At 60.3% G+C, this 532,052-nt stretch overlaps 44 protein-coding genes, 5 long non-coding RNA genes and 1 other non-coding gene across 153 annotated transcripts in view; 23 read left to right on the forward strand and 27 right to left on the reverse strand.

Annotated features, from left to right (window-relative positions):
- Window positions 1-1,573, reverse strand: part of BET1L (Bet1 golgi vesicular membrane trafficking protein like) — a 5,486-nt gene extending 3,913 nt beyond the window's left edge. The window contains exon 1 of one of the 6 annotated variants that reach the window (XM_021082526.1): window positions 115-1,573. In XM_021082526.1, coding sequence (XP_020938185.1) covers window positions 115-133 — 19 coding nt within the window. In that variant the 5' untranslated portion in view covers window positions 134-1,573. The other 5 variants (XM_003124224.4, XM_003354407.4, XM_021082525.1 and 2 more) reach the window with 5 other exon arrangements.
- RIC8A (RIC8 guanine nucleotide exchange factor A) lies at window positions 1,748-7,295 on the forward strand. 2 transcript variants are annotated; one of them, XM_003124225.4, is made up of 10 exons: window positions 1,748-1,990; window positions 2,266-2,313; window positions 2,400-2,990; window positions 3,469-3,560; window positions 4,033-4,183; window positions 4,980-5,075; window positions 5,161-5,305; window positions 5,390-5,534; window positions 5,949-6,068; window positions 6,532-7,291. In XM_003124225.4, exons 1-10 carry the CDS (start codon window positions 1,907-1,909, stop codon window positions 6,650-6,652), a joined length of 1,593 nt encoding a protein of 530 aa, XP_003124273.1. In that variant the 5' UTR covers window positions 1,748-1,906; the 3' UTR covers window positions 6,653-7,291. The 2 variants fall into 2 exon arrangements, with proteins under 2 accessions (XP_003124273.1, XP_013847556.1); XM_013992102.2 differs by having other exon boundaries at window positions 1,784-1,990; window positions 5,149-5,305; window positions 6,532-7,295.
- Window positions 8,078-24,687, reverse strand: SIRT3 (sirtuin 3). Of its 8 annotated transcripts, none has more exons than XR_002339501.1 (7): window positions 24,238-24,655; window positions 18,861-19,002; window positions 18,521-18,753; window positions 17,064-17,164; window positions 11,470-11,631; window positions 9,067-10,359; window positions 8,078-8,567 (listed from the first exon to the last, which is right to left on the reverse strand). XR_002339501.1 is itself a non-coding variant. In XM_005652976.3 (7 exons), the coding sequence occupies exons 2-7, from the start codon at window positions 18,905-18,907 to the stop codon at window positions 8,547-8,549; spliced, it is 774 nt and encodes a 257-aa protein (XP_005653033.2). In that variant the 5' UTR covers window positions 18,908-19,002; window positions 24,238-24,687; the 3' UTR covers window positions 8,078-8,546.
- Window positions 24,721-38,467, forward strand: PSMD13 (proteasome 26S subunit, non-ATPase 13). Of its 2 annotated transcripts, XR_002341367.1 has the most exons (14): window positions 24,727-24,904; window positions 26,549-26,627; window positions 30,756-30,790; window positions 30,875-30,930; window positions 31,156-31,199; window positions 31,389-31,475; window positions 33,054-33,225; window positions 34,510-34,589; window positions 34,669-34,794; window positions 36,278-36,340; window positions 37,092-37,172; window positions 37,362-37,478; window positions 38,020-38,286; window positions 38,336-38,467. XR_002341367.1 is itself a non-coding variant. In XM_003124227.4 (13 exons), exons 1-13 carry the CDS (start codon window positions 24,810-24,812, stop codon window positions 38,113-38,115), a joined length of 1,131 nt encoding a protein of 376 aa, XP_003124275.1. In that variant the 5' UTR covers window positions 24,721-24,809; the 3' UTR covers window positions 38,116-38,467. The 2 variants fall into 2 exon arrangements, 1 of the variants encoding a protein (XP_003124275.1); XM_003124227.4 differs by having other exon boundaries at window positions 24,721-24,904; window positions 38,020-38,467.
- On the reverse strand, window positions 38,812-40,343 carry COX8H (protein). The gene is given in 2 exon segments (NM_001097500.2): window positions 38,812-38,972; window positions 40,171-40,343. Coding segments are annotated over 2 exon segments (213 nt in total). The 5' UTR covers window positions 40,282-40,343; the 3' UTR covers window positions 38,812-38,870.
- On the reverse strand, window positions 59,484-60,728 carry LOC110259203. Its single transcript, XR_002341368.1, has 3 exons — window positions 60,639-60,728; window positions 60,298-60,472; window positions 59,484-59,619 (listed from the first exon to the last, which is right to left on the reverse strand). It is a non-coding gene; the product is annotated as an uncharacterized LOC110259203 (long non-coding RNA).
- Window positions 59,614-67,054, forward strand: NLRP6 (NLR family pyrin domain containing 6). 6 transcript variants are annotated; one of them, XM_013992078.2, is made up of 9 exons: window positions 59,614-59,921; window positions 60,305-60,532; window positions 60,657-60,937; window positions 61,191-61,229; window positions 61,509-63,258; window positions 64,157-64,252; window positions 65,358-65,528; window positions 65,603-65,770; window positions 66,184-67,054. In XM_013992078.2, the coding sequence occupies exons 3-9, from the start codon at window positions 60,658-60,660 to the stop codon at window positions 66,320-66,322; spliced, it is 2,643 nt and encodes an 880-aa protein (XP_013847532.1). In that variant the 5' UTR covers window positions 59,614-59,921; window positions 60,305-60,532; window position 60,657; the 3' UTR covers window positions 66,323-67,054. The 6 variants fall into 6 exon arrangements, with proteins under 6 accessions (XP_013847532.1, XP_020938187.1, XP_013847535.1 ...); XM_021082528.1 differs by having other exon boundaries at window positions 64,160-64,252; XM_013992081.2 differs by having other exon boundaries at window positions 60,423-60,532.
- PGGHG (protein-glucosylgalactosylhydroxylysine glucosidase) lies at window positions 68,867-74,511 on the forward strand. Of its 7 annotated transcripts, none has more exons than XM_005655041.3 (15): window positions 68,867-69,006; window positions 69,096-69,155; window positions 69,422-69,705; window positions 70,017-70,227; window positions 70,302-70,737; window positions 71,573-71,692; window positions 72,102-72,233; window positions 72,451-72,562; window positions 72,702-72,774; window positions 72,876-73,012; window positions 73,159-73,292; window positions 73,400-73,495; window positions 73,568-73,665; window positions 73,737-73,948; window positions 74,050-74,510. In XM_005655041.3, the coding sequence occupies exons 3-15, from the start codon at window positions 69,447-69,449 to the stop codon at window positions 74,175-74,177; spliced, it is 2,148 nt and encodes a 715-aa protein (XP_005655098.2). In that variant the 5' UTR covers window positions 68,867-69,006; window positions 69,096-69,155; window positions 69,422-69,446; the 3' UTR covers window positions 74,178-74,510. The 7 variants fall into 7 exon arrangements, with proteins under 7 accessions (XP_005655098.2, XP_020938192.1, XP_020938191.1 ...); XM_021082530.1 differs by having other exon boundaries at window positions 68,899-69,006; window positions 69,422-69,750; XM_013987654.2 differs by having other exon boundaries at window positions 68,901-69,006; window positions 73,850-73,948; window positions 74,050-74,511.
- On the reverse strand, window positions 76,648-78,729 carry IFITM5 (interferon induced transmembrane protein 5). Of its 2 annotated transcripts, none has more exons than XM_003124229.6 (3): window positions 78,583-78,729; window positions 77,790-78,009; window positions 76,648-77,108 (listed from the first exon to the last, which is right to left on the reverse strand). In XM_003124229.6, the coding sequence occupies exons 1-3, from the start codon at window positions 78,708-78,710 to the stop codon at window positions 76,896-76,898; spliced, it is 561 nt and encodes a 186-aa protein (XP_003124277.3). In that variant the 5' UTR covers window positions 78,711-78,729; the 3' UTR covers window positions 76,648-76,895. The 2 variants fall into 2 exon arrangements, with proteins under 2 accessions (XP_003124277.3, XP_020938193.1); XM_021082534.1 differs by having other exon boundaries at window positions 78,447-78,709.
- IFITM1 (interferon-induced transmembrane protein 1) lies at window positions 93,708-95,108 on the forward strand. Its single transcript, XM_003124230.2, has 2 exons — window positions 93,708-94,166; window positions 94,788-95,108. The coding sequence occupies exons 1-2, from the start codon at window positions 93,981-93,983 to the stop codon at window positions 94,974-94,976; spliced, it is 375 nt and encodes a 124-aa protein (XP_003124278.1). The 5' UTR covers window positions 93,708-93,980; the 3' UTR covers window positions 94,977-95,108.
- Window positions 98,271-99,349, reverse strand: IFITM3 (interferon induced transmembrane protein 3). The gene is given in 2 exon segments (NM_001201382.1): window positions 98,271-98,462; window positions 99,104-99,349. Coding segments are annotated over 2 exon segments (438 nt in total).
- On the reverse strand, window positions 103,509-104,884 carry LOC100626247 (interferon-induced transmembrane protein 1-like). The gene is made up of 2 exons (XM_003354408.4): window positions 104,466-104,884; window positions 103,509-103,830 (listed from the first exon to the last, which is right to left on the reverse strand). The coding sequence occupies exons 1-2, from the start codon at window positions 104,649-104,651 to the stop codon at window positions 103,639-103,641; spliced, it is 378 nt and encodes a 125-aa protein (XP_003354456.1). The 5' UTR covers window positions 104,652-104,884; the 3' UTR covers window positions 103,509-103,638.
- Window positions 122,103-124,345, forward strand: LOC100519082 (interferon-induced transmembrane protein 1). Its single transcript, XM_003124235.5, has 2 exons — window positions 122,103-122,482; window positions 123,118-124,345. The coding sequence occupies exons 1-2, from the start codon at window positions 122,297-122,299 to the stop codon at window positions 123,304-123,306; spliced, it is 375 nt and encodes a 124-aa protein (XP_003124283.1). The 5' UTR covers window positions 122,103-122,296; the 3' UTR covers window positions 123,307-124,345.
- On the forward strand, window positions 125,069-126,134 carry LOC110259206. Its single transcript, XR_002341374.1, has 2 exons — window positions 125,069-125,441; window positions 125,943-126,134. It is a non-coding gene; the product is annotated as an uncharacterized LOC110259206 (long non-coding RNA).
- LOC102161418 (interferon-induced transmembrane protein 1-like) lies at window positions 125,977-127,263 on the reverse strand. The gene is made up of 2 exons (XM_021082535.1): window positions 126,935-127,263; window positions 125,977-126,299 (listed from the first exon to the last, which is right to left on the reverse strand). The coding sequence occupies exons 1-2, from the start codon at window positions 127,088-127,090 to the stop codon at window positions 126,129-126,131; spliced, it is 327 nt and encodes a 108-aa protein (XP_020938194.1). The 5' UTR covers window positions 127,091-127,263; the 3' UTR covers window positions 125,977-126,128.
- LOC102166195 lies at window positions 135,695-162,410 on the reverse strand. 2 transcript variants are annotated; one of them, XR_002341369.1, is made up of 4 exons: window positions 162,304-162,410; window positions 149,058-149,269; window positions 142,369-142,436; window positions 135,695-141,729 (listed from the first exon to the last, which is right to left on the reverse strand). It is a non-coding gene; the product is annotated as an uncharacterized LOC102166195 (long non-coding RNA). The 2 variants fall into 2 exon arrangements; XR_002341370.1 differs by having other exon boundaries at window positions 142,369-142,502.
- On the forward strand, window positions 138,526-148,699 carry LOC110259204. 2 transcript variants are annotated; one of them, XR_002341372.1, is made up of 4 exons: window positions 138,526-138,649; window positions 142,781-143,863; window positions 144,202-144,301; window positions 146,174-148,699. It is a non-coding gene; the product is annotated as an uncharacterized LOC110259204 (long non-coding RNA). The 2 variants fall into 2 exon arrangements; XR_002341371.1 differs by having other exon boundaries at window positions 142,781-144,301.
- Window positions 152,953-160,089, reverse strand: LOC110259205. Its single transcript, XR_002341373.1, has 3 exons — window positions 158,491-160,089; window positions 155,970-156,035; window positions 152,953-152,997 (listed from the first exon to the last, which is right to left on the reverse strand). It is a non-coding gene; the product is annotated as an uncharacterized LOC110259205 (long non-coding RNA).
- On the forward strand, window positions 162,516-176,475 carry B4GALNT4 (beta-1,4-N-acetyl-galactosaminyltransferase 4). 2 transcript variants are annotated; one of them, XM_021082536.1, is made up of 20 exons: window positions 162,516-162,959; window positions 166,290-166,393; window positions 166,724-166,819; window positions 166,900-166,995; window positions 167,080-167,170; window positions 167,244-167,344; window positions 167,507-167,574; window positions 167,753-167,831; window positions 169,002-169,068; window positions 169,200-169,334; window positions 169,422-169,531; window positions 169,645-169,745; window positions 169,842-169,942; window positions 170,020-170,929; window positions 172,220-172,509; window positions 172,648-172,801; window positions 172,925-172,997; window positions 173,088-173,241; window positions 173,540-173,666; window positions 174,050-176,475. In XM_021082536.1, exons 1-20 carry the CDS (start codon window positions 162,809-162,811, stop codon window positions 174,171-174,173), a joined length of 3,132 nt encoding a protein of 1,043 aa, XP_020938195.1. In that variant the 5' UTR covers window positions 162,516-162,808; the 3' UTR covers window positions 174,174-176,475. The 2 variants fall into 2 exon arrangements, with proteins under 2 accessions (XP_020938195.1, XP_020938196.1); XM_021082537.1 differs by having other exon boundaries at window positions 162,800-162,894.
- Window positions 183,851-192,375, forward strand: PKP3 (plakophilin 3). 2 transcript variants are annotated; one of them, XM_013987650.2, is made up of 14 exons: window positions 183,851-183,981; window positions 185,448-185,643; window positions 187,705-187,784; window positions 187,921-188,549; window positions 188,638-188,761; window positions 189,008-189,212; window positions 189,546-189,720; window positions 190,146-190,263; window positions 190,344-190,514; window positions 190,590-190,775; window positions 191,139-191,292; window positions 191,448-191,640; window positions 191,718-191,805; window positions 191,994-192,375. In XM_013987650.2, exons 1-14 carry the CDS (start codon window positions 183,901-183,903, stop codon window positions 192,027-192,029), a joined length of 2,436 nt encoding a protein of 811 aa, XP_013843104.1. In that variant the 5' UTR covers window positions 183,851-183,900; the 3' UTR covers window positions 192,030-192,375. The 2 variants fall into 2 exon arrangements, with proteins under 2 accessions (XP_013843104.1, XP_003354462.1); XM_003354414.4 differs by lacking the exon at window positions 183,851-183,981 and having other exon boundaries at window positions 185,299-185,643.
- SIGIRR (single Ig and TIR domain containing) lies at window positions 193,304-196,155 on the reverse strand (the record flags this gene model as incomplete). The annotated part of the gene is given in 8 exon segments (NM_001315689.1): window positions 193,304-193,467; window positions 193,769-193,958; window positions 194,172-194,322; window positions 194,387-194,489; window positions 194,620-194,763; window positions 195,135-195,275; window positions 195,372-195,505; window positions 195,957-196,155. Coding segments are annotated over 8 exon segments (1,226 nt in total), but the record flags the coding sequence as incomplete, so codon positions are not given.
- ANO9 (anoctamin 9) lies at window positions 202,374-220,579 on the reverse strand. The gene is made up of 23 exons (XM_021082538.1): window positions 220,463-220,579; window positions 215,248-215,322; window positions 215,018-215,143; window positions 214,696-214,841; window positions 213,479-213,525; window positions 213,291-213,349; window positions 213,136-213,209; window positions 212,819-212,953; window positions 212,421-212,517; window positions 212,246-212,306; window positions 212,067-212,149; window positions 211,838-211,942; window positions 211,596-211,757; window positions 211,481-211,517; window positions 211,124-211,235; window positions 205,011-205,068; window positions 204,801-204,898; window positions 204,527-204,657; window positions 204,288-204,440; window positions 203,329-203,476; window positions 202,740-202,838; window positions 202,574-202,667; window positions 202,374-202,490 (listed from the first exon to the last, which is right to left on the reverse strand). Exons 1-23 carry the CDS (start codon window positions 220,466-220,468, stop codon window positions 202,374-202,376), a joined length of 2,223 nt encoding a protein of 740 aa, XP_020938197.1. The 5' UTR covers window positions 220,469-220,579.
- PTDSS2 (phosphatidylserine synthase 2) lies at window positions 226,366-250,416 on the forward strand. Its single transcript, XM_021082544.1, has 12 exons — window positions 226,366-226,718; window positions 234,587-234,688; window positions 241,794-241,876; window positions 246,011-246,078; window positions 247,644-247,778; window positions 248,121-248,171; window positions 248,400-248,513; window positions 248,672-248,790; window positions 249,054-249,168; window positions 249,237-249,382; window positions 249,465-249,650; window positions 249,738-250,416. The coding sequence occupies exons 1-12, from the start codon at window positions 226,537-226,539 to the stop codon at window positions 249,895-249,897; spliced, it is 1,461 nt and encodes a 486-aa protein (XP_020938203.1). The 5' UTR covers window positions 226,366-226,536; the 3' UTR covers window positions 249,898-250,416.
- Window positions 251,532-260,135, reverse strand: RNH1 (ribonuclease/angiogenin inhibitor 1). Of its 5 annotated transcripts, none has more exons than XM_021082542.1 (10): window positions 260,003-260,135; window positions 255,349-255,454; window positions 253,987-254,157; window positions 253,591-253,761; window positions 253,092-253,262; window positions 252,844-253,014; window positions 252,546-252,716; window positions 252,212-252,382; window positions 251,845-252,015; window positions 251,532-251,753 (listed from the first exon to the last, which is right to left on the reverse strand). In XM_021082542.1, exons 2-10 carry the CDS (start codon window positions 255,432-255,434, stop codon window positions 251,666-251,668), a joined length of 1,371 nt encoding a protein of 456 aa, XP_020938201.1. In that variant the 5' UTR covers window positions 255,435-255,454; window positions 260,003-260,135; the 3' UTR covers window positions 251,532-251,665. The 5 variants fall into 5 exon arrangements, with proteins under 5 accessions (XP_020938201.1, XP_020938199.1, XP_020938200.1 ...); XM_021082540.1 differs by lacking the exon at window positions 260,003-260,135 and adding an exon at window positions 257,670-257,853; XM_021082541.1 differs by lacking the exon at window positions 260,003-260,135 and adding an exon at window positions 257,743-257,822.
- HRAS (HRas proto-oncogene, GTPase) lies at window positions 269,275-272,152 on the reverse strand. Of its 2 annotated transcripts, XM_021082554.1 has the most exons (6): window positions 271,997-272,152; window positions 270,713-270,850; window positions 270,363-270,541; window positions 270,125-270,284; window positions 269,957-270,038; window positions 269,275-269,698 (listed from the first exon to the last, which is right to left on the reverse strand). In XM_021082554.1, exons 2-5 carry the CDS (start codon window positions 270,821-270,823, stop codon window positions 269,976-269,978), a joined length of 513 nt encoding a protein of 170 aa, XP_020938213.1. In that variant the 5' UTR covers window positions 270,824-270,850; window positions 271,997-272,152; the 3' UTR covers window positions 269,275-269,698; window positions 269,957-269,975. The 2 variants fall into 2 exon arrangements, with proteins under 2 accessions (XP_020938213.1, XP_020938212.1); XM_021082553.1 differs by lacking the exon at window positions 269,957-270,038.
- LRRC56 (leucine rich repeat containing 56) lies at window positions 273,449-293,314 on the forward strand. 2 transcript variants are annotated; one of them, XM_021082551.1, is made up of 13 exons: window positions 273,449-273,660; window positions 276,186-276,259; window positions 276,697-276,884; window positions 279,099-279,186; window positions 279,772-279,832; window positions 288,596-288,692; window positions 288,772-288,972; window positions 289,640-289,823; window positions 290,155-290,331; window positions 290,412-290,476; window positions 290,639-290,781; window positions 291,002-291,135; window positions 292,389-293,314. In XM_021082551.1, exons 3-13 carry the CDS (start codon window positions 276,708-276,710, stop codon window positions 292,676-292,678), a joined length of 1,617 nt encoding a protein of 538 aa, XP_020938210.1. In that variant the 5' UTR covers window positions 273,449-273,660; window positions 276,186-276,259; window positions 276,697-276,707; the 3' UTR covers window positions 292,679-293,314. The 2 variants fall into 2 exon arrangements, with proteins under 2 accessions (XP_020938210.1, XP_020938209.1); XM_021082550.1 differs by lacking the exon at window positions 273,449-273,660 and adding an exon at window positions 273,978-274,139.
- On the reverse strand, window positions 293,255-299,395 carry LMNTD2 (lamin tail domain containing 2). 4 transcript variants are annotated; one of them, XM_021082547.1, is made up of 13 exons: window positions 297,879-299,395; window positions 297,345-297,510; window positions 297,104-297,256; window positions 296,614-296,701; window positions 296,349-296,504; window positions 296,093-296,164; window positions 295,918-296,006; window positions 295,302-295,603; window positions 294,827-294,932; window positions 294,537-294,720; window positions 294,334-294,453; window positions 293,613-294,253; window positions 293,255-293,515 (listed from the first exon to the last, which is right to left on the reverse strand). In XM_021082547.1, exons 2-13 carry the CDS (start codon window positions 297,488-297,490, stop codon window positions 293,293-293,295), a joined length of 2,280 nt encoding a protein of 759 aa, XP_020938206.1. In that variant the 5' UTR covers window positions 297,491-297,510; window positions 297,879-299,395; the 3' UTR covers window positions 293,255-293,292. The 4 variants fall into 4 exon arrangements, with proteins under 4 accessions (XP_020938206.1, XP_020938208.1, XP_020938205.1 ...); XM_021082549.1 differs by having other exon boundaries at window positions 293,613-293,665; window positions 293,764-294,253; window positions 297,345-299,395; XM_021082546.1 differs by having other exon boundaries at window positions 293,255-293,665; window positions 293,764-294,253; window positions 297,345-299,395.
- On the forward strand, window positions 299,443-302,118 carry RASSF7 (Ras association domain family member 7). 2 transcript variants are annotated; one of them, XM_013989936.2, is made up of 6 exons: window positions 299,443-299,552; window positions 300,118-300,248; window positions 300,436-301,148; window positions 301,289-301,417; window positions 301,493-301,574; window positions 301,659-302,118. In XM_013989936.2, the coding sequence occupies exons 2-6, from the start codon at window positions 300,125-300,127 to the stop codon at window positions 301,688-301,690; spliced, it is 1,080 nt and encodes a 359-aa protein (XP_013845390.2). In that variant the 5' UTR covers window positions 299,443-299,552; window positions 300,118-300,124; the 3' UTR covers window positions 301,691-302,118. The 2 variants fall into 2 exon arrangements, with proteins under 2 accessions (XP_013845390.2, XP_020938211.1); XM_021082552.1 differs by having other exon boundaries at window positions 301,493-302,118.
- On the reverse strand, window positions 304,884-304,959 carry MIR210 (microRNA 210). Its single transcript, NR_038514.1, has one exon. It is a non-coding gene; the product is annotated as a microRNA 210 (primary transcript).
- On the forward strand, window positions 310,149-341,312 carry PHRF1 (PHD and ring finger domains 1). 5 transcript variants are annotated; one of them, XM_005652788.3, is made up of 19 exons: window positions 310,149-310,262; window positions 310,830-310,957; window positions 314,149-314,264; window positions 315,223-315,327; window positions 318,314-318,528; window positions 321,016-321,099; window positions 322,610-322,728; window positions 329,509-329,609; window positions 329,789-329,964; window positions 330,161-330,290; window positions 333,420-333,547; window positions 334,910-335,091; window positions 335,432-335,551; window positions 336,039-336,193; window positions 336,651-339,263; window positions 339,485-339,642; window positions 339,801-340,079; window positions 340,160-340,288; window positions 340,963-341,312. In XM_005652788.3, the coding sequence occupies exons 3-19, from the start codon at window positions 314,171-314,173 to the stop codon at window positions 341,104-341,106; spliced, it is 4,932 nt and encodes a 1,643-aa protein (XP_005652845.1). In that variant the 5' UTR covers window positions 310,149-310,262; window positions 310,830-310,957; window positions 314,149-314,170; the 3' UTR covers window positions 341,107-341,312. The 5 variants fall into 5 exon arrangements, with proteins under 5 accessions (XP_005652845.1, XP_005652846.1, XP_005652844.1 ...); XM_005652789.3 differs by having other exon boundaries at window positions 310,830-310,952; XM_005652787.3 differs by lacking the exon at window positions 310,830-310,957.
- IRF7 (interferon regulatory factor 7) lies at window positions 341,848-345,185 on the reverse strand. Of its 3 annotated transcripts, none has more exons than XM_021076250.1 (9): window positions 344,955-345,185; window positions 344,341-344,662; window positions 344,094-344,256; window positions 343,809-344,016; window positions 343,486-343,544; window positions 343,181-343,385; window positions 342,343-342,876; window positions 342,123-342,241; window positions 341,848-342,052 (listed from the first exon to the last, which is right to left on the reverse strand). In XM_021076250.1, the coding sequence occupies exons 2-9, from the start codon at window positions 344,358-344,360 to the stop codon at window positions 341,897-341,899; spliced, it is 1,464 nt and encodes a 487-aa protein (XP_020931909.1). In that variant the 5' UTR covers window positions 344,361-344,662; window positions 344,955-345,185; the 3' UTR covers window positions 341,848-341,896.
- CDHR5 (cadherin related family member 5) lies at window positions 346,062-352,326 on the reverse strand. 4 transcript variants are annotated; one of them, XM_013989870.2, is made up of 15 exons: window positions 352,156-352,326; window positions 351,898-352,073; window positions 351,523-351,573; window positions 350,484-350,576; window positions 350,246-350,347; window positions 350,040-350,150; window positions 349,780-349,950; window positions 349,152-349,242; window positions 348,895-348,992; window positions 348,589-348,789; window positions 348,388-348,501; window positions 348,227-348,311; window positions 347,614-348,141; window positions 346,890-347,083; window positions 346,062-346,607 (listed from the first exon to the last, which is right to left on the reverse strand). In XM_013989870.2, the coding sequence occupies exons 1-15, from the start codon at window positions 352,208-352,210 to the stop codon at window positions 346,158-346,160; spliced, it is 2,520 nt and encodes an 839-aa protein (XP_013845324.2). In that variant the 5' UTR covers window positions 352,211-352,326; the 3' UTR covers window positions 346,062-346,157. The 4 variants fall into 4 exon arrangements, with proteins under 4 accessions (XP_013845324.2, XP_020938214.1, XP_013845350.2 ...); XM_021082555.1 differs by having other exon boundaries at window positions 347,614-347,703; window positions 352,156-352,321; XM_013989886.2 differs by having other exon boundaries at window positions 346,064-346,607; window positions 347,614-347,781; window positions 352,156-352,312.
- On the reverse strand, window positions 352,396-354,695 carry SCT (secretin). The gene is made up of 4 exons (XM_003122391.4): window positions 354,170-354,695; window positions 353,987-354,088; window positions 353,814-353,906; window positions 352,396-353,641 (listed from the first exon to the last, which is right to left on the reverse strand). Exons 1-4 carry the CDS (start codon window positions 354,253-354,255, stop codon window positions 353,518-353,520), a joined length of 405 nt encoding a protein of 134 aa, XP_003122439.1. The 5' UTR covers window positions 354,256-354,695; the 3' UTR covers window positions 352,396-353,517.
- Window positions 368,379-371,152, forward strand: DRD4 (dopamine receptor D4). The gene is given in 5 exon segments (XM_003122390.3): window positions 368,379-368,648; window positions 369,997-370,109; window positions 370,180-370,519; window positions 370,522-370,708; window positions 370,843-371,152. Coding segments are annotated over 5 exon segments (1,113 nt in total). The 3' UTR covers window positions 371,046-371,152.
- Window positions 374,127-397,197, reverse strand: DEAF1 (DEAF1, transcription factor). Of its 2 annotated transcripts, none has more exons than XM_021082564.1 (12): window positions 396,861-397,197; window positions 394,701-394,798; window positions 394,329-394,458; window positions 393,612-393,758; window positions 393,095-393,234; window positions 391,927-391,992; window positions 388,719-388,845; window positions 387,570-387,698; window positions 387,058-387,186; window positions 385,684-385,931; window positions 379,416-379,502; window positions 374,127-374,547 (listed from the first exon to the last, which is right to left on the reverse strand). In XM_021082564.1, the coding sequence occupies exons 1-12, from the start codon at window positions 397,147-397,149 to the stop codon at window positions 374,443-374,445; spliced, it is 1,695 nt and encodes a 564-aa protein (XP_020938223.1). In that variant the 5' UTR covers window positions 397,150-397,197; the 3' UTR covers window positions 374,127-374,442. The 2 variants fall into 2 exon arrangements, with proteins under 2 accessions (XP_020938223.1, XP_003122437.2); XM_003122389.4 differs by having other exon boundaries at window positions 379,416-379,505; window positions 396,861-397,194.
- TMEM80 (transmembrane protein 80) lies at window positions 397,910-403,146 on the forward strand. The gene is made up of 5 exons (NM_001244431.1): window positions 397,910-397,955; window positions 400,468-400,487; window positions 401,211-401,304; window positions 401,386-401,478; window positions 402,270-403,146. The coding sequence occupies exons 1-5, from the start codon at window positions 397,937-397,939 to the stop codon at window positions 402,473-402,475; spliced, it is 432 nt and encodes a 143-aa protein (NP_001231360.1). The 5' UTR covers window positions 397,910-397,936; the 3' UTR covers window positions 402,476-403,146.
- Window positions 404,870-422,243, forward strand: EPS8L2 (EPS8 like 2). 7 transcript variants are annotated; one of them, XM_021082562.1, is made up of 22 exons: window positions 404,961-405,035; window positions 406,828-407,042; window positions 407,421-407,543; window positions 407,653-407,708; window positions 408,362-408,426; window positions 415,711-415,872; window positions 416,213-416,362; window positions 416,437-416,516; window positions 416,617-416,759; window positions 416,861-416,931; window positions 417,060-417,186; window positions 417,325-417,413; window positions 417,504-417,578; window positions 417,751-417,899; window positions 418,023-418,155; window positions 418,258-418,370; window positions 419,606-419,711; window positions 420,300-420,407; window positions 420,696-420,768; window positions 420,864-421,044; window positions 421,137-421,269; window positions 421,359-422,243. In XM_021082562.1, the coding sequence occupies exons 3-22, from the start codon at window positions 407,500-407,502 to the stop codon at window positions 421,440-421,442; spliced, it is 2,142 nt and encodes a 713-aa protein (XP_020938221.1). In that variant the 5' UTR covers window positions 404,961-405,035; window positions 406,828-407,042; window positions 407,421-407,499; the 3' UTR covers window positions 421,443-422,243. The 7 variants fall into 7 exon arrangements, with proteins under 7 accessions (XP_020938222.1, XP_020938216.1, XP_020938218.1 ...); XM_021082563.1 differs by lacking the exon at window positions 406,828-407,042 and having other exon boundaries at window positions 404,870-405,035; window positions 407,483-407,543; XM_021082557.1 differs by lacking the exon at window positions 406,828-407,042 and having other exon boundaries at window positions 404,919-405,035.
- On the forward strand, window positions 434,394-442,449 carry TALDO1 (transaldolase 1). Its single transcript, NM_001244935.1, is given in 8 exon segments — window positions 434,394-434,527; window positions 438,798-438,921; window positions 439,922-440,029; window positions 440,128-440,259; window positions 441,378-441,553; window positions 441,636-441,833; window positions 442,014-442,159; window positions 442,252-442,449. Coding segments are annotated over 8 exon segments (1,014 nt in total). The 5' UTR covers window positions 434,394-434,430; the 3' UTR covers window positions 442,285-442,449.
- Window positions 442,379-454,222, reverse strand: GATD1 (glutamine amidotransferase like class 1 domain containing 1). Of its 6 annotated transcripts, none has more exons than XR_001304371.2 (8): window positions 453,811-454,222; window positions 448,464-448,540; window positions 447,779-447,884; window positions 447,355-447,462; window positions 446,267-446,361; window positions 445,707-445,828; window positions 445,361-445,472; window positions 443,903-445,282 (listed from the first exon to the last, which is right to left on the reverse strand). XR_001304371.2 is itself a non-coding variant. In XM_013989841.2 (8 exons), exons 1-8 carry the CDS (start codon window positions 454,205-454,207, stop codon window positions 445,276-445,278), a joined length of 996 nt encoding a protein of 331 aa, XP_013845295.1. In that variant the 5' UTR covers window positions 454,208-454,222; the 3' UTR covers window positions 443,903-445,275. The 6 variants fall into 6 exon arrangements, 5 of the variants coding, with proteins under 5 accessions (XP_020938225.1, XP_013845295.1, XP_005652839.1 ...); XM_013989841.2 differs by having other exon boundaries at window positions 445,707-445,800; XM_005652782.3 differs by lacking the exon at window positions 453,811-454,222 and adding an exon at window positions 450,230-450,344 and having other exon boundaries at window positions 445,707-445,800.
- CEND1 (cell cycle exit and neuronal differentiation 1) lies at window positions 457,430-460,317 on the reverse strand. 4 transcript variants are annotated; one of them, NM_213866.1, is given in 2 exon segments: window positions 457,430-458,930; window positions 460,178-460,194. In NM_213866.1, a coding segment is annotated over 1 exon segment (423 nt). In that variant the 5' UTR covers window positions 458,834-458,930; window positions 460,178-460,194; the 3' UTR covers window positions 457,430-458,410.
- SLC25A22 (solute carrier family 25 member 22) lies at window positions 460,901-468,386 on the reverse strand. 5 transcript variants are annotated; one of them, XM_003122398.5, is made up of 10 exons: window positions 468,275-468,386; window positions 465,234-465,361; window positions 465,016-465,141; window positions 464,776-464,831; window positions 463,918-464,008; window positions 463,228-463,346; window positions 462,961-463,135; window positions 462,727-462,881; window positions 462,562-462,637; window positions 460,901-462,483 (listed from the first exon to the last, which is right to left on the reverse strand). In XM_003122398.5, the coding sequence occupies exons 2-10, from the start codon at window positions 465,251-465,253 to the stop codon at window positions 462,333-462,335; spliced, it is 969 nt and encodes a 322-aa protein (XP_003122446.2). In that variant the 5' UTR covers window positions 465,254-465,361; window positions 468,275-468,386; the 3' UTR covers window positions 460,901-462,332. The 5 variants fall into 5 exon arrangements, with proteins under 5 accessions (XP_003122446.2, XP_005652836.1, XP_005652838.1 ...); XM_005652779.3 differs by lacking the exon at window positions 468,275-468,386 and adding an exon at window positions 466,313-468,203; XM_005652781.3 differs by lacking the exon at window positions 468,275-468,386 and adding an exon at window positions 466,245-468,203.
- Window positions 468,907-475,353, reverse strand: PIDD1 (p53-induced death domain protein 1). Of its 7 annotated transcripts, XM_013989781.2 has the most exons (16): window positions 474,269-474,508; window positions 473,515-473,893; window positions 472,671-473,084; window positions 472,156-472,365; window positions 472,016-472,070; window positions 471,650-471,851; window positions 471,440-471,565; window positions 471,134-471,313; window positions 470,907-471,054; window positions 470,672-470,807; window positions 470,449-470,599; window positions 470,245-470,368; window positions 470,052-470,170; window positions 469,858-469,971; window positions 469,539-469,738; window positions 468,910-469,303 (listed from the first exon to the last, which is right to left on the reverse strand). In XM_013989781.2, exons 1-16 carry the CDS (start codon window positions 474,314-474,316, stop codon window positions 469,045-469,047), a joined length of 2,865 nt encoding a protein of 954 aa, XP_013845235.2. In that variant the 5' UTR covers window positions 474,317-474,508; the 3' UTR covers window positions 468,910-469,044. The 7 variants fall into 7 exon arrangements, 6 of the variants coding, with proteins under 6 accessions (XP_020938229.1, XP_020938228.1, XP_020938226.1 ...); XM_021082570.1 differs by lacking the exon at window positions 474,269-474,508 and adding an exon at window positions 474,584-475,353 and having other exon boundaries at window positions 468,907-469,303; window positions 470,449-470,807; window positions 473,515-473,869; XM_021082569.1 differs by lacking the exon at window positions 474,269-474,508 and adding an exon at window positions 474,584-475,353 and having other exon boundaries at window positions 468,907-469,303; window positions 470,449-470,807.
- RPLP2 (ribosomal protein lateral stalk subunit P2) lies at window positions 477,504-479,431 on the forward strand. Its single transcript, NM_001244866.1, is given in 5 exon segments — window positions 477,504-477,564; window positions 477,758-477,881; window positions 478,536-478,584; window positions 479,110-479,208; window positions 479,318-479,431. Coding segments are annotated over 4 exon segments (348 nt in total). The 5' UTR covers window positions 477,504-477,564; window position 477,758; the 3' UTR covers window positions 479,395-479,431.
- Window positions 482,678-487,575, forward strand: PNPLA2 (patatin like phospholipase domain containing 2). 3 transcript variants are annotated; one of them, XR_001304228.2, is made up of 9 exons: window positions 482,678-483,036; window positions 484,806-485,038; window positions 485,127-485,192; window positions 485,513-485,722; window positions 485,914-485,974; window positions 486,084-486,260; window positions 486,340-486,534; window positions 486,643-486,765; window positions 486,853-487,575. XR_001304228.2 is itself a non-coding variant. In XM_021076533.1 (9 exons), exons 1-9 carry the CDS (start codon window positions 482,850-482,852, stop codon window positions 487,121-487,123), a joined length of 1,527 nt encoding a protein of 508 aa, XP_020932192.1. In that variant the 5' UTR covers window positions 482,678-482,849; the 3' UTR covers window positions 487,124-487,575.
- Window positions 487,715-493,698, forward strand: CRACR2B (calcium release activated channel regulator 2B). Of its 5 annotated transcripts, none has more exons than XM_013989684.2 (10): window positions 487,715-488,518; window positions 490,545-490,767; window positions 490,846-490,957; window positions 491,338-491,512; window positions 491,900-492,046; window positions 492,171-492,255; window positions 492,367-492,459; window positions 492,672-492,838; window positions 492,980-493,051; window positions 493,274-493,698. In XM_013989684.2, the coding sequence occupies exons 2-10, from the start codon at window positions 490,603-490,605 to the stop codon at window positions 493,458-493,460; spliced, it is 1,203 nt and encodes a 400-aa protein (XP_013845138.1). In that variant the 5' UTR covers window positions 487,715-488,518; window positions 490,545-490,602; the 3' UTR covers window positions 493,461-493,698.
- On the forward strand, window positions 494,613-499,181 carry CD151 (CD151 molecule (Raph blood group)). 12 transcript variants are annotated; one of them, XM_005652761.3, is made up of 9 exons: window positions 494,613-494,733; window positions 495,684-495,743; window positions 496,507-496,619; window positions 496,711-496,902; window positions 497,290-497,364; window positions 497,810-497,914; window positions 498,025-498,183; window positions 498,310-498,396; window positions 498,477-499,181. In XM_005652761.3, exons 3-9 carry the CDS (start codon window positions 496,536-496,538, stop codon window positions 498,534-498,536), a joined length of 762 nt encoding a protein of 253 aa, XP_005652818.1. In that variant the 5' UTR covers window positions 494,613-494,733; window positions 495,684-495,743; window positions 496,507-496,535; the 3' UTR covers window positions 498,537-499,181.
- POLR2L (RNA polymerase II subunit L) lies at window positions 500,227-504,169 on the reverse strand. Its single transcript, XM_003122384.5, has 2 exons — window positions 501,421-504,169; window positions 500,227-500,474 (listed from the first exon to the last, which is right to left on the reverse strand). The coding sequence occupies exons 1-2, from the start codon at window positions 501,513-501,515 to the stop codon at window positions 500,366-500,368; spliced, it is 204 nt and encodes a 67-aa protein (XP_003122432.1). The 5' UTR covers window positions 501,516-504,169; the 3' UTR covers window positions 500,227-500,365.
- Window positions 501,700-520,319, forward strand: TSPAN4 (tetraspanin 4). 12 transcript variants are annotated; one of them, XM_021082578.1, is made up of 11 exons: window positions 503,054-503,147; window positions 503,954-504,072; window positions 504,698-504,765; window positions 506,298-506,391; window positions 509,244-509,323; window positions 516,540-516,731; window positions 517,821-517,895; window positions 518,677-518,778; window positions 518,861-518,992; window positions 519,084-519,167; window positions 519,533-520,319. In XM_021082578.1, exons 5-11 carry the CDS (start codon window positions 509,261-509,263, stop codon window positions 519,599-519,601), a joined length of 717 nt encoding a protein of 238 aa, XP_020938237.1. In that variant the 5' UTR covers window positions 503,054-503,147; window positions 503,954-504,072; window positions 504,698-504,765; window positions 506,298-506,391; window positions 509,244-509,260; the 3' UTR covers window positions 519,602-520,319. The 12 variants fall into 12 exon arrangements, with proteins under 12 accessions (XP_020938235.1, XP_003122444.2, XP_020938231.1 ...); XM_005652770.3 differs by lacking the exon at window positions 504,698-504,765; XM_003122396.5 differs by lacking the exons at window positions 503,054-503,147; window positions 503,954-504,072; window positions 504,698-504,765 and adding an exon at window positions 501,812-501,901 and having other exon boundaries at window positions 519,533-520,316.
- On the reverse strand, window positions 501,802-508,765 carry LOC102159969 (lysine-specific demethylase 6B-like). Its single transcript, XM_013989732.2, has 2 exons — window positions 507,571-508,765; window positions 501,802-502,443 (listed from the first exon to the last, which is right to left on the reverse strand). The coding sequence occupies exons 1-2, from the start codon at window positions 507,610-507,612 to the stop codon at window positions 501,802-501,804; spliced, it is 684 nt and encodes a 227-aa protein (XP_013845186.2). The 5' UTR covers window positions 507,613-508,765.
- The window catches only part of CHID1 (chitinase domain containing 1), an 18,877-nt gene continuing 8,410 nt past the window's right edge, over window positions 521,586-532,052 (reverse strand). The window contains exons 9-14 of one of the 2 annotated variants that reach the window (XR_002339965.1): window positions 529,648-529,749; window positions 528,992-529,147; window positions 526,283-528,185; window positions 522,468-522,548; window positions 522,226-522,268; window positions 521,586-522,076 (exon numbers count right to left, since the gene is read on the reverse strand). Coding sequence is in view for 1 of the 2 variants with exons in the window: in NM_001243810.1 (NP_001230739.1) it covers window positions 521,978-522,076; window positions 522,226-522,268; window positions 522,468-522,548; window positions 528,992-529,147; window positions 529,648-529,749 (481 nt within the window). In the remaining variant the exon portion in view is untranslated. The remainder of the gene's footprint in view (window positions 522,077-522,225; window positions 522,269-522,467; window positions 522,549-526,282; window positions 528,186-528,991; window positions 529,148-529,647; window positions 529,750-532,052) is intronic. The other variant, NM_001243810.1, reaches the window with a different exon arrangement.

Genomic DNA, 532,052 nt, shown 5'->3' on the forward strand with positions numbered 1-532,052 from the left:
AGTGTCTGCCGGCCAAAGCCACCCAGAGAGGCGGGGGCGGGCGAAAGCGACTCCTGCAGGCAGCGGCATCGGTTCCAGCACCGCCGCCACCTGCCTCCGCTCCCCAATGCTCACCCCGAGCCCAGTCCGCCATCGCGCCCAGCACGGACCCGCAGAGCTACAGCCTCCCGGGATGTGGCGCAGCCGTCGGGGAGGGACTTCCCGTCCCGCCCCTTCCGCCCGGGGCCCTCCAACTTCCGGCCGAGCGGGCGAGCGGGCTGGACGGAGAAGAACTGACGTTTCCTCCACCGCCTGCCTTGTGAACAGGGCCGCTGGTTCGCTCCTGGGACTGCTGGAAGGTTATCGTTTTTAATAGCATCATGGTGCCGACAGACAATTCCGCGGCCATTCCTGCCGAAGGCGGTGTCAAATCCTAACTGGAAAGAGCTCACGGCCCTTTCTCAGGCGAGAGAGGCTCCTCGCGGCGACACGGCCCGGGGTCCGAGGCCCGCCCGGCTGCGGTGCGGTTAAGGCGAGGACTCGGTGTGAAGCACGCTCCAGATGCTGCCGGCGGGATAAAGAGGGGATCAGTGCCTGGAACAAGCGAGCGCTGCAAAAATCTCAGGGATGAAGCACTTGAAGGAAAACGGGAAATCAGGAAGAAGAGTGGGAGCGTGAGGGGAGTTAGGGGCAGGAGGAGCCGGTGCTGCGACCTTGCACCCGGGCACTGACAAGGGGTCTGGCACAAAATAGATGCTCAACAAAGGCTTGTTGCGCAGTGGGTGGAGTATATGTTATTCACCCACTGTAATGGAGCATTCACTCTGTGTCGTTTAGTGCTGACAACCCACCGAAATGGGACCTTTTATCATCTCTGCTTTTCAAAAGAGGGAACTGGGTCCAGGCCAGAAGATGTGTCTGCTTACACAGCCAGGAAGTCCCTGCACATGATCAGGCTTTGCCTTCATCCTGACCTGGACCTTCCCTCCCCACTCTCCCCTGTCTCTCAGCCCCAACAATGATCTCTTTCTCCTACAACGGCCATTCCCACCTTTACTCTGCCGGCTCCTTCGGCCTTGAATGAACTTCCCCCACATCCCTTCCTGGCTCACTTCTTCCTCTGGTCTCAGCAAAAGCGACACTTATTCAAATCCCCTTGGAGCCCATCAGGCCCCTTTTTCAATCACAGCACTATGACTGCTTAAAGTCTTCCCGTTTTCCCGTTTTTGTTTTCACCTCTGCAATATAAGCTCCACGAAGGCAAGGACCTGTGGGTTCTGTTCACCCACATCCTGGTTCCTTGCATGCTGTAGGCCCTCAAACGCCTGCTTAATAAACAAAGTGGTCCCGGGGCTGCAAAGTCCTTTCCACTTCGTCTTTCCTCGGAACATCTCATTCGTTCTGTACATCAAGAGGGGTGTAGTGTGCGTGTAATAGCGGGGTGAGAAGCTAAGGCCCTCTCCCGTAGGGAATTCACTGCTCGGAGCCGGAGCGATTCAGGCCCGTGGTCGGATAACCACTGAGTCGGACACTGAAAGGCAACGTGACTAGACATCAAAGCCTTTAAATTCCCGAGGGCTCTTCTAGGCCTCTCCACTTTAAGGCGCGCGCAGCCCGGGCCCCCGCCCCGCGCGGCGCCGCGCGCAGCCCGGGCCCCCGCCCCGCGCGGCGCCGCGCGCAGCCCGGGCCCCCGCCCCGCGCGGCGCCGCGCGCAGCCCGGGCCCCCGCCCCGCGCGGCGCCGCGCGCAGCCCGGGCCCCCGCCCCGCGCGGCGCCGCGCGCAGCCCGGGCCCCCGCCCGCGCGGCGCCGCGCACGCCCCTTCCCGGCCTCCCCCGCGCGCCGAGCTAGGGCCGGGCGGGCCGTCTGGGGCCCAGAGCCTTGGAGCGAGGTACCTTCCGCTTCCTCGGGCCGGGGTCCCGGGAGCGCCATGGAGCCTCGGGCGGTAGTGGATGCTATAGAGACGGGGGAGGAGGACGTGGTTATGGAGGCTCTGCGCGCCTACAACCGGGAGGTGAGCGGGAGCTATGGACGTGGGACGCGCAGGGAGGAGGTGGGGCTGGGTGGGTCCCGCGCGCGTGGCCGGCGGGGAGGGTGTGAGTGGTGAGCGTGGCGGAAGGCTGAGGGTGTTGGCGAGCACGGCGGGGAGGGGCACCGAGTCTTTGAAGAGTTGCTGGGGGTGCCGTGGGGAAAGGGAGCCCTGTCTATTGAGAGCGGTGTCTGCGGCCTTGGAGCTCGGATTCTGCTTCGGTGGACCTGTGCCTCCTAATCTTCTGGGTCTGTTTGCAGAACTCCCAGAGCTTCACGTTTGACGATGCCCAACAGGAGGACAGGAAGGTGGGTGCTTATCAAGGGTAAAGGGGCAGGGACGGGTGGCCCAGGTAGAGGAGCCTGATGGAACCGCTCTATTCCCCTGCCCACAGAGACTGGCGGAGCTGCTGGTCTCAGTCCTGGAGCAGGGCTTGTCACCTTCCCGCCGAGTCATCTGGCTGCAGAGCATCCGCATCCTGTCGAGGGACCGCAGCTGCCTGGACTCGTTCACCAGCCGCCAGAGCCTGCAAGCGCTTGCCTGCTATGCTGGCATCTCTGCTTCGAAGGGGTCGTGTCCTGAGACTCTGGACATGGATGTTGTGCTCGAGTCCCTTAAGTGCCTGTGCAACCTCGTGCTGAGCAGCTCCGTGGCACAGGTGCTCGCCGCAGAGGCGGGGCTAGTGGTGAGGCTCGCAGAGCGAGTGAGACTGTACCGCCAGAGCAGCTTCCCGCATGACGTCCAGTTCTTTGACTTGCGCCTCCTCTTCTTGCTAACGGCGCTTCGCACTGATGTGCGCAGGCAGCTGTTTGAGGAGCTGCAGGGAGTGCACCTGCTGACCGAGGCACTGGAGCTGACGCTGGGAATGACCCCTGGAGAGGGACCCCCGGAACTCCTTCCTTCCCAGGAGACCGAACGGGCCATGGAGATCCTCAAAGTGCTTTTCAACATCACCTTCGACTCCATCAAGAGGGAGGTGGATGAGGTGAGGGCTGGCCTCAGCCTTCGGTTGGGCTTAACAACTAGGATGCTTCCGGGACCTGCCTCTCTGCCAGGTACCCTCAAGTTTCTGGGTGTCGGACCAGGAGGACATCTGCACAGCAGCGCTTGTCAGGAGGAGGCAGGGAGGTGCCCGTTCCGTATAAGGGCATCGAGGAATCAGAGCGCGTATCTGGCTCTTGCAACACCAGGAGTGCTGTGTGGTGTGGGGGCAGGCTGTAGGAGATTCTTCGGGGGGCGGGGGGCGAGAGCACAGAGTGACTTCATCCCAAAGGGACCTGTTGATGTCCCTAACCACGAGAGTGCTCTTAAGGTCACATAAGTGAGGCTGAGCAGCCAGGTGTGGTGGAGGAGATGCATGGCCTGCATGAGGTCTGGCCGTGGGCCAGGCAGTAGATGTTCAGCAGGCAGCAGTGGGGGTGAGTGGCACTTTCTCTCACAGGCACCCCTTTCTCTTTGGTCAGGAAGACACTGCACTTTACCGGCACCTGGGGACCCTGCTGCGGCACTGTGTGATGGTCACTGCTGCTGGAGACCGCACAGAGGAGTTCCACGGGTGAGGGTGGTGCCTGTTGGGCACACCGGGGCGGGCGTCTGCTCTCAGGTCTATATGGTGGTTTCCAGCCCTAAAGAGAGAGTTTTCATCCAACTGGGTGGGACCAGGCATTGGTGTGTTTCCACAGAGCTGCAGCACTTAGAACACACAGCTAGGACAAGAATTGTGAGCTCAGGACAGAATGTGCCACTGGACCTTGAACACTGTGGTATCCATAGAGCAGTGTGGTTGTCACTTTCATTTTCTGTGACCTATGCCTGGGCGGGTCCCAATTTGGACTACCTGTTGTTTCGACCCAGGTGTGTGGGAGGTGGGATGTCTGCAAGGAGGGCCTCCCTCTGCTCTGGTACTTGGTGCTACTCAGGCCCCTGATACTGGTTCGGGTCATGTGTGATCCCAGCAGGGGGCAACAAGAGTTGCGCCTGTGCTGGGGGCCTGGGTTTACCCAGCCCTCCTTTCCATGTGTCCCCAGCCACACAGTGAACCTCCTGGGGAACTTGCCCCTCAAGTGTCTGGATGTCCTTCTCACCCTGGAGCCACACGAAGGCTCCCTGGAGTTCCTGGGAGTGAACATGGATGTGATTCATGCCCTCCTCAGTTTCCTGGAGAAGCGTCTGCACCAGGTGGGCAGGAGGCCCTGCTATGGCTCTGGCCCAGGCTTTCCCAGGCAGCTGTGGGCGCTGCTTTTGTGCAGTCTGCACTGGTAAGGGGAGATCAGCTCCCCAGTGGGATTCAGGCAATGCCTCCAGCTGCTCCAAGGTCCAGCCAGGCAGGAAGCCAGAATGTCCTCCTTGAAATGTAGGCAGACTTTTTGATACAAACAGAAGCAGGTTTTCAGAGACTAGCAAAGTATTTGTTTTTAGGTCTCTTTGTGGATCTTCTTGAGGGGGACCAAGAAGCCGCTGGTCCCTGCTTGTGATGCTAGACTCGCAGTGTCGCTCTACACAAGCAGCTCTTGGTGATGAGCAGCGGCTGTCCTTTGGTCTCTCTAAAGGGACCCACAGGATCTTCCAGGCAGAGGCTCCCTGACTCCTGCGGCCGCACCATAGAACACGAACTAGCCCTTCTGGGAGTTTGCAGATGTCATGCGAACTACAGAGCCTGACAGACTCTGATTCCGTAGAGCTCTGTTTGTGTGCTCGTGCTACGTTAGCAGCTTTCAACGCCCTGTTTTCCCCACAGCTCTGGTTTAAGGGTGGGGAAGTTAGACTCAAGTTGAGTGATTTTCCCCAAGTCACAGGGCATGTGGATGGCCTCTTGAGTTAGTGTCCATGCCTGTCCCTTTCAAAGTTCACACAGACACCCACTGCCTGCTCTTGGCCCCGAGCACCTGTGGCCAGGACCATCTGATGCAGGTGTGTCACCCCCCTGGCTTGAGTCAGGTGGGGCACAGTCCTGGTGACAGAGACTCCTCTGCAGACGCACAGGCTGAAGGAGAGCGTGGCCCCTGTGCTGAGCGTGCTGACGGAGTGTGCCCGCATGCACCGCCCTGCCAGGAAGTTCCTAAAGGCCCAGGTATGAGGCAGAGGGGCTGTGGCCATGCCCTGGTCAGAGACCCTGGCCACTCCAGGCCCAGCCTCAGGGGCAGCTGCCTTTCCAGGTGCTGCCCCCGCTGCGGGATGTGAGAACCCGGCCGGAGGTGGGGGAGTTGTTGCGGAACAAGCTGGTTCGCCTCATGACGCACTTGGACACCGACGTGAAGAGGGTGGCCGCCGAGTTCCTCTTCGTCTTGTGCTCTGAAAGCGGTGAGTAGGGGCCAGCCCCTCACCTGCCGCCCTCTAGCCCTTCCCCAGCCACGTTTGTACACTGACCTCTGTCCTGCCCCTTAGTGCCCCGATTCATCAAGTACACAGGCTACGGGAATGCCGCCGGCCTCCTGGCTGCTAGGGGCCTCATGGCAGGGGGTCGGCCTGAGGGCCAGTACTCAGAGGATGAGGACACAGACACAGACGAGTACAAGGAAGCCAAGGCCAGGTGCGTGTCCCCACATCCTTGGGCTCCTCTCCCTCAGACCCTGGCCCTGTTCCCACCCCAACTTGGACCTGCAGGATGGGCAGGATAGGTCGACACAGTTAAGACCTTTCGGAATCAGACCCCTGTTCTGAAGGGACAGATATCCTGACATGGGGGTGTTTTGTCAAGAACACAGAGGCTGAAGGGCACCGAGCAGTCTGGGGGGCCGGGTTGACCAGAGGGCAGGAGTCGGTTACCTGCTGCCCCTGGAGGGAGGTCTCTTCCACAGTTGCCTCCTTTTCCGCACCAGGAAGATGGGTTTCCTGCTATTCGAGTCCCAGGTGGGAAGATACGGGCCTCCACCCACCCCATGCAGCCCTCTCTCCTGCCGGGAGAGTCAGCGATGCTTCCCCATGCCCCTCTCTTGTGAAACAGCATAAACCCCGTGACTGGGAGGGTGGAGGAGAAGCCACCCAACCCCATGGAGGGCATGACAGAGGAGCAGAAGGAGCACGAGGCCATGAAGCTGGTGAACATGTTTGACAAGCTTTCCAGGTACGTGGCGTGGCAGGGAGGAACACCTGGCTGGGACAAAGGAGAACGGACCCACGTCCTGTCTTGTGGTCCTCAGGAGGCGGGATCAGATCCTGGCAAGGCTGCATCACTCTTTGACATCACCTGTCCTGGAGGACATTCTCCGGTGAAGGGTTAGGGTTGAGATCAGTATTATGTGCATTTTATACTCAGGAAAACCGAGGCCCAAAGCAATTGCCTAAGGTCCCAAAGCTTAGGTAGCAGTTAGGATTCAGACCTGATTGACAGAGTTCCCACCCAGGCTTCCCCAGTAAACAGGAGCAGCTTGGTGGAGCAGAATGTCAGAGTTAAGGATGAGCAGGACCCCTGCCTCACCCACCAGGCCCCTGCCCCAGCCCTACCGTGCCTTACCCCCAACCCCCCCCTACAGGCACAGAGTCATCCAGCCCTATCGTTCCTTACCCCCAACACCCCCCCCCAACAGGCACAGAGTCATCCAGCCCATGGGGATGAGTCCCCGGGGTCAGCTTACATCCCTGCAGGATGCCATGTGTGAGACCATGGAGGGGCAGCTCTCCTCGGACCCTGACTCGGACCCTGACTGAGAACGGCCACTCTTCTGCTCTTCAGAACTGGTGCTGCCTCCACGGATGCCCTTGGGGCTGGGACCTGCGGAAGCCACATCTCTCCCTCCAGCTCGGAGACCCTTTTCCCTCTCCTCCAAAAGTTCTGCTTACGATTTGCCTTTGGTCCGTTTCCTCCTCTCTAGGATTGCGAGGGTCTTGTCGTGCTCTAACTCTAAGTGGTGTCTTTTCGGTACCTGAGGGCAGGGCTTCACTGAAGGCAAAACCCAGCGTTTGTGAGAGTGGGCGCTGAGAATGGGCGCATGCAGACACAAGCACGTCCACGGTTGGCATGCTGGCCCAGAGCCGGTGCTGGGCAAGTGCCACGTTGGGAAAGACCCTGCTGGAACTTCATGTGCTGATGTCAGAAATCTACTTCCCGTGTACGCTCGGCTGTTTTTGTGCCTGCTGAGTGCAGGGCTCGTAGCCTCTTGTATTCTCGGTCCCGGCTCAGTGCCCAGGTTCTCACTGGCTGTGACGAATTCTGACCCTTCCTGCTGGCTTAGACTATAAATACATGAAGGAAAATGTCCCCCCTTGAAACCATAAGTCTAAATTTCTATCTTGCACCACAGAGCTCCATGGAAACATCATTCTGGAATAAAGAGTTCCAGGCAAGAACGTGCACGTGCGTGTGTATGTGTGTGTGTGTGCGTGCGCGCACGCACGCACGCGCGCGCATGCGTGAATATACATGCAAAATATCAAGTAAAGGCATGGAAAGTGGAACTAGAATTCACATGTTTCTTAGAACTGAGCACTCTTCCCAGATGAGCTCGTGGGTCTTGCTCTCGGAGGAGTGAGGCCACCAGGTCTCATGAGGAGTCTGGAGAGTTCAGTCTGCTCCAGGGGGTCCGATGAGACAAGATGCCAGGAAGGAGGGAACACTGGGAGCAGGAGCCGGGCCTGGGGGCAGCCCCAGAAGGGCCTGTACTAAAGCAGGGAAGATCACAGTAGGTTCAGCCCAAACAGCAGTGTGGCCCGAGCGCAGGTCAGGGAGCCCAGCGGGTGACCAGGAGCACCCCCAGTTTCCAGGTGAGTAAGGCCTTCTGTCTTGAAGGTTAATTTTAGCCGCATTATTGGAAGGCAGCCTGATGGGGGAGAGTGGTGACAGACAGAGCAGCTAGAATGGTCTGGAACAGATGAGTTTCTGGGGCAGAGGTTAATATGAAAGGCAGCAGGGTAGAATGAACAGGATGGGATGACCTTCAGGAAGGGAGCTGGGCGCCCTGGAGGCCCATGGACTTGACCTGGAAGAGGGCACTCTGCCCATCTTAGATGAATCCAGGAACGAGTGTTCTTAGTCCTCAGGCTGTTCAGTAGAAGAGAAACACCCCCATGCTCCCCTCTGCACACTGACTGTCATCACTTGCGTTCCCTTTGAGGAAACAAAAATGAAGACGTGCCCACTTTCTATATTAAAATTTATTTCATGCCAGAAAGGACAAACTTAAAAATGAACCTACTAAACAGACCAACGTGCTAGAAAACCCAAGCACATTACCTGGGCCCCAGGCACACACCTGGGTTGTGCCTGGGTCTTTCCAGTGGACAGATGCTGAGCCCGCCCTTCAGATAGAGTCCAGTCTGGGTTCCAGTCCGTCTCTGAGTTCAAGAAGGATCACCATCAGAAGAAAGCTTTTGGCATTAAAAGCTTCAGCAGAGTGAAGAGTCAGGCCAGGCAGCTCTTTTGCCCTACGCCTGGGTGGCCCAAATGCACAGAGCATACAACCTAGAAGGACACTCCAGGGGCCGCCTCAAGTTGCATGTTCTGGTTCAGCCAAAATTTGTAAATGTGCCCGAGCTGTTCTTCAGACACAAGGCGTTGTTGGAAGAGGGCAGTGACTCCCACGTAACCAATTCTGGTACAGCCCTCCTATTTGTCCCAACCATCAAACTGGAACACAAAGGAGAGAGGAAATCAGTTACCTGAAAGCACACCTGGGCAGATCTCAGAGCCTTGAATTGAACTCCTCTATCTGCAAATATTGCTGATCGACCAAATCAAGACAATGCCAACAGGACTGGGTGGCTAAAGGAAGGGCCTTGGTTACATGCTCATCTAGTGCTGGCCTGTGTGCTCAAGAACGTTCTCTGTTTGGAAGAGTAACCCAACTTAGACTGCAATTCATCCCCTAGTGTTTACTCTTGGATAGCAACTCTTTTAAAAGAGTTTCCCTGGTGGCACAGTGGGTTTAAGGATCCGGTGTTGTCACTGCAGTGGCGCAGGTCTGATCCTTGGCTCAGGAACTTAGGCATACCATGGGCAGGGTCAAAAACAAAACAAAATAAACCCCTAAAAGCATAACCCACTTTATACAAATTTCTGTGGAACTAGAAAAAAGCGGCACAGGTCTCATCCTATAGGGCTAATTCCAAAAGTCCATAGAAGCTACCTGAGTTGTCCCACTGTCACACGGAAGCGGGAAGGCAGGCCGGGGGGTCTGGCCGAGGTCTCTACCGCCCTGTGAGTGAAGCATCTCTGCTGTTCCTCTTGAGAGGCAACATGTAAGCTTGCTTCCACTAAGTGACCCAGCAAGGTGACTGGTATTTGAAGGTCTTTATTTCTTCCACATGGTGTGATGAGAAATGTCACCAGCCTACATCTTACCTCTAAGAGCCAAGCCCTGAAAGGCAATGTCTAACACTGTGAAAACAGTAACTGCAAAGTCTCGTATCCTCACAAAGCCTCGTATTCGTCTCGCTTTGGTTCAACATGGTACGAAATCAGGCTGTGACCAGAGGCTGGGGCTTTTGGCAATGGAAGTGAGGACAGGGCTGACCCAAGGTCCTGAGCCAGTCACAGCCAAAGGGTGGAGGGTTCGCAAGACAGCAAGAACATACAGCACTCTGGTGAGGTCCACGGTGGGCAGTGTTATGCCTGGCTGTAATCGGCCACAATCCTCCTTGAGACAACTGAACTTCAAAGGCTTAATGCTGCCTCCTGTAGAAAATAACCCCTCACGTCAAGGCTACACATGCTAAATGATTCGCGTGGGAAATCCTCTTCCACACCTTCACTCACTGACAGGTTTGACGTCTATGGAGATCAGAGCTCTTTGGCTTTCTACCCTTGGCAGATGATAATAAGTCAACTGCTCTCACACTGATTCTCTTCTAAAAGCATCAGCCTCACAGGTTCAGAGAACTTCAGAATCCCATCTTAGCCTGGAGTTGTTTGGTGCTCCTTTAGTTTATGGTACAAAAGACAGCTGAAGTGTGATGACGACAGAACAACAGCCACATCTGCCCGGACCCTTGTCCCCGCTCTGGCACACAGAGCAGGCACAAAGCGTCCATTTCTTCATCTCGTCACTTCATCACAGCACCTCGTTCACAAGCACAGAGGTGGAAGATGGACCAGACAGTGCCTGATACAGGGTTACCAGCCATGTGACCTATTACTGTGGCTCCATCCCAGGTGGACCGACCCCACAGCAGAGGAAACGGCCCTCCTGTGACTGCTCAGCAATCCGTACCTTTCCAGTCTCCTGCTGGATGAGGTCCTGCATCTCCTCGGTCCAGCCCAGAAGCTCCACCAGCCTTTTCACGCCGTGAACCAAGTCCCCCAGCTGGACCACATCCCTGCCCCGAGGATGCCTCGCCAAGGTCCCCACCAAGTCCCGGTTGATGAGCAGTCGGGGCACTGAGCTCCGCACAGCCTCAGACAAGCTGGCAAAAGGTTCCACCTGAAAAAGTGCCCACACGTGAGTAGCACAGTGCCCGCCCCCGGGCCCTCAGGATGTTTCCGCCACAGCCCCTGAGGCCTTGGAGTCTGTGCTGTGACTGATAGTGAGACCATGGATTCAGAGAAGGCCCAGCACTCTTTCTATTTCTTCAGTGATGCTCCCTTGCTCTCTCCTCCCGAGCCACCCTCTCATCCACACTCATCTTTCTACTCCTACGCTTCCTGGCTCCTGCAGGCCTCCCTGCTGAAGTTGGTCTGGGCTCAGCTCCAGCGACTACACCCCGTCTTCCTGTCCCCTCCCAGCCACACGCATCTCATCCCAGCTCACTACTGACACAACAGCTCGTCTGTCTGTTCTCGCTCCCTGAGAGCAAGGGCCTGGTCCGTAGGAGAGGGGCCCACTGGGGTTCCTGACATACCCACCAGAACAGAGCCTGGCACAGCGCTGGCTGGGCCTCTGGCTGGCTGGGGCCCCGAGCACAGGTCTTTCTGGCCCCTGTCCCCTTGGTGCCTACATCCAGTCAGACACAGCCCATTTCTGGGTCTCACCATGCCCTTTGGGAGCTTCCTGAGCTTCAGATCCAGATGCATCCCCCAGGCACCCCCCATGCAGACTCCTCCTCACTAGCAAATGCCCTGAACCCTCACAGAGGAGACAGACACCTCCCTTTTCTGTCCTGAGTGACTCCAGCCTCCAAATCCAGCCGTCTGCTCTCCTTGCCACGTCCCACGGCTGCACAATCAGACTGCACTCAGCCTCCCAGGCACCTGCTCACCTCAGCCCCTGGTCCCGAGAACTACATCCCTAGTTTCACTGCTTCCACACAAACTCTGTCTGCGTGATGCAACCTGGAAGGCCTTCATCAGCCTCACATCTCCCGCGCCCCTGCCCTGACATGCTGAACGGGTCACCTCCAAAGCGGAGCGGCCTCCCTCTGCCCCGTCCTCCTGCCCAGGCTGCTCCTCCCTGGGCCCAAGACAGCCCTTCCTCACACAGCGAGTCCACTCCTCTGACAAGGCAGGCCCCTGTGTCCCACCAGCCCCGCCTGCTTTGCCCCGGCCTGCCAGCCTCCCCCCCACGCGCCTGTGCACCACTGGCCTGCTGACAAACCTCCAGGGAGGTCCCAAGGATGAGCAGCAGATCTGCCACGGGGAAGTCAGCCAGATGCAGCAGGAACCTCGGGGGCAGCGGCTCCCCAAAGAACACGATGTCGGGCTTCACGACGCCAGCACAGACCCGGCAGCGCGGCACGCTGTCCACCATCACGTCGGCCTGGGCGACAGGGGGAGAGCGGCCCGAGGAAGCCGTCACAACACACCTTAGGGGAAAAGGGAAAACTCACACAGGCAGACCAGCTGGGACAGTAGTACAGTGGAGCCCCTTACGTGGCGAACCCAGATTCAGCAATTACCGGCATCTTTCCGGTTTTATTTCACATAACCCGCCAGAGCTGGGGAGGCTGCCGTATTTGAAAGCAGATCCTGGAGTCACACGACACCTGGCACATGGATCACTACGCCCTGCACCTGGGGGCTCATCACAGATACTCAGGTGCTGAGGAAACACAGCTGACCTTGAACAGCACAGGAGCTGGGGCACCAACCTCCCGCACAGTCACAAATCTGCACAAACTGGGTTACGCGTGGCTCCTCCACGTGTGCATGTTCAGCCAACCGTGGATCAGGTAGCTTGGGTGCCCCGCCTTGTGTCTTTTTAGGTCCTCACCCGCAGCAGACGGAGGCTCCCGGGCAAGGGGTCCAATCGTAGCTGCAGCTGCCAGCCCATGCCACAGCCACAGCCACACAGGATCCGAGCCGCATCTGTTAACCCACTGAGCAAGGCCAGGGATCAAACCCGCATCCTCACGCACACTAGTCAGGTTCATTACGGGAACTCCATGGAGTGCCTATTTATTGAAAAACATCGGCACCTAAGTGGACCCACACATTTCAAATCCATGTTCAAAGGTCAGCTGTCCTGATTACATTCTCCTCAGAAGTACTCTTTAGGTATCTGCTCTACAACAGGCATGTTTCAATGAAAATGATGGTTTAAAATTGGTCCCTGATTTCAGCTGAAATGATCATGATATCATCTTAGCCCTGGAAGACATTCAGTTTGACTTCAACTCACTGGCTGGAGTTAAGAGTAACATTTTCTGCAGAACTCCTCCTTGCAGGCCAAAGCGAAGTGGATACAAGTCATAGCATTACCTACGACATCAGGATTGACGCTTGGGCTGGACATAGAGGAGGAAACTAAGGGAGAAGTTTTAGTTTGTCCTGCTAAGATAAACCTTTACAGTTCACTGGAGTTTTTGCAGGCTGAACCCTGTAAGCACCGGCCAGAAATAACAGACAAAAGAGATGGACTCTTCAGAGACTTCAGATATTATCAGATATAGATTAAAAACTATGTTATGTTTAATTTTTTTTTTTTTTTTTTTTGTCTTTTTGCTATTTCTTTGGGCCGCTCCTGCGGCATATGGAGGTTCCCAGGCTAGGGGTCTAATCGGGGCTGTAGCCACCGGCCTACGCCAGAGCCACAGCAACGCCAGATCCGAGCCATGTCTGCAACCTACACCACAGCTCACGGCAACGCCAGATCCTTAACCCACTGAGCAAGGGCAGGGACCGAACCCGCAACCCCATGGTTCCTAGTTGGATTCGTTAACCACTGCGCCACGACAGGAACTCCCTGTTATGTTTAAGTTTTTAAAGAGACAGGTTTGAAATATCTATTGGAGATAGAAAGCCATATAAAATAATGTAGTGGGTTTGAAAAAGAACCTGATAAGGAGTTCCTGTCATGGCACAGAGGAAACAAATCCGACTACGAACCATGAGGTTGCGGGTTCAATCCCTGGCCTCCCCCAGTGGGTTAAGGATCCAGCATTGCCGTGAGCTGTGGTGTGGGTCACAGACACAGCTTGGATCCTGTGTTGCTATGGCTGTGGGGTAGACCAGCAGCTGTAGCTCCGACTGGACCCCTAGCCTGGGACCCTCCATATGCCATGGGTGCGGCCCTAAAAAACGAAAAGAAAAGAAAAGAAAAGAAAAGAAAAGAAAAGAAAAGAAAAGAAAAGAAAAGAAAAGAAAAGAAAAAAGAAAAAGAACCTGATAGGACTTCCAGTAATAAAAAGTAGAATACTGAAAATTAAAGCTTAGTGAAGGGCTTCATCCTCTATGACAGAATGGAATATTGATAAACTGGAAAGTAGATCAGGAGAAAGACTCAGAATGCAGCACAAAGGGGAGCAAGGTGGGACAAAGAGAAGCGTGGCCAAGGGCTGTGGGCAGAGTGTGAGATGTTCTCAGAGATGTTTAACCCGAGGTCCACAGAGGACCGGAGGTGGGTGGAGCATTCACTGTCTGAAGGCATCATGACTGAGAATTTTTAGCAAACATGAAACATCAAACCACAGATTCAGAAAGCTCTACAAATCTAAAGCAGAATAAATAAAAGGAAATCCATATGGAGACACGCCACATTAAAAGTGCAAAACTCCCAAGACAAAGAGAAAAAAAATTTTAATTTGTAGACAATAGATAGCAACAGACTTAATCTCAAGTTTATATGGAGAGCAAAAGACTCAGAATGGACAACACAATACGGAAGGAGACGATCCAAGAAAGAAAAATACAGTAAGTCAAACTCCATTAAAAGTAAAAGACAATGTCAAGAGGATGAGATAACAAGTCACAGACTGGGAGAAAATATTTACGAAAGATGTATCTGATAAAGGACTATTATCCAAAATACACAAAGAATTTTTTTTAGCCCACATCCTTGGCATATGGAAGTTCCCACCTGGGCCACAGCAGTGACAATGCTGGATCCTTAACCTGCTAGGCTTCCAGGAAATTCCACAAAGAACTCTTAAAACTCAACAATAAGGAGTTCCCGTCATGGCGCAGTGATTAACGAATCCGACTAGGAACCACGAAGTTGCAGGTTTGGTCCCTGGCCTTGCTCAGTGGGTTAAAGATCCGGTGTTGCCCTGAGCTGTGGTGCAGGTCGCAGACACGGCTCAGATCCCGCGTTGCTGTGGCTCTGGCTAGGCTGGTGGCTACAGCTCCGATTAGACCCTTAGCCTGGGAACCTCCATGTGCCGCGGGAGAGGCCCAAGAAATGGCAAAAAGACAAAAACAAAAACAAAAACAAAAAACAAAAAAAAAAACAAAAAAAAAAACTCAACAATAAGAAAATGAACAACCCAGTTAAAAAATTGGCCCAAGACCTCACTAAAGAAGATATACAGATGGCAAATGAGCATATGAAGCAAGTTCACCATCATGTATCATTAGGAAACTGCAAATTAAAACAACGAGATACCAGTACACACCTACTAGAATGGCCAAAATCAGAACGCTGACAGCACCACGTGTTGATGAGGATGTGGAGAACGAGGACTCACATTCCCTGCTGGTGGGAATGCAAAACGGGGCAGCCACTTTGGAAGACACAAACATAAGCATACTCTTACCCTGCGATCCAGCAATCATGCACCTTGGCATTGACCCCAAGCAGCCAAAAACTCAGGTCCACATACAAACCCGCATATGGATGTTTAGAGCAACGTCATTCTAACGGCCAAAGCTTGGAAGCGATCAAGAGCTCCCTCAGTAGGTGAAGGGACAAACAAACGGTTCCATCTAGACAACAGACTATCACTCACCCTTCAAAATAAAAGCGCTATCGGGCCATGAAAAGACACGGAGGGGCCTTAAATACACGATGCTAAGTCAGAGAAGCCAATGAGCAAAAGGCAGCACACTGTATGATTCCAACTCTACGACATTCTGGAAGGGCAAAAGTATGGAGAAAGTAAAAAGATCAGGGGTTACCAGGGGTTGGGGCAGGAAGGGGAGATGACTGACTGACTAGTGGGTGCGGTGTTTTCCTTTGAGGTGATGAAAATACTTTGGAATTAGAGGTGGTGGTTGCACAACTCTGAACATATTAAGTACCAATGAACTGTACACTTTAAAAATGTTAACTTCAGGCAGTTCCTATTGTGGCTCCATGGGTTAAGAACCCGACTAGTATCCAGGAGGATGCAGGTTCGATTCCTGGCCTTGCTCAGTAGATTAAGGATCTGGTCTGGTGTTGCCGAGAGCTGCAGCATAGGTCACAGATGTGGCTTGGATCTGGAGCTGGAGCCGCAGCTCCAACTGAACCCCTAGCCTGGGATCTTCCATGTGCCACAGGTGTGGCCCTAAAAAAAAAAGGTTAATTTTATGTTATGTGATTTTCACTTCAATAAAAAAATAAAACACAGGATCCTGCGCCACATCGATATTTCAGAGTTTCAACTTGCTTTAGGATTTTCCATTCTATCCTACTCGACTTTAGAAAACTTGTTCTACTCACAAACACTCACAGAGGTACACAGGGACGTAAGCCTGGACTATCACTGGCTTCTGGCTTGTTCAATGGCTGCACCCAGAGCATGCGGAGATTCCTAAGCCAGGGACTGAATCCAAGCCATAGCTGCGGCAACACTGGATCCTTTAGCCCACTGTGCTGGGCAGGGGATAAAATCCATGCCTCCACAGCAACCTAAGCGGCTGCAGTTGGATTCTTAACCCACTGCACCACAGCAGGAACTCCTACTATATTATTTTTAATAGTAAAAATCACAAATATCATGAATATCCCCAAACAGGTAAAGGACTAAATTAAATGCTCTCTAGTGACCAAGAACCGTAAGCAGAGCTGCAGTTACTGGCACAAGATAGTCATGAAACTGCTCTGCAACAAAGCAAACTGTACAATATTAATCCTGATGATCCCATTACTGAAAAAAAATGTAATTGTATGTGGGTGTGGGTGTAGGTGCACAGAAATTTGCATGTGTGCTACTATACACACATATGTTTCTGTTTTTCAGGCCTGGATCACAACACAGCACACGGCCAAAAGCTGACTACGGGAACTAGTTGAAGGGAGGTTCATTTTTCCCTACACATTTCTGTACTGCCTTAATTTTTTTCCCATCTGCAAAGATCCTATTGCCCAGTCAGGTTATATTTATAGGTACCAGGAGTTAGGACCTGAGCATTTTTCAAAATTGATTTACAACATTGTGGGTTTGTTTTTTTTTTTCTTGGTCTTTCGTCTTTTTACAGCCGCACCCATGGCATATGGAGGTTCCCAGGCTAGGGGTTGAATCGGAGCTATAGCTGCTGGCCTACACCACTGCCACAGCAACATGGGATCCGAGCCGTGTCTGCGACCTACCACAGCTCACGGCAACACCAGATCCTTAACCCACTCAGCAAGGCCAGGAATCAAACCTTTGTCCTCATGGATGCTAGTCAGATTCATTTCTGCTAAGCCATGACGGGAACTCCCAACATTGTGTTAGTTTCAGGTATAGAGCAAAGTGATTCGGTTCTACATACGTGTGTGTGTGTGTGTGGTGTGTGTGTGTGGTGTGTGTGTGTATCCTTTTTTGGATCCTCTTGCACTATAAGCTATTACAAGATATCGAATACAGTTCTCGGTGCTATACAGTTATTGTTTACATTGCCTTAATTTTTTATAAACACATGTTACTTTTCTAATGCAAAAGCACAGAAAAATATTTTCACGGTATTACTGTTCTGTTGTCCTTCTGACATGATGCTTATAAACTACTTCCCCATATTACTCGCAATGAGAAGTGCGGAAGGGAGAGAACCGTCAGTGTCACAACTCACCCAGAAGTCCTCCCCTGGGAAGGGTCTTCGGCAAACGGTGCAGGTGGCAGAGGCAAAGGATCCATGAGCTTCAACCAGCTTTGAGGCAGGGATGCCAGACGCTGGAATCCAAACCAAAGCTAAGTGCTGCTGCCTCTGGGGTGGGCGCACAAGCCCCTTAGCATAACCTCTGGGCTCAGGAGGCCCCCCAGGAGGAGTCAGCCCTCAGGGGAAGCCTGATGTCCCTGGCTCTATCACCTACAGATGACACCCCACTGATCAGAACGAGCACAGGGATGAGGCTCTGATGTGAAGCCAAAGCAGAGTTAAAACAAAGCCTGTGAAAACAGTACACAAACAGGTGAAGTTTTACATCCAACACCAATGAGACCGTTTTCAACTCTACAGACACCAGTAAACGTGAGAAAATAATATAGACTTCCAAAAACTGTGGAAAAACAGACAGGAGGTAACATACCAGGAACGTTATGTAACCACTAGCAGCTTCTGAAAGGCCGCGGGTCCTGGCTGCAGCGGTTTCCCGCCGACCCCGTAACTCTGCGTATGACAAAGCTCAAAGCCAGATTTCCCGCAAGGCCAGCCCTGCTGCGTTCCTGGGGGGGAGTCACTGCTGCCTACGTGGCTCCAAGCTGTAGAGTCTTTCAAGCAAATAAACTTTCCTGAGGTCAGGAAAACCCCTTTCTTCAAATCACAAGACATCTGCAGCCCGATGAGCTGCTGCTAACTTGCTCAGAGCTGACTGTTAGCACCAGTCAGTATCACTGCATGCATGAAAAAGGCCCAACAACGGCCTCTCTGGGGTACACGGCCAGGCCAGAGGTCGGTACGACCCATGAATCACTGGTTGTGGCTGCCTTCCAGTCCAGAAATCAGCGCACACCATGTTTGATGATATTAAGCAGTTATGAGTGATTTCTTTGTGTGATAACAATATTGTGGTTGTGTTTTAAAGGCCTTTATCTTCAGCAAAAATATCAATTGCTGAATTTATAGATTAAGTTTATAAAGGGAGGGGCGTGCTTCAAAACAGTCAGGGGTGAGAGAGGAGGAGGGTCAGGCACAGACTGTACGAAGACTGGCCGTGATGAGGTGAGAAGGTGCGGTGATGAGGACATGAGGGTTCGTCACATTCTTCTCTGTATTTTACTTGCGCAAACGTTTCCATAATGAAAATTTAGAAAAATACATCATCGGATCAGATCAGCAAAACTAGAAGCTCCCACTGTGACCTTCAGTTCCATCCAAAGATCAAAGCTCAGAAAGTGGGTCCACCAATGAGGTTCCAACAGTGACACTTAAAACAGCAAGGACATTTCTCTTGGGGATAAAGGCACAACTTTTTTGGCTCAAAATCAGCCACAAGGATGGAGAATAAACACGAGGCCTCAGCCCTCCTAGAAATGGGCCCCTGAGCCCTCCTGCAGGAGCAGAGGGTGTGGGACAAAGGGAGGCCTCACCTCTCTCAAGCCCGTCGATGTTCTGGGTGTAGAGCCGCAGGAGCAGCCCCTTGTCATGCAGCAGGCGGAGGAAGTAGTGAGCAGTGTTAGGCCTATAGTTCCCAGGGTACAGCTCCTTGGCGAAAGTGAAAAACGGCTTGGGATTGTGGAAGAAAAATGAGAGCTCAAAAATGGCCTCGGGGTAGGGGAGGTCGTAGCTTTGGAGGGTGCTGTAGTAGCCAGTCCCTGGAGATCTGCAGAGAGAAGTGAAAGGCGCTGAGCCCTTCAGGAGAGAACAGGGAGGTGGAGCAAGCCATGGGCAGCTGGGGGGCCAGGCGGGGGCACAGGGATGCTTGGGCACCTGAAGTCTGGAATGCCGCTGGGCGTGCTGATGCCGGCCCCTACCATGACCACCACCCGCCGGCAGGCTCTGGTTTTAATCAGTTCAGCTATGTCCTGCAGGAGAAGCTGCTTCTTACTGTTGCCTCCACTTCCACAGACACCTGAGGCACCGGGAGAAAAAGATATGGACCTTCTTCCACCTGTAATACTGACAGAAAAAGGAGAGTGGCCAGGTAACCAATGATAATCAAGCTCACACTAGCAAGAATGAGCAGACCCACCTCCCCACCCGCAGCACTGAGAATGACCACACACTTCCCTGCTGCCCCCAAAAGACCACCTTCCATATCATGGGATAAAACAGAAACTCCCAAATCAAGATGAATTGGGGAGCAAAGTTTTCAGGTTAATGGGAACTGTGCAAATAATTTCACAATTCTCGTTATCAAAGGCTCGTGCTAAAGGCTTAGGCTAGAGCCAGGAGCATCCCTTTGTGAGGGCCCTGGGGACAGGCTCTGCAGAGCCATACCCCCTAACATACCTGGAATATGACAAAGACTTAGTGACATTTAAAGGGAGTTAAAAGTCTCAGACTTTACACCAAAAATATTATCAGGATGAAAAGCGGATTCAAGAGATCATTCCAGAAAGAAAGATTCATATCCTGACAGCGAGGGATTCAAACTGCTGCAGAGACCTCATCTTCCACACTCACAGCCATTCAGGATGCTGCTCATATTACACAGCAGCCAAACAAATCACACATCCCAGGCAAGGCAGTGGGCAGACCGCAGCTCTCGGTCTCTCGCAAAATTCTAGGCTTTTCAGGTCACCTCCAGAAGCAAGGAGCTGAGACACTTCACAAGGTTAACTGTTAGGAGCATGAGATGCTCTTCCACAAGAAAAAAAGAGCAAGGTACACGGTACCCAACTCATAGGCTTCAGGGAGGCATCAGGGCTCAAGGCTCAGGAAAGTACCAGGAAGAGGGCAGAGACAAACAGCACAGAGCCTGGAGCAGTACCTGAAGACCTGCACGGGGGCCCGAGAGCTAGAGCCTCGCGTGGGCCAAAAGGCCTTCTAGGTGTTTGATCGGCTCTTGGGGCCCTCGCTCGGCAACCAGCTGAGCTGGACAAGTTCTTCAGGTCCTGGAACCACGCTGGCAACTTGCCCAGAGTTCACGACACCAACCCCACTGCACAGGGCACCTTCCTCATACCCCAAAGACCGGCAGCCACCACATCTACCTTTCAGGAGACCCATCTCCAGGACATCAGACCTCAGTATGAACCCCTGAACCCTGACAGGAAAAGAGATTAAACCAGCTGAACTGACACTCTCCCCAACTGACTGATCAATCTAAAGAGAAGACAGACATAAACACAGGAAACAGAGTATTTCAGAGTATTTCTTTTACTCTTGTGTGATACAGGCAGGAAATAAACACCCTGAAAGCACATCTTCGATACACGTGAGGACAATTCAGTTTATCTTCCAGGAGTGTGATCCTAACTCCCTCTTGTTTGCTCTTTGTCTTTGGTTTTTCTTTGGCTCCTGCAAAATCTGCACAGGCCGACCTGCTTACACGCTGCTGCTGAGGTTTCCCTGGCACCCTCTGCCCCTGATGGCACCCTGATATCTCAGCACAACATTCCACTCCAATGACCCTCTCACAGACCCCTCCCTTCCCTGGTTTTGTATACACCCTAAACCCAGCTCCTTCTGCCCGGAAAGACCTTTCTCCACCTCAGCATGTCCAAAATCTCCCAGCATCAAGGCCACCTCCTTCATGAAGCCCCTGCTGAACACACTGAGAAGTCACTTCGCCCTCCTCTGAAAGGTGACGTACTGGCCCCTCCCCTTTTTAGAGGCCTGTCACCCCTTCCCCTCCTGTGGTGATTCTGCACAGCTGCCTCTCACATGCTACTCTGGGGTCAGTGACAGTGCAACTCAGAGGCTTACTGGCTGCTCAGTGCACTTGTGATGCCTCTCCTGCCACACGAAGCGTCATCCTGGTTCTCTAAGGGCCACAGAAAGGTGTGCGATGAGAAAGAGGAACGTGGGAAGGGAAGGCAGGGCGGAGGCATCAAAAAGAGAGTCAGGAGTTCCCGTCGTGCCTCAGTGGTTAATGAATCCGACTAGGAACCATGAGGTTGTGGGTTCAGTCCCTGATCTTGCTCACTGGGTTAAGGCTCTGGCATTACAGTGAGCTGTGGTGTAGGTCGCAGACGTGGCTCGGATCCCGCATTCCTGTGCTGTGGTGTAGGCCAGCAGTTACAGCTCGGATTAGACCCCTAGCCTGGGGACCTCCCTATGCCGTGGAAGCAGCCCCAGAAAAGCAAAAAGACCAAAAAAAAAGTCAGAGCCCTAACTCAGTCTGTCTCAGGTCCATCAAGCACCCTGCACCTCAGCTGCTGAAGCCAAAAACAAAGGAGCCAGAGATTACTAGGGTCTTTAGAAAAAAAAGTCTGTTGCTGTATACCTCCCAGCAGAAAGTACAGGAAATACACACGCAAGGAAAACAATGCTTCCCCCCCTCCCCATGCGCTTGCGGAGATGCCCAGAGATTCTGAAGAAAGTTCTTCTGCATCAAAGATTTGTGTAAAAGCACCTGTCACGGCAGCTCTTCTAAGTGCAAGGCAATGACATCTCCAGAGCGAGTCTTCCGACGAAAACCAGGCAGTTAGTAGGAAAGAGAACGCTCTGGTTCCAACTAGAGCTGTTAAACGCCCCACTTCACCCATTCGCCTACAGTCCTCACCCCAGCATTTGCCGAGCTCCTCCCAAGTGCAGCTATTATGAGAAATACGAAAGGAATGAGAGGGAAGTTGCGGTATTGTGCTTTATAATAAATACATATATGGATTTTTGTCCCAGCACACTTAGAATTTCCTAAGAGCGTCTTTTGTTTTAACATTTGGTCCTTTGCCCTCAGTTCCTAAAACTGTTTCAGAGTCATGAAGGTGAAAGGGGTGTCCTGTTATTCATAACAAGCCTCTTACAACTGCACTGAGCTTAGGTTGATGAGGTGACTACTCAAAGTCCCATAACAATGGTGGTATGGTTGCTAGGAAACCAACCACGGTTAGAGGGTTGGAGCCTCCACGAAAGCCCAAAAGAAGGGGTTTCCAAGCTCTTCCAGGCTGGTGAGCCAGAAAGCTTCCACATGGCAGGCTCCAAACTCCTCAGCGACAGAAGCACATGTGTTTGGAACACTTCCAACCTCCACCTTGTGCATCTCTTCATCTGGCTGCTCATTCATATGCTTTAAAATCTTTTGTAGTAAGACAGGGACCCAGTAAGCAAACCAGTTTCTTTGAACTGCTCTAGCAGATTAATCCAAACAGAGGAGGGGGTCATGGGAATCCCCAAGTGGTCAGAGGCACAGGGGACAACATGGTGTGGCATATGAAGTGGGGACTATCTTGCAGGACTAAGCCTTTGACCTGTGGAATCCGATGCCATGTCTAGGTTGACAGAATCAGAGTCAAGTTGAATTTGACACCCGGTCAATGTCTGTAGAAAACTGGAGAGCTGCTTGCTTGTGCTGGGGGAAAAAAAACCATGTTGGAGTTCCCGTCATGGCTCAGCGGTAACAAATCCAACTAGCATCCATGAGGACGTAGGTTCAATCCCTGACTTCTTCGCTCAGTGGGTTAAGGATCCAACATTGCCATGAGCTGTGATGTAAGCTGCAGACGCGGTTCAGATCCAGCGTTGTTGTGGCTGTGATGTAGGTTGGCAGCTACTCCAATTTGACCCCAGCCTGGGAACTTCCATAAGCCACAGGAACGGCCCTAAAAAGACAAAAAAAAAAAAAAAAAAAAATCCCATGTTGCGGAAGCTTTTACCATGTTTGAGTGCCTGTTGAGTGGAAGGCATCAGGGCACTCAACATGTACTTGACGTGGATTTATGTACATAAGTAAAATGTTTGTACCTGGAAAACACATGAACAGGATTTTACCAGAAGTCTACACTATACCAAAGGTGTGTGACTTATAGTATATGCTACATGGAATGAGATTTACTAGGAGTAGGGGTATCCTGAGGACCAAGCATGGATGCTGCCTGAAAAGGGGAAACAAAGGATGATTTCACATAAGAGCCCCAAAATAAAAACTCAAAAGGCCAAAATTCCAAACTGCAGACAGTCTGTGCAAAGCGTTCCTCACTGGCACGCCCGGGTCTCCTGTTCTGGCAGTGAGTGGCGGCAAGGGTCTACTGAATGACAGTGGCTTTGGGAGCAGCACCTGGGAGACCAGGTCCCTCTTCAGGCATGTCCCACCTATGAGGCAACCATTTGTCTGGCTCCTGCCCCATCCTTGCTCCTAAAACAGAATCTGGAAGATAATGAATCAAAAGTTTCTTGGTTGAAGAAAAGACCCCTCTTTGGTTATCTCTTTATTAAACTCTACAATGTTTTTGGTAGTTGTGCCAGAAGACCTTAAATGAACATACCATTATATTTACTTAAATATTTGTCTATTATTGGGCATTTAAGTTAATTTCCTAACAACTCTTATTAACAGTCATGGGCCTTACGACTTTCATTTGTAGGTTCAGTTCCTAGGCAAGGGTTTCAAAGTGTGCCATCACCATACAGAAGGCTATGAACACATGCTGGTGGGAGGTTAACTGCACGACCTTTATGGGGACAATAAAAATGCAGGCACAGTAGTTCCACTACTAGAAATGCATCCCAAAAGTGAAGTACAAACAAGGTTATTCAATACAGCATTATTTGCAATAACTAAAGATTAGAAACTATTTCAACATGAGAATGGTTGAACTACAAAACATCTACATGATAGAATTCTACAGATTAATTTGAAAGACTGACAGCGCATTTATGTTTGGAATGGAAATAACTCCAAGATATGTTAAAGGGGCAAGGTACAGAATAGATGCTAACAAAAAGAGAGCAGGGTGTCAGAATGAACGTGTAAGTGCTGCTTATACACGCCCGAACACCCATGGGAGAAAACGAGAAACCGAGAAACTGATGCCATAGGTGCCCCCGGAACACCCTTCGGTGCCCGAGAGCAGGGACTTGCCACTCTCAGGTTCTTCGACCTTCGGGCCGACCAGACAGGGGAAGCCTGACTCTCCCGCTCGCCTCGGGGGTGGGGGGAGTGGGGGCGGGTAGGTCTCCGCCCAGGGTACCCCTGCCCCGACCCACCCAGCCGCCGCCACCGGGAACGAACCGAGGCCGGCGGGTCCAGGAACAGAAGCCTCCCAGGCTCCAGAGCCTCAGGGCAGCAACAGATGAACGACACCACAGCGCCATGTTCCTCCGCAGCACGCTGCGTCCTGGGACCAAAGGTCACGTCCGCGCCCCGCCCCCCGAGCGCGCGCCCGCCCCCTCGAGCGCGCGCCCCACCCCCCATCACCCTTACTCTTATCTTGGCGCTGTCTTTCCCGGCTCTCGCAGCCCAGGTGGACGTGGGTGCAACGTGGGGGCTGTTTCCTAGTCTGCAGAGCTCCCGCCTCTTGTTCCGGAGACCAAACCAGGAGCTTCCATTTCTCTACCTTACTCCTACCTTTTTCAATTGAGACGGCGATAATTAACACTTTGGAAACGCTTCCTATGGTCAGGCATCATATTTACACTTAATCTTCGCAAGACACTTCTAGGAAGGTATTGATGTTATCATCCCCACTTAAGACGAGAATATTGGGTCACAAAGGCCGAGGCCGCACAGCCAGTCGGTGACCGGGTCGACCCAGGCGCCTGTACGCTTCAACGCCTCAGCGGCACGGCCAGCCGCGAGGGAAATCCAGGACAAACCCTCGGTCTTAAACCAAGAGGCGCGGTTACTATGACAACCAGAGCGCGCCCCGGGTCGTGTACAAAGTTCCCGGCCTGCCCCGCGCGACGCGGCGCCGGAAGTGAGTGAGCACTTCCGGCGGCCATTCCGGCGGCCCAGACATCTCTGCGGTAGCGCTGTCGCGGAGGCTTCTTGTCGTCATGAAGGACGTACCTGGCTTCTTACAGCAGAGCCAAAGCTCTGGGCCCGGCCAGGCCGCCGTGTGGCACCGTCTGGAGGAGCTCTACACAAAGAAGTGAGCGCGGAGCCTGGCTCCCCCACCCGGGGTAGGAGGGGGAGACGGGGGAGGCCGGGACATCGATGGACTGAAGGCGCTCAGACCCGTGTGGGGAGAGTGGGGACAGGCTGGACTGAGGAGGTGTGCTGAGGAAGCCGGCAGGCAGGGCCGAGGAGCAAGAGGGGTAATAACCCACGAGGACTGAGGTCAGAGGGTTCACTGGGGTTCACTGCTTTCCAGACCAAGGGGCTGTGACTGAAGTGTCAGAACTCCCCTTCCTTGTTGTCTTACGAAAAGGGGGGTCAGGGCTGGCTTGTGATTTTAGCTCTTGATTCCAGTTGAATAAGCAAAACACCCTTTCAGGGTCAGGCAGCCATACATTTTAGATGACATCCTGGTGTTTTATACTTAGCTTTGTCATAGTGTGACTGTATTTGTGGTTATCTTTCTCAACGGTCTGGAGCAGATAAACCAGAGGCCAGTGGCCTTTTTCCCCCTCTTTTGATTCTGCCTTTGGTTACACGCTGGGGTGCATCTACTTCTCCCCTTGCCATGGTTCCTACTTTTCACTGCATTTCATACTGAGCTTTATGTCCTAGAGAGATCTCAGAGTTGGGGTTTGTTTAGAAACCGGATGCATTTCAGAACAATTAAATTATCAGTTACTAAGTACGAATCTCTCTTTAAATGAATAAATTGCTAGCGTTGGGTTAGCAGTGTTCCATAAGAAGATACACCTCTTGTACAACCTTCCCATTAACAGCCCTACCTTTAGCATAGTGCCTTTTACGTAGTATTGAAGATGTGTTGTGATGATGCTCAGCAGCCTTTTGCTCTTAACAATTTTTGAAAGCCAGTGAGCCAATGACTGCTTGTGTTGTATAGCACTCTGTATTTTTTTTCTTTTCTTTTTTGTGGTTTTAGGGCCACACCCCCAGCATATGAAGGTTGCCAGGCTAGGGGTCGAATTGGAGCTGTAGCCGCTGGACTATGCCACAGCCACAGCAACGTGAGATCCGAGCCACATCTGCAGCCTATACCTCAGCTCATGGCAACACAGATCCTAACCAACTGAGTGAGGCCAGGGATCGAACCTGCGTCCATATCGATACTAGTCAGATTGGTTTCTGCTGAGTCACAGAGGGAACTCCCACACTTTGTATTTTTCAGAGCTTTTTATTTGTATCCTTAAAAATTAGTGTTTGGTTTCAAATGTGCCGTGTTGTTCCAGAGGTTTTCTGTATTAGCTCATTCAGTCCTTCATCCTGTTCACAGACGAGGATACCGAAGCTTAGTTTAAGCTCCTTCCCTTAGATACTTAACTAATAGGTAGAAAAGCCAGGATTTCAGCCTAGATATGTATGATTGGGAAATCCTTGTTTCCCGTCGAATCTCACAGTAATCCTTTGAGGTAGGAAAGATTCTCCACTTATAGCAGAGAAAACTGAGTGGTAGATCAGTGATCTAAAGTGATCTCAGAGTGACCTAACCATTGAGTATCTGAGCCAGGAAAAGAATTCAGCATTATTAGCACCTGCTTTAGCGTTCTTCTGTTACACGGTGGAGACTGGCTAATCTTTGTTATTTGATAGGACCGTCAAGGGTGAAAATGTCTGTGCCTGGATGCTAGGTTATAGGTCTCAAAAGCCTTGTGTTTTTCAGGTTGTGGCATCAGCTGACACTTCAGGTGCTTGATTTTGTGCAGGACCCGTGCTTTGCCCAAGGAGATGGTCTCATTAAGGTAAATAATTGGCCATGCTAGGTCAGAGTATATAAATGTGCTCACGTACTTTTAAAATAATGGGTGGGGAGTTCCCTGGTGACCTAGCAATTAAGGATCCAGCGTTGTCACAGCTGTGGCATGGGTTCGATCACTGGCCCAAGAACTTCCACATGCTGCAGGCATAGCCAAAAAAAAAAAATCAGTGGGCTTTACATTAATAATATATAACCCTGTTCTGTAATCACTTTATGCCGGTTAATTATTCTGAGTGCTTTACTCATTTATTCATTTACCTCTTGTACAAACATTGGGAAGTAAGTACTGCTGCCGTCCTATTGTTTTGCTGTAGAGGCAGACACCGGGAGATGAGAGACTTGCCATAGATCACAGCTAATAAGTGACAGAAGAGGATTCAAACACAGACATTCTGGCTTCTTCTCAAATCCCAACCTCAAATGCTGTTTCTTAGCGTGCCCCCGTATCTTACTCTTTATAGACTTTTCTTTAACTGTGGAAAACTGTTAGAACGGCCATCGCGCCTCTTCCCTCTCCCCCACTGACTACTTGTTTGCTGGAACACTTTGTCCTGGGCAGTGTGACAGTGTGCTTCACTTGGGGGCAGAGAGGCTCGGAGGGGATGCTCTTGGTATCCTACTGCCTTTGTAGTAGAGCACTTTTAGAATTTTGTCAGCAGAAAAACACACTCTGCCCCAGCCTTTCCCAGATGCCCTGGCACCACCCCCTGCCCAGTCCCCAGATTTGTTCACTGGTAGCCTATGCTTTGAAGTCTTTGCTGAGCTCTTTCTCTTTGATGCCTTTCTCTCGGACTCTGAATGAGAAATTTACACCTGAATTCGAACTGAAAGCTAGTTTGTAATGATCGATTGAGTTACTTGCCCTGCATGTGTTACTTTGTGCGCTCACCGTGAAGCTTACCACCTTATTACCCCACCACGTGGGCTTCTAAGGGTTGCTTTGGTTTATATCCATCAGTTTGACAGTTTGCTGCTCGAAGGAACTTGTAGTCATCCTGGAGATTTTGCTGGGCATGTTGTCTTCTGGAATGTTTGGGAAATTGATAAATTAGAGCTGTCTTAATATTTGTTCCCTAAGATTCTGTGTCGTAATGATAGATAATTGACAGTTGTTTATCTCTGTTCTTTGCTTTCTTGTCTTTAAATCACTTTCTGCTCGTAGCAGAATATTTCCGCAGCTTTATGGTAACATGACACTTGTTTAGGTCAACAGATTTAAGTTTACTATTTAAACTTAACATAAACCTTTAAAAATCGAACAAAATTGCCTTCAAAAATTGTTGTGCCCCAGCCCTCATCACTTTCAGTTAGGTAGTGTTGACGAAAATTTAATTAACAATCAAGAAGGAAAAAGAGAATTTTATTCAAGCCAAACTGAGGATTATAACTCAGGAGACAGACTCTCAGAAAGCTCAGAGAACTGTTCTACATGTTGTGACAGAGACCAAGCCCCAGTCAAAGGCACAGTCATGTACTTTTTTTTTCTCTTTAGGACCGTACCTGCGGCACATGGACGATCCCAGGCTAGGGGTCAAATTGGAGCTGTAGCCTCTGGCCTACACTACAGCCACAGCAAGGTGAGATCCAGGCCACATCTGTGACCTACACCATAGCTCAGGGCAATGCCAGATCCTTAACCCACTGATTGAGGCCCAGGGTTGAACCTGTGTGCTCATGGATGCTAGTGAGATTGGTTTCTGCTGAGCTACGACGGGAACTCCCTATCATGTACATTTTGAGACAGTAGTTCATCAAAATGGCATACTGATATCTTACATAAGGTATATCAAGGACTCATAATCCAGTTAAACTCTTACAAAGAGAGCAGCAAGTCACCATGACCCCTACAGTGCTGGAAGTTACATTGTCAGATAAAAAGGGGAAAAAAAACGGATCTTTGAGGTGGTGCAGGCACTCCCCCATCTCTGAGAGAGTGAATGGTTAGGGCACATGCGCAGTGTGTGGGAGGGAGGGAGGGAGGGAGGAGGCCCGAAGAGGGGTTTAATGTATAATTTTTCTTGTCCTGCTTTAAAATATAAATCTTTGTTTTTAATATATTTTAACTTTAAAGTTTATGTAGTTTAAGTTTTAATATAAATTTTAGTTCATCAATAGTATTCACAAATTTGCAGTCACCAGAAATAATTTTGACTTTCTAGACATGGTGGACTTTCTGCCTTAGAGGGCTTCTATTCTTAAGGTAATTTCATAAATTATAATAGATGTCAGAAAAGTTGAAACATTCTGTCTTAATGATGATGATTTTTCAAATAGTCCTCTGTAAAGAAAAAGCCATTTTATTAGGATGGTGCTTTGCTGGGTTCTTGATTTAAATGTCTAACTGGCTGCTACAGGGACAGATGGCAGGATTTTCCTTTTTTCTGCCTGAGCATATGTATTCACCACATTTCCTCTCCCGGAGACTTTTCCATCTTTCTGCTTTCGTGTCCCCGAGGAACTTGGACGCTCCTTATCCAAAGTCAGCCTCGTCTGGAGGCTCTGTCTCCCAGCTTTGCCCATACCAAGCACTTCCTGTGTCTGCTCAGTTGCCCAGCCATAAGCTCAGAGGCCATAGTCAGCTCCCCTTCTCTGTGACCCGCCCACACCTGAGCAAGTCTGGCTCAGGTACCTGCAGATCTCTCTCAGACCCTCTGCCCGTCCTCACCACCATTGCTCACTCACACTCTTTTTTTTTTTTCTTTTTTGTCTTTTTCTAGGGCCACACCCGAGGCATGTGGAGGTTCCCAGGCTAGGGATCCAATCGAAGCTGTAGCCGCCAGCCTACGCCAGAACCACAGCCACAGGAACACGAGATCCAAACCGCGTCTACAACCTACAGCACAGCTCACGGCAACACCAGATCCTCAACTCACTGAGCAAGTGAGGCCAGGGATTGAACCCAAAACCTCTTGGTTCCTAGCCGGATTCATTAACCACTGAGCCACAACAGGAACTCCCATTGCTTGCTCACACTCCTTTCTTGACAACTAGTAGCCTCAACTAGTCTGTCTCCCTCAGTCTTTTCCCTTGCTGTCCTTTCTGCCTCCAGTCAGGTTTCTGATAAAAAGGTGTGGTTGTGTGTCTGCTGGTTTAGCCTTGACTTTAGGACAGAGACCAAACCCCAGTGCCCCCCACTCTGTTTCCTTCAGAAGTACTTCTAAAACATAATGCAATTTTTACTTCAGCACTTTTGCACATGTTCGTTCTCTCAGCTGTCCCCTCTCCCACATCAAATTTGTCCTCTTCATTCCTTAAACTCAACTATCCTCATTTCAGAAATAACCTTTGAAAGGTCTCCTATTGGCTAATCGAGCCATGTGCCTTTTTTTCCTTGCTTTTCTTTTTTTTTTTTTTCTTTTCTTTTTTCTTTTGAGGTCCGCACCCACAGCTTATGGAAGTTCCCAAGCCAGGGATTGAATCAGAGCTGCAGCTGCCGGCCTGCACCACAGCCACAGCAATGCCAGATCTAAGCTGCATCCAAGACCTATGCCATAGCTCACAGCAACACCGGATCCTCAACCCATATCCAGGGGATGTGGGCCAGGGATCACACCCGTATCCTCATGGATGTTGGTCGGGTTCGTTACTGCTGAGCCACGCGGAGACTCTTTCCTTGCTTTTCAATTCGGTGTTGTCATCCCTGTGTCTACAAGTCTCTTTTCTCTACTAGGCCAGAGCTATTATCTAACTTGTTCTATGTCTCTTGTGCCCAGCAAAGAGGCCGAGTAAGTGCTCAATGGCTGAATGGCTCATATGTTTGGTTGGGACATAATTAGCCTGCCAACTTCTAACTTCTCAGGTAGTGAACCTTTCACACTCATTGTCTGTCTTAGACTATGGATGAATAGAGGATTGGTCTTTAGGAGAGTCTCAAGGCAGGGTTCTAATTCCAACGGTCAGGGGAAGGAAAGCCCATAGAAACAAAACCCCAGCTTCAGCAACTTATTGGTGATTATTTATGTGAACTTAATAAGCCCTGATGTGGCTCTTGTATCATTCAGCAAACATTTATGCAGTGCTGCTACATGATGGCATCACTATATTGTTTGAAGTCTTGATTTTGCCAAATGAAAAGCGTCCTGTAATTACCTTCCTTGTTTTGGTTTCACAGCTTTACGAAAACTTCATCAGTGAATTTGAACACAGGTAAAGTCTTTTGTCAGTTTTTGGTTTTGAAAATGGATACATTGATATTTGTTGATATTCAAAGGGTGGCGGTTTTTCTTTCAGGGTGAACCCTCTATCTCTGGTAGAAATCATTCTTCATGTAGTTAGACAGATGACTGGTGAGTCTCACTTTTCTCCTAAGGGAGGGGTCTACCTGGTAATTAAAATGATCTTGAAGTATAAATTAATTGAGCTTCTGTGTTTGATAGAAAATATCAGATTCTGAGTTTCATACTTTGAGGTCTACCCTAAAGGTTATCCCACCTGAAAATGTCCTGATTGCTAGAAACCAGTCTGTGAAAATACTCTGCTGGTGGTTCTTCTGACTTTGTCCTCATTTCTAGATCCTAATGTGGCTCTTACTTTTCTGGAAAAGACTCGTGAGAAGGTAAATGTGAAGTTGGCATCAGATCTTTCAGAATATGTGGGACGTGTAGCTTGCGTCTGGTCACTGTCCACACCTCTAGAGATCACGCCTCTAATGTGTCTCGGGCGTGCAGGTCAAGCCAGTGAACGGGTGCCTGGCGTTAGCCTGCTGCCTACACCTCTGAGACACCCATGTTTCTGATGCCTTTAGGTGAAGAGCAGTGATGAGGCAGTGATCCTGTGCAAAACTGCAATTGGAGCTCTGAAATTAAATATCGGGGACCTGCAAGTTACGAAGGTGAGATCGCGTAATATTTATCATTGTTTTAAACCGGGGGGGGAGTCCTAATTTTCTCTTTAACTGTTTATTTTTAAATAATTTTAAGTTACAGGAAAGTTGCAAAAGTAGCGCAAAGAACTCTGCTGTACACTTAGCTCAGATTCCCATTGTTAATATTTCACCACATCGCCCCGTCAGTCTGTGTAGTTTGGGGGGTTTTTTTCAAAACCATTCAAGAATAAGTTGCTAATGTGATGCCTGTTACCCATAAACAGAGAGTTCTCCCCTGTGTGACCATGGCACGTCCACACAGCAGGAGTCCACACAGCTCCAACTGGTCCACAGCACATGGGTTCCCACAGCTCACCTCTGACAAGCCACAAGCTGCTCCCACACCTCTCTGCTTTCTGATCGTTGTGGAAGTTTTCTGCTGTGTTCATGCCTTTCTGCCTTTGACTTTAGTGTAGTTTGGGGACAGGTGTGGATATGTGCACATACTCAGCCCACCTTGTTTAAAAAGACTTACGTGTGTTTATTTTTGGTTTGGTTTGGTGGGTTTTTGATAACCATAATATTAAAGAATATTTGAGGGTAAGTGTTCATGTTCTTACCGGCCTAAAAAAGTTACTTTGTATTGTTTCTTATTGCTTCTCTGCATTAGCCTGCCTGTGTATTTATTGTATTTTGTTTTGAAATCCTTAAGGCATCCTGAAAGCTGTCAAATACTATAAAGCATGTGCCCGCGCCCCTGGCTGGTTTAGGAATAGTTTAGCATGGATGCTCCTGGGCCCCTCAGACCCTTTCCTCCCGCAGCAGTGCTGTGCTGGTGTTTCTTGTGTGCACACACTTCCTGGACTTCACCAAGTGGGAGAGGGGATAACTCTAAAAGACATGTGGTAGTGTTTTCATCTGCTGGCTTGTTGTTGGGTTTGAGAGTTGTCATGCTGATAGATGTAACCAGTTCACCCTTACTGAAGGGATTCAGGTGATTTTTCCTATCACAAACAATGCTGCTGTCGGCATTTCTGTGCCCGGTTCCCGGTGTACATGGTCAGAACCTCCAGGAAACTGCCTGGAGGTGAGACTACAGGTGTCAGGTGTGTGCTCTCCACCTTCGCCAGATGTTGCCAGATGTTTCTTTGCGGTGGCTCCTTCAGTGCCATATCTCCAACCCTTGGTGTTGTCATCCTGTTGAGTACTTGCCTGTCTGTTGAGATGACGTGGTATCTCACTGAGGTTTCGTCTGCATTTCTGGGGCGACTGCTGGTGGTTTGTTGACACACTGTTTATGTCTCCACTTCTGTAAACTGCCTGTTAGTGTCTTTTCTTTTGCATGTTTTTCTGTGTTGCATGTCTTCTGTTGATTTGTAAGAGGTCTTTATTTAGCCTTGGTCGTGTGCCCCGCTGGGTTCGATGTGCTTTAAATTTTCTCTCACACTCTGTAGCTTGTCTCCGTTCCTTTACATTTTGACGAACTGAAATATTCCATTTTTGTGTCAGGTTTATCAGTCGTGACCTATGCTTTTCATCTTGTCATGTGTCATTTGAAACATGTTTCCAGTTAAAAAGAAAGGCAGTCTTGCTTCCTGTTTGTAGGAAACAATTGAAGACGTGGAGGAAATGCTCAGCAGCCTCCCCGGTGTAACATCCGTTCACAGCCGTTTCTACGACCTCTCCAGCAAATACTACCAGACCATCGGGAACCACGCTTCCTACTACAAAGACGCTCTGCGGTTTCTCGGCTGTGTAGACATCAAGGATCTGCCAGGTAACGTGGCCGTTAAAGTCCACGTCGCACGAGCTGCTTGCTGACACAGTGTAGCAGCTGTGAGATGCTCGAGGCAGCAGGTCTGAGAAGTCACTCAGGAATGCCCATTTCTTTTAGAAGAAAGGCCATGGTTTGAGGTGGGAAGAGTCGTTTAAGCTTAGACTCTGCCTGGTGCTCGCCTTCACTGTTTAATTCAGGTGAAAGTGAGGCTCCCGCTTCAGAGCCCCTTGCTGTTCCTTCTCCAGGTCCTTACTGTTGCCTGGGTCAGAGGGCTCTGTGAGACGTACAGAGATGTGAGTGCCTTAACCCCCTGCAGGGCAGAGGGCTTGGCGAGATCCTGAACCTGCAACTCTTGCCCTGAAAACTGCAACGCTAGACCTAGGGGAATAAATTACAAAACCTTTCAAGGATTCGAGGGTGGAAAGAAAAGTGACGTGGGACTTTTTGGAAAAGTGCAAGGAATATGCTTTTAGAAAAGATATTTTAGCCTATTTCAGCATATCTTCGATGTTTTTCACAGTGTGCTATTGAAGCTAAGGGGAACAACAACTAAAATTGTTGGTGCAGTTTTAATTGCTGCATCTCAAGAAGAATATATTGGCAAAAGCACCTAATGGGGTTCCCGTTGTGGTTCAGTGGGTTATGAACCTGACTTGTATCCATGAGGATACAGGTTCAATCCCTGGCCTCACTCAGTGGGTTAAGGATCTGGTGTTGCTGTGAGATGTGGTGTGGGTCGCAGATGCGGCTCAGATCCCAAGTTGCTGTGGCTGTCGTGTAGGCTGGCAGCTGCAGCTCTGATTCGACCCCTAGCCCAGGAATTTCCATATGCTGCTTGCAGACGCAGCCCTGGAAAAAAAAAAAAAAAAGAAAGAAAAGGAACTAATGTCAAGAGAATAAGGAAACAGAAGGTAGGTTAATTCAAGTCAAAGAGGCTAAATTTGGCAACGCTAAGGTGAATAAGAGGGGGTCTGCTTCCCACCACAGGCCAGGAATGTGAGGAGCTTGCTCCTCCAGGCAGGAGGTGGGCCAAAAACAGAGGCAGGTCCACAGATAGTTGGGTAAAAATAGGTAATGATTGCCTTTCCCGCAAAAGCCATGTATGTGGGGCTAGGCATGAGGACTCTGAGTCAGTCCCGAACTTTCAAGCGGGGTAACCAGTATGAGGGCTTTGTAATACAGCCGGTACAAAGAATGATTTCTGGGCTGTGTACATGAGGTGTCCAAAGCTGAACGGGACTGGTTCTCATCACTGGGGTGTAACTGGAGGCGTGTTTTCCTCAGTGTCTGAGCAGCAGGAGAGAGCTTTCACACTGGGACTAGCAGGACTTCTCGGCGAGGGAGTTTTTAACTTTGGAGAACTCGTAAGTGGCCCCTGGGTCCAGATTCCTCCACAGAGGGGAGACTGCGACTTATTGTCAGCTAACGGAATCCATCCTCCAGCTCATGCACCCCGTGCTGGAGTCGCTGAGGGACACCGACCGGCAGTGGCTGATCGACACCCTTTATGCCTTTAACAGCGGCAACGTAGAGCGATTCCAGACTCTGAAGACCGCCTGGGGCCAGCAGGTCAGTCCGGGAGGGCTGGCTGAGCGCCCTAGAGCTGTGCATCCTCATGTCCAGTCACTGAGCACTGGGAGCCCCAGGAGATGGGAGACTGAGGTCACCCTGCCCTCGTAGAGCAGGCAGTTAAGTAGCCGATGAGTTACCATCGTGATGCTCAGGGCGATAGACAGAGCTTCACCTGTGCTGGGTGGAAGGAAGTCACCAAAGGCTTCCTCGAGGAAGGACTGCTCTGTGCGTGACCTTAGTAGCGAGTGGAAATTAGCTAATGAAGAGTATGGAGAGAGCATGTTCAGCAGAGGAGGAGGAAGCTTTCAGTGTGTTGTCGAACTGAGGCAGGGCACGTGGGCTGGAGTGGGTGAGTGATGGAGTGGAGACGTCACTGGGCGGGGAGGGGGTCAGTGTGGGGGAGGAGTGGTGTGGAGGGAGGATTCAGCAGGGAGAGGGCGCTGGGAGAGGGAAGGAGCCTGTGTGGAGTAGGAATTAGGGAGGAGAGTCCTTAACAAGGACTTGAACTGTAACAGTAAGTTTATTCTTTTTAAATGCAATTATTAGAAGCAAATATTACTACAATGTTGATAGGAATTATGGTTGTGTTACTGCGTTTGTACTTTTCTGGAACTTTCCATCTTTTTAAAGTTCAAGATAACCTTGCAGGATTCACACAAACAGCACAGAGTAGAAAATAATGAGCTGGGAAGAGGCAGAAAGCACATGCAACCAAACTAACAAGGCTGGCATGTTACTGTCTCCAGAGGGGAAAAAAAAAAAAGGTGCCTCTCAAAAGAAAAATGGCTCACCGTGGAGGCCTAGAGAAAAGGAGGGCGCTCAGAAGTGCCTGCGGGGGAGGGCCCTCCCGATGACCTTGACTTGTCCACGGCCTGTGGCCGAAGGATCCCTGTCAGGGCTGCCTGTGTCAGAGCCTTGAGTAAAGGAAGCCACTCTGCACAGTTTTGTTCTGTGCTCGGCAAGTAACTCCTTGATCCACTTGTAAGGAACCTGTACAGGTTGTGCAGAAGGCCTATCCTGCTTCTCGTGGCAGTGCTCCTTTATGTGACAGTGAAAAACGTGCTTTCAGTTCGGAACAAGTCTCTGGACTTTAAGAAGGATGTTCCTCAGGCCCCACTGACACCGAGCTGATGGAATAGGCAGCACACCCCAACCCTTAGAGCAGCAGCTGTGCCCTCCCTGCCCTTCCTTGTAGCAAGAACCCTTTTGAACACCTCTGTCACCCTGTCGTCCTGTCCCCTGGTGTTTGTGACGATAGCACAGGTTTACCTTGTCTTGGAAACTTCTAGGCCTTCAGCTAAGCACTCTTCTCATGATTTCCTGAGAAAAGTAAAGTTCAAATCACTTGAAGCTAATAATGAGCCTCAATGATCTAAAGTGTAAAATGTTTAAGCCAGCCCAGTTTCTTTTTGTTCAGTTGACTGTTCTAGAAAGAGTTTTAAAGCCCAGATTAGGTAACTCGTGTCTTTTTACTTTACAGCCTGATTTAGCAGCCAACGAAGCCCAACTTCTGAGGAAAATTCAGTTGCTGTGCCTCATGGAGGTAAGCAAGACCCAGGAGCTACTTTGTGCTCTGAGACTCTGCAGGTGAGGCCGTGGGGTCCCACATATTTCAGCCCTGCCCCCTCCACTGCCTTTCTTCTTCCTCTGCTACCACTTGCTTTTTAAAGTTTGTATCTGGGCCTCAGCCTCAGAGGTGTGTTCTCTAACCATCTGTACTAAAGGATCTGTCGCTTCGTTGAACTTACCGTTCTCTGTCTGCATGCTCATCTGTCTTTCCCCATTGGAATTTAAGCTTCTTGAGAAAAGGGTCCCGTGTTTCTGGCTTTCGATGGTATCGCCAGCTCCGTGTACAGCCCTGGCACATGGCAGCCTCAAGTGATGAACAGTGATTATTGTAGAAAGCTACCGTAGGAGTTCCCGTTGTGGCTCCGCAGTAATGAACCCGACTGGTGCCCATGAGCACGTGGGTTTGATCCCTGGCCTCACTCAGTGGGTTAAGAATCTGGCGTTGCTGTGGCTGTGGTGTAGGCCAGCAGCTGCAGCTCTGGTTCCCCTAGCCTGGGAACCTCCATATGCCGCAGGTGTGGTCCTAAAAAGACCAACATAAAAAAAGAAAAAACTACTGTATACAGGTATTTCGTCTTCTTATGTAGGAATTGACATCTTGCTAATATTGAAATTTTAGTATGTGGGGTACTGATAAGATCTATACTTTCCAAGCAAGTATTGGCATCCTTATCAATCAGTTCCCTGACAATATTAAAAAAATACTTAACAAAAATTTTTTTCAGATGACTTTCACACGACCTGCCAATCATAGACAACTCACTTTTGAAGAAATTGCCAAAAGTGCCAAAATCACCGTGAATGAGGTATATTCTTAGACATGGGGTATTGTAGCAGCAAGGCTGCTGGGATCAGGCTGGAGGGCTCAGGACCCTAACCCTAGACTCAGAACACAAACAGAAAAAACCTTGCTCCCCTCGTGTTCCAGAACCGGTGGGGTCCACCGCTGTGGACGTGGGGGCCTCAGGGTGTCTTACACAAGCCCCTCTGCACAGGTGGAGTTGCTGGTGATGAAAGCCCTCTCAGTGGGACTGGTGAAAGGCAGTATTGATGAAGTGGATAAGCGGGTTCACATGACCTGGGTGCAGCCCCGCGTGTTGGATTTGCAACAGGTGATGTTCCTGAAATGCATAATTGAGCTTTGTGGGTGTTTTTGGATTGGATCTGTGCTATCTTAGTTTCATTTGGGTGGAAGCCATTTAGGAAGAAGGCATTGTTGGACGAGATTTCAGAGAATGAATTACCGCTGTAGGGACTAAGGGCTTTTCAAAGAACCTAATTTAATGCAAGCTTGGGGTTTGAACCCTGCATTTAAAGATTATTGTGACAATAGTGCTGGTTGTACTGGTGATGCCTTTTAATCTTAAAATTGGTACTCCGATCGAATATGTTCCTGAGTCTGTGATTTGAGCTCAAATCCATCTTGTTCGTGTTTGCCAGAAATTTAATCCTGTGGATTTACCCCATTCTTGCCTGTTTTCTTTCATGATAAGCATTGATTGGGATAATCCCATCTCACACACCCTTCTCCCCCAGCTCTAATGGCCTTTCTGTTCGTGCTCCCCCAAGAATTAGCTGGAAATTCAGGACTGCCCCATCGGGGCCTCTGCCTGCCAAGTGCCTTAACACCATGTGGGTCCTGTTTGCATGCAGATCAGGGGCATGAAGGACCGCCTGGAGTTCTGGTGCACCGACGTGAAGAGCATGGAGATGCTGGTGGAGCACCAGGCCCACGACATCCTCACCTAGGCCTCTGCCTGCGCTTGGCTGTGGAGAGCTGTTTCGCGGCCGACGAACCTGGCGGCTGAGAAGATCTGCATTTAATTGGGGTGGGGGCTGGGATTCAGTTTGGACTAGGGACTGTTCTCTCTGTGGAAACAGGCCTGTCACTGACAGGGGCGCCCAGCCACAGGCAGAAGCCTCCTTGATGGATGTCACTGGAGCCTGCAGTGGCGAGGCGTCACTCAGGCTCCAGTGATGTGGCAGGCAGGTGCGTGGGTGCCCCTCCACTCCAGGGTTGCTCTCTGTTGCATCCACCCTTGTGAACATCTTTTCCAGTGTGGTTTGACGGTGTTTCTGTAATAAATGCCTTGCTCTGTTCTCCTGGTGGTTCTGTTTCCTTAGATGGTCAGGCATCTGCCTACAGTGATCAAAAGCAGGGATGGAACCCAGGGAAGGCTTAGTGGGATTTGGCCTGTGTTCTCCCCTCCCTCTACTCCAAGAACACAGGAGCCAGGGCAGGGCTAGTGCAGAGGGCGGTGGGCACAGCAGCCGTGGAAGCAAGTCCTGTCTTTATTGTTGCTCAGGGAGATGTGGTATCTGGTCCCTCTGACAGGTGTCCACCCTGTCACCACCGAGCCAGCAGCTCGTCTGGCCCGAGAGCCCTGGTGCTGGGTGTCTGGGGTGGGGGGGCGCACATGCACACAGAATCACCAGGTGAACCTTAGGAGTAAGGAAGCTTTAATCCCGTCTCCAGTCTGCCTGGAGCAGTGACGGTGGAGCCTTCATGCTGCAGAGCTTCTCTTGTAGTGATCCAGGTGGGACAGGACCCAGCCGGCGGGGATCAGGAAGCTCAGGAACGTCACCGAGAGCCCGATGGCCTGCTCCTGGGTCGAGGAACCCCACATGAGTCTACTGAGCCCAAGCTGACCGCCTGTCCCCAGGTCCCAACCAGAGCGGACGTGGAGTGAGGCTGCCCCGCCCCACGGCTCCCATCAACCCCTTGGCCCAGCTGTGTTTGTTCCATCTGCCCCAGACAGACCTCTGGGTGTCAGGCGGAGAAGGCCCGTGAGGTGTGAGCAATGGCCTCTGCAGCCATGAGGGAGGACCTCCTGTGCAGAGACCAGGGGGAGCAGCCTTGGGCTCCAGCTTCTGGGGTGGGACTCTTATCACAGCCCCGCCCCCTGCTGCAGAGCCTGGCCTGTGCCTTGACTTTAGGCTCCTTCCCGCCAGGCCATGTGCCCCTTCTAGTGCTGTGGACACGGGCAAGTCAGGTGTGCTCTTAAGCTGCTTGGAGCAAGTACAGGAGGACGCGTTTTCTGAGCGGCAGTCCTGTGGGCTGCCGGGGTGGGATTCCCTGCTGGGCTGTGCACCTGTACGCAGAGGTCCCCCCGGGACCCGGTACCCTCTGTGGCTGCACCAGGCTCTGAAGCACCAGCTCTGCTTCACTGGCCTTGTTTCGGTATAGCCCAGACCTGCAAGTGAGTCCGACGGGTTGGAGACCCGTCCTTTTTCAGACTCACTCCCATAGGTTTGAGAGCAGTGTTGGTTTAGGACAGAGCTATTCCTATGACCTTGGGAAGATGACCTTGTAGACCTTGGCTTATACTCGCTGAAAAAAGATAGTTGTTGAGCTTGCCTGGAGCCCCAGAATCACAGGTTTGCGGGTTCTCCTGTGCACTCACTGACCCTCAGAGCAGCCCGCCCTTCCCCTCCAACAGGTGGTGAAGCTAGAGTACACCGAGTGCCCTGACTTCAGCCATTAGTACCCGTCATTGGCCAGATGGCAAGTGGGGTCCTGAGAGCTGAGCCCCCACCCCTGACCCACTCTGTGGGCTGCTTTGAGAGGCTAGCTTGCAGGCAATGGCTGCAGGGACCCCTCTCCTGGACTTGGGACCCTGATCTGGCAGAGGGACTGAGACCCACTACAAGCAGGCCTGAGAGGGCACCCCTCTCCCCTCCTGTGTCTCGCCCCAAAGCCACCTCATCTTGAGAACATCTGGGGACTGCCCACTTCCCCTGCCCCTGCCAAGCCTCCCCAGCCCCAGCCCCAGCCCCAGCCCCTGCTGCTTTGGAGGGACCTACCGTCGGAGAAGTGGGTGTTCTGGCTGGCTTGGCATAGATGTGTGCCTTGGGGACCACCCAGCCCCCCAAGGGGGCTTGCAGCAGCCGGACAGTGGGGGCCAGCCTCAGCATGGTGGTCGGGCCAAGCTCCTCCCTAGTCCAGTGAAATTCCGAATGTCCGCTCACTGTGTCCTTTGCTGGTTTGGCTGTTGGGGCTTTTTATAGCTCGAGGAGACAGCTGCAGCTGTCCCCTCCTGTCACAGGGATTGGCAGGAGGAAGCCTGCTTGGAACTGGGAGAGAGGGGGGCCTCAGACCAGCAGCCTCCATGCCCAGACCCTGCTGTGGACCATGAGGGGCTTGGAGCCCCTTGCAATGCAGGGAGGAAAGGGGCTCTATAAAGGAGCAGGACCAGCAAGGTCAGGTTTGGGTGGACAAGAGGGGAAAGTGACATAATTTGAGGGCAGCACCACGTAGAGCTGCTTTCAAACTGCACCTCAGGAGCTCCTGTCTGAGTGGCCCAGCATCCTCCACCTTAACTGCAGGGCTGCCTGCTCCATCCTGGGCACAGCCCATGGAGGTCTGAGCGACCTCTGCCTCGCGTGGTGGGCTGTGGAGGAGGTTCAGCAGACACTACGAGGGTCTGCTCCAGGCCACAGGCAGGCAAAGGCACCAGGGACTGGTGTGCTGGATCAGGATGTGGCACCAGCCCTGCCTGCACGCCTCTCACTTGCGCAGGGGACGGCTGCTCATTCCTTCCCACGTGGCCCCGTGCTAGTCGTTTGTTGTCCTGTCCTCCAGGAGGCATCCACACCTTCCTTCTGCTGTGAAGACCCTGCTGCTAATTTCCCTGAGAGAATGGGAGTTACCAGAGGAGCCCGCTACCCCACCTCATCACTGCCCTGGAGAGCAGTGGGCCTGCTGTGCCACCCAGACAGCCTGTACCCTGTGCCCTCAGACCCCTCCTGCCAGACGCCAGAGGCAAGTCCCCGTGTCTCTGTTCTTTCCTGGGTCGCTGGATGCTAAACCCCTGCTTCTCCCACCTTGTCCAGACCCGGCCTTACCTCTGGTGACTGCAGGACCTTTGCAGTCTCCACACAGCAGCCCGGGCACACCTTCCAGAACACTCAGGTCTTGGCACTGCCTCTGCCCGGTACGCCAATACACCGCCAAGGCCTGAGTGGTCCGATACCGTCTGCCTCGCCCCTCACCTGCTCCCCTACACCTAGTACGGGCTTCCTCCCTTGTCCCAGACGCACCACACTCCGCCGTGTGCTGGTGCCTTAGCCTGGGAGCCTTCCCTGGTGTCTTCATGGTTTTCAGATCACTCAGGACCTGATCAAATGACATCACCTCAGACGTGACTTGTCACTGGCACGTCAGCCCCACGAGGGCAGGGACCCCACCATGGAGTTGTTAGGGCCGAGAGCAGGTTTCGGTCACTGTTGGATGGATGGAGGGCGAGGTGAACAGTGGACAGCTGGGCAACCACGAGGGTGAGAGCACCTTCAGGTCTGTGCCAGGCACCGGTTAGACTGGAGAGCTGCAGAGTCAGTCAGAGCCAACAGGAAACTGTAGGATCACACGCCACCGTCAGAATGGCTCCAGAGGCTCTCAGTGACAGTGACGGAGGCACAACCCGCAGGGTGCTTGCCAGCGGCCTCCGGACCGGATCAGCGTGCCTGCAAGCCCGGGAGCCAGGCGGCCCCGGGACATCTGGCTGCGTTCGTCCTGAGCTCCAGATTCGGCCACGGTCTCCTTCCTCCCAAGAGGCCGTCACCCCCAGCCGGTCTGCGTACAAACGGCGAGCCGGTGATGTGACCGAATTCCACGAGGAGCGCCATTCCCCTTGGTCTTCCCCGGAAGCCATGCTTGCTGTACATGGGAATTCACCACCGGGCTCCCTGCCCGGCCTCCCAGGGCCCAGCCTGCCTGGCCTCCTGTGACTTGGTTTCCCAGGAAGGAGCCACAGCCCGGGAGGCCCGAGGAGGGAGTGTGTCCTGAATGTTATCTCCAGCAGCGCTGGGGCCCCGAGGCCAGCCTCGGGCTGTGGGGGGCTCTGCCCTCCTCGGGAATAATCCCTTCCGCCTGAACCTTTAATTATAGCTTCGGGGTGCAGGTGGGGATAAGGCTGTGGGTCAAAGGATCAATCTCCCAACCTGTGGTGTTCCTTCCTTCACAGACAAGACCTCCTGCCCCGCCACCCAGCCTGGCTCTGAAGGAGGCCTCTTTCTCGGCCCTTCCTGGGCGGGCACTTAAGTGGCTGGGGAGGGGGTGGTAGCAGAGGGCCCACTGTGCTCCGGGAGGCCGGCTCCAGGCTTCTGAGCAAGTCCTGGCCAGCCCAGCAGGGATGGGTGAAGCCCCCGGTGAGGCCCAGGCCAGGGAAGTGGGGGCTGCCTTCCAGGGAAAGAGACCTCCCAGGCGTCTGCTCAGCCTGGGCGGCCACACCGGCTCCAGCCCCTCCCGTCCTCCCACAGGCCTTGGGCCCTTTCCAAGCAAACCTGCCCTCTCTGCTCCCAAAGCTTCTGTGGCAGGAAACTTCAGGCCTCACCTAACTGGGTTTATAGTCCCCAGAACCAGTTGTTCAAACCAAACTCTGCAGACCCCTGCTGTCCCTACCCACACCAAGGTTGCTGGAAGTGGGGAGCCTGCCCACATGAGGCCATGCGAGCCCCCGCAGAGGGCAGCCCTGTGTCCTAGACTTGCCTCCCTCACTGGAGTCTGCCTTTCCCTGGAAGGAAAATGCTATGCCCCTTGGAGAAAGGGGTGGCAGCCAAGTGGTGGTCACAGTGACCCAGGAAGTGAAAGGGAGGGGTGCAGGGAGGGGATGAGGAGAGGAAGCAGGGCCCAGGGCTCCGTTCTGGCCTGTCCTGGACAGACACACCCTCCTTCATCCTCAGTACATATCTCTTGGTCCAGATCTGATCTGGATCTAGACCCTAGACCTGCCCCCACTGCCTGTCCTGACTCCCGTGGGTGGGGAGAGGCGGGGGTGGAGGGGCAGACCTGCCATGGTTCACGCCCTCCTCTGCAAAGCTGCAAGGCCACCTGCAAGGTCTGGAGTGGACACTTGGACATATGGCACCACCCTGTGTCCACACTCGGAACCACAGAAGCCGTTGAAAGAGAGGCACTGACCACGGGGCGCAGCCCTTGGGGAAGAGGTTCTTAGCATCAAGAACCCAAAAAATATGCATATGAGTGCAGGCATTTGCATCTCGTTCTTATTGCATTGGACGCCTATTTTCATCACATAAACCAGAGGTTCTCAAAGTGTCTCTGGACTAGCAGCAGCATCTGGGGACTTGTTAGAATCATCTAGAGACTGCGGTGGCCCCAGTCATCTGTTGTAAGAAGCTCCCCAACCCAGGGAATTCTGAGGCACAAGCCAGCTTGAGAACCATTTTCATGTCATATTAAAACTTCAGGCTTCGTAACTTCATTCAAAACTAAATGGCCGCTTCCAGAAAAATTAAAATCTCACCCCGGCTGCAAAACTCAGCCCTGTCCTCTAATCTACAAAAACACACTTCCGCTAAGTATTTCTTAGGGTTCGCAGAGTTTACTGACACCGGGGCTCGTGGGCGGAGAATCGGTGAGAGGCCTGCTGCCCCTTCCTCACCCCTCTGTGCTGCACTCCCCTCCTCTGCAGTTCAGCTTCTACCCAGGCCCTCTTCATGTGGGACATGCTCAGAGAACCTCCAGTGCCAGGCAGCCGTCACAGCATTGCCACAGCCCAGTGGTTTTTGTTGGTGTGATGGTTAATTCTAGGTGTCGGCTTGGCTGGGCCTTGATACCCAATATTCGGTCAAATGTTATTCGGTGTCTGTGAGGGTGTTTCTAGGGGAGGCTAATGTTTGAATTGGTGGGTTGGTGAAGCATGTTGCCCTCCAAAGGTGGGTGGACTGAGTCCCCACTGGACAACTGGGTAGCACAAAAGTTGCCTCCGCCGCCGCCATGACAGAGAGGACCCCTCCTGCCCCCTGTTCCGTCTGGGACCCGGGTCTCGTCTTGCCTCAGGCTCAGCCGAAACCGCGGCTGCTGTAGGTTCCAGCCTGCAGCTCTGGGGATGGAGCTGTACCATCAGATGTCCTGAGCCCAGCTCACCAGCTGCAGGTCTTGGGACTTGGCCTCCACCGTCACTAAGCCAATTCCTTATACTAAATCTTTCTCTCTAGCATGGTAGTCCTGTTTCTCTGGAGAACCTGCACCAATACAATGGTATGGTACTCTTGGCACAATCAGTGAGCCAATACTGATATATCGACATTAAGTAAATAAACTCCATACTTTGTTAAGATTTCCTCAGTTTCCTCTCCTGTCCTTTCCTATTCCAGGATGCCATCCAGGACCCCCCACGACAGTCATCACATTCCTTAAGGCTCCCCTGAGTTGTGACAGTTTCTCGGGCTTTCTTTGTCTCTGATTACCCGGACAAGGTTTGTTTGTTTCTTGCCCACACTCGTGGCACATGGAAGTACCTGGGCCAGGGATCGAACCCACGGCACAGCAGTGACTGGAACCGCTATAGTGACAACTCAGGATTCTTTACCCGCTGTACCACCAGGGAACTCCAGCCTGGACACTTAGCTTTTCAGGTATGTCACAGAGGACACCTTGATTCCAACTGGTCTTCCGTTTTTCTCAGGATTATCTAGTGTTACAGGGTTTGGGAGGGTGACCGCAGAGGTAAAGGGCCCTTCCCATCGCATCGTATCAAGGACACAGACGATCCATATGGCTTATCACTGGGATGCTCACTTTGACCCCCTCGCTGGGGGGGTGGCCAGTTTTTTCCATGATAAAGTCTCTCTTTTTCCCCCCTTTCCGTACTGCACTGTGGGAGAAGGTCCCCATGCACAGCCTGCACTTGCGGAGGGTGGCCCAAGCTCCTTGGGGTGGAGCGTCTGCAGAGATTATTTGGAATTCTTTTACACAGGAGATTTGTCTTCCTTTAGGTATTATTTTTATTAATTATTTACGTATTCATTTATTATTTAGTCAGTTATTTTTATCAGTATGGACTCATGGGTGTTTGTTTCATACCTTGCATTATAAGCAATACTACTTTAATTTGTTGCTCAGTGTTTCCAGGTTTGGTGCTGGGAGTTCTTTCTTTTGGCTCCTGTGTGCCTTTGGCCTACCTTTTCATTGTAGAGTTTGGTTGGGGGGGGGTTTTTTGGAACACTTTCTAACTTACTGGCACTCTAAAATGCTCTCTACCATATATTTTCTGCCTCAGTCCTAAAATAAGCCAAGGAACCCTGGTCACCTTTCTAGGGTGAACAGCCCTAGAAACCAAGATCTGGGCACCAAGTGGACATATGACATTAGGCACCTGTCATAGAACCTTTCAGCACAGACTGGACACTAATGTGTGGAAATGCAGTGGATATCACAAAGGAATCTAACTGTATTACAAATGCATGAAACCATCTCAGAGAAGGGCTGGTGGAACATTGCTGACCTAAGTAACTTTGGAAATGAGTGGAGCCTGTAAGAATAAAAGCAAAGAAACTTTGAATGTGTACTGTGCTCCTGGAGCTCCCTGGTGGTGAGTGGATTAAGGATTCAGCATGGTCACTTCAGTGGCATGGGTTTGATCCCTGGCCTGGGAACTTCTGCATGCTTTGGGGGTGACCAAAAAAAAGGACTGGGGGAGTTCCCGTCGTGGCGCAGTGGTTAACGAATCCGACTAGGAACCATGAGGTTGCGGGTTCGGTCCCTGCCCTTGCTCAGTGGGTTAACGATCCGGCGTTGCCATGAGCTGTGGTGTAGGTTGCAGACGCGGCTCGGATCCCACGTTGCTGTGGCTCTGGTGTAGGCCGGTGGCTACAGCTCCAATTCAACCCCTAGCCTGGGAACTTCTATATGCCGCGGGAGCGGCCCAAGAAATAGCAACAACAACAACAAAAGACAAAAAAAAAAGACTGCACTCTCGTTTATAAAGTAGTGTCCTGGAGTCCCCGTTGTGGCTCAGTGGGTGAAGAATCTAACTAGAATCCATGAGGACTTGGGTTCGTCCCTGCCCTTGCTCAGTGTGTTGAGGACTTGATGTTGCCATGAGGTTTGGCCACAGACATGGCTCAGATCCAGCATTGCTGTGGCTGTGGTGTAGGCCGGCACATGCAGTTCTGATTCGACCCCTAGCCTAGGAACCTCCATATGCTGCAGGTGCAGCCCTAATAAGAAAAAAAAAGGTAGTTTCTTATGGAGGAGTGTGTGCATATGTTTATACTTAATTTTACATAAAGATGTAATTTAGAGATAAAATGTATATATGAGCATATATACATAAAACTCCTGCATGTGGGGACAGAAAGACGTTCAGCAGGACGCATGAATGAGTGTTGTGGCCAGGACTGCAAGAAAGAGCCCAGCCTCTTTGTTCCCAGCTTCCTGACACTTGGCTAAACTACATTTCCCACCTTCCCTGCTGTTAGGATGGATTACATGACTCTGAACAGAAATGACGTGCACAAATTCCCGATCTAAATATAAAAATGCTCATGCATCAGGCTGTTTCCCAGAGCACTCTCTATAGCAGAGGGAAATGGGAATAGTCCAGTTTTTATTAACAGGTCCTGGTTAAATCCCTTGTACATCTGTACAATGGGCAACTACGATGAAGGTAAAAAGAATGGGATATATTTATATACACTAACATGAAAAGATGTCTAAAACATAATGGTTTTTAAACGAACAAACCAGTTAAAAAGCAACATATAATATCCCCACAATGAAGCAATGAAAAGGGACAGACTACGGGACTGAGAGCCACACGGCTGGGTCTCACACACGTTGTGCTGAGTGGAAGAGCCCAGATGCAAAACTGCATACTCTCTCAGGAGGTGTGAGTCAAAGCCAGCCCGTGTCTGGTTTTTGGAATGTCTGTGACTAAAAATGCATTTTTTTTTTTTTTTTTTACATTTTAAAGGATTGTGTAAGAAAAAAAAAAAAAAGGCTATGTGACAAAACACATTTTATTTTATTATTTTATTTTATTTTATTTTGTTTTTTTTTAGGGCCGCACCCACAGCATATGGAGATTCCCAGGCTGGGGGTCTAATCAGAACTAAAGCTGCCAGCCTACACCACAGCTACAGCAATTCCAGATCCAGACCACGTCTGCAAACTACACCACAGCTCACAGCAGTGCCAGAGCCTTAAGCCACTGAGGGAGGCCAGGGATCGAACCCGCAACCTCACGGTTCCCACTCAGATTCATTTCTGCTGAGCCACGAGGGGAACTCTGAAAAAACACATTTTCGAATGAAAAATAATAATACAACATATGAAAACTTGTAGGACACAAACTCATGCCTTGAAGGAAATTTATGGTTTTAAGTATATACATTACAAAAGAAGAAAAACTGAAAACAAATGATCCAGGCATTCCTCTCAAGAATTTAGGTGAAAAAAGCAGCAAATCAAATGCCAAGAAAGTAGAAGTAATAAAATAATAAACATGAGTACAAAAATTAATAAAAATAGAAAATAAATAGACTAGATAGGATTAACAAAGCGAAAAATTGAAAAAAAATTCTTTAAAAAAAATTGAGACACTCCAGATGTAACTGTTCAAGAAGAGAGGATACAAACAACCAATTCAAGAATGAAAAAGAATGAATATAGATACAAAAATTCTCAAAACTATTAGTAAACCAATTTTTAAAAGAATAAAATACCACATGCAGATGGCCAAAAAACACATGAAAAGATGCTCAACATTGCTAATTATTAGAGAAATGCAAATCAAAACTACAATGAGGTCTCACCTCACACCAGTCAGAATGGCCATCATCAAAAATTTACAGGAATTCCTGTCATGGCTCAGCGGCTACGAACCCAACTAGGATCCATGAGAATGCAGGTTCAATCCCTGGCCTCCCTCAGTGGATTAAGGATCAGGCGTTGCCATGAGCTGTGGTGTGAGTCACAGAAGTGGCTCGGATCCTGTGTGGCTATGGCTCTGGTGTAGGCCAGCAGCTGCAGCTCTGATTTGACCCCTGGCGTGGGAACCTCCATATGCCGCGGGTACGGCTGTAAAAAGAAAAAAATATCTACAGACAATAAATGCTGGAGAGGGTGTGGAGAAAAGGAAACCCTCCTACACTTGGGGGGAATGTAGCTGGTGCAGCCACTGCAGAGAACCGCGCGGGGGAATACGGAGGGTGACTTTAAAACTAAACACACTCCTGCGTGTATATCCGGAAGAAATTATAACTCAGAAAGATACATGGGAGTGCCTACTGCGGCTCAGCAGGTTAAGAACACATCATGGTGTCCATGAGGACGCGGGTCTGATGCCTGTCCACGCTCAGCGGGTTAAGGATCCGGCGTTGCCACAAGCTCTGGCATAGGTCGCAGATGGGGCTCATATCGGACATGGCAGTGGCTGTGATGTAGGCTGGCAAGCCGCAGCTCTGATTCAGCCCCTAGCCCAGGAACTTCCATGTGCTACGGGTGTGGCCGCAAAGAGGGAAAAAAAGGGTACAGGAAGCCGTCTGTTCACAGCAGCACTATTCACAATAGCCAAGATCAGGAAACAACCTGCAACATCCACCCACAGATGATGATTAGATGACGACAGACAGACAGAGATACGCAGACAGGGATGCGGATGTGGGTCTATAGAGGTTCACAATGGAATACTACTCAGACATAAACAAGAACAAAATAGGCCATTTGCAGCAACATGGATGCAGCTAGAGATTCTCATGCTAGGTGAAGCAAGTCAGAAAGAGAAAGACAAATACCACATGATACCATTTATACACGGAATCTAAACTATAGCACAAGTGGACCGATCTACAAAACAGAAACAGACTCATGGACATGGAGTACAGACTTGTGGTTGCCAAAGGGGAGAGAGAGGAAGTGGGATGGACTGGGAGTTTGGGGTTAATAGATGCAAACTATTATGTTTAGAATGGATGGTGGGGCCTCTGTGGGGTTTCTATGGGGCCTCTGTGGGGCTGTGAGGTCTTAGCGGGGTCCTGTGGTATCTCTGTGGGGCCTCTGTGGGGTCTCTGTGGAGCTGTGGGGCCCCCATCCTCCCCTTCTCAATCCTTTCCCCTGCCTTTCCATCAGCTGAATTGAGTCTGTCTCTACATTTGGGCAGCATGTGGCCCCTTGCCCAGGCCCACCCAGTCTGGGCCATGACTAGTCCCCTTGGGCTCAGCCCCTTCCTCTGCAGCAGAGCTCAGACCCCTCTCTCACCCACACAGCCACCTCAGCTCCTGGGTCCTGCAGAGGCCATCCCCCGCCAGACCTCAGCATGGTGGCCCCTGGTCCAGCAGCCGGCCCCCGTGCCAGGCTCCTCATTTGCACACAGCCCCCAGCGCACCTGCCCCCCTCCCTGTCTCTGCTCCCTGCTCTGCTCTGCCCTTGGCTCGGCCAGCTCGACGGTGGGTCGCTAAATATCCTCTTCACATTCTGTCTCCCGACAAGGTGCAGCTCCTTCCAGGAAGGAGCCTTGGCTCACATCCTCAGCACCGGGTCTTCAGGTGCTGTGTCCTCCAGCAAAACTGTGAGCAGCACCCGTGCAGGGCAGGTAATTTCACTGTGGTAAAGTACACATAGCAGAAAATGCTTCATTTTAACAGTTTTGAAGTGTAGGATTCAGCAGCACAAATTACCTTCACAATGTTGTCAAACAGCCACTACTATTTCCAGAGCCCTCTCATCACCAGGACGACCCTGCATCCACCAGGCAACAGCCACCCCCACCCCCCGCCCTGTCCCTCGTGACTTCTTGAATCGACTTCCTGTCTCTACGAATGTGCCTGTGCTGTTTATTTCACATAAGTGAAATCACTCAATATTTGTTCTTCTGTGTCTGGCTTATTTCATTTGGCACGTTTCCACCGTGCTTCCTTATAGCCTGTGTCCGAATTTCATTCTATCTTGTGGCTGAATAACATTCCATTGTGTGTATAGACTATATTTAGTGCATCTGTCATCTCTTGATGGACACTGCATTTGTTTCCATCTTTTGGCTACTGAATAATGCTGCTATGAACATGTGTGTATAAGTATCTCTTTGAATCCCTGTTTTCAATTCTCTCGGGTCTTTTGAGAAAACACCAAACTATTTTCAATAGGGCTCCACTATTTTACATTCCCACCAGCGCTGCACAAGGATTCCAGCTTCTCCAAACCTCACCAACACTTGGGTTTGCTTGTTGGTTTTCTTTTTCGTTCTTTCTTTCTTTCTTTTTCTTTCTTTTTTTTTTTTTAAGGGCTGCAGCAGCAGCATATGGAAGTTTGCAGGCTGGGGGTCGAATCAGAGCTGCTGCTGCCGGCCTACACCACAGCCACAGCAATGCAGGATCTAAGCCAGTCTGCAACCTACACCACAGCTCACGGCAATATGAGATCCTTAACCCACTGAGAGGCCAGGAACCGAATCCCAGTCCTCATGGGTATTGGTCGGGCTTGTTGCTGCTGAGCCACACGGGGACTCCTCCATTTTCTTCTTTTTAGCTAAAAATCAGCCTGGCAGATGTGAAGTGCTGTCTCACTGGGGTTTTCAATTGCATTCTTTCAGTGACTAATGATTTGGGACGTCTTTTCATGGGTCATTTGTAACCCTTCTTTGGAGAAATTTCTATTCAAATCCTTGCCTATTTTTTAATTGGTTTTTTGCTTTTTTATTTTGGGGCCATTTGGGATTAATTATAGGTATTAATCTCTTTCAAATATATGATTTGCAAATATTTTCTCCCATCCTATGTGTTGTCTTTTCACACTCTTGATAGTGTCTTTTGATGCACAAAGTTTTTAATTTTTTTGTGTTCAAATTTTTCAATTAAAATTTTTTATTTTGATTAAGTCAATTTTTTTTCTTTTGCTGCTCATGTTTTGGCTAAGAATTCGTTGCCAAATCTGAGAGCATGAAGCTCTTCCCCAAGGCTTTTCCCCAAGAGGGAAAATTTAGTTTTAGCTCCTAAATTTAGGTCTTTGGTCCATTTTGATTTTTTTTTTTTTTTTTTTGCATGTAGTATGAGCTAGGGGTCCAACTTCCTTTACGCATGATTTTAAGTGCTTTAAACTATCTTTACTTGTATCAGCTTTAAGTTCATAGCCCTAGGAAGTCCAGATGAAACAGATGAAGACGTTGGGCCCAGGGAAGTCACAGTGGCCAGTGAATTGCAGAACCAGGAATTAGGTTTGCATCGGAACCCCCTGGAGACCATGTCCCAGGTAAGAGGATGAGAGTGGAGGGAGGCTGTCTCGGGCAGGTGTCGGAGGCCTCTGGGGAGTAACGTTGGAGCAGAGGGGGGAGGAGTGATGTCCACACATAAGCCCAACTGTGGCCCCGTCCTGGGAGAGGAGGACACTCACAGTGGGTGTGCCAGGCAGGGGTGAGCCAGCAGACAACAGGCAGAGTGTAATCTGTGGGCAGAGGCGGGGCCGTGGGGCCTCCTGGAGCACAAGGTCGGACAAAGGTCCTTCACTGACCTGTTACAGGAGCCAGGTCCTGGGAGGGGCTCTCCCAGGGCAGCAGCACCCCCACAAGAAGGGCTTAGTGCAGCCTCGTGTGCCACCTGAATCCCAGCACTTGCCAGGCTGCCTGTCCCCTTGGCCCTGGGCCTCCTGCGAAGGTGGATAGTACCTCTTACTATCTTTGAGGCAACAAGGTGGGGTCAGGTCCCTGAAGCTAGGGGTCCAGGCCACCTTTAGAAGGAGGAGCCCACCCATGACCCTCCACCAGGCCTGCCCATGAGGGCTCCAGGTATAAGACACCCCCCGAGCAGACACCGGCAGGGACCTGGGGGTCCAGCAAGAGTAGGGGCAGCCCTTCTCTCCTCTTGGGGGGTGCTGTGGCCAAACGCTTGGACACCATGGCTGGTGGGAGGCAAGCCACCAGCTGCCAGCAAGACAGTGCTTTGTTCAGCCTTGAGGGACTTTAGGGTTCATTGAAGCCCATGTTCTGAGACATGCGGCAGGTACCCAGGAACCCCTACTCTCCAAAGGTGGCAGTGGTCGATTCTGGATAGTCCTGATAAGACTTTATGGGCCCTGTTGTCCTGCGGTTGGACCGCACATCTCAAGGTCCTGCTAACAGCCCTTCCTGGCTAAATAGAGGCCTGGTTTCCAGCCTGTCTGGGGAGAGCACCTGAGCTAATCATTAATCGCATCATCCACGCAGGACTTTCTTTGTCTTCGTTTTGTTTTCAGTGTGGTGAACCATACAGAACACACCTTGCTCCTTCTTGCCCGGGTCCAAGCACACAGCTCGGGGCCGAGGAGCACAGTCACGTGGTTGTGCCACCATCACCTCCATCCACTTCCAGAACTGTCCATCTTCCCAAACTGACACTCTGCCCCCACGGACCACTCCCTCCCACCCCCTCCCCCGCCCTGCCCCCGCATCTGCTTCCTGTCTCTGTGGAGCTGGCTCCTCCAGGGCCCTCACGCGCGTGGGATCACACAGCCTTGGTCCTTCGCCGACGACGGACTTACTCCGCTGAGCGTTAGTGTCCTCAAGCTTCATCCACGTTGCGGCATGAACTTCCTTCTTCTGAAGGGTGAATGATTCCTGTTTGTCTGCCTTTAAAAACCAGTGCAAGCCTTTCTCTCTTTGGTTGCTTTGCCAGACCCCCCGGCATCTTAGGGTCCCAACCAAGAAGCATTTGACCAGCAGGCTCTGGGGGAGGGGCACCTGTCTGGCTCTCTGAAGAGAAAGAAAAGGCCATTCCTAGACAAGCTGTGGACACCAGGGCTCAGGGCGCTTGGTCCACTCTTTATGGGAGACAGAGTGGCAGAGGGCCTTGCTGGGAGCACGGGTGTCAGAAACGAGTCTGAGAGCAGGTCACGACATCAGTTACGACCGCCTGAGCCACGTGGGACAGAAGCCCACGGGGCAGGGGTGCTCACCAGGCAAGGGCTCGGGGGGTCGTGAGGGCGTCCCAGGTCAGGCTGCTCTCCCTCCTGCTCCTCTGGCCTCAGTACGCAGTTTCCATCCTCACGTGCTTGTCATTCCCGGACCTCCAGGCCCAGGTCCCCATCCACCCAGGACAAAGGTGAAGGATGCCAGGAGCCCAAAGCTGTGCCAGCTCTGCCCGTGCTCTTCACCCAGAGCACCGTGGCTTCCAGTGAGCTCACCCGGAAGCCTTCCTCTTCCCTCTCGTTGGCCAAGACTGTGTCCCACGGTCAGCTCCTAGGTAACCAAGCTTTACAGGAAGGCACTTACCCAACCCTTGCAGGGAAGGAGAAGGGCAGAACAGTCTTGGGCTGACAGCTCGCAGGGCCTGTCACCTCCAGTTCCATTTGGGACCCCCAGGCTCCAGGGGTAACCTGAGTTGGAAGGAGCACTGAGAGGGTTATGAAGGTGTGGGGAGGTGGGGCTTTGGCGCTGCCCCCCAAGGGGAAAGTTGTCAAAGGAGAGAGACACCGGGCCAGCAGGAGTGATGTGGGCATCAGGGTGTTGGGGGGCCGAGTCGGGGTGGAGGGGGAGCGGGGGAGTGGAGGGAGCAAAGCTGCTACGGAGCAGGGGGCGCTGCAGACAAGGGAGTGGGGGAGACGAAGAGGGGCTGCTTTAGCCACCGCCCTGCCCTGGCACTCCAGGCAGAAGGAGAAATAGCTAGAGAGTTTCTTCAAGGGGAACATTCCAGCAAATGCTCGCACCGGCCGCTGGAGGAGCCGAAGCCCAGAGTGACTATATTTTGAGACTTCCAGCACCGCCTTGATGATTTCTGGATGCGGCTGTGGGCCCAGAGCCGTGAGGCTGTTCAGATTAAGGTGGGTTCCGTTGGGGGATCCATAGCTACGGAAGGGAATCACTGCGTGTACTCCTGAAACTGGCACAGCATGGTTCATCAACTATGCTTTAATTTAAAAAAAGGAACACCCCCCCAAAAAAAGAAGTTTAAAAAAAAATGTGTCGTTCAGTGCTTCTTAGCAGAGTCAGAGATATTCGGCCATCACCACAGTCAATTCTAGAACATTCCATCTTCCAAAAAGAAGCCCCACCCATTAGCAGTCACCGCCATTCCCCTCCTCCCAGCCCCCAGCAACCTCTAACCCACTTTATATCTCCGTGGACTTACCTGTTCTGGACATTTCACATGAATGGATTTGGGCAGTGTTTTCCTTGTGGGTATGGCTTCTTTCATGAGACTAAGGCTTCCAGGGCTCGTGCGTGTTGTAACGTTGTCAAAGCGTCCTTCCTCTTCCTGGCTGAGCGATACTCTGCAACCCCTTCTGTTTGTGCATTGACACCTAGTGTTTTGGCACTTCGGGGCTATTCTGAGCTCCAGGGCACGTTTGTGTATAAGTGTGTGGGGGTACGTTGTCTTTGCTGCCCTGGGGCAGATTCCTCAGAATTCTTCTCTGGGTCACACGGAGCCCCAGGTTCCAAGCCGCCGCGCCACGTGACAGTCCCACCAGCAGCAGGGGAGCCTTTCCATTTCTCCACATCCTCACCAATACCTGCTGGAGCCGTCCTGCCGGGTGGGAAGCAGTATCACATTATGTTGCCCTATTTTTTTTTTTTTTGAGCAGTTTTGGGTTTATAGAAAATTTCCTCAGAAAGTCCTGAGAGTTGTTATGTCCCCTGCAATGTCCCTATCGCTAACACCATGCATTCGTGTGGAACATTCGTTACAGGTGATAAACCCATGTTAATCTTTTTTTTGTCTTTTTTTGAGAGCCGCACCCAGCATATGGAAGGAAGTTCGCGGGCTTAACCCACAGAGCAGGCTGGGATTCAAGCCTGCGTCCTCACAGATAATAGTCGTGTTTGCTACCTCTGAGCCATGACGGGGACTCCCCAAACCCATGTTGTGAACCGAAATCCATCGTTTACATCGGGAATCACTCTTGGTGTTGTACATGCTGTGGGTTTGGACAAATGCGACTGCCACACATCCACCATGATACTCTCGCAGGGAGCAGTTTCACTGCCACAAGACTCCCCCAGACTCCACCTGCTCATCCTTGCCTCTCCCAACCCCTGGCAACCACTGACTTTGTGCTGTCTGCCTTTTCCAGAATGTCATGGAGTTAGAGTCCTACCATATGTGGCATTGTCAGACTGGCTTCTTTCACTGCCCGCTGTGCATTCAAGGGTCTTCCACGTCTTCCACGGCCTGAGAGCTCATTTCTTCTTATCACTGATGAATATTCCATTGCACGGATGCACCAGAGCTGCCTTATCCATTCACGTATTGAAGAACATCTGTGTCCAAGTTTTAGCAAGTATGAAGAAGGTTGCTATAAATATGCGTGTTTTTGTGTGAAGTAAAGTTTTCGGCTCATTTGGGTAAACACCTAGGAGGGCAATTGCCGGGTCGGCAGGTAAGCCAATGTTCAGCCTTGGCAGAATCCACCAAGCTGTCTTCCACAGAGGTCGCACCATTCTGCATTCCTCCAGCAATGAATGAGAGTGTTGCCATTGCTCCGGGCCTCCCTGGGGTTTGGTGCTGTCAATGGTCTGGGCCACAGTCGCACCGGCAGGTATACGCTGGTGTCCCACTGTTTAATGTCGCGTTTCCCTGATGACACACGGTGCTGAGTCTCTTTTCCTATGATATTTTCCAGCTGCATATCTTCTTTGGTGAGATGACAGATCATTTGACCATTTTTTAACCAGACTGTTTGTTTTCTTATTGTCGAGTCTGGAAAGCTCTTCCTATATTTCGGATAACTGTCCTTTATCATATATGTCTTTTGCAAACTTTTCTCTCAGTCCGTGGCTTGTCTTTTCTTTCTCTAACAGTGTCTTTTGCAGTGCAGAAGTTTTTAATTTTAACTGACTCAAATGTATCCATTTCTTCCCATGGATCATACCTTTGGCATGGTGGCTAAAACATCATTGCCCAAAACACCAAGCTCACCTAGATTTTCTCCTATGTTTCTCTTCTAAAACTTGTATTCTTTCGCATTCACGTTTGGGTATATGATCCATTTCAAGTTCAGTTTTGTGAAAGGAGTGAGGTCTTTGTCCAGATTAGTTTTCCCAGGCGGATGCCCAGTAGCTTCCGTGCCATTTGTTGAAAAAGGCTCTCCCTCGCCTTTCCTGTCGTATGGCCTTTGCTCCTTTGCCAAGGATGACTTGGCTCTATTTGTGTGGGTCTGTGTCGGGGCTCTGTTCTGCTCCACCGAGGTATCCGTCCAGTCTCTTGCCAGCCCCACACTGTCTTGGTCACTGTAGCTTTACAGAAAGTGTGGGAACCAGGTCGTGTGCATCCCCCGACTTTGTTCTCATTCACGGTCATGCAGGCTGTTCTGGCCTGTTCAGCATCAGGGTGTAGGTATCCACACGAGAACCTGCCTGGATGTTGGCTGGGATTACATTGACTCTATAGACCAACCTGGCAAGGACTGATGTCGCCAAAATATTGAGTCTTGCTGTGCGTGGAACATGGACTGTCTCGCCCACAGCCTGATTTCTTTCGTGTGTTTCCTCATATAGGTCTTGCTCATTCTTCCCTGCATCTATACCTATGCATTTCGCCTTTTGGGGAACTAATGTGAAAGATAGGCTTTCATCTGAAATTCCACTTGTTGGGGTTCCCATTGTGGCTCAGTGGTAATGAACCCAATTGGTATCCAGGAAGATGTGGGTTTGATCCTTTGCCTCGTTCAGTGGGTTAAGGATCTGGCGTTGAAGTGAGCTGTGGTGTCACAGACGAGGTCACAGACGAGGCTCAGATCTGGCATTGCTGTGGCTGTGGGGCAGGCCAGCAGCTGCAGATCCAATGTGCCCCGTAGACTGGGGACTTCCATATGCCATGGGTGTGCCCCTAAAAAGCAAAAAAAAAAAAAGAAAGATTCAAAGTCACGCCTTTGGAAGTGGCTCTGCTGAGCAGCTAAGCTGAGTGCCTTGTGGGCAAGAAATCCAGAGTGGGTGGTACTGCGTGCACGCTGGCTCCCTGTCCCACCCTCCTGGCTGGTTCCCTACCTTCCCCTCTTGCCCAACCCTCCAGCCATGCCTCCAACTCTCAACCCCCTCTCCTCATCCCCAGCTGCCACACCTCACGGCAACATTTCCTGGAGACGCTGGCCCCTGTTATTGAAGCCTTTTCCAGAGCTGTTATCAGCAGGTGCTGAGAGATTGCGAGGGCACAGAGTCCATTCCAGGAGGGTCCATCTTAGGAAATGAGGAGGACCTTGCCTCTCACATCACAGGCCTCAGGACATTGCCCCATGCTGGTTGTGGCAGGACAGGTGCAGCGCCACTCTCAGCCTCAGCTCCCTGAGCCCCAGTGCTGCCGTGGCTCTTCTGACAAAAGGAAAAGACTATTCTGAGCAGAAGTTCATGGTCAGCAGTGTCAGTACTGGGAGTGGGGGGAGTAGAACCAGAATTGCAGTAGGGTTAGAAACTGGGACATTCTTGGTGCCCCCGAGAAAACAGCTTCCTAGCAAAGTGTCACGACAGACGTGGGTGATGATAACAACCAATGCCTAGAGTGTGTCAGACACATGCCTTACAGCTTCACTCCTCTCAGCCCGTGACACTGAAGTGCCGACACCATGCCATTCTGCAGATGAGGAAACAGAGGCACAGAGAGGTTAAGTAACTTGTCCAAGGTCACCCAGCTATCAGATGGTGGGGCCAGGATTTGATCCCAGACAGTCTCATTTAGGAGAAGGTTCTCTTCTGTCTAAAATGACAGTAAAAGGGAGACAGGTCCATTGTAGAGACCTTGCTTTCAAGAACTCACACTGTGGAGAGAGAAAATTGAATGTGCATTTAAGAGAAACACGCAGTGGCCTGTGTGGGATGTCTGACGGTGCGCCTCTCAAGGCTCAGTGAGGGGACAAGCGAGGACCACAGAGGGCCTGCAGAAGTGGGGCTGTGGCCTAGGGGCCCCTCGATGTCCACCAAGTGTACAGGGCTAGATTCCGTGCACGGCCAAGTTCAGCTGGGACCCTACACAGGGCTCATGGGAGTTGCCCCTCTGGCAGCTGAGGCCAGACTGCTTGGGGCTTGTCTCCAGGGCCCTAACTCCAAGGAGACCCTGCCCGCTCCCCTGCTTTGCTGGGTGCTGCCCACAGCATGGTCTGGAGTGGAGGTCTCGTCCCTGCTCTGGGCCTGGCCCAGGTGGAGCTGCCGCAACACACCAAGCAGGTGCACTGGCGGAACAAGTGAGATTTGTTCATGTTCTTTAAACAGAACTAAGTGCCCCTCTGGCCAGGATGGTGTCCCTCTAGTCTCTCCCCTCGCGACCCTGCTTTGTGCCCCGGAGGCTCCCGGTGGAGGGCAGTCCGCAGGAGTTTAGGGAGCAGGAGGGAGCAAGGAGACTACCATGGCATAGGCGTGAGCCTGGACAAACAGAACCAGCCTGAGCCCTCCTCGGGGGAGGGGGGGGGGGTCTGTCGGTCTTAAATAGAAACAGAACGCATAGGTAGAATGGGCACCTCTGTGGACCCCTCCCGCCCAGGACGCTGGGTTCCCCTGCCCCGCCCCCCACCAAGAGCAGCTCTGACTGATGGATGCAGGACTGAACGCAGGGTTGACTGATGGGGCCAGAAAGGTAGCGGAGATGCCAGAGCCCCGTTCTTGCAGACACCCTCTCACAGACACGCTGTCACACAGGCGCTCTCCGAAATACTGTGTCCCTTCCCTGTGGCTGCTTGGCCAGTTAGAACAAACTCGGTGGCTTAAACAACACACATTTATTCTCTTATACTTCTGGGGGTCAGAGGTCCAAAGTGGGTCTCACAGGGCTGAGATCCAGGTATTGGCTCGGCTGTGCTCCCTCTGGGGGCTGCAGGGAGAATGGCGGCCTTTCCCAGCAGCACTTTCAGCTTCCAGGGCTGCCTTCCACGGCAGGCGGCCCCTTCCTCTACGTTCAAAGCCAGCAGCCTAGCATCCTGCTGTGCCACGCTGCCTTCTGTGCCAAACCTCCCTCTGTCTCCATCCTGTGACCCTCATGATGAGATTTAATAACAGTCCAGGATCACCTCTCCTGAATTTAACCTCATCTGCAAAGCCCCTTTTGGCTTAGGAGTGGACATGACAGGTTTCAGGGGTTAGGACCCGATATCTCTGGGGGATACTAGTTAGCCTCCCACGGGTACAAACACAGCATTAAGGTGGTCACACAGACAGACGCAGAGGTACACACACCCCCACTTTTCACACAGGAAGACAGCAGAAGCCCACACTGATGGGCTCTCACGTGGCCCCCATCAGCCACACGCACTCCTCACATCCAAACCTCTTCCCCTCACTCGGCTCGAGCCTGGCTCAGAAGACCACAGAGCTCTTCCCTGTCCCATGATCTCCCGGCTCCTTGGTGACAGCCTTCCTCTCCCTGATGACACCGTGAGGTCCTCCTTTGTCTCAGGGTTCTCCCTCACCCCCGCCTTCAGAATTTAGCCTATCTTGAGGACTTGTTAAGGTTAAGGTCTTGTTCTGAACCACCATCTCCTCCATGCTGTCGACCTTGCTCTGAAGTTACCTGCTCACGGCCACGCTTCAGTGCCACACCCCACGGGTTCTCAGAGAATGTGACCTGAATAAAGTAACGGTAGGAAATCAAAGGTCACTGAGCAGAGCTCTTAAAAGCTGGCTATATGCTCGTGCCACAGCACCTGAGTTTGGGAGCTCGGTGACCATCGGTGACTGTCGGAAGGACATCTGAGTGTTGGCTGAGCTAGAACACCTGGGTCTGGGGCATGGACGGAGCGGGACAATCCCCTAGGACTTGACTCCAGTTAGCCTGGGGAGAATCACCTCTCTGATCCCCACCTCTGCCCCTGAGTGCTAGACCCAGGGGCCAGACTCTGTGGACCAGCCAGAGGCCTCTTGCTCCAGGTGAGTGCTGGCTTTCAGGGGAGTCACTTGGGAATCGGCTGGTCTCAGCCCCCAGGTCCTCTGCCTCACCCTGCTGACCCCATGGGCCTTCACACCCCTTAGACACAGCCCTCCCCCGTGGCCCTCAGGCTCAGGCTTCTAGGGACTCCATGCTCTCGGAGGGATCTGTGCAGCCTCGGGCCCTCAGACTGACCCCACTCAAGGGTGCAATGTGCATGGGTGTCCTGGGGAATCCAGGAACTCAGTCTGGGCCAGGGAATGAGTGCAGCTCCCTGCTGAGGCCAGCTCTGCTCCAGGCTCCTGGGGAAGAGAAAGGGGGGAAGGAAAGGAAAGGGAGGAAAGGGGAGCCTTTACGAGACTCTTTTGGACATCTTACCTGGGAGGCTTGACTTGGAACGAGGAGGGAGGTGCGGAGCAGGATGGCGCCCCCTAGCGCTTAAGTCACCGGCGGCCAGTGCCCGCCCGGGAGTGGCCCCACTTCACCACCAAACCGCGATGCAGCCAGCGCCAAAGCCTTGGAACGCCGCGGAGCAAAGCCCCCGATCGGGGTCCTGGAGGGGAAGACGACCCTCCCCGTAGAGCGCTACCCAGCTTTGGCCTGGAGCCACCTGGTGAGCTGGGAGCGCGTCTAAGCCCCTGCCCATCGCGGGCTCCCTGCGCCGGGGTCGGAATGGCGGGGAGGGGCCGAGGTCACCGGGGAGTGTCACGCCTGCTAACCTCGTGCGCGGTTCCCAGCATGGAACCCCTAGCTGCTGCCGCCCGCGAGCTGCTCTTGGTTGCGCTCGAGGACCTGAGCCAGGAACAGCTGAAGCGCTTTTGCCACAAGCTGCGCGACGCGCCACTGGATGGCCGCAGCATCCCTCGGGGGCGGCTGGAGGGCTCGGACGCTGTGGACCTTGCAGAGCAGCTGATCCATTTCTACGGGCCGGAGCTCGCGCTAGAGGTGGCGCGAAAGACCCTGAAAAGGGCAGACGTGCGCGACGTGGCGGCGCAGCTCAAGGAGCAACAACTGCAGAGTAAGCACCGGGTGGGGGAGTCGCTGGGGTCGCTGCCCCTCGATTCCCTAGCCCCTGAGCAGAGTCCTGGCCACCGGCCTCCCTTCTTCCTCCCTTCTTCCGCTTCCCCCAGAAAAGCCCCGGCGCGGCCTCCGGCCTTCGTTCACAAACTCTGGGCCCTAGGGCTCCGATCCTGCGGGTGGCCCCGGACAGCTGATTGCGCCCTCCCCACACCGCACAAGCGGCGGGGCCTTATCACAGTTCTCCCTTTCAGGGCTCGGCCCCAGATCCTCGGCGCTGCTCTCCGCGTCCGGTAGGTTTCTGCCACAGGGAGGCGCAGGCCCGGAGCTGCCCAGGTTTTGAGCCAAGGGCTTGGAGTGCCCTCGAAGTCGCTTGGAGCCTCCCAGCAGCTGGTCCCTGGGAGGAGCGCAGATGGGAAGGCCGGTGGGGGGAGGAGGTGGCTGTGGCTCAACAGGGGCGGCTGAGACCTGCGCCCGGCAGGGAGGACCACAGGCAGCAAGAGTCGGCTGACACAGCCCCACCCTCGACCCCCTGTTCCCCCCTCCTCTGTCCGGCCCCTCCCTGCCCCCAGAGTACAAGAAGAAATACCGAGAGCACGTGCTGCGGCAGCACGCCAAGGTGAAGGAGAGGAACGCCCGCTCGGTGAAAATCAGCAAGCGCTTCACCAAGGTGCTCATTGCGCCCGAGACTCTGGAGCACCGGACTCTGGGGCCGGCGGAGGAGCCGGAGCCAGAGCGCGCTCGACGCTCAGACACTCACACCTTCAACCGCCTCTTCAGCCGCGACGCGGAGGGCCAGAGACCTCTGACCGTGGTGCTGCAGGGCCCGGCGGGCATCGGCAAGACCATGGCCGCTAAGAAAATCCTGTACGACTGGGCGGCGGGCAAGCTGTACCACGGCCAGGTGGACTTCGCCTTCTTCATGCCGTGCCGCGAGCTTCTAGAGCGATCGGGCACGTGCAGCCTGGCCGACCTGATCTTGGAACAGTGCCCCGACCGCAGCGCGCCGGTGCCGCAGATACTAGCGCAGGCCGAGCGGCTGCTTTTCATTCTGGACGGTGTGGAGGAACTGCCGGCGCCGGGGCCCTCTGAGGCCGTGCCCTGCACAGACCCCCTGGAGGCCGCCAGCGGCGCGCGGGTACTGGGCGGCCTGCTGAGCAAGGTGTTGCTGCCCGCAGCCCGCCTGCTGGTGACCACGCGCGCTGCCGCCCCCGGGAGGCTGCAGGGTCGCCTGTGCTCCCCGCAGTGCGCCGAGGTGTGCGGCTTCTCGGACAAGGACAAGAAAAAGTACTTCTACAAGTTCTTTCGCGACGAGCGGCGGGCAGAGCAAGCCTACCGCTTCGTGAAGGAGAATGAGACGCTGTTCTCTCTGTGCTTTGTGCCCTTCGTGTGCTGGATCGTGTGCACCGTTCTGCGCCAGCAGCTGGAGCTCGGCCAGGACCTGTCGCGCACCTCCAAGACCACCACGGCCGTGTACCTGCTTTTTGTCGCCAGCTTCCTGAGCTCGGCGCCCGCGGCCGACGGGCCCCAGCTGCAGGACGAGCTGCGCAAGCTGTGCCGCCTGGCCTGCGAAGGCGTCCTCGGGCGCAGGGCGCAATTCTCCCAGAAGGACTTGGAACGACTGGAGCTTCTCCACTCCCAAGTCCAGACGCCGTTTCTCAGCAAGAAGGAGCTGCCAGGCGTGCTGGAGACCGAGGTCACCTACCAGTTCATCGACCAGAGCTTCCAGGAATTCTTCGCGGCGCTGTCCTACCTGCTGGAAGACGAAGGCTCTCCCAGGGCACCCGCTGGCGGCGTAGGTGCACTTCTGCGGGGGGACGCGGAGCCGCGCTGCCACCTCGCGCTCACTACGCGCTTCCTCTTCGGACTGCTGAGTGCCGAGAGGATGCGCGACATCGAGCGCCACCTAGGCTGCTCAGTTTCCAAGCGCGTGAAGCAGGATGTCCTGAGGTGGGTGCAGGAACAGGGCCAGGGCTGCCCTAGGGCAGGGCCGGAAGGGACCAAAGAGACCCAAGCGCTCCAGGGAGCTGAGGAGCCAGAGGAGGAGGAGGACGAGGAACTCAGCTACCCGCTGGAACTGCTCTACTGCCTATACGAGACGCAGGAGGAAGCCTTTGTGCGCCAGGCCCTGCGGGGCCTCCCGGAGCTTGCCCTGGAGCGAGTGCACTTCAGCAGAATGGACCTGGCAGTCCTGAGCTACTGTATTCGGTGCTGCCCGGTGGGACAGGCACTGCGGCTGGACAGCTGCAGACTGGCCATTAGACAAGAGAAGAAAAAGAAGAGCCTGGTGAAGCGGCTACAGGGCAGCCTAGGCGGCAGCGCGTGAGTCTCCAGGGCAGGGCTGCCCTCTTTTGCAGGTCCTGGGGGGGCGGGGGGGCGGGGGCATGTGTGCCAGTGCACGCCTATGCACCTGGGTGTTCATGTGGGCCTGGGAGTGTGTCCAGACCTACGCCTGCTCCCTCAAAGAGAGGCATAACTTCAGGGCTGATTTTCCCCACCTCCTTGGGAGGCAGCGCCCAGTGTCCATCTTCTTCCCCAGCTTGTCCTTGCCCTGCCCACCTGCAGCATCCACATCCAAGGCAAACCTCCTATGGCTACCCCTGCCGTGATGCTTTCTCGTACCAAGTTCTGGAATACACCATGCCCGCTGTGCCTGGAGCCTTTGCACCTGCTGTTCCCTCCAACCAGAACACTGTTCACTGCCTACCCGCAAAGCCTCTCCAGACTCTCCCCGCTGGCCTGAAACCATTTTGTCCTTAGAAGTGCCCCACTGACCGCTCTGTGCCCTGACCTCTGCCCATGCCTCTCTCCTCCACCGGACCCTCAGCTCCTCGAGGGCAAAGCTCATGCCATTGCTCCTACACACATAATTCCAACTTGGCACCTGACCCAGGTGCTCAGCATCTGTCGGGAATGGCAGCACGTTGACAGGGGTTGGGGCTGGGATGCCCGTTGCCGGTGCAAGGACAGGCCCACATTGGGTATGCAGGTGACATGCCCCCACTGGACTCGCATGGACAGCTTCGGTGGGGAGGTGCATGGGGTCACAGATGAGGGGGTTCACTCTGGGCTTGGGATGAAGAGGGAGGAGGGGGTCCAGGCTCAGCTTGGGGGTGAGGGCAGAAGCAGCTTCGACACCTCAGGACCCTGGGGAGGAGTCCTTCACAGGAGGGAGGGATTGGGAGGGCCGCTGGGGCCTTCACCTGCCTTTCTCTTTTAGCAGCTCTCGAGCCACTGTGAGAAAACCCCTGGGCTCCCCTCTCCGTCCACTCTGCGAGGCCATGGTAGACCAGCAGTGCGGTCTGAGCAGCCTGACGTGAGTGAATGCGCCCCCAGCCCTTCCCCTGGAAGTGACACAGTCCCTGGGCCAGAACAGAGGTGTGGCCTGTCTGAGGATGGCTAAAGGGACAGGCTGAGAACCTGTGGCCTCTGGTGTCCCATCCTGGGGGTCCGCAGGCTCTGCCCACACAGGACAAAGGAGGGAAGCGGGGATGAGGGCAGGGGCCCTGTCAGCAGCTTAGGGGTGAGGACAGAGGGTCCACCCCAGTTGGAGTGGGAAGGAAGTACAGCTAAGCATTCTGGGGGACGAAAAAGAAGGCCGGCCTGGATGTCCTTCCAGGGAAGGCTGCTAAGTGCTACTGGAAACCGCGGGGTCCCTCTGGACCCTCGGCAGCAGCTGTGGACGGTGTTCAGGGTGCGGGCTGGGCCAGTCTGCCGGCTCGTGCTCTTGGGCAGGCCCGTCTGTCGGAGCCTCCGAGTCCTCTCACGGGAAATGGCGCCCGTCGCCTCCACCTCGGAAGGGGGACGTGAGCATCAACGAGACAGTGCTTAGTGTGGGATCTTGCCAGTCACTGGTAGCCGCCAGCAAGTAAGCCCAAAGGAAGACATGCATAAGGACCGGCTCTGACGGAGCATGGGGCCACATCGATGGTGACGTGGTAGCTTAGGCGGGTGTAGACATCAGGAGCCAAAACGGTGACCAGCCCCCGTGGCGCATGGATTCCGCTGCTGCCCTGAACGCAGGAAGGTGTTCTTCACAGCGTTATTCATGCTGGCAGGAAACGTAGAAACGACGCAGTGCCCACCTGCTAGGGGCTGGCTAGCTAAGTTAGCTGGGCACTCGCTGGAGCGCCATGTGCGGTTAGAAATCTGGAGAGTGAGGTGTGTCATCAGCTCATCCGAAAGCTCTGGAGAATGTTCTGAGGGGAGAGGGGAGAGCAGTCCGGCGGGGGCGCACAGTCCTGCTCCCAGGGACGCCCCTGGGGACAAAGGGTAGGAGAAGCTCTGTGGGGCCAGAGAGGCAGGTGCGAGCCAACACACCTGGGAACTGACCCTCAGCCCCCAGGAGTGGGCAGTTTGCACAGCACCAGGCAGCACGGGAGCTGAAGGGCTGCAGACAGACCCACGTACCCTCTTGACAGGCTGTCCCACTGCAAACTCCCTGACTCCGTCTGCGGAGACCTCTCTGAGGCCCTGAGGAAGGCCCCCGCCCTGACGGAGCTGGGCCTCCTCCACAACGGGCTTAGCGAGGCCGGCCTGCGTGCGCTGAGCGAGGGCCTGGCCTGGCCGGAGTGCCAGGTGCAGACACTCAGGTGAGGCCCGGCCTGGAGGAACCTGGGGAGGGATGGGGGCGCCCAAAGCAGCTCCTGAGGTCAACCCTCCCTAGGATGCAGCAGCCCGGCCTCCAAGGAACGCCCCAGTACGTGGCTGGTCTGCTCCAGCACAGCCCAGCCCTGGCCACCCTGGATCTCAGTGGCTGCCAGCTGTCAGAGCGCATGGTGACCTACTTGTGTGCTGCCCTGCGGTACCCAGGATGCCGCCTGCAAACCCTCAGGTGGAGGCAGGGGCGGGAAGAGTGCCGGGAATACAGCCTCTCAACTCTGGGGGGTGGGCGCCAGGGCTTCTCCCAGACCCTAAAATGGAGCCCTTCTGCAGGCCCTCCTGCATGACCCCACTGAAACTCGGCCCCTGGAGACCCACCCTCCAAATCCCTGCCTCGAGCATCTTTTGTCTGATGCCCATGGCCACCGTCTGGACCACACCCTTTCACTCCCCTGAGGGCTGGCCCTTCGTCCCTGCCGCCTCCCCCCAGCCTCCGACAGCCCCCTGACTGGCCACTTCCTGTCATTATGCGCCTTTGGCACGACCCAGGCAACAGCCCCATCACTGCTCCTGTCACTGCCTCCCTGAGCCCTGGCCTCCTCCCTGCTACCAACCCCCTGCTTCCCTCCTCCATACACGCTGCAGGCTAACCTCCGTGGAGCTGAGCGAGCGGTCACTGCAGGAGCTGCAGGCTGTGGGGACAGCCAAGCCAGGACTGGTCATCACACACGAAGCACTGGGCAGCCGCCCCAAGCCTCCCGAAGGATTCGACAGTGCCCTCTGAGGCCCCGAAGGCCAGAACCTGGGAGGGCTCCATTCGGCCCAGTGGAGGAGCCTTCCCGTGCTTGGGGCCAGAGGAAGCTGCCCTGCTCTGGGCAACTCTCTTGAGCCTGAGGGGCCCTGGACAGGCAGGAGGACACCCTGACAGATAAGACCCCTCCCTGGTTCTGGACAGGCCCTGGGACACAGCCTGCCCTCACACTCTGCGGCCAGGTCCCATCTCCGTCTTCCACTCCTGGGAACTCCTCCTCCCTTAACCCCACTGCTGCTCCCCCCACCTTCCTCTCCTGGGACCCTTCGGCCCCCTCAGTGCAGGCGCTCCCCGCACCCCCAGCAACTGGAGTGATGCTGAGAGCTCCCAGGAACTGAGCGCCTACCGCGTGTTGGCCTTTGCCTGGGGACTTAGCCCAGAATGACCCATTCATCTAGCCTGTCCCCATCCGTGGCCCCACAACGGCTCCCAGCCCTGGTTGATCAGGCAGGGGCTGACCGTTGACTGAAGGTAGGCAGCTCACCGTCCTCCTCAGGAATTTCGGTCTTGGCGTTCGGAGCGAGGCCACCGTGAGGCTGTGTGGTCCAAGCCCAGAGATGTCCACTCACTGTCTGAGGGCTTCAGGAAGAGAGACCAGAGGAGAGGGGAGATGGAGCAGTGGCCCCTGGTTCTGGATGGGGGCTATGATGGCGCAGGTGGTGGGCAGCGCCCCATGCACTGATAATAAACTCTTCTCCAGATTCATCTCTGTTGGTCTCTGTTGCGCTTGGCCGGGCATCCTAACAGCTGGTCTGAATCTTTCCTTTCGTCTTAACCCGACTGAATGGGTTGGAGTTGTAGCCCCCATTTCACAGGTGAGGAAACTGAGGCTCAGAGGAAGAGCCTGGCTGCAGGAAGCTCCGAGGTGAGCCTTGGCCTTGATGGGCAGGGCCAGCAGTGGACAGCCCCTGAATCCTCAAGTCTTCTCTGCTCAACACTGCTGGCTCCAGGCAGCTCCGGAGATCCCAGCCCGGGTGGGAGGGGCCCTGGGAGTCAGTGCCTTCACTTTCCCAATTTCCCTGCCATGATCCATTTTCTTTTTTTTTAATTTTTATCTTTTATTTTTTATTTTTGGCCACACCCATGGCATGTGGAAGTTCCCAGGCCAGGGATCACACCCGCACCAAAGCAGCCACTTGAGCTGCAGCAGGGACAATGCCAGCCCCTTAGCCTGCTGAACCACAAAGGACCTCCCGCAATCCATTTTCAAATCCAGTTATTCATTCACAAAACAGATAAAACTTCTGCCCTCTTCGAGTGCCTTCCAGGCGGCAGACAGGGGCTGTGGAGGAAGGGAAGCAGGGCTGGGGGTGGAGCCGGGGGTTCCTCTGACCGTGAGGAGTCTGGGGACATCCAGGTGAGGATGGGGCGTGTGGGGCGGACGGAAGTGAGGGAGCGGTCTCAAGGTGCCTTGAAGAAATGGCAGTGGAGGCCGTGGAAGGGCCGTGACAGGGCGTGGCTTTGCCGGCTGGGGCGTCTACAACCTGGACTGCGTGGCTTGTCCACAACAGAAGTGCGTTTCTCACAGTCCTGGAGGACAGGCAGTCCAAGGTCGAGATGCCCGTCCATTTGGTGTTTCCTGGTTGCGGGTGGCTGTCTTCTGGCTGTGTCCAGCCAGGCTGGAAAGAGAGCAAGCTCTCGGGCCTCTTCTAAGGGCACAAATCCCATTCTTGACAATTTTTGAGCTAATTATGCCCCAAAGGCCCCAGCTCCAAGTACCTTCACACTGGGGGTTAGACTGCAACAGATGGACACACCCCGTCCCTGACTAAGTGCACACTTAGAACAGTGCAGAAGCAGCAAGGAAGCCTGGGTGGCAGCAGTGGGCTGGGGGAGGGAGCCCTGGATGGCTCATCCTGCCGCTGAGATGGGCACCACTGCACGCTCCTAGCAGACTCTGATCCCTCACAGGGTGGCTGTGGCCCTGCTAACAAGGACGGTGAGGGCCAGAGCAGGACTGCACCGACCCAGGAGGACCTCTAAGAGGGGATGGTGAGAGCCAGCCTGCTCTGGAAGGGGGCCTCCTGGACGGATGTGAGTGTGGGGACACAGGGCACCTGAGCAGCTGGACAGGTGAAGTCACCATTGCCTGTGCTGGAGGAGGCCACAGGAAGAGCAGGTTTGGGGGACACATCTGGCTGGACAAGCAGACAGCATCGTCATCTGGGTCAGATCAGGGCTAGAGAGACAAGGGCCAGACGGGGCAGGGGGACAAGGAAGGAGACAGAGACTGAGAGAAGAGGCTGGGGAGAGCCAGAAAGCCGCCCTGAGAAAGGCAGGAGGGTCTCCGGCACCGGGGTCTCCAGCCTGCCCTCTCCGTCCAGGAGCCAGGGAGGAATGGGAGCCGGGAGAGGGGCCACCTCAGCCGAAAGCCCCAGGGCCCTCTCAGATCCACCCTTTGCACTGGGCTCCTCCTGCGGGTTCCCCCAAGCCACGCCCAGCAGGTCCGTGACCCACCGGGCGGCTTTGCAGGCGGGGCGGCGGAGGCTGCATCCTGTCCCGCCCCAGGGGTGGGGAAGCGCTGAGGCCCGCCCCGCGAGGCCCTTGGACGGGGACCGCGGGGCCTTCCGGCTGACTCGGCCGCTCGGCTACTTCTCTCTCCAGTGGCGGAGGGGTGGCGCTGACCCGGCTGCAGCCCAGGGACCCACAAGGCTGCGGTGAGCCCCAGAGACCCCCACCCCAAACTCCGTCTGGCTTCCTGAGGACGAGTCCCCTGGGCTGAAGTCCCCTCTCTTCCCACCAGCAGGACAGGGCCGTGGCTGCGCCACCTGGAGAGAGCTGGAAGGGTTAGGATTGAGGTCCTCAGGTGGGAATCTGGGGACTCCGTTCGGTCCCTGGAGATCAGTACTTGGGGGTGGGGGGCGGTCGGCGAGCATCTCAGGGTGAGGGTGTTTCCTGAGGGGGCTTAAGAGTAGGAGGCCTGGAAAATCAGGGCTGCCCAAGTGGGCCCACACCCCTCCCTCCACCTGTGAGTGCCATCAGCCAAGTTCCAAGGCCGGCTTTGGGGTTTAGAGGCTGTCAGAAGAGAGCAGCCCAGCCAATTGTGGGGCCCTCTGACTCCCCCTTCTCTAGGCCGCTCCACTGAGCAAAGTGTTCCATGGAGGATGCTGGCAGGGACCCCACCGTATTCACTGCCCATTCTCTGCCCAGTGACCCCCGCCTCTTGGCCACCGTGACCAACGCCTACTTAGGCACACGCGTGTATCATGACACACTGCATGTGAGTGGCGTGTACAATGGGGCTTCGGGGGAAACGCACCGGGCCATTCTGCCCAGTCCCCTCAATGTCCAGCTGGAGGCCCCTGCAGGGGCAGGAGAGCAGCTGATCAACACCTTCGCCCTGGACACTAACACAGGTAGCCCCCGCCTACCGGGCCCCACACCTCCCACCACTGCTCCAGGTGAGTGGGAGAACCGCCAGGGGCCCCGTCCTCACTCGGGACGGCCGGCTCCCAAAGAAAGAAGGCCCTGAGCAGCCCCTTTGTGAGGTCTTTAGCCGGCGGGCCTCCTGAACGGCCAGGAGCCTGGGGCCTCCTGTGTGGCTGTAGCTCCCGGACGGCAGTTGGGGCTCCACTCCCAGCTCAAAAAGGTGGCAGCTTGGGACTGTCCTCGGCGGCCCCAAGCTGGGTGGGTGAATGGCCCTGCCCTCCCCTCCGTCCTGCCCCAGGCTCCTTTCTGCACACCCTGGAGGGCCCCAGCTTCCGGGTTTCCCAGCGCATCTGTGCCCACCGCGTGCTGCCTCACGTCCTGACCTTCAGCGTGGCCATCACCCGCCTGGCTGCGAGGAGCTGGCCCATCACAGTGCGGCTGCGGTCAGCCTTCTCCCCAGAAAGCCCCGACCTGGACCTGCACCTGGGTCCTGACTTCCAGGGAGCCCGGTGAGGAGGGGGCAGGGGGCGGCCGGGTGGCGGGAGGTGGAGCCGGTCCCTGAGACACAGCCATGCCCTTGCAGGTACCTGTATGGCCACACGCTCACCACAGAGCAGCCCGGGGGTGCCCAGCAGGAGGTGCACATGCTGTGGACACCAGTACCCCCAGCCTTGACCCTTGGGGAAGGGGAGGAGAATGGGACATGGGAGTTCCTGACGGTGGTAGCTGGCAGCCAGGCCGAGACCCAGGCCTGCCTCGCCGAGGCCCTGCAGCTGCAGGTCAGGGGCACTCTTTACACAACCCACGCCCAGGCCTGGGCCCAGCTCTGGGCAGACTGTGGCCTGGATGTGGACGGGCCGCTGCCCCTGCGCCAGGCCCTGCGTGGTGCTCTCTACTACCTGCTCAGCGCCCTGCCTCAGCCGGGGACCCCAGGGTACGTCTGCCACGGCCTCAGCCCAGGCGGCCTCTCCAACGGGAGCCGTGAGGAATGCTACTGGGGCCACGTGTTCTGGGACCAGGTGTGTACCAGCCACCCCAACAGGCACCTGCCGCAGGGCCGGCAGCACACAGAGCGGCTGCCTCTGCCCTGCCTGGGACAGGGCTGTGGTTGGGGAAGGCAGGGGGTCATGGCAGACGGAGGGCTTCCCGGAGGAAGCAGTGGCTCAGCTGAAGGATGTGGTGGCATTTGATGGAAACGAAGGGTTCAGGCAAGGGGACCAGAAGGTACAGAGGCCCAGAGCTGAGCAGGGGTGTGGCATGTGGCCAGGGCAAGGGGGCGCCCTCACTGCCCCCGGCAGAGCAATTGCAGACGGGGCTGGGGAGGCCAAGCAGACTTGAACTGGGGGAGGACACGGACAGAGGAGTGTCCTAGGAAGACCTTCGTAGCTGCTGAGTGGAGTGAGGGTGAAAGAAGGCGAGGCCTCAGACAGGGGTGGGGGCCGGAGGAAGCTGGGCCAGGGTGACCTCTGGGCTTGAGAGGGTCGAGAATGCTGCTCGCACTTGCCCTGACTCCTGGAGAAGCCGGTGCTCTGGCTCCCTTTACAGGGAGGCTCAGAGAGCCTGAGCCATTCGCTCTCGTTCAGGCCACTGGTGAGCAACAGCATACGTCCCCCCCCGGCTGCCCACTCTCAGAGCACCAGGCAGACGCAGATGCCCACTAGGGAGTGAAGTGCTGGGCAGAGGGCTTGAGAAGCATGGGCTGGCAGGCAGGAGAGGAGGGAGCTGGACAGGGCCGCATGGAGAGCCCTGGTGGGGAGAGAAGGGGAGAGCTCCAGAGCAAGGGGCTCTTCTGCTCTGCTCTTCTGCCCTTCTGCCCTGTGCTCTTCTGCTCTGCACAATGCCCTGTGCTCGCAGGACCTCTGGATGTTTCCCAACATCCTGATGTTCCACCCGGAGGCCGCCAGGGCCCTCTTGCAGTACCGCATCCGGACGCTGAGCGGGGCCCTGGACAACGCCCGGAAGCTAGGCTATCAGGTGAGGGGACCTGGGCCCCCAGCCTACAGGGCGCCCACATGGCCTGGTGCGCCCCCTCCCAGGGCTTCATCCCTCACCCAGCCCCCCTCTACGGGTAGGGCTGGGATGTCCCGGGTTCCCCTAGGGGGTTAGCAGCGTCCCTAACCTGTACAGCACATGTGGGAACAGCAGCCTGATTGGGGCCCAGCCGGGGTCCCCTCCCTGCCCTGCCCCAGGGCAAGCACATGGAAGAGACCTGGTGGAAGCCACTTGGCCCACGGTGGGGACGCACATTGGGCATTCAGGGCCAGCAAGCCCCCACGAGGGCACCTGGACAGTGGGTGGCCTCACCTCTGTCTGCCCTCCGTGATGGAAGACCGACAGCATCAGAAAATGGGTGGGCTGCCCGCAAGTCTTCTCCGTCCCCCAGGGAGCCAAGTTCGCCTGGGAGAGCGCCAGCTCGGGCCTGGAGGTCTGCCCTGAGGCCATTTATGGGACCCAGGAGATCCACATCAATGGGGCCGTGGTGCTGGCCTTCCAGCTGTACTACCACATGACGCAGGTGAGGTGTCGCCATGCCCACCGGGTGTGACCAGCCACCACGTGGGGCCATGCCCTCCCACGCTGCCAGGACTTCCTGTCTGGGGTCAGTCCTGTGGAGCATCTCAGAGCCAGGCCTTCGTTTCTGGGCATTCAGAAGGATGGGCAGTGGCAAGTGACCAGTGGGAAGTGAGGTCACAGGGGCTCTGGGCTCTGACTCACCCTCTCCTGCTCCCCAGGACTTGCAGCTCTTCCAAGAGGCTGGTGGCTGGGATGTGGTCAGTGCCGTGGCTGAGTTTTGGTGCAGCCGCGTAGAGTGGAGCCCTGAGGAGGAGAAGTACCACCTAAAGGGTGAGACTGTGGGGAAGGCAGATGGGCACCTGGGTGTCGGGAGGAGCAGGAAGAGGGGCTCGTCGGGAGCGGAGGGCGCTGCAGTGGGTGACTTCCCTGAGACCTGCGCTAAAGCATCCTCTTGCACGTGTGTGTCCAGGAGTCATGCCCCCTGATGAATACCATTCCGGGGTCAACAACTCTGTGTACACCAACGTACTGGTCCAGAACAGGTCAGACAGAGAACCGCCCCACCTCCACCCCTCCAACCCTCCGCCGGGGGGCAGCCAGGACTGCTGGAGCTGCAGCCCCTCTCCCCACTGTCTACTCCTAGCCTGCGCTTTGCTGCTGCACTGGCCCAGGACCTGGGTCGGCCTGTCCCCAACCAGTGGCTGGAGGTGGCTGATAAGATCAAGGTGCCCTTTGACCCAAAGCTGAACTTCTACCCTGAATTTGATGGGTACCAGCCTGGTGAGTGGACTCGGAGCTCCTTCAAGTTCCTCTCCCCTCCCGTCCCTGATGTGGGACTTTGTGCCCACCCTGGATGCCCCTTCCCGACAGAGCAGTCCCTGCCCAAGCCCCCTCCGTACCAGCAGCACCTGCCCCTCCTCCCCCAGGAGAGGAGGTGAAGCAGGCGGACGTCGTGCTCCTGGGCTACCCCGTCCCCTTTCCCCTGAGTCCTACTGTGCGCAGGCAAAACCTGGAGATTTACGAGGCTGTGACGTGTCCCCAGGGCCCCGCCATGACCTGGGTGAGGAGACACGGAGGTGTGGGGCGGTGGTCCTCATGGCAGCCCCAGCCCTGCCCCCTGGCTTCAGCCTTGCCTCCCCCCAGCATGTCCTCTGCCTCTGACCCCAGAGCATGTTTGCCGTGGGCTGGATGGAGCTGAAGGAGCCTGGGCGGGCATGGGACCTCCTGGAGAAGAGCTTCGCCAACACCAGTGAGCCCTTCAAGGTCAGCCTGGCCCCAGCCCCGACCTGCATGCCAACCATGCCCACCCCTGCACTGACTGCCTGCCCCCTGCAGGTGTGGACCGAGAATGCAGATGGCTCGGGTGCAGTGAACTTCCTGACCGGCATGGGGGGCTTCCTGCAGGCGGTGCTCTTTGGGTTCACGGGGTTCAGGTGAGTGCGGGGGCCAGCAGAGGGCAATCACTGCAGTCCACCCTCCTCATAGAACCTTCCCCTCCTCCCAGGATCACCAGGGCAGGGTTGACCTTCGACCCCATGTGTCCGGCGGGTATCTCTGGAGTGTGCGTCTCTGGCATCTCCTACCAGGGGAGCAAGCTTGACTTTTCCTTCTCCGAAGGCTCTGTGACAGTCACGGTCACAGCCCGGGCAGGGCCCTGGGCCCCCCCGCTGGAGGCTGAGCTGTGGCCATCACAGGATCGACTCCCCCTGCCCCCAGGTAGGCAAGCACTCCCAGACCCACCCAGGCATCCAGGGCATGTGAGCCCAAAGATAGCCCCAATGTATGCCCTCACCCCATCACGCCCCTTCTCCTTGCAGGACACAAGGTCTCCTTTCCCTGCTCTGCTGGCCGGATACAAAGGTCGCACCCGTGGGAAGCACGGGCCACAAGTTCTGCTCCCAGAAGCGCGGCTTGTCTTGCCTCTGGGACGCCTCCGTCGAGTTGAAGGGTCTCCAACACATGCCTTCCCTCCGCCAGGAGGAAGGGGGGTGAGCTGTGGAGCAAGAGCCCACCCCCCTACGACCAGCCAAGGCTGAGGCCAAGTGTGCACGAGTTCAAGGCCACAGCCCTGGGCCATCTGTCCTAGGTGGGCACCCCTCAGCCAAGACTCTGCCCACCTCCTCCTCCTGGGGCCTCAGCCCCTCGGCTGGCACATCAGACTGGGGTTCTCCGGGGGTTCCCAAGAATGAGGTGAGAACACGTCTGCTGCCGAAATCTTGGTGCGGGCGGTGCCTGCCACCCCAGACCTGCCTCGGGAATTAAAGCTCAGGGCTGGGCAGGCTTTGTCTATTTTAAGGGCTGATGGGCTCCCTCCAGAACGTGAGGGTTTCCTAAGGGATCCCGTTTCCCCGACCCTTGGGCTGGGAAGCACAGTCACAGGCTCATGTGCCCCTCCCGCCCTCCTAATTCTGGCGCTGCCCCTCTCTGTTCTCAGCCCAAGCTGTCCAAGGCCGACGACCTGTGATGGACCCAGCCCATGAGGGAGCGGGAAAGTGGTTGTGTGGGGGCACCAGGGTCGCCTGCCTCCATGGGGCTGCAGGGAGCACGGCCTCCAGGCATGTGGCTGAGCTGCAGACCAGCACGTCTTTCGGTGCCAGGTGCCCAAGGGCACGTGGGCTCAGAATGGAGCCAGGGCTTTGGGGGTGCTCCCAGCTGTCCACAGTCTCTCCCTCCACGACTGGCAGGCAGGTCCCCTAAAGCAGGGCATGGCAGCCAAGAACGGTCCCCATGGAGCAGACACTTACCTTTACAGCTGGAGCCAGATGTGGGCACAGGCATCAGGTCAAGTGTGCCCACAGGTCCGACATGGCCTATAGCCTGCCATGTGCGTGCCCACCTGTGCGTGTGGCGGGGAACCTTCCGAGAGGCTGAGACAGGGTGGCAGCGCCCGTGTGCTGGCATGGCTAGTCTGGCCCGTGGCAGCCAATTGCCTAAACTTGACCAGGGTCCCTCGACCTGCCGGGAGACAGCCCAGGGCAGCAAAAGTTGCTGATGCCTGGCTTGACCATCCATTCTCTGTCCTCAGTACCTGGGCACAAGCTGGACAATCTCTGCTCCCCTCACCAAATGTGGGGACCGGCAGACCACCCCCTGCTTGGGGATATGTGCCCAGCCACCCACAGGGGGGCCCCTGCCCCCAGCCCCTGGTCCTGCATGGGCTTGTCCCTTCCTGGGCCCAACGTGGAGCTCAGTGTTGGAGCACTGTCTCCATCCTGGTCTGAGCACGGGCTGTGTCCTCGGTCCAAGTGGGACGAGTGCCTGGGAAGGGGCAGGGCTCCGTCTCCACCCTCCTCAGGGGCTGGCTTGAAGCCGTGCACACTGGGTGCGGGGCTGGGGCACCACAGGCGGGCACCCGGGACTCCTCTCTGCTGACACCATGTGGAGACAGCTGGGCCAGCTGTTGGCTGTCACACCAGGGGGCTGCACTGAGGGCTCTGACTACAGCAGCCAGACAAAGACCCCCACCCCAGCCCAGGCAGGGTGGGCAGGCAAGGGGGGCTCCCTGGGGAGGGAAGGGACCATGGGTGGGGTGCTCAAAGCCCTAAGCCACCCTGTGGTTAAGGCCCCTGCAATTAGCCTGCCCTGTCATCGGCCCAGCCACAGCAAGGCCCCAGGGGCCTCACCCTTAGCCACACAGGGTGTGCGTGCGTTTAGCAAGCCCCACCCCTGCCTGGGTCTAGTAGGGGGACACGAGGGAGGTAAAATGATATAAGGACATGCACCTCACACCAAGGACACTCAGAAAGTGTCCTCACCTCCCACACTCCCTCTGCACAACAGCACGTGCACGAGTGTATGATGCGTGTGTGCGCGGACGATGGTGTGACCAGGCCTGTGTGCGCATGTGTCTCTGTGTCCAGCCCCACCAATCCAGGAGGGAGGGAACTTCCTCCTGGGGTGGAGATTTATCAGAATTAAAGGGACGAAGGGGTCACGAGGACAGAGTGACCCAAAGAAGGAGCTCAGCGCAGGTCCAGCCACAGTCCCTGAACACACACTGACTTGGGGTGGCCACATGTGGAATTGGAGACACACCACACATGTTCTGGAAGACAGGCCACTGAACCACAGCACAGTGGAGATCAAAAGCCTGAGTTCCCAAACTTCATTCTAAAATACTCAGGCGGCTCCGCCCAGAAGCCACAGGCTGCTGAGTGCCTGAGTAAAGGGGAGAGTCAGGGCATGGCCAAGGCCACAGCACAATCACACCCCACCCTCGACACAGGGGGCAGCCCAGGGGGCATTGACTGTGATGGTCCCTAGAGGAGCTCCCTTAGGAAGATACCCTTCTACACCCCAACCAAGAATAGTCCCAGACTGTGGCATAGACCAGCGGCCTACGGGAACCTCCATATGCCACGGGTGTGGCCCTAAAAAGACAAAAAAAAAAAAAAAAAGAAGAGTCCCAGAGGCACTTTCTGGAACCAGACGCTTTTAATTGTGAAACTGAGGCTGAGCCTGGTAAGTGGGAGTGGGGAGGGAGGGTCTGGACTAAGGGCCAGAAGTTAAGGAACTGGGGAGTAGGTTAGGGTAGGGCCACTGGGGTCCAAATGGGGGCTCTTCAGGGTCAGCGTTAGGTGTCCAGGCTTGGCAGGGGGGTTCCTGTAAGACAGTCGGAGTCCCAAGGGCTCCCTGGGTCAGGACGGGGACAGGGCCTAGCCTGTCAGTCATAGTCTGAGTCGTCGAACTTGGTGCTGAAGAAGGCGGCGGAGCCCTTTGCCAGCCGGGACAGGTGCAGGGCGCCGGTCACCACCAGCGCCAGGAGCAGCAGAGGTGGCACTAATGCCCACATGGTGGCCAGGATGTTGTAGCACTTGGCTTTGGAGCCGAGACGCCGGGCTGCCTCCAGGTCTCCAGCCACCTTCTGATCTCGGGCCTGAGGACCAGCAGCAGGGCCAGGTCTGTACACATGCTTGGGGCCCGGTGCCCTGCCACCGCCACCCCAGGCAGCCACTGGGTTCACACCTTGGAGGACCCGTGTTGGACCCAAAATCTGGACAGAAAGGTGTGGCCTGAGAGGCTATTGGCCTGGCTCTGCCCACTCCCTTCTCTGTCCCCAGCTGGACTCCTGGGCTTGGGCAGCCCTGGACCATAAGGGCCTGAGCCTGGGCCATGCTGGGTGGGGCCCGTGCATCCTCCCACTCCAGCTATGGACCCAGTGACCAGAGCATCAGCCCCCAGGACCTCTGCAGGAAGGGAGACCTCTGGGGTGCCGAGACCCCCTCCCACAGGCGCTGGAGCCCTGGGCTTTGTTCACAGGAGCCCCAACATGTGAAAACCCCCCATGTGATGGAAGAGACCCCCTTGGGTCAGGCCCCATGACTGACCTTGGGCTCTTTGGGACAGACTAGGGTCCCCCCTTCATTTTTACGAACAGCACCCAGCCTCAGTGGAGAAGCCCCCTTGAGGGGAAGGGCCCCCATCTCGCCCAAGAGGTCCCCTCACAAGCAGCTCTGGGTAGAGAACCCTCCTGCACCGCAACTTGACAAGCAGCCCCTAGGAATGCTCTCCGGCCGCCCCCTGACATGCAGCCCCCACCAAGCACCCCACAGCCCACCTTGATGGAGTAAGCCAGCGCCAGGAAGCCAAGGCAGCACAGGTTCAGGTAGAGGGTGCTGAACACCGACCAGATCAGGTGGTCTCGAGGTGGGGGTCGCGGCGCCCCCAGCGTGAGGGCCGTGTGGGCACCGTCGGCCTTGCGGGGCGTCGGGGCCCGGGGGTCCTCGCGGGGATACGACGTGTCCATGGGTTCCAGCGCCGTCTCCTGGCTCCAGCTCCTGCTTTGAGGGTGGGCGCCCCAGCAGCTTAGAGCCGCCCGGCTGGCAGCCCGCCGCTAAATATAACGACAAATGACAGCCAGAGCCCAGCGGTCGGCCCCGCCCGCCCCGCAGCCTCCCGCCTGCGCGAGCCCACCCCACCCCCACCCCCTCCGCAGAGCGCACCCCTCCCCCGCAGAGAGCGCCCCCCACCCCCTCTGCAGAGAGCCCCGCGGCCAGCCTGGGGAGCCCCCCTCCAAGGCTGCATGCAATGACCGCAGCCTGCCCACCAGAGCCCCCTTCCCCAAGCCAAAAGGAGGTGGGGCCGCCAAGTCAGGACGGTGGTAGGTGCCACCCTGCCTGCGCTCCAGGGAGGGGCTGGAGCCCCCAGACCCGGCTCCTCTGGACCAGGGCTGCTGAAACCACGGCCCCTCTATCCCCAAAACTGCCGGTGTCACCTTCTGGTCACCAAAGCCCAACCTCGGGCATGCAAACGTCCCCGCTGGAGTGCCAGTGGGAGGAGACAGGCCAATACAGGGTGAAAAAGGACAGCACTAAGGAGAAAACGGAGCAGAAAAGGGAGAAGGGGGTAACCTGGGACTTTGCCGGCTCGCCCTGCACTGGCTCCAGGGCCACCCTCCTCCCCTCAGCAGCTGCTCCTCAGGCCCCTTGGCTGTTGACGCCTCCGACCCCAGTCCCGAGCGGTCTGGGGGTGAGCTCATCGCTGCACCTCTGGGTCTTCTCCCTCTGAAGGGCCCAGCAGCCTCTTGACTGTAAATGCCTACTGCTCATGAGGGACGCAGAAGGGCTGGGCTTCGCCCCTGAACCCAGACTCACGCGCCCAGGTGCCCACTCCACAGAGGAGGACCCCCAGCCTCACTCCTCGGCAGGAGACCTCAGGCTTCCCTAAAACCTGTCACGGGCAGTGGGACTGCTGCCACAAGGCACACAGACTCGTAGCTACTAAGTAACAGAAACTTGGCTCTCGCATGTCTGGGGGCTGGAGGTCTAAGGTCAGGGTGCCAGCATTGGATGGGTTCTGGCGAAACTCTTTTCTTGGCTGCAGACCTCTCACGGTTCCTCACTGATAGAAGGGGCTGGGGAGCTCTACGGGGTTTCTCTTACAGGCGCGATAATCCCATCGTGAAGGACCCACACCCATGAGCTAATCACCTCCAAGGCCCACCTCCAAATGCCATCACAGTAGCACTTCAGTATGCGTTTAGGGGAACACGGATGTTCAGTCCACCGCTCCCTCTGCCCAGTCTCTCCCTGGACAGGTGGCAGCAACTCCACCCATCAGGCCAAAAGTCATGGCTGACGCCCTGCCTCCGCTGCTCATATGGACTCCATCAGGTCCCACCTTGCAGAGTGGACAGAATCTCGCCACCTCCTCCGCAACCTCTGACACCACCCTCCCCTTCCCCTGGACTGGCGCAGCCCCCTCCTCAGCATTCTTGGTGCTGCACCAGAGTGATCCCCTCTCAACGGAACAGGCTGTGCCCCTCCCCCAATGGCTCCCGCCTCACTCCAGATCCAGAGGCCCTGCGAGCCTGCTTCAGGCCATGCTTCTGGACTCTGAGAAGGACATTCGTGAGTCGAACATTTCATAGGGAGGCTCTCTGGGGCACGCCCTGAGGAAGGGACGAAAGGGGACCGAATGGGGCAGCAGCAGAAGCTGAGCTGCGGGGAGGCCCAGGGAGGCTCTGGAGCTTGGAGGGCCCTGCAAAGACGCGCAGAGCAGGGCGAGGTACCACGTCTCTACACCCCTGTGTTGGTCAGACATTGCAAGTGGGATGCGCCTCAAAGGAAGTGTGACTTTGAGTGACACTGTTTCCGCAGCAGAGCCGGTCTCCAGGACAACCGTCCACTCTGCCAGCAGTTGGGAGATGAAGTCCTTCCTTCTTCGAGGTGGGTCTGAACGTGCCTCAGGGCCTCAGCCACATTCTGCCCCCTGAGCTGCTCACGTGGACAGCCCCTCCAGGACCCCAGGAGGCTCTCAGCCTGGGCGAGTGGGACGAAATCTGGCTTCCGCTGCTGCAGCTGGTCTGAGGCCCATCTCTCCTCCAGAATCCAGCGTGCAGTCTTCTCACCCTCAGCCACGAGCTGGGCAAGGCCCGGTGGGTTACTGTGTGAGGCGGCCCCTTCTCTGAGAGACCTAGGCCTTGGTCACTGTGTGCTTTGGGGGCAAGGGAGCTGCCGTGGCCATTTCCCGTCGAAACTGAGCAGAGGGAAGCTTGCTCCTACCCCACGTGGAGCAGCAGCCCTCCCTCCTCCTGGTCCAGATCAAGGTGCCCTGCCTGTGACCCTGGCATGAAAATCTAAGAGGCATTTGGAGCCCTTGGGTCAAGGGCACCTTGTTGCATCTCCAGATGGCAGCTCTCTCAGTTTGGGAAACAGAACTTCTGAACCCACAGAGCCCAGGGTAGCAGTGATGGAGGGCATGACTGCACTAGTAGTCTGGGAAGGGGCAAGAGGCCATGCTACCCAGTCCTGCCCTGGGGCCCTGGACCCGTGTGTTCTACCTGCAGCCACACCGAACCTCATAAAGTTCTTTAATCTGATGGCTAACTGGAGCCAGGTGGGGTTGCCCGCGCTCTGCTGGGTCCAGTGGGATGGTATGGTGTGGGACAGGACTGGCAGACCTGAGCCAGGGTTCCCAGGGTGGGGTGTATGTTGTGGACTCCTGTGCAGGGTCGGCACCCAGAGTTCCTGAGAGGGGCAGCTGAGGTCTCGGAGTAGTACTGGCAGCTACACCCAGAATACCTGCCCCCTCTGGGGGAAAGCGCCCACAAAAGTAACTTGCTTGAAGCTCTGCCCAAACCCTCCTCTCCCAGGTGTTCAGGCCCCCTTGAGTGGGTGACGTGCAGGCCCCACCTGTGTCCAGCCCCCTCCCTCACCCTCTGCGGACCCCTGGAGAACCAGGCTGGGAATTCCTCCTTCCCCACCATCTGGTCCCAAGGGGTTCCCTCTGCGGTCCCAGGTGTGAGCAGAGGCATAAGCCTCGAGAAGCAGTGGTGGATGACACCGGTCAGGGCAGCCTGCCCGTTTGACCTGGAGTGCTCCACAGCCATCCTCAAGTGCACAGCGGCTGGACCAGACTGTCAACTGAGAGCGGCGTAGTGTGAGAGCTGGGAGAGGAGTTTTATGAAAGGACTTGCTGAGGACTGTAGCCTGGGAAACAGCCTCTGGGTAGCTGAGAAACTAACACCACATTCAAAGTGCCCCTCTGGGGGAGTTCCCGTCGTGGCGCAGTGGTTAACGAATCTGACTAGGAACCATGAGGTTGCGGGTTCGGTCCCTGCCCTTGCTCAGTAGGTTAACGATCTGGCGTTGCCGTGAGCTGTGGTGTAGGTTGCAGACGCGGCTCGGATCCTGTGTTGCTGTGGCTCTGGTGTAGGCCGGCGGCTGCAGCTCCAATTGGACCCCTAGCCTGGGAACCTCCATATGCCGTGGGAGCGGCCCAAGAAATAGCCAAAAAAAAGAAAGAAAGAAAGTGCCCCTCTGTCTTCGGCCTGTGAATTCCATCACTTTCACCCTGTGAGTCAATAGTCAAATATTAGAGAACTCTTCCCCAAAAGCTCATTAATTTCCCTGAAGAAAGTTCCCATCCCACGGTCCCGGGTTCGTTATGGCTATTTCTTGTAGATAAGTTTGCTTTTTGCCTAGAAACCTTGCAAATAAGCAGAGATAAGAGGGTGAAGTGAAAGGAACTGCTAACAGCTTGACGTTTTGCAGGAGTCTTGTGATCCAGCCTACGTGAGCAGCAGAAGAACAGAGAAATGTCATCTTCCCCGAAGGCCAGGTGGCTCCAAAACGTCTGCCATCCGCCTTTCCCGTTTCACCCTCAGCCCTCACGCAGACCTTTCCCCTTAGCGCAGAGGAGGCCCGACGTCTCCCCCGAGGTGAGACGGTTCTTGGGGACGTTAGTCTGCCATCTTCTCGGCCTGACGGCTTCTGAATCAAGTCTCTGTTCCTTCCCCATCTCCGGTCCTCAACTCACTGGCCAGTTGTGCAGCAAGCAGTAGGAGCTTGAACTTGGTAGCAGAACTGCTCCAAAGAGGGAGAAGCCAGTATAGGTATGATTTCGGCACTCAATCACACACCTTAGTAAGATGTTCCTGGGAGTCACAAGGATCAGATATCTCAATTAGTGATTTTAGTGCTTTCTCTGAGAAAAGCATTCATTAGAATGTTTTCTTGTGATGCCTCTATCTAAGGGACCTGTTTTTCCAAAGCACAGAGACCCTTGACCTGTTCTTCATCCTGATTCCCTTCAGGTGCACGTCCATCGGCGACTGCAGTAGCTAATGGCTTGATCCTTGTAGGACTGGCTGGTGGGCAACATTTTCTGTTTAGCAGTTCACCCCTTTTGGTCATAAATTCAACCCAGGTTTAGGAGGCATTTCATGATTGTTTGGCCCACAGTACTAGGAAGACTCAGGATAGTTTCATTGATAGGCCACTCAGTGTGCTGTCATTAGGTGGCCGCCGCTAACAGGGTGGCCCTGTTAACGGGACGGTATAGCCATCAAAGTCTCTGGACCACCTGCCCTACTCGTCTGTAATGGTCTGTTATGAGAAAATGATTCTCCTGTGTTGCTCCTTCCATATCTAGAGTTACACTTTTACAACTGTGTAAATCTTATACAGAACAATATATCTGGTTGACCATTTCAAGCTGCTCAGTTATTATTTTTGCCGGAGGCTCACTTACACATTGAGTAAAACAAGAAACAAAAATCTTATAGAACAGGCAGGAAACAAGCCATATAGCTAGTAGCATTAATAAAGTCTTAAGTAAGACCTTGGGCCCGTAATTTCCATCAAGCATCACCTAGTATATATACACGCCCGGTCGCCCGACGTGATTTGTTCTATACCAATTGCTACCTTTAAGGATAATGATGTATTGGCATTGATCATAAGTCACTCAGCCCAATTTCCTAGTGTTATTAGGCTGCTTATCCTCAGTATGATTTAATTGTTGCCAGTATAAGAGGGCCTTTAAATTTAAATGACTGTAATCTGATATTACCAATATAAATCTGTCCCATAGCTGAGGGAGGTGCCTCCTAATAAGCAGATATGGGTTTTGACAGAAATTTAGCGCATTGCTCTACCTGAGCTTGAATAAACACATACATATTCATATATAGACTTTTTTTTTTTTTAACTGCTGCCTCTGCAGCACATGGAGGTTCCCAGGAAGTGGTTGAATCAGAGCTGCTGCTGTGGCCCACTCCACAGCCACAGCAGCACCAGGTGACACCACAGCTTGCAGCAAAGCCGGATCCTAAACCACTGAGCGAGGCCAGGGATTGAAACCACATCCTCAGAGAGGCAACATCAGGCCATTAACCTGCTGAGCTACAGCAGGAATTCCAAACTCGAGTAACTTCTGAAGAAAATTCATGTTGATGGCCAGGGCCAGGACAAGTACAACCGACCAAGTGAGGGACATGCCACCTGGTGGCATCAGCAGTGCCTGAACAGAACTACATCTTCCTTGTTCTAGAATACATTTCCTGGAGTTCCAGTTGTGGCTCAGTGGTAACAAACCCAGCTAGTATCCATGAGGAGGTGGGTTCAATCCCTGGCCTCACTCAGTGGGTTAAAGATCTGTTGTTGCTGGGGCTGTGGTGGAGGCCGGCTGCTGCAGCTCCGATTCAACCCTAGCCTGGGAACCTCCATATGCCATGGGTGCAGCCCTCAAAAGAACAAAAAGAGATACATCTGCTAAGGGCCATTCAGTTAGAGCCTTAGAGAGGTGAAACCCACCAAGATACCCAGAAATACTGGATATAGTTAACTGACCATAAAGCAACAATTGGATTGATTTTTTTTTTTTTTTTTTTTTTTTTTTGGTCCTTTTAGGGCCGCACTGGTGGCATATGGAGGTTTCCAGGCTAGGGGTCTAATCGGAACTATAGCTGCCGGCCTACGCCGTAGCCGCAGCAACGGGGGATCTGAGCCACGTCTGCGACCTACCCCACAGCTCACGGCAACACCGGATCCTTAACCCACTGAGCAAGGGCAGGGATCAAACCTGCAACCTCATGGTTCCTAGTCGGATTCGTTTCTGCAGCACCACGACGAGCACTCCCTGGCCTGGTTTTAGAACTCTGCATAGGATGGTGCCCATGATAGAAAAGCATTTGATTCATGTGCAAAAGTTCAAGAAATCAAGAAAATACTATCAATGACCATACAGGTCAGTCCTGGCATCTTGGGATAACTGTTTACTTCTGATGTTTTCTTCTTCTCGTCCTGGTGCGGCATATTTCTCCTTTGGGCATTGTTTTAAGGTGAGTTTGAGGTCAGCAGTCTTCTCCATAGACCTGCCACTCCTGTGCCCATTGCCCCAGGTTGTTTCTCCAGAGTGTGGAGCTCAGGGCCCCCTTCACTGAGGGGTGGTGCATGCAGAAGGGCCCTCTGCAACTTCAGGGCAGGTGGGTAGTTAGCAGCACCAAGCAGGGTCTGTCCCACTTAGGAGCGAGCTAGTCTTACCCAGGAGCCCTTTTAATTTTTATTTATTTTTAGGGCATGTGTGGCATATGGAAGCTCCCGGGCTAGGGGTCGAATCGGAGCTCCAGCTGCCAGCCTATGCCATAGCCACAGCAAGAGCAACACAGGATCTGAGCTGCACCTGCGACCTACACCACAGCTGACAGCAATGCCAGATCCCTAACCCCTGAGCAAGGTCAGGAATTGAACTGACGTCTTCATGGATACCAGTCAGATTCATTTCCACTGCAGCACAACGGGAACTCCCCAGGAGCCCTTTTTAAGTAGAAAATTATGAATCCAAGAATGAATTCCCTTCATTTTCACTGTGCAGGGGCTAGTTAAGAGTGCCAGGTAAGGGTCCTGCCCTCTGGGTCAGAGAGGGTCCTTTAAATGACGTCCCCTCCAGTGTGCAGTCTCCTGGGCGCAGGTCACAGGGCATCTGATCTTCATCCAGAGATAGATTTTTGTGGTAAGCTTCAGAAACAAGCTTAGAATAAGCCTTTAAGAATTTAATTAAACCTTCCAGTAATGCAACGTAGTAACCATGAGCCATCTAGGAAGGAGCCTCGGGCAGTAAAAACAACTCAAAGACAACTAACAGTGCTAGAATTTAATATCTACTGAAACATGTTTTTCTTCTAATATTACCTTCATTTCTACAAAATGTTTGCAAAAAAAGTCTGGTTTCAATAAGCAGGACCCGATTATTTATTTAAGTGGAATTGATCATATAGGCTCTTTTAAATTGGCTTGGCTGGAACTGTTTTTTTTTGGGGGGGGGTTATTTATTTATTTATTTATTTTGTCTTTTTGTCTTTTTAGGGCCGCACCCGTGGCACATGGAGGTTGCCAGGCTCGGGGTTGAATCAGAGCTGTAGCCACCAGCCTACGCCACAGCCACAGCAATACCAGATCCGAACCACATCTGCGACCTACACCACAGCTCACAGCAATGCCGGATCCTTAACCCACTGAGCAAGGCCAGGGATCAAATCCGCAACCTCATGGTTCCTAGTTGTATTCGTTTCTACTGCGCCAGGACAGGAACTCCTGGAACTTTTTATAAGGAATCTCATATTGAACTTTAAAAGGTCTCTCAAAGCCAGGAAAATCATTCCAAGGACTGCCATCAAATTCTGCCTGCAATACATACAGATTTGGGTAGATTCCGCTCTTTTCAATGTCCCCAAAATATCTCGATTCCTGCAACTGCCAGGAGGTGGCACTCCTTATTCACCTGATAAGGCTTCTGGCGCACACACACACACACACACACACACACACACACACACACACACACACACACACACATTGCCCACCCCCAACAAAGTAACAGGTTGTTTTTCCAAGGGACTTTTTTTTTAAAACCCAATGAATTTTGTTACATTTATAGTTGTACAACAATCATCACAACCCAATTTTATAGCTTTTCCATCCCAAACCCCCAGCCCATCCTCCTCACCCCCAGTCTGCCTCCTTTGGAAACCATAAGTTTTTCAAACTCTGTGAGTCAGTATTTGTTCTGCAAAGAAGTTTGTTGTATCATTTTTGAGATTCCACATACAAGTGATAGCATATGACGTTGGTGTCTTGTTGTCTGACTAACTTCACTTAGCATGATAATTTCTAGGTCCATCCATGTTGCTGCAAATACCTTTATTTCTTTCCTTTTAATGGCTGAGTAATATTCCATGTCGATGGCCATTTAGATTGCTTCCATGTCTTGGCTACTGGGTTTTTTGTTTTGTTTTTTTTTTCTTTGCTCTTTAGGGTAGTACCCAAGGCATATGGAAGTTCCCAGGCCAGTGGTCGAATCGGAGCTACAGCTGCCAGCCTACACCACAGCCACAGCGACACTGGATTCCCCAACCCACTGAGTGAGGCCAGGGATCGAACAGGAATCTTCATGAATCCTAGTCGGGTTTGTCAACCACTGAGCCACGAAGGGAATGCCTTTTTTTTTTTTTTTTTTGGCAATCGTATATAGTGCTGCAATGAACATTGGACTACACATATGTTTTCAAGTCATGGTTTTCTCTGGATAGACGCCCAGGAGTGGGATTGCTGGATCAAATGGTTATTCTATTTTTAGTTTTTTGAGGAATCTCCATACTGTTTTCCAGAGTGGTTGAACCAGTTTACATTCCCACCAATAGTATAATAGGGTTCCCTTTTCTCCACACCCTCTCCAGCCTACCAAGGGAATTCATGGTTCCTAGTCGGATTCGTTAACCACTGCGCCACGATGGGAACTCCGAGAAAATATTCTCATTGAACTTATACAAATACCTGTATTGTCATGAAAATAAGAATGTTCACTGGGAGTTTCCAACTCCGGCAGGATCAGGTAGAGAGAATAATGATTCAATTCTGCTTGTAAAGGTATACTTTATGGAACAGATGTAAATAATAGTAACCTTAAGGAGAAAAGTTTCCTTGGATATGGAGGACAAAGACTAAAAATCAGCAATATTTCAGACAAAAAGGCATAAAATGTATCATTAATCCCTATGTATTAATTCTTCTTAAGCTCGATCTGCTGTTAACAGTTTTACAAAGCCATCAGGTTTTTTGTAAGAATTCTGTAATTTCTTGGAGTTCCCGTCGTGGCTCAGTGGCTAACGAATCCGACTAAGAACCATGAGGTTGCGGGTTCGGTCCCTGCCCTTGCTCAGTGGGTTAAGGATGCGGCGTTGCTGTGAGCTGTGGTGTAGGTTGCAGACGCAGTTCAGATCCCGCAGTGCTGTGGCTGTGGTGTAGGCTGGCAGCTGCAGTTCCGATTAGACCCCTAGCCTGGGAACCTCCCTATGCCACAGGAGCAGCCCTAGAAAAGGCAAAAGAAAGACAAAAAAAAAAAAAAGAATTCTGCAATTTCTTATCCAGTTCAGTGGTATGATCTGAGTTATCAGAAATGTTTACCTTCAGATTTTGTCCTACACTTTCACTTTTTCTCTCCCTCTCTTTAGAACAAAATTACTTTCTTTCCCCTTAAGAAAATGCATATCCATTCTACCTTCTTTTTCCTTGCACATAAAGATGTTTTCCTCATTAATTTTAGTAGTTTTAATTATATATTTAATTAGAATCCTTAACCTTAAAAATCTTAATTTCTAGTGAAAACTAAGTGAGCAATTATGAACTGTCTTTCACGTTAGCACTCTGTAGATTGGCAATTTATAAATATTATAATTTCAGAAATGTCTGTTTTCTTATAGAGTATATGCCTCATTGTAGCAGCAAACATACTTACTCATATCTTCAATTTCTCTGTCAAAGGAAGCTTATATTCTGTAATTAGTGTTTCAGGATTTTGTCTTACATGGAAATGAGCTGCACAGTGGATAAATTTGGAGGGAGCAGGAAGCTCCTCCTCTTTCTTGGTAATTTGCATCTCTTCCTTCTGGCTGTTCCTGAATTATACTCTTTATAATAAATAAATAAGGGAGTTCCCATCGTGGCACAGCAGGAATGAATCTGACTAGGAACCATGAGGTTGCGGGTTCGATCCCTGGCCTTGCTCAGTGGGTTAAGGATCCAGCGTTGCCTTGAGCTGTGGTGTAGGTCGCAGATGTGACTCGGATCTGGCATTGCTGTGGCTGTGGTGTAGACCTGCAGCTGTAGCTCCAATTAGATCCCGAGCCTGGGAACTTCCATATGCCTCGGGTGCGGCCCTAAAAAAAGCAAAATAAGTAAATAGATAAATAAATAAAATGTTTCTCTGTGTTCTGCAGCAAATTAATTGAACCCAAGGAGAGAGCGGTGGGAACCTCTGATTACAGCTGGGGTGGGGCGCCCAGGCGACAAGCTGGTGTCTGTGGTGGGCAGAGCGGCTGTCTGTGGAGCTGAGATCGCAACCTGTGGGATCTGGCGCTGCATCTGTGTAGACGGTGTCAGAAGTAGATTGAATTGAGTTGAATTCTCAGACCTCTTGCAGAAAGCCCTCTCCCCTGCACGCGCACACGCACACACACACACACACACACACGCACACACACGCGCGCGCGCACACGCACACACTGAAATTGGGTCCAAGAACCTATTAAATAACAACAACAAAAAAAGTAAATTTGAAGATCTACTCGTCTTTATTGACTGATTCACAAATGGGGCAGCGCCCCATCCAGCAATTAGAAAGAAGCTCCAGTTAGTTGTAGAAAGAGACGTTTTTATTTTTTTTTATTTTTTTGTCTTTTTGCCTTTTCTAGGACCACTCCCGCGGCATATGGAGGTTCCCAGGCTAGGGGTCTAATCGGAGCTGTAGCCACCAGCTTACGCCAGAGCCGCAGCAACGCGGGATCTGAGCCGCGTCTGCAACCTACACCACAGCTCACGGCAACGCCGGATCGTTAACCCACTGAGCAAGGGCAGGGACGGAACCCGCAACCTCATGGTTCCTCATCGGATTCATTAACCACTGAGCCACGACGGGAACTCCAAGAGACATTTTTAAAGGCAAGGCAAGGAAGCTGTAACAAACGAACAAGAGTATTTCAGGCTTAGGTAACCCTCCGACTGAGATGGAAAGTTCTTCTTGGGGTTTCCTCCCAGTGCTGACGGGAGATTCCAGGTTGGCTAGTTAAAGTTCACCCTCCTGGGGAGGCTGGAACTGCAGTTAGGTTAGGTAGTAAGTCTTGGTTTGCTGGTGTGGGCTTAGCACGAATGACTCCATCTGGGGCCTGCTGTTTCTCTTTAGCAATCCCCCTTTTGCTCACCCTTAGCTTAACTGGAAGACGCAACCAAAATTTAAGACTTTAGCGCCACTCCTAGCTCCTGCTCTGAAGTTCTTGCTGTGACCCAAGCCGCTGCAGTGACAACACCAGGTCCTTTACCCTTTGTGCCACAAGGGGACTCCCAAACTCACAATTTTTAAGGAACAGGTGAACTTTGAACTGTGTCTAGAGCCACATTTCTGATTTTGCAAAAGATTTACAAGGACAGTTGCTTTTAATTCCTCAAAGAACTGTGTTGCGACTTAAATGACACCATGTATCCATCTGCTCACAAACCCTTTTACAAGAACCTAGGAAGTTTTTCTTTTCTCCTTGGCACATTTAGCTTAGGGGGAGAAGCCTAAAATTTCTGTTATCAGGCTCTGAATATCAGTTTCCAATTTCGTAAAATTTCTGATTCTAGTGCGAAATAAAACTAATATTTTATTTCTTGTCTTATATACAAGACAAGAAAAATTTAAACATAAAAAAATGTCTTTGCCTGTTGTTCTCTCCTCCCCTCTCCCCGCTGTGCACTGTGTATCTGAATCATGCACGGACCAACCTTCCCCACGGGCAGAAATGTCTGCTCAGCCACAACGAGCAGCCGTCCAGTGTCAGCCGGACAACCCCTTCATAAGAGCATTCCTTCTTGTGAGAATAAAGGGCCCCGAGGACCCCAAGAGCTGGACTGTGTCACCTGTTCACACTACGTCATTTCATGTCCAGCCCTGCTCAAAAAACGCATTTAAGCATACGCCTTGACGGCTAGTGGGCGTTTCTTCTATTTTATATTTTTCCGACCACACCCGTGGTGCGCAGAAGCTCCCAGACCAGGGATCCCACCCAAGCCACGGAAGTCACCACGCCAAAGTCTTAACCACTGGGCCACCAGGGAGTTTCCTCATTGATTTTAGTTTTTAGCTGTTTAAGGGAATAAGGTAGTAGTTAACCAGAGACCCCTTGGAGTCCCAGCGGTTCCAGGAGGAGCCTATGTGGGGCCTTCGATGGTGGGAGATTTGAAGGTGGATTTGAGGTTGAAAATTGCCCCTTGAGGGCAATCTCTGCTCCGCTGCCCCACTGATTACAACTGAGACATGGCTCCTGGGCCAGGGTTTTAATGATGGGCCCTTGGAGGCCTTCGGTGCAAGGTGTTATTTTAGGGACTTGCAACTCTAGTAGGCCCCAAAAAAGGTTTGAATGACCCTTTTGGGGGTGGGGCTGGTGTTGCCTTTTTTCTTTTTTTCTTTTTCTTTTTGTCTTTTTGGGCTGCAGCCGCGACATAAGGAAGTTCCCAGGCTAGGGGTCAAATCAGAGCTGAAGCCGCCAGCCTACACCACAGCCACAGCAATGCTGGATCCGAGCCGAGTCTGCCACCTACACCACAGCTCACCACAACACTGGATCCTTAACCTACTGAGGGGGGCCAGGGATTGAACCCATGTCCTCATGGGTACTAGTCGGGTTCCTTACCACTGAGCCACAGTGGGAGCTCTGGTCTAACAGTTCTCAAATGTTATATCTGTGCTGCCAACTTTTGCAGTTTTGTTTTTGTTTTGCTTGTGACATTCCCATTTGCAATCAGGCTTCACTTAAGGTTTTACTCAGCTGAGGACTTGCACTGGACCAAGTCCAGCTTGACTTCAGCCTAGTTCATGCCCTCACTCAGTTTGGTTTTTAAGTCAGACCCAGTCGACCTCCAGCAGGTAAACACCAACAGTTCCTAATGTGGAGTCAGGAGACTAGGAGAGGATTGGACCAGCAGACGTCCACAAATGAGGCCCGCAGACCAGAGGCTCCAAGTAGATGGGAGTCGTTGTACCGCCGCTGACAGCTCTCAGACAGATCTGGAGAGTCAAGGGACTGGGGTTTTCCATCACAAGAGGGAACTAGGAACCCTGTGGCCTGGGGCTCCTTCCCAGCGAGAGTTCGGGGCGAGGCTGCGTGGGTGCCCATGGGGATGGCGGGCTCAGGGGTGGGGTGGGGGGCTATGTCTCCACCCTCCCGAGACCTGCCCCTGCCCGGCCCAATTAGAGCAGTTAAACCCTTCACCCTTGGGACTCAGACCCAGAAAAGAGAAAAGGTCCTTTAAGGGCGCTGAGCCAGCAACGGGGCCAGAGCAGAGGGGGAGGAGGAGGCCTGGGGCTTCCTGGAGAGGCTGGGAGGCTGTGAGGAGGGAGACCCAGGCCCCCGGAGGGGAGGGAGGGCCCGGCAGGCCCTGTCCTGCTCAGGCTCCAGGGGACGGGCCAGGGCTGGGTCCCCATCTGGGGGAATGGGCCCTGGGGGGCCCCCGGAGGACAGCGCCTGGTTGTGGCCTGCACCTGCTCCAGGTCCCCCTCACCATGTCTTCTCCTCCAGGCGAGGGACCGGAAGATGGTGGGAGACATCATTGGGGCCCAGAGCTATGCCTCCACCGCCAAGTGCCTGAACATCTGGGCTCTGGTCCTGGGCCTCATTCTGACCATCGGAGCCACTGTTCTTCTGGTGTTTGTATACATGGCAGCATATGAGATGGCTTTAGCGTTCATGCAACGTCAAAGGCTACGCCCACGGCAGGCGTCCCAAGGCCTCCATTATCCACTGCGAGTCCTTCCTCCTAGGGCTGTGGCCCTGCTCCCTGGTCCCTACCCCATTATAAAGAAGTTTATACCTGTTGCCAATTGAATTCGATAAAGGTCACCTCTAAGTCAAGGTGCTGTGATGGCCTCTGGGGGGCACTGCTGTGGGTCCCAGGCTGCCGTGGCAAAAGACCACCTTCGCCTTGCCCCCCATCTGCTCTGCTGTGAGGAGGGTTAGGACACCATTGCCCACACAAACCAGTCCGAAGGACAAGACACCGCTGGGACTAATGAGCCATCATAGCAAGGTCACAGGATGCAGAGTAATATATAAAAGTCGCTTGCTCTCCTACATGCCAGCAATGAACAAGTGGAATTTCAGATGAAAGCCTATCTTTCACATTAGTTCCCCAAAAGGCGAAATGCATAGGTATAGATGCAGGGAAGAATGGGCAAGACCTATATGAGGAAACACACGAAAGAAATCAGGCTGTGGGCGAGACAGTCCATGTTCCACGCACAGCAAGACTCAATATTTTGGCGACATCAGTCCTTGCCAGGTTGGTCTATAGAGTCAACGTAATCCCAGCCAACATCCAGGCAGGTTCTCGTGTGGATACCTACACCCTGATGCTGAACAGGCCAGAACAGCCTGCATGACCGTGAACAAAGTCGGGGGATGCACACGACCTGGTTCCCACACTTTCTGTAAAGCTACAGTGACCAAGACAGTGTGGGGCTGGCAAGAGACTGGACGGATACCTCGGTGGAGCAGAACAGAGCCCCGACACAGACCCACACAAATAGAGCCAAGTCATCCTTGGCAAAGGAGCAAAGGCCATACGACAGGAAAGGCGAGGGAGAGCCTTTTTCAACAAATGGCACGGAAGCTACTGGGCATCCGCCTGGGAAAACTAATCTGGACAAAGACCTCACTCCTTTCACAAAACTGAACTTGAAATGGATCATATACCCAAACGTGAAATGCGAAAGAATACAAGTTTTAGAAGAGAAACATAGGAGAAAATCTAGGTGAGCTTGGTGTTTTGGGCAATGATGTTTTAGCCACCATGCCAAAGGTATGATCCATGGGAAGAAATGGATACATTTGAGTCAGTTAAAATTAAAAACTTCTGGAGTTTCCATCGTGGCGCAGTGGGAACAAATCCAACTAGGAACCAAGAGGTTATGGATTCGTTCCCTGGTATCACTCAGTGGGTTAAGGATGGGGCATTGCTGTGGCTGTGGTGTAGGCTGGCAGCTGTAGCCCCAATTCAACTCCTAGCCTGGGAATCTCCATATGCCACAGGTGTGGCCCTAAAAAAATTAAAAAGCCAAAAAAAAAATGGTCCAATGATCTGGGCATCTCACCGAAGATATTTAGCTGACAAGTATAAGAAAAGAGGCTCAGCACCATACGTCATCAGGGAAAGACAGTTTGGGTTTCTTTGCTTTTGTTTTTTTTAAAGAAAAACAGGAATCATTCACCCTTCAGAAGAAGGAAGTTCATGCCGCAACGTGGATGAAGCTTGAGGACACTAACGCTCAGCAGAGTAAGTCCGTCGTCGGCGAAGGACCAAGGCTGTGTGATCCCACGCGCGTGAGGGCCCTGGAGGAGCCAGCTCCACAGAGACAGGAAGCAGATGCGGGGGCAGGGCGGGGGAGGGGGTGGGAGGGAGTGGTCCGTGGGGGCAGAGTGTCAGTTTGGGAAGATGGAAAGTTCTGGAAGTGGATGGAGGTGATGGTGGCACAACCACGTGACTGTGCTCCTCGGCCCCGAGCTGTGTGCTTGGACCCGGGCAAGATGGAGCAAGGTGTGTTCTGTATGGTTCACCACACTGAAAACAAAACGAAGACAAAGAAAGTCCTGCGTGGATGATGCGATTAATGATTAGCTCAGGTGCTCTCCCCAGACAGGGCTGGAAACCAGGCCTCTGTTTAGCCAAGAAGGGCTGTTAGCAGGACCTTGAGATGTGCAGTCCAACCGCAGGACAACAGGGCCCATAAACTCATTCAGGGGCTCAGTCATTTGTTCCACCCTCCCAGGACCAAGACAATGCACCAAATCAGAAACAACAGGAAGTAGAAAACACTGAGAAATAGAAACTAACCCAGAAAGGGAACACTGGGGCCCTTCTGACATCCAGACACAGCTGCTCCGTCTCTGCATCAAGAAACACTTCTCAAAGCATCTCCTCTGCCACTGACCCTGGAGATGATCAAGAGCCAGCACGAGATGGACGGGCTGGGGGCTCCCCAGACCTCAGCCCCCGTGGCCACCACGGTGATCACCATCCCCAGGGAGACCTCCGTGCCCGACCACATCGTCTGGTCCCTGTTCAACACCCTCTTCCTGAACTGGTGCTGCCTGGGCTTCGTGGCTTTCGCCTACTCCGTGAAGGTGGGTGGGCGTCAGTGGAGGAGGGATGCGGGGTGGCGGGGCGGGGGGACTCCAAGAAGGTGTGTGTGAGCCTGGAGAGGCCCCCTGCCCAGATGTGCCATGAGGTGTGTGGGGAGCTGATGCGTGTGTCCTTCCGTGTGTGTGTGTGTGTGTGTGTGTGGCTTGGGGCTCCTTCCCAGTGAGAGTTTGGGGCGAGGCTGCGTGGGTGCCCATGGGGATGGCGGGCTCAGGGGTGGGGTGGGGGGCTGTGTCTCCACCCTCCCGAGACCTGCCCCTGCCCGGCCCAATTAGAGCAGTTAAACCCTTCCTTCACCCTTGGGACTCAGACCCAGAAAAGAGAAAAGGTCCTTTAAGGGCGCTGAGCCAGCAACGGGGCCAGAGCAGAGGGGGAGGAGGAGGCCTGGGGCTTCCTGGAGAGGCTGGGAGGCTGTGAGGAGGGAGACCCAGGCCCCAGGAGGGGAGGGAGGGGCCCGGCAGGCCCTGTCCTGCTCAGGCTCCAGGGGACGGGCCAGGGCTGGGTCCCCATCTGGGGGAATGGGCCCTGGGGGGCCCCCCGGAGGACAGCGCCTGGTTGTGGCCTGCACCTGCTCCAGGTCCCCCTCACCATGTCTTCTCCTCCAGGCGAGGGACCGGAAGATGGTGGGAGACATCATTGGGGCCCAGAGCTATGCCTCCACCGCCAAGTGCCTGAACATCTGGGCTCTGATCCTGGGCCTCATTCTGACCATCGGAGCCACTGTTCTTCTGGTGTTTGTATACATAACAGCCTACCATATGTTAGAGCGCGCAAAGAGTAACAGAGGCTACTAGCAGCCATCCACGGCCCAGCCCAAGTCCCCCACCATCCACACTGGCCCTGCCCCACCCCACCCCCTTCCTACAGCAGGTGCTAGAGACCTACCTGTCCACAACTGGGTTCAATAAAGTGCTCTTGCCTGTGAAGCTGCTGTGCTGTGCTGTTTCCCGCGGAGGGGCCCTGCTGAGAGTTCCCAGTGGCCTCAGGGGGGCACAGAGCCCTCCGCCCAGGGCGCTCGTGCCTCGGCCCCCTTGGACAAACCCCTCGGAGGACAGATCCCTTCCTCCCACGGAACCAGGCTGGTCCTGCTGGGTGGAAGGGTCTCCCAGACAGCGGGGACCCTGGGCCTTGGGGTGCGAGCCTTTGCCAGAGCCTGGGCCGCACACGGGAAGCAGGCGCCCTCTCAGCCCAGTGCCGGGAGACTTGTCCCAGGCGGGCACTCCTGTCTCTGAGGCGCTGGAGGGCGTGGGTGTGGGGACCCAGGACCACGGGTGTGCTGGGGGCCACCCTGGAGAGGCTGGAGGGGTCCAGGCAGCCACAGGCTGGGGTCAAGCCCCTTCTCCCCCGGGCTCGCCTCGCTCCCTCACTCCTGTCTGGCTCTCCCCGAAGCCAGCAGCTCTTGAGGCTGGGTTCAGTCCTGGCGCCGGGCGGGATGGGTGCCCCACCCCCACGGTGCCCTACCTCCGAGGCCTCGAGGGTTGGGGTTCTCCTTGGCCCTCTGTGGCTGCCCCCTGTGAGCTGGGGAGGCTAGTTCCCCGGGAAGGTGGGTCCTGGAGGAGGGCTGGTGGAACCACCCCTGGGGTCCAGGAAGGCCCGCCTCGGGGTGCCACAGGCAGCTGTGAGCAGAGGTCATAAAGGGCGGTTCCCACGGGGCAGCCACCGTGTCCCGTATCACCGAGGTGGGCCTGCTGTGTTGCAGGGTGTTTCCTGGGCAGGGCTGAGAGCGTTGGCCAGGCAGGGAGGGGCAGAGCAGGGGTCACAGAGCTGGGGGTCACCGCTGGGAGGAAGCCCACCTGGGAGCAGGCAGAGCTGGGAGGTCTGACAGCCAGGACCGGGGCGGGGGGCGGGGGGGAACGCGGGAGGGGGGACGGGGGAGGGGGGAACGGGGCGGTGGGCAGGGGGAGGCAAATCTGGCGCTCTTTCCTCTTAGCACTCGGGAGAGAGCACTCTGTCTCTGCTTTGCCTGGAGTGAGCCCGGGAGGAAGTGGCTTGTGGGGCCTCCTGAAGATGCCCTGCCCCGGGGTGGCCCTGAGGGGGACCAGGGCAGAGCAGGACAGGGGTGCTCCCGCGTGGAGGGCAGACGCTGCTCTGGCCGCACCCCTGGCTCCCTTCCTGGGCGCTGCTGCTCAGGGAAGCCTCCAGCCGCCCCAGCACCCCCAGCAGGGGTCTGAGTGTCTGGGCAGCGCCCCCTGCCCGACTCCGGGGCTCTGCTGGCTCCTGGCCCCGCCCCACCTTGGGTCCCTCCTCCCCAACCCAGGGGGGTGGGTCGGCCAGCCTCCCCTCCCCCAGGACCCTCCTTCCTGGGGCCGCCCCCCCTCGGCTCACAGGCATCAAAGCCCACCCTGGGACCCCAACCCCCCAGCCGTGCCCCGGAGGGAGGAGACCGCGGCTCCCGGGGACACACGAAGGGGCCTGCGTGAGGGCTGGGGCGTGTCGACCCGAGAAATTGCGTAACCTAAAAGCTGAGAATTGTGTGTTATTCGGGAATTTTCTGAGGACTTAAGCCTGGGAGACGGACCACTGAGGACATGCAGACGTTTCTAACAAAGACCAGGCAGTCTCAACATCAAAAGATCACTCTTTTTTATTTTATTTTTTTCCCCAAACATTACTCATAATTAAAGAAAAGCAGACACCTCAAGTTAGGGAATTTAGCGCTTTTCTAGGTATGGGAAGATGCGAGAGTCCGGGCCCCTCGAGATCGGCCCTTCGGTGTGTGTGCACCTCAGCTTCCTGCACCAGGTCCCTCCTTCCCATCCTGGTCCCTGGGGGGCGGCGGGGCGGGGGGGAGAGGCTTCGGTGGCTTGCTGGCTGCCGCATCCTTAGCTTCCCGCTATGGCAGCAGCATTTTCGTCCACAGGGGGTCCACGCCTGGCATCGGTGTCAGGGGAGGGACAGTGAGGCCGTGCCCCCCCCCCCGGCTCACCCCGCAGCTGCCCAGCTGGCTGTGGGCAGCGTCTGCCCCGGGGCACCCCAAGGGCCCGCACATCTGGACGCCGGGCAGAACCGGCGGGATCAGGGACAGGGGCTGATTTCCAGGGCAGGGCAGGGCAGGGGCTCTCCTCCCCCTGAAGAGCGGGGGCCACTGGGGCTGTGTCTCCAGAGGTGGACGGCGGACCCCGCCCCCTCCCCCAGCCGCGAGTCAGGTCCCCTGCAGGCGTCCCGAGCCGGAGCCCACGAGGACTCTGCACACACGGAGGTCCACCCATTTCAGCCCCTTCAGACGCGCCGGAGGGGCTGAAATGGGGCCAGGAAGCCCCGGGGATATGAACTGACTCACACCCTGGCCATCCTGGGACCGCCTGGAACTCGGTTTCTTCCCTCCCTGGAAACCCGGGTCTGGCAACCGATCAGCTGCGGATGCCTAGTGACTGACCCTCTGCTGGCACCAGCCCCCGTCTGTAAGGCGAGCCTGTAACTTCTCTGGAAGGTCTTGGTGGTGGGTGTTCCCCAGCCCTGCCTCTCTGCTTTCCTCAGAGCACGTGGGACTCTTGCTACTTGAATCTGTGCCTCCCTGGTTGCAAGTCCTAAATCTCCAAATAAACACTTTTCTTAATCACACGTTTCTGTTGTTGGTTTTGGGGGCTTTGTTTTCCTTTGGTTGCCCCGTGGTGTATGGCGTTCAATGCCGGATCCTTAACCCGCTGTGCGGGCTGAGGAGCGAAGCTGCGTCCCAGCATGTCAGAGATGCTGCCGGTCCCCGTGCGGCACAGCAGAAACTCCAGGGTTTTTTATTTTGTTGTGTTCTGTTTTCGTTTTTTGCTTTTTTATCGACAGGGCCAAGTGGGTTCTGTACCCAGCACGGTCCTTCTCCAGAGGAACCCCTGCCCCCCAACCCTCGTCCAGTTGCTGCCCCAGGTGAAGGGCCCAAAACAGGCCAGGCCTGAGGACTTGCCCAGCCGGACTCAGAGCAGCAGAGCCAATGGGACAGGCGGGGTGGGCTCATTCTCAGGGCCAGGCTGGGGCCCCTCCCCAGGTGGAAACACAGCACACTCGGGGCCAGGAAAGGCTTTCTTTTATTAAACTGTAGACACACATGTGTATGTGCTGCTGTGAAAGGAGGGGCTGCCTCAGGCCGCAGGCAGATGCTAGTAGCCTCTGTAATCCTTTATGAGCTGCAGAACTGCTTGGAAAATTACCAGAGAGCCAGTGGTGCAAACGATGATGAACGCAATGATCAGAAGGAGGCCCAGGACCAGAGCCCAGATGTTCAGGCACTTGGCGGTGGAGGCATAGCTCTGGGCCCCAATGATGTCTCCCACCATCTTCCGGTCCCTCGCCTGGAGGAGAAGACATGGTGAGGGGGACCTGGAGCAGGTGCAGGCCACAACCAGGCGCTGTCCTCCGGGGGGCCCCCCAGGGCCCATTCCCCCAGATGGGGACCCAGCCCTGGCCCGTCCCCTGGAGCCTGAGCAGGACAGGGCCTGCCGGGCCCCTCCCTCCCCTCCTGGGGCCTGGGTCTCCCTCCTCACAGCCTCCCAGCCTCTCCAGGAAGCCCCAGGCCTCCTCCTCCCCCCTCTGCTCTGGCCCCGTTGCTGGCTCAGCGCCCTTAAAGGACCTTTTCTCTTTTCTGGGTCTGAGTCCCAAGGGTGAAGGAAGGGTTTAACTGCTCTAATTGGGCCGGGCAGGGGCAGGTCTCGGGAGGGTGGAGACACAGCCCCCCACCCCACCCCTGAGCCCGCCATCCCCAGGGGCACCCACGCAGCCTCGCCCCAAACTCTCACTGGGAAGGAGCCCCAAGCCACACACACACACACACACACACACACACACACACACACACACACACACACGGAAGGACACACGCATCAGCTCCCCACACACCTCATGGCACATCTGGGCAGGGGGCCTCTCCAGGCTCACACACACCTTCTTGGAGTCCCCCCTCCACCACGTCCCTCCTCCACTGACGCCCACCCACCTTCACGGAGTAGGCGAAAGCCACGAAGCCCAGGCAGCACCAGTTCATGAAGAGGGTGTTGAACAGGGACCAGACGACGTGGTCGGGCACGGAGGTCTCGCTTCGGATGTTGATCACCGTGGTGGCCACGGGGGCTGAGGTCTGGGGAGCCCCCAGCACGGCCACCTCGTGCTCCTCCTTGAGCATCTCATATGTTGGGGGTCCTCCATGGGCACCAGTGAAGAAGGGCTGGGAAGCGCAGTTCATGGTGCCCAGGAGAAGCTGTGGTCTGGAGAGGGGATGTGCAGGGGTGCTCTGTTTCCCCAGTAGTTTCGATTTCTCTACAGTTTCCTTTTCCTGGCTTTTGGGGGAACTGCCAACGGGCTGGGAGGAGGAGGCGGGGCGATCCGGGGAGTGTCAGGTTACACCGGGGTGGGTGGGTGGGTGGAAGGCTGAGGGCCCAGTGGGAGCTTCCTGCCCCAGAGCGACAAGGGGCAGAAGGGTTTCCTTTGGCCTTCCAGGGTCTCGGCCGAGATGAAGGGGAGGAAAACAGATCCAAGCTGACGCTGTGGGTACCTCTGCACACGTGGGCGAGACCCAGACACCCCGAGTAACTCCCTGCAAAGGCTGAAGCCAGCTTTCTCGCCGCCTGCAGGGAGAGACGAGATGTTGGGGAGCACTGGGGGGAGGAGACCAGGAAAGGCACCCAGATAAGGCTGAGGTTTCACCCCGAGTTCAGCCCTTGCCTTCTCCACCCGTGAGGGAGTCTAGAGAAGAGGTTGCCCCTCCGTCCTGGTGCAGGAGGGACCCTCAGGACCGGAGGCTTCCCTGACACCTGGCAGGGCCTTTCGAAAGGGTCCTTCTACTGGGCTTCAGAGCTTCGCTCCCAAGTGTTCAATTTCCTAAAAGTACCAGCTGGTGACTGAAGACAAAGGCACAAACTAAAGGTTGAGGATTATGTTTCTTTGGCAGAATTTCTGAGCCCCTCAAGCCAAGGATGCAGCCTCTCAGGTGGCTCTGAGGGGCTGGTCCAAGGGGTTGGGGACATGCAGGAGCCTTTTTTTTTTTTTTTTCGCTTTTTGCTTTTTGCCTTTTCTAGGGCTGCTCCTGCGGCATATGGAGATTCCCAGGCTAGGGGTCCAATCAGAGCTGTAGCTGCCGGGCCTATGCCAGAGCCACAGCAACGCTGGATCCACGTCTGTGCCCTGCACCACAGCTCAGGGCAACGCCAGATCCTTAACCCACTGAGCAAGGCCAGGGATCGAACCTGCAACCTCACGGTTCCTAGTTGGATTCGTTAACCACTGCACCACGACGGGAACTCCAGGGACATGTAGGAGCTTTGCAGGAAAAACCAGGGAGTCGAAACCTCCAAGATGACTGTTAATTAAAGAAGACCAGACACCGCAGGGTCCTGAATCTGGCACTTTTCTGAATCTGGTGCAGGGGAGGGTGCTAGAGCCTGGGCTCGCTGAAGTCCTTCCTATGCGGTGCACCTCGGCTCTCTGGGGCCAGTGTCCTGCTCTGCCCCAGCCTGCATCCCTCAGGGACGGCTGCAGCATCTTCTGTTTGCTGATGTGGCAGGTGGGCACGGCTTAAAACCATCACTTGGGCTGACCAGTCCCGCTTCCCATCACACCGCAGCAGGCCCGTCTCAGCGGCCCGGCCTCCCCTATCGCGGGCTGTGGTTGGATGGGCGACGTGTCTTGAGTAATGACGACTTTTCTCTTATGTAATTTACGCGAGTGATGGTCTGTGGGATTTAATTTTAATGATGGCTGTGCTTAGAATCAACTCACAAAATTCCAGGAAGTGAGACCGGCCGGTTCCTGGGTTTCACCCTTCATGCCAGCCCCGCCTCCATCCCTGCCTCGCTTCCCCTGCAGGCTCCTGGTGAGCAGCCGAGGCCTTTGTCAGCATCCCCTTCGCCCCGCAGAGAGGATGGCCCGCACCCTGCCTGCAGCTCTGCCCGTGGGTACCCCACCGCCGGCCCAGGTGCTAAGCTCCCCCTGCCTCTCTGTGTCCAACCCCGCCCCTCCCCCTGAGCTGACCCCTGGAGAAGCGGGCTGGGAACCTGTCCTGCGCCATCAACTGGCCCCAGGAGTGAGCAGAGGGCCGGGCCTTGGGAAGCTGTGGTGGGTGATACGGGTCAGGACCACCTGCCCGTTGGCCCCTGGAAAGTCCATCCTCGAAGGCACTGCTGCTGGGTCTGAAACCAACAGCACTAAGGGCCTGAACCCAGCCAGAACCCAGACTGGGACTCGCACCCACGTTCTGAGTTAGAATCACTCACCCGATGTCTGGACTTGCTGAGGTTCCGGTCCTTTGTGCCTCTTCACAGAAGGAATTCTGCGAGAGACAAAGCGATGGGCAAGAAACAGATTTATTAGGATAGGACGCTCTTGAGAGATGCAAGTGGGCAGGCAAGGAGACTCTGCCCGAGGGCTAGTTTTATCTTGGGGGGGGTGAAAAGACCGCCTCGTTCTTCCTGGGGGTAGGGGTGGCTCCTCCTAGGTATCTGGTAAGGTGTGTATTCAAATCAGTCCTCAAACTCCTGCCCTGGGTCTGAATCCCAGTGCAGGCCTCGGTCCACCCCCCACCCAAGGACCTTGGGCAAGTCACTTCCTGAGGCGATTCACTTCCACTAGTCAAGCAAGCCTGCCTTGCTCTGATGGCTTTTCTGAGCAGTCATTATCCTACTGTGAGCTCCCCATCTCCCCTAAGCGTCACTCTTCAACTGTGTCCTCTCTCGGGACTTCTGCCTCTGGCTGTGCAGACTCCATCCCCTCAGTGCCTCCCTGTCTGCTCCTCTCCCAGGGTGGGACCCTGGTTTTGACTTCCGTCCAACCACCACGCACCTGCCCTCACAGCCCCCTGGAGTGGGGAGTGGGCAGTGCCTGCTGGGCGGGGAAGGGTCCCCGAGGACTTGATCAGGGCCCAGAGCCCCCGAGCCCCACGTGACCGTGAAGCCGGAAGAGGTTCTGACCTGCCCTGAGCCCACACTTCCTGAGACATCACCTTCTCCGGGACTTGCCAGCTGCTCCCCTGGGGACAGGCAGGGATGTGCCTCCACCTCCCCTACCCCCCAACTGGGGCTCTGCCCTCAAGCAGCTGTGGGATCAGGTCTGAAAACCAGTTCAGGCAGAGGCCTGGGCTCAGGAGCCGACTGGGGCTTTGCCGTAAGTCCTGGTCCTCGGCTGCTGGAGGTGAGGGCCTCCCGGGGTTGTCTGTCCTCCTATTGTGCCACGAGGGTCACACTGCCACCCTCTCTAGACCTCTCTGCTGTGCATCCTGTGGGAGACGGCAACGCTGCCCCCAACACTGAGGCCTCCCTGCAGGCAGACTGCTCCCAGCGCCCGTCCTGGGCCCGGAGGCCCTGCACCTGCTGGCCCTGCACCCACTCGCTGGGCACAGCCCTTTGGAGGGTTTTCCAGCTTCACACACTCTGTCCTGATGGAGGAGTCAGGATGGAAGGCCCCTCAAGACAGTGGACAAGGGCAGTCACCAAGGGGCTCCTGGGGATGTGGGAACGTGCGGCCCCCTCAGAGGAGACCTCAGGACACAGGAGCAGAACCAGGCCCCCAGGCTTGGGCTGTGCACGGGTGGGGGGGAGAGCGTTTGTGAGGCCAGGACCCCACCTTCCTGAGCGCGGCCCACCTGCCCCTCTCTACCTGGCCAGGGAGTGGGGCTCCAAGCAGCTTGTCGGACCCCCTCCCCATGAGCTGGCTTCCACGGCCCCACTCGCCCCATGGGCCTCGGGTCCCTCCCAGACCCAGAGAGTAGACCCACCAGCCCTCCTCCAGGACCCACCTTCCCGGGGAACTAGCCTCCCCAGCTCACAGGGGGCAGCCACGGAGGGCCAGGGAGAACCCCAACTCTCGAGGCCTCGGAGGTAGGGCACCGTGGGGGTGGGGCACCCATCCCGCCTGGCGCCAGGACTGAACCCAGCCTCAAGAGCTGCTGGCTTCGGGGAGAGCCAGACAGGAGTGAGGGAGCGAGGCGAGCCCGGGGGAGAAGGGGCTTGACCCCAGCCTGTGGCTGCCTGGACCCCTCCAGCCTCTCCAGGGTGGCCCCCAGCACACCCGTGGTCCTGGGTCCCCACACCCACGCCCTCCAGCGCCTCAGAGACAGGAGTGCCCGCCTGGGACAAGTCTCCCGGCACTGGGCTGAGAGGGCGCCTGCTTCCCGTGTGCGGCCCAGGCTCTGGCAAAGGCTCGCACCCCAAGGCCCAGGGTCCCCGCTGTCTGGGAGACCCTTCCACCCAGCAGGACCAGCCTGGTTCCGTGGGAGGAAGGGATCTGTCCTCCGGGGGGTTTGTCCAAGGGGGCCGAGGCACGAGCGCCCTGGGCGGAGGGCTCTGTGCCCCCTGAGGCCACTGGGAACTCTCAGCAGGGCCCCTCCGCGGGAAACAGCACAGCACAGCAGCTTCACAGGCAAGAGCACTTTATTGAACCCAGTTGTGGACAGGTAAGTCTCTAGCACCTGCTGTAGGAAGGGGAGGGGTGGGGCAGGGCCAGTGTGGATGGTGGGGACTTGGGCTGGGCCGTGGATGGCTGCTAGTAGCCTCTGTTACTCTTTGCATGTTGTAAAGCCATCTCGTAGACTGCTATGCATGCAAACACCAGAAGAGCGACGGCTCCGATGGTCAGAAAAATGCCCAGGACCAGAGCCCAGATGTTCAGGCACTTGGCGGTGGAGGCATAGCTCTGGGCCCCAATGATGTCTCCCACCATCTTCCGGTCCCTCGCCTGGAGGAGAAGACATGGTGAGGGGGACCTGGAGCAGGTGCAGGCCACAACCAGGCGCTGTCCTCCGGGGGCCCCCAGGGCCCATTCCCCCAGATGGGGACCCAGCCCTGGCCCGTCCCCTGGAGCCTGAGCAGGACAGGGCCTGCCGGGCCTCTCCCTCCCCTCCTGGGGCCTGGGTCTCCCTCCTCACAGCCTCCCAGCCTCTCCAGGAAGCCCCAGGCCTCCTCCTCCCCCCTCTGCTCTGGCCCCGTTGCTGGCTCAGCGCCCTTAAAGGACCTTTTCTCTTTTCTGGGTCTGAGTCCCAAGGGTGAAGGAAGGGTTTAACTGCTCTAATTGGGCCGGGCAGGGGCAGGTCTCGGGAGGGTGGAGACACAGCCCCCCACCCCACCCCTGAGCCCGCCATCCCCATGGGCACCCATGCAGCCTCGCCCCGAACTCTCGCTGGGAAGGAGCCCCAAGCCCCACACACACACACACACACACACACACACACACACACACACACACACGGAAGGACACACGCATCAGCTCCCCACACACCTCATGGCACATCTGGGCAGGGGCCTCTCCAGGCTCACACACACCTTCTTGGAGTCCCCCCGCCCCACGTCCCTCCTCCCCTGACGCCCACCCACCTTCACGGAGTAGGCGAAAGCCACGAAGCCCAGGCAGCACCAGTTCATGAAGAGGGCGTTGAACAGGGACCAGACGACGTGGTCGGGCACGGAGGTCTCGCTTCGGATGTTGATCACCGTGGTGGCCACGGGGGCTGAGGTCTGGGGAGCCCCCAGCACGGCCACCTCGTGCTCCTCCCTGAGCATCTCAGGGATCAGGTGAAGTAGGTGTTGCGGGCAGAGGAGATGCTTTGAGAAGTGGGTTTCTTGATGCAGAGACGGAGCAGGTGTGGTCCAGACTCAGGGATTGTGCTGGGTCAGGTGTGGGGATGAGCAGAAGGGGGACCTCTCTTTCTAAGTAGTTTCGATTTCTCTAAAATTTCCTTTCCCTGGCCTTTGGGGAAATGGGATTTGGCTGGTCCTTGGAGGGGGAGGGACCGCCGGTGTCAGGTTTCACTAGGGCGGTTGGGAGAGTGGCTGAGGGAGCTGAGGGAGCTCCCTGCCCTGTTGCAGCCATCCCACCACCTCCCCTCGGTCTGGGGTCGGCCCATCTCTTCCCCAGCCTGGGGGCCTCTGGCCCAAGCCTGCTGCAGGCCCTCGGCCAGCCTCCCCCTCAGCTGCACAGCCCCCACCCCCTCCACGGTCCTCCCGCTGCAGAGTCTCTGCTCCAGGTGGGGTTCGGGTCCTCCTGGCGGCAGGTCAGCAGCACCCACAGGACTGAACCCCAAAGGAGCCTCTGCTGATCTCCCAAGGGTCCCAGGAGCGGGGACACCGGGCCCTGTGGGAGCTGAGGAGCAGCCATGGTGGGGGCAGCGGGGTGCCCAGGGCCTGCATGTCCCCGCGGCCCCCGCCTCTCCTCCCTCCCTCCGGCCCCCCGCCGTGTCACATAGGAGTTGGGGTGACTCCAGGGTGGAGCTGGAGTGTGGGCCGGATGGGTCCTTGGCTGTGGGCTGTGTGGGCAGGGTCGGGTCAGCTCGCTCGCCCGGACCTAGCTTGCTTGGGACTGAAGGCCCAGCTGTTCTCCTTACCTGGGCGGAGGACCGTGTATGTGTGATGGCTCAGGCCGTGGCTGTCGCATTAGCAGCTCTGGCCTTCACCATCGTCGGTTCCAAACTGCTAGACCAGCCTCCAACAGCCCCAGTGGCTCCCACACCGTCCAGCACTCCTGGTCTCCGGCTCTGTGGCCAGGTGTCCAGGCTCTGACCTTTTTTGCCTCCTCTCTGGGTTCCCCTCACAGGGTGTCACCTGCTCCCTGCACCTGCCACCTTACTGGTGTCCTCTCAGACCCAGTTCTCATATTACATTCTCCCTGTCATGGTACCTTGTGTGGTACTTTTTCCTGCTGGGCCCATGCTGACCCAGAAGGCGGTCCTGCCCGCCTAGGCCCCTGTGTGCACACAGGCGGTCAGAGGGTTGCCCTGAGGCCTGGTCCGGGGTGAGGTCACTGAGTGACTGATACCCATAGGCCCAAGGGGCTCTTGCCTCTTCCAGGCCCTGACGTGCTGTCCCCGCCTGCCTTGCGGAAGATGTTCCAGCCACCAACAGGTCCCGGGTCCTGGCCTGGGAAAGGCAGTAGCTCAGCCTGGGGCAGCTTCTCACTCACATGACCCCCAGGGTGGAGGTAACAGTGAAACAGGGGAGAGCAGGACCTGGAGCTGTTTTCGGTGTGATAACTTTGGTTCGGTATACTGTTAATTTATCAATTATAGGACAATTTTTGATCATATGAAATTTGCATAACACAAAATTTGTCCCTTTGGCAAGGGTACAAGCAGTGGCTCTTAGTGCGCTCTGGGTGTGATGGCACAGCCTGCAGTCCTCTCCAGCTCCTGCCGCCTTTCCCACGGAAAGAGGAGCCATGCCCAGCAGGCGACCCTCTCCAACCCCTAACCCCCAATTCCTTCGACCCCAACCTGCCTTCCGTTTTCCCGGCATCCTTTTCCATTACGTGCCTTTTGTTTCTGTCTTCTTTCCCGAGCATAACATTTTGAGGCTCCATCCGTGTATCAGAACTACATTCCTTCGTATGGTCGATTCATGCGATACTGCATGCAGACATGTTTTGTTTAGCTCTTCATCAGTCAAAGGCTGGGACTGATCAGAACCCTGTGAGACCTGCCCAGAGCGGACCCCCATTCATGGCCTCTGCCTGCCTTTTTGTCTAAGAAAAACTTTAGTCAAAGAATCAACTTAGAGAAGTGAGAAAATACAGAGAAAAGGGAAAACAGGCAAGACAGAGTTCAGCCATTCAGCATAGTCAAGGGCCGTTAGTTCTTCCTCGAAGACTGTAGATACTACTCTGAGCCCCGTCTTTGGAGGCGTTTTGCAGGTGCTGAAGCCCCCCAGGTGCAAGAAGCCAACAGGACGCTGCCCACAGGCACGCAGACCCCAGACCTGTTGGAATCAGAAGGCTGATGATGCTGAGTCCCAGTGACCTCACCACCCGCCAATCAGGAAAATGTCTAGGGGCTGACCGCCCCTGCTCCTTGAACACGAAGACTCGTCGCTAGCCCCTCTAAGGGGGCACAGTCCTTGGGGCGCTCGCCTGCTGTGTCCCCTCTTTGCCCGGCAATGAAAGCTACTCTTTCTGTTTCCTCCAACTCTGTCTCGGAGTTTCTATTTGGTGTCGGTGGACAGAGGCAGCCGAGATTTCGGCAACATGGACATTGGGCTACTTCCAGTTTTGGGCCCTATGGGTAATGTTTAGAAACACTTGCATGCAGGTTTTTGTGTGAACACATGTTTTTAGTTCTCTTCCATACACACTCAGGAGTGGAACGGCTGGTCATGTGATTCAATGGTTACTTCTTTTGAGGACCCGGCAGGTCCCACAGCGGGATCACCTTGTTAGCCTCCCCCCAGCGTCGCAGGAGCGTTTCAGCCCCTCCCTCTCCTCCCTGATGGTTTTCACCGGACACACAATCGTAGCCCTTCCCTCCACTGTGCTCTGTGTGTGTGTCCTCGCTCACCACCGGCGGGATGCTCCTGGGCTCGCCGGCTGCCCGTGTGTCTCTGGAGAGCGTCTGCGCAAGTCCTTGTCCGTTTACTCTCCGGCCTGCTTGTCTCTCTGCTGCCTTTTATATTCTGCATGCTAGACCTTTGTCAGCTGTATGAATGGCAAAAACTCTCTCTCACCCTTTAGCTGCTTTTGCACTTTCTGGAGAGTGTCCTTTAAGGCACAAACATTTTTAACTTAGCAAACAGCAATTTATCGGTTTTCTTTTTTCTTTTTTTTTTTTTTTTTCTGTCTTTTTGCCATTTCTTGGGCCGCTCCCGCGGCATATGGAGGTTCCCAGGCTAGGGGTCGAATCGGAGCTGTAGCCCCAGGCCTACGCCAGAGCCACAGCCACGCAGGATCCGAGCCGCATCTGCGACCTACACCACAGCTCACGGCAACGCCGGATCCTTTAACCCACTGAGCAAGGGCAGGGATTGAACCCGCAACCTCATGGTTCCTAGTCGGATTCGTTAACCTCTGCGCCCCGATGGGAACTCCCTACCTGTTTTCTTTTGTGGCTTGTATCGTATTTAGGAAACTATTGCCTATCCAAGTTCTCAAAGATGTACACCTCAATCTCCCTATAACAGCTGCATAATTTTATCTTTATTTTGGGGGGAGGAGGTCACACCCGAGGCATGTGGAAATTTCTAGGCTGGGGGTCCATGCAGAGCTGCAGTTGCCGACCCACGCCACAGTTCACAGTAACACCAGATCTTTAACCCACTGAGCGAGACCAGAGATCAAACCCGTGTCCTCATGGATGGATGCTAGTCGGTTTCGTTAACCGCTGAGCCACAACAGGAACTCCAGTCGTAAGTTTTGAGATCAAGAAGTGTGGGTCCTTAACTTTGTTAATCTTTTTCAAGGCTATTTTGGGCCATGGATTTTAGGATCCATATGGATTTTAGGATCAGCTTGTCCATTTCTGGAAAAAAAAAAAAAAAAGCAGGGGGAGTTTTGATAGTGATTTCATTGAAACTGTAGGTCAGTGTGTGTGGTGTTGCCTAAGAGTTCAGGTCTGTGAGCGCAGATGTCTTGCCATTTATTTAGGCTTTTTAACTCCTTTCTGCAATATTCTACAGTTACCAGCGTACAAGTCTTACGCCTGCTTGGTTACATTTTTCTTTTACTAAATATTTAAAAAATACTCTAAGTGGAATTGTTTTCTTAATTATATTGTTGGGTGGACCATTGCTAGTGATTCTGATCATTGCTATGCTGAGTTTGTCACCTGCAACTTTGTTAATCTAACAGGTTTTTTTGTGGTTTCTATTAGATTTTCTATACACTTGCCATGTCATCTGCATAGAGAGATATTCCCAAGATACTTGCTTTCCAATCTGGATGTCTCTCCTTTTACTCTCTGTCTCATTGCCCTTGTTAGAACTTTCCGGATGATGCTGGATTCAAGAAGATATCTTTGTCTTATTCCTGCTCTTAGGGAGAAGCTTTCGGTCTTTCACCTGTACGCATGCTGTGAGCTGTCCCTTTTCCATGGATGTCTTCTATCATGTTGAGGAAGTGGGGGTTTTTTGGATGTTTTTATAGTGAAATGTTAGATTTTTGTCAGAGGTTTGTCTTCAGCCATTGAGATAACCTCATGGTGTTTTCTTCGTTCTGTTAATACCGCATATTAATTATACTGATTGATTTTTATTTTTAAACCATGCTTGTGTTTCTGGGATAAGTCCCTCCTGGTAGTGAAACCCAGTGGGACCCTACGGGGACATTTCAGGTACAAAAGCCCCTGCTTGTCCCCCTCCCCATTTTCTGTCTGTATAAAAAGACTTTAGCTTGTGAAAAGACGCTCGACTTCCCTGATTATTAGAGAAACGCAAATTAAACCTGCCGTGAGATACCACCTCACACCGGTCAGCACGTCCATCATTAAAAAGTCCACGAACAACACATTTGCTGGAGGAGTTCCTCCTGTGGGATTCCGGTAGGATTGGCGATGGCTCTGCAGTTTCAGGACAGAGGTTCGATCCCCGCCCTGGCACAGTGGACTAAGGATCCAGTGTTGCCACAGCTGTGGCTTGGATCTGATTCCTGACCCAGGAGCTCCATATGCCACAGGGTGGCTGATCAAGAAAAGAAAAGAGGAGTTCCCGTCGTGGCGCAGTGGTTAACGAATCCGACAAGGAACCATGAGGTTGTGGGTTCGGTCCCTGCCCTTGCTCAGTGGGTTAACGATCTGGTGTTGCCATGAGCTGTGGTGTAGGTTGCAGACGCGGCTCGGATCCTGCGTTGCTGTGGCTCTGGCATAGGCCGGTGGCTACAGCTCCGATTCGACCCCTAGCCTGGGAACCTCCATATGCCGCCGGAGCGGCCCAAGAAATAGCAAAAAAAAAGAAAAGAAAACAAAACAAATGCTGGAGAGGGTGCAGAGAAAAGGGAACCCACCCACACTGTTGGTGGGAATGCAAGTTGGTGTGGCCATGATGGAAAGCAGTATGAGGTGCCTCAGAAAACTAGAAATAGAGTTGCCACATTGTCACTGAAATGGAGTTTTAACTAAAGAACAACCCCCCTTGGCTAAGAAGGCAGCTGCAAGCCTTTCCAGCTATACTCCTCACTATGCCACCCTTCTTGTAATAATGTAACAACTGTGTGCTCTCTGTCCAAGCCAGCAGCCCTGCTCATCAGGTACCCAGCATTGCTGATCAGTTCTGCTTCTGTAACCTTGCTCTCTCAGTTTCTTAGGGAGGAACACTGTCTGCTTGGGGATGGGGGAGGCCCGGGATGCTTATGTGGGAAAATCAAGACCTTGTAGTGTATAAAAGTTACTGAGAACAAAGACCTGGTGCTCAGACTCTGAGCCTGCACCGGTGCTGAATAAACCTGGCTTTTCCATATCTCCGAGTGCTGTTTGTCTCCTTCCACTGCCACGGTTTTTGCGGTTTCCGCAACATCACAAGACACGTTTCTACAATCTTGTCTTAGTATCTTTGCCGAAAACTCCATCTTGTCCTGCTTTACTTTACCCCATCTTCCTGCTTGAAAAACAGTCGCTGTGATGGTGAATGGCTTATGCTTAAGAACAAAGACCTAAAGGCATAAGTTATTCACAGGGTCAGCAGAATGAGGACTTAATGCGTTGGTCCAGGCACGCCCGGACCTGTGCAGATTGGCAACGCAGTTTGCACAGCATGATACATGATACGTCCTCTTAAGAATAAAAGAGGAGCCCCACGGCCCCAGGGGTTTATGAGGGGTCGTTAGCTGGATATGCGTTAGCAAGGAGAAGAGCGAGGTACAAACCTAGGCACGCTGGGTTGCTGCAGATAGGCACGCCATCTGCAGAAGCACAATGGTGATTCTCTAGATGCATAGACAGCTGAGGCCCAAGCTTCCTCATATGCCAATGATTGTTCAATGCCTAAAGGTCAGAGTAAAAGCTTAATCAGCAACCGGCTCTGCGACTTTTAAAATAACTTAAAAAAACCTATATCCCGCCCCTGCAGCCCCCTTCTCACTAGCAATCCCACTGCTGGGCATAGATCTGGACAAAACCATAAATCAAAAAGATGTGCCGGAGTCCCGCTCCAGCTGGACCAGGGCTTCCCGAAGGATGGGCGGCGGCAGCGAAGGAATGGACACAGGCCTGGTGGTCATGCAGGACTCTCGTTTATTGCTTGAAAGGGCTTAGTTATATACATTTTTTTGTTTCCTTATATCGTGCGTCATACATCTTTTGACATTTTTTAACTTTCCAATCCATCGAATATTCCCCCGTGATTTTACGCATCAGGGGGACACACACAATGTTCCTTTTCCTTGTACTTCCCACTTGACTTGTCAGCATTAGATGTGCTCATGTTAACGACCTAATTTTATGGGCTGCAAAAGCATGAGTCTATTAACTTTATGGCTAAAAATATTCCTATGTGTCTAACACCTAAGGCCTGACTATATTCCATTAGTAACGGTGAGCTGCATTTATCAAAGGTTATTTGACTCTCATAGAACTAGAAACCATAGCACTGGCACTCCTTGGGTTTGGGCCAATAGACCTGACACATCATCATACAATTGACTGGAAATGGGCACTTCCCTGACTTGTTTCCACTACGTGGTACAAACCGTACAAGCTTTCCTTTGACCAAGGCCCAGTGTCTGCCCTACTCATCACCTAGCCCCTGACATGGAAAACGACTGCCTGCTGGAACACAGAGAGGCCTGTGCCCCCAGCCTCTATTTTGTCTCCAGGGTTTTCCCACAGTTCAAACAGTATGGTCCAAATACGAAAGCATTCTTTTAGGGGCTCTTTCAGGAAAGGGGGGCGTCTTAGAAATGGATGATGATCGCAGTTCCCGTCGTGGCTCAGTGGTTAACGAATCCAACTAGGAAACTATGAGGTTTCAGAGTTCGACCCCTGGCCTGGCACAGAGGGCTAAGGATCTGGCGTTGCCATGACCTGTGGTGTAGGTTGCAGATGCAGCTGGGATCTGGTGTTGCTGGTGTTGCTGGTGTTGCTGTGGCTGAGGCGTAGGGCAGCAGCTGTGGCTCCGATTCGACTCCTAGCCTGGGATCCTCCATGTGCCTTGGGTGCAGACCTAAAAATAGCAAAAAAAAAAGAAATGGATGATGATCCCAGAACGGGGGAACAGTAAGAACAGCAGGCAATTTCCGGCAAATTATAAGCAAGCATTCATCCTCGGAGTTTCCCTACTCCCGCAATTTTTACAACTACCGTGAGCAGTCTGAGAGGAAGAAGCAGGACCGTGACTTTCCCAGACGTGCCGTGCAGTCTGGGTTTCAGGTCTCCTTGGCTGTGTCAGACGGCAGACCCTCAGGAACGGCTCCTGGCAAAGATACGTGCACCCCTGTGTTCGCAGCAGCACTGTTCACAATAGCCGAGACATGGAAGCAACTTAAATGTCCACTGACAGATGACTGGATTAAGAAGAGGTGGTACATATGCACAATGCAATACCAGTCAGCCATAAACGAATGAAACAATGCCATTTGCCGCAACCTGCAAGGGCGTAGAGATTACCATAGGGAAGTAAGTCAGACAGAGACAAATGCCATAATTGGCACACTAGATGCAAACTAGTATATGTAGGACGGACAAAGAACAAGGGCTACTGCATCGCGGAGTGTCCTGTGATAAACTGTAAAGAAAGGGACACAAACGGTGTGTGTGGGTCCATATATGTGTGCAACGGAATCATTTTGCTGGACATCAGAAATAAAACACAATATGTAATCGACCGTACCTCAATAAAATTTAAAAAACAACAACAAAAAAAGGAAAGAAGTGAGCAGCTGGTGGCAAAAGGAGCCAGCAGTTGGCCTGGAGAACCGGTACGGATTTAAAAGCGAATCAGCCATCGCGCAGTCGCAGAATCTTTAGTTCCTCCCTGAAGAACATCGGTAAAGGTGTCTGATGCACTGTCCTTAGCTGTTTGTCGGATGCTAAAACCGCCCCAGGACAGAATAAGCTAACAGCGTGATGACCGGACGGCAGCCATGGCCTAAACTCTCTGTCTTGCACGATTCTGAGAACCGGCCTCGAGAAAGCAAGAACAAACTGACCATGGAACGGAATATTAACCCGCTTAAAACAATCAGACAGTGACCAGACCACCACATGACCAATTTCAAGATGACTATTGGAGCCGACTGTGCTGTCCTGCATGTAGCCCCTGCCTGCACACCCTTGAAACTTTTCTTGAAAACCTCTTGGCCCTGATCGGCAACTCGGAGATGGCTTGGGGGACATCGGTCCGCCATCTCCCCAGGTTGCTGGCTTCCTGAAAAAAGGAGCTTTCTTTTCCCACCAAGCCTTGTCTCTTGAACTTTGAATTTGAGTGATGAGTAATGGAACCTGAGTTTGGTTCTGGCTCTGGCCGGTAATAGCCAGGGTGTAAAATCCCTTTAATATGCTGCCAGATTCAGTTTGCTAGACTTGGCTGAGGATTTTTGATTGTGTATTCATAAGGGCTGTCAGTCTGCAGTTTTCTCTGCTTGTAGTGTCCATATCTGACTGCTGGCCTCAGAATGAGTTAAGAAGTGTTCTCTCCTCATCAGATTTCTGAAGGCGTTTGAGGTGGATCAGAGGCTGCCATCTGCGAGGCTGCACAGAACTTGCAAGCGAGAGGTACAGCCGGGGCGAGTTAAAATTCCACTAGGCTCTGTACAGAAGTTTCATTATTTTTTCTTGATTAAGCATTCCTCTGATTTCTGCAAGCTTTTTATTATTTTCCAGAGTCTGAAAATGTTGAGTCTGATAATTTTTGCAAGTTTCCCCCTGTCTTTGTGGAGAGACGGGCTTCTGGAACGCCCCACCCCAGCATTTTTCTGTGCAGTTTTTCACAGCTGGCACTCACATCCCTGGTAATCGAAAGACCCGCTCCAGCACCTGGACAGGAGCTGGTTGCAGCCCTGGGCTGTCCCCATCAAGAGAAGCATGTAGGTACACGGGGCCTCCTGTTTTCAACATTGAACGGCTAAGATTTGCACGTGTCAGTGAAGAAAAATGCCAGCTAAAAATTGTAAAAACAATAAAATGGGGGTTAAGGACCACAAAATAATAAAAAGAGTGACAGATGACAAAATGGCAGCCTGCTGCTAAGTGTGTGAGGGCACGTGGGCCAAGGAACACATGGAGTCCTGGCCCAAGCCCCTTTCTCGGCGGGTCCCTGGCAGTGGGACCCGTCCCTGCCCAGCAGGCATTGCCCACTCCAGGGGGCTGTGAGGGGAGGTGCGTGGTGGTTGGCTCGTCCTCATACCGCGTCAGTGGCTTCCGGGTAAGAGCCGGGGTCGTGGGGCTGGCTGGCAGGGACGTCTGGGGTTGCTCCCCAACACCTACCCCTGCTGGGCGAGAAGTCAAAACCAGGGTTCCACCCTGGGAGAGGAGCAGACAGGGAGGCACCTCAAAGCCCAAGGTGGCAGGGGTGCCACCCCCACCAAACCTCTATCTCAGTCACCAGTCTGGCCCCAGACCCAGATGGGCCTGGCGGAGACTGCAGGCTGCGGCCGTCCAGCCCCTGGGCGTCCACGTGCAGCTGCTGTGCCAGACGCCCATCAGCCGGGCTGGGGCCGGGGCGTGGACCAGGACCTGGGGAAGGCGATCTTTCCTATCCTGTCTCCAACACGGCCACGGCCACCCGGTGACTTGGTGGCAGAGCTGCCCGCCACAGGAGGCTTGTGTCAGACCCACCCAAGCAGGGATGGGTGGACCCAGCAGCAGCGCCGTGGAAGATGGACGTGGAACTTTCCAGGGCCAACGGGCAGGTGGTCCTGACCCGTGTCATCCACCACGGCCTCCCAAGGTCGGCCTCCTGCTCACTCCTGGGGCTGCAGGAGAAGCACAAAGGTCTTCTCCAGAGGAAGATGCACCCTCTGTGGCAAATACCCTGCAGCGGGGCTGGTCCCTGGGATCAAGGAATTTTGTGCCAGTTGAGAGACAGAGCTGTTGTCGAGATGAAATCATACAGATGAAATGGCAAAGTAGGGAACTCTGAACCCCCTACGAAAACAAGGAAGAAACCATCAAAACCTTTCAGAATAAGGAGTTCCCACCGTGGCGCAGTGGGGTTGGCAGCGCCTCGGCCGGTGTCGGCGCGGTGGGCTCCAGGGTCAGGCATAGCTGCAGCTGTGGCGTAGGTCCCAACTGGGGCTTGGATCTGATCCCTGGCCCAGGAACTCCATCTGCGGGGAGGAGGCCAAAAAGGGAAAAACCAAAAACCAAAAACCAAAGCTCAGAATCAGCTTAAAAAAAGTGTCGAGGTAAAAGCATACGTCACCTAAAAGTTACCATTTCTTATTAAAGCTCACGGTTAAGTGTTTTCCCCATAAGCTAGTTTTCCAAAATTTGGATGAGCCTGGGAGGACAGAGAAGGGACAGAACCTGCTTGATTTATTCCTTACCTTCTGCATCCCACGGCTCTGCTTCCTGCTCACGAGCCAGTGCTCCGTAGCTGAGCCTCTGGGGCGGGGGCTGCCCCCGACACCAGCCTGAGGTCTCCTCCTCCACCCAGGACCACCGTCGGCGCTCAGCCCCGGGATCTGGGAGCTCAGGGGGAAGCGCGAGTTCACGCAGTTGGGCGCCTATGATTCAAATGCCCACATGCTCGGAATTCCAGTCTCGGGTCAGCATCAGCGGTAACGAACCTGACCAGCAATCTCTAAGCACGTGGGTTTGACCCCTGGCCTCACTCAGTGGGTTGAGGATCTGGCATTGTCGTGAGTTGCTATGTAGGTTGCAGACTCAACTTGGATCCTGAGCTGCCGTGGCTGTGGTGTAGGCCGGCAGCTGCAGCTCCAATTCAGCCCCTAGCCTGGGAGCCTCCATATGCCGCAGGTGCGACCCTAAGAGGACCAAAAATAAATAAATAGATAAAAAGCTCACATGACGGCTCTCACATCAGCTCAGCCAGAGCCCACGAGGGGAGAGAATGGTGGGCCAGCTTCACAACAAGGCCCAGACAGGATGGGAGAGACCCCAAGGGTGGCAGTAGGAGCCCCCTCCACTTCCTGGAAAAGCGAGTGCAAAACGCCCTGAGCCCGCCTCCTGGGGAAACGGGAAACGTCAGCAAGTGACAGAAGCCCAGAGCTTCCTTCCCCCAAGGCGCTGCTGTTGGGTCCCTCCTGGATGACCCGCAAGCTGTGTTCAGACCCCATCAGGAGGATGGCTGCAGCACTTCCATCCCTTCAAGGTTGGGTTAATTCAGATGTTGGCTCTCATTTCTCTGACCGCAGCTCCGAGCCCCTGTGTGACCAGACCACAGCACGAGCCCCTTTGCACCAATGTGCTGTTGCTGCAGGCGCCCCGTCCTTCAGCGGCTGTCCCCGGCCCCAGTCACGGGAGTGCCAAGACGGGGCAGCCATGAGAGCAGAGATGGCCGCGGTGTCCGGAGCCCTCCCACGCTGGTCCCCCGGGCCGTTGCCAGGCCCCAACAGTCTTGTCGGAGGCTTGAAGGACCCCTGGCCCCAGTCAGGGCCCAGCACAGCTCACGTTGCTCCCTCTACTCGGCCTGTGCTTTGCCCCCCGGGCCAGGGCTGCCTTTCTACCTGGAGATGTCACAGAAAGTCTTCCCACGGTGTGGCTTTCCTGTTGACCTAGGGTTAGTCGATCTGCGCCCCAGTCAGTGCTGACGGACAGGAAAAAGGAGACAGGTACTCAAAGCAATCCATACGCTGAAATCTAAAAAGTCACAGCGTAAAACTGTCTTTAGAAGACTCTTCTCTGTACCCCCACGACTATTTTCCACTGATTCCCACCACACTTCTAGAACATAAATTTCTGGCTACTTGAGGGGCAGCGTGGCCTTGACCCCACCCAAGAGGCAGGAGGCTTCCCAGGAGGCGGCCTGTGACATTGGCAGAGAGCCTGCTTGGAAAGCAGGACGCCCTGGCGCTCAAGGCACACCCAGCAGCCCAAGACCCACCTGCAGGAGCAGCCTGGCCGGAGGACAATGACCTGGGAGCCTGACCTCTGCAGCTCCGTCCCAGGCGCGGCCCCTGTTTCGAGTGTAGAAAGAAGACATCCACGGGGCTTCCCGGCAAGGCGGCATTCCCGGGGCAGCTTCTAGACACAGCGATGGCAGCGCCCGGGGGGGAAGGGCAAGGGACTCGGACACAGGGGAGCCCACGAGAGCAGTGAGCCCCTGCCCTCGCCCTGCGCTGCCCCTGACGTTAGGCCTGACTGTGGGACATTTTCCAGCCACTAGAAAATCCACAAATGTGAAGTAAGAATTGTCATGAAATGAGCTTGCAGGCTGCACCCTGGCAGCTGGGCCACAGCCAGGAACAGGAAGGGACTTGGGTCCCGGCTCCTCCACCCTGGGGCAAAGCTGAGGTGCAGACCCACTGCCCTGAGCCGGGGCGGGCCCTCAGGGCCCTGTGCTGCCCAGGGGTACCTCTGGTGGCACTACTATGTAAGACCAAACGAAAATCATGTTTAAAAATAGAGGATAACATACGACAGTTGATTAAAATGTGAAAAGGTGGAACATAACATCCCCAAAGAGCCCCAAACATCAGCAACGGTGTTAAACGTGAGTCGATGGAGCGTTTAATCCCAAAGCAGGCCTGTAACTTCCACCCAAACGCACCGAAAGGAACGGAAGGACAGACAGGATTTAACATGGATTTTGTTTAACAGAAATCCCTCAGGAGCTGAGAGAACCAATCTGAAAGAACCAAAAAAAATTGAAAATTTGGTAATGTAGGAGATTGGAACGAATCAATAAAGTAATTGACCCAGTCGAGCCTCTGAGAATGGTGTTCTGTGTGTGCACATTCAGAAGGCAGTGTTCTAGATCCAGGCGTCGGTAAACACGTGGCATAGATGGTATATTGGCATATATGAAACATTTGAAATGTTCGTGGAATTTTTACAGTTGTGCATTGTTAAGCTAAAGCAAATATTAAACAATTTCAAATATTTAAATAATGCATAATATGCTATGATAAACGTGGAATTAATCTAAAAATCAGTAATGAAAGAGAACGATAGGAAGACAGGTAGGTGTATAGACAGATAGCATATCATGCAATACTCAGCTGTCAAGTGAGAAATCAGACAACGGATTAGGAAAATCCGAACTGCATATAAACTGAATATGAATAGCAGGTGCCTAAATAGAATTAAAATGCGAAGAAAGAAAGTGGAAAATGAAGCTGGGTAGGTAGCAAGGTTTAAAGTTTCTAAGGTACTTTCATGTCTAAGAAATATTTACACAACTAACATATTGGAGTTTAATAAATCTGAACTACACAGTGTAATCTGTAGGTTAAGAATTGAAAATAGGAGTCCCGGAGTTCTTTTTTTTTTTTTTTTTTTTTTTTTGCCGTTTTCTGGGGCCGCTCCTGTGGCATAGGGAGGTTCCCAGGCTAGGGGTCTAATCGGAGCTGTAGCCGCTGGCCTACCCCAGAGCCACAGCAACGCAGGATCCAAGCTGCGTCAGCTCACAGCAACGCCGGATCCTTAACCCGCTGAGCAAGGGCAGGGACCGAACCCGAAACCTCATGGTTCTTGGTCGGATTCGTTAACCACTGAGCCACGAGCCATGGAGCTCCCATCGTGGCTCAGCGGTTAACAAACCCAACTAGCATCCATGAGGACGTGGGTTCCATCCCTGGCCCTGAGCTGCTGTGTAGGTGGCAGACGCAGCTCAGATTCTGCGTTGCTGAGGCTGTAGTGTAGGCTGTACACCCTAGCCTGGAACCTCCACATGCCACAGGTGTGGCCCTGAAAAGACAAAAAACAAAACAAAACCCCTAAGAGTGTAGGAAAAGCTTGCAGACATATCATCTGTGGACAAAGACTGTCAGTTGCCACATCAGTAAACAAAGGATGTTGCAGCCATGGAGACCTCAGCCACTGTAGCCTCCCCAACCCCCCAGTGCATCCCAAGGGATTCAGGGTGGGAAAGCCTGGGACACTGGCCCCAGAGAGCTAACATGCACATCAAAGGAATGATTTCAGGAGCCCCGACTCTCCTTCTCATATCTAGAAAAGTGCTAAATTCCTTAACTTGGGGTGTCTGTTTTTTCTTTAATTAAGGTAATCTTTTGGGGTTCCAACTAACCATTTTTGGTTTCGCAAAAACTCCAATATATCCTGGCTCACTCCTGACCTCTGTTGGGCAGTTCCTCAGAGCGACATGACAGGCTGTCCCCGGGACATAAATCCTTAATTTTGTCTGCCAAATAAAACATAATTACAATTTTTAGTTTGTGCATTTTTGGTTTTGGTCAACACCAGCAAAGGCGTGCAGTTGAGGACTAGCAGAGGCCTGGTGGACGACAGGCAGGTCCAGAGGAGGAGGAGGGAACGTGCTTTCAGAGGGAAGGGGGGCCGGAGGGGCTGTGGCCACCGGAGGCCACCAAGGAGCTGCGGGTCCGGAGCCCGAGGCCTCCCAGGGGCTGGGCCGCTGCAGCCCTGGCTCAGGTTGGCTGGGCTGTTGGGGGTGGTGGGCAGAGGCTTCCTTCGTCCTGCTGGGTGGTGGGCAGGGCCCTCCTGTGGGAGGTACAGGGTTCGAGGCTGGTGGGGGGAGCTCTCCCCTGAGGACCTGCCTCGCTCCAGCCTCAGCTCTGTTCCTAATTCTATACCCCTTCCTCCCTTCAATTTAATCCAAACCTCGATGAAAAAATAAGATCTATTTTATGAGACACACTGCAGGGCAACTGCCGAGACCAGCTCAGCAGGATGGGGCTGACGAACGGGCGCTGTGAAGCTTAAGGAAAAAAGTTAACATCAAACAAGACACGGAGACATATTTCTTAAGTAAAGGTGGGAACCGGGGGACCCAAGGTCTCAGGGACCAAGAGCCCCCCTCAAGAAACCCCACTGCTTTTATTGTGCTCTTGAGGATGAGGTCGAGTGAGGCGGGGGCTATGGGTGCAGGACATGGGGTTTGTTTATTATTGCATAAGTTCTTTTATTATTGTAAAAGTCACTTAGCTGGTAGAAGGTTAAGCTTTTACTCTGACCTTTAGGCACATAACTATCATTAGCATTGGAGTTAGCGATCTATGCAGAACATTCCAGAGAATCCTCCCTGTGCTTCCGCAAAGGGCACGCCTATTTGCGGCAACCTGGCGTGCCTAGGTTTGCACCTTGGCTCTCTTTGCTGATGCATATTCTGCTAACGACCGCTCATAAACCACTTGGCCGTGAGGTTCCTCTTTCTCTTATCCCTTAGAGGACAACTCGTGCTCGTGCAAACGGTGTGCCAATCTGCACAGGTCCGGCGTGCCTAGACCAACGCATTACGTCCTCTTTCAGCTGACCCTTTATGCCTTTAGGTCTTTGTTCTTAAGCTTAAGTCATTTACCAGCACTGTGACTGCAGGAAGATGGGATAGAGTAAAGCAGGACAAGATGGAGTTTTCAGCAAAGAGGCTGAGAAAATATTGTAGAAATGTGTCTCGCGACAGGCAACCAAAGCAAAATGGTTGGTAGCTTTCGGACATGCATATCCTCGGAGGTGGTCTTGGCTGAGTTGTGCTAATGCCTTCATACCGACCAGTGGGTCTACTGATGCTACGGCTCTTGGGCGCGCCCCAGCAGCTGCTCCTTGGTAAGTGGGAGTCTTGGCCTTGGGCAAGTCTTGATTTGACAGTTGGAGGGTTAGGGCCCTGGGCTCCTGCTGTGTTTGCCATTCTATTTTCTCTTCTTAGCAGATAGAAGCCTTTTGTTGTGCCCACCCAGCCTCCACAGCAGCTTGACCAGGAACTCCCAGGAGGCACACATGGTCCAGGTCTGCTGCCACAGGGAGAGCCTTTCCCCCGAGATCAACCAAAACCTGATTAGACGCCCGAGCCCCAGGCCAGGAGAGCAAGCTCCTTCCACAGCCCAAACAGCAGCAGCTATGGGGGAAATTTTACCATCACAAGATATGTCTCTTTGGCAGGATTAATTTAGGTTAATTATTTGTCAGAAACAGAAGACAGATGAAGTCTTGTTGTTACTTCCCTGCAACGACCAAATGAATTTAGATACAGGGCTTGTGAGAGACCAGAGTCCACTCGGCATCTGGACACGTCCGACCTGCCTGGTGTAGCACCTTTGGTAACCAAACACCTGCTTCGCCATCTGCAGGTCACAGGCCACCCTCTCCTTTCAAGCCCTAAGCCACGCCCTCAGCATCCTGCCTTGTCTTTAGGGGGTTTACCATGACGGCTGCGGCAGTGGCTGCGGTGATTCCTAGGTCACGGGTCTTTCCACGTGCCCATGTTGTTACACTTTGGTTAATTTTCACCTGTTAATCTGTCTCACGTCAACTAATTCCTAGGCCACCAAGAAGAACCTAGAAGGGCAGGGGGAAATATCTTGCCTTCAAACCAGCGACAAGCCCAGCCAATAAGACCATAGCAGCTCAGCGCTGTGAGCCACTGCCGCCCAAAAGACCCGATTCCTCCAACAGACGTCCACACAGCCGCCCCTCCCACTGCCTCCTTCCCTGAAAGGTCATAGCCTGGTTGTTTGCTGAATCGGATGCTAGTTTCCTTATAGCTTGTTTGTCCTGAATTGCAATCATCTGCTCTTCCTAAAAAAACCCATTTCGTTGGTAAAATACCTCGCTATTTTTAAGAGGTCCCAAGTGAGCTGGGTCCGGGCGAGCGAGCTGACCCGACCCTTCCCACACAGCCCCACAGCCAAGGACCCATCCGGCCCACACTCCAGCTCCACCCTGGAGTCACCCCAACTCCTATGTGACACGGCGGGGGGCCGGAGGGAGGGAGGAGAGGCGGGGGCCGCGGGGACATGCAGGCCCTGGGCACCCCGCTGCCCCCACCATGGCTGCTCCTCAGCTCCCACAGGGCCCGGACTCCCCGCTCCTGGGAACCTTGGGAGATCAGCAGAGGCTCCTTTGGGGTTCAGTCCTGTGGGTGCTGCTGACCTGCCGCCAGGAGGACCCGAACCCCACCTGGAGCAGAGACTCTGCAGCGGGAGGACCGTGGAGGGGGTGGGGGGCTGTGCAGCTGAGGGGGAGGCTGGCCGAGGGCCTGCAGCAGGCTTGGGCCAGAGGCCCCCAGGCTGGGGAAGAGATGGGCCGACCCCAGACCGAGGGGAGGTGGTGGGATGGCTGCAACAGGGCAGGGAGCTCCCTCAGCTCCCTCAGCCACTCTCCCAACCGCCCTAGTGAAACCTGACACCGGCGGTCCCTCCCCCTCCAAGGACCAGCCAAATCCCATTTCCCCAAAGGCCAGGGAAAGGAAATTTTAGAGAAATCGAAACTACTTAGAAAGAGAGGTCCCCCTTCTGCTCATCCCCACACCTGACCCAGCACAATCCCTGAGTCTGGACCACACCTGCTCCGTCTCTGCATCAAGAAACCCACTTCTCAAAGCATCTCCTCTGCCCGCAACACCGACTTAGCCTGATCCCTGAGATGCTCAGGGAGGAGCACGAGGTGGCCGTGCTGGGGGCTCCCCAGACCTCAGCCCCCGTGGCCACCACGGTGATCAACATCCGAAGCGAGACCTCCGTGCCCGACCACGTCGTCTGGTCCCTGTTCAACGCCCTCTTCATGAACTGGTGCTGCCTGGGCTTCGTGGCTTTCGCCTACTCCGTGAAGGTGGGTGGGCGTCAGGGGAGGAGGGACGTGGGGCGGGGGGACTCCAAGAAGGTGTGTGTGAGCCTGGAGAGGCCCCCTGCCCAGATGTGCCATGAGGTGTGTGGGGAGCTGATGCGTGTGTCCTTCCGTGTGTGTGTGTGTGTGTGTGTGTGTGTGTGTGTGTGTGTGTGTGTGGCTTGGGGCTCCTTCCCAGCGAGAGTTCGGGGCGAGGCTGCGTGGGTGCCCATGGGGATGGCGGGCTCAGGGGTGGGGTGGGGGGCTGTGTCTCCACCCTCCCGAGACCTGCCCCTGCCCGGCCCAATTAGAGCAGTTAAACCCTTCCTTCACCCTTGGGACTCAGACCCAGAAAAGAGAAAAGGTCCTTTAAGGGCACTGAGCCAGCAACGGGGCCAGAGCAGAGGGGGGAGGAGGAGGCCTGGGGCTTCCTGGAGAGGCTGGGAGGCTGTGAGGAGGGAGACCCAGGCCCCAGGAGGGGAGGGAGGGGGCCGGCAGGCCCTGTCCTGCTCAGGCTCCAGGGGACGGGCCAGGGCTGGGTCCCCATCTGGGGGAATGGGCCCTGGGGGGCCCCCGGAGGACAGCGCCTGGTTGTGGCCTGCACCTGCTCCAGGTCCCCCTCACCATGTCTTCTCCTCCAGGCGAGGGACCGGAAGATGGTGGGAGACATCATTGGGGCCCAGAGCTATGCCTCCACCGCCAAGTGCCTGAACATCTGGGCTCTGGTCCTGGGCATTTTTCTGACCATCGGAGCCGTCGCTCTTCTGGTGTTTGCATACATAACAGCCTACCATATGTTAGAGCGCGCAAAGAGTAACAGAGGCTACTAGCAGCCATCCACGGCCCAGCCCAAGTCCCCCACCATCCACATTGGCCCTGCCCCACCCCCTCCCTTCCTACAGGACTTGCAACCAGGGAGGCACAGATTCAAGTAGCAAGAGTCCCACGTGCTCTGAGGAAAGCAGAGAGGCAGGGCTGGGGAACACCCACCACCAAGACCTTCCAGAGAAGTTACAGGCTCGCCTTACAGACGGGGGCTGGTGCCAGCAGAGGGTCAGTCACTAGGCATCCGCAGCTGATCGGTTGCCAGACCCGGGTTTCCAGGGAGGGAAGAAACCGAGTTCCAGGCGGTCCCAGGATGGCCAGGGTGTGAGTCAGTTCATATCCCCGGGGCTTCCTGGCCCCATTTCAGCCCCTCCGGCGCGTCTGAAGGGGCTGAAATGGGTGGACCTCCGTGTGTGCAGAGTCCTCGTGGGCTCCGGCTCGGGACGCCTGCAGGGGACCTGACTCGCGGCTGGGGGAGGGGGCGGGGTCCGCCGTCCACCTCTGGAGACACAGCCCCAGTGGCCCCCGCTCTTCAGGGGGAGGAGAGCCCCTGCCCTGCCCTGCCCTGGAAATCAGCCCCTGTCCCTGATCCCGCCGGTTCTGCCCGGCGTCCAGATGTGCGGGCCCTTGGGGTGCCCCGGGGCAGACGCTGCCCACAGCCAGCTGGGCAGCTGCGGGGTGAGCCGGGGGGGGGGCACGGCCTCACTGTCCCTCCCCTGACACCGATGCCAGGCGTGGACCCCCTGTGGACGAAAATGCTGCTGCCATAGCGGGAAGCTAAGGATGCGGCAGCCAGCAAGCCACCGAAGCCTCTCCCCCCCGCCCCCGCCGCCCCCCAGGGACCAGGATGGGAAGGAGGGACCTGGTGCAGGAAGCTGAGGTGCACACACACCGAAGGGCCGATCTCGAGGGGCCCGGACTCTCGCATCTTCCCATACCTAGAAAAGCGCTAAATTCCCTAACTTGAGGTGTCTGCTTTTCTTTAATTATGAGTAATGTTTGGGGAAAAAAATAAAATAAAAAAGAGTGATCTTTTGATGTTGAGACTGCCTGGTCTTTGTTAGAAACGTCTGCATGTCCTCAGTGGTCCGTCTCCCAGGCTTAAGTCCTCAGAAAATTCCCGAATAACACACAATTCTCAGCTTTTAGGTTACGCAATTTCTCGGGTCGACACGCCCCAGCCCTCACGCAGGCCCCTTCGTGTGTCCCCGGGAGCCGCGGTCTCCTCCCTCCGGGGCACGGCTGGGGGGTTGGGGTCCCAGGGTGGGCTTTGATGCCTGTGAGCCGAGGGGGGCGGCCCCAGGAAGGAGGGTCCTGGGGGAGGGGAGGCTGGCCGACCCACCCCCCTGGGTTGGGGAGGAGGGACCCAAGGTGGGGCGGGGCCAGGAGCCAGCAGAGCCCCGGAGTCGGGCAGGGGGCGCTGCCCAGACACTCAGACCCCTGCTGGGGTGCTGGGGCGGCTGGAGGCTTCCCTGAGCAGCAGCGCCCAGGAAGGGAGCCAGGGGTGCGGCCAGAGCAGCGTCTGCCCTCCACGCGGGAGCACCCCTGTCCTGCTCTGCCCTGGTCCCCCTCAGGGCCACCCCGGGGCAGGGCATCTTCAGGAGGCCCCACAAGCCACTTCCTCCCGGGCTCACTCCAGGCAAAGCAGAGACAGAGTGCTCTCTCCCGAGTGCTAAGAGGAAAGAGCGCCAGATTTGCCTCCCCCTGCCCACCGCCCCGTTCCCCCCTCCCCCGTCCCCCTCCCGCGTTCCCCCCCGCCCCCGCCCCGGTCCTGGCTGTCAGACCTCCCAGCTCTGCCTGCTCCCAGGTGGGCTTCCTCCCAGCGGTGACCCCCAGCTCTGTGACCCCTGCTCTGCCCCCTCCCTGCCTGGCCAACGCTCTCAGCCCTGCCCAGGAAACACCCTGCAACACAGCAGGCCCACCTCGGTGATACGGGACACGGTGGCTGCCCCGTGGGAACCGCCCTTTATGACCTCTGCTCACAGCTGCCTGTGGCACCCCGAGGCGGGCCTTCCTGGACCCCAGGGGTGGTTCCACCAGCCCTCCTCCAGGACCCACCTTCCCGGGGAACTAGCCTCCCCAGCTCACAGGGGGCAGCCACGGAGGGCCAGGGAGAACCCCAACCCTCGAGGCCTCGGAGGTAGGGCACCGTGGGGGTGGGGCACCCATCCCGCCTGGCGCCAGGACTGAACCCAGCCTCAAGAGCTGCTGGCTTCGGGGAGAGCCAGACAGGAGTGAGGGAGCGAGGCGAGCCCGGGGGAGAAGGGGCTTGACCCCAGCCTGTGGCTGCCTGGACCCCTCCAGCCTCTCCAGGGTGGCCCCCAGCACACCCGTGGTCCTGGGTCCCCACACCCACGCCCTCCAGCGCCTCAGAGACAGGAGTGCCCGCCTGGGACAAGTCTCCCGGCACTGGGCTGAGAGGGCGCCTGCTTCCCGTGTGCGGCCCAGGCTCTGGCAAAGGCTCGCACCCCAAGGCCCAGGGTCCCCGCTGTCTGGGAGACCCTTCCACCCAGCAGGACCAGCCTGGTTCCGTGGGAGGAAGGGATCTGTCCTCCGGGGGGTTTGTCCAAGGGGGCCGAGGCACGAGCGCCCTGGGCGGAGGGCTCTGTGCCCCCCTGAGGCCACTGGGACCTCTCAGCAGGGCCCCTCCGCGGGAAGCAGCACAGCACAGCAGCTTCACAGGCAAGAGCACTTTATTGAACCCAGTTGTGGACAGGTAGGTCTCTAGCACCTGCTGTAGGAAGGGGAGGGGGTGGGGCAGGGCCAGTGTGGATGGTGGGGGACTTGGGCTGGGCCGTGGATGGCTGCTGGTAGCCTCCCTGTTGCCTTAAATCCGAAAATACAGTCTGAAATTCACCGCTGAAACAGTGGCAAAAACAGCAATAAGTGTAATGGTCAGAAGGAGGCCCAGGACCAGGGCCCAGATGTTCAGGCACTTGGCGGTGGAGGCATAGCTCTGGGCCCCAATGATGTCTCCCACCATCTTCCGGTCCCTCGCCTGGAGGAGAAGACATGGTGAGGGGGACCTGGAGCAGGTGCAGGCCACAACCAGGCGCTGTCCTCCGGGGGGCCCCCCAGGGCCCATTCCCCCAGATGGGGACCCAGCCCTGGCCCGTCCCCTGGAGCCTGAGCAGGACAGGGCCTGCCGGGCCCCTCCCTCCCCTCCTGGGGCCTGGGTCTCCCTCCTCACAGCCTCCCAGCCTCTCCAGGAAGCCCCAGGCCTCCTCCTCCCCCCTCTGCTCTGGCCCCGTTGCTGGCTCAGTGCCCTTAAAGGACCTTTTCTCTTTTCTGGGTCTGAGTCCCAAGGGTGAAGGAAGGTTTAACTGCTCTAATTGGGCCGGGCAGGGGCAGGTCTCGGGAGGGTGGAGACACAGCCCCCCACCCCACCCCTGAGCCCGCCATCCCCATGGGCACCCACGCAGCCTCGCCCCGAACTCTCGCTGGGAAGGAGCCCCAAGCCACACACACACACACACACACACACACACACACACACACACACACACGGAAGGACACACGCATCAGCTCCCCACACACCTCATGGCACATCTGGGCAGGGGGCCTCTCCAGGCTCACACACACCTTCTTGGAGTCCCCCCCCCCCACGTCCCTCCTCCCCTGACGCCCACCCACCCTCACGGAGTAGGCGAAAGCCACGAAGCCCAGGCAGCACCAGTTCAGGAAGAGGGTGCTGAACAGCGACCAGAGGACGTGGTCCCGGTGGGGGGTCTCCCTGGGGATGGTGATCACTGTGCTGGTCATGGGAGCTGAACCTTCGGGCGGCCCCATCTCGGCCACCTCCTGCTCCTCCTTGACCGTGTCCTGGCTGTGTGGCACACCTTGTGGGCACCACAGGCGGAGGCTGGGAAGTGCTGTGACATTGCTTCCCTGTGACCATTTTTGGAGTCTGGCTGCATGCTGGAGGGAGGTCTTTCGCAGAGCTCAGCCCCATCTCCTGGCCCCCTTTCCCCACATCAGCTCAGCAGTCCTGCTTTCTCAGAAATTTCCATTTCCGGCTATTTTGTAAAGTGGTGAATTGGATGAAGCCCTAGGAAATTAGCAAATTCTGAGAAGTTACAAGTGGGAGAGAAGGCTGTGGTCCAAGGGCTGGCTTTTGTCCCAGGCACACGGGTCACGATAGACTCAGGCTGGGGTCGGCCCATCTCTTCCCCAGCCTGGGGGGCCCCTGGCCCAAGCCTGCTGCAGGCCCTCGGCCAGCCTCCCCCTCAGCTGCACAGCCCCCCACCCCCTCCACGGTCCTCCCGCTGCAGAGTCCCCGCTCCAGGTGGGGTTCGGGTCCTCCCGGTGGCAGGTCAGCAGCACCCACAGGCCTGAGTTGCCTGCCCCAGAGGAGCCTCTGCTGATCTCCTGAGGGTCCCAGGAGCGGGGACACCGGGCCCTGTGGGAGCCAAGGAGCAGCCGTGGTGGGGGCAGCGGGGCGCCCAGGGCCCGCATGTCCCCGCAGCCCCCGCCTCTCCTCCCTCCCTCCCACCCGCCGCTTTCTGTAAGGGCCAACGCTCCTGAGCCTGAGTGCACCCCACCCAGAGGCACCTCAGGAAGGAGCCGTGCCTCCCACGGGCCAGAGCCTTCCTGAATGACGCTTTCCTCTTCCTGTCTCTGTTCACCCCCATGGGAAGATGGGGGTCTCAGAGCGGAGAGAGGTGTGTGCCTGCAGTGAGGCCATTCCCATGACACGGGGCAGTGGCCACTGCGCTTTTCCCCTTAACGAAGAAACACTGGGCATCATAGGCCTGGCGCCCGCCCTCTTCTGCAGCCCCTTTTCCGCATGGACGGCGGTCTGGCCGCCTCCCCTCCTGCTCTGCCCTCTGTCTACACTCATGCCCCGGTGACCCTCGGCAAGAGAAAAGAGGACCCCAGAAGAGGGGGGGTCACCTGTGGAGACCCCCACCTCCACCGACTCCCAAAGTCCGCAGTCCTTGCTTCCACAGGGCAGGGTCTCCTGGCGTCTGACTCTGGGCCTGCTGGGTCCCTGCAGGGAGGCAGGAGTAGGGGGCAGGACTGTGTCGCACAGCTGCTCCACCCCTGTCCCCCAGCCCCAATGGGGGCACAGTCGGACCATCTTGGAAGGGGAAGCTACTGGGACGCCAAGGAGCACAGCCAGCCTGGAAGCTGTTAGAGGCCCGGGAGCTGGCAGGGGGACCCCCAGGTGGGGCGGGCATCACAGGCACTCCCGGCATCCCGGAAGCCAAAGCCGAGACAGGAGCCTTGCCCAGGCCCCTCCCCGCCGTGTTTGAATGGCAGCAGGAGCAGACACAGAGCTTCCTTTGCTTGGCGCCGAGACCCAGGATGAGGACTAGCGCACCTGGCTGATGGGGAAAACTTTGAAAGTGTGGCCTCAGCCCAGGCAGCCACCAGGGGAGGAAAAAAAGAAGTGTTCCCAGAGGCTGGAAACCCGGGGGCGACATGCGCTGTGAATTTTCTGTGTCAGCCTTACCGGGGCCCGGGGCCCCCACGTTTTGTAGGAAGTTATCCTGGTACATCTGGAGGGGCTTCACTCTGGCAGGTGGGCTCCCATGCAGCCTGCTGGGAGCTGAGGAGGAGGCGAAGGTGGAGGAGGGGAACACCCCCCGGAGCTGGGCATCGGGCTTCCCACTCAGGTCTCGTACTGGGTGCCCGCCTGATCACGTGAGCCTGCGGCCAAGGGCAGATGGCCAGCCTCCAGGCCAGTGGGCTGCGTCCTAATAAGAAGTCTCCTCCTAAGAATCCACTGCTTCTCTTTCTCTGGAGAAGCCCAATACCAGCAGTGAGGAATCGGGGCTCCAAGGGCTCTTGGAGGCAGACCCAGAGCCTCAGCCCCCGTGGCCCTAGAACCAGGGGTTGCAAGCAGACCCGCTTGGAGGGGCATAGGCCGTGGGCTGCGTGTCTGGGCCTCTGACCGCACAGAGACCGGCAGGCGGACGGACGAGCAGAAGTGAAAGGGGCAAAGTTCAGGGTGGGGACTTGGCCTTCCAAGAGTGACAGCTTCTCAGCCCTACCAGTAAAACCGCATCACACAGGCTCTGGAGGAGGGCCCCCATGTGCCCAGTGCTGGCATCACCTTGAGGGAAGGTGGGCACGAGGGGCTGAGGGTGAAGAGCAGAGAAATGTAGCAGAACCCAGACCTGTGGGAAGGAGCCTCACGTGCAATTTTGAGGCCTGCACCTGACCCTGACCCTGAAATTACAATAGTTCTGAAAGAGCGCTGAAAGCCTCGGCCTGGACCCAAAGAGACTTAAAATAACCCTGGGCCCCTTGCGTGTGGCTCTATGGCCGGAGGCGCTGGGAAAGCTCTTGGTTTCTGCACTGCCTACCCCAGTGCCCGAGGACGGCAGGCCAAGGAGGGCATCCGCCCAGGGCCAGCGTCCTCACCGCAGCCTCAGGGGAGACCTCAGGCCCCCCACTCAGGGTGCACTGCCCCTGCTGCACAGTTGATGCTGGAGGCCTGGGGGTCAGGGATGCATCCTTTCAGCCCAAGGTTGTCCTCGTGTGGGCTTGACACAGGGCGTCTAGGCCGTCTTTGCATCGCTTTTGATCTGCATGGGCTGCGGGGTCTTTGGGACTGGCCCCCGGGGGAGGGTGTATTTTGCACCGAGGCCCTCCTGACCACGTGCAAATGTGGCTGTTGGGAGGGCTGCCCAGTCCGAGGCGTGGCCAGGGCGTGAGGCCCCGAGGGCCCTTCTTTCTGCCGTGACCTAGAGGTGCCACCTCCGTGGCCCCTGCGTGACCTTTCTGGGCACAGCCAGACCAGGACGGAGGGATTTGGGCTTGTTCGTTCCACCGCCTAACCCTGCCTGTGCGAAGGGGCGCATCCCTCCCCGGGTGGCTCCCTGCAGGCCCGGCTCAGGTCCCTCCGGCTGGACGCCGCCTTCACACCCTCTCCAGATCTCCTCTGGCAGGACTTCGGGGACCTCAGAAACACGGTCCCCACAAACCCTCTCCCAGCGTTTCCACTTGTCATCGCTGGCTGTGTTCAGTCTGCGCCGCGGGGGCGTCTACCTTTAACGTGTCCTCGTTGGGACAGTTCACAAAGACACGGCAAAGCGCATGTGACGCCAACGTCCCGCCTGGCAAAGTGCTGAAACGCGCATGCCTACCAAACACCAAGTCACACACGGCGCACTGCCCGCCCCGCCAGGAGCGGCCCACCAGCCCCACGGAGCGCACCGACCGCTCTCAGGGCCTTCATGCTGTGCACATCCTTGCTTTTCATGTGAGTTTCAACCCTCAAGTGTGGGTAAAGCCGAATCCGATTGAGCGAGGGTCGAACCCGAACGCTGTGGTTTGATTTTGCCTGGCTTGGTCTCCGTTCCCGCTGTAGTTCATTTCTCCTGATTTCTGTGTTGTGTTCCTTGGATCCCTGAGCCACAGCCTCTGCCCCGCTCTCAACGGTCAGTGTTGCTTTTGCCAATTGCGGCTACAAAGGACGAAGCCGCCGTGAGCATCTGAGCGTGTGTGCGTCCCTACTCGGGCGTCCACGTCTCTGTTGGACGTGCGTCACCCACTGCAGTGGACCAGCCGGATTGTCTGCCACAAGCTTGTTGAAACACACACTCCCACAGCAGGCCCGAGAGGGCCCAGCTCCATTCCAGGGCTTGTGTAATGCTGTCTCTCTGTGCTTTCAATTCGCATGATGAATTAGGTTATAGCAATTATCTCTTGGCACAATAAGGTTGCATGATGGGAGCTCCCGTCGCGGCGCAGTGGTTAACGAATCCGACGAGGAACCATGAGGTTGAGGGTTCGATCCCTGCCCTTGCTCAGTGGGTTAAGGATCCGGCGTTGCCGTGAGCTGTGGTGTAGGTTGCAGACGCGGCTCGGATCCCGTGTTGCTGTGGCTCTGGCATAGGCAGGTGGCTGCAGCTCCGATTGGACCCCTAGCCTGGGAACCTCCACATGCTGCGGGAGCGGCCCTAGAAAAAGGCAAAAAGACAAAAAAAAAAAAGCTTGCGTGACGAACAACCACAAGCCCCCGAGGGTATATACCAATAAGTGTTTGCTCTTGCCCAAGAGTCTGGGGGCTTCGGGAGCCCTGGAGCAGCCTCGGCTGGCCTTGGCCAGGCTCGTCATCCTCTTCGAGCAGCTGTGGGCTGAGGCGGCATCTCCAGTCTCGCCCATGATCGCCCAGGATGTCAGGCTGGGTTTGTTCTTAGGTCGCCCACGGCAGGGCCCCCCAGAGCCAAGGTGTGCGAGGGGTTCTCGAGTCTGGTCTCGGGATGGGCCCCGTCGCTTCCCCACATTTATTAACCAGACAAGTGGGGAGGGTGTTTGCAAAAAAGGCCACAGTGGGAGTTCCTGTTGTGGCCCTGTGGAGACGAATCTGACCAGGAACCACGAGGTTTTGGGTTCCATTCCTGACCTGGCTCAGTAGGCTGAGGATCCGCTGTTGCCAGGAGCTGTGGTCTAGGTCGCAGCAATGGCAGATCCTTCGCCCGCTGAGCAAGGCCAGAGATCGGACCTGAAACCTCAAGGTTCCTAGGCGATTCGTTTCTGCTGCACCACAACGGGAACTCCACCCTCCCCTCCTCCCCGAAGAGTAGTTTCACTGGTGAAGAACTTTCGGTCAGCCCTGAAGAGCCCGTTCCACTGTCTCCCACTTCTGCCATTACTGTGAGGTCAGCTACCAACTGAAGGCTTGACTCATTAGGAAATCTGTGTGTTTATCAGGCTGTTTATGTTTTTTATTTTTATTTTTTTATTTATTATTATTATTATTTTTTTTTTATCTTTTTGCCTTTTCTTGGGCCGCTCCCACGGCATATGGGTCGAATCAGAGCTGTAGCCACCAGCCTACGCCAGAGCCACAGCAACGCAGGATCCAAGCCACGTCTGCAACCTACAGCACAGCTCACGGCAACGCCGGATCCTTAACCCACTGAGCAAGGCCAGGGATCGAACCCGCAACCTCATGGTTCTGTCAGATTCGTTAACCACTGCGCCACAACGGGAACTCCTATCAGGCTGTTTACGATTCTGTTTACACGTGCCTTTTGCTACAGTTTTACCGTGATGTGTGGCAGAGGGGATTCATTTTATTAATTCTGGTGGAGATGTCTTGGGCTGCTTTCATCTGTGGGTTAATGTCTCCAACAGTTTGGGAAACTCTCATCCACTGTATCTTCAGATACTGACTTTCCCCCGTTCTCCCCTTCCTCTCCTCCCACGACTCCCATTAAACAGACATTGAACCGTTCACGCTGTCCTCAGCATCCCTTACATGCTGTCTGTGGTTCCAGCCATTGTCTGAATGGTTTCTTCTCACCCACCTTCTCCAGCGAGGTCCTTGAACACTGAACAGGCCAAGCATGGGCCCCGCCTGGGAACAGTATTTTCTGAGATCGTGGGACTCGCTGCCAGTTCTCTTGGGCTGGGTTTCATGTGCTGTAAATCACCCAGTGAGTTCTTTGTCTTGGTTACTCTGCCCTGCAGCTCTAGGATTTCTAGCCAGTTTCTTTTCAGATCTGCGATGTCACGCTTTACGGCCTCCCATTCCCTGCTAAAATGTCTGTGTTTTACCTTGCACCTCCAAGAGCTTAGTAACTCCAGGGTCCAGGATTTCTGTGCTCCATTCCCCTGCTGCTGCTCAACCAAGCTGTCTTGTCTCTTTGGGCACCTGCTTATCTTTGGGTTCTAGGTCCGGAGCTTATTTCAGTCCTGGGATGGTTTCTCTCCCCAGAAAGAGCAAGGAGTCACACAGATCCAATTTCAGAGGCTGAGACCCCCCACACGTCTGGATCTTTTCTCTAATTGCAGCTCTCACCACATCGCTGCCTTTTGGTTCATATACTAATTCTTCTGCTGGGGCTTATCTCTGTCATCTTTTTCACATTTGCAATTGGATCTACTTTTAATGTGTCTTTTTTCATTTTTGTTGTTCTGCATGAGCTGGATCCTATATCCATTCACTCACCAAACACTAAGCACCTGTTTTGCCAAGAGTTCTCATGGTGGTGGACTCACATGTTCTGACTGTTCCGCCCTCCAGACCTGCTGTGTCTGCCCCTGTCTCCTCCCGACATGGAGCAGCAAGGACACCTTGACCCTTTGGGGCTCCTGGGGTCCTTTATCTCCCCCAGCCCTCACATTGGCATCACCCAGAATCACATGTGGGACTTGTGTGGCTGCACTTCCTGCACTTTTGCCCTTTTTCCTGCCTTTCTGTCAGCGGTGATTTGTTCCTAAAACGGGAGCAGACTCTGCAAAGGTATTCGATCCTCTCACTTCCTCTCTGGCCCACGGACTTTCCTGGGTTTTTCTGCTTTTTCTGTTCCTCCTCCAAGAATGTTTTCAACATTTCGGAGGGGCACATTCTGAGGCTCTCTGGAAATATCTTTACTATATTATTACATTTAAATGAGAATTTTTAGCTGGATATTAAATTCTAGATTTTTTTCCTTCAATCCTTTAAAATATCACTCTGTATCTCCTTATATGACTTGCTCAGACATCTAGGCACGATATGATTCTTGTTCCCTTGTAGGTGGTCTGTTCTTTCTTCAGGGACTTTCTCTTTCTGCAGACTTTTCTCTGATACTCTTAAATTTCACTGCAGCACAGCTAAGTGTGGGTTATGTCTTATCTGGCCTCTTTGTGGGCTTCCCTTTGAGGGTCTCCTCTTCATTCCTAATTCTGGGACGTTTCACTGCATTGTTTCTTCAAGTATTTCTCACCGTCCTCTCTCTGTTCCAGGATGTAAGCCATTCTTTCCCGAGGTCTCAGCTCCATCCGCATCCCTCTCTCTTGCATCCGTCCCCCACCCCTTACCTCCCAGGACAGCTCTCAAAGATGTTGGACTTGCTATAACCTGCCCTCCGGGCCTCCATCCCTGTTTACTGTTCTCGTCTTCGTAAGAGGGGTAAAAGCTAGCCCTTCCAAGGACTTGGTCTCTACCAAGCACTGTTCTTTTTTGGGTTTTTTTGTTTTTGTTTTTTTGCTTTTTAGGGCTGCACCTGTGGCATATGGAAGTTCCCAGGCTAGGGGTTGAATTGGAGATGCAGCTGCCAGCCTACACCAGAGCCACAGCAATGCCAAGTTAGAGCCATGTCTGTGACCTACACCACAGGTCACTGCAAGGCCAGATCCCTAACTCACTGACCAAGGCCAGGGATTGAACCCACATCCTCTTGAATATTAGTTGGATTCGTTACCGCTGAGCCACAACAGGAACCCCCAAGCATTTGTACTAAATGCTGTGGTGTAGGTTGCCACTGTGGCTCAGATTTGATTCCTGGCCGAGGAATTTCCATATCCCACGGGTGTGGCCGAAAAAGGAAAAAAAAAAAAAGGAGGAGTTCCCATTGTGGCGCAGTGGAAACAATCCAACTAGGAGCCATGAGGTTGCAGGTTCCATCCCTGGCCTCGCTCAGTGGGTTAAGGAGCCAGTGTTGCTGTGAGCGTGGTGTAGGTCGCAGACGTGGCTCGGTTCCAGCATCACTGTGGCTGTGGTGTAGGCCGGTAGCTACAGCTCCAATTGGACCCCTAGCCTGGGAACCTCCATATGCTGTGGGTGCAGTCCTAAAAAGCAAAAAAAAAAAAAAAGCAAAGAAAAAAAAGAGCAACGCTACTGAGGGAGTTCAAGGATGCCTGCTGGGCAGATGTTGACTTTGCAGTGGATTCCACAATATCTTCACGAGTTAAGGAGAGGCTTTGGATCATATTCTTGTTTGCATTTACTTCTTCTTTTTTTTTTTTTTTTTTGTCTTTTTGCCTTTTCTAGGGCCGCTCTCGCAGCGTATGGGGGTTCCCAGGCTAGGGGTCTCATCGGAGCTGTAGCCGCCAGCCAACGCCAGAGCCATAGCAACACAGGATCCAAGCCGTGTCTGCAACCTACAGCACAGCTCACGGCAACGCCGGATCCTTAACCCACTGAGCAAGGCCAGGGATCGAACCCTCAACCTCATGGTTCCTAGTCGGATTCGTTAACCACTGAGCCACGACAGGAACTCAGTTTGCATTTACTTCTAACCAGGGAGGTATGGCTGTGCCAAAGGAAGCGCATCCTGAGTCATAGAGTCCCCTGGAAAGTCCTTCCTAATGACCATGTTAGTCCAGCAGTCCTTGAGGAAAGTCAAGGGCACAGGTAAATACCCAGAGGCACTGCCCGGCTGTGGGCCAGCCAGCTGGACACCCATAGGCCCAAGAAGGGCAGTGACCATCACAGGCCGAGATAAACCCAGCCCGTTCCTGTCGGAGCGGCACTGTTCGTGGCCGTGTTCCCAGGACAGCTGCCTGCACTTACCCCTTACGCCGAGGGTCGGTCAGACTCTCAGCGCATGTGGTAAGAAATCGCCTAACCTGAGATGTAGAGTCATTCCAAAGTCCTCGCCCATACGAGGCGAGCTCTCTTAGTTGGTGGGGGCAGCTCTGATGCAGATAATCATGAGAACTGGAGGATGCAAACGTGCTAAGATTTATTCAGGTATTTGTATGTAGTCAGGCAGGTACAGTTATAACTGGAGAAAGGTTGGGAGAAAAAAAAAGGCACAAGTTGTTCTGGCTGTAATGTAACAGGAGAACAAACTTGACTGCGTGCAGCCCCGCCCGGGTGCTCGGCCGCTGAGTCACGCGGGCCCAGCGCCTTTGTTTCTGCCAACGCTGTGAGAACGTTGCCTGCAGCCGATGGCAGGACTGTCCCAAAGAGTCATCTTCTTTTTTAACTTTCTGATTACGGTTGATTTACAATGTTCTGTCCGCTTCAGTACAGTTGATTTACGATGTTTCTGAGCACAGCAAAGTGAAACAATCGTGCATATGCACATGCATCCTTTTTCTGTTCTCTTCCCTTAGGGTTTATCACGGGATATTGAACACAGTTCTGGGTGCTACAGAGTGGGACCTTATTACCCATTCTGCATAGAATACTTGGCATCTGCTGCCCCCAACTCCCACTTCATCCCTCCCCCACCCGCTCGCCACCCTGGCAGCCACAGGCTGTTCTCCAAGGAGCCCTCTTAACTCAGGGTAGAATTCAGGCTTCTTTTACGCGAAGGCCGGAGGGGGAGTTGGGGACGGGAAGGTCAGGGGACGGAAGAGACCCCGGGCCGAGGTCTTTGTTCCTGGTCAGTCGGCTCTAGTCGGTGCAAATCTGGTCTGTTCCGAGGTTCCCGCAGAACTCCGCGAGACAAAGGGTCATTCTTCTCGCTCGCTTTTCCTTATCACCACGGGGGCTTCCCTGAGGAGGGGCTCTCACACTCCAGTTCCTTCAGTAACTAACACGTCGTGTGCACGGCTGAGCAGAGGCTTAGGACGTCGGGGTGAAAGCCGAAGAGATGGGTGCAGCGTGGACTCAGATGTCGAGATTCTACAAGCAGCAGGCAGGTGGGTCTCGGTTCCCGAAGACCAAAGCTAAGAAGCCCGTCGGGCGGCTCTGCACCCTTTGAGAAGGAGCTGGGACTGTTTTATCCGGAACTATTGTTACTGCTTTTCTCGTTTAACTGCCTTTCCTCCAGTGTGCGTTCCCTCACTTCCCTAATTAGTAGCTGCCTGTCCCTGGTCTTTGGCACTCAGGGAAGGCCCAGGAGACCTACAAGAAACACAGGAGTTCCCTGCGTGGCTCAGCAGTAACGAACCCGACTAGGATCCATGAGGACGCAGGTTCGCTCCCTGGCTTTGCTCCGTAGGTTAAGTATCTGGCGCTGCCGTGAGCTATGGTGTAGGTCACAGATGCGGCTGGGATCCTGCGTGGCTGTGGCTGTGACGTAGGCCAGTAGCTGCAGCTCCAATTTGACCCTGGGACCCTGCATATGCTGCAGGTGCAGCCCTGACAGGGAAAGGAAAGAAAGGGGGAGGACCACAGACACTGGGGAGGCCCCGCAGGACCTTGCTCCGTTTCGTAGCCTCTTCTTTGATTCTCCTCGAGCCTAAGGGGAACGGGGGAGGGGGGGGACAAGAAAGGGGGCAAAGCTTTGGATCAAGAGTTTCGTCCTAAACTGCGCAGAGGAACTTGGTTTGGGGGGACTTGGTTTCAAGCCAGAGTAAAGGAGAGAACAGGAGGAAGGAAGGGCCTCGAGTCTTCGTTAAAGTAGGAAAAAGCCTTGAGCCAGCGTTTCGGTGGCAGTGGACACCCATCCTGATGTCACCACTGCTCCTCCTCGTCCAGCTGATTCCCGAGGTCCCCAGGTCTGCACAGGACCAGATGTCAGGCGGCACCTCCTTTACCTGTGAGATGTGTACCCAAGGCTCGGCGCCTCTTCATCTTGCATCCGTGTCAGTGGTCAGGGGCACTTAGTGAGGGGCTGTCTCCCTCTCGCGAAGTTTCCAGAAGACCCAGTCACGAGGCTCCAGACTGTGACCAACAGATCTTGGAGGGTGGATTGAGGAAGCTTTACCTGCTGCTGCTAAGTCTGAGCACAAGCCATCAGAGACGGACGGCAGCTGGGCCCACCAGCCTGGCAGCCAGGTCAGCAGAGGCCGTGCACCGTAGGCATGGGTCTGCAGGGGACCCTCTCCTGGGAGTGGGTTTATGTTTCCCAAAGAGGGTCCTACAGGACCTTCGGCCCAAGAAGTCCAGTCGCTTTGGCCATTTAGATATTTAGGTTTGAGGGTCCCTTTAGTTCTCTCAGCTTTGCTCGATTGAGGGCAAGAGGGACAGTGATGATTCCAAGAAGTCGGCAGCTTTTCCGGGAAGGCTCGTGGGAGCGGCCGGGAGTGGGTGCCTTGGTCACTGGAGACCATGTGACCAAGTAGCCGAGAGACGGACTCTCTGATGGATGGTTTCTTTGCCCCCATGAGGGCATCTTTCCTGCGACAACGGAAGGCTTCCACCCCTCAGGAAGCCAAACACGATGACAGGAACACACTGACACCCCCGCGAAGCAGCGGGGGTTCGGAGGGAGGTGGTTTGAGGCCTCTGGGCACAAAATAGCTTCTCCAGGTCATGGACCTGGCATGCGGACACTGATGGCAAACTGTCTCGAGATTTTGTAGACGTCTCCCTGCCAATGCTTATTTACCATCTGAATCATGTTAAGTGCACTTGGGGTAATGGGAGGTAAAAGCTGAAAACGGGGCTTGCCAGGGAGCCAGGAAGAACCTAGAAGCCGCTTGGGGTTTCCCGCAGCCCCCGCTGTTTGATCCACAGCCATTGTTTCCGCATCTCTGTGTCCCCAAGGCAGGAGCAGCCCACCGCCCCGTCCACAGAAACATCGGGTTGCAAAAGTCTGACAACGAGAGGCCATTTCTGCAGAAACAGAGTGGACTTCACCTACCGGCCAGTCTTTACCGATGCTGCTGCTGCTGCCTGTGCAACGAGACGAGCTGGGGTAGTTCCCTGACACTCAGGGTCAGTTTTCCCAGTGGGACCCCAATTTTGATGACAGCGACTTCAGAAGATAAGAAGATAGCAGGAGAAAGGTCATTTAACTTGTTGCCCCCCCCCCGCCCCCTTAATTGGCCTTGTCCGGGGCATGTGGAAGTTCCCGGGTCAGGGATCGAACCCGAGCCACTGCAGGGACCACCCCAGATACTTAACTCACTGCACCACAAAGGAACTCCGAGGACATTTTAAGAGGAAGGTGGTGGAGGTGGAAGCAGGGGTAGGGTCAGAAGCCTATGCTGGGTCAGTTCCGAGGGAAAACTCTGGACAGCGGGAAGGGTAAATACACGTCACCTCCAGCGTCAAAGCTGCGTCTGCCCACTTTGCAGCTGCGGCTGTGACCTTAAGGCAGCTGAGGCGGGTGTCAGCGCTGAGTCAGGGTGCTTCTGACCGACCGTCCCTGCGACAGCCTCCCAGGGCCTAGCTCCTCAGGCACAAATAAAGTGACAGGTTTGGAAGTGCTGGGCAGCCCAGGGTGGGCGTTCTCCCAGCACGCGTTTTAGTCTCGGAAAGGCCAGCTCCCATTTACCCTGCTGGGGAGGGGGCTCAGGACTGAGAAGTCTGTGCATAAAGTGGGGGAGCAAATCAAGAAGACACAGGAACCCAGCGTCGCCCATGCCCAGCGCAGCCTAGAAACGCCCAAGGCTGCCGCTTAGCTGTGGGCCTGGGTAATTCCTGGATCGGCTTAATTCTTTTTGGAGATGGCGGAATCGTCCAGCACTTCCGTTATGACCTAGGTAACGAAGAGTGGATAGAGATAAGTGTCACCTTCCCGGAGACTGTCCTTTCCCGGCTAACGGCTGCAGCAAACGCCTGGGGTCTTCCCTGGATGTGTCTCTGGGGACGGGGCACAGCAGGTCACCGGCGTGGTATAAGAGGGGCCCTACAGCTCGGCGGAGCACTTGGGAGAAGCCGGAGGGGCCCCGGGAACCTCTCAGGCACAGCCCCCCGGGGCTGCTGCTGATCGTTTGGAGTAAAGGCGAACAGGCCTTGGCCTTGGGGTCTAAGGGGGCAGGGAGAGGCCTGAACCAAGGCCGCCAAGAGGGAACCGTTTTGAACCGGCCGGATCTTGTGGCCGAGGGTGTTCAGGTTCCAAACAGCAGGAGACGCGTCACCGACATGTCAACAGCGCCCAGACCCTGGGCAAATCACTGGCCCCTTCTGTCCCTGACCGGCAGGACCTGCGCTGTGGCGGCCGGTCCCCGGGCGCTTAAGTCTCCCGCCAGAGGTGAGACGGGGCCCGGCCTGAGGCCTTCGCGGCTGTCACAGGGTTGAAGGGGAGGTGGGTTTGGTCGCTGAGGGTGGTACAGGGTCAGCCCTCTTTATGGATGCAGCCCACAGATGGGGGGGGGGCGGCTTTGTGGAACGTCTTCCTCTCTGGGTCGGGGACAGCCTGCGGGACGAAAGGACCAGGCCCACGCTGGTCCGGAGCCACCAGCGAGGCCTCACGGGAGGCGAGACCCACCCACACTCGCTGCTGAGGGAGGAGACCGCTGCCCGCGGGGCGAGGGGCCAGCGACCTGCAGCAAAAAGGAACGTGTTCAGGAGCAGGTCCGGCGTCCTTCGCACTGGCTGAGGTAGAAATGCTCTCTGAACGAGCTACCCCACGCGAGGAGTCTGCTGTCCTGTGCGGGTGGGTGTGAAGCAGCGAGGGCAGCCCCGGTATCGATCAGAATTTGGCAAGATTGTCCAGTAATGTTAGCTGTCGTTTCCCCTCGGCTGTTTAAGGATGTTCCCGCCAGCAGTTTCCTGGCGAGCCCCTTGGGGGTCCTGTCAGCCCTGGGAGGGGCACAAGGGGCCTCCTCTGGTGGCGGGAGTGGATGTTGAGGGATTTTCTTGGCACCTTCGAGGACGGCTTTCTGGGTGCCCCAGCGGATCACAGATGAAACACCCTTGGGCCGATGGGTCGGTGGTGGACCTCGAGGGTATGATGTGGGGGCCCAGGCGTGACTTTAGGGTTCTTGCCTTGGAGCTGCTGTGGCTGTAAGGCCACTCATTTGAAGGACCTTTGTTAATGACCTTGGTCCAAAGTCCTTTCAAAGTGTTCAGCCTCGGTCACGAGATGGGGGGGCCGCCCATCCTATTTCCTGCATTTTTATCAGCCTCTAATCTCGGGGGATCCAGAGCAGGCTGGGCACCCCGGTTTATTGCGCGGAGCCTGGAAGGCCATAGAAAGAGCTTCCCCGTGCAGACGATGGATCGCTAATATCCCCCTGAGACTCCGCCGTCCTGCTTCCTAGGTCCATTTTGGGATCCCTGAGTCCAACCAGCTCACACACAGGCAGAAAAAGATCTGGCAGCCCCGGGTCAGAAGCCCAGTAATGACTCCAAACCTAAAATATTTGGGGGGATGCACCCTGGGTTTAGGGAACTTTAAAATTCTGCTCATTGGTTTGGTCTTTGACCAAAGAGTGGACGAGATCCCAGGATCTCAGGCGGCTTTCTTCTCAAAGGCACCTGTGTAATAGCCTCTTCCAGTGGGAAGCTGTCCAGACAGAGAACTGGTACCACACAGGCGCTCAGGCAGGGCCAGTGGGAGCCATGTCAGGCCTACCGTCGTGTTCAGGCACCTCTCAGGTCTTTCATTTCTCATTAGGCAGGATGCCTTTTAATGAAGACATTTTAGAGTCTTGAAGCCTTCTGGAGGCCTCTGCCCACCAACTACAATCAGTGTCCACCTGCTTTTTCTCAGATGCTGCTCAATTAACATTCCTCATGGTAGTCACGCAATTCTAGGTTGTTTTTAATAACATTTGCCATTTTTGTCAGTATTTATAACTTCTGGGACCATAGCTGTTAGACCCCAAATCAGCAAGTGTATCGGAGTCAGGAATCCAAGGATCCTAAGAGCCAAGGCTTTGGGTTTCTTGGAACCAAACTGGTACCCCAAAGGGATGTGCTTCTGGACAGGGGCTGTGCAAGTGCCACGGGGACCTCGCTGCTGAGACGTTTTCTTGGCATTTGCAGGTGGCCCAGAGTCGATCAAACCCATCCTGCAACTGACTTATCCTAACACACGAGGCCTTGGGTCTGAGGACAGCCTGTAGGTGCTCAACCTGTGGTCACCAGTTTTTGCAGCTTTTTGGCCTCTGAGATCACCACTAGCAGTAGCTTCTTTCTGCACAAAATAAGGCAAATATGTGCACTTAACACACCAGCAATCAAGACATGGGGCTCCAGCCTGGCCAGGGAAAGGCCCTGCACATCGGCTCTGGAACCCCGGCCTGGGGAAGGGGTTGGACCATCAGACCTCACCAAAGGGCTCTACACGGATAGAACCCACGGGGGTTCTACACAGACACCTGGGACTTGTGGTCTGAAAAGCCGGGGACTTGTCTCCAGCAGGAGCTGTCCTGCCCTGTAAGCCAATTAGATGGGAGCCTGACCCAGGTAGCAGAGCCCAGAACTGGGAGGGACTTTACCCATGGCCTCTGGAAGCAGCAAGAATTCTGTGAACTCAAAAGGTACCATTGGAGTTCCCGTCGTGGTGCAGTGGTTAACGAATCCAACTAAGAACCCTGAGGCTGCGGGTTCGATCCCTGGCCTTGCTCAGTGGGTTAAGGATCCGGCGTTGCCGTGAGCTGTGGTGTAGGTTGCAGATGCGGCTTGGATCCTGTGCTGCTGTGGCTCTGGCGTAGGCTGGTGGCTACAGCTCCAATTCGATCCCTAGCCTGAGAACCTCCATATGCCGCGGGAGCAGCCCAAGAAATGGCAAAAAGACAAAAACAAAAAACAAAAAACAAAAAACACAACGTACCATGACTGCTTTTCTCCTTGTCACCGAAGCTGCTGGAATTTTCTTTGATCCCACCACTGCCACCAAATCTGTCAAATCACAAATGTTCACTGAGTCACCAACCCATCCAGCAACAGAAAGGAGCTGGGTCAGAGCTGCAGAAAGGCAAGGTGTTTTAAAAGCAGGGAGGGAGCAGAGAGAAGGAGGTCATTAGCAAAGAATGTGTTTTTTCGGGCAAGGTGACTCTTTTAAAGGGGACAGAAGGGGTCTCTTGGGTTTCCTCCTGAGTGCTGACCAGGGAATTCTAGGTTGGCTGGTGAAAGGTCCCATCCCTGGGGAAGGTTGAAACGGCCGTCAGGGTAGGTGTTAAATCTTGTTTTGCTGTCCTAACGTAAGTGACTTCCTTGTGGCTTTGTTGTCTCCTTTTTAACAGAGATTATGAATTTTTGGCAACAGTACTACAGAAATGATGTTGGGACCTCTCCGCCTCGCATAACACAGAGCTTCTGACACGGACAGAAGACAAATCATACTTACTACTAGTCGTGCTGACCTCGGCCACCAGCGAGGGTGGCGTCTACGAGGCCCCCATGTAACATGGCCAGGTTTTCTCTGTAGGGAAGTAGCATGCCGGGCAGATGGTGTAAGACCATACCCATCGTGTTTCTGCTCCAACTCCCACCCACACGTCAGCGCCCTCCAGTGAGTCCGGTCTAGAGCAGCATTATTGTGACGCCGTGTCGTGATTTTCTACTTTCCCCTTCCCTTCTTCCTCTGGTAACTGGATTCTACCGTAAAGAGGGGCTTTCCCTAACCCTCCGTGTGCTTGTTTAATCCACTGCTTCTTTGGGTCAGAAGGGCACGCGGATACGTCTCTCGTTCTTCGGTCTACAGTCCGGGAACTTGCACTGCGTTGCTGCTGAAGCAGTCCCAGCTTGTAGTACCGTGGGTCCCTTGGGGTGCTCCTGCACCCTGGCAGAGCCCTCGCCTGGTTTTGTTCATGTTTCGAGCACTTTCTTACATTCTGGCCCCACAAGATGCTCCAGGTCCATCCAGGGGACTCGCCACCCCAGCCCTGGCGCTGGCCACCTTCCAGGAGGCCTGGTTCCTTTACTGGACGATGGCCTGGCCTCTCGGCCCACACAGGAAGCGCACAGACAGGTACTAACCACACAGTCCACTTATCTGTATCTTTGTGCATGCAGGTTAAAGACCACAAGTTTTACGCAGACCCGGGGGTGGGGTGTGGGCACCTACACTACAGGGCCCGTTCCAAGGCTTCCTCCTCTGCTTCTGACCTCTTTCTCCAGTTCTCACCGACAGAGACTTGTGCTATGGCTCAGTTCTCTTACACAGATCAAACAGCCTCAGAATCCCTAGACCACAGCCCTGAGGGTACCCCCTTCGCCACCTTCCCGGGTGGGGCGCCTTCGTCTGCAGACTCATCTCCGAGCCTGGTTTCCATTTCGGGTGCTCGCCCAGTCCGGATCGGGCTCAGCTGCTCGCTTCCTTTGGGGTATGTGAAGCACCACTTGGGTTCCATCAGAAGCTGTCTTCCCCGGGGTCCTCGCCACCCTGCCCATCCCCTGCCCACCCGCCTCTGCAGTTTCTGGCTTATTCTGCCTGCCTTGTCCGCAAGTGAGCAGACGCCCATTGCCTTCCTTCCGAGAAGAAAGGAAGCCCTGCGGGTGGTCTGCGCTTCTTCTCTCAACAGACCGGCGGTACAGCACGCGCTTCCGTTTAGCGGGATCCTCCTCCCACCCGGCGGCTCTCCTCTCTGCGACGGGCTGGCGGCCACCGTTCCCGGGGTCGCTCTCTTAGTCCAGAGGTTAGGTTGTTCCTAATGTTTTGCAGTGACACCTGGTGTGACAACAAACCCCCGTGTGTGTGCGTATTTCGCATCGTTTGAAGGGCGTCTTCAGGATAGATTTCGGGAACTATCGCCTGGTCAAAGGTAAGTGCACACATATTTTTGTTGTGTCTGACCGAATTCCTTTCAGAATCACACAATTTGCATTCCCCCCGTGACATCTGAGTGTGCTGGTTTTCTTGCAGCTTCAACAACGGAGTGGGTCGTTGTTTACAATTTTTTTGCCCCTTCGATAGGTGAGAAGTGGGGTCTCAGTATTATTGCATTTCTCTAGTGATGAATGATAAGGATTGTTCCTTATGTTCAGAGTCATTTTCTTCCTTCCTTCCTTCCTCTCTTTCTTTCTTCCTTTTTGGCCATACCCGTGGCTTATGGAAGTTCCCAGGCCAGAGAACAACTCAGACATGCAGCTGCAACCTACACCACCCCTGCAGCAACACCAGATCCCTAACCCACTGCGCCACAGGGGAACTTTTTTTTTTTTAATGTAAATTGTCTGTTCATGACTTTTCTCCATTTTTCCTCTTCGGCTTTGTAAGACTCCTTGACGCATTCGGGACATTTGCCCTTTGTCTTTGGTACATGTCCCGAATATTTTCTCCCCATTGCTTACTAGTTTGTATGTTGCATTTTGGTCATGCACATTTAAAAACCACTTATAGGAGTTCCCGTCGTGGCGCAGTGGTTAACGAATCCGACTAGGAACCATGAGGTTGCGGGTTCGGTCCCTGCCCTTGCTCAGTGGGTTAACGATCCAGCGTTGCCGTGAGCTGTGGTGTAGGTTGCAGACGCGGCTCGGATTCCGCGTTGCTGTGGCTCTGGCGTAGGCTGGTGGCTACAGCTCCGATTCAACCCCTAGCCTGGGAACCTCCATATGCCGCGGAAGCGGCCCAAGAAATAGCAACAATAACAACAACAACAACAACAACAAAAAAAAAAAAAAAAAAAAAAAAAAACCACTTATATAGTCATGTTTATTCACCTTTTGTTTTCTCTGCCTTTTTTTGGGGGGGTGGGGGGCTGCAGGTGCGGCATATGGAAGTTCCCAGGCTACGGGTCAAATCAGAGCTGCAGCTGCCGGCCTACACCACAGCCACAGCAATGCCAGATCCAAGCCATATCTGCGACCTACACCACAGCTCACGTCAACGCCACACTGAGCCAGGCCAGGGATTGAAGCCGTGTCCTCATGGATACTAGTCAGATTCCTTTCCACTGAGCCACAGTGGGAACTCCTTACCCTTTGTCTGGATCCTAAATCTTAGTTTCGGTAAAAGACAAAATGCAAATGAGTAAATCTGAAGCTCTAAGTGACTCTTTGTTGAGTCATGAATAGCCAGCATCTCCTCCAGCAGCAGCAGCAGGGAGCTGAGAGGGCCAGCCCAAAGCGGAAGGCTCTGGAAAGGTGGGCCGGGCCGTCTTCTTGGGGACGGGGGCACCAGGAGTTTTATCCCACAGGTGCCCCTGCATCTCTGGGGACGGCGTGGGCCCACGGGGCAGATTGCCTCCTCAGTGCTGGCCGGGAAACTGCAGCCTGGCCTTAAGACCACATTTCTAGGGAAGGCGGAAATGAGCTGAGTTGGGTAGAAGCCTGGATTTCACATCCGGAGCTTCAGCACAAGCGACACCCTTCCGGGCCTGTGTTTTTTCTCTACCAGTTAGAAAGCCCTCTTTACCCTGTGCTCCAAGAGGAATTCACACCTGCTCTCTTCCCGCGCTTGTGCAGTTTCAGCGTCCAGGTCAGCCCCAAGCCTGCTGAGCCCCAGGCTCGAGCATCCCTCTGCGCCAGCCTAAGCCTGGACTTCCCTGTTCCAGTCCTGAGGCCTGTGTCTCGACAGCCCGGCACGGCCCAGAGTTGATTATGGGAATTATGTTAGCAACATTTTTCAGGGTGCTGGGTCCAGCTGGCTGATGACTCAGATACAACGTCGCTCAACCGGCTGTTTTTCTTTTCAGGTTTCCACTTCCTGCGCTGGCAGCCGCTTTCCTGGGGATCCTGGGGATGGGTGGGGTGCTGCCTCCAGGGCCCTGCTGGGCGGGGTCCCCTCCTCATCAAGGCCTGGGGTCCAGCCTCCATGGTGGGGCTGTAGGCAGAAGCCACAGCCTGAGGTGTGCTGCTCTCGGGGGTGACCACTGACCAGAGAGACTTCCCCACCGCCTCCCCTCTCTCCCTTGGACACCCCAGTCTCTGCTCCTGGAGCATCCTGGGGTTTTGCCCAGAAAACCTCTGGGAGGCGGAAAGAGCCTCAGCTGTGAGCCTGCAGCTCTGGTGATGGGAAAATCCTCTTCGGGGAGTTCCCTGGTGGCCAAATGGCTGGGATGCAGGGCTATCGCCACCGCAGCCCAGGTTCAACCCCTTGTCTGGAACTGAGATCCCACATCCAGCCACTGACGATGTGGCCAAAAAAAGAGAATCATATTCATCCTTGCACCCTTTTAAAGGAGCGCGACCCTGTGTGTGTTGATTTAACCCTAGAGGGCTGAAAACTCCGGCAGGGAGAGGAAGGCAGGGACCCAAAGTGCTCAGGGGACCCCTAGCCCCTGCTGCCTCTCCCTCCAACTCCAGGGCCACGGATAGAAGACCCTGAGAAGGATTTTGTCCTTAAACGGAAGGGGAGCAGGATTTGCCGGCTTTGGCAGAAGGCTTATTTTGAGCTAAAGGCATCAACATCGGGCAGCTTCAGGCAAAGTGCTTTACCTGCCCTGTGGCCACTGTGTGACGTACCAGGAGGCTGGATGGGGAAGCGGTGTAGACTTACTGCAAACAGAGAAGCCTTTCTTTCACATCCTTTTGTGCCCCCAGGCCCCACCCCTCTCCTTAGCTCAGGAAGTTAGAAAAGCCACAATTACCGGCTGCCCTTTGGGTCTCATGGGTGTTTTTCTTTTGGTTTGGTTTTTGGCCCATGGCACAAGGCAGTGCCAATTCCAGTCTCATGGTCGCATGTCTTTAGGGGGCTCCGATACACGCAAAATTTGTTTTTCTTCTGCTACCTTGTTTTATATCAATTTAATTATTACACAAGCCAAAAACCCTAGAAGGGAAGAAGGGGAAAGCCTTCCCACCCCAACACACACACAGCAAAACCGACTGTTTTTTCATTGTTGAAGCGTTCCCAGACCGTGAGCCCAAACCCTGCAAACCCAGGCTGGCTCATGTGTAGGGAGTCCATCCCACCTCCCAGCTGCCTCCCCGCCCATAAATCATCAGAAACAGCAGCAACAGGACAAAGCTCTGACTTTCCCAACATTTGCCACTGTTCTCTTTCCTAGTACTTGAACTTTTTTTGGATTTGAACTTGAGAACTTTAGTTCAGTTCCTTTGAGGCTTAGATTACTGTAGGAAGAATCAATGCCTGTACCGTAATTTCTCCTAGGATAGGGTTTATATTCAAATTTGGGCTATCACAGCATCACAGCCTCTTGGCGCTGGAAAGTGTAGTTTCCGCTGCACTGGATGACGCAGTTGAGGGTAAGGTGGGGTGGAAAGCAGGATGAGATGGGAACCGGGGCCCCAGTTCGTCTGAAGAACAGTCTGTTCTTGTCCATGTCAAGATGTTAAGGGGGCGAAGACCCCCAGCCCCCCGCAGAGGGTCCCCACAGGGCTGCCACCTGGAGGGAGGCAGGGCCCAGCCTGGTGGACGCTGCTTCTCAGCGGGGCAGCCTGGTGGGACCTTGGCATCAGGCCACACTGGTTAAGGAAGCAAAGGCCGGGGCCTGGGGGCTGGGCCCTGCTTATCTCTTTGGAGGTTGGGAGGGGTCTTCTGGGAGGAGCTGAAAGGCAGGAGATTTCACCCACGTGCAGGCTGACAAGTGAACCTAAAACGGTTTTAGAGGACAGAGCCCCTGGTCAGGGGGAAACAACACCCCACTGCCCACAACACATCCTCGGGTGTTCCCACAGGGGCCTGCAGACCCGAGCAGAGGAATCGAAGGCTTCTGCGCCCACATCACCTTTGCCCCAAGGGCCACCTCCTACCGCCTGCAGCCCCTCTCCTCCTCCTCCTCCTCCTCCTCACCAGATGGCCCGTGGTCTAGGGAGACAGGGCACCCAGACCGCTGCCAGCAGGCTCACCGGCTCTGAGGTTCAGGCAGGCTCCAGGGAGCTGCCTTCGCAGCCGGAGGTTGGAGGGGCTCCCCAAGGCTCAGATCTGAGGGGAAATGTTGGGGCCCCACCCGTGGCCCCTTTTCTAAGCTGGGCTCCCCGTCACAAGTTCAGCAAAGGAGATGCCCCAGTCCCCGCCGCCCCCCCTCTTCCTCTGCTGGTCTCAGAGGGGAGCACGCCCACAAACCCACCCTCGCGTCTCCTGTACTTTCACCTCTTCTCACAAACAAAGCTCTGCTGCCCTCAGGGCCCGACAGACCTTTGCGCCCGCGCCCCTCCCACTTCCCGGCCTCCCGGCCTCCGGGCCTCCCCGCTCCCCCGCCTCCCGCGAGCCGGCGCCGTCACTTCGGGGAATCGGCGGGGGTGGAAGCGGCAGCCACGCCCCCGCCCTGGGTTCCCGCGCCCCCGCCCTGGGTTCCCGCGCCCCCGCCCGGTCGTGTGCTCTCCGCCCCCACCCGGGTCCCTGAGTTCCCCATCCCCACGCCCCCGATCCCCGTCCTCAGTCCCCGCGCCCCCCACCCTGGTCCCTGTGCTCCCCGTCCCTGCGCTCCCCGTCGCCGCGCGTCCTCCAGCCCCCCACCCCGGTGCCTGTGCTCCCGGTCCCCGCGTTCCCCCAGCCCCCCCCCCAGGTCCCTGCACTCCCAGCCCCAGGAATTTGCCGCCCCCTCACAGGACACCACCTGAGCCGCTTGGATGACTCAGGCCCCCCTCAGCAGCTCGCCAGATGCAAACCCTTACCTCCCGAAAGGCTCCGACCCCCGCCCCACCGCCTCCTGGAGACAGGAGCCGGGGCGCCTCCGCAGTCCTCGCCGATCACGCGTGGGCCTGCGACGCCACCTGGTGGCCTCCAGGACAAAACGCGGCTGCAGGGACAGGGAAGGGTTGCTGGACCCAAGTAGGGGTTCTTGTCTTAGCCTGGGGCTGTTGACCCAGCGCTGATGGAGAGGGACCTGCAGAGATGTGGAAGGAATGGTGGCTGGACAAGCCCTGCTGCTGTGGGGTCAGGACCAGCGTCTGCAGGAAGAGACTGCCCAGCTCCTCCAGGGAGTCCCCCAGCTGGGCAGGACACCCTGCCCTCACAAGGAGTTCGGGACATGCTGGGAGGAAGGACCAGCCCTGCCCTCAAGGAGCTTAAAGCGCAGTAGGGAAAAGACAAAAATACAAACAAATAAGCAAGCAGGAAACATCAACCACACCGCAATTTTTAAAGTTTAAAACAAGAAAGGAGGATATGGAGTTGCTACCACGGCTCACAAGTTAAGGATCCGGCATCGCCACGAGCTGCGGCATGGTCACAGATCCCACTGGGATCGCACTGCTGTGGCTGTGGGGCAGGCCCCCAGCTGCAGCTCCGATTCCACCCCTAGCCCGGGACCCTCCACATGCTGCAGGTGCGGCCCTAAAAAGAGCAACAAATAAGTAGTAGGAGGTTACGTTCGGGATTTGGTAAGCGCCAGGAGGAACACGAAGCCCTGCGACTCACACCTTGTGATGACATGGGAGGAAGTGAGGGATCTCTAAGAAAGTGCGGCTAGTGAGAGCCAGGGATGAAAGCCTCTAAGGGAGGAGCTGCGGGGAACATTCTGGCTAGAGGAGACAGCCATACAAAGGCCCTGGGGCACAGAAAGGCAGTGTATCCCTCCAGAAAAGGGAATCCAGAGAGGAAGTGGTCAGAGGCCAGATCTGGGTGGGGGCGGGGACTCAGAGCAGCCACAGGGCAGTGGCAAGGCCTGCATGATGCTGGTCGGGTCCTGGATGAGTGGTGCATGCAGGGGCTGAGCTGCCCATGACCCAGGCAGAACTGCAGCCTCACAGAGGATGCCAGGAATAAGCCTCTCTCCACTCAACAGGTGCCGATGGGAGACAGCGAGAAGTGGGGTCATGGCATACGGCCTCACACGGCAGCACCAGATCCTGCCCCGTGTCCCAGGGGTGGTGTGATGGGCGGCATGCAGTGGGTCATGTCACCGCTGAGGGACCCAGGGCTGTGGGGCAAGCAGAAAATCCACCAAGTCCCTGCTCCAGGAGGAGGCAGTCAGTGGTGGTCCTTCTGGGTCCCCTTGACTTGGCTGGGGGTGTCAGCGATGGCTACAGAAACTACTCAGCCTCAGACAGTGGACCCCACAATCTGGCCATTCAGCAAGGACACATGGGACGCATGGGGCCTGCAGCCACCAGCCTCCCTCAACAATCCTACCCTCAGCCAAACTCAAATTGGCACAGGTCAGAGGTGCTGGCGGGCTGGGCCACCTGCTCACTGTGTCCCATGCATGTCCCATTTGTCCACCCGCAGGGTAAGGTGACCCACAGAACTGGCCTCCGCCTTGCTCCCAGGATGCTGGCTCAGGTCTTCAGGAGTCCCAGAGTGGTGCAGGCCACATCTCAGATGACCCTTAGCTTCTTTTCTGAGGGCCTGCCGGTGGCATCAACCCAAACACAGCAGGAGGCGATCCTCCCCCCTCAGCCAACACAAGCCCAAGCCATCTGCTGTCCATCGGGACCCACACAGGTGCCGACCTTGGGCAGGGCTGTCTCACCCACCTGGTAGATGGGGTTCGAACTATTGTCCCTGGGCATGGAGAGAGGAGACAGGAGACAGGACACAACCTGGGGGTCTGATGAGAGGACATAGCTGGAGATAGAGGTTAGGAAGCAATAGAGTTGACGATGGCTAGAAGGCAGCCCCATTCCCCATGGAAAAGCATCTGAGGCCCCCCCTCCCCACGTCTGAACAGGAAACCCGGGTTGAATTTGGTCTGGATCACTGGCACATGGGTTTGCTTAAGCCATGGGAGCAATATCACCAAGCATCTGCAGCCTGAGTTGCTGCACCCAGCCTAACCCAAGACTGCAGTTTCCACAGACATTAAGGGTCATGACGGGACACTGTGAACCCTGTGCCCACAGATGTGACAACTTTGATGGCATGGACAAATTCCTTGAAAGACACAGACTATGAAAACTCACACAAATAGCTCTATTTCTAGTAAAAACTGAATCAGTAATTAATACTCTTCCAAACAAGAAAGCCTCAGGCCCAGATTGTTCCACTGGTGAATTGTACCAAACACTTAAGGAGGAAATGACACCAATTATCTGCACTCTTTTCTGGAAAATAGAAACAAAGAGCACGCTTCCTCATTTTGAGGCCAAAATTAACCTAATAAAACCAAAAACAGACAAAGATACAAGAAGAAGAGAAAACCACAGACCGACATCTCTCACTATAAATGCAAAAATTCCCAACAAAATATTAGCAAATTAAATCCAACAATTAATTATGCACGCAAAATAGTTACTTACTACTAAGTGGAATTTATTCCAGGTATGAAAGGCCGACTCAATATTTTTATTTTTTATTACTCAGTGGATTTTATTCCATTTACAGGTGTCCAGTGATCATCACAACCCAATTTTACAGCATGTCCATCCCAAACCCCGGCCCATCCCCTACCCCCCAACCTGTCTCCTCTGGAAACCATATGTTTTTCCAACTCTGTGAGTCAGGAGTATCTGTTCTACAAAGAAGTCCACTGTGTCCTTTTTTTAGATTCCACATATAAGTGATAACATATGATGCTGGTGTCTCACTGTCTGACTAACTTCACTTAGCATGATAATTTCTAGGTCCCTCCATGTTGCTGCAAATGCCATTATTTCTTTCCTTTTAATGGCTGAGTAATATTCCATTGTGTATATGGACCACCTCTTCTTGATCCACTCCTCTGTCAACGGACATTTAGGTTGCTTCCATGTCTTGGCTGTTGCACATAGCGCTGCAATGAACATGGTGGTACGTGTGTCTTTGTGAGTCGTGGTTGACTTAGAAAGTCCAGAGATGCCCAGGAGTGGGGTTCCTGGATCAAATGGTCATTCTGTTTTCAGTCCATACTGTTTTCCACAGTGGCTGCACCAATTTACATTCCCACCAAGTGTCATAGGACTCCATTTTCTCCACACCCTCTCCAGCATTTATTGTTTGTAGACTTTTTGATGATGGCCTTTCTGGCCAGTGGTACCTCGGAGTGGTTTTGACGTGTGTTTCTCTAATAATGAGTGATGTTGAACATCTTTTCACGTGTTTTTTGGCCATCTGTATGTCTTCTTTGGATAATTGCCTGTTTAGACCTTCTGCCCATTTTTTGATGGGGTTGTTTGTTTTTTTGGTATTGAGCTGCAGGAGGTGTTTATAAATTTTGGAGATTAATCCCTTGGCAGTTGCTTCATTTGCAAATATTTTCTCCCATTCTGTGGATTGTCCTTTTGTTTTGTGGTTTCCTTTGCTGTGCAGAAAATTTTAAGTTTAATTAAGTCCCATTTGTTTATTTTTGTTTTTATTGTCATTACTCTAGGATGTGGATCTGAGAAGCTACTGCTGTGGTTTATGTCGGAGCATGTTTGGGCTATGTTTTTCTCTAAGAGTTTTACAGTATCCAGTCATATATTTAGGTTTTTAATCCATTTTGAGTTTATCTTTGTGTACGGTGTTAGGAAGTGTTCCAGTTTCATTCTTTTACATGTAGCTGTCCTGTTTTCCCAGCACCACTTACTGAAGGGACTGTCTTTTCCCCACTGTATATTCTTGGCTCCCTTGTCACAGATTAGTTGACTGAAGATGGATGGGTTTAATTCTGGGTGATTCAATATTTTTAAAATCAATAAATGTAATCCATCACATCTACAGGCCAAGAAAGAAACATAATATCACCTTATCAATTGTAGAAAAAGCATTGGCAAAACTAAATACCCATTCATAACTAAAATTCTCAACAAGCTGGGAACAGAGGGGAAATTCCTCAATGTGATCAACAATATTTACCAAAAAAGTACACCACTAACATCATACTTAACTGCGAGAAACCAGATGACTTCCGCTTAAGATCAGGAACAAGGCAAGGATGCCCTCTCTCGCTCCTATTCAACCCTGTACTAGAAATCCAGGACAATGAAATGAGACAAGAGGCAAAATATATACAGATTGGGAAGGAAGAAATAAAACTACCTTTGTTCACAGATGACAAGCGTGTCTATGTAGGAGACCCAAAGAATTAACAAAACAAAGACACTCCTGGATTGAATAAGCAATTATAACAAGGTTGCAGGAAACAAGATTAACGTACAAAAGGCCACTGCTTTCCTATATACTAGCAATGAACTATGGAAATTTGACATTCCAAACACAACTCCATTTGCATCAGCACCCCAGAAAATCAAATACTTAGGTATCAAAATCTAAGTAAATAATGTACAGGAGCCACATGAGGAAGACTATAAAACTCTGATGAATGAAATCAAAGATCTAAATAAGGGGAGAGATAGTCCATGTTCACTGATAGGGACTCAATATTGCTAAGATGTCATTTCTTCCCAACTTGACCCACTGATTCAGCGCAATCCCAACCAAAACCCCAGCAAGTTATTTTATAGAGATTGACAAACTGATTCCAAAGTTTATATGAAAAAGCAAACATCCTGAATAGCCAACATTATACTGGAAAGAATGACCAAGCTGGAGGACTGATGCTATATATACAACTTAGCGTAAAGTGGCAGAAGACCAGACATAGATCAGTGGAGCAGAAGAGAGAGCCCCAAACAGACGCACACACAGAGTCAACTGATCGTTGATAAGGGAGCAAAGGCAGCACAGTGGAGAAGGACAGTTTTTTCAACCAATCTTGCTGGAACGAGTGGACATCCGCAGGTAAAAAATGAGTCCAGTCACAAACCTTATACTTTTTATAAAAACTAACTAAAAATTTGGAGTTCCCATCATGGCTCAGTGATTAACAAACCCGACTAGTATCCATGAGGATACAGGTTCAATCCCCGGCCTTGCTCAGTGGGTTAAGGATCCAGCATTGCCATGAGCTGTGGGGTAGGTCACAGGCGCGGCTTGGATCCCACATTGCTACGGCTGTGGCATAGACCAGCAGCTATAGCTCCGATTCAACCCCTAGCCAAGGTGTGGCCCTAAAAAGACAGAATACAAAAAAACAAACAAACACCTAAATAAAAATTTATCACAAACCAAAACAATAGAACTTCTAGAAGATAACACAAGAGAAAATCTGAGCTTGGATTTGGTGACAATGTTTTAAATACAACAACATAAGTGCTGTCCCTGAAAGAAAAAATTGATTAGCTGGGCTTTATTAAAAGTTTAAAATTCTGCTCTGCTAAATATACTGTTAAGACAGTGTAAAGACAAGCCACAGATTAGGAGAAAATATTTCCAAAACATATATTCAATATAGAATTGTATCCAAAATGTACAAGGAATGCTTAAAAATCAACACTAAGAAAACAAGTAACCCAACTTTAAAATGGGCAAAAGATCTGAACAGATACTTCGCCAAAGAAGATGTACAGATGTCAAATAAGCATCTGAAAAGATGGTCAGCATCGTATGTCGCTGGGGAATTGAAAATAAGATGCCAATGGAATGGCTAAAATGTAAAATCTAACAACACTGAATGTCAGCAGGGATCAGGAGCGAGAGGGGCTTTCACTCTTCGCTGGTGGGAATGCAAAACGGCAGCCACTCGGGAAGACATCTGACTGTTTCCTACAAAGCTAAACATGACGTACTGTACAATTCAGTAACTGCACTCCTAAGTGTTTATCCAATTGTTGAAAACTTTATCCAGTAAGTTCAAAACTTGTGCCCACACAAAAACCAAACAGCCACACTGGAAGCGGCCAGAATGTCTTTCAAGGGGAAGGTGCATCCGTACACTGGAGTATCATTCAGTGATAAAAAGAAAATGCTATCAACCCACAAAAAGACGAAAGAAACTAGAAATGTGCACGGTTAAGTGAAAGAAGCCGGTTTGAAAAGGCTCCATGATATGTGGTTCCAACTCTGATATTCTGGAAAGGGGAAACCAGGGAGACAGTAAAGGGTCAGTGGTTGCCAGAGGCCCAGAGAGAGCTGGGCGGGGAGAACAAGTGGAGAGGGGATTTTTCGGCCTATAGCGAGACGGTTCTGTGCGGTGTTGTGATGGTGCATTTGTCAAAACCCATGGGACAGAACAACACAAAGAGGAAACATAAGTATGCAAACTAAAAAAAAAAATCATTTAGGGAGTTCTCTTGTGGCACAGTGGGCTGAGGATCTGGCATTGTCACTGAGGTGGCTTGGGTCACTGCTGTGGCAAGTGTTTCATTCCTGGCCCGGGAACTTCCACAGGTGCAGCCAAAAAAAAAAAAAAGGTCATTTCGGAGGCTGGCGAATCCAGGACGGAGAGCAGACCGTGGCAGGAGAAGGTTCCCTTGCTGAGGTCCTGGAGGGAAGGTGCCGACCTCAGTGGCCTTGGAAACAAGTGGGGTCTGTAGGAGTGAGGGGACACAGCTGTGCTCTGGCGACGAAGCAGGTAAACAGCTGTCCCCGCTGGGATCAAGCGGGTGGGGCCGGGGGTCTCACTGCTGGAGCGGGAAGTTACAGGAAACGGAGGGAGGGTGACCTGTGGGTAGCAGACCCTGGCTGGAGACACAGGCGGGAACTCACGTCCAGCCTAATGGAGAGACGGGTGGGCCACACAGGAGTGTTCGTAACATGTGCACATATGCAAGGTGGGCGCACATATATGTCTTTGCTTTGTCTGCTGAGAGGCACAAAGAAACAACACCCCATAGCAATGAACGCACCTGTCTCCCAGATGGTGGTCGCTAAGACAGGAACCAGGTTCCTTAAGGAAACGGCTGACTCTGGGCCTGGAACAAAGAAATATGCAGGATGCGCCGAGGGCATCTCGCACTGCTGGAAAGTAAGGAGGTGCTCAAAAAACGAAACAAAAAAGACGGGGCATGTCAAAGGGATACAGGAGCCAACTGACAGAGCTCCCAGGGCCAAAGCTGGAACAAATCGAACAAAACAATCAAGTAAGATTATATTATAACCCAGATACAATCACACGGACAGAAATGAAGGACTGGGTAAAGCAATAAACGGAGGAGGCGATGCCGCTGCGGCACGGCGGGATCGGCAGCATCTCCGGAGCTTTGGGTCGCAGGTGTGATCCCTGGCCCGACACAGCGGCTTAAGGATCCAGCATTGCCGTAGTTGTGGCATCTGTGGCTCGGATCTGATCCCAGGCCGGGAATGTGGTGTGGGGCAGCCAAAAAAGAAAAATAAAGAAATAAGACAAACATTGTTCGAAATTTTTTAAGTGAAAAAATAAATGGGCAGAAGAGGCAAATCTCCCATGCTGAGAACTCCAAATAAATTATGCAGATGCTCCACACACAGGAGGGAGAGCTTGAGCCCCCCAGCCCTCAGGTGCGGACTGCGCGTGGGCCTCCTTCCAGAAAGCACAGGACGCAAGAGGCGGGGCAAGCGGTTTACCGTGAACCTTCCCCCAGCCTCCTGGGTCACGTCCATCGGACGGTGGGTCCGGCCTCCTGGGTCATGCCCATCGGACGGTGGGTCCGGCCTGTGGTCAGTCCCCGGGTACAGAATGTGACCACTGGAGTAGACACACTCAGCAATTGGCAGAATCCCACACTGTTCCCTGACCACGGAGTGAGCGCCGTCGTTGTGGGAAAGGTCGAGGGGAGGCCGCGAGGCCTGCCTCTCCCGAGGAAGAGAATAAACCACAGCGGAAACGCATCCCTGGAGGTGAGCACCACGACGCGGACAGAAGGGGGCGAGAGGAGGACTCCCAGCTCGTCGGCAGAGCACATGCGGGCCGGCGCGCGGCAGCCCAGGCGAGCTGAACCCAACCGCAGCCGCTCCCTCCACGCCACGGCGGCGCTTCGAGCACATCAGCACGGGCTCGCGGCTTGGCGCAGCCGCGTCTGTGCCACACTTGTGAGTAAGGCCCGTCGGAAGAGTTTGCTTTCAAGAGGCAGGGTCAGCACGCCACACTCGCTGCCCGCCTTCAGAGGCAGGGCAGCCCCGTGTCATAGCACGCCCATGGGGACCTGGCTCACTGGTCCCTCCCGCTGTTCCATGACGCTGGTGATGTCAGTTTGGACCCGCGGAGCAGAAAGTGGCCCCTCTCCTTAGAAGGACATACGGATGCCAGAGAGCGGAAATGAGCTCTGCAGAAAGGCCAGGGCTGGCCGCCTCTGAAATTCCTGGGGTCCGGCAGCCAAGTGCGTGTCCAGGTAACCCTTCCCAAGTCATCAGCAAGTGGCTGCATCCAGTCCCATCGGCCACGAAGGAGGAGGCATAACGCCTGGCTTGGCTTGTTATCAGGGAGGCGACGCCCCTCCTGCAGCTGTGCTACTCCCGCCCCTAAGCTAAGTGACCCAAAGTGAGAGAAAGCAAAGAAAGCACTCCCCAGCAGGTCAGGCAGCCACACAGGCCCTCTGCCACGGTGCCTGAGTGCCAGCCCTGCAGTGAGTCACAAAGCTCTGCCACCCGCTGGTGGTAACTCACCACCTGGAGACTGAACACGCAGCCATGAGCCAAGGCTAAGCCATCACCTGCGAAGCCAACGTGAGCTGGGTGCTGTGGGAGCCAGCGCCCACTGACTGGTTTCTGCTCCCTCCCAGGGCTGGGGAGGGGGCTGCAGGACAGAGATGAGGGCGAGCCCTCAGGTGGGTAGATGACAAGCAGTGTCCTGGCTGGACGAGGCAAGAGGCATGGACCCACACTGGTGGCGGGCAGGGACTAGTTCTCCAGCCGCTGGATCCCCAGACACCAGGAAGGAACACGGTTGGAAAGCTGGAGACGAGGACTTCTGGGGAAAGGCATGCAGAATTCTCCGGGCATGCCCAGAATCCAAAGAACCTGTGTGCCACGAGAGCTGTCTCAGCAGAGGTGGACCTTAATAATCAGGTGGACAAAGTGGCCCATTCCGAGGGGATGCCAGCCTCTCTCCCCGGCACCTCTCACCCTTGGTCAGCAGGGTGAGGCGCCAAGTAGCCGAGGCGGGGGAGAGAGCTCTGCACGACATCGGGCTTGGACTTCCTTCCACCCGCGAAGGCTGATCTGGCCGCTGTCCCTGCCAGGCGCCCAACTGCCCAAAGCGGAGACCAGCCCCTGCCCCTCTTCCATCATGTGCGTGGTGTCTTTGGGGGTCAGTGCCTCCATCTTACTGGAATGACACCTACTCAGGGTATAGACAGCCCTTCCTTGCCTGCAGTGCTTTGGCCAAGGCCCTCCCGTGGGCGCACAGAATAGGCTGCATCCGTCCAGCCTCCCTTCCAACCAGGCACTCACCTCACAGCAAAAGAAGTGCAGCAGCGGGTCCATGCTCACAGGGCCCAGTGGTCCTGCACACTCCCATCTCCCTGAAGCAGCCGGCCTGGTAGAACGGTGGACAGAGAGTGGACTGGCCTCTGGAAGACTTGGTTGGGAGCTGGCTGGGCGTCAACCGGTGGAGCTGGGGTGATGCCTTCTAGGTTTTCTCAATCAGCAGTCCCGGGGTGCAGGTATTGGAGGGTGAAACGAGTAGGTCCACGGTGAATTGCTGGCTTCCCATCCCTGCCACTCAGCTACGCTGGCCCAGCAGTCTCAGATGCCAAAGCAGGAGTGCATTAGGGGGCCCAGCTCTCCTGGTTTGCCCAGAACTTTCCTGGGTTCAAAACTGAATATGCCACATCCTAGGAAACCCCTCGGTCCTGGGCAAGCCCTAGAGTGCTTCCACCAGGGGGCACACTGGACTGGAAGTTGGCAGCCAGGTGGCCAGGTGGCTGGTCACGGAAGGGAGGGCTGAGTTTCTATTGCAGAACTGAGCACGGAGGCAAGAGTCTGGCAGGCGGGAGATGCTCTAGGGTTTCTGAACGCCCCTTGGGCAGAGAAAATGACCTGAAACAGAACCACCCACTGCAGGCACAGCCCCTCTCCAGGCACTCCACCAGACAGAGAACCACGACCAGCTGAGGCGCTGGCTGACACAGAGCGAGCAGCGGGCAGAGGAAGAAGGCGGTGGTGAGTACCAGCTATGGCCACATGGCTGCAGTGACGAGAGCCCCTTCCTTAGCTTCATGCAGGGCGCGTGGGCACTTGTTCAACCCGCCCCCTCCCCCTTTTATCTAGCATATGTGAATATCGGTTAATCTTACACGTCGGTGTTTGTGTTATTAACTCACAAACCCTCTTAACATTCTCAAAGACAGCAGCTTATCCCGTTAGAGCCAGTGCCACCCAAAGATGGACGAAGTGAAACGAAACTTTCATCAGTCTCTTCCGAGAGATTAGCTGGTCTTGGCGGGGATACCTGGTTTTGCCTTTGTTTGGATTGGGAAGTTAACCAGGGTTTAAAGTCAAAGTGTGTGCACGTGCTGAGCTTCCAAGGAGTCTGCTGGGTGGTTCCATTTCCCAGTCTCCCCTTCCCTGTGTGGTCCAGGTCAGAGGGGCAAAAGAGGAGAGGCCTCAGGGAGTGGTGGCTGCTGCCGTCCCAAAGGCTGTCGTGGCCAGATGTGGTTGCGGGGGAACGGCCGTGGCCAGCAGATCCAGCCTGTCTTCCTTTTCACTCCCTCTCTGCCTTCTGCCCTTCCTCCCACACTGGCCTCCAGGCCAACAGAGGGGACCTCCTGGACCCTCCACAGCAGTGGTGTCCCCAGCACTTCCTTCCTGGCACCCACTTCCGAAGCTTGCTTTCCAAAGACCTGGTTTAACTTTCAGATCAGGTGTCGTTTCTCCAAACAGTGAACCCCTAGTGATCACTCTCGTGGAAGAAACCCTCCCCCCAACCTCTCTAGGCTGTCACCACACTTTCTTTTCTCTTCTTCTTTTTTTTTTCCCCTTTGGTCTCTTTAGGCTGTACTAACTGCATATGGAGGTGCCCGGGCTAAGGGTCAAATCAGAGCCACAGTCACCAGCCTACACCACAGCCACAGCAAAGCCAGATCCAAACCCCACACCACAGCTCACGGCAACACCGGATCCTTAACCCACTGAGCAGGGCCGGAGCTTGAACCTGCATCCTCCTGGATACCAGTCAGCTTTGTTTCCACTGAGCCACAATGGGAACTCCGCTCACACTGTATTTTCTTCACAGCATTTAGCACCACTGGAACTTATTGTTGGCTCACATGTGTCTCTGCCTAGGAAAACAGACACTCCATGAAGGAGGCACCTTTTTTTTTTTCATCGTCCACAGTTTATATGAGGTTCGTTTTTTATGTTGGACATTTCTGTGGTTTTGACAAACGCATAGCTCCCTGTATCTACCACCACAGTGTTAAGCGTAATAGTTTCGCTGCCCCCAAATCCGCTGGGCTCCACATGTTTATCTCCTTCCTGCCCCCCAAAACCCGTCTCTATAGTTTTGCTTTTCCCAGAATGACATAGAGTCGGATTCACACAGTACGTCACCTTTTCAGGTTGGTTTTTTTCAGTTAGCAATATACATTTAAAGTCTTCCATGAAAGGAGGCACCTGATCTGCCTTGTTTGTTACCGTTCTCCTTAAGTCTCTGGCTTCTAAGGGTCCCGGGTACCTATTGGCTGGATGGGCACTTGGTGCAGAATCAGGGGTGAGAGGGGAAGGGCACACACGGCAGCATGAAGACGCACGTTTGTATATACAAGGTCTGGAGAAAATACAGGAAATGATGAGATTCAAGGCACAGAACTACAAATGGAACGTTCAAAATATGCACAACTTGCTCTCTCCCTTAATGAAGGTACAGATACAGACATGGAAAGAGACTGGAGGAGGGAAGGGATGAGAATGGGCTGGGGAAGGTTTGAAGGGATGTGGGTGTTGTTCATACGACAGATGACATTACAGTGGAAAGTGGCCACCTTGATTCTATGCCCCAAAGTGAAAATGCAAGGGAAAGCGGGTGGCAGTGTGAGCACGGCAACTTCTTGGACAATCTTCCCAAGAGGAAGTGGGGCCCACAGCCCCTCCTCTCACGCCTGGGTGGTCTGTGACAGCATGTGGCAGAACTGGGGTGTGGTGACTCACGGGATCCCCTTTGCTGGAGCCCGGAGGCCACCGCCCTGGAGAGGCCATGCCCAGGTGCTCTGCCTAATCATCCCGCCGAGCTCGGACTCAAGGGCCCAGAAGGCCCCAGACGACTCCGGCCTGGCCACCAGAGTCACCCCCAGCTGGCCACATCTTCCCACCTGAGGCCAGAGACATCCTGGGGCAGAGGAGAGCTGTCCTGTGGGGCCCCATCTGAATTCCCAAACCACAGAAGCCATGTGCTTAAGCAACAGCTGTTTTACAACCTGGCTTGTTACACAGTAACAGAAAACTGGAAGAGATGGAGGGAGGGACAGAGAAAAGAGTCAGGCTGGCAGCTGGGTAAAGGGAAGGCTGGAGATGGGACAGGGAGGGGTTGAGGAGGCCTGGGCAAGACTGGGAACCAAGTGGGGCACAGTTCATCAGCAACCCACACCTGCCCCCCCCCACCTCCAGTGCAGCAAGAGCCACCCCTTGGACCCCACCACTCAGCTCAGACACAGAAGGGTTCCCTCCTGTTCCCTCGCACATGGCCCTGCCTCTTCTGCCTGTGCACCTCCATCTTCACTCTGCCTTGGCGGAGGCCACCACCTTGCCCTTCTGCTGCCCCTGTCCACGTGGCAGCCAGGCCAGACCCTGGCTCTCCAAGCTGAGGTCCCTTGGTGGTTCCTCATGCCCTTCAGGGTGAAGCCATGTGCTTTTGAGACCCTCTCAGTCTTGCCTGCATGGAGCCTGTCCACCCCTACACACCCAGCCACCCTGACCCACCATCGTCACCTTCTCTCTGTGTTTTTCCCAAAACTTGCTGTTTCTTTTCTTGACTTTGAGCCGCATTCCTCCTGGTCGGAGTTGGAGGGTCTCCCCAACTCCAAGCCCAGGCTGCCCACATCCCTCCCCTCACATTCCCCAAGCTCCTAGGGCCTCCCCATCACCCGTCCCTACACCCTTGTTCCCCGTGTGCCCACTGTCCCCCAACCCATGGCCTGCGCCTCCAGCATCCTCCATCACCACACCTTGTGTCCCTGGCTTCCCCTGCCCCGCATCCCCCCGCCCTGTGCACCACCCCCTGCCCCGTGCACTCTCAGACCCTTGACTCCTGTCCCGTAGCCCACTCACCTCCGCATACAGGCATCCCGGGTCCTCCGCATCCCCGGGTCCCCGAGCCCCCGCGCTGCTCCGGGCCGGCGCGCCCAGGTGGATGCGCGCGCGTTGCGTGGAGACAAGCGGCGGGCACACCCTAACACGCCGACCCCGCCTCCCACGCTGCGGATTGGCTCCCCGCAGGCTGGCCGGACCCGGATTGGCCCTCGCGGCGCGGCGGCCGGGCCCGTTTCACGGTGGGTAGCACCGCAGCGTGGATGCTGCTCGGTCCCGCCGCGGCCCCCAGAGCGTGGAGCCCGAGTGGCCGGGCGGGGCCGGGCAGGGGCACCGTCAGGAGTCCCTCCACCGCCCACCCTGGGCCCTCGGCCAGGGGCAGTCTGGTGTCGCGGCCGCACCCTGTGGCCGCGGGCGGCGGACAAAGGGCCATGCGGGGCTGGGGGACCCGGCGCGGGGCGCACGGGAGCCGGGGGCCGCAGCGGCGCCACTGAGTGCGTCCCGGGGCGGGGCGGGGCCGGCCGCGATGCCGTGGTTCCCGGTGAAGAAGATCCGCAAACAGATCAAGCTGCTGCTTCTGCTGGTGCTGCTCACCTGCGCCGCGTGGCTCACGTACGTGCACCTGAGCCTGGTGCGCCAGGGCCGCGCGCTGCGCCAGCGGCTGGGCTACGGGCGAGGTACGGGAGGGGGCGCGCGCCCTCGGGGCGGGGGGCGGTAAGGGCCCCGAGCAGCGCCGGGCCCAGGCCTTCCCTTCCCGTCCGGGTCTCTGCGTGAGCCAGGCCCTCCAGGAGACCCTGACCGCCCTTCCCAGCTCGGCGATATTGGAACAGGGGGCGCGGTTCGGGTCGGCCCGAACGCCGGTGATGTCTGCGGGGACGTGCGCGACCCTCTTGGCGAGCGTCCCCGAACCTGGGCGGACTCCGGGATCAGGCCTGGAGTGGGTCGTGACGGGGTTAACGGTGGTCTCTTGGAGAGACCTCCGCTCCCAGGCATGCTGGGATTTCTGAGAGGCCAAGTCTGGCAGCTCCTCCACCGCTTACCTACTTAGCAGAGCCTCAGTTTCCCTGTCTCCTGGGGAGGGGGATGGGTGCTGGCTGCGGGGAGCTGACCCTTGGAGTTGGGACGCTTCGTGGAGGAGGCACCTTAGGCAAACCTGTGATCCAGGTCTGAGGAGTTTGTGTGTTGGGGCGTAAGGCATGGGCTTGGGGTTCCAGCCTGGGGAGCCCCGAACTGTCTGGAGTGAACTCTCAGGCTCCTGGAGCTCACGCCCCAGGGAGGACAGTGGACAAATCCGGTCATGGTGAGCACTGTGGTAAAGAGCCAGAGGTGGGGGTGGGGGGTTGCACCTTAGCAGGGGGAATCCCGGAGGGCTTCTTTAGGTGGTGACCTTTGACACATAATATTTGGGGGAGGGGGAGGCAGAGGGCCTAGAACCTTGGTGGGAAGGTGATGAGAGAGAGAGAGAAGCATGCACCTCAGGCAGGGCAAGGGAGAGCCCAGCCAAGCTGTTCCTGGCCCTTCTCCAGGAAGGGCTGTGTCCTTAGGATGAGTGGTGAGACTTTCGCTTCCCAAAGACTCAGAACAGTGACTTAGCCTCACAAAGTCCTGGGCCTCCCCATGGTGGGGGGCGGGGGTCCAAAGCTCCCTGTTCAGTCCTACACCTGGCGCTAGGCCTGGAGTCAGGGGTTTGTCCCAACCTCCCCCCACCAGAGTCCATGCATCTCACAACTGCCACACCCTCCAGGGGCTCCCCAGCACTGGTCAGTCCCTCACAGAGCCCCCCAACCCAGCAGTCAGCAAATAAGGCAGGACCCCAGAGCATGAGCCAGTGACACAGAACACAACCAGCCTTCTGCTCAGTTGCCTGTGTGGTTTTCAACCTCAGTCCTCCCCAGCCTGACTTCCTGAAAAGGTGGGAGCCTAACTCAGCAACTGGGAGGGGGTGGAGGTGTGGGACCCCATTTCTTTCTTTTTTTTTTTTTTTTTTTTTTTTTTTTTGTCTTTTGTCTTTTTGTCTTTTTGTTGTTGTTCTTGTTGTTGTTGTTGCTATTTCTTGGGCCACTCCCGCGGCATATGGAGGTTCCCAGGCTAGGGGTTGAATCGGAGCTGTAGCCACTGGCCTACGCCAGAGCCACAGCAACGCGGGATCTGAGCCGCGTCTGCAATCTACACCACAGCTCACGGCAACGCCGGATCGTTAACCCACTGAGCAAGGGCAGGGACCAAACCCGCAACCTCATGGTTCCTAGTCGGATTCGTTAACCACTGCGCCACGACGGGAACTCCAGACCCCGTTTCTGAGGCCTCCTTTGCTCTCAGCTGGGCCAGCGGGGAAGACAGCACCAGCCTGCCTTCACTGCTTCTGGGTGGGCAGGAGCTGATCGAGGTTAAGGAAGATCCAACCCATGGAGCTCCCATTGTGGCTCAGCAGTTAACGAACCCGACTAGGATCCATGAGGACGTGGACTCGATCCCTGTTCTCGCTCAGTGGGTTAAGGATCCGGCGTTGCCATGAGCTGTGGTGTAGGTCACAGACACGGCTCAGATCCTGCGTCACTGTGGCTGTGATGTACGCTGGCAGCTACAGCTCCGATTTGACCCCTAGACTGGGAACCTCCATATGCTGCAAGTACGGCCCTAAAAAAAAAAAAAAAAAAAAAAAAAAAAAAAAGGAAGATTCCACCCTTGTATGGCTCCTTCCAGAAGCAGCCCCAGCCCCAGCCCATGGGTCTCACCTCCTGACTCTCCTGTCAGCCCTGCCCTCACTCCCACCAGAAGGGCCAGCTTCCCAGTATCCAGCAGTCAGTGCAGGCAGAGCCCCGGCGGACGGTGAGCCCAGAGGCAGAAGGCCGGTCTGGATTTCACTGTGTCGGGGCTCGGTCCCTGCCGCAGCAACGGGCGGCCTGGGTTGGGACAATACATACAGACTTACCCTGAGGGGCAGGGAGCCTCAGGGCCAGGCTACGGGGATTTGGCCAGGAACTTCTTAGGGGCTCCCCTCCCCCACAGCTGGACAGAGGCCAGTGCCTGAGAAAGAACCTGGATGAGGAAGCAGGCACCACAGGGGTCTCCCAGGCAGGAGACCTTGGGGAGCCCCCCACCCCCAAAGAAGGGGCCCAGGTCACCTGTGTCCATACAGACTCTAGCTCCTGGGACCTGGACATGGATCGAGGGCCAGGCTCTGCCCTGGAGGGGAGGGTTCCTAGGCTGGATGTCCCTGGATGGGAGCCAGGAGGGTGGCCATGGCGCACAGCAAAGCCTTACCTTCGGAGTCTCTGGTCCCAGGGTGATGCCCAGGCCCAAAGCTTAGGGAGGAGGTCTGGGAAGTTGAGGGATTTGGGGGTGTGGAGGTGGTCCGCCCCGGTTTAGGGAGTTTGGGGATACCCAGCTCTAGAAATGTCCACAGAAGGCTTCCCCAGGGGCCACCCTCCCTCCAGGGCCGGGCTGGCCCCAAGTCCTCTGGCAGCCAGACGAGCATGCTATCCCTTCTCTGCCCAGGCTGGTACCAGGGCTCCTTTGGTCCTGGACCTTGGCCTCAAGGGCAGCAAGTGGCACACGTGCCATGGGCCAGGGCTGGCAAAGCCTCAAGACCACAGTGCCGGCTCTGCTGACAACAAGCTCCAGCACTAACCCTAGGCTCTAGGTTCTGGTAAGGGAGGCAGACATGAAGCCGCACACAGGAAAAGGAGCGAGGGCACGGAGCCATCCTGATGGCCTTCCTGGAGGTGGAGCCACCAGTGAGGACTGCCAGAGGGGTGTGCATAGGCATATTTATACTGCTGCGTGTGCCCACACATAAATGTTCCCTCACACCAGCCAGGGACCGGGAAAAGCCAGGTGGAGGCAGAAGCCTCCCCACAGAGGCAGGGTGTGGGAGAAGGGCCCAGCAGAGTGCAGGGCTGGCAGGTGGGCCACCAGTTGGCCATCCTGCCCCCAACTGACCCAGCACCGGGGTCTGAGGCCTTGGGGAGCCTGGGCTCCAGTCACACCCCACATGCCACCCACAGACGGCGAGAAGCTGAGCAGTGTGACAGACGGCCGGGGTGTCCGTGCTGCGCTGTCCACGCAGAGGGCAGAGGACTCCAGCGAGAGCCGTGAGGAGGAGCAGGTGGTAAGCAGGGCTTGGGGGAGAATGTGTGTGTGCAGCGTGCATGAGACCCAAGGGCACTCGTGTGCCGGTGGCCTCAGAAACCTGCAGGCTGTGTGGATGGAGGCGCGGGCGCAGCACCAGGCTAGGCTCCAACACGGGGCAGGGCCCAGGCACAGACCTCCCGGCCTGGGTTGGCCAGGGCCCTGGGTGTGTATGGCTTCCAGGCTTCGAGGCTTCGAGGCGTGTGAAGGGATCTCTGGGAATCGGGGGGCAGGGGGAGTGGGGGGGTTGTGTGATCCCTTCCTGCCCTCACACTTCTCAGCTCTGACCCTGGTGCCCTTTCTCCCGCAGCCCGAGGGTCGGGCCCCAGACATGCTGTTTCCTGGGGGCGCTGGAAGGCCACTGTCACTCAACCTCACCCATCAGGCGCCCCCGTGGAGGGAGGAGGTGAGCTCAGCTGGGCCTGCCCGGCGTGGGGAGGGCCAGGCGGGGGCTCTGCCAGAGGTAAGCCCTCCTCGCACTCCCAGTACAAGGGGCAGGTGAACCTGCACGTGTTTGAGGACTGGTGTGGGGGCGCCGTGGGCCACCTGAGGAGGAACCTGCACTTTCCACTCTTCCCGCACGTGAGTCTGGGGGGCAGGGTGGCGGCCCCCAGGTGGGCAAGGGTGTGCGGGGGGCCTTGGCATCAGAGGCCACTGCCCCCCCAGACTCGCACCACCGTGAAGAAGCTGGCTGTGTCCCCCAAGTGGAAGAACTATGGCCTCCGGATTTTCGGCTTCATCCACCCGGCGAGAGATGGTGCGGGGGTGGGGACAAGGGGGGAGGGGTGTCCTAAAGCCCCACACCCCCTGAGCCCTGTCTTGTGGCCTAGGAGATGTCCAGTTCTCCGTGGCTTCGGATGACAACTCTGAGTTCTGGCTCAGCCCAAACGAGAGCCCAGCGGGTGCCCAGCTGGTGGCCTTTGTGGGCAAGGTACCCCCACCTACAGCCCCGTCCCTCCATCTGTAGCCCTCTGTCTTCAGGGGCCTCCTGCAGCCGGGATCGCCTGTCCCCTCCAGCCTCTTAGTGGGACCAGGAGGGGCTGGGGCCCCCAAGGAGAGGCTGAGCCCCTGCCCCTCCTCTCTCACCCTCCAGACTGGCTCGGAGTGGACAGCGCCTGGAGAATTCACCAAGTTCAGCTCCCAGGTGTCCAAGCCCAGGCGGTGAGCAGCTGTGGCCGTGTGCGCGTGAGTGTGCACGAATGTGTGAGAGGCCCGGGGCCTCTGCTATGCCGAGCCCCGAGGGCCAGCCCCAGCCCCACCCCCACCCCCTCTGGGCTCTCCATCTGTTGGGGGTTCCTGGGGCGTGGTGGGGCCCACTCCTGACTCCTCGTGTCCCCAGGCTCATGGCCTCCCGGAGGTACTACTTTGAGCTGCTGCACAAGCAGGACGACCACGGCTCGGACCATGTGGAAGTGGGCGTGAGTGGGCAGCTGCCCTCCTGGGGGCTTCTGGAGACCCCACCTCCCCAGCCCTGCCCTCCCGCCCACCACTCCCCGCAGGACAACCGTGCAGACCCTGCCCCAGAGGGGCTTCTGCTCTAGTTGGCAAAGCAGCTGCTCAGGGACGGGCTTGTGCCCCACTGCCTGCCCAGGGCTCGGGGAAGCTTCATGGAGGAAGAGACCCTTGAACAGTCTGGAAAGATGAGATGCATTCACAGGGAGAGCAGCGGGGAGAGCATTTGGGGTGTCTCTGATGAATTCTAGATCTCGAGAACAGCAGGGGAGAGGAACCACCCAGAGCTTTCTGAACACCAAGCAGTCTGGTGGCCAGAACAGGCAGGGCTTCCTTCTGAGAGCAGGAGAATTGGGTTTGCATTTCAAGAAAAACCCCTTTGGCCACTGTGGAGAGCGCCTGCTGGGAGGGGTTTTCATGGGTGCCATGGGTCCCTGAACCAGAGGGGTGGGAATGGAAGAAATGCGGGGGGTGGGGTGCGCAGTGACTGAGAGCCTGAACCTGCCTGGGTGTGGTTGGTGACCAGGGTGGCTAGGGTCCGGTGGGACATTGCAGGTGTCTGGTTTGGGTGGGCGGGCACCATCCCAGCTCATTTTGGCAGAGGGTCCAGGGGTGACCTTGTGGAAGCTGAGGGGTTGACTAAGAGCATCCAGGATGAGCTGGGAAGGGAAGAGGGCCTGGGGTAGCCCCCAGGAACCCCAACATGGGAGGCGTAGGGGAGGGACAGAGTCTGCAAGGGAGACTGAGAAGGAGCAGCCACCGAAGTGGGAGAAAAGGGGAGGGGGAGGTTCAGTGGGGAGTGGGGGTGCTGGGTCTGGCCCTTGGAAGGCCAGTGCTGCCCTCCAGAAGAACAGTGGTTGTGGAACCCAGAGCAGGTGGAGGCGGAGGCCATGACCAGAAGATGGGGAAGTGCCCAGGATGTCAGGAAAGGCCTAAAGGGAGCATGGGAGGGCCTCACCAGCTCCAGGGACCCCAGCCTTCTGGGCCCTCTTAGGATCCCTCTCCGTCCACCCCGTGAGCTTCCTGCATCCTTGAAGCATTGCCCCCACTAGTTCCCCACCCGCACATCCCTCACCCAGCTGCGTCCCCACCCCAACCCCCACCATTTTGTCCTGACCACACTCTCCACCCCCTAGTGGCGAGCCTTCCTGCCCGGCCTGAAGTTCGAGGTCATAGGCTCTGCTCATATCTCCCTATACACAGGTGCGGAGCCCAGAGCTTCTCTGGGAAAGGGGAAGGGCTCCTGATGGGTGGTTTCTTCGGGATGGTGTCTGGATGTGGGTGAGGAGGGTCTTTGGGCACTCCTGGGGACTCCACCCATCCTCTGCCCCTAGATGAGTCAGCTCTGAAGATGGACCACGTGGCCCATGTCCCCCAATCTCCAGCCAGCCACGTGGGACTGGGCCTGCGGCAGGAGGAGCCCAGAGCCGACATGCTGCGGCCTGACCCCCGAGACACCTTCTTCCTCAGTGAGAGGGGGACCACGGGGTGGGGTGGGGGGGACAGTGCAGGGCAGGGGTTCCAAGCCAGCCACACTGTGTGCACCCCTCCCTCAGCGCCTCGGGTGGAACCCTCGAGTCTGGAGAATGTGCTGGAGCCCTGCGCCTACGCCCCCACCTACGTCGTCAAGGACTTTCCCATTGCAAGATACCAAGGACTGCAGTTCGTATGTGCCCCTCGGGTCCCTGAGATGCAGGCCTTCCTCTCCCCAGGGCCCCCTGAGCCTGCTCCCAACCCTCTGGCAGACGTCACAGCCTGAGCCCTCCTGCCCTGCCCCAGGTGTACCTGTCCTTCGTGTATCCCAATGACCACACGCGCCTGACTCACATGGAAAGCGATAACAAGTGCTTCTACCGCGAGTCGCCACTGTATCTGGAAAGGTGGGTGGGCGGGGCCCAGGAGGGAATGGGGCGGGGCCTCTGCCCAGCCGGGTCTCTGACGCCCCGCCGACGCCCCGCCCCCGCCCCCCGCCCCAGGTTTGGCTTCTACAAATACATGAAGATGGACCGGGAGGAGGGGGAGGAAGACGAGGAGGAGGAGGTGCAGCGCCGAGCCTTCCTCTTCCTCAACCCTGCCGGTGAGTCCCCTGCGCTCCCCAGCCCCGCCCAGGAGGTGGGCGCACCCGGAGCGGCGGCTTAACTGTGCTTCCCGCAGACCTCCTGGACGACGACGAAGACGGAGAGCCGCCTGATGGGCTGGAGCCCACCCGGGCGTCCGCACACTGGGCGTCCCAGGCGCCCAGCACCCTTCGGTTCCCCGCCGCTGCCCCCACCCAGGCCCCAGCCACGCCCGGCCCGCCAACGCCCCCCAGGCGCTCTCGGGCGCTGAACTGGGCTGCACACCCCCTTCCCCTCTTCTTGGGCCGCGCCCCACCACCCCGTGCTGCAGCCGAGCGGCCGCCCCCAAGGGTGTATGTGACGCGGGTACGGCCGCGACTGCGGGCGCCCCCGCGGGCCCTGGCACCGCTGAGCCCGCGCGGCCCCCCCTGGCCGCCCTTCCCTGGTGTCTTTCTGCGGCCCAGACCTCTGCCCAGGGTGCAGCTGCGCGCGCCCCCACGCCCGCCCCGGGCCCGCGGGCGCAGGACCCGTCCCCAGGCCACAGAGCTGAGGCCTCTGGCCCGGGCACCGGCCACCCAGGGGAGCCAGGAGGGACAGGCACGTGCACCCGGACTCACGGCCCCCACCGCGGACTCAAACTCTTCGTCCGAAGCGCAGCCCGTGACCTCCTTCCTGAGCTTGTCCCAGGTGTCCAGGCCACAGCTGCCGGGGGAGGGCGAGGAGGAGGAGGAAGAGGAGGAAGGGGACGATGACGAGGAAGGGGCGCCGGGTGATGAGGCCGCGTCAGAGGACAGCGAGGAGGCAGCTGGCCCGTCGCGCGGCCGCTGGCGCGAGGACGCCATCGACTGGCAGCGCACGTTCAGCGTGGGCAACGTGGACTTCGAGCTGCTGCGCTCCGACTGGAACGACCTGCGCTGCAACGTGTCGGGGAACCTGCAGCTGCCAGAGGCCGAGGCCGTGGACGTGGTGGCCCAGTACATGGAGCGCCTCAACGCGCGCCACGGCGGGTAGGGGGCGGGTTCGGGAAGGGAGGAGACGTGCATGGGGAGGGACCACCTGGGCCTCCATGGGACCGTCAGGCCTTCCCAGGGTTTAACAGGGTACTGCTCTGGGGGTGGCCCTTTTGGGAGCCTTCCTGTGTTAGGAACCTTCCCCCTACCATCCAGGGTTCCTGTCCTGCACCTCCAAACCCCACACCTGTCACCTGGACCTGAGGATGGGTCTGAGCCACCCAGGTCTCCTCCAGATAGAGACACATGCAAGGGTCAAGCTAAGAGCCCCCAGTCCCTCCCCCCCAGCCTACAGTGCTGACCCGGGTCATGGTCCTCAGGGGAGGGCTCAGGGTTCCTGCGCCACTGACACACACACCCTCATCCCACCCCCCAGCCTCCCTCAGGCCCCAGGAATCCAGTCCTGTCTCCACCCCAAGCAGGCGTGCGAGTGGAGAGTGGGGGACCCAGTTTGGCCTGAGTGCAGGCTCTAGGGGGTTCTCAGAGCTGTGCTGAGCCCTTAAGGAGGGGCAGGACCTGCAGGCGGCAGTGATAGGCAAAGGCTGGCAGGAGGCTGGTGGGCAGAGGACGGGCCTTGGGAACTTTGAAGGCCAAGTTCAGGACTCGTTCTTCTTGTTCTAACACAGAGTTTCGAGCAGGACACGGGTCGGGCCCATTTGGGTCATAGGCAGGCGTGTGGTACTCAGCAGCGCCAGTTAGGAGCTCACTGCAGGCCCAGAAGCTTCTTCCCTGGAGATCAGCATAGCCCCCCGGGGGAAAGGGGGGCAAAAAGGAGACTTCTGACAGGGGGCACCAAGGACCTTAGAGAGGAGGGGCTGGGGAGGATTGGGGGCTAGGTCCAAGCCGGGGACACCAGGACAAAGATCCCCACAAGAAGAGGAAGTCTGCTCATCCAGTGTGAGGCCACTTTGAGGCCACAGGTAGAGACCGCTTACCGTCTTAGTGTGCCACCTTTGAACCTCATCCTGTGGGCAGTGGGTGTCTCAAAGTTTTCGCTGTGGATGGGAGTGGTGGCACCGAGCAGAGGGGACAATCAGGCTGGGCATGGGGGCGGCCTCCTGGTGGGATGCCCTGGGGAGGTGGGCTGCCTTCAAGGAACTTCCCCCAGACCCTGAGGTGTGATGGGGCACTTGTGGCAGCCCCCGACTCACCTGAGGGGCCACCTTGTCTCTGCGGGAAGATTAGGGGTCGGGGAGATGCAAGTGGCCCCCAGCTGCAGAAACAAGGTGGCCACTCAGCCACCTTGAGGAGCTGGCTCGATGGGGCTGACCCGGCCCCACTTCCCAGGCGCTACGCCCTTCTGCGCATCGTGAACGTGGAAAAGCGCCGAGACTCCGCGCGCGGAAGCCGTTTCCTGCTGGAGCTGGAGCTGCAGGAGCGCGGCGGTCGCCGCCTGCGCCTCTCTGAGTACGTCTTCCTGCGACTGCCTGGAGCCCGTGCCGGAGACGCGGATGGAGACGGAGAGAGTCCGGAGCCAGCTCCCGCCGCCTCCCTGCGCCCCGACGGGCGCCCTGAGCTGTGCCGCCCGCTGCGCCTGGCCTGGCGCCAGGATGTGATGGTACACTTCATCGTGCCAGGTGCGCAAGAGCGTGGCCACCCGGCTTTGGTGGGGGACGGATGGCCCAGAGGCCTCGTGGGAAGGGGAGGGGCCGCTGCCGCAAGTCGGGGGCACCACAAGGTGTCCAGGTGGGCTCAGTGTCCCCATCCTCCGCCAGTGAAGAACCAGGCGCGCTGGGTGGTACAGTTCCTGGCAGACATGGCCGCGCTGCAGGTCCGCACAGGAGACTCTCGCTTCAGCGTCATCCTGGTGGACTTTGAGAGCGAGGACATGGATGTGGAGCAGGCCCTGCGTGCAGCGCGGCTGCCCAGGTGACACCCCCTACGCAGGAAGGCCAAGCACGTCTTCCCTGCTCTGGAACATGGATTTTTCTGTCCCTGCCCCCAGAAAGGAGTGACTCTGATTTGCCACCCCCATCCCCTCCCCTCCCCCAGGTACCAGTACCTCAGGCGAACGGGAAACTTCGAGCGCTCTGCAGGGTTGCAAGCTGGAGTGGACGCGGTGGAGGTGCGTGGGCAGTGGGATGGGCCGAGGGCACTGGGGTTGGGAGTGCTCTTCCATTGCAGAGGGCAAGGCTCAGACCTCTGCTGCCTCCAGGATGCCAGCAGCATCATTTTCCTCTGCGACCTGCACATCCACTTCCCTGCCAATATCCTGGATGGCATCCGCAAGCACTGTGTGGAGGGCAAGCTGGCCTTTGCGCCTGTGGTCATGCGCCTGGGCTGCGGGAGCTCGCCAGGGGACCCCCACGGTAATATCCTGGATGCCCCTCAGTGATCCTGGGGTCCCACCAATGCTAAGATAAAATCCACGCTCCCCGGGGGCTCCTCCCAACCTGCAGGGAAGGCCTGGGGCCCCACCCATGCCCCCTGCTGTGCCCAGGACCCAAGGTCCTCCTCTGGCAAGCCTAGGGACATGCTCGGCCCCTAGGAACCTCCTCCAACATCCAAGGCTCCCAGTTTCTGACCAGCACAGCCAACACATTGGAGTGACCCCCGAGGAAGGGCTTGCAGGACCTGGGGTCTGAAGGGCTCCCCTCTCCGCCCCAGGCTACTGGGAGGTGAACGGCTTTGGCCTCTTCGGGATCTACAAGTCGGACTTCGACCGCATCGGAGGCATGAACACAGAGGAGTTCCGAGACCAGTGGGGAGGCGAGGACTGGGAGCTCCTGGACAGGTGACCCCCCCCCCCCCGTGGAGACTGAGACTTCTGTGCCCTCCTCCTCCGGGGAGGGAGGGGGCCCAGGGGTCCTCACGTGCTGAGGGGTCTCTGCTTGCCTCCTGCTCCGACTGCCAGGGTGTGTAGGCCCAGAGAGACCCTGGGACCCTGGCCACCCCCTAGTCCTACAGGTTCAGGGCAGCCCTTGAACTAGTTCTGCACCCAGATCCTATAGGCCTGGTGGAGGCCCTGGGTCCCCCTCCTCCCATGGGGTCCTCTGGTAGCAGAAGCCCTGACACCCCAGCCCCCAAACCACTTCCATTCCATCCCCCACCACCAGTCTTGATCCCCCCAAAGGACCCTCCAGGCTCAGAGCAGCCCCAACATGCCTCTCCACCCAGGGTCCTGCAGGCAGGGCTGGAGGTGGAGCGGCTCCGACTGCGGAACTTCTACCACCACTTCCACTCCAAGCGGGGGATGTGGGGCACGCGCAGCCGGAAGACCCCCGGCAAGGAGGTGCCTTGAAGACCAGCAACCCCTCCTCCAGCTTCGCAGCCCTGGCAGCTGGAGGCCGGCGCTGAGCCTGGACTCTAGGGACCTAGCGGGGCTCAGCCCTGGGCACAGCCACCACCCGTGCCTGCAGCCCCCTGGCCCACCCCAGCCACGGCCCCCTTGGCGCCGCTCCCCAGAGAAGCAGCCTCCACAGCGGGCCAGGGTCAGCCTGGTCCCCACGCCCTGTGAGACGATTTCTGTGAAATTTTGCCGTAGCGATGACGTTGTTTTCAGGATTTCCAAGAGTTACGTCTGTTCCATTTTTTATTCAGAATGAAATATTTTTTTTAGTTCTGGTTCATCCTCTGTGCCCGGCTCTCTTGGGAAGGCAAAGACGAGCCGCAGCGATGGCAGGAGAGCCCCCCACCCTTGAGACCGCTCACCTCTTCGCGCATTTCCCCTTCGAGCTTCCTCGTGGGCCCTAGAGGAAAGGCTCTGGACCTTCCCCTCGTCACCGTGACCGGCACGCACGGCCTGGCCCTTCCAGCCCCGCGCAGAGAATTTCTGCGACCTCCTTTGTCCCCTTCCTGGTGAAAACCGACCTTGGACGTCGGGCCTGCCCATCTCCCTCAAAGATGCAGAAGCACTCTGCATCCTGGGGTGGCAGGGGGCTTTCTGTGACCAGGTTGGGGGGTGTAGGCTAGGACCAAGTTGCCATAAATGGAAAACCCAATGCAAGCGGGTTTAGGCCATATCGGCGGTGGGGGGTGGGGGGTGTTGTTTGTTTGACTTTTCTCGTGTACCTAGAAGTGCAGGGTCAGGAGCAGCCCAAAGAACGCGGACACGGGCTGGGTGATGCCGTCAAGAGCCTGCTCCTCCCCGGGTCCCAGTCACGGCAGGGAGGCCGGTGCCCTGCCTGGCAGCATGTGCACCGCCTGTATGAGTTCCTCACGGCTGCTGTGACAAGTTTCCACAAACATAATGGAATTTACTGTCTTACTCTCTGGAGGTCGGAAGCCCTAAAATCAAGGCTTCCACAGGCCTGCGCTCCGTCGGAGGCGTTACCTGAATCTGCTTCCTTCCTTTCCCAGCTTCCAGAGGCCACCTAGACTTCTTGGTTCACGGCCTCTTCCTTTGTCTTCAAAAGCAGCAGCCTTTACCATTTCCACTCACTCTCCCTTCCTCCCTCACACCTCAGCCACCGTCATCACGTCTTCTCAGACCTGTGCCTCCGGCCTCCCTCTTTGAAGGACCCCCTGAGGACCTTGGACCCACCCAGACCGCCCAGGGAGCTGCCCCATCTTAGGCAACACCCTGTACTTACTCTGCAAAGTCCCTCTGGCCGTGTCAGGTGACAGCCACAGGGCCTCTTTGGGGCCGTTACGCTGTGTGCGCCCCCTCACACGCACTCAGCGGGAAGGCAGCATATCTGCTCAGCACCCCAGACAGGCCTCATGAGACAGGCCTCTCACCATGAACACAGGGCAGCCGGAGGGTTTCTGTGGAAGTGGAGCCAGAGGAACCTGCCACGTGGGTCCCGAGAAGACCCTAGAGACGGCCCTGCTGGAAGGGATGGGGAGGGGCCTTCAGCTCTGTGGCTGCTGAGCAGGGCGGCCAGCAGGTGCTTGTGAATGCTTAGTCGCTTGTGACCTGGGCTGGTCCATGTAGGGCAAGTGCCCACAGGGCGGAGGACACAGCTGACCTGCCAGAGGCCCCCAGTTCATTCTGCCCACTCCTCCCCAAGTGTCTAGTTCAGATGAAATGGTCCCCACTCACAGATGTTTCCTAACAAGAAAAGAAGTAGCACTAGAATTAAGAATACATACTCCAAAATGGGGTGAGGGGTGTAATTAACAGGTAGGTAAAGCACACACATCAGCGAAACAATTTCCCCTGGAAGCAGAAGCGGTCTGCCTGCTCTGGACATACGCATGCCATCAGGTCTTCCTCCGTGTTAGCAGCGTCCACTGAGCACCCACTCTGGAACAGACACCGACCAAGAAGCGGCGAACAAGGCAGACAAGGATCCCTGCCCTTACAGATTTAAATTCTAGTGAAGGGTGAGGTGGAGCTGACAGTAGACAGCAAAGAAAATGTAGAGCAAGTTAGCTGGTAGCAGCTATTGTAAAAGATCGAAGCCAGGAGAGAGGACAGGGAGTCTGCGGGACGCTGCCCTTGTAATTCGTGGTCAGAACAAGCCTGAGAGTGTGACACCCCAGCAAAGCCCTGGGGTGGTTGTGAGGCTGCCAACGAGAGAGACTGGGGAGAGGGAAAGGTCAGGGGCAACATTTGAGGGGTTATTTTTCTTGTTTTCTTCTCTTTTTCTTTTTTTTTTTTTTTTTTTTTTTTTTTTTTTTTGCTTTTTCGGGCCATATCCGTGGCATATGGAGGTTCCCAGGCTAGGGGTCGAATCAGAGCTACAGCTGCCTGCCTAATCCACCGCCCCCAGCAACGCCAAATCCCAGCCGCGTCTGTGACTACACCACAGCTTAAGGCAACGCGAGATCCCTAACCCACTGAGAGAGGCCAGGGCTTGAACCCACAACCTCATGGTTCCTTGTCGGATTTGTTTCCGAAGCACCACCACGGGAACTCCAAGAATATTTTAAAAGGTCATGGAGGAGTTCCCGCTGTGGTGCAATGGAATTGGCAGCATCTCTGCAGTGCCAGGACTCCAATCCCCAGCCTGGCACCACAGCAGATTAAAAGATCCAGCATTGCCACCGCTGCAGAGTGGGTCACAGCTGTGGCTTGCATCCGATCCTTGGCCCAGGAACTCCATATGCCCAAGGGTGGCCAAAAAAGAAAAACAAACAAAAGATAAATGATATGGGAGTTTTGTGGCACAGCAGGTTAAGGATCTGGGGTGGTCACTGCTGTATTGTGTGTTCAATCCCTGGCCCATGAACTTCCACATGTCTTGGGCGCAGCCAAAATACACAAATAAATGATAAACCCCTGTCATCACTTCTTTTCAATATTATATTTTGGAAGTACTAGTTAGTGCAACATGTCAAGAAAAGGAAATAAAAGATGCGCAGATTGAAAAGGAAGAAATAAAACTGTTTTAGCTGGCAGATGACATAATCACCTATGTAGCAAAATCCAAAAGAATTAGCCAAGGGGGGCAGGGAGGGAAGAAAAAGAAACTCTTGGAACTAACAAATTATATAGCAAGGTTGCAGGATACACGGTTAATATACGAAAGTCGATCGCTTCCCCACATACTAGCAATGAACCACTGGAATTTGAAATTTAAAATACAATACTAGGGAGCTCCTGTTGTGGCTCAGCAGTTATGAACCCAACTAGTATCCATGAGGGTGTGGGTTCAACCCCTGGCCTCAATGTGTTGAGGATGCAATGTTGCTGTGGGCCACAGACTCCGCTCAAATCCTGCATTGCTATGGCTGTGGCCAAGGCCTGCAGCTGCAGCTTCCATTCGACCCCTAGCCTGGGAACTTGCATGTGCTGCAGGCATGGCCCTCAAAAGCAAATACATATTTTCACATTAGCATTATGAATAATACTTGGGGATAAACCTAACAAAATATGTACAAGGCCTATACGAGAAAAGCTACAAGACCGTCGTGAAAGAAATCAAAGCCCTCAGTCAGTGGAGAGAGAGTCCACGTTCACGGAGGGAAGACTCAGCCCTGTCGCACTGTCAGTGTCTCCCAGCTGGGTCAGCAGCTGCAGGGCGAGCCCAGTCGCAACCCCAGCCAGTTATTTTGGGGATAGCGACAAACTGATTCTTTTCTGGAGCAGCAGAATACCCAACAAAATACTCAAAGTGAAGAATAAACGTGGAGGATGGACACGACGGCAAGGCTTGCTGTAGAGCAGGAGCCATCCAGACAGTGCGTGTTGGCAAGATATTAGACAAAGTAGATGAATGGGGCAGAACGGAGAACTCAGAAATGGACCCACATGTAGACAGTCAACTGATCTCTGACAGAGGAGCAAAGACAGTCTTCAACAAACTGTGCTGGAACCACCTGGCATCCACGGGCACCACCGCCCCCCACCAGAGCAGCCCAAACCCAGAACAGGACGCCGCCCACGCCAGGCGGGTCTGCAGCACCAGCGGCTCATCCTTCCCTGGGGATGCGGGCGGCCACTTAGGAGTCAGCTTGGCGGTTTCTTACAAAACCAAACATACGTGTGGACTTATTTATGATGGCCATTCCGACTGGTGTGAGGTGGTACCTCACAGTAGTTTTGATTTGCATTTCTCTAATAATCATTGATGTGGAGCACTTTTTCATGTGTTTCTTGACCATCTGTATATCTTCTTTGGAAAAAGGTCTATTCAGGTCTTTTGCCCACTTTTCTATTGGGTTGTTGGCTTTTTTGCTGTTGAGTTGTAGAAGTTGTTTGTATATTTTAGAGAAGAGGCCCTTGTCAGTTGCATCATTTGATACTATTTTCTCCTGTTCTGTAAGTTGTCTTTTTGTTTTCTTTTTGGTTTCCTTTGCTGTGCAAAAGCTTGTCAGTTTGATAAGGTCCCACCAGTTTATTTTTGCTTTTATTTCTGTTGCTTTGGGAGACCGACCTGAGAAAACATTCGTAAGGTTGATGTCAGAGAATGTTTTGCCTCTGTTCTCTTTGAGGAGTTTGCTGGTGTCTTGTCTTATATTTAAGTCTTTAAGCCATTTTGAGTTTATTTTTGTGCATAGTGTGAGGGTGTATTCTACAAATAACAAATGCTGGAGGGGGTGTGGAGAAAAGGGAACCCTCCTGCACTGCTGGTGGGAATGTAAGCTGGTACAACCACTATGGAGAACAGTATGGTGGTGCCTTAGAAAAGTATACATAGAACTACCATATGACCCAGCAGTCCCACCCTTGGGCATGTATCCAGCCAAAACTTTCCTTGAAAAAGACACATGCACCCGCATGTTCACTGCAGCACTATTCACAGTAGCCAAGACATGGAAACAACCCAAATGTCCATGGACAGACGATTGGACTAGGAAGCTGTGGTGTATATATACACAATGGAATACTACTCGGCCATAAAAAAGAATAACATAATGCCATCTGCAGCAACATGGATGGAACTAGAGACTCTCATACTGAGTGAAATAAGTCAGAAAGAGAAAGACAGGGAGTTCCCGTCGTGGTGCAGTGGTTAACGAATCCGACTAGGAACCATGAGGTTGCAGGTTCGATCCCTGGCCTTGCTCAGTGGGTTAACGATCCGGCGTTGCCGTGAGCTGTGGTGTAGGTTGCAGACTCGGCTCGGATCCCGAATTGCTGTGGCTCTGGCGTAGGCCGGTGGCTACAGCTCTGATTCAACCCCTAGCCTGGGAACCTCCATATGCCACGGGAGCGGCCCAAGAAATAGCAAAAAGACAAAAAAAAAAAGAAAGAGAAAGACAAATACCATATGATATCACTTATACCTGGAATCTAATATACAGCACAAAAGAAACTTTCCACAGAGAAGAAAAGCATGGACTTGGAGAATAGACTTGTGGTTGCCAAGGGAGAGGGGGAGGGAGTGGGATGGTCTGGGAGTCTGGGGTTAATAGATGCAAACTATAGCCTTTGGAGTGGATAGGCAATGAGATCCTGCTGTGTAGCACTGGGAACTATGTCTAATCACTTGTGATGAATCTGTACATGTATGTGTAACTGGGTCACCACGCTGTACAGCAGAAAATTGACAGAATACTGTAAACCAGTTATAATGGAAAATAAAAATCATTATTAAAAAAAAAAAAACATACTCCCGCCGTGTGCTCGGCGCTCGTGCTCCCTGGTATTTGCCCCGAGAGCTGCCAATGCAGGGCCACCGGAGACGCTGCCCAGGGAGGCTGAGAGCAGCTTCATTCCCAGGTGTCAAAACTGGGAACCAGCCCCGACATCCCCCCACAGATGAATGGCACACAGACGGCACTCAGACGACGACGGGGCGGCATTCAGCCCCCGAAAGAAAGGCGCTCTCCGGCCGCAAAAAGGCGTGGAGGAGCCTCGGCCGCACCCGACGGAGAGGGCAAAGGCGGCCGCGGCAGGGGTCCACCTCGAGGACACGCCGGCCGGCCGGCCAAGGTGCAGCTCAGGGCGGCAGAGGGTTCAGTGGTTGCCAGAGCGGGGAGGGGGGCAGGGAAGGCCCTCGGGCGGAGCACGGAGGACTCAGGGCTGTGAGGACCCCGCAGGTGACACCATGACGCTGGACATGTGTCATTGTCAGTTTGTCCAAACCTGCAGAATGTCCAGCACCAAGAGCGAACCTTGATGTAAACCAGGGGTGACGATGACCTGTCCATGCAGGGTCATCAGCTGTGACAAAGGTACCACCTGGTGTGGTCACTGGGGGAGGCCGCGCGCGTCGGGGCGGGGGCTGGAGGGGAACTCTCTGTACCCCGCTCTCAATTTTGCTGTGAGCCGAAAACTGCTCTAAAAAAGAAAGTCTTCTTTTAAAAAATCCATGACGGGAGTTCCCGTCGTGGCGCAGTGGTTAACGAATCCGACTAGGAACCATGAGGTTGCGGGTTCGGTCCCTGCCCTTGCTCAGTGGGTTAACAATCCGGTGTTGCTGTGAGCTGTGGTGTAGGTTGCAGACGCGGCTCAGATCCTGCGTTGCTGTGGCTCTGGCGTAGGCCGGTGGCTACAGCTCCGATTCAACCCCTACCCTGGGAACCTCCATATGCCGCGGGAGCGGTCCAAGAACAACAACAAAAAGACAAAAAGACAAAAGACAAAAAAAAAAAAAAAAAAAAAAAAAAATCCATGACGAAAACAAAGGAAAATTAAGATTATCTGACAACACTTGGGGGGAAAAAATGGGTGAGAGAAAAAACCTTTACAGAAATAAAAGCTGCTTTAGGAATTTCAAAAACCAAGAACAGCCACTGTTAAAATCCAGCCAGGAACACAGAAGACAGGTCGGGGACATGCCCTCAAGACGAAGTGGAAAAGGCCAGAGCCCAAGGTGGTCCGTGAGGGGGCAGCGGATGCGGAGGAAGACAAGCAACGAGGGGACGCGCCCAAGGGAAAGCGGACCAACACAAAGTTCCCGCGGAAGCGCAGGCCGGGATCTCCCGCCCCGAAGGACGTAAAGACCCTGGGTGGCCTCGGGCAGCCCCGGGCTCCCACCGTCCCACGGGCAGGGGCCGCCGAGGGAAAGCAGCTGGAGCAAAGGCAAGGGCCGATCTCAGAGCCCGGGGCACCCAGGAGCCCACCAAGACGGTGAGAGCCCTGGGGCAGCGATGGGAAGGGCTCTAACCCTTCCTGGCTCAAGACGCGCCCTAAACCTCGGGGAGAAGGGACACGGCACACCCCCCTCTGAGCCCCCGCGGAGGACGGAGGACGTGGCCCAGACCCACCGCAGGGGCTCCACCAAGAGCCCCCCACCAGCCAGTACCCGTCCCCAAGCCGGCTCCCATCCTGCTGTTGCTCGGGCGACACCTCTCCCCACACACCTGCTTCGGGGCTTCTGGAACCTTCGCCCGCAGAGCCTGAGTGTCTCCATCTGCAAAATGGAGCCGTCACAGCTCAGCCTCCTGGGGCTCCTGTAAGGACTAAGGACACGTGGGAACCAGCTCTTGAGCCACCCCACCCCCCACCTCCACCCCGGGGCCACGGGCAAACCCTTCCTGTGAGCGCTGAGGGGTGCTTCTCCAGGACCGCAGCGCAGGCCTCCTGCGGGAGGAAGCACGAACTTTCACTCCCCCAGTGAGGGGGACTCAGCACCGCTTTCCACTCTGCCACCACCTGGGGCCATCTCCTGGTCCCGGCCCCGTGGGGACCAGCCACTGCCTCCCCACCAGTCTCCCTTCAACCGGCTCATTCTCCTCAGAGAGGCTGAGTCCTTTTAAAACACAAACCTGACGTGTCACTCCCCCGCTGAAGCTCCCAAAAGATCCCCGGTGCTCCGCCCCCACCCATGAGCTCCAGCCACCCCTTAGGGTCCTGTTTGGGACCTCTGCAAGGCTCCCCACCCTTCCCCAGAGGAGTAAGGGTCCAGAGACTCTCAGCTGCCCAGCCACCCCAACCAGCATCCTTGCATGTGGGCTGCTGTGTCTGGGTCCCACCAGACGCCAGAAGGAGAAGCTGCATTTCCTGGTCACGCACCGGCCCTGGAGCAGCGCCAGCACAAGGGGAGAGCTCAGAACCCACAAGTGGTGGACCGACCGACCGACCCACTGACCGGCTGAGAGGGAGGCAGGGGGGCCCAGACCCCTGGGGGAACTTCCAGGCCAAAGGAGGATGTCTGGCCCCGGAGGGATCAGGGCAGGCTTCATGGAGGAGGCAGGCCCTGGCCCTCCAGATGTTGGGAGGTTCCGGAGCATGGGCGCAAGTTGGCCGACAGGAAGCCGCAGGCATCCCGGGAGTCCCCCCTCCCCGCCATGCGCTGTGCTCTCGCACCTGGTGCGCCAGCTGACTATCCATCTTCACCCCTGCAGGCTTTGTGGCCCCAGGCCACCTACTTAACTTCTCTGTGCTCCAGCCAGAGCCTGAATTTGGTTTTGACAATAATTGCGCTCTCTACGTCTTCAAGCTTTTCTCCCCATCTTCTGCCCCTTGACAGCCCTCCTCCAGGCATCCCATGGCACCTCTGGGCCCCTCCTCCAGCTCCACCTGCATACACCTGGCAGCCCCTGCAGGGAGGGTCCCTAGGTCACCAAAGCCAGCACTGGGGGCTCCTCCCTCCGCCACCCTGCCTTCGGCTCTGGCCTTGGCCCAGAAAAGCACCTCCTCCCCCAGCCCCTGCTCCCCAGCACCTCTTGCAGAGGCTTCTGCACCTGCCTGGCTCCCTATCTCTAAGTCAGTCGGAGCCGTGTAAATGCTGGCCCGCCCCTTGGGCCCGCAAAGCCCTTCCTTCAGGCTCCCCAGTACAGTCCAGACCCCCCCCCCCGCGACCCACCACCTCCCAGGTAAGAGCATCACCCACCTTCCAGGCCCCAAGAAGCTTCGGGTGCCCATCCTCAAACCGGAGAGGCCCACAGCAGATTCCCAGGCCCTGCCTGCACAGACGTCCCTACCGCTGTTTTGTAAGCTCCTGGGTGGATTTTCTTCTGCCACAGTTGCCCCTCTGGCAGAAAGTCCTCCCTCCACCCTCCCTGTGCTCTCTGCTGGCTCCACAGGGGCAGACGGAGCGGGGAGAAGCCTGGTCGCAGGGGTCGGACTGGACTCTGGGCTTGAGGTGGGGACAGGTTTGAGCCACAGCGGGTCCCTGAGTCTCTGCAGCAGTTAGAGGAAGCTCTCCCAGGAGCCCTGGGCTTTTCCTGGACACCGCACCACAAAGGCAGGAGCTCCGGGGTGGGAGGGCCACCTGTGCTCGGGGAGGCTCGCCACAGCTTGGGACCCCTGCAGGCCTGCCTGGCAAGATGAGGACGTGCCACAGAACTGGCGCTGGGACGCTGCGGGCTGCTCAGCACCCAGGGGCACCCTCCCTCCCGCGGCCCCAACCCCGCTAAAGCCCCCTGCGTCCGTCTGCGGCTCTGTGGGGGCCTCTCCACAGCCCTCCAGACCCCCACCCCCTTCTGGCTCCCCTGTCCTGCTGCCCAGCCAGCTGGGCCCAGGCAGACTCAGAGCGAAGGGCGGGCCCCAGGCCCCTGTGCCAGGCGTGCGCCTCCAGGCCGACTGAGCACCGCACCAACTTGTCTCCCGGGATTTTTCCACACAAAACACGTCTCCCAGGAAAGCAACCGGTCTGATGAGCTCTGGGCGTGCGGGCGTTCCCAGCCCGCCCTCCCTCTGCCCCTCAGTCCTGCCCCACACCGAGGCCGCCAGCAGCGCTGAGCCCAGGATGCAGCCGAGGACTCCTCGGCCGGCAGCAGTGGCCTCGGGGCTGAGCCCCGGGGCCGGCAGTGTCCCGACCACCAGCAGGGTAGGTCTCCCGCCTGCACCCCTCCCCAGCCCGGCAGCTCCACCCCAGACTCCCCCGATCTTCCCGGGGACCCTCCTCTCCCCTCAGCCTGCCACAGACTTCCCCCCCCCCAGCACTGCCCTCACCCCTAGAGCTGTCTCCCGAGCCCAGCCCCACCTCACCCCTAGGCCACTGCCCCCCCCCGCCCCGCCCATTCCCACCTGGGACCACATCCCTGCCTTCAGGGGCCCGGAGCCCAGGAGAAGGGCCTCCCATAGGAGAGTGGGCCTGTTAGGGGGAAGTCACCACGGGCCACCCAGGAGGTACCTGAGGCCACTCAGCCCCCACCCCTCCAGCCCTCCTGGGCTCAGCCCTCAACCCCACTCCAGCTACCAGGGGCAGGTCCTAGAACCCACGGGTCCAGGAGGCCTTAGGGCGTGCCGGTCCAGCTGCCGGGGCGCTCCAGGGAGAGCTTCTGGGGCAAGCCGACTAGGCCAGCACCTCCTGTTCCTCCCTGGCTCCTGCCCCCACTCCTTGCTCAGCTCTCATGCTGCTAGACCCTGCTCGCCCGGACTCCCGGCTCTTCCCTGCACACGCCAGGTCCTGCGTCCTAGCGGGCAGGAGAGCCCCTCTGAGTCACCCCCCTGGGGCGGCTCCGCCTGCCCCTAACCCTGACTCACGTGTTGGGAACGGCCCTCCCACCCCCAGGCTGGGGGTGGGAGCCTGGGAGGGCCGCCAGAGAGGCCTTGGGAGGGCTCTGCAGAGGTGGAGGCCTGGGGCTGGCTTCTGGGGTCTAGAGGATGGGGGTCTGGAGGGTCATGGGTCTGCGGTGGGCCCGTCATCCTCCTGCTTCTGGGGTCTCTCATCCTCCTGCTTCTGGGGTCTCTCGGGCACCAAGAGCCAGGACAAGAGCCCCACAGAGCCCCTCCGCTCTAAAGGTCTACCCCAAGCCCTTCTTCCTCGGCTCTGTTCCTTAGCACTTGACCCTGCCTAGGCCTCATGCCAGCCTCACAGTGGGGCCGCCTGGTCCCTGGAGTTCCTTAGAGCCCCCAGCTCCCAGGGAGGGGGAGCCCCGCCCTCAGCCTCCGGACCCTGCCACAGGCTCCCCAGTGGCCTCCCTTGGCCCCTCCCTGACCCTCAAGACAATGGGCCCAAAGAACCTACTGTGGCCTTTACAGGCTGGGAACAAAGAAGGGCCCCAGACCCCTTCTGTCCCGTCTGGGAACAGGGGGGAACGTGCAGGGCCTGTTCTTCCGCCCAAACTCCACCTTAAGCGGCCCTGGCCCCTCCCTCCCACCTGGCCAGGTGTCCCCGCCCCTCGCTGAGCTCAGCCCAGCCCTGGGCGAGGCCAGCGGGGAGGGGACTTCAGGGACAGGGCGCACGGGACGGAGACGGCTGGAGGCGGCTACGGGGCCCAGGCCAGGCGGACCCAGCCCCGCAAGCCGGCCGCCATGCAGGACAGTAACTTCCTGCTGTCGGCCCTGCAGCCCGAGGCCGGCGTGTGCTCCCTGGCGCTGCCCTCGGACCTGCAGCTGGACCGCCGGGGCGCGGAAGGGCCGGAGGCTGAGCGGTGGCGGGCGGCCCGTGTCCAGGAGCAGGTCCGCGCCCGCCTCCTGCAGCTGGGCCAACAGCCTCGGCACAACGGGGCCGCCGAGCCCGAGGGGGTGGCCGAGGCGGCCAGAGGTAGGCGGACGGCAGCAGGGTGGGCGCTGGGCGGCGGTGGGCAGAGGGGGCCCCGGTGGGTGTGGTGGTGCCAGGGCCAGAGGCCGCGCCGGGGCCCGCTCCGGGCTCCGCTCCCTGACTCACCGAGGCCTCTGCCCGCACTGAGTCACCCGCCCCGCCCCACCAGGCGTGGGAGAAGCCATGGGTGAGGCCTCCACCTCCCGGCAGGGTCCCTGGGGTCCTCCCTGCCAGCCTGGGCAGGCCCCACCTGCCCCCTGGGTCCTGAGCCCCCCGTACCCCGCTGCCGGGGACCCGGGAGGAGCGGCACATGGCAGGCCAGCCAGGCCCATCTCTGTCGGCAAACCCGGAACACAGGCTCACACGCGGTCTCAGAGACACAAACACACCGAGACAGATGCCCAGACTCTAGCATCCCGTGCACACCCCACGGAAACGGGCAGGGCCTGCGACTCCTGGACAAGAACGAGCCTGTCTGGGCCGGGGTCTCCCTGTGGACCTGCAGGGGAGGGCCCAGCAACAGTGACCGTGACAGCAGGGGGTGTGGGAAGGCCCTCAGGGCCAGGCAGACCCTGGTCCCATTGGTGTGGGCGTCAGTGTGCACATGGGCAGGTACGAGGGTGCGGGCGGGCACCGGTCTTAAAGGATCCCATAGGGGCAAGGAGCTCAGGGCGCTTCCAGAAACGCCATGTCCTAGGCTTCAGCAGCAGGGATCAAGGTTAGGCAGTAAGATGAACCTCCCAGGATGTCAGGGACCAAGGCCATGTTCACGGCGACTCACAAGGGGTTCAGACGGCCCTTCCCAGTCGCCGGTCAGGGCAGAAGAGGACCAGTACAGGGGCCTGGATGCCTGGGTCCTCCCTCCCTGGGCCTCTGGCTTGCTGGTGGCCACGTTGGGTGCCCAGGGTCATGGGGTAGAGGAAGGAGCAGGGAGGGGTTAATTACCACCCTGGCTACCCTGCCAATTAGGGGAAAGAGGATTATAATTTGGGGGTGGGGGTAAGGTCCTCAGGCTGGGGGCGTGCCCCCCAGGCTGAGTCTCACTAGCGTCAAAGGGTTAATAGCCCCTGCCCAGAAGCCTCATTAACCAGGGCAGGTCTGGGGTGGGGGAGTCCCCCAGACCAACCGGGGCGGAGGTGGGGGAGGGGCCAAGGCCCCCTTCCCTTCACCCCCACCCTGATTCCCTCCAGCCAAGTCACTCTACCCTGGCCTTTGGGGGCTGGAATGCGTCCCCCTCCAGGTGCGGCCCCACAGGGACTCTGCAGAGGCTGACCCCCGCCAGGAACACCCTCCCTATCCAAAGACCTCACCCCTGCATCACCAGGTGATGCCACCCAGCCTGCCACCACCGCTCTGCCCTGGTTTGACCTTTACCCGGCTCTTCTGGAGGTGCCCTCCAGCTCTTTCTGTGCACCTGACCACCCTGGTCCCCCCCTTGTGTCGGTCTCATATTCATTTCTCCAGCTGTCCTTCACTGTCGCGACCCCCTCCCAGACCCCTTCCCACAGATCCGACTGTAATCCACCTCTCATCCTTCCGGGGGCCCAGCCTGCCCTCCCCCATCTCTCCCCCCTCTGCCCTCCCCCACCCACCCGTCTGTCCACTCACCATGCAGTCGGGCTGGCGCCAGTGCCCTCGGCCTATATGTGGCCAGGGGCAGGCTTGGCTCAGCCAGGTGGGTCAGGGGACCGCACCTCAGGGCACCGGTCCAGGGACACTGTCCTCAGCGAGTGCAGCATCACTCTGTGTGGCCACAGGGCAGGACAGGCTCACAGGAGGTCAGTGTGGCTTCCTGGGGGAGGGGGCCAGGCGCTGTACCCTGGCTGGGATTGGGCAGCTGGCAGAAGAGTCCCTGGCACAGTCCCCAGGCCGCCGGGAAGTCAGCAGGGTGAGCGCCTCTGTCCCCCGCTGGGAGGGGCACAGCTGGAAGGGCAGGGGGCTGTGGGGAGGGCGATGAGGCAATGGGGTCCACTGGCCTCCCCGCCGAGTCTCAGGGCCAGAGGGGAGGCAGGAGGCCAGCGCTTTGCCATCGGCCCAGCCAGGCACCGCTATCCCTGTCCGCAGGTGGGTCCCGGGCTCAGTACCACACCTTGCAGGCTGGCTTCAGCTCACGTTCCCAGGGCCTGAGTGGGGACACCACCTCAGTAAGTGACACCCTCTCCAGCCCAGAGGGTCTTGTGAGGGGGGTTCTGGGGGAGGCTTGGGGCTCGGGTCAGAAGAGGAGACGGGCACCAGGTGAACCCAAGCGCGCCCTCAGCTGCCCTCCTTACTGCCCCACAGACCTTCCGGCCCATCGCCAAGCCCACCTACAGCCCTGCCTCCTGGTCCTCACGCTCAGCTGTGGATCTGAGCTCCAGCCGGAGGCTGAGCTCAGCCCACAATGGGGGCAGTGCCTTTGGCGCTGCAGGGTACGGAGGTGTCCAGCCCGCTGCCCCCATGCCCACCCGGCCCGTGTCCTTCCACGAGCGCGGTGGGGTGGGCAGCCGGATGGATTACGACACCCTGTCCCTGCGCTCGCTGAGGCTGGGGGCCGGCGGCCCAGACGACCGCTGCAGCGTGCTGTCTGAGCAGCTGGAGCCGGCCGCCGCCTCCGCCTACCGGGCCTTTGCCTATGAGCGCCAGGCCAGCTCGAGTTCTGGCCGAGCGGGCCTGGACTGGCCAGAGGCTGCTGAGGGGCCGCCCAGCCGGACCATCCGTGCCCCGGCCATGCGGACACTGCAGAGGTTCCAGAGTAGCCACCGCAGCCGTGGGGGAGCTGGGGGAGCACCAGGGGGTGTCCTGGAGCCCATGAACCGGGCACCATCGGTGCGCAGCCTCAGCCTCAGCCTGGCTGACTCGGGCCACCTGCCGGACCTGCGTGGGCTGGACAGCTATGGTGGCCGCCGCACCCTGCAGAGGCTTAGCAGCGGGTAAGCCGGGCTTGGCTCAGGGAGGGGGCTTCTGCCCCGACCCTGGCGCGTTCCTGGGGTCAGCCTGCCCCATCTCCTGTCTCTGCAGCTTTGACGACATGGACTTGCCCTCAGCAGTCAAATACCTCATGGCCTCAGATCCCAACCTGCAGGTGCTGGGAGCAGCCTACATCCAGCACAAGTGCTACAGCGACGCAGCAGCCAAGAAGCAGGTGACCACCCCTGCTGACTCCCTCACTGGCCCCCACTTCTCCCACTGTTCTCTGGTCCCTGACCATCCCTCCCTCATCCCCAAGTTGACTGCGCAGACCCCATCCTGCCCAGAGCTTACTCAGCAGCAGAGAGGCAGGGGGGGTGACCCGCACACGTCTGCACCCACCTGTATCTGCCTGCACACGTCTACACACACCTATACCGTGTGTGCACCTGAGCTAACACCTGCATGCCTGTGCCCACAGGCCCGCAGCCTTCAGGCTGTGCCTCGGCTGGTGAAGCTCTTCAACCATGCCAACCAGGAGGTGCAGCGCCATGCCACAGGCGCCATGCGCAACCTTGTCTACGACAATGCAGACAATAAGCTGGCCCTGGTGGAAGAGAATGGCATCTTCGAGCTGCTGCGGACCCTGCGTGAGCAGGACGACGAGCTGCGCAAGAACGTCACAGGTGGTCCTGGTCCCCGGCAGCCGCCCCTTCCTCTTGCCGCCCTTCCCTTGGTCCTGGGCCTCGGTCCTCAGCCTCCAGTGCTTCCTGTGGCATATGTCTACCTGGAGCCAGCCTCCAGCCACAGGCCCCACGTCCCCAAGCCTTGTCCTCCGCTTTGTTGCAGCCCCGTGACCCTACGGTCACACTCAGGCTCTCCCCAGCGAGGCTCTTGTGTGAGGCTCAAAGCCAGGTGGGGCCCTGGGACAGGTTAAGAGCCTCCTCCCCACCACCCCTGGACGGCCCAGAAGGGGCTGGTGGGCTGTCCTGACCATGGCCTCGGCCCACCTGCCACAGGGATTTTGTGGAACTTGTCCTCCAGTGACCACCTGAAGGACCGCCTGGCCCGAGACACCCTGGAGCAGCTCACAGACTTGGTACTGAGCCCACTCTCGGGGGCTGGAGGGCCACCCCTCATCCAGCAGAATGCCTCCGAGGCCGAGATCTTCTACAATGCCACAGGCTTCCTCAGGTGAGGGGGCAGGGGAGGCCCAGGGAGCATCACGTGGAGCTGAGGTCTGAATGGCAAGGCAGAGGCAGCCAGCCGGCCTGGGGAAGGGGAGAGAGTCAGGCAGAGGTGCTGACTGCCAGGTGTGGTCGCCAGTCAGATGTCAACAGATTCTGGAGGCTGCAGGCTCAGGCATCGCAGTATTGGGGACTTGATCTGACAGTGCTAACATCCCTGCCCCTGCCCCCACCCCCGACTTGAGGAGCGGATGGGGGATGGGTACGCGGCGGAGCCAGGGCTGGTCCCCAGTAGGGACAAGGAGCAGGAAGTGCCAAGGGGTGGACCCAGCCCTGGGGGAGGAGGGGGTCAGCGCTTAGCTTCTCAGCCCTTGGGTTTGGGTTCCTGTGGGGTGGGCTCCGTGGGAACCTCTGATCTGCCTCCATCCACAGGAACCTCAGCTCAGCGTCCCAGGCCACTCGCCAGAAGATGCGCGAGTGCCACGGGCTAGTGGACGCCCTGGTCACCTACATCCACCATGCCCTGGACGTGGGCAAGTGTGAGGACAAGGTGAGGGTCGGCCAGTGCCCGGGTGGGGGGCGGGGGGCAAGGGGGTCCCACCTGCTCTGACCGCGGTCCACCCTCCGCAGAGCGTGGAGAACGCGGTGTGCGTGCTCAGGAACCTGTCCTACCGCCTGTACGATGAGATGCCGCCATCGGCCCTGCAGCGGCTGGAAGGCAGGGGCCGCCGGGACACGGCGGGGGCGCCGCCGGGCGAGGTGGTGGGCTGCTTCACGCCACAGAGCCGGCGGCTCCGAGAGGTGGGCGCGGACCTGGGCGGGTGGGGGCAGGGGGCCCGGCCGAGCCTGGCTGACCCTCTGCGCCCTCCTGCCCAGCTGCCCCTCGCGGCCGACGCGCTCACCTTTGCCGAGGTGTCTAAAGACCCCAAGGGGCTCGAGTGGCTGTGGAGCCCGCAGGTCGTGGGGCTGTACAACCGGCTGCTGCAGCGCTGTGAGCTCAACCGGCACACTACGGAGGCGGCCGCCGGGGCGCTGCAGAACATCACCGCGGGCGACCGCAGGGTGAGGCCGCGGGGCCCCGCTGGCGTTCTGGCTGCGCGCTGGGGACGCGAGGCGTACACCGGGGTCGGGACGGGAGCCCGGCTCTCTCGGCCTTCGCCGGCCGACGGGGGAGCCAGAACTTCGGAGCAGGGGGGGGAGGAAGGCAGGTGCGCAGGCGCGGCCCGGGGTGCGCGCCCCGCCTCCCGCGGAGCCCGCGCGGCCGCCGAGCGGCCCCGGGAGGGAGAGGTCCGCGGCCCAAGCAGGGCGGGCCTCAGGGGCCTGGGCGGATTTAGGTTCTGCGCTGGATTGAAGGGCGGTGCCGGCGGGCGGTCGGGGCCAGGAGGGGCGCCAGCACCTGAGTCGCCAGCCTCTCTCCGCCTGCAGTGGGCGGGCGTGTTGAGCCGGCTGGCTCTGGAGCAGGAGCGCATCCTGAACCCGCTGCTGGACCGAGTTCGGACCGCCGACCACCACCAGCTGCGCTCCCTGACCGGCCTCATCCGAAACCTGTCCCGGAACGCCAGGAACAAGGATGAGATGTGTGAGTCCGCCCGGCCCAGAGCCTGGGCTCTGCCTGTCCACGGGCTGCTCCCCTCCGGCGGGCTTTGGGCCGCTGCAGCCCCTGGACAGACAGGCATGCCAGCTCCCTGGGGGAGCAGGGGACGGAGGGGACTGACCTCCCCCCCCTTCTGGCAGCCACCAAAGTGGTGAGTCACCTGATCGAGAAGCTGCCCGGCAGCGTGGGTGAGAAGTCCCCCCCGGCCGACGTCCTGGTGAACATCATAGCCGTCCTCAACAACCTGGTGGTGGCCAGTCCTGTGGCCGCCCGAGACCTGCTCTACTTCGACGGGCTCCGCAAGCTGGTCTTCATCAAGAAGAAGCAGGACAGGTAAAGGCCCAGGCCCTCAGCCCGCCCCCGCTCTGGCAGCGCGGGTCACCCTGCTGACCCCTGCCTCCTGCCCGCAGCCCCGACAGTGAGAAGTCCTCCCGGGCGGCTTCTAGCCTCTTGGCCAACCTGTGGCAGTACAGCAAGCTCCACCGGGACTTCCGGGCGGTATGTTCTGGGACCCAGGGCAGGCCAGGCCAGGCGTGTGGGCCGTGGACACAGGACGGCAGGGAGGGACACGGAAACCTGTGTGGCGCTGGAGACCCGGGGAGACCCGGAGCCCACTTCCAGCACCCCGGGGAGGGCGGGGTACAGGGCAGCTGGTGCCCTGACTCTGGGTCCCCTCTCCACTGCAGAAGGGCTACCGCAAGGAGGACTTCCTGGGCCCGTAGGCGAGGCCGTCCCTGGAGAAGGGGAATGCGATGTGACCCAGCCTCCAAGGGAGGGCTCGCTCAGGGCTGCTCGCCAGCCAGCCTGGAGGAGAAGGTTGACGACGGCCCAGGGGCCTCTCGCTGGAGCCCCATCCACGTGCAGCTTGAAGGCCTGGGCCATGGGGAGGGGACAAGGGCTTGTGGCTGGGGACTTGGCTTTTGCAGGGCAGGGAGTGGGGCAGGGCTTGAGGATGCTCTGATGCGTGGGATGGTGGCCAGGTCACACTGGCAGAGGTGGGGCTGGCTGTGGCCCAGCAGTGCCTTGGGACAGCCAGCACTGGGAATAAAGGTGGCCGTGAACACAGCAGCCACAGCTCCACCCGCTTCCATTGGTCAGATGTGGGGGTCGGATCCAAGGACTCGGCAGTGGTCCCAAGCATAGTCATGCCTGCCCCTGAGGGCACTCCCCATTAGGCCCAGACGCAGGCCTCTCCAGGTCAGGGGACCCAGTCCAGGGAGGAGAGAGTGTCCAGCAGCAGGAGAGCTGGCCGAGAGAGAGCTTCAAGCCAAGTGTGGCCCAGACACAACAGAGGGATGACCACTCCTGGGGCAGCTGTGACCACTACTGGCTGGTGCTGCCCTGCTGTGCTGCTTGTGTGGGAGGTGCCCGCAGCACCTCTCTGCCCCACCTTCCTGGGCCTGGGGTGCCCTGACAGGTATACTCATGCTGTCTGTTTGAGGCTTGGGATCCAGGAGGTTCTGGAACCCCTCTCCTGCTCACCGAGCCAGGCGACTTGATTGGAAAGCTCCCAGTGATATTTTTACACCAAAAGACTCCTACCTGAAGTCTCTAAGGGGGCTGCCCCCCCCCCAGGTATGCCTGGATCAGAGGGGGACTGGGGACAGTCACACCCCCAAGCAGGGAGACCCAAGGAGGCCACTGCAAGGGACGTGCTTGAGCTGGATCAGGACGGAGGACAGGGAGGGGTGGGTTTAAGCGGACGGTCAGATTTAGCAACTAGTGGCCATGGGGTGAGAAAAGGCGAGGTCCAGGGCCCTGGAGGGACTGAGATGGAAGTGGGGGCGTTCTGCCCAGGACCCGGCCTGCCCCCTTAGACTCGGGCGGGATTCAGAAGGACTTTATTTCTGGCACAGGGAGGGTTTCCAGGGCCACTCCCTTTCCCCAAGGTCCCAGGCCACAGGTACCCAGGGACTGTGGTCCTGCTGAGTGGGGGGAAAAACCCAGCCCTGCCCCCAGCTGTCCCCAGCGATCCTGCTGCTCCATTGGGCAGAGGCTACACGTCATCTTCTGACACCAGGCAATAGAAATCCGTGCGGGCACTGTAGTTTCGGGAGCCCAGGTCCGAGACATCCACTTCACTGCCACGGCCTTCTCCGAGCGAGACCCCACTTGCATGTGATGGAACTGCTGGCTCCCCAAAGACGGGCCCTCGCACACCTGCAGAGGGGGCACCACCAGGCCTGAGGCTGGGCTGCCCAGAGCCTGCCCTCTGCCAGGGTCACTCCCCGCTGCCCCTCCTGCATGGTGGCATTTGAGGCCCAGGAGGTTCCTAGGCAGGCCCTGGGCCTGACCACCTCCATGGGAAGAGTGAAGGGAGATGCTAGGGGTTAAGCCCATCCATGGGCTTCAGGGAGCAGTCCCCGCCACCTGGGCCCCTTCTGTGGCTCTTCCACCTATGCAGCCTCCCTCCAACCCAGTCTGAGGTTTTCAGGGCCAGGGGTGGGGCCAGTGGGCATACCCAGGTCCCCCTCAGGGTCAGGATCCAGCTCCGGGTCCAGGGTCCGACCCTCAGGGCCTCGGCCCCCCACGATCAGCATAGGGTCCTTGTCATCCTGCAGCCGGGTCTGGGGGTCTCCCTCCATGGCTCTGTACTGCACCTTCCGTGGCAGCGCCAGCTGTAGCTCTTTCCAAAAATCGGAGGAAGGTGTCTGGAGACCAGAATGTGGAAGTTAGCAACACATGGGGTGTGGGGGGTGCCAACACACAAAGCCCCAGCCTCCTTGGCCTCAAAGAGCACACTCTGCAGCGAGCGTTCACCTGGCTCCAGGGACCTCCAAGGAGGCCCTCTCTTCTGGGCACCTGGCCGTGGAACCCCCACCCCCGGGGTCTCCTCCACGAGCCCCCCGGCCCCCCCTCCGCACCACGGAACCCGGCCTCCAGAGCAGCAGGGTCACCAGGTGGCGGTGCTGACGCAGCAGGCGGAGCGCGGGATGAGCGGGATCGCGTCGCTGGCCCTCGAAGGTGATGAAGATGGGTCTGCGCGTGAGCTCCAGCAGCCGGCACAGGCCCTCCCTGCGAGGGTGGCACCGTCAGCGGGGGCGCGGCTGGGTTCCACCCAGCCCCGCACGGAACCCACCGGAAGCTGTGGCTGCACCAGGCCCGGCCCAGGAAGGCGTCCGACAGCACCACGACGAGGCGCCGGCAGCGGCTCAGGTTCACCAGGAGGTCGGCGGACGGCTCTGCGGGAACGCGGGCGTCGGCGGGGGCGGGGCCCAGCCTGAGACGGGGGCGGGGCGGGGCGGAGCCTGGGCCGGAAGCGGGGCGAGACGGGGCGGGGCCCGAGGGGAAACGGGCGGGGCGCCGCGGTACCTGCGCGCGGCAAGAGGTCGCGGTCGTCCAGAAAGAGTTTGTAGCCCCGACGCCGCTCCAGCTGCGGCTTCAGGATGAAGTTCACGAACTTCCGGTCCTCCGGGCTGTCGCTGTAGGAGACGTAGGCGTCGTAGAGCTTTCCGTCTGTGGACGGCGGCGGGTCAGCGCGGCGGCTTTCCAGGCCAGGACCCGCCACCCTCGGCGTCCCGCAACCCTCTCCCCTGTGCCACAGGGGCCAGGCCACCCCCGAGACGCAGACCCAGCAGATTCCAGCCCCAGGCCCTGCCTGGACCCCTCCTCAGCACAGGATTCTGAGTGGAGCCCTGGGATCAGCATATGGTTCCTTTTCTGCCCGCCCAGGGCCCTCCTGGGCTGCACGGAGACACCCCTTTCCTGGACTGGGTGCCCGCCAGGGAAGAATGCCTCCTCACCCCACCTCCAGAAAAGCCCCCACAGCTGAGCCTAGAGAGGCCGGGTGGCTGAGCGTCCCTCCCGGTCCATCCGGGCCCGCGCACCATTCATCTCCACCTCCCCATACTTGTCCTGGTACCACAGCAGTACATTGAGCCGACACTTCACATACAGCAGCGCTGCCAGGAGCAGGGCCAGCAGGACCATGACTGAGGCCAGCACTGTGGCCACATGTCCAGCCAGACCTGGGGACAGAGCTGCAGTCAGCCACCCCAGCACCCTCCAAGCCTAAAGGCTCCCCAAGCCTCCCTCCTACCCTTGACCCCAGTGGACCCTCTCACCAGCTCTCCGGAGAATGAAGGAGGAGGAGCTGACATTCTGGATGGAGCAGGTGAAGGTCCCAAAGTCCTCAGTACTGGTCAGGTTGACCCCCAGGACACTGGACACAAGCACCTCTGACCAGTTGGCCTTGACCCTGGAGAGACCAGGCCACACCCCTTCACCTGGGGCCCCAGAGCCCCACTTGTCTGGGACTTGCCCAAAAAGGCTGCAGATTGGGGCTTCCTGGGCAGACCTTGGGCTATGAGCTAAGGGAAAAGGGGGCATGGATCTGTTTGGGGACAGTCGCCTTAATCCTGGGTCTGAGTCCTGGGGGTTCTCAGAGCCCAGGCTTGACCTGAGGTTAATTCATAATTCAGGCTGTAGGACTCTGCTGGCACTTATGCCCTGGGCAAACTACAAAGTGTCTACAGGGGCTGTCTCCACCTGCAGTCACTGCCTCTTAGCTGCATCCAGGGTGGCACTCCGCCCATGTCATGTCTGGACGGTCACTCCCTAGCCCATGTCCAGGTGGCTCTATACCAGGCTGCTGGTCAGAGAAGCCACTGGCCATGGGTATATCCAGTGTGGACACCCTCATCTCTTACCAGGAGTCTTCATGGAGGTCATGGTGGCTTCCATTCCCCAGCGGCAGCCCGTCTTTCAGCCACTGGACTGAGGGCAGGGGGCAGTGGGGCCCAGAGACCACCGAGGCTGTGCAGTTCAGAGTGACCGCACTGCCCAGGGCAGGCCCCAGGACCTGGTTTCCAGATGGGGAGAGGAAGTCAAGGGCCCTGTCGCAGACTCCTACAGAAAGAGGACCCAGTGGTTAGCCGTGCCCACGCTGCCAGCCTCCTGCTGTCCACAGATGCTCTGGGGGCCAGAAAAAGCCAAGATGATCAGCGGCGTGTGCTGCCTGGAAGCCATGCCATGTCTGTCCACGGGTCCCATGAGGGACGGGGCCTGGCACTTGGCACATCGTCCCCCAGCAGAGGCTGGTTCTTACACGTTCTGCCCGCCCCATCATCAGAGAGGATGCTAGCCTGGACAGCAGTGGCCAAAGTCAAAGCTGAGCCGACCTGTTCCATCCTAGCCCAGCAGGGCCCACCTAGCTGCCTGTCCACCCAGGACGTCAGCCCCCACACTTCCTGTGTGCCCACTGCAGAGATGCCTAGGCGCCGGCCCCTCTCCTGGGGGAGCTAGAGCGGATGTGGACACCGGTGGGTTGGGGGACTCAGGTTGGGTGTGCCAGCACCTTCTACGTGGCATGGAGACTTGGGGTTTCGGGACCCTCACCTGGCCATAGGCAAAGGCTTCTCACCTCCTGAGATCTTGACTTTCTCACCTTCATCTCCCCTTTAAGAGTGCTCAGTTCTGGGGGGCGGTCAGAGAAGACCACCCTCATCGTGGCAGCGTGGTCTCCTAGCAGCCCAGCAGCCTCCGCCAGAGCCCGCCCCTGGTCTCCTGGGCTTTACGGCCCCCACAAGCCTGGTCTAGGGGCCTTGGGCAGGGAAGCCTTCAGGGCCCATCCTAGCCTTGGGCTCAGGCCCTCAGGCCTCGAGAGAGAGGCAGCAGGGTAGCATGGAGCAGGGTGAGGGGCAAGAGCGGGGGGGGGAGCCCGTGCCCGTCCCTCTCTGACCGTCTACCTGCCATGTTCTGGCGGGGCCTCCTCGAGGCAGGCTGGACACTGGTGCCACCCACAGCTCCACGGGCTCCTCCTTGGCTGAGCAGACTGATCCCCCAAGGGCTGGGCAGGACTCACTCTGTCCCTGTGACTGGTCAGTCAGGGCTCCAAGTCAGGTCAGAGGCTGCTGCCATCCCCAGGAGCAAGTTAAACAAGAACAGGATGAGTTAACGTGTAACTTTGGCCACCAAAGCTCTGCCTCTGCACTGGCTGCCTCGTGGAAGTGGCAGCGCCCCAGGCACCAGCACAGCCCCAGGCACCTCACACAAGGGCACCACCTCGCACCGGCCATGCCCAGGGAGGGGCCCACAGGCTGAACTTCATCTGCCCTGGAGCCACTGTGACAGCTCAGGGTGGGACAGTGCCCCTGGCACCCCTCTCATGTGCCTGGGCTTGTTTTGGACTCAGGCCCAGTGCACATATGCATACAAACACAGCACTGGAGGCTGACCTTGAGACGGGAGGAGCATCAGAGCCAGGCCTGGTCTCAGGGGAGCCCTCCTGGATCCTGGGCTGGTACCCCCACTCCTTGTCATCTTCAAACCCAGAGACTTTCATCCACGTTATCTGTCTAGTTCTCCACAGGAAGCCCCCACCCGCCCGGAGGTGACCCTTCTCTCCTATGGGGGTCTGGGGTGCTCCCAGCCAGACTGGCAGCAGCCACACCCACCTCTAGACACCAAAAGTTCTACAGTGACCTGGGCCAAAGGAGGGCCTGTGAAGCCCCAGGGCCAGAGCCATCGAGGACACCAGCCTCCTTGCAGCCGGACCTGGGGCACATCCCCCCCGCACCAGGTCCCCCCACTAGTCCAGTGGGTTTTTACTGGGCATCTACTCCACTCCCTCCCGCCCTGCTAAGGGGACACACCGGGGCCCTGCCTCCTTCAGGCTGTCCTTCCACCCACGGGGCCCCTAAGGCTGTGCAGGGATGAGTCTCAACCTGCCCCCAATTCCTTCTGCATGAGTGACCCACTGTGGACCTGGAAGCCCCTGGCGTGGCTGGAACTTCCTCAGAAATTGGTGGAGCATCAGGCTCATTCCCATGGGACCAATGCAGAGGGTCCTTCCAGAAGCCCTTAGGATGGAGGGCATGCCTGGGAAGGTCCTCGAAGCGGGAGAACCAGCCCCCTGGGGGCCGTGGAAGACCAGGAAGCTCATCCCCCTCACCCAGAAGGAGGTGCCCCCAGCCCAGCAGGTCCCAGGGCAACTCGTGCAGCAGCCCCTTCGCCCCCCGAGCTCAGAAGACTGCCATCCCCTGGACCCTCCTGGAAGTTAAGGCCAAGCCGCATGGCCAGGTGACAGGGGTGTCCCTGCACACCCTCCCCTGCAATCTCCTTTGCACACCTGTCACCCTCACACGCACACAGCCCCCTGCCATTTCCCCTGCAACCCTCCCTCTGTCCAGTTGGCATGTTGTACACCCACCCCTGCACACCCCACCCCTGCCTGCACTAAGCTCTCAGTCCCTGTGCACACTCCCCACACTTCCTGCTCCGGTGGTCCACACACCTGGCACGCACAGCACACACCTGCAAAAGCTCCCACAGGACACATGGCTGTGAGCACCTGTACACACCCCGCACCAGGCACACTGCCCCTCACCCCCTGCTTGGCCACCGTCACCCCTTGCTCTCTCCCAGGCACACGTGCGCGCGCGCACACACACACACACACACACACACACACACACACGTGCCGCATGTTTTGCGGGCCTCCCCTCAGCCAGGCCTGATTTTGAGGACAGGCCTCAGGCTGGGAAAAGCAACGGAGGACGAGGACACAGGCTCACGCGGAGCAACAAGGCCACCGTGGGAGGGAGGGCACAAAGTCACCTGGTTCCAGCTCTTTCCTCCTGAGGAGGGGATGTCGGCCACTGAGGTCATTGACGTGGGCTTGGGAGCAAAGTCTTTGCTCAGCTGGGCCCCCCGCCTGGTCCGAAGCGCCACGGCTGCCCCGGACGCATTGCCAAGCACGGTGAGGACCTGACTTTTGTTTGTGTGTTTAATCAGAACTTTCCCCGTAGCTTCCTGGCTTTGCAGTCACATCCTCTCCTAAGCCTAAACCCCACCCAGGCACCCACCCTCCTCCGCGGCGGGCAGTTGGTGGTTCTCCCCCCCAGCCCCGCCTGCCCCACTCTTCCTGTAACTCTGAGTCAAGCAGCTCCTTCCTCTGGGGCCCGCCCCAGTCCAGCCCAGGCACCGTCCTTCCCTTCCCATGGCCTGGAAGGTGGGGGGAGGGTGCCCAAGGCCTGGGGTCCATGGTGCTAATTGGGGGTCCTGGCAAGCAGACCCCCAGTCAGGGCCGTCCTGCACACTCACAAGGAGCTGGGTAGTCTGGCCTGCTTCCTGGATGCCCCCTACAGTCCCAACCCCCAGGAGAGTGGGGAGTCTCCATGCAGCGATGCCCCCGTCCCAGTGGGCAGCCCCGATGTAGCTCTGACTCTGACCTGCAGGGGTGACAGGGTTCCTGTGGGAATGCTCACAGCACCGGGGCCTTGAGCAGGGCTCTTTGCCTCCCTCCCCGTCCACCTCCCAGGTGTAGCCCCCAAACAGTGAGCAGGTACCAGGGGCTGGGGGATCATGTGGACCTTAGTTTCAGGCGGGGATGGGAGAGCTGTGCCCCCTTTTCTAGCTAAAGAAGCAGACAGACGCCCTCAACAGCAGGTCCCCATTCGGAGCTGGGGGGGGGCGGGGCGGGGGCATCACAGACCCACAGACTGTCCTGGGACTCAGGGCTCTGGTCAGAAATCAGGCAGGGGTCCCCGTCATCCCCTGTCCCTGCTCTCACCCGCACGGGGGCAGAGCCTTCCAGTGGAGCATCCTCGGTGCAGCATCAGCTTTCCCACAGCCTCGACCTGACCCTGTGCCAAGCCCCCCTGCTCAGACCTCCCTGAGGCCTTCAAGACCTTGGGTGATGGTGCATCTTGGGCTCAGGACCCCATAGCACAGGAGGAAGTGCACCTCTCCGCCAAGGAGCCTCAGCTTCCTGGATGTAGGTGGGACCTAGTAGCAGCCCTCAAGCCAGGGCCCCCAGGGGGCCCTGGGGCTGAGTAGGCAGCATAAGCACCTGAGGCACAGGCTAATGGCCTCCAGCAGTCAGTGACCTCCCAGGAGCAGCCAGGCAGGAGGCAAAGGGCTAGGCTCTCCCTGGGCTCCCCAGCTAACCGGGCTGCCTCTCAAAGCTTCGGCAGGTCTGTCCGTGGCTCTGCGGGCCCATCCGTCCCCTATCTGACAGCCAGAGCTGGGTGCCCCGCTCCTTTGGCTGACGTCCACCCCTGCCCTCTTCGGTCCCCAGGCTCACTCCCCAAAGACAGCAAAACCCCACTCGCCTCAGGCGCTCTCGAGAACAGCCCTTAGGAGCCCAAGCCCGCCCCCTGCACTGCCCACCACCCTCGGCCGCGCGCCGCGTGGTTCCTAGAAAGCCACGGCTCCTCCTGCCCTCAGGCCTCACACCGGTGCCCCGGTTCCCGCGGCGCGGGACGGGCTGCAGTCCCCACGCCGCAGGCCGGCGCCCGCTCCCTGTTCCCCCGCCCTGCTGTCTGGCTCGCTGCTCAGCACCCCCAGCCCCTCGTCTGGGAGGCGCAGCCCCGGACGGTCCCCTGAAGGAAAGAGCGGGCACCGCAGTCTGTGGCTCAGCAAGCCCGGAGGCTCCTTCGTACTGTCCCGGGCCCACACGGCGGCGGCTCCCCGCCACACATCCCACACCCGTGCCCCGCCTTCCCGGAGGGGTGGACCGGCCTTAGTAGTCGCCACCCTGCAGGTGCGGTGAGCAGGCGGGGCGGGGGCGGGGAGCGCAGCGCTGCGGAAGGCGGGGGCGCGCGCGGACGGCGGGGGCGCGCGCGGGCGGCGGAGCTCCGCCTGGAGACCGGTGCGCAGCGGTACCAGCTGGTTTTTCTGCCCTCTCCCGGCGCCCCGGGAAGCCTCAGGCCTGGGATCCGACTTTGGGGCGGCGATGGGGGTCCTCGCGCGCCTCGGCGCCCCTCTTCTCCCTCCTGGGCAGCAGCCACGAGGAGGCCTCTGGCCACGTCCGGCGGAGCGGGAAGAGCAACCCACGCCCGGACAAGGGCCACGGGGCTGGGACGCAGGCGGCTGGCCGGGCTCCCGGGCACTACTCTCGGAACCGCAGCCACCACGGCCCAGAGGCCCCTCGGGGCAAGGGACACCTCGGCCCCCCCAAACTCCAGGCCTGGTCCTGGCTCCCAAGAGCAGTCGATCTCCACTCACCTCCGCGGGTAGGGGCCGCGATTGCCACTCACCTGCTGCCGAGACCTGAGGCTCGCGCGGCCGCGAGGGCGGAGCGGCTCACCTGGGCCAGGTGCGCAGCGGCGACAGCGGCAGCAGCAGGTGCAGCCCCGCCCAGCAGCCAATGCCGAGGGCGGACCTAAGCGTCCCGCTTTGCGCCCAAGGCGGGTGCTCAAGACTGTCCTGCGCTCAGCCCCCTGGAACCTCGGCTGCCGCGCCTGGGGGGCAGAAGCCGAACCGGCCTAACCAGCCTAGAGAGTCTCGGCGCCCGGGGGACTCCTCGGAAATTCCACCATCCTCAGGGGCCCCTTGTGTGCCTCTGCCCCTCCTCCCACGCTCTTCCTCTTCCTCCAGGAAGCCTGCCTTGACTCCTGCCCCGAAACCCCTGGTGCAGGGAGGACAGGCCCTCTCTAAGGCGCCCTGATGAAACCAAAGCAGGATCAGGAGGCTACCACATTCCAGGCCTTTCTGCTCCAGGGCCTCAGTTTCCTAGCTACCCCTGAGGGCAGACATAATCCACCAGAGGCCCAGAAATCGACACAGAGAAGTTTGATTTTATTACAGACGATTCTGCTGGATGAGGGGAGTCAGAGGTGTGGGACAGGATCTGGGGCCCAGAAGACAGAGGGAGGCCCAGGAAACGGGCCGGTTTTCCTGCTTTGTGACTGTATGAGAGGCCCCTCCCACCCACCCTCTTCTGTAGGTGGCAAGGGTCACGCAGCGTTCAGGTCAGGCAGTTCCAAGCCTGAGCCCCAACAGATGGAACAGGCGCCACAGAGCGCAGACAAGAGTGCAGCTCACAGGACCTCCCCCGCAAACCGTGGCTCCCAGGACCCCCACGCATATGTACGTCTTCTGAAAGCCCCCCCCCCCCGCACACACACCACCCGCACAGCCAGGGCTTGGGTGGGAGGCGGTGGTGGCAGCTCTGAGTCTTGGCCCCTGGGCACCAGTGCCCCAGGACCAGCTCTGGGTCCCCTACACGTCTGTGCTCTTGGGGCTGGAACTGGAAACAGAAACGGGGTTGAGCTGGAAACAGAAATGGGGGCCGGGCCGCCCGGCAAGCCCCGCCCCGCCCGCCCGGCAAGCCCCGCCCCGCCTCACCACATCTTCTCCCGGAGTCTCTGGTACTTCTCCTCTAGGACCTTGTTTTTCACCGACTGAGGGGTGTCGGGCACAAACCAAGCAGCAATGAGCTTGATGCACAAGGCCACGTGCTGGGAAGCAAGGGCGGGGGCTGAGTGGGGAGGTTTTAGGTGGGGCCAGCGAGCCCACCCCCCCACCCCCCGTCCTGGCTCACCTCGAAGAGGATAAGGAAGGCCAGGCGGATGGCCAGGAGGACCCAGGACTGCTCCGTGAGGTTGGAGTCCTGAGTGGTGCCATAGTCCCGGTACCTAGGGTGGGGAGCACCTGAGGTCAGGGGTCAGGAGTTCAGAGGGCACGCTCATGGGGCAGGGGGTCCAGACCTGCACTCGGTCACGTTCTCGCCCTCTGTCTGGACAGGGTCCTGGAAGTCCTTGGTGAAGAACACGGACAGACTGTGGTTGACGTAGCCTGTGAGGCAGCTGGGGGAGGGGAGAGGAGTTTGCGGTGGCCCCTTCAGGATTCCGGGGTGCTGGCTTGGGACTGATTCCTGCCTGCTGGGGGTCACCAGGGTGGGACCCAGGGCAGACCCCCTCCATCTCTGTACGCAGGAGAGGGGCCCCTGGAGGAGGCTGAAGGGACCCCAGGAGCTGCCACCTGCCTTCCTTGCCAGGGGCTGAGGGGAGCCGGGCTGGGGGAGACTCCTGGAGACCTGACTGCAGGTCAGCGGTGCCCCGCAGGGCTGCCAGAGCTGGACAAGGACCCTGCACAGACCGCAGGGGTCTGACTTCGGGAGGGGAGCCATTCTGGTACTTGCACAGAAAACAGCTGCTTCTGGGACCCTCATCCCCCGCTGGGGTCCCAGTCAGCACTCCTGGGCTCCCCGGGGCTGGGCTGTGGTTGGGCCAGTTTCCCAGGGGTCTCTGGACCGTTCGAGGCTCCCCCGGGGGCTGGGGGGCTGTGTCCCCTTACTCGATAGCAGGCTGGGCCCCCTGTCGGCAGGGGCCATAGCGGTGCTTGTACACGATTCGGGGGATGAACTCAGATGTGAAGGCGATGACCATCCCGTTGGCAATGACCGCCAGCACGCCGATGATCTCCAGCACCTGCAGCCAGGTCCCTGGGCCACAGCAGGGGGTGAGGCCTGGTCCACCTGCACCGCCTACCACACCTCCACTCAAGGATCCCCCAAGGCTGGGAGCCTGGATGGCTACGGGCCTTGGGACAACTCTGCCTGTGGCAGCCATGAGGCCAGGTCACTGGTGAGGAAGATCTGGGCGGGACTGACAGAGCACAGCCTCTGCACCCCCCTTTTTGCCAGGGACAGGGAGGGGCTCGGGCCTCCAGCGCCCACATCTTCTGCCTGAACCCTTCAGCTGCCCCCAGGCCTGCTCCCCTTCCTGGGTCCTCACCCCAGGTGGACCCCCTTAACCTGGGCCCAAGGCTGAGGCCCCCTGTGCACTTCTCCCTCCCACATCCAGCATCACCCCCCTCTGTTCATCCCCGACACTGTCCACCCCAGCAAGGCCAGTCCAGGTGACGGAGGCCACCTGCTCTCAGTCCCTGTCCCCAACTGCTGGACCCCTCTCTCCCTCAGCTCCCTGCTCTGAGTCCAGCCCTCCTGCATGGCGCTCTGCAGGGCGGCTGCTGGCGCTTCAGCCCATCCTGTCGTGGGATGGAGGGGCTGCAAGGTGCCTGCCAGCCCTGCCTCTTCCTGGGGTCCGAACCCCCTGTGGGCCCAACCTCCAACCTCGGCTGAAGACCCTCTGGAGAAGGACTGGGGGCTGTCTGTAGGGTGAAGGCCACATCTTGCCCCCCCCTGCTCAGAGTGGTTGTTGCAGGGGGACTGGCGGGGCACCAGCACCCCCCACCACCCCTGCCCCCTGGCTGGAGGGCCCCACTCTCCTCGGCCGCCCGGTGGGGCCACTGACCAATGTCCTTGGCCTTGCGTGGCACCAGGCGCCGCTGCAACCTGACCATCTTGATGGCATCCAGGCGGATCTCCACGAGGTTGCTGAAGAGCGCGAGCAGCGGGGCAAGCGGGAAGGCAGCCACGAAGATGGTGGTGAAGCCATACTGGATCACTAGGGAGCGGGGCTTGTCACTCTGGGCCCCCGCGCCCCGCGCCCCCTCAGCCTCCTCGCGCTGCATCCCCGCCTCCCTCGCGTACTCATCTCCATGAACTCATCGAACAGGCTGAAGGTGTTGACCGGGTTGAGGAGGTAGTTGTGCTGCCAGCGCCTCAGCTCAGGGTCCCGGGACACGGTAGCCTGCATCGAGCGCCACTTGTGGGCCAGCCACCTGGGGGCGAGGAGAGCCAGTGGGGTCCGGGAAGGGGGCCGGGGCCCCTCGGGGCTGGCGGCTCTGGGGCCAAGCAGCGGCCGCAGGGTCCCTCGGTGAGGGTGGGGCCACCGGGATCCCCGGGGAGGGAGGCCGGTCCTCACGGGCGCAGGTACTCCATGCAGTTGCTGAGCGTCTGTTTCAGACCCATGATAATGGCCATCTGCACGAACAGGTCCATCATGCAGCCGCTGAGATGGCACTGCGGGGGCAAGAGTGGGAGTCAGGCCCTGGAGGTGGCGGGTCGGAGGAGGGGGAGCCTGGGAGGGAGCGTGGTTCAGGCAAAGGGCGGTAGGCATCCGGGACAGACTGACCTCCTCCAGCTTCCACAGCCCCGCCAGGCGCACGGACTTGCCAGGGTGACCATTGATCCTGAGAAGGGCAGCAAGGCTGAGGGAGGGGCCGGCCCTTGCCTCTGCCGGGGTGGGGGAGGGAGAGGAGAGAGGAGTGGAGAGGATGGGAAGAGACCCACCCTGCAGGGGAGCAGAGGCTGGGTGCTGATGCACGGCTTATGCCCAGGACCCCACCCCCACCCCCGCCACACACACCCACACATCCACAGGGGACCACCCAGCTGTTCACAGGCTCAGATACACAGTCTAGACAAGGCCCATTAGGAATAGTTTCAGTTTCTCGAAAATGTTACTATGCATATAGGGTTGCTTTGTTTTGAAATCATGGGCTTTCCATGATAAAAATATACGTAAACTCTGTTAACGCAAACGCTGGCCCGTGCTTCATGGTGTTGGCCTGCAAGTCCACGACAACTACCGGTCTGTACGTTTGCAAAGGAAAAAACGACTATTTTGAAATTTTGATTATAGGTTTGGAAAACCAAAATAAGTCAACTAAAAGATGGCAGAAAAATCAACTAACAAATGCTCAGAGCAGACACAAAACTGATAGCAAGCTTAACTCGCTTCCATAGATGCAACAAAACCACTGACAAATGTAGCAGGAAGAAATAGCTGTCACAGATTGCAGCAAAAATTATAAAACACTAGAGTGAAATTCACAAGAAATCTGGGGGACCCATATGGGGGAAACTAGAAAACAGCTAAAGAACATGAAAACGAGACTTGACTAGGAGGTCCTGTCCTGGCTCTGTGGTAACAAACCCAACTAGTATCCATGAGGATACAGGTTCGATGCCTGGCCTCACTCAGTGGCCCAAGGATCCGGCGTTGCGGTAAGCCGTGGTGTAGGTTGAAGATGCAGCTCGGATCCCATGTTGCTACGGCTGTGGCGTAGGCCTGCACCTGAAGCTCAGATTGGACCCCTAGCCTGGGAAACTCCATATGTCATAGGCGTGGCCCTCAAAAGATGAAAAAGACTTGGCTAGAGAAACTTTGTTCTTTGATAGAAAAACTTAAGGTTGTGGGTTTGTCTTTGCTTTTTTTTCTTTTTAGGGCCGCACCTGCGGCATATGGCAGTTCCCAGGCTAGGGGTCCAATCGGATCTGCAGCTGCCAGCCTACACGACAGTCATAGCAACATGGGATCCAAGCTGCATCTTCGACCCATACCAAGGCTCACAGCAACGCCGGATCCTTAACCACTGAGGGAGCCCAGGGATCGAACCCGAATCTTCATGGAAACTAGTTGGGTTCCTTACTGCTGAGCCATGACGGGAACTCCACCAGGGTCCTTAAATGAGGAAAAGACAAGCAGAGAGATGGCAGGATGAGAAGGAAAGCCTGACACACTGCTGGCTCTGAAGACACGGGGCGGGGGGCGGGGGGCAGGAGCCAGGGAACATCAGGCGGCTACTAGAAGCTGAGAAAGGCAAGAATGTAGATTCCAGACAGGGCACAGCCCTGCTGACAGCATGATTTCAGCCCAGTGGAACCTGCTTTGGCCTCCTGGCCTGGGGACGTGTGTTGCTTAAAGTCACTAAGCTGTGGTCGGTAATAGAAAATTAAGTTTCTATTTCAATCCTTCCTGAAAGAATGTATCATTTCACTGTGATCTTAAGCAGTGATTCCCACAAGATTCGCACAGAATCTTGATGTAGCTTGACAAAAATTAAAGTACACCTAGAAAAATGAACATGTAAATACCTATAAAAAAGAAAAAGTGAAAGAGGAAAAGGAAATTCCCTATCTGACAGTAAGGTGTCACACAGCACTAATCACACAGTAAGCTACTAGATTAAACGCAGAATCTGCAGAAATACGGCACATTCAAGCAAATGACGGCACTTGGTACGTGACCAAGTGCTGGTGACGGTGACAGACAGTCGATAAATGGTTTGGAAATAACTGGCTGCCATTTGGAAAACAACAAACAGGCTTCCTTGCTCTGCCCCTGCAACAAAACAAATTCCTTGTGAATCAAAGATTTGAATGCTTAAAATGTTGAAACCAGGAGTTCCTTGGTAGCCTAGTGGTTAAGGATTTGGCATTGTCACTGCTGTGGCTCAGGTTCGATCCCTGGTCCAGGAACTTCTACATGCCAGGGGTGTGGCCTAAAAAAATGTTGAAACCGAAAGCATCTAAAGGAAATCCCAGCCGAATGCACTTTTAATTTTGAGGAGGGACAGGCCTTTCAGATCCTGGCATGAAAAATAGGAGCTATAGGAGTTCCTTTGTGGCCCAGTGGATTAAGGATCCAGCCTTGTCACTGCAGTGGCTTGGATCATTGCTATGGCACAAGCTCCATCTCTGGCCCAGGAACTTCCACATGCAGCAAGTGCAACAAAAAAAGAAAGAGAAAAACAGGAACTATAAAGAAACATAAAAGAAACTGACTCTAGAGTCACACAGGTAACTGGATAGGCTTTCACCACCTTTCCTGGAGACCACAGGCAGGGGTGGTGCACAGAAGGAGTCAGACTCTGGCTTCTATCTGCTCTACCACCTGCCAACTGTGTGACCCTGAGATAGTTTCTTAGCCTCTCTGTGCCCCGGTCAACTCCTCTGCGAAATGGGGATTAGAGAGTCCCTACCCCATAGGACCGCTGTGCAGACTAGAGTTGGTCCATGGGAGGCACTCAGGATAGACTGCACATGTGTGCACTGGCTGCAAGCTATTCTCAGAAAGACCCATCCCACCATGCCAAGGAAAGGCAACTCCATCCTTCGTTCTTCGGAGTGAATGGAGAGCTAGGAATCTTCAGCCACGAGGAAACCCAGGTGGACAAAAGTGATGAACTAGGACAAAGAAACAGAAAGACAGACCTTTTAGGAAATGAGGTAATGAGAGAACAGGCAAGAACTTAAGGGAAGAGAGAACGCTGATACCCTGAAGAAAGCACTGTGTCTATGAACACAAGAAAAGGATGCTATTTAAAAAAAAAAAAAAATAGAGGGGGAATTCCCACTGTGGCTCAACAGGTTACAAACTGAACTAGTATCCATGAGGATGCGGGTTTAAAATAAAGAGAGAGAAGAGGAAAATTCAGGGAGCCTAAACAGGATGTCAGGGAATTCCCTGGTTCTGTCCCTGGCCTCGCTCAGTGGGCTAAGAACCTGGCGTTGCTGTGGCTGTGGCATAGGTAGGTGGCTGTAGCTCCGATTCAACCCCTAGGCTGGGAACTTCCATATGCTTCAGGAGTGGCCCTGAAAAGATTAAAAAAAAAAAAAAAAAAAAAAAAAGGAGTGCTCTGAAATTAAGACTGTAAGCAGAAGCAAAGCATTTTCAGTTGAACGGCTGGAAAACAGAGTCAGGAAAACTCCCAGAAGCTGGAACAAGAATGGGAGGGAAAAAAGCAGAGAAAATTAGATGACCAATTCAGCAGGTCCAATTTCCAAACGGAAACAATTCCACAGCAGGGAGCAGAGGGAAACGACACAGGATGCGGGAAAATCACTCAGCATCGAAAGACACGAGGCTCCGGGCCCGTGGATTCCATGTACCGGGCCCACGGCAGGTGCTGCGAGTCCAGCAAAGGACAAGGGCCACACTCCCGGCCCCGGAACTGCCATTTCCAGGAGAAAGAGCGAGAGACAGTGAACAAAGAAATGTGTCCCGAGTGGCGGGGCTGCGGGGGGAACGAGGCGGGACAGGAGCAGGAGGCAGCAGGGAAGAGAGGGCCTGAGGGACCGGGGCTCTGGGTCGGATGACGTGCAGAGGTCGGCGGACAGCAAAGGCCAGCAGCCGGGAGGCAGCAAGCGGTACAGGGGAGGGGGAAGCAGGAGAGGGGAGAACCCGAAACGGAATAGGATGCTGAGGTTTTTTGCTTTTTTGAAAGGATGCTTTATTTTCTTTATTATTACTATTTTGGCTGTGCCTGCGGCATATGGAAATTGTGGGGCCAGGGATCAAATCCTCCCCAAGGCAGCGACCGAGCCAGAGCAGTGACAATGCCAGACCCTTACCCTCTGAGCCTCCAGGGAAGATCTTTTGAAAGAATGTGACAGCATGTTTGTGTAGTGGTGGAATCATCCCGCGGGGAGAAAAGCTGGCGTGTGAGGAAGGTGTGACTTACTGCAGCGCCTCGAAGGCAAAGGACCCATCACGTCACCCTGCTGAGGAATTTCAGAAGACAGGGGACAGCGAGAAGGTACACAGAGTCGGAACCGCGACACCATGAGACTTGTGGAACAGAACACGAAGCGGAAACAAAAAAATCCTTCCCAGGTCTAAGGAAGACAATGACTCCAGCAAGCGCTCATCAGGCCCTTCATAAAAAGGAAACTGCGCAGAGTTCCCGCAGCAGAAACGAATCCGACGAGGAACCATGGTTGCAGGTTCAATCCCTGGCCTCACTCAGTGGGTTAAGGATCCGGCATTGCTGTGAGCTGCAGTGTAGGTCACAGACGCGGCTCCGATGTGGCGTTTCTGTGGCTGTGGTGTGGGCCAGCAGCTCCAATTAGACCCCTAGCCTGGGAACCTACACATGCTGCGGGCAAGGCCCTAAAGAGCCAAAAAAAAAAAAAGGAAACTAAGCACGTGCAATTTCCCACGTCCCCTTTCTCAGGAAACCACCAGAAAACATGGGGTCTCACATGGCAGAAAACGAGGGGCTTCACAGGATGAAAGGGCCAAGCACAGCCCCGAGGGAAAGAGACAGATGCCAGGCGAGGGGGCATCTCCAAGGACCGCATGATGTCTTGGAACATACTGGGAAGAGTTGTTTGGTTTTTGTCTGTTTGTTCGATTGTTTGTCTTTTTGCTGTTTTCTTAGGCCACTCCCTCAGCATATGGAGGTTCCCAGGCTAGGGGTCCAGTTGGAGCTGTAGCCACTGGCCTATACTACAGCCACAGTGATGCTGGAACCGAGCCCTGTCTGCAATCTACACCACAGCTCATGTCAATGCCAGATCCTTAACCCACTGAGCAAGGCCAGGGATCGAACCCTCAACCTCATGGTTCCCAGTCGGATTCGTTAACCACTGCGCCATGACGGGAACTCCAAGAGTTGTTTGTTTTTAATATGGCCACACCCATGATATATGGAAGTTCCCGGGCCAGGGAATGAATCTGAGTTGCAGCTGCGGCAATGCTGGATCCTTTAACCCACTGAGCTGGGCCGGGGATCAAACCCACACCTCCACAGCAACCCAAGCCGATGTAGTTGAACTCTTAACCCACTGCACCACAGCAGGAACTCAGGAGTTGCTTTTGCTGTTGTTGTTGTTTTAGGACCAAATCTGAGGCATACGGAAGTTCCCAGGCAAGGGGCAGAGTAGGAGCTGCAGCTGCTGGCCTACAGCACAGCCACAGCAATTCAGGATACTTAGCCCACTAAGTGAGGCCAGGGCTCGAACCCACATCCTCATGGATACTAGTCAGTTTTGTGACTTTCTGAGCCACAGTAGGAACTCTTGTTTGTTTGGCTTTTTTTAAGTTCTGCTAGAGAGTTTGGCATTAACTGGTAATGTGTATGTAACTTCCAAAATTTAAGCAAACACAGAGTACACACAGAGCAATTCTTTTCTTCTGAAAAGATAACTGTATTTTGATTGGACCAAAGAGGTTCATTTCACTGGTGAGACAAGGGAGGGGACGTGGGTGCCTGTGCGTGAAGTGGGGTGTCCACCACAGCGCCATGTATAACGCTCAAAACCAGAATTAACGCAAAGGCCCACCAACCGAAGTGCTTAAATAAACTCCAGGACGTTCCACAAAAGAATGCTCATAGTACATTTCTACACACAAAGCCTCACCACCCGTATGCAGACATGGGAGAGGCCTACAGTGTGTCTTCAGTGCAAAGCAGGTACACGCATCTACGTGATAAAACCGCTTATGTCAGTGGGGGTGTGTGTGCTTAAATGCCTAAAAACGTCTGGGAAGACCCAACAAAGTTACAGCGTCATTTCTAGGGCTGTGGGTTGGGTAGCCGCGGTTTGCTGCGGCCTCCTTCGCACATCTCTCTGCTGGGTTTCCACATGTTCTGTGCATGATTGGTTTTTAAAATTTAAGAAGGTATTTCCATTTTTAAGGTGGGGACAACCGAGGCAGGTGGGAGCAGGTGCCCTTACCTGCCCAGGATGAAGGCGATGTAGATGAGGGAGGAGAAATGGGCAAAGAACTGCAGAGTGAAGAACCTGATGGTGAACTTGCTCTCTCGCTCTGAGAAGGTCCTGGGCTTCTCTGGAATGAGAGGTGGGCCGTCCCTCCCCCACCTCTCACCCTGATGACAGGCCCACGCCTGTCCCCCCCACGACAGGCCCATGCCCAGCCTGTACCTATCCTGACAGCTCAGGGACACCTGCAACCCTCACCTGTCTCCTAGGAGGGAGCCTCTGGCCTCTTGGGGGGGCCCTTCCCCCATCCTAGGGCTCTAAGACCCCCACGCTGAATCCTGCCCCCAGAAGCCAGAGAGGGGCTTAGCTCACCAAAGTCGCAAAGCTTCAGGGCCACACACTTGTTGATCTGCGGGCGGGGAGACAAGGGCTCAGCTCGGAGCTCAGCGAGCCCCGCCCCGCGCCCCGCCCCTCCTGCCCGCCCCACCTTGGTCATGACGAGGATGGTCACATAGTGCACCAGGGCCCCGGTCACCACCACGGCCGTGGTCACCTGCTCCTCCAGGAAGGGCAAGGCCGAGTTGAAGAGGGCAGCAGCCAGGACACGGTAGACCACCAGGACGTGGGCCATGCCAATCATGAGGCAGATCTGCGGGAGGGGTGGCGGGATGGGTGGGGCTCGGGGGGCTGCCCCACCCAGCCCCGGCCCCGCGGCAGCCCTGGGCGTACCATCAACAGGGTCAGGAGGAAGATGATGCCGCTCCGCACGTACGAGTGCTGGTGCAGGCGCGGCTGGGAGTCAGGGCAGTTGATGAGCTCGAGCGCCATCTCCTCCTGTGGAAGGGACCGAGCAAGCTTCAGAGCCGGGATCCATGCCTCTGACCCGCACGGCTCAGACACAGCAGACTCATGCGGGGCCACACAGGCCTCTGGGCCTGGTCTCCTGGCTCAGCCTCACCTGGTCCTCGTCCCAGCCGTACAGGTCCCAGTGCAGGACCACGCGGGCGCGCTGGCGCTTCCAGATCTCCAGGAACACGGTGGCTGTGGCGGGGGCGGGGGGGGGGAGGCTGAGGCCTCATGGTGCGTCCCTCGTGGTGTGGGGCTCAGGCTGGCCTCCCCGAATGCCCAGCGACTCACCCCACAAAGCCATGAAGATGGCAAACAGCACGGTGCCCTCGTTGTCGAAAAGGTGGGTAAGCTGGGGAGAGGGGCGCGTGGGCCTGGGGCGGCCTTCCCCGGCCCATCACCCGGGCAGGGCGAGCCAGCTTCCCCTTCTCTGGGTGCACCCGTGGCCGCGTCCCCAGGCGCAAACCTTGGCAAAGGTGCAGGTTTCCGAGAGCCGCCGGTACCTGCGGCTGTGGTCGCCGCGAGGGCACATGTAGATGTCGTGGGCCTCGCAGATCTCCTTGCTGCGGGTGCAGGGGCGGGGGTGGTTGCAGCACTTTCCTGCAGCCCCTCGTGGGACCCCGCCCACGCTCAGCCCCACCCCTTCCGGACCCGCCCCGCCCTTTCCCTGACTCCGCCCCACCCTGCCCCGCCCCTCGACGACCCCGCCCACACCCACCACGCATCTCCCCGGACCCCCGCCCCACCAGCCCCGCCCCATCGTGACCCCGCCCAGCCCACGCCCCCTCCACGCCCCCTGACTCCGTCCCGCCCCATCGTGACCCCGCCCATGCCCGGTCCCGCCCCTTCTCTGCCCCACTCCACCTGATCTGGCTGGCGTGGAACAGGGAAAACCCACTCAGAAAGATGATGAGGCCCACCGCGGCAGCGGGCACCAGCATGTAGGTGTACCAGCCGAGCCAGGCGAAGTACAGGGCCACCTTCTCACCAAAGTAGTTCCTGCGGGCACAGCTGCCCCGTCAGGGCCACTCCCACCAGGGGTGAGCATCCGGGGGCCAACGCCTGGGTGGGGCATGCCGCAGGGGAGGGGGCCAAGGAGAGTCTGGGTCGAAGCCCCGGGAGTCTAAATGGGAACAGACACCTGCCTGCTTGAGGCTTGGGTGTGTCTGGGGCAGTATTACCTGATGTCATCGATTGGCTGCTCTTGGAACATGTTTGTCCACTGGGCCCATTTCCTCTTTAGGTCTTCCTCCCCCTGGGCGCAGGTGACAGGCAGTGAGCGCTTCCTGCCTCGGGCCCTGCCCTCAGGTCCTCGCCCCGCGGGCCCACCTCTCACCTTGTGTAGGGGGAACCCGGCCTCAAAGACCCCAGCCTTCACCAAATCCTGGAATGTGTCTGGTGGACACAGAGATTCTCGGGTCAGACGCGGGTGAGGAGCCAGGGCAGGCCCTGTCCCGTTCTTGCCGCGTGACTGCCCTTCCCAGGGGGCTGCACACACAGGCCACGGGCCCCTTCAGTCCTTACCCCCACCTGCCGTCTGGCTGTTCAGGACAAAGTTGACAATTCGGATCCTAGAACACAAGAGCTGGCTCAGGATGGCCCCGTTTGACCTCGCTGGGCCTGCTCTATCAGGCCAGGTCCCAGGGCCCTCTGCGTCCCAGCAGAGCCCCCAGACCCCTGCCCTGACTGCTTGACCTGAATCCAGGACTCGTGAGGAGCCCACCTCCCACCTCCTTAATCCTCTGCAGGTCCAGCTGCTCCAGGTGGGCCTCCCTCATGGGTGGTTCTTCTCCTCCCAGGGCCCCAAGCTCAGCTCGACAGGATTCCCTCCCAGACGCCTCCCAGCTCCCCCTCTTCCGATGACACCTTCCATCTGGAGCCCCCACACATCCAGAGCACACCCTTTATGTGCAGAAATCCTCTTGACACTCCTGTGAGCCATTTTCCCTAAGGGGAGACCGAAGCTCAGAGAGGTTGAGTACTTGACCAAGGCCACACAGCCAGGAAGTGCCACATCCAGGTATCTGACTACAGAGTCATGCTTCCCTGGAACATGAGACCCAGGCCCCAAGCATCCCAGGGCATCCCCCACAGCCTGCTCCTCCCAGGCCCTACCAAGGTGCCTCCACTCATGCACCCTCCCAAGACCAGCCAGTTCTGCTTTCACAGGAAGAACCTCTCTTGCCTCATCTCCAGCTTTCAGGAGGACTCTTTGCTGGTCTCCGCTGACCAGGCCCCAGATGAGTTCAGAGGGCTGGGGCCAGAGCCAGGAAGGCGATGGAGGGGGGGGTGGGGAGGGCAGGTGGACAGGCTCGGGGGCTGGATGACTGGGTGGGGGGAAGCAGGTACATGGAGAGGGAGGAGCTGCCAGGTGCCTGGGAGGCCGGAGGCGGAGGTCCAGGGAGGGGCATTTGGTCTAGAGAAGAGCAGTCAGGACCCGAATGCAGGGAAGGAGCTCAGAGCCCAGGAGGGACGGTGGGAGGGCCTCTCGGCCTCTCCCAATCCTGCCCACCCTTTAAGGCTGGCCTCCACTCTGCACAGGGACAGTCACAGGCAACCCTCCCACACTCCAGCAGGTGAGAAATGTCACTTCTCCTTATCACAGACAAGGAGACTGGGGCACAGACCCTGCCCCTGGGGCCTCTGCCCTGGACCAGGCCTGGGAGCCTTGCTGCCGGTCTGGACCAGGCCTGTGGGTGGGCAGGGGTCCTCCTGGCCCCAGGTCTGGGCCAGCCTCTCACCTGGTGGTGGCTGGGACGGGAGTTGGCCTGGCCAGCTCCGCTCTCGGAGCAAACTCCTCAGGCTCCCTGAGAAGCGTGCGGTAGAGGTCAAAGATGCTGTTGTCGGCTCGCATCCCAAAGTACAGCTTCTCCTGGTCCTCCAACACCTGAGGGAGGCAGCGTGGGCCTCTACTCCACCTTAGGACCCTCCCCTTTCATCGAGGGCCAGTGACCTGTCTCTTCCACCTCAAGCACAAGGCCACAGGCCGCCTCTCAGGCTCCTCCCAGGATCCAGCCATTCCCCATGGCCCCTGCCCCCGGGTGAGGCCCGCGGCCAGCCCACCTTGTGGTGGAAGCCCTTGCTCCCGAGCTCCTCCAGGAACCGCTGCTGCTGGGAGGCCAGCCGGGGCTCTCTCTGGGCGCGATGATCCGCCACAAGGACGTAGTCCCACTGTTCAGCGGCCTCCGCCTGCAGGAAGGAGGTGTGAGCCGGGGCTGGGAGCGGGCAGACCAGCTGCAGGGCATGGGGGAGCAGGTGGAACCAAGCCCAGAGGGGCTCGAGCAGAGACTCACCTCACAAGCATTGGTCTCCATCAGAGGGAAGCTGTCCCCTTCGTTCCCCACCAGGGTCCGGAAGCGCTCTTCACCCTGGGAGAGCAGGCAGGATGGGAGAGCAGGCAGGACGGGAGAGCAGGCAGGACGGGAGAGCAGGCAGCACGGGGCTCACCGCTGCTTCCCCGGCGAGGTGCTCTGGCACCAAAGGGGTTAAAAGATAAAGCTGGGGGAGTTCTCTTGTGGTCCAGCTGGGAAAGTTGTCTCTGCAGGGCCTTGGGTCGCTGCTGCAGCGTGGGTTTGATCCCTGGCCTGGGAACTTTCACATGCTTTGGGTGTGACCTAAAAAAACCCCAAAGCATAAAGCTGGGATGGGGTGGGAAAGTTCCAGTGGGGCTGCGCTTGCGCTGAGGCTACAGCACAAATAACTGGTGAAGGTTTGTTCAGAAATATATACAAAGAGCTCCCAGGACCCATAAAAAAGACAATGCTGCTTAAAATGGGCCAAAGGCATTCCCGCTGTGGCGCGACAGGATCTGTGGCATCTCTGGCTCCCTGGGAGGCGGGTTCTAGCCCAGGCCCGGCACCGCGGGTTAAGGATCTGGCGTTGCCACAGCTGCGGTGTAAGTCCCAACTGTACCTCGGATCTGATCCCCGGCCCAGGAGCTCCATGTGCTGCGGGGGGGGCCAAAAAAGAAAGGGGGGGGGCGAAGATGCCAGAAGGCACTTCCAGAAGAGGAGCACTAGGAAGAGGGGAGAAATGGAACTAAAACTTGGGGAAATGGTGTTACGTGACCAAAGGCACCACCTTAACCCATTTCACAGCAAGTATACTGGTCAGACAGCCTCAAAGTTCCAGAGGATCTATTAAAATGTGGAATCTAATATGGTATTGTAAATGAATTATACACCAAAAACGAAACCATGTTGGGCTTTTGGCTTTGACCAGCGCCCCAGGCGACGGGGCACTGGGGCCTCTGCACGGTCCTTATGACTCTGGAGGGACACTTGTGGGAAGCCACACAGCAGGAGCAGCTGTGATTAGCATCGAGTGGCAGCGGAGGAGGGGTGTCTTCAGGCCTCATTTACTCCCAGTGAACAAAGAGCAAGCTCTGAGGGCTTGAGACAAAGGGACACGGGCCCCTTCTCTGGAGGAGGGGTGGGGCTGCAGCAGGTGGGGGACAAGGGCAGACAGAGCAGGGCACGTGGGGGGAGCCTGGGGCTGTGGTGAGGGGAGAGCGCAGCAGGTGCCAGCGCCGTGTGCCCTCAGACAAGCTCCCACTCCTCCCAGCCTTGGGCATGACGGCCCCCAGGGGCTGGACCAGAAGCAGGATGCGTCCTGTAACCCCGGCATAGGCTCTGCAGTCTGTGGGCTCCGTAGGAGAGACTCCAGCCCATGTCCCAGCTGGCAGCTCCCGGGAGCACAGGGACCCCAGGGACAGGGACCCTGCCCCCTCCCCGGGGTGGTGTCCATTGGAGCACCCCACCTTTTTGGGTGCCACCCACCCCACTGTGGCCCCCACTGGCCCTGGGCTCTTGTGGGGGCCTCCGGCCAGCCTATCACCACTACTGCCCCTCTCCTGGCTCACAAGTCTGCGCTCTCCTACCCTGTCACACCCTGACCCTGCTTCTTTCCCTCCTGCCGATGGCCAGGCCTTTGTCCCTCTGGTCCCCCCCTGCTCTCCCTTCTCCTTTGCAACCACATTCCAGCCTAGCTCAAGGCCACCCCCTCCAAAAAGCCTCACCAGACTGCTCCAGCCAGTCTGCCCTTGAGGACTGCCAGGTAAAATACAGGCCACCCAGGCACTTTTGAATTTCAGATAAACAACAGATAACCTTTTGGTATAAGTATATCCCAATTATTGCGTGAGATATACTTATACACCCCCCCAATGTTGTTTATGTGAAATTCAATTAACTAGGTGCCGATTTTTTATTTGGTTTTGCTAAATCTGGAACTCAACTCCACCCCCAACCCCCATGCACACCAGGAACTATTGGGTCCAGGACCAGGCCTAGGTCTGCCCCCTTTTCCTCCCTCTGTCTCCATCGCAAAAGCCAAGAAATGCATCACATCCAACCACAGAACAGCAGTCACTAGGACATGGGACCCAAAGTCCCAGGGAGGCAGGGCAGATGCAGACATCATCTCCGTGCCCACAGGCACAGCACGGCCACTCTGCCACTGAGACTCTGCCCCTGTGGGTCGCGGGCTCACCAGGCCCACTGCCCCCGTGTTCCTGAAGTGCAGTCGCCCTCCTCGCACAATGTCCCCTTCTCCCGCCCCGCCGCGCGGCTGCAGCCGCCCGCAGATGTCCAGGCTCAGCTGTACCTTCCAGTTTGCAGGGAGTGAGAGCGCCCTGGGCTGAGGCGCCTCTGCCCTGGGGAAGAGAGTCAAGGCTCAGGTGGATGGGGACAGATACCTGTGTGTCACTAGCAGCCGGTTCTGTGATTTGTCCCCATAGGGGCCACGTGTCCTGGTGAAACGGATCCTCAGGCACTTGACTTCGGACCCAGGAAGATACCCCTGCCCCGTCCCCCACCAGCCCCGGCCTCCGGCCCCCTGCCTCCTGCAGAAGGAGCCTTTGAGGGCCCGTGGTGGACAGTCCCCCAGAGGCAGAGAGGCCCGCACATCAGCACAGGCTTGAGGCCAAAGGATGGCTGGGGGAGCTGGGGCCCAGGGTGGGGAGGGGTGGCACAGAGAAGCCAGACAGGGCAGGACTTTAGGATCCAGACAGGAGGAGGGCGCGGGGAGAGACTGACAAGGGTCTGCAGAGGCCGGGGCGGAAGGCTGGCCCTCAGGCAGCCCCCAAAATGACACTTCTGGACCTGGTGCAGCTCTCGGATCCCAGACACCCTCCCCGTCAGAGATGCCACACAGCGATGGGGCATTACCCAGAGCCTCCCCTGGAGGCTGGTGTGTGATCTGGACCAGAGGTGTCCTCTGGGCTCCGACCCGACCACTGATTCAGGCCACTGGACAGGGACGCGCCCCCACCCCCCAGAGCAAAGGCAGTGACCTGGTCACCCATGAGCAATGGGCCAGCAGTCGCAGGGCAGCCAGGTCTGAGTCCCCCTTGCCCAGCTCTGGTCCAGCCCTCATACCCCACAGCCAGACGGGGCCGAAAGTCTGCGCCCCATATACTCTGGGTTCACCAGCCTCATCCCTAGGCCACCTGCAGGCAAGTCCCCTCTCTAGCCACGGCCACAGCCCCAGCCTCAGGATCAGGCTGTCCGCTGGCCATCTGTCCACCTGCCCTCCAGGGAGAGAGGCTTCAAAGGTGGGAACCAGGCTCACCTGAAGCTGCCCCTTCCCCCGGCCAGCCAAACTGCTTGGTGTCCCCAAAGCCAGGGCTCTGGGCCCCCTGTGTCCCTGTCCCTCGGGTTCCCAGACCCTCACAGCAGGAACGGGGTTACCCCAGCCCTGCCACAGCAGACCCCCAGCAGGTCCCTGAACACAGATAGGTGCACAGGCTCTGGGCACCAGGCTCTCTGTTGTCCTCCCTTCAGCCTTTCAGCCCCTGTGCCCTCCAGGCTGCACGCCCCATGGCCAAGGCCCAGGGCCTGGCGCAGGCCAGAGTCCCAGTGGGTGAGCCCACTGGCTCCCGATGACGATACTTCTAAAGATGCAGCGGCTCCTGGGGGAGCTTGGGAACCAGAGCTGGGGGAGTCCTGCTTCTCTCCATCCCTTCCCAGCCCAGCTCCAGGTCACCAGTGGGGCCAAGGAGGCCGCGGCACAGACGTGACTGCCCCCAGCTCCTGACCAGTCTGGGCAGGCTGCTTGGAGCCCTCCCCTCACTCTCCATGGCCCAGCTCGCGCCGAGGGTCACACCCCAGGCCCAGCCCACCTCTGGGCCCTCCTGGCTGGGCGCCACAGCACGTTGCCATCTCATCACCCAGGGAAGGGACCCTCCTATCCTCCCCAAGAGCGCAAACACGGAGAGGCTTCCCCCTTGCTCACCTAGCCTCTGAGCCCTCCCCGAGCAAGTCCCCCTCCTCAGCTCTGGCCCATCAGCTTCCGAATCCGCCCCTCTGCCCCTCTGTCTCCTTGGTCAGGTCATCCTTCCATGTGTCTGTGTGTTTACTGACCCCAGACACGCACTGATGACACGGCCTGCTCTGTGTGCGGCTCTCAGGGGTAGTGCCCAGTATGAGTGGACACAGGGGCCTGGACAGGGAGGTACCTGCTTGGCAGAGGAGGTAGCCCTGAGCTTGCCCTGGTGGTGTGGATGGGCCCTGAGGGGCAGCAAGCAGTACGAGTACCTCCCAGAGTTGCAGTACTCAGCATCGCCAAGGGTTGGTGGTTAGTGTGCACACAGACGTGGTACTCAGCCCTTCAGCTCTGCAGAAGCATGAGGGGCAAGAAGGGAGACGAAAGGAAGTGAGATGGGGCGCGGGGGGTGTTGGCTGCTTGAGATCACAGGAGCCTGGCCTTCAGCGGGGGGCAACGGGGAGCCATGGAAGAAAGGGATTTGAGAGCCGAAGGGCGTGCCCACATCCAGCTGGGGCCACCAAGTTCCCTTTGCTGCCTGCATAGGTCTCTTTCCAAGGGTTAATTCTCTCGCCTTGGCCAAATCATGTGCTTCCTCCCCACCATCCTTTCTCCTGTCCCAGCTGGGGCTGGCGCGGGAGCAAGGGTGGGCAAGAGAGCCCAATTATGCCCACGGCTCCAGAGCTGGCCCTGCAAGGCCTGAGGCAGGGTGAGAGGCCGCCTGCGTGGCCTGCACTGGGAGCGCCCTGAGGAGGACAAGTGGGAGGCTGGTTTCGTTCTCCACCTCGGTGTGGGTCCCCTCCCAGAGCCGCCCAAGGCCTGGCCACAGCCCAGAGACCTCCCCGTGGCAGAGGGAAGAAAAGAACCTTCCTGGGATGTTCTCCTGCCTCCCCAGAGCCCCCAGCCTCCTGCTCTGCTCCCCAGAAGCGGTGTCCACAGCCCTCGGCCGGCTCCCCGCCCTGCCTGATTTGAGAGTCCTCTCCTCCAGGTCCCAGGTCAGCCCAGGTCAGCCCACCCCGGAGGCCGCAGGGCAGAGCTGCAGGGTCTGGGGGCCTCCTGCCGGCTCAGGGCCCCGAGGTGGACGTGCCTTCCCCACAGGGCGGGAGGAAGGCTGCTCTCCTTTGTGCCCGGCAGGTGGAGGGAAGACCACAGGCACCTTCCAGGGGAGGCCGGCCGGCCGAGCCGGCAGGGGGACCTCGGGCGCCGACCCTCGTCCAGTGGGCGTGGCCGCGGGCGCCGACTCACCTGCATGCTGGTGGCCGCGCGGTGCGCCGCGGTCTGCGAGGGGAACCCGAGTGCCGCTGTCACAGCCCAGCGCTCTTACCAGACTTCCGCGTGGGACTCACCCCTCCCTCCTTCCCGCCCTCCCTCCCTCCTCGCCCTCCTCCCCCTCCTCCGCAGGTCCCTGGGCCGCGCCCGGCGCGGTGGGGAGGAGCCAGTGACCCGCGGGGCGCCGGAAGGGTTAGCCCGACTCAACTTGAGGCTGCTCCTTCACCTGCAGAGGGATGCTACCCCGGAAGCTGGGATCGATTGGCATCCTTGGGGGGGGTGGCTCTGAGCACTCTCCCGGTGGCCGGGGACACATCTTCCCCAGGCCCCCTCCAGGGCACCCAGCGGGAGAAACCCCCAAGCCCACTGTGATTCCCTTAGAGGAGAAACAGGGGCTGGCAGGAGTGCGGCTGGGCCGCCTCTAGAAACTTCTCTCCCTCCCTGAGCCCCTGCTGGGGCCCCAGCTGGGGGAGGGGGAGCCCTGGGGTCCAGAGACAGGAGGCTGGCCCTGGGGGCGTGGAAGACAGAGCGGGGCTGTACCACACCGTGGTGAACCCAGGCAGCCGTGCAGAAGGCTCTGAGACACCGGAGAGTGGCCACCCTGTGGGACAGTCTATTGCTCCCAACGTGGAGTGGGGCGTCAGGCCCTGAAAGCTGCTGGGAAGCTGAGGACCAGGGCGGGGACTCAGCCGGGAAGCCACACCGAAGCACTGAGCAGCATGGGGGCAGCTGGACGGGCGCAGGGAGCACCCCTAGTGCCACAGGGGTGCCCAGTGTCAGGGCACAGCCGTGTGTGGCCCAGGCGACCCTGCGGTTCAGACCCACCATAGGCATGTTGGCTCTAGTTTCCCTAGTCCCGCACACATCTCTGTCTGGGGCACCCCATGGAGGCTGTAGCAGCAGCAGGGCTGAGCTATGAAGACAAGAGCGGCAACTGGAGGCAGAGAACACGGAACGGGTGCCCCTCTGATGGCGCAAATCCAGACAAACGCATTTACAATTACAGCGACAGGGGTTCCCGCTGTGGTGCGCCCTGGCCCATGTGCTGCCAGGGTGGCCAAAAAAGAAAAAAAAAGATTCCTGTAAGAGAAAACCCCAAAGGGTCGTGGCTTAAACAAGTTCCTATGCTTCTCCCTCCAGTAAGTGCAGTCTGGAGGTGGTCCCGCCAGACATGTCATGAACTTGTCGCTCTGCCACTGTGAGCACACAGACCTACCACGTGGTTCCAAACGGCTGCTCAAGCGCCAGGCACCACATCCACATTCAAGGCAGCAGGAAGAGCAAAGGATGAGTTGAGTCACCTGGCCACACTGTATTGCAACGAAGCCTGGGAAGTAGAGTCACTTTTCCTAAAGAAGAAGATAGAAAGACAGATAGAAGATCGAAAGGCACCCGGCAATGTCTGCCACAGGCTGGAGGGCCTCAGATGCTGCGTTAGAGCTCAGGGAACAGTCAGCCAAGGGTTCTGAGCGTGCGTCAAATCTGAACTCAAGATCCATGCGATCCGTCAGCTCCTGGATGGCCCCGTCTCTGCCCGGGCTCCAGCTCGACCTGCTCAGGATGTTCTGTACCTACACTTTCTCTCTTTCTTTCTTTCTTTCTTTCTTTCTCTCTCTCTTTTCTTTTCTTTTCTTTCCTGTCTTTTGTCTTTTTAGAGCCACACCCGCAGCATATGGAGGTTCCCAGGCTAGGGGTCGAATCGGAGCTGTGGCTGCCAGTCTACACCAGAGCCACAGCAACATGGGATCCTAGCTGTGTCTGTGACCTACACCACAGCTCAGGGCAATGCTGGATCCTTAACCCACTGAGCAAGGCCAAGGATCAAACCCACAACCTCATAGTTCCTAGTCGGATTCATTAACCACTGAGCCACGACAGGAACTCTTAGAAGAGCAGTTTTAATATTTGATATTTATATTTGCCGTGGATGCTGGAACTGTGCTTTTCTTCCTATAGTTTGCTTTCTTCAACACATATCATTATGAAATGCACTTTATTACCGTATTAAAGTCTATTATTATGAACTTTGCTCTCCCCAGACCCAGCCTTATACTCCGCCTTGGTCTTGAGTACATCTTGCAGGCACGCAGCCTGCCACCCTGGCTGGTGGCAGAGCTGAACCTGCCCTGTCGGGCAGCTTCAGATGAGGCCCACGTGGCCTCCTGCTCTTCCCCGAACCCTGGACCCTGCTCTCCTTTTCTTCCTCCTCCAACCCCAGAGAACCCCGCCCACCTGCCTTCCCGCCAAGGGCCAAAGTGCAAGGGAGGCAGGCTCCTCGTGCCCACTCTCTTCCGGGCGCCACCCTGAGGAAGAGGTCAGAATGACATGTCCACCGAGTGTGCGCCCGGGGACATCCCCTGGTTAGGAGCCTGCTCTGCCCATCCTCACAGTGGAGTCTGTCCTCCCCACCCCACCGGCCTGGCTGTGGCCAAAGACCCTTCGGGGTCTCACTGAGGACAGTCCTCGGGGGCAGCACAGCCGAGTCGGCTCAGGCTGGGGCCCCGGAGCCCTCCCCAGGCTGGTTCCCCCACCTCCCGAGCCCTCCCCAGGCTGGTCCCAGGTGCCTTTCCTGCGGCTTCTCTGGCTGCCAGGGCCTCTCTGGGGCTGCAGACCTTGCTGGTCTCAGGCCCTTCTGGGGAAGACCCCTCCCCAGGATGGGTCTCTGCTCCTCTGGTCTGCGGGAAGCCGACCTTTGCCTGTCACACCAAGATGGCATCGGGTGGGGACCCAGGCCCAGGGACACTTCCGTCTCCCCTCTTTTCCCCACCAATGCCTCTGGGCCTTAAAATTCCACCAGCTCCTGCTTTCTTTCTTAGGGAGCAGAGAGCCGTTCTTGGCTGAGTTTACAGGCCCGTTGTCCCGAATGCCTCCATGGACCCTGAGAACACGCCCGGGTGCCCATGTGCAGGTGGGCAGCAGAGCTCTCTGCGGGCCTGACCGTCACAGGCTCCCCGCTCCAGTGGACACAACACTCGTCGTTCCATTACAAATTTTGCAGGTTTTCTCCCTTCTCTGCAAGGATATTTTCTGAAAGCATTTCTGCCAATATTTTCACTGTTTACCACCATAAATGTGTCCTGCCCACCTAAGGAAACCTCTGGATCTGTGACCCGGCCACGCCCACATGAGCTTTGACCTGGCTCTTGAGGTGTGGTCTCAGGACACCAGCTATCTCTGAGCAAGGCCGGAATTGGCCACCATTAAAGCTTCCAACTGGCTCTAGTGCCCTGGGGCTTGCAGCAGTCACCTCTGTCCTGAGAAAGGTCAGGGCCTCTGCTCCCTCCTCCACGCGGGGATCCTGAGGTCCTGCGCTCTCAGGCAGCCCCATGAGTTCTCAGAACCAACAGACCACCTCCTCAAAGGTCTTCTCTCAAGTCCTCACACCCGTGTCAACCTTGAAAGGGAAACAGCCAGTTACCTCAGTAGAAAAATGAGTTTATTTGGGACGGGCAGAGAAATGGCAGATTGGGAAACCCAAACTACGGCCAGCCAACCGTAGTAAGTCTGCAGAACAAAGCACGGGCTGCTCTGAACCCAAGGTCCCTGGAGAAGAGTGAGACTTCAGCGTAGTTATGGCTTCTCATTAGCTGAGCTGCTGCTGGGCTGGGAGAACACCTTCCTTCCTTCTGCTGGGTGGCAAGCTCGCTTCTTCCTGCCTAAAGGAAGGTACATGTGGGAGAGCCCCCGCTTCAGTCTTTCCCAACTCAATTTTTTTTTTTTTCTTTGCTGTATCTGCAGCATGTGGAAGTTCCTGGGCCAGGGATCAAACCTGCACCACAGCAGTGACCCAAGCTGCTTCAGTGACAATGCTGGATCCTGAACCCGCTGTGCCACAAGAGAACTCTGGCCCAACTCCAGTTTAAATGGGGTTTCCCTTTATTAATTTTCACACCTTATGTGTATTACTATCAGCTTTCCTGAGATGCAATTCACATGCCATACAATTCCCATATTTAGAGTGTACAATTCAGCAGTTTTTAGTATATTCGCAGACACATGCAGCCATCGCCGCAGTTGATTTGGGAACATTCTTGAGGCCCCGAAAGGAAACACCACACCCTTCATTGTCCCCCACATTCCCCCAGCCTGCAGTGACCACTGCCCTGTCTCCACGATTTGACTATTCTTTTTTTTTTTTTTTTTTTTTGTCTGTTTTCCACGTCTTGGGCCACTCCCGTGGCATATGGAGATTCCCAGGCTAGGGGTCTAATCGGAGCTGTAGCCACCGGCCTACACCACAGCCACAGCAACGCGGGATCCAAGCCGCGTCTGTGACCTACACCACAGCTCACGGCAATGCCAGATGGTCAACCCACTGAGCAAGGGCAGGGATGGAACCCGCCACCTCATGGTTCCTAGTCGGATTTGTTAACCACTGTGCCACAACGGGAACTCCCGATTTGACTATTCTGAACATTTTGTATAAATGGATCACATAGTCTTTTGTGATTGGCTTCTTTCACTTAGCATAATGTGAAACAACCCATGTTGTAGCATGTGTCAAAACTTCATTCCTTTTTATGGTCAAATAATTTCCCATTGTCTGGCTATACTGCATTTTGGGCATGCATTCATCAGTTGGTAAACACTAGGCTGCCTCCCCTTTTGGCTGTCATGAATTATGCTGCTATGAACATGGTGGAATTAACTTGAGCTGGGACAGGCCTGTAGGGGAAGCTCTCACGCCCTCAATGCATCATCAGTTACCCCAAACAGTTAAGAGTCCCCCTACAACTCCCTCAGGAAGGCAACTCTACTGATTAGCTAGTAGAAAGAAGAAAACTCTCTGCCCACGCCGATAGCAGCCTATCAATCAGAGACCGCAGCAGCCCAATCCTTGGAAAAACTCTACACTTTGGACTCCCAGCTCCTCCAATGGACTCTGTTTATCACTCACGGCCCCTTCCGACTCCACCTTTTCTCTATAAAATCAAGGTCCCCCTCCTTGTTCTCTAGATTTGCCTGTGGTCCACCATGGTTCACAAGTCCCAGACTGCAATTCCTCTGCTATTCCTGAAGAAGCCTGTCTTTGCTGGTCAAATAACTATTTTATTATTAAAGTTGACAGCTTCCACATACAGCTCTGGGTGGACATATGTTTTCATTTTTCTCAGCTATATACCTAGGAGTGGAATTGCTGGGTCACACGGTAACTGCTACATTTCACTGTTTGAGAAGCTGCCAGACTGTTTTTCTTTTCTTTTCTTTTTCTTTTTCTTTTTGACTTTTTAGGGCCACACCCACAGCATATGGAAGTTCCCAAGCTAGGGGTCAAGTCGGAGCTACAACTGCTGGCCTGCACCACGGCCACTGGATCCGAGCCACGTCTGCAACCTACACAGCAGCTCATGGCAATGCAGGATGCTTAACAAACTGAGTAAGGCCAGGGATCGAACCTGTATCCTCATGGATACCAGTCAGATTCATTTCCGCTGAGCCACGACGGGAACTCCCCGGACCGTTTTTCAAACGGCTCAGACCTAAATGTTTTTGCAGGAGGCCCTACCTACGCTAACAATTTGAGTCTACCGAGATTAGCGCGTCTACCACTTTCTTCAGAACTACCCTCTGGCCACCAAGAGGAGGCTACAATTTAGAGTCTGGAGCTCCAAGTAGAGACTGAGAACACGCTTGAGCCTGGGGTATCAGGAAAGGGGAAGTGCTTGGGTCGCAACTCCCCTGCGGGAACATGCCACCTAGGTAAGAGGATCTGGGGCAGCCGAGAGCCCCCAGCAGATGGAGATGCCCCTCCTCCCGCTAGTGTGCGCTGGTTACCTAGCAACCAGGAGGCATCACACCCAGCAAGCACCGCTTCTAACGCGTGACATCGGAAACTACGAGTCCCAGCACGCCTCGCGGCCCAGGCGCCCGGACTACCCGCCCCACAATGCACCGCCCGCCCTTTTCTGGCCGCCCCCTGCCTCTGCTCTCTGGAGACCCTGGAGAGGTAGCGCCGCGACCCCTTCCCGGCGCCCTTCGCGCGGTGGTCTCGCGGTGATTCGGGTGCGCGGGGTCAAGGCGCCGGGCCGAGCGGCTGGGGCCGGGGCGCCATGCGGAGGGGCGAGCGCAAGGGCGCTGAGGGGCCGCGGCCGGGGTCTCCTGTGCCCGTGGGCAAGGCCTCGCTGGAGGAACCCCCGGATGGCGGGCCCGCGGGCCGAGCGAGCGGGCCGGGCGCGGGCCGTCGCAGCACCGAGTCCGAGGTCTACGACGACGGCACGAACACCTTCTTCTGGTGAGGGACGGCCGTTCGCACCGGTGGCGCTGGGGTCGCGAGGGGCGTGGCCCCGTCGCCCGGGGTCGGGGGGGGGGTGCCCGCGGGAGCCGGGGACGGCCCTTCCCTGCCCCAGCTCCTCACCTCTGACCCTGCCCCAGAGCGAGGGGTGGAGGGAGGGCCCGCGGGACCCCGGGGCAGCCCGTCCCTGCCCCGAGCCGGCCTCCTCGGTGGTCCAGCCCCCACCTCTGGCTTCTGCTTCTTCTCCTGACTTGGCTCAGAAGTCATTCAGAAAGGCTTCGCCTTACCTCGCTGTCCACGCTTGGCGCTGCCCTCGGTCTTGGTACCCTTTGACGGGGCTAATGCGGTGGCAAGTTGTCTTCTGCTCCCCTAGCACGTGGCGCTCCTGTCGAGCAGCAGCAACACTTTACTTCGTGCCACGGCTGCGTGCACCTGGTGGAGTAGAGGTTCTTCCGATCTTTAGTTGTGCCTTGCCAGGCCAACTCCTTGACCCCTGTGCAGCTCACGCCTAGCCAAGCCTCGGGGTCAGCCTGTCCTCCAGTCAGCCTTAGTGGGGGTCGGGGAGAGGTCCCTGCAAGCAGCCCCTCCCTGCCAGGGCCTCTTTTGGAAGAAAGAGTTCCTGACATTGCTTTAGGCTGAGTTGGGCCCTTCTGTGTTTGAGGGTCCAAGAAACTAGCGTGGGACCAACAGGTCCCAGGTGAGGCTCCTGTGCGTGGTGGCCCAGTGACCTTGGCTGCCCTTTGCCTGTCAGAGCTTCTCTTCCCTTGTTTGTTAGAGAGACAGACCTGGTACGCAAGAAAGTGTGCCTCCTTCGAGGAGGGCTCTGGCCGTTCTTTGCTGCTCAGTTCACTTCCAGCTGAAGTTGAGTCCTGTGGAAGGCCTTGGGGACAGAGGTGAAGTCGATGTGGCTTTGGTCCCTAGAGCCCGAGGGAAAGACAGACAGGGATGCAGCCAGCAGGGCTGCCATGTGGAAGCAGCTCTCGAGAGACAGGCTCTGGAACTGTTGGAGAAGATGCGATCAGGACAGGAGGAGAGCCTGATGGAGCCATGCTCGTGGGGCCATTGGTGCCCTGGTTGTGTCTGACTCTGGAGAGACAGGGAAGTGCCTGGGGAGGTCCTGCATCTGGCAGAGTCACTCTGCAGCAGTGGGGGCAGCCTCCCAGCTCTGCTTTGGGAAGGTGCTATGCTCACGTGGCCAGGAGAGAGGGATGGGGTGTCCTCCTCAATGGAGGTGGCCCTACAGCTGGTGACCAGAGCGCAGTGGGACCCTGCTGGACATTCTGTGAGTGGATCAGGCCTCTCTGTCAGCTGTTCTGCTCAGAGGGCAGTGCCCTTCAGACCGAGGAGGGAGGGCACCGTCCTCCCACAGCCCAGCTGGGGACCATTGAAGACTGAGGCCCTGGGGCAGTGCTGGGCTTGCTTCCTTCCCATTCATTCAGTGCATGTTGGGGGTGCTGGTTGCTGCTCTAGGGTTACAACAGAGAACTAAACAAGAAGCTTAGATTCTGGCCCGGTCCTGGACCCTCAGAAGGCGCAGGATGCTGGCTGAATGGATGCTGAAGCCCTCCACCACCCACAAACCCCCTGCCAGTCCCCTGGTCCCTGGCCACAGGGACACATGCTGTAGCCGGACTTAACTGTGGGGAGGGCGTACAACAGGGCTGCCAGTTTCAGTACCTGGCTCATGGGTCTCCTGGGTGTGTCTCCAGCTTCCCCAGCACAGGTGTAAGGTGTGCCAGTGTGTGTTCTTGCTGTGTCCCTGCTCTCCCCTCACCTGTGCAGGGGAAGGAGCTTAGAGTTTCCTCAAGGCAAGTAACCAGATATTGCCGCACCAGCGGGAGTTATTTTTACTTGCGAGCCGGAGCCGCTTATTTTCCTCTGTGTTTCCCGTCACTGACTTGCTATGCTGGGATTTTAAAAACTCTTGTTTTGTGTTTTAGAGAATTTAGTAGTGAATATTACAAAAAAGTAAACACTAAGACCTAAAAGTCTGTATTTGTGGAAATAACTGTATATTCCCAAATTACTAAAGAGCCCTTGCATGATTGAAAACAGGTTTTCTTTTCTTTTCTGGCCACTCTGCAGCATATGGAGTTCCTGGGCCAGGGCGCAGACCCGAGCCGCAGTTGCCACCCACATCGAAGCTGCGTCCGCGCTGCCCCCTTTAACCTGCTGTGCCGGAGTGGGGGGTGGGGGCTCTAACCTGCGTCCTGGTGCCACAGAGTTGACGCCGACCCTGTTGTGTCACAGCAAGAACTGGAAACAGTTTTTGTTTTCAAAGAAGTTTGGGCTTCTTGGAGGTGTGTGTAAGGATCTGGAGTTGCTTTGTTATTACCTGTCAGCCACGGAGTATGGAATTAGGATTCAACCTTGGAGCCAAGGCTGGGCTCCCTCAAACTGGGCTGAGGGAAGAGGCAAGAGGACCTCCAGGGTCTGAGGTGGCACAGATGCCGCCTCTCATGCCATTCGTGGTGGTCTTCACCTGGAAGCCTTCTTGGGGAGGAGTTCAGGACCACAGACCCAGAGCGAGGGTGTGCAGGTGCCCCCGACAGGTGAATCACCGGTGGTTACCACGCCTGGAGTCGGGGACGAGGTGGGGGCTGTTTTAGAAACACTCAACATGTGCCCACGTCTTACAACCCAGAGCCTTCCGGGAGCACGCGGCTCCAGGGCTCTGCTGTCAGCACGTCTGCCGGCGGTCCTGAGGATAGTGGGGTAGATCTTAGATGCCCCAGGTCCGGGGAAATGCCTTTCTTGGTCCTTGTGGGTTGGGCTTTGCCAGCTTTGCCCATGTCTGGGAAGCATGGCTTGCCAGCTCACGCCTCTTTGGTCATGCTGGCCAGCAGGCCAGGAAGGTCTGTGGTCGTGGTGCCTCCTGCAGGCCTGGGACAGGCCCTCTGGTCCTGGCCTTTCCGAGCCAAAGCATGGCCAGCTGCCTCCTTGCCCAGTCGGCGTGATGAGGGTGGTGCTCTCTGGAGGGGGGACTGGCGACTGGGTATTTTCCTCTCGCCGTGGCTGGGAGCCCGCGCCCTCATGCCCTCGTCCTGGCCCAGTGACCAGAATTGTAGGATTTACGGCCAGTCTCACGCTAGGTCTGGATCCCCAAGTCATCTATCAGCCTCTCAACCAAAGGATAAGTTTGTCTTCCTGGGCACCAGGGAGGTGGGACAAGATGCCACTGCCCAGCCCTGGCAGCTGGGAGGGACAGGGAGTCTCCCTGCATCCTGAGCCACCCCTGCTCAGCACGTCTGAGTCCTCATGGTGCTGAGTGGCTTCCCTGTGGGGGACGGTCTGTCTTGGAGGGCGTGGGCCTTGCGCTGACGAGGTGGGTCTGCTGCTTGTCTGCCGGCGCTGCTGGGTGCCTCCCGCCTTCCTTCGGGTGCCCCTTGCGCCAACGTCTTTCCTCAGGTCTCTGGACGGTCCTGACTTTCCCACCCCAGCCTCACTACTTGGCCACGTCAGGTCCACCTCTGTCTTTCTGGCTCCCCCGGGTGGCCCCTGTCAGACAGTGTGGGCAAGGACGGTACCTGATCTGCCCACCCTTCCCATTTCAGCGGCTCCGTCCTCCTTGCTGAGTGCCCGGTTCCCAGGGCAACCTTTTTAGAGCAGGTCTGCTGGCACCAGTGCACTCCGTCCTCCATCCGGGAACGTGGGGTTTGTCTGCACTCCTGAAGGGGTTGCTGCTGGATGGGGGATCCTGGTGTAACGTCTCTTTCATTGCTTTACAAACTTCGGCCCACTTCTTCTGGCCTCCGTGGTTTCTGATGAGAAATCTGAGCTCAGCTTTGGTGTTGGCAGCAGAAGAAAAGCCTGGTGAGGAGAACGTGCTGGGCTGGGCTCGAAAGGAGGGATGCTGGGGCCAATTCGAACGCTTTGATTTCTGACTTCATTCCCACGGGTTGCTCCCTATGAAGCTCACCAGGCCAGGTGAGCCCCGGCCTCTGCAGTCAGCAGCCAAGGGGCCACCCTTGCCATGTAGGCTGGAGACGCAGTGGGACGCAGGTCTGCCTGGTGCCGTCCCACAGGCTCTGCCTTCTCCCTGGCAGGCCTGTCCAGACAGGCCTGGAGTTGGACACCGCCCGCTCTGAGTGATCCTGCTCGGTCAGGTTCCGCCGGCTCCACTTCCCGTCCAGTCTGTCAGCTGCACCTTCTGGGCAGATCCAGATGAGCCGTTCACACCACCCCTCGGGCCTGCCTTGTCCCCTGCTCAGCTGACCCAAGTCGGCCTCACGGGGTAGGCCCTCTGCCTCCAGCTGTGGCCTCCCCGCTTCTGGGACTGGCTGGGCCAGCCCCATGTCAGCCCTTTGCACCGGTGTCCCCAGTGTCTTGAGCAAGGCCTCCCCATTCACCCGCATTCCGCTTTCCCCCCACATCCAGCCCTTTGTTTGTCTTGCCCATTTGGAATGACAGCTCAGGAAAGGCTTAGGGTTTGTTGGCACATGGCAGGTATTCTGGGGCTACTTAGTGTCTGTGTCCCTTGGGACCACGTGCCCTCGGCTCATCGCCTCAGGGCAAGGGTTATGCGGTCACACGGGGGTGCTGGGGCTCAGACCCCAGGCCCCCACCACCGCCCTGTGTGACCTCGACTCTGCCATTTACAGCTCCGACCGGCCGTGGGGCCAAGGCGACAAAGACCCCGACCCTGTCTTGTCAACCTCATGATCCAGATGCCCCAGCCCTCGAGGGTTCTCAGTGACTCATTCTCCCCACTGAAATCTGATGTCCCTCTGGGGAGGAAAGCCTAAGGCCACGTCCGAGACCCAGGAGAGCCAGCTGAGCTCCCCGGGTCCCTCTCTTGGTAGACGTAGGCTAACGTCCAGCAGAGGACGAGTTTCTGGGAGACCTTGGGGGTGGAGGTCTGAAATAGGACGTTGTGAAGTGGTCTCCGTGCCACAATTATTACTCCACAGATCTCTTGGGTGCTGGAATGTTTACTCTGCAGAGTTCAGCTGAACGCTGAGGCTTTCCTGAAATTCTTGAGGCCTAGGACTCAATTGTGATGTTGAATTGTATCAAAATAGTTAAAAATGAGGGCGTTCCTGCTGTGGCACAGTGGGTTAATGGTCCGGCAAGTCCTTGAAGGTGCTGGTTTGATCCCCAGCATGGTCGCAGTTCCAGCTCAGATTTGATCCTTGGCCTGGGAACTTCCATATGCTAGGAATGTGGCAAAAAGGGGGGAAAGTTTTTTTTTTAATAAAATAAAACAGTTTAAAATAGGAGTTCTGAGCGTTCAAATACCAGTATTGTTTTTTTGGTTTGGGGGGGGTTGGGTTTTTTTTTGTCTTTTTGCCATTTCTTGGGCCTCTCCCGCGGCATCTGGAGGTTCCCAGGCTAGGGGTCTCATCGGAGCTGTAGCCACCAGCCTACACCACAGCCACAGCAACGCCACATCCGAGCCACGTCTTCGACCTACACCACTGCTCACGGCAACGCCGGATCCTTAACCCACTGAGCGAGGCCAGGGATCGAACCCGCAACCTCGTGGTTCCTGGTTGGATTCGTTAACCATTGCGCCACGACAGGAACTCCCAGTGTTAAATGTGGCGAAAGAGTACACGGGCTGCTTCCCTCACTCGGAGCCGGTCTGTCTAAACCTGACTGAACTCTGCATGTGTGTGTGTGTGTGTGTGTCTTGTCTTTTTAGGGCCACACCCGAGGCATATGGAGGTTCCCAGGCTAGGGGTCGAATCAGAGCTGTAGCTGCCCGTCTACACCATAGCCACAGCAACGCAGGCTCCGAGCCGCATCTGCACCCTACACCACAGCTCGTGGCAACACTGGATCCTTAACCCACTGAGCGAGGCCAGAGATCAAACCTGCGTCCTCATGGATGCTGGTTAGGTTTGTTACCTCTGAGCCACGACGGGAGCTCCTGTTTTTGTTTTCATGAAGAAAATGAAATGGAATTGGAGGACATCAGCTAACATCTGACTGCAGAGACGACCCCTTGTCTTGTGGATAGGGGCTCTCTCACTTGGTAGCTTCTCCTCACAGGCCAGTTTTTCCTGCACTAATTCGTACAATTCCCGTTACAGTCCTGGTAGAATTGTTTATGGCAACTGGCAGACTCTTGTCAAAGTTAGATGCACGAGTCAATACGCAGGAGCATCAGGATGGGGAGGTGGGAGGGTCAGTCTCCAGGGTCAGGATGGGGTCTGGCCGCCGTCCGGGTCTTGCACCAGCCTGCGCCCGTGCAGCTCCGCCCGTGCTCTGACACATCGTGTCAGCCGAGGTACCACTGTCCCCGACACACGCCCGCTTGCGGGTCCAGGTCGGGGCTCGGCGCCTCCCACACCACGCGCCGGCCCTGCTCCTGTCTCCCATCCGCCCTCAACCTTGTTAAGGCCCTGCTGGGCCTGCGCTGGGCCTGTATCGTCCGCCGGATCCCTGCTCCAGACCTCCCAGCGCTTGCGCTGTCGCGGCTCAGTCTCCGCGTCGTGGGCTGGCACTGCTGACCTGCTTGCTGCAGGGTTGCTTTCCCTTCGGCAGCCGGGGATGCTGCCCCGCTCCTCGCGTGGTGTCGGCCAGTTTTTTTTTTTTTTTTTTTTTTTTAAGTAATGTGTGTTCAGTCACTTGTCCATTTTTTCATGAGAGTTCCTTTTTTTTTTTTTTTTTTTTTTTGCTTTTTAGGGCCACACCCGTGGCACATGGAGGTTCCCAGGCTAGGGGGTTAATCAGAGCTACAGCTTTCGGCCTACACCACAGCCACAGCAATGCCAGGTCCGAGCCACATCTGTGACCTACACCACAGCTCAGGGCAACGCCAGATCCTTAACCCACTGAGCAACGCCAGGGATCGAACCCAAAACCTCCTGGTTCCTAGTCAGATTCCTTAACCACTGAGCCACGATGGCAACTCCCTGAGTTGTGAGCGTTCTTTACGTAGTCTGGGTACAGGGGCCTTCGTCAGGTATGTTATCGTGGGTTTTCTCCCAGTTCTTGGCTCCCTCCACCCGCCCGCGGCACCTGGAGGTTTCCGGGGTGTGGAGACCGAATCTGAGCCACAGCTGCAGCCTGCACTGTGGCTGTGGCAGCTCCAGATCCTTTAACCCACGGCACTGGCCCGGGGATTGAACCCAAGCCGCTGCAGAGACCTGCACCGCCGCAGTTGGATTTCTTAACCCGCTGTGCCAGGGCAGAAACCCCCCTTTTCATTTGTTTACTATATATTTCAACAAATTCTGAAGGGAGACGAGGAGCTAACCCTCAGTGGCAAGTCCTGGGCTCGAAGCTGTGTGTGTGTCGCGAGGGCGTGACGTCTTCTCGACGTCGCTCTGGCGGGTGGTGTCCTCACTTAGGAAGGGAGGGCTCCACCCTCTCTCCGAGGACACAGGCCACTTCTTGAGTGTAGGAGCCGGGTCTCTGCTTCTTTGCAGGCCGCCGTTCACATGCAGAGGCCCTGGCGGTGACTCGGGGCTGCCCGCCGCCTCCCAGCCATGCTCTGGAGCCTAAGCCCGGGTGGCCCGACAGCAGGGAGCCCATGTCTCACCCACCCTGGGCAGCCTTCTCTCTGCCAGGTCTTCTGGGGGTATGGCTTTGGGTCCTGGGTCCTCGCTCTGTCGGGTCCCTTCCCTGCTGTCATCCTGGTCCCTCTCTCAGATGGGGACATCTCACGAATGGCGCGGGCAAGCTCGGTTGCACATGCACAGGGCGCCGGTAACCTGCTGCCCGGTCACCTTCCGGGCCCCGCGGGCTGTGGAGGCCCGGGGCCTTCCGGTGTGCTGCCACTCTTCCCGCCCTTCCTAGCTAGGGGCTGATGTGGCAGGAGCAGAGCCATCGGGGGTCGCCCGCCAGGAGGTTGGAGGCGGAGCCCGCTCCCCTGGGGCGCGTCGTGAGCCCGCGCACTGACGGGTCTGCTTGCCTTGCAGGCGGGCCCACACCCTGACGGTGCTCTTCATCCTCACCTGCGTGCTGGGCTACGTGACGCTGCTGGAGGAGACGCCGCAGGACACGGCCTACAACACCAAGAGGTACCCGGGCCGCATGCGGCTCCGCCCCGCCCAGATGGGCAGGGGCTCCGGGGGCCAGCGTCCACCGGAGGCAGGCCGGCTCCCCAGCCCCACGGCTCCGGCCGCGTGGCAGTCTCAGCCCCTCTGCTGCCTGTGCCGGGGCCACGGCACGGCTCCCGCGTGGCCTGCAGCTCACGCCGCACTCGCGCTCGTGGGAGCCGAGGACGTGGCGCAGCGGCTCTGGGGAGGCTCTGGGGAGGGGCTCCAGTCAGTTCCACTGGGGGCGGCTTCTCCTCCGCCACTCAGCACTCTAGGCGCCACCAGACTGTCCTGCAGGTCAGCTCCGTTCTGACACCGTCCGCAGGACTGCCTGCCTCCCCCTTTAGACCCCAGGCGCCAGTGCAGGTCACCCCCCACTGGTTCTAGATCAGCGGCTCCCACTGCCCTCTTCGGGTTTGATAATTTGTTTGAGGGGCTCACAGAACTAGAGAAACATTTTACTTATTTATCATAGAGGTTTATCCTAAAAAAGATGGAGGAACGGCCAGATGGGAGAGGTTCGTTGGGGCGCGGTCTGGGGGAGGGGTGGGGTGGCTGTACCCTCTCCTGGGAGCTCCAGGTCCCCCTGGGTGTGATGGAGGCTTCCCTCATCGCGTGACGGGCTACCTCGGCCACTGGTGGTTGACTTCGTCTTTGCCCAGAAGTCTGGGGGTGGGCAGAGCGTTCCAACCCTCTAATCTTCTGGTCAGTTCCCCTGGCAACCAGCTCCCATGCAGAGGGGAGAGTCCAAAGGTCACCTTCTTAGTGTAACAGAGACACTTCCCGAGCCTCAGCACTTGGGAAATTCCGGGGGGTCAGGGGCTCTGGCCGGAAAGGATGAAGCCCAAAGGTGCGTCTCTTGCTCTGAGGCAGGAGCATCACAGTGACTGAGTTAGGACGACGGCTGGGGTTTTGGTGAGGGCGCGGGCCCCATCAGCTAGCTCCGCTCTTCTCCCCTCTGTTGGTAAGAGGGCTTTTTGAAAGCTTGTGGCCCACCCTGTTCTTCAGGGCGGAAAGTGGCAGGTGGTCCCTTCTTGGTGTCCTCTCCAGAAAGAGATCTGCCGATAGGTTTGTGTCCTTTGCCTGAATCCCGTGGATTCTGGGGCCAGTCTCAGAAGTGTGTGGGGAAGGTCAGCTGGTTTAGAACTCATTCCTGTGCGCTTTCCACCCTGGATGGACTTGGCTGTCCCTCTCTGCTCCCATGAAGCCCCCGTTGCTCTCGCAGTCCTGTGGCCCAGGCCCCTCTTGCTCTTATGGGCACAGCTGGAGGAGGCCAGGCAGGGACAGAGGTGGAAGGAGGTGTCCAGAGCCTGGAGGCGCCAGGGGGGCCGGTGGTCAGCTTTAGTTGGTGGCCTGGGCTTGTTCACCGTCAGCCTCAGGGTCCAGGGCATGAGGGGGCATGTCTTGCCCTTACTTGTAAGCTGCACCACCTATGGGGTTTCCTCCCGCCTCTCCTGGCTCTGTCAGCTTTGCTGCGTCTTCCTCTTTATCCCAACACCTGCCCAACGCCTGGGCCCTCCCCAGCCCCGCATGATGGCACCACAGGCCAGGCGGGCGTGGGTGGTGGCGTCCAGAGCAGAGGAGGGAGCTGGCTCTCTGGGCCCCTCCGGGTGGGGCCCGGTGAGGGGGTGCTGGACCTGTGGACTCTGGAGACCGTGGGGCTGTTTGGCTGGAGCCCCGTGTTTGCCTCGGGGCGGGGGAGGGGAGGTTTCCAAGTAGAACTTGGTCTTTTCTGGGGATTTGTGTGCCAGCACTCGGTATGGCGTGTTTGTGGCGTCCGCCTTGGCAGAGCTGGGCAGGAAGCGCCCAAAAGCAGGCCTTGGTCACACTGGCGAGGTGCCCCCCGCAGCTGTGGAGTTAGGCCAGAGAGGAGCCCTGCCACGTCACCAGGCGAGCGCCGTCACGAGGAAGCGCGTGGTTTCCACATGCCCCCCCAGCAAGAAGAGCCCGTGCGGGGCCGGGCGGGCTCGCACCTCCCAGCCTCGCTGCCCAGAACCGCAGCCCTGGGCCGTGGGGCCATTTCCCCCGTCTTCATACTGCACTGGCCCTTCTCTTGAGCTGTCCCCGCCTGCGAGAGGCCGGGACAGTGGGCAGAGAAGGTACCATCTGGCCAGCAAAGGGCGACGAAGGGAGGGGCAGGGGGGTAGGGGTTGGAGGACCCCTGGACACTGCTCTGCTCTGAGGTTCTGTGCCTTGGGGACACTGGACAGCACAGTCACTGTCTCTGGCCCTGAAATGCCGCTGGTGGGGCCTGGAGCCTCCTCCCGGGAGCCTCCGTCCCCACCGCAGCTGCCGAGGCTCTGCTGCTTCTTCCAGGAGCCTTTGCGTGTGCGCGCGTGGGTTGGTTCACGCTGATCCGTTCTCGCCCACATCTGCCTGGGCTGTGACCAGGCGCTCTGGGGGCAGCCCCCTGCCCAGGCCCCCCAGGCTCTCCAGAGGCTGCCGGGCCTGGCTTATTTTTTTACCATGTCAGAGCTTTTGATGCTCTCAGGGGAAGGTTTCGTCTATGTAAGATACTGCCTGAAGGTCATGCTTATTTTTTAAATTAATACTTCTGCGATGTTAATAATTCAGGAGATTGGTTTGTTTTCCTTGAGCGTTCAGTTTCGGCTTGTGTGTTATTATTCTTTTTAGGGACCTTTGGGGACATAGGCTTTTTCTTCCTAAGTCGACTGGATGGATGTGTAATTTAATATAACACGTCTGTTGAAAACACACAGCTCATCTGTGGGCCACCACCAGGGGGGGTGCACACGGAGTTTCCTCTGAAGGCCACAGTCAGCCCGCACTGCTGGCCACAGGCCACCATAGATCTGTCCCCGCAGCTCCTTCCTGCCCGCTGAACAGTCTCGTTCAGCAGGCACCCTTGTGTCTGGCCCCTCCCACCAGGCACGATGGCTTTGGAACACCCACGTTTGCTGTGTGTGTGTGTCGGCGATTGTTCTGGTTCTGTGCTGAGGGGTGGTCTGCTGTGTGGGCAGCCCACTGCTCACAGACCCATTTATCGTTCGGGGACATTTGGGATGCTTATGTCTGTGGTCACGTACGCCCGTGCAAATAAATCAGTACATGTAACATACAAATATGTTTTGCATCTAACACCCAGGACGTATGCCCCGTTCACAGAACTGAAGAGGAGAGCAGTCGGGGCTGACACCACCTGGCGTCAGGGCTGGCTGCAAAGTGTGCAGCCGCCAGATGGTGGCAGGCAGAGGCCAAGTAGGGAGCCGGGACACAGGCCCCCCAGACATGGCCCTGGCCCTTGGAGGGGGCAGAGGCAGCTCAGCGGGGAAGGAGGGTCTTCAGCAGGGGTGCTGGATAAGCAGACACCCACGTGGGAGGTAGTGCGGACCCAGACCCTCCAGCTGCCACAGTCATTCGTTTGAAAGGGAGTCTGGACCTAAATGTAAAATAGAAAACAATAGAACTTCTTGATGAAGACTGGGAGACAGTCTGGTGACCGTGGGCTTGATGGCGACTTCTTAGGTAGAACACCAAAAGCGTGATCGTGGAAGAAAAACCACGCTGACTTCGTTAACATCGGCAGCTGCTCTGCGAAACACTCTGCTAAGCTGGAGAGAAGACAAGCCACAGGCTGGCGGGAAATACTTGCCGAACACCATCTGATGAGGTGCTTGTCTTCAGACTGTGCAGAGAGCTGCTGAGGCTCAGCAGTAAGAACACCAGCAGCATAGTTACTAGCTGGGCCGAAGAGCTGGACAGCAGAGAGGAAACGGGCCCAGGACCACGCGCCGCCAGGAAGGCCGCGGCACGCGCCCGCGAGAATGGCCAGAGCTAAACAGCCCCAGCAAGTGCTGGCGAGGGAGAGGAGCACCAGACGCCTCCCCGCCACCGGGGGTACAGGCGGCGCGGCCCCCGGAGGACAGTTGGAGGGCCTCTCACAGAACGGAACATAATCCAGAGTTGTGCGCCTTGATTTTCACCCGAGGGAGCTGAAAACTCAGATCCACACAAAACCCTGTGCGTGGATGTTTGCAGCAGCTTTGTTCATAGTTAGCAAAGCTTGGGCGCAGCCAAGACGTCCTTAGCGGGTGAGTGGGTAAACTGGCACGTTCATTACGTGATGAAAAGAGATGCGCTGTCAGACCGTGGAGACAGAGATGAAGCTTAAATGCACATTGTTGAGTGAAAGAAGCCAGTCTGAAAAGGCTACGCGCTGTGTGAGCCCAGCTCTGTGACATTCTGGAGGAGTTGTAAAAAGATCAACGGGGGGTTCCCGCTGTGGCACAGGAGGGTTGGCAGCATCTCTGGAGCGCTGGCGCAGGTTCGAGCCCCACCCCGGCACAGTGGGTTAAGGGTCCTGTGTCCCCACAGCTGTGGCGTAGGTGGCAGCTGCGACTCAGATCTGATCCCTGGCCTGGGAACTCCATGTGCCGAGGGGCGGCCAAACAAAGAGTTCAGTGGTCCGGGGGCACGGGAGAATGAATAGGTGGAGCGCGGGCGTTTAGGGTATTGAAGCCGCTCTGTGTGGCGGCCAAATGGAAAACACACCCCATAGGACAGAACAACTCAAAAGAGCAAACCTAAGTATATAAGATAAAAAGTCATTTCGGAGGCTGGCGAATCCAGGACGGAGAGCAGACCGTGGCAGGAGAAGGTTCCCTTGCTGAGGTCCTGGAGGGAAGGTGCCGACCTCAGTGGCCTTGGAAACAAGTGGGGTCTGTAGGAGTGAGGGGACACAGCTGTGCTCTGGCGACGAAGCAGGTAAACAGCTGTCCCTGCTGGGATCAAGTGGGTGGGGCCGGGGGTCTCACTGCTGGAGTGGGAGGTTACAGGAAACAGAGGGAGGGTGACCCGTGGGTAGCAGACCCTGGCTGGAGACACAGGTGGGAACTCACGTCCAGCCTAATGGAGAGACGGTTGGGCCACACACGTCTTGTTGCTGTGTCAGCCAGCGGAGGAGCCAGGTCCCCTGGAGGAAGGGCCAGTGCCAGGGCTGGGGCGGGGAGTCACCAGGATGGGCCTGGAGCGTGTCCTGGCACCAGAAAGGAAGTGGATGCTCAGGAAAACAATACAAACCCCCGCAAGGATGGGGTGTGTGAGAGGGAAGTGGGAGCTGAGTGAATGCTCCCATCGGCCGAAGCTGCGACGGTCTGCACCGCAGTCCAGGGCTGGGTCATGAGCCCAAGTGTTAAGGCAGACCCTGGAGTCCGTGCACGCAGAGCCGTGATGGAAGGCGACAGTGCGTCGAGGAGCAGAGGCACGGCTCCCGGGCGGAAGGTTCCCCTCGAGCTGTGCAGAGAGGCCTCCCTCCTGAGGGCATGTGGGGGGGCTGCCAGACACACCTCGGGAAGGAGGCGGGGCTGGCACCAACAGCCAGAATCGCGAGGATGACGCGTACCTTTGATGTGATGCGAAAATGGTCCTTTGCATCGGCGATCTCACTTCCGAAAACCCGGTTGCCCTGATCTGACTCTAAACAGCCGTAATTCGGGGCATTCCACAAAATGCGGGACCACTCTTCCTCAAAACAGCCCAGTCGTCCAGAACCAGACAGTCTGAGAGACTGCCGTGGCCCAGAGCAGCCTAAGGAAATGTGTGGACTGACTCTCTTGTGGCTCCTGGAAGAGGAAAGGACGTCAGGTAGAAACCGAAGAAACCTGAAAAACACGGTGAGCTCTGGTCACCGTGTCGGTGTTGGCTCACCGACTGGCAGGGGAGCGCCCTGCCAGTTAGCAGTGCAGGACTGGCCAGGGACTGTGGGAGGTTCTGCACTACCTTTGCAACTTTCCTGTCCTGGAATTAAGACTCTTTGGTTTTTGTATTTATTTTTGCTTTTTAGGGCCACACCTGCAGCATATGGAAGTGCCCAGGCTAGGGGTCGAATCGGTGCTACAGCTGCAGCAACGCCGGATCCTTAACCCACTGAGAGAGGCCAGGGATCAAACATGCATCCTCATGGATACTAGTGGGATTCATTTCCGCTGTGCCCCATGGGTGTTATTAAAAGACTATTTTAAAGGGAATTGCTTTGCTTTTCTTTAAAAGTAAGCCCTCCTGGCTGATGGTTTCCCAGGTAATTGTAAACGTTATAGTAAGGTGTGCACCCCAGGATGGGGTCATGAGGCCGACCTGGCGGGGTGGGGGACGAGGCTGCTCCCCACCACCTGGGCCTGGGTGCCCCGGGGTCGCGTCCCCTCAGTTCTGTTCTCGTGGTGACTCTCCACGCGGTCACCCCCAGGCCTGAGGCCATCTCTTGGTGGCTGCCTTCTCTCTCTTTGGGGTGGGAGGGCGTCGAGCAGCCCCGGCACTGAGCACTTGAAGGGTGGCTGTCATCCCCAGGGTATGACATGCCTGTGGCTCCCGGGCAGGTGGGCAGGTGTGCGGGGGACAGGAGGGCTCTGTCCTCAGCTCCAGTGCTCCAGCAGGCAGAGGGCGGGTGTTTTCAGGCCAGAAGCCCAAGGTGGTGCCCTGGGCCCCCGCTCAATCTCTCATCTGTGCGCACAGCGGCTTCATGTTGGTCGCCAGCGCTGGATGCCGCGGGACGGGTGAATCCTGGTGTGACCGCTGTCCGGGGCAGGGCCGGCAGCATGCGCCGGAGCTGGGAGCACATGCATTTTGTGCAGCTGTGGCCCCAGTGCCTCCACTCCGTCCCCTCGTGGCTGCAGTGGTCCTGTTGGGATTGGGTCCCCGTAGGATGCAAGAGCTCCCTGGAAATAGCAACAGGACCCTGCTGGGGCAGACCGGGAAGCCCTTCGACCCTAGCTATCTTTCCATGGTAGGGCTTTGGTGAACACAGGAGCATCATGGATGCAGTCTGGGGTTTGGGTTCTTTTTACCGTGAAGCACGGCCTCGTGGGTACCACTTGGCACTAAAGTACCCGCAGCCTGCCGCCGGGGGGCTTCTCGGGGCGGGGGGGTGCTGCCTCCAGGTGGTTGGAGCTGGACCAGGGGCTGTCAAGGCTGGGGCAGTGTGACCGGCCCCCCAGCCTCCCTGCCACAGAGGCCCAGCTTCCTCCCGCCTGCCCTCCAGGGGTCTGGGGCTGTCACCGTGGGCGTCCTTGGGGGTCCCTCCCTCTGCTTTGCGCTTACGCACACTGAGGGGCTGTTTGTTCTTTATTTGCAGAGGTATTGTGGCCAGTATTTTGGTTTTCTTATGTTTTGGAGTCACACAAGCTAAAGACGGGCCATTTTCCAGACCTCATCCAGGTAACTTGCCATTTCTCCTTCCGTGTGTGCCCATGTGGCCCTGCTGCTCCCAGGCTCGTTCTGTGTCTGTGCTGCTGCGTGTGAATGTCCTGGCCCCCCCGCCGGGCCCCTCCCTGCTGGGCGGAGGGGATGGTTTCACAGTTGTCTCCGAGTTCCTCTTCCTGCGGCCACTGGCCCCCCTTCGGACCCTCCCCGTGCCCCGCGCCGCCTGGCCCCTCTGTCCAAGGACAGTCTGCCTGCAGGTGGAGAAGCACCCGGGCCACCAGTGCGGTCGGGCCCACCCGGCTGTTGGGGTGCTCCCGGGGCTCTCCTGTCTCTGCCCCCGCCCCCAAGGCGTGGGGACTCCTTACCCTGCCGGGGGTCAGCTCTGGAGGCAGGGCCTGGCCAGTTTTCCTGAAGGGTCTCAATTTAGTAACATGTTTCCAGCTCAGTAAGGGTGTGTATGTACTATAGAAAATTTGGAAAATACAGAAAATACTTTTAGATAAAAATAAAACCCCTCACCCAAAAAAAAAAAAAAAAAAAAAAAAAAGCCACTGCTCAGTGTCCCCGTGCGTGTTTGTGCAGAGATGCACGCAGCTGTGCGAAGGGTGGCGCTCACGCGTGGTTTCACCTCGCGGTCTGACACGAGCGCATCCACATGCATTTCTACTCTGACAAGTGGCTTCTCGAAGGCTCCTGTTCAGCCCTCGTTTGAATGCACTATGTGAGCCTCACCAGTCCCCTGGGTGGTGTATCCAGGCTCCTGTCTCACGGTGAGACACCAGGCTGCGGTGAACTTCTGCACAGACACCTGTGTGCACGTGTCTGATTATTCACGCAACGGAAGTCCCAGGCCTGGGAGGAGCAGCTCAAGGGCACGAGCTTTGGGGGGCTGGTGGGTGCTACCCAGCTGCCCTCTGGAAGGGGCCAGTGAGGCTGTGGTTGTGAGCGAGGCCGAGGCACCCGGGTGCTCTGCCCCTTCAGTGCCTGATGGGGATGTTGGTGCTGGATGAAGCCTGCGTGGTCCCTGCCCAGGGGCTCTGGCGGGCATCTCCCGCTGCAGGGCGTGACCCCCACTAAGGGCTGAGGAGGGGCCAGGCCTGCCCAGCTCTGAGGCAGCGGGACCTTCACCTTCTCGGTGGTCTGGGCACATCCAGTCCACCCTCAGAGGGCAGCAGACGCCTAACGAGAGCGGTGGGAAAGTGAGACGACATGTGAAACCACCAGAGTTGCCCCGAGAAACCAGGCGTGGCCAGTGCTTGTCAGGTGGGCCTGGGAGGAAGCACGGGCTGCTGAGAGCTCAGCCAGTGCTTGTCCGTGGCTGAGGCACCAGGCGCCCAGTAGAGCCCTGAGCAGGATGGACAGGGGCCAGGCAGCTGGTCCTGGGCTCCGGCTTCTGGTCACCTGGCAGGATGCAGTCACCTTTGTCTGAAAGCTTCCACTGCGGTTTTAGTCTGGTTGCTGTTTCTCTGCCAGTCTTCACGGCAGGGGGGCTGTCCCGGGGCGCCTTCTCGTTAACCTGGTGCTTGGCAGGAAATCCCAGATTCTCGATTCCAGCTCCACCTGCACGCTGGGAGGAACAGCGTGAGGGCCTTTCTGGCTATAAAAAGGAGGTACTTTGGGGGTCTCTGCACAGCTCCCGACCTCCTCTGGCCTGGGCTCGGGCAGCGGTAGGGGAGCAGACTCAAGGCTCCAGGCCGACCTTCCTAGGGAGTTGCTTTATTTGGAAAATAAGTTGGCTGCAGTCCCAAATGAGGCACGCTTCCCCTCGTGGTCTTTATTTTCAGCTGGGGTTCCCTCCGAGAGCCAGAGCACGTGAGAACACTGTCAGTGCTGTGGGGTCAGCCAGATTTGACGCTTACGGAGAAGAGAAGAGTGTTGGGTTGGGGAGCGGGGCGGGTTCGAGGCGCCTCTGGGTGATTCGGGGCGAGATGGCGGTGGGGGTTAGGAGGAGGGCTGCTGGGGGTTCGGGGGGTGGCGGGCAGGTCTGGGTCCCTGGTGGGCTTTCCAGGGCAAGCGTGATGGGGAGTGAGCTGGTGGCCCTTGTCATCTGAGTGGGCATGTGGGGGAGGACCAGGAGTGGCCTGTGTGCCGAGGGACAGTGCGACTCGGGTGGAGGCCAGGCCCTCTACCTGCTGCTGCAGCCCTCAAACCAGAGACAATTTTCCAGGCTTTTTCCATCCTCGGGGCACGGAGAATGTTGGTCGCATCAGCTGTTTATCCCCAGCGTCTCAGAATACGTCAGCCAACTTTCCTAAGAATGTCCTGTGTTTGGGTTTCCTGCGTGTATGAGGTCCGTCTCTCATAAATCTCCCCGCAGGCAGGTCAGGCCCAAGTCCCGAGGCTGCTGGGCTGTCCCTGCAGCTGCTGCTCACGCTTGTGTGGTGAGCTGCTACCCGGGACTCATGGCACAGGGAACTTGGTCCCACAGAGCTCTCTCACCTCTGGGGGGCCGCGCCTGGCCCCCTCCCGCTGCTCAGCTGCCTGTCCTCGTTCCGCTGAGGCTAGGGCGGGAGGGCACATGGTCCGGTCATGTGTGACCTCGAGGTTTCCCTTCAGTAGCCCTGGCTCAGCCTCGGATCTCCAGTTGTGAGCACGGCCTGTTTTATTCATGGCGAACTCACTTTTAAAAGTAGGCTGTTGGGAGTTCCCTGGTGGTCTAGTGGTTAGGAATTGGCGCTCTCACCACTGTGTCCCAGGGTCAGGCCCTGGTCTGAGAACTGAGATCTCACATCAAGCTGCTACGTACCATGGCCAGAAAAAGTAGTCTAGTGTTTTGGGGGGTTTTATTTTAATGTATTTAAGCAAAGGAAAAGCAGATAATCCTAGGCCTTTACTAAACAGGGTGGTGAAGGTGAAAGCTATCTTTTTCGAACAGTTACTGACCTTCCCTTCCCCACCACCTCACCCCCCAGGGAAAGCTGGGCTCGTTGTGAGTATGGAAAGGGGGTGGTGAGAGAGGAGTCCTGGGAGCTTCCTGGTGGCTCAATGGGCGAAGGATCTGGTGTTGGCACCTCTGTGGCACCAGTCTAATCCTTGGCCCTGAAACTTCCATGTGCCAGGTATGCGGCCAAAAGAAAGCATTCCAGGGGACACATTCATTCTTTTCCCAGCTTCACTGAGCTGTAATTGACACGTACAGTCGAAACCTAAGTTCAGGATGTGCCGTGTGGCGATTCGGTACACGGGCCGCAGGGCGATTTCTCCAGAACCGCCTCACCTCGGCCCCTCACCTTGTTCCCATGGAGAGAACATCCAGCTGTTCTCTGGGCAGCCCTAAGGTGTGTGACACGGCCCACCAACTGCCGTCGCCGGGGGCCACGTCGCGGGAGGGACAGGTTCCTCAGAGTGTGGATTGAAATTTAAGACAGGCTCCTAGGGATTCAGGGAGGGTTTACCCTTAGAAAATTTGATATCACTCACACATTGACACTAAAGAAAAAAGTTGGTCCTTGTAAATGCAGAAGAAGGAATTTTCGTACTCACGCATGGTAATTAAAAGATTTTCTTGGAGTTCCCGTCGTGGCTCAGCAGAAACGAATCTGACTGGCATCCATGAGGACTCAGGTTCGATCCCTGGCCTCGCACAGTGGGTTGAGGATCTGGCGTTGCCGTGAGCTGTGGTGTAGGCCGCAGACGCAGCTTGGGTCTGGTGTGGCTGTGGCTGTGGGGTAGGCCGGCAGCTACAGCTCCAGTGCGACCCCCAGCCTGGGAACCTCCATATGCTGCAGGTGCAGCCCTAAAAAGCAAACAAAAAACAACCCAGATTTTCTTACCATGACGAAGGGTGTCCACCAACACCCTGCAAACTTACTTCACGATGAAGAAAGACGCGTCCCTAGTAACGCAAGGCTGTGTGTTGTCCCTGCTCCTGTCGAGCAGGTCCCAGGCCTTCTGTGCCGCCGCAGTGACCCGGGAACAGGGAATGAAAGGTTTAAGGACAGGAGCAGAGTTGAAAAGGAAGGAAGCCTTTCGGGGAGAGACTGAACTGTGCGTAAATTAACTCTGGGTCAGATCTTGCTTCTAAAGTCTCTGCAGGGACCCAGGAGGGACCGCCACAGGCCACGCAAGTCCAGCAGCCACACTTGGGTCAGGGTGCCTGGAACCACGGGCGGGCGCTCCCTAACGCCGCTGTGCTCTGTGTCTTTGCAGCTTACTGGAGGTTTTGGCTCTGCGTTAGTGTGGTCTACGAGCTGTTTCTCATCTTTATACTCTTCCAGGTAAGCGGTTTTCCTTGGTTGGAGGGACTGGGGGAGGTGAGAACGCAAGGTGGCAGAGGAGGCTTTGCACCAGCCCTGGGCTCCGGAGGAGAGCGAAACCATCGCCTTTAGCAGCGACCGTCCAGCGGGCCGGGGCCTCTGGGCATGATGGGTCCGTGGGGGAAGCCCGGTGGGCAGCCTCTGCTTTGCAGGTGCTGCATATCTGCGTGCCTGACTCCACGACATGAGGCGCGCTGTGTGTCGGGGGCTGGGGGGGCAGCTGGGCCAGTCGTGGTGGGGTTTCCTTTCCGGTTTTGTGGTTGACCAGTTATGGCTTCATGTGTCTCTCCCCTTGGGGCACACGTCCTGCAGATGTAAGTCCTGGATCAGGATTTGATGACTACTGCCTGTTCTGTCTCATTGAGCATGCTTTGATGGTGTCTTTGGTCTCAGACTTCGTCAGCGGGAGCCAGCAGGGTCTTCCTGCTTTCACCTCCAGAGGGTAGACACCCAGGGGTCCCCCAGCACGTCGTAGAGCTGCTGTCTCTCTCATCCCATCAGCACTTGCCTTGGTCAGAATATTCTCTGGCAGCCAGTGTGGATTTTTTTTTTTAAGGCCTCACCTGCAGCACATGGAGGGTCCTAGGCTAGGGGTCAAATCAGAGGTGCAGCTGCCGACCTACGCCACAGCCACAGCCACAGCCACACCAGATCTGAGCGGCATCTGCGACCTACACCACAGCTCCCGGCACCGCCAGATCCTGGACCCACTGAGCAAGGCCAGGGATCGAATCCGCATCCTCAGGGACACTAGTCGGATTCATTTCCTCTGTGCCTCAGCAGGAGCTCCTGCAGTTGCATTCTTAACCCACTGCACCACAGTAAGAACTCCAACTGCATTTCGGTTTTACAAATGTACATAGGACAGTATCAAACCATGACATTGACCTTGAGGCAATCCACAGAGCTTATCTCAGTTCCCTTGTGCACGCGTGTGTGCTCACGCGTGTGTATGTAGAATTCTATGCGGTTTGTTTTTATTGAAGTGAATTGAATTACAAGTTTTTAAAAACTATAGTAAAAAAAAACACCATAATATTTACCATCTAAACCATTTTAAGTGCACACAGCTCAGGTGCATGAAGCACATTCACGCGGCCGTGTCACCTTCTCTGCCGCCCAGCTCTAGAACTTTCCGTCTTCCCGAATGGACCCTCTGCCCCATGGAACACGCCCCCGCCCCTCCCCTGGCCCTGCCCCACCAGCTCCTTCCTGTGTCTGTGGATCCGGCTCCTCCAGGGACCCCGTGCGTGGGCTCACAGAGTGTGTGTCCCTCTGTGACCGAGCGTCGTGTCCCCGAGGCCCGTCCTGTGGCAGCTGCGTCAGGACCGCCTCCCTTTGAAGGCTGAGTGACGCCCCGTGTGGTGGGTCCACCCGGCCTGGATGGGCCCTGGGTTCCCTCACCTCCTGGCGACAGTGACCACGGGTGTGCACACATCTGGTTGAGGGCTCACCTGGAAGGGGCTCGCTGAGGAATTCTGTCTGCCTTTTCATCTGACCCACTGACATGGGCGCTGGCCTTGCAGACTGTCCACGACGGCCGCCAGTTTCTGAAGTACGTGGACCCCAGGTTGGGGGTCCCGCTGCCGGAGAGGGACTACGGGGGAAACTGCCTCATCTATGACGCGGACAACAAGACTGACCCCTTCCACAACGTCTGGGTGAGTGCCTGGGAAGGGCTCCCAGGCCAGTGCCAGCTCAGGGGCCCCTCCTGGCGCTGCACCCCCTCCCAGGGCGGTGCTTGGTAGAGTTTTCCTGAGCGCCCGGGTGCTGCTCCGGGTGTGGTGGTTTCTGGAACCTGAGTCCTTCTGCAGACGGGCTGGGGTGCTGGCCCTGCTCCCACCTGACATAGGGCTCCCCTCAGCCTCCACGCCCCCTAGGAGCAGGGTGTGGGGGACCCAGGGGCCAAGTACCTCCTGTGAGGATGGCCTCTGGCCGCGTCGGGGTCCCCTCCCGGCTCACGATGGGCGGCCGAGCCTGAGGCCTGCCCCCTGCCCCCACAGGACAAGCTGGATGGCTTCGTGCCCGCACACTTTATCGGCTGGTACCTGAAGGTAGGCGCCTCCTCGGGCGGGACCCCTGGCCTGGAGCCTGCCCTGGGCTCTGGGCCCTTTCCAGCCGTGGGTGCCGGGCCGTGGTTCCAGGGATGACGGTCAGGCCGCCTGGGCTCCAGGCCCGGGGGGGCCTGCGGCCCGGCTGCACGCCCTCGGGCCTGGCCCCCGCGCCGGTGCCTCCGCCGGGGCGGCGGCGGGGGAGGCCTGACGCCCGGCCGCGGCCCGCAGACGCTGATGATCCGCGACTGGTGGATGTGCAGCATCGTGAGCGTCATGTTCGAGTTCCTGGAGTACAGCCTGGAGCACCAGCTGCCCAACTTCAGCGAGTGCTGGTGGGACCACGTAGGTGCCCGCCCTCCGCCTGGCCTGCTGCGAGCCCTGTGCCCTGACCCGGGCCGGCTGCCCCACCGCGGGGAGGACCCAGCCTGGGGCCTCCCCAGGCAGGGCTGCTGGAGCAGGGGGTCCCCGGCACCCACCTCCCACCTGGCTCCCGCCCCCAGTGGATCATGGACGTGCTTGTCTGCAACGGGCTGGGCATCTACTGCGGCATGAAGACGCTCGAGTGGCTGTCGCTGAAGACGTACAAGTGGCAGGGCCTCTGGAACATTCCAACCTACAAGTACGCCTGAAGAGCCGCCCTGCTCCGTGGGGCCGGGACGTGGCCCCCGAGGCCCTTCTGCGAGGGGCCCTGGGCGAGGATCTTGCCTCCCGTAACCTCCACCTGGGGCCCGTCCCCGCGGGCCCTTCTCGGGGCCATGCCTCCCCTGGCCGCGCCCCCAAGTGAAGCCCTGGGGGCTGCGGGTGGGTCCCTCTCGCGGCCACGACGGCCGCCTCTGGGGCGGGGGGCTGCGCCCTGCCCGAGGCTGACGGCCGGGCTTCCAGGGGCAAGATGAAGAGGATCGCCTTCCAGTTCACGCCCTACAGCTGGGTCCGCTTCGAGTGGAAGCCGGCCTCCAGCCTGCGCCGCTGGCTGGCCGTGTGCGGCATCATCCTGGTGGTAAGGCCGGGCCTCGGGCGCGCGGCCCGCTGGGCCCTGGGCTCCCCCGCACCCCCCTCTGCCCCCAGTTTTTGTTGGCAGAGCTGAACACCTTCTACCTGAAGTTCGTGCTCTGGATGCCGCCCGAGCACTACCTGGTCCTGCTGCGGCTCGTCTTCTTCGTCAACGTGGGCGGCGTGGCCATGCGGGAGATCTACGACTTCATGGACGACCCGTGAGGCCGGCGGGGACGGGTGGGCGGGGGCGGGCGGGCAGGTGGCCCTGGGCCCGCCGTCCGCCAGCGCCTCCCTCCACAGGAAGCCCCACAAGAAGCTGGGCCAGCAGGCCTGGCTGGTGGCGGCCATCACGGTCACCGAGCTGCTCATCGTGGTCAAGTACGACCCGCACACGCTCACGCTCTCGCTGCCCTTCTACATCTCCCAGTGCTGGACGCTCGGCTCCGTGCTGGCCCTCACCTGGACTGTCTGGCGCTTCTTCCTGCGGTGAGCCCGCGCCCCGGCCCCCGGCCCTGCCTGTCCCACTGGGAGCCCCTGGCTGCGCGGGGCTGACCCGGCCCCCGCCGCCCGCAGGGACATCACGCTGAGGTACAAGGAGACGCGGCGGCAGAAGCAGCAGAGCAGGGACGGGCAGGCCAGGGCGGACGGCCGCGTGGACAGACACCCGCCTGGGCCCGACGACCCCTCGGCGCCCGAGGAGGCCGAGCAGGAGGGGGTGCCGGCCCCGAACTGACACGGCGCCGCGGCCACGCGGAGCCAGTTGCACCGCCAGGAACCTCCTGCAGCCCTCCGCCCTCGAGTGTCGTCTTCTCCCGCGTGCGTGCGTGTGTGCGGGCGCACCGTGGGCTCCCGGGGCTCCGGGCTTGCCCTGGGCAGCCCGGCCCTAGGGAGTGCGTGCCCCTGCCCCTTCCTGCGCAGTCAGCCCAAAGCCTCGGCCCCTCGGCGCCTCCGAACCACACGGCCTGGCCCAGGAGCACGGCCACGGCGCCCCCTGCACCCCAGGGCCCTGCCGGCCCCCGGCGGCCCAGCACCCATGAAGGACGATCGTCCGGGAGCAGCTGAGGCGGCCAAGAAAGGGTGGATCCCTTCCCTGGCCAGAGGGTGTGAGGACGGGGCCGCCATCGAGTCAGACCCCAAGCCGGTGCCACTGTCGGGAGGGTGGGTCCTGGGGGTGGCGAGGGTTCCTGACTGCAGAGCTGAGGTCACTTCCACGAGCAGACAGAACAAGTAAAAGCCACGGTAATGGCCTGCCGCCCTGCGCCTTCTTGCTGCCCTCGTCTCCGCCATGTCCTCTGCCACCTGGGACACCACCCGGAGGGGCCGCTGGCAGCTGCCGGGGCTGGACGTGTGTCCTGACAAACAACCAGGCGGCACAGGGGTCACCCAGCCCGCCCCCTCCCTCCTGCCGCGCTCGCCACGTGGCCAGCCGGCCCCAGGAGCTGGTTTGGGTGGGGCGTGTGTGGCGATGGGCAGACGGCCTTCCAGCTACACGTGCACGGCTACACGCGCACGGGGCTGTGGGGCTGACGCCCATCCCACCACTCCACCCCGCGTGCAGGGGCGGGTCACTGGGTTCCTGGTTGCTGGTTGCTCTGGGCCGGAACCCGCTGCCTCTGGTGACCTGTGCCCTCCCTGCAGAGGTGGGCGCCCATTTGTCCCAGGCTTGGCCCCTGGGAGGCCCCGTTGGTTTCTGGCCCCGCTGGTTTCCAGCTGCTCCCCCTCAGGGCTGGTGAGAGTCCCAGGCACCCTGAAGGGCTCCGCAGGCAGAGCACTGCCAGGAAGTTGCTGCCCGGGCACCTGGCCCCGTGCACACCACCAGTGTCTGCTTGATGGTGCTGGTTCCTGTCCACCCACCCCATGCAAGACAAGGCCAAGTAGACGGGGCTGGACCCTGCCCTTCTGTCCACAGGGCTCCAGCCTCCGCCAGGCACAGTTCCCAACCCAGGTCTCCAGCCTACACAGGAGGTGCCACGTGAGCTGCTGCTCGTGACCAGAGGCTGCCGTCCAGAGCAAGCCAGGCCTCCCAGGCGGGTGCCCCTTAGTGTGGGTGGGACTTGTGTCCCCTCCAAGGATAAAAGAAGTGAACACCTGGGTTGGGGGGTGAGGGCAGGACCCCAACCAGCACCAGGGGCTCCGGCCCAGACCTGTGCAGAGGAGCCAGAGGTGCAGCCACAGCTAGAACTTGGTGAAATCTGCTGACTCTGCAATAGTTTGGGCGGCACCAGTGCTCAAAGAGTGTCACTCCTGGAGTTCCCACTGTGGCAGAGTGGGTTAAGAATCCAACTGCAGCCCCTCAGGTGGCTACAGAAGCTCAGGCCCAACTCCTAGAACTTCCACACGCTGCAGCCATTAAAAGACAAAAAAGACTTCTCTTGCCCAAAAGGTGTTTTACTAAGTAGAGTGCCGAAAGTTCTCTCACGGGAGTAAGGTGATGTGAGCATTTCTCGGGTACAGCTGGGGTCCCCGTGGGGGAGGAAGGCTGTCCAGGGAAAAGGAGCCTCTCAGGAGATGACCCTCAGGCCGGGCTTGCTCCCCTCCAGGGCCTGCAGGCGGTCCTCCACCTCCTCCGTCCAGTAGGTGTCGTACAGGCTGCGCAGGGGGAGGGAGGGAGGGGAGGGGGTCAGGGGGGTGGCCGCCCCGGGCCCACCCGCCTGCCCGGCCCCAGCCGCAGGTCACTTACACCAGCTGCTCCAGGGCGCAGCCCGGCTGCTCCAGGCTCCCCAGCAGCTGCAGGACGCCCGGGTCGCCCACACAGTTGTTGCTCAGGTCCAGCTCTCGCAGGCTGCGGTTGGCCAGCAGGAGCGAGGCGAGGCTGCTGCAGCCGCTGTTGGTCACCTCACAGTCCCCAAGACTGAGTGGAGAGGGGGGCGGGGTCAGGGCTGGGGGACCAGGGCCTCTGCCGCTGCCAGACGGCAAGGGGGAGGCAACACGTGTGCTGTGCCTGGAGCCTGAAACCCATCTGCACACTCAGCAAGTCCCCAGGGTCACTGCTGTCCCCAGCCACTGCCCAGCAGTCACGGGTGCACACGCTCTCATGGCACACTCACCAGAGCACCCGCAGTGTGGTGCCCGGCTGGCTCAGGGCCTGGCACAGCTCCTGGATGCCAGAGTCACCCAGCTTGTTGCTGCTCAACTGAAGTTCCAGGAGATGCTTGTTCTGGGTCAGCATCAAGCTGACGTGCTGGCAGCAGGCCGCCGTGAGGCTGCAGGACTTCACCCTGTGGGCAGCAGGCAGGGGCTGGGGGTGATCGCCGCCCAAGGGGCAGCTCGGCCTCCGTACCCTCCTGCCCTGCCCTCGGAGGGCACCTGCACCCCCGTCAGCCCCCAGCGCTAGTCCCACATGGGCTCTCCTGCCCCTGGCACTGCCTGGCACCCGCTCACCACAGGGACTCCAGCTGGCAGCCGGGCTGCAGCAGGCTCTCGCACAGCAGCCGGGCGCCCTCATCGCCCAGCTTGTTGCCCGCCAGACTGAGCTCCTTCAGGGTCTCCTTGGCCTGGAGGACACGGCAGAGGTCTCTGCAGCCACTGGCGGTGATGTCACACTCCCAGAGCCTGCGGGTGGGGGGGCCGTCACCGCAAGACCCCTGGGCCATGCCGGCCCCCCCGCCCCGAGCACGGCGTTGCCCGGGCACTCGGCAGCTCTCGCCACAGACCCAGGGCCCAGCCCGAGGCCACTCACCACAGGGTCTTGAGGCGGGAGGCGGGGCTCAAGAGCCCGGGGCACAGCTCGGCTATGCCCGCGTCGCCCAGCCCGTTGCTGCCCAGGTCGAGCTCCCTCAGCGAGGCCTGGGAGGCCACAATTCCGCACAGGTCTTTGCAGTTGGCTGGCGTGAGACCGCAGTTCTCCAGCCTGAGGGGCGAGAGGCGCCGGGAGCTGGGGGCCTTCCCGCCCCCCGCCTCGCCCCCCGGCGCCCACCCCGAGCGTACCTGAGCGTCTCCAGCTGGCAGGCAGAGTCTGCCAGACCCTGGCCCAGCACCCGGGCGCCGGCCTCGCCGATGTCGTTGTTGCTCACCGTGAGCTCCTTCAAGGCCCGCGTGGCCCTGAGCACCGAGGCCAGGGGCTCGCAGCTGGCGGCCGTCAGGCGGCAGTACTCCAACCTGGGGACGGGCCGGCGGTCAGCGCCTCACCCTGGCCGTGAGGCCCCGAGGCCGGCGGGCTGCCGGGCGGGGATGGCACAGCGGGGGCCGAGCCCAGAGACACCGCAGAGAGACCTGAGGCTCCTCTGCCAGGCTTCCTTCCTCTGCGGCCAACCCCATCCGCACACCCAAAGGGAGCAGCAGTGCCTGTGGGACCCCAAGAGCCCCCTCCTCCAAGCTCCCTGCAGCCAGTGAGGGGGGAGGGGGCTCGCCCAGGGCAGACCCTCAACCAAAACCCAGGGGCTGGGGCGGGGGGCTGCCTAGCTAGGGGAAGGGGGCGCACACTCACTGCAGCTTCTCCAGGTGGCACTGGGGGTCCAGGAGCCCCTCACAGAGCAGCCGCAGGCCGGCGTCCCCCAGTGGGTTGTCGCTGAGATGCAGCTCCCGCAGCGTGGGCAGGGAGCGCAGCGTGCTGGGCAGGACCCCGCAGCCCGCCTCGGTCAGGGAGCAGTTCTGCAGGCTGGAGCGTGCGGCTGTCAGCGGGGCTCCCACGCAAGGCGGGCCAGCCCTCAGCAGGAGCCGGGTGAGGCGGACACAGCCCCCCGCCCGTGGGGAGGCCAGGCTGCCGGGCCTTGCAGGAGGGGCTGCGACACGGCCGCGACGCGCCCAAGGGCCCAGGAAGGACAGGAGGGCTGCCGTGGGCCCGAGCCTCGCCCGGGGTGGGATGAAGGGCTGGCAGGCTCACCTGAGCTTCTGGATCTTGCAGGTGGGGCTCTGCAGGCCCTGCAGCACCAGGTGCACGCCGGCATCGCCCAGCTCGTTGGTGCGGAGGCAGAGCTCGGTCAGGGAGGGGTTGGCCCGGAGGGCAGAACCGATGTCCTTGCAGTGCTCCTCCGTGAGGCCGCAGTCGTCGAGCCTGCGGACAGACGGGCGTTTCACACGGCAGGCTGGGACCCGCCGAGGTGCGTCACCGCCAACACACCTCAAGCCCAACGGAAAAAGCACGGGGGTCACCTGAGAAAAGCTCCAGGATCCTGGCAGGCAAACGCGTCTGACCGCGGGGCGGTCGGCAGGTGCAGGCTGCTCTCTCCGCCAGGAGAGAAGCCACCTGGACGAGCCAGCGCTGCAGAGGGAAGCGCCCACCTAGAGGGCTCAGCGCGGCCAGCATGGAACATACCAGAGCAGGCCCCAGGACCACAGCCGCCCCATCAAGTGAAAACCGAGTCAACACAGGAGGGGGCAAAGCCCGCCCTTACAGAACGACAGTCCACACACGTGGACGGAATGAAGAGATTCAAACGCCCAGCGGAGCAAAGGCCCGGTGATGCTGCCCTGGCAAGACCCCCGATGGACGCAAAGATCAGGAGACAGTCTGCGCAGAAACGGTGTCGGCAGAATTGGAAGGCGGTTCGCAAGGCGGCGCTTGTCACTAACAGAGGGAACCCAGTAACTACAGTGGACATCTGGCGGGCACCGCCTCACCAGGTGGTCACAGGGGACCACGGGGGTGAGCGTGTGGCACCGCTGTGATGACAGAGCCCACGAGACACCATGCCGGGCAGCCCAGCACGTGGCTGTTAGCTTTTTGCCATGAACGTGTGACTCAACCATGTCAGAGGGACTCGGGTGCCAGAGCCCGAGCGGACTCCAGAGGCAGGCGGCCAAGGACAAGGAGGGACCCTGGAGACCAGGGGTCTGCAGGACCTGGAAAAGCTGGGCACGTGAGCTTGGACTCTGCTTGGAACGGCGCCCCGGGTGACGGCACCCAGGGGCCCCTGCACCGCTTTCACGATGCTTCGGCCAACCTACAACTTTCAAATAAGTTAAAAAGAGAAGCAAGCAGGCAAGCACTCATCTCTTGCCTCCGAGCCCTGAGGAAAGTCTCGGTTTGAGACCCTCAACAGCAGAAGCCAGGGGACGAGCTGGAGACCCCTGCCCTGCTCACCAGGCCTGGACCAAGGGGGAACACACATTCAAATGGGTGGAAAAAGGACAAAAAGAGTAGTATTTCGTGCCACACGAGACACCCCACAGTTGACATCGCGCCGCTGTAACTGATGTTAGCGGGAGGTGCTGGCCGCGGGGCCGCCAGCCTGGGGGCTCCTACCTGACCACCTCATACTGCTGGAGCAGCGGCAGGAGCTCTGTCCACCGGGCGTCGCTCAGCTGCTCGCAGTGGATGTCAAGATTCATGCCGGGAGGTGGGGTGCTTCCTAGACAGAGGCGGGGGGAACGTGTCAGCCCAGCGCAGGCTGGACTGGGCAGAGGTCCGCAGACAAGGTGGGGGGTTCCAAACAGGATCCAGGGGCCAACATTTCAGAAGCCAGAGCCCGGCCCTGCTGCTTCGTTTCCGTTCTGCAGCACCTTCATCCACGCCAGCCTCTGGGAGCAAAAACAGGGGTGGGCAGAGGGACGCTGTGCCCACTGGGCCCCCCAGCAAAGACCACCAGGGACGGCAGGGCTTGGGGACAGACGGAGGCCTCTCTCAGCGGCCAGCGCCCCGCACCCGGCCTATGCGGCACCTCCTGCCTGGGAGGAAGTTGAAACCAGCACTCGCCACCCAAAGCTCTGCTTCCAACTGGCCTGGGCTGCGGCGGGGGGTGGGCTGTGGGCCTGGACAGTGTGGAGACCCCAGGCAGGTGGGCACAGGGGCCTCAATCCGGGAAGTGCTAAGCAAACTCGGTGCCTGCGCAGCCTCCCCTCTAAGAACGGAGGACTGCACCGGCCAGGTGGCCACAAAGCCAGACCCCCTCCCAGCATGCCGGCACCTGAGGCCTCACCCCTGGAGCAGCGGATGGGAGGGGCAGGTGCCTGTGGTCAGGTGACCGTTCCCAGGGGCGCCACAATAGGTGCCCTGGACGGGACAGAGCAGGTGGGTGGGGCCACGGGTCCAGTGACCAGCACTCTGGGTGGCCACTGGGGCTGTCTGCTTCCATGATCGCCCACACAGGGCAGGTCCTCTGCGCCAGCTCACCAAGGAGGCTGAGAAAAGAGTGAGACGTCTGGCTGGCAGGCCTGGAACGGGAGATCACAGGCCCTGAAACCTCACCTGGGCCAGCACGGAGCCTGAACCAAAGAGGAACCAGGGCCCCAGGCAGGGGGCCAGCGGGAGAGGAACCCCCGGGCAGCCTGGTGCTGGGGCGGGGAAAGTGCCTGGGGGCAGGGCTTCATTCAGAAGCAAGTAGGAAGTAAAGGCTCTGCCTGGGCACAGCGACCCCAGGCTCCAACAGGATGACTCAGACCCCCCGGGGGTTCCCCCTCAGCCCCTGAAACCTGGATTCCTGAGAATGATACCTCACTCAGGTTTGCGTCCATGCCTGGCGGGCCCAGGCCTTGCTAAAGGGGGGCTTCCCCACCCCCCGCACCCCCGTCTGGTTGGGAGCCCACAGCAGGGCGGAGGGCCACCCCAGGCCAAGGCTGAAGTTACAGTCCTGCTGGGTGGAGGAGACCCCTGCTGCCAACCAACAGCAAGACTCCGGCTTGCTCATCCTAACGGATGGGCCTGCTGAGAAACCAAGGCCAAGGCGGAGGTAGCTGGCCCGTCAACAGCCATCACTGGCAGAGGCCACCCGGCCCTGCCCTTCCTGACCCAGGGCGTGGTCACCCAAACCCTGACTCAGAATCCTCAGTCACCACCGGAAAGGCTCAGGAGGGGGACTCGCTGGTTCCGACCCATTGAGGGGGGGATCCACTTAGGATCTCCAGCCCCAATAGCTCCCTTGGAGCTGCGCCCTCTCCCTGAATCCCACGTGACATTAGGGGACGCAGTGTCCAGGGTAGAGAACCACAGACCCGACTAGGCCCCGGGGCTCCCCTTTGCTTGACCCTCGGGGCCAGGAGGACACTTCTGAGCCTCCTGGTGACTGATCCCTTTGAGGGTCCGTGAAAAAGTTAACATCCTCCAAAGGTGCTGCGTGTACAACCATCCTCACAAGCCACCAGTTAGGGGACCCGGTCTGGGTAGGAACAGGCACGTGTCTAGCCCAATGCCTCGCTGAGAACCGGGAGCTCCACCAGCGGAGCCGCTCCCTAGGCCCAGGCACCGGGCCAGGGTCTCAACAAGGCCCCATTAATTGCTTCCAGAAGGGATGGGCCTCAGCGCGGAGCGGCGCCGGCGTGCGAGCCGCGTCTTTCCGCCTTCCCGGGGGCAGCGCCCGCGTCGCCGGCCCGCCCCCGCTCGGCGCAGCACGGTTACCCGTGAGAGGCAGGGGGCAGCGGCGCGCCGGGCTCCAGGGCCACCTCCGCGCCCACCCGAGACTCCGCATGTGTCCGGAGGCCGGGGGTCAGCGCGGGGCCCGGCGGGGGCCGCTCGGACGCCGCGCGGAGAGGGCTCCTGGCGCCCCGGGCCCTGCTCCCTTCTCGGGCCCGGGAACCCTCCGCCGCGCGGTCAGGGTGCTGGCCCGGAACATCAGCGGAGTTTTAACTGACCCCAAACGCCGCGGGGCCCCTGGCCCCCGCTTCCCGGCCCTCTCCCGCAGCGGCCGAGCACCGCGCCTCCTACCTCCTGCCGCCGCCCTCGCCACAGACCCAGGGCCGAGCGCGTTTTCACCAGGGCAGGGGGCGGGGCCATGGCCTGGGAGGGCGGGGCCACTTTCATGGGCGGGGCCTGGGGGCGGGGCCTGGGAGGGCGGGAGCCCGACCCGCAGAGAGGCCTGCGTCCGGGGTTCTCCCCTCCGTGGGGGTCGAGGCTGGAGGCCTAGGGTTTTGGGGACTCACTACGGTAAATTTAAAACATCAGAGGAGTTCCCTCCCGGCTCAGTGGATTAAGCATCTGGCGCTGTCACTGCTGTGGCTCTGGTTACAGCTGTGGCGCTGGTTCTATCCCTGGCCTTGGAAGCTCCCCATGCCCCCTCCCCACAAAAAACTTCCCAACAGGAATTTTTTATTTTTTTTAAAGCAAATATTTTATTTTATTTTAGTCTTTTTGCTATTTCTTTGGGCCGCTCCTGCGGCATATGGAGGTTCCCAGGCTAGGGGTTGATCCCAGCAAGCCCGGACCTTTACATCTTCCCACAGAAACTGGTTTTCCGTAAATCTGGTTATCTGTACATCTTTTGTTCCAACCACCTTCCCTTTGCTGCAAAAACTCATATATGCCAGCTTCCCCCCGGCCTCCTTGGAACAGTTTCTTGAGGCTACCTGAGAGGCTGTCTCTGGGGCTTAAGTCCTAATTTCACCCCAAATAAAACTCAACTCAATTTCCACGTTGTATTTTTTTAGTTGACACCGGTAAGGTCCCTTTTGGACTTCTGGCCTTCTGAACCGTAAAATACTATCTGCAGCCACTTGCTACAGTAGCAGGAGGAAATTAATGCACACCAGAGTTACTACATTCTTCACTTAAGAATAGATAGATAAGAAGTTCGCACAGTGGAAAGAAGTCCAACTAGGAACCACGAGGGTGCGGATTTGATCCCTGGTCTCGTTCAGTGGGTTAAGGATCTGGTGTTGCCGTGAGCTGTGGTGTAGGTCACAGACGCGGCTTGGATCCTGGGTTGCTGTGGCTGTGGTAAAGGCCAGCAGCTACAGCTCCGATGAGACCCCTAGCCTGGGAACCTCCATATGCCACTGGGTGGGGCCCTAAAAAGACAAAAGACAGGAAAAAAAAAAAAAAAGGATACATAGGAGTTCCCATGTGGCTCAGCAGTTAACAAACCCAACTAGCATCCATGAGGACATGGGTTCGATCCCTGGCCTCACTCAGTGGGTTGAGGATCTGGCACTGGGGCGAACTGTGGGGTAGGTCGCACGGCTGGGATCTGGCATTGCTGGGGCTGGGGCTGTAGGCCAGCGGGTGCAGCTCCGAGCTCTGATTTGCCGCCTCGCCTGGGAACTTCCATATGCAGCGGGTGCAGCCCTAAAAAGACAAAAAAAAAAAAAAAAAAAGATATGTATATGCAAACGCAAACACACATGTATATGTATAGATATATATGCAAGCTAACTTTTAATGTCCACATTGCGTTTCACTGTCCCAATGTATTCATTTTACTCAACCAAGCTCTACAGGCCGACACTGAGACTGTTTTCAACAAGCCCTTGTGATAAACCCGACCCCGCGGCCCCCGACGTGCTGTCCCACTTACGTCCTTCGACTTCCCACGCGAGCTGCCCACCCAGCTCCCCCAGGCTTCTCGAGTGACCTAACGGGGAAGAGCTGCAGGGCGGGCAGATGGCCATGCCCAAGGCCCAGGACCCTGTGGGCACCACTCGGGCCAGTCCTCTCTGGCAGAGCTGTCTGTCCGTCCTGGGGGTCGGTTCTCTGTGGTATTAAGATCGAGGGTTACCCAACTTGAGGAGGAAAGTCCGGCGGAGCGCGCCCTCGCTTGTATAGACCTCTGGTTGCCAACAGGGGGACCCCAGGACGGTGCGGCAGACCCCCCACGACGCAGATCACGCAGGCGCAGACCCAGCGCCCGGCGCCTCGACTCCCAGCGCGCCCCGGAGGAGGGGCGGCCGGCGCGCGCGCGTGCGCGGAAGCGCACTCGGTCGCCCTGACGTCTGCCAAGCGCGCCGAAGTTCGCTGGGCGGCGCCGCGACCGCGGCCCGCGAGGCCCCGCCCCGCGGGGAGGCCCGCCCCCGGGGGCCGAGAAGGGGTTCCCCTCCTAGCCCAGCGGACCCTTCGTCCCGCCTCGCGAGTGCGCGTCTCCCCAGGCTCCTCCACTCGCGGCCCGACCAAGGCCGACGCCGCTGAAGGCTGACGCCGGGCCGGTCGGCCGTGTGTTTGCCCCACCCGCTGACGGACCGCGGGAGTGACTGACCTAGACACGTCGACAGACTGTCCCCGTCCCGTAGCCCAGGAGGGAGACGGCCTACTTCCGGCCGGGGGCGGAGCGGGCGAGGTCGCCAGGCGGTGTCGGGGCCAGCGGTGGGCGGGGCCTAGAGCCTGGGGGCGGGGCTCACGACGGCGTTGGAGTGGGCGGCGGGCGGAGTCTCTTTAGGGGCGGGGCCTGTTGACGGGGCGGGGCCAGCTGTGGTCCCCAAGGCGCCCACCCCGCCTCCCGCTGCGCTGGGACTGAAGGGCCGAAAGCGCGTCGGTGGGCGGGGCCTTGCAGGTGGGATCCAGTGCGGATGCGGCCTCTCCGGGCCTGGGCAGTGACCTTAACGTGGCGGTCAAGGGGTCGGTTCTCTGGTTTGAAGCAAGGTCTGAATGTCGGGATTGTGCAGGCACAGACCACGAGAGCTGGAGAGTAAGACAGACAGATGGTTTCGCAAGAAAGTAGCAACTTTTTCATTAAGGCTGCTTTTGTAATCTGGGTGTAATGCTTCATTCTTCTGACGTGGTCAATGCATGGTAACAGTTGATTCGTAAGTGTTTATTAAGTGACTCCTGTGTGCCAGGCTATGTTGTAGGTGCTGAGGCTTCAACACTGCGCGGAACAGACGTCCCCGAAGGAAGGAAGCCCGGGCAGGAGGGCGAGGCGGGCCTGGGAGGATTGCAAGCCGGGCCAGGAGCTGGTGAGCGGCGAGGGGCGCGGCCAGGCTCCACGGACGGAATGAGGCCAGGGGTGCTCAGCGGAAAGAGGACACTGAAGGCACCCGGGGCACCGGGTGTGGCATGGCTATGATGAGGTCAGGTACAGGGCTTCAGGGGGCCATGTGGGGGATCATGGCAGCCCACCAATGGGCATTGGGATGAGCAGGGGTGGGGATGGCGACAGGGCCACGACTGAGGTGGCTGGAGCTCCAGTGAAGGGCCGCCGTGGGAGGGGTGAGGCCATGGAGCAAGAAACAGTAAGGCGACCCAGAGCCTTCCGCTGGTGGGAGCTGGGGATGCTGGGCCGGGGGGGCGGTTTGGGGGAAGGTGATGAATTGGCTAAACTGACTGGCCTGGGCACGAGGGAATTAACGGTGTGGCACTGCTGGTGAAAGAAAGGGGGAGAGGAGGGGCCCTCTGGGGTCCCCCATGCACCTTCACCCAGCAGATCCCGGGCTGCGGCTGAAATCACAGAATGCCCGCCAAACTGAGGCTCACCCACAGGACATTCATTGTCCCCGTCCAGGGCAGGCCTGGACGCCATCCATGCTGCTGGAGTGGCTCGGGCCTGGGGTGGCTGCAGGATGGCCCCAGACGCGTCAGCCACAGGCCCTCGGGGAGAAGTTGTGATATTGGAGGAGACGCGTTCCCGCAGCCCCTCCGCCCACCGTGGACCTGGAGGTGCAGACCTGTTCCCTCAGAGACTCCTCCCCACCCCAGAGGCCCTCCTCTCCTCGGAAGCCCCTCCCCTGGAGCCCCCATCCCTCTAGAGAGCCCAGCTCCTCGAGCCACTGTGGATCGTGCGGAAGGCCTCGTGGCCCCGGTGCAGAGCTTAAGTTCCGCTCCCTGAGCAGGAGACGGGTCAGGAGTGTCCAGTGGCAAGTGGAGTTCAGAAGTCGGGGCCTCTTTGCTTTGCTTCCTTTGTCTTTTTAGGGCCGCAGGTGCGGCATATGGAGGTTCCCAGGCTAGGGGTCGAATCCGAGCTGCAGCTGCCAGCCTACACAGCCACGCGGGATCCGAGCCGCATCTGCGACCCCCACCACCGCTCATGGCGACGCCGGAGCCTTACCCCACTGAGCAAGGCCAGGGATCGAACTGCAACCTCCTGGTTCCTAGTCGGATTCGCTAACCACTAAGCATTGATGGGAACTCCGAGACTGTTTTGTGTTGTCCTGGCCTTTTGTAGGTCTGGTTGATGGGTGTGGTGGCAGGAAGGAGCGCTCCAGCATCAGCCTCAGTAGCTGTAAACACAGCGGGACTGCTTAAGAGCTTAAGGCCGCCTTGCCGCGGGGTGCAGTTACTCTGGGCATGTTAATTTGGGGTTGTCTGTGAGACACTGGGGGACTTGCTGACGGCTTCACGGAGGGGGAAGGAGGGTGTTTAAAGCTGTGGAGAGAAGGCCCTGAGCCGACCCCTGGGCAGATCCCTGCCTCCACGGCCAACCGGGTAAGGAAAGCTCCTTGGGGTGGGGTCACTCAGCTTTGGGGGCCAGGGGGCTGGGGAGGGTGCCATCTTGGCATGGAGCCTGGCACCCCTCAGGTACCTACTCCCCAGAGCGTCCCCTGGCAATGGCTTCCTTCAACATATGCTGGAAAATTTGTCAAAATAAAGCATTTTAATTCAGTTCATTATTGCCATATATTATTTAATGACATAAGTACACATTCCTAAAAATACAAAGACAAAAAAAAAAAAAATACAAAAGGGAGTTCCTGTCGTGGCGCAGCAGAAACTAATCTGACCAGCACCCATGAGGATGCAGGTTTGATCCCTGGCCTCGCTCAGTGGGTTAAGGATCTGGCGTTGCTGTGAGCTGTGGCGTAGGTCACAGACACAGCTCAGATTTGGCTTGGCTGGGGCTGTGGTGTAGGTCGGCAGCTACAGCTCTGGTTCAACCCCTAGCCTAGGAACCTCCATATGCCTCGGGTGCGGCCCTAAAAAATGACCAAAGAAAGAAAAGAAAGTAAAAGATAGAAAAAAATCTCACCAACCTGGAGTTAGGAAAGGAGTTCACAGATTTGACAGGAGAAGTAAACTCCATCAAAGGTAAAAGCCTGCATCCCGATGTTCGCAGAGCTGACAGGAGGGAGGCTCGGAAAGCAGTCCAGCAGCATCTGGTAAAATTGAAACGGTACAGAGTCTTTGACCGGAACGTCCTCTCTGGGAGTCAGGCCACCTCCCGGAAAGCAGGATTCTATCCCAGAGGATGCATAGTACGGCTCGTGGCAGGTGCATTGCCGGCGGTGGCAGAATCGGGACCATGTGGATGGCCACGCGGAGAGTGCAGCTGGCACCGCTAGCACAGCCCTGGCATCTGGCACCGAGCAAGGCTGACCCCAAGCTGGGGACACAGGGAAGCAGCAGGGAGCTGCCCCAATGAGGGGGTGGTGATGGAAGAGGGGGAGGGGAGGCTCCGAGACCTTGTTGAGGCCAGGGACCCCTGGTGTGCGCGCAGGTGGGGCACGCCGGCTCGCATGGACCCACGCAGGCGCAGACGATCTGTCAGGAAAGATAACATGCTTAATTTTTGGCCAGGGTGCTGCTGCGTGCGGAGGTGGAAGAAGGCTCGGTGCAGAGCCGAGCCATGTCTGCAACCTACACCACAGCTCACGGCAACGCCGGATCGTTAACCCGCTGAGCAAGGGCAGGGACCGAACCCGCAACCTCATGGTTCCTAGTCGGATTCGTTAACCACTGCGCCACGATGGGAACTCCCTAGTCTGGTTCTTAAGCCGCTGAGCTACATACAAGGAATTCCCTACAGATGGGTTTCTGCAATGGTTTTGGCTTTGGCCACAACGGCAGCATGCAGAAGTTCCTGGGCCAGGGATTGAACCTGTGCCACAGCAGGTTCTGCACTGCACCGACAATATGGGATCCTTAACCCCACAAGAAAACTCCAGCCTTTCCTGCTTTTAGGTAGACCTTATTTCATTTCACTTAAAATCACAGCTTTTGACCCGTAAGTGGGCCCTTACTGTTAGTGCAGCTACTGACGTGGGGGCTTTGTTTTTACCTTACACCATCTTCCCCTCGCTTTCCTTCTTTTTCTACCGCGATGTAAACGTGAGGTCTCCCCTCTTGACTTTAACGTGCACAGCGTAGCCTTGTTCACCACGAGGGTCTCTCGAACAGACGCTTTCCGGACACACATTTTTTTTTAATTACTCAAATGAATTGATCACATCTGTAGTTGTATAATGATCATAACATTCTGATTTCACAGGATTTCCATCCCACAGCCCAGGCACATCCCCCCACCCCCCAAACTGTCTCCTCCGGAGACAATAAGTTTTTCAATGTCTGTGAGTCAGCGTCTGTTCTGCAAAGAAGTTCTGTCTGTCCTTTTTTCAGATTCCACATGTCAGTGAAAGCACTGGATGTCGGTGTCTCATTGTATGGCTGACTTCACTTCGCATGATAGTTTCTAGGTCCATCCATGTTGCTAAAAATGCCAGTATTTCGTCCCTTTTAATGGCTGAGTAATATTCCATTGTGTGTATGTACCACATCTTCTTGATCCACGCCTCTGTCGATGGACATTTAGGTTGTTTCCATGTCTTGGCTATTGTAAGTAGTGCTGCAATGAACATCGGAGTACATGTGTCTTTGCGAGTCGTGGTTTTCTCTGGATAGATGCCCAGGAGTGGGATTGCTGGATCACATGGTAGATCTATGTTTAGTTTTCTGAGGAATCTCCATACTGCTCTCCACAGTGGTTGCACCGCTTTGCAATCCCACCCACAGTGTGATAGGGTTCCTTTTTCTCCACACCCTCTCCAGCACTTACTGTTTGTAGACTTTTTGATTCTGGCGGGTGTAAGGTGGTACCTCCGAGTGGTTTTGATTTGCATCTCTCTGATAATGAGTGATGTTGAACATCTTTTCATGTGGTTCTCGGCCATCTGTATGTCTTCTTTGAAGAACTGTGTTTTTTGATAGGCTTGTTTGTTTTTTTGGTGTGGAGCTGCAGAAGGTGTTTATAAATTTTGGAGATTAATCCCTTGTCAGTCAATTCACTTGCAAAGATTTTCTCCCATCCTGTGGGTTGTCTTTTCCTGTTGTCTAGGGAGACACACATTTTATTTATTTATTTATTTATTTTTTGGTCTTTTTGCCATTTTTGGGGCCGCTCCCACCTCATATGGAGGTTCCCAGGCTAGGGGTCCAATTGGAGCTGTAGCCGCCGGCCTACTCCAGAGCCACAGCAACGCAGTGACCTACACCACAGCTCACGGCAACGCCGGATCCTTAACCCACTGAGCAAGGCCAGGGATCGAACCCACAACCTCATGGTTCCTAGTCGGATTCGTTAACCACTGTGCCATCCGGGAACTCCTTTATTTGTCTTTTTAGGGCTGCACCCGCAACACATGGAGGTTCCCGACTGCAGGCTGAATCAGAGCTACAGCTCAGCCTACACCACAGGCATAGCAACACGGGATCCAAACCGTATCTGTGACCTACACCACAGCTCACGGCAACGCCAGATCCTTAACCCACTGAGCAAGGGCAGGGATCGAACCCACAACCTCATGGTTCCTAATCGGATTCGTTAACCACTGTGCCATGACGGGAACGCCTAGTCACATGTTCTTAAACTTACTTCATTCCGGGGCCTGCACTGTGTCCGGCCACTGTCCATGGCACAGAGGCCACCCTGCCCACGTAACCTTGGGAACAGTGGAAATCAGTAGAACGTTCTCAAGTGGTTCCCCTGGAGCAGGGGAGCGGGAACAGGGCCACTGCAGACACTGTCCGAAGCAGGGTGGTGACACAGTGGGTGTGGCCGGCAGGGTCCCCAGGCCAGTGTGGCTGCTGGGTGGGGCCAGGGTACAAGTCAAAGGGCAGGATCCCGAGGCAGGAGGACTGGCTGAGCAGGGTCAACCCCATGGCCACGGTCAACCCCAGTTCTCTTCCGTGTCCCCTCCAGGGGGTGCCCCCCCACCTGACACCCCAGGGGGCAGAGGCAGTGGACGGTCTGGGGCCCCAGCCACTCGACCTGGGGCCTGGTCAGCCACACCAGCTGGCCCTCTCAGGCCTGCATTTCCCTCGTGCGGTCTCCGTCTCGAGCCCACCTGCCAGGAGAACGGGTGATGGGAAGGGCTGTGGATTCCTGCCCTGTGGTTAGTCCTGGAGCCAGTGCCCAGTCCCTCTGTACCCTCAGCACATCTGTAGGTGGCGGGGCGGGGGGAGAGCAGCCACACCTGCTCCACCCCATGCTGTGGGTGACAGTGATGAGACGCGTGTGCAGGGTGGGCCAGCTGGGTCCAGAGGAGGAGCCAGATGCTCACACAAGCGCACGTGCATGGTCACATGCACACAGCACACACGTGCCACTGTGGGAGGCGGAGCCAGAGGGACACCTGCACCGTGGTGATGCTGTAATCCAGGCACCAGCGCACGGGGGCCGGCATGGACCACTGGTGGCCTTATTCACATTGCCTTTGGGCTTCTCAGGCTTCTTCGTTCCAGGGTTCCCGAAAGCGCTGTGATGCAGGCCCGTCATGGGAACACTCTAGACAGGCCCTCCCCGAGCCAAAGCGGCACCTGGTGAGAAGTGGCCCTCATGGGAGTTGGCCCGCTCTTCCTGGTCCTGGAGTGGCCCGGCCCCCACCGGCTCCGGGGGCGGCTGCATGGGGTCCCCGGGTGGGGAGGTTTGGGGCTGAGCAGGCTGGCCCTGAGCACTCACGCCTCTGTCTGGACGAGGAGCAGACATCCACAGGCTTTATACTATGAAGTGGCCCCAACAGTGTTTCATCAACGGGGTAAGGATGCCCAGGGAGACTAGTTTCCCAAAGGGCATCCCAGAGGCCAGGGGTGGAGACCTGGGCTCCCGTCGGGGAGGCTGGGTCAGCCCAGGGGGGAGGGCAAGTCCATGCCCACCCTGCAGCCAGTGCCGGGCTCCTCTGCCAAGCTCCTTCCACGTGTCGTCCCCAGGAGCAGCCTGTTGTCCCCAGGTCAGCAGAGGTGCTAGCCAGGCCCTTAGGTCCCGGGTGGCTTGGCGGGGCCCTCCTCTGCCTGCCTGGTTAGGAGCTGTAGAACCTTTTTGGAGGTAGCCAGCAGGACTGCAAGACCCAGAGGCAGTGGAGGGCTCCTACCCTGCGCTGAGACAACCCCCCACACCGGTCCTGATGTCCCCATGGGGCACCCTTTTCCATCTCCCTGAGGCTCTGGGATGCCTTCAGCCTGGAGGGCGCATGAGTGCTCCCAGCCGTGGGATACACTGTCCTCAGGGTGCACAGGAGTGCGTAAACCCAAGCCCGGGGCACGCAGGCCGCCGAGGAGGGCTGGCCGGCACGCCGGCTGGGCAGGGCCCCTGGGAGAGGCGGCGGGAATGGGGCCGGCCCCTGCGGTGGCTCTCCTGGGTCCGGCAGAGCACGGCCGCTGCCCCCAGGAAGGGGGCTGAGCCTTCCCAGCGGGGCCCCCTGCTGGCCCTATGGCATCCCAGCCACGCGCCTCCTGAAGCTGCCCCTGGAAGGCCTCCTGAGTTTCTGCAGGACACCCCATCCCAGGCCGGGGCCTGGAGGACAATGCGGTGCTGCTCGAGCAGCGGCAGCCCTCGATGGCCGAGCTGCAAGCTGCACAGGAGAAATTCCAACCGGCGCCCCCGCCCCCAGGGGCTCAGCAGGGGTCTCCCCCTGCCCTGCAGGACAGTGAACCGTGGAGCACCCCAGGGCCTTCCTGCTCACCCCAGCCACCTGCTCATCTTCTCTAAGACTCAGCCACTGGCTGGGCCCCGGGGCAGCCACTGCAGACGCTGAACCTGACCTTCCTCGGCCCAAGGGATGTTCTCAGGGTGGGGCCCCACCCTGCACAGACCACACAGCCTGGGGGAGACGCCGACCCCAGCGTGCTCACTTCCAGTGGGCCCCGGGCCTGGAGCGACCGTCCAGAGCTCCCGCCTCGCCCCACCTCTCTCAGCAGAGATGCTCTTTGGGAAGGATGGGCTCTCTGGCCCACCTGCCCAGCACCAGCAGGCCAGGCCTGCCCACTGGCTGAGGAGCAGCAGCAAGAGAGTACCAAGGCCTCAGGCCTCCCTCGGGGGACCCCAGAGCCTCTGCATCTGGCCTGCCTGTCCCCAGCCAAGAGCAGTCCTCAGGATTGGCTGTGGCCATGGCGATGCACCCCCAGGGAACTACAAGTGCCCGCTCCAGTGGCCCCAAGACATCGGCTTTGAGCCTGAGTGCTGAGACCTTTGCCCTTGAGCATGGACCAAGGCCACCCTCAGGGCCACACCACAGGCCTGGGCCTGCAGCCCCACCGAGGACCAGCCACAGGTCCTGCCCAGCCCACCAAACACAGAGCCACAGAGCTCAGGACACCCTTCCTGCCCCCCCCAGGGCAATGACCAGCAGGGCCAAGACAGAGCTAGGACAATGCCCCGAGCGCCGCCCCAAGGCCCTGCAGGTGCCCACCCCGCCACCTCTGCATCCACAGAGAAACTGTACGCTCAGGGGCTCCCAGAGGAGGGGGTTATTGGGAGCACAGTGGCCCCAAGGCCCTGGGAGGCCAGCAACACACCTGCCTCTTCACGCTGGCCTGCCTGTGGGACAACGTCCGCCTCACAGCAGCTGCGGGCCAGGCCCTGGGAGGGCAGGGGCACGGCGAGCTGCCCCCTGCCAGGATGAAGACTGCTGTGGCCCTAAGCGGTCCAGAATTCCCACTGGAGACAAGACGAGCCCTCTCAGAGCTCTCTGTGGCCACCTGGGACATGGACATGCCCCACAGGGCCACTTCAGTGACCAGAACACCAGGCCACTCTTACTGAGGGCGTGGCTGGGGAAGGCGGGCCGGCCCCCCGTCCTACACCTAAGTGATAGGTTCCTAGAAGGATGGAGATAGACGCCTGGCCCCAAGATGTGGCTGTTGACCTTGGAGCCCTGCTGTAGACACCCTCTCCCGGAGCGCGGAAGCTCAAGTTGGGCAGCAAGAAACAACAGCCTGCGGAAGACCCCTGCCTGCACAGATTGGCCACCACCAAGGATGAACTGCCCTCTTCCCCCTCCCCGACCGTCCCCTCCTCCTCCTTTGCTGTCCCGCCACAGACCCTTCAAAAGCCCGGCATCACCTCGCGGCATCTCCTCTCAGTCAGGGCTGGCGCCATCCTGAGCCCAGCGCAGCCCCGCCTGATGTCTTAATAAATCTTTCTTGCGTTATCCACTTGGCCCTGTGCGCTTCTCCCTCGGCAAACCTGATGGCAAGAAGGCAAGGTCTGCCCAAGTCAGTGACTGCCTTTCGAGGTACCTAAAACTCAGGACACAGGATCCTACCCGGAGTCGGAAGGACCCCGCCCCGTCCTGGGACCACTCCCAAAGAAGGCCCCCCTCCCAGGGAGGGAACAGCCTCTGTCTCAACTTCCTGCCCTGCGGGGCAAAGCAATAACATTTCCACGTGTTAAGCGCTAGGCTGCCCTGTCTTGCGCCCAGAGGTCCCTGCAGGACGCACTGGGTACCCCGAGGCAGGAAGCCGCTGGCTGGCTGAAGCTGAGGCTCCCGCCAGCCTCCCGGGAGGCCACACACACCACAGCCTCCCAGCCTCAGCCAAATACCAGGGTCAAGACCATCAAATAATTTACTGCGATTCAGCCTGTGCCCAGCGGGCCGGGGAGGGGGCTGGAGGAGAGTGACAGCTGGGGTGCCAGTGGCGTCAGTCCACGACAGTCCGTGCAAAGCGTCCTGGGAGGCCTGCGGCCACTGTGGCCGCCGACCGGGGCTGGCCGGGCGCCGGCGGCACTTCCTTCCTTCCTCCTTCCTCCTTCCTCCGCGTGCGCCTCCTCCCCGCATCCGCCACCTCTGCGCCCCAGCGCCCAGCTGCATGGAGGCCCCGCAGAAGGTCCGCAGACGGGGCAGCGGCGGTGTCAGGAGAGCAGGCACTTGCAGCTCAGGCAGCCGGGGCCGCCCTCGTCGGGCGGGCTCAGCTTGCGCACCTTGTGCTGCCGGATCTCGCGCACCAGCGTGTAGAAGGCGTCCTCCACCCCCTGGGACGAGAGCGCGGGCTCAGGGCCGCCCCGCCGCGGCGCCGCCCCGCCCCTGGCCCACACTCGGGGAGCAGGGGCCCCAGGGCCACCGGTCAGGAGGCCTCTTCCTCAGCAGCTCCCCCACAGCCCACGAAGGGGTCAGGGCCGACAGGGGACTGCCCCCCCCGGGGGGGGCCCCCAGGGTCACCGCTCCGGCCTGGCTCAGGGCAGCTCTCTCCGGGGACCTCCACCTCCCCCCTTCCATCCGGGGACACTTACAGCAGGAGGGGCTGCTGGGTCACGGGGGTCCCGGAGGGTCCCAGAGGGTCCCGGAGCCGGAGCCAGAGCCAGAGCGGCTGCCCTGTGTCGAGGGAGAGGGGCGGTGAGCGCTGCTGCGGGCGGGGCGGGGCGGGGCCCTGGCCGGCTGGGGGCGGGGCTCCGGCTCACCTGTCGGGTCTTGGCTGAGGTCTCGATGTAAGGGATGCCATAGCTGCGAGCGAGGTCCTGGGCCTGCCGAGACTCCACGGTGCGCGCGGCCAGGTCACACTTGTTCCCCACCAGCACCATGGGCACGTCGTCCGAGTCCTTCACCCGCTTGATCTGCTCCCTGCAAGGGGAGGTGTGAGCCAGCGGGCAGGGTGCCGGCGTGCTCTGGGCCCCCAAGCGAGGCCCGCGGGCAGCTCACCTGTACTGGTGGATATCCTCGAAAGATTTGGTGTTGTTGATGGCGAACACGCAGAGGAAGCCCTCCCCGGTGCGCATGTACTGGTCCCGCATGGCACTGTACTCCTCCTGGCCCGCGGTGTCCAGGATGTCCAGCAGGCACGTCTCCCCGTCAATGACCACTTGCTTCCGGTAGGAGTCCTGAGGGGGGGACACCACTTAGGGACCTCTGGCCCGCCCGGGATGGGCTGTTCACACCACCAGCCCCTCCCGCGCTCCTCTCGTGCCCGCCCAGGACCTGTGACGAGGGGAACCCGTCCTGCAGAGCGGGCAGAAGACAAGCCCACATCGGGATGCGGGCTGGAGGCTCACCTCTATGGTGGGGTCGTACTCATCCACAAAGTGGTTCTGGATAAGCTGGATGGTCAGGGCACTCTTCCCCACACCTCCAGCGCCCACCACCACCAGCTTATACTCCGTCATCGCTCCTCAGGAGGCCACAGCACAGGACTGCAGTGGAGGAAGCAGCATTCAGCGTGGCCAGACCATGCAAGACAGGCCCGCTGAGCTCCCAGGGCCCGTACATCCAGGTAACAGGGGTCGCAGCCACAACCGCGGCCCCGCGGCGCACCTGTGGCACCTCCAGCTGCACTTAATGACTGCGGGAGAGAAGCAGGGAGCCGGCCCCAGAGGCAGGGCTGACAGGAGGGAGCATCTCCCAGGCACGCACCCGAATTAGAAGGTGCTGGATAGGCAAAAAGCCTGAACTGGAGGCACCGCGGGCTGAGGTTACAAGCGCCCCCCATGAGAACAGGTCTTGCCACAGTGGCGGGCCAGGCAGCATGCCCAGACAGGCCTGTGGCAGCCAACAACCAGCTCCAGGCCCCTCCGGGCATGCTGGTGCATTTGACAAGTATTCACTGAGTGCCTACTGCATGCCAGGTGCTGTTCCAGGCACAGGGTGACAGGCAGTCGGGAGGAACCCCTACCGACAAGCTCAGGCCACGCTCCAAGCCAGACTCACATAAGTGAAAATAAAGGGAAACCTGCGGCGCCCTCTCGGCATAAGAACTTTGGGGAACATAAACCAAGGCAGGTGAAGAGGCCGGCAGGGGCCAGGGCTCCAGGAAGCAGGAGCTGATCAACAGGAAAAGACCTTGTGTGGCACAAGGGAACAAGCGAGAAGGGAAAAAAAGGGCCTGGGGCCAAGGCCCCCCAGCCCCAGCTGGAGATGTTTAGACAGGGTAGGTACCCTGCGGGGACAGAGGGCAGTGACTTCCTAAACTCTAGGTTTGCCTGGTGTGTGTGATGGCCGCCGGGTGCCCGAGTTCTTCGCAGGGATCCTTGGAACGCTGCAGGGGGAGAGACTTTGCCCAGGGCCATGGTCATGGGCGGGCCTCGGCTCGGGGAGCAGTCAGAGAACAGACTGAGAGCGCTTGCGGGGCCCCAGAAGACAGGGCCCGGGACCTGGAGTCGGAGGGGCTGGCCTGGGCGAGGCAGGGCGTACCAGCCGCCGCCTGCAGCCCCAGCCGCAGCGCCCCGCCCGCCGCCGCCCGCGGCTCACCTGCGCCCCCGCGCGCCCGCGCGCCCAGCGAGAACCGCGGGCCCCCGTCCGGCCCGGCCCCCGCCGCCCCCCGTGGTCCCCGCCGCACTCACCGCTCACTGGCGCGACTGCCCCCGGGGCCGGGGCCGGGGCCGGGGCGGGGGCGGCGGCGGGGGCCGGGGCCAGGGCGCGCGGCTCGCCCAGTGCATGGGCTCCGTCCGCGGCGGGTGCGGCTCCGGCAGCTGGCTGCGGACTCTCGACCGGGCCCGCGCACGCCCCGCCTCGCCCCCGTCCGTCAACCAGGCGCGGCCCGCCATTGGCTGCGCCTGCCGGGCCCCGCCCTAGAGCCTCTTCGCCCCGCCCCGATTGGCCGGGAGGCCCGCCTGTCAGATGCCTCGGGCCGGGCGGGGCTTCCGGGAGCGGCGCGGAGGGCGGTGTCGGCCCTGGTGGCCCGCGTGGGCCGCGGCCTGTGGGTCTTGGTGGGCCGGCTGTGGGGTCCGGGGGAGGAAGCTGCTCCGTGGACGGCCTGGACTCTCCCAGGAATAAGCAGGGCCCTCAGGGAGACAGAGATCCCGCGGAGAAGCGGGTCGAGGCCCGTTGCGGACTGGGGCAGGGTCCTCAGGGCCCAACTCGAGCCCCGCACCGGGCCCCTCGGCCCTCGAAGTTGCTCACGGGTGCGCCCACGCGCCCCAGGCTCTCCCTGCGCTGCGCAGCCCACCGCAGGGGGTCGGGGAGCGGAGGGGACAGCCCGGGGGCCGAGCCTCAGGGAAGATGGAGCCCGCGAGGTCAGCACCGAAGACACGCGGGGAGCCGGGGCCGTAGAAAATCGGAGCGGCTGCGGGGAGGAGGGGCAGGGGCAGGTGGCTCCTGGAGGCGCTCCTACCGCTCCCGGGACGCCTGGCAGCTTCGGCGGGGTCGTTGGTCTCAGCTCAAATCTTACGTCTAGGGCCTGACGGGGGCGTCTGAGCCCACGGAGCATTGAATCTGGCCAAGTGTTTTTACCGGGGGTTGGGGGGGGCTACTCACGTAGCGACTGGCGCTCGGAGAAGGGCCCCTCTTCCCCATCCCTCATCACCAGCTTCCCCCAATTTGGGCAGACCTTGCAGACTCCCTGTCCAAGCAGCTTCCCCCAAACCCGGAGGTCCCAGCGCTGCAGAAGCTCACCCTGAGGCCCAGTTAGCAAAAGGTACCCAGCAAATCCAACCCAGAAGGGGGTGAGGTGAAGTCTCCTTCATCCGAGGCGCAAACATGCCCACCGGCCCTCCTTTAGAGGCTCTCAGAAACACATGTTTTCAGCATTTTAGAAATTTTCAAAGTAACGAATAAACGCATCCTGCTTGTTTACCAGAAAAAACGGTGCATTACACGTATGGCCAAACCTCCCTCGGCTCAGCCGGCACCCCCTTCCATCCCTACTCCTCCCGCGCCGGCTCCGCGCTGCTCCCCAGGAGCTCACCCCGCTGAGGCCTCGACCATGGCAGGCCCCCGGGGGTCCGCCCCTGGCCCCACGACCGCGCCCACCCCACCCCGGCTGTGTCCCCCCCACCCCGGCAGTCTAGCGCGCTGCGCCGCGCCGGCGACAGAGCTCGGCTGGTGCCTGACGCACGTAGACGCGAAGTAAAGGCGGACAAATGAAAACGGGCGGCGGCGTCCCTCGCCGGCGCGGACACTCTGGACTCCCCTCTAGGTGTCCAGGTCTGCATTTCCCTCGTCTTCAGAGGGTCCTGTCCCACAGCGCGCCCTTTTGTCGTGGCGTCGGCCGCACTGGCAGGTGGAGGTAAATCCCGCAGGGCCTGGGCCTCAGTCAGGGACGACCCTACAGGGGCGCCTCTCGCTAGAGAAAGGTGGGCGCGAGTCTTCACCCCAGATCACCTTGCGGGGGTCGACACCGGGCCTGTCTGCGCCCGCCAGCTCCGTGGCGTCTCACCTCGCCACCCTCCCTCCCGGCTCGAGGGGCGTTCACACGCTTGCGGGCGGAACAGCGCGAACCCCCGAGCGGGTGGGCGGCCGCCAGGCCTGGCCGCCGGCCCTAGCAACCGTTGCTAAGGGGGCGTGGCTCGACCGCGCGGAGCCTGGAAGGTTCCCGAGACTCATGAATATGTGCACTTTCAGCAGAGGCCCCGCCCCCGTTGCCTTGGCGCCCGGGCCCCTCAACCCCGAGGCCGGAAGAACAACCCCGAGTCAAGGCGAGCGCCCGGCGGAGGAGGGTGCCCAGGGCCAGGCCCCCGGGGTGGGGGCACCGGGCCGACCCATCAGGTGAGAGCCCAGGGCGCCTTTGGGTCCCGGGCCGCAGGCCCAGCTATCTCCCCCGTGCCAGGGAGAAACTGCGGCCGAGGATGAAGCAGCAAATCCAGCGGGGTCCCAGGAATACCCCAGATGTCAAGTCTGGCCCCCTGGGGACCCAGCCCACATCCCCTGACCAGTGCTCTGAGGGGTGCACAGTCACCGGGACAGGAGAGACCCCAAGCCCTGCGCGGGGACCCAGAGCCCGCGGGTTTCCAGAGTGGAGAACTAGGAGGGGAGCCAGCCCTGTCCTCAGAGGGATGGCGGGTGGAGGGACACAAAGAGCCCACAGGCCAGGCCAGGAGTTGGCATTAGCCCAGGTGGTGGAGGGAGAAGGGCGCCCTGGTGTCCAGCTCCAGGAGCTCGTGGAGCGGCAGGGCAGGATGGGCTCAGGGCTGTGACCAGGGCAGACAGGTCCAGCCAGTGATGGGTGTGAGGGGACAGTGTCTAGATGGAAGCCGCAGCCTCTCACCCAGGCGCTGCTCCCAGGAGCCCAAGCCCCTGGGCTAGATAGGACCCATTCTCTGGATCTGTGAACAGGACCTCAGGGCAGCTGCTGTTGGGCGCAGAGAAAGAGGGTAGTGCCCTGGCATCCGAGGCCACAGCCCGGTCACCCCCCACACCTTCCCCTTAGCCCAGGGCTGGCAGCTGGGGGGCGGGGGAGCTGGGCAGCCTCTTCCCAGGGGCCCGTGGTGGGGCCCTCCTTCCAGGTTTGGGGGCCTGTCACCAGCTGAAGGAGAGCCGACAGCAGAGGAGCATTTGGAAAGAAATCCTGGCCAGAAACTCCATGAGGCCCTGCAAGCCCTTAACCTTCTTGGATCCTTGGTGCAGGGTCACTTTCCAAACAAGGGACATGGAGCACAAGGCCCAGTCCTCACTCCCGCCTCCTCATCAAAGCCCAGCCGGGGTGCGGGTGGCTCTGGATGTGGTGGAGAGGAAGAAGCTTGAGTGTACCCCCAGGAGCCTGATACAGATGAGAGCAGAGGCCAAAAGCTGCATCTGCCAAATTCGCTGATTTTTAGGGGAGTGTTTAGAGCCCCTGTTCTGGACACTGGCCCTAGCAGGCGAGCGTCCTCCCCACACAGAGCCCATGCTGTCTTGGGGCAAAGCCCTCAACTAGGAGGGTCCGTCTCATCAGGATGTAAATCCAGGAGATCCTGTTGTGGCTCAGTGGTTAACAAATCCGACTAGGTACCATGAGGTTTTGGGTTCGATCCCTGGCCTTGCTCAGTGGGTTAAGGATCCGGCGTTGCCGTGAGCTGTGGTGTAGGTTGCAGACAGGGCTTGGATCCCGAGTTGCTGTGGCTGTGGTCTAGGCCGGTGGCTACAGCTCCAATGAGACCCCTAGCCTGGGAACCTCCCTATGCCGTGGGAGCAGCCCGAAAAAGGCAAAAAGACCCCCCCCCCAAAAAAAAAAAAGAAGGATGTAAATCCAGGAAGGGCAAAGGGCAACAGGGAGCCCAGGGGTGGGGTCGGCAAGGCCCTGACCTGGGGGGACGGGGCAGCCAGGGTGTTCCCAGCAGACTTCTGGCTCGACCCCCAGAGATGATTCCAGGGTCTGGGGCGAATCTTTGAGGAGCAGAGCCAGGTGAGCCTGTGCGGCAGGTGGACCTGAGACATACTGGCGAGCCTCCCCTGGGGTCTGGGCGTAACACTCAAGAGGACAGGACGCCAGGGAGGCCAGCCTACAGGGGGATAGTCCAGAGCAACCGGCCAGGGCCCACTTTGGAGAGGGTGGAGGTGGGGTGGAGAGAAGTGGGAATTCGAATGAAGGCCAGGTATCTGCATTGGAAGGGCCAAGAGGGACCCAACATCGGTCACCCGCGTGGCTGTCTTCCTCGTCAGCCAGGCCAGGTCACTATCAGGAGGTCAAAGGGACCTAAGGGCCAGCCCCAAGGCTGATGGCCCTACCGCCCCTGCAGCTGCTCACCTCCGGGCCCTGTGACCTTGGCCTAGCCTGTCCCAGGTCCCTTGGGTGTGGTGGCGTGGCCAGGAGGCCCACCCGACTCTGTCTTGCAGGTGCCGCTTGGGGCCACATGCTGCCCTCTTGCCCAGATGTTTGACCTACGGTGGGAAAAGGCAGCTGCCTCCAGGTGAGGGGCCGCAGGGGTGGGGAGGGGGGCCCCCTAGACTGGGACACCATCAGGTGGAGAAGGCCACACAGCACAAGGCCTGAGATAGAGGCTTGCTGCTGTCACCACAGGCAAGTGAGCAAACGTGACCCGGCTGCAGCTTCCCCAGCTCTCAGCCTACATGGGCCTCAGAGTGGAGGCAGGAGCCCAGCAGCCCTCGCTGGGCCCTGAGGACGGCAGAAACCCAGGGTGGGGTGGGTGGCCTGCCCGGGTTGGGGGTGAGTCCAGGCTGAGGGAGGGGACTGCAAGGCCACCAGGTAGGCTGAGCCTCTGGGGCCAAGGCAGCCTCCCAGGCTTGCTGTGTGTAGGAAGGGTGGAGGGCTGGGCGGGTCTCAGCTGGGCTGTGGACCAGAGGAAGAGCAGACTTCTCAGGTGTGCCCTCTGTCTACACCTGGCAGGTTGGATGTGAATGGATCAGGCCTGGGACAGGGCCCATGGGCCTCGGCCAAACACAGCCACTGTCCAAGTGCGGGAGCTGAGCTGGCTGGGCCTGCACAACCCCTGCCCCCAGATCAAAGACCGGGGCAGCCATGGGGGCGGCCAGAGCCAGCAGCTGGGGGAGGAGCACCTGGCGCCCACCCGGCTGGTGAGTGCAGGGGGGGCTCAGGCCGCGGGGGCCTGTGTGGCTGATAGATGCTCTCAGCTCCACTCTGTCCCCTGTGCCTTCTCTTCCCTTGGTGCCAACCCTGCTGCTGGTGACAAAGACATCCTCAGGCATTTGAGCCACAGAAGGGCCCCAGCCAGGCTCTTCCACAGATTTGCTGAGCACCCACTGTGTGCCAGGTTCCAGGAACCCTTCCATGGACCAGAGAGAAAACCCCTTGTTCTGTGGGAGACAAGGTGACAGGCCATCAGAGTGCATGACCGACAGAATAAATGAACCACGAGCAAAGGAAGCAAAGGGTGGGCTGGCTATGTGGGCGCCCTGGGGTCCTACCGACTGTGTCTAGGGCACCATTAAAGCCTTTCTCCCAAACCTGGGGTACAGGGTCACCACCCCTGCCCTGAGGCCCAGCTGGCTCCCACCCAGTCACCTCAGCATGTTATACCCTGTACCTCCCAGCAGCCTGACCCCTTCCCTTTCTGGCCACACTGAAGGCCCGGCGCTCCCCCAGTGCCCCTTCAGCCCCCTACACACTGGCACTGGGTGAGAGGCACACGGGGAGGGGACCCCACCAGCACTCAGCTGGAGGGAGCCTGGCTGCCTGAGACCCCCGCTTCCTGACCAGCTGGAGAAAGGTCCAGGCCTGGTGGCTGCAGGTGGACGGGACTGGAAGGGCCCGCCAGCCCCTCTCCGCCTGCCTCTGGAAGCCCTGTGTGTGTGCCGCTCTCCAGCTGTGCCTCCAACGCCTGCAGCTCACAGGGTGCTGGTCCAGCATCCAACCATCAGGACTGCTCCCTCCACCCCCTGCCACCAACCCGCTGCACAGGCCTCTGTGCTGGGGACGTGCCTTGATTAGAGCCACTCTGTCTGCCAGGGGCCTCCCCATTCTCCACCAGCTGCTGGCTGGAGAGCGAGCCTGCCTGTACGAACACAGCCCAAACACTGCTGTTTCTGACGGCCAAGGTCAACCTCATCCAGCAGGGCCCTCCAGCTGTCAGCAGGCCAAGACCACACGTGCTTTCCAACATGTGTGAGCCCCGTGCATGCCACACCCAAAGCCACACCGGAGGTCATTTCTGAAGCATTTCTCTCTCTGTAGACTCGGCCACTGGAACCTGGGGGGAGTCTCAGGCCACCCGGAGCATGTGGCAACCAACTTTATCCCCGAGGCTGAGCCTTCCTGGGTCATTCTGATTCCAAGCCCTTCTTAGTGTATTACTGATCTGAGTTGAGAAACCAGTGTATGTTTCAAGCCCACAAGTGCCAAAATTCTTGGGCCGCACCCACAGCATATGGAAGTTCCCAGGCTACAGGTTGAATCTGAGCTGCAGCTGCAGGTCTACACCACAGCCACAGCAACGCGGGATCTGAGCCGTGTCTGTGACCTATACGCAGCAGCTCACGGTAAGGCGAGATCCTTAACCCACTGAGGGAGGCCAGGGATCGAACCCACATCCTCATGGATACTAGTCAGGTTCATTACCACCAGGTCACAACGGGAACCCTTAGAGCCGCTTCTTGTGGTGCCTCACCAGTGAGGCATGGCCAGCTCACTCTGCCACATCTTGCTCTCCCCCAACGTCACGAGTTCACTGTGTGCTTCTCTGCCGTCCAGGATGCTGCAGGAGACCCTTCTACCAAAAATCCCCTTGTCACAGGACACGGGTCTCCATCTTTCAGCTCCAGTCACACTCATGTCCCTGCCACCTCCCTCCAGCCCCAAATCCAGTGTCTCATTTTTCACTCCTTGTTATGGTAGCTATTAGCACTGTGTTTAGGCCCCAAGCTTTCTAAGGGTCAGTTATTGCTCTAATGCTGCTGTGTAACCGACACTCCCAGACTCCCTGGCTGCTGGTACAAGCATACCGTCCACAGGTTTGAGGGAGGTTCGGGCTCTGCCACGCTCAGCAGAGGCTCTGAGCTGCGCTGGGTCTGTTCCATGGGTCTTGTTTGGACACTGGCACCCTTCTGAGCAGGCTCTCCTCTGGCGGTGGCACCACCAGCCACACGCCGTTACCACCTCTGCTCCTGTCCCACCACACGTATCGCCCAGCCAGAGCCGATCGTGGGCGCAGTCAGTGGGGGTGAGACAGGGAGACGGTGCCAGCCTCATGGCCAAAGGCAGGACTGTCACGAGGGGATGGGGGTGTGACTGCTGCCCAGTCCCCAGAGCTGACTCCTCACTGACCTTTGCAGCAGGCCCTGGCTCAGGCCGGTGACCTCCGACAGGTGAGCGTGCTGGAGCTGTGCGTGGACACCCGCAGGAACAGCCTAGGGAACTTCGGTGAGAGCCCCTCCCTGCCCACTCCCGCCCCAGCACGGCCAGGCGGCTCTCAGAGGGGCCGCTTGTTCTGGCCTTGCCCACCAGTCTCTGGTCTGTGACCCCTGCACCCCTCTCTCCAGGGACGGAGGCCTCAATCTCAGTGCCCATTCTTGAAGGGAGACAGTAGCTCAAAAGCCCTCTCCCGGGCTTTGGGTGCCCAGGGATGCTGGCTGGGGTTCCCCAGCTCTGGAACCCCCATGTGAGCTAATGGAGGAAGCTCTGGTCTGGGGGTGCCTGCAGTGCTACGGAAGGTGACTTGGGGGCAAGACCCAAGCTGTGGCCACACCCACGCCAGTGGGGCTCCCCACCCTCTGGAGTCCAGTGGCCTCGGGCCTCTGTGTGGCCCTGTGCTCTCAGGCGCCTTCTGCACCTGGCCCTGCAGGTCTGTGAAATTCATGGCCCCAAGGCTGCCATGGGTCTTGTTTGGACACTGATGGCCTCAGAGCAGCCATCGAGTAGCGGGGGCCAAGGGGTGCAGAGGAGTGGGCTGGAACGGGGGCCGGGGGCAGGGCCTGAGGCTGAGCAGCCCTCCCTGTGGCCCCACAGGGGTGCACCTGCCCAACCTCAGCCAGCTGAAGCTGAACGGCAGCTGCCTGGGTTCTCTGAGGTGAGCACCTTCGGGGGTCCTGCCCTGCCCTGGTTGGGCCCTGCAGGGGCTGGGGGAGAGCTTGGTGGGGGTGAGGGCTCCCTGGGAATCCTGCTGGCTCCAGCTCCCTGCCCTAATGCCCACCCTTCCGCCTGAGTCTGTGCCACACGTGTCGCATCACCCACTCCTGGTCAGTTGGAGGCACGGGCTGAGGGTGACCATTGCTGCCCAGAGCCTGCAGTCAGGGTTGGGCTGTTCGCATCAGGCTGTGTGGCTGACGAGGTCTCCAGGGACCTTCTGTGGTGCCCAAAAGGCACCCACTGCCCTTCGGCAAAGGATCCCCAGTCGGCGAGCTTGGGCGACTCCACACCAACCAAGGCTTGGGGGTTTTGGGCGTTCTCACGCCTTCCTTGCAACCCAGGGCAGTGTCCCTGCTCTGGGGGCCGGGAGCTTGCCTGGTCAAACCGGTCACCATCAACCCTTGTGCCAGTGAGGAGAGCAGATGGGCACAGCCGCCGCTGAGCAGGCCAGACCCCAGTGCCCCTGCTCTGTGAGACACAATAGCATTTTAATAATTAACTTAAAAGACGAAATTGAAAACCGAGGCCAGATTGAGGTTTCGTTTACCTCACTGGGCTGGAAAGAACAAAGCTCAAGTGATGTCAGAGATTCTTTGGGTGTTGGAACAAAATGGGTTTCAGGAACACACTGCAGCCAGGCAGCCATCGAAGGCAGCAGGATCCAGTCCCAATTCTAGAAAGTCCTCCTGATGGTTTTGTTTGTTTGTGGTTTTTTTGCTTTTGTCCTTTTTAGGGCTGCACCTTCGGCATATGGAGGTTCCAAGGCTAGGGTTGAATCAGAGTTGTAGCTGCTGGCCTACACCACAGACACAGCAACGCCGGGTCCGAGCTGCATCTGCGACCTACACCACGGCTCACAGCCCCACCAGATCCTTAACCCACGGAGCGAGGCCAGGGATCGAACCCGCAACCTCATGGTTCCTAGTCGGAGTTGTTAAGCACTGCGCCACGACGGGAACTCCCTCCTGATGTTTTAAGTGGGCTGTAAGTGTCCGGTCATTTCCAGACGAGATGGTAAAGGTATTATTAAGACCTTTATAAGCCTCTGGTGGTGTCTCCTGTTCATACTGCTGCTTGGCAGACACACAGCAAGAAGAATTGGCTACGACAGTTGAGCGACTAGAAATGGAAACAAAAGAGATCCAAGACTGAGTGGCCCCGGCGCAGCCAGAGATGAAGCCAGGGACCCCCGGTGGACACCAGCCGCCAGGGCTCCTGCCCAGGCCCTGAGCCCGCGCACAAGGGAGAGCGATAGGCGATGGAGATGGAAAATCACATTTACTCCTTCACTACCAAGGCTTACACGTGAGCTCAAAGAACAGTACAAACACACAGAAAATAGGGAAAATAAAGGGTGGAACCATGAAGGGAAGTGGAAAGCATCACAACGCTAAATATGGCGTTCCTTGCGGCCGCGCAGCAGGTTCCGGGGCCAGCTTGGTGGCTCCAGCAGCGCAGGTTCGATCCCTGGCTGGAGAACGACCACATGGTGTGAGTGTGGCCAAAAAATAAATAAATACCAATTAAAAGTAAGCTCAAAAATAAACAGGATGCACATTTGTAACAAAGCACAATAGTTATAAAACAAAAAATCCATTCCAAGAAAAAGGAGTCATACATACATTTTATGAAAATGTGTTCTGCTCCTTGATAACAGCCCTGAAAAGTGTAAGGAAACGTGAAGTTTTCTGTTGTGGAATCCTGAAACTTGCCCGCATCGTGTTTGCACATGTCTGTGAAGCGAAAGGGAATAAACATTTGTAGAAGAAAGCTGATGAAACGGGACCGTCCCAGTGGTATCAGAGCTTAGCTGCTGACACAGACACTGCGGCCGCTAAGCAGAGAGTCGCAGAGGCTGGAAGGGAAACCCGGAGCGTCCCTGCCGTCCGCTCATCGGCGGCTGATGGAGGATTCGGCCCGAAGGCATCGCTGACGGGAAGACGCTGGCGCAGCCTCCGCCAGGAGCGCCGCGTGCGCAAAACCACCAGGAGCGTCTCTAAAACTCACCACCTCACGTGGAAATCGTCACACCCGACGAAAGCAGTTCTCGGGACCGTTGAGAGCGGGCGGGCGGGGTCCTGTCCTTGCCTCGCTGGCTCCCCGGTTCTCGGAGCAGCGGCGGCGATGGCAGGCTCCGCGCGCCCCGCGCCCCGCCCCCGCGCCCCGCTTGGCGCGGGCCAGCCCGGCCGCCTGGAGCTCCGGGCGAGCTTAGGAAGTTGGGCCACACTGCAGGGTCTTTTCCGCCTTTTCCCCTGTCGGCTTTTGGGGTCTCGCTTGTCAGCCTTTCACTGTCGGGGCTTGCGCCTGACTCCGCTGGGAGCTTTCGCCGTGGCCCGCGGTCTGCGGTGCGCCCAGGCCTGTGCGCCACCGCGTGGGGAGGCAGGTTGCCGGCGGCGGCTACCCAGCCACCCGCAGGGCCTCCCGTTCTGAGCTCTTCATCCGTACGGCTTTGTGTTAATGTGATAACATCTGATGCCCTCATCTTTTTTTTTGTCTTTTTAGGGCCGCACCCGCGGCCTGTGGAGGTTCCCAGGCCAGGGGTCCAATTGGAGCTACAGCTGCCAGCCTACACCACAGCCATAGCAACACAGATTCCGAGCCAGATCCTTAACCCACTGAGCGAGGCCAGGGATCGAACCCACAACCTCATCGTTCCTAGTCGGATTCGTTTTTGCTGCGCCACAACGGGAACTCCCATGTTTCCGTCTTTTAAATAAGTTCTTTTGTATCATTTTTATTAGATACCACGGATAAGTGCCATGGGTCTCTTTTTTCTTTGTGGCCACCCTGTGGCCCATGGAGGTCCCCGGCCAGGGATCAGATCCAAGCCACAGTTGTGACCCACATCACAGCGGTGGTCAGGGCAGATCCTTCGCCCGCTGTGCCAGGTCACGGGTCAAACCTGCGTGCCGGTGCTCCAGAGAGGCCACCCTTCCCGCTGCGCCACGGCGGGAATCCCAGCATTGGTCTTTGTCTGAATCGCTTCATGAATGTGACATCCCTGGTCCCTCCGTGCTGCTGCAGATGGCATCAGTGCATCCTTTTATGGCCGAGTGCTCGTCCATGGTATGTGTGTGCCACATCCTCTTTACCCACGCCTCTGTTCGTGGACGTTTAGGCTGCTTCCCTGCCATGGCTGTTGCGAACAGTCCTGCGGTGAACATCGGGGTGCGCGTCTCCTTTTGAACCAGAGTTTGCTCTGAACCCTCACTCTTGCATTTGAGTTTTACAGTCATCTTGGTGGGTTTCACGCACCATCGTCTTTCTGGAGTCGGCGGGGGTGGGTTATCAAAATTCACGCGCTAATTTGGGTTAATTTTTAGGTTGTACATCCCTGAATATGGTATAACTTTCCATTCATCTGTTCTCTTTTCAGTAGAGTCTTTAAACTTCCCCCGTAAAGTTGTTCTCCTATAAAAGTTAGAATGCTTTTGACTGCAAGCTGCAGAAACTTGGGTCCACCTGGCCTGAGCTCCTGAGCAGGGAGAAATTAGTCACCCCTTCAGTGTGACAGGATCATGGGCCAAACCTGTCCCGAGCACGGAAGATCCATCAGGGAACAGAGCCGGTGAGAAGCCCCGTCTCTGGCGTGGACGAGGGTGTCCTGCAGGGTGTGACCCTGTGTCCCACGCAGGTCCCCTCACCAGGCTGGGGCTGCTGCAGCCACACTGGTGGCCTGAGGGCGTGAGTTGGTCTGCGGGGGTCGCTGAGCCGAGCCCCGGGTGCCAGGCGGCTGGCACAGCCGAGATCACCGCTCGCAGGTCTGGAGGCCGCAAGTCGAGACGGCCGAGGCATCAGAAGGCCCCCTGTCAGTATCGGTTCCTTCGAAGACGGAGGGAGAACCCCCGATTCCTCGCCCTGGGAGAAGCTGGCCGTCTCTGGCCTTCCTCGGCCTGCAGGCTCACCACCTTCATGCCCAGCGGCCTTCTTCCTGAGTCCATGTCCAAAGCGCCCCCCTTTTTTTTTTTTTTTTTTTTTTTTTTTTGTCTTTCTGTCCTTTCTAGGGCTGCACCCGTGGCATGTGGAGGTTCCCAGGCTAGGGGTCTAATGGGAGCTGTAGCCACCGACCTACGCCAGAGCGACAGCAACGCGGGATCCTTAACCCGCTGAGCAAGGCCAGGGATCGAACCCTCAACCTCATGATTCCTAGTCGGATTCATTCACCACTGAGCCACGACGGGAACTCCTAAAGTGCCCGTCTTTATAAGGACACCTGTGTACTGGATCAGGGCCCTGCTCCAGTGTGACCTCATCTCAGTGACCTATGTCTGCAGAGACCCTGTTTCCACATCAGGTCCCATTCTGAGGTCCTGGGGTGAGGACTCTGACACATGAATTTGAAGGGGCACAACTGATCCCGTAACAGAACTGTGCCCTCCGGTGTGCACCAGAAGAGCAGGGAGAAGGTTCCCAGCCTTCTCACTGGGTTTCTTTGGCCAGAGCTTCCTTGTGTATACACTCTCGTACACCGGCCCAGAGCAGGGGCCTGGGGGCATGATGGGCATGGATCAATCAGCAACCCCACCTGCACCCCGCTGCCCCTTGGGACAGGGCGGGATGCCATCCTCCTTGGAAGGTAGGACTCCCTGAAACCAGAACTAAATTAATCCCACATTTACAGTATTTTAATAATCACGCATGAGGTCCTGTTCGTGTTATTTTTTGATAGTTGCAAACGTCAACACTGTGTTGATTTAGAATCAATTTTTTTAAGTCGGTAAAACTATGGATTTTTATAAACGAGCCTGTCACCTCTGACAATACTGTACCTGTGCTTTATACTTACAGCAATATCGCCAAATGATTTGTTTTTTGTCTTTTTAGGGCCACACCTGTGGCATGTGGAGGTTCCCAGGCTAGGAGTTCAATTGGAGCTGTAGCCACCGGCCTCCACCACAGCCACATGGGATCCGAGCTGTGTCTGCGACCTACACCGTGGCTCACGGCAGTGCCGGACCCTTAACCCACTGAGCGAGGCCAGGGATCGAACCCGTGTCCTCACGGATGCTCGTTGGGTTCATTAACCACTGAGCCACAACCGGACTCCAGAATTCAACTACTGTGTGAATTCGCTTGCATTTCTGTACTGATGGCCACATCATCGGCAAGTCTCAAGCGCCGGCTTTCATTCCCATCCTCCTGCTTCTTCCTCTGTCTCGCTGCTTCGGCGGGACCTGCTGACCCGCACAGTGTCAGACAGAGGCAATGACGGCAGCAGGCACTTTGGTTTGTTTCTGATCTCAGTGCGTATGTGTCTGTTGACGTGATCACAAAATGATATTTCTCTATTGGTCCATTCATGTGCTGGATTCCGCTGATGGATTTCAGGGTTAACTCATCCTTACATCCTTTCAGTAACTCTACTTGACAAATTATTTTATTTTTTGTCTTTTTTTAGGTCTGAAGGTTCCCGGGCTAGGTGTTAAAACTGGCGCTGTAGCCGCCGGCCGACACCACAGCCACAGCAACCCCAGGTCTGAGCCGTGTCTGCAACCTACACCACAGCTCATGGCAACGCCACATCCTTAACCCACTGAGCAAGGCCGGGGATCGAACTTGCGTGCTCATGGATACTAGTCGGATTTGTTCCTGCTGGGAACCCCATGAATTATTTTAAAATCGTTGTGACATTACAACATTTGCTTATCAGTTTTCACATCTGTTTTCATGAGTGACAGCCCTTTAATGCCCCACCGGGTACGTCTCTGGTCCGGGAATCAAAGATTGACTCACAGGGCCTCCTCCCTTTTGTTGGTCTCCTCAACTGCTTAACTTTTGAAACTTCCCAAACCAGAAATTATCGTAGCAGACCGAGATTGTCTATTCTGTGACAGAACTTACTTTTAAAACTGGTCGCTATCCGGGGACCTGGCTGGGATGGGCGAGGAGGGTAAGGACCATTTAGTTTCTTCAGTGGCCATCAACTTTCCTTTCCTTTGGTACCAGCTTTGTCTAGGTTTTCAAGAATGTCGGCCTGGGGTTTGTCCATAATGACCTTTTGTGCTTGTAAAGGGCTGCTCTGGCCGCACTTGCTCCTCTTTTTAAATCCCATGCCGTGGGTGCCCTGCGCACCTGTTCATCCGTGGTCGGTCTTGCCGGAGGATGTGGTCTGTTAAGTTTTAAAGAATCAGCCCTGGGCTCCTAATCCTCTCTGAGGTTTCTCCAGTTATTACTAGCTTTTTTTTGCTCATGATCATATCTTTCCGTCAGGTGCTTTTTGTTATTTGCTGCTGTTCTTTTTTCTGACTCCTTGAGCTGTGTGCTTAGCTTAATGGTTCTAATTCTTTCACTTTTTTGATGCATATATTTAAAGTTCTTACTTTCTCTTTATGTGCAGCTTTAGGCAGGGTTCCACAAATTTTGTATGCTTTTTTTTGTCGCTGTCTTTTTAAGGCCACACCCGTGACATATGGAAGTTTCCAGGCCAGGGTCAAATCGGAACTGCAGCTGCTGGCCAACACCACAGCCACAATAACGCCAGATTCAAGCCACACATCTGCAGCCTACACCACAGCTCACAGCTACACTGGATCCTTTACCCGCTGAGCAGGGCAGGGATCAAACCCGCGTCCTCATGGATACCTGTCAGGTTCACTACCTCTGAGCCATGATGGGAACTCTTGTACACTTTGCTTTTTGTCATCAGCTCTAAGTATTTTGTAATTTTCCTATTTAATCTGAGATGAAGCCAAATCTGCTAATTATTTCCGAGTCTGTATCCCTCTATGGTAATAGGATCCCCTGTTTCCGGTGGGGCATGCGGCCATCCAAAGGCAGCTTGAGGCTCCTGTCCCCCTTGCAGCCACATCGGGCCCTGCATCTCAGGATGAACCACAAGCCACAAGGAGAAAGGTGTATGCAGACTCTGAAAAGAAGTGGAATGAGGAGTTCCCGTTGTGGCTCAGCGGTTAACGAATCCGACGAGGAACGATGAGGTTGCGGGTTCAGTCCCTGCCCTTGCTCAGTGGGTTCAGGACCCGGTGTTGCCGTGAGCTGTGGTGTAGGTCGCAGACGCAGCTCGGATCCCGCGTTGCTGTGGCTCTGGCGGAGGCGGGCGGCTACAGCTCCGATTTGACCCCTAGCCTGGGAACCTCCATGTGCCGTGGGAGCAGCCCTAGAAATGGCAAAAAAAAAAAAAAAAAAAAAAAAAAACCAGAAAAAGTGGAATGAAACAACACCACCACCACGGACATGAAGACAAGCTGGAATGAAATACTGCAGGAAAACCAAGGACGAGATTGTAGGAAGATGAGGTGCTGGAAAGGAACACCAATTCTCCGTGAGAGGAGTTTAAACTATCCCAGAGTCAGAGGGCGGATGGCCGAGGCCTGGCACCTGCGCAATTTAATGGCTGCTGAAGCAAACGGCAACAACAGAACGAGTGCTTGTAGCCTAAAGAAAACTTGTCAGATGTAAAAGAAGACCTTCATCCACAGGTTGAAAGAAAAAATTGAAACTGAATTGCCAACACTGAAACACACCCCAATAAAGTCACCGGACTTCAGGATTAAGACAGCCTTGGGGGCACCCAGAGAAGAGACCGAGACTGCCTTTAAGAAAAAAATAGGGAGTTCCCGTCGTGGCGCAGTGGAAACGAATCCGACTAGGAACCATGAGGTTGCGGGTTCGGTCCCTGGCCTTGCTCAGTGGGTTAAGGATCAGGCATTGCTGTGAGCTGTGGTGTAGGTCACAGACGCGGCTCCAATTTGGCGTTGCCATGGCTGTGGCATAGGCGGGCAGCTGTAGCTCGATGAGACCCCTAGCCTGGGAACCTCCACATGCAGCGGGTACGGCCCTAAAAAGACAAAAGGACAAAAAAAAAAAAAAAAAAAAAAAGGAGTTCCTATCGTGGCGCAGTGGAAACAAATCCAACTAGTGTCCATGAGCGTGCAGGTTTGATCCCTGGCCTCGCTCAGTGAGTTGGGGATCCAGCATTGCCGTGAGCTGTGGTGTAGGTTGCAGATGGGGCTCAGATCCCATGTTGCTGTGGCTCTGGCGGAGGCTGGCGGCTACAGCTCCGATTAGACCCCTAGCCTGGGCACCTCCATATGCCACGGGTGCGGCCCTAGAAAAGACAAAAAAAAAAAAGAAAAGAAACCAAGTTGCAGTGGCTGTGGTGTAGGCTGGCAGCTGCAGCTCTGATTCGACCCCTAGCCTGGGAACCTCCTGCATTATGCCACAGGTGTGACCCTAAAAAGAATAAAAAGAAAAATAAAAGGTATTTCTCAGACTTCTCTGTAGAAATACTCAAAGTCAGGAGACGGCAAAATGATGTCTATACAGCCCAGTGGAGAGAAGGTACGAGCCAAGAATTTCCTACCCAGCCAACATTTTTGAATGAACTAGAGACCAGGGAAGACAGTTGGCTTAGCCCATCTCGAAGGACACCCTGGCTGACCCCATGGGGGAAGGAGCTATCTAGCCCACCGGCACTGCAGCTGTCTGGCACAAGGGCAGCACCCCGTGCCAGGCCCAGGCCCTCCAGGGTTGGGTTGGGATGGACATTCTGCCCAAGGCCGGGGGGGAAGGAGGGGGCCCCTTCCTCAGCCTGGAGACCACCACAAGCCACAGTCACACCTGCTCCTGCACCTGAGAGCCTGATGTGGCTGGTGGCACGAGGCATGGCACGGCACGGGGCCTTCACGCCGCAGACACGGCCCTCCACCCCAGGAGAGCACTGACCAGCCGACCCTGCCTTCTGCAGGGACCTGGGCACGGCCCTGGGCCGCCTGCAGGTGCTGTGGCTGGCTCGCTGCGGCCTGGCGGACCTGGATGGCATCAGCTCTTTCCCGGAGTTGAAGGTGGGTCTGCGGCACCCAGGGCGGGGCGGGGCCGGGGCGGGGCCTGTCTGAGTCCCTGACCCCTGCCCTGCTGCCCCAGGAGCTCTACCTTTCCTACAACGGCATCGCAGACGTAAGCCCGCTGTGCCTGCTGGAGCAGCTGGAGGTGCTGGACCTGGAAGGCAACTGCGTGGAGGGCCTGGGGCAGCTGAGCTACCTGCAGCTGTGCCCGCGGCTGGCCGTGCTCACCCTAGAAGGCAACCCCGTGTGCCTGCGGCCAGGTCCCGGCCCCGCTGACACGGTGCGCGTGGGGGGTGCCGGCGGGGAGGTGTCTGTGGCTGCAACCAGGCAGCAGGAGACCCTGGCCCATCCCCAGGGCACACCCACTGCGTCTGGGGGCTCCTTCACCTCAGGCCCGGCAGCTGCCAGTGTGCCCTCCTAGGCCAGGATCAGACTCCAAAGGGCCACGCATGCACATGCCAGCCCAGCCCAGGCGTGTGCCCCGCGAGGCCCATGCACTTTCCAGGGAGAACCACTCGTGTTCTGTTCGGTCTCCACAGAGAGTCAGGTGCAGAGACACACACACTCACACACCCCCGTGCAGGCCCTAGAGAGCCTCCCCAGCCCCACAGACACGCGCTCACCCGCCAGGGCCAGGCACAGCCCGGGCTCACACCTGCCCAGCTGCAGTGGCTGCACTGGGCCAGAGCTCTGAGCTCAGGCAGCTCCACAGACCAGAGGGCACCACTGGACCCTGGTGGTGAGCCTGGAGGGTGAGAGCCCAGGGTCCCCACAGTCTCTCGGGTCCCAGAGTGACCCAGGCTGGCCCCGCAGCCTGGGCAGAGTGGGGCAGCATCATCAACCCCCAGCTCCCCTCCCCTGCCCCCCAGTGGGAGTGGAGGAAGCAGCTCCGGGACCTGCTGGCTTGCGGGCCCGCTGGACTCAGGCCTGCCACTGCTATCCTGCAGGTGCCCGAAGGCTACAACTACCGGGCAGAGGTGACGAAGCTCATCCCTCAGCTGCAGGTCTTGGATGAGGTGCCAGCCACACACACGGGCCTGCCGACCTCCCGGAAGCTGGACCAGGACTGGCTCATGGTGAAGCAGGCCATCAAGAAAGGCAGTGTCCTGGACAGCCCGCACCCCGGGCTGGGTATGTGGCCAGCCACCACGGCCCAGCCAGGGCTGCCCACCCAGCCTGGAGACCTCACCTGCCAAGCCCCAGCCCCCACCCACAGGCCCCTCAGAGAAGAGAGGGGCATCCTGGGTCCCCAGCCTGCCCACCTGCCCTCAGGCCAGCAGCCTCCCTACAAGCAGCACCTGGGGGTACAGGGGGGAGGGTCAACCCCCCCATGGTCCTGGGCCTTTGGCACATAGATGCTGGGGGGGGGTCCCCTCCTCTGTGCACAGAGTTCAGGTGGGGGTCTCCTGGGCTGGCTGGCTGGCATGGGCCTTGGTGACCTCTAATTTCGACCCGTGGGCAGGTCGTCCCCATGGACCCCCTACTTGGAGACTCGGCCCCAAGCTGTCCCCCCCCGAGATCCAGCCCTGGGTCCCCAGACCCTGGCCCCTCTCCCTGCTGGTCCCTGGAGGTCCCCTGCCTGAAGACCTTCTTCCCAAGGGCCTGGCCCCAGAGGATGATGCCAGCAACCTCACCCACGGTAAGTGACCCTCCTTGGCACGAAGCTGACCCCAGAGCCCCTCAAGCCCAAACCAGGTCTGGCCTCACCCTCTTCTTCAGGTGCCGGCCGGGTCCTCTGCGGGAACCCCACCAAAGCCCTGCAGGAGCGTCGGCACCAGGGCCAGGTACCCCTGCCCCCACAGCTGGGCCCACGTCCCGGCCTGGCGGTCCCTGCCCTATAGCCCCCAGCACTCCCGCACCCTCCGCAGCTCAGTCCTCCTGCCTCCAGGTACGGCCCAGCCAGCCCCCTCAAGCCGTGCCCCTAAACCCGCCCTCTCTCTTCCCAGGCCTGGGTGTACCCAGAGAAGCTGCCCCCTCACAGGCCAGAAGACCTGGCCACCGGGGTCTCCACCCCCAGGCCTGACCCCGTGGACAGCCGTGACCTCCGGGCCTCAGCCGGGCTTCAGGCCTTGAGGGAGCCACGCCTGCGGTGGGTGCTCCTTGTCACCCTTCCCCGGGCCCTAGCACCTGTGTGTCCCAGCTGAGGGGGCTTGTGTCCAGGACCTGCCTTGACTGAGTGGTTGCTGCTCCCCCAGGTGGCTGGAGGGGCTGGTCACGGGAGCCCAAGGCTGGGGTCAGAGTCTCCCATTTGGGATTTTGGCTCCAAAGAAGGGACAGGGCTGCAGCCTCTCTCCCTCCCCGCACCCCAGACCCCTTCCCCGTAGGCGCCTGGAGTCCGGAGAAGAAGGGACCACAGCCCCCTGGGGCCCCCAGAGGGCCCCTGAAGAACAAGAGGACGAGGCTGGGCCCGAGCCTCGCTCCAGACCCCCGAGCCTGGTCCCAGGTAAGGAGAGTGACCGCACACACCTCCTCAGACCAGCGGGCATCGACTCCGCCCGTGCCTCAGGCAGGCTCCGCCAAGATGGGCATGCCAGGGGGCTGGGGGCTCACAATCAAAAGGCTCCGACCCTAAGTGCCCCTCCCCTGTCCCAGGGACCATGAGGCCACCAGGGCTGGATGAGGGCGGGAGAGAGAAGGTCCTCCAGAGACAGGCGGTGTGGACGGAGGCCTGAGGGCTCCTGACTGAAAGGGCGCGTGGTCCCAGGAGTGGGCGCCCTGAGGGGCCAGGACCGTGAGCTGATGGGCCCACGGGGAAGTTCTCAGGGGAGCGTGGCCCAGGCCAGCAAAGGGAGGAAGGCCACCGGCTGGGCAGGAAACTGAGGCAGAGGGGTACTGCCCTTGCTCGGCAGACAGGGCCTGTGCAGGGTTTGGGACACAGACTTAAGCCGGGCAAGGCCCTCCCTCGAGGACACGGCCTTCGGAGTGACCATGGCTGAGTGGAGCGAACGCAGGCACTGTTTGAGAGAGCCCTCCCCCTGAAGGGCCCGGGAGGGTTCCTGGAGGAGGGGTCTGAACTGACCCGCGTTACAGTCGGGCGGGCAAACCCGAGGAGGGGGGCACGGGACTTGGGGGCAGCAGGTGTGTAGGCTCCAAGACTGGCCGAATGGTCCCCGGTGGGGTTAGGGCTGGGGGCATCAAGGGGGCCCGGAGGGAGGGAGCTGGCAGGCTGGGCTCTGTGGTGCTGGCTGGCTGCTGCCCGGGGCTGGGCCGGGGCGGGGAAGGTGGGCTCGAGACCCCTAGTGGAGGGCGGAGGGAGAGCAGGCAGGCGGCCGGCAGGTGTGGCTGGAGGGGCGCCTGGGCCTCCTACTCCAGTCCACCTCCAGGTGGGCACTAGGTGACCATGGCCGCACCTACCCAGTGTGCCCTCCGGTGGCTGCCAGGGCCTTGCACTACAGGGGAGATTTGGGCACAGGCCCAGGGCCACTAGCCTGTGAACACACCCTGGGGGATGGGACCCAGTGACCGAGAGCCAGAGCCCAGCCTCCCCCAGAGGTGGGTCCAGCTCAAGTAAAGGTCAGAGATCACAGGGCCGAGGGGCCACAGCTTCCCTGGGGAGCCCGGGAGGGGCAGCAGAGCGCTGAAGGCCTCTGGGAAGGAGCCACAGCGGGCACTGCAGCTGCTCCCGTGGGGAACTCCCCCAACAGTGACTCTTCGGGGGCTCTTGTCTGACATGCTGTCTCTGTCCTTCTTTTCCAGAGACTTCCAGGACCTTGGACTACAGCCTGATCCCCTCTCCGCCCAAGTCCCTCATGTCATCTGACAGGGGCAGCAGCTGGGGGTCCACAGATCTGCAGTTCCGGGGGCGCCGGCTTAGGGCCCTGGGGACTTTGGGGTCTGACCCGGGTCAGGGGCTGGCTGCAGTGACTGCCCTGAGAGCCCTGGAGGTGGCCTCAGGCCCCAGCCCTCGAGCCAGAGGATGTCCAGGCCCAAAGCCAGCACCAGATCCAGCTGCCAGACCCCTGGCCTCCGGTGCGTGTCACACCTGAACCCCATCACCACAGCCCAATCCCTCCCTAGCGCCAACCCCCACCCACTGCCAGGCCGGCCTGGGCTGTGGCCAGTGGCCCCAGTGTGGTCTGGGGAGCACCATGTGAACCCTGGCCTCACAGATCCCGGAGCATCTGGGTGAGTGTGGGGGAGGGAAGTGGGCCTGGCCCAGGAGAGGACCCTCCTGGTGGAGGGAAGTCAGGCGTTGGGACCGCCAGGGGTAGGCAGAGGGAGAGCCCAATGCCCCACCTCAGGCCCAGCTGGCCCCCTCTTCCATGCGGCCTGGCCTTCTCAGGAGGCACAGGTCTGGATGAGAGTGGGTTGGTCCCAGGCCCAGGAGGCTGGAGCTGGGCTCTGTCCATTCCCAGGCCGGCCCCCCGGCTGTCCCAGGGCGCTGAACCACCGCGGGGCTGCCGCGGTCCCGCGGGGAGGGGAGGCGCCTGCCCTAGGCCAGCCTGGGTGTGGCCAGGCCTCCCATCCCTGGTGGACTTGCGGGTCCCCCGGCGGCCAGTTCCCTCCTCGCGGGGCAGGCCAAACGAGGGAACTGGCCAAACGAATCATTTGCGACTCTCAGGTGTACAGAAACGCGGTTTACTTAGTAGGCGGCGTGGGTTCAATAAATTATGCACCTGGCACCGCCTGCCTCCGCGCTTTCTTCCCCGCATCGCCCGCTACAGTCACCGGGACGGCGCGCAGCGCGGGCCCTACACCGGCCGTAGAGAGTCCGCGGTGATGGGCGGGCAGCTGAGGAAGCGGAAGCCGAACCTGCTCTCGGCCGTGCTCTGCACCGACAGCGCCACCATGGGACAGCCGCGGTCCACGCGCTTCCGACACACCTGGGGGGGCGGAGCCTGAGAGGGGCCGGCTGGGGGCGGGGCCTGGGGAGGAGCGGGAGGGGCCGGGCCGCCCCGACGCCCGCCGGCCTGCACTCACCCGGACTTTGCGTTCCCTCCTAGGCTGGCGGTCCTCGGGGCCCAGCCCGGTCTCTGTGGGGGACCGTGGACGATGGTGGGGCGGGGTCGGCCGGCCGCCCTCTCCTGGCCGTCCGCCCCGCTCTCCGCGGCGCTCCCCACCGAGCTCTCACCCGGGAGGGCGGGCAGGAGCTCCGGGCGGTTCGCCACGCCCTCGGGCCGCGCTGGCACCTCCCGCTGGCGGAGGGGCTGGCCGGTGCTCAGGCGGGGCAGTTCGACCCGCGTCCTGGGGTGCGGGTGGGGGGTGCGGGTCGTGAAGGACAGAGTCGGTCCGCGGGAGGGCGTGGTCCCGGAGGAGACCGGGGCCTGGGAGGTGGGGACAGTCCTGGGAGGGGGTCTGCCGTCTTTGCCAAGAGTCAGGTCCTGGGGAACACGTTTGGACTGAGAGACCCGCGATCCGCACCCCGGCCTCCCACGCCTGGGCCGAGCCTCCAGCCTCCGACCCTTGCGCGCGTTTCGAAGCTGGGGCTGCTGCTCCGTGAGTTCGGCTCCGGGCCCAGCCTCCTCTGAGAAAGGACACCGATCGATGGACAAGTCGGTGTTGTCAGCGTATATTCTCGAGTCGGGGGCCACGCTGTACGGGGCCTGGTGCTGGCTGAGGACCTGTGGGGCCGTGAGGGGCGCGTGTTCACCCTCACCCCCCAAGGCCCGCCCGCCCTCCCCTCGCCCGGATCCGCACTGACCTCGCCTTGGGTGTTCAGGAGGAGGGTCACGCAGCTCCGGCTGGAGTGGAAATGGACGGGCCTCCTGCCCAGGGAGGAGCGCTGCTGCTGCTTGGTGTTGCTGGGCGCCTCGCCCCATACCTGGGGACGATGCAGGGGGCGGCGGGTGAGCACCAGCAGGGGGCCAGGGCGGGGCCGCGAGGGTGGCAGGGAGCGGGGCGCACCGTGATGTGGTGCCGTGGCGCCAGCAGCGTGCTGGGTGGGAAGCGGTACATGCACACAGGGACGTCCCGCACCAGCTGCTGCAGCACGAAGCCACCCAGATCGGCGGTCTCCTCCTGCGACTGGTTGAGGATGCGCACGAACCTCTGGTGGCGGCTCACTGCCGCGATCTTCAGCCCCACGGGTCTGGGCAGAGCCGGGCAGGGGCGCTGTGCCTAGACGTTCAGCCCCTCCCGAGTGGTCCCACTAGGAGACCCCTGGGCCCCCACCCTGGGGTAGGTCCCCGCCTCACCTTGGGTAGGTCCTAGGATGCTGCAGGTGGGGATCCTCACGGGACAAGTGGACTGTCATGCGTGGTCGGTCTAAGTGCGTTTTCCAGAGATCCAGAGGGACACGGCCTGTCCGGGAGGCGAGACCCTATAAGCAGCATCCAAACCTGGCTGGCAGCACCCGGAGGGTCTGTGTGAGGCCGATCCCAGGCAGGAGGGATAGCTGGACCCTGGCAGCTGAGGGCAGCAGAGGGCTGGCTGGCAGTACTTGTTTGAGGAGAGTGGGATTCAAGCCGGAGCACGGGGGCAGTGGCAGGAGTCCTCCTAAACCACCTACACCCTAGGGATGGGGCGGAGGGGCCCCAACCACCTCACACTGGGCTGCTGTGAAGGCTGCAGGATGGGCTGCTGTGAAGGCTGCGGGATGGCCTTTAGGGCTTGTGGCAGAGATCACAGCCCGGCAGGGGGGAGTAACCAGAGGAGACCGCCCCCATCCACCTTCTGATGGGGCCTGACTGTCCCCGCAGAGGCTCTGTGCCCGTGCTTCCATCTGCTCGGAAGTGTGGCCTGGTGCCCGGGGAGGGTCCCCAGTTACTTTCTGCATACGATAATGTGCAGCCGGCCCGCAGCTGCTGGAGTCGGAGCCAGCACCCCCGGAGCTGCTGGTGCCACCCAAGGGTGGGGAGCTCCACTCGACACTCTTGAGACGCTGCTCCCTGCGCCGACAGCACAGCTCGGAGCTCCGCTGGTCAGATGGTGTGGCTGGTGGGAGCTGTGGGGGTGGCGGGGCCCGGGGGTGCCTGCGGGCCAAGATCAGCTCACGGTCCATGGCTTCAGCTCCTGGACCCCAGGCCATCCAACCTCCATAAGGGGAGCAGGGCACACCAAGTTGTGGCCATGGTCCCTAGGGCCCGGCCGAGGAAAAGGGCTCATGGCTGGACAGAGATGGCCCCAGAGCCCTTGCCCTTCATCCCTAACCCCACCCTACAGATCAGAGAAATGACGTTTGGAGGGTTGGAGGGACCTGTCCCAGGGACACCAAAGGGTGGTCCACACCAGCCAAGGCAAGCCCTCCCTCCCCTCGTCCCCAGGAGTCCCCACCCAGTGGCGTTACTTTTGATCTGTGTTGAACTCAAAGTCGGTGAAGAGGTTGGGGTACCGGTGGGCGATGCTGTTCCAGTCCACATCCTCCAGCCGGAAACCCTGGCCAGGGAGCCACAGGCATGTGACCCTCCCTCCTGCAGGACCCTCCCCTCCTGCCAAGAACACGCCCGGAGGGCCTCGCCTACCTCCCCAGCAGCGGGGGCCGGTTGGCTCTCAGAGAAGTCGCTGGGGTCCATCAGGGTCTCTGCCGTTACCACCTGCCAAAGAGGACAGGAGACCAGCCGGCCGGAGCTGGGGTGAAGGGCCCTCCTCTGCCCAACACAACTCCTCCGCTTTGACCCCACGAGCACCTGAGGTGCCCTCCAGGCAGCCCGAGGGGCAGGTTTCCCAGGCAGGCAGGTGGGCTGGCTGGCAGGGTGGGGCCCCAGGGCACAGACTCACTTCCACACTGCCTGTGGAAGATCGAAGAATGCGGCCCACCCAGGAGGAGCGGGCCAGCTGCAGGAGGCAGGACTTCTGGAAGGCCTGCAGCTCAGCCTCCAGCTGCTGCAGCGTGTTCCCGGCCTGCAGAAGCCGCTCCTCCAAGTGCACCTCCTCCTGTTGGGGGAGGGCCCACAGGTGGGCAGGGCCTTTTCCAGACCCTGGTCCCTGAGCCTCAGCCCAGCCTGGGTCCCAAGCCCCACTCCCCGATCCCCCCGCCCCTCACCAGCTGGGCCTGTTCCTTCTGCTCTTTCAACTCCAGCATCAGCTTTTGGACCTGGTGTTGCAGGATCTTCTCCCGACTGCGCGAGCTCCTGGGGGGAGGGGCAACCTCAGCGGCCAGCTCGGGTCAGCAGCCAGGGAGGGGACGAGGGGACTCTCTTCATCGTCGCTGGGGGCCTGAGGGCACAGAGTGCAACCGGGCCAGGCCAGGGCAGGCCCTGAAGAGGTCTAGGTCAGAGGTGAGGTCCAGTTGGGTTCAGCACCCAGGAACATGTGCGGGGCTAGAGTCTGGGTGGGTTTTCAGTAGATTAGGGTGAGGGATCCGGGCCAGATAAGGAACCGGGCAAAGGTCAGCGTGAGGGTCGGGTGCTGGGGAGTCAGACTGGAGCCTTGGTCAGGTTCGAAGGTTAAGGTTGGAGTCAGACATAAACCAAGAGTTAGGGACAGGGGACAAGGAGGGGTGTGGGCCGGGGGACCAGCACCTCCCTGCTGACCTCTCTGGTGGAAGCCCAGCCACTTCCTGCAGGATACGGCAGCGCCGGGCATCCTGGTGGTTCTGGACGGCCCACCGCAGGGCCTGGATCTCTAGTTCCCACTGCTTCCACAGCAGCCTCAGGGTGTGGGGGTCCAGGGACTCTGGGGCCACCCTGTAATGCCACAGTCCCTCCCATTTGATTGGGCTCGCTGTCTGGCGGGTCCAGTCCAAGCCCTGAGCACCCCGCCCTGCCTCCTTACTGCAGATTGACGGAGAAGCTGGGCTTGGTGTCCTGAGGGCACGCAGGAGCCACGTGGTCTGCAGGTGGGCCAGCTGGAGGGTCCGAAAGGGCTGGGAGGTCCTTTTCCTCAGCTTCTTCAGCCTCCTGACAAGACGTAGGGGCCATCCTTGATGTCTGTGGGGCTGCTGAGAGGAGGGGTAGTGGGGCTATGTGTCTCATGTCCCGTGCGTGGGCACCCCTGGGTACATGGGCATACACACATGGGCCTGCACTACAGCCCCAGACAGCACGGCTGGTTCGCAGGGCTTTACGCACTGAGGCGTGTGTGTGGGGGTGGGCTCTGCCCTATAGGACAGCAGACTGCCAGTCACGCGGGTGTCCTCACCTGTGTGTTTCTGACTAGGAATATCACTTGGGTGTTCACACATTCCTTATCACCTTTGCTCTCCAGGCCCTGAGGCCCTGCCCCTCAGCCTAGCGCGAGGGTCCCCAGGGGTGCTCGAAATTTGCCAGTGACATCCCTGTCCCCTCAGGCCCTCTCCCCAGCACTCACCTGAGGCCTGAAATCCAAGTGGGCCTGGGGAGAGAGAGGCTCCATAGTGTTGCCATGGAAACCAGCACCCACGAGGGGAGGGGTTATTGTTACCAGGAGCCTCCAGGGAGACCCCAGACCAGGGCCCTGGGTGAACCCTGGGCCCACGTCCTGGCTCAGCATGAAGAAGCTGTGAGAGGCTGACCTACTGCCCAGCTAACCTCAGCAGGCCTAGGGGACAGAGTGACCGAGAGAGCCTGTTATGGTCACCCACTCAGCCCAACACCCCCAACAAACCCTCTTCCACCCTACGGCCTGACTGTGGTGATCAGTGGGTATTGGGGCCACTGACGCGCTGTGTGTCCACGGGCCAGCAGGATGGGCTTCCTGAGAATGTGGACCTCAGGGGGCTGAGCAAACGGGGTAGGGGAGAGGATGGGGTGGAGCCCTGAGAACCTGGGTGAGAGGTGGCTGAGCTCTGACTGGCAGTGGGCCCCCTCCTGAGCACCTCCCTCGGCTTCTTTGCCTTCAGCGGCTGTTTGCCTAACCCCCAAGACAGAAGCTTCACCCACCCCTCCATCCACCTCCATCACTTGAGCCACCACAAAGAGCCCTGGGGACATTTGCATAACAATGGCAATTGTTCCCTCTGCCCAGGACAAAGTGAGGTCGCAGACCCATGCCCTCCAGTCTTTGCCCCCACTGTCACCCTACTTTCATTCATTCAGACTTTCAACCTTTCAGCCTTTGCTCTTGTAGAGCTTGTGGTGGGACAGAAGACACCCCTCCTCTGCTATGGCTCAGTCTAATTGGGGCGGTACAGACTAAACGCTCTCACTGCTGGCCCGCGTAAGGAACACTGAAAGAGTGAGGGGCCCTGGCTGCTGCCCAGGCTTGGAGTCTCCTGGTGGGACAGCAGGGCTGGCCTGGCAGAAGAATGTGTCCAGAGCAAGGGCAGGCATTGGGCCCCACTGGGGGCAGGAAGGGGTTGGGGGAAGTAGCCTCAGACAAAGAGCCCAGGGCCTTTGTCCCGGGAAACCTCAGGGCCGCCCCCTCCCCCGCTAGGATTGTCAGCCTGGAGGTGACGACTGCGACCAACCAGCTGCACTCCCCCTCGCTAGGATTCCCCAGACCCCTGTGCGTTCCGACGCTGGCCTATCGGGCAGAGATAGGGGCGGCTCTGGCCCCGCAGCCCCTCTCACTCTGGGCTCAACCGCAGTCCCAGGCCGGCGTCCCCCCTTCTAGGCGAGAGACTCATCAGACTGGGCGGCTTCTGTGGAAGTCGGCTGGGGAGCGGGGTTAGACACCTGCCCCGTGAGCCGCCTGCGATGGCGAGCTGAGACACTCTTCCGCGCTGTCCGCGGACTTGGAGTGTTTGTACCCTGGCTCTGTCCGCCCCTCGGCGCCACGGAGCCCCGCCCACACCTGGGCGCCGCCGGGGGCGGGGCGGGCGGGGAGCCAATGGGGAGGGCCCGAGGCGAGGCACGGAGTAGGTGGCTAATGGGCGTTGGCGCGGGGCGGGCAGTGCGCGCCTTGGAGCCAATGGAGGATGGGGGGCGGGGCGCGCGGGCTCTGGGCCAATGGGGTGGCGGGCCGGGGCGCTCCCGAGGCGGTGGAGGCGGCAGGTTGCGGCGGCGCTCCGCGCCCGGCGGCAGCCAGTTCGCGTCCGGCTTCCGGAGCCCGGCGGGCGCCCAGGTGAGCCGCGCTGGGTCCTGGGCCCTCCAGAGCACCAGGCGCAGCTCGGGAAGGCGACTCCGACGGAGGGACGCAAGCCAGGCTGGCGTGGGGGCCGCGCCGCACCTGCACGGGCCCCGGGCAAGGACGGCGGCCTGGCGGGCGAGCGCCGGGAAGGGCGGGAGTGCGGAAGGGCCTCCTGCGCCGGGTGCGGCGATCCCGAGGGCCGAGGTCTGCTCGCGGGCGCCCTTTGGGAGGGGCTGTACCCTCTGAGCCAGGTGGCCTGGTCTGGTTAATGATTTGCCTTGTTCCGGGAGTGGGGCGGGGCGACAGCAGGCTGGAAAGTGGGGAAGCCTCCGTGTGCGGTGAGAGAGGGCACTCTGGCTCCCCCTTTGGGGGGGGCGCTGGTCCCTGCCACCCCACCCCCAGGAATGTGCGGCCTGCGGGTGGAGCTGGGTACCAGACGCTGAGGGGCAGCAGTCCTGAGCAAGTTCTGAGAGTGGGGGGCAGGCCCGGAGGAGGAAGAGAACCAGACTGAGTTGGGTCCAGGCAGGGCCTGACCTGGTGGCCTTTACCCTCCCTGCAGAACAGGGATGCTCTCAGGACTGGCAGCCATGGAGCTGAAGGTATGGGTTGATGGCATCCAGCGCGTGGTGTGTGGGGTGTCAGAGCAAACCACCTGTCAGGAAGTGGTCATCGCACTAGCCCAAGCGATAGGTGAGTCCCCTGGGGCACAGATGGATCCAGCAGGTGCACCTGGGGTGGGGCCTGGCCCTCTGGCCCCTTCCTCCCCCAAGGAGGGTGGAGCCCTCCTTGCTGGTCCCACTTGCCCTTCCCTAATGGCTCAAGCCAGAGGGATGGAGGGCCGCAGATGTAGGCTGACTGGCCCCTCTCCCCACTCCAGGCCAAACAGGCCGCTTTGTGCTTGTACAGCGTCTCAAAGAGAAGGAACGGCAGCTGCTACCCCAGGAGTGTCCAGTGGGTGCCCAGGCTACCTGTGGACAGTTTGCCAGCGATGTTCAGTTTGTCCTGAGGCGGACAGGACCCAGCCTGGCTGGGAGGCCCTCCTCGGACAGCTGCCCACCCCCTGAGCGCTGCCCCATCCGAGCCAGCCTTCCCCCAAAGCCTCGACCAGCATTGGACCGTGAGCCCCGCAAAGCCCTGACCTTCAGCCTGGGGTGTCCTGGGCCAGCCCCCAGCCCTGTGCCACTTGAGCCTGTGGCTTCAGTGGCACCAATGCCAGGCTGCTGCACAGACCTGCAGGGCTGGGAGCGAAGGGTGCGGAGGAACGCAGCAGAGCTGGGCCAGGAAGCCTTCTGGGAGCAGGAGCTGCGGCGGGAGCAGGCACGGGAGCGTGAGGGGCAGGCACGCCTGCAGGCGCTGAGCGCAGCCACAGCAGAGCACGCCGCCCGGCTGCAGGCCTTGGATGCCCAGGCCCGCGCCCTGGAAGCTGAGATACAGCTGGCCACAGAAGCCCCTGGGCCCACCTCACCCACAGCCTCTGCCACAGAACGCCTGCGCCAGGACCTAGCTGCCCAGGAGCGGCAGAGTGTGGAGGTGCAGGGCAGCCTCTCCCTGGTGGGCAGGGCCCTGGAGGCTGCTGAGCACGCCCTGAAGGTGAGCCCACAGGACCCTGCAGCCCTGCCCGTTTCCCCCGTCTTGGCTGGATTTGGGTGCTGGTCCCAGGACCAGACAAGGGAGCGCACCGGGCTGTGGCTCTCCACGGCCATGCCCTTGAGGGATCCTATGTGCCCCAGGCCCAGGCCCAGGAGCTGGAGGAGCTGAACCGGGAGCTGCGCCAGTGTAACCTGCAGCAGTTCATCCAGCAGACCGGGGCTGCGCTGCCACCACCCCCACGGCCGGACAGGGCCCCCCCCAGCGCGCAGGTCAGGGTGGTTCTGGAGGGAAGCCGGGGTCGTGGAGGCCTGGCCCAGCTCCAAGCTGACCTGCTCTCCCCACAGGACCTTCTGCCTCCGGCCAGAGAAGAGCCCCTCCCGGGAGCCCCCCAGAGCCCCGCCCTGGTGTCCAGCCTGAGCCCAGAGAGTACGTGTATCTCCCCGCTCTGCGTGTGGGATGAGACCCTTGGGGGAGGTTCCCTCACTCTCTCAGCCCCTGTCCTTCCCACAGTTGCCCCCATGAGGCAGAACTCCTGGAGGTAGCAGCTCTTGCCCGAGAGTGGACATCCGCTGCCAGCCCAGCCCTGGGCTTTGACGACACGAGCAAGGCCAGCGCAGGCCGGTCCAGCCTGGATGACAGGAGAGCCCGTGGTCACGGAGGGCTCTGCCCCCCCGTGTGGGGGGAAGCCCTGGTACCCTGGGCCCAAGACAGGACACCTTGGGGCCCTAGGGTTTCTGCTGCAGGGGGCAGGGGAGGCTGAGGCTGGTCACCCTAGTCTTTGTCAAGTTGCCGAGACCCCTGGAGAAGCTTGGGGCATGCCAGCTCAGGACCCACTAGGCCCTGAAGGCCACAGCTCCTTGCTGGGGCTGGGAGGTGCACGGGTCCTGCGTTGAGCCTGTGCGTTTGCGGGTCCAGGTGTATGCTGCCTCCCTCCCCAAGGCCAAAACCTCAATAAACTGCCTGCTTGGCATGAGTGTGTCCTGAGGATCTGCGGGGTCCAGAACTTAAGACTCCACGCAGTCTCGGGGTAGCACCTGAGCTACCTGAGCTGGCCACAGCCAGGGATCCTGAGGTGGAGGGCTCCCAGGGACCAGCGGCCAGTCGGTCCAAAGCTGGGGCTCCTGGGGTCTCACGTTGCAGGCTGCCGTGTCCACCCACCTTCTGGGTGTTGGGGGCGGGGCCTCCCTTGGCAGCCTGAGCCTGGGATGAGAGTTGGATCGTCTAGGGCCTGAAGCAGCCTCAGCACTGACCTGGGTTTCTGTCTGGACCCCTCTCTGCCTGGCTCCTCTTCTCTGACCTGCTGCCCCCTCAGGGGTGGCTCCTGGATATGAGCACTCAAGGACACGCCAGACCTGTCCATCAGGTTTCTTGCAAGCTTGCTCGTGGAGGCAGGCCCTGGACTCCTGTGCTGGGTCTGCCAGGCCCAGGGAGCTTTGCTGGCCCTTTGAGGGTGTGGCCGCCCTGACACCCCATGTCAACTCCCCAGGTGGCCATGAAGCCTCTGCTGCCTGCCTGCAGCCTTTAAACTGGGGCAGGGCAAGCTCTAAACACAGTCCTGGTCCTGGCATGTCCCATAGACTCTCACCTTTCAGGGCTGTGGCTGGGACTGGAGGTCTGATGGCCAGATCCTGGGGGACTCTGAGGCGTGCATACTAAGGAACAGGGGGTGGATTCAGCCCTTCCATGGGGGGCCTCTGAGCTGGGCCTGGCGCTCCCCACTTCATTTGGGGCAGACCATGGAGGACATGAAGTCCTGAGCACAAGAAGCAAGGCAACTGAGAGCACAGCCTGCGGGAGTAACTAGGACTGGTACTTCCTGCCTGGGATGGTCCAGAGAAAGGAAGTGGCTCCAAGTGGCAAAAGGAACCCCGTGTCAGAGGACGCTGGGGCCCTGAAGCCCCCAGCCCATCCCCGCCTCTGTCTCCTCCACTCCTGCCTGAGCCTGCAGCCCGGCTCACGGCAGCCTGGACTTGCCTGACCTGTGTCTCCAGATAGGCCCAAGCACAGGGTCACACAGGGTGCAGCCTGGGGTGCAGAGGCTGGTAAGGCCTCACCACCAGTCCAAGGGGCCTGCCCCTTCACCTGTGGCCCCCACTTTGCTCAGGAGTGTTGGGTGGACCTCTGGGCGGGAGCCCTGAGCCTGATCATGGCGTCCTCGCCCAAGCCAGGCACACAGGCCAGCAGAGGGAGGGCCGGGTGCCACCCAGGGACCACGCTCCACACACAGGGGAGGGGGAGGAGCAGCCGTACCCCTCCCAGGGCCATGCACTTTCCCGGCCCCAAGGGCAGCAGGGTGAGCCGGCTGAGCCTGCACATCCTGGTCTGTGTCTGCCTCCAGGGAACGCCTGTTAATTCTGAAGCCACGGCCAGGGACCTGTCCCTGGCCTGACACTGGCTCCAAGGAAGCTACTGAGCCCTCCTCTCCACTTCAGAGGGGGCCCTCAGGCAGCCGCTGTGTTCTGCTTCTGTGGCTGTTCCAGGTGAAGAAAACCCCACACCCCCCAAAAGTTGCCGGAAGTGCTTCAGATCACTAAGCAAATCTTTAAGTTGCTGGAAAGTTTACTTTTGAGTTTTAACTGTACTTTGAAACACCTGTGTGGTATGTGCCGCGGTGAGAAAAGGCCTGGCTCCTCCTTAGCAGCTGATGGCGGGGCAGGACTGGGCCAGACCAGCCAGCTCCCTAGAGCTGCGGCAGGACCAGACGGGGTGCGGGACAGCCGGCCTCGCTGTCACCTGCAGGGCCAGACCGTGTTGAGGGAAAGGGTCAGCACCCTGCCTGAGATGGGTCTGAGTTCCTGTTGACCCCAGCACAGAAGCGCCCTCTGGGGCTGGCTGAGAGCACCAGGGTCCAACGAGGGTCAGACACTAAGTCACTGCCTGGTGGCAGCTCTGCTAGTTCTCAACCCCAAAGCCATCGACAGCCTCCCTGCCACCCCCAGAACCCGGCTGTGCCCAGGCTGCTGGATGTAACACTCAGTACACCACACAACCGTTAGTTAGGGCAGGGTCCCTCGGAAGGGGAGTCCAAGTCCAGCCTTCTCCTGCCCCCCACGCCCCCCAACTGGGAGAGAGGACAAGGCCTGCCACAAGCATGCTGGCATCTGTGGGCCGAGAGGCTGCTCTGGGCATGCTCCACGACCACAAGATCTTCACGGTGAACTTGAGAACAGCCAACAGCGAGGGCAGGCCCCAGGGAACCCCCACCTCTCCGAGGGGCATGTCGCTGGGCACCACAAAAGGGTCTTCAGAGTCCTGACTCCCTCAGTGGCCTCGCTGAAGCAGCAAAACACACACAGAAGTCAAATCTGTCACTATCCCACAAGAAAGTTCCTTGAAGTGGCCCTCAAGAGGCTGGTTCTGGAGGTTCCGGTCTTGATGTCCACGGTCCCACCACAACACCGATGCCTGCCCAGGGCTGCCTTCAGCATGGCGACATCCAGAAGGCGGTCCCAGGAACTCTGCACATCCTGGCACCCTGAGACACAGGGAAAAGAGGGTTCCCTCCAAGGGGACATCTGGTCCAACCCGAGCCCTCTCCTGCGGAGGGCAGCGAAGGCCCCTAAAAGTCTCCCGTTTCCACCCACCCACCCAACTGCTGGGAGCAGACAGGCACACCCGATCCACAGGGGCGCCCTCGCCTCCCACCGCCTCGGCGCGCGCCCTCCGACCCGATGTGGCTGTCCCCTGCCCGACAGAGCAGAGTCACAGAGGGACCCGGGCGGTCGCGCTGCCCAGGGACAGATCAGCCGCTGTCACACGCACAGTGGGTCCGGAGCAGCGCAGTGTGCGGTGGGCAGTGGCTGCCCTGCGCCTGGAGGGACCGCCGGGCGGGCGGAGGGGTCGTCCCCCACCCCCGACCCCTCCCGCCCCTCCAAGTTGGCTGTCTGAGCCCGCTGCCCTTGTTTGGCCCGAGCTCCCGCCCGCCGGCCTGGGACCCCTCGCGTGTCACCTGCGACCCCGGCGCGGGGCCGTCGCCGGCTCTCGGCCCAACTTCTGTGGCGGCCGCGGGCCCCTCGCACCCCCGCCGGCCCCGCGCCCCGCGCCAGGCCCGCATGCAAATACCCAGGTCCAGCAGCCAATGGTCGGCCGAGCAGGGCCCGCCCTGCCGCACCGCAGCCAGTGGGCGCGAGCCGGGGGCTGGATGCCACGCCCACCGCCGCGCGGCCCCTCGCGGGCGCGGCCGGCGCGTTCCTTTCCGCACGTCGGCCTCGGGGCGGGGCCGCCACCTGCCGGGCGGGGCCGGCGGGCTCTGCGCCGCAGCGAGGCGCCCGGGGCTGCTCCCCGCCGGCTGGGGCGGGTGGATCCATCCGAGGCGCTACCCTCGTCGGCCCCGGCGGTGGGACGGCCAGGCTGCCTCGCACTGCCGCCTCGCGCCCGGGGCTCTCCCGGCGCCCGCGGGCTCCGGGGCACGTAGCCTGGATCGCTCCCTGGCGACCCCCTCCTGCCCGCGCCTCCGGGCTGGTCTCCGGGGCGGTCTGGTTGCGGGGAGGGGACTCCGGCCCGGCCTGGATTGCCCCGCCCGCGGGCTGGCCCTAGGGACTCCGGGTAACCCCTGTGGCATCCGTGGCCACGAAAGGCTCGGAGTGCGAGTCTGGAGGGGCCGCAGCACGGGGCGCAGGGCCCTCGGCCGCTTACCCCGACCTCTGCCCGGTCTTGTCCGGGTGTTGAAAAGGTGTGCGTCAAGGGAACAGATCGGGTCAGACCTGGAGTTATCCATCAGGTGGAGCCCCAAGCTGGCAGCCACAGGGGTCTTGGGCCCTTCTCTTCCCACTCCCCTCCCAGCCTCCCTGAGGATCAGGGGTTATTTGGCCCCCTCACCGGGCAGAGAGCTACCTCGCTTTTGTTCCTGACACAAGGGTCCTTGTAAGACCTCTGTGCCCACTCCAAAGTAACTGAGAAGTCCCCTGTTTCCCTAATTGCCTCAAATCAAGCGGCGCCCCTGGCACCTGCCCTGGAGGACCTCATTCTCCACCTCTAGGCAGCTCCAAAGGGCCCTCTGTCCCCCACTGCCACCCTGGTCGCTGGCCCAGCGGCAGTACCACCTCAGCCTCACCCTCAGCCAGCCTGGTGGCTCTCTGCAGCCCACCTGTCCCCCAGCTCACACCCCACTCCTTGTCCTCCCTGCATTGCACATAAGCCTGGGCTGGAGCCCACCAGCTGCCACAAAACCAGCACCACAGGCCCCTCCTGCACCCTTCCCGCCCTCTTGGTCATTTCATTTCTTCCCTCGAAATTGTTGCCCAGGTGGCTAAGTGCAGGGCTCTGGGGCATCTGCTTGAAGCCTGAGTGTAGAAATCCAGAGCAGGGTGTTGTGGGGTGTGGGGTGTTGTGGGGTGTGGCCCCATGGCTGGGGCAGGAGGGAGGAGCCAGCTTCGTTTGCCTGGGGGTCAGAAGTTGAGGGGACAGCAAGGCCTGGATCTGTGGGTCTTCCAGGAACCCTTAACCATCTGTGGGGCCCCTGAGGAGGCCCACACCTTTCAGGACAGGGTATGACTGGGGGTGGCAGAGAGGGCAGAGGTTTGGAGGAGAGAAGTCTGGGACAGGGACAAGGACAGGCCAGAAGTCAGGGTGACTCCAAGTTCCTGGTTCAAGCCCCAGCAGTGCCCCCACTCCTGCCAGGTCAAAATGCACCCTATATCACCCTCTGCAGTGGATTGAATGGTCGCCCTTCAAAAAGATATGTTCTGTCCCAATGCTTAGACCCTGCGAATATTCCCTCACTTGGAGAAAGGGTTTTTGCACTTGTAATTACGTTATCCTGATGAAATCATCCTGGATTAGCTGCGTGGATCCTTAATCCAATGTCAAGTGTACTTATAAGAGATAGAGGAGGAGTTACCCATCTTGGCTCAGCTAAAACAAATCTGACTAGGATCCATGAGGATGCAGGTTCGATCCCTGGCCTCACTCAGTAGGATCCAGCATTGCTGTGGCTGTGGTGTAGGTCGGCAGCTACAGCTCCGCTTCAACCCCTCACCTGGGAACCTCCATATGCCACGGGAAGGCCTTAAAAAGACCAAAAAAAAAAAAAAAATAGGGAGAGATGGACAAGAGATAGGTGGAGTTCCCTCATGGCTCAGCAGGTTAAGGGGGGAAGGATCCAGCATTGTTGCTGCTGTTAGTCTGGTTACAGCTGTGGTGCGGGTTTGATTCCTGGCCCGGGAACTTCTGCATGCCCAGCATGTGGCCAGAGAGAGAGCAAGAGAGCTGGGGGTGGGTGGGGGAAGGAGGGCCAGGTGAAGACTGAAGCAAGATGGGGGCGATGTGGCTTCAGCCCAGGAAGTCTGGGCAACAGAAACTAGGAGCAGCAAGCAGGGCTTCTCTCTACAGAGCTCAGAGGCAGCACAGCTGTCAACCTAGATTTTGGACTTCTGGCCTCCAGGACTGTCAGAAAATAAGTTTGTTAAGCCACCCGGGTCACTAAGACACCCACCTTCTTAATTCAGGGCCTGCAGCCCTTCCTGTCTCTAGCCCTGTGTGTTCTGGCAGGGGAAAGGGCTGGCCTGGGCTGGACAGAACCAAGGGAGCTCTCTGTCCAGCTCCACCCTCTGCCAGCGCGAGGAGAGGAGGGTGCATCCCATGTCTGGGCCGCCTGGGCCTACGAGGGGCAGGAATGTGTCATGCCAGTCCACACCAGGACCCAGTGACGGCCTCAGGGTGCAGGTCTGTGAGGGATGTGTGGCCAGAGTGCCAGGAGTGTCCTTGCTTGGCACTAGTATGTGGGAAGTGGCAGGTGAGTGACCAATCAGTGTGCACGTGAGGTGACAGCCATGACAGGGGTGTGTACCTGGAAGGTGCCCACGTGCATGTAGGAGAGTGAATTATTGGGGGGCACCAGGACATGGAATTATGTGTGTGTGCCTATGCTTTCAAGCGGTATCACCTGTGCTCGGTTTGGGACCAGACCAGAGGTTATAGGCGAGTTCCCTGGGGACACATCCCACGTCTGAGCAAAGCCTGGCATGGCTGGGTAGGTTGTTCACTACCCGAAGATGCCTGCTGAAGACATAATTGTGTCTCACTATGGGTGCATGTGTTTCTTACAATAATTTTTCCAGCAGCCCCTAGGAGCAGCTGCAGACAACGGTGGGAAGGGCTGGTCCTCTCCAAGGGGGCTCCAAGTTGGCCATAAGCTGCTTGTCCAACCCCTTCCCAGGAGCTTCAGCAGGTACTCCCACCCCTCCCCCATTTGGGACCCTCTATAGGGCACTCTCCTCCTATCCAGTGGGCTCTGGCAGTGTAGAGGGGCCAGCACATGCCAAGACCATGCAGAAGTGGGGGGGGGCAGGGTATTGGCCATGCCAGACCCCATCTGAACTGCTGTCCCTGTGCTCCCCCATCCTGCCCTCAACATCACTACTTTACAGCCAGAGACACTAAGGCACAGAAGGCTTGAGGATCTCTCCTGAGGTCATGTCACTGATACACTGAGAGCCCAAGTGTCCCCTCCGGTGACACCCAAGGGGTACTGTGCTGTGCCAGACATCCCCCCCCCCCACGAAGGTTCTCTTCTGAGTCCCTCGACTCTCTGGCACCATCCATTCTTCCTTCCTGCAAAGTCCCTTCCAGAGCCCATAAGATCTAGTTATTTCTCCAGGCCACATAAGCAAAAGGAACAGAACAGCCCTCGCCCGTGGGCGCATTCTCAGCTACTTCCACTTTTGTTTCCCTCCCACTGGGTGCTCCTCTCGGGCTGACTGCTCTCCTCACATTCTCCTTAAACTCCCTTCAGCTGCCCGCTACCACCCCCCACCCGCGCTGCCAGGGACCCCCACTTCAATCCCCCCAGGCGTTCTTCTTCATGTACTTCTTCCCCTGGCTTCAAGAAACTTTCTTTTTCCCCTTTTTAGCTGGAATCTCACATCCAACCCCTCCGAAAATCCTCTTCGGTTCTGTCTTCACAACTTACGGAAGCTAATCGCTCCCCACAGCTGCCACCCCCCGCCCCCTCCGGCACCACGGGGGTCCCCGAAGTGGCCTCCTGACTGGTCCCCCGGCTCTGCTCCAGTCTGTTCACCCGCTGCCGCCCAGGGGATCCTCTAAGTCTGCGCCTGTCGCCCTGTTTAGGACCCTCCAGTACCCCCGCACCCCGGAGCCTCTGGCCGCTCCCCGCCAGGGCCCAGCCTCACGGGGCCTCCCTTCTGGGGTGCCGACAGCTTCTCTGCGCTCTCCCCGTGGCTGCCCCTCTCCGTCCTCACGTCTTGGCCAGGTCCATCCTCCCCAGCTAACTGCCATCAGCAGTCCTCCCGGCTCCTGAGCTCCGGATTCTCTCCGCTCAGCTTTATCTTTTTATCAGCACGAATCAGCACCTCACACACCCCGCGGTGTAGTGATTCGCAGCGTTCATTGTTTACTGTGTCTGGACTGGACAGGGCGCGGGGCTGGGGGCTCGGCCTCGCTGCGCCCAGCGCCGGGAGGAGCCCGCGCTGACGCTCCGTCAGTTTGGTTGGCGTGAACAGGAAGTGCACAGCTGCCGGTTCAGGGAGCGCCCGCAGGCCAACTAGGCGGTGGTCTCCGCGACTCGCGCTCGAGGTCCGGGGTGGGGGCTCGGGGTGGGGCTCGGGGCGTGAGGGCGGGGCCCGTGCTGTGGGCGGGGCGGGGACACTGCGTGGGCGGGGCCTGGGCTGTGGGCGGGGCCCTAGGTGTGCCAGGCGGCCGCTCCCATTCGCCCTGGGCGGCGGGCGGAGGGTCGGACTGTACCAGCTCCTCGACGGGGAGGACGTCAGGAGCAGCCAATTAGCGAGCGACTAGGCATTACACGTTCTTCCAGGAAACTGGTGTACCTGGAAGGCGATAACTCATTAAACAGTATTTCCAAAACCTTGAGGTCCCTGAGCGCAGGGAGCGGCTCCTTCCTCCACTTCAGACCTTTCCTCCCCGTCCTGGTCCCAGTGGTTCCGGCCAACGGGCGGGGCGGGAGGGTCCCGGAAGCCGGCATTTGCACTTCCGGGTCGAGCAGCGCGCTTCGGCGGCGGCGGCGGCGGCGGCGGTGGCGGCGGCGGCGGCGGCGGCGGTGGCGGCGGCGGCCAGGCCTAGTCGTGGCTCTCGGTCGGGCGGCGGCGGCAGCGGCGGCGGCGAGCGCCCGGGAGCGGTCAGCAGGGCGCGAGGTTCTGGGTACGTGCGGAGGCCGTAGCGTCCCGGGCCCCTGCCACGTCCCGGCCGGAGGGCCGCCCTGGGCGCCGCGCGCTTTGTCTGCGGCCTGCCCCGCGGGGTGAGGCCTGCGCCGCGCTGGCCCCGGGCGGGCGGCGACGGGGACCGGGCCGGCGCGGGAGGCCTCGTGCTGAGGGTGGGAGGCCCCGGTCGTGCAGGCGGGCTTCCGGGGCTTCCAGCCCCCGGCCGCGGGGAGCCCTCCTCTTCCAGTGACACTTGCCCCTGCGTTGTTGCTCTCCGGGCTCTGAGAGCAAAGTGTGACCCTTCTCTAACTCGTTTCCAGCTTGTCATCATCGTTGCTTCTGTCGACTCTTTTTCTACAGGCCCATGTGGCTGACGGATGGGTTCCCGTTCCTTAACCCGTGTGGTCTTCACGAGCCCCTCGGGGTGGGTTTGGGCCGCCCTGTTTTCGTAGATAAATGGACTGGAGCCCGGGGAGATTAACTTGCCAGCGTCACACAGCTGCTGAGTGTTGAGCCAGGGCACTGTGTTAACCTAGGCCCTGATTTGGCCCCTGCCTCTCTGAACCAGGCTCGTGCTGCGTCGTTCCCAACTTTGGAGTCTGTGTACTTCTTGCTTCTACGACAGCAGAGTCGTGTCGTGTCTGCCCAGCAAGCCACATTTTGGCCAGTGGTCACCGGGACTGAAGCTGAAGTGAGGTTTGACTTGGGGCTTAGCGCCCTCTCCTCTCCCTCCCTGGACCAGTTGGTATTTTTTTCTGTCAGGAACAGTGTTGAGTCAGAGTGGCAACAGCTGGCTTCCTCTTGCACTAGGCTGGTGGCATAGGTCCTGACAGGGCCAGCCTGGCTTTAGTTCTCTCAGCAGCCCCCAGCCCGGACTTTTGGTGTCTACCTCAGCCCTGCAAGGACCTGTGGGCGCTAGCATTTTGACTTCCACTGCAGCTTACAGTTTCGAGGTCTTGTAGCTTCTGCGGCAGCTGATGAATGGAAAGCGAGAGCTGGCCAGGTGTGAGATGTTGGACTCGGCCACCTTGCTCTGGGCACGGTGATGGGCACTCTGGTTCAGGCCCCGGCACAGTTGCCAGTTCCCACACCAGAAGTTCTTTTGGTTCCTCAGTAATGGTTGGTGCAGGGGCTAAGAGAGGGCAATGCTCTTTATGATGTAGAATTTTCCCCTAATTCCTCCAAATCTGGAGGCTGAGCAGGAAGCCAGAGAGCACTCACCACCAGCACTGTGGAAGGGGGCCAGCAGCCGGGAGGGGCTGGGGGCTTTCCTGCAGAAAGGGCTTCCTGGCCCCTGGTCTGGAACGTGTGAGCAGAGGTGGGGGTGGTGAGTCTGGGCAGGCCTGTCTGAGCTGGCGCTGCGGGTGGGGTCAGTAGGTCCTCAGCTCGGGGCCCCGCTCCCCAGTCTTTACAGAGGAAGGGGTGCTGGGGGTCGCAAATTATGCTTTCCTCCTTAGTGTTTATTTGCACAGGTGCTTGGCTCTGGGCACTATGTTCAGAGGCTACCTGGTTTCCCTTCCCTGGGTGCCACCAGAAGTCACTGTTGTGATCCTGTGGGAAGGGGTGCCCCTCACCCTCACGGGCTTGGGGTGTAAGGAGGCCTTGGGAGGTTTTCCTCTCCAGCTGTGGCGGAGAGCACGAGGCTCTCAGGACTTCACCTCGCAGGTATAGGGCCTCAGCTCAGCCTTGTTCCTCAGCTGGGGTTTCTGGCAAGCCCCGTGTGCTGGCCCATAGTGCCCTACCGGCCTCTCCTGACAGCTCTCCGAGGCAGGCCCTGCCAGTGTCCCTTACAGACAGGCCTAGGCCTCGGTGCCCAAGGGAGAAGCCGGGGGTCGTTTGTTTGTACTTTTGACTCTGTGCTGTGCTCTGCTGTCTCCTGGGTGGCCCGGGGAGGGGATACATCTTCTTAAGTTTTCCCCGGGAGGTTCACGAGTAGGAGAACTTGCCTCCTTTGGGCTGCGTGACCAGTGTGCTGCAGGGGAGACATTAGAGCAAGTGTCCCGGAGTGACGCTGTGGAGCCCAGTCACAGCTCGAGGCCGAGCTGTAGGTCCTCTTACCTTCAGAGGCACTGCAGCCATTGTGCTCATGGCAGAGGTCTCAGCAGGAGTGGGGGCAGGACAGGCAGGGGCCCTGCTGTGTTGCTGACTCACCAAGTGGTGGGGGGCAGACCCCTAGATGAGTAGGGCTGTGGCTGATTTTTTTTTGTTGTTTGGCTACACGCAAGGCACGTGGAAGTCCCTGGGCCAGGGATCGAACCTAAGCCACAACAGTGACCCGAGTTGCTGCAGTGACAGCAACGCCGGATGCTTAATCCACTGTGCCACAGTGGGAACTCCTCTCGGAGTTCCCATTGCAGCTCAGTGGTAACAAACCCGACTAGGATCCATGAAGATTTGGGTTCAATCCCCGGCCTCTGTCAGTGGGTTAAGGATCCAGCATGCTGTGCGCTGCTGTGTAGGTCACAGACGCTACTTGGATCCTGCGTTGCTGTGGCTCTTGTGCAGGCTGGCAGCTGCAGCTCCAGTTAAACTCCTAGCCTGAGAACTTCCATAATGCTGCAGGTGCAGCCCTTTAAAAAAAAAAAAAAAGAAAGGTTTTTCTTTGTGGATTTTCTTAATCTTGGGGTACTAGGTAGAAGGAAGGTGGTAGCCTTGACGGGGTGCGTGTTAACTCCATGAGACCACCTCCCAGTGTATTATTTCCAGGTAGAAGCATCACATGGCAGTTGGCAGGTTCATGAAACAGACATGCTCTTGCTATTTCAGCAAACATCATCCCAGAATCTGGGGCTTTGTCTGGGAAGTGAGGCGCTCTCGGGTCTGAACCTGGCCTCAGCCCCTTCGGAACCATCCTTGGGGAGCAGCTGTACAAGTGGTGGTAGCGACAGCCCCTCTGCCCATCGCCGTGAAGCAGTGTGGCCCACAACCGGTGGAGCGAGGCAAGCTCTGGGCTCAGGGAGTGACCCTTCCCTGGCTCCGGGGCATGCCACTGTCGGCCTGGCTGTCTTTCCCCCCCGCCCCCCCCCCCCGGTTCTTGCTCTGCCCCTCTGCCTGCTCATCTCTCCTGCCACCCCTTCCTTTGGTCCGCAGTCCACTGTGCCACGGGGAGAGTGTTCCTCTCTCTGTGTCCTTGAGGGTCTCCTCTAGGGTCACCCGGGAAGTGAGGCGAGCAGCACTGGTCAGAAAGGAGCCGGTCTTTGGAGACGGGAGTCAGGGGCCTGGAGTGAGAGGGTGACTGTGTCCCTGCCACGCCTCTGAGGTCATTGGTCCACTCCTTCTGCATTATCCTTGCCGAGGAGGCAGGACGGGTGTCCCCACTGGAGATCAGGAGCTGAAGAGCAGGTGGACATGGCAGCTGAGAGACGGAGCCTGGCCTCTGCTCCTGAGCAGTCGGGTGACCAGGCAGCGCACCATGGATGTGCTGGGGCGAGGTCAGAGGAGTCACAGCGGATGCTTGGGGCCTCCCAGCAGTGAGGCTGCAGCCCTGGCTGCGAGGCGGGTGCCTGAGAAGGGCCCTTCTGGTGCCCCCCCCCGCCCCGTGAAGCCCTGCTTTGCCTCAGCTTAGCTGTCCTAGGCCGTTTCACCTCAAGCGTGGTATCAGGGTCCCTGCAGAGTGTTGAGGTGTGGCAGGTGCTTGATTGAACAAGAACGTCGCCAGTCTGAGGCTAAATGAGGTCTGTTGGAAAGTGAGACCTGACTTGGGATGTGGCTCTGTAGGCAGGAGCCAGCCTTTTTTGTGTCCATGTGCAGACTTGAGTGTATTCTGTCTCCTGTGCTAGGGTGGACACCTGTCACCAGGGATGTGACCTGTAGAGAGATGGTTGCTCTCAGAGGGGGTGCATCACAGCCGGGACAGAGGAGAATTGCTTGACCTTGGCCTCTTTCAGAGCTGAACTCCAATGTCCAGCAATGGATGACGACAGCCTGGACGAGCTTGTGGACCGAAACCTGGGGCCTGCCGGACACCCAAGCCTCAGTCCTGCTGACCTGGCCAGTGACGCTGGTGAGCTGCCCCGCTGCCTCCATCCCAGTGCCCCAAGCTGGCAGAGTGCTGCTGTTTTGCTTTAAAGTGCAGGCATGGAGGGAGCTCCCTGGTGGCCTAGTGGTTAAGGACCCAACATTGTCACTGCTGTGGTGTGGGTTCCATCCCTTGCCTGGGAATTTCTGCTTGCCGCTGGCACAGCCAAAAAAAAGTGCAGAAGTGGCAGTTTTGCATGTTTAGTTTAGTGTTTTTTGTTGTTGTTGTTTTGTTTTTTGCTTTTTAGGGCTGCAGGATATGGAGGTTCCCAGCCTAGGGGTTGAATTGGAGCTATAGCTGCCGGCCTAGGCCACAGCCACAGCAATGCTGGATCCGAGCCACGTCTGCGACCTACACCACAGCTCACGGCAACACCAGATCCTTAACCCACTGAGTGAGGCCGGGGTTTGAACCTGCAACCTCACTGTTCCTAGTCAGATCCATTTCCACTGCACCACAATGGGAACTCCTAGTTTAGTTTTTTTAGGGTTGCACCTATGGCTTATGGAAGTTCCCAGGCTAGGGGTTGAATTGGAGCTGCAGTTGCTGGTCTGTGCCACAGCAACGCCAGATCCAGCTGTTTCTGTGACCCACACCACAGCTCACAGCAATGCTGGATCCTTAACCCACTGAGCCGGGCCAGGGATTGAACCCACATCCTCATGGACACTAGTCGGGTTCTCTTCCGCTGCGCCACGACGGGAGCTCCTGGGCCTTTATTTTTAATGTGACCGATGCAAATATAAGTGCAAACGGAGCAAAGGCACTGCGTTTGCCTGCGTACCTCCCCACCCAGCCGCCCCTCACGTCCCGAGGAGCAGCTCCCCGGAGCCGTGTTGGCGGCTGTCCCCTGAACACCTGTGCATCTTCAAGCCATCCTGGCTCTTTGCGGCCTTGGTCGTGACGCTGCCCCCGGTCTGTGCTTTTTCCTCTGCGCCTCTAGAAGGAAGCAGTGATGAGCACAGTGGGGGCTCCGAGGACGACACCGGCGGTGAGCACAGCGACGAGAGTGAAGACGACGACGAGGGGGACCCGGAGGACAGCTCTGGTGAGAGCACGGATGTTGAAGGGGCTTCCTCGCGTCTCCTCCCGCTGGGATGGGGTCGCTGTTGATGAAACATCTTTGCTGAGGTTGCGGTGTTAGTTGCGCTGGAAGCTGAGGGTTGTGAAGAGCCGGGGAGCTGCCCCTTTGCCCAGGGGGCCTCGTCTGGCAGTCCCCACGGTGGGTCCTCGTCTTCAGCTGAGAAGATGCTGGCTCTGTGGTAGCCCTTTGTTTTGGAGGTCACTGACGACACAGTGGAGGGTTAGCAGCCTCAGAGCGTGGAATGGAAGGAAGTTGGGGGCCAGGGAGGTCACAGCCAGACTGGGCTTGCTGGCGGGGTAGGGTCCCTGGCCCCTGTTACCGGGCAGGGCTGGCATGAGCTGAGGCTTGCCGGGACCTGGGACCCCCCTGGCCAGGACTCTGGGCAGGTTGGTGGCTTGTTCTCTCGCTCTTTTTTTTTTTTTCTTTTTGCAGCCCCATCTATGGCATACGGAGGTTCCCAGGCTAGGGATCGAATCAGAGCTGTAGCTTTGTTCTGCACCACAGCCACGGCAATGCCAGATTGAAGCCGCATCTGTGACCTACACTGCAGCTCATGGCACCGCTGGATCCTTAACCCACTGAGTGAGGCCAGGGATTGAACCCAAATCCTCCTGGACAGTGTTGGGTTCTTAACCCGCTGAGCTACAGCAGGAACTCTGTTTGCTCGCTCTTTGGATGGAGCCCAGAAAAAACAGGCAGAGACGCCGGAGTGGCTTTCCTGAGAGACTCCCAGCCTGTTCGCATTGCTCAATGTTTGTGCCCCCGAACTGCTGCTCAGGGGATAGTGCTTTCAAGGACAGGTCGTGCCATCTGAGGGCCGTGGCCTGCAAGGTCCCCAGGCTGGACTGTCCTATCCCAGCTTCTCCCCCCAGGATGCCGGGTTGGGGAAGCCCGGCTCACCGCTGCCTGTCTTCTGACTCGGGCATCAGGTCAGGACTTGTGTGGTCCTGGAGCCTGGCTTGTTTGTCACAGTCCTTGGAGTTCCAGTGATTATGAGCCTGAGAATGTTCCAGGGAGGTAACCCCTTCTGCTTGGGACAGTGCTTGTGAAGGAACGGCATTGGCACAGCACGTCACTAAGTTTGGCGCTCTGTGTGCGTTGGTGGCACACTCTTCCAGAGTGAGATCTGGGCTTCTGTGTGCGGATGTGAGACCCTGTGCTGTTTGCAGGTCACAGATGAGGCTCTTTTGCCTCTTTCTCCAGAGGAGAGGCTTGGCTTGGGTCCTGGCATGTGGTCTTGGCAGGACTGGAAGCAGTGGACTGGACATCAGGTCCTGTCAAGACATCTCTCGAGCAAGAGTTTGAGGGCCTGTTAGATGCCAGGGGCTGGGGGTCGGGGGTTGGGGTTGGGGTTGGGGTTAGCGCCAGCCCGGCCAGGGCTCCTCCCCTAAGCTCACCATCCAGCAGCAAAGAAGCACTTTGGTGTGGTGTGATGCCGAGAGTGGGTTCACAGGGACGTCTCGGGAGGGGCCGGGCTCTGGACCTGGGCTGCTGAGAGGTTCCTAGAAGGACACGTGTAAGCCTGTGTATCCGCCTCGCCAGGAGACGGCAGAGGCGTCCTCTCAGGGCCAGGGCACACACCGGGACCAGGTGGCTCTCAGCTCCCCAGCTCTGTGCCTTCCCTTGAATTCCTTCCAGAATCAGAACCAGGCCACCTGGCCTTGATCTGCTGCTGCCCCCTCGCCCTTAGCCAGGCAGGCAGCTGAGCATCTGGTCCAGAATTCCGTTGGCCCCAGTTTCGTTGGGTTTCCCTTGCCGTGCGCCAGGGTGTTGTTGGCACGGTAGCTGGGAGCAGCGCACTTGTCTCAGTAGTTCCGGGGCTCAGAGGTCCAGACACTGTTGCAGGTCCTCTGCCTGAGTCTCCTCTGGTGACATCAAGGGGTCCAGAGGCCACAGTTCATCCGAGGCTCTGGGGCCTTCCCCAGGGTCTCTCCTTGTTGGGAGAATTTAGATCCTTGCGGGTGCCGGGCTGAAATCCTGTTTTCTGGCTGGCTGTTGGGTGGAGGTGCTCCCCACTCAGCCCCCAGAGGCCCCCTCGATGGCCGGCTCACGTCGCTGTTTACTCTCTTTCTCTCCCACACGGCAGCCGCCCGGAGCAAACTGCTCTTTCCTTATTTATTTGCTGAGCCGCTCCTGTGGCGCATGGACGTTCCCGGGCCAGGAATGGAATCCACGCCACAGCTGTAGCCGGAGCCGCAGCAGTGACAGCGCCGGATCCTTAACCTGCTGAGCCACCAGGGAGCTCTGGCATCTGCTTTCAGAGAGCTCACCTGATGACGCTGAGTGGACCATGTCTCTTGGCCATGTGGCAGTGGGGTCTCGGGATCCTGCCCCCTTCCCCATGAGAGGTTCATGAGGCGGAGTGCAAGGCCTTGTAGGAACTGCCTGGCACACCTCTTCCCTGCCTCTCATGTGCCCGTGACCTTGTGTCTTCATTTTAGCGGCCTTGATGGAGGAGAAAACGAATGCACATGTGCCTCCGCCGTATTGAGCTGTCTCCTTTCTGCTGGTCCAGCCGCAGCCTCAGAACCGTTCAGAAATTGATCAGAACTGTTGCTGTCTGGTTAGGGACTAGACCTCCTCCTCCCCAAGCTGTCTGGTTAGGGACTAGACCTCCTCCTCCCCAAGCCGCCCAGGGCGAGGGCTTCCAGTGTTTTGAGCAGGTGCTGGCAGCATGTGGCGCCATCTGGAGGCCACTGTGCTGAGCTGGCTTCCAGTGACCCAGAGGCCCAGCGGCTGGCTGGCGCCTGGGGTTGGAGGGTCCTGCTTCTGCCCCGAGGGCAGGGTGGAGGGGGCACTCATGGGGCTGGTGTGGCTGCCCCGCCAGTGTGGTCCCCTCCACTTGGCCGCAGCTGCCAGTCAGGTCCTTCCTGGGACTGTCCCTTGTGTGGGCTTGGGGATTCGAGCGCGGCTCCAGTTCACAAACTGGTGGCCTCGCCTCTTCCTCAAGGTTCTGAGGATTCCGAAGACGACGGCGACGACATGGACACATTAGTGGCGGCAGCGGATGCTCAGGGGAAGCCGGAAGCCGGCGGCGCGTTCAGTTCCGATGATGATGCTGAGAGCTGCCCGATTTGCCTCAATGCCTTCAGGGACCAGGCCGTGGGGACCCCCGAGAACTGCGCCCACTACTTCTGCCTCGACTGCATCCTGGAGTGGTCCAAGGTGAGCGGCTTGGGCTTCTGCCTCCCGCCAGGCCTGGTTCTCAGCTCCACGGCGGGAGGCAGAGCCCTGGCGAGGGTCCCGCTTGGTCTCTGCTTTGTTCACGCTCTGGGCTCTTGGTCGTCGCTGAGGCTCACTGTGGGGCGCGGCGCTCCCCGACGAGCGCTGGAGCGGGGGGTTGTTGGGCCAGCCTCCCTTGGGGCCTGGCTGCAGAAGTCCTCAGTGACAGCGGGGAGGGCGCATGGGCAGAGGCGGCCCCGGTGCCCGTGTGCCGAGGGTCGTCTTGCAGATGCGGGGGAGCCTGAGTCATGCGACCGGCAGTCATGGGGGCGGGCAGGGGGGTCACCGGACGGCGCTGCGTTTCATCTTGTGGAGGGAGTGCCCTCCCTCCTTCCTAGACCGAGTGACCAGTGCAGGTCACCACTGTTGAGGACCTGCGGGCCTGCCTTCTCATCTTCCCTGCTCCTCCTTCACCTTCACGACACAGGCCTCGGGCAGGTGGCCGGTGTCCAGCACCCTGGCCCCGCACCAGCCCCCAAGGCTGACAGGAGCAGCACAGCCGCGGACACTCAGCCGGCTCCTTTGCTCAGTCAGCCCCAAAGCAGACCGTTCAGCGGCGTGTTGAGCCGCGGCCTGGACTTCTCACCCGTGCAGCCAGCCTGACGCGTCTGCTGTCCGTGGCTCGCTGTGCTCCCGTCAGGCCTTTCTCTGCCTCTGCCGCGTCCTCTTCTTGGTGGGTCCGGGGGGCCTCAGTCCAGAGTAGTTCAGGTTACTTTTCTTTTTTGGCAAGTGAGGCTTTCCTTTAGGTGGAGAGACGGGACCAGGTGTGGCTCTTGGTCCTCCAGTCGGTGCCACACTGGATTAACAGGAGGAGGAGGTAAAAGCCAACGTGTCTGGGGCGAAGGCGGCGTTTGCAGAGATCAGTGTGCCAGCATAGACTTCGGTGGACGAACTGTCGTCGGGATGGGAAGTTCAGCAGGGGGCCAGATCCGAGGTCAGGAAAAAATGGGACCAAAAAAAAATGCACCAAGAAACCAGTCTTAAAGAGACGTGCGGGATACTTACAGAGCTTGTCGGAAATAGCTGAGGCCAGTGAAGAAACACCACCTTCTGGAGGGCGTCTCATTCCAGAGAGAGGGCACGTTTGTCACCGTCCCCACTGCCACATTCAGGGCACCCGATGGCTCGTGAAACTCGTACCAGGAATTGTGAAGCTAATTGTGAACAAAGCCATGGGATATTAAGGCTTATAAAACGAGAGCGAATGTGCTGGAGTTGGTCCAGAAAGGGAGTTGGGACCCCAGGCGTGGACACGTGTGCAAGACCATGGCAGGGGCTTCTCTAAGCTTGTGTGAGGTTGGGGGGGGTAGCCCATACCACACGCTGCCCATGTGGACTCAGAAACTTTCAGGAGTTCCCGTTGTGGCTCAGTGGGTTGAGAACCCAACTGGTGTCTGTGAGGACACAGGTTAAGGATCTGTTGTTGCCGCTCGCGGCGAATCTGGGGTGGCTGTGGCTGTGGTCTGGGCTGGCAGCTGCAACTCAGATTTGACCGCTAGCTTGAGAACTTTCATAAGCCACAGGTACAGCCCTAAAAAATAAAGAAAAAAAGATATTTTTGGAAGGAAACGCAGGTGACTCTCTCCAAGGATGGGGAGGGCGCTTGACAAGGTGCATGAGCAAAGCAGAGATACGGGCAGTGGGTGCTTCTGCATGGACACCACCGGGGTGGCGCCGCACGGCCATCTGAAGGCTCAACCAGGAGGCGAGCGGCTGTGGGGGGGTGGCTGGGGGTGGGAGAGGTCCAACCCCAAAGTTAGGGACAGGCCGGAGGAGTGTTGTGCACGCAGTTGCACTGTGTCCGCCGAACCGGAAAGGCCGGGACTGCGGGGGCTCGCCTGCCGGCCAAGAGCAGAGTGTGGCCAGAGCACCGAGCTGAGCAGAGCAGCGGGAGGGTGGGAAGGAGGGGCGGTGGCTCCACGAGCTGGGAGTTTGCCTGCAGCCCTTCCGGGGACAGGTAAAATGATGTCACATGCGACCTACCTGCCAGAGGAGATGGGAGACGAAGAACTCACGGGCAGCGCCCGCTGGTCACAAAGGCAAGAGGAGAACGCCTGCAGCACGGAGCTGACAGGCACCTGCTCTGTTAAGAACCATCCAGCAATTTCGTGGGAAAATGGGCAGAGGATTTGAGCAAAGGGGCGCAGAGGAGGCCCCGAAGGGCCCACGGCCACGCTGGCCCGCGTTTTCCTGGTGCTCCGCACGCACCCAGGCCCGGCTTCACCTGCCTCCTCCCTGCTGCCAGGGAAGCAGGGACTGGGCTTCCTCTCCTCTTCCCTGCTGTCCCCTGGCACCCCAGCCCAGAGCCTGGCGGTGCATATTCAGTTTTTAGTGTAAAAGGGATTGTTTTAGTAAAAAGTGAATGCTTGGTCTTCAGATGGTGTAAATGGCAATTCTACAGGATTGTGACACGATTTTAATTTCCTACAGAATGCCAATTCCTGCCCAGTGGATCGGACTGTGTTTAAATGCATCTGTATCCGCGCTCAGCTTGGCGGGAAAATCCTGAGGAAGGTGAGTGTGGACGCGGCAGGGAGGAGTCCTGCCCTCGTGTCTTTGTGTCGCTCCCTCCCAGTGGACGGCTCGCCTTCACGAGGCAGTGTGCTTTTCCAGAGTGAGTGTTGCTTGTGTGCAGTGTGGAAATCCACTAAAATGCTGTTGGCAGCCGTGAACGTGAAGCCCGGGTGCCTGGCCGGTGTGGACCCTGTGTGGGTGCCGGTGGGGATGGGAGGTGACACGAGGTGACAGGAGGTGGCGCAGCTGTGGGCAGCTCTCAGGCTTCCTCCTCTCCGTTCCCACGCGTCTCTTCTGCGTCTCAGAGCTTCCCTCCTGAGCCACAGCTGCCCGGTCAGCAGGGAGGGTCGGGGTGAGACCCAGGCCTGGGAGAGGAGGCCAGCTGGGGACCAGGCCCCTGAAGGCCTCCGGCTAGGGGCCGAGAGAGGTCCCACCCATCTTTCCTTGGGCAGGGTGGCCCCCAGAGGACCCTTGGAGGCGTTCCCTGTGTCTTTTGGTCTCTGCAGTCCTGCTGTTTTGTTGTTGTTTGTTTTTGTCTTTAGGGCTGCACCCGTAGCACACGGAGGTTCCCAGGCTGAGGGTCGAATTGGTGCTGTAGCCTCCGGCCAGCTCCGCAGCCACAGCAACACGTGATCCTTGGCTCACTGAGCCAGGCCAGGGCTGGTCCCCACGGAGCCCAGTTAGATTCGTCTCCGCTGCGCCAGGTGGGAACGCCGGGTCTGCTGTTGCATCTGTGCAGCCGTAGCGTCAGGCGCCCCCGGGCCGCAGGAGCAGTTTCTCCCGGAGAATGGCCTCCTCGCAGTGCCGCTCACGGGTCCTGCCGCCGTCCTGCCACTCTGCTCTTTGCCCTGAGGCCTGTGAAGGCCATCTCCAGGCAGGCGGCCTTCATTTGCTCGAGGCCCTCCCGATGCATGTGTGGCTCCCGAGCGGCACTCCGTGTGGGAGAAGGTCTGAGAGCACCTGCAGACCCAGCAGAGGGGCAGAGGCAGAGAGGGGCTCAGGCCTGCCCCCTGCTGGGCGCTGGGGGAGGGAGGCTGTGATCTCCATCCCTTGGGGAGGGTGTGGGCCCTGTGGCTGCTGAGAGCGCCGGTGGGCCGGCCCCTGCGTGCGCCCCCTGGCATCGGGCAAGCAGCACGTTTGGGTGTTGTTCCCTGGCACGTGTTCCTGTGTCTGCCTGGTGGTGGGAGAAGGAGGAGAGCTGTCCCCCCCCCGCCCCCCGCCGTCCTCCTGCCCTCAGTCGGGCCAGCCGCTCGCTCTGCGCGGGAGCCTGCCTGGCCTGGGCTTTCTTTTCTGGTTCTTTTCTCACGGCTGACAACCCCGACATGGTGACAAAGTGGCGAGCCCCCTGTGCTTGTGCTGTGTGTGTGACCCTTCAGAACCCCTGGCCCAGGGAGCCCAGCAAGCCCGGAGCCGCTGAAGGCTCCACTCCAGAGCAAGTGCCGTTCGTCTTGCCAGTGGCTCTGGGACCTGGGTCCCCGGCTGCGCGGTCAGCAGTGTGTCCTGTGCGCAGATCCCTGTGGAGAACCCCAGGCTGGGGGAGCACGAGGAGGAGGACCCCACCTTCTGCGAGGTGTGCGGCCGGAGCGACCGGGAGGACCGCCTGCTCCTCTGCGACGGCTGCGATGCTGGGTGAGCCGCCCGCGCTGCCCTGGTGGGGGTGCACCCGGGGGAGCCCCTGCTTGTGCCTCCGCGGTTCCCAGGGTGCCCGTCGCACTTCAACACACAGAAGAGACGAGGGGTGTGTGAGGAACTCGGGGTGTGGGCCGGCCAGACCTGGGGCTTTTCCGGCCAGACTGCCTGCCACCCCTGTGTCCCTAGGACTCTCGTTGTGCCCTCAACACTGCTCAGTCCCCTGGTCCTAGTCAGGCCTTCTCCCCTGAAGTGGCAAGAGCCGGGGACAGACGGGGCCGCCCACCCAGCATCTCCCGTGCTCGCTCGGGGGCAGCCGCACTGCTCTTCCCGACACGGCAGGTCACGGGTGCCTGCGTGCACACGTGCGCACACACAGCCACCCACACCCACCATATACATGCCCACCCCCCCCCACACACACACCCCTGCTTTGGCAGCTTCTTCCCTTCCTCCCCAGCCCCGCCCTCTGGGCTCATCCTCGTCCTGCCTCCTCTTCCTGAGTCTGCGCCGTCGCCCACAGTCCCCGCCAGGTCCCGGGATGCCCCACCTGGGTGCTCGTCGCCTCTTGGGTCTCCCAGAAGTCAGCCGTGTCGGAGCGAGTCCCCTTGAGCGGGTTGCCCCTGTGGATCTGGAGGGTAGAAGTGGCGCTGGGTGTCCCCAGACAGTGAGCCTGAGAACAGAGAGCCAGACAGTGGTGGCCTCTAGGGGAGCCCTCATGAGGCTGTTGCAGCTTTCATTCACAAAGCCTCCTCCGAGCCTTTCCTTCTTTTTGGTCTTTTTAGGGCCACACCCGCGGCATACGGAGGTTCCCAGACTAGGGGTCTAATCGGAGCTGTAGCCGCTGACCTACGCTGCCACAGCCGTGGCAACGCGGGGTCCTCAACCCACCGAGCGAGGCCAGGGATCAAACCTGGATCTTCGTGGATACTAGTCAGATCTCTGCGCTGAGCCACAGCGGGAACTCCTCCTCTGAGCTTTTAAATAGAGCCTACCGTTCTTTTTTTTTTTTGCTTTTTACGGCCCCACCTGTGGCACATGGAGGTTCCCAGACTAGGGGTCCAGTTGGAGCTACAGCTGCCGGCCTGCACCACAGCCACAGCAACGCAGGATCCGAGCTGCGTCTGCGACCTAACACCACAGCTCACAGCAGCACTGGAACCTTAACCCACTGAGCAAGCCCAGGGATTGACTCCACATCCTCAGGGATGCTAGCTGGGTTCTTAACCTTGGAGCTCCCCTTTTTTTTTCTTTTTTCAGTTGAGGTATAGGCGATCCCTGGTGGCCAAGCAGGTTAGGGATCTGATGTTATCACCGCAGGGGCTCAGGTTGCTGCTGTGGTGTGAATTTGTTTGATCCCTGGCTGGGAACGTCTGTGTGCTGTGAGGGTGTGCAGAAAAAAAAAAGAAACTGTTAAGGTATAGTTGGTTTACAATGTTAATGTTCGTTTCAGATTCACAACGTAGTGATTCGACATTTTTATAGGCTTTATACTTCACTTGAGGTTGTTATCACAGACTGGCGGTGTCTCTCTGTGCCTTACAGTGTGCCCTGTATCTCAGGGTAGTTTGCATCTCTGAACCCTCTACCCATCCGGCCCCGCCCTCCCTCTCCCAACTCTTAACCCTTGGTTTGTTCTCTGTGTCTGTGTGTCTGTTTCTGTTTTGCTGTATACGTTTGTTTGCTTTATTTCCAGACTTCACATGTAAGTGATACCTTAGAGTGTTTTTTTTTGTTTTTTTTTTTGTCTTTTTGCTATTTCTTGGGCCGCTCCCGCGGCATATGGAGGTTCCCAGGCTGGGGGTCGAATCGGAGCTGCAACTGCTGGCCTATGCCAGAGCCACAGCAACGCAGGATCCGAGCCGTGTCTGCAACCTACACCACAGCTCACGGCAACGCCGGATCGTTAACCCACTGAGCAAGGGCAGGGACCGAACCCGCAACCTCATGGTTCCTAGTCGGATTCATTAACCACTGCGCCACGACGGGAACTCCTAGAGTGTTTGTTTTGCTCTTATTTACTCCACTGAGCTCGAGACCCTCTAGATCCTGCCATGTTTCTGCAGATGGCTGGATTTCTTTTTGGTTTTTTCACTCAGATATATTTGTGTGTGTGTGTGCACATACGTGTGTGCGTGTACACACGACATCTGTTCTATCCGTGTCTGTTGCTGGGCACTTGAGTTGCTTCTGTATCTTGGCTATTGTAAATAACACTGCTATGCATCTGTCTTTTTTTTGGCTGCACCTGCAGTATACCGAAGTCCCCAGGCCAGGGATCGAGCCCACGTCACAGCAGTGACAACATCGGATCCTTAACCACTAGGCCACCAGGGAACTCCGCAGGTATCTTTCTGAATTAGTGCTTATCGTTTTTTTCAGTTAAGTACCCAGAAGTGGAATTGCTGGGTCACATGGTAATTCGATTTTGGGTCTTTTGAGGAACGTCTGTACTGTTTTCCACTGTAGCTGCTCGAATGTACATTCCCGTCAGCAGTGTAGGAGGCTTCCCTTTTCTCCACAGCCTCACCAAGGCTTGTAATGGGTGGTCTTTTTGATGGGAACCATTCTGGGAGGTGTGAGGTGCTGTCTCGTTCTGGTTTGGGTTTGCATTTCCTTGATGGTTCGCCACGTCAAATTAAGCGTCTTTTCACAGGCCTGTTGGCCATCTGTCTGTTTTTGGAGAATTGTCTGTTGTCTTTAGCCCATTTTTAAATCAGGTTGTTTGTGGTTTTTGTTTTTTGGGGGTTTTTTTGCTCTTTAGGGCTGCACCCATGGCACATGGAAGTTGCCAGGCTAGGGGTCAAATGCGAGCTGCAGCCACAGCAGCATGAGATCCAAGCCACATCTGCGACCTACACCACAGCTCAGTGTTAGATCCTTAACCCACTGAACGAGGCCAGGGATCAAACCCGCGTCCTCAGGGATACAAGTTGGGTTTGTTTCCGCTGCACCACAGTGGCAGCTCCAGGTTGTTTGTTTTTTGATACTGGGTCGTAGGAGCGTTTATGTTTTTGGCTGCTAACCCCTGTCGGTCTTATCACCTGCAGTTGTTTTCTGCCACTCAGTAAATTTTCATTTAGTCACTGTTTCTTTTAGTTTTACATTTTCTTGGATTTAGGATTGGATTTTTACAAGCCTGCCATGCCACCAGGGCATGTAGACAAGGGAGGTGAAGCGGGAAGGCGGTGGGAGGTGAGCCAGAGCACACGCAAGACAGCGCAAGTTCTGGTGCGCCATCACCGCCACCCAGTGACAGACGCTTCTCTTCTTGGCTCTGTCACCCTGTCGCCATCTAGCGTCAGCCTTCATTTTCTCTTTTTTCCTGTGTGAGAAACATGTGCGTTTGCTCTCACCCTGTCTCCACCATCTCTCAAACCCACCATGTACTGGGATGATCTTGCTTCCTCTGCTTTGCATTAGTTTTTAAGTTGAATTAGGTCCCACTTGTTTATTTTTGCATTTGTTTCTTTTGTTTTGAGAGATAGATCCCAAGAAACTTGTTTTGATGTATGTCAGTGAGTGTTCTGCCTATATTTTTATCTAGGAGTTTTACAGTTTCCTGTCTTACATTTAGGTCTGTAATCTTTTTTTTTTTTTGGCTTTGCTTTTTAGGGCCACACCCATGGCGTATGGAAAGTTCCCAGGCTGGGGTCAAATCAGAGCTACAGCTGCCGGCCCTACGCCACAGCCACACAGGAACCGAGCCACGTCTTCAACTTACACTACAGCCTCATGGCAACTCTTTATCCTTAACCGATCGAACAAGGCTGGGGATTGAACCCTCGTCCTTGTCGATACTAGGTGGGTTCGTTTCTGCTACACCACAGAGGGACCTGCCTGTAATCCGTTTTGTATGTGGTGTCCCAAAGTGTTCTTACTTCAGTCTCTTACACGTAGCTGTCCGGTTTTGCCAGCACCACACATTGAAGAGACCATCTTTGCTCTCTTGTCTGTTCTCGTCTCCTTTGTTGTAAATTAACTGATGGTAAGTTTATTGGCTTATTTCTGTGCTCGCTCTCCTGTTCCATTGATCTGTGTCTGTTTTGTGCCAGTACCTCACTGTCTTGATGACTGTAGCTTTAAAGTATAGTCTGGAGTCAGGGAGCCTGATTCCTCAAGCTCTGATTTGCCTTCTCAAGGTTGCTTTGTCTGAGCCCGTCATTTTTTTTTTTTTTTTGTCTCTTTGTCTTTTTGCCATTTCTTGGGTGCTCCCGCGGCATATGGAGGCTCCCAGGCTAGGGGTCCACTGGGAGCTGTAGCCACCTGCCTACACCAGGGCCACAGCAATGCAGGGAACTGAACCGTGTCTGCAACCTACACCACAGCTCACGGCAATGCCAGATCCCTAACCCACTGAGCAAGGGCAGGGACCGAACCCGCAACCTCATGGTTCCTAGTCGGATTCGTTAACCACTGAGCCACGACAGGAACTTCTGAGCCTGTAATTCTTGATTATGTTGGTTCTTTACTGCAAGATCTGTCTCAGTGCTGGTAACTTTTAACAGTGACTCTTGGGGATTTTTGCAACTTCTTCTTTTTTTTTTGGCCACGCCCGAGGCATGCATAAGTTCTCAGGCCAGGGATTGAACCTGTGCCACAGTGGTGACCTAAGCCACTGCAGTGGCTTGCTGAGCCACCAAGCAACTCCAAACATTATTTTTATTGTAAAGTACATTATAAGTTTATTTATTTTCTTTTTATGTGCTTGAGTTCCACAGATAAAACCAAGTACGTAGAAATCGTGATCTAAAACATTCAAGCCGATACAGTGTATAGTGATTCATGTGCTTTTTTTTTAATTTTGTATAGTGATTCATAGGCTTCTAGACATCCTCACAGCTAATGTTTCCCGTTTGCCAAGTTTTCTTACGGTTAGGTCTTTTAATTAAAGTCGTAAGTCTCAGGTCACGCCCCTACTCATTTTAATTTTGTTTATTTGTTTTATGGCCACACCCATGGCATATGGAAGTTCCCATGCCAGGGATTTAATCTGAGCTGCAGGTGCAACAAGGCCAAGTCCTTTAACCCATTGCACTGGGCTGGGGATGGAATCCCCACCTCCGAAGCAACCCAGGCCACTGCAGTTGGACTTTTTTTTTTAATTGTTATTTCCCCAATACAATTATTTTTCCTGCTGTACAGCAGGGTGACCCAGTTACGCATACATGTACACATTCTTTTTTCTCCCGTGATCATGCTCCATCATAAGTGACTAGACATAGTTCCCAGTGCCACACAGCAGGATGCAATTGGACTCTTAACCCACTGTGTCATGGCGGGGGAACACTGGCCTTATTTTTTTCTTTATTTTTTCTTTGTTGGCCACCCCTTGGCATGTGGAGTTTCCGGGCCAGGGATCGGATCTGAGCCGTAGTTTCGACCTAAGCCACAGCTGCGGCAGTGCCTGATCCTTAACCCACTGTGCCATGCCGGGGATCGAACCTGCGTCCCAGCGCTCCCAGGACGCCACTGATCCTGTTGCGGCACAGTGGGAGCTCCGGCCGTACTCACATGTCAATGAGCGAGATCACAGGCCGTCTTCAGACCTGTGAACGTGAACATGCCAGGTCCTTCCGCTGTCGTGTGAAGCAGGGGGCTGGGCTCTGAGTTTCTGCGCTTATTGACAAGGGAGACCTGCTCCAGCCTCTCCCGATGGAGGGGTTTCCTCTGCAGTGTCGGCGCCACAGGCCCCTCCTGCTGGGCACTCCCGCCACTGTCCCGTCTGAGTCCACAGCCACTCCTCTCTGGGGGGACTTGTGGGTGCAGACTGGCCCACTTGCCAGCCTCTGCCCGAGGCCCTGGAGCTTGCTGGTGAGTGCTTGATCCGCGCCGGGTCCCTGGAATGCTCTAGCGGCAGCTACCGCTCATTCCCATATTTTGTTCCTGACACCATGTGGGGGGCTTCTCAGGCTGGAGTCTGCTAGGAGTTCCAAGTGCTCCCCTGTGCCTGGTGCTGGCCTCCTTGTGTGGCCCTGGGTCCTCTGGTTGCAGGCTGGGTCTCCCCAGAGCCTGGCCTGCATCCTCGCTGCGAGGCTGGTGCACACACGTGTCCTGGGCTCCGGTGCTCAGAGTGGCATCTGCACCCGTTTCTGCCGGGCTTGGCGCTGCTGGGGCCTTGGGGGTCAAGCCGGGAGAGCCTGGCACCGGCGGCCCAGACCAGTAAGGGCTCCTGCACTGCCTCCCTTGAAGGCTGGGCAGAGGCAGCTGAAAAGCAGCTGTTTGCCTGCTCTGCCTGCGAACAGGCTCCTTTGTTAGCGCCTCAGACTGGGCCGCAAAGCGTGCTGGCCGTCCCCAGTGGCAGTGGCTGGGAAGGTCACCCTGCACGCGCGCCGGGTCCAGCTGCCAGTGTCTTGGCTCTGGCCCTCCCGGTAACACATCTCTGGAGGGTTGGGGGCCGTGAGGGCCCCGTGCACAGCGTGGAGGCGTCCAGGGCCCTGAGCTGGAGGTCCGTCCACCCGGAACGCAGGCAGGAAGGATGGCCCCGCGTCCTTCCAGTTCCAAGTGTGCTGTGCCCGCTTAGGCGGCCTCGGTGGGGCATCTGAGCCGCTCCCACCCGCCTTCCCGCCTTCCCCCTGCTGGAGGCAGGAGCTCGGGCTCCTCGCTCTTCGGAGGACCCGGGTCCCTGGGTCTGGCCCCACCCTCACGACCTACCGGTCACCGGAAGGGGTTCAGCCTTCAACACGGGGGGCTGGGGCGACAAGGTCGGGCCATGGCAGGCGCGTGGTGGTCCCAGGGCTCGTCGGGAGGCTTGCTCCCCAGCTCCCTCTTGTCCCTCAGGTACCACATGGAGTGTTTGGAGCCGCCTCTCCAGGAGGTGCCGGTGGACGAGTGGTTCTGTCCCGAATGCACTGCCTCGGGGGCTGCGTCTGCCGCCGCCGGTAACCCGCTGCCCCCGGCCCCTCCCTCGGGTGGGGGTGGGGAGCGTGCTGTGCCAGGCCGGACGAGGGGCAGGTGGGTCGTTCGGGGGGCCCCAGGGATTCACCCCGGGTCCTCTCCTTGGCCCTGCGGCCAGGGCAGGGCTTGGTGGAGGGCGTCACGCAGGCTGTCTTCTTCCGAGACGCGGGTCCCGTGAGTGAGGAGGAGGTGTCCCTGCTCTTGACCGACGTGGTGCCCACCACCAGCCGGCTTCGGCCCCACGCAGGGAGGACCCGGGCCATTGCCAGGACGCGGCAGAGCGAGAGAGTCCGCGCCACCGTGAACCGGAACCGGATCTCCACAGCCAGGAGGGTCCAGGTGGGTCTGCGGCCTGGGGGTCGCCTGGGGCACGGCTGCCCCCTGCAGCGGCCCAGCTCCGGGGAGGAGGTCAGGGCCGTGGGCCCCAAGCGCCCGCGGGAAGCCCCTGCTGTCGGTGCCGCCGCTGCCAGGCCCAGGCAGCCGGCTCCGGGGCTCCCTCGAGGGATCTGAGGCGGCCCTGTCCCCTGCCGTGCAGCACGTCCCCAGGTACCTCATGTCCTCTCTGCTGGACGAGACCATCGAAGCCGTGGCCACCGGGCTGAGCACTGCCGTGTACCAGCGCCCTGGGACGCCGCGAGCCCCTGCCCGCCGGAGGAGGAGGACAGGTTCGCCGCCTGGGCCCGGGGGGCAGAGCAGCTCACGGGAGGGCCTGCAGGCTGAGGGTCTGGTTCTGGGTCGTCCCCCTGAGCCCCCACCTGTGCCTCGGGGTGACTCGGCCACCTCGGAGTGAATAGGCAGGTCCTGGTAGATGGACCTCGTGGTGGAGGCGCACTGGTCTTGTCTGAGTCGGGCAGGGTGCCCGGGGAGCCTTGAGGAGGACGGGCGAGCTGGTGCCACTTGTGTTCACTCGTTCCCTTCTGCGTTTCCTTGGGTGGCTTGTCTGAGTTCTGTCCTCCTCTGGTCAGTGTCCCTGGGGACCTCTGGCTCTGCGCACCGTTTGTACCGGTGACACAGGTACCTTTGACATTCCGCACAAAGGGGAGCCTCTCCTCTCCCCAGCCATGTAATCAGTAGACTCGGGGATTCCTGCTTCATTCAGTCGGTCATGATCTGTGGTCTTTTTGCCATTTCTTGGGCCGCTCCCGTGGCATATGGGAGGTTCCCAGGCTAGGGGTCGAATTGGAGCTGTAACCACCAGCCTAGGCCAGGGCCACAGCAACACGGGATCCGAGCTGCATCTGCGACCTACACCACAGCTCATGGCAATGCCGCATCGTTAACCCACTGAGCAAGGCCAGGGATCGAACCTGCAACCTCATGGTTCCTAGTCGGATTTGTTAACCACTGCGCCTATGGAGGTTCCCAGGCTAGGAGTCTAATCGGAGCTGTGGCTGCCGGCCTATGCCAGAGCAGCAGCAACACGGGATCCGAGCTGCGTCTGCGACCTACTCCACAGCTCACGGCAACGCCGGATCCTTAACCTGCTGAGCGAGGCCAGGGATCGAACCCATAACCTTATGGTTCCTAGTCAGATTGTTTCCACTGCGCCACGACGGGAACTCCATGTAGTCTTTTTGTTTGTTTGTTGTTGGGCCTTTTTTTCTTGGTCTTTTGAAAGTCAGCATAATGGAGACGTGAGGAAGCTGATAGGTGCGTCCACTCTGAGCATCTGTCCCTGGCGTGTCAGTGTCAGCAGCACCTCCGGGCGCCCTGCCACCCTCAGCTCACGCTCGGAGGCCCTGCTGGTCTGCCGCTCTCGGCATGGTGACCTCAGGGTCCGTGTGCTCGCGTGGGACTGGCCAGTCTTCTCGGTGAGGAGATGCCGTTTCTCTGGATAAACAGAGGACGTGGCCAGTGGAGCGTCAGGTGGTGTGTGTCTGAGGGTCTTTGCCCCCTTAGGACCCCATGAGCAGCGTGAGCCGTCGCCGCTCCTCATTCCTGCCAACAGCTCCCCTGCCCCGCGCCTGTGGCATGTTGCGTGTCTGCTCCAGCTCTCCCGACCTGTGGTGCCAGACGTGCAGTCTGGCTCCGAGAGCCTCACGTGGCCCTGGCAAAGCCTGGAGCTCACAGACCAGCGCTGAGCCTTGCCGGTGGGCAGGCTTATTTCCAGCCCTTTCTCATGGGTGGAGCTGGGAACTGATCCTTGACTTGACCTCAGGATTGGAGGGTTTGCTCCTTGTCCCTTACGTCTGGGTCCCATCTCAACCCTGGCGCGGAGCCACTGCAGGGAGAGCCAGAATAAGGGCCTGGAGGCACTGCGGCTCCTGGGAGGCAGCGTGGTTCTCACTTTGCCTGTTTGGCTGTCGTGCCGCCTCTGCTGTTGAGTTGTTTGCACCTATTCCGGGCTCTGTCAGGCCTACGGAAGTGCAGGGAGAAACCAGCAGCGCCCCCAAGTCAGAGTCACTATCTGGCGGCCCTCCTCTCCCTCCCTTGCTGTGTGTGTGTGGTTTTTGTTTTGTTTTGTTTTTGTCTTTTTGCTTTTTTTAGGGCCGCTCCCGCGGCACATGGAGATTCCCAGGCTAGGGGTTAAATCGGAGCTGTAGCCCCCGGCTGACACCAGGGCCACAGCAACGCAGGATCCCAGCCGCGTCTGCGACCCACACCACAGCTCACGGCAACGCTGGATCCTTAACCCACTGAGCAGAGGCAGGGATCAAACCCTCAAACTCATGGTTCCTAGTCGGATTCGTTAACCATTGCGCCGCAACGGGAACTCCTCCCGTGTTGTTTTGAAGCAAATACCCCTTTTACCTGTAAGTGTCGCAGTATGTTTCTTTTGAAATGGGGGCCTTTCTTTTAACTCAGCCCCAATGCCTCTGTTACACCTGAGGAAATGAACAGAGATCCTGTAACACCATGAAAGAGCTGGGTGGTATCGAACGTTCTAATTGTGTCATAAACGTGACGGAATTTTAAAAAAGTTTATTTGAATCTAGAGCCCAACAGGGTTGACTTGTGCTGGCGGTGCTTGTGTCTCTGTCCTCTCCCCGGGGAAGCCGGGTCTTCTGTCCCAGTGGGACCCTCCTGGGCAGTTAGCAGCCTTGCGGGCAGCCGGACGCTGCACCTGGTGGGGTTGGGTTCAACGTCGGCAGGTTGCCGGGGGTGGGGCTGGGTGTCCCCTGGGCGGCGGCGGCCCCAGGGCTGTCGTTTTCCTGGCCGGCACAGTTTCCCGCGCCTGGGTGTGTTTCCTTTACTCAGCAGTGCTCAGACCCCAGTTGGCCCGCCGCGTCCCTCCGTGGCTCGTGGGTCGGGGGTTGCTGGGTCCGCTCTGATAGCGGCATCTCCATCTTCCTTGGGACCCGCTGCTTCTGCACAGAGGTTCCTGAGGCTCCAGGGGTCTTAGCCTCCTAGGACTGGGTGCCCCCGTCGGCCCCCAGCACCCCGAGGTGGCTGAGGAGGGCTGCACGCTGCTGGGCTTGCGGGTTGATGTTTAGGGCATGATGCCTACAGGTCATCTGCGTCCAAGCCTCTGGGAGGGCCCTGCTCAGGGGGAGGCCGCGCAGGCCGGCCGGGATCCCTGCATCCCGGCCTCGTGACTGTCCAGAGCCTCTCTCTCTGCCTCCTACTTAGGGTGGATGAGGCGGGCTCGCTCTGCCCGCTCCCCACCGCCTTCCCTCCCCCTCCACGGGGAGCACGCCTTTAAAACCCAAGTTCAGTTCACCACGTGACCCTCAGCCACACCTGAACCGTGTGTCGACTCCCCTGCAGTTTTAAAATAATAACAAAAATGTAATAAAAAGATGAGCGCCCCAGGCTGCCCATAGTGAGGCGCGGACTTGGCGTGCTCTTTGCAGGAAGGCGGAAGAAGGTGCCGGGAAGAAAGAAGAGCCAGTCCAGACCGTCGGCGAAGGGCAAGAGCTGCGGGACGAGGCTGAGGAGGCGCCAGAGCCGCGCCAAGAGGAGGAAGGGGCAGAAGGCCAAGGTAGCAGCTGATGGGTGCACCCTGGCGAGGCTCCGTCCCCTGTGCAGGTTGGGAGGCAGGGTGTGCCCCAAGCGTCCTGGGGGGCACAGCACCAGACGGCCTGGTATCTGGGCGTGGGCAGCAGGGTCCTGGTGAGGCAGCTGGACACTGTCCCCTGCAGGCCATTCCCGCCCTCAGATCCGTCCACCTCTGGCTTTCAGAGCGGCCCTCACTCCCAGCACGGGTGGCCTGCGGTGCTGCCTGGCCTTGATTCGAAATGCTTCGTCCTCACTCCAGCTCTTGGACTGGACTCTCCTTTTCTTCTTTTTTTTCGTGTTAAGGGCCGCATGTGCAGCATATGGAAGTTCCCAGGCGAGGGGTCAAATCAGAGCTTGCGGCCCTCGTCACAGTCCCAGCAATGCCAGTTCCCTTACCCACTGAGCAAGGCCAGGGACCGAGCCCTTGTCCTCATGGCTCCTAGTCAGGCTTGTTGCCACTGAGCCACAGCGGGAGCTTCTGGCTGGACCTTGAAGCCAGTTTCGCACGCAGGAGAGGAAGCACCAGCCTGCAGCTGTTGCGACGTGTGCTCTGCGTCTTTTGTGTTTGCGCTCCAGTCTGCCCCGTCAGCGTCTACTCGTGTCGATTGTGTGCGTGTGAAAATACATCTTAGTTGTCAGTGGCGTGTTTGAACATCTGGTCTGATGGTTCAGAGATCCACGCCGCCCGGGCAGGCCATCCCTGCCGGCTCCCGCTTGGGGTCCAGACTCACTTTCCTAGATCCCGAGCCTGGCCTGCTTATGTTCCCACCGCACACACATCAGGTCACTCGTCACTTGGAGGGCTTGCTTCGCTCCTGAGTTTTTGCTCAAAGCAGACGCCAGCTGGTGGCTGCGCTGGCAGACCCTGCGGTGGTTTTTCGGGGTTTCGGTTGCAGGTGCAGGGCCACTAGTGGAGTCTGGGTGAGGAGCACCTCTGAGGCGCAGCAGTGGTACCCACGGCCCTCAGGCCTTGCACTTAGTGTTTGGTGTTGCCGCTTCCCCGTTGAAGTGGCATTTCTAGAACCTGAAGATTTCAGCCTTGGATTTTGGGGGGGTTTTTTTTGTCTTTTTGAGGGCCACACCCGCGGCATATGGAGGTTCCCAGGCTAGGGGTCTGATCAGAGCTGTAGCCGCCAGCCTGTACGCCACAGCCACTCGGGATCCAAGCTGCGATTTTGATCTACACGACAGCTCAAGGCAGCACCAGATTCTTAACCTGCTAAGCGAGGCCAGGGATCGGAGCCGCAACCTCATGGTTCCTAGTCGGGTTCATTAACCACTGCGCCACAACGGGACCTCCTCAGCCTTGTCGATCAGCGTTTCCTTCTTTGCTCCTTGGGTGCAGAATGAAGCCACAGCTCGGGCCCGCATCGCACGGAGACTCTACCTCCAGAGGCCAGCCCACGGAGCCTGCGTCCCCTCGGTGTGCAAGCCCGCAGACCCCTCTCTGGGGCTGATGCGAGCAGAAATCGGGGCGGCCTCCCTCTCCCTGTTTGGAGACCCCTATGAGCTGGACCCCTTTGACAGGTGACTGCAGCGGGGCATGCGGGGGGCCCTGCTCTTGCCCTAGGTCCGTGGGTGTGTTGCCCCTGGGGGGCCTGGTTGGCCCTCAGAACTGGCGTTGTGAGCTCCATGCCCCAGAGTCAGACGCTGTTAGGGGACAACCAGAAAGAAGCCCAGACCTGCCGCTGCCCTATTTTGGAGAAGGGTCTAGCCCCCCCACCCCTCCCAGCCGGGTGTGGGGCCTGGGTTCAGCATTGAGTCCCTAGTGCTGCCGTGTGGGTCGGGTGTTGTGGAGAGGGTTGGGGTCTCCTGGGACCTCCGGGTGCAGGTCACCCATTCCCTTTGACCTGTGCTCTCCCCCCAGTAGTGAAGAGGTGTCTGCAAGCCCTGCCTCCCCTCTGAGCGCCAAGAGGAGGATTCTGTCCCGGTCGGCCCTGCAGTCCCACCAGCCCGTGGCCCGGCCAGTCTCCATGGGGCTCTCCAGGTGTGTCCTGAGGGGACGGGGTGCGGGGTGGGCCCCGGGCCTCTGAGGACCAGCTGGGCTCCGTATTGGGCTGGCGCTCTGCCAGCCTGACCTCTTCCATGGCGTCTCCTTTGGCTCTTGATGAGGAAGTGCTGCAGCTGGTCCCGAGCCAAGGGCAGCAGGCAGCCCAGAGGCTACCTCCACCTGCCCACCCAGCCACAGAGCCCACCAGCAGCAGAGGGGGCCCAGCAGGGAGCCAAGCTTCTCTTTCATTTGACCCTGAAAAAAGAGAATCAACGGAACCAGCCAGGCTGGTAGACCCTGCTTGCCAGCTGTGCAGGCGCTGGGGCCGAAGGCTTGGGATGCTCTCAACCGCAGCCCCCGTTTCCCTGGTCGGGCCTGCAGGGTGGGTCTCACGCCTTCCCTTGGCATCCGCCTGCAGCCTCCGTGTGGGGCGTCCGGGCATGGAGAGGCCGTGACGCAGGGCCTGCCCTGGGTCTTCCTGCAGGAGGAGCGCTCCTGCCACAGCCGCCCAGCCGGAGGTGGACTCGGACCCTGTCCCTGACCTCCTGGGGAGCATCCTGTCCAGCCAGAACCTCCTGATGATGAGCAGCGCCGACATCGTCATCCACCGCGACGGCTCCCTGAGTGCCAAGAGGGCAGGTGAGGCGGCCTCTGCACGCGCCCGCTGTCCCCACCTCTGCCCACCTGGAGACTCGAACACACGGCCCCGGAGACCGTCGTGTGTGTGACCCAGTGGTTCTAGAGGTTGGCGGTTGGGGGTGCTGAGGGTCCTGAGGTCCCCCAGGCCCTCCTCACTGCAGCACAGCTGGTGTCCGTTCTCAACGGCCGCAGGGGCGGGAAACGGTCAGGGCTAGACCACGGGTGCTGCCCCCTTTTCCAAGTGTCTGTAACAGGCTCAGGCTCTTTCTGAGCCCCAAGTTGCATAAAAATAGTGTATGAACCCGAGGAGCATGGTGGCAGCTCCATGGCCATCTCCAGCCCTACCCAGAGGGGTGGCGGGGCAGCACTGCCACCCCCGCGCCCAGCCAGCCTCAGAGAAAGGCCTTCTGATGAAGGAGAGGGTGGGCACTGACGGCCGTTCGCTTTTGTCTTTTAGCACCGGTTTCTTTTCAGCGCAGCGCGGTTGGTCCGTCCCGAGGGGGAGCAGGCGCTGGGTCCGGGGCCGGCCTGCAGCCCAGAGGGACTCAGTCGGAAGACAGGCCGCAGAGCTTGGGGGCCACTGGTCCAGGCAGAGCTGCCCTGGGCGCAGCCCCAGCCCCACCCACCCCCACTTGTGTCCCGGCGCTCACATCGGGGGCAGCCGTGAAACTGGACTCCTCGGTGACCCCTCGGTCGGGCCAGGTTCAGACCTTGTCCAGCGCGAGCAGACCCAGCCTGAGGCAGGATGATGGCCCTCAAATGAACGGCGAGGTCAGGCACTCCCCGCCTCTGAGGTCCACGGCCTCCAAGGGCTCCAGCAGTAGCTCTGACTCGCCTTCTGGGAGCTCGGCGCCAGGACAGGCCCAGAGGCCAGCTCCCAGGAGGGCTGACGTCTCGGAGCTGCCCCGGATCCCGAAGAGCAGGAGAGACGACAGCCGAGCGGCCGAGGCCCCCGCCGGCGGGCAGCACATTGAGATCCCCAGCTCCTGCATCAGCCGCCTGACGGGCAGGGAGGGCCCAGGGCGGCCTGGCTGTGGCGCCCGGGTGGAGGGCGAGCCCAGCAGCCGGGCCGCCCGGGAGCCCAGCGCAGCCTCAGGGGGCGCCCCCCAGCCCCCCGCCCCGCTGGGGCCCTCGAGGGGGAAGGGCGTGGGCTCCACCTTCGAGAGCTTCAGGATCAATATTCCCGGGAACACAGCCCACTCCAGCCGAGTCCTCAGCCCCGGCTTCTGTAACACCTTCCGGCCTGTGGACAGCAAGGCGCAGAGGAGAGACAGCCCCGCGCCCCTCTTCTCCGTCAGGAAGACGAAGCAGCTCAAGAGCGAGATCTACGACCCCTTCAACCCCACGGGCTCCGACTCCAGCTCCGCCAGCAGCAGCCCTGAGCATCTGGGCTCTGGCCTCCTGCCTTCTGAGATCACCCGGACAATCTCTGTGGACAGCCCCAAGGCGCCAGCGCTGCCGCCCGTGCGCTGTGTCACATCCTACACTGTGCAGACCGGCTTTGGGAAGGAGCCCCAGCCTCCCCCAGGGCCCCCCGACGTGCCGGAGCTCCAGAGCCAAGAGGAGCCGGTCGGGGGCCGAGGCGCTGCCGCACAGGCCCAGAGGCTGTCCCCGCAGGAGCCCTGGGGGGGCGAGGACCAGCCACCGCGAAGCTCCTTCTTTGGCTCCGAGGGCCGGACGGTGACTTGCGTGGCTGTGGCAGACCCAGAGGCCCCCCCCAGCCCCAGCGCCCCGCACACCACCACGCACAGGGTCGTGGAGCTGCGGTCTCCAACCCGCTCCCGCTCCACGTCTAGCTCCCGTGGCAGGAAGAAAGCCCAGAGGCAGCAGGCCAGCAGCAGGGAGCACAAGAGGGCCCGCTCGGGCTCGGGCTCGCGATCGTCCCGCTCTGGGGACCGGAGTTCGAGATCAGTGTCGCCGGCGGGGGCTGAGGACCAGGCCAAGAGACACCGGCCCAAGGCCCGGAGCCGGAGGTCTTCCAGCGACCGCTCCAGCAGCCACGAGCGAGCCAAGCGGAAGAAGGCCAAGGCCAAGAGCAGGGAGCGGAGGAGGGGCTCCTGGGGCCGGGGCCGGCGGAGGTCCCGCTCCCGCTCCTGCAGCCCCGGCAGCTCCTCCCACGAGCACCGCGAGGGCAGGAGGAGGAAGAGGCGGAGGTCGGGGTCCAGGTCGAGGGGGCGGGAGGGCTCGCCCCCCAGCAGCCTGGAGAGGGGCCGGAGGCCCAGGCACCCCAGGGAGAGGAGGGAGCGGCTGGACAAGGAGGGCGGGGTGCGGCCCCGAGACAGGCGTGGCTCACGCGAGCGGCGGAAGCGCAGGTCCCGGTCGCCCAGCCTGGAGCACAGGCCCCGGGAGCATCGGCGGCCTCGTTCCCGGGAGAAGCGCCCCCGGCCCCGCGCTCGCTCCCCAGACAAGAAATTGGCTCCGAAAGAGGCTTCTCCAGTGCCCCCGCCCCAGGGGGAGCCAGGGCCAGACAGGGAGCACCCGGCCAGGCCCCCAGCCTCGGCAGGGCCAGAGGCCTCGCTGGAGGGGCCCGAGCCCGACCCGGCGCCCCCAAAGGCTCCCCCGGTCCAGGAGGTGCCAGCCGAGTGTGCCCCCGAGGACCTGGATTATGGCGACTCCGTCGAGGCGGGGCACCTCTTCGAGGACTTCTCCAGTGAAGCCGTCTTCATGCAGCTCGAGGACATGAGCTCCCCACCGTCCCCGGAGAGCACAGACTCCTCCCCGGAGCGGTGCCCCCTGCCCAGGCCTGCGCCCCCTGCCAGCCAGCAGCCCGACACCAGCCTGGCCATGGCCGTCATCAGAAGGGAGGTGTCGCTGATCCACGGCGAAGACGCTGGGCCGCCCCTGCCCCAGACAGAGGTTGCTCCAGAGAAGCACTCACTCCAGCCAGACACGGCCGAGGCCACCGCGGGGCCCGGAGCCCCAGGGGGCCAGCCCGCGGGTGGGGTGCTGGTGGGGAAGGAGGAAGGCCCCTCTCAGAGCCCCCTGCTGCGGGCCAGGGCGCTGGTGAAGAGAGTCACCTGGAACCTCCAGGAGGCGGAGGGTGGCGCCCCGGCTGAGGACAGAGGCCTGCGTGAGTGGGCACGTGGGGGGCGGCAGGGGAGGGGCCGGAGGACCCCGTGGGGCGGTACTCCTGGGCCTCCTTGGGCACGCAGGGAGGTCGCCTCGGCCTGACTTGGGGTCCTTAAAGCTGGGGTGCTTTTCTGGAGTTTCCCTGCCGGGAAGTAGGCTCCTGGCCTGGGGTGGCTACAGAGCACCCACCCCACGCCACGCCTTCTGCCTGTTGGCCCACAGGGACGCCACTTCACAGACCTCAGAAGCCCCGGGAAGCGGTCCAGGAGACCGAGGCCGGGGGCCCCGCGGCCGCGCTCCAGCAGGCAGCCTTCTCTGAGCCTCCTCCCCCCGGTCATGCGCTTCCGGAGCCTGGCTTTCCTGATGCTGACCCCTCTCAGGTGGGCGCCTGGGCCACGTGGGCTGGCCGGGGTTGGGGCTGAGGGCCTCACGGCAGCGCCCCTTTCTGCCCAGGCTCCTGGTGACTTGGGAGTGGGCGTCGTTGGGGGTGCTGGGCTGCCAGAGCCCCGCAGAGGCTGAGCAGACCGCCCTTGCCCAGGTGTACAGCCCCAGCCTGCCTCCTGCCGCGGCTCTGCCTTCGAGCGTCCCGCCCTACGCGCCCGTCAGCCAGCCCGCAGTCCACTTCATCCTGCAGGGGAGCCTCCCCCTGACGGGGGGCGGGGTGGCCCAGAGCCTGGCCCCAGTGCCCACCATCCTGACCACAGCCTCAGAGCCAGCTGGCCATGCTGCTGCTGCCGCCACCGCCACCGCCACCAACAACTCCGAGGAGAGGACGGCTGCTCCCCGGCCAGCCTCAGAGAAGGCCAGGAACGAGGAGGTGAGTCCTCCCTCCCTCCAGGGACAGGCGTGGGCCGGACGGTGGGGAGCTTGGCGCTCACACCGCGTCCTCACCCCCAGTACATGAAGAAGCTGCACGTGCAGGAGCGGGCAGTGGAGGAGGTGAAGCTGGCCATCAAGCCCTTCTACCAGAAGAGGGAGGTGACCAAGGACGAGTACAAGGACATCCTGCGGAAGGCCGTGCAGAAGGTGGGCACGGGGGGCCTGTCGCGCGGTGCAGCGGGAGTGGACCTGACTCGTATCCCTGAGGACACGGGTTCGGTCCCTGGCCTCGCTCAGTGGGTTAAGGATCCAGTGTTGCCATGAGCTGTGGTGTAGGCCACAGACGCGGCTCAGATCCTGCGTGGCTGTTGCTGTGGTGTTGGCCGGTGCCTAAAGCTCCAGTTTGACCCCTGGCCTGTGCACCTCCATGTGCTGTGGGTGTGCCCCTAAAAAGCAGGGAAAACAAAAAAGGTGGGCCCAGCCCCCCACCTGTGCTGTGCATGGTGAACCTTGCTGGGCTGTCACACAGGCAGGCGTCTCTGAGGCCAGGCTGGCTGGCCAGGGCCCCGGGCACCGCTGCCCTGTCCTGGGCACAGCTTCAGGCTGCCTCCCTGTAGGTGCGGGGGAGTATGAATGCTGGCGCAGCCGGCAGCGTCCCCGGGGTGTGGGCAAAGGCCAAGATGTTCACCTCAGCCCGGGGCGGGAAGACGGGGCTCTGCAGCGAGGTGCTCCTGCCGGCCACTCGGCCGGCCTCGGAGGCCCTCAGCAGCCCCAGCCCAGCAGGCAGACTCTGTCCCCAGGGGTGTCCCCAGGCCGGTGGCTGGGCTCACTGGACGTGGGGCTGTGCGGGGCGTCCGGCTGATGGCGCCCCCCCCCCCCAGATCTGCCACAGCAAGAGCGGGGAGATCAACCCCGTGAAGGTGGGCAACCTGGTGCGGGCCTACGTGGACAAGTACAGGCACATGCGCAGACACCGGCGGCCCGAGGCCGGCGAGGAGCCACCCGCCCAGGGCGCCGAGGGCTGAGCCCGCCTGGCGTGCCGCGTGCGGTGGCGGCAGCGGAGCTCTCCAGGGCACCCAGCGCTCCTGTTTCCAGGGTTCCTGCAATCACACGTGGGCTGTGCTCCTGTCTTGCTCACAGTTGAAAACTGGACTTTTTTATATGTATATTATAGATACACACTGTTCCCATTGTGTTCTAATTTATCAAAAATGGATTATCTTTAGAGACATGGTGGCTCTGTACTTGAAAGGTGAAGCCTTGGGTTAAGAGGGGTGGGGGGCGGCTCCTTAAGCCTCCGCAGTCTGCATCCCCTGTAGCCGTCTGCGCGCCCGCCCCTTGTTCCGCAAGTCCCCCGCCCTGCGTTGTTTTCTGAGTGGCTGCTGGAGGTTACACTCGGCTCCGATGCAGAACAGCGTTGGCAGATTGTGAAGCCCAGGGAGAGGCCCTGGGTGCAGCATGGACGGAGCCCCGTTCGGGAGAGGGGCCCCAGGTGCTGCCCCTCTGGTGCTCATGGCAGCGGGAACATCTGACCCCTGAGGGGCGCTTGTGTTCTGGGTAGTTTGTTGGTTCTAAAGCGGGGCCTGAGCGTCTTCACGGTGAAGACGAGGAGCAGATGTGCACAGGTGCCCGACGTGGACTGGGGCTGGGGCTCCCTTCCTGGGCCCCACGGGCCTGCGGCTTCCCACAAAGTGGGGTGAGCCTAGCACCCACCGTGTCCCTCCTGAGCCCCAGTCCCAGGCCTGCCCCTGGTCAGGACACCAGTACTGGGTCTTGGAATTTTTTTATTGGATTGGGAGGGGTCCAGGGTCCACCCTAGGCCGGCTGCTCCACCTCCATCAGGAAGCGCTCCAGCTCGTCATAGAGGCTGTTGGAGGGGGACAGGCAGAGGCTGAGGCTGCCGCTGTCCAGGGAGGACACGCCTTCACGCTGCACGCTCTCCAGCTGTGTCCGACACAGCCATGGCTCCAACTGCGGGTAGGGCGCTGTCAGGCCGGGCGAGGGCTACCTGCAGCCTCGCCCCAGGGTCCCTGCCCCTCACCTTCACCAGGACGAGGCTCTTCTCCTTGGGCCTCCCCACGGAGAGGTCCTGCCCGAAGCCCAGGTAGATGGTGTAGTGTGGGGAGCCCTGGCGCCGGCGGGCCCGGAACTCCATCAACTCTGCAGGACAGGGCTCTGGTGAGCGGGAGGAGGGGCAGGGGCCAGGAGCGCCCCCCCCCCCCCCCCCGCAGCCCCGGGGCAGGTGCAGGTGCGTCACTGACCTTGGAAGAAGGTGCCGAAGTCGAAGATGGGGGTGTCGCAGTCTCGGGGCAGCAGGCAGGCGGGGGTGGAGGGGCTGCCAGAGCCCAGGGGCCCTCCCACCTCCCAGTAGACTTTGCACTTGCCCAGGCGCCGGGCCCACAGCTTGGGTCCCCGGAACTCCAGCTGCAGGCCGGGGGCCACGTGCTGCAGCAGCTTCTCTGTGTAGTGGAGCTGCTTCTGGTCAGGCAGCTCAGCGGGGCTGGGGAAGGCTACCTGCTGGGGCTCTGCAGCCGCGCCAGCCGGGCCCGGAGACCCGTACAGGAGCACACAGCTGGGGCCCCCCACCATCTCCTGCAGCACCGTTCGACCTTTGTACATGATGGTCAAGTCCAGAGCCTCCAAGCTGGGCCCTGCGTGCAGACCGAGCTGTGAGCAGCTGGGACTGGCCGCGCCCCGCTCGCCTGCCATCCGCGTGCAGACACGGGGGTAGAGTGTGGTGCAGGGCTCCGCCTCTTGGGGCTTCCAGGGCACCGGGGCTGGGAGTGGGCCTGCATCTGGAGAGGAAGGCCTGAGTTGGCTCCTGGTCCCCCAGCTCCTCTCCCTTCCACGTGTCACTTGGCTCGCCTCACCTTGTCATCTGGGCCTGGGGCTGTGGCCCAAGGCTGGGGGCCACCTTCCCTGCCAGTGGCAGGTACAGTTTCTAAGCAGGGAGCTCTGGACCTGAGGAGGCTCGGCTATTCGGGCCCACCTGTGGTCAGCCCATCCCTACTGGGGGCAACCCCCCCCCAGGGGTCCTGCTGTCCTGCCTGTCCCTCCCCTTGGCCCAGAACCCTGCAGGGCAGAGCAGCCGTCTCTCACATGGAACCTCGGGGGGGGTCAGATCCACGCCCCATGCAGCTTCCAGCAGATGGTCCTCCATGCAGCTCTGCTGCAGAGCCTGGAGCAGGAGGTCCCCACCATCTCCAGCTGGGCTTGGGGTGCAGGGTTCAGGGCTCGGCCTGGCCAGCTCGTGCCTCAGCCTCTCACCAGTATGTGCTGCCAGGCGCGGCCCGGGAAGCTCACCCTGCGGAGAAGACAGTGTGCCGGCATCAGTGAGCAGCTCCCCAGCCCCAGTGAGAAGTGGCAGCCCCAACCCGGGAGCAAGGAGGGCTGAGTGGCCTTACCCTTGGGGGTGGGGCATCCTCGAGGGCCTCCTCTTCCCCCGGGTTGAAGCCTGGGCCTTCTGGGAGAGAATTAGGTTTAAGGGGACATGGGGATCTGAGACTGGACTGGGTCACCCAGGGGTGAACCCCTGGGCAGCTCCTCCCCTTCACCAGTCCCCAGAGGCCCGTCTGGGGCCTCCCGGCCATCCCCTACCCCACCTTCCCCCAACAGTCTGGCCCCAGCCTCTCCCACGCCAGTTTCTAAAAGGGGAAATCTAACCCAGCAGCGGCTTGCTCCGCGGCACAGCCCTCCCTGCAGGCAGCCCTCCCCTGGCCTTCCTCACCTCCGCACCCCAGCTCGGGGTTGATCATATACACCTTATGAGGGTCAGTGGGGTCCCCTGAGTTGTCCTGCAACATCACGAAGCGCCGCGTGCTGTGCAGGGCACAGCGGAAGTTGGTTTTCCAGGAGGCGCGGAGGGCACCCTCCGGGATCGGCTGCGCACCTTCGCTGCTGCGGGGCGGCCACCTGCCGCGGGCCACGGCCCAGGCCTGGGGAGGGATGGAATGGAGTACGGGCCTGGACCTGGGCCGGTCCCCCCGCACTCCAGGCGGGGCTGGGGTCCCACCTTAAAGATGCGCGAGTCGGACTCGCCCAGGTCCTTTCGGGCGAAGTGCTTCCAGGGCACGCGGAACCGTGTTCTGGCTTCATCCAGCCATCGCAGCCCTGCGTAACGGCCGCTGCTGACTTCGCCCAGAAGCCAGTCTCCGAAGAGCACGCGTGGGCACCCCCTGCGGGCAGAGCAGCGGGCGTCAGGGCACGCGCGGACCGCGAGGTGCTTGGGGTTGGCACCGGGTAGGGCTGCGGGCTGTCACCTGTCAGGAGCCGCGGCCATTGCTCCCTCTGCAAGGACTGGGCGTGGAGACACTGGCTTGGCCTCCGCGGCGAGAGCTCTGACCACGGGGGCAGGCAGGTGTTAACCGCAGGTGAGAGGAGAGCTGCGCGTGTGTCACCACACACCACAGGTAGTGAGTGTGGCCAGGTGTCACGGGTGTTGGGGTCACAGATGGGGGTTGAGGGCTCTGGCCACGACGTTGCCCAGGTGAGTCTTGGCCAAGGCGGCGATGGGCGTGACTGCAGACGTGGAGGGCGGGCGCACAGGGGCCACAGGTGTCGAGCTGGCGCCCGGGATGGGCCCTGCGGGGGCGCGACGACCGCAAGGAAACGAAACCGCGTGTCGCAGGAAAACGAAACCTAACCAGCTGGGCCGCGGGGCGGCCGGCGCCCCCTCCCTGCCCCGCCCGCCCGGCTCGTCCTCGGCAACCGCGACCTCTGCCTCCAGGTTCCCCAATTCCGGACCCGTGCCCCTCCCCCCGCAGTCACCCGCGCTGCCCGCCCCCTGCTGGTCACTGCTCTGCGAAGCGAACCCGGGATCCGACGTGGCCGTCCCTGCCCCTCTCGCTCCGCGTAGGTTGGGGGTCCCCAGTACCTGAACCGGGAGCTGCCGGGGCAGGAAGTTTCGTCTCCCCGGGGGCTCGGGAGCGAGCGACTTTATGGGGCCGGGGCGGGGGCGGGGCCGCCGGAGAAGTCACGTGCTCCGGGGCGGGGCGACTCGGGGGTTGGGGCGGCGGGGGCGGGGCGGGCGACTCGGGGGCCCCGCCGCTACTCTGCTCGCCCAGCGGCGCCGCGGAGTGGGGCGCCGGCGGCAGCCGCGGCAGCGGCAGTGGGACGAGCTGGGGGCGCCAGGAGCAGAAACAGGAGCGGGCTCGTGTGACGGGGGTGTGGGAGGAGCTGCAGCTGTGCTCACTGAATTCTTTCCAGTGCGAGTTGTTGAGACAAGAACACCCAAATTCTGCCGAGATTAAAACATGCGGAACGCAGAGCAGTTTTATGAGGAAAAAAGCCAGTGACCCATGAGGGGTGTGGTGGCAGTTGGGGCGGAAGTCCTGCCTGACGTCCATCCCTGAGGAAGCCAGTAGAGGGGGCTCTGTCCCCACTGAGTCAGGCTGGGTGGCCCCACGATCTCTGTCTCCTGCACCCACTGGCCACTCCTGTCACCCCAGGCCGATGGCCTGCAGGCTACTGTCGCTCTGGGCCACCCATGGCCCTATCTCTGGTTGCAGTCCAGCCACCTGGACCAGGTGTCCCTGAGGGCACCCCAGGGTGTTTATTGCCCACACTGTGGCCACAGGAGCCCGAGGTGTGACCCCTGGAAGGTCCCCAGGACCGTGCTCCCCTAGATGAGTGCTCCTGGGAACAGCTCCTGGCTCCTCAGCCTCCCCCAGGCCAAGAATCTCCATGCTGGGTCGGTTGGGAGGGAGATCCCAGCGCACGCCCCCCCCCCCCCCAGGGCCGTGGTTAGACCAGGAGAGGAACTTTCTGGCCACCAGCTGGCACCAAGCCTGGGAAGCCCCACGAGCACAGCAGGTGGTTTACGGGAAATGGTGCCCAGGGTTCTGCACAGGGCGTGAGCCTGCCCAACCCTCTCTGCCCCTCGGGCCACCAGGAGGACTCCCGCGGGGCAGGGGCAGAGGGGCCACGTCCCCACCACCCGCCACCCGCAGCCCCCTGGGCAGACCCCACGTAGGCCCGCAGATCCCACAATGTCACTTTATTCTGGGCAATGGAGTTGGGGAGAGGGGCCGAGCCGATTGTCGGCGTCCGGACTCGCTGGGGCCGCGGGGAAGCAGCGCTAGAAGTAGATGGAGTCAGTGCCCGGGGCGTCCTGGCCACGGCCGCCCGGGCCCGCGTCTGCACCCTCGTCGCCACCGCCCTCGCTGCCCGAGTCGCCGGCGCCATCCACCTCCGAGCCTGGCGTGTTGAGGACCACCACGTCGGCCTCAGCCCCAATGTCCTCCCCGAACCACACAGCCTTGTAGCCGCCCTCAGGCCGCCGCTCCTTGGTCAGGATGGACCTCACGGCTGCCGGGCTGCCCCCATCCGGGGCTACCGCAGGGGACTCAGGGACACGGTGAGAGGGCGCGGGGCTGTGGGGCGAAGGCTCTTGGGGCTCAGCATCTGGGGGTGCGGGCTTTGGGGGTGCTGGCGGGGCAGGGCTGGGTGGGGGACTAGGGGCGGGCTCCCAGTTGGCCTCATCTTTGGTGAGGAAAGCCTTGTTGTCAAAGCCTTGGGGCTGGGGCTCCTGGGGGCAGGGGCGGGTGGGAGGCAGCCATCAGCCAGAGCCCAGCGGGCTCAGACCAGCCCGGCCGTCCCCCGAGGCGGTCCCTCGTCCCTCCCTCCGCTCTCTGCCTCTCTCTGCTCCCCCCCCACTGTTTGGGCCATGGTGTCTGCGCCCCATCACCTTCACCCGGTTTCCATCTGCTCCACCGACCCCTGGTCGCGCTGCCTCCCTCTCGGTCCCCCATGCCCTCCACGGCCCTCTGCTCTCTCTAGCCCTGTCCTGTCCCCACCCCCAGGGCCTCACCAGAGCTTTGCCGGAGCAGCACTTGAGTCGGTGGCCATAGTGCTTGTGGACAAGGACCGTGAGGGCGATCAGAGCCAGAAGGAGCAGCGCGCCCAGCACCCCGCCTAGCACCGCCATCTCCACAGTCGAGAAGCGCCTGTCCCCGTTTGAGATTGGCTTCGCTGCAGTGCTGCTTTCTTCGTTCACCGGCGTCCCTGCCGGCAATACCACCACCCGCTTACTGTCACACGCTCATGCCAACCTGTGGCAAGCGCCAGGCACCTGAGAGCAAGCCAGGCCTGGCCACCACCAGAGCTTGGGGAGTGGGCACCACTGACCCCCACTAAGGAGCTGTGTGTTCCCAGGGGGCCCCGATAGGCCAGGCTGCTGGGCGGGAGGGGAGAGGGATCAGTGCCCACTGGTTCCAGGTGGGAGGGAGGGGCTCCAAGGTCACAGGAAGGGGGCTAAGGGCCACATGGGGCCAGTGGAGTGAATGGCCCAGGGAACTGGGGACTTCACTGGGTCTCAAGTCCAGCCTCTGCCCCACCCTCCACACACCTTCCCCAGGTTCCCTCCTGGGCCCCCCGAGACCCGTCTCTCCCCGCGACCAGAGCGGACTCCCCTGGGGATTTGTGGTCAGCACGGTCATGATGGGCTGACCTGGGGTGGACCCTGCCTTACAGTGACCACCCAGAGTCATGAGTCAGAGAGCATGAGGGTGACTCTAGGGTAAGTGGGGTGCTACCTGAGGACCAGGGGTTCCTGCTGGACCCAGGGGATGTCGGCAGAGAGGTTCCTGGCTTTGAGGTCTGTGCTGAGCTCCCGCCGGGTGAGGCTGATGGGGGGGAGGGGCTGGTTCCCATACCGGGGGGCCCCCCAGGCATGGAGGAGGTAGGTGGCCTCAGAGTTGTGCCTGGAGAGGGGTGCGGGCCAGTGTCCCCCCCAGAGCTGGTCGTGGAGGACCCCTGCGAGGGCTCAGGGGACTGGGGGGCTTCCGCAGTGGTGCTGCTCGAGGGTCTGGTCGCTGAGCCCCCACTGGGTGAGGCTGATGGGGGAGGGGGGCTGGTTCCCGTACTGGGGGGCCCCTCAGGCACGGAGGTGGCAGGTGGCCTCAGAGTTGTTCCCAGGGAGGGGCGTGGGCCAGTGCCCCCCCCAGAGCTGGTCGTGGAGGACCCCTGCGAGGGCTCAGGGGGCCGGGGAGCTTCCGCAGTGGTGCTGCTCGAGGGTCTGGTCGTTCCTGCAGTCTCTGGGGGTGTGGGGGGGCCTGAGGGGCCTGGGGCCAGGGACAGGCTTGGGCTTGCCACTGCCCTTGGCAAGAAGCCCTGCCCGAGCCCACCTGGGGTCCCTGGGAGGCTCACCTGTGGGGCTGGGCTCCTGTTCCGAGACTTGAACCTCCAGGACCGTGGTCGCTGTGCCTGAGGTCACCGTGTTCGTGGCCTCCACCTGGGCGGGAAGGGGGCTCGTCCCTCCTGGGCTCCGACTTAACCCCCGCCCCTTGGAGATGCTGCCCGGCCCTCACCTCTGCGTAGAAGACCCCAGCCTGCATCAGCAGGGCGCTGGTCAGCACGGCCTCCCCGTCCATTCGGAAGTTGGAATTGTTGGTGATTCGGTACGTGATGGCCGAGTTGAGGTCCTGGACAGGGTCCAGTGAGTCCGGGGCCCAGGCTGCTCCCTCAGGCCCCTCCAACCCACCCCCAAGGGAGGCCCGGGCAGTGCCTACGGGGAACTCAGGGTCCTGGGCCCGGATCCTCAGAGGCTGGGGCGGGGCGGCTGCATCCTGGACTGCCACGCCCGGCCCGGAGCCCAGCGCCACGGTGCCGCGGTACAGGCTCTCCGGGAAGCGGGGCAGGCTCCCGTTGGCGTCCAGGGCCTCCACCGTGACCTGGGTCACCGAGTAGCGAGCGCCGTCCGCCTGCTCCCCCTGGGGGTTGCAGAGGCGGCCGTGACCACTGGGTCCTTGGAGGGTGAGCCCAGCAGCCTGGGGCCCAGGAAGGGCCTGGAGACCTGGCCCTGTGCGGGCACCCACCTTGACCATCAGAACGAAGGTCTGGGGGCTGGGGATGCTCTTGGCCATGGTGAGGTTGCCCGAGTCGGCACCGATGGAGAACGTGCCGTCCTCATGTCCTGGGGGGCGGGCGGGAGGGTTTGGTGCGGTCGCCGCCGGAGGCCTGAGGTCCCGTGGTCCCAGGTGGCAGCCCCCCCCGCCCCCCCCGGGGTTCCTCAGCGCAAGGTGGGAGTGGGGCGCGGTGTGGGGAGGGAAGCCGGGAGCTGGTGCGCCCTCACCCGTGACCATGCTGTAGATGATACGCTCGTCGATGCCCCGGTCTCCGTCCACGGCGTAGATGGGCCCCGGTCGCAGGGTGAGGGGGCCTGGCTGCAGGAACAGGGAGGGAGGGTGCCGTGGAGCCGGTGCCCTGGCCTTGCCTCAGCCCTCCTCCCCTCAAGGAGGGCTGGCGTCGCCCTCCGAAGGGCAGCCAGGCACACGCTCCAATCAGCACAATTATCCAGTGCTCCTCCCTGGATCCGGTCGCGGACGAGTCAGTTTTTGCCTGAAGGCTTTGGTCAATCCGAGCGAGCGAGCGACTCTGGGCAGCACGCGCGCGTGGGAGGGGAGAAGCCGTGTGTCGCAGGGCGGGGGCCCTTGTGGCTGGAGGCTCCCCGACGTGCTCTGAGCGGCCCCCCAGCCTCCCCGGAGTCCCAGCCAGCTCCCTGCCTGCTCACGGGGTCCGGGCTCTGCCCTGACAGCTGGGCCCTGGTCCCTCACTTGGACTTCAGAGACTCTGCCCCCACTTGCCACCTCGAGGGGTACAAAGGAACGCTCCCGTTTGCTTGAAAAGCACAGCTGAATCTGGCCCCGTGGCAGCTAGGCCCCCAGCCCATGCCCGCCTCCATCCCTCTGGGGCCCCAGTACCAGTCTGTGGCCTGTGGGCACAGCCCCGTGGTACTGGGCTTGGATGCAGACGTGACCATCTGAGTAGACGCAAGGCAGGAACCAGGGGGGCCGCAGGTCTGCAGGCTGCACCTCCAGAATCAAGGTGGCTGTGGCCGAGTGGCTGGGCTGCTTGTTCTCCTCCTGTGTGTCCTGCAACAGCCCAGCCCTGTGGGTCAGGCCTGGGCGCCCGGCGCTGGGGCAGCTCGGACGGGGACGGGGGGCAGGAGTGGTCTGCTCACCCGGACCAGCAGCTGGAAGGTCATCCTTGGCAACGCATCGAAGTCCAGTGACCGGTCCAGCTGCAGGGCTGGGCGGTTTACGCCCGCCAAGGAGAAGAAGTCACTGGCACCCTGGGGAGGCGAGAGGACTCAGCCTGGGACCCTGGGGCGGGGGGGGGTGTGTGCAGAGGTGGGGAGGCCCACAGGGGAGGGCTGCAGGCCCTGACCGGTGTCACTTCCTGGAGGGTATAGAACAAGATGTCATCTCTGTCCCGGTCCTGGGCCTCCAGCTCCGTCTCAGGGATGACGGTGGCTTTCACTTTGGTGTCCTGGGGGATGGAGGAGTGTTGGTCTGACCACGCCCCTGACCGGGTGGACCGGTCTCCAGGGTCAAGTGCCTGGCCACTGACCTTCTACCCTCTGGGCCCCACCCTGGGGCTCCTGCCGCTGCTCCCTCCCACTCACCTCGGGCACCCCCCATTGCTTGGTCTTGTAGGGAAACACGGGCGGGTTGTCGTTGACATCCAGCACAGACACAAACACCCTCAGCTGGGTCACCTGGGGGAGAGAGGAGGGCCCCCGCGCCAGCAGAGTGACTCACGCTGGGAGCTGGGCTGCAGCTCCCAAGACAGCTCTCTGCCTGGGGCGCCTGCCCCACCAGCGATTACAGACAAGGAACAAAACCCAACTGACAAAGCACAGAAGGTGCAGCTGCCCTGGAGAAAAATAACACAGGACTGGGGGTGTGACCAGCAAAATCTCGAATGAGGAAAATGGCCACCCCGTGGAATGTCTTCAAACATAAATCTCAGAGACAATCGGGAAGCCCGTAGATTGAAAGAAACGTGAGACAGACATCAGCCGGTTGCATTAGGTGGGCCTTGCCTGGGTCTTGATTCCAACAGGAGGCTGGAGCTGGGGCGGATAGTGGGAGGGGAGGCTGGGGACCCCCGGCCTCTTTGAGGGCTGGCGCTCTTGTGCCAATGGCCAAGAAGAAGCATCCTTTATTTCTAGGGGCTCATCTAGAGGTATCTAGAGGCGGGTGGTATGCTGTGCTGTCGGGTCGGGCGCTCACAGGGCTCAGGGGAAGCTGCTGAATGGCAGGTGCAGGAGGCTGCGGGGGAGGAGCCTCTCTGCGGAGAGGCCTCAGATATGGGGAAGGTGGAGCTTGAGGCAGAGCCAACAGATTTGCTGGAGCAGGGGTGTGGGTGGGGGGCGGGAGTGAGGGCTGGGCTGCAGGGCCGGGCACCTCTGGGGGTGGGGGGCTTGGATCTCGGGTCAGGGCTGTCCTCTCCTTCCGGAGCCGGGGTTGGGAGTCTGTGGCTCAGGCAGAGTCTGGACTGAAGAGAGTGTGGGTGTCGCCAGCACAGGGCGACACTTGAAAATATACCAGTGGGTGAGGTCACCAGGGAGTGACCGTGGACCAGGCGGAGCAGAGCACAGAGGTCCAAACAGAGTGCCCTGACGTCGCGGGTGAGGGTGGGGCGGGGGGGGGCGGACTCACCACAGTGTCCCCTCTCTTGCACTCCAGGTGTGCCTGCAGCATCGAGTTCTCCTGTGGGGGCGGGTGGGTGCTGGGGGTCACCCGGTCCGCTGGCCGCGGCACACAGTCCCCATTTCACAGGTGAGGAGACTGAGGCCGACCTTTGTTTAGGGCCCCCATCACCCAGGCTGGGTCCAGAGGCCATCGGGCCCAATCGGTTTCCCTCAGGGCAGCCCTCAGCCAAGCCTGGGGCCCAAGAGGCCCCCTGGGGACACTGAGACCTATAGGTCCCCAGAAGGCCCATCCCTGGGAGGAATGCGTGTGCCCACACGGCCCCTTGGGGGTCCGCTGCCCCGCCGCCCTCAGGGGCCCCACCAGCCCCGCCTCCACCAGTACCTCGTAGTCCGGAGTTATGTTGAGAAAGAGCTGAGTCCCCCGGATGCGAAAGGCAAAGAGAGTGGACGAGGGTCCGAGGGTCACCTGCTGGTCCTCGGGGACATAGATGTCCAGCAGGGGCGCGCTGAGAGTCGTGTTCTCCTCGATCTCGAAGAAGGTCTGGTTCACAGAGCAGACTGGAAGTGGACGGAGGGTCAGTGCCCTCCAGCCCCCGTGGCCGCCCAGCCCCGCCCCCAGCCCCGCTGCCGCCCCCAGTACCCTGGGCCTGGGCTGTGGCCACGAGCAGCAGGAGCAGCAGGGGCCAGGTCCCCATCTCGGCAGCAGACAGCCCAGGGGCGGGTCCAAGCCTGCCTGGCGTCCAGGACCCTCTGAGCACCGTGGTGCTGGCGCAGAAGCTCCAACTGGGTGACCTTCGGCCCTGCCAGGCACCGCCCCACTTTATGAGCCCTTAGGCCCGGGAGGACCGGCCTCCACCAAGGGGACTCCCGCCGGCCGCCCGCCAGGCCTAGCCTAGCGCCAGGAGGGGCCACACGTGGGGGCTGCCGGGCTCCACCCACAGACCCCGAGCCAGGCAGGCTCCAAGGGCTGCCGGGGCTCCAGGGCCTGCGCAGTGGGGGCTCCAGGCGGTGGGGGGGGTGCGCGGGGAGGGGGGTCTGTGTTTGCTACCCTCCCCCACAGCCGGGCCCTGTTCCTAAGCCAGTCCCCTGAGATTCAGACCGTAGCGTTTCCGCGCCAGGCCCATCTCTCCTCCCCCAGCCAACCCTCTCGGTCTGGAAGGGAAGGGCTGTGCCCTCCAGACGCCCCTGCGGTTCCAGAAACACGCAGGCTTCCTCCAGGGGCTGGGCAGGGTCACAGTGACACAGATGGCACTGCTTCAGGGGGCAGCTGGGAGCTCCTGGGCGACCCTGGGTCCCAGCAGAGGGGGTTCTTGGTGTGGCTCCCTGGCCCAGGCCCCAGCGACCCCACCTCCATCTCTCCTTGGGCTCCCTGAGCCCAGCGCTGGGAGAGGCCACCCGGTGGGGCTGGGAGGAAGGGCAGGGGCTGCTGTGAAGGCAGAGCCTCTCCTGCCTCCAGGCCTGGAACACCTTCCCCAAAGTTCCAGGCCTGTGCCCGGCGTCCTACAGGACTTCCTGGGCTGTCAACACTGTCCCTTCTGCACAGGCTCTGAGTCAAGCCACTCGTCCGAGAGCACAGAACCCGAAAGGGAGCCAAGACACAGCTCAGGTCCTTTCACTGGGGTGTGGCCTCCTGGGTGACACCCCCTGTCTGTCACCTCTTCCTGCTGGGCCACAAGGCCCCAGAGCAGGAGCTGGGGGACATCTGAGCCTTTGCTGCACAGACGACCAGGGCGCGGATGGGGCAGGCGATAAGGAAGCGCTCCCCCCTGGCTCCCCAGGCTGAAAGGGCAGCTGGGCGTGGCCACGGTCCAGGCCTCCTTCCCTCTGACAGCGCTCCCCTGCGGGGGCTTCCTCGGTGGTACCCAGATGGCGCACAGCATGGAGCGGGCTCGCAGGGCCGGGATGAATTTCTCCTTTATTGATGCCAAGAGCAACCCTTACTCCCCCCCACCCTGCCCCTCCGCCAGGCTCCCCTTGTCCATGGAGGAAAGCTCCTTCTTCCTCAGGGTGGCATCGGGGACCCCTCCGCAGCAGGGATGGCTGGTTCTGACACCAGGGCCCCAGCCCTCAGTCCAGGAGGCAGCCAGGGAGACCAGGCCTGATCCACTGGGGGCTTCATGGGCATCCTGCAGAGACAGCCAGGTTAGGGGCGGCAGCCCGAGACCTCTGCACCTGGGGAAACCGAGCCTCCTCTGGTCACCAGCGCTGACAGTTTCACCTTCCCAGACCCCTGGCCCATGGCCGTGTCCAGTTGCTGGCCCAGGGAGGGAAGGGCTGGGCGTTGGGGCTGGCGCTCACCAGGCCTGCAGGGCGGGCATGTGGGACCACAGCTGGCAGAGGCGGTCCTCCCCAGACTTGGTCCAGGCCGTGTTGTTCTCCGGATCCTGCTGGCTGCCCCCCACCCCAAGTCAGAATTAGTCCGCAGTTGGGAGCGGGCCACCGTTCCCGCGGGGCTCCCCGCCGCCCCTCACCTGCGCTTCCCCACCAGGCCCTGCAGCAGCCGCTGCAGCCGCGCGCTGTCCCGCAGGCGGCTGAGCTCGCTCGTGAACGTCCCGTCCGAGTGTCGCGGGGCCCTGCGGAGGGGGCGGCGGGCGGGTCAGGGCCAGGCCGGGGTGCAGGCCGAGCGGCGGGCGGGCCGGGGTCCGCGGGCTCACCTGGGGGGCGCGGGGCGCGCGGCGCAGCCCGCGAGCAGCAGTAGCGGCGGCAGCAGCAGCAGCAGCAGCAGGGCCCGCGTGGCCATGGTGGGCGCGCCGGCGGGGGCTAAGCGGGCGCCGGACCGCGGCCCCTTTATAGCGGAGCCGCCGGGGCACCGCGCCGCGCCCCATCGATCGCGCGGGAAGGTCAGGGCCGCCCCCCCAGCTGTCGCCCCGGCTGCCTGCCCGCCCGCACCGCCGCGGTGGCGCCCCGCTGGGGTCGGGCGCCCCGGGAGCGAGGGGGACACCGCGGGCGGGGGAGGGCTGGCGCTTCCTGCAGGGGAACAGCCTGTGCAAAGCCTCGGGCTTCCCGGAGCCGCCACGGACGCTTAGGAGGCCGAGCAGAGCCCCGGCCAGGATGCGCGGAGGGCCCGGGGCGGGCAGTCGCGGGGGCAGGGCTGGGACCAAGGCCAAAGCCGCCGAAGCTGCGGACCGAGTGACCTTTCCCCACTGCGGGGCGTGGGGCTCCGGGAGAAGAGGAGCGGGGAGCGGCGGGCAGGTGGCGCACGGGCCGCGCAAGAGGGGGCCTCGCCCCCCCCCCCCGCCCCCGCGTTTGTTCGCGTTTTTGTTTTGTTTTGTTTTGTTTTGCTGCCTTTTTCAGGGCGGCATGTGGAGGTTTCCAGACTAGGGGTCGAATCGGAACTGTAGCCGCCGGCCTACATACACCACAGCCACAGCAACCCCAGATCCGAGCCACATTTGCAACCTACACCCCAGCTCCTGGCAGCGCCAGATTCTTGACCCACTGGGCGAGGTCAGGGATCGAACCCGCAACCTCATGGTTCCTAGTGGGATTCATTTCCACTGCGCCACGACGGGAATTCCAATTAGTAGACTTTTTTTAGAGCAGTTTGGGTTTACAGAAAAATGGAGCTGAAAGTACATGGACCTCTCTCTCAAACACACACACACACACACACACACACACACACACTTGCTGGCACACCAAAGGCTTCCTCAGCACTGGACACTCATTTGGGACATTTGTTACAACTGATGGACCAATACTGACACATTGCTATTAACCAAATCCATGCTCTGCAGTAGGGTCCATCTTGGTATTGCACATCCTGTGGGTTTTAACAAATGTGCCCTGACACGTGTCCGCCCGGATAGAGGGCGGTGCGCCGAGCGTTTCTCGGCCCTAAAACCCCCCTGGGCCACCTGTTCATCCCTCCCCCAGCCACTGATCCTTTTACGCTCTCCACCGTTTTACTGCCTCCAGAATGTCACAGAGCTGGATCCCACAGTGCGTGGCCTCTTCTCATTGGCTTCTTTCGCTTAGTGTTGTGTGTTACGGTGCCTCCTCGTCCTTCCGTGGCCCGATAGCTCTTTTATTTTTAGCACTGAATAATATTTCACGATCTGAGGCGCCAGTTAATCTGCTCACCTGAGGAACATCTCGGAGGTCTCAATGTCTTGGAGATTATGACAGAAGATGCTCCGAACAGCCAGGCGCAGGGGTTTGTGTGGGCATAAGTTTTCAGCTCCTCTGGGTCAGCAGCAGGGACCGCGACTGCAGGCTCACACGGCTTGAGTATGATTTTCCTTGGGGGAAACCACCAGACCATCTTCCAAAGGACTGAACAAGTCTGCATTCACACCAGGGCAGGCATGTTGGTATCTCGTTGTTTCCGTACACGTATTTTTTTTTTTTTTTTTTTTTGGCCAAGCCCACAGCTTGCAGAAGTTTCCAGGCCAGGAGTCATAGCAGTGACAACGTTGGATCCTTAAGCTGCTGAACAACCAGGGAGTTCCCGTATACGTATTTTTAAACAGCTTCTTTGGCCTCTTCTTGCACAAATTAGGCAGATTAAAGCCTGTAATAAACTGTAACACCGTTGACACTGACCCGTTAATTCCAGTCGCAAGAACACTCCCAACACCAAGTACTGATGTAACCGGTCGATTTCTTAGCACCTCAGACACTTATGCGACCAGACAGAACATCACAGGAAAAACCTTCCTGCTAAAAAGAGTGAGGCGTTCTCGCTGTGGCCCAGCAGGTTAAGAACCCAGCCTAGCATCCAAAACCAAAGACCAAAAGCCTCGTTCGACCCTTGGACGGCAGGAGAGCCCCAGAGAGGCCCAGGACGTGAACCCCTGCTCCGGCCTCATCGCACACCCAGATCCGCTCCTGTGGGTGCCTGGTCCAAGCCTCCACGCAGACCGCGCTCTGTGGGCCGGCCCATCCCGATAATTGCTGGTTTCAGGGACGGGATCCTACGAAAGAACGAGCAGCTTTATTTTCTGAGTGGAACGTAGGAGGGAGCACATTCGAAACACAGTTTGATTCTCTGAACAGCAACGTGCAAAAAATATTGTCTCTACTCCTTTCTTGTTTTACTCATTTGTTTAATCTTTTCTTTCTTTCTTTCTTTCTTTCTTTCTTTCTTTCTTTCTTTCTTTCTTTCTTTCTTTCTTTCTTTCTTTTTCTGGGAAAGTTCTGGGAACTCCAGAACTGCTGTTTTAACCAAGATTTAAATGTCAAACCTCAGGGAGCTCCCGTCGTGGCGCAGTGGTTAACGAATCCGACTAGGAACCACGAGGTTGCAGGTTCGATCCCTGGCCTTGCTCAGCGGGTTAAGGATCCAGCGTTGCCCTGAGCTGTGGTGTAGGTCGCAGGTGTGGCTCGGATCTGGCATTGCTGTGGCTCTGGCGTAGGCTGGTGGCTCTGGCTCCGATTAGACCCCTAGCCTGGGAACCTCCAGATGCCGCGGGAGCAACCCTAGAAAAGGCAAAAAGACAAAAAAACCCCAAAATGTCAAACCTCAGTTATTTGTGTCTGCTCTTGGTTCTCCGTGGCAAGTGTTGAAGGAGGGTGCTGGAAACACCTGCTTCTTCCAGATCACAACCCCTCTCCTGTTGCCCGCTTCCCTCGGGGCTGCGGACTCCCGGGGACTTACATTATGTTCAGCTGAACCCACTCTGTTACTGTGGTTCCAGGCCCGGCTTTGGGGATGTGGGCCTGGAATCCACAGTAATATGGTGTGGCCTTACGGTGGCCTGAGTGGACACTATCTCTTAATGACTAGAAAGAGAAACCTAGGTTTTATTATTGTAGAGAATTAAAAACACACAAAAGTAGGCGTTCCCTGGTGGCGCCATGGCTAAAGGATCTGATGTCGTCACTACAGCAGCGGAGGAGGCTGCTGTGGCGAGAGTTCCGTCCCCTGCCTGGAAACTCTTCCATATGCCAAGGCGTCAGCCAAGAAAAAAGGAGGAGAAGCCATCGCCAAATCCGAGGTCATAGAGATCGGCCCCTATATGTTCTTCTGAGGGTTTCGTAGTTTTGAATCCTTATTAAAGTCTCGGATTCCTCTCGAGTTCACTTTTGTGTGGGTGTGTTTGTGTGGGGGTGGGCTAGGGCTCACCTCCATGGCTTTGCACGGGGATGTCCGCGTGTCCCAACACCTCCTACTGAAGAAACTCCTCTCTCCCCACCAAACAGTCAGGGCACCTTGTTGGAATCAGCTGATTGCAGATGCACAGGCTCATCTAGGAACCTTCGCAGCTTTGTAGAAGTTTTGAAATCAGCGGTTGGGCCAACTTTGCCTTTCTTTTTCGGGATTGTTTTAGTTACTTGGGTTTCTTTGCAATAATGCCATGTGAATTCAGGGTTGGCGTTTCCATTTCTTAAAAAAAAAAAAAAAAGTCCACTGCGGACTTCTCGCTGTGGCCCCATGGGATTTGCAGCATCCCTGGAGGGCGGGGACACAGCGGGTTAAGGGTCTGGCGTTGCCTCAGCTGCAGTGCAGGCTGAAACTGCGGCTCAGATTTGATCCCTGGCCTGGGAACTCCATATCCCGCAGGCAGCCAAAAGAAGAAGAAGAAAGAAAAACGGCCATTGAGGTCTTGCGAGGGAGCGTGTAGACTCTGAGGATTGCCTTTGGTTCTCACCAGCTTGGCCATAACCTTCCAGTCAATCCACAGACATTAGACTGACTTGTTTATGGCTCCTTCATCTCTCCCAGCACCGTCTTGTGGTTTTCAACGTGCAAGTTTTTCACCTTCTTGGTTAAATTTATCACTAAGTATTTTATTCTTTATGATGCTATTGCAAATTAATTAATTATTACTATTATTATTATTTTTTTTGACTTTTTGAGGGCCGCACCCACAGCACATGGAGGTTCCCAGGCTAGGGGGTCTAATCAGAGCTACAGCCACAGGCCTCTACCAGAGCCACAGTAACACCTGATCCGAGCCGCGTCTTCAACCTACACCACAGCTCACGGCAACGCCAGATCCTTAACCCACTGAGCGTGAGGCCAGGGATCGAACCCGCAACCTCATGGTTCCTAGTTGGATTCATTTCCCCTGAGCCATGACGGGAACTCTGCAAATTAACTATCTCCTTCATTTCACTTTTGGATTGTTCATTGCTAGTGATTTTGATATGTCAGTCTTATATCCTGCCACTTTGCTTAGTTTTTTAGCTCTGGCAGATTTTGAGCTGTTTGTTTGTTTTGTGTTCCTTTAGGATTTTTTTTTTTTTTTTTCGGCCAAACTTGAGACATTTGGAATTTCCCAGGCCAGGGATCGAATCTGAGCCACAGCTTCAGCCTACGAATATGTCACAGTGGGTGGCGATACAGGATTCTTAACCAACACCTCCACAAAGACCTGAGCCACTGCAGTTGGATTTTTTTTTTTTTTTCGGTCATTTTAGGCCCTCACCTGTGACACATGGAAGCTCCCAGGCTAGGTGTTGAGTCAGAGCTGTAGCTGCCAGCCTACACTGCAGCCACAGCAACGCAGGATCTGAGCCATGTCTGCAACCTAAACCACAGCTCACAGCAACACCAAATCCTTAACCCACTGAGCGAGGCCAGGCCTCGAACTCACGTCCTCATGGATGCTAGTTGGGTTCCTTACCACTGAGCCATGATGGGAACTCCTGCAGTCAGATTTTTAAACTCCAGGATTTTCTGTACATAAGATCGTGCCATCTGCAAATAGAAATAGTTTTTACTTTGTTCTTTCCAATTTTGGATGTCTGTTTATTTCTTTTTCTCACCTAATTGTTCTGGCTAGAATTTCTAGCCCATGTTGAATAGAAGCAGCCAAAGTGGGGATCCTTGTCTTTTTCTGGATCTCTCCTCATTTAAGAAGAAGCTACTTGTGTGTTTGTCACATACGGCCTTTACCACGTTGAGGAAATTTTCTTTCTATTCCTAGTTTATTGAATCTTTTTCGTCGTGAGAGGGTGTTGGATTTCATCAAATGCTTTTTCTGCACCAACTGAGATGATGACATTTTTCCTCCATGCTATTAATGTGGTGTATTAGATTGATCGAGTTTTGTCTGTTGAATCACCCTTGCCTTCCTGGGATAAATCCCCACTTGGTCATAATCCTTTAAAAATGCTGCTGGATTTGGTTTGATGATCTTTTGTTTATTTATTTATTTATTCTTTTAAGGGCCGTACCCAAGCCATATGGAGGTTCCCAGGCTAGAGGTCAAATTGGAGCTACAGCGGCTGACCTACGCCACTGCCACAGCAACGCGGGCTCTGACCTACACCACAGCTCACGGCAAGGCCGGATCCTCAACCCACTGAGCGAGGCCAGGAATCGAACCTGCATCCTCATGGATGCTAGTTGGGTTCGTTAACCACTGAGCCACGACAGGAACTCCTGGAAGGTTTTAATTTTAATGAAGTCCAGAAATCTATTTTTTCATTTGCAGATCATACCTCTGGTGTTAGGTCGAAAATTCTTTGCCAGAGTTCCCGTTGTGGCTCAGTGGTTAATGAATCCGACTAGGAACCATGAGGTGGTGGGTTCGATCCCTGGCCTTGCTCAGTGGGTTAAGGATCCGGCATTGCCATGAGCTGTGGTGTAGGTTGCAGATGTGGCTCGGATCTGGCGTGGCTGTGGCTCTGGTGTAGGCCGTCAGCTGTAGCTCTGATTAGACCCCTAGCCTGGGAACCTCCATATGCCGAGGGTGCAGCCCTGGAAGAGACAAAAAGACAAAAAAAAAAAAAAAAAAAAATTCTTCGCCTAACCCCTAGTCACAAAGATTTTCTACCATCTTTTCTTACAAAAATTTTATAGATTTAGATTTTACACTTATTTATTTATTTGTATCTCTTCAGGGCAACACCCGCACATATGAAAGTTTCCGGGTCTACTCCTCAGTTGCAGCAACGCCAGATGTGAGCCCTATTTATGATCTACACCACAGCTTGCTGCAATGCTGGATCTTTAACCAGCCAGGACTCGAACCCCCATCCTCATGGATACTAGTTGAGTTCTTAACCTGCTGAGCCACAATGAGAACTGCTGAAATTCTCCTCTGTTCCTAGATTGCTCAATGCTTTTTTCATAAATGGATGTAGGATTTTGTCAAATTTTTTCAGCATCAATCAATATGATCCTGTGGTTTTTTTCTTCTTCAGATTGTTAATTGATGTTTTACACTACTTTGAGTCCTTTCTTCTTTTGAGGTGTTGATGCTATGAATTTTCCTCTGAGCATGGCTTTAACTCCATTCTATACATTTTTTATGATTTTTATTTTTTCCATTATAGTTGGTTTACAGTGTTCTGTCAGTTTTCTCCTGTGCAGCAAAGTGACCCAGTCACACATATATACATTCTTTTTCTCACATTATCTTCCATCATGTTCCAACACAAGTGACTAGATATTGTTCCCTGTCCTATCCATCCCATACATTTTGATAAGAGGTATTTTAGTTTTCTTCAATTAAAATATTTTATTTGGGTCAAGAATCCAGGATGGTCACTGCATTGGCCTGGGTCACTGCTATGGCATGGGTTTGATCTCTGGCCTGGGGAACGTCCACATGTTGCAGGCACGCCCAAAATTAATTAAATAATTAATTTTTAATTTTTGGCTACACTTGCAGCAGACAGAAGTTCCTGGGCCAGGGATCGAACCCATACCACAGCAGTGACCCAGGCCACTGCAGTGACAGTGCTGGATCCTTAACATGTTGAGCCACAAGAGAACTCCTAAAATATCTTCTCATTTCTCCTTTGACTCATAAATTATTTAGAATTGTGTTACTTTCCAAATTTTCAGAGACGTTTCTGGTATCTTTCTGATTCTGGTCTCTAGTTGCATTCCTTCTTATGGTCAGAGAACGTATTTTGTAAGCTTTTCATTCTTCAAAATGCTGTTAAGATTTCTCTCCTGCCGCAGACTGTGGCCTGTCTTGGTGACGGTTGTATATCCATTTGAAGAGAATATATTTTCTGCTGTCGTCAGAAGGAATGTTCCATAAATGTCGGCTCTAGCTACTGGGTGTGGGTTTGTTCGGATTCTTCTGTAGCTCTGCTGATATTCTCCTGGTTCTTTTGATTAAGGAGAGAGTCTTAGACTTTCGAGTGACTCTGGAAAACCAAATATACCATATTCTCCTAAATGTTTCAAGCATCCCGTAAAACTGCAGCAGGTGGTCACAAAACCAGCTCCAACGCCTGCCCAAGGGTTGCCACTAGGGGGGTGCTGGTCCCACAGCCCCAGCTGTGCTCTGCTCCGGAGGGTTGGGCCGTGGTCTCTGTCCGAGACGACGGGGGGGGGGGGGGGGGGAGGGCAGGGGGGAAGAGCACTGCTCAGGGCCTGCCCACTCACCTTCAACCCTTCAACTGGCCAGAGGTTCCAGACAGCACCAGGACACCCCTCTCCCCTTCCTGCACCCTGGGGTCACACACAGCTCACCCCTGGAACGAACTTTGACTTCCTATTGTTTATGTTTTGTTGTGTGGGTTTTGGCTGCACTCTCGGCATATGGAAGCTCCCGGGCCAGGGACTGAGTTCGAGCCACAGCGGCGCCCCCAGCTCTTTAAGGCCCTGTGCCACAGCGGGAATTCCGGATGTATTCCTTATGGTTACTCTTATTGGTAGGCAGCTCTGTGCATTTTGAAAGGTGTCTTCAACTTTGTAACCACCGCTGGTTCCAGGACCCTCTGAGGTCCCTCGGGCCCCTGGTTGTCAGCCCTGACTCCAAGCCCCCGAGGCCACAGTTCTAAACGTGTGTGTACCTGAAAACAGACCTTCAAACACAAAAGCAAAAAGTGATGTGGAGGCACGAAACCGCGCGGAGAGCTGGGAAGACGCTCCGCTGCCTTGGAAACGCCAGTATTCCGCTCCTGGGGACGGACACAGCAGAGGAAGACGGGACAGAGACGGTCCGGACACACTTTCACAGCTGACCGCCGAGAAGAGCAGAGCAGATGTGCTTTCCAAGTGCGTGGGGAGCCTTTCTTAAGACAGACTGTATTCTGAGGCATAAAATAAACCTTAACAAACCTCAACAAACGGAGGTGTTTTTTAGGGCCACACCCACGGCACTTGGAGGTTCCCAGGCTAGGGGCTGAATCCAAGCTGCAGCCGCCGGCCTACATCACAGCCACAGCCATGCCAGATCTGAGCTGTGTCTGTGACCCACACCACAGCTCAGGGCAACGCCAGAACCTTAACCCACTGAGGGAGGCCAGGGATGGAACCTGTAACCTCATGGATGCTGGTCAGATTCGTTTCCACTGAGCCACGAAAGGAACTCCCAGAATCGGGGTCTTACGTAGCATTTTTTTCCTCCCCACAAAGGAACCAAACTCGATATAGACAATGAAAGAAAAGAGGGGGAGTTCCCGTCGTGGCGCAGTGGTTAACGAATCCGACTAGGAACCATGAGGTTGCGGGTTCGGTCCCTGCCCTTGCTCAGTGGGTTAACGATCCGGCGTTGCCGTGAGCTGTGGTGTAGGTTGCAGACGCGGCTCAGATCCTGCGTTGCTGTGGCTCTGGTGTAGGCCAGTGGCTACAGCTCCGATTCGACCCCTAGCCTGGGAACCTCCATATGCCGCGGGAGCGGCCCAAGAAATAGCAAAAAGACAAAAAAAAAAAAAAAAAAAAGAAAGAAAAGAGGGGCAAAAAAATCTCCAAATGCGTGAAAGTTACCACAGTAGGAAGTAACGCACGGGCTACAGAGGAATTCCCAGGGAAAGCAGAAAACATTTGAAACTGAAGAAAACTGAAAATACAAAAGCGCATGGGATGCATCTTAGAGGGGAATTTATCGCTCTGAATACCCACGCTACAGAAGAGGGAGTATCTCAATAAACGGCCAAAAAGGAGTTCCTGTCGTGGCGCAGTGGTTAACGAATCCGACTAGGAACCATGAGGTTGCGGGTTCGGTCCCTGCGCTTGCTCAGTGGGTTAACGATCCGGCGTTGCCGTGAGCTGTGGTGTGGGTTGCAGACACGGCTCGGATCCCACATTGCTGTGGCTCTGGTGTAGGCCGGTGGCTACAGCTCCGATTTGACCCCTAGCCTGGGAACCTCCATATGCCGCGGGAGCGGCCCAAGAAATAGCTAAAAAGACAAAAAATAACAATAATAATAATAAATGGCCAAAAAGAACAAATGAAGCACAAAGCAAGCAGAAGGAAGGAAACAGCAAAGATCAATTCGGATAGCAATGCCACTAAAACAAACTAAACAATGGTTTTTAAAAAGCAAGAAACCTCATCCCAGGTGCACAAGGATGGTTCGACAGATGCAAATCAATGAACATCAGACACCACATTAACCAATGAAAAGTCAAAAACCATACGATCATCTCAACAGATGCAGCAAAAGCATCTGACAAAGTCCAACATCCATTCATGATAAAACCTCTCACCAAAGTGGGTATAGAGGGAACATTCCTGAACAGAATCAAAGCCATTTATGACAAACAAACAGCAACTATAATACACAATGGAGAAAAACTGAAAGCCTTCCCACTCAAATCTGGAGCAAGACAGGGATGCCCACTCTCACCACTGCTATTCAACATAGTGCTGGAAGTTCTGGCCACAGCAATCAGACAAACACAAGAAATAAAAGGCATCCAAATAGGAAGAGAAGAGGTAAAACTGCCACTGTACGCAGATGACATGATACTATGTATAGAAAATCTAAGGACTCAACCCCAAAAACTACTTGAGCTGATCAACAAATTCAGCAAAGCAGCAGGATGTAAGATGAACATTCAGAAATCAGTTGCATTTCTGTAACATACTAACAATGAAATATCAGAAAAAGAATACAAAAATACAATACCTTTTAAAATTGCACCCCAAAAAATCAAATACCTGGGAATACACCTGACCAAGGAGGTAAAGGACTTATATGCCGAGAATTATAAAATATTAATCAAGGAAATTAAAGAAGACGTAAAGAAATGGAAAGATATTCCATGTTCCTGGATTGGAAAAATCAATATTGTAAAAATGGCCATACTACCCAAAGCGATCTACAGAGTCAATGCAATCCCTATTGAATGACCCATGACATTTTTCACAGAACTAGAACAACAATACAAAAATTTATATGGAACCACAAAAGACCCAGACTTGCCAAAGCAATCCTAAGAAACAAAAACCAAGCAGACAAATGATGCAACCGACAAGGGCTTAATCTCTAGAATATATAAACAACTTATACAACCCAACAGCAAAAAAACCAATCAATGGAAAAATGGGCAAAAGACCTGAATAGACTGTTCTCCAAAGAAGATATACAGATGGCCAACAAACACATGAAAAAATGCTCAACATCGCTGATTATAAGAGAAATGCAAATCAAAACTACCATGAGATACCACCTCACACCAGTCAGAATGGCCATCATTAATAAATCCACAAATAACAAGTGCTGGAGGGGCTGTGGAGAAAAGGGAACCCTCCTGCACTGTTGGTGGGAATGTAAACTGGTACAGCCACTATGGAGAACAGTTTGGAGATACCTTAGAAATCTATACATAGAACTTCCACATGACCCCGCAAACCCACTCTTGGGCATCTATCCGGACAAAACTCTACTTAAAAGAGACACGTGCACCCGCATGTTCATTGCAGCACTATTCACAATAGCCAGGACATGGAAACAACCCAAATGTCCATCGACAGAGGATTGGATTCGGAAGATGTGGTATATATACACAATGGAATACTACTCAGCCATAAAAAAGGATGACATCATGCCATTTGCAGCAACATGGATGGAACTAGAGAATCTCATACTGAGTGAAATGAGCCAGAAAGACAAAGACAAATACCATATGATATCACTTATAACGGGAATCTAATATCCAGCACAAATGAACATCTCCTCAGAAAAGAAAATCATGGACTTGGAGAAGAGACTTGTGGCTGCCCGATGGGAGGGGGAGGGAGTGGGAGGGATTGGGAGCTTGGGCTTATCAGACACAATTTAGAATAGATTTACAAGGAGATCCTGCTGAGTAGCATTGAGAACTTTGTCTAGATACTCATGTTGCAACAGAACAAAGGGTGGGGGGAAAAATGTAATTGTAATGTATACATGTAAGGATAACCTGACCCCCTTGCTGTACAGTGGGAAAATTAAAAAATTTTAAAAAAAATTAAAAACAACAACAACAACAACAACAAAAAAAAAAACAAGCAGAAAGGCATAGCTCTTTCCGACTTCAAGCAATATTACAAAGCCACAGTCATCAAAACGTGTGGTACTGGTACCAGAACAGACAGACAGACCAATGGAACAGAAGAGAGAACCCAGACACCTATGGTCAATTAATCTTTGACAAAGGAGACAAGAACATGAAATGGGAAAAAGAAAGTCTATTCAGCAAGAATGGCTGGGAAACCTGGACAGCTGCATGCAAAGCAATGACACTAAAACACACCCTCACACCAGGCACAAAAATAAACTCGCATTGGCTTAAAGACTTACGTATAAGACAAGACACCATCAAACTCCTCAAAGAGAACAGAGGCAAGACAATCTCTGACACCAACCTTACAAACATTTTCTCAGGTCGGTCTCCCAAAGCAGCAGAAATAAAAGCAAAAATAAACCAATGGGACCTCATGAAACTGACACACTTTTGCACAGCAAAGGAAACCAAAAAAACAAACAAACAAGCAAACAAAAAGACAACTTACAGAACAGGAGAAAATAGTGTCAAATGATGCAACGGACAAGGGCTTCATCTCTAGAATATACAAGCAACGTATACAACTCCACAGCAAAAAAGCCAACAACCCAATGGAAAAATGGGCAAAAGACCTGAATAAACATGTCTCCAAGGAAGACGTACAGATGGCCAACAAGCACATGACAACATGCTCCACATCCCTGATTATTGGAGGGATTACTGGAGGCGTCACAAAGAAACGTGCGTCAGATGGCCCGTGAGTGACAACTGCAGCCGCTTCTTGGCCCTTTTAGTGACGGGCTCCAGGTCATAGTAAAAGTCCTTAAAGAAAACTTGCTGTACATTTTCGTTGCACGAAAACAAGGAAATTGGGTGCTTTTATAATCTGAGAGAGGATGGTCTGGGCCGACTCCCTGTGTCCCGTGGGTGCAGTGCAGTCTTAGCTGCACCCACAGCCCGTCCTGCTCCTGCAGTCCTGCGTTGGCAGGTGGAGGGCAATGGGCACATAGGCTCTGCCATGGGGGGAGGGAGGACCACCCCCAGTTCTCCGGAGAAGCCCCGGACTGGCGGGTTTGTAGGAGGAGGCGCTGCAGCTGGAGAAGGTTCTCCCTTGGGGCCTTTCTCTGTGGAGAATAAGTGACTCAGACAGAACTTGTCTAAAGAGCAGGGGAGTTCCCGCTGTGGCGCAGTGGGCTGATGCTCCAGCTGGTCTCCACGGAGGCTCCGGGGCAATCCCCAGCCCAGGGCAGTGGGGTAAGGATCCCGCATTTCTGCAGCTCTGGCGAAAGTCACAGCTCCCGCTCGAATTAGATCCCTGGCCTGGAAACTTCCATGTGCCGTGGAGGCTGTCAAAAAGCAAAGCAAAGCAGGCATTCCAGTCATGGCTCAACGGTTCCCGAACCCAACAAGCATCCATGAGGCCGCGGGTTCCGTCTCTGGCCTTGCTCAGTGGGCTAAGGACCTGGCGTTGCCATGAGCTGTCCGAGGCTCGGATCCGGCGTTCTGTGGCTGTGGTGTAGGCCGGCAGCTGCAGCTCTGATTTGACCTTAACCCTGGGAAACTCTATGTGCTGCCGGTACAGCCCTAAAAAGAAAAAGAAAAACCATGCAGAATTCCAGCTACTGCTGGGTTTTTATCATGGCCTTTCCTCCGGTTTGGGCCTTTTCAGGCTCAGAAGAGCCAACAGCCCGGGGGCACAGGCTGGGAGGTGACGGCACAGGGACTGGGGTTGACGACTCCGCTGCGGGTAGAGGATGAAGGCTCAGGCAGCAGATGTGGTGGCGGGTGACTGAGTGTGGTCCAGACTGGTGGATTAGGGCAGCTGGATTAGGGTGTGCAATCACTGCTGCGGACGTCAAAAAGTAGGGTCCTGGAGTTCCCATCGTGGCGCAGTGGTTAACGAATCCGACTAGGAACCATGAGGTTGCGGGTTCGGTCCCTGCCCTTGCTCAGTGGGTTAACGATCCGGAGTTGCCGTGAGCTGTGGTGTAGGTTGCAGACGCGGCTCGGATCCCGAGTTGCTGTGGCTCTGGCGTAGGCCTGTGGCTACAGCTCCGATTAGACCCCTAGCCTGGGAACCTCCATATGCCGCGGGAGCGGCCCAAGAAATAGCAAAAAGACAAAAAAAAAAAAAAGAAGTAGGGTCCTGTTGGGTGTCGAGGGTGGAAGGGGGAGCACCACTGAGGTGGAAGCGGCCTGAAAAGAATTTCTCCCCAGTCGCGTAAAGGGGACGGAGTGGGAAGTGGCTCCACCGTCGCCTGGACGGACACCAGGAGCGACCTTGGGGAGGGGACGCCAGCTTGGCTCCAAGAAGGGACCCGGGGGAGGGTGGGTCCTCTGGGGCCGCGCAGGATGGCGCTGGCGTGGGTGCCCGCGAGTCTCCAGGGAAGATCCGGCCGGCCTTCCGTCCCCGTCCGTTTCTCGGGGCGCAGAGCCGCCCGTCGCTCGCCAACCCTGCGCGGCGCAGAGCGATGCCCCGGGCCGCCCGTGCCAATCAACTCGCTTAACACGGATCTCGCGGGGCTGTTGCATCTGTCCATCCGCCCGGCTCTCGGACCGCAGGAGTCCAAGAAGAGCGGAGACGGCGCAACTTGGGGCCCCCGGGGTCCACCAAGCCGGGCGGGGCCGGGCGGGACTAGCGCTAGGCTGGGCCTGCCCCAGGGGCGGGGCTCCCGGGTCGCGACCCGGGCTCTGTCCCTGGTGCTGAGCGCCCGCCGGGGCGCGTGGGGCCGGGCGCCATGGGGAACCGCAGCGTCGCGGACGCCGACGGGCTGCTGGCGGGGCGCGAGCCGGCGACAGGCGGCGGCGCAGGGGACCCCGGGGCAGCGGCGGCGCTGGCGGGGGGCGTGCTGCTCATCGGCGCGGTGCTCGCGGGGAACTCACTCGTGTGCGTGAGCGTGGCGGCCGAGCGCGCCCTGCAGACGCCCACCAACTACTTCATCGTGAGCCTGGCGGCGGCCGACCTCCTACTCGCCCTGCTTGTGCTGCCTCTCTTCGTCTATTCCGAGGTGAGCCCGCGGCATCCCCACGCACACCCCTCACCTGCTCCTTGTCCCCTGTCCTGGGCCATATCGAAGACCCAGCGTGACTCTGCCGCTTGGCTTCTCAGGAACCTGGACCTGGGCGCTGAGCCTGGTCACAGAACAACTGGAGCCGCCGTCTCCTCCGAACTCCACTCCCTCCCCTGTCTCGCTGTCCATCTGCCTGCTTTGCTGTCTGTCTCTCTCTTCTCCCTCTCTGTCTTGGTGTCCACCACCCAAGGGATGCTTCTGTCCTTCAAAACAGAAACCCCCGAAGCTGGCGACTCTGGCAGTCCAGCGCCCCCCACCCCGAGCTGGTTCTTCTCCCCCCACCCCAGCGGTACTCGCCAGACCACATGCACGCACACATCAGCAAGCCCCAGGGAAGGAGACCTTCACTCAGCAGACTCCACCCTCAGCAGGAGAGGCTCAGCTGCCGGGAGCTGCAGGGCACTGGGCACATTTGGAGGGAGGGGGACCCAGGCCTGGCAGCGAATCCAAGGGAAGGGGCAGGTGTGGGATCCAGAGCCCCTGCCAAAACCCCAGGTCAGGTCCAGCCCTTGGGTGGGTCCCCCCTGTTGCCAGCCATGTCCACTCTGGTTTGGGCAGAGAAAAGCTGCTTAGGGCAGAGTTGGGGACACAGTGTCCTGGGCTGTGGGGGAGGGGAGGCTTGGCTTTTCTAAGGTGGACCCGGTGAGTCGGGGCAGGGCTGGGCCAGAGGCTAACAGGACAAGGACGTTCATGACCTGCCGCTCCCCCGGAGCCACCGGCAGACGTCACTGTGAAGGCTCTTAAGCTCCTAATCGTCCCAAATCAGCAGGAGGGGATTTAGAAGGGGGGCGGCTGCCTGCTCCTTTGTCCTTGGTGGGAGCGCTGGGCAGTGCTCAGGACTCAGGCTCTGTGTCAGTGATGTGGGTGCTTGTGTTCAGAATCCCGGAGCAGCGACAGTTTCAGCCCACAGGCCGACTGCCGGGCGGGGTGGGGGATAGGAGTGCTGGGCAAGCGCTCCAGGGCAGTAGCCTCCCCACCTGCTCGGGGAGGGGACCCGGGCCTCACGTCCTGAGAGATCACGGTCCTCAGGTGACTGTGCCCCCGGGGTCCCCCTCCCCGGCCTTCCTCAGTTCTAACGGAAAGGAATGGGGGGCGTCTCTTGGCACCCAACTTGAGCGGGAGGCTTACCCAGGCCTGTGACGGTGCCCAGCTGCCCCACTCCCCTTCCCCTGGCCCTGCTCCCCCCGAACAGGGCGGGTCGGAAAAACAGCTCTGGCGGTGGCCGGCTGGGGGGAAGGTCAGCCCTCAGCCCTGCTGAGGACCCGGGGCCCTCCCTGCGGCGCAGGTGCACGGCGGCGTGTGGCTGCTGAGCCCGGGTCTCTGCGACGCGCTCATGGCCATGGACGTCATGCTGTGCACCGCCTCCATCTTCAACCTGTGCGCCATCAGCGTGGACAGGTAAGCCGCCCCCGCCGCCCCCGCCGCCCCGCCCTGCGCGCCACCGCTGCCCTCCCCGCCCTCCCCGCAGGTTCGTGGCAGTGGCCGTGCCCCTGCACTACAACCGCCAGAGCCGCCGTCAGCTGCTGCTCATCGGCGCCACGTGGCTGCTGTCGGCGGCGGTGGCGGCGCCGGTGCTCTGCGGCCTCAACGATGCGCGCGGCCGCGATCCCGCCGTGTGCCGCCTGGAGAACCGCGACTACGTGGTCTACTCGTCCGTGTGCTCCTTCTTCCTGCCCTGCCCACTCATGCTGCTGCTCTACTGGGCTACGTTCCGGGGCCTGCGGCGCTGGGAGGCCGCCCGCCGCGCCAAGCTGCACGGCCGTGCGCCCCGCCGGCCCAGCGGCCCTGGCCCGCCGCCGCCCGACGCCATCCTGGCCCCCGACACCACCCCACCCCCGACGCCATCCCGCCGGCCCCCGACACCCGCCCGCCCCCCGATGCCCCTCCGCCCCTCGACGCCGCTGTAGCCGCCGAAGCCCCGCTGCAGGCCCGCAGGAGACGCGCCAAGATCACCGGCCGCGAGCGCAAAGCTATGAGGGTGCTGCCCGTGGTGGTTGGTGGGTACCAGCCCGGGGCAGCGGGCGGAGGGAACGCGGCAGCGCCCAGGGTGGCAGGCGGCGCTGAGGGGGGGGGGCGTGGCAGGGACCCGCTCACGCAGCACCCCCCACCGCCCCCGCCCCGCCGCCCCCAGGGGCCTTCCTGCTGTGCTGGACGCCCTTCTTTGTCGTGCACATCACCCGGGCGCTGTGTCCCACGTGCGCCGTGCCCCCGCGGCTGGTCAGCGCGGTCACCTGGCTGGGCTATGTCAACAGCGCCCTGAACCCCGTCATCTACACCGCCTTCAACGCCGAGTTCCGCTCTGTTTTCCGCAAGGCTCTGCGCCTCTGCTGCTGAGCCCACCCTTGGTCTGGACCCCGCTCGTGGCCTGAGGTTCTGCAAGAGTCATTAAAGGGATGCCAAACACCCGGCTGGGAAGCCTCCTGGCGGTGGGGCAGGGGGCAAGGGGGGGGCCCCTCCTGACCCCCAGCCGCCCTCCTTGGAAGGAAGCCCGGGTCCCTGCTGGGCTGGGCCCCTGCGCCGGCTGCAGGGAGGTGTGGGCAGCTCTGCCCCAGGAGAAGCCTCCGTGGGGGACCTGAGCAGCCCCTGCCAGGCCGGCTGTGCCAGCACTCACACCCTCTTCTAACAGCTTGGTAGCCCCCGCGCGGGCCAGGGGCAACCCACCCCCACCCGGGAGCTCGAAGGCAGCAGCCTCCCCACCCCGCCCTGCCCACCGCTCTGGCCGCTGCCTCAAGGTCAGAGCAGAGCTCCCTGCCAGCTCCGGGCCTCACCACGTTTGGCCTGGTGCCGGACAGATGAACGGGCTCGTGGAGCCACCTCCCTTCAGGGAGGGCTGAGCAGAGGCTCACAGGCCCTCAGCCACCCTCTGCCCCACGGCCAGGCCCAGGGCGAGAGCAGGGAGAAGCCCGCCTGCCCAGCATGCCTCCCGAGCCCATTCAGACACGGCCCCACCTGGACTCCTTCCAGCCTCGGCCCACTGCTCCCAGCGCCGTGGCTGGGTGTTCCTGTGGGATGCTGTGAGGAGGACGGGGACAGCCGCTGCCAGGTGCTCGGTTCTGCTCTGAACAGGAGAAACTGTGGGCAGTGAGGGCCACGGCATCAGGCCCGACCCGGAGAGAGAGGCGGCCCCTTCCCAGCTCTGGGTGGCCACCCTCTCCTGCTCAGATTCTCAGCTGCCGCCTCCTCCCAGAAGCCTCCTCTGAACACCCCCAGGACCAGCTTGTCCCTACTGCCCTGGGGGAGACTTGACCTCAGGGGAGCCGAGCACTGATGGGCAGGGGGGCTGATGAGGGTGCCGTGTCTCTGAACCCCACAGGGTCGGACATGGAGTGGGGGTGAGGGGAGGGCACCCTGGCTCTGGTGGCTGCTTCAGCGTCCAGCACCTTCTCGCCAGTGAAGTGTGAGGACGGCTGCAGCAGACATCCTGGGCATCCCCCAGGGAGGGGTCCCTGTACCCAGGGAGGAGCCCCAGATGGCGCAGCCTCGCCCAGGCAAGACACCTGCCCCAAAGCTGAGCCACCATTACAGCAAGGGGCCCCGACTTGGCCACTGGCCTGTGTGTCTCAGGTCCACGCACCACACCCACGCCCTGTTGCCCATCTCTGATGCTTGCCCCACGTGCCTGCCATGGTCTCGCCAGGCAGTCAGAGCTGGCTTCTGCTGCTGCCGAAACGATCTCAACTAGCAGCATGCCCGCCCGCCCACTGCAGCGCCTGCTGCTCTGCCCACGCCCCACAGTGGTCTTCGTGGGGCAAGGCCGCGCCCCCCACACACCTGTTCTCACCTCTGTTCTCTGTTCTAAGAACTGACTGTGCTCCAGGAGGTAGGGCCAGGCCAGTGGGTGCCCCTCCTCTGGCCTGGGACCTGCTGATGGCCCCACCCCGCCCCTTCTGGCCCTGTGGACAGACTCCTACGGCCCCAAGGCAGAGACAAGGTGGAGGAACAGGTGCAGGTCCCCAGGGTACTGACTGCCCAGCACACGGCTGGGCCCACCAATGCCAGGGTCACCACGGCCTACAGCTCAGAGGATCTCCGCGCCTTGACAGCCACACCATGCCAGCTGACAGAAACCGGCCCCTGCCTGTGCCCCGAGGCTGTGTCCAGCAGGAGAGGCCACCAGAAGTGCTGACGCAGAACTGAGGACACTGACACACCCTCGACAGCAACTTCCAGAAGCTGCCTGACGTCCAGGGTGACTAGGGACAGCGTCACAGGCTGAGAAATGCGGCCCCCCAACATGTATGGTCCCCAGGCTTCTATTGTAAAGAAAAGGGGAGACAGGGCTCCCACCCGGGGGCAGTGGGTTAAGAATCCGACTGCATGGCTCAGGTCAGTGCGGGGCTCAGGTTCCGTCCCTGGTCCAGTGCACTGGGTTAAAGGATTCACTCCCTGGCCTGGGAACGTCCATATGCCGTGGGGGCAGCCAGAAAACTTGAAAATAAAATGATAAAAAAACAAAAGGGAGAGAGCTGCCCTCCAGCCCTGGGACGGCTCCCGCAGGGCCTGGTCCCGAGGCCGCCGCCACGAGCTGGCTGCCGGCGGGAGGCCGCACGGGCACCTGAGCTGCCACTTTAGCATTTTCCAGGTTGGGGGGACTCCTCCCACTCCCTTCTGCTGAGGCTGCTGTGCAAACCCCACCCGGCAGGGCCTGGTCCCCTCTGGTGAGGCAGGAAGATGGGACGGAGGCCAGGTTGGCAGTGGCTTCACGCGCACTTGTTACAGGAAATAGAATAAGACCCCAGTCACCCGCTTAGTCCACCAAGGCCCCTGGATGGGAAGCAGAGGGAGCTTCTGGGGGGCAGGGCCCGCCCCCGCCCCCACCTGGGAGCCAGGACTGGGAGCCTCCTGGGCTCTGCGCCCCCGGCCGTCAAGACTTCAGCCACCCACTCGGCTCACCCCAGAGCCCAAGTCCCAAAAGGCGAGTCTGTGCGACGGACTCAGAAGAACTTTCTGAAGTAGGCGCTCTGACGTGCAGGGCCGGTGGCAGTGTGCACATGGCGACACCATTGTCAGGGTCAACGTCTGCGAAGCAGCCTGGAGGCAGCTGTGCTGGCCGCCCGTGGGGCGCCCACGCCTGCTCGGCACAAAGGGTGGCCTCCGCAGGCCCGGGGCTTCGTGGGAACCCAGGCCGGGCAGGGGGTGAGGAGGGGCGGGGAGGGGGCCCAGCCCAGGCCAGCAGGGCAGGCAGGGAGGGAGGGGCCCCAGGGGCCTCGGGTGTGCCCTGCGCTGAAGGGCGGGGGGGGGGGGTGCTGGAGCTTGTTTCAGGTTCCACTCCACGCCGGCCACGGAGGCAGCAGGTCCAGACGCCGCGTCCCCCCAGACACTGGACGGGACAGAGGGCAGGGCCCGCTCGCGCCCCACTTCCCAACAGCATGAAACCGAGCCAGGCCCCAGCCTGGGCGTCCGGGAAGTCGGGGCTGGAGTGGCCCTTCCACTGGGGCAGAGGCGTCAGCTTTATTGGCGGACACACATATGTACACGCGTGTTACAGAACACGACACAGCCGCGGGGAAGGGCAGACGCTCACGATCCGAGGGTTAAAAAAAAGCACCGTGAGCGGCCGCCGATGGCCTGGCGGGGCCGCCGCCGCCACCAAGGCCGGCGCCCCTTCTCAGGGCGCGGTCGCTCGAGATCCGCCCGCTAGTAACTTGGCCAGCAAGTCTCCTCCGCTTGTCCTCGGCGTCCCCTGTCCACCAGGGGCCTCCCGCACCAGGCTGGCGGCGCTGCGGGGCCCTCACACCGTGACCTTCTCAATCACACCCTCAGCGACATGGACTTCGTCCCCCTGGACGGTCACGGCTGCTGACTGACCACACATGTGCTGGTGGTCCTTCCAGTCCTGAAAGGAAGGACAGGCCCCCGTTAACGGCTTGGAGCGAGAAGGCCCCGGCCGGGAGTGAGGCTCGGACCCCCCAGCCCCCACGCCGTGGGCCGCTCCAGCCCCACAGGCCACGCGCCCCGACGCGCGTCCACGCTGCGATGCGGCCGTCGCCTCTCGGGGGTCCCAACACGCGTGATCACAGCTGCAGAGACAGGGGTGTCTGATCCCGCCGCCGTTGCAATCGCCCGAGCGAAGTGAAGACACCGAGCCGGAGCCAGCCCTGCGTGCACAGCGGGGCTGCTGGCCCCAGGCAGGGCAGGAGGATGTCCACGCCCCACGGCCCAGTGATGCGCTCGGCCATCAAGGCCACTGGAACGGAGGCAGGGGGAGCGTCTGAGGGCTCGGCCAGGGGGCCGGGCCTGGGGGCCTCCTGGGCTCCACTGCCTGCCACCAGGACTTCAGCCACCTGTTCCGCTCATCCCAGAGCCCAGGCCCCGTGTCAGGCAGGTGGGACAAGGAGCCGAGTTTGGCCTGGACCAGGGCTCCGCAGGCCTGATGCTGGTGGTGAGACTCGTACCCCTAGACTCATGGCGAGGTGAGGGTTTGGGCTTGGCAAAAAAAGGACAGGACGTGAACAAACCTCTCTCTCTCTCTCTCTCTCTCACACACACACACACACACACACACGGAAGGAGAGAAACACCAGCGGTGATTTCCTGGATGGCAGAATTCCAGCTGCTCATCTTCCTGCTGTCCTGTTTTCTAAATTTTCTGCAGTAAGGGTGCCTTATTTTTGTAATAAAAACTGAATTTTGAAATTGTTACAGGCATACCTCGGAGACCCTAGGTTTGGTTCCAGAATAAGGTGCACACAGCAAGAAAGCGAGGCACCCAGGATTTTAGGTTTCCGGGGCCCCGAGAGGTACGTCTCCCCTACGCGGTGGTCGATCGGGGTGGACACGCCCTATCCTGGAAGTGCTGACCAGCGCCCGACCGCGCGGCTGGCGCCTTCACTGCAGAAATGCAGCACCCGGGAGGGCAATCGAACGAGGTCTGCCTCACGTCAAAGGAAGAAGCTGTTGCCTTTCACTGAAGCACGGCTGGCGGGTGGCGCTGCATCAGTTCCGGGGGGACAGCAGAGAGAGCCGGCGATAGGCGTATCCTCCTGCTGTGTTCCTTACGGGATGCTGAACGGAGCCCTCTGTGCTGGGCGCAGGCGGGACCTTGCTGTCTGTGGATTCCTCATGCAACACGTTACACCGGCCAACCCCCGCTCCTAACGTAGCCCTCCCTCTCCCCTCTGGTGAGCGCGTGTTTTCTACATCTGCGAGTCTGTGTCTGTGAGTGAGTGAGTTCATCTGTATCACTTTTGTAAGATTTCACACGACAGTGATCTCACAGGGTATTTATCTTGCACTGACTGCATCCTGCTTGACAACCTCTGGGTCCCTCCATGTTGCCACAAACGGCATCTGTTTCGCTTTTTTAACGGCTCAGTAGTATTCCATTGCATGTAGGTACCATGTTTTTATCCATTCCTGTGTCCATGGACATTTGGGGTGTTTCCGTGTCTTGGCTATTGTGAATATGCTGCAATGGACATTGGGGTGCAGGTATCTTTCTTGAATTATAGTTTTGTCCACATATACGCCCAGCCGTGGGATTGCTGGATCACATGGTAGCTCTATTTTTAGGGTGTTTTTTTTTTTTTTTTTGTCTTCGTTGTCTTTTTAGGGCTGCACCTGTGGCATATGGAGGCTCCCAGGCGAGGGGTCAAATCAGAGCTGCAGCCACCGGCCTGCACCACAGCCCCAGCACATTTCAGCCACATTTGTTTCTGCTGAGCCACGATGGGAACTCCTACTTTCAGTTTTAAAAGGAACCTCCATACTGTTCTCCACTGTGGCTGCACCAATTTACATGCCCACCAGCAGAGTAGGAGGGCTCTTTTTTCTCCACACCCTTTCCGGTATTTGTTATTTGTAGACTCAAAAGAATAAATTGTTAATTTTAAGATAACCTGGAAATAGACTACGTAAATCTACAGTATTTCACCAGTGCTGGGATCAGGTCCACAGTTTCTCGGCACACAGAAAAGTAAATCCAAGGAGGTCCCGTTGTGGCTCAGAGAGTTAAAAATCCAACTAGTATCCATGAGGACGTAGGATTGATCCCTGGCCTCGCTCCGTGGGTTAAGGATCCCGCGTTGCCGCGAGCAGTGGTGTAGGTGGTAGATGCGGCTCGGACCTGGTGTTGCTGCGGCTGTGGGGCAGGCCAGCAGCTGCAGCTCCGATTCGACCCCTGGCCTGGGAACCTCCATAGGCCATAAGTTGTGGGTGTGGCCCTAAAATGCAAAAAAAAAAAAAAAAAAAGAAAGAAAGAAAGAAACGGAGTAGTTGCAGACTGGGAGAAAATACTGGCATATCACGTGTCTTTCAAAGGACTTGTATCCAGAACATACACAGAAATCTCACTCTCAACAAGGACAGAAACAATCCTAGTTAAAAACGGGCGAAAGATCTGAGCAGATGTCTGCCTCCAGAAGCCGCCTGCTGAGCTCACAGACTCAGTGTCACCGGTCAGCAGGGCGACGCCCTGGACGCCGCGGAGGGCGTGAGCAGAAGGACAAGCTCTGCGGCAGGGGACGTGCAGGCGCTCTGGGAAAGTTGGGGCCTTTCTCAATAAAGTTCCCCGTAAATTCACCACTCGGCTCAGCACACGCATGTGAGGACGTGGCCAAGACGGGAGGCCCAGGTCCAGCCCAGAACCGGCTCAGACGCTCAGCTCAGTCGCACAGCAGAACCACTCCGTGTCCGTCAGCTGGAGGCGGAACCAGAAGAGGCCAGCCCGCCACGGACACGGGACCCGCGGGGACGAACCCCGAACACATGCTGATCAAAAGCCAGACGGGGGCGGCCACGTCCCACGACCCCTTGGACAAGAGACCTCTGGAAAAGGCGAGGGTCCACCCGGCGAAAGCGGACGTGTGGCTGACCGGGGCTGGGCCTGGGCCTGGGGCGTCTTTCTGGGGAGACGGACGGTTGTAAAGCTGAACGAGTGTGATGTGTGCACGACTGCAAACTTGCTAAAGATCACGGACATGTACCCTTAAAATGAGTGGATTGTATGGCATGTAAATTCCCGTTGATGACGGTGTAACACACACACACGCGCGCACACACACGCACACGCGCGCACACACACACACACACGCGCGCGCCCCCTCGTGTGGCATCTGGAAAGAAAATAAAGCCTGCAAGTCAGAAGCCAAAACAATCCATGGTCCTCGGCTGACTGGTACCAAGGCGGGCGCCACTACTTCCTCCCGGAGAGCTCGGGGGCCGTGCGGGGGGCAGGCCGTGAGGTCACTGCTCACATTACGCTCATTATAAGAAACTGGGGGGAGTCCCTGTCGTGGCTCAGTGGTTAACAAACCCAACTAGCCTCCGCGAGGACGCAAGTTCAGTCCCTGGCCTCGCTCAGTGGGTTAAGATCTGGCGTGGCCCTGAGCTTGATGTGGGTCGCGGATGCGGCCTGGATCTGATGCTGCTGCGGCTGTGGGGTGGGCCGGCGGCTGCAGCTCTGACTCGACCCCTAGCCTGGGAACCTCAATTATGGTTTTCCAAGTTCACCGCACATCGGTTTTTGTAAATAAAACAAAGCTTATGCTTTTATCAGGGCAGCACATCAACGGAGGAGAAACCTCACACAAGCCAGGGAGCAAACGGAACTCTCGTCCGCACGGTTGGAGCTGCAATTCAACGGGCCAGTTCACCAGACAGATCCCCAGACTGCAGCTGGCATGCAGACGAGTGTGACCTGGCTAAAACGATTCCATCAAGAAATTAGTCGGAAATTAAAACTAAAAAGGGAGTTCCCAGTGTGGCTCAGCAAGTTAAGAACCCATCACAGTCTCCCTGAGCATTAGGGTTTGATCTTTGGCCTCGCTCAGTGGGTTAAGGATCTGGCGTGGCCGTGGCTGTGGTGGAGGCTGGCAGCTGCAGCTCCGATTCAACCCCTGGCCTGGGAACCTCCATGTGCTGCAGGTGGGGCCCTAAAAAGCAAAAGAAAAACAACAGAAAGAAAAAAGAGCTGAACCCGGACTCTTCCTGCGATGGTGCAGAGTCGGGGAAGAGCCTTCTCTTGGGTCAGGAGCCGGGGCGAGCCCGTCCCCCGGCCGCCGCCCCTGGCAGTGGCCCTGAACGCAGTGGCCACTGTGGGCGCCCCCTCCTCAGCGCTGAGCCCAGCCAGAAGCTCCAGGCAGAAGCAGACCTGCAGTCTCTCTCCAGGGTCTCCAGGCCCCGGGGGTAGGGCTCTGCCCAGGCGCAAGACCTCGGCCCTTGCCCGTCCTCCGCGGCCAGCAGGCAGGTCCCGTGAGACGTGGACGCACGTTCCGCGCTGTGCTGAGCCGCTCAGGACCCCAGACGCAGAGCAGCACGGCGCCTCGACCCACACACCCTGGGCATGGGGTCCTCCCTGCCCACGTCCCGGCCAAGGGACAGGCCCCTGGGCAGCAGCCCCCAGCCGTGTTAGCAAACGTGGCTCCAACACAGAGGCAGCTTCGTTACCATCCACCCACCTGACAGGTCACCTCCTTTGTGTGTGGAAAGTTTCAATGGGAGAAAAATCAGCCCTGGGACCCCCTCACTGCCGGCCCTTCCCTCTGACCAGGGTGGGGAAAGCCACGGAGACCTGACCCAGTGGTCACTGCTCCAGAGAATGCTCCCTTTACTGTCCTTAGACGCAGAGGCCACACGACGGAAAGAACGACGCAGGGGAGCAACCTGCTGACCTTCAGGATCTGGGCCCAGAGGTCTGGGGCTGAGACGTCTGGGGACTTAGGGCCGAGCAGCCCCACGGCCAGGCGGGCGCGGGCGCGAGCCTACCTTCCGCTGGCAGAAGGTGGAGCAGTAGTTGACCTTGTGGCAGCCGGTGCACTCGCTCAGGGCCTCCCGGCCGCAGTTGACACAGGACTGCTGCAAGAGAGGGCAGGGCATCAGTCGCGGGGGCGCCACTCAGCCGCTGGGCCGTGGAGGGCAGGCTCTGCTGGCCTGTCCCCTGCAGACCCGCCCCTTGTCTGGCCGGGCTGGCGCTCAGGACGGAAAACGGTTTTGGGAGTTCCCGCTGTGGTTCCACGGTTAACGAACCCAGCTAGGAACCATGAGGTTGCGGGGCTGATCCCTGGCCTCGCTCAGTGGGTCAAGGATCTGGTGTTGCCGTGAGCAGCGGTGTAGGTCGCAGACGCGGCTCAGATCCCGCCTTGCTGTGGCTGTGGCCGGCAGCTGCAGCTCCGATTTGACCCCTAGCCTGGGAACGTCCATGTGCCGCGGGTTCAGCCCTGAAAAGACAGACACCGTTTCGGACGCCCCGGACGTGCACACCTCCTCCAGTTTCCAGGAACTCCACCTCCACTAAGCAGGCCCAGAAAGCAGACTCAGGAAGGTCCACTGCAGTCGTGGCGTTTCCTGCGAGTTGGCGTCCGAGCCCTGGAGGCACACGGCTGGACGCCCAACTACAGCCTGTGAGCCCCCCGCCTGCCCCCGCCATCTGCCCAGCCCCTGCAGTGCACCCTTTCAGCAGCCGAGGACGGCTCACGGCCGGTCTCCCCACCCGCGGTGACCTCGGTGGCACCATTAACAAAGGTGGGCTGCTGTGACCATGGTCGCAGGCCCAGGGGCCCCGCCGCCGCAGGCCAGGCCCCAGCGTGGTGCGGGGTCAGGGCTCCGGGCGTGACCAGACACGCCTGTCTGCAACGCTGCCGACTCCTGGCTCGGCTCTTGCTGTGTGTGCGTGCAAGGCAGCAAAAGCTGCTTCTTGGTTTCTGTTCTGAACACCGGCTTTTTTCGTCGCACTTCGCAGACCCACACCTGCCACCCGTAACCCCCTCCGCCTGCTGGCGCTCACTGCAGGACACGTGCGTCTCCGGTGGAGTCTGAGGGACCGTTTAGCTTGACTCCTGCCTCGACTTCATGTGACAAAATACTTCAAGGAGAAAAACCAAGCCTGCAACTGCACAGAGAGATTCCCCCAGGGAGAGCAGAGGTTTCCCAGGTCTCCCAGCATCGTGGGCGGGAGCAGAGGCGGGGCTGCGGGCGAGGCTTCAGGTGGAGCCCCGGTCCTGCCACATAGCTTGGAAGTCCTCAGGGAAGCAGCCCCATACTCAGGGAGGTCCCCCGTGTCGCTGCCTGTCCCCCAAGAGCCCGAGGACGCATGTTCTCCCGGACCCTCCGTGCGTGTGCGGCTCCTGGAATTCCACAAGCACTCAATAAGCAGCTCCCAACCGGGCAGAAGCCTGCGCCGCGCAAGCACCTCGGGGCCGCTCCTGTGTGGCAAACACTGCACTGCCTCGGCCTTCCCAACACGTGCACCCCTCGGGAGACTTCTTTCGTTCTTTCTTTTTCTGTCTTTTTGTCTTTCTAGGGCTGCTCCCGCAGCATATGGAGGTTCCCAGGCTAGGGGGGTCCCATTGGAGCTGTAGCCGCCGGCCTCCACCTCAGCCACAGCCGCGCGGGATCCTTAACCCACGGAGCACCTCATGGTTCCTAGTTGGATTCGTTTCCACTGCGCCACAATGGGAACTCTTTATTTATTTTTTTTTTTGGAGACTTGTTCCTTAACTCAAAACAAGCCGGAGCAAGGCATTCAACCACACGTGAGCAGGAACCCCGGTCAGTAAGGTACAGATGGAGGTAGACACACCCAGGAGTGCTCGGGGGCGCATCCGTTAACACGGGGGGGGACCCCCATGTCCCGGGCTGTCTCCCGAGAGGCCAGAGGCCAGGAGAGCCGAGCGCCCAGATGTGGGCTCCCAGACCACGGTCTGGTAAAGGAGCCAGGCCCCCCCAGAGGAATGGCCGGGGCTGGGGCGGGGAGTCCCCAGGATGGGTCTGGAGTGTCTCCTGGCAGCAGAAAGGAGGGAGGTGCCAGGGAGCGGGTGGGCAGAGGGACACGGGCGCCTACGGGGAGCTCCCGCCGCCGAAGACGCACAGTGTGAGCCAAACAAGGGCAGGTCACCCCCCGAAGGATCAAACCTACGCGAGCCCGTCCTGACGACCAACGCGCCAACCAGCGTGCAGAAGCCAAACCCCACGCAGAGGGTTCCAGAACCCTTCCTGCCCAGGAGGCCCCGTGCGCCCATGCAGAGTGATGACAGGGAAAAGGCTCTTCCTGGGGGCCTCGGACCACCCCCAATGGACGTGCCCAGCCCGGGTCCAACGAGAAGCCAGGGGCCTCGCCGCAGCTCCCAGGCCGCCTGCGTTGCTGAGAGGAGGCGTCTGTGGTGTGGCCCGGGCCCCCCTGCTGTACCCCCCGAGCCCCGCTGCCCTCCGGAAAGGGGTCAGGAGGACAGTGGGGACCCAAGGCGGAGCTGAGACAGGGCCCCATCTGGAGGAGCAGGGACCCGAGTACACCCATGCCCGCAGCCCGGAGGCCAGCTCCCGCCTGCTGCCTCCCCTGACGGCAGGGCTCTGGCCCTCGGGCCTGTTTGCTCCCTCCCGAGCTCACGACATGCACGGTGCAAACGGCCCACGGTTAGCAGGCTCGTGACCCCGGCTCGCACCTGAGGAGTGCACCGTACTCGTTGCGGCTGCACGAAAGGGGGCTTCGGGAAAGAAACTCCACGTCCAGGCAGCAGCGCTGGTCCACGGGGCTCGGACGAAGGTTCCAGCCCGGCTCCTCCCCGACGGCCTCACCACCGTCTGCCGTGCCCTCTGACCCCCAGCTCCGGGGACAACGTCCCCCATGGGTCCAAAAGGGCTCTTCCGGACGGTCCTCGGGGGTGCCCTTCCGACGGGACGATCACTCTGGGCGGGACGCGCCCTCACCCTGGCGACCACCGCGCCCAGCAAGCTCTCCATGGATGGGCACCCTCGCCCCAGGCTCCGGCCCGGCCCCCAGGCCGCTTCTCGCTGCTGTCACTGGGCTTCCGGACACGGTGTGGGTCCCCACTCGCACACCACGCAAGCCCCCCAAGCCCCTGCAGCCCCCGGAAGAGCCGGTGGAGACTTCCCAACAAGTCATGGCCCCAGCTCGAGGCCAGTTCCCAAGAACCCGGGGTCCAGGCGCTGTGGCCTGACCGGTCCCGAGATCAGAGGCCTCGCCCCGTTAGAGGGTGAGTGCCCAGCGGGCGGGGGATGACCTCCCCAGGTCGCCCGGAGGGGCCTTGAGACCCAGTGCTGCCACCAGGCGCCTGGGGCCCGCCCGCCTCCTCCAGGCACGTGTTCAGCTCACAGTCAAAGCAGCAAGAACACAGCGCAGCCCTGAGCTCCGGAGCGCGGGCAAGCTCCAACGCCGCCGGGATGCAGAGCCGCCGGGACGCAGAGCCGCCGGGACACGGAGCCACCGGGACACGGAACTGGGGCTCAGGCTTCGTGCTCGGCCGCCAGGCCAGACCACAAGGCCACAGGGCTCCAGGTGGCCTTTCTTAGAAACACGAGCTACGACAGATGAGATGTTGGGGCCGGCCTCGCGGGGTGAGGCCTCCCCTCGGCCAGGGGCTCCCGGACCTTTTAGGCACCGATGGGCCCGACGCGCTGCGAGCTGCTCCCGTGAGAGTAAACCCCTGCCTGAGCGCAGGTGCGTCCGGACAAGGCGAACAGGGCCTCGGCGAGGTCTGGATGTACACTCCCTTCCACCCCCTCCGCCATCTGAGAATTTTCAGAGATCAAGACGCGCGCCTGACTTACTTACAATTTCATTCTGGGAGAGAAAGACCCCCGGGCGAAGGGACACGTAAAACTGGAAGCCACACGGCTTCCACCCTCCTCCGCTGGTCCCCGCAGCTATGCCCGGCCCTGCCCGGGTGTCCGGGGACCAGCGGCCTCCCAGCGCCAACCCTCCAGGGGCAGAGGCTCCTGCCCGGGGAGGACGACAGGTGCTGGTGAGGCCCCGCAGCAGCCTCAACGCCACACACGTCGGGGGACAGGGGACGCGGGGTGCCACCGCCACCCAGGAACAGGAGCCACCGAGTGCCCAGCGCCCTGCTCCCAGGAACACACACATGTCTACACCACAGGCTGTGCAGAGCGTGGTTCACAGCAGCCAAACAGCAGCAAACGACCCCCGAGGGTCCACCAAATGCTGAACAAAACCCGAATGTGCTGCAGTCCGCGTTACTCAGTCACAAAAAGGACGACACTCTGACACGTGCCACCGTGGGGGTGCGCCCTCAAGCCTCCTGCTCAGTGAATGAGCCCAGACGCCGGAGACCACGGCTGTGGGATTCCACTGCCAAGAATCGTCCAGAACAGGCAAAGCCGCGGAAGCGGAAAGCAGGCTGGGGCTGGGGGTGGCGGTGGCGGCTCTGGGCCCGGAGCCTCTCGGGAGAGGAAGTGCCCTGGATTAGACGTGCTGACGGCTGTCCGAGCGCGCGAGCCAGCGCTGGCCCGGGCTCACTGCGAAGCGAGTCTTACAGGACAGGCAATCCCCTCTCAGAGCGCGTGCGAGAGGTCTCTCTAGAGTCCGTGATCAGAAACGCGTAAGACCGTGAATTCACGGACACGACCGAGACGGTAGTTACAACTGCAAAGGCCAGATAAGACGAAGTATTTTAAAAACAGGACCGGTAGAGTTCCCTGGTGGTGCAGCAGGTTAAGGATCTGGTGTCGTCACTGCTGTGGCACGGGTCTGACCCCTGGCCTGGCAAGTTCCCCATGCCTCTCGTGCGGCCAAAATAAAGGAAGATAAAATAAAAACAGGACCGGTAAAACACTTACGAAGGCAAAAGATGCAGACATCCAAACTCCTTTCGAAGGGGTCTCGCAGTGCAAGGCCACTTCTGCTCCCCGTGCCCGCCTCCAACCACAAAGAGGCAGCGAGAGCAGCTGCTGCTCTGGAGCCACAGGGCAGCCTGCAGGGCCGACCCTCCCTCAGACAGTCGCCTCAGAACCGAAAGCCACGATTCGCAGGCTTGAAAGCAACTAAAGCAGAAGAGCCTCGGCAGGTGAGGCAGGAACGGCGGGGGAGGGATTCGACCCGGGGAGGAAGGCTGAGGCAGGCGAGGTGGCCTTCCCACCAGGCTCCCCGGCCCTCGGGGTGTGCGCAGCTGCAGCTCCAGCGAGAGGCTGTGGGCAGAGGCTACGCTCACCCGGACCGAGGGCTAAGGCTAGAGCTGCTGGACGGCTGCAAACCAAGGGAGAGGGCCCGGCCGGCACACGACGGCCACAGACCCCTGCCCCGTCCCGGCCATGTGGCACCCAGGCAGCCAGCACCTGCGGCTGGGCCAACAGGAGCATCCGCCGAGCAGGAGGCCGCAGCCCAGCCCGTCAGGGGCACCCACCGCTGGCCTTTCCTGGGACACCGAGGAAAGCCCGGCTGCCCAGACGCAGGCCTGCAGCTGTGTCGGACTCAGGGACCCAAGGCCGCCCCGCCCTCCTCCGCGGCTGCTGAGAACCGGGTCCAGCACTTTTCAGGGCAGGGACAGCCCAGCAGGACCCAGAGCTTCTGCCGTGAAAAAAACCAAATGTCCAACGAGCATCAGAGGTGAGCAGGTGTGAAGGGGAGAACAGGGCGCCCACAGTCGGGAGGGAAGAACAGAAACAGACCCAAGATGACCCGGGCTCAGCACCGAGGACGGAGCAGCCCTGTGGGGTGAGCCTGGGGAAGCAGCAAGGGCTCCTGCCTCGCCAGGGGCCACTGCGCCCGGCACCGGGGAGCTGGAGCTCTGCGTGGCCAGAGGCGGCGCCCACCACAGACCCGGGCTGAGGCGGGGCAATCAGGCCACAGGGCGCCCTCTTCCCGGTCGCCACCTTCCTGAACCTGGGGCACCTCGGGGACGGGAAACACCCAGGTCCACGCCTCGGGGGCCAGGGAGGCACAGAGCTAGGCTCCTGGACGGGGCCGCCCTGACAGCCGCTCCAAGGACGCACCTCCAACCCACCGAGGCACCTGCCGGAGGGAGGACGACAGCCTGGCAGCGCGAGTGGCACCCAGGGGCCGGGGCAGCGAGGGCTTCTCCCTCTGAAACAAGCCAACCTCGCTGGAGAAGACAGAACACCTGCGGGACGGCAGCCGCCCCCGCCCAGACTCTCCCTTTGGGCCGCGTCTCCCGGTCCCCCTTCCCGGGACGGCGGGTGCCCTGCAGGCACTGCAGGCGCTCGGCCGGCAGTGGCGCCGGAGCCCGGCCCCGGCCCCGGGGTTCCGCTGTGCGCACGGTACCTCCTTCCGCTCGGCGTCCGCCTGAGCTCTGGCCTGGGCCACGGCGGCGTCTCGGTAGGAGCTGGCCTGCTTGGCTTGTTCAAACAGCGTCTTCAGCTGCTGCGCCGTGTGCAGCAAGGAGTTGACCGTCTCCTCCAGGTACAGCCAGCTCCGCTGCTCCGACACCTCCAGCCCGCCGACCACGTTCGGAGAGACGGCTTTGGGGGGCGTGGAGGGCGGCACGGCCAGAGCCGGCAGGGAGGTCAGCACTGGCGGGTGTGGAGAGCAGAGTCAGGCAAGGCCCTCGGCTCCCACTGTCCCCGAACGAGGGTGTGGAGGGCTCGTGAGCCCCGAGGACGCCCCGGGCGTGGAGCCATCCTCCACCCACAGCTCCACCTTCCCGCTCCTGCCAAGGCTGGCAGCTGGATGGCCACGGGCGACAGGCCAGGCCACAGGCAGGGTGACCCCGGAGCTCACACAGAACCAGTGGGGGGCAGTGAGAGAGAGAGGGGAGCTCCAAGTTAAATCACATCAAAACTAAACCAGACGGGGAGTTCACACAGGGGTGCAGTGGGTTAACGCTCTAACTGCAGTCGCTGGGTTGCTGCAAAGAGGCGAGTTTGATCCCCGGCCCGGCACGGTGGGTTGAAGCACCCGGCGTGGCCGCAGTTGCAGTGTAGGCCACAGGGATTCAATCCCTGGCCTGGGAACTTCCACGTGCCATGGCCGTTAAAAAAAAAAAAAAAAGTAAAGCGGACAGGAGTTCCCTGGTGGCTCAGTGGGTTAAGGAGCCAGTATTATCATTGCATTGGCTCAGGTTTGGTTCCTCGCCCAGGAACTTTCACATGCCGCAAGCGGGGCAAAAAAAAAAAAAAGCGAAACAGGACGAAAGAACTAAAATCTCCGGGTTTCGCTTCTGTTCACGCAGAAACCCTGCAGGACGTCTGTGGTCGTGGGGCTGGAGGCGGGACTGAGTGGGGACAGCGGGAGGCAGGCTCCTCTCAGCTGGAGAAGAAAGTCACGACACTGGGAAGGGAACCTCGGGTGGGGACACACGTGGGCGAGCTGGACCACGCGTGTGCGTGCACACCCCCCACCGGTGTCCCGGGACAGCCTCGCACACGTGCCTGCACCCGACATGAGTGCCCGCCGGCCGGAGGACCCTCCCAGGAGCCGGCGTCCAGTCAGGCTCTGCGGGTCCCAGGTCACCACGCGGGCAGCCTGTGGTTGCAGCAGAAGCAGCCTCTTGCTGCAGAGGAACAAGCAGCCAGCGTCCAACAAACCTGGTTTACAGACACGGGCAGGGGCCCAGCACAGCCCACTCCGCCCAGAAAGCCCTTCGCCAGACGCGATCCTGAGGGCAGGGGCACACGCACACGGAGTCCCTCCACTGACCTATTTTGGGGTGAGATGTTGGCAACGCAGCCTCTGGAAACGGTGCGATCTGACAGCTGTCCTGATACCCGGGGTAGTGAGGCTCCGGGTGGCCCACCCTGCAGGGTGGCTGCACACCAGCTTCCTGCACTGTCAGGAGAAGAGGGACAGACAGCCTGTGACCCGGGGCAGCTGCATAACCTCAGTGGTGATCACGCCGCACCCCAGAGACACACGCTGGGCTGCTGAAAGGAGACCTTAGGCTGCACTAGGGAATAAACGGCACGAACGTTAACTTCGACGGCTCCCTCTCACTCTCGGGACGTGGCTGCTAGAGCAGTCGGGGCACACGCGGGGTTTCCACGCGCTCTCTGGGCATCCTCAGCGCTGCGGCTCCGACTGTCCCCCGCGCCCCCACCCCCAGCCACAGTCAGACCTGCTGGGTCCACACTGCTCCAGGCCAGCTGCACTGGGGGTGCGCTGCAGGGGGGACCCTGCGGCCGCATTGCCCGCCAGGCACCGAGACAGCCCACCTGTGGCTCCTGCAAAGACATCGCCCGGGGCTGGACTCTCTGAGATGACGGCGGTGGCCTCCACGGTGGACGCCCGGTCAAAGGTCAGCGCCCCCGAGGTAGTGATCTGTCCTGAGGGGGTCACGGTGACTGGAAAAGCAGAAGCGAGTTCACATTAGGGAAACACAGGGGCCAGGGCCGGAGCGAGGACACAGCGCACGCCCAACCGCCCGACCCTGCCTGAGGCGCAGGCACGAGAGTCCAGGGTCTCGGCAGAAAGCAACACGTAAAATTCAGCATGACGTGAGAGGGACTCTCTGGTTTGGATCAAGAAACAGGTTTCCATCAAAACTGAAGGTAAAAAGCAGCCGTGTCCCCAGCATTTTGGGGGCTCCACCTCCTCCTGCCGACCCGCCTGGCGCTCGGAGAGGCAGCTCCATGAGCAGAAAGTTCCAGCCTAGAGTCGCTAACAACCAGATTAACTCAGAGACACCTTCCCCTGCTGCTGCCCCTCCGCTCTCCCAACTTTTCCCCCCTTTTTGTGGTTTGAAAAGCAGAAGTTTCCAGAAGTTCCCATTGTGGCTCAGTGGTAACAAGCCCAACTAGCATCTACGAGGCTGCGGGTTTGATCCCTGGCCTCGCCTGAGTGGGTTAAAGAGGATCCCATGTTGCCGTGAGCTGTGGTGTGTGTAGGCGGTGGTCGCAGCTCAGATACCAACTTGCTGTGGCTGTGGTGCAGGCTGGCAGCTCTAGCTCCGGTTCGAACCCTAGCCCAGGAATTTCCATGTGCCACAGGTGCAGCCCTAAAAAGCAAAAAATTAATGAAATAAAAACAAGCAGACGTGTCCTCAGTTCCTCTCATTCCCATTCCCAGACCTGCACCGGCTGTGCGCACAGGGAGCTCGTGAGGTCTCCGTGCCAGGGCGGCTGCCTGACCTGCGCCCCAGACTCCCCAGCGGGCAGGCGGGTGGGCGGCGGCAGCGCCAAGTCGTGCTGAGGGTGGGCAGGACCCAGGAGCTGCACCGGGCGCTGAGCTTGGCCCCCAACAGGCGGGGAGGCGCCGGCAGGGCCACACTGAGCATCACGCCGGCGGCCCCGCAGCGCCTGCTTTAAACCCAGACCCCAGGCCCTGGGCGGTCCCCTAACGAGGGCAGCGTCCCCGGCACTCACAGGTGGTGGCGGCGGCGGCCGGAAGCAGAGTGATGCTCTTGGCGACATCCTTCTTGACCGGCGTGGCGGGCAGCTCGCTCTCCTTCTTGCGCCGCTTGTAGGGGACGAAGAGCCTGACAGGTCCGCTCTGGGGGGAGAGCAAAGTGAGCTGGTGCGCGCAGGGCACGGGGACACGGCCGGGCGGGGCGGCGCCAGCTCCTCCCTCCCTTCGGCCCCAAACGCCAGAAGACAGAAAAGCCACTTTCAGAAAGAACATCCGAACAGCAGGCCTTCGAAACAAGGACGTGCATCACCCGCACTAGATTTTTAGGACTTCAGAGCAAATGGGAGCAAGGGAGAAAGGGGGGGACCAGGGAGCAGGGCGGCCCCGCGGCCCCACGCGCGGGAGGAGCCGCGGGGCGGGGACCGTGAAAGTCAGGGGAGCTCCGGCTCGAGGGGAGCTCCCTCCCGCTGCCCGTGAGCCCGCACTGCCAGTGCCACTGCCAGTCACTGAGCCTCCCGGTCCGTCCCTGCCACCTCTTTTCACCCAAGTTCTCCACCTGATGAGATGCCGCTGTCACCCTTCTGCTCTGGGCTGAACTGTGTCCCCTGGGGCCCCTGGCCAGCACCGCGGCTGTATTCGGAGTCCAGCGGTGACAGGTGAAGTGAGGGTGGGGCCCTGGTAGGGAGGGGTCGGTCCCCCCAGGAGGAGACAGCGCAGCACCCCCCCCAACCCCCCCCCCTCCCGTGGGGCCAGAAGCCCCACCAGGAGCCAAGCAGACGGACCTGGGGCTGTGCCATGCGGGCCGCGGGGCTGGGCAGTGCTGCACTGGCTGCAGACCAAGGCCCTGGGACCTCGGTCGCCTTCCTCCAGTGCCCTGGACATGGGACGTGGAAGCCTCTGCTGCCCCACAACGGGCAGTGTCTGCTGCCTGTTCCCACCTCCTGTGACCTTCCCGTCTCCCAGTTTCCATGGGAACTGAGCATTTTAGGGGACGTCTTAGTGCAGGGGCTGCTCAGATGACCCCGCCTACGGGACTCCTGGCACCAGGGCGGCCCCAGGCGCTCAGCCTTCCGGCCTCGGTGGTCAAGCTGCCAGGCCAGCTGTCGGGCCCCTCTCCTTCCCAGTCGAACGCTCCACCCTCTCAAGCTGCTCTGGGCTCAAACTGCTCCTGGCTGACCAGGCACAGCAGGCCCCTTACCGGGTGGCTTTTAGGAGAAGCTCTGAGGCAGCTCCCCACAGCGGGCATGGCTGCTCTCCTGCCAGCCTCCTCCCCACGAGCCACCCTGACAGGACCAGGAACACACGCATGGCCATCAGCCCTGGAGCGGTGCTGGTCCTCTCGGCCGGCCTCCTGGAGGGTGGCTGTCCGGCCTGTGCTCGGGGGGCCTGGGGCCGAGCTGGCGGGAAGCAGGCAGGAACAGGGCCCGGCTCGAAGGGCAGGCTCGGGTTTTCCCGGATAAATGTGTCTTTCTGCCGTGCGCCCCCGGGACGGCCTCCCGAGTCTCTCAGGGGTGGCCTTCATCCTGTTTCCGGGCCGGCTTTTTCTCCGGGGAGCGGGCCCTCGGAGCTCTCACACCGTCGTTCCTGAAGCGGAGGCCGAGTTCACACCCGATGGGGTCTGAGGTGCGCGTTTGCGTCCCATGGATCGTGCCTTTGGTTTCCCGTCTAAGACATCCGAGGTTCCCAAGCCCAGGGCCCCAAGGCTTTCCCGTGTTTTCTTCTGAAAACGCTCCTTCTGTGCTTTGGACCAACGGGCTCTACGATCCAGTGTGAACTCGCTTGTGCGTAAAGGGACGCTCTGAAGGGAGGCTGGAGCGCGGCCGTGGGGCAGGGGCTCTGCTCCTCACAGGCCGGGTCTCCCTCCACCGACACGTGCAGGTCCCGAGCGCGGCATGAGGTCCCGGGCTGCACTCCTACCCGCTGTGGGCTTCTTCCTCAAAGCGCGTTGGCCTTGGGACGTGACCTTCAGAACCAGTCTTGTCGGTTCCTGCCACACCCTGCCGGGACCTGGAGGGAACGGCGCTGACTCTACAGGCCACTCCGGAGAACCCACATCTTCACTGCAGCGAGGCCTCGGGTCCGAGGCCTCTTCTCCCCTGGTTTCTCTCGGGGGCTCACGCTCCCCACGTGTTTCTGGGTTGACACCTGAGGAGTCCTGCCCCTGGCGTGTACGTGAGCTTCCCAGTGGAGCAGGCCTCCCTCCCTGCCCTCGTCCCTGCCCTCCGACCCTGCCCTCGTCCCTGCCGGACCTCAGAGAACTGCACCTCAGCTGCCCCCAGCAAACTGGAAAAGTATTTCACCCCGGCAGCGCTGTCACTACGGCACGGGGATCCCTGGCCTGGGAACTTGCGCGTGCCAGGAGTGCAAACACAAAACAAAAGTATTTTGTCCTCGTGCAAATACCCTGCTGGTGGCTCTACCAGAACCACGTGCGTGGTCTGCACAGGGCCGCAACAGCCTGGACCGCTCCGTTTTCCCACGCCGGCACGCGCCTAAGTTCTCCTCCGCATCTTCTAGTGATCACGCAGAAGAACAACCAAAACCGCGCCATGACATCTCATGAAGCAGCTTTTGGTTACTCTTAAGACACTTACAAACGACAAGGGAGACAAAGAGAACGAGCAGGTCATTCGCAAGTCGGTGTCACGCTCTGAAAGCGACACAGCAAGTGCACGTCAAAATTAATCACAAACACAGTTTTTGGCCGCTCCCGCAGTGCAGGGAAGGTCCCAGGCCAGGGATCGAACTCACACCACAGCAGTAGCCCCTGCAGTGACAACACCAGATCCTTAACCTGCCTCAAGAGAACTCCGAAAGTATTCACTTCTTAAATAGTTAAGAATTCACGAGAAGGAAATATTTCAAAAGGTGTTAAAAGCTCTCTCCACAGGTCAGTCCAGTGCAGCTCCTTTTGTGACACGATGTTGAGAAACGCAGAACAACGGTTCCCTGGTGGCATCTGCTGTCACCATTTTAAAACACAAGTGTGTCTGCTTTGGGTTAAGACGGCGATCTGGGCCTCCTCAGCCTTTGCGCCCCCTTGGTGTTCTCTGAGCAGCCCCGGGGCCCACCTGGGACACGGCTCCACAGAACACTTGAAAATCAGGATCCGAGGGAGAAGCTAAGCCCGCAGAGGAGCTGGGGTGCAGCACGCAGGCCCGGGAGCCCCGGGGGGCGAGGCTTGGGCCCACCGGCCGACCATCTGCTCCCCGAGCCCTCACTCACCAAGGTCATGTCATCACAGCAGGCGGCACAGGTGCAGGAGGCAGCGTGAGGGTTCAGGATCCCATCCTGAAGTTTAAAAAGTACCAAAATAGGTCAAAGTGTGAGTCAGTGACAGGAGATGTCAACCAGTTTCCCCCGATTCACCAAGTACAAAATCCTGTCATTTCCAGAACCTTTTCTCTTGTACATGTGCCACCACTGGTAGGCTCTGCCCCTCACTGCCCAGGAGTGTGAGCAGGGCTCCACAGTCCACACACAGAGAGCAGCGCGGGAAGCAGGAACGAGGAGCCCTCTGCTCTCATGCGCGAGCTCAGGCAGAGGGAAGTTGGGTATCTTTTAAGAAGTCACGGGCAGATGGAGTTCCTGTCGCGGCTCAGTGGTGATGAGCCCGACTATGACCCATGAGGACGCAGGTTCCATCCCTGGCCTCGCTCTGTGGCTTAAGCATCAGGCACTGCCGTGAGCTGTGGAGTAGGTCACAGACAGGACTCAGATCCCGCATTGCTGGGCTGTGGTGCAGGCCGGCGGCTACAGCTCCGATTCGACCCCTGGCCTGGGAACCTCCATATGGTGCAGGTGCGACCCTAAAAAGCAAACAAGACATAAATAAATAAGTAAATAAAAACGCAGTCGTGGAGTTCCCGTCGTGGCGCAGTGGTTAACGAATCCGACTAGGAACCATGAGGTTGTGGGTTCGGTCCCTGCCCTTGCTCAGTGGGTTAACGATCCGGCGTTGCCGTGAGCTGTGGTGTAGGTTGCAGACGCGGCTCGGATCCTGCGTTGCTGTGGCTCTGGCGTAGGCCGGTGGCTACAGCTCCGATTCAACCCCTAGCCTGGGAACCTCCATATGCCGCGGGAGCGGTCCAAGAAATAGCAACAACAACAACAACAAAAGACAAAAAAAAAAAAAACAAACAAAAACGCAGTCGCGGGCAGAGGGGCTCAGTGTCTCCGGGTCTCTTCCAGGTGTACATGTTTTAAACTCCCATTAAATTTCCTGTTAATAAACAGATAAACGGGAGTCGCACCCACCCAAGCAGAGGCTACCGTGTTGCTTCATCCACTCCTCACACCCGCCCCCGGGGGGCAAACACCCTGGCGTCCCACCGGAACATCAGGAACAGAGAGGTTAAGCAGCCAGCCGCGCATCACAGGGCGGGCGGGGTACCTGGATGAGGCACTGCAGCGGCCGCCCTGCGTAGCGGATGCTTCTCTTCCAGTCTTTGCTGCTGGCCCTCCCGGCCATGGCCTCAAACTCCGTGGGGCTGTACCAGTTCTCACCCTGCTTGATGCAGCGGCCCCGGCCTCCTGCAGGACGGAGCCCCCGCTGGAGTCCCAGCTCACGCAGCCGAGGCCCCCTGCCCCCCGGCTCCTCAGATGCTCCACAGACCTGGGAGCGCCCACCGGCCTTCGTGGTCTTGGCTGCCCTCTTGGGGCCCCAGTGGCACAGCCCCAGGAGCAGGCGGGGCTTCTACCCGCCCACGGCCTGAGGCCACGACAAGCTCGGCCGTGACCCAGGCGGACCTCAGCACCCCGGCCCCACAGGTCACCAGGCCGAGCCGGGAGCTACGGGTCAGGGCCCAGCCTGCCCCTCCCCCACGGTCAGCGTGTCGCAAGGGCCCCTTTTCTCGGCGCGCTGGGCCGTGCAGCCGCCTCCTCCAGGGGTTCCCAGGGAAGGCGCCCACCTGAGCCGAGCCTGCTCTTGTACAAGGTGCCACTGATGTTTCGGCAGCGCACGGGCAGCTCGCTGTCATACACCGACGGGTCCCAGTTGTACTTGGTGCCACCCTTCTCTTGGCCAGGAGCCAGAGGAGTTGGAGGGGACTGGGGGCCTTGAGCAGAGAAAGCGTTTTGAAAAGGAAATAACAGGAAAGTAGGAGTTCCCATCGTGGCTCGGTGGAAACAAACTCAGCTAGTACCCGTGAGGATGTGGGTTCGATCCCTGGCCTCGCTCAGTGGCTTCAGGAGCCGGCATTGCCGTGAGCTGTGGTGTAGGTTACAGATGCAGCTTGGATCTGGCACTGCCGTGGCCGTGGTGTAGGCCGGCGGCTACAGCTCCGATTGGACCCCTAGCCTGGGAGCTTCCATGCGCCGCAGGTGTGACCCTAAAAAAAAGTAAATAAAAATAAGCAAATAAATAAATAAAACGTAACAAGATAAAATAACAGGAAAATGCAGTACAGTGAGCATGGCTCTCTCAGCAGGTGCTCCGCCCCAGCTCAGCAGCTGGGCTCTCAACTCTCAGCACCTCTTTCTTTGCCTGGGGAATGCTACTGTTTCGACGTCGGCTGAGTAACACTGGATACCTGAAGTTCACCAAGAAATAAGAAAGACCATCCCAGAACACACCCCACCAACTGTGGGCTGTTCTGCCCCAGACGCCGGGGGCAGGGGGGCGGTACCTGGGGTGAGAGGGGCAGAGGGCGCCTTCAGCCCTGCCGTCTCCACGATGCTGCCGTCCGTGTGCACGACGATCAGCGTGGCCTTCTCGGTGTTCAGGCTGTCCCCGATCTGAAGGGCTGTCCTACCAGACTGGAGGAGGGACACGGTGGAAGCCTCTCGCGCCAGCCGCAGGCACACGCCCGCTGCGACCCTTAAGAGCATGTGTGTCCCGGCCACCCCGCCCCCCCCCCCGCCCTGGGGAGGACTGCGCTCTGCTCGCAGGCGGACGAGGCCCAGGCGAGCAGGCGAGCGACAGGGGCTGAAGAGGAGCGTCTGCCCCTCCCTCCCCGGGAGGCCAGCACCGGCAGGCTCGGGCCCCGAGGGGCGCTCACCAGCACGTGTCCCGAGAGTGAGGCAGCATTCGCCACCGACGTGGTGAAGACGTTGTCTGCGGACGCACCCACGTTGGCCACTGTCACAGTGGTCACCTCTGCAACACAGGAGCCTGACTCAGCGCCCACGGCGGTCCCGGCAGTTGGCCTCCCACTGTACACGAAATGCTCAGCCAAGGTTTTCAGACCACGGTCTAAACGACCTGGGTTTTCCGGGGCAAAGAGAGGCCACCTCGCCCCCAGCGGAGGCTTTTCTGCAGGAAGACCCACACGGCACCCCTGCCCAGCCAGCCACGGGCTCTGCCACGCGGCCCCTGGCCTCAGTCCCTTCTGGGAAAAGACGTACCCCGCAAAGGCCCCTCATACCCTACAGTGTCTCCTCCCTCCACTGGGGACCCTCCCAGGCCAACTCCCTCAGGTCCCCATGGGACAGGCCAGGGGCCAGGGGCCACCCCCCGCCGCCGACCTCTTCCTCCTGAAAAGCACGTCAGACCTGCCTGTCCCGCCCTCCCCAGCCCCCTCCCAACTGCAAGTGCACACAGGTGCGTCTGCACACAGGTGTGCTGCACCTGCCTCCCGTCCCCACCACCCAGGCCTCCCTGTTCCTGGGAGCAGCACCCTCCCTCATGCACGCTGCCCACGCCTGCCAAGCCCAGCGCTGGGCCCTAAGAGCCCCTCCTCAATGCTCCTCCGTCCCCTAGGCTGGCAGGACGGTCCCAAATGTCTGGCACAGGGAAGGTGCTCAAATTGACGGACAGTCCCGCACATTCCATCGGCCGGGGCTCCTGAACTGCACAGAAAACACCTGCTCCCCGCCCTTGTCCGCTCCTCCGTGTCCCAGAGAGCCAGTGCTGAGGGTCTGTCTGAACACACGCTCACGTCTAAAGGCCTCGCAAGCAGCCCAGAGGAGGCGGCCTCGGCCCAGCAACATGTTACTAAAAACCTGGAAACTGCTGGACCTCGGTCACTCGTGACAAACAAGATTTAAGGCTTTAACACGTGAAAAACACAACTGTGATACTTTGCAGAAAAAAATCACAAAATGTCAATACGTTTCTCTGACGTTGGGTTGAACAGCATCACTTTCTTTCTGCATTCAGAAGAATAGGTGCAAAGAGGAGAAACCTGAGGAAAACCCTCTCAGTCCAAAAATCTCAACTTATTAAATCCCAGTCTCTAAAGAGCTGCAAAGCCCCCCCCCCGCCCCTCCGTCTCTTGGAGGGTCCACATGCAGACCAGAGGCCCTGGGGTGAGGGACTGGGACACAGGCCCAGGCCATTGGCCCACACCAGGCACCTCCAGGGCCACAGCAAGAGCGGGGCAACCAGGTGGGGAGGTCGCTGTCCAGTTCTGAAACCCGAGCCTCCTTAGGGACAAAGCGCCTTATAGGAGCTCCCAGGGTCTCGGCATCCCGCTGTGAGGCTCCTCAGGAGCCTCCGCGTGGGCGGGGAACACCTTCTTCCCATGCTGGCTCAGGGAGGCACAACCTCTGAAGGGAGCTCTGGGGCGTGGCCCATGAACCTCGAGAATGAGGACGTTGTGTGTGGCAAGAACAAAAATGAGGGCTGGCAGCCTCCGTGGTCCCCAGGGGAGGGAGTTCCCTCAAGGAAATGGGGGGCAGACAGGGGCCGACAGGAGGGCAGTCCGAGGAGCTCCGGGCTGACCTTCAGGGTCACTGCCCCCAAAGGCTGCTGGCCCTTCCAGCTGAGTGACCACTGTCTTGCTCCCTAGGATTCTGGGTGACTAGCTGTGCCCACCCTCAGGCTGCTCCAGGACAAGGCCTATGTCTGACCCCCATGTCACAGCCCCAAGGACAGAGAAGAGAACAAGGATGGCGAGAGGCAGGTGCTGAGAAGGTTCTGGAAGGAGCCTAGAGTGCTGAAAGGAGGGAAAGGAGTTCAGGGAGCAGGTATGCTGCAGAGGAGGGCCAGGCTGCTTACAGGCGGTTGTGTAGGCACAGGGACGACAGGGCACGGGGTAAATGCTGGGGAAGGATGGGTGGGCTGGTCAGCCAGCCGTGTGCAGGGCAGGTATGCGTTGGGGAGTAGTTTGCAGGGCAGGCGCGCGTCGGTCGTGCAGGTGTGTGGGGGGCAGGTGCGCGAGGCAGGTGCGAGGCAGGTGCAGACAGGTGCGAGGGAACCGCGGGCCGGCGGCACTTGCCTGCGAACGCGGCGGCCGCGGCGGCCTCGTCCGGGCCGGGCAGGGCCTCGGCGCCCATGTCCATGTGCCCGGGTTCGGCGGCCATCACCGCCACGGCCGTCACCCGCCGCGTCTCGCGCTCCGCCTCCGAGTCCCCGTCCTCCTCGGAGTCCTCGTCTCTGCTGAGCACCGGCTCCTCCGCCTCGCCTCCCGCCGCGGCCGCGGCCGCCGCCGCCACAGCGGCCGCGGCCGCCACCGCCGCCGCCTCGGCCAGGCCCAGCTGCTTGGCGGCCGAGTCCGAGTCCTCCATCCGGACTCCGCCGAGCCCGCCCGAAGGCGCCGGCCGGGGCCGCCCGAAGGCCGGGACGGGGCCCGAAGCGCTCCTGCCGAGGACGCCGTCCGAGCCGGGCCGAGCCGAGCCGAGCCGCGCCGAGGCCGCCCGAAGCCGACCGCCGAGCCAAGCCGGGGCTGCCCGAATAGGAGCCGATCCGGCACGAAGCTGCCCAGTCGAGCCGAGCCGAGACCAAGGGTCTGGAACCGAGGGGGGCCGAGGTGACCCGAAGTGCGGGGCCGAGTCGGTCCGAATTGGTCCGAGGCCGCACGAGGGTTTCCGAGCGGCCGGCGCTGGCCCTCCTCAGGGCCCAGGAGGCCGCGACGGCCGCGGTCCCCAACCAAGGGGGGTCACGGACGGAGAAGCCGACTCTCGCCGGCCTCCGACGCAGCGCGACCCGGGCAAGAGAACCTCGCGCCGCAGGCTCCGCCCGCCCCCACCTCCCGCTGGAGCCGAGCGCGCCCGAGGAGGAGCCGAGCGAAGCCGAACTCTCCCGAGCCGGGATCCTCACGAGCCTCGGCTCTCCGCCTCCTCCTGTCCGAAAGTGCCCGAGCGCTGTCGGACGCGCTAATCGGGCCTCGGCCCCGGTTCGGAATCAACTCCCGAAGCGCGGCGCCGTCGAACCCCTTCGGGAGCAGAATCGAAAATGGCCGAAGGGACCCCGTTCGCGTCCGGAGCCAAGAGGCTGCCGGGATCGCGGCGGATTCGGCGGGCGGGGCGAGCGGGGCGGGGCGAGCGGGCGAGCGGGGCGGGGCCCGGGGGCAAGATGGCGGCCTCGCGGCGAGGTGAGGGCCCGGGCGGTGCCGCGCGGGGCCGGGTGGAGGTCGTTCCGGAGCGGGGATTCGGTTGGCGCGGTTCCTCCCGGTGTGGGAAAGGCCGAGCGGCTGGCGCGGCTCGCGGGGGTCATTAGCGGCTGGACTTGGTGTGGCCGTGGGGTGGGAGCCCGGCCCCGAGAGCCAGTCCCGGGCGCACCGGGATGCAGAGCCGCCTCGGTGCGGCCGCCCTCCCCCGCCCGCTGTGGCCAGTGCGGCCCCGGGCGCCGCGGACGCGCTGACCGAGCACCCTGCGGGGGCCAGTGGGCCAGCAGCGAGCGAGAGCGGCGGGCACCCCGGGCAGGCACGTGGGCCCGCCGGCGGCCTTGGGTTGCGCGGGGTCTCGCCGGGACTCGCCCGGTCTCCGCAGCGCCCGCGCCTCTTTCAGTCTGTGTGACAAGAAGGAGACGAGTGGGTGGCACGCGGTGTACACTCAGTCCAATAAAAAAAGGCCGATTGCCAGGAGTTCCCTGGTGGCCGGCGGGCTAAGCACCTGCGTTGTCACTGCCGTGGCGCCGGTTCGATCCCTGGCCCGGGAGCCTCCGCCTGAAGGGGGCCCCCGTTTCCATATCTGGGCCGCCCTGCGCGAAGAGGAGCTGGGAGGGAGGCTGGCGTCTTACAAAGAAGTACTGTCCGGGTCTGAGTTTAGAGCTTTCTTGGCAGGGGGGTTCCAAAGCGCCAGACCTTTGTCGGCAGAAGCCCGCGGTTCTTTTTGCGCGATTTCCTTTGGTGGAGAATTAAGTTTGCACAGCAGCAGGACCACCTGGCACCCCTGCTCTGGCACCTCAGGGAAAACATTTGTTCTCTTTGCTTCCACGTTTCACTTCTTTTCTGACACAGCTGTTCACAGCCACGTTGTTATTACAGTAAATCATTGACAGAAATGCTAAATCTGGAGTTCCCGTTGTGGTTCAGCAGGTTAAGAACCCAACTAGTATCCATGAGGGTGCAGGTTCAGTCCCTGGTCTCACTCAGTGGGTTAAGGATCCTGCGTGGCCGTGAGCTGCGGTGTAGGTCGCAGACGCGGCTTGGCGGGGCTGTGGCTGTGGTGTAGGCCTACAGCTGCAGCTCCGACTTTACCTCTCGCCTGAGAATTTCTACATGCCGCAGGTGCAGCTCTAAAACAAAGCCAAAAAAATACACACACGAAAAGCTAAGTCCTAAAAGCCACAGCTGTATTTTGTCAGAACGAGCTCCGCTCCGTGGGTCTGGAATGGTTAGGATGGCATCTCTGCTCCCAACCACCCTTCATGCTAAGTGTTTAAATCCTGTATCACTTAAGGTTTCTGTGCAGCATTTTTCCTAAGTCGCCCCCTCATCTCAGTCTATAACAGTGGGCAGCTGGCAAATACATTTGAGTTCTGAAGCAAACCTTCAGGAGAAGACTCAGAGGGAGGAAAATCCCAGCTAACATGAAGTGCACCGGAGTGATGACGCGTCTGGGCAGCTGGCTCAGCCCAGGCCTGGGAGAGGAGGGTCGGGCTTAGAGAGCACCTCTCCCGTAGCGCGATGCAGGTCCATTAATGATCCATGCTCGGCAGCCCTCCTTGCCTCCCGGGGCCTGCACGGCCCCCAGATCCACCCAGGGAGATGCGGGCTCACCCCTTGACGTCCCCCCCAGAGCAGAGCTTCGAGCTTCTCTCCCGGGGCAAACGAGCAGATGGAATAGCAGCGATCCGCAGGCTGCCTCACGTCTCTGTCCTGTCTGCTGCCGGGCGGGTTCTGAGTCGTTCCTGATGCACCTGCAGGTCGCAGATGTGTGAGCAGAGGAAAACACCCGTGGAACTCCGAGCCAGGGCACGCCGGGGCCAAGGGTGACTGGACTGTCTTCCAAGCAGGCCTCCAGCTCAGAAGACGCTGTCGCGGGAGGAGGGACCCCGCTGCCTCTGGGGCACCCTCATCTCAAGATGACGGGAGAGTGGGTACCTGTTGTGGGTAGGAGAGGCTCCAAGAGGCGCACGAGGAAAAGAGACTGGATTGCTGGCTCGGAAGTTCTCACTTGGGAGACATACTTGGGGACATGCATAAAATCTCAGAAGAAACCAAGTGTCTGTTATCAGTGACAAAGACTTCTTTTCATCTGCACATGTGGCAAATACGCAGAAGCCACAGGAGATGAGCTGCATCTCCTTCCCTGACAGTGGAGTGGATCTAAGCTTTGCCTCGTGGGTACACCCTGCCTCCAGGCCTCAGGTTCAGAGAGGCAGGTGGCCAGCCTCTCCTTGGAGGGACCGGTGCAGAAGTGCTGGAAAGGAACGAAGCTGCAGGCCCTAAACACCCAGTGAAGGAGTTCCCGCTGTGCCACAGCAGGTTAAGGACCCGGCCTTGTCTCTGAGGTTGCACAGGTTCAGTCTCTGGCCCTGGCATGTCGTTGTGCTGCAGGTGCAGCTACAAACGAGAAAACCCAGTCACAGTGAGCGGAGGGCAGGCCCGCCTCGCATCCTGCTAGGACGTGGGCCTCACGGACGGACCCCTTCTCTTCCAGGGAGAACTTCTGCCACGGTGGTATCCTGCTGCTGCCGCCCTCGTTCAGCCAAAGACCAGGCCAGGCGACGTCGGCCCTCAGCTCCCGCTTTTTGCTCCTTTGATCCCCTGCCCCCAGCCCTGCCTTTGGAGTTGAAGTAGGAACCCCACTTCTAAGTGGGAGGGAGGGCTGCTCCCTGCCCCACCGTTCCAGAGTCACTGTGGCTCCCCCAGTGGCGCCTTGGCTCCCTCGCCCTCCTGCACGGTCCCGCCACGGGGTGGGGGGTGGAGGATGCAAACCCCTCACGGGAGGATCTAGAGACCCCTTGTAGCTCAGGAAGGCTGCTGGTGGATGTGTAACTGCCGCCCCTCCCCCCAAAGAGAGAATGGTATTTTCTTTAAAGAAAATGAAAAAAGCGGCTTTTCTTTTTTTTTTTCCTTTTGGCCATGCCTGTGGCTTCCACAAGTTCCAGGCCCAGGGATGGAACCCAAGCCTCAGCAGCAACACCACCAGGTCCTTAGCCCAGTGCACCCCTTGGGAACTCCAAAAAGCCGCTTTTTTCTCTCCATGGTCATAACTGGGACCGGTTGAGGCGTGCCCCTGTGGAAGCCAGCGAGCTGGGGCTGTGCTCGAAGCCAGGACACCCCCTGGGGGGAGCCAGCCCCGGAGCCTGACCTGTGTGTCCGCATGGCCTGTTGTCCGGCCCCAAGGTGGGCCCCTGGGCAGGGTTGTCAGCTGGGCTAGAGTCCTTAACTGCCGGCCAGCTCTCGTCGCTCCCTCTGCAGGCGCTGCTCCATCTGAGTGGGGCGTGTTACTCTCTTTACTTCCTGGCCACGCTCCTGCTGATCGCGTATAAAAGTAAGTCACGCTCGAAAAGCCAGCTCGGGGTGCGGGTGCCCTGCCTCCCGTGACGGGAGCTCGGTCTCCCATTGTTCTCAGGCCAAGTTTTCACCTATCCTCACGGCTTCCTGGTCCTTGACCTGACTCTGCTCTTCCTGATGGGGATTCTGGAAGCAACGCGGCTGTACCTCGGTGAGTTCTCTGAAAAGCACGTGGCACTTGGAGCGACAGGATCGCCAGCTTTACGTGTGAACCTTTAAGCATCTGTCACTTGGAACACGGTTCTTAGAAACACGTGATGTAGCCTCGCCTCACAGGGTCTTTCCGTCTGTCTGTCCCTCTTTGTCCACAAGACAGTCTCGGCAGCATCCTTGGCGGAGGTGCTTCCCGTGTGTACATGCTGCCGGGTAACGGGCAGCACCAAGACTAGACCGCAGCTCCGCCATCAACTCTGGAGCCCCCAGAGAGTCACCTCACTCCTCCTGCCTCTTCTGTTGGCCGCAGGGTCAAGAGGAGAAGGATCTGGGGAGGCCCCATCGTGGCGCAGACACAAACCCCATTAGGGATCCATGAGGATGAGGGTTCGATCCCTGGCCTCGCTCAGTGGGTTAAGGATCCGGCGTTGCCATGAGCTGCGGTGTAGGTCGCAGACGCGGCTCAGACCCCACGTGGCTGTGGCTGTGGTGTAGGCCGGCGGCTGCAGCTCCGATTGGACCCCTGGCCTGGGAACCTCCCTCTGCCGGGGGTGCGCTTAGAAAAAATCAGGAATGTTACAGCCTCAGTACAGACAACACGCTCCTCCTTGCATTTGCCTTCTGACACGCTCAGAGCCCGCGCGGTGGCCACAGCAGCTTTTCCGTGGAAGTCCTCGAGTGTCGTGGGGTGCTAGTGAGCTGGCCCTGGTCCCCCGGTCAAGTCTCCAGAGCCCTCGCCAGCACAGGCTCCCAAAGGCAGCACTCACCCGTCCTGTCTGTTCTCTCCAGGCACCAAGGGCAACCTGACGGAGGCCGAGGTGCCGCTGGCCGCCAGCCTGGTCCTGACTGTGGGCGGCACCCTGCTGGCCATCTACTTCCTGCTCTGGCAGACCCTGGTGCTGCGGGCAGACTGGGTCCTTGGCGCCACGCTCCTGGTGCTCCATGGCCTGGAGGCCGTCCTGCAGGTGGTGGCCATCGCCGGCTTTGTCAGCTAGGCCCCTGCGGCAGCCCCGGCCAGGAGCCCTTCCTGAGGGTGAGACGGCCTGCCAGCCGTTGCCCAGGGGGAGGGCGTCCTTCTGCTGATGCGCCATGACCTTGGAGGGCCTGGCGGCTTGGGTGATCTCTGAGTCCTTGAGGCGGAGATGGGCTCAGGAGCCAGGGCAGAGCAAAATGCTGGGGCAGGCGGGGGCCCAGCGGAAGCCGGGACTGCCCGGGCGTCCTCCTCAGGAAGCGCAGGCCCCGCTTGGCTGGCAGGACCTCCATTCAGCAACCGCCCTGCCCCCTGGGCCGGAAGGCAGCGAGGGGCCGGGGACGAGCCCCGGGCAGACGCTGCTCTGCCTCTTCCACGAGAGAGTAATGCCAGAGAGCCAGGGCTTCTTCCCCCCGGGGACACAGGAAAGGCGAGCTTGAAGCGCCAGTGCCCAGGGGACAGAGCGCCTCCCTCAGCAGGACGTTGGCCCTGGGCACCGGGGACTTCGCCAGGGGGACCTTTGCCCACTCACAGACCCACTCCAGTGCCTCTGGAAGAAACCTGAGCTGATGTTTTCTGGCAACTTTCATTTGTTTCAGTTGTACATTTTCTGTGTTTGGAATAATACCGTGTTTGAATATCTAGACATTTTCTCTTCACTGTAGTTTTTAAATAAAGCGTTTATCCTTCCCTGAATTGCTCCCACCTAAAGCCCTCACCTCCTCCAGGGGTCTCCCTCAGAACGTCGGAGCACCGGCCCGTGCCCGGCAGGCCCCATCCCGCCTCACCCACAGCCCCGCGTAGTAGTGCTTCCTCACCCTGGCCTCAGGGGCATCAGTGGTGTCCTCCGTGGGGGGCGGGGGGGGCGAGTGGGAGCATGAGAGCTCCCTGCTCAGTCGCCTTTGGCTCGGGACCCATGCACACCTGTGGCCTGGAGGCGAGGTGGGGGCGCCCTCCTGCTTACCCTCGCTGGGCATTCGGCAGAGCTCCGCACCCTGCCTGCCGCCAACGGGCACCACGGTGAGTGGGGGGAGGCTGGGGTGGGTGCACCTGCTGTCTTTGGGGCCCCCTCCCCCGCAGACCTGGGCGGCAAGATGCCTGTTGCCCTCGGGGTTCGTAACCTGCCTCAGGATCCGGACCAGGCCCTTGCCACCGTCTAAGCCCCACACTCAGGGCGGCCGCCAAGCAGCCTGGGCCTCCAGGCCCCCAGCCGCATCCTCGAGGGGGTCAGTTCTCCTGCTCTGGCAACCATCACGTTGATTCCGTGCGCCTTCCCACCTTTCGCCCGTCCAGGCTCAGTCTCCAGGGAGGGCAAGGGCGGGCCGTGCGCCTACCCTCCCGGTTGTCAGGGAGCGAACCAGGAAGCCAGGCCTGGCTGGGGGAGGGCTGGGCCCAAGGACAAAGGCTGCTTCCTGCCCCCCTGTACAAGCTCCCCTGTGACACCCCAGACAGCAGCGGTGGGAAGACCTGCCCCCGGAGTCCCAGTGACGTGGGAAGGGGCAGGGCCTCCAACCTTCTAAGACAGAGAGAGCCTCCAGGGGCTACCAGGAAGGGCCGGCAACCAGCGCCAGGCGACCAGCAGCTGCCCCGTGCTTCCTGGAGGGACCCTGCTTCCCGGCACAGCCTTTTCTGCCCCCGCCCACCCCCAAAACAATGGCCTGAGCCTTGGAGTCCCTGGGGCTGCCCACCACCGCCCAGCCTGCCCTCTGCCCCTTCTCTTCCTCTTCACCCAGTTTGATTGTCAGGGCCCTCGTGGGGGTCAGTTCAGGAGGAAGCTTAGGACTGGGGGCAGAGCTCAGGGCTTGGCCTAAGGAGAAGTTGCTGCCCAGAGCGCCTTCTGGCTGCCTCTCGCCACAGGTAGGCGGAGGCCACAGGTGTCCCCCCCACCCCCATGGGAAACACCAGCCCTTGGAAGGTGCCCACGCTGGGCTGGGGCAACACAAAGAAAGAGACTTCGGGGGCTCCTGGGTGGAGCAGAGTGCGCGCCCCTGGGCCCTCCTGGCGAGCTCAACGAGGGCTGCAGGGTCTCTGGCCCTGCCTTTGATTCTCACTTGACTGAAGCCTGGCCCTAGCGCTGCCTCCAGACCAGAGAGGCCCCAGCTGGAGAGGATGGGCTCTGCCCCAGGTCCTGGGGCACCTGAGCCTGGGCCACACCTGGCAGGGGCAGGTCTGACCTCCGCAGGGTCCACACCACCCCTCGGGGCGCACAGCTCGCCTGCCACCGAAGGATCTCAGCGCCCGGTGCGCCGTGGGCCTGGGCACCCCTTCGAGCTGCGAGGGACGGGCTCCCCGGCCCGCCCACGCGTCCAAGGCGCCCGGCTCCAGGTTTGGGGTCTGCGCAGGTGGCTGTGGGGACCGTCCGGGCGAGCCCGGGTGAGGGCGGGGCAGCCACGTCCCGCCCCCGCCCCTGCCCAGTGCCCGCCGGCGCGCGGTGACTCTAACCTGCCGCTCAGGTTCCTCCCTGCGCCCCGCCCCGGCTCCTCCGCGCGGCCCTCCCGCCTCCCGAGCTCGGCCCCGACAGACCGGCGGACGGAGCGCGGAGGAGGGGACCAGCGGGCGGCCAGGCGCAGGGCCACGAGGAGCAGGTGAGCGCCCCTCGGTGTCCCAGACCCAGCGCGGCCCGACCCCGCCTGGCGCCCGCGCGCGCGCGAGAGAGAGAGAGAGCTGGAGCGACAGGGGAGCCGAGGGCACGGACGGTGGGCCGCTCCCGCCTCAGTTTCCCCAGGTGGCAGTGCGACGCGGGGCTGTGGCCTGGGTCTGTAGGCCAGGCCGGGGCGCAAGGATTGCGCCGGGCCCGTTGGACTGCCCTGGACTGGTGGCCTGGAGCCGGGTCCCTGCGGCCTGGCCTGCCCCGGCCGGTCCTGGGGCGGCGCCGTGCGCTGGGGATGTTTGTACGCCAGTGGCATCTGAGTCAGTCAGGTCTTCCCAGCCCTGGGGCTCGGTGGGGGAACCCCCTCCTCTCCTTTGGGGGAGGCCGCGATGAGAGGGTCCTGCTCCTGCCCTTCAAAGACTCCAGCCCCACACCTTGCAGTGGCAGCCTGGGGGCTCCTTTGGGGCCAGACCCTTAAGGGGCGCCAGCCTGCTTCCTGGGTCTCAGAGCCAGGAGGAAATGCAGGGCCAGGAAAGCCTCAGGCTGGGGTCAGGCTCTCGGTCAAGGTTGGGGTGTGGGAGTTTCAGGGAGGAGGCAGGTGGGGGCTGAGCTGCAGGGGCCTGTGTGCCTCCAACCTGGGCAGGGCTGGGCTGGCCTCGGGCAGCCCCTGGGCATGAGGTGGCCCTGGTGGCAGGGGAAGTGAGTAAGCAGGGCTCCTGGTGCTCCTCCAGTGCGCCACGGACCACCTCTGCCCCCACCCCAGATGTAGTGGGCGCCAGCTGTGCTGGGAGGCCCGGCCCAACTGGTGCCGCCTCTGCTCGCCGTTCTGCCCCTCCCCCCCCAGGCCCTGCCCGCCTGGGCCTCTCCTGGCCCTTGCCTGGTGCAGCCCCAGCTCAGCGCTCCGCCCAGCTCTCTGCCTGCCTCGGTCTCCCAAGTGCACGCTCGGGGCCCGCCTGCTCCCCACCCACAGCTTCCCAGACCTGGGCACAGCCGGAGCCTGAAGGGCTCCCCCTATTCCCGGGCCCCACCTGGCTCCCCTGGGCCTGAAGCTGACTCCTCCCCAAGGGCACTCAGCTGTGAGCTGGAATTTGAACTTGGAGCTGGTCCCTCCGCCCTCCCTGCCCCACTAGGGCCTCCTCCCCCTCCGATGGCTGACCAGGCACCATGCTCGCCCCTCCCTCGGCACCCGGAAAATGGCCACAGCAAAACAGAGCGCGGCTGGGCTCTGGGGCCTGTTTCATTCCCTCCCTGGTCAGCTGAAGAAGCCCCTCTGCTCCCCGCTGGAGCAGCTGGAGCGGCCCCGCCCCAGCTGCTCCCCAACCAGGTGCCCAGCCTGGACCCACCTCCCTGGCTGGCCCCGAGGCACCCCACCCACCCCACAGAGCTGAAGGCCTCAGCCCCCCCCAAAGGGAGGCCCGAGTGTGACAACCTAGTGACCGTGTGCTCACAGGCCTGGGTTTCACCTGGGTGTGTGCGTGTGTGTGTCCGGACACACGTGCCCAGCACCCTTGGCTCAGCTGCCAGGAATCCCATTAAGCAAACCCACAGGCTCGCCTGCTGAGGTCAGGAGCATTCCGGACATTCTCCACGGGCAGGTGGACAGAGGAATCCGGCCAAGCCCAGGACCCTCCGTGGCATGTGGGAGGGGGTGGCCTGAAGCCCCTCGGACCCTCGCACCTCCTGGGAGACTTTTCTGCAGGTTATACCTGGTCAAACGAGAAAGTCCTGGGCACTCCCTGCCCTGGATACCAGCACCCCTGGCTTTAACCCTCTCCTGAACCTGGCAGACCCCTGAAGGCTGAAGCTGCAGGTGGATGGCCTCCCGGTGACATTTGATGGCGGAACTGTGTGGGCCCAGAAGTCCCTGCAGAGCACAAAACCCTGCAGGACGTGTCAGCCTGGCCCAGGGGTGCCAGGCTCTGCTCCCTCTGGATGTCACCCTGGGCTCTGGCTCCCCAGGCCCCCTTGCCCCACCCTAGAGTCCCTCGCTGCCTTTCTCCAGGTCTGGCTCCCACTCGCCTCAGGGTCTTTGCTCTGCTTAGAAGGTGCTTCCTCCCCTTGACCCCCCTTGAGAGCCTCCTGAACACTCTCCTCGCAAGCCCACCCCAGACGGGCCTCTGGGGGTGGGACCCTCTGATGGCACGCCCTGGGGGCCCTTGTGGAGGACGCGGGGTCTGGGGAGGGAGAGGGTTCATGACCACCACCTGGGACACGGAGCAGAGATGGTCCTGGTGTGTCCTGGGGACTCTGGCCAGGCAACCAGGGCGCCAGCCCCTGGCTCTGGGGTTGGGGGAGGAGGCGCCCCAGGCCCCATGCTGCGAGTAGCAAGGCGCTGGCCAGGCCCCGATGAGGTGTCAGCTCGGCTCCCCTGTCCACTCAGGTGCGGGCCAGGCACTAAGCCCTGGACTCGGGCCACGCTGAGCTCTGCCCTTTCACCGCCAGCCACCGTCGAGGACACCATGAGCCAAGCTGGGTCTGTGAGCTGTTGTCCGGGTGCTGCCAAGTGAGCCCCTACCCGTCCCACCCCACCCCGCTGCTCTTCCCCACCAACCCCACCCCCAGTCCCCAGGGAGGGTGCCCAGGAGCCCCGCCTCACCAGCCCCTCCCCACAGTGGCAGCCTGGGCCGGTCTGACGGTGTGGCCAAGATGAGTGCCAAGGACCTGTTTGGTGAGTGAGGTTCAGGAGGCCAAGGGGACAGCCCAGCTGGAAGGGTCTCATCGAACCCCCTCCCCAAGGCAGGGGACATGCAGGTCAGCCCTGCACCCCCAGAGAAGGCTCTGGGCCCCATAGCAGGGGCTCAGGTCCCTCCTCGCAGGGCCCGTAAGGGGAGAGGCCTCACTAATAATTCAGGGGGCATCAATATTGATTCTGCGCTCCTCTCTGCAACCTGACCCGCGGGGGGCGGGGCTTCCGCGGGCCGGAGGGGCGGGGCGGGGGGGCTCCAGGAGGGCGGGGCCGGGCTGGCCCCCACCTGCCCCAGCTCTGCCCCTCCCCCAGCCACAAGGACTCCCCTGTGCTTTTGGGCACAAGCAGAGGCAGGGAGATGTTAGCTGGCAACTCTCGGGTGGGGGAGGCCCTGGGCCAGACCCCTCCCCAGGAAGGAGGGCAGGGGGCCTCCATGGGAGGAGGCCTTGCTGCCCTGAGCTGGCAGTCCCTCCTGGGGAGGGCGGGAGCTCCGTGTTCTGCCGGGAGGGGCCGTCACCCCCATTTTATGCCCGAGCCCTTCCAGGGGGCCATGAGGGGCCCCCAGAGCCCTCGCTGCGCTGCGGCCTTCCCCGAGCCCCGCGCTCTGGGGGAGTGACCGGAGTCTCCTCGTGCAGCGCAGAGGAAGAAGTACTCCAACTCCAATGTCATCATGCACGAGACCTCCCAGTACCACGTCCAGGTGAGCCCGGGCCCTGCGCCACACCACTGCCTCCGTGCTCCAGGGCCCCGGCAGAGGCAGGGGGGATGTGGCCCCACAGCAGGGGGCCAGAGCCAGGCACTGCCGCATGCCTGCGGCGGCTCATGCGCAGTGGGGAGCGCGGCCGGAGGGGCTCCGGGGGATACGATGCAAGAGGACCGGCCAGGACAGCTCTGAGCACCTTCCAGCAGCCGTCACACGGCCGACCCAGAGGGAAGGAAATTGCCATCCTGGCCCCAGATGGGGAGCTAGATGAGGCAGGAGGAGGCGGAACAGAGGCGCCCTTTCTTGAGCGTCTGCAGGCAAGACCTCGACGGCTCATTCCGACCACGCCGGGAGAGCCAGGCCTTAGCTGTGCCCTTTACACAAGCTGCCTGCTCAGGAGGGTTTTCTTCTAGGTCAGTTTTAATCCACACTTATTACTCAGGAAATGCTTTTTTAAATGACCTTCCTGCTCCTGGAAGCTGGCCGAGGTCCTGGTTCCTGGCCATTGGCCAAGCCCGCAGGGCAGCAGGACTGGGAATAGCCGATGACAGAGGAAGATGGGAGGCCCCCGGACCAGGCAGTGGGGGGGCTGGACCAGGAAACAGGGGACCTAAGACTGGGAAGATGGGGGGCCCCCCCGGACCAGGCAGTGGGGGGGCTGGACCAGGATGATGAGAGGGACCGGCCCGGGAGGGTGAGCGCTTTCCTCCCCGTGGGCCCTTTCATGCCCGCAGAGGCCAGGTGAGTCACTGCTTTTCTGAGCCTCGGTTTGCTCATCTATGCAGTGGGTCCACCGAGACCTAGGAGTTCCTAGGCTCTTGCATTGGGCTGTGTTGGTGATCGGCCCGCCCTGCCAGCCTGGGCAGTCTGGGCCGTTTTATGTGGCCAAGCTCATGACTGCCACTGGCTCAGGGTCCAAAGGCAGCTCTGCCACTTCTCTGTGGGAGGGACTTTGCCCTCCTAGGTGAGGTGGTGCCCCTGGGGCTTCCCAGGCCTTCTCCTGGACTTGGGTCCATGCCAGGCTGTGGAGGACCCCCGCCCAGGGGCACCTCTCCTGCCCTCCCAGCAGCCAGCGAGCCGGGGGCTGGGGGCGGGCTGGCCGGCCCCTCCCAGGTGGGAACAGGCGAGAGAGGGGGTGAGAGGTGTGGGGACAAGCTCAGACCCGCCCTGGCCCTGGGGGCCCGAAGCCTTGTGAGTTTTTTCTTCTGCTTTTTTCTCCATTAGCACAGTGACGATGACGTGGAGCGTGAGGGGGGTGGTTCTGTCCCCACCTCCCTGTCCGGATGCGGAAGGGCTCCGTCCCCCACCAACGCCCTTGGGCGGACCCCACGTGGGCGCAGCTGTCTGCCGCCCCAGCCTCCGCACACTGCTCTACCCTCCATCCCTACGGTTTTGCCTTTTTGAGAATCCCCTAAAAATCTCCCCAGAATGGATTCATATAATATACATTAGCCGTCTTTGCTCTTCTGCTTTGTAAACTCATGTCCAAAACATGCCGTGTGTACAGAAGACTCTTCTCCAGGGCACTTGGGAGCTCGCCACCCCCATGCCTGGCCCCTTCGCGTGGCACTGCCTGTGTCCACACGCGCACACGTGCACATGCACACACACTCCTTATTCAGTAGCGGGGGTCCTTTGTGTGCAAGTAAATGCGTATGGATTAGAAATGTCTTCTCCCAGGAGGTCCCGTCATGGCTCAGGGAAACGAATCTGACTAGCATCCATGAGGACACAGGTTCGATCCCTGGCCTCACTCCGTGGGTTAAGGATCCGGCGTTGCCCTGAGTTGAGGTGTCGGTTGCAGAGGCGGCTCAGATCCCGCCTGGCTGTGGCTGTGGTGCAGGCCAGCAGCTGCAGCTCCGATTGGACCCCTAGCCTGAGAACCTCCATATGCCGCGGGTGCGGCCCTAAAATGACAACAAAGAAAGAAAGAAAGAAAGAAAGAAAGAAAGAAAGAAAGAGAGAGAAAGAAAGAATCTTTCCCAGTGCAGCTTGTCCACTCGTGTGCATCCTTGTGTCTGGGTGAGCAGAAATGTTTAATTTTGGTGACATCCAGTTGTGCCCATTTTTTCCTTCTTAGGTGTTTTTAGAGGGTTGAGGGGTCTTGTTCTTGTGGTCATTGCTTGCCCCGGGGCTCTGGAGAGTCCTTCCTGTGTTTTCTTCGAGATTCTTTGCGGTGTAAGCGATTACACTTTAAATTTGTTTGGGGGTATAAGACTCACGCCCAGCCTTCCCTGCAGGACCGGGCAGCTCTGGGAAAAAGATTTTCGTCGAATTCATCTTGGAGTTACTTTGCTGCCTTTGTCAAAGGTGCAGTCCCGGGAGCCAAATGGGTCTGTTCCTGAGGCCGCTCGCTCGGCTTCATGTTCTTGCCCCCTTTGCAGCTGATTAGCTTCCACCCCTTTCCAGCGTATCAGCCACCCTGAGGTCAGGCAACTTTGTTCGTTTTCTTCGGGCTTCCCGACTCTTTCGGGTTGTTTGGACTTGCATGTACGTTTTAGAATCCAGTCGTCCGTTTCTTACGGCCCCGGCCCCGCGAAGGCCTGCTAGGATTTGTTTGGCCCTGAGTGGAGTGTGCCTGCCGGTTGGGGAGACCTGGCATCTCAGCATGGCACTGCCCCACGTGGGACAGCTCCGATTCCTCTCAGAACTTGTAATGGTCCCGGCAGAGCTCTCACACATCTGTGTGAAACTATTCCTCGGGTGTTGGATTTGTACGTGCCGTTGTAAACGGTATTGTTTTTTAAATTTCACTTTCCGGTTGTCTGTTGCTCGCCTGTGTCTTATTCAATTGAATTTTCGCATAGAGATTGACTATCGTGAGAATTTGCTGCATTCGCTTGCTGGTTTCCGTGATTTGCCTCTAGATTCGCTAGGTTTTTTTAACGTATGAAATCATCTGCTCTGAAAATATAGTACTTAGTTTCTCATGTTTAGCCACTTTGTTTTTCTCACTTTATTGCCCTGGCCAGGACCACCTGCACGGCGCCCGGTAAAAGCAGCGGCCGTGGACGTCTCGCCTGTGTCCACTCTTATAAGAAAGGATTCCGCCTGTGATACGCAATCTGTTTTGGTGGATACCCTTTACTAGAGTGGGCACGTTCCTCTTCATTCTTTGCTGGATGAGCGTTTTTGTCATGAAGGTTGTTGAATTTTGTCAAATCTTTTGAAGTGTATTTCCTGTTGTTAACGTAAAGGAACCCCACTGATTTTTTTAAATGCTGGACCAACCTTGCATTTCTAGGATCAACTTCTTTTATGAAAGGTTTATATTGTTCTCTGTTTGTATGGACAAGATTAATTCGCTAATATTTTCTCAAGATTTTTTGCATTAATGTTTGTTTGAATGTTGGCCTATGATTTTCTTTTTATTTTGTTGATTTGTTTGTTTGCTTGCTTTTTAGGGCCACACTCGTGGCATATGGAGGTTCCCAGGCTAGGGGTCTAATTGGAGCTACAGCTGCCGGCCTGCACCACCAGATCTGAGTCGTGTCTCCAGCCGACACGGCAGCTCACAGCAACGCTGAATCCTTAACCCACTGAGTGAGGCCAGGAACCGAACCTGCATCCTCTTGGATACTAGTCAGATTCATTTCCGCTGTGCCACAACGGGAACTCCTGGCCTATGCTTTTCTCTTCTTGCAATGCCTTTGGCAGGTTTCGGGACCAGAGCTCTGCTGACCTTGTAACGTGGGTGGAGGCATGCTCCCTGCTCCTCTGTTTTCAGAAAGCTTTTAGAAACTGTTGTGGAGTTCCCGTCGTGGCACAGTGGTTAACGAATCCGACTAGGAACCATGAGGTTGCGGGTTCGGTCCCTGCCCCTGCTCAGTGGGTTAACGATCCGGCTTTGCCGTGAGCTGTGGTGAAGGTTGCAGACGCGGCTCGGATCCCGCGTTGCTGTGGCTCTGGCGTAGGCCGGTGGCTACAGCTCCGATTCAACCCCTAGCCTGGGAACCTCCATATGCCGCGGGAGTGGCCCAAGAAATAGCAACAATAACAAAAGACAAAAAAAAAAAAAAAAAAAAAAAAAAAGAAACTGTTGTGATTTCTTCCCTGAGTATTTGTTAGGATTCACCTGTGAAGGCCTGAATGTGTGGTTTTCTTTGCGGAAGTTTTTTTTACCATTATTCTTCTAAGTTAGCCTGTATGCTCTGTAGTGTTGGCCCCTCTTTCCTTCTGGTTATTGACAATTTGTGCTGTCTCCATTTTTTTTTTCTTGATCAGTCTTGCTAGGGGTTTATTTCGACAATCTTTTTAAAACCAGCCCCGGGGGTTGTTGATTTTTCTCTGCCGTCTGTGTGTTTTACTAGTTTCTTTGTTCCTGCTCTTAATGTCCTTCCAGTTACTCTGGGTTTCATTTGATGGTCTTGTTCTGGTTTCTTGGGGGCATGGCGATTTAGTCTTCCTTCTTTTGCCGTTCGTTCGTTTGAAGCTACCGCTCTCCTCACGGGACTCCGTCAGTAGCGAGCTTCCACGAGTTTGGACGTGCTGGTTTGGACCGTCGTTCAGCTCAGAGGATCTTCTGATTTTCCCTGTGACGCCTTTGACCCATGGGTTATTCGCATCTTCTTCTTTGTAAGCATTTAACCGTGTGAGCAGCTGTAGCTGCACATCTCCCCTCCGCTTTGCTTTTGCCGTGTCCGATCCGTCTCGGTGTGTTGTATTTCTATTTTCTTTTGTCCTCGTCATTTTCTCTGCCATTCGTGTGTTGTTTAAAAGTGCGTTGTTTCGTTTCTACAAATTTGGACCCATGAAGCGTGTTGCTTAATTTCCAGTTGTTTGAGGCTTTTCTTTCTTTCCTTTTTCTTTTTTGAGGGTTGCACCTGAGGCATATGGAGGTTCCCAGGCTAGGGGTCCAATCAGAGCTGCAGCTGCCGACCTACACCACAGCCGCAGCAGCGCCCGATCCGAGCCCCGTCTGTGACCTACACCCCAGCTCATGGCGACACCAGATGCTGAACCCACTGAGCGAGGCCAGGGATCAAACCCACATCCTCCTGGATACTAGTTGGGTTTGTTTCCACGAAGCCACAATGGGACTTCCAAGGGTTTTCCAGTTATCTTTCTGTTACTGATTTCTCTTACTGCTTTCTAATTTAATGCTGGTCTGGGCAGAGAACGCGCTGTGTTTTCCGGCGTCTGGGATGCATGGGCACTGCGGTTTGGAGAATTAGGCTCTGCTGAATTTTGCTAACAGTGCCCCTTATGCAGACAGACCGGCCGCCTGACTGCCCCCTGGGTTTCTGCCCCTCTCTTGCTAACCTGCTGACGGATGGAGGGGCGTGTAGGTCTGCCTCTAACAGCCGTGCGGGTCTCGAGGGCAGAACATGCACTGTTCTTGTGTCACCGACTCCTCCCCGGAGCAGCCAGCCCAGTGCAGCGGGATGTCCCCACTCTCCACCTCCTAACCCGCTCGCGAACTCAGCCACAAGAGCTCGTTAGTCCTGGGCAACAGAACAGGTTAAAAAAAAGCTCAGGGTTTGATCCATTCTTAAACTAATAGTCTCATGGTTTCACTATGCAATTCTTTCATTGAATGAGACTGCACACAATTTTCTATATGAAAAGCTTCCTGGAGTTCCTGTCACGGCTCAGCGGTAGTGAACCCAACTAGCATCCATGAGGACGCAGGTTCAATCCCCGGCCTCGCTCCGTGGGTTAAGGATCCAGCGTTGCCGTGAGCGGTGGTGTAGCTCGCAGACGCAGCTCGGATCTGGCATGGCTGTGGCTGTGGTGTAGGCGGGCGGCAACAGCTCCGATTCAACCCCTAGCCTGGGTACTTCCATATGCCACAGGTGTGGCCCTAAAAGGACAAAGAAAAAAAAAAAAAGCTGACTTATATATGTATTTTCCTGTAGACTCTGTTTCATATGTTTTGCCAGTTTTTCTGTTGTGCTGTTGATCTGTTACTTATTTACATATTTTTCATTATTTACTTATCTATTGTTGGTATCCATCGTTATTAAACAAAAGAGAGCTTTTATTTTTATTTATTTTATCTATTGCGTTTTAGGGCCGCAGCCACGGCACATGCAAGTTCCCAGGCTCAGGGTTGAATCGGAGCTGTAGCTGCCGGCCCACACCACAGCCACAGCCACACGGGGTCCGAGACATGAGCGCGACTACACCACAGCTCACGGCAACACTGGATCCTTAACCCACTGAGCAAGGCCAGGGATCAAACCCACATCCTCATAGATACTAGTCAGGTTTGTTACCTCTGAGCCACAGTGGGAGCTCCCTGGCCTTTTTCTTTGTCTTTAGTCTGCATCGTAACCATTGTATGTGTTATTATATCTGTGTTTTTCCCACTTTTTCTTTCTTTCTGTTTTTTTTTTTTTAACTTTGTCTGTGGTGTTTTTTCCCCAGGCAGAATTCTTTTTTATGAAGTCAAATTTATTGGCCTCGTCTTTCGACATCCGGGCTCTCTCCCTGGCTTAGCTAAGTCTCCCAGGAAGGAAGTCCTTCCTGGGATTATCCCAGATCATCCAGTGTCCCCCTCTAGCAGCTTCAGGATGCCATGTTTTGTGGTTAAGTCTTGACTGCTTGGGGTTTATGCTGGTGTTCACCCGGCTGCCCCTCGCCGCGTACCGAATTTGGCAAAGGTTGATGCAGACACGTGGGGCATCCTGGACGGAAGGGGCCTGAGCCGGGCTTAGAGAGCGAGAGGGGAGAGCACGGGACAGGTCCGGCTGGCCGGCCAGGGGTCCCCGTGGGCTGCTCACTCATTCTCTTCACATTCACCGGGGGCACTGCCGCAGCCCAGCAGTGTCCCCGGCAACGGGGAGACGGCAGCCAGAAACCGAAGAAGCATGTTGCCAACAGCATGAGGTCGGATGAGGATGAACAGAGAGGCAGCTCAGGGATGTAGTGACACGTGCTCTCGCCGGGCAGTCGGGCAGGGCGGCATCTAGGCAGAGTCCAGAGGAGGAGCAAGCTGGAAGAGACTGGGGACAGGCAGAGGTGGCATGTGCCAAGGTCCTGTGGTAAGCCCGTGCCAGGGCAGCTGCAGGAGCAGGGAGGCTGGTGCCCGGAGCCCGGTGATGGACGTGGGTGGCCTGGGGTCTGTTTGGGAAGGGCTGCATCGGAGCCCATGGCCCCACAGACATCCACCAAGGTGGGACTTTGTCCGCTCGGACCCCCGGAGCTGGCCTGGCTGTGTCCCCCTCGGACCCGCAGGGTTGCCTGTGACCCTCTCAGGCACTCAGGGCACAGCCCCTTGGCCCTGGGTCGGGGCACAAGCAGGGCTCTGCTCTGACTGACCACTGCCTGCCCGCCCAGCACTTGGCCACGTTCATCATGGACAAGAGTGAGGCCATCGCGTCGGTGGACGACGCCATCCGGAAGCTGGTGCATCTGAGCTCCAAGGAGAAGATCTGGACACAGGAGATGCTGCTGCAGGTCAATGACCAGTCGCTGCGGCTGCTGGACGTGGAGTCCCAGGTACGGCAGCAGCAGAGGGCAGACCTCCCGTCCTGCAAGGCGGGTGGAGGCAGTGACCCAGACACCCTGGGCCGCCCTGTGGGATCAGGGAACGGGAAGAGGGCAGAGGGCAGGGAGGGCCGGGTGGGGCCAAGAGTCCAGGGGAGCCGCATCACACAGGGCCATGGCCACGGCTGTACTGAGGCCGGGCCTGGCGGTGCGGTCACTGCCGGGTGGGGTCTGTGCCGCGAATGCCACAAGCCAGGCCTACAAGTCAGCCGGTGTCCACGTGCTGCGTCTGCTCCTCGGGTCCATCTGTGCCCGTGGCTGTGAGCCCGTGTCCCAGCCACCTGTCCCGCAGGAGGAGCTGGAGAACTTCCCGCTGCCGACAGTGCGGCACAGCCAGACGGTGCTGAACCAGCTGCGCTACCCGTCCGTGCTGCTGCTCGTGTGCCAGGACTCGGACCAGAGCAAGCCCGATGTCCACTTCTTCCACTGCGACCAGGTGGAGGTGAGACGGGCTGCGGTGCTGTGGGCACGTGTCCCTAGGTCCCAGAGCCAGCCTGACACCCCGGCCCCCCCCAGGCAGAGCTGGTGCACGAGGACATTGAGAGCGCGCTGGCCGACTGCCGGCTGGGAAAGAAGATGCGGCCGCAGACCCTGAAGTAGGGCGACGGGCGAGGGGCTGGTGGGCAGGGCGGGCCCGGGCCCGGGGCTGGGGCTGCAGCCCGGCTGAGCGCTGAGCAACCCTTCGTCCCACTTCAGGGGCCACCAGGAGAAGATTCGGCAGCGGCTGTCGGTCCTGCCTCCCCCCCAGGGCCCGGCCCCCATCCCCTTCCAGCGCCACGGCGGGGACGCCCCTTCCACAAAGAACCGAGTGGGTCTGCCAGTGCCGCTCAGCGAGCCAGGTGGGCTGAGGGTGCTGGGCTGAGGAGGCCGGGCTGGGGGGGGGGGGGCACCACGGATCTGCCGGGTGGCCTCTGTCTGCAGCAGCTCTGCTCCCGTCCAGGCATCCACCGCCGGGAGTCGCTGGAGGAGGAGCCCCGCGCCCTGCTGGCCCAGAAGATCGAGAAGGAGACGGTGGGTCTCTGGGGCAGGGCCCCTCCGCCCATTCAGCACCCCCCTTCCCCCAGGCCAGGGGCTGAGAGGCAGGCCGTGTGTGGGTGGGGGCACCCAAGGGCTGACCCCCGCCCTTCTCTGACCCCCAGCAAATCCTCAACTGCGCCCTGGATGACATAGAGTGGTTCGTGGCGCGGCTGCAGAAGGCGGCTGAGGCGTTCAAGCAGCTGAACCAGCGCAAGAAGGGAAAGAAGAAGGGGAAGAAGGGGCCGGCAGGTGCGGGCGGGGGGGGGGGGCGACCCAGGAGGAGGGGTGGGGGATAGAGTGGCCCCTGAGCTGGGGAAGGTCCAGTCGGAGGGGGTGGGCAGCCAGGCGCAGTGTCTGGGCAGCAGGCTCACCCCTGGCCCCTTCCAGAGGGCGTGCTCACGCTGCGGGCACGGCCCCCCTCCGAGGCAGAGTTTGTTGACTGCTTCCAGAAGATCAAGCTGGCCATCAACCTACTGGTGAGCGCCACGGCTCCCCCTCCTTCAGAGCTGACCCTGGGGGGTGGTCCTGGGGCCACCGCCTTCTGTCTGCCTGCTCCCTGCCCCCAGGCCAAGCTGCAGAAGCACATCCAGAACCCCAGCGCAGCGGAGCTGGTGCACTTCCTCTTCGGACCTCTGGACCTGGTGCCTGGGCTGGGGGGTGGGGGGGCCGGGGGTGGGGGTTCGTACCCCTGCTGAGGTGTGCCCTACCTTGGGTGGCTGGCTGACGCCAGCGTCCATGCCCGGGGCGGTGGGCCCGGCGGACCGGCCTGTGTCACAGGCGGGGGCGGCTTCCCTGACCCCCTCTGTGCCCCAGATTGTCAGCACGTGTGGCGGCCCGGACATTGCTCGCTCCGTCTCCAGTCCCCTGCTCTCCCGAGACACTGTGGGCTTCCTGCGCGGCCACCTGGTCCCCAAGGAGATGGCGCTGTGGGAGTCCCTAGGGGAAACCTGGACACGCCCCCGGTAGGGCAGCAGCAGGCGGGCACACCAGGATGGGGTCCCACGGCGGGCGGGCGGGCTTGGGGGTCCTGAGTGGGGCAAGCTCTGGCGAGTGGGCACGGCTCACCCGGGGACCTCCTGCCCCAGCTCCGAGTGGCCCCGGGAGCCGCAGGTGCGGCCCTACGTGCCCAAGTTCCACAGCGGCTGGGAGCCGCCTCTGGATGTGCTGCAGGAAGCCCCCTGGGAGGTGGAGGGGCTGGCGCCCGCCCCCGTTGACGAGGTAGGAGGGCCCGCAGCCCCACCGCACTCCACCTGTGCCCCCTGCCCTCACCCCCCCGCCCGCCGTGCCCGCAATGAGCCTCGGTGGTCCTCTTCCCCACAGCCAGCTCCAGGGGGCCGACCATCCTTTCGCAACTCCCCGAAGCACGGCCCCATCTCTGAGCCCGCACCCCAGGGGGACGTCCTCCCCCCGGTCAGCTCCCCACAAGCTCACAGGTAAGCCACCCTCAAAGTGAGGGCGTGGGACGCTCACCTCACAGATCCCAGAGGCCCTGCTACAAGTACACTGCCACCAGGTGGCGGCACATGCTCTGGTCACAGCCGTCAAAATGCCATTTTCCACACTAGAGCCAGGATGCCTTTCAACTTTGCTGTGTGCGGTTGAAGGGGAAGCATCGAAAGCACCCGTAAATCCACGGCCCTGACACCTCTTTTGGTGTCTGCTCGTTTACGCTTTAGAACCATGGGTAGAAATGAAATGTACTAAACGTTGAGCTCAAGAGGTCCCAGCAATCCTCGGAGCCAGAGGAGACCGAGGGTCTGGGGGGAGCTGGTCTGTCTCCCTCTGAGACACACGTTTCACAGCCCCAGAGCCCTCCTCCCGCCACGTCCTCTTTTTATTCTCAGTCCTGGCCGAGGATCCGCCCTGTCACCCACCAGACCGGAAGATTCAGTTTCAGGAAGGGAGGGGGCTGGCACCCATGTCTCACGTGTGGCCTCCCTCTAAACCGCATCACCAGCCTGATGCTCCTGGCCCCCGGCCTAGGGCCACCTTTAAGAAACATTTCCATCCTTGGACCTCCAGCCCCTTAGCCAGCCCACCCTGGCGATCCTGACACAGCCCCCAGCTCCAGGGGTCACAGCCTCAGCGCGCCCACTTCCCCGTGGTCCCAGGCCTGCACCTGGAAGAGGCAGAGTCCTCCCGCTCAGGAGCCAGACTGACCAGGAGGGATGGCCTGGCCCAGGCAGCAGCCACAGGCCTGCTCCGTGTGGGGGCTGGGACCCCCGGGACCCGCAGCCCTCGGCGGTCCTGTGCTGTGTGTGCCCACACACGGTCTGCAGTACTGCAGCAGCTGTGGCTCTGACAGCCTCCGCACCCCCCCCCCCAGGGTGGCTGCTCCCCAGGGAAGCCTTGCCCTTTCCGGAGTCCATGCTCGGCTCTGGGTCCCCTGGGGGACTGGGCTGGGAGACCCCTGAGGTGGCCTGGGCATGGGCCAGCCTGGCTGGGCCCACAGGCCGCCGGGTCCCACCCGCCTCGGCTGCCCCCCCACGCGGGGGGCCCCAGACGCAACGGGGCTGTCACAGTTTCCATCGCAGCTGACAGCTGCAGCCTCTCTGCCGCAGAACAGGAGGCAGCCTCGCACCTGGGAAGCCGCTCTTCCCTGGCCCTGCCCCCAGCCCGGGAAGGGCCCCCAGCCCAGCCTGGGCTCAGCGCCCCCTGTCCCACACAGGGGCTACGAGCCCGTGCAGACCATGGCCAAGTACGTCCAGGTCCTCTATGACTTCACGGCGCGCAACGCCAACGAGCTGTCGGTGCTCAAGGACGAGGTCCTGGAGGTGAGCGGGGCCCGGGGGCGGTTGCCCGGGCAGGCATGCAGCCCGGGAGGAGTGTCTGCCTAGCCCCAGGGCTCCACTCTGGGTCTGCAACCCGGCGCCCCCGAAGCACAGCCTGGCCAAGGGGCTTCCCTGTCTGGGGATCTCAGAGGGGGCTTGGGGGCTCCTGGGCTAGGCTGGGCGCAGGCTGGAGGGTGGGCCCTCTCTGCTGAGTAGGACCCCCAACCCAGCAGGGACTTGTCATTGGCATCCACCCCGGGGGGAGCCCCCTCAAGGCACCGTCCGTGTGTGGTGCCTGTCCTGAATCCAGGCTGCCCCCCCGGGGGATGGGAAGTGGAGCAGCTGGGGGTGGGGGTGGGGGCTCCATGTCCACAGCCAGGCTCCGGACACTGCGGGAGGGGGGAGGGGAGGCCAGGTGGCCCCGGGGCCCCTGAAGGGTGTGCGACCATGGGACTGGGAGCAGGCTCAGAGGAGACTCCCAGAGCTCTGCCGGCGGCCTCGCTCACACGGGTGGCCCTGCACCCTGCACGGGGCCCGTGGCGGGAACGGCCAGGGGCGGGGGTGACGGCAGTGGGGGCGCCGGGCCCACAGGTGCTGGAAGACGGTCACCAGTGGTGGAAGCTTCGAAATCGCAGTGGCCAGGCAGGCTACGTGCCCAGCAACATCCTGATCCGGCTGGAGGAGGTCCCCGCTGAGCAGGTGAGGGCTGCTCTGTCCCACTGCAGGGTCAGGCCGGGTGGCTAGGGGCTGGGGGCTCAGGGCAGCAAAAGACCCAGCCCTGAGCCTGGACCCCTCACAGCCGGGGCTGGCTTGGGGCAAGGCCAAGGCTAGGAAGGGCTGGCCCACCCTCCAGTGGGGGCCTGGGCAGGTCCTGGGAGGAGGCGCAGGGAGGGCCCCTCCCATCTTCCTTATTCCGGCTCTACTGGGAGGAATGGGGAGCTGACCTAATGGCACCCCGCTCCCTCGCCCTTCCCCCCACCCCTGCAGGCCAGTCTGAAATACTGGGGTCCTGCCAGCCCAACCCACAAGCTGCCCCCAGGCTTCGCCGGCAACAAAGACGGTGAGGGATGGGGCCGCCACACCACCCGGGGGAGGCGGTGGGGGGGGAGCCCCGGGGTCGGCGCGGCTGGGCCTGAGCCGCCTGGCGCCTCGCAGAGCTGATCCACTACATGGACGAGGTCAACGACGAGCTCCTCAAGAAGATCAGCCACATCAGGACGCAGCCGCAGCGGCACTTCCGCGTGGAGCGCAGCCAGCCCGTGCACCTGCCGCTCACCTACGAGTCCGGCCCCCGCGAGGTCCGCGCCTGGCTGGAAGCCAAGGCCTTCAGCCCCCGGTGAGCGGCGGCCCGGGGCGGGCAGGGGGCCGGCAGGCGTGGGCGACGCGGCCAGGGCCTCACCCCCCTCGGCCCACCCCGCCCGCCCCCAGGATCGTGGAGAATCTGGGCATCCTGACGGGGCCCCAGCTCTTCTCGCTCAACAAAGACGAGCTGAGGAAGGTGTGCGGGGAGGAGGGCGCCCGCGTGTACAGCCAGCTCACCGTACAGAAGGCCGTCCTGGAGGTGAGCCCGCTACCCGCCCTCCGGCCCCCCGGCTCCCAGGGAGGGGGAGGCTGGCAGGCCCCTGACCGGCGGGTCCCCTCCTCCCCTAGAAGCAGCACAGTGGGTCGGAGCTGGAGGAGGTCATGAGCAAGTTCCACTCCAAGACGCAACGGCGGGCGGAGGAGGACAGCTAGGCCTGCCGCAGGGCCCGCCCCGCGGCACCGGGCGTTCCTTTGGCACGTGTGTGTGTGCATCGCCCGCCACGGACGCTGACCGAGTGTGGTGCCGGCTGGGGGCCGCTCGCCCGCCTCACGGCGCGTGGGGCCGGTCCTCAGGCTCGGCAGTGCCCCCCTCGCCCCCCAGCCTGCCCGAGGCCCACCTCAGCCAAACTTGCCACCTGGAGGTGCCAGCCCCTCGTCCGCCTGCCCCCTGAGGCCCGGAGCTGTGCCTGTCCCAGACCCAGCCCGTCCCCACCCCTCTCCCGAGGCCGCAGAACCCTCGGGAGGGGCAGGGCCCTTTCCCCCGCCGCCTCCACGCTCACAAGGGTTCCTCCTGGCGCATGTGACTGGCCCTGTCCCCGCTCACTGCCACATCCACCTGCAGCCGCTACACTCAGTCCTGCGGACACATGGTGCCAGAAGGGCAGCAGGCCTCAGCCTCAGGCCACCCTTGCTCGGAGCTGGCCGGCTGGAGACCCTCGACCCCGCAGTATAGCCCTCGGTACCCACAGCTCCCGGCTCCCCAGGGCGGCCAGGCGGGGTGTGCAGGGGCTGCATTCTCTTCCCCTTCGAGGACGGCCCTCCCCCATCCCTGCCCCCACCCCCTCCAGAGCCCAGAAGGGAATGTTCTCTGACCGAGTCCCCAGCCGGCCTCACCTGATGTGCTATGTGGGTTGGGGGGGCGAGTCTCAGGGCCCCAGACTCTGTGGGTCGCACCCCAGAGATGAGAGGTGACGAGGCTCAGAGTCCATGTCATTAAACCCAGTAAGCCTCCCAGCAGCCCCCTCCGTGTCTCCTGGGGCTGAGGGCGGGGTCACCGTGGGTTCTGATGCTGCACCTTCGCCAGAGCTTGGGCAGAGCAGGCCGTGGCCGGTGGGGCTGGGGGTGGTCCCAGAGCAGCCGGGTAGGGGCCAGGAGCCCCCCGCTCGCCCTGAGGGAGAAGGCCCAAGGACACGCCTGGGAGCCGAGGGCTGAAGGGGTGCCCTGCCTGCTCTGTCGCTGTGGCCCTTCCAGGCCAGATGACCAGAGGCCCGAGGGGGGTCATGGGGAGCAGCTCGGCCAAACTTCTGGGAGGGCGGGCCCGGGAGAGCCATGAGCCAGAGGGCCAACCCAAACCGGACTTAGGGAGCTTCACTCAGGGTGGGCGCCGAGCCCCAGAGGAGGACGCGGGGCCCCAGGGAGGACGTGGGTCCCTGAGCACAGGCGCCTGGCCACCAGGCCAGCGTCCCCCCCCGCTCACCTGGGCCCTGCCCTCGGAGAAGGCCTCTGGCGCCCTCTGCTGGCGACCCGCGTGCTGCCATGCGAGGCAGCAGAGGCCCGGCACCTGCCCGGGTCTGGGGCCTCTTGACCTGCGAAAGCCCAAAGCTGCCGGCGGACCAAGCCTGGGTCAGGGTGTCCGGGGGGCTGGGTTCTGGGGTCTCCGCCCGATGGGCAACCACAGGGAGCTTGGGCCCCCAGGGCAGGTTGTGCTTTGGGGGTGGGGGGCGCTGTCCCTTGCTGGTGGACCACTGAGCCAGGCCCAGTCCTCAGGCCTCAGAAGCCCCGACTCTGAGCTGGAACAGGCCATGACAGGCCGGACCTGGTCCAGGGGAACTGAGGGTGTCTGGGGCCTTCTGGGCCACATGGAGCCTTGACCGCCGCGGCCCCCTCCCTGGGAGAAGGTTCACCCCCAACCCCAGGCCAGGAGAGGATGTAGGTCCTCCCAGGCCCAGGCAGGATCCCGCACACAAGGAACCCAAGAGGGAAAGGGGAGGTGTGAGCTCATCCGCCCTCCGGAAGCCCGCAGACGCCCCCAGGCCAGAGCAGCCAGGAGCCGGAGACCTGACCTGACGGCCCCCCCCCGCCGACCCCGCGAGAGCAGGGCGCGCACCCCAGCTCCGCCTGCTCTGAAGTGGGCCTCTGCTGGCCCAGGGATGCCCAAATCAGAACTGGAGGCCAGGGTTTCCCTTGTGGCCCAATGGGTTAAGGCTCTGGCCTTGTCACTGCAGCAGCTCAGGGTGCTGCTCTGGCGCAGTTTCAGTCCCTGGCCTGGGAACATCTACGTGCCTCCGGTGCGACCCAAAACAATAATAATTAAAAAAAGGGAGTTCGTGTTGTGGCGCAGCAGACGCAAATCCAACTAGGAACCATGAGGTTGTGGGTTTGATCCCTGGCCTCGCACCGTGGGTTAAGGATCCGGCTTTGCCGTGAGCAGTGCTGTAGGTCGCAGACACGACTCGGATCCAGCATTGTTGTGGCTGTGGTGAAGGCTGGCGGCCACAGCTCTGATTGGACCCCGAGACTGGGAACCACCATACGCCACGGGCGCAGCCCTAAAAGGCAAAAAAAAAAAAAAAAAAAGAACTGGAGGCCAGAGGACAGCCCCCGCCCCCGCCCCCCCTCTCCCCTCCCAGCAGGGCTCCATTGTCACCAAGACAGTCTGGGCTTTGGGGACCCTGCCCCTGGGCTGGGTCACTTATCCGTGGGGAGCCCCAGAACCTACACCTGCATCCTTGCCCACCCCGCCTTTCCCCCATCCCATCACAGGTCACCTCCTGGCTGCCCCCTCTGTCCCCATCCTGCTTCTTGGACAGCCTGAGCGGAGCCTAGCCACCCCACCCCCACCCGGGGCCCCCAGCCCTCTATCACCTGAGGGCCCCAGGCCAGCTTGCACGACCCAGAACAGAAGCTGCGGGTTTGGCGGTGCCCTGGCCCCACCTGTCAGCTCAGTCTGTCCCACCCTCCCAAGCCCGGCAGATGGGAGGGACTCAAGGCCCACGGCGGTCGGGCAGGCGTGAGGAGCCGCTGCTTTCCGCCCCGGGGGCGTCACCGTCCAAGTCCCCAGGTTAGAGGAGACGGAACACCCCTCCTTGAGTCCTGGTGGTCTCAACGACCAAGAAGTCACAGACAAACAGAACAAGGCACCGAGAGGCCGGGTCACCTGCCTGGAGCCCCAGAGGGGGCAGGACCTGGGGTCAATGCAGTTCCTGTGCCCCCACGCGCCCCCCACCCCCACTCCACAGCGTCAAGCACGGAAGGGGGGGTGGGATGCTGCCACCCACCGGGGGCTGTGGAGGGTCCGAGCGGGGCACAGCGAGGAAGATCACACCGGGGGACTGGCCACCCAGCACCCGCTCTGCACCCAGCTGGGCGCCAGCCCGTGTCCCGGAAAACAAGGCCAGCTCTGTCTTGGGGACAGGCTTGTCTTGGTGGCCCTCCTCCGACCAGCACAGCTGAGTCCTCTCCTCCCCTCCCCGCCTCAGGCTCGGCCAGGAGGCAAGGGGGCTTCCTATACCCTCCTTTCTATTAACTTTCCCCCCCAAATTTTTTCTGCTTTTTTAGGGCCGCACCTGCAGCATATGGAGGTTCCCAGGCCAGGGGTCCACTTGGAGCTGTATCCGCCGGCCTACACCACAGCCATGGCAACACCAGATCCGAGCCGCATCCGCGACCTACACCACAGCTCATGGCAATGCAGACACGTAAGCCACTGAGTGAGCCAGGGATCCAACCTGCGTGCTCGTGGATACTCGTCAGAGTTGTTTCTGCTGGGCCGCAGCGGGAACTCCCCTAACTTTCCCAAAATGTTTGATTCGCCAGAAGGTTAATGCACAGAACGGCGTGGGGGGTAGATATTCTTCGCCCCGACAGCAAGCTGCTGAGAGCAGGGGAGAGGGGAGAGGTACACCTGTCACCTGGAGAAGGCGGAGCTTCTCCGCAGGTCAGCACAGTACTGAGAACAGCTCTCTTTGGGAAAACATAAGAAGGGTTCCTACTCACCACCCCCCTAAAGTGACCGACTTGCTGGAGTCGCAGACAGTGTGGGAGGAAAAATGATGGAGATGCCAGAACCCGTGGGAAATGCCTTTGTGATAAAATTGATGAGAGGAGCTCCTGCTGGGGCGCACAGGGATGGTGACGGCTCCGTAGCACCAGGAGGCAGGTGCCGTCTCCAGCCCAGCCCAGTGGGCTAAAGGACCCAGCATCCCCGCAGCTGCGGTGTAGGTCGTCACTGCGGGTCGGATCGGATCCCTGGCCTGGGAACTCCCCATGGCACGGGGCAGCTGAAGAAGAAAAAAGAAAGAAAAATGGAGGAGGAACTGAAGTTCCCTTGGGTGCAGTGGGTTTAGGATCCACCACGGTGACTCGGGCTACTGCTGCGGTGCCGGATGGATCCCTGGCCAGGAACTTCCACGTGCCGTGGGCAAGCTTCGAAATGAGTGATGAGTGGCTGAGACGGACCTGGTCGGAGGGAAAGGCGTGTGCTCCCCAGCGGGCGCTCAAACGGCCCGAGGGTTCTGCAGCGATTTCAGGACCGGGGGACAAAGACCGGATACGGTAACCGGGGCCCCCCTCGTTGCTCGTAGGACATTCTGAGCGTTTGGGGGCTCCGGCCAGGAACCGGGGACAAAGATCAAGCTCATGCTGACGGTAAGTCACCGACTCACACTCGATGACACGGCTTTCTCCCCTCGACGGACGCTTGCGTTGCGTGCGTGCTTTTGCTGCTGTGACTCATGCCATGAACACGGGTGTGTCTCAAGGCTTTGCTTTCGGGTCTTTCAGGGACGGTGGACGGAAAGTAAAAACGGCATGGGGATTGCTAAGGCGGGCTCTGAAGTGCAGCCGGGAGACCACTGCGGAGGCGCGTCTTGTGCGCGTCTCAGCCGACCGACCTCACTTTTCGCCCTAGCGCGGGCGTCCAGCACAGCGGCCAGAAACTCGGGACTCTTCCTGGCCCCTGATCCTGACGGCCCTGTGACGGCCTCTCTGCTCGTCTGACCCCTTCCCTAAGATAACTCGTGATTCCCTAAGGACAAATATTTTCTGACTCACGTCACCCTCCCCAGACGACTTTACAACCTCTTGGCTTTGGTCTTTATCAACCTCTGGCTCTTCCTCCTCCTTCTGCTTTGCCGGAATCTGGAATCTGCGTCTCCTGAGCTGCAACCCTTAAGACTCCAGATAAACTCTCTTTTCTTATTCACAGCATCTTGCATTGTTTTTGTTTGTTTGTTTTGGAAGTTTTTTTTTTTTTTCTTTGGCCTCATCCCTAGCAAGAGGACGTTCCCAGGCCAGGAATGGAACTCATACCACCTCAGCTACAGTGACACCACCAGACCTTTTTTTTGTTTGCTTTTTAGGGCCACACCCACAGCTTGTGGAGGTTCCCAGGCTAGGGGTTGAATCGGAGCTACAGCTGCCGGCCTGCACCACAGCCACCAAGCAAGGCCACAGATTGAACCTGCATCCTCATGGACACTAGTGGGGTTCTTTTTTTTTCTCTCTTTTTTTAAATTTTTTTTTGTCTTTTTAGGGCCACACCTGTGGTTTATGGAGGTTCCCAGCCTAGGAGTTGAATTGGAGCTGCAGCTGCCGGCCTCCACCACAGCCACAGCCACAGCCACGCAGGATCCAAGTCACATCGCAACCTACACCACAGTTCATGGCAATGCTGGATCCTTAACCCACTGAGCGAGGCCAGGGATTGAACCTGTGTCCTCATGGGTGATAGGTGGATTCATTTCCTCTGAGCCATGACAGGAACTCCTAGTTTTACATTTTGATGTGGTTCCATGTATGGTATTTTTCGTTTATTGCCTGCTTCTGGTGTCGTATCCGAGACATCCCGGTGCTTCTGGATTCCTGACCCATAGGAACAGAGAAAAGGCTTGCTGTGCAAAGGCCACCGTGCTCTAGGATAATTGCTTAGGCGGTCACAGACGACTAAGCCACGGCTCCCTGCCGTGGCTGTTCCTCCTGCCCATGGCAGTGGTGGCTTAAAGCGCCAGCCTCAGCCTTTCACCTGTCTTTGCTCTCCGGACTCCCTAACACCTGACCCAAGACCTGCCCTTCCCAGCCTCACCCAATGTGCCCACACCCCTCCTCCCCCAGAGCAGCTCCTTTCCCCATTGCGGTTAAATGGCCCCGCCACACACGCCCAGAGGAGCTGGAGGAAAGGGGGGCTGGCGGTAACCGCAGCCACACCCACGAGGGCCACACCGCTCTGGCCACACCCACCCCTCCTCCCCCACTGCCCAACCCCTCGACCGCTGGACTTGCCTCCTGCGACATCCCTGAAGACACCAAGTGGTCAGCAGAGCCTCCCCGCGAGCCACCTGGGGGCTGCCCACTGCCCATCTGTGCCCAGGCTCCCGTCCTCCCTCCCCACACCCCTGACGCCCTGTCTGGTGAAAGAAGCCACCATTGCACAAGTGCCCTGGATCCCAACGCTTCCCCCTCCCCAGCACCCCTCCCAAAGCCTTGCAAGTGGACCCTGGTTCCCCCCGCTCCACTGCAGCTGGGTCTGGCAAGGTCAGCACAGAGGTGCCAGCAGGAGGCCACACCCCAGGCCCTGGAGTGCCCCTCCCCCACCTGGGGCATCCAGCTCCAGAAGCTGCCCCCAGAGCCAGCAAAACTGTCCTTCCCACCTCCCCACTCCTGGGTGGTCCCTCCTGCTGCCTGGCTTCAGATGCCCCCACCCAGTGCCTCTCACTTGCTTCCCCAGGGAGTTCCCATTGTGGCTCAGCACTAATGAACCCAACTAGTATCCATGAGGTTGCCGGTTCGATCCCTGGCCTTGCTCCATTGGTTAAGGATCTTGTGTTGCTGTGAGCTGTGCTATAGGTCACAGACGTGGCTTATATCTGGCGTCCCTGTGGCTGTGGCAAATATAGCTCCAGTTTGACCACTAGCCTTTGAACTTCCGTATGCCGCAGGTGTGGCTGTGAAAAGGAAAAGCAAACAAAAAAAAACCCACAAAAAACTTTGCTTCTCCAGGCCAACCTGCACCTTGAGCTCAAGACCCCCAAACCCCCTGCTGCTTCACTTTCGGCACCAAGACACCCCAAAGCAGACTCCTGCCCCCCACCACGCTCGACCCCAACCGTCCGTGTGACTCCAGTGCTGGCCTTCCTGGCTCCTCGCTCTGCCCACTCTGTGCCTGGGCCATCATAGCCACCCTCTGGTCACTGTCCCTGCCCCCAGGCAGGCAGCAGCCCCTTGCCTTACCCCACAGGCTGTTCTCCACACAGCACCCAGAGGATCCTTTAAAACCTAAGTCGGTAAAAAAAAGGAAAGGTGGGAGCTCCCGTCGCGGCGCAGCAGAAACGAATCCAAGGTCACTGAGATGAGGTCACACTGGACCAGGGCCCTGACTCCACACATGGGAGTCCTTATAAAGGGGGCGCTTTGGACATGGACTCAGGAAGAAGGCCGCTGGGCATGAAGGTGGTGAGCCTGCAGGCCGAGGAAGGCCAGAGAAGGCCAGCTTCTCCCAGGGCGAGGAATCGGGGGTTCTCCCTCCGTCTTCGAAGGAACCGATACTGACAGGGGGCCTTCTGATGCCTCGGCCGTCTCGACTTGCGGCCTCCAGACCTGCGAGCGGTGATCTCGGCTGTGCCAGCCGCCTGGCACCCGGTGCTCGGCTCAGCGACCCCCGCAGACCAACTCACGCCCTCAGGCCACCAGCGTGGCTGCAGCAGCCCCAGCCTGGTGAGGGGACCTGCGTGGGACACAGGGTCAGACCCTGCAGGACACCCTCGTCCACGCCAGAGACGGGGCTTCTCACCGGCTCTGTTCCCTGATGGATCTTCCGTGCTCGGGACAGGTTTGGCCCATGATCCTGTCACACTGAAGGGGTGACTAATTTCTCCCTGCTCAGGAGCTCAGGCCAGGTGGACCCAAGTTTCTGCAGCTTGCAGTCAAAAGCATTCTAACTTTTATAGGAGAACAACTTTACGGGGGAAGTTTAAAGACTCTACTGAAAAGAGAACAGATGAATGGAAAGTTATACCATATTCAGGGATGTACAACCTAAAAATTAACCCAAATTAGCGCGTGAATTTTGATAACCCACCCCCGCCGACTCCAGAAAGACGATGGTGCGTGAAACCCACCAAGATGACTGTAAAACTCAAATGCAAGAGTGAGGGTTCAGAGCAAACTCTGGTTCAAAAGGAGACGCGCACCCCGATGTTCACCGCAGGACTGTTCGCAACAGCCATGGCAGGGAAGCAGCCTAAACGTCCACGAACAGAGGCGTGGGTAAAGAGGATGTGGCACACACATACCATGGACGAGCACTCGGCCATAAAAGGATGCACTGATGCCATCTGCAGCAGCACGGAGGGACCAGGGATGTCACATTCATGAAGCGATTCAGACAAAGACCAATGCTGGGATTCCCGCCGTGGCGCAGCGGGAAGGGTGGCCTCTCTGGAGCACCGGCACGCAGGTTTGACCCGTGACCTGGCACAGCGGGCGAAGGATCTGCCCTGACCACCGCTGTGATGTGGGTCACAACTGTGGCTTGGATCTGATCCCTGGCCGGGGACCTCCATGGGCCACAGGGTGGCCACAAAGAAAAAAGAGACCCATGGCACTTATCCGTGGTATCTAATAAAAATGATACAAAAGAACTTATTTAAAAGACGGAAACATGGGAGTTCCCGTTGTGGCGCAGCAAAAACGAATCCGACTAGGAACGATGAGGTTGTGGGTTCGATCCCTGGCCTCGCTCAGTGGGTTAAGGATCTGGCGTTGCCATGAGCTGTGGTGCAGGTCGCACACACGGCTCGGAACCCCCACTGCTGTGGCTGTGGTGTAGGCCAGCAGCTGTAGCTCCCATTCCACTCCTAGCCTGGGAACCTCTACATGCCACGGGTGCAGCCCTAAAAAGGAAAAAAAAAAAGAAGGAGAAAGAAAACCATGGGAGGTCCCGTTGTGGTTCAGCACGTTAAGAACCCGACTACTATCCATGAGAACTCAGGTTTGATCCCTGGCCTCGCTCAGTGGGTTAGGAGCTGGTGTTGCCTTGACCCATGGTGTAGGTTGCAGATGTGGTTCGGATTCAACCCCTTGTCTGGAAACCTTAATTTGCTACAGCCGCTGCCAAAACAAAAAACAAAAAAACCAAACCAAACACCTAAGTCCTAACCCATCCTCTCTTCCAAACTCTCTAGCTCCAGCACAGGTCTCTGTGGAGGCTGGAGGCCCCTGCCGTCTGCAGACCTCAGCTTCTTACAGTTCCTATGGCAGGTGGGGACTCCTGCCTCGGGGCCCCTGCACTGGCTGTGTCCTGACCACAGCGCCCTGCCTGGTCTCCTCCAGACCCTGGCGTCTGCCCAAAGGCCAGCTTCTCCAGGAGGACTTCCTGGCAACCCAGTGCACACAGACCCACGGCCTCTGTCCCACGTGCTCCTAGTTGCGTCTCCCTTGTTTCCTGCCTCTGTCTTTGCCTCCACGCATCTGGCCTGGTTCCCAGTGGATGGCCGGTGGGCCTAGCTGGACACAGGACAGCCCTGGAGCCCATCAGATGCCGGGCTGCGTGGATGCAGTGAGGCCGGACCTACCCAGGGCAGCCACCTGCCCGGCAAACCAGTCTGACCCTCAGCCAGTCCCCAAGGTCAGCGGGCTGGGAACCTGGGGGGGGTCCCCTGGGGGTCTCCCTTGTCTTCCACTTCCTGGGCTGCCCAGGTCAGGGTCTCGGGCACCCTGGGAAGACAGGAGCCCACCTGGAAGGGTCAGAACTGGCCCCCAGCCCCGAGAGCCTGTGTCCCAGCCCTACCCTGCTCCCCCACAGCTCACTCCTTCTGTGACCCTGAGGCTTTACCGGGATCTGTGCTGGACCCCCACGGCCAGAGTCTGGGTTTGCATTAGCGCCTCCTCAAGGCTCCAGAGGCCCCTTCCTGAGGCGCACCAGCACCCTGAGATCCCAGAGTTGGGGAGACACCAGGCATCACTCCCCACCGTCTTCCGGTTACCCGCCCCTGCCCCAGCAACAGGCCCGGGAGGCCCTCGGCCAGCACCACCGGCCCTCTCAGGGGGAGCTCGGGGCAAGCAGGTGGGAAGCAGGGCCAGTTCCCTGAGACGGATCCCGGTGACGGGCAGTGTCGGGTGGGGGTCCGAGGGGTTAACGGCAAAGCTGATAACCAAAATTTAAGACACAATTGAAACAAAAGAAAAAAAGAAAGACAAACATTCTCATGACCAGCAGCAGCGCAGTTCCCGTTGCAGCCGCACAGCTCAGGTGGGACTCAAATCCAGCCAAGACCCAGATCCGGACTTGACGCACTGCCATTTTTTCTTGGCCACGGCAGCGGCCTGATGTGGGATCTCAGTTCCCAGAATCAGATGGGACTTGGGCCGCAGCTGTACAAGCAGCTAGTCCCCCCCAGACCACCAGGGACTCCTGTGAACCCAGTGTCTGTTTTGGTTTTGCTCTTGTTTTTTGCCTGCACCTGCAGCATGTGGCAGTTCCGGAGCCAGGGATCAAACCGAGCACAGCAGGGGCCCAAGCTGAGCCACCAGGGAACTCCAAGGACCCACTGTCTTTCGGTTGAAATTGCTCGCCGGGCCTCAGCACTTGCTGGAGTCCAGCTTATTTATGTCACAGAAGGAGTTCAGAGAGAGGGAATGTGACAGGTCAGAAGTAGATTTACGGTGAGAAATACCGCCCAGACAGCGCGTGGGCCATCTCAGGGGGTGAGCGGCCCCCCAGACTATGAGGTGGTGAGGTTTATTTTTCTTTTTAGGGCCAAACCTGTGGCATATGGACGTTCCCAGGCTGGGGGTCGCATTGGAACTGCACCTGCAGGCCAAGCCCCAGCCACAGCAAAGCCGGATCCAAGCTGCATCTGTGACCTACACCACAGCTGGCCGGAACGTCAGAGGGGTGGGGAGTTTTGATGAGCTGGGTAACTTCATAGGCTAACAAGTGGGAGGAGGAGGCCAACTCTTCTGTAGAAGAGGCAGGGATTTCCAGGAACTGGGCCGCCGCCCGCGTTTTGGCCTTTACCACCGGCCTGGAACTGTGCGGGTGCCTGCGGGCGTCTCAGCTAGCGAAGCACGATGACCGTCCCCTGAGGCAGCGGGTCCCTGGAAGGCGGTTCTTCCGCCACCTTGGACCTGGTTGGTTGTAACCAGTTCGTCAGAGCCTCAAGGACGGTGCCACCCCCCCCCCCCGCCCGCCCGCCTGCCCTCTTGTTTCGCTAGGACTGATTTTGTCCTTAATTCCCTGGGGACACCTTCTGTCAATGAAAAATGAATCAGCAGATCTAAGAAAGAAATGGAACATTTGATTTGAACCAAATTGAGGATTATAACCCAGAAACACCCCCTCAGAAGCCAGCTCCAAGAACTGTTGTGCCCACTAGCCATCAAGGCGTATGCTTAAATGCGTTTTTTGAGCAGGGCTGGACATGAAATGACGTAGTGTGGACAGTTGACACAGTCCAGCTCTTGGGGTCCTCGGGGCCCTTTATTCTCACAAGAAGGAATGCTCTTATGAAAGGGTTGTCCGGCTGACACTGGACGGCTGCTCGTTGCGGCTGAGCAGACATTTCTGCCCGTGGGGAAGGTCGGTCCGTGCATGATTCAGATACACAGTGCACAGCGGGGAGAGGGGAGGAGAAAGGGCAAAAAAAATTTTTTTAATTTTTACAGCTGCACCTACGGCATATGGAAGTTCCAGGGCCAGGCACTGAACTGGAACCACGCCTGCGACCTACACTGCAGCCGAAGCAACACCAGATCCCACTCTGCGGCCTGGGGATTGAACCCTCACCTCCGCAGCAACCAGGGCCACGGCCGGTGGATTCTTAACCCACTGCACCATGGCAGGAACTCCAGAGAATTTTTTTTTTTTTGCTATTTTAGGGCCGCACCTGTGACATATATGGAGGTTCCCAGGTTAGGGGTCAAATCCCAGCTGCAGTCGCCGGCCTACACCACAGCCACAGCAATAAGGGATTCAAGCCTCATCTGTGGCCTACACCACAGCTCACAGCAACGCCAGACCCTTAACCCACTGAGTGAGGCCAGGGATCGAACTCGAATCCTCATGGATCCTAGTCGGGTTTGTTAACCACTAAGCCACAAAGGGAACAAGAAAATTTGTTATATATTTAAATTTTTCTCATCGTGCCACTTTATTTCACACTTCTGAAGTTAGTACCATTTATCTGGGGCAGATTCCCAGAGGTGGGTTCCCAGAATGAAAGGCAGGGGAGACAGGGACCCATCCTGGGACTCAGGTTCTGGAGAAAATGGAACAAGCCCTGAATTAAAGCCACCTCACGTCTCCTAGCCCCTCCCCTGGCACCAGGCCTGTCTGACCTAGTGAGGCCAGGCGAAGAGGCCAGACCGACCGGGAGGACATGCATGCTGGGCGCCCATGCACAGGAGCACCACGCTCCCAGCACACCCCGGCCGCCTGCCCCTTGCGAAATGCGCCCTGACTGCGGGGAGCCACTGTCCCACACCGTGTCAGGGGGACAAAGGCCCTTTTCATTGTCCCCGGAGGCGGGGCGGCCCAGATGCAGGGTGTGAAGGGACTCCGCTTGCCCGAGGTCGGGTTTAAGGCCTCCGCCTTAACTCTGTGGATCCCCGTGGACCCTCACTCCAACTTTCCCAGCGTCCGACAGAGGAGGGAAGTGACGGAGAGCGCCCATCGGGGGTCGCACCGCTCGGGGCCGCGCGTCACTCGGCAGGGCATGGCTTCGGGGGCACTGCCCTGGGGACACACCGCTCCGGGCATCACTACTCCCAAGTGCACGTCGCTGGGGCAGGGCGCATCACTACGGCGCGTCGCGGGCGGAGCGCGCGGAACTCAGCGCTCCGGGGGGCGGCGCATCGCTGCGGGGGTGCAGCGCTCCGGGGATCACTGCCCTCAGGGGCGCATCACTGCGGAATTACGGCTCTGGGGATCACTGCCCTCAGGGGTGCATCACTGCGGAATTACGGCTCTGGGGACCACAGGGCGGGAACACAGCTCCGGCGGGCTCAGGGCCCGGGAGGCCGCCGGGCTGGGGCGCGCCCCGCTGGGGCGGCAACGCCCGGGGGCGGGGCGCCGCGTCTCGGGGGCGGGGCCTCGCCCTGGCGTAGCTGCGCACGGCCCGCCCTCCCGCGCCGCGCTCGGATTGGCCGCGCCCGAGGGCAGGGCCCGCGGGGCATTGTGGGCCGCCCGCTCCCGCCCCCGCTCGCCATGTCGGGCTCCCCGGTGAAGCGGCAGAGGATGGAGAGCGCGCTGGACCAGCTCAAGCAGTTCACTACCGTGGTGGCCGACACGGGCGACTTCAACGGTGAGGGCGCGCGGGGTCCCGGGCTCCGGGAGCGGGCCGGGCGGCAGCGCGGGGCTTCCTGCTCGCAGAGCGCCGGCCGGTGCGGTCCGGGAGGGGAACCGGGGCGAGCGGGCGCGGCGTGCGAGGGAGAGGCGCTGCGAAGGTCGCCCCCGCTCCCTCTCCGCCCCCTGTTCCTGACCCCCTTCTCCCTCCCGCGCCGTCCTCGGCCGCCCTTGCCCCGCCCTGCCTCCCGCGGTTCCCCGCCCCTCTTCTCCCTCGGCCCCCGCCCTCGGCGTTCCCGGCCCCGCTTTGCCCTCGGCCCGAGCCGGGGGTCTGCCCCAGGACCCAGCTCGCGCGGAGCCCGGCGCCTGGGTTTCCTCCGAGCTGCCCGCTCTGAGCCGCCAGTGGGTCAGTGTGTCAGGGGACGGTGCCCAAGTGCTTTGATCTGGAAGAGACTCCAGGTCCACCTGGAGCTGACTCAGGGGATCCGTTTGTGGTTACACAAGGCAGTTCCAGCGAATGTTGATCGCTGAGCGGGAGCAGGAGTTCCGGGCCCAGAAAGACCAGAAACTGCGAATGACACCACCTGCTTTTGACACCACCATGACACCACCTGCTTTTGAAACCTCCTGTTGCACACACTTCCCACCTCTGCTCAGGGGACAGCTGTGCACGCTGGTGGCCGTGGCCAGGGCGGGCCAGTTAGAGGTGAACCACGTGGGGCCAAGAAACTGCGGGGGTAAAACCCGGTGCGCGGAGGACAGCAGAGCTTCTTCAAAACCTAGATTTGGATCATGTCCCTTTGAGAGACCTGGGGGGACCTAGCTCTCCTGCCCTCTGCAGAGCCCAGGCGACCTAAACGTCCATTATCTGTGGCTGTGAACAATTAAGATTTTCAGGAAAGCCACGAAACTCTGTGGGGCACACAATACAGAAGGGACTTCCTCCCTTTTCTGCTTTCTCATGCTGACTTGAGAAACAGGCTTTAATCCCTCTTTGGTAACTCGGAGGCTTTATCTGGCAGAGCCTGGGAGAGTGAGTAAGCGTGTTTGGCTGCTTAAGTGTAAAAGTTGGAGATAGCATGGGCTTGAGTTTACCCTGTGCTTTAAACCAGATGGCCTCGCCTGTTTTCCATTGGGTCTCACTGGCAGCAGCCACAGGATGGTTCCTTGGCTGCACCCTGCGTTAGTGTAGGGCCACCAAGGCGGGCTGGGTCCTGGGGAATGGTAGCTTATTTTATCCTCCCCCCTTTTTTCTCTTTTTACAAACACCTAAATCCAACTGCTAACATTTAAAAGTTTTAAATGGGGAGTTCCCGTGGTGGCTCAGTGGTTAACGAATCCGACTAGGAACCATGAGGTTGCAGGTTCGATCCCTGGCCTCGCTCATTGGGTTAAGGATCTGGCATTGCCGTGAGCTGTAGTGTAGGTTGATGACGCAGCTCGGATCCCACGTTGCTCTGGCTCTGGCGTAGGCCGGCGGCTACAGCTTCAATTAGACCCCTAGCCTGGGAACCTCCATATGCCGTGGGAGCGGTCCTAGAAAAGACAGAAGACCAAAAAAAAAAAAATAATAATACAAGTTTTAAGTGAATGTTAACTATTTTATTAAAAAAATACACCTGTTGGAGTCCCCATCGTGGCTCAGTGGAAATGAATTTGACTAGTACCCATGAGGACACAGGTTTGATCCCTGGCCTTGCTCAGTGGGTTAAGGATCCAGTGTTGCCATGAGCTGTGGTGTAGGTTGCAGATGCGGCTGGGATCTGACATGGCTGTGGTGGAGGCCGGCAGCTGTAGCTCTGATTTGACCCCTAGCCTGGGAACTTCCATAGGCTGTGGGTGTGGCCCTAAAAAGACCAAAAAAAAAAAAAACAAAAACCAAACACCCAAAAGCATTTGTCGAAGTTGCCTTGCGGCTCAGCAGGTTAAGCATCTGGTGTTGTCACTGCAGCAGCTCAGGTCGCTGCTGGGCTTGGGCCCAGATGGTGAATCCTCTCCTTGATGAGGTATATCCATAAATACTACGCAGTTATAAACAGCGCATTTGATTTTGTGGGCCTTTTATGAACTGAAGGTTCTTATTTTGGGGAGTCACGGGCTTCTCTGAAAATGTAACCAAAGCTGTGGAGGGATTCCGTGGTGGTTAAGGACCTGGCATGGTCACTCTGTGGCATGGGTTTGATCTTTGGCCTGGGCATTTCTTTTTTTGTTGTTGTTGTTGTTGTTGTTGCTATTTCTTGGGCTGTTCCCGCGGCATATGGAGGTTCCCAGGCTAGGGGTCCAATCAGGGCTGTAGCCACCGGCCTACGCCAGAGCCACAGCAACGCGGGATCCGAGCCGCATCTGCAACCTACACCACAGCTCACGGCAACGCCGGATCGTTAACCCACTGAACAAGGGCAGGGACCGAACCCGCAACCTCATGGTTCCTAGTCGGATTCGTTAACCACTGTGCCACGACGGGAACTCCTAGCCTGGGCATTTCTGCCTGCCAAGGGCATGGCCAAAAGAAAGCTGTGGGATTCCCCGTTGTGGCTCACTGGGTTAAGAACCTGACTAGTGTCCATGAAGATGCGGGTTCGATCCCTGGCCTCACTTACTGGGTTAACAATCCGGCATTGCCACAAGCTGCAGCGTAGGTTGCAGATGTGGCTTGGATCTGGCATGGCGGTGGCCGTGGTGTAGGCTGGCAGCTACAGCTCTGATTCGACCCTTAGCCTGGAAACTTCCATATGTTGTGGGTGCAGTCCTAAAAAAAAAAGCTGTGGCCGCTCTTCCCGGAACAACACCCTACCGCAAGCTTTGCATCAGTTTAAGGGTCCCTGAAGCCAGAAACCCATCTGCTGACCCCAAATATGCCTTAGTGTTTCGTTGTTTGTTTTCCTGGGGTTTGTTGTTGTTGTTGTTGTTTTGGTTTTTTTTTTTTTTTTTTTTTTTGCTTTTTGGGGCTGCGTCCGTGGCATGTGGAGGCTCCCAGGCTAGGGGTGTTATCAGAGCTACAGCTGCCGGTCTATACTACATCCACAGAAATGCGGCATCCGAGCTGTGTCTGCGACCTACACCACAGCTCACGGCGACACCAGGTCCTTAACCCACTGAGCAAGGCCAGGGATTGAACCCGCAATCTCATGGTTCTATCGGATTCATTTCCGCTGCACCATGACGGGAACTCTTTGGTTCTGCTTTCGATTTTGTTAAAAGTCGCCTTTATCAAGACATAATAATTTTCTCCAATGAAAGGCACCGGCACCGTATTTGCCGCATTACTCTGGGTTTTGACGCACCTGTGTGAGCGCCACTCTTGGGCATTTTTTCCCACCTTGTCATTTTGAAATAATTACAGACTTACAGGAAGTTGTGAAATTAGCCCACGGAGTCCCATGAGTCCTTCCCCCATTGTTCCCCAGCGGTGACATTTTATGTGACTGATGCGACGTCAGAACCAGGAATTGGCCCTCGAGTGACGCTGAGCAGGCTGCAGGCTAGGCTCCGAGTTCACTGGTTTCCGCCTGTTCGGCTCTGTGGCGCCTGACAGCTGCCTTCCTTCCCTGCTCTCCGTCTCTGTAGTTTGGCATCAAAGATGCTTCCAGAGCTCCCTGGTGGTGCAGCAGGTTAAGGATCCATCATTGTCACTGCTGTGACTCGGGTCCCGTCCCTGACTCGAGAACTTCCACGTGTTGCCGTCAAGGCCAAAGCAACTTGTCTGACTTGACACGGCTAATCCTGGAGGCTGAGTGGTAGGGCGACCAAGAGCCCTGGGCAGCCTGGGATCCCCAAGCCGATTAGCGAGAAAGAACTCTTATGTTAAGAGAGGATAGTTGGTGGAGTTCCCGTCGTGGCGCAGCAGAAACGAATCCAACTGGGAACCATGAGGTTGCGGGTTCCATCCCTGGCCTCGCTCAGTGGGTTAAGGATCCGGCATTGCCGTGAGCTGTGGTGTAGGTCACAGATGTGGCTCAGATCCTGTGCTGCTGTGGCTGTGGTGCAGGCCAGCAGCTGTAGCTCTGATGAGACTCCCAGCCTGGGAACCTCCACCCATATGCCCTGGGTGCGGCCCTTAAGAAAGAAATAGTTCAAGATCTGTGTCCGGTCCCCCGGGGCCATCCTGGGCTCCAGCACCTCTCCCAGCCGCCTCCCTCCTCTCGCCGTGGTGGTGTGCAGACCGCTGCGCCGGGCACAGAAGACACTCCAGGCTCTGCGGCTGTGTTGTGGGCTTCCGGGGGTTGTCTCGGGTCTGGGTGGACGCGAGCGCTGCACTGACTGTCCTGCTTTCCAAAATTACTTCCCAGCCATCGACGAGTACAAGCCCCAGGATGCCACCACCAACCCTTCCCTGATCCTGGCCGCCGCGCAGATGCCCGCCTACCAGGAGCTGGTGGAGGAGGCCCTGGCCTACGGCAAGAGGCTGGGCGGGTGAGCGCCCCGGGCCCAGCAGCCCCCCGCTGTGCGGGGCTCCCCTCCTGACTCAGTCCTCAGGTGTCTGAGACTCCGGAGGCAACGCCGTGTTCCTGTTTATCTTTGTCGGCTTTGCTGGCCGACATTGACACGTGGCAGACAACACGCATCGCGAGTAAACAGCTGAGTTCTGTTTGCAGGAACACCTCTGTCCAGATGCAGGATGTTGCGCCCCAGCAGCCCCCTTTTGGTAGCCAGTCTCCCCTTCCTGGCGACCACAGACCTGCCTCTGGCATCGCGTTATCCCTGCACCGCGTTCCTGGCTGAGAGCACGGAGCGCACGGCCCCATGTGTTCTGGTAAAGGTTGGCAGCAGGCAGCCACGGCCCAGCCCCGTCTTGGGGCGCCTCCTGGAAGGCTCCCCGGGCCTCCCTCAGCCCCAGACCAGCTCTCCTCCCTGTAGATTGGCCTTTGCTGGTGTCATTTGAAATTCTCGGGATCGCGCTCAGCTGAGTGGCCCTGCAGGGAAGCGGCCCCTGGCAGTAGCCGCCCAGGCTGGCCTGTTCCTTTCTGGCACTGCCATGTGCTGAGGTCAGATGGTCGTGTGACAGTTGTTCTGCCCACTGGACCTGCCCTGCCCTCCTCCAAGAGCACCTGTCTGCTGCTTCCTGTCCCCTCTGTCCCTTCCTGGCATTCCTGGAACTGGTGACGAGGCGGAGCCCTTCATGGTCACCAGACTGCCCTGTCCAGCCCCTGCCGGTTCTCACCCAGGATGTGTAGGCTGGAGACCTTTCTGGTCCACTGTGAGCAGCGGGCGACTTCCAAGAGCTGGGAAAGGCCTTTTTCCCCCAAGGTGAAGGGCCTTGGTTCGGGAAGAGGAGCAGGCTGTGGAGGTGGAGGGTGTCTCGGCGGCTGCACAGCGTGAACGCGCCCACCAGTCGTGCCTGGACAGAGCCGTTTTGTAAACTCTGCTTTTAAAGCTAGCAAGCGTCTAACCTGATTTTCCCCTGGAATTTCAGGTCACAAGAGGAACAGGTTACAAACGCTGTCGATAAGCTTTTTGTGTTGTTTGGAGCCGAAATCCTCAAGAAAATTCCAGGCCGAGTATCCACGGAAGTGGATGCCAGGTAAAGGGTCCCCACGGAGCAGCACGGCTGCTCCCGGGCCTTCCCGCCGAGGGCGCCCTGCGGCTCGCGGGCGGCCCCTCACGGCCCTGCCCTCGCAGGCTCTCCTTCGACAGGGATGCCATGGTGGCCCGCGCCCGGCGCCTCATCGAGCTCTACAAGGAGGCCGGGGTCAGCAAGGACCGCGTCCTCATAAAGCTGGCGTCCACCTGGGAAGGCATTCAGGCGGGAAAGTGAGTGTGCCCGGGGCGGAGCCGCCCTGTGCCCTGCCCGCCGGGTCGTCCTTGTGGCTTCCGCCAGCACTGCGGAACGGGGTTGGCACCGGAAGCTCCCCTGGCGCCCCACGCAGCCGGGAATGCATGGCCGTCTCCCTGTCACCTGCGTGTCCCCCCACCCCCAACCTCGTGCCCTGGGACACGCCTGTTCGGGGCTGCTTCAATAAGCTGCACGAGGCCCGTGGCTTCCCTTGCTTGGCGCTGCTTGAGGTTCACACGTGCTGCGTGTCGGGGCTGCGGTCCTTCTAAGGCTCGTGTGTGCATCTTACGAGTCTGCCCTTCGGGGACAGGCGGTGGCTCCTACCCTCGGAGCAGTTGTCATGCGCGCCTACCTGAGCAGAGGTCCTGGTGCTGTGGTCACTCGGTGTTGGCGGTCAAAGCTGCCCTTGTTTTGCGGGGAGGGGGGCACCTGCAGCATATGGAAGTTCCCAGGCAAAGGGTCGAATGGGAGCTGCAGCAGCCGGCCACAGCCACGAGGGATCCAAGCTGCGTCCGTGACCCACGCCACAGCTCATGGCAACGCTGGTCCCAACCCAGTGAGTGAGGCCCGGGACCCAACCCACACCCTCACGGATACTCGTTGGATTCGATATTGCTGCACCACAGCGGCAACTCCAGAGCTGCCCTGCTTGACCCTTCAGTCAAGTGCCAGAGGCGCCTCTAAAACGGTCCGTTGGGATGGGGGCTTGTGGCTGGGCTCAGCCCCTGGCATGTGGCAGAGTGGCCGCGGCCCCGTTGTCAGGGTCGATCCCAGGGGGCATGTGGACTTCCTGCAGGGGCGCTGGGGAGGGTGCGGGCGGCCCGAGCTGCCCTCTGTGGCGAGCAAGGGGCCTGGTCTGAGCCCAGGACACAGCCGGGCTCTCAGGGGACCTCTCACCCTTGGCCCTGTTGTCCCATGTGAGTTTCGCAAAGGAATTCTGATCACTCACAACCCACTCGCCGGAGAAACGCTGGGAAGATTCCAGATTTGTTGGCAGCCAGGGTGGAACGACCCTGTTCCTGCCCGGGTGCCGCCTGGGAGGGACGGCCTGGCACAGGCTGCCCTGCCGCCCCCGCTCACCCCTCTTGCCCCCCAGGGAGCTGGAGGAGCAGCACGGCATCCATTGCAACATGACGCTGCTCTTCTCCTTCGCCCAGGCCGTGGCCTGCGCCGAGGCGGGGGTGACGCTCATCTCCCCCTTCGTGGGCCGCATCCTCGACTGGCACGTGGCCAACACGGACCAGAAGTCCTACGAGCCCCTGGAGGACCCCGGTGAGCCCCCTGGGGCCGGGAGGGGGCCCGGGAGGGGCGCGGGGCCGGGGCCGATGTGGCAGCGCCCGCCTCGCCCTCGCAGGCGTGAAGAGCGTCACCAAGATCTACAACTATTACAAGAAGTTCGGCTACAAGACCATCGTCATGGGCGCCTCCTTCCGCAACACGGGCGAGATCAAGGCCCTGGCGGGCTGCGACTTCCTCACCATCTCGCCCCAGCTCCTGGGGGAGCTGCTCAAAGACACCAGCAAGTTGGTGCCCATGCTCTCGGCCAAGGCGGGTAAGCCCCACCCCGCCTCAGGCCCCGTGGGCACGCCTGCACCCCCACCACCCGAGGGTGTGCGCCATAGAGCCGACCCCCGGCACGGGGCGGGGGGCCGGGTCTCCAGCCAGGGCGGGGCCGCACTGGGCTGTGGAGCCACAGAGCAGCCCTGAGCAAGGCTCGGGCGCGTGTCCCCAGCCCAGGCCAGCCCCCTGGAGAAGGTCCACCTGGACGAGAAGGCCTTCCGCTGGCTGCACAACGAGGACCGCATGGCTGTGGAGAAGCTGTCGGACGGGATCCGCAAGTTTGCCGCAGACGCCGTGAAGCTGGAGCGGATGCTGACGGTGAGAGCCGGGTTCCGGGTGGCTGTCGGGCGGGGCCGCGGGGCGGCCAGCAGCCCAGAGTGCGCACCGGCTCACCGCCCCGCCGCCCCTAGGAACGAATGTTCAGCACAGAGAACGGCAAATAGCGCGGCGCCCAGGTGGGAGCGCAGAGCTGCGCCGACGACGGGGAGCTGGGCTCTAACTGCACACGCCTTCTGAGGAATTCTGCATTTTCTACTAATTGGAGCGGGGACGAATCACAGATTCCTGATTGTCAAATTCTGCTCGGCACATTAAAGCCATCCCTTTTCCCTCCTGGTGCTTCATTTCCCACACCGACTGCAGCCTGGGCTGGCGGAGGCGGGCTTGAAGCAAGAGCCCCGCCAGGGCCCCAGGCAGGGGTGACAGACCCTCGCCTGGTCGAGGGCCCGCTGCTGGGCGGTGACCTTGACACAGGTCTGGCCCCACCTGAGTGCTTGCTCTGTGCCAGGAGCCCCCACTGGCCCCCAGGGCATGCCCGTGGAGTTGGGCGGGAGGGTGCCAGGCCCCTGTGGAAGCTGCTCAGGGCCTCCTGGGTGTGCAGGTGCCCCAGCCAGGCCCTCCCTCCTGTCTCTGTTCCACCTGCCCTGGGGCTGAGGTGAGGCACAGGCGCTGGGGTCCACGTGTAGCCATGGTGCCCCCTTGTGGGCACTGCAGTGCCCTGGCCACCAGCTTCAAAATCTCCCACCACACCCTTTGGACTTTGCAAGGGACAGGTGTGCTGCACTGGGAAGGGCCCAGTGGGGGTGATGGGGGTCCACTGGGTGCCCCTCCCGCCCCTGCGACCAGCCTCTGTTCTTGAACCGTGAGCAGGGACACGGATCTGGGTGAGGTGCCGGGACCACAGCCCCCAGGTGCAGAGGGGGCCCGGCTGGACCTCCAGGTTAGCGCCTGGGGACCTCAGTGTCCACACAGGCCTGGGTCTGGCCAAGGGCCCATGGGGAGCCCCCTGCCCTCCCAGGCAGCCACCGTCCCTCCCCTGCCTGGGACGCCTTGCCAGGCTGGGCTTGTTCCCAGGTACGGGGCTCACCACAGGTGAGCAGGGCTCCCTGAGCCCCCTCGGCTGGGGGTGGGGTCCGGGGCTCCAGAGCCTTCTCCAGCCGTCCTCCCCCAAAGCAGGGGCAGGCACCACCTCAAGCCATCGGAATAGCCGGCTCGGCCTGGCCCCACCCATCCTGGTGCTTGGGTTCGGTGGGGACTGGGCACCCACCTCAGGGACCTGCTGAGGGGGGCCCTGCCCAGCCCTGTCCTCCCTCCCTCCCCGAGCGGGTCAAAGGCCTGTGCCCCAGCAGGACTCGGAGGTCTGCACCCCGCCCAGCCCGGGGCCTCAGGATGTACAGGAGGCCCCTGCCCACCCGAGCTCCAGCCTCGGGACACCACCATCCCCGAGAGGACCTGCCCCGTCCCCCCCACAAACCACCCAGGGAGTTTTCTCCTCCTCCACCCCGGTCTTGTCTCGCGGCACGACCTCTGCCGAGTCACTGTTGCACACGTGCCATCAGGACTTCACCCTGGGAGTGCAGTGGGCCAAGGACCCGCTGCGGTGTGGTGCGTGGAGACCCCGTCCCTGGCCGGGAACTTCCACGTGCCATGGGTGTGTCTGGAAGAGACTGTTTTCTGGCCGAAGGCTAGTCCATCGTCCGGACATCCCTGCTGTCCACTCGGAAGAGCAGCCACTTACGGAAAAGCCGCAGCAGACGACCCCAGGGACAGTCACACTCCGTCTCTGTGGAGGTCTAGGTTTTTATTTCTTTAGGGCAGACTGGGCATGTGGGAGCCCCAGAGGGCACGGGTGCCCACACTCAGCGACCATCTTCCCAGGCTCCTGTCCTCCTTCCAGCCCCTACCCCCCCCCCACCACCACCCATCCCGGTGCCCTGAAACGGGAGGCCCCGCAGAGCCCCTGGGTCTGCATCTGGCCCGTCACAAAGCAGCTCTCTGCAGACGACACAGGATTGGGCCCCCAAGCTGTCTCCTTAAAAAAAAACCTTTCATCCAGAGCAGGCCGTAACCACGGGACAACTGCAGGCCCGGGATGCCAGAGGCCTCACAGCAGGGCTGGCCAGGCCCACCGTGGACAGAGCTGGCCAGCAGGTGTCAGGGGCTCTGATCCTGGGAACGTGGGAAACGCTGGACAGAAAGGACAGTGCATGGACTTCCCTGGTGGCCCAGCAGTTAAGCACCTGGCGTTGTCACTGCTGTGGCACAGGCTCCGTCCCCGGCCCGAGCCCACAGCCACGCCACAGGAGGGAAGTGGCCTCGGACTCAGGGCCCTGCCTCCTCCCCTTTCGTTACGAGGGGTTGGATAAGGGTGACAGGAAAAGGTAAGGGACACGCATGGAGGCCAGCAGCTCCAGAGGGCCCAGCCGAGGGCCAGGCCAGGCGCCCCAGAGAGGCTAGAGATGCCTGGCTGCAGAGGGAGCCAGCTGGCTGGACAGCCGCCTGGCACCCCTGGCAGAGGCCTGTCCGGGGCCTGAGAGGTGAGGACTGCCTGCCACCCCAGGTCAGCCACGCTCATGGCCTCCTTCCCAGTGAAGCTCACGCCCGTCGTGGCTGCTGTGAGACAGGCAGAGCAGCTGCAAAGCTGGGCTCGGGGCACCACCTGGAGGCCACTTGGGCAGGGCCCTGCGTCCCAACTGTTTCTCTCAACGTCAGGAGGGACACGGTGACACGGAGATCCACCCGGGCCTGACATGGGGTCACCGTCAGGTCTGACACCAACCAGAGGCCCCTCCCCCCCGGCGGGGCCTCCGGAAGCCCTGGCCGCCACTGCCCAACCGGCAGGCCCCCCCCAGGCTTCGGAAAGGCTCAGGCTCTGCTCCCCACTCCGGGCCCCACAGCCCACTCGCTCCGTGGAACACGCAGGATCTCAGGGACCTCGTGGCAGCCAAAGCAGCACCTGGGCCCTGACACCCCCCCCCCCAGAAGGTGTGGCGTCAGGGCTCAGCCTCCCCAGGGCTAGCACCCCGAGAGCCCTCCAGAAACCCCACCAGGCCAGGCCGGGATGTCACGGAGGCAGGGTCCCTGAGGCCTGAGAGTCCAGCTGCCCGGGGGGCGTCCAGGATGTGTGCAGGTGGCAGGCTCAGTTCAGGGCCGCCTCACTTCCTGCAGGACAGAAGCCAGATCAAGGCTGGGCCATCGGTGGCAGGATCCCGCCCGCCACCCCGGCCCAAGGGCCCTCACCGGCTGCCACAGAGGAAGAGCAGGTTCTGCACGGCCGGGACGGTGGAGCCGGCGTTCTGGCCCGTAACGAGGTGGCGGTCCAGCACGACGTGCACGGCGTCAGGCTGGCTGGCTGCAGGGGACCCCGAGGGCGCAGGCCTCAGGCCCTTGCTGCGCCAGCTCCCAAGACCCACAGTCCCCCCACCCCACTGCCCCCCAGGGGCTGCTGGACCCACAGGTGGCCTCTGGCGCTCAGGGGCGAGTCCGAGGTGCTGGCCTCTGAGGTCCACCCGAGACTCCGCTCCCAGAGATGGGCCTGGCCTGGCCGGTGCTGACCACCACGGCCTCGTGCAGGCGCCCCACTCACCGCTGAAGCAGGCGCCCGCGTCCTTCGCAAAGTCCTCCACGATCAGGGGCAGGTGGGCGAAGCCGGGCGCCCGGACGAGCTCGTACACAGAGGGCTGTGGGCGAGGGTGTGTGCTGGCGATGCTGGGGGGAGAACGCCCCCAGCATCGGGGCAGATGGGTGACCAGAACAGGCTGGGCAGGTGGCCTCGGGGCTGAGCCCTTTGGTGGTCAGAGAGCTGGGGGTGGGAGCTGCAGCCGCCCCCAGGCGCCACACAAGCAGCCCTGGGAGGCCTGCTGCTCTCCTGAGCCACAGGCCAGGCTGGCCCCGTGCAGCCCCCTGCCTCCCCTCTGTCCGTTAGACCGGCCCCAGGACCCTTACCCCGGCTCCCTGTCCAGCGGGCCCTCCGCCCAAGTGGCGGCGCCACTTTCTTGGACCCGAAAGAAGTCCAACACTCCACAGGCACGAGGCCTTGACGGAGCCCTGCCCGCCCCCCGGGGCTGGAACGCTGACACCCCCACCTGGGCAGGTGACTGCTGCCCCCCCCAGAAGTGACCCTGGGCCCCCCAGCAGTGCACTCACCCCTGTGACGCTGTAGCCTTGGAACACCCAGGATCTGTCCTCATTGGTGGCACAGCAAAGGGCAGCCACGCCATGGCCCACGGCGCAGATGGGCTCTGGGAGGAGGGGCAGGGCCAGCCTGAGGCCATGGAAGCCACCCAGGGCCCCTGCCCCTGCCTCTCCCCCACCCCAGACGCAGAACCAGCATCCGCTTAGAGCCCAAACCGCCTCGAGTCGTTTTAGGCGCCAAAAAAGCAGACACAAGGAGTGCGTGGAGGGGTCAACGGTGACGGCGATGACCCGGGCACCCACCCTCTGCCCTCCAGGCTGACAGCACAACCAGCACGGCCGACACCCTGCTGCCGCTGACCTGGGAGCCTCCCCTCCTCCACATGCAGCAGCGGGGAGGCCCCGGCCCCCAGGTCCCTCAGGGCCTCTGGAGCCGTCCCCCTGGCTCCGAGCCCTCCCCCCGGAAGGCAGCCTGGCACAAGTGCGTTCCCACGGCTAAGGCGGCCAGGACAAAGGCTGCCTGTCCAGACCCTGCTGGGGACAGGAGGCCCTGTTCCCACCAACAAAGGCCGCTGTGTGGAGCCCCTGGGTCTGTCTGCCGGGCCCTATTGAGCATATCCCACCCCCGTCCCACCGGCCTGCCCATCACAGCCCAAGGCCAGGCCAGGGCAGCGCCACGTCTCCTCAAAGCAGACCTCCCAGCCCCCGCTGGCCTCACAGCCCCAAGCCCACCAGGGACAAAGCCAGCATCCTGCCTGCCCACCTCCAAGGCAGGGGAAGAGGGGGCATCCGCAGCCCCCAAGGGAACCAGGCAAGGGACCGCAGGGGGCAGCAACCCGATGGGCACAAAGTCAGGGCACGGCCCGTCCCCATGCACACGCGCATCAAATTATCCTGTCCACTCACTGCTCAGAATCAGAGCCTGTCCAGCTACCAAAACAACCTGCCACCTCCAGCCACCGAGATGAACCCTGCGCTCCAGGCCACCGCCACCCACGCCCCTCGGCCGGGCACGCTCCTGCCTCTCCTCCCTGTTAGTGGAGGCCCATTTTCCATGAATCTGCACACCGACCCCACCCCCAGTCCCAGGAGCCACCTACTGCTCTCGGCGCAGAAGTGCTGCAGGATGCGAGCCAGGGACCCGCTGCTGGCCAGGTCGGCCAGGGCCCCAGGACAGCTGGGAATCAGGAGGGCATGGTACCGGGCACCTGGAGGGGACCACAGGCCCGTCAGTCAGACAGCAAGGTCACTGGCTGGGACCAGGCCCTACTCGGCCACCAGCTGGGCTCCCTCTGCTCCTATGGCCAGAGGCCATCCACGGTCTTTCCCCACGCGGTGAAGGCTCTGAGGCCCAGCAGCCAACCGCATGTGCCCCAGACCCAGCCCGGGATGCAGGACCGGATGCTGCCCTGGGGTCACGGAGCCCACGGCAGGCCTGGAGTGCTCCAGGGACTGAGCAAGAGAGGCTCTGGGGCCATGAACCAAGCTAGAAGCCCACCCACCCGGACCCTCCAGGCGCCTGACCGTCGATGGACTCGAGCTTGGCAGGGCTGGCGTAGGCCTTGAGGCGGAAGTCCTGCACCCAGCGCGCATTGCTCTCGTTCACGTCGACGAAGTCCAAGGTCTTCCCCTGTGGGAGCCAGAGGCCAGGGTCAGCACCGGACGCCCCGGGCCTGGCGTTCCGGGATGCTGACAAGGGCTGGGAGCAAGAGCTGCCCCACGGGACAGAGGCACTTGACAGCCCAGCCCCTCAGCAGGCCCTGCCACACTCAGCCTCCTCCGACGCCTGCCTGGCCCTCAGTCCCCCACCTAGAAAATGGCAGCAAGTGTCCCTTACCTCGGGGGTGACACTGGAAACGTGCAGTGACAAACACCTAACAGGTCACTGCTGTGACCCTGAGCCCAGGCCAGGGGTCCTCCCGATGGAAGGTCCGCGCCACTCTCACTCGCATGAGCAGACGCCAGCCCAAAGGTCTCAGTGCCCAGAGAATGGGCACCAGAACGTCCAGGTGCCTCCAGGGTCCCAGGCCCTTGGCCCAAGCTGGCCCCCTGGGGGTGCACACCGACCCTGGGCTCCTCACTCCCCAGGGAGTGGCAGCTCCCTCCTGGCCAAGTCCCCAGGAAAGCAGGGACCCTGCGGGACTCAACTGAGAAGAGGGAGCCACGGACCCAGCTAGAGCTCTGCACACCCCGACCCCCAAGGACTCACCCCAGGGGTGGCCACCTGCAGGTTGAAGGCAGCGCTGGCCAGTGTGAAGCAGTGGAGGAAGGACTGGGCCGACACACCTGTGGGAACAGGGCTGCTGAGTGCAGGTGCCACAGCAGCCCCCCCAGCCCTGGGGGCAGGAGGCAGCCCGGACACCCTGGGCAGGGCTTCTCCCGGCCCCAGACCACCCTGAGAAGCAGCCCCTTACCCCACATCACGCCAGGGCTCACCTCTCACATTCTTGGGGCAGCACCCCCGGCCCCCTCATCCCCCAAGGTGGACCCACTCCGAAGCCCGACCACTAAAGCCCTTTCCAGAAGCCAAACCCAGTACACTCGGCTCATCCACTCACCAAACCACCAGGCACCGACACCCCCCCTACCCCGCCCCAGTCCAGCAAGAGAGGAGCAGCAGTGAGCGAGGCCCCCGTCAGTGCAGGTGGGGCCACAGTGAGTGGCAGCTGGAAGGTGGGCATAGGCCGGGGATGTGGCCTGGCCCTGGCCTGAGGACACTGCTCTCCTCCCTCCAGCTCCTGGATCCTGCCCACCTGCCCGTGCCCAGCCCCCTTCTGCGCAGGCCACTGGCTGCTGGGAGCTGAGGCCCCGCCAGGGCTGTGGGCTTCTAAAGGGACTTAATCTGTATTCTCCCAGCTTTATTTTAATTTAATCCAGCGACCCAACCCCTAAACCTCATCTTGGTCTTTATCCACTCTTATGAATTAATACATGCTCATTCATCATAAAGAATCCAAAACTAAGCAGAGACAGTCTCCCAATTCTGCCTCCCAGTTCCTCCAACCCTGCCACCTCCGCCTGCTTTGCCTCGGGGTGCCCGCTCATCCTGCCCACAGAGCCTTTTTGGAGCTGAGCCCTCAACCCATGTCACCTCTCGTCCTCAACATCCATTCCCGGTGGCACAGCCAAGTCAGGGCGACCCCTCCTCACCCTGAGCCTGCTCGCGCCAGCCGCCTCTGAAGGTAACCCCCGACCTACCTCTTCAGGACTGAACGCCACCCTCAGTGGCTCACCCGTGAACTCCCCATGCGGAGGGTGGGCGCTCCTCAGTTCCTCCATCCTTCCTCCGGAGCACCCAGCCCAGGGACCCTGGGACTCCCCAGGGACCCCAAGGCCCGAAGCCCTCTCTGCCTCCCCACGTGGGCAGCCACAGACGTCAAAGTGGAGACAGGCTGCAGAGTCGGACCCTCGGTCCCAAGCCTTGCTCTCCACCTACCCGATTCGACCCCCGCTGGTCACGCCCCTCCGAGACGGAAGAAGAAAGGTGAGGACCCGGCAAGGGCTCGGATCAGCGCCAGGCGCTTCATCCTCTCGTGCTCTCCCTGCTGGCGCCTGGAGGCCCTTGACCGGGTCGGCGCTGGCCACCGCGGACCCCCCAGCGACGCCGCCCTGAGCCCACCGGGCTCTCCCCGCGCCTTTACCACGCGGCAGGCCTCTGCCCCGCACGCCCGCCGGCCCGCGACAGCCTCCTCTCCCTTTTCCCACCCTCACCCTCCAGGCTGGGTTCCAGGCCCGCCGGCAGCGCGGAGGTGGAGGACGCCAGCTCGCGACGCTGCTCGGAACACCCCGCCCCGGCCTCCCCGCGTCCCCGGGGCAGCGGCGGAGCAGACTCGCCCCGCGGCGGGCCGCCCTCCCCGGCCCCCTCTCCACCGAAGCCGGGCCCAGGGCCCCTTCGGAAGCTCCCCGAAACCGCGCCAGGGCGGAAGCGCTCGCGGCGGGCGGCCCCCGGCCCCGCCCCGCTCGCGCGAGACTCACCCTCGGCAGCGCCGCTGGCCACGAGCAGGCAGGCGGGCCGGCTCGGGAGCCGCTCGGACGCCATGGGCTCGGCGGCAGCCGGCGCGGCCTGCGCGTGCGCGGCGCGCGGCGCCGTCACGTGCCGCCGCCGCCTGGGGGCGGGGCCTGAGCTGCGCCCGGCGCGTGCGCCGTCCCGCCTTCCGCCCCGCCTCTCCTTCCCCTCCCATCCCGGTCCCGGTCCCTTCCGAGGGCCGCCGCCGTCGCTGCGACACCGCGCCCTTCCCCCGACACTGTCCGCTCCGTGGCCCTGGCGGACCTGCAGCGGGGGGTCTGAGCTTGCCCGCAGCACTGCAGGAGAGGCCCCCGAGGGTCTTCCCGGACCAGATCCCTCAGCAGCCCTGAGCGGGCTCCTGGCCCGACTCGTGCTTGCCGTAGGAACGCTGGTCCTGCCCCCTTTCCTCCTCGTTCCTTTCTCTGGCGAGGGGACAGCTGGGGCAGAGGCTTGACCCGGGAGAGAAGAGCCTGCCTCGTGGCCGAGTGTCCCTCCTCGTGGATCAAGGTGTCCTGTAAATGAAGCCCCTCCCCGTGGATTTTGACATTTAATCTTCTGTCACCGAGAGCCCCCTGTGTCACCCTCTGTGTTGGCACTCGGGACACAAGATGAAAGGCCAGGGACAAAGTGCTCTGCCCACCGGGGCTCGTGTCCTGGGTGGGGCTGGACGGTGGATCCTGGAGGGTGACTGAGCAGTTTCCCAGTGGATGAGAAGTGCCGTCTGTGGTGGGCCAGGGCCACGGGGAGAGGAGAGGCAAGAGAGGGTGGGAGCTCTGTGGAAATGTGAGGGCTCGTCCATCCAAGGAGGCAAAGGCTTGAGGGAGGAGCCCCCTGAGCCCTGTGGCTCCAGGCAGAGGACTGGGGCTGCGCTGGTGGGTCCAGGTGAGGGCAGGGCTCTGGGCCCAGAGACCAGAGACCAGGGAGGGGTTTGCAGGTGTCCATGGAGGTGGGGGTGGAGTGGGTGGTTGGGGCGGCAGAGAAGTTTCAGGGTCACTGTGGTTCAGCTGAGTGTGTGGAAGCATGTGGGTGTCCCTTCCTGAGATGGGGATGCTTCAGGGCCCCTGAGCTTGGAAGGAAAATCAAGGTGCCGTGGGCAGAGGAGGTGCGTCCAAAGGAGCTTTTCCCTAGAGGGTCGAGAAGACAGTCGGGGGGCGGGGCGTACAAGTGGGGTTTTAAGGCCTGGCTAGAGGGAGGGGAGGCCCACCAGCTGGGTTAGAGAGCTGGCCCCACCCCTTGAGCCCCACAGGCCACTGTCCATAACCCCCCCCCAGCTGTGGGAGGGCCATCCGCCACACTGACTCTAAAAACCTTGTCATGGAGTTCCCACTGTGACAGGGGTCCCAGGGCCGATCCCTGGCCTCATTCAATGGGATAAAGGATCTAGCCGTGCTGCAAGCTGTGGTGTAGGTTGCAGATATGGCTCATATTCGACCCCTAGCCCGGGAACATATGCAGTGGGTGCGGCCCTGGGGAAAAAAAAAAAAAACACAAAAAACAAAAAAACCCCACCTTTGTCATAGGCAGGAACTGCTGAAGTGGGCACGTCTAGGCCAAGGTTCCAGCCGGTGGCCCCTTCTCCTTCCCACCCCCACCTCCAGCGAGCGAGGAGGGGCCTATCAGGCCCAGCCGTAGGGCCAAGCAGCAGTGCACACCCGGGCACACTGGTGGCTACTCCAGGGCCGTGAGAGCAGGTGCCTCTGGGGGCAGAAACGGGAAGGCCTCAGAACCAGAGGGGTCTGCAGCGAGCGGCCCAGGCCCGGGCAACAGTCTCCTGGGAAGGGTATAGACCTCGGGGAGCCCCTTCCCCATCCTGCCGAGCCTCCTGCCAGAGCCCTTGCCCTGGGTCACCGGTGGGGTGTGGGCTCACCCACCTCCCTGGGTATCTTCCAAGTGCTGTTCAGGTACCCTTCCATCCAACTCTACCAGGCAGGGGCTGGTGCAGCTGGGGAGGCCTGGGCTGGGCACAGGGCCTCTGCTGTTCGGGGTTGTGGTGCCCTTGAACTTGGGCCCTTGCACTTGTTGGGGACCCTGAGGCACACGTCCTGTTGTCCCGCACCAGTGTTCCATGCCTGCCTGGAACTTGCTCTTGCTGCAAACTAAGAGTTGGGCGAGTGGGGGGCAATTCCTGGGGGACTTTCTTTCCTTCTTTTTTTGCTTTTTAGGGCCGCTCCTGCTGCATATGGAGGTTCCCGGGCGAGGAGTCAAATCGGAGCTGCAGCTGCCGGCCCACATCACAGCCACAGCCACGCCAGATCTGAGCTGCGTCTGCGACTTACACCACAGCTCACGGCCATGCCGGATTCTTAACCCGCTGGGCAAGGCCAGGGATCGAACCTGCAACCTCATGGTTCCTAGTCAGATTCACTTCTGATGCACCACAACAGGAACTCCTTTTTTTTTTGGCCACACCTGTGGCATGTGGAAGTTCCCGGGCCCCAGGATCGAACCCATGCCACAGAAGCAACCCAAGCCACAGTAGTGACAACACCAGATCCTTAAGCCGCTGGGCCACATGGGAACTTCCTAGGGGATTTTTTTTTGCCTTGTGGGGTTGGCCAATGCCTCAGATCACCTGTTTCCTCCTCTGGCAACTTCCTTTTTTTTTTTTTTTTTTTTTTTGTCTTTTTATGGCTGCACCCTTGGCATAGGGAAGTTCCCAGGCTAGGGTTTGAATTGGAGCTATGGCTGCCAACCCACAGCACAGCCACAGCAACGCAGGATCTGAGCTGTGTCTGTGACCTACACCACAGCTCACAGCAATGTCAGACCCCCAATCCACTGATCGAGGCCAGAGGTCGAACCTGCATCCTCATGAATATGAGTCAGATTCGTTATCACTGAGCCACAACGGGAGCTCCAACTTCCTCTTTTGGGAGCGTGCCCGAGCCTTTCCTACCTTTGAAATGTTGGAGCTCCTCTCTGCTCGTTAACTCCTAACTGTTCCTCAAAGCCCATGGGCACCAAGTCACTCTCTACCCAGTATTCCTTTTTGAGAACACCCCCCCCCCAACAAGATTGCCCTGTGTCCCTATGTTAGCTCAGCCTGACAGCTGAGTGGGCCTCCCCTACAAGGGCTTGGGGTTGAGGCTGTCTCGGGGCGGCATCCTGGGCGGCCGGCAGAGAGGGCTCCATGTCCTGGCCTCAGGTGCAGCCCTCTTCCCAGCAGGGCTCAGGCCCCTCGGCTTCAGGCTCTCTCCTGGCTGAGGCTGGACTGGGTGGGGTCCGGAGACGTAGGCCCCATGCCTTAAGCATGGGGCTGCTGAGGCCAGGGCAGCCGCCAGGAGCACAGGGCGGGGCATCCGTGGTACCTTGTGGGGTGGGACTGGCTAGTTCCACCGTGGCGCCACAGGCTGCCAGGGCCTGGCCAGAAGAGGTCAGGGCTGGGGCGATGGGACAGGGAGGCAGGCTCTGTCCCAAGCCGTCCCATCCCAATGCCTAAGACATCAGGGCAGGTGCAGCAGACGCCTAGAAGGATCCAGGGGTCGGTCTGAACGGGGTTCCCCTTAAGCACGCCTCCAGCTACCGCTGTGCCGCAGGGGACTCGACTTACCCAGGCTTCGTTCCACGTGCTGGGGGAGGGTCCCAGGGATGTCACACCAGCGCTGTCCGCCACACCGCAGGGACAAGCGTCTCTCCTTCTGGGGCGGGGAGGCGGGTGCTGGCAGTGGGAACCTCGCTCCGCTTAGCAGCCCTCCTGCAGCCAGCAGCAGCTGAAGGGCCCAAGACACTGGGCAGGAAGCCCAGGCACACCACACCAGCCACTGGGCTGCAATGAGCCTCTGCCTGCCTGGCCCGGGGACCTCTCCGGGCCACAGGGGGCACCGAAGTCCTAGCCAGAGGCCAGGGCAGGGCCAGAGCAGTGAGTCCACTGGCCCAGTGGAGGAAGAGGCTCTGGGAGCGCCCACCTGGCTGTGCCCAGGAGTCGGGCGAGCAGGGACCTGAGGCATACCCTACCCGCGTCACCCAGGAGCACGTTCCAGAGCGCGTGTCCCCAAAGGGGAGTCACACACACGTTTTTACCTTTATGGGCTGTCCTGCAGCACATGGAGTTCTCGGGCCGGGGGTCTGATCTGAGCCACAGTTGCCACCAAAGCTGCAGCTGTGGCAACACTGGATCCTTAACCCCCTGTGCCGGGCCGGGAAGGAACCCGCGTCCCTGCCGTCCCTCCCAAGACGCCATCGAGCCCGTGGCACTGCAGCGGGAGCCAGTTACATGCTTTTGAGGGAAGAAAGGGCACGAGAGAGAAAACCAAACGTCACCCCATCTTCTTCCTCGTGAAAAGGTGACCCCACGTGTGACAGGACACAGCCTGGCAGCCCTAGTGTGGTGGGGGCAGCCGCCCTCTGTGCCCAGCCTATGGATCCCTCTGTCCCCGAGATTCGAGATGCTGCTGTCTATCTGAGTGCTCCTGGCTTTCAGATGTCTTTGTAAATTCCAGAGGGATTTGCAGTGTGTATCTTCTTTTTTTTTTTTTTTTTGCCACACCCAAGGCATGTGGACACTCCCAGGCCAGGGATCGAAACTGCACCACAGCAGTGACCCGAGCCACTGTGGCGACAAAGCCAGATCCTTAATTCACTGAGCCCAGAGGGACTCTCGGTCTGTCCTTTCTGTACACGGAATACCTTTTCTCTCTGGTGTTCTGTTTAGGCCCTTAAAGTCGTTCTGTAATAAAAGTAACTTAACGTAGCCCTGGGCGTCCCCAAGAGGTTCTTGTTTGTGTTCTCATCACTTTGGCGGCATCCTCACGCTGCTCGCACTTCGGGACACTGTGAACCAGAAGCCGAACATCAGAAAACCCACACGGGGCCCAGCGGAACCTCCGCTACGCAGTACCAACTTTCCCAGGGAGAGGGTGTGTGGACGCTGCAGGCAGGCCCTGGCTGTGTGGAAAGGGACAACAGGAGACAAAGTCACCACAGGCTTGAGGGGACCGTCCGCTTCCCGATTCTAGGCCAGCCGACCTGCTGGGAAGGAAAGAGTACGCGCTCTCTAGCTTGCTCCGCACAAAACCTAAGGGCCGGATGGGTTCGAGGCCTAAGTAAAGGCCGAGAGGATTAGAGCAGAGCAAGGGAGCACAGGCTCTCACCGCGATTCCAGAAGCTTGCTGGGCAAGGGGGACAGTGCCACGAGTGGGAAACGGAAACAGACTGAGAGGCGAGCCCGCCACCAAATGAAGATGAGTGCCATTTGGCAAAGGCTTGGGACACAAAACACATAAGGAAATGCAGCCAGTGAATGAGGAGGAGGGTCCCTCAACAGGAAAACTGACAGATGGCCCCAGCAGGAACAATCACAAAAAGCAAAAAGGCCCAGACGGCCAAGAACCTAGTGAGGAGCAGCCGTTGGCTCAGCACAAACAGAAACCATGTGACATGCCAGCTTCCCCCGCCAGGCAGGCTCTGCAACCTCCAGGGCGTTCTCCGGGCGAGGGGAGTGCTGCCCTCAGGCCACCCCACGGCCCGAGATGGAGCAGCAGCCTTGAAGATGCTCTCCGGGGCCCAGCCATCCCACCTCCGGGCGTGTCCCCGAAAGAAGTGCGGGCAGGGTCTCAGGGTGTGGCCACACCTGCGTTCACAGCAGCGGCAGCTGACTCGGCTGTGACAGGATGGCCCTCGGGGACACGGTGCTCGGTGAGATGGGCTGGTCACAGGAGGACAGATGCCAGGTAATCGCCTCACGTCCAGTCCCGAGAAGTGTCACATTCAGAGAGACTGCAAGGACGCCAGGACGGTGGGGCAGGGCTGGGGGAGGGGAGGGGGTTTGCGGGGCCAGCGAGTCAGTCTGGGAAGGTGAGCAGTTTCCAGAGGCGGATGGTAAATGACAGCACAGCGAGGGGAACGTGCCTCACGCCAGAGACCTGCGTCCCCTGAAGCTACGATCAGGTGGCCAACTGTGTGGAATGTACTCCTTACAGTAAAGCCAACGCAAGACAGAGGGCACGCGGGATGCCCAGAGACACGCAGGACACACCGCTAGGACACGAAGCTCGTGACTGCTTTGGCTAAAGTTGCAAAACTGGAACAAACCATCATCCTTGTTTTTCGCCTGAGCCCGTGACCTGTGGCCCTTCCCGGGCCACAGATGGAACCTGTGCCACGGCAGCGACCGAAGCTGCTGCGATGACGCCGCCGCACCCTTACCCGCTGCGCCACGCAGGGACTCCTGGACACCCTCCGCCAGAGAATCGAGAAATAACGTGAGGCAGCCTCGCGGGTGGAGAGGACCGAGGCCTGGGCGTTGAGCTGAAGAGGCTGGAGCCCACCGTCAGCGCCGCCCCCCCCAAGTCCCCGAAAATGCATTGAAGGCGCAACAGAGAGAACGGCTGGACAGGGCCCGGGCTGGCAGGACGCAGGGGAGGGACAGGTGGACTGGAGGCTGCAGGTGTGGGCAGCAGCCACCTACTCTGCGGGCCCGGAGCTCGGGCGCCTCAGAGGAGGGGTGGGGGGTAGGGCAAAGCGGCCCATCTGACTTGACTCTGTTCACCCCAAGGAAGCGCTCTGGATTTGTCCGGGCCTGAGGCAAGGGGGCACAGGTGGGCTGTGCCACTCAGGAAGGATGGGCACCCAGAAAAGAGGGGCAAGTCCGGCCCCCCCAGCTCAAGGGAGCCTGTGGGGGCACGGCCCAGGGTGACAAGCCATAGGAGCATTTCTGGAGCCCAGAGGCCCTTGCTGCCCCCAAGTCCACATCCTGACGACTCCCCCAGGTGGACTCCGGCCAGCACGGGCCCAGGCCGCTGCAGTGGAAGGTGATGGGGGGACCCCGTCCGCGCAGCAACCTCCACCTCCCAGGGATGCGGGGTGCAGAGCAGCATGGGAAGAATCCCCAGCCGGAGAGGCCAGCCTGAGGAGCAAGGTCCCCTGCCCTGCCATGTGGCCCCAGGCCAGCTGGACCTCAGCCTGGGATAGGTCCTGCCGGCCTGGGTGTCCGTCTAGGGTCAGGGCCAGGAGGAGGTCCCGGCCGCGTGGGGAGGGCAGAGCCTGGGGGGGGGTTGTGGGTAGAGCCCACCAGGATAAGGGCATGGAGGTGGCAGGAGGGGCTGGTGAGTGAGTCCCTGGCGATCCCTGCTCCTCCCCAGAAAGCCCTCAGGGTGGACACATGACCCCTCCCCGCCAAGGGCAGCCCCTGCCTCTGCTGGCCATGCGCTGGTGAGGAGGCCAGCCCAGCCTTCAGGTAACAGAGGAGTTTATTTCAGACGCAGCCTCCACTCAGGCCCAGGGCTCCAAGCAAGGGCACGTCGGGCTCCCACAGGGCCCACTGCCACCTCCAGAGAGTGCACACCACCCCCCACCACGGGCCAGGCGGGAGCGGACGCTGCGGGAGAGAGGGTTCGCCAGGCACCGTCGCAGGGCAGACAGGCTGAAGGTTCTACACCTGCATTAATCGCATTTAGGCGCCTGTTAGACTCCAGGGCGCTGCAGAGGCGGAGGCGGGAGGGGCCGTCTGGGGGCTGGGCAGGCACAGCTGCCCCCAGGGCAATTGCCACAGGATGGGGAAGGGGTCAAGGAGGAAATGAGGGGCCGCCAGAAGGAAACTTTGGGAGCCCCTCCCGGCACCGGGCTTTGGGCCGTCTGTCCACCCAGCCAGGGCTCAGGCGACCAGGCAGGTGGGTGGAAGCGAGGCCAGCAGGCCCACCAGATGGACACCCCCCCCGCCCCCACCACAGCTGCAAGCAAGGCGCAGAAATGGGGAGAGTGAGACAGCCATCCCTTTAATGTCCCCGTGCGGGCTGGGAACAGGTCAGAACCCGTCCCAGACCCTTGCCCAGCCCTGAGGGCTCCCACCCTGGGGGCTCGTCAGAACGCTGCTGCGAGGGAGCCCACAGGCCCACGCTCGAGCCTCTTGGAACAGCCTGGCACTTGTGTCCACTCCTTCCTGGTCCAGACTGAGCCTCTGCCCGTGCTGCTCAGTAACCTCCGAGCCGGGGTTCCTTCTGCCCCGAGGTTCGGAGGGGGAGGTACCGGGACCGACCCAGGGGCTTGATCTCCAGGGCTCTGGGGGCCTGTCCCTCGCTTTCCCTCTGTGTGTGTGGGTGTGTACGAGTATAGATACTACGCGTGTGTAGCTAGCTGGGTGTGAACTTGGCATGCACAAGGTTCCCGAGGTCTGTACACGAAGCAGCTGCTGCGCCCTACCTGGGCGCCAGCCATCATTTTTTTCGGGCCAGGAAAACCACACCGAGAATCAGGGCTGCAGCCGCCATGGCTATGCCCCCGGCCACAAGCAAGGGGTTCAAGTTCTCAAAAGGGCAGGGACCTCGGCCCCCTGGGCCCCCGCTGGGGGCCTCGGCCTCCTCAGCCCCATCCCCAGGGCCCTTGGGCTCGGGGGCTGCATCTGGGCTACTGGGGGCTGCGGGCGCCGGCTTCAGGTTGCTGTGGTTGTCGAGAAGGGCCGAGGTCTTCTTGGCAGGTGGCAGGGTGGGGGCCGCCGGGGGCTCCTGCTTCTCTGCCTTTTGGGCCTCCTGCTTCTTGGCTGAGGGCACTTTCCCATCCACAGCCGGGGGCGCCCTGGCCTCAGTGGTAGCCTTGGCGTCGGCCTTGGGGCTGTTGGCCGACCTCCCTCTGGACTCCATGGCGGGCACGCTGGCGGCGGCGGCGAGGCGTGTGCGGGACGGGCAGGCGTCTGGATCAGGACCGCTCAGGACAGCGAGGCCCTGGGCATTCTATGGCCTGGAGGGAGATGCGATGAGGCTTAAGTGGAGACCTGGCCCCTCCTGTCCAGCCCCCCGCCCCTGGCCCTGCAGAGACTCTACTTCTCTCTCTGGACCCGCCTCTTCCTCCGTCTGGACCACCGCCTGAGAAGCCCCTCCAAGCACACAGGCAGGGGCTCTGGGCCTGCCTTGGGCCAGGGGGCAGATGCGACCGCAGGAAGCCTCATTTCCCTCATCTATGAAGTGGTCTTGCCCACATGTGGCTGCGTCCACCACACTGGCCCTGGGCGGGGAGGTCCTGATGGGGGGGAGAGCCCATGAGCCCCGAGACGCGCTTGCGGGCAGGGGAGCCAGGGGAGAGGTGACGTCTCAGGAGGGAGCTGGGTCCCAGGGGGGCAGGGCAGCGTGGGCACCCAGAGTTCTGGGCTTGCAGGCCCTGGTGGTATAGGAATGGGTCCAAGGCTGCCAGGCCCCGGCTGTGACAAAGCCAAGGCGTCTGCCCAGGAGGCTGGGAAAGCCCAGGTGCAGCAGCAGCAGGCCTGTGCCTCCTGCCCCCCAGCCTGGCCTCGCCCTGCCACGTAAGAGCAGGAGTCCTTCTGGAGCTGAGGCTGTGCCTGCCTCTGGGGGCAGCAGGGACCCCCTGGTGTGAGCCCAGGCTGGGTATGCCTGTCAGCCTCAGCAGCCCTGAAACCGGGCCCAGATCCTCGGGCGGGGCGGGGGGCGGGGGGCGGCAGGAGGACCCGTGCCCTGGTCTTCCTTCCCCGGAGGCCTGGCCCCCAGCTGTGTCTGCTGCTCCCCAGGGAGGTAGAGACGCTTCCACCGCCACCCGCAGGGAGAAGGAGCCTGTGTGGGAGGCGGCAGCCCGGCTTTCCCAACTAAGACAAGGACACTACGGCAATGAAGGTCACCTGAAGGTCACAGCGTGATGAGGGGGGTCCCAGTGAGACGCTTGGCTGCTATTCCGCTTCCCAGAGGACCCCAGCTGCCCTCACCCTGCTGTTCTGGAAGGGCACCCAGCTGCTGAGCAGCAAGTTTGCAAAGGTCAGGTGTGCCCTCCACCTCCCTCACCTTTGTTATTTGGGGCTCATACTGACGTCACGCGGCTGCCCCTCCCCCTCCAGACCTTCGTGCCCCAGAGGGCAAGGGCCTAAAGCGCCGCCCCCCACCCCCGTGACCTTCATAGCAGAGAAGGACCGCTTCGTCCTGCAGGGGCCCAGTGCCCCCATCCCGCCCCAGACCCTGAGCCGGGATTCCCCACCGCCTTACGCTGCTGCTCCCGGCGCTCCCACCTCGGCGCAGCGCCCTCTCTGCCTCTCTGCGGGACCACGGAGGGCGGCGGACAGGGGCTGCGGATGTTAAGGACTAGGAGTTTCCCACAAGGCACTGCTCCCGACGCAGACTGCGGGGCGGAGACCTCCTGAGCACTGGCTCCGCCCTCCTGCTCTTGGCCGCCACAGCGCCCCGGGCTGGCCGGGACCTCTACAGCCTCCAAACCCAGCACCACCTTTTTTTTTTTTTTTTTTTTTTTTTGTCTTTTTGCCTTTCCTAGGGCCGCTCCCGCAGCATATGGAGGTTCCCAGGCTAGGGGTCCAATCAGAGATGTAGCCACAGGCCTACACCAGAGCCACAGCAACGCTGGATCCGAGCCTACACCACAGCTCACGGCAATGCCAGATCCCCAACCCACTGAGCCGGGCCAGGGATCGAACCCGCGTCCTCACGGATGCTAGCCGGGTTCATTAACCGCCTAACCACAACCGCAACTCCTTCCAGCACCACTTTTGATCCCAAGGGCGGCTCAGGGTCAGGAAGGTGAGCAGCTGAGCCTGGCTTCCCCACACCCCCAGCCCAGATCGCGAGGGAGTCCGGAAGACTCGTTCCAGGCCCAAGGGCGGATCCGTGGGCGGCAGACGACCTGGGGCGGGGGGACACCCAGTTACTGGAAGAGGGGGCTGCCTGTCCCTTCCTCACCCCAAACAAAGTCTCAGATTAGAGGCATCTACGTAGAATATTTATTTATCTCCTTACATGACCAGACACAAAAAGTTACAACTTCTTAAAACTCTTCGAAAGAAAAAATAGAATTCTGTAAGCAGCAGCGGCAGCTTCCAAGGTACAGATGTAGCGGGAGAGCAGCTCCCAGGAACAACCGTGAACTGGGGGCCCAGGCCTGAGCCCCAGGTAGTGTCTCCAGGAAGGGGCCACTGAAGAGGGGCCCGGGTGGGGGACACAGCACCAGCACGTCAGCATCAATCACCAACACGATCACGTGGCTGGGGGCGGGGCAGGGCAGGGAGCCTGCCTCGACTCACAACATCAAGGGGGGGTGGGGGCTGGGAGGGCAGAGTTTTACTAAGTGTGGTCGGGGGCCTTGTGCAGAGGCCCAGAGAGCAGAGTGGGCCCTGGGGAGACTGAAGGGACAGCTCCTGGTGCCCCTGCGAGCAGAGCAAATGCCCTCAGGCTCCATACTGGTCCTCGTGACTGCCCTCCCCCATGCCCAGCCCTGGATTGGGGGGGGGGTGTCTGCCAAAGGTGCAGCAGGAGAGGCCGGGCTGCAGCAATGACTTCCTGGACGGGGTCAGTGGGGAGCCTAGGCTGTGTGTACACACCCACACGCACACTCTCTCTGCCTGGCCTCGTGGGAGGGCAGCAGCTCCCCAGAGCCCCCTCCCTGGTGGGCCAGGCCAGCTGAGCGTTGCCTCCAGCTGCTCCCCGCAACATTCATACACACACGCAGACCTCACATGCTCGGGGCCCCTAGCCGCGGGGGGCAGAGGGGCCCATCAGGAGGGATGCTGGGTCCCACAGTGGGGGTGGTGGACCTGTCCTGGGAGTCAGAACTCGAGGTGACCCCCAGCCTAGGATTCCTGGCTCAGTATCGGGGGGGAGGGGCGCCGCAGGAGAGCCCAAAGCTCCTGTAAGGCTGGCCGAGGCAAGAACAGCAGCAGGGGAGGCTGGACGGACAGACAGAGGAATGGACAGAGCCACTTGTGCTCGTCAAGTTAATAAATAGGTTTGTGCACGGTCCCCTCTGTGGACTAGGGGCCAAGCCTCGGGGACGGGAGCTGGTAGACTGGAGGGTAGGGTCCAGCTCGCCCAGTCCGGCCTGGAGACCCCCAGCCCAGAGACCAGCTCTGTCGCTGAGGGAGTCCAGGCTGGAGCGGAGGTGGGGCGAGGCTGGCACCCGGAATGTACGGATGTTTGCGTTTTCTACACAACTAAGACGTTGATCCCAGCGGTCGGCAGGCAGGACCCTGCCCGGCCTATGTGTGCAACACCGAGTGGACTCTGCTCCCCTTGCTCTCGCCCGCCCCACCCCCGGCCGCGTGGGGAGAGCCTCCTGCTGCATCCTGGGAGCGCCGCCTGGCTCTGGCCCCACTCTGGTCCCTCGCGGCTGGAGGGTGGAGGGCGGCCGCTGGGCTCAGGGCTGGCTGCGCTGCAGCCCCAGCAGGGTCTCGGCGATGCCCAGGAAGTAGACCACCTGAGCGATGCCGAACAGCGGGGCGATGACCAGGGCGCGGCAGTAAGCGCCCTTCAGGAAGGCCGAGGGGCCCTCGTGCCGTAAGATCTTCCTGCGGGGAGAGGGGGGGGTCAGAGCTGCAGGGCTGGGCCGCCCCCTCCCCGCCCGGCCCCCTCAGGGCCTCGCGCACCTGGCACAGTCCAGGATCCCCGAGTAGGTGTCCTCATTGGCGCCGCGCTGGAGCGACTGGAGCCGGGTCTTGACCACTGCGGGGCGGGGGGCGGGGTCAGCGTGGGGTCCTCGCCTCCGCCCCGCCCCTCAGCCCCCAGCCCCAGCCCGGGGTCCAGGCACTGACCGTCACAGGGGTTGACGGCCACGGCGGCCGCGCTTCCGGCCACACAGCCGGCCAGGAAGGACACATAGAAAGGAGACTTCTCCCCGGACGCTGGCCGGCCCAGCTGGTCCAGGTTGGCGAAGAGTGGGAAGTAGACGATGGAGAAGGGGACGTCCCTGCGGAAGGACGGCGGGGACGTGACGCAGGGCGGGGACACAGGGCAGGCGGGCCTCCCGGCCCTCCCCGCCCCCCCACCTGAGCAGCGTGGCCCCCAGGCCCTTGTAGAGGCCCGCGATTCCTCGGCTCCGCAGCAGGTCCCGGGTCAGCTGGGTGGCCGTGGGTCGAGGGGTGGCTGGCGCTTCCACCGAGGGCTGGGCAGCCCCCTGGGCCGAGAGCCGAGCATGGGCAGCCAGGATCTTTTTCTGGGCGGCTGGGGAGAAAGGGACAGCCTGCTGGCTCGCCCTCAGCACAGGCAGGGGGGGGGTGGGGTCTGGCCGCCCCGGCCCCGGCCCCCGCCCTCACCGATGCGGCCTGCGTCCTGGAGCTGGATCTTCAGCATCTCCATGGGGGTGGTCACAATCACCTGGCAGGTGCCCGCGCCGCAGCCCGCCAGCATCTCCTTCAACAACGTCAGCTTCTGCCTGGACGGGAGAAGGTGGGGCCGCCGGGGGTGAGCGGCTCTGGGGGTGCAGAACCCCCAGCCTCAGACACCCCTCCAGCTTCTCCAGCAACAGACACCGAGCCGGGCAGACAGACGGCTCACGGGCAGGGCCTGGGCAGGGCCGTGGGCCATTCTATTTTTTAATGATTTTTATTTTGTCCACTACAGTCGGTGTGGCGAGGGCCATTCTTGAGCAAAGAGAAATGGAGCTGGGGGTTCAAGGGCTCCGAGGGACTACTAGCCTTCCAGTCCCACCCTGGAGTGACCGGAGAGACTGGTCAACGTCCCTTAAACCCCAACCTACAAGGGGCAGCAGGCAGAGGTGGGGCCCGGGACCCTGGGTCCGAGCACCACTGACTTAACATCTGTTCCACTCTCGCCCCAGCAGGAGACACAGGGAGGCCAGAGGGCGGGGCTGGAGGAGGAGGCGCAGCGGCCCCCGCAAGGCCAAGGTGAGGGGCCATTGCAGGACACAGCTTCCATCCTTTGTCTGGAGGCACAGACCCCTCCCCTCTTGACCCCGGCCCCCAGCAGCCAGCCCGGCCCCTCACCCGTCCTTGGAGAGCTGATGCCGGAAGAAGTCGTTGGCTGCCAGCTTGATGGCCTTCTCGGGGGTGACGAGGGTGAGGTTCACAGCAGCTCCTGTGTCGCGCGTGAGGTCAGTGGCCGGGGATGGAGAGGCCTCTGCCAGCACCTGCCTCCCAGCTGGCAAAGCCCTACCCCAGGCGCTCCTTGGCTGCCTCCTCCTGCCCTCTCACCCACATTTGTGCCCGCCGGAGGGACGGGGGAGGGATGCGGGCAGGGCCTCCTCCTGCAGACTCTGTGCTCAGCCTCCCAATGACAGTCTGATTCCAGCGGGAGCCCCCCCAACCCCAAGCGAGCCCCCTCGGGCACAGAAGGGGCTTCCTCCGGGGGCTCTGGGTTAAGGACAAGCTTGACCTGAGGTGGGTCAGCTTCGGGGGAGGTGGGGGCGAGCCCCTCTCAGCACGGAGGCCTCAGGGCTGCACAGCATCTGGGCAAATCCAGGCTTGGAGATGGATTTTAAGCTGCTTTACAGGAAGACCTCTTGTCCCCTCACAGTCTCCTGGCACACAGAGTCCCGCCTGTCCCGGAGGCAGGGGAGGGGCTACAGCTGGTAGAAACACAGTGTCCTGCCGGGCTGAGGGCCAGGGGCCAGTGCGGGGTGGGGGTGATGCTGGGGGCGGGCTGGGAACCGCCACTCTCCAGAGATCCAGCTCCAGGCGATGCCCCCCGGACAGGCGCAGCCTCCCGGGGACACGTCCACGCTTCCACACCAGGCCCAGGCACACCACCTTGCCGCCCTGCTGTCCCCAGCTGCTAACGTAGGACCCCGCTGGGGCTGCAGAAGGCTGCTACCCCATCCCCGGCCTCACCCACACAAGCCTCACCTCGGTACATCCCGAAGTAGCCCTCTGAGCGGATAGTCTTGATGAGGCAGTCGGACCTACCGCCAAAGAAGGGGGTCGGGGACCAGCCTGGCAGGTAGGAGCTCCTCGCCGCCGCCTCCCCCCTCCGCAGGCACCTGCCCCTCGCCCCCTCCCCCCAGCTTCTCCTTTGGTTTAGCGGGAGGGGAGGACCCAGGAAAGGGCTCAGAAGAGCCCCAGGCCCCTGGCCCCCCGCAGGCTCACATGCTGGTGTACATGCGCTGCCCATTCTGCTGGTTCTGCAGCCTCGTCTTGGCCAGGTCGATGGGGAACACGCAGGTGACCCCGATCAGCCCGGCGATGCCGCCGTTGATGAGCTTGGCTGGCAGGCTGCGTGGGCAGAGGGGGTGTCAGGACGGCCTCCTCGGGGCGCGGGGAGGGCGGGGGCGGGGCGGGGACCAGAGGCAGCGCTGTGCTCCGACCTGATCTGCTTCTCAGCCATTTAACTCGGGAGCACCCAGGTAGGAGCCGAGGTGGACGCCAGACAGCGGAGGTGGAGGAGGAGGGCGGCCCTCGGCTTTCAGGGCAATTTCAAAACCAACTCGGCGTCCTAGGAGGGGGAGGGGGGCCCGGAATCAGCGGGGGGCGGGCGGCGGCCGGAGGCAGAGCAGGGGATTAAGCTTCCCCCAGAGCCTCGGTCCCCAGCTCTGCCGCAGGAGCACCAAGCCCCTCACCCAACCGCCCGGGCTGGGGCCACCCGAGTGCCCTGGGGGTGCAGTGTGGCGCCTGCCGCCTGGCCCCCATCCCCGGGGCCACCGGTTCCCCCACAAGGCCCCCCACCTCGGCGTCCTCCCAGCTGGCCCCGCACCGCCCCCGCTTGGGCTCACGTGCACACGGAGCCCTTAAAGGGCCAGGCGCCTGCAGGGAGGCAGAGCGGGGGCGGGGCCGGCGTGCCAGTTGGGGCGCCTGGACCCCCGAACTGGGCTGGGACGACCCCCCCACTCCTGGAGCAGAGGCAGGGGGCGCCTGCCTTCTTCAGGATGGGGGTGAAGGTGCCCCAGGACCCCGACCTGGGCTCATCTCACAGCTGCCCAGGTGGATGGCGCCAACGAGTGCCCCCCCATTGGCAATTCCACGCTGGAGCCCAGCCCGTCCCCTTCCCTGGAAGAAGCACAGCTCAACCGCACCCAGCCCCGCGCTCACCGTCCTCGCTACCCCTCCCCTCTCACTCCCGGACACACTCGCGCGCTCTCTCTCTCTCTCTCCACACACACCACACACACCACACACACACACACACACCGGTTGGGAAACCAGTCAGCCTCAGGGGCCTCCTATGGGGGCACAGCCAGAGAGAGAGAGCTGGGGGGGGCCTTCCCCCACTCTGGCCCCTTCAGAGGCCAGCTGTCACCAGCTTGCACCCGAGGCGCTGCCACCCAGGGTCACACGGCTGGCTCACACCTGCCATCCGTCCTAGGACTGGTGACCTTCACCTCAGCTCTCCTGGGCCAGGCTGCCCCCGCCTCTTCGCCAGCCCTGCCGGCCGCTGCCCCCAGCCCACCTGGTCCCGCTCACCCCTAGATGCACAGGACCGGCTCCTCCTCGGCTCCTCCTCGGAGACTACAGCCTGCGGGCTCCAGGAGGCGAACCAGCGGCCGAGGGAGGTGCCGGCTGTGGGGATTGGCTGCGGGGCGGGGAGGGGCGGGCCTGGGGAGGGGGGTGACTTTCTCTTTCACTTTGGGCGGGATGAGCCTCCTGGCAACGATGGGAGAAGGGATAAGAAGGGGTGCGACAGCTTCTGGGAGGCAGGGACTGGCCTCCGAGCCCCCTTGGGCCTATGGGTCTGACTCGGGCCGACCTAGCCAAGCCACTCAGCCTGTTCACAGGGACCCCAGCCCCCGGCCCCCAAGTCCCTAGCTGCCCCATGGGTTTCTGTTTGCAGTCTGCAGGCTTGATCTGTCTGGGGCCCAGGGACCCCAAGAATAGGGCTCTCTCTGTGTGCAGGCAAGAGAAAGCTGCTGCCGTGGGGTGGAGGTGGCTCTGTGGGGACTGTGTGCTGCGGGGGGCAGTGTGTTTCGGGGAAAGCTCATGCTGGAGCATGTCTTCTGAAAAGGCCGGGGAAGAGGTGGCTGGGTCTCAGAAGCCACTGACTGCTCCCCAAAGGCCTGTTCACCTGGCAGATCCAGATGGCCTGGGCACCGGCACTCCCAGAGCCCTCTGCCCTGCGAAGCTGCCCCCCACCCCATCCAGGGCCTCAGGGCCAGGGACCTGCTCCTCTGGGCCCCAGCCTGCAGAGGAGTCTGACCTTTGCACTTCAACCTGAACCTCTTGCCCTACCCCACCCCCCACCCTCCAGGTGTAGACTGGCCACAGCTGACTCACTCTGCTGTCCCAGGGCCTTGGGGGCAGGGTCTACAGCCCGCCCTCTGGGGACTGAGTGAGAGCCTGCTCCTGTCGGGGGTGCGGGAAGTCAGAGAGACTCTCCAAGGTGGGAAGGGAAGCAGCTGTTCCAGGAAGACTGGCAGGCCTGAAGACCCTCCATCTAGCTCTGCAAGCTGGAGAGGGGGAGACCAGCCGCAGAGCTGAGGATAGTGGGGGGGAGAGGGGATCTGTGGGGGGCGGGGGGGGGGCAAGGGGTCCTCTGGACCCTGAGCCCTCCTTTTTCTGCCCTCACTCAGTGGTTCCCACCTCCAGGGCAAGGGACAGCTGGGAGGGCCCTCCCCTGGCACCCCCACGTTGCCATAGAAACACAGCCGCCCCAGCCCGGCCTGAGGCCCCAGAGCTGTCAGCCCTCCCTGTGTGCCAGCCGGCTCAACTGCGCTGGAGGACAAGGCTGTGGGCAGCGCAGCTCAGAGACCACCCACAGGACGACGCTGCTACCTCCAGGCCCCCAGAGATGAAATCTCCGCGAGCGAAACGCCTGAGCTCCCCAGCCCCCACGAAGGGCGGTGGGAGTGAGGCTCAGAGTCTGGGACTGGCCATTTGCTCCCCGTTCCGTCTCCCCCGGCCCCGGCCCCTCGGGGAGGCGCTTTCGGTCCCGCAGGCTGCAGGGGCCCCAACTCGCAGACAAAGGGGGCGCGGGACGAGGGGGTCAGGGCTCCGCTCGGAGGCCGGTTCAGCTCCCAGTGCCGCTGGAGGGGATCCAGACGGGGCCCGGACGGCCACGCAGTCCCCCGCCAGGCGATGGCGACTCCAGCCACGCACGTGTCCACATACGTCCCGCAGGGGCCACGTGTGTGCCCCCCCCCCCACGGCCTGGCTTCTCTTCCTTGGGCACCCGCCTAAGTCTCCCACCCCGCGGGGACACGTGTGAGCGGGGAGCGCGCCCGGCACCGCTCGGGGCCGAGCACGGCCTCCCACACTGGGGCGGCAGCGGGTCGGAGCATCCGCCGGCACCGGCCCCGCAGGAGCTGCCTTGCGCAGGCAGACGTCACCTCCCGCGGCCGCCGTGGCGCCTTCCGCCCCCGCAGCCGGGCTACGCTCCGGTGGGCGCGGGGAAGGGCGCTGCCCCGCGGGCACTCACCGCGCGCTCTGCCGCCTCCGCCGCCGCGCTCGCCTCCCCGCCGTGCCGCGCGCCCGGCTGCACCTAAAAGCGGAGGCGCGTCCGCTCGGCGCCGCGCGCTCCGCCCCCGGCCCTCGGCGGGCACGCGGGCTGCGGCGCCCCCTCCTGGCCGCCGCGGCCACTGCGCCCAGCGGGCCACTGCACGGCGCCAGCCCGCGCTCCCGGTCCCTAAGGGTCTTCCTTGGTCGTCGGGCCTCGCGCACCTGCGTAGACCGGGGACTAGGGGACCCGGGCCAGCGGAAGGCGGGGTGTGCTGGGACAAGGAGTCCTAGGGGGAGGGCGGTCCTGGGCCACGCAGTACGTGCCGGGAGCAGAGCGCACTGCCCAAGCCGCCTCACCACTAGCATCGCCACTCCCCCGCGGCCGCCCACGGGGCAGATGGACCGTTCCGCGCACAGGGGACTTTGCATCCATCGGCGCTGCAGCCGTGACAGTGTAGCTGGGCTCCTCTCCCTCCCAGACAAGATGGGGACCCAGAGGAGGCACATGACAAGGAGCAGAAGCAAGTCTGCACACAGGGCCCCTCCCAGCAGGAGCCAGGGATCCGATTCCAGGCCTCCCCCTGCTCTCCCGCCACCAAACACACTGAGCTCTGAGACAGCAGCCAGACAGTGCGTGTTTGTTACCCAGAGGGGCCACTGTCCCCAAACGCAGGGAAGGCTTGAAAGTGGAGCCTAACCACTGGCCGGGGGTGGGGGGACACATCAGGGACCAGCCCAAAATCGTGGCTTCTAGGCCTGAGCCGGCTCCGGGGATGGCGATGATGAAGGGCCACGCAGAGCGAGGTCCCCAGGGGCTAGGCTTGTGCGACGGATGCCCTCCTGGTACTTGCGGCGGCCAAGCTCCAAAACAGCCCGCACTTCTTCTGCCACGTCTCGCCGGTCACTCTGCTCCAGGGCCTGCACTAGGAGCCCCACAGCTCCTGGCTGCCCCGCCTGGCGCTCGGCCCAGGAGAAGAGCATATGACGGATCTGCCCATCCAGGTCGTCCCTAGAGGGACGGGGGAGGGTGAGGGAGGGACCGGAGCAGGGCGGCTCACCAGGCCCAGGGTCGGGCTCACCCTCCCGGGGTGCGTTCCCTGCTTCCTGGGCCAGGGGTGGCCAGACCTCCTTTCCTACCTGTTTGCCCTGCCCCGCCCCCCAGAAGGAACTTCAGCCTCCTCCAGGAGGGCCCTCCCGGCAGCCAGACCAGGCCTGCAGCAAGCGGGATGCTCAAAAGGACTCACCGGAACTCGTGGCGGATGCGCTGCAGCTGGCGGTAGGGCACGCCCAGGTGCAGGGCCACGGCCGGCCAGTCCGGGCCCAGGCGTCCGGCCACATTCAGCAGGTTACTCTGGGTCAGGAAGCCGGTCTCAGCATCGCCCAGGTTCAGAGGGGCCAGGGAGAGGCCAGGCCCCTGCGCTGGCTCCTCAGAGCCCCGCAGTCTCTGTGGGGAGGAGTCGGTGGCAGTGAGCCCCAGCCCCTGGGCCCCCGGCTCCCCCCCTGCACCCCTGGCTGCCCCGTGCCCCCTTTGTACACACCACCCACCCCCCCAGCCCGCCCCACCGGCAGCTTGATGGGCAGCGTGGCCATCCACAGGGCGTCTGCCCCCCTCCTCTGCCGGGCAGCCTCCGCCTCCTCGGGCACCTCCGCTGGCACCTCTCCCCGGTAGAAGGACACCTGTGGTCGGAAGCAGGGGTTTAGGGCCCGGCCTCTGCCCGGGCAGCCCGGGGGCGGGGGGGGCTGGCCCACCGGCCCACCTGGCCCCGCACGGCCTGAGCGCGCCGGTCCAGGGCGGTGGTCACGTACACCTCCTTCAGGTTTTTCAGGTGCGAGTAGAAGACGAAACACACCCTGCCCTCCACGCAGTCTGGGCGGTCTGGGGGAGGGGACGGGCTCAGCGGGGACCCCGGGGCAGACCCCAGGCCCCTCCTCCAGGCGCAGGGGGCATACCGGCATCCACAGCGATGCCCCTCTCGAAGGCGGCGAAGAACTTCTCACCCTCAAACACCTCCACGGTGTCCGAGGGCTCGGGGCCGCGGTACCGCTCCAGCAGCCGCCGCAGGGTGGCATCCACCTGGGGGTACCCACTGGCTGGGAGCCCAAGGCCTGGCAACCCCGCCCGGCCAGCCCAAACCTCCGGACCCCCACGCCCACCTTGTGGCGAGGCAGGCACTGCAACAAGACCTGCTCGGGGTCCCGGCGCCTCTGCAGCGCAATGAGGTTGACGCGGTGCAGCCGCAGCCGCTCCCAGGCCTTCCGCGCCAGGCCCCCCACGCAGGCCTTGGTGGTGTACCAGAGCCAGTACCTGGGAAGCGGGGTGGTGAGCGGGGCCGCGCGGAAGGGGTGGGGGGACCGAGGAAGCAGAGCGCGCACTGACCAGGAGAAGCGTGTGACCTGGAAGCGAGCGTACAGGTGGGTGAGCTCCAGCGCCACCTGCGCCGTGATGTCATCCCAGGTGGCTGCGGGCGGGGCCCGGTGCAGCAGGTGCAGGCAGGAGCGGTCCAGGCTCAGGCCTGGGGGCGGGAGGGGGCCGCAGGCTGAGGCCTCCCCTTCTGAACGCAGCCCCCCCACCGGGTGGCCACGAGTCCGGGTAGCCGTGCACTGCCTCTCACCTGTGATGCCAGGGGGCAGAGGCAGCTGCACGGTGACTGGCCGGAGAAAGCTCAGGGGGCCGCTCTGTGAGAGGCACAGCAGGGGGCTGGCGGCTGCCTCAGGCTCCCGCAGCAGGGCCGGCAGTTCTCTGCTGCCCACGCGCACCACCTGTGCAGACGGGCCATCCGGACGGTCACCTCTGTGCCAGAGCACCACCTGCCGCCCTCGGCAGCTGCCCTGCCTGTACCTGCATGCGGACATGACGGGGCTCCTCCGTGGCCCCAGGGGGGAATGTGACCTTGACCCCAGGATGTCCTGAGGAGCACAGCAATGTCCCCTCTGGTGGCACGAGGCAGGCGTCAGACACAGGGCGCGAAACCACGAGGAACCAGGAGAAGTGAGGCACCTGGCAGTGAGCCCAGAGCCGCTGGGCATGGAGGGGTCAGGCGGACAGGGTCAGGGCCGCGCTAGGCATGGGGGCGGGGTCAGAGGGACAGGGTGGGGGCAGTGGGACGGTGGGGCCAGGGCAGAGCTCCCGCTGCACCGCCTTCACCTTGGGCGCCTCTTCCTCCAGGTGGGTTTCCAGGTCACTCCAGCTGTTGTCACTCAGGGTCCTGACCACCACCTCCCGGCAACGCCGTGCCCGCGGAGGCACAAAGAGCAGCCACAGACCCACCTCCTGCCAAGCGAGGGCGGTGTGAGCCTGGGGCTGGGCCTGGGTCCTCCTCCTCATCTGCCCCCCGCCCCCCCGCCCTGCTCCTGCCTGCTGGAAGGCCACCCCGTGGGGCTGCAGCTCCAGGACGCCACTGAGCAGAGAGTCGTGGGGACCTAGGGGGACAAGGCGTGGCTCCGGCAGCCACAGCCGATAGCGGACGGTAACAGGAGTCGCGGTGGCACCAGCAGGGAAACGCAGGCGGACACCGCAGGTCAGGGTCACCGAGCAGCCCAGGGGGGTCACGGCAAAGCTGCGGGAAGACGGGGTGGGCATCGGGTCAGACGGGAAGGGGCTCGGACGTCTGAGTGTGGCAGCTCTAGGAGGCCTTCAAGGCGTGAGCCAGGCATACAGCATGGACAGGGTGACAGGCTGGACGGATGCTTCTTCAGCCCCACGTATCCCCCACATCATTACCTGTCCAGGTCTGAGCTCAACAACAGACTGGGCATTTTGGGGACCACGGGTGTCCCTGTGGAAAGACAGACCACCCGTCAGGACAGTGATGACACCCGCATTCTGTCTGTGGTGGGCCCCCTCCCCACCAACGGGCCTACCTGGGGGACTGCGGGGGGTGGGGGGGCTCCCACTCAGAGGATTTCCTTGCAGGCGCACAAAGGGGGCGTCGAGCAGCTCGGGTGGCACGTCCCGGAGCTGGTTGTCCCTCAGGTCCAGGCGGGTGAGCAGCGGGAGGCGGGCCAGGCCAGCAGGCACTGAAGCCAGGAGGTTGCTGTGCAGGACAAGGAGCTGCAAGGAGCGCAGCCCCGCTGCGGACAGGCACCGGCTTAGGGCCGCGGAGGAGGGTCGGGGCCGGAGCGCCAGGCCAGGCCGCGCATGCCGGGGCCTCCTGCAGAAGCCCTTTCAGTCCCTGCCCTGCGGCAGGACTAGCAGGCTCGGCAGGCCGGCGCTGGGAGCCTCGAAGGCCGGGAAGTGGGGGGCAAGCAAGGGCCGGGAGTTGGCAAGCCCGCGTGCGCAGGGCCCCGCGGAGCAGAAAGGGGCGTCAGGAGAGAGCAGGCCTGCAACAGCCGATGGGCACTCTCCATAGGCCCAGGGAACGGAGGCTACAACTCACCAAGGGAGGCAGGGAGGCTCTGCAGCCGGTTGGAGGCCAGATTGAGCTCAGCAAGGCTGCTCAGGCCTCCAATCTCAGGGGGCAGAGTGTCTAGAAGGTTCTCAGAGAGGTCGAGGCGCTGCAGGGTGGACAGGGACCCCAGGGCCGTGGGCAGCGTTTGCAGGCGGTTGTGGGTTACAGCGAGGAAGGTGAGGGCGCAGAGGGCCCCCAAGGCCTCAGGCAGCTCTGAGAGGCAGTTATGAGAGAGCAGAAGGGCCCCCAGGCCACACATCTGCGGGACACAGGCCGGCAACGTCTCCAGGCTGTTGAAGCTCAGATCCAGGTGGGCCAAGCGGACTAGGCCATTCAGGCCAGCAGGCAGCGTGGCCAGGGAGCCGCGGAGGCAGGCGCCCTGAGCGTCCCGATGTTGCCCGCCTGGGACGGGGAAAGGCAGACACGGCCCTCAGAGCCAGGGGCCCTGGGGCCCATCTCAGCCCCATCACCCAGGGCAACAGGTGCACGGACACGCAGCCCTCCATCCCGAGTCCGCCAAGACAGGGACAGACAAACCTAGATGCTAGAGAGACACCAGCAGATGGAGGAGGCAGGAACAGACAAGGCGGGCTCATCTCAGCTGACAGCCGTCACCCATGACCTGCCCCAGGAAAAATACCCACCCTGGGACCGGCCGGAGACCCCCCACTAGGCAGCTGCTGGGTCTAGGAGCAGCTGGAAGAGAAAGGGTGGGTAGAGCCATGCAGAGAACAGTGACGGGGCTGGGACCCGGTTTGCCTTTGGGGACTGAGATGCAGAGGCAGGAGCCAGAGATGGGGCTGTGACAGAGCTGACACCGGGTGCGGCTCACCTTTGACAACCAAGGAGCGGAGGTGAGGCAGGCTCGAGGGCAGCTGGGCCAGGGTGGCCTCCAGCAGCCGAGGGTCTTCGTGGCCACTCAGCTGCAGGAACTCCACCTCCAGGAGCTGAGGGACCTGCTGGGCACACAGGTGCAGCAGCCGGTGGCAGCCCCTGGGGTACAGGTCCAGGCTCAGCCGGTTCCCGGCCAGGAGAGGGAGCGTCCCCGGCCCCACGGCCACAGCATCCGTAGCATCTCTTGCAGCATCTTCTGCAGCAGACGGCTCTGGCTCCTGCCCTCCACCACTGCAGCCATCGCAAACCGGTTGTCCTCGGGGGCCAGACATGTCCCAGCTCGCCAGGCAGGCCTGCGCAGGCAGGACCCAGGGAGGCTGTGGGGGGGGGGATGGGTAGGAGGGAGCTGGGCCTTCTCCCAGCCAGAGAAGAGGGGATTCTGGCTGGAGGGATTCTGGCCTTGAGCCGGGAGCCTAGGCTGGACAGATCATTGCTGAAATGGGGCGGGGAATGGGCCTGTCCAGGGCTGGGACGGCAGCAGGCAGCAGCCGGCGGCAGTCGCTGGGGTACAGGGCCAGGCTCAGACCTCCGTGTGCACAGGGGCCGGGGATGTGCTTGAGGGAGGGGGAGAAGTGAGGCTTCCTGCCCCAACCTGGAAACTTAGACAAGGGCCTCCTAGAGGGGTCAGATCCTAACCAGCCCCCATCCCTCTTCCTCAGCCTCTGGGCGCAGAGCCCTGGGTCCAGCCCCACCTCCAACCTTCCCGTTCCTCGGTTTTGACCGGAGCGCCCGGCACACATCCACCACGTGGGGGCGGTGCCCAGGCAAGGGCCGGGTTGACCGGGGCCCTGGGTAGGAGCCAGGAGCGGGAGGGGGGTCCTGGGGACGGGACCCCACTTCCTGGCCCCTGGAGGAGGGCTCTGCCGCCACTTCGGCTGCCAGCTGGGTCGGCAGGGGACCGCGTCGCACGGCGCAGGCGCGGCCCCCGCCGCTCGGGGCGGGTCCGGGCGGGGGAGCGCCCTCCCCGCGCCGCCCTCCCCACGCCGCGCCCGCGGGCCGCGCGATACCTGCGCTCCAGGCGGCGCGTTTCCGGGCCCCACCGCGTCCGGCGCGCGCCTTGCGCCCGGCAGGGGTCGGCGAGCAGAGGTCTCCGGGCCCCTCCGCCCGGCCTGCCCCCTACCGGTTGCCGCTCGGCTACACTCAGCTTCCTGCCGGTCCGCGTGCGTCCGTGCCGTCCAGCCTTCCCGCGGGAAAGCCCGCCTTGCGCCACCAAACCCGCCCTTTCAGAAGTTCTCGCCCGCTCTGCTACGGGCCGTGCGTTTTCCGCGCCGTGTTAAAAAGAGCTGGTGCAACCTCGGAGGAGGGCGGGCCGGGGATATTGGGGGCTGATCGCAGCTGGCGGCCCACACCCATCTCCTGACAGAAGACAGAGCTCTGAGTCTGCCCCCGGCCAGCCCCAACGGTCGCCTCTCAAGCCCTGCAGAGCCCACGTCTCAGCTCTGAAGACACTGCTTTGGGTGGGGGCCCCCACCGAGGGCTTCCTCACGGGCTGCGTCCTTCTGTCCTCTGCATCCCACAAGGGAGGTGAAGGAGGCGCTGAACGATCAGATGCTGCCCGAGGCCACTAGCTGGTGAACACCCAAGCCAAGGACCTCAAACCTGGTCTGACTCTCGCGGGAACCTTCCCCACCAGTGCTTCCTCAACTGGCAAAGCAGGTGCCTGTGGACGAATACATGGACAAACCTGCTTCTGCCTGTGCTGCTCCAAATGACACTGTGCCTCTGCTTTCCTCCCCCACTGCCCAGCCACCACCATCACTCCCATTGGGATGGCAGTTCCCCCACCAGGCCTCCACTCTCCCCAGCTCCCATGCCCCATTGTTTTGCCATAGCTGCCAGAAGAACTTTTTTTTTTTAAATCCAATCACAGGAGTTCCCCTCATGGCTCAGTGGTAATGAACGCGACTAGTAGCCCTGAGGACTCAGGTGCAATCCCTGGCCTCGCTCAGTGGGTTAAAGATCCTGTGTTGCTGTGAGCTCTGGTGTAGGTCTGCAGCTGTAGCTCCGATTCAACCCCTGGTCTCGGAACTTCCATATGTCACAGATTCTGCTCTTAAAAAAAAAATCACAGCCTTAAAAAGGAACGAAATCCTGACACCTGTTACAATGTGGACAAACCTTGAGGGCCTTATGCTAAATAGAATAAACGATACACAAAAGGACAAATACTGTGTGATTCCACTTACATGAAGTCCCTAGGGCAGTCAAATATGTAGAGACCAAAAGTAAAAGGGTGGGTGCCAGGGGCTGGGGAAGGGGAATGAGGAATTATTGTTTAATGGCTATGAAGTTCAGTTTGACAGGAGAAAAAAGTTCTGGAAATGGATGGTGGTGATAACTGCAAAATAATGTGAATGTACCTGGTGCTACCAAATTGTATGATTAAAATACTAAGTTTTGGAGTTCCCGTCGTGGCTCAGTGGAATCGAATCCAACTAGGAACCATGAGGTTGTGGGTTCGATCCCTGGCCTCGCTCATTGGGTTAAGGATGCGGCGTTGCTGTGAACTGCGGTGTAGGTTGCAGACGTGGCTCGATCTGGCATTGCTGCGGCTGTGACATGGGCCAGCAGATGTAGCTCCGGTTCGAACCCTAGCCTGGGAACCTCCATATGCCCCCGAGGTACGGCCCTAAAAAAGCCAAAAAAAACACACACTAATTGTTATGTATTATTTTTCCAAGAAAAAATAAGTAAAAACAATCACGCCACACCACTTCCCTGTGGGATTGCAATATGGTTTCCCCGCTAGATCGTAGCTGGATGACCTTGAGCAAGAAAACCTTTCTGGGAGTGATCTCCTGTCTATATAATGCGGGTACTGTGTGACTCGCAGTAACAACCCGGGTGTGATGCGTTACACTCGAGGGTTCTCCTTGTCAGAGCCTACTCGGACTGGCTGCTGCCTCTGAACCCATCTCCGACCCCTTTAGGGCGTTTGCATCGGACACCTCCCCCCCCCCCCCGCGCGCGCTGTGGCCTGATGCTCGCCCCAGATCTTCGCAGCGTCGACTCTTCTCGTCCTTCAGCCCCCTGTTACCGCCTCTTCCTCAAGTTCTATCTCAGCCTAGGACTGCCTCCTTTACTTAGCGTGTCCGCGAAATTAGAATCTAAATTCCGCGGAAACAAGGCCGCGCCTGCTCCCTCTCAGGACTGACGCCAGCCTGCAGCAAGGTCCCTGACACGGAGGAATGATTGAGTGAAATGTGCTAAGTCCGCGTCGAGGAACTGAGCTCAGTTCCAAGACAACAAGGCTAGGTCAGGGGAGGGGCACGAGGGCGGGGGCACTCCTGGCTCCGCTCCTCCGGGAGGCGGTGGCAGGGCCTCCTAGCTTCGCCTGCGGCCCCCGCCATAACACTGGAGGGAGCAGCGGTTTGGTCCCATCACGGGGCCCTGCCGGACAGCGAGTTCCAGTCTCTGGGGCCGGGAGCCACCGGAAAGCTGGAAGCGGGGCAGGCCAGACGAGCAGCGCAACGCCCGCGCCACGTGCGACCCGCGCAGGCAGCGTCCCACCAGCCCTTCCGGTAGCCGTGCACCACGGGACTAGTAGTTCTCTGGCCACGTCGGCTACCCCCCCCCCCCGAGAGTCCCGGCGTGGAGGCCGCGCTGCATGTTGGGAGATGTAGGCGGCGCGTGGCATTCTGGGAACCCTGAAGGGAGAAATACTGCACTTCGAGCTTGCGCCCTGATTCTCCTCGCTACCTCCAGGGATTTGGGAGACTCCCTCCCCATCATACACATGAGGGCGGCCCGGGAACTGCCCTTGGCCTCTGTGGCGGCGACCGCGGGACAGGATAGGATAATGGCGCCTCCTGCGTCCTCATTGGTTGAGCTCCGAGTGACGTCATTCGAAGGCGCCCTCAAAGGATGAGGCGTGCAGTTCCCGGGGGCTTCTGGGTAGTGGATTACCCCCGCCCCCCGCGCCGGCGTCTTCCTTTCTGTCCCTGACGCCGCCGAGGTCGCACGCGCGAGGCCTTTCTGCCGCCGCCGAGTGAGTTGGGGCGAGCGGACCGGGTGGGGGTCGCGGGCCGGGTTGGGGCTGAGAGCGCCGAGGAGGTCAGGCGGGGCGCGGCGCAATGCTTGGACCGGCCCTCGGCGAGGTCTCCGGCCCGAGTCAGCGTGGCCGCGCGCGGGCCAGGGGCGGGAGGCCTCCGGCTAACGCCGCCACCCTCCTCGCGCTTCAGGATGCGTTACGTCGCTTCCTACCTGCTGGCCGCCCTCGGGGGCAATACTTCTCCTAGCGCCAAGGACATCAAGAAGATCCTGGACAGCGTGGGCATCGAGGCGGACGACGATCGGCTCAACAAGGTAGCGGCCACGCTGGGGCCCGAAGCTCCCAGCCGCCTGTGTGTTCAAACAACCGGGCTTCCTGCTACCCGACTCGCTCTTCTTGGGAAAGTGTAGTTTGACGTGCCCGCGGTTTTTAGGAGGCCTCTGCCAGCCCGTGTGGTTTTGGGGTCCTTTGGGCGAATTTTTACGGCCCGAGAGAAGCAAGGGTTCGGTGAAGTAGCGTCTCGGGTAGCACGGTTCAGTGGGGGTCCGAGGCCAGATGACTGAAGCTCCTGTCCGGCTTTTTTGTTTTGCTTTGTTTTCTAAGTGAAAGTGGCTAAGTCTTTCTTAAGTTTTCTTTGGTTTCACCCAGTTCTTGACACGTAGGGAGCACTAGTTTCGCTGTGTCGTTTCTTTTAGCAGTTGAAGTTACCTTTCTTGCTGTGTGTCGAGAGGACATCTGTATTGGCAAAGGAAGGGACAGACTCGGTCTTTGTAGCTGTGCAGGAGATTCTCTGAATCTCACAGAGCGGGGGCTAGGTCTCTGTGGTCACGGGTCCTGCACGGCAGTAAGCTTGAGGCCGCCAGCGCAGGCTCCCATGTGCAGCATGTGTGTTGCCTGTCGAGCGGGTAGGTGGTGCTGGCGGGGGTGCGACTGTGGGCTCCTGGTAACCTTGGTGTCATCTCCTCTAGGTCATCAGTGAGTTGAACGGGAAGAACATCGAGGACGTCATTGCCCAGGGTGAGGCTGCATCCAGGCTTCGGTTTTCACGGTCCATCCTAATCCCTGCTGGCCAGCCTGGTGCCTGCCAGGTTTCGCTTGTGGACCAGAGCACCCTAGAAGCCTTAACCCAGAGGAGTGAGCAGGGTTTGGTGGCTCATGCCTGGGCGCTTCTAGACACCCTGCAGAGGGGGGCTCGTTCTCACTGGGCCCCTGTAAACAAGCTTCCCCATTCTCCCTGGGTGGGAGGCGTTGGGAGATGGGGGGTGCCGGGGGTGATCACAGGCCCCTGCCTTCTTCCAGGCATGTGGTTTATAGGGACATCAGGCTGGAGCTGGTGGGGAGCTGTTCCTGTTCTGGATACCTGACAGGGCGAAGCCAGCTCAGCAGATGGCCTTGTCCCTGAGCTCAGTGCTGGGGGTGAGCATCTGGACCCTGGAGCAGTGGACCATCTGCCTGGTCATAAAGGTGTCGTCCACCTTAGCTCCAGGGTGGGCACTGTGGACCTGCTGCCCCGCTCTCACTTGCCCTTTCTGGTTTCCGTAGGCATTGGCAAGCTGGCCAGCGTACCTTCTGGCGGGGCTGTGGCTGTCGCCGCTGCCCCAGGGTCTGCAGCTCCTGCTGCAGGTTCTGCCCCAGCTGCAGGTAAGTGGAGGCTCAGGCAGCTGAGGCTGCACGTGAGCCAGGGTCTCTGGTGGGGGTGTGGCCTGCACCACAGGGAGGGCCTCACTCCCTGGGCTCTTCGTCCCCACAGCAGAGGAGAAGAAAGAAGAGAAGAAGGAGGAGTCGGAGGAGTCAGACGACGACATGGGCTTCGGCTTGTTTGACTAGAGTCCTGCTCCCTGCAAATAAAAACCCTTTGTACGTACTTGTTGAGCTGTTCGTGAGCACTTGGTTCGGTGTGGCCTCTGTGTGCTGGTCACCGGTGGAGTGGGTGACCTCAAGGAGCAGGAGTGGAGTGTCTGGTATGAGGCGTGTTCTGTGGGTCCTGAGGGTGGCCAAGCCATGAGCCCCTCTCTTGCCTCCGGTCCTGGTCCTGGCTCCTTAGTGTCCTGGGGCCTTTGGCGGGGATACCCAGGAAAACCCCAAAAGCGGGGCTGGGGGAAGCGGGTCTAGCCAGCTAAGCCCAGCAGATCCCATGAGACTGGTAGTGTCTTCAGCAGCACAAGAGATGTGCGTGTGGGTCCCTGGCCTTAGGGGTCTGATTGTTCAGGTTTGTGCCCTGGTTCCACTTTAACCTTGGGGGCAGTCGCTTAGCTCCTCTGAGCCTCAGTGTCCCCAGCTGTCTGGTGGGCCAGCACCTTTGCTGGGCAGATGTGGAAATGGTTGCGGGCAGTGACGTCTGACCACGAGCCCTCTCTGTCCTCTTGGGGCAGGCCTGCCCATCCCCCTTCTGCCAGGCTTTGACCTGGAATGTGGGGCAGAGGCCCTCCTGTTCCCGTTCTCTGCCTGGGCATCTTTCTGGCCCTGCAGCTGTTGTCAGGTTTCTGGGCCTTGTGCCCCTTGCCGACCAGTGGGTGCCAGGCTGCCCGGTAGATGCTCAGCTTTGCCCTCTCTGAAGGCTGCGGGGGGAGGGTGTTACACGTACCGAGGGTTAGGCCACAGCACTGAAGGACTTGTCTACGGGACAGTGGGGTGGAGGGGGGCTCTCTCGGGGAGAGGTTCCAGGGCAAGAGTCATGGGATGGAGGGAAAGAAGGCCTAAGCCCCTTGTGTTTCCCAGAGGAGTGGGGAGCAGGATGGGGTGGTGGGGACCACTGTGGGGGTCCTAGCAGTGTGGGCTGCAAGAGGAACCGTCTGAGTGGGGTTATGGCTGCCAGGAGCACAGCTGGCAAGGGGCTGTGGTCCGAGGCTAGGGCAGAGGAGTGGATCCAGGGTCCAGCAGCAGAGGGCAGCATCTCTGCCTTGGGTCTTGTGTGGCCAGAGGACACTGTGCTGTCCATAACAGGCATGACCCCTGCCTGGCAGTCATCAGACACCAGGGTTTCTCATGGGGTGAAAGGAGGGGGCAGGTCCTCCCACCCCAGCCAGGATTCCAGGAAGGGCTGCCCTGTTCCTGGCTCCGGAGCACACAGTCCCAGGAGGGAGGGACGTCCCCAAAACAGTTCAGCCAGGGTACAGAAACTGGAGCAGAGGTCCTCCACTGGAACAGCGTTGCCCTCCCAGGCCTCGCAGTCCCTGGAAGCAGGGAGGGGACCCTGGCCTCTCCTTGAGTGGGTAAGGGGCGGGTCTTCTTAGGTTCCTGGCTCCTTTTTTTTTTTTTTTTTTTGTCTTTGCCTCTTCTAGGGCTGCTCCCACCTCACATGGAGGTTCCCAGGCTAGGGGTCTAATTGGAGCTGTAGCCACCGGCCTACGCCAGAGCCGCAGCCACTCGGGATCCGAGCTGCATCTGCAACCTACGCCACAGATCACGGCAATGCCGGATCCTTAACCCGCTGAGCAAAGCCAGGGATGGAACTGCAACCTCATTGTTCCTAGTCGGATTGTTAACCGCTGAGCCACAATGGGAACTCCACCCGGCTCTTCCTCGAGGCTCCCTGGTGACTCCCTGGACTTGGAGGGGGGCCTTGGGCATCTGCTCCACCCCCACTGTGTCAACACCCCTGTTCCCTGCTGCCTCCAGCAGCCTTCCCAAGCGCTCAGTCACCTTGGCGGGCCGCTCCCACTGTACAGCACCTCCATCCAAAGCATCTGGGGATTCTAAGTCAAATTCCTTGCCGGGCCTGCCTTCCCCTTTCCCAGCACCCAGGCCCAAGCCCCCCTCTCCTCAGTTCTCCCACCTGTGTCCGGTTGCAGGGGTGGCCCCGTGCCCTTTCCAGGACAACCGGGAACACTACTCGGTCTTTCTCTGATTTCTCTCCCACTGCCCCACCCCGCCCCGAGGGAGGGCCCGGTTTGTCTTGATCTTGTTCACTCTTGGTCCCGTACCAGGCACGCTGGGTGCTAAGTGTGGGTGGCTTAGAGCACAGAGACTGAGTGCCGCCTGGCATGACCTCAGACCACCCTGTTCTGGGGAGGTCCTGCTCTGGTTTCTGGGCCTGGATGGGGGGCAGCCCCAAGCTGCAGCCCTGGCACAGCTGGGTCCTGAGCCTCCTGTGGCACGTGCGCTGCTGGGTAGACAGACCAGCTCCCCACTAACCCAGCGGAGACAAGCCCCTTGCTTGGGGGGCGGGGTAGGGCGCAGAGCTGGCCCAAGGATCCAAGTGAGGCTAGGACTGCCCCACAGTCCAGGAGGAACATGCGGTGGGGAGGGTGACAGCACTGGGAGGCCTCCAGCTGCCGGGCCATTAGTGCTGGAAGGGCAAGGTCTGAGTCGGCCCCTCCTAGACCCCACAGCCGGAGGAGGAGCTGGGGTGGGAGGCAAGAGCAACCCAGGTTGGTGCCCAGGTAGAAGGGCTGTGGCACTAACCTGGCTGCCACAGGCAGAGCAAGGCGGGGACGTCGAGTGTAGGTGTGTGGCGCCATCGTCATCTCTACAAGTTGCATGTGTGATTCGAGTGCCGCCCTGTATGTTTCTGGGTCAGTCTGTGGATGAGTCTGAGGGTCCTCAGTCTCCCCGGACCCCCCAACCCCGCAAGGCTCCTCACTCCCTGGGTGGGTGTTGTAGGCAGACCCTTAGAGGGAGGGGGCGGTGCTGTCCAGGTGCCGGGGCCCTCCTCTCGCGGTTAGCCAGCTTGGCACTAGCTCTCAGTCCCTCAGACTGGGTGTCCAGGGCCTGGGCCCGCCAATCGTCACAGCTCTGCCATCGTGTGTTCCCTTCCGTCGTCCACGACGGCGGGAGCCAAGGCGGGAAGGGACGGCACTGGGAGGCCTGAGGCGTAACGTAAACTCTCGTCTGAGCCTGGCCAATTCTTTTGGTGGGGCCGCAGGTGCCCCGTCTCCGGACCCAGTGGCCCGGGCAGGGGCGGGAGGGGCCGGGGGCAGCATCTCTGAGCGGAGCTAGGCTTCCGGGGTGGGGCGTGGTCTCCGGGCCGAGGTCCGGCCAGGGGCGGAGCCTTGGGGCCGGGGGCGGGGCTCCAGGGCCCCCGCCGAGGCGCGGCCGTTCCCCGCGCGCCCCGATTGGGCCGCGCGTGTCGGCTCCGCCCCGCCCCCCTCTAAAATCACCGCCTCCCGGCGCAGCGTCTCCGACTGCGCCGGCGGAGACCGGGAGCCAGAGAGACCGCGGGGCCGGAGAGACCGCGGGGCCGGTGGGCCGGGTCTGGCTTCGGCTCCAGAGCGAGCGGCGAGCGCACGGTGCACAGCGGGGCCGGCCGCCTGCGGAGCCCCGGAGGCCCGCGGGCTGCCGCGATGTTCCCCAAAGAGACGACGTGGAACATCTCGTTCGCGGGTTGCGGCTTCCTCGGCGTCTACCACGTCGGCGTGGCCTCCTGTCTCCGCGAGCACGCGCCCTTCCTAGTGGCCAACGCCAAGCACATCTACGGCGCCTCGGCTGGGGCGCTCGTGGCCACGGCCCTGGTTACCGGGGTCTGCCTGGGTGAGTCGGGACGGCGGGGGCGTGGGGCGGGCAGAGGCCGCGCGGATGCTTTTGTGAGCGTGGACCGCCCCCCATCCGTCCGTACAGGACAACGGGCCGGGCCGCGGGGGCTGCGGGAAGGGTCTCTGCCCGGGCCGAGGATCCAATCGCCGGAGCCGGCCAGGGGCGGGGCCTGACTTGTTTTGCTTCGAGAGTGCCCCGGGATTGGGGTAGGGCCGGCCCTCTCTCGGCCGAGACTGCCGCCTAGGGCCCACCTCTCTAGTGCAAAGGTTGAGGGGCGGGCAGGTTCAGCACAAGCGATTTCATTGGAAAAGAAAGTAGCTCCTGGGCGGGGCCGTGAGAGTCCGGGAGGGGCCCAGGTCGTCCTCCTGCGCCGGGCATCAGACCGGGTGCCAGCGGTCACTGTGTCCAAAGGCTACGCCATTCCAGGATGCCGAGGCCCCGCAGTCGGGTGTGGGGTTGGCCTCTGCAGAGGCGTCTGGGCACTGTGGCCTGGTGCCTCGCGAGGGCCCCTAGAGGAAGAGCCAGCAGGTCAGGCCTGGGCACGGCAGGCGCAAGCGCTCACGCTCTCTCCCTCCTTGCCCACGGCCACTCTGGGCCTGGGCCTGCAGCCGTGGCCCGGCATTTTTGCCTGCTCCGTGGGGTGAGAGGTGCTTTAGGACGTTGCAACCCTGGGGTCGGCTTCCTCCACCCACACACTTCCGGCAAGCTGCTGACGGTGGTGTTTACAGCACACGGAGTATTTCAGGAGTCCTGGGAATGCTGCCCGGCCCCCAGCCTGCTAGGGCAGCCAAAGTGACAGAGGAGTCATTAGCTTCTGGAATGCCTCGCCCAGCCGAGCCGTCCAGGGTTCTCCCCTGCCCCCTGCCGTGACCGCGGCCCTGGGTGGGGGGGAAGGAGCATAGCTCAACATCCGTGGTACCTGGGAATTCGCCACTGTGGGCCTGCCCCTTCCTCTCATGGAGGCCCTCAGGCAAGTGTTTGTCTAACCCCATGCTGGCCTCAGCACACCCTAGGTCCTTGGTACCCAGTTGAGGACATTGCTCCCATGGCTCCGCCCCTTCCCACTCCCAAGGAACCTCTTTCTCTCGAGTGGGAGGGGTTTTGGGGCAGCTGGAGCTCCCACAGCGGGGCAGGTGTTGGCCCCACGCTGCCCCACTCCTGAGCCAGCTGAGAGTCCTGGAGGAGGGCGCTGTCCTCAGCTCCTCCTCAAGGCCCACCGGCTCCCCCTTGGGCTTCGTCCTGGGCTAGTGCCCACGGGCCCCCAGAAGGAGTTTCGGGGAGCAGCCTGCTCTCAGCTGCAGTGGGATCCAGTCGTGCTTTCCGTGGCATCAGAGGCCTGCGATGCCCACCCTTGTGTCCCTGGGCCTTTGGGACCACTGAGCTGCACTGGGGTCTCTGAATGTCCATCCGACCAAGGGGGTGAAGGCTGAGGCTGGTCAGGGCTGAGGCTCTTCTTCTACGCTTCCAGGGTGGGCTGGGTGCCACGTCTGGCCAGGCCCAGTGCCTTGTGGATCAGGGCAGGCAGTTGGGAAATACTGGCAGAGGGCAGGCCGTGGCCCCAGCTGTCTGCCCTTCTGGGAGCCCCTCTCTCCCCAGGAGCCAGGGGCAAAAGTCTCAGTTGTGGGCCAGGCCCCTGGCAGACACTGAGAACCGTCGGGGTAGATAGGGTTGCTGCGAGGCTCTGTGCCGTAGAGCCAGGACACGGCCCCTGGGGAGTGTGCTGCGCCCCAAGTGCCGACCCCTGAATCGTGGCCCTGCCGCTCCAGGTGATACTGGCGCCAGCATCATCGAGGTGTCGAAGGAGGCCCGGAAGCGGTTCTTGGGCCCACTGCACCCCTCCTTCAACCTGGTGAAGACCATCCGTGGCTGCCTGGTGAAAATCCTGCCCGCCGACAGCCACGAGCGGGCCAGCGGCCGCCTGGGCATCTCCCTGACCCGCGTCTCCGACGGCGAAAATGTCATCATAACCCGCTTCGCCGCCAGGGAGGAGCTCATCCAGGTGGGTGCCAGGGTGCCGCGCTGCGGGCGCGGGGCGCGGGGCTGGGGGGAGCCGCGGGCCCGCTCACCGCCCCCTCCCTGTCCCGCAGGCCAACGTCTGCAGCACCTTCATTCCCGTGTACTGCGGCCTCATTCCACCTGCTCTCCAGGGCGAGGTAAGCGCCCCGGTGCTGGAGGACCCGGGCGGCGCGGTGTGTGGGCGGTGGGACGAGGGGGCGGGAACGCCGTCTGAGCCCCCGCCCTCCTGCCATGCCCGTTGCCTCACTGCGCCGGAGTTGCTCAAGAGCCGGGCCAGCCCTGCGCAGAGGCGTATTTCCTGTGGCTGTCCCCACCCTGCCTCTGGCCATCCGCTCCGCGGCCAGTGCCCAGCGGATGGAAGGGCCAAGTGAAAAGGCCGCCGGGGGGACCCGAGGTGGCTCGGGGCGCCTGCGGCTCCCTGGCAGGCCCCTCACGTGGGCCCTGCGTCCCTCCACAGCGCTACGTGGACGGTGGCATCTCAGACAACCTGCCTCTCTACGAACTCAAGAGCACCATCACCGTGTCCCCCTTCTCGGGCGAGAGCGACATCTGCCCGCAGGACAGCTCCACCAACATCCACGAGCTCCGCGTCACCAACACCAGCATCCAGTTCAGCCTGCGCAACCTCTACCGCCTCTCCAAGGCCCTGTTCCCGCCCGAGCCCCTGGTGAGCCCTGCCCTCCTTGCCGGGCACCTGGCGCCATGCCTGGGGGGCCTCTGCGGGCTACGGCCTGCGCAACCGCTCCAGCCTCTGTTCGACCTGGGTCTGGTCCCAGATCCAGTTAACTGCTGGTGGGGGGCGGAGTTTGCAGAACAGGGCTCTCCTGCCCACCCCAGTGTCTGCACCCCCTGCCTCAGGTGCTTCGAGAGATGTGCAAGCAGGGTTACAGGGACGGCCTGCGCTTCCTGCGGCGGAACGGTGCGTAGCGGCTGCCCCTTCCGCCCCGGGGGGTGGGCGCTGCACAGCTGTGCCCTGGGGGCCAGCCGGCCTCGGTGCACTGATGGCCTGTCTGGTCCTCCCGACCCAGGCCTCCTGAACCGGCCCAACCCCTTGCTGGCGCTGCCTCCCGCCTGCCCCCGTGCCCCCGAGGAGGAAGATGCCCCGAAGGCCGAGGTGGCCGAGGAGAGGGCCGGAGCCAAGGAGCCCTTGCAGCTGCCCACAAGTGATAGCATCCTGGAGCACCTGCCCTCGAGGCTCAATGACGGTGGGTGGGGCGGGCGGGTGGCGTCAAGGAGGGGGGCCCTGGCTGCAGCTCCCTGACTGACCTGCCACCCCACCCACAGCCCTGCTGGAGGCCTGCATGGAGCCCACGGACCTGCTGAGCACCCTGTCCAACCTGCTGCCCGTGCGTCTGGCCACAGCCATGATGGTGCCCTACACGCTGCCGCTGGAGAGCGCCGTGTCCTTCACCGTCCGGTGCGGGCCGGGGGAGGGCCCTTGGGACCCCCCGAGTCGTGGGCACCCCAGGGAAGACAGAGGCAGGTGGTTGAAGGGGCCGCAGGCAGGCCCGTCGGGGCGGGCTGGGTGGGCGTGGGTGTGAGCTCCAGGCCACAGCCCCTGAGGCCGTGCCCTGGCCCCTGCCCCAGCTTGCTGGAGTGGCTGCCCGACGTCCCGGAGGACATCCGGTGGATAAAGGAGCAGACAGGCAGTATCTGCCAGTACCTGGTGATGCGCGCCAAGAGGAAGCTGGGCAGGCACCTGCCCTCCAGGTGAGCCCTCACTGCCAAGCACACCCCGGCCCGCAGCCCTGGTGGCGCCCACGAAAGCCCTCCCTCCCTCTGTCCCTCCCCCCACAGGCTGACGGAGCAGGTGGAGCTGCGGCGCTCGCAGTCGCTGCCCTCTGTGCCCCTGTCCTGCGCCGCCTACGGCGGGGTGCTGCCCAGCTGGATGCGCAACAGCCTCTCGCTGGGGGACGTGCTGGCCAAGTGGGAGGAGCGCCAGCGCCAGCTGCTGCTGGGTCTCTTCTGCACCAACACTGCCTTCCCGCCCGACGCCCTGCGCATGCTCGCCCCAGCGGGTCCTGCCCCCGCACCCTCGCAGCACCCGCCCGGCTCCCCCCCCTGCTGAGCGCCCCTGCTCCGGCCTTCTCCAGGGCCCTGGGGTCCCAGTGCTGAGGGCCGGGCCCCCCAGTCTCCCCGCCCGGTGAGGTGGGGCCCCGGGGCCAGCTGAGACCCCCCCCTCCCTGGCCTCTCTCCATGCCCCCTGCCAATGAGGACGTGGGGGTCCCTCCCACTGCCAGAGGGGGCTTTGCTGTCAACCAACCACTCACTTGCTGCACTGAGGGGGCAGGGGCGTGGAGTACCCCTCCCCTCCCCGCCACAGGGACCGCCTCCCCTGTGCCTTCATCTCCCCTTCCTGGGCTGCCCCCCGGGGGCTGCGGCACCTGCGGCCCTCAGAGCACTATTACTCCGAGAACTTGCACCTGCTCTTCCCTCCACATCGTCCATGTGTTGCTGAAGAATGTGTGTGAAGAGTTATTTATTTTTGCCAAAGCAGATGTAATAAACGCCACAGCCCAGCCCCTGTCTCCTTTCTCGTATGTGACACCCCCACCTCCTCCCGACCCCAGCTGTCCGCAGCTTCGGGTCAGGACTTGCGGGGGTCCGGCTCTCCTGCTCTCGGGACCCGCTGTGGGCTTCGGCGGCTCCAGCCCACTCCTCTGGTGGGACCCTGGGGCAGAGCCTTCCCAGGGCCAGTGGAAGTATTTGGGACCCAAATCCTTAAGAAAACAAGAACTTTAGAACTAAGATGTGTTTGTTTACTAAGGGTGACACCAAGGCTTGTTTACCTGCACTCCTTGGTGACATGGCAGCAGGGGCAGATTCTTGGCTTGGACGGGGAGGTCCCCAAGCAGAGTGCCAGGGGCCTGCTGCACTTTGGGTGTTTGGCCCACGGCTCCGGGCCTTGTGTGGCTTTTCCCCTCGGCACGTCATCACCCGCCTCCCTGGCCAGGTGCACACACCTTGTTCCCCGTCCCGTCCCCACGTGCACCCAGTCTTCTGCCGGAACCCAGGAGGGATCTGGCATCTTAGGTGCGGTCGGGTCTGATCCGAAGGGGCGGGACTTTCTTTCTGGGAAGCCTGGTCTCCTGAAAGCCTCTTCTGCCCTGAGCGGCCTAAGGGCACGCGACCAGCCCTCCTCGGTGACCACAAAGCACCACGGGGGACCGTGCTGGCGGAGAGCCGGGTGCTTGGCCGGCCGGCCGGCCAGAGTTCTAAGTCCTACCAGGTTCAGCCCACTCCTGCCCCTTCCCCTCCAGGCCTGGGACAGCTGTGGTGATGGCACAGCCCCCAGCCAACAATAACGGTCGCTAGTGGGCCTGCAGGACTGGGAGAGCCGGCTCAGCAGGTCCCCGAGCACCTGTGCCAGGGGCCACCCCTCCTTGGTCTCAAGGTCCTGCCTGGTAGGCCCAACCCGTTCCAGCTCAGCAGCGACCCAGGCCCAGGGCCGCCAGGATAGCAGGTGAGGCCAGCCCCTCCGGGTGGGCGCCCGGCGGGTGGGGGCTGGGAGCCGGCCCCCTGGGAAGAGGATGGCATTCTCCCCCAGCCAGAAGGTCGCGCACAGGCCCTACCCCCCGAACCCTCTGCAGCCCTCCCCCACCGGAAACCCGGAGTCAGGCCTGTGCCCCCAAAGGCGTGTTTGGGGTTGCCTGTTGAGAGGAGGGCCTCCCCGTGCCCCCACCCCCGCTCCCCGTCACTCCCCCACCCGCGGGCATTCCCGCCACGGAGTTCCATGCCATCTTCTAGTACGTTGCATGTTTATTGTTTAAAAGTGGGGGGACAAAACACCTTGGAGACGCCTAGGGGAGAAAGGAAAGTTACCCCACTTCTAGAGATAGCCACTGAAAATATTTCAGCCTACTTCCTGCCTGGCTTTTTCCTGCACACATGTTTTGGCGCCTTAAACCGGGATCCTCAGGCCGGCCCCCGGACTTTGGCCCTGCTCGGGAAGGGTCCCCAGAGTCATCTCCACCCTACCGTGCGCTGGGGCTCCGCCAGGACAGACACTCGGGGGTCTCGGGGCCATAAGCTGGGGCGGGTAGGCTGCGAGGCGAGCACCGGGCCACCAGGGCAGCGCCGAGAGGCGGGGACACGACAGGGCCACGGCGACGGCTCCGCCCGGCCAGCCCCGCCGGGGTCTCAGTGCCTCAGGAGGACGGCCTGGAGCGCGGCAGGTGTGGGAGGCACAGCTGGCAGGTAGGCACCTCTCAGTCCTGCCACCCGAGAAGGCCCCCTCGGCCCCACCCGCCCCTCTCCGCCACTGCAGGGCGCGGGGATCCTGGCGTGTGCCTGAAAGGGACTCCAGTGCCCCTTGGGTGCAGGGGTGGAGGTGGGAGCGGAGCTTGGCCCCCAGGGTGCGGGGGTGGGGGGAGGGCGGAGGCCTTCCTTCCCTGCTCCCCGGCCCAGAGCCCGGCCCGGCCCGGCGCAGCTTCCGGCTGGGACAGCCCTCTGGTCCTGCGGAGCCGGAGCCGGCAAGTCGCCGGCGGGGTGGCGCACCAGCCGGCACACGGGCCGGGGATGGCGATGGCGTGAGGGGGAGATGTCGCTGGTCCTCACGTCCCCTGCCCCCATCCTTTCTCAGACCTGCCCTCTTTGACATTCCCCCCCCCCGCCCCGTCTCCGCGAACATGAGCTGGGAGAATCACGGTCCTGGGAGAGGACCCCAGAATCCCAGGTCGGGGTGTCACCGCTGGGGTGTAGCTTGGGGAAATCTGGGGTCGGGGCATTACGGGAAGCACAGGTGGTCTGGTTAGGGGGCAGGGCGCCCCCAGGGAAGGACACCGTGCAGAGATTCTGGGACTTGAAGGAGGGCGGTCTGGGGAGGGCAGAGTGCTAGCAGCAGGGGCTGCTCAGCCGAGACGCTGAGGTTGTTCCAGACTAGGGCTGGGGGAGGCACGCAGCTCCAGGCTGGACCCTGCACCTGCAGCCCTGGGGGCCTGGCGCCGGTGGGCGGGGCTGCAGGCAGGGAGGGTGGAGCTTACCCGCCTGCCAGCTGGCAGGGCCCTGAGGCCCAGACTCAGGGGTTCTGGGATCGGCTGGGATTGGCTCAGGATTGACTGAGTCCTCCCACTGGCCTAGCCGGCTGAGCCCTGTCTCTTGGTCCCCAACTCTGGGACCTGTTCAGCTCCTCTGCGGCTGGCCTTTCCCTCGCCCATGCTCCTGCCCCCCCCAGCCCCCACCTGGTCATTTGCCATCAGGAGACCTTCTCTAGCTGCCCCCACCGTCCCCGAGGCTGCCCCTCCCCACCGCATATCCTCTCCTGCACCTGCCCCCACCAGGGAGGGCCACAGCCTCTAGCTCCCTGGGTGGCCCTGAGCCTGCACCCCTGCACCCGTGACACCTTGTGCCCGCAGCCATACCTCCCCCAGCAGCCCTCCTCCCCACCTCCCCATGGGGCAGGGAGGCCCTCTGCTCCCTCCGGGCTCCCCACTGCTCCAGCTTAGCCCTCAGCCGCCCTGCACCTCCCCCTCCCCCGCATTTCTTCTCAGCTCAGCTCAGGCCCTGACTCCTCCTCGACTTCACAGCACCCAAGGCCGAGGCCCTGCCATGGCCAGCCCTGGGAAGCCTGGAGCTGGGGAGGCCCCGGAGGAGGAGGGGGAGGACGAGGGCCAGGCCCTAGGGCCACTGGCAGCGATGCTGGAGCAGGCTCGGGAGCTGTTTCTGCTGTGTGACAAGGAGGCCAAGGGCTTTGTCACCCGGCACGACCTGCAGGTGAGTCCCCTGCCCCCAGAGGCTGCCCCACCCCGGCGCTGACCTTGGCTACTCAGCGCTGCCACCTTGCCTGGCCAGGGCCTGCAGAGCGACCTGCCCCTCACACCGGAGCAGCTCGAGGCTGTGTTTGAAAGTCTGGACCAGGCGCACACCGGCTTCCTAACAGCTCGGGAGTTCTGCCTTGGCCTGGGTGAGCTGCCCCGGAGTCCGCCCCGCACCCCACTGCCCAGAGGTGCTCCGTGGCACATGTGTGACTCTCTGGGGTCCCCGGCCCACGTGGACGGCAGCCTGTGCCTCTCCCTGCCTGCCTCTGGGGTCCATGCTGGTGTCTGTACACACAGGAAGCCCCCCCCCCTACCCCGACACTGTGGCGAGTGCAATGACCTGCCCCCCAAGCCAAATCCAGGTGGGGCTGGGAGCCGGGCAGTGCCCATTGTGTCCTGCACCCAGCGTCGACAGAATAAGGAAGAGAAACAGGAAACTGGGCTCCAAGCAAGGGCAGGATACGGGGAGGGGCGGGCTGAGGGTGGTCGTCCACGGCCCAGACAACGCCCCCTCCCACGCCTGCAGGGAAATTTGTGGGGGTGGAGTTGGCCCAGGGCGCTCCGCCCTCCCAGGCTCCAGAAGAAACCTTCGAGGCGGGCTGGTCAGATGCGGAAGGCACCGGGGGCTCCCTGGAGGAGGAGGAGGAAGAGCGAGTCGGTTCTGCACTGGAGCAGCTGGGGGTGGCCCAGGTCCTGGGCAAGTGAGTGACCCCGGCCCAGCTCCCAGCACCCTCATCTGCACGCCGCCTGGGTCACTTGCGTGTCTGTCCCCCGGCAGGGTCCCTGGGCCAGGTCTGGCCCAGTCCTTCCCTCTCAGCTGCAGGTACCGCGAGCTGAGCGTGATTTTCCCACAGAATTTGCATTTGAGGAGGCAGCAGTCACGGCTGCGCCCAGCGCACGGCCCGGTACACAGGACACCTGGCCATACAAACGCCTCGCACACACAGACCCCTGGCAGGGGCAAAAGCATCCAGGAGAGGGATGCCCTGCTCGTCCAAGGCTGCAGTGGCCTCTGGGGGGGCTTACCCTTCAGGGTGGGGGGGAGCGAGCCCCCCCCTTCAGCTTCCACCCCTGCCCTCCCCCTGCAGACAGCCGGCCATTCGGACACTTTGGACCCGACTGCAGCGTGAGCGACCCGAACTGCTGGGCTCCTTCGAGGACGTTCTGTTGCATGCCTCGGCCTGCCTGGAGGAGGCAGCCCGAGAGCGGGAGGGCCTGGAGCAGGCGCTGCGGCGGTGAGGGCTGGGGGACCTGGCGGCAGAAGGGCCAGGCGGAGGGGCTCCGGAGGCGGTAGAGGCGGAGCCGGGGACGTTAGCGCTGGCAGGTTCCAAGCAGCTGTCTCACCCCGGTTCCCCGAAGGCGGGAGAGTGAGCACGAGAGGGAGCTGCGGTGTCTGTACGAGGAGATGGAGCAGCAGCTTCGCGAGCAGCGCCAGCGCCCTCAGGTGGGCCCGCAGCGCCGCCCCACGCCCGGCCCCGCCTTCTCCGATGGGGTCCCACCCGCACCCCTGCCTCTCCGCCGCCGGCGGAGGCTCAGGGGTCCCCGCGCCTCCTAGGACCTCCCCAGGGAGGAGCAGAGAGGCCGCCTAGAGCTGGAGCTGCAGAGCCGTGAGCAGGAGCTGGAACGCGCGGGGTTGAGGCAGCGGGAGGTGAGCGGCTGCCGGCCGGCGCGCCCCGGCCCCGAGGGCTACACAGCGGCCCGGCCCACGCCCCCATCCCCACCGTCACCCGCGCACTCCCGGGCATCCTTGACGTCCTTGTGACCGGGTTCCCAGCCCGGGAATTGCTGGGAGTCGGGGGCAAACGCAGCACCCTGGGGACGTGGGGGGTCCTCTCCAGCCTCGATTCCCGCACCCCCCAGTTGGAACAGCAGCTGCAGGCCCGGGCCGCTGAGCAGCTGGAGGCGCAGGCGCAGAACGCCCAGCTGTGGCTGACCAACGAGGCGCTGCGGACGCAGCTGCAGGGGGCACAGGAGCAGCTCCGCAGGCTGGAGGGCGACAGGCAGGGTCGCCGGGAGCAAACCCAACGGTGCGGAGGGTCGGAGGGTAGGGGGAGGCTGGGGCGGGTGGTGCTTAGGTCTTCCTACTCCCCACCCCAGCCCCGCTTCCAGGTGTCCGTGGGGCACCCAGGGAGCCTCCCTGCATCCCAGTCACCACCTCTCTCCTGCAGAGACATGGTTGCTGTCTCCAGGAACATGCAGAAAGAGAAGCTCAGCCTCCTGCGGCAACTGGAACTCCTCAGGTGCGTCAGGAAGGGGTCAGCCCCCCCCCCAAGTTCCGAGCTCCCAAACGATCCTGACCACGGCCCCATGCTACTGCAAGGGAGTCCTTCCTTGTGTCTGCCCGCCATCCCTCATGCTGCAGCCCTCATCAGACACATGTCTTGTGGTCTGGGGGAGTGCCAGAGCTCGCATTCCCTGCCCAGGAATGGTGCCCCTGGAGAAATAATCCTTCTATTTCCTAGGCAGCTGAACACAAGGCTACGAGACGAGAGGGACGTCTGTGAGGCCAAGCGGCTGGGCAGTAGCCACAGGAAGGCTCTGACCACGGCCCCTCTGCCGGGCCCTCCCTGCTGCTGCTGCTGCTGCTGTTGCAGTAGCTGGGCTCGCCCCCCCAGACGGGGCTCTGGCCACCTTCCCAGTGCCCGATGACCAGGCCAAGTGACTCACTGGGTGTTACTTGGTTACTCAGAGAAACGGCCCCTTGAAGGTGACTCGTCATGGCCAGGGGCTGCCCATCCGGGAAACGGGTTGCCAGTGGACTGTCTGGCCCACCTGACTGGCAGGCATGAAGGAACTAATCTGGGGCGGTCAGGGTCTCATGTAGCCCAGTCCCATCCCATCGAAACCAGCAGAACCCCCTCTTCCAAATAAAGTCTACTGACCTTAACCTCCTGGGCCTCCTGTGTGTGTGTGTGTGGGGGGGGGGTGACCCACAGCATTTGCGAGGTCCGTGCAGGACTCTGGTCATGATCCCAAGCCCTCAAAAGCCCTCACAGAGATGGAGGGGCTGAGGGAAGCCACTGTTTCCTACGAAGCAGCAAGCAGGGCTTCCTGCCCGGTCCCAGCTTCGGTCAGCCAGCCCCTCCCCATGCCCTGGGTGGGAGAGCTCAGCATCCCCCCAGGCTCGGAGTCCTGAGTGGAACCGCCTATGTAGACCTGGAGCCGTTCCCCGTGCCTCTGTCCTGCCTGGGCAGCTGGGAGCTGCTAGCCTGAGCCCCAGGCAGGGCGCTGGGGACGAGTGCTGCCCACTAAGGTCTCACGTATCCTGCCGGACTGGCTCCAACCGATCGCGCAGACTCAGTCCGCATCTGAGACCCCGCTCCCCTCCTTCGGCCGGCTCTGGCTTCCCAGTCCAGCGGGTCGGCAGGCTCAGCCCTTTCTTCCTCACCCCTTCCCACCACTCCCAGGCCGTGGCCCACCGGCCTGGACTCTCTCTCACACCGGCCTAGCCCTCCCCTCCGGGCCCTCCTCCAAACTGCGCCCAGCGTGCCCCCTCAGCATCGGAGCGCGCCTCCAGGAGCCCGCGCAGGCCCGCAACTGTGCGGTCGACCCCCGCAGCCTCCCGCCCCGTCCCCCGGCGCAGCCCCCCCACCCGGAAGGCACGGGCCCTGGTGGGGCTGCGGGCGCCCTGGGGCCGCGGCTCGCCGACCTCCGCCGTCTCGGGTGGACTCGCAGCGCCTGCAGGGGCTGGGGCCCCGCCCGCCCGCGCGCGCGGAGCTGCTCCGACCTGCCCCGCGTCGGCGGCCGTGGGCGGGGCCTGCGGGCCGTGGGCGGGGCCCTGGGCGTCCCGGCGCGTCGCGCTCACAGGCCCCCGCCGGCCGCGCCTTCTCCGCGCTCGGAGCCCCCGCCCCCGCCGCCGCCGCCGCCACTGCCGCCGCCGCCGCCGCCGCCGCCGCCACTGCCGGCCTCGGACGCGTGGACGGTGAGTGCGCCGCCCGGGCCAGGCGGCCGGGGAACAGCGCGCGCGCCTCCCGGTCCTGCAGGCCCTTCTGTCCCCAGGGAGACGGGCGCCGGGAGGCCGAGCGGGCGGGGGGTCCGCCGTGGGAGGGCGAGGCGCCTCTCAGGTCCTCGGACAGGCCTGGCGGCCCCCTCGGGCCTGGAGCTCCCCCCGAGCACCCCACTCACGGGGCACGGACACCGGCTCCCATCCCTCCGCCTGGCGCAGGTGGGCGGGCCGTCTGCGGCGCCTGGGCGTGGGGGGCGGCGGTGACTTCATCGCCATGACGCGCGAATTCCTCACCCGGCCTGGCGGGAGCGGAGTCGGGGTCCCCTGCCTTGGGGCGCGCGCCGCGGCGGGCCCTGCTGGGGTGCTGGGGGCTGGGACGGGGGCAGCTGCCTCCCAGGCCGCGGGAACTATTTCTGGCCGGCCTTTCCCTGGGGGATCACCTCCGCTAGGCACTCGCTCCCGGAAAGAGGGGGCCCCTCCTCAGCCGGCCGCCCGCGCGGTGGGGGCCGGATCTGGGTCGGGAACCAGCTGGCCAGGAAGCCTGGAACCTCAGAGCAGGCCCGAGAGCCGGGCTGCCGGCGGCGGGGCTCCTGTGCCAGGGGTCTGCGCCTTTTTTTTCTGCCCAGGCTGCAGCCACAGCTGCCTGGTGGGGAAGAGGCAGTGACAGGTCTGGAGCCAGGGCTGAGCAGGGTGCCTGGAGAAGGCGTGAGGCCCCTCCCAGGATCAGACTGTCCAGAAATGTTCTCTGTCCTGGCCCGCCCTCGCCCAGACCAAAATACCGGGCCTGCCGCTCCCCTCGCAGCCACAGCGAGTGGACGCTGCCTGCTCTGGAGCCCGGCAGGGTCCACTGCCTGGCTTGGCCACAGAGAGGGGTGACAGGGTCCTGCCCATCCAAGCTGAGTCAGCCTGGTGTCCTGCCCTTCTAGCAGAGCCTCCTCAGGAATTCTGTCCACCTGTCTCAGAGAGGAGCGGTCCCCAGCAGCCAGGTGAGTGCTGGGCGGGGCCGGGTGAAAGTCCACCTTGGGGCGGTACTGTCTGAAAGCGTGGCCCCAGGTGCTGAGCGGGGCCTGGGCCGCACTGCCCCCTGTCCCTCAGGGTGGACACCCCAGGACAGAGCGAGCGGGGCACCTCTGGGGTGTCCCTGGGGAGGAGCAGAGCCCGCGGCGGTGCTTCTCCCTGGGGTTGGTGTGGCTGTCCTCACCGGTAATGAGGACCAGCACGGGAAGGCCCCCCAGGCCTGCCACCCGCCCGCCCTGGGGTGGGGGGGGAGAGGCAGGCCTGCCCTTGAACGGAAGCCTGAGGGGCTTCCCGGAGGCCCAGGACTAGGCTCGAGAGGGCAGCACAGCCTGTCTGTGAGTGGCCTTCTCCCCTCCCCTCCAGCAGCCGCTAGGTTCCTGCCAGCCTGTGACGTGGGGCCCGGGGAATGCTTGGGGTGGGGTGGGGAGCCTGCATGAGCTCACCCCGAAGGTGCCTGCTGGGGCTTCCTACCCTGGCTGCCGGCAGGGTGAGTCAGCGGGTGACGGCTGGGGGTCCTCCACGCCCCCCTCACGGCCCGGGGCTCTGGGCAGAGAAGCTGGCCTGGGGGCAGTGGGCCCTCCCTCCCTTACTGGTACTGGGGATGGGGGCTCCTGAGCTGCGCTCCCAGGAAGTGTCCCCCTTCCCACGGACACTCCCAGAGCCTTCACCAGCCAACTGGGACTGGTCTGGATGTCTGTGTCCCCTCCTTCTGTCCCCACTGGCATCTCCCAGGCCGGCCCTCCCCTGTTCCCTGCCCCAGGATGGGCGAATTCGGCGAGAAGGGCGCGCCATGCGGCACCATCTGCCTCAAGTACCTGCTTTTCACCTTCAACTGCTGCTTCTGGGTGAGGAGTGGGCCCCCGCTTCCCGAGCCCGGGGCTCAGCCCGTCTCTCACACCCGGGCCAGACGTGGTGATTGGTGTGCACTGCCCGCAGCTGGCTGGCCTGGCCGTCATGGCAGTGGGCATCTGGACGCTGGCCCTCAAGAGCGACTACATCAGCCTCCTGGCCTCGGGCACCTACCTGGCCACAGCCTACATCCTAGTGGTGGCGGGCATTGTTGTCATGGTGACCGGTGTTCTGGGCTGCTGTGCCACCTTCAAGGAGCGGAGGAACCTGCTGCGGCTGGTCAGCAGGGCGCGGCTGGCATGGGGGTGGGGGAGGGGCTGGGGGACCCTCGGGGACAGGGTGCCGGCGGGGGGCGGGTGGGGAGCCTGCCAGGCTGCCTGGGGCTGGCTCTGGGTCCCCGACAGGGCTGGAAGGGAATGCTGGGCACTCCTGGGGCTGTCCCTTCCCACCTGCCCAGCCCTGCGTGTCCCCACGTCCCCGCTGTGCCAGCCGAGGGAGGGCACTCGAGAGAGCATGGGGGCCTGCTGGTCCTTAGCCTAACCTGCCCTCTGGAGCCCTCCCTCTGGTAGCTTGAGAGCTGAGGGTGGTGGCGCTGCTCTGTTGTGCCCGGATGGGGTCTCTGTACCCCCCCACCCCCACCTCACGGGGTCCCTGCGCCTCCCCCAGTACTTCATCCTGCTGCTGCTCATCTTTCTGCTGGAGATCATCGCCGGAGTCCTGGCCTACGTCTACTACCAGCAGGTGCGCGGCTGGGGCGGGCCGCAGGGGCGCGTACACGCACAGGGTGTGCACGCGCATGAGCACGGACACGCACGTGCCCTGGGAAGGAAGAGATGCACACAGGCAGGGACACGTGCACGCGACCCCACAGGTTCCATGCTGACCGTCGTGTCGTCAGGCCCTGGAGGTGGGACCGTGTCACCAGGGAGGACCCCCACAGGGGTGGCCAGTCTGCCTGCAGCACCCAAGCCACCCACCTGGGGGCCCCAGTGTGCCCTCCCTGCCCCCGACCCCCCACCCCATGCCATCTGGGTGACGTTCCCGGGCACCTGACCCACCCCAGGCAGCGTCTGTCTCCAGACCTGTTTGGCACCTTCTGCGCCTCTCCCGTCTGTGCCCATCCCCGCGCTGCCCTCCTCCCCGCTTCTTAGTCTTTGTGGCTGAAGCTGTCGCCACCTTGCCACAGCTGAGTGCAGAGCTCAAGGCGAACCTGAAGGACACTCTGAGCAAGCGCTACCGCCAGCCGGGCCACGAGGGTGTGACCAGCGCCACGGATAAGCTGCAGCAGGAGGTCGGTGGGTGGCGCCGGGCGGCGTCTCCCCTGACGTCTGTCGGAGCCCTGGCTGCTGCGGGGGTTGTGGGGAGGGGACGGGGCTCAGCCCGGGCCATGTTCCCGTGCAGTTCCACTGCTGTGGCAGCAACAACTCCCAGGACTGGCGGGACAGTGAGTGGATCCTCTCGGGTGAGGCAGGCGACCGTGTGGTTCCTGACAGCTGCTGCAAGACGGTGGTGGCGGGCTGCGGGCGGCGGGACCACGCCTCCAACATCTACAAAGTGGAGGTAGGCCGGTGGGGGCCCTGGCACCCGGGATGCTGGAGGCGGGTGTCCCCGCACCCGAGGGGCCCGGGGCTGGGGAAGAGGCCCCCCCTACCCTCGACGCGCCGCTCACCCCCACTCCCACCCCAGGGCGGCTGCATCACCAGGCTGGAGACCTTCATCCGGGAGCACCTGAGGATCATCGGGGCTGTGGGCATCGGCATCGCCTGTGTGCAGGTGCGGGCGCGGGGCGGCGCGGGCGCGGGGCACGGGGCGGCACGGGCACAGGCGCGTGCTCATGCCGGCTCTTGGCTCAGGTGTTCGGCATGATCTTCACGTGCTGCCTGTACAAGAGCCTGAAGCTGGAGCACTACTGACCTGCCCACGGACCTGGGCCCACGCCTGCACCGCAGCTTCTCAGGATGCGCTGACTACTGACGGCTAGGGGCTGCGGTCCCAGGACGCGGCTCCTCCCCTCCCACACTGCCAGGGAGGTGGTGTCCTCATGCCAGGGCCCACGACCGTGCCATCACCGCGACTCCTGGGGACCGCCAACCCCAGAGGGAGCTTCAAGTGCCTTTAGCTGCCACCAAAGTCCCACGGCCCAGCCCGGTCCCTCCTGCCTCTGGGGTGGCTGGGGCTTGAGCTCAAACCGTAAAGGCCCCATGCCCGCTGCCCTCTCCTTTGGGGTATTGTTCCCTGATAACCTGGCTCCGTCGCGGGGCTGGTCTGTGCCAAGTTAGGCGGAAGCTGGCCAGCCCGGGGCCAGTGCCAGGCGGCAGGCAGCAGGTGAGGAAGCCGGGTGCCTGCCTGCTCCAGGAAGAGCAAGAGCCCTCCCGGCCTGGCCTCTGCGCCCACTTACCTGCTGCTCCCACCACCATCTAAAGGCCCAGATGGACGGCCACATGCTGACGCCCCCTCCGGGGCAGGGCAGCCCTCTGGGCCTCCTTCACTGCTGTATCCCCATGCCTAGGACTGCTCCTGCTTTGTGATAGGTGCTCAATAAACGCCTGTGGACCAGATGGCTGAACTGAGTGACAGACACGGCCCTCAGGGCCTTCCCGTCCACTCACCCAGCGCCACAAGGGACGGGGCCAAGTGTGAGCCTAGGACTCAAGGGAGAGGCGGCCAGTGGCAGGGACAGCTGAGCACAGGCCTTGGTGCAAAGCCCCAGCCATTCTCAGACAGGAAGTCGGTGGTGTGGCCAGAGCCCCAAAGAGGGAGTGGGGACACACTCTGGGTGTGTGTGGCCTTGGGGCCACTGGGCAGGGACCAGGTACAGGGGGAGGGGAAGGTGCTGGCAGTGGGAGCCAGGGCCAGAAAAGGGCGCTAGGCCTGCAGGGGCAGCCAGGATGTGGCCACCGCGCCCCTTCACCCTAGGGTTTGCCCAGCTCCTCTCCACCGCTGGGGCAGACCTCATCTTTCCCCCAACGGGTCTCCTCACCTGCAGGCAGAGGACCCGACCTCAGACACATGCCGGCCCCGAGAAGGCTGCCTTCCTCCCCAGCTGTACTCTCCTGCCTTCGCTCTGGAGGCCACTGGGGCTTCCCCGACCCCAGGCCAAGGCTTCCAGCTCTAAGGCTCAGCCCGAGCCGGGATGGGACGGAGGCACTCAGGGGACTGTGTGTTAATACCTGGGGCGCTGGGTGCCTATCCAGCCCTGACACCTCCGCAGGGCCCCCTCCGACCCTCTGGGGGTGTCCCAGGGTAGCTGTGAAGAGGAGGGGCCGCTGGGCTTGGGTGGTGCCTGGAAGCAGTGCTCTCAGGGTGGCAGCTGTAACCCTAGGGGCTCTGTTCAGGATCAGAAAGTCTGGCTCTTCAGGTCCTGGGGGAGTGGACGTGAGGACTGCCACGGGGGGGGGGGGGGGGGGAGCACTGGCACCTCTGTGCCTTCTGGGGGCAGGAGTGAGCCCCTGGCGGAGCACTACCATGTGGCCGGCTCTGCCTCCTCCGGAGCAGCGAGGGCCGAGTTCACCCCAAAGTGGCCTCGCCCGCCAGGCAGGACACCGGGACGGGGGGGATGGGAGGGGCAGGGCGTCCCACAGAGCCAGGCCGACTCTTAAGACCTCCTTGGGTCTTCAAAAGCTTTTATTGGATGGTTCTGTCCAGAGAGGGAGACGTGTGCACAGGGCTGTGGGCAGGCAGGCCTCCAGCTCCCCACACCTCCGGAGGGTCTCTGGGCCAACCGCTGCGTGTCGGCTGCATGTCACTTCTCCAGGGGCGCGTAGTTGAGCAGCTTCTCGATCAGGTCCACGTGGGCCAGCAGCATGCGGCGGCAGCAGTAGCGCTTCAGGCCCAGCGCGTCCAGGGCATCCCTGCAGGCCAGGAGAAAGCTGATAGGGCCTGGCCCGGGCTGGAGCAGACGCAGCTCAGCGGCTGCAGGGTCGTTCCTCGGCCCTGCTCCCAGAGTCGAGGAGACACGGCCCATCACTCTCAAGGCCTCTGGTGTGCACAGGTGGCAGCTTGGCAAAGGGGAGGCGAGGCTGGGCGGCCCCTGCCCGTGACCTCCCAGGGATGGGTCCTGTGCAGGTGCCGGCGGTAACTCACACTCTGCTCGCTCTAGCAGCCTCCTCAGAGCCGGGCGCCAACACCCAGCCCATCCATTGCTTCCCTGTTTCCCGACATGCCAGCACCGAGAGCCTACGGCTCGCTTGCGGGCACACCCCAGGGCCCAGAGGTTCAAATATGATCAGGGCACGGCGCCGGCCCCACAGGAGCCAAACGTCAGACTCTAGTCAGGGCAGAAATTCAGACATGGTGCTAACTGCAGTGCCAAGGGGCCAGCACAGGAAAAGGACCCCCACTCCCCAACGACCGCCCGCGGATGAGGGCTACGCGGTTAGTAAACTTGCCCCGTGTAATTGGTAAAAACCAAACGAGTCTACAGAACGTGGGGTGGGCCTAACAACGGACAGCAAGTGGAGAGAGGAGGCCGAGGCCTTATTTGCGGAGTAGGCGCCGAGACTCGCGAGGATGCCTAGAAGCCCCCGACACGAGCGGCTTCGTGCCCAGCCCCCCTCCCCTCCTCTCCCCGGTCTGCGGGGTGGCGGGGACTGCTTTTCTGAGCACACACCCGGAGAACAGCGCCGGAAGAGACTCGCGTACTGAACGCCTCCAGGGTCACCTGGACTCTGACGGGAGTACTGCTGGCCCCCGCTCCGCAGGCCGGGACCCGCCGACCCCAACCCCCCCGCGGGCTGGCGGCCCGGGAAGCGCTTCCCGACCGCGCCGGAAGACCCCCTCGCCGGCCCGGCGCCTTACCCCTCGGTGTACTCGGCCTGCAGCAGCCCCAGGTAGGCCTCCCACTTGTTGCCGACGATCTTGCCGCACGTGAAACAGCGAACAGGGATGATCATGGCGGCAGCGAGGCAGCCAGCGGCCAAGCGCCTAAATCCCACGGCGCTTCCGCCTGCGGCGCTGGCCCCGCCCCGGGCGCGCCCATAGCATGGGGGGGTGACCGTCCCCTCCCAAACTCCCCCGCCCGGCTCGCCCTTCGCCGACCGGCCTTGCCCGTCCCGGTGCCGTCAGTATCCGCTACCCGCGGCGGCGAGTTTCCTCCGCGCGGATCGGGGTTCCCGGGGTCCACACTGCCGCGGCAGTAGCAGATGGAGACCCCCGTCTGCCGCTTTGGTACGTCCCGATCTACGGCGCCCGGGCAGGGCCGGAAGGGCCCGGCGGCGGCGTTCGCTTTTCTCGTGTGCGGATGACTGACAGCTGCGCGGCGGGCTGAAGGCGCGCACAGGTACAGCGCCCTCGGCGGGGACGCAGCTGGGGTCCCGCTGCCCGCGCGTCAGAGCCGGGACCAGCTCCGAACCCGGGCCCACGAGCTGGCGCGAGTTTCGGGCCCCGAGTGTGGAGCCCGAGCGGATTCGCAGCAACAAGTTGCGCTTCGGGCGGGGGGGCGCGGCGACCCCCGCAGGCGCGGAGAGCGGCTGACCTGCGGCCAGTGCGTGCTGGGCGACAGGAAAGGAAGTCGCCCCTGCCCGCGGACCCCCAGGGGTCTCTGCGCTGAGTCTGTGGGCCCCCCGGGGTCGCCGCCCGGCCCGATCGCCCACTAATGATCCCGGCCCGGTAGTTGCCCGTATCCTTGACGGCGGGAGGGTGCGGTGGAAGCGACCAGACTGGCGGCTCCAACCCCTGGCGCTGCTTCGATCCGTCTCGCCCCTGTCCCTCCTCCCTTCTTCCTGGGCAAAGGGCTGAGAGAGGGTGCGGGAAGGGGCTAGCTGCACGCGTCGCAGGCCAGGCTGTGTTGGGTCGGTTGCCTGTGATCTGGGAACGTCGGACCTGTGCGGGCGGGGAGGGTGGTCAGGGGGTCGTCGTGGGTGCAGTGTCTTTTGAGCTGAACCTTGAAGAGCCATCCCGAGTGTGTGTGAGGGAGCAGGACCGTCCAGCACTGGGAATCCTTAGGCAGAGGTCTGGAGGCGGAACCCATGGGAACGCTTTTGCTCTTGGGCCAGAGTAGATGCCATGTGGGAGCTGGAAGTGACGGCTCAGGAGCCCCGACAGACTGAAAGGGAGGGAGGCTGTATCTCTGGGAATGAGGTGGGGTTAGTCTCATAATTCTGAGGCTGGGGCCTGGGGGGAAGGGCCGTGTACAGTGAGAAGTAGGGAAGCCTCCCTGGAGGAGGTGAGCTTTGGGCCAAGGAGGAGGGCGGATGTGTGCACAGTGGCGCTTGTGACTTAGGGAGCCCTGCGGGCTCTCAGCACCAGCGCTTGTTGGGGTGGGTGGGGCCAAGCTGGCCCCAGGCATCAGCTAACGGTCCGGCTTTCACTGAGGTCCCCAGGGTGCTGGAGAGGCTGGCCAGAGCTGCTGCCCGCCTGGACTTTGTGTCCCCACCTTCGCCCACCCTGCCACGTGCAGAGCCACGTGCAGAGGCCACTTCCCTGCCCACCCCTTCCCAGGCGGGCTGGACGCACATCCTGCCTTGAGTCACAGGGGCCTGGGGTCAGACCCAGGCTCAGCTGCAGAGGCGGCCGCGTCTGCGGAGGTGAGGGAGACGGGGGACCTGGGATGCCAGCTGGCGAGAGCTGGGAGTGGGAGCGGGTGTGGGCAGAAGGCTTCCTGGAGGAGGGGCCGCCTCTCGCCCAGCGGTTGTTTACTCCCAGGGAGGGAGGACAGGGAGCCAAGTGGACATTCCTGGAATTCTGAGAGCTGCGTGTGGACTGGGGGGGCGGTGGCAGCCTCTCTCCAGCGTCCCGATTTCCCAGGAGAGGCCGTGGGGGCGGCCTGGCTGCGTGCGGGCCCCACACTCACGTGCAGAGGCGCCCTGGGGCACTTGCCCCTCCGGCTCCACTCCCCTGGCCCAGGCCTGGCCACACTATACCAGAGGCCCCGCGCGCCTCCGAGGTCAGCCCTGCCCCCTGCTCAGCGGCCCTGGGTGGCTCTGTCCTTCTGTGTGTGCCGCGGGGAGCAGGCCGGAGTGGGCAGGAACAGGAGGGGTAGGGAGGGAGAGCTGCGCTCACATGCGGTTTGGAACCCGTGAGCCTGTTTCCTGCTGGAGAAGGGTCACTTCGGGGCAGGCGGGGCACAGGGGAATTGGGCACTGAGGTTTATGCTGAGACCCTTGGCCCCGAGTGTTGTCCTGGAAACAGGCTGGCCTCGGGGACAGCGCTGTCCCCAGGAGTCAGCTGACGGGCCCCCTGGTCCTGCTTCGCAGCCTCTGCTTCCCCCGTCTGTGCAGTGTGGGTGGAGCAGAAGCTGCCCGGCTGGAGGGCCCCGATCCTGGCTGTGTAGGCCTGGGGTCCTGGGCTCAGCGCCGAGTCCCCAAAGCTTTGGGTACACTTGTGCTCACAGGGGGCCACACGAGTGTGCTCAGACCCTGACCCAGGCTCAGAGGGATCGCCCACCTGCTGCGCCCAGAACAGCCCTCTCTGCCACAGGGGCTGGGGCGTCTGGAGTGGTGGCGTTTGCAGGTGAGCCTGAGGCTTGGCCTAACCTCCCGACCCTGTGGGCAAGCCTGAGCTCCTGGTCTTTGGGGGTGCAATTCGATTCGCCGCCTGGCCCCACGTGGGGCTCCATGAGGGCCCTGGGTGCAGTGGGCTGTCAGTGCCTGGGGGTTGCGCATATGCGGTGGGCATCTGAGAAGGATGCTCCTAGGGCCTGTGGGGGGTGGGAGGAGGGGAGGGTTGGGGGGAGGCCCTGAGCCTGGGGTTGGCCTCGGTGGGCCAGGAAAAAACTCGGGGCCCCTTGGGGGCCTCTTCCATGGGGACCCCTCCCCTGGGGTTGTGTCGGGCAGTGGCTCCTCCCAGGCTCGGGGTGTGGAGGCCAAGCCGGCGAGTGCCTGCCCCTCCCCCAGGTGGGGGCCTGGGTGGGCCTGGGGCCTGCGGGGCTGAAGCAGCAGCAGGAAGGCCGACACCACAGGCCTGTTTGTGTTGGCGGGGCCTCCTGGCTCCTCAAAGCCGTCCTGGAGCCGGGGGCCCCGGGTGGGCGGGCCTGCTCTGCTCTCCACTCTGAGCTGCCCTGCTGGGGTTGCCGCTCTGCCGCTGCGGCTCAGGGCGGCCGTGCCACTGGGAACCGCCGTCTGCCCCGGGCCCCCAGGTCCACGTGGGCAAGCTCTGTGCCGGCGTCGGAGGAGCTCTCTTTGCGTGGGACCTTGGTCTGGCCAGGTGGGTGCTCACGCTACCCCAGGGCCCCCACCTGCCTCCACCCCGGCCCCTGGAGGGTGCTCTTTCAGCCCTGTCCCCGTGGCCTGTGTGCGTGCCATCCCCGGGACGCAGGCATCCTCCAGAGCACACACCTTGTCCTCAAAGGCAGCACAGAGCAGGGAGTGGGGTAGGAAGGCTTCCTGGAGGAGGAGGCTGGGCCTGGGGGAGTGAGAGAACTGGTGCCATCCGGGCCTGCACCCATGCCCTGACTGCAGGCTCATATCTGGGTGGCCTAAGATGGGGTGGGGGCCCAAAGGTGGGGAGGTCACTCAGGGAGGGTGGGGGGCTGCCTTGGTGGTGGGGGCTGGGAGTGGGGACAGCCGGCGGTGTTGGCCATGGGTCTGCTTCACACGAGGGGGCCCAGGAGGGCTGGCAGCCCTGGGGGGTGTGGTGGAGCTGCCCCAGGGCCTGAGCCAGAGGCCGGCCTGACGCCCAGGGCACACAGACAGCCCCAGGCCCACACGGGAGTGGGGCTGTGATGGGTGTGTTTTCGCCTTTGCGGGCTGCCGGGGGCTCTGGCCCCTCAGCTCCTGGGGATTCATCAAAGAACGTGGGCAGCCGTGTCCCTCCCGCTCCCCGCCCTTGGTCCCCCCTCAGGATGCTTCATCCCCAGCATGGCAGGCGCTGAGGGCTGGGGTCCCAGGGGCCCTGGGCCCAGGTGCCACCTCTCCCCACCACGGTGGGTGCTGCTCAGCCCTGGAAGTGGGGTTCAGAGGGGACAGGTCTCAGGCTGCCAGGGCCTCCTGGGCTCTGGGGCTTCACGTCTGCCCCAGGTGTGGGTTTCAGTGGCCTGGCTGGCAGAGGGCCACCCACAAGGGGGTGGACGTGCACAGGTGCCAGTGTGGGGCTGGAGCCTCTGCCGAACGCTCCTGCCCTCGGGCTGCTGGAGGACCACCTGCCCCAGCCCCCAGGAGCCCCGGGGCTGAGGGTGAGGTGTGGGGAGCGTGGCTAGGATGCCTTCAGAACCCGCGTGAGCCTGCGGTCCCCTCCCTGCGACCCTGGGCCGGTGGGGAGGACAGGATTCCCCTGTGCGCGCCGATGGGGGATTGATGGGCTCCTGATGGGCTCCGTGGGGAGACCCCGAGGCTGGTGGCTCAGGGCATCTGTCTGCCAGGGGCGGGGTACGGGGTGCCTTGGGGAAGTCTCAGGGGTCTGGGACCTCTGGGGGCTGGACAGCCCTCAGTCTGCGTGTCCCCGTCTCTGAACACGTGTGTTCTCTGCGTGCATGTCCCCGCTTGGGCACCCTTGTGTCGGCCTGGGTGTCTCAGGAGGCCAAGTGACCGGAGGGTGGGGTGCAGCCTCCTACCCTGACTGGGTCACTGGTTGGTGCTCTGATCCTGAGTCTAGGCCACAACCTCCTGTCCCCCAGCTGCCCCCAGCCCCAGTGAGGACTGGGTCCTGAGCGGAGGGCCTGTCCTCAGCCCTGCAGAACCTCCTCCGAGGCTGCAAACCAGGTGCCCCAGGCCTCCATTCTGCCCGTCCTTCCTCCACAGAGCTCTTGCTTCGGCCTCGCTGACTGCTCACCTGCCGGCCGGCCAGCCTTCCAGGCCCCAGGCACAGCCTGCCTTCCTTCCTAGGGAAGCCCAGGTATGTCCCGGGCCCGGTGGGGTGGTGGGGGCGGCCCTGGGCTGCCTCCTGCTCTCGCTCACGCCTGGCCTAAGGGTCCTGCGGGCTGGATGCTCTCCTGGGCCCAGGCCAGCCCGAGGCCGAGCCAACCAGATGTCACCGTCTCAGCGTGTCTCACAGGTCCCACTGCTGGAGGAAGGGCTGGACTCTGGGGATGGGGCCCCGGGGGCCCGGGGGCTGGAAGCGCCTCCCCAGGCAGCCTAGATGCGCCATCCTGGCCCTGGAGGCCGTGGTTGAATTTTCTGGTTTCATCTCAGCTCAGCCCCACCGGCTCACCAGGTTTCAGAGATGGGAGAAGGGCTGGTGGGCGCTCTGGGGGCTTTGGCATGGCATTGGCTGAGCGAGGCGGGGGAGGGCATCCTGAGTGCTGAGCCCGGTGTGGAATCCAGGCCACCTCCCATCTGCCCCTCCCGCCCCTCCCACCCTGGGAGCTGGGCCGGGGAGACACACGTGCCTTGGGTCCTCCTTTGCCCACGTGTGCCTGCGCGTGTGTGCCAAGCACACTCCTCTGTGCACTGGGACTCTCAGCGCCCCCAGTGCCCATCCCTGGCCAAGGGAAAGGTGGCCAGAGGCTGCCGAGGGTCACCAGCCACCACCTGCTTCCTGGGCAGAGCTGTGGACAGTGGTGTCTCTCTGCAAGGGCCTGGACAGGGGCCCCCCAAGGCTTGCTTCTCCACTGGGGCCCTGGTGCACGGTCACTGCCGCGTACCCCGCCAGGGGCCCAGACGGCCAAAGAATCCTTGACAGAGGACAGGGCAGAGGGGCTGCAGTGGGGCCCTGGCCGGCCAGCAGTGTGGGCCTGGCCGGGACCTCTGTTGCCACTCCCTGCCAGGGACACTGCCCTGGGGCCTTGAGCTGCCGTTCTCCTCAGAGCCCTGGGGGTGCGGGGGGGGGTGCCCACAAGGGGGTTGCAGGGGTCCTCGGGGCCTCACAGGGGTGCCAGACCTCCCTGGGCCCCCAGCCAGGCTGAACAGACATCCTGCGGACCCAGGCACCCTCCGTCTCTCAGTCTATCACTTTGTGGCCTATGGGCCCCCTCCCCTCCCCTCCCCCCTCCTCTTCCTTCTCATCCCCCCGCTTCTCCTCCCTCTGTCCCCCTCCTCATCCCTCCCCCTCCTCTGCCCTCTGAGTTCTGCTGACCTTGCCCAAGTCCTTCCTCTTGGACTTCAGTTTCTGGGCCATCCGACGGGGTGGATACTCCCAGCAGGCGGTCTTGGTGAAGTGACAGGGTTAGACCCAGCCCAGGGCACAGGCGGCCTCGGTGCCTGCGGTAGCCGCCCTGCCCCAGCCTGGCTCCCCGTGTGAGCTGAGAGGATGAGGTCGGGCCTCTGGGCTGCAGGCCCAGGGCAGACAGGGAGGGGCCCCCGGGGCCCATGCTGATGGCTTCTCCTCACACCCCAGGAGCCCACCTGCGACACTGGGGACTGCTGGGGACTGCTGGGGACGTGTGCACATCTAGGCTGCTCCTGGTCTATCACCTGGCTTGCGTCCCAGCTTGAGTCCATGTCTGCTGTGTGTGTGGATGTGTCTGGGAGGGGCTGGTACAAAAAATTATGGACCATTGCAAGACAGTGGCAGTAGAGGGTCAAACCAATGAGGGGTCCTGTGTGACTGCACATGTCACATGCCCATGAAGCTGGCCCTTCTCTCTCCCTGCCCAGGGAGAAAGGACCAGGGCAGGGGGCAGGCTGAGCCCGCCCTGACTGGGCAGGGGCCAGGAATGGGCAGCCAGCCTTGCCTGGGGTCCAGCCCCAGGTATCAGGTGACAACTCCTGCACTCCTGGTGCCCTGCCTTCCCGTTAAGTCTGAAAACCTCCCCCCTTACCCTGCAGAGGGACCCACCCTTCCAGCACCCAGGGTACCCTCTCGGCTAGTTCTCCTTCACCTGGGCCCCTCTCAGGGCTTCTCCTGCAAACTCCCCTCCCAAGATTGCCCCCACCCCCGCCCCAGGATACCCCAGGCTGGGCCCTGTCCCATGTGAGCTGTGGGAGCTTTGGGCGCAGCCCTCTTCCCGCCCACGGTGGGCTCCTTGGACAGCGCACCCCGGTGTGATCGGCTGCGTTCCCCGAGCTACCTCGATCTGGGGCTAGAGGCCTGGGCTGGCGCGGCCCCAGGTCGCCACCAGACAGCAAGTGGGTCACCCCTCATTTGCATAGCGCTTCACGTTTGGCGTGCGGTCGGAGGTCTGCGAGGCGGGCTTCGAGACGAGGGCGGGGCGTGAGACCCCGCGCGCAGCGCTGCCGGGACCCTCGGCCCCCGCCCCGCCGGCGTTCCCCGGGGAGCGGGGGGGCGCTTGCCGGAGCCACAGGGGCGCCGGCGCGGGCGGAGGGCTGGGGGCGGGGCGGGGGCGCCGGCGCGGGGCTGCGATTGGCCGGCGCGGGGCGGAGCGGGTGGACTTGCGGGGCGGGGCCTCGAGGAGGGGCGGGCCCGCTCGGGGGCGGGGCCTTCCCGGATTGGCGGGCGGGCCGGTGCGGGGTGGGCCGGGCCGGGGCCAGGGCTGCGGCGGGAGGGCAGGTGTCCGGGGCCCGCCGCGGGTCCGAGCGGAGCGGCGCGCCGGGTGCCTCCGCGGGCCGGGGCGCAGAGCCTGGGGCGGCCCCGGCGGCCCCGCGCGATGCGCCGCTCGAGCACGGACGAGTCCACGTACCGGCGCAGCCCGTCGCCGCCGGGCAAGGAGCCGGGCTTCGCGCGCGGCGGCCCCTTCTTCGGCCTGCACGCCAACCCCGGCCCCAAGGCGGCCCAGGCGCGCTACACGTCGCCCAAGGGCAACAAGTACGTGGTCTTCTACCTGGACCTCTCCTTCATCTTCCTCCTAGAGCTGAAGCGCTGCAGCATGGCGCGCGGCTGCCTCCAGGGCGTCAAGTACCTCATGTTCGCCTTCAACCTGCTCTTCTGGGTGAGTGGCGGCGGGCCCGGGGTCGCCGCTCGGGCGGGGGTGCGGGCAGGACACCCGGGTCGTAGACTAGGGGGTGTGCCGGGGGCGGCTGCTCGGCGGGGGTGGGGGCGGGACTCCCAGGACGCAGCCTGGGGGGTGCGCCTCAGGTCTCCGCTCCCGCTGGGGGCTGGGGCTCGGCCGGCCCGTAGGGAGGGTTTCCGGGGCCTCGGGGGTCCGCCGAGCCTCTGCACTCTGGGCAGCCGCCCTGCGTCCTCTCCCCTCTCTCCCTTCCCACGACCGGTCCTGCCCGCGCCTGCCGCAGGACGGCCGCGGGCCCTGCGCCTGGCCTCTGCCGGGTTTGAGCCCCTGTCAGTGTGCAGAGTCGCGGGTGCCTTCCTCCGTCCCCTTCCCGCCCTCTTCGTGGGGGCAGCCCGCGCCCCTTGCTCGCTCCCTTCCGCAGCGGACCGGCCCACCAGCCCCCAGGGACCACGCTTGGGGCGGGGCCGGGGGCGGATGGTCCGGTCTCCCGAAGCTGTGGGAAGGGAGAGGGCAGGTGTGTGGGTGAGCGCCCCGGCGGGGCCAGACCCCGAGCAGGACCCTGCGCCAGCAGCAGAGGTGTCTGGCCTCTGCGCCTCCTCCACCACGGTGGGGGGCGCTTCGGTAACTTCTGCTGAGGTGGGTTGGGTTTGCTCCTCCGAGGTGCCATGTCCAGGGTAAGAGGTGTTGCTGCTGCAGGGTGCCCCCTGCCCCCCGCAAGACTGGAGGATAGAGTTGCCCCTCAGCCCCAAATGGCAGGGAGGGTGCTGGGCTCCGGCCGTGGCAGGTGTCACACCTGACCAATTGGAGCAAGCTTGGCCAGGCCTGGGCTCCACTGGCTGGTCTGGGGGAGGGTTGGTGGGGAGACGTGCCAAGGTCACTCCCTGCTGCCTCGTTCGTTAACTCCTGATTCCACCCGCCTTCCACTCCAGGTTGGGAGGGGATGTGGCGTTGGCTCCGGCCTGGGTCCTGGACCCCAGAAGGAGGCTGTCATTTGTCAGCTCGTACTGAACGCTCTGGAACCCAGGGCCAGCTTTCTGTCCCTCCTTCTACCCTGGGCCTGGCTTGGGAAGCGGGGGCTGCTGGGAGGGGTGGCCAGCCTGTGAGGCTCCTGCCCCGGGTGCGCGCCTCCAGAAGGGTCACCTGCAGGGTTTGTCCCCTGCCAGGGCTCCTGGGAGAGCGGGCTGGGCCCAGAGCAGAGGAGTCCCCGGAGCCAAGGTGGGTGCAGCTGGAGCTCTGCCGGGCGTGTGAAGAGGGGACTCTCTTCTCTTGGTGGGGACGTTGACCAGATGCAGGGTGCGTTGCAATGAGCAGCTGGCAGGGTCAGCATGACCTAGGCAGTGTGACAGGAGAAGGCTGCAGGTGATGATGTGACCAGAGCTGGCAGCCATAGGTGTGATAAGGTGGCGGGTTGATGCGGCATGGGCAGTGGTCCCGGGAGGTGGGCAGCACCTGCTTCTCCCCTTACCTGCCACCTGCTGGTGCGGAGAAGGGGTCCTCAGAGCAGCCCACCCTCACGGGTCCCCTGAAGAGCCGTCCTTGCCCTGTGACCCCCCCCGCCAGCCGCAGGGGTGGACACGCTCCCCAGATCCCTGCACGGATGAGGTTCTCGACCCAGGAAAGAACCGAGCAGGAGCCCCTCGGACCCTCCTGGGCTGGAATGTCCCATTTCCCTTTCTTACCCGGTCACACCCCCCGCCTAGCACACCGGGCCCACTGTGGCCTTGGCCCTCCTTCCACCCCAGCTTGGTGCCCTCGTGGGGCTCTGAGACCTGGGCATCAGCGAGGGGGCCACTGGGACATGTGCTGGGGCCAGGGGTGGTGACAGTGGCCAGGAGGCTGGGGGTGACATCCATCCCACCTCATCCCTGTGCAGCTGCCAGCTAAGACCTTCCTGCCGGTGCCAGAGGCTGCAGTGGGCAGGGGGTGTGTGGCTGTGACTCCCCTTCCCTGGGACCCTGGCTCCTTTGCTGTTGGGGGTGCTGAGCCCCCCAGGATATATCTAGTTTTGCCCCCACTCTGTTTCCCACTCGCACTGGGAGACAGAACCCCCCCCCAGGGTGTCAGCCTCCCCACCAGAGCTGACCATGGGCGTGGGGGCCATGCTGGAGGGGCCCGTGGGCTGGAGACCCTTGCTGTGTGGGTCCTGACTCCAGTTGCCGGACCAGGCGAGCCCTAGCTCGTGGGTGGGGTGGGAGTGGGGGCTGTGCCCCGTCCTGGGTATGGCCCCTGAGGGAGTGGGTGCTGGGGGCCCTGGGAATGAGAAGAGTGAAGGGTGCAGGTGCAGAGGCTGTGGGGGAGCAGGGAGGTGAGGGGGTCCTGGGGCCTCCTGGGAGAAGTTGAGGGGAGGTGGGAATGAGGGTCCCAGTTGTGCACCTGCTTGGAGGTCAAGGTGCAGAGGCCTCCCCGGCCCCTGCCGGCACCCCCTTCCCTCTGAATTCACCTCAAAGCGCCCATTCTCCACGGGCAGAGCCCCCTCCAGGTCCTCTCCCTGACCCCGGCCCCTCAGGCACCTGCACACCTGGCAGGTCTCTATTCCTGGACTTGAGCCTGACACTTCAGGCAGTGCCGCCTCCCCACCTGCGCCCCTCCCTGCTCAGTGCAGGGTAGGGGGCTGAGGATGGGGCGGCCCGGCCTTGGAGGCACTGACTCTACGTATGTGCCCTGTTGGGTGGGTTTTCTCTGGGGCCCCAGATGGGGTCTGGGAGAGCAAGTTTAGGCCTCCAGCCTTGGGTCCCAATGAGGCCGGAAGATGTCACCCATCTGTCCGGGGGGGGGGTTGGCCTGCCTGGTCTTGCAGGTCATCAGCTCCTTGGTGACAGCAGGAAACAGGCCTGCCTGTTGTCCCGTGCTTGCAGCTGGGGTGTCCTGAGACAGAGCCAGGAAGGCGCAAGCTGGCAGAGGGGCACCTGGGGGGTGCTGTCGGGCTCCTCAGAGCTGCTGACCCTCAGAGCTACACCGCAGCAGCCTGGCCCTCGCTGGGCAGGGACAGCTCCACTGGGGAGGAGGCCTCACAAATGTGGGCAGCGTAGGGCCAGGGGCCTGGAGCCGGAGGCGGGGGTCCCCTGGAGAGGGGGTGGGGGAGGGGAAGGAGGCGCTCTCCCAGCTCTGGGTCTGGCTGCGCGGGGCCCCGCGGCCCAGCGCCTCCCGGATTTGGATCTGCTGGGCTCTGCTCCCCCGCCCCATTCTTGCCTCTGGGCTGCTCCCCTGCGATGTCGCCGGGCCGGAGTTGGGGCAGAGCCCTGCCTGCCCGCTCGATTTCTGCTGCCCAGGCCTCCCGGGCCCCGGGCAAGTCCTGCTGTCCTCAGTCCGCCTGCAGCAAATGGGGCCCCGCGTGTCCCCTTTGGCGTTAAGAGACCGAGGCCAGGCCTGCTGTCACTGGCCTCTGGGCAAGGTGCCCTGGGTGGCAAAGGGGCTCAGAAGAGCTGGAGGACCGCCTCCCCGAGTCCCCCTGCAGTTGGGGAAACTGAGGCATGCCCAGGGCGCTGTGCCGGAGGTCAGGGGATGGGGAGAGACCTCAGAACCCTGGTTCCTCTTGGCCCTGGCCTTTGTGCGGCCTGGCTGCGATGGCCGGGGGAGGGCAGTGGGGGTCCTGCCACCTGGGGACCACAGGCAGGGTGGGCGGACGGGCAGCGGGTGTGGCTCCTGGGCTGTCCTGGCCCAGTCACGCCAGGACATATCACCAGACAGCTGTCCCGCACCAGCTTCTGTCCTTGTGGCCAGCGGCTGGCCGGCTGGACAGATGGGGACTCTGGGGCAGTGGTACAGGGTCTCCTGCTTCTGGTCCCCACCCCCCGCCCCCTCTCTGCTGCTGTGGGGAAGGCGGACACACAGTCCCCTTCTCAGCAGTGCAGCTCTTAGCAGCGAGTCAGTTGGTGGCTTGTCCAATGGGTTGGGGTGGCAGTGGTTGGTCAGGGGCTCTGCCTGCCCAGCTGTGGGCTCCAGCCAGCTCTGGTCCACCCAGTGACCCAGATGGGCCGCATGGAGCCTCCAAGAGAGCCCCCAGAGGCCTTCCTGCTGGGAGGAGGGCGTGGGCAGAAGCTTCTAGATGTAAAGCAGAGGTGGAGTGGGCTGCAGGTCAGTCTGGGGCAGAGAGAGATAGCCTGAGCTGCTGGGGGGGCAGGGGGCCGTGGAGAGGCCAGGAGGTTCCACACCCGAGGCCCTGCCCCCTGTGTGCCCTGAGGGTCAAGCCAGTGAGGTGCCAGGGCCTGGCCCGGCCACGGCCCTCCTCCTTGGACCCTGGCCTCGGGGAGTCCCTGGGCGGTGGGGCCACCTCCCTGATGGGCCAGAGCCTGGTCCCCTCATCTTCGAGCCTTGAGGGCACCATGACGTAGATTTAAGTGGATGGCACAGAAATTGTCCTCCAGGGAACAACATCTGGCCAGAATGGGGAGTGTCCCCTGGGCCCAGAAGGCCCGAGCGCCTCTGCCCAGTCCTCTCTGCCTTGGACAGCTGCAGCCCTGACTCCCGGCGCGCGGGACACGTCTGCCATTCCTGAGCTTCACGTAGCCGGGCTCTCCCCCTCCCCCGTGGCTGGTCTTGGCTGGGAGGGGCGTGTCACCCACCATGCCCACCCCCACCCCAGGGCTGTGGGCACCCAGCCCTCCAGTTCAGAGACTTGGCCAGCTGCCCGGCCATCTGCCACGCTGAGCCATGTGACTGGAGGGGCAGCACCTGCCCAGCCCCAGGCCAACCCGAGAAACAGAGACAGCAGGAAGTGGGGAGCATGTGCCGGGTGCTGGGGCTGGGGACAGGTGGGGACAGTGGACAGGGCGAGTGCTCCAGGTGTGTGGGAGGGAGACAGAGGCAGTGGGTGGGCTTCCTGGGCTTCCCTCCCAGGCCTTCGCGGGGTTGGGTTGGGGTCTGCTCCCAGGCCCCACCTGGGCTTCTCTCTGGCCCCGGAAGGGCTGGGAGGTGCAGGGCGGCCCCCACTGCTGACGCCCGGGCCACCAGTCCTGGGAGAGACCTGGGACCGCTCGTCCTGCGTCTGTTGTTCTGAGTCTAACAGGGCCCATTTTCTCCTGTCCTGGAGGCTGTAATTTTCCTGCCAAAATGTTTTAAAAGCTGCATACGCAGAAACATTTTCGAAATTACAGGTAATTTTGGCTGCCACGTGCATTCGTCCTGCTAGCGCGTGCGTCTGGGAGCTCCCGCTGACTGGTCTGGGTGGATGAGCTTCGGGGCAACGCGCCCGTGACGTGCACGTGCAGTCGGTGGCACTGTGCGGGGGTGAGGCGTCTGACGGCGTGGGAGTGTGTCCGTGTCACAGCCGGCGGGGGTCTCTTGCCTCCACCTCTCCGGGCCCAGGCGCCCGTGCTTCCTGGGGTCTTAATTAAAGCAATGCGTTTCCGCCAGGGCCCCCCCAACCTGGCTGGACCCGCACGGCTGCTCTGCCCGCAGCGTCCTCCCGGTGCCCTTCCAGGCGTCCCGCGGGCCGAGGGAGCTCAGAGGGGCTCGTTTTCCTGCTGACAGGAGCCTTCACTGGAGCTGGCGTCCTTGAAGACAGAGCCAGACGGGCGGGCTGCTGGGTTTTAAGTAACGATTCTCCCCGTGGCGCCAGCACCTCCCTCTGCAGAGGCAGCCCCACCCGCCCCGCCGTGTCGCTGGCCTGGGGGCTCACTCCCAGAGTGGGTGCTATGAGCTGGGTGGGGGGCCTGGCTGGCCGGGGCAGTCACTCTTTCCCTTCACCAGCTTCCTCCGTGGAGAGGCTTCCTCAGCCCCTGCCCATCCCCCGGGCCGGTCCCTCTGCCCAGGGCCAGGCAGAGGCCAGGGGAGCCCTCTCTGCACGGACTCACTGGGTGCTCCCCAGCTCCAGTGTCCTTGGAGGTCCCTCGAGACCGGGGACGCCCCTCGCTCGGTCCCCAGTTCTTGCCTGCAGGTCAGGTGGGAGATTGAAGGCGTAGGCACCTGCCCAGCCTCGCCCGTGCCCCGTGGTGGGCCCTGGGCCGGCGTGGGGTGCCCAGTTTTGCTCCCTGCCGGGCTTGCCTGCAGTCAGCACCGTGGACAGCTCTGCTCCTGGGGCTGCTGTGGGGGGCTCACCCCCCCCCACAGATGCAGGTGCACTGTGCTCCGGCCCGTCCGGGGCTGTGCCAAGCCCGGCTCTGGCGAGGATGACCCTCCGGGCCTCACCTGCTGTCAGTGCTGCTTTCTCAGCCCCGGCCACACGGCCCAGGCTGTGGGCCCCACCCTGCCTTAGGGCGGGATGGACAGGCCAGGGCAGGAGGAGCCCTATCAGGTGCCCAGGGCTGCCCCGTCCCCGCCCTGAGCCAGCATCCGGAACACGTGTTGCTTCTAACTCTCAGACAGAAGCTCTTGGGTTCTGGGAAGGTGCAACGAGGGACAGAGAGGAGCCCTGCATTTGCCCTAAGCTGACCAGACGCCCACCAGGGGGTGGGCATGCCAGCCTGGGGGCTCTCCTGCCTCGCTCAGCCAGCCTTGGGCAAGGCCCAGCGGGACCTCAAGCACCAGCAGGAGCCCCTGGCCGTTCGGCCCTCAGGCTGGGGGCTGTGTGCCCCCGCGACTGCGGTCTCCTGCCAGCCTGGCTTAGGGCACGTGTGTGCTCGCCGGGGGCTTAGTGAGAGTGGAGCAGCGCCTGCCCCACCCCTGCAGCCAGGGCTGGGGGGCTGGTGGGGGCAGTGGGACGGCCTCCTTGGGTGGGGTCTCGGGGCCCATCTGGCCTAAGTCGTGGGGTCCCTGCCGGGGTCGAGACCAGGCATTGAGAAGGCTCCTGGGCCCAGGGGTGCAGGCCCCCATGACCCGACCAGTCCTGGAGGGGGGCGGGGACCCCCGGGCTACCTGGCCTTCCCCAAGCACTCAGTTCAGGTGGCCTCCCCGTGCCCAGGCTGCCGGAGGCCCTAGGCTGGTCAGCATTTGTGGCTCCACACAGGAGCCACAGTGCTCTCTGCCCACCTGGCCCTCCCCTGCGCCCCGCCGGGCGTCCCGTCATCACGGAAGGCCCGGAGGCCTCCCTGGACGCGCCGCCGCCTGGCTCTCTCCCCGATCGTCCTTGTGTGCTGACCGATCTCTGTAGTAACGAGCCATCGTGAGGTGCACTGAACCCTGCAGGGGTGGGGGAGGCACAGCCGGGGCGGGGGCTCTGGGGGCAGCTCTTCGTGGGGCGTGTGTGGGGCGCGGGACGGGGCTGGGAGGCCGGCGGGGCGGGCTTCTCACCGGCCCCTCTCTGCCTGTCCCGGGACCCCAGCTAGGAGGCTGCGGCATCCTGGGTGTCGGCATCTGGCTGGCTGCCACGCAGGGCAACTTTGCCACCCTGTCCTCCTCCTTCCCGTCGCTGTCGGCCGCCAACCTGCTCATCGCCACCGGCACCCTCGTGATGGCCATTGGCTTCGTGGGCTGCATCGGCGCCATCAAGGAGAACAGATGCCTTCTGCTCACCGTGAGTGGGGCGGGCCGGGGCGGGGGCCTCGCCGCCTTCTCCCTTCGCCGCAGCCCCGCCCTCTGGCTTCCCCGGACCCTGGCGTCGGAGATGGATCTGGGGCAGGACTCGTCTCCGTCCTGGGGACTGCTGCTGACGATGAAGGGAGGGGCCCTGCTACCAGTGTGGTCGGCAGAGGCCGCGGCAGGCCGCGAAGCACCTGCTTCAAGCGGGGCCTTTGTCTGAGGAGCCCTTGCCGGGGTGGGCAACCCCCCCTCCGGGTCTGAGCAGGTGGGCCCGGCTGTGCAGCTCCCCCAAGTGTCCAGCATGCTCCAGATGTCCCTGCAGGGCTTGGAGCCCTCGGAGCAGCGGGTAGGGGTGCAGCTGGGCCCCGGGGGTGAAGGGGGACACTGCAGCATGTCTGGGACCCTGTCCCGGGCCCTTCCCATGGGTCACTTGGGTCTGGGGCCGGTGACCCCGATTCCTGCGCTCAGATTGAGGGGGGACCGCTTTGAGGACCCCGGGAGAGAACCAGGCCCGATCCCCTTTCCCCACCCTGTCCAGAAGCCCCTGGGGGCAAGGCGGGGCTTCACAGAGGGCGGTGTGCCCCCTGGCCCTGGCTCCTGGCCTGTCTGCCCTCTTTTCTGGGGGAGTGACGTGGCAAGAACAGCAGGGGCCGCAGGCTGTCCCCCCCTGCTCAGCCCCACCAGGGCACCAGGGCTGTGCCTCCGAGGGAGCTGGTGTGGGGGGAGCCCCTGGTGGGCAGCTCGTGTAGTCAGGGGTGGGGGCCTCTCCAGCTTGGTCCCGCCTGTGTGGGCACTGGCCACCCCTGGCTGCCCTGTGGGATGTGGCCTGGGGTCCCTCCCTGCCGGGCCCCCGGGGCATCGTCCCACCTGGCTGCCCGTCAGGAGGAGGATACACGTATGGAGCACACGTGGGTGCGCCACGGCCGAAGCCTGGGCTCTGAGGTGGGGTGAGACGTGACGGCCCCTGGGGTGGAGACGGGCCTCCGAGGGAGGCGGGGCTCCACGAGGGGCCTGGCGCTCTCTGGGCCCGCGCCCTGGGGCCAGGTCGGGCCTGGTCGCTGAGGCTGGCGGTCCTTGCCTGCAGTTCTTCGTGGTGCTGCTGCTGGTGTTCCTGCTGGAGGCCACCGTTGCCGTCCTCTTCTTCACCTACACGGACAAGGTGCGCCCCCACCTCGAGTGTGGGCTCCGGCCTCCCCACCCGTGAGGGCAGCGGGCGGAGGAGCGCAGTCAGAGCCCCGCAGCTGGGAGGACAGACCCCCGGACCATGGCCGTGGCTTTGGTGTAACCATGACTCCGCTGGAGGCTCTGGCACATTTCCGGCCCTCCGGGCACAGCGGCGCGAGGTCCGGGCCGGCGGGCAGGGCCTCCCTCGCTGCTGTCGGTTGGATGAGAAACATCCCCACCTCGGGGGTTATGTACACCACCGAGGGCCCGTGTGCCGGTTTTATTCTCTGGGTTAGACTCCAGGACTGCTACGTTTTGTTCACCTGTCTTAGCTTTGGGGGCAGGGAGCTCCCTGTTGGCGCCCGTGTCCCTCTGCCCACCCGCTCCCTGGCACCTCCCTCCTTTCTGCTCCAGACCCATCCTGGGGACTCCCCGCCCCAGCCCCGGCCGTTCCTCTGGGGGGGCCTGGCTCCTTTACCAGACCATGGTCTGGGAGCCCACATCTGGGCGCTCGGCTCTCCTGGCCTCTCGGCAGACAGCACAGGACGTGGGGGTCCCCACCCATATTAACGGGCATGCCCCCGAGCACTCCATCTGTACCTTACTGACCGGGACTCGTGCTCCCGTGTGATCAGGGCGCCCGGGGAGACCCTGAGGCAGAGGCCCGAGCCGGGTGGGGGCTCCCGGGAGGCAGTGACTCCGGGGAGGGGAACAGAAGGCCTGGGGTCTGGACGAGGTCGGTGGAGCTTTCGCCGGGTGGTCCTGCTGTTCCGCAGATCGACAGGTACGCCCAGCGGGACCTGAAGAAGGGCCTGCACCTGTACGGCACCCCGGGCAATGTGGGCCTCACCAACGCCTGGAGCATCATCCAGACTGACGTGAGTCTGGGCGGGGCCCGGGCTCGGAGGGGGCGTGGCCCGCTGCAGGCGGACCAGGCCCCCTGACTGTGCTGCTTCGCAGTTCCGCTGCTGCGGGGTCTCCAACTACACCGACTGGTTCGAGGTCTACAACGCCACACGCGTGCCCGACTCCTGCTGCCTGGAGTTCAGCGAGAGCTGTGGGCTGCACGCGCCTGGCACCTGGTGGAAAGCGGTGAGCCTGTGCCCTCTCACCAGCCCCCGACCCCGGGAGCTGGGGTGGAGGGCGGGCCCCGCAGTCCCTGTGACGCCTGCTCTTCCTCCAGCCGTGCTATGAGACGGTGAAGATGTGGCTCCAGGAAAACCTGCTGGCCGTGGGCGTCTTTGGGCTGTGCACAGCCCTGGTGCAGGTACGCGACAGGGCCTGCCGAGGGGCCACCGCGACCCGTCCCATTCCCCCGTGGCAGGGGCACGACCCATCGCCTCTGTCGAGGGCCGGTGGGCACTGGGCCAGCCCTGTTCCCGCAGCCCCTACCCAGTGGCCGTGGTGATCTCAGGTGCAATCATGGGCAGAGGACGGCTGCTGGGGGTCTGGCTGGGCACCCCTGGGCGCTGAGACCCACCCAGTGGAGCCCAGGGTGGCCGAACCCAGCTTGAGGCAGGGGCAGGTCTGGGGTCTGTCAGGGCCAGGCCCTGCCGGGGGCTCCCGCGAGGGTGGGTGGGGTCCGGCCGCGGTCCCTGGAGCAGCCCTGCCCAGCCCCGCCCGTCTCCGCAGATCCTGGGCCTGACCTTCGCCATGACCATGTACTGCCAGGTGGTGAAGGCCGACGCCTACTGCACGTAGGCTGCTTACCGCCCGCCACCCCGCTTCGCTGCCAAAGGACGTCGCCCACTGGGGGGATGACACCTGCCCCCCACTGCAGGACCTCTCGCCAGCCCGGGCGCGGGGCAGGGAGCAGCGGGCCTGTGAGTGCCGCGCCCGCGCCTGGGCTGGGGGCCGGAGGGGCCTGGGAGCTTGACGCCCCAGCATCCTCCCGGCGGTGCTTCCCCCAGGGCAGCGGGCAGGGTGGGAGGCGCGGGGCGACCGCTGGTCCTGGTCCTGGTGCTCAAGGCGGGGCTGCAGCCCCGTCACCCACATTCCACAGCCGCACCCCGCGGTGGGCCAGGCCTCCGGGGCGCCTTGATAAAGCGCGTGGGCAGCAGCCCCCCCCCCGTGTCCCTCACTGCCCTCCCCCGGCGGGCCACACTCGGGCGGCCCTGTGCGGTCGAGGATTCTCCACCCACTGACCTGCACAGACCCCGCCGCCGCCGCCGAGACCCCCTGCCCACCGTTGGGGGCTCCTGCGCCCCCAGCAGACGGCAGATGAGCCCTGAGCCTCGCTGACCCACCCACCCCTGCGGGTGCTACGGACGCCCCCCAGTCCTGACGTGGGGAGGCCCCACAGAATGGAGTTGAGCTCCCCTTTTTCTGTTCTCTTTCTAGTCCTGGGATCTCTGCCCCCTTGTCACTCTTGATTTTGCAAATAAAGCCGGCTGGCAGGGGTGAGGCAGCTGTCACAGGGCCGCGAATCAAGGGCAATGGTTAAACTGCATCAAACCACCTCAAAGAGCGGGTGGCGCTACCTGAGGTCAGGGCCAATGGGAGGAGGGCGTGGGTCTGGGGTTCAGGCTGGGGGATGGGCCTCTCCCAGGGGTCAGCTGTGAGGCATCTGACCCCCCCAAACTGCACCCCATCATCTCAGTTTCCAGACCCTGTGCCCCACCCTCTCACGTGGCAGACCTGCCTGGTGGTACCCGGTCCCCATTCCCGACACCCCCGCCCCTGGCCCATCAGGCCCCACCTGTCCTCACACCACAGATGTCACCAGAACCCAGGGGCTGTGCCAGCAGAAGCAACGTACAGCTGGCAGGTCAAGGCAGCAAAACCACACTGGTGCCCAGGCACCCAGAGCCAATGACGAAAGGAAGTGAGAACGAGCTGCCAGCGCCTGCCGCCCTCGGGCTGGCACCTCTCTCCAGCTGGCTCAGGTTGGAGCCCCTGTTGGGCAGTGCGGGTCCCCACGTACCTCAGTGCAGAACTGCAGACGGGACCTCACACCCCGGCTCCACCGAGGTCCCACAGGGACGCGCAGGGCCTGTCTCCTCGGGGCCGACTCCACGGCCGCCGGCCCGCACTGACGTGTTTCCCAGGCTCACCCTTCTCCCCTGTGGGCGCCCGGGGTGTCTCCGGGGTGCCCAGGCCCCCTCTCCCAGCCACCCCCCACGCCAGAGCCCAGCTTCCAGGCAACCATGGCTAGCACCCTGTCACCTCGACTCACGTCCACAGACAGACTCGCATCATGGGTGCCTAACCCCTACACAGACACTCCAGAACCCAGTGCCCCTCCCGTCGGCCCTTCCGAGCCGCGTGACCAGCCAGGGCCCAGAGCTCTGCTCTCCGGCCCACACTCGGGCCCCGGGGACACACACAGCTAAGGGCACCGACTTTGCGTGAAGACCCCTCTGCAGCCCCATCCAGCCTCCCCTCAGGCCCAGTCCCACCTCCCAGCCCAGATCTGAGGGCCACTGCCCTGCCCCCTCACAACAGCAGGCTGGCAGGGGTGGCCCAGGGGGCCTCTGCACAGGTGGGGGAACCCGCCTAAAGCCCGCCCTGGCAGATGGGGGCTCCCCAGGTGGGCTGTAGCCCCAGCCAGAGCCCCCACCCACACTGTGACCGTGGTCCTTCCTCAGGACAGACAGACCCGAGGGCCCTGCCAGGCCATAACCCCAAGGACAGACACTCACGTCCTCAGAACCCTCTCCCAATCAAAGCAAGAGGGGGGCGCCAGGTACCTGCTCAGCCCCCTACAAGCTTTGGCCTCACGGAGTCCCCAGGCAGCGCCAGGCCTGCTCAGCGTGATCACAGGGCTTGGCGTGCTGAGACCCCAAGGTTTACCCCCCGATTGGGGCGGCGCCAGCTGTCCCTTGATGCCCAGAAATTCCGGCTTCCTGTTTCCTCCTGGGAACACGGCTGTCCCGGTGGGCAATGGGCCTGTGGCGAGCTGTCATCCCACAACGACTGTGGCCCCCAGCGGGCTCCTACTGCTGCCCGGGGGACTGCCCGCACCACGAGCTGACCAGGAGGCTGGGGTCCCGGGACGCCCCCCCGCCCCTGCCTGCGGCACGTACGGCACGGAAGGCGGAGAAGAGTCTTTATTGTGCAGGCCAGTCCAGGCCCAGCCTACAGCAGGTCGTAGAAGTAGTCCAGGCCCTGGCCCAGCTCCCAGATGGACAGCCCGACGCCCAACTCCCTGGCCAGCTCAAGCCGCACCTGCAAGGACTGAGGCGGGGGCGGCGTCGGTGCGGCTGCTCCGGAAATGGGCCCAGGCCTGAGCCCGCACAGCCCCCACCACCTCGCTGGGGACCAGGGTTGTTGGCGGAGGGCTGTCCCCGCTGCCCCCACCCTGGCACTGGGCAGCCCACACGCACCTTCAGCGTCGGGTAGAAGACGATGTGCCTCCCACCGCGGTTCCTGCAAGAGCGGGACCCCCTCAGGCCGGCCGGCTGGCCTCCCACCGCTGCCGCCGCCCCGTCCAGCCGAGGGAGGGCGGGGTGGGGAAGGCCCCCTGGGCTCCTCCTGGGGCCAGGCTGGCCCTCAGGGGCAGAGGCGGAGCCCATGGCCCAGGCCCCCCGCCCCAGCCCGCAAGCCCCCCGGGCCCCGCCTCGCTCACTTCTTGTACTCGAAGACGTGCTCTGCGGCTTGGCTGTCCCACGTGATCCGGGGCCTGTGGTCCTTCAGCGTCTGGATGTACCTGGGGAGGCGAGAGCGGCTGTGCATGCGGGAGCCCTTCCCTGCGCACCTGGCACCTGCAGGTGGCCGCAGCCATCTCAGAGGGGTGAGCTCTCCTCCCTGGTCTATGCAGTGCCAGCAGCATGCAGGGCGCGCACTCAGCCTGGACTGAACAGAGGCCAGGAGGCAGGCCTGCGGGGCCAGGTCCTCACTGGGGGGGGGGGGGCGGTCAGGACGGAGGGCTTCTGAGATGTGAGCAGAGGCCATAGCTGCGTTTCCAGGTGTAGTGCCAGGCACGCAGATGGAGAGCACCCATGTTGTGGGCATGGCCCTACTGGGTGGGTGGCACAGGCCGGCACTCCTGGGGGACCATGGGAGAGGCACCCATTCTGGCAATTGTGTGTGTGTGTGTGGGGGGCTCGAGCAAGCTGCAGCCTGGGAATGAACAAGGCCTGGGGGCAGCCTCCCCCAACCCTGTGGGGACACAGTCTGGGCCAGTGGTCTTGCAGCCCTTCCAGACACCAGGGTGCCCCCAGCCTTTCTTCCTTGCAGAGGACACAGCTGCCCCAAGCCCGCAGCAGGCCTGGCTGTGCTGCCAGAACCCAGTGGTTCAAGCACACCTCCCACCCCAAACACAGCGAGGGCAGGCGGGGGGCAGGTTGCCCGAGGGAGGAGCAGGGTGCTGACCCGCACCACCAGCCTCGGTGGGACCCTGGGGATCGTGGCTGAAACGGAGCAGCCGTTTGGGAAATGCGAGGAGCAGCGGCAGTGGGGCCCTCCAGAGGTGGTCTGCACTGGCTCCCCATGGGGCCACGGCCCGTCTGCCAGCTCTAATCACCCAAATGACACTGCCCCTGAGTAAAACAACACACCTGGAACCACCGACGTCACAGCTTGTGACCCCACCCCACCCTCCAGCCCGCCCACCCAGGTTTGCAGGCGATGCCATCAGGCGGGCAGCTCTGGGCTCTTGGGTCACCCACTCCTCAGGGGGCCTCCAGAGGCCCAGGCTTGGTGGTGCAGTGATCGGGGGCGCCCAGGACCCTACACTTGCTGGCGGGCCCTGGGAGGTGGGGCCGGAGCCTGGGAGGGACGACTGGACAGAGGGCCCCCCCAGGAAGAGAGAGGCCGGGCCTGCCTGGGAGAAATGAGAAGGCAAAGGCGGTTAGGAGCTCGGAGGCCAAGGACCGGGATGGAGGTGGGGGCTGAACGAGGTGACGGGCCGAGAGCTCCTTGAACTGACTGTTCTACCAACTGTCCAGGCGACGCGGGTGCAGGGAGGCTGACAGCAGGCGGGGCGGGGGCTCCCGGCTGACACGCACCAGGACGGAAGGGGTTGCGGCATGAACCCCACGAGATAGACGCCGCTGGGCCCCGCGCACGGAAACACTGACTTCACGCTGTGAATTCCAGCCCCGCGCAAAGCCGACAAGGCCTCGGACTGATGGCTTCAAGGAACCGCAGACAGACCACAAAGGACACCAGACGGGCTGGCGAAGCTTCAGGGGTACTAGGAGGCACCCCCCAGGTTCTTTTTTCGTCGGGGGGCGGGGGGAGTCCATGGTGTGCAGTGGCTTGACGTGGAACCTCAGTTCCCAGGCCCTGACCTCAGCTCACCGCGTGCCAACCACCTCACCCAGAACCCCACGCCCGCCTGCCTGGCCGCTGGTGATGCCTGCCTCTGGGAGGATGGGGGGCACACAGCCCTGGAGGTGCGATCTCACCCAGGCTCCTCAGGGCCCCCGAGGTGTAGAAGGAGGCCCAGGTGCCACAGGGCTGCTCAGCTGAGCACAGGGACCAGCACAGGCCTCCCTCTCTGCAGGGAGCGGCCACACACCCCCTGCACAGGGCCAGGGCCAGGGGAGAGTGGCCAGGCCCCTTGAGCCCCACTGCGGGGAGACTCAGGCGTGCCTGTCCCACTCGCTGCCCTTGGTTTTGGGCTACAGCTTCCCGCGAACACTCCTACTGTCCCCAACCAAAAGCTGAGAGCCAAGCAGACCCAGGAAAACACCCGCAGTTCCCAATGGGACAGAGCTGGGCAGATGCCACAAGGGTTCCAGAGAAAACCTGAAAAGCCCACCAAAATCCAGACCTGCCAGACCCTGGCCTGTGACGAAGCCCTGAGGGCAAGGGAGGGGGTGGCCCCTCCAACCTGGGCCTGGCGGGGGGACAGTTGCTGGTGGGCAGAGACACAGACCCCAGGGGTGTGGTGAGGGAAGGGCTGGTGGAAAGCTGGGGAGGTGGGTGCAGCCAACAACCGGGCATAGGATGTGTGTCCATGCGTCCCTCCTTGCCAGCCTGGTGCCCAGGCCACAGGCCAGAGGCCAGTGAGACAGCCTCCCGGAACAAGGGCTCTGCAGCTAAGGGGACCCACGGAACAGCTCCCAGGTCTGCATTGGGGAGCATGGGAGCCGGCAGGCAGGAAGCCCCAGCTCCTCCTGGGGTGTCTCACAACCTGGGGTGAACATGCCACACACACGCCGTGGCCACAACAGGGTCTGTGTCAGGCAGGGATGGCAGATGGAGCAGGTTGGGGCCTAGGAGGTGCATGACCAGCCTCTAAGTACTGGCCCCACCCCAGCGGGCACAGAATGCTGACCTGGCTGGCAGATGCCCCCCGCCTCCCCCCCCCTCAGGGTCCTGGCCGTGCGCAGGGAGCAGATGGTGAGGGGCTGAGCTCCCGCCGTCCATGGGAAAAACAGCCACAGAAGGCTAGGGTCTCAGTGCTGGAGACGCTGACACAGGAGGGCACAGTCCTGGGCCAGCCTGCCTGGGCGCCCGTCAGCAGGAGGGCTGGAGAGCCCGCGTGGCCCTGGGGCTCGCCTGCCCTCGCATGTGGCCCGTCACCTGCACAGGGAGCCAGGGACGTTGCAGCAGGTTCCCGGGAACAACTGGCTGAGGGTGTGCCCACCAGCTGCCCTCCGGGGGTGCGGGGCTGCGAGAACCCTCTGTAGGGGCGGCTTCCCCTCCCCCGCCAAACAGACACCCACCCGGCACAGCCCTGCTAAGCTCGTCCATCTGGTGAACCAGATAAAAAGAATTTGGCCCTGAGAGGAGGCGGCTGGTGTCCAGCCACAGGAGGGGCCTCCGCCCGCCACTCCCAGAGCCCCAACGCCCTGGGCAAGCGAGTCAACCCCACCCTGCAGGCCGGGGGGCGGGAGATCCGTCAGGAATGAAGGTCAATGCAACCCATAGGGGCCACTGGGGGCTGGTTTCCCCAGCCCCCCCCCCAAAGCTCACACGGGGCACGGGCAGTGGGTGGCAGATGGCAGCACCCTGGGAGGAAGGATGAGGTGGCAGGGGTGGGGCGCGCTCCGGATGAGCAGGGCAGGGGGATGGAACCTCGGTGTGGGGGCTCCTGCTTCTGCCCTTCACCCCACCAAGGGCTGGGGAGCATCCGGGAGGCCTGCCCCCAGCCCCATCCCACAGGGCAGTCGTGGCCTGGGGAGGTGGGGGCCTCGGGCAGCCCCACACCAGAGGCATCCAGAGGCTGCTGTTGCCCCTGGGCACAGTGGTCAGCTGGTCACAGGCCTGTCCCTGGCAGGACCACGCTGGGGTCTGAACCACAGCCCCGCTGCACCAGCTTTTCTGCTCATGTGTGTCCTCTGGGTGGATGGGGCCTGTGAGAACCTCCTCCAACGTCAGCTCATCAGCGAGGGGCACATCTGGGGTGGGGGCGGGGGCGGGGCTGGGGACCTGCGGGGGGCAGTCTGTGTGCACATGTGTACAGCACACGTGTGCACCAAGCACACACACCTTTGGAACCAGGCCCCTCGGCACTGCAGGGGCCACGTGCTGCCTGTCACTGGGCCACGCGGGCTGTGTTGACGGCTGCAACCACCCCACTCCTGCAACTACCACTGGACCACACCGAGTAACTGACAGCTCCTCAGCCTCAGACGCTGGTATGGGATGAGCCGCCGGGTCCCCCAAGGTCACAGGATGGAGCCCTGACCCCAGCAGCGCAGAGTGGGCTGGATTTGGAAACGGGGGCTCTGAGGAGACGATAAATACAAAATGACCAGGTACTGGCCTCAGGCCCTGGTCCCACAGGACCAGGGAAGAGGAGGTCAGGTCACAGACACACAGAGGGAGGGCACGGGGAGGAGGCAGCCGTCCCCACGCCCAGGAGAGAGGCCTTGCGAGGGACCAGCCCTGCCCACACCTGGGGCTCGGACTCCAGCCTCCAGGACTGGGGACAGGACGCTTCTGCGGCTCGAGCCTGGCTGTACTTGTGTCTGAGCTGCAGCGGTGGCACCCGACACCTCCCGCCCTCCCCGCCGGCCTGGGCCAGCAGAGCCCGGCACCAGAGCGGACCGGGGGCACCGGTCCCCCGCCTTACTCAGGCAGTCCTGGCTGGTGACGCCTCCTTCTGCAGCAGAAAGTGACCTCCCGCTCCCGGCCAGCCGGTCAGCAGCTACCACGGCCAGGCACCCTGTCGGGACTCGGGAAGGGAGCAGGAGGCACCAGCAAGACTTTTGGAACCTCCTGGGGTCCCTGTGTCCAAGAAGGGCTGTGGTGGTGGGAGGGGCAGCACATAAGGGGCAGAGGGCAGCCTGCCGGGACGAGGGGGCTCTGAAGGGCCCCCTCTGGGGTGGGGAGATGGGCATCATGCCCCGGGCCACCTCTCACCAGGCTGGATGGCCACAGCACTGCCCCAGCGGAGGGCAGGCCTGGGTTCAGGGACGCAGAGTGCCCGGCGCAGGGGGCTGGGAGAGGGGGGCTCCCTGGCCTGGGCTGGACCCCAGAGGCCCAATCCAGGGGTGGTCTGGAGGCTCTGCCCCAGAGGAGGGACCCAGGAAACAGGGGAGCCCCCACCCCACTGGGAACAGCCCTCAAACCCAGCCAAGGGCCAATCCACCAGCCTTTGTCCTTTCCCAACGGCAGACCTGAGAAGTCCCTGGGGGCCGGCACCGAGCCAGAACGGGTGTCTGGCGGTGAACCGTGCAGAGACTGCCCTGCAGACAGTGGCGTGGCAGCAGGCAGGCTGACTCAGATCCTGGCCTCTGCACCGCACCCAGGCAGGGCCAGGCCCTGGACAGAGGCCGGCCGGCTTGCGGTTCCCAGGGGATGTGACAGCACTTAGAACATGCGTGGAGAGGGCCAGGGACACCCAAACGCCTGGCGTCCAACCAGGTGGAACGCGCAGCGTGGCAACAGCCCAGAGCAGAGGCCCACGGAGCTGCCCTCGGGGCCGCAGGGAGGGTGGCACTGCCTGCAGCCGAGTCGGGTCTGACCGGCACAACGGGTCAGAAGGCCTGCAGCTGGCTGCCCACACACGGCGCTCGGGGCTCGGGGGACAGCAGGAGCGAAGCCCCAAATACACCGCAGAGGAGAGCGCACCAGCACAGGAAGGGGACAGCCGCAGGTGGCATTGCCGGCAGACGAGACGCGACAAAGACGTAGTCTAGGAGCACGAAGACAGTGACAGAAGGCAAATGACAGACAACAAAGAGGGAGCACCCGTCGTGGCTCAACAGACACGACTCCGACCGGGATCCATGAAGATGCGGGTTCTATCCCTGGCCTCGCCTTGAGCTGCGGTGGAAGCCACAGAGGCAGCTCGGACCTGGTGTTGCTGTGGCTGGGGTGTAGGTCGGCAGCTACAGCTCTGCCTCGACCCCTAGCCTGGGAACCTCCGTGTGCCGTGGGTGCCGCCCTAAGAAGCAAAATAATTACATGAATACATAGCTCAACAAAGACCCAGAACGAAGAAGAAGGAGTCCCCGCTGTGGCGCAGGGGTTTAAACGCCTGACTGCGGGGGGCCACGGTGGAGGTGAGGATTCCGTCCCGGCCGGGCCAAGTGGCTTAAAGGGTCCAGCACTGCTGCAGCTGCCGTGCAGGCCACAGCCGCGGCTCAGATTCAACCCCTGGCCTAGGAACTCGCACGTGTCGTGGGTGAGAGCAGAGAAAGATACAACATTACAGAATGAAATTAAGCCAAGTACAAGAAACACGAGTCACCCCTGGGGAAGCACCAGGTGCTGCGCTCCCTCGTGGAGCAGCCAGTGAAGATCCGGGGGCGCAGCCGCGGCGCGGGTGCCGCTACGGCACAGGTTCAACCCCTGGCCTGGGAACGTCCACACGCCGCAGGCACGGATGAAGCGAACAAGGAAAAGCTCGTGCCGGGTGCTGGTGGGGACGCGCCCAGAGAACCGGGCGACCACCAGCATCTCGCAGGGAGAAGACACAGGAAGCAACAGCTTCAAAGTCCTGGAAGCAGCGGACAGCCCTGTGGCCGACGCCCAGCACGGAGCGAGGCACAGCTGAGAGGACCCAGCACCAGCAGAGCCGCAGCAACGAGGAGCACGAAAGCGGAGGCAGGACACCAGATGGGGCCCGAGTGCAGCCAGGCCACATGCTGCTCGGGGATGCAGCCCTGCCAGCCCGGGGGAGGGTGGCGCTGGGCAGCACCCCGCAGGCCCCAGCGTGTGGGTCACCCCTCCACCGGCTGCCCCCCTCACCTGGCCCCAATGATGGGCTCGCGGGCATCCTTGGAGGCTGCGTAGTCCATGCCGTAGAAGTTGAGCCCCAGCAGGATCTTGCTCCGCCACCGGGACTTGGGGTCCAGGACCTGGACACAGGCCCGCACCCAGGACAGCGGTGCGTTGGGGCCAGGCCTGCGGGCCGAGGGAAGCAGCTCTCAGGGGCAGGCAGAGGCCCCGGGCGCCCCAGGCACACAGCGAGTCTCCTGCTGGACGTCTGGGCTGCATCCGCTTGACCCAGGACCCGTGCAGGGAGCTGAGCGGCTCAGGTGAAAAACTGAGCCGGACAGAGGCAGTGGGAGGTGGCAGCGCGACACCGTGCCCCAGGCAGCCACCCCTGCCCAACGTCTCCTGGGCAACAGGGCAGGCCCAGCACTGGCACCCACCATGCAGGGGCCAGGTCGAGGAGGCGTGGACGGACACCCCGAGATGGTGACTCCATGGGGGCTGCCCAACGTGAGGCCAGGGGTGGCCTCTGGGGGAGCAGAGGCTGGGCCCTCCACGCCCCTGTAGCTGAGGGCTGTGACGTGGCCCCGAGCAGGTGGGCTGGGGGCGGGGGGCGGGACCGCGCCTGAGCACCCAGCGGCCAGGCGAGAGCCTGGCCAGAGCCCAGCAGCCGAGGCGTCCGCACTCACTGCTGCGCCGTGGAGTAGTCGTAGGTCATGAGGCTGAAGCCGTCCAGCAGGGGCGCCAGCTGCTCAAACTCCTTGTGCGTGAACACGCCCAGCTTGTTGGTCCTGCGACAAGACCACGCGATCACCACGGCCCAGCCCGCATGGCCTGCCAGCACCCCTGCCCCGGCTGACCCCTGGGCTGGCAGAGAGCTAGCTGGCTTGGTTGAGGGGGCTCCCAGCTCACGCCCCCTGCCCCAAGAAGACAGCCGAGGTCACTTTTCCTGGAAAGCATGCGCCCTCAGTGACAGGGACTGGCCCATAGCTGGGGCAAGGCTGCTTGGGGGGCAGGGGTGGCGCCGCGAGGGCTGGAGGCCCCGCAGACTCAGCTCTCCTCCCGCAGTGAGCCAGGGCGCCATTGGCCCAGCCTTACGGCGGGCATGGGTGCCCGGGGCCAGCCCCGAGACCTCCTCTTTGCCTCAAGCAGGGCGCCCTTCCTCCAGGGCCTCAGGCCTGAACTGGGTGGGAGCCCCCGTGGCCTGGGCTGTGAGCCTACCTGCTCCACCTGCAGGGGCCCCGTGGACTCTGCCCTGTCCCTGGTGGGGGCTCTCTGCATCCCCTACCCCCACAGAACAAGCCAGGACCCCTCAGCCGGCACCCAAGGCTCTGGCCACCATCCCCCGCTCCCACCCTCAACCAGCACCCCCCCAGGCCAACCGCCTCGGGCCAGTGCAGGCCCGGGCACAGTCACTGGCCCTGTCTCGTGGACACTGCTTGCAGGGACACCAAACCAGGGCTTCTCCAGCCTCTCTACAGCTGCTCCACTTGGCAGCCTGGACTGCAGGGGGGACTCCAAAGCACAAGCCCACCTGCCCACAGCTGCCCTACCAGGATGGGAGCAGAACCGTCAGCCTGTAGGCCTAGGTCCACCCCTCCCAGGCCAGCCAGCGCCCCTGAGCTCTTCAGCCTGGACCTGCTCCATGGGTGACCCCTGCCCACTGCCCTGCAGAGACTTCCACACTGAGGATGCAGGCTACGCGGGGGCCCCCGACGATGTGCGGGGGCGGGGGGGGGGGCGATCAGCCTCTAAGCAGAGAGGCCCCCACCCCGCTCACTATGGGGAGACACCCGCCCTAAGCCAGAGGGGTGGCCAGAGGAGGCACAGCCCACGCCAAGGTGGCACCTGCCTGTGAGGATGCGAGCTCGCTGCCGGGCAGGTCCTGGGAGGAAGCCAGCTGAGCTCAGAACCCCAGCACCTTCCCGGGGGGCCCAGGAGCTACACGCCCACCACCGCCTGAGGAGCCCAGTGAGGACCAACTCAATCCCCTTCCTCAGTGAGGACACCAAGCTCTAATCAAACCAGCTGCTGGGTGCTGGACGGCTGGGGGCTGAGCCGGGACCTTGGGAGCAGAGCGCAAGGTCGGGATGGCCACCTGTCCCAGCAGTGCCCGGTGGGAGGCCCCAACAGAAGCACGGAGCAGCAGCTGGCGCCCGGCCCACGCGCCCGCGGGCAGACCGCTCCTGGACCTGCTCCTCCCATGTGCTGCCTCCCTGAGACCAGTGACGCTGCAGAAAGCACCAGAACGACACTTTACAGTTCACTGGCTCCTCTGCCGGGGCTGCTGTTGGCAAGCGTGCGAGGAGGAGGGGAAGGAAGAGGAGGATGAGGGGGCGGGTGGGGAGGGGGAGGGGGAGGGGGAAGGGGGAGGAGGCGCAGAAAAGTCAAGGACAAGGCAAACTCCAGGCCGCTAGAGCTGCTGGAGCCAGCAGGGCCCACTGCTCGGGCCTGCATCCCCCAAACACACCCTTGACTGCAGGAGGAGCAGGCTAGACGGGCACACAGCGAACCAGCAGTGCCCAGGACCCGGCTCCAGCCCTGGCCGCCCTGGCCCCTGTCACTCTCTAGACTGCCACGCAGAGGGTGCTTCCGCCCGAGCTTTGAAGGGTTGGGGGGGCCCCAGGTCACACCCTCCAATTCCAGCCCAGGGGCCAGGGTCTCAGATGCCCGGGCAGAAAAGGCACTGGCTATGAAGCTGCCCCCCACCCTGACCCTAACCCTCCTGCCCTTCCAAGCCAGGCCCAGAGACAGGCCCTCTAGGGGCGTCTGGCCCACGTACCCTCCTGCCCTCTCTCTTGGGCACAACCAGTCCCAGTCTGCCCTGTGCACCTGTCAGGAGCTGCAAGGCCCCATGGGGGCAGAAGGATGGTACACAGCTTGGCGGGGGGCAGGCAGCAGATTGGGCCGCAAGACCTGGCAGCTCCTGAGCCCGAGAGGCTGCCTCAACTTCCCAGAAGCTCGTCTCCACCGACGGCCCCGACCCCAGCACCCCACCCCGAGGCATTACAGGCACCAGGAGCCCTGGAAACGAGCACTGGGTCTGCACCTGAGCCCTCAGGCTCTGACTGCCTGGCCTCCTGGCCCCCCAGGC

This window comes from Sus scrofa, chromosome 2, assembly GCF_000003025.6.
Source record: "Sus scrofa isolate TJ Tabasco breed Duroc chromosome 2, Sscrofa11.1, whole genome shotgun sequence".
NCBI lineage: Eukaryota > Metazoa > Chordata > Mammalia > Artiodactyla > Suidae > Sus > Sus scrofa.

What these genes read in the sequence shown, in the direction of transcription:
- RIC8A (XM_013992102.2), top strand. Translation starts at nt 1,907, where the DNA reads ATGGAGCCTCGGGCGGTAGTGGATGCTATAGAGACGGGGGAGGAGGAC. An exon ending in CCCAACAGGAGGACAGGAAG is followed by an intron (nt 2,314 to 2,399) that starts GTGGGTGCTTAT and finishes CCCTGCCCACAG; the next exon opens with AGACTGGCGGAGCTGCTGGT. An exon ending in CGTCTTGTGCTCTGAAAGCG is followed by an intron (nt 5,306 to 5,389) that starts GTGAGTAGGGGC and finishes CCTGCCCCTTAG; the next exon opens with TGCCCCGATTCATCAAGTAC.
- SIRT3 (XM_005652976.3), bottom strand. Translation starts at nt 18,907, where the DNA reads ATGGTAGGGGCCGGCATCAGCACGCCCAGCGGCATTCCAGACTTCAG. An exon ending in CATCGACGGGCTTGAGAGAG is followed by an intron (nt 17,165 to 18,520) that starts GTGAGGCCTCCC and finishes TTTGGATTCCAG; the next exon opens with CGTCTGGCATCCCTGCCTCA. An exon ending in TCCTTGGGACCTCCCTGGAG is followed by an intron (nt 10,360 to 11,469) that starts GTTTGTCAGCAG and finishes GCACTTTTTCAG; the next exon opens with GTGGAACCTTTTGCCAGCTT.
- PSMD13 (XM_003124227.4), top strand. Translation starts at nt 24,810, where the DNA reads ATGAAGGACGTACCTGGCTTCTTACAGCAGAGCCAAAGCTCTGGGCCC. An exon ending in ATCAGTGAATTTGAACACAG is followed by an intron (nt 30,791 to 30,874) that starts GTAAAGTCTTTT and finishes TTTTTCTTTCAG; the next exon opens with GGTGAACCCTCTATCTCTGG. An exon ending in CCAAAATCACCGTGAATGAG is followed by an intron (nt 37,173 to 37,361) that starts GTATATTCTTAG and finishes CCCTCTGCACAG; the next exon opens with GTGGAGTTGCTGGTGATGAA.
- NLRP6 (XM_013992078.2), top strand. Translation starts at nt 60,658, where the DNA reads ATGGAACCCCTAGCTGCTGCCGCCCGCGAGCTGCTCTTGGTTGCGCTC. An exon ending in GGCGCTGCTCTCCGCGTCCG is followed by an intron (nt 61,230 to 61,508) that starts GTAGGTTTCTGC and finishes CCCTGCCCCCAG; the next exon opens with AGTACAAGAAGAAATACCGA. An exon ending in TGCCGCCTGCAAACCCTCAG is followed by an intron (nt 65,771 to 66,183) that starts GTGGAGGCAGGG and finishes TACACGCTGCAG; the next exon opens with GCTAACCTCCGTGGAGCTGA.
- PGGHG (XM_021082532.1), top strand. Translation starts at nt 69,447, where the DNA reads ATGGAGGATGCTGGCAGGGACCCCACCGTATTCACTGCCCATTCTCTG. An exon ending in TGTACTACCACATGACGCAG is followed by an intron (nt 72,234 to 72,450) that starts GTGAGGTGTCGC and finishes CCTGCTCCCCAG; the next exon opens with GACTTGCAGCTCTTCCAAGA. An exon ending in ATTTGATGGGTACCAGCCTG is followed by an intron (nt 73,013 to 73,158) that starts GTGAGTGGACTC and finishes CTCCTCCCCCAG; the next exon opens with GAGAGGAGGTGAAGCAGGCG.
- IFITM5 (XM_003124229.6), bottom strand. Translation starts at nt 78,710, where the DNA reads ATGAGCTCACCCCCAGACCGCTCGGGACTGGGGTCGGAGGCGTCAACA. An exon ending in GCGAGCCGGCAAAGTCCCAG is followed by an intron (nt 78,010 to 78,582) that starts GTTACCCCCTTC and finishes CCCTCAAAGCAG; the next exon opens with GAGCTGGAGCCAGGAGACGG. An exon ending in CGCTGGCTTACTCCATCAAG is followed by an intron (nt 77,109 to 77,789) that starts GTGGGCTGTGGG and finishes GCTGGTCCTCAG; the next exon opens with GCCCGAGATCAGAAGGTGGC.
- IFITM1 (XM_003124230.2), top strand. Translation starts at nt 93,981, where the DNA reads ATGATCAAGAGCCAGCACGAGATGGACGGGCTGGGGGCTCCCCAGACC. An exon ending in CTTTCGCCTACTCCGTGAAG is followed by an intron (nt 94,167 to 94,787) that starts GTGGGTGGGCGT and finishes CTTCTCCTCCAG; the next exon opens with GCGAGGGACCGGAAGATGGT.
- LOC100626247 (XM_003354408.4), bottom strand. Translation starts at nt 104,651, where the DNA reads ATGCTCAGGGAGGAGCACGAGGTGGCCGTGCTGGGGGCTCCCCAGACC. An exon ending in CTTTCGCCTACTCCGTGAAG is followed by an intron (nt 103,831 to 104,465) that starts GTGGGTGGGCGT and finishes CTTCTCCTCCAG; the next exon opens with GCGAGGGACCGGAAGATGGT.
- LOC100519082 (XM_003124235.5), top strand. Translation starts at nt 122,297, where the DNA reads ATGCTCAGGGAGGAGCACGAGGTGGCCGTGCTGGGGGCTCCCCAGACC. An exon ending in CTTTCGCCTACTCCGTGAAG is followed by an intron (nt 122,483 to 123,117) that starts GTGGGTGGGCGT and finishes CTTCTCCTCCAG; the next exon opens with GCGAGGGACCGGAAGATGGT.
- LOC102161418 (XM_021082535.1), bottom strand. Translation starts at nt 127,090, where the DNA reads ATGGGGCCGCCCGAAGGTTCAGCTCCCATGACCAGCACAGTGATCACC. An exon ending in CTTTCGCCTACTCCGTGAGG is followed by an intron (nt 126,300 to 126,934) that starts GTGGGTGGGCGT and finishes CTTCTCCTCCAG; the next exon opens with GCGAGGGACCGGAAGATGGT.
- B4GALNT4 (XM_021082536.1), top strand. Translation starts at nt 162,809, where the DNA reads ATGCCGTGGTTCCCGGTGAAGAAGATCCGCAAACAGATCAAGCTGCTG. An exon ending in CTCAACGCGCGCCACGGCGG is followed by an intron (nt 170,930 to 172,219) that starts GTAGGGGGCGGG and finishes CCCACTTCCCAG; the next exon opens with GCGCTACGCCCTTCTGCGCA. An exon ending in CTCGCCAGGGGACCCCCACG is followed by an intron (nt 173,242 to 173,539) that starts GTAATATCCTGG and finishes TCTCCGCCCCAG; the next exon opens with GCTACTGGGAGGTGAACGGC.
- PKP3 (XM_013987650.2), top strand. Translation starts at nt 183,901, where the DNA reads ATGCAGCCGAGGACTCCTCGGCCGGCAGCAGTGGCCTCGGGGCTGAGC. An exon ending in ACGCAGCAGCCAAGAAGCAG is followed by an intron (nt 188,762 to 189,007) that starts GTGACCACCCCT and finishes CTGTGCCCACAG; the next exon opens with GCCCGCAGCCTTCAGGCTGT. An exon ending in GCTGCGCAAGAACGTCACAG is followed by an intron (nt 189,213 to 189,545) that starts GTGGTCCTGGTC and finishes CACCTGCCACAG; the next exon opens with GGATTTTGTGGAACTTGTCC.
- ANO9 (XM_021082538.1), bottom strand. An exon ending in GCAAGGGCTTCCACCACAAG is followed by an intron (nt 214,842 to 215,017) that starts GTGGGCTGGCCG and finishes TGCCTCCCTCAG; the next exon opens with GTGTTGGAGGACCAGGAGAA. An exon ending in TCCTCCTGACCCTGTTGATG is followed by an intron (nt 211,758 to 211,837) that starts GTACGCCCAGGG and finishes CCCCTCCCGCAG; the next exon opens with ATCTGCCTCATGATTGGCAT.
- PTDSS2 (XM_021082544.1), top strand. Translation starts at nt 226,537, where the DNA reads ATGCGGAGGGGCGAGCGCAAGGGCGCTGAGGGGCCGCGGCCGGGGTCT. An exon ending in ACGGCCTACAACACCAAGAG is followed by an intron (nt 234,689 to 241,793) that starts GTACCCGGGCCG and finishes CTTTATTTGCAG; the next exon opens with AGGTATTGTGGCCAGTATTT. An exon ending in TTATCGGCTGGTACCTGAAG is followed by an intron (nt 248,172 to 248,399) that starts GTAGGCGCCTCC and finishes CGCGGCCCGCAG; the next exon opens with ACGCTGATGATCCGCGACTG.
- RNH1 (XM_021082539.1), bottom strand. Translation starts at nt 256,001, where the DNA reads ATGCTGGGAGGGGGTCTGGCTTTGTGGCCACCTGGCCGGTGCAGTCCT. An exon ending in TGCAAGATCCAGAAGCTCAG is followed by an intron (nt 253,762 to 253,986) that starts GTGAGCCTGCCA and finishes CGCACGCTCCAG; the next exon opens with CCTGCAGAACTGCTCCCTGA. An exon ending in TGCCAGCTGGAGACGCTCAG is followed by an intron (nt 253,015 to 253,091) that starts GTACGCTCGGGG and finishes CTCGCCCCTCAG; the next exon opens with GCTGGAGAACTGCGGTCTCA.
- HRAS (XM_021082553.1), bottom strand. Translation starts at nt 270,823, where the DNA reads ATGACGGAGTATAAGCTGGTGGTGGTGGGCGCTGGAGGTGTGGGGAAG. An exon ending in GAGGATATCCACCAGTACAG is followed by an intron (nt 270,285 to 270,362) that starts GTGAGCTGCCCG and finishes CTCCCCTTGCAG; the next exon opens with GGAGCAGATCAAGCGGGTGA. An exon ending in CCTCAGCCAAGACCCGACAG is followed by an intron (nt 269,699 to 270,124) that starts GTGAGCCGGAGC and finishes CTCTCGTCCCAG; the next exon opens with GGGGTGGAGGACGCCTTCTA.
- LRRC56 (XM_021082551.1), top strand. Translation starts at nt 276,708, where the DNA reads ATGGATCAGGCCTGGGACAGGGCCCATGGGCCTCGGCCAAACACAGCC. An exon ending in GAACAGCCTAGGGAACTTCG is followed by an intron (nt 279,187 to 279,771) that starts GTGAGAGCCCCT and finishes GTGGCCCCACAG; the next exon opens with GGGTGCACCTGCCCAACCTC. An exon ending in AGCGTCGGCACCAGGGCCAG is followed by an intron (nt 290,477 to 290,638) that starts GTACCCCTGCCC and finishes CTCTCTTCCCAG; the next exon opens with GCCTGGGTGTACCCAGAGAA.
- LMNTD2 (XM_021082545.1), bottom strand. Translation starts at nt 297,544, where the DNA reads ATGAGACACATAGCCCCACTACCCCTCCTCTCAGCAGCCCCACAGACA. An exon ending in GAGTTCAACACAGATCAAAA is followed by an intron (nt 295,604 to 295,917) that starts GTAACGCCACTG and finishes CTTGGCCCGCAG; the next exon opens with GCACCCCCGGGCCCCGCCAC. An exon ending in CGCCACGGCACCACATCACG is followed by an intron (nt 294,454 to 294,536) that starts GTGCGCCCCGCT and finishes CATCGTCCCCAG; the next exon opens with GTATGGGGCGAGGCGCCCAG.
- RASSF7 (XM_021082552.1), top strand. Translation starts at nt 300,125, where the DNA reads ATGCTCTCAGGACTGGCAGCCATGGAGCTGAAGGTATGGGTTGATGGC. An exon ending in CGCACTAGCCCAAGCGATAG is followed by an intron (nt 300,249 to 300,435) that starts GTGAGTCCCCTG and finishes TCCCCACTCCAG; the next exon opens with GCCAAACAGGCCGCTTTGTG. An exon ending in CTGCTGAGCACGCCCTGAAG is followed by an intron (nt 301,149 to 301,288) that starts GTGAGCCCACAG and finishes TATGTGCCCCAG; the next exon opens with GCCCAGGCCCAGGAGCTGGA.
- PHRF1 (XM_005652786.3), top strand. Translation starts at nt 313,010, where the DNA reads ATGCTCTTGCTATTTCAGCAAACATCATCCCAGAATCTGGGGCTTTGT. An exon ending in GAGCTGGACCCCTTTGACAG is followed by an intron (nt 335,092 to 335,431) that starts GTGACTGCAGCG and finishes CTCTCCCCCCAG; the next exon opens with TAGTGAAGAGGTGTCTGCAA. An exon ending in TGCGGAAGGCCGTGCAGAAG is followed by an intron (nt 340,289 to 340,962) that starts GTGGGCACGGGG and finishes CCCCCCCCCCAG; the next exon opens with ATCTGCCACAGCAAGAGCGG.
- IRF7 (XM_021076250.1), bottom strand. Translation starts at nt 344,360, where the DNA reads ATGGCCGCGGCTCCTGACAG. An exon ending in GACCCCCCCCGAGGTTCCAT is followed by an intron (nt 342,877 to 343,180) that starts GTGAGAGACGGC and finishes CTTCCTCTCCAG; the next exon opens with ATGCAGGCCCACTCCCAGCC. An exon ending in AGAGCCTCGTCCTGGTGAAG is followed by an intron (nt 342,053 to 342,122) that starts GTGAGGGGCAGG and finishes CCCTACCCGCAG; the next exon opens with TTGGAGCCATGGCTGTGTCG.
- CDHR5 (XM_013989870.2), bottom strand. Translation starts at nt 352,210, where the DNA reads ATGGGGACCTGGCCCCTGCTGCTCCTGCTGCTCGTGGCCACAGCCCAG. An exon ending in ACATAACTCCGGACTACGAG is followed by an intron (nt 351,574 to 351,897) that starts GTACTGGTGGAG and finishes CCGCCCCCACAG; the next exon opens with GAGAACTCGATGCTGCAGGC. An exon ending in TGCCCACAGGCCACAGACTG is followed by an intron (nt 349,243 to 349,779) that starts GTACTGGGGCCC and finishes CTGTTCCTGCAG; the next exon opens with CCAGGCCCCCTCACCCTGCG.
- SCT (XM_003122391.4), bottom strand. Translation starts at nt 354,255, where the DNA reads ATGGCCACGCGGGCCCTGCTGCTGCTGCTGCTGCTGCCGCCGCTACTG. An exon ending in GGCCTGGTGGGGAAGCGCAG is followed by an intron (nt 353,907 to 353,986) that starts GTGAGGGGCGGC and finishes GGTGGGGGGCAG; the next exon opens with CCAGCAGGATCCGGAGAACA. An exon ending in ATGCCCGCCCTGCAGGCCTG is followed by an intron (nt 353,642 to 353,813) that starts GTGAGCGCCAGC and finishes CTGTCTCTGCAG; the next exon opens with GATGCCCATGAAGCCCCCAG.
- DEAF1 (XM_003122389.4), bottom strand. Translation starts at nt 397,149, where the DNA reads ATGGAGGACTCGGACTCGGCCGCCAAGCAGCTGGGCCTGGCCGAGGCG. An exon ending in CTCTGCCCCTCTCACCCCAG is followed by an intron (nt 393,759 to 394,328) that starts GTACCGCCCCCC and finishes TCTCTGCTCAAG; the next exon opens with GCCCCCAGTCCCCTCCAACT. An exon ending in CAAGAGCAGGCTCGGCTCAG is followed by an intron (nt 393,235 to 393,611) that starts GTGGGCGCCTTC and finishes TCCGTCCTGCAG; the next exon opens with GAGGCCGGGGCCGCTGCATC.
- TMEM80 (NM_001244431.1), top strand. An exon ending in CCTGCTGATCGCGTATAAAA is followed by an intron (nt 401,305 to 401,385) that starts GTAAGTCACGCT and finishes CATTGTTCTCAG; the next exon opens with GCCAAGTTTTCACCTATCCT. An exon ending in AGCAACGCGGCTGTACCTCG is followed by an intron (nt 401,479 to 402,269) that starts GTGAGTTCTCTG and finishes TGTTCTCTCCAG; the next exon opens with GCACCAAGGGCAACCTGACG.
- EPS8L2 (XM_021082556.1), top strand. Translation starts at nt 407,500, where the DNA reads ATGAGCCAAGCTGGGTCTGTGAGCTGTTGTCCGGGTGCTGCCAA. An exon ending in CCTCCCAGTACCACGTCCAG is followed by an intron (nt 408,427 to 415,710) that starts GTGAGCCCGGGC and finishes CTGCCCGCCCAG; the next exon opens with CACTTGGCCACGTTCATCAT. An exon ending in AGTGCCGCTCAGCGAGCCAG is followed by an intron (nt 416,760 to 416,860) that starts GTGGGCTGAGGG and finishes GCTCCCGTCCAG; the next exon opens with GCATCCACCGCCGGGAGTCG.
- GATD1 (XM_013989841.2), bottom strand. Translation starts at nt 454,207, where the DNA reads ATGCCTCAGGTCCCTGCTCGCCCGACTCCTGGGCACAGCCAGGTGGGC. An exon ending in GCACTTCTGCGCCGAGAGCA is followed by an intron (nt 446,362 to 447,354) that starts GTAGGTGGCTCC and finishes CCCTCCTCCCAG; the next exon opens with AGCCCATCTGCGCCGTGGGC. An exon ending in CGCGGGCGCCTGCTTCAGCG is followed by an intron (nt 445,473 to 445,706) that starts GTGAGTGGGGCG and finishes GGTCCCCTGCAG; the next exon opens with CCAGCCAGCCTGACGCCGTG.
- CEND1 (XM_013989725.2), bottom strand. Translation starts at nt 458,833, where the DNA reads ATGGAGTCCAGAGGGAGGTCGGCCAACAGCCCCAAGGCCGACGCCAAG.
- SLC25A22 (XM_003122398.5), bottom strand. Translation starts at nt 465,253, where the DNA reads ATGGCTGAGAAGCAGATCAG. An exon ending in ATGGCTGAGAAGCAGATCAG is followed by an intron (nt 465,142 to 465,233) that starts GTCGGAGCACAG and finishes CTGCCCACGCAG; the next exon opens with CCTGCCAGCCAAGCTCATCA. An exon ending in CCAGGACGCAGGCCGCATCG is followed by an intron (nt 463,136 to 463,227) that starts GTGAGGGCGGGG and finishes CTTTCTCCCCAG; the next exon opens with CCGCCCAGAAAAAGATCCTG.
- PIDD1 (XM_021082567.1), bottom strand. Translation starts at nt 474,316, where the DNA reads ATGTGTGCCGGGCGCTCCGGTCAAAACCGAGGAACGGGAAGGTTGGAG. An exon ending in ACGGGGTGGCCTTCCAGCAG is followed by an intron (nt 471,566 to 471,649) that starts GCAGGAGCAGGG and finishes CTCGCTTGGCAG; the next exon opens with GAGGTGGGTCTGTGGCTGCT. An exon ending in CGCATCCGCCACGAGTTCCG is followed by an intron (nt 469,304 to 469,538) that starts GTGAGTCCTTTT and finishes CCGTCCCTCTAG; the next exon opens with GGACGACCTGGATGGGCAGA.
- PNPLA2 (XM_021076533.1), top strand. Translation starts at nt 482,850, where the DNA reads ATGTTCCCCAAAGAGACGACGTGGAACATCTCGTTCGCGGGTTGCGGC. An exon ending in GCCCTCGAGGCTCAATGACG is followed by an intron (nt 486,261 to 486,339) that starts GTGGGTGGGGCG and finishes CCCCACCCACAG; the next exon opens with CCCTGCTGGAGGCCTGCATG. An exon ending in CCCAGGGAAGACAGAGGCAG is followed by an intron (nt 486,539 to 486,642) that starts GTGGTTGAAGGG and finishes CCCCTGCCCCAG; the next exon opens with CTTGCTGGAGTGGCTGCCCG.
- CRACR2B (XM_013989677.2), top strand. Translation starts at nt 488,789, where the DNA reads ATGCCATCTTCTAGTACGTTGCATGTTTATTGTTTAAAAGTGGGGGGA. An exon ending in AGCAGCGCCAGCGCCCTCAG is followed by an intron (nt 492,256 to 492,366) that starts GTGGGCCCGCAG and finishes CGCGCCTCCTAG; the next exon opens with GACCTCCCCAGGGAGGAGCA. An exon ending in CGCCGGGAGCAAACCCAACG is followed by an intron (nt 492,839 to 492,979) that starts GTGCGGAGGGTC and finishes TCTCTCCTGCAG; the next exon opens with AGACATGGTTGCTGTCTCCA.
- CD151 (XM_021077976.1), top strand. Translation starts at nt 496,536, where the DNA reads ATGGGCGAATTCGGCGAGAAGGGCGCGCCATGCGGCACCATCTGCCTC. An exon ending in CCTTCAACTGCTGCTTCTGG is followed by an intron (nt 496,620 to 496,710) that starts GTGAGGAGTGGG and finishes CACTGCCCGCAG; the next exon opens with CTGGCTGGCCTGGCCGTCAT. An exon ending in CCTACGTCTACTACCAGCAG is followed by an intron (nt 497,365 to 497,809) that starts GTGCGCGGCTGG and finishes ACCTTGCCACAG; the next exon opens with CTGAGTGCAGAGCTCAAGGC.
- POLR2L (XM_003122384.5), bottom strand. Translation starts at nt 501,515, where the DNA reads ATGATCATCCCTGTTCGCTGTTTCACGTGCGGCAAGATCGTCGGCAAC. An exon ending in CAGGCCGAGTACACCGAGGG is followed by an intron (nt 500,475 to 501,420) that starts GTAAGGCGCCGG and finishes CCTGGCCTGCAG; the next exon opens with GGATGCCCTGGACGCGCTGG.
- LOC102159969 (XM_013989732.2), bottom strand. Translation starts at nt 507,612, where the DNA reads ATGGCCCAGAAACTGAAGTCCAAGAGGAAGGACTTGGGCAAG. An exon ending in AGAGGAAGGACTTGGGCAAG is followed by an intron (nt 502,444 to 507,570) that starts GTCAGCAGAACT and finishes CCGCCCGCACAG; the next exon opens with GTCCGACGTTCCCAGATCAC.
- TSPAN4 (XM_021082576.1), top strand. Translation starts at nt 512,033, where the DNA reads ATGGGGTCTGGGAGAGCAAGTTTAGGCCTCCAGCCTTGGGTCCCAATG.